General features: G+C 43.6%; 1 protein-coding gene and 1 long non-coding RNA gene across 6 annotated transcripts; one reads left to right on the forward strand and one right to left on the reverse strand.

The window, feature by feature from the left end:
• Nucleotides 1-103,009: 103,009 nt before the first annotated feature.
• On the forward strand, nucleotides 103,010-461,891 carry LOC119655302 (oxysterol-binding protein 1-like). Of its 5 annotated transcripts, none has more exons than XM_038061129.1 (4): nucleotides 103,010-103,778; nucleotides 151,936-152,249; nucleotides 152,304-152,441; nucleotides 461,690-461,891. In XM_038061129.1, the coding sequence occupies exons 1-4, from the start codon at nucleotides 103,164-103,166 to the stop codon at nucleotides 461,859-461,861; spliced, it is 1,239 nt and encodes a 412-aa protein (XP_037917057.1). In that variant the 5' UTR covers nucleotides 103,010-103,163; the 3' UTR covers nucleotides 461,862-461,891. The 5 variants fall into 5 exon arrangements, with proteins under 5 accessions (XP_037917057.1, XP_037917058.1, XP_037917059.1 ...); XM_038061130.1 differs by lacking the exon at nucleotides 461,690-461,891 and adding an exon at nucleotides 323,205-323,270; XM_038061131.1 differs by lacking the exon at nucleotides 461,690-461,891 and adding an exon at nucleotides 295,958-296,148.
• On the reverse strand, nucleotides 434,979-438,392 carry LOC119655303. Its single transcript, XR_005249900.1, has 2 exons — nucleotides 437,100-438,392; nucleotides 434,979-436,993 (listed from the first exon to the last, which is right to left on the reverse strand). It is a non-coding gene; the product is annotated as an uncharacterized LOC119655303 (long non-coding RNA).
• Nucleotides 461,892-576,716: the final 114,825 nt, after the last annotated feature.

Raw genomic sequence — 576,716 nt, forward strand, 5'->3', positions numbered from 1 at the left:
AAGTCAGTTTCGTTGACGTCTCTGGCTTCCCTTCCTTCCGCCTGTTCCTTGGAAGGTGTAGGAGAAGTTACTAGCAGGTAGGATTCACTCTGTAGTCCAATGCCCAGTGCGAGCCCCCATACGGGGGTTCCGCCCCTGTATGCACTATCCTCCGCGCACGTCTCCATTGTGGGAGAGCGCACCGAAAATGCTACAATTTGCTCTATGTTGTGTAAGTCGAAGACCATCATTGTTCTTCGCTCTCAAAATGGAGATGATGCCCTACAGTCTCCTGATATGACTGAATTTCAGTCTATATAGGAAAAAGTGGAGCACCATATGGTGACTTCTCCTGAGCACATTCAGACTCTGTTGGTCCAGTTCGAATACAAAGTTGAAGCCCTCCACGTTTGTAGATTGGTCCTTCGTGGCATTCATGAACTTTAACCTCCAGTGCCCAAAGTCCATGCTCGGGTTCTATTCACCCAGCAAGCGGATGATGTCCTCTGCCTTCCTTCGAGGGCCCGGTAGCCAACATCCGACATGTTCTGTCCTGCGTAGCTCAGTGTTCACAATAGTGAACTTGGGCCGACCGCCGGAACTCAAAGTTGGGATTACCTGCTGGAGCCACTTTAAGGCAGCCTCGTCAGCGCACTCCAAATGTAGAAGCCCATCACGAAAACCTTGATCGTTAAATCGTGGCTTCGTTCCAGGCTCCATCATTTTCTTCCACAGGCATTCCTGGAGGATGGTAAATTGTCCCTCTGACATTTTGCCATCCTTGGAGGAAACTCCCACGGCAGCAGTCAGAACAGAGGCCGCAGCTTGCGCATACGTCCTCTTCCTTCCCGCCTTCGTGTTTGTATTCCTGTGGGAGGGACCAGCTTCATTGAGATCTCTCTCGCTGATTTGATCACCTCCTGGCACACCGGTCCTAATCCCCGCGAGACGCGTGGATGTAAGCCCTGGTGCGGAGCGTCGGCCACAGCAGATGTGTTGGTCTTACGCTTCTTGCGCGCATTACCGCTGACTGAAGAGTCTGGTGCGTCCAGTGTGGATCTTACCGGGGTTTCCAGTTTATCCCCACCTTCCGCCGGAGATTCCGCTACCTTGCGTCCGATTTCTCTGGGCGTTACCGCGCCTAATGGTACAGCCACGTCCATGTCCTCATTCCCAAGGTGCTTCATCTTCCTTCGCAGTGCTCTCTTCTGCCGTCGGCTTAGGGCCTTTCCAGGTTCACGGTGTTCCGACCGCTTGGATCCATTTCCACATACTGGCGTTGAACCAGTAGCGTCCACGTCACCAGCTCCCGTTCTTCCGCTCTTCCCAGTAAGGATGGCGGAGAAGGTTTTGACAGGCAGGATTCAGCCTGTAGTCCCCCCTCCTTAGTGGCCGAAGTTCCCTTCTGCCGGGCCTTTCTCTTCCAGGTGCTTTGAAATGTTCAAAGGACAGTATCGCAGCTCTCACCTTTTCAAGGGTAACAACCGCTTTCGCAGTGTTCCAGTTCCTCTTGCAACACTTGCGTGTTGAAGGGGTTGCAAGAACCGTCAACTCTCCCCCTACCACTTCTCTCACCCGTTCCCCCGGGGGTTGTACTTCCAGGAGGGTCTGTATTGAGTCCAGTTTGGAGTTCGTAAAAGTACCGTCGGGTTTTCTAAGAGAATCCAACTTGGCCGACTCATCCCTTATGAGGACTCTGCACAGCCTTGAAGTCTCCCTTTCGCCTTCCAGTTCCTCACAGTACGCTCTAAAGGAGTCTCGTTTCGAGCACCTCACGAGCTTCTTATATTCACGTTGTGAGTTCCTGAAATTAACCCAGTCTTCGTTCTTGTTACTTTTGCAAGCACGATTTAGAAGTCGCCTGGTTGATTTCCTGAGTTTTTGCAGTTCTCGGTTCCACCAAGGAACTGTTTTACCGCTTTGGCCTCGGGAAATAGGACAAGCCTCTTCATAACACTCTAAAAGTGTGTAGTTCAGAGTTTTCAATTCATCTTCCAGCACCAAAGGAGTCCTTAGTCGCCTAGGGAACTGTACTTTATTGCCAAGAAGTTCATTGAACTTTGCTCAATCCGTTTTCCTAGGGTTCCGTCTTTGTACTGCAGACTGTTCGCCCGCAATAGTCAGATTGAATTCTAGATATCGGTGATCTGACAGTGAGACCTCGTCTAGCACTCGCCAGTGTGTTATCAACTCTAACAATTTTGGGGTACAGATTGTTAGGTCAATTACTTCGCTTATTCTCGGTCCCACGAACGTAGGGGCGCACCCCACGTTTGCAGTCATAAGAACAGCTGAAGTGATGAAATCAAATAGCTTCTCTCCTCTTGGATTGCATTTGCTACTGCCCCAACAAATATGTTGAGCATTCGCATCGCAACCTATTAAGAGTTCGAGACCACTTGATTCTGCATACGCCACCAGATCCCTAAGTTCTTGCGTCGGTGGAGGATATATCATAGGGTAAATAAGCGGAGGCAACTATGATGTTTTTCCTCTCGCCATTTATCTGGTATTGTATGATGACCGTAGCTAAGTCCTGGGAACAATATTGTCTCAGCATAGTTGCCTCTAACCGTCTTGACATCAGGACGCAAGCTCTCGGTCTTATGGATCTTTCGTCGTAGAAGATCCTAGCCCCCTTTACTGATCCAATACCACAGATTCTGTTAAATCGAACCCACGGTTCTTGCACCAGAAAGATATAGGGGAAATCCTGTAGCTTTGTCATTCTCGCTGCCAACAGGTAGGAGGGAGCTTTGGCATGCTGCAGGTTGATTTGACCAATCTTTATGTTTTTCGACATAAACTTAGTCTATTGTCTTATGGAAAACAGTTAGAAGCGTATGCGGCAGTCCGCGTATGACGGGGTTTCTCCCACACCGTACCGCCAGAGACTCGATCCCCTCGTGATTGATTTCTCTGAGAAAAGCCGTATTTGGGAGTACCGCAATTCTCATCCACGAAAGATCTCACCTCATCCCGCAGAGCATTCGTCTGTTTTCTACTTAGCACCTTACTTGGTTTGCGGTGTCCGGGTTGCATAGATTCGATCACTCGAACTGGCATCAAGTCAGTTTCGTTGACGTCTCTGGCTTCCCTTCCTTCCGCCTGTTCCTTGGAAGGTGTAGGAGAAGTTACTAGCAGGTAGGATTCACTCTGTAGTCCAATGCCCAGTGCGAGCCCCCATACGGGGGTTCCGCCCCTGTATGCACTATCCTCCGCGCACGTCTCCATTGTGGGAGAGCGCACCGAAAATGCTACAATTTGCTCTATGTTGTGTAAGTCGAAGACCATCATTGTTCTTCGCTCTCAAAATGGAGATGATGCCCTACAGTCTCCTGATATGACTGAATTTCAGTCTATATAGGAAAAAGTGGAGCACCATATGGTGACTTCTCCTGAGCACATTCAGACTCTGTTGGTCCAGTTCGAATACAAAGTTGAAGCCCTCCACGTTTGTAGATTGGTCCTTCGTGGCATTCATGAACTTTAACCTCCAGTGCCCAAAGTCCATGCTCGGGTTCTATTCACCCAGCAAGCGGATGATGTCCTCTGCCTTCCTTCGAGGGCCCGGTAGCCAACATCCGACATGTTCTGTCCTGCGTAGCTCAGTGTTCACAATAGTGAACTTGGGCCGACCGCCGGAACTCAAAGTTGGGATTACCTGCTGGAGCCACTTTAAGGCAGCCTCGTCAGCGCACTCCAAATGTAGAAGCCCATCACGAAAACCTTGATCGTTAAATCGTGGCTTCGTTCCAGGCTCCATCATTTTCTTCCACAGGCATTCCTGGAGGATGGTAAATTGTCCCTCTGACATTTTGCCATCCTTGGAGGAAACTCCCACGGCAGCAGTCAGAACAGAGGCCGCAGCTTGCGCATACGTCCTCTTCCTTCCCGCCTTCGTGTTTGTATTCCTGTGGGAGGGACCAGCTTCATTGAGATCTCTCTCGCTGATTTGATCACCTCCTGGCACACCGGTCCTAATCCCCGCGAGACGCGTGGATGTAAGCCCTGGTGCGGAGCGTCGGCCACAGCAGATGTGTTGGTCTTACGCTTCTTGCGCGCATTACCGCTGACTGAAGAGTCTGGTGCGTCCAGTGTGGATCTTACCGGGGTTTCCAGTTTATCCCCACCTTCCGCCGGAGATTCCGCTACCTTGCGTCCGATTTCTCTGGGCGTTACCGCGCCTAATGGTACAGCCACGTCCATGTCCTCATTCCCAAGGTGCTTCATCTTCCTTCGCAGTGCTCTCTTCTGCCGTCGGCTTAGGGCCTTTCCAGGTTCACGGTGTTCCGACCGCTTGGATCCATTTCCACATACTGGCGTTGAACCAGTAGCGTCCACGTCACCAGCTTCCCGTTCTTCCGCTCTTCCCAGTAAGGATGGCGGAGAAGGTTTTGACAGGCAGGATTCAGCCTGTAGTCCCCCCTCCTTAGTGGCCGAAGTTCCCTTCTGCCGGGCCTTTCTCTTCCGCTTGCGGGTAGATTTGGGCTGTAGTACCGCGGACGGGCTGGCCGTAGTCGGATTTCCAGTTTCTCCCAATTTGAGAGTTTCCGTACTTTCCTTTCTGGCTAACTTCGCCGTAGGCACTAAATGCAAACTTTCCACTGAGTAGGAAAGCATGCCTTCTACAGATTGCTCTATAGGCAAATATGAACGTGGTGAGGCCTCCAAAATCCGCGCCTCGGCCGCGACATGATTGCTCATGGTCGCGGGTGGATTCGAAGTCTGTGACTTCTTTAAGTTTAAGTTTAAGTTTTTTATTCATGATAGTGACTTACGCTAATACATAATTGATTAATTCTAGCTTAAATATTAAGCTTAACTAACTTAGCTTTATTTCAATGGGTGGCTATTACAATTGTTTGGCCTACCCGACCTTCTGTGTAATTTATTACTTTAATTGCATTAATTTTAATACATAAATCTTCACATTTATTTTGTACTAAACTGAACTATTTAAAGACTGCGCTTGCACTAAAAGCGCCAGAAGGCATCGCTTACTTACTTAAATACTTAAAACTAACTAAGTCTAAACTTAATCTAACTTAATCTAACAATAAATACTTAACCTACTATATACAATAGCACATTACATATCTTGTGCTTAGCCTCGATGTACCCCTACCAGGCAGGGAGAATCATATAGGGAAAGGATGGCGGGTTTAAGAGCTTCGCTCACTATTTGGCAGGGCCTTAGGAAGTTGGCCAATGGGAAGGTGCTACCCTGTTGGTAGAGTTGCCGGATTAGTGGATTTGGATGGTTCTCCGTTCTTTCGAAGAACCGTTCCACCAAGTTGAGAACGAATTCTCGAAGAGGTTGTACCTTGGCGCGCCGATATACCTCGGCGTTTTTTCCAACCTTCTTGGTTTTCCAATTATAGGAAAGACCAGTGCAGTACCTTAATATCCGGCGTTCGAATGCCTCACATTTGGACATGGTTCGGGTGGAGCAAGTGATCCACGTGGGCGCTCCATAGCAGATAATGGGTCTGATCAGGGTCTTGTAGAGAGTCAGTTTGGCCTTGGTGCTGAGTCCTACCTTCTTTCGAAGAAGAAAGTAGATCCTACTGAATGCACCGCGTGCCTTACCGATAGCGAGCTCAAGATGTGGCTTGAACTGAAGGAGTTCGTGAAGTTTAACTCCTAAGTACTTGATGGTCTGGGAATTGCTCACTATAGTGTTTCCGATCTTCATTTTCAAGCGTTTAGCTTTTCTATGGATTCCTCTAGAACCTAGGTATCTAGCTTTCCTCCGGAAGGTGCAGAATTGCGTTTTGGCCTCATTAATCTTAATGCCCCATGCCAAGTAATATTTGCCAAGGTCTTTCAAGTATCTCTCGACCGCTTTGGCTGCCCTGTTGGGGTGGAGGCTTGAAGCGAAGATGAGAGTATCATCGGCATATTGAACAAGTTCGGTGCCGGGCTCGGGAGTTGGGACGTCAGCCGTGAAGATATTGTAAAATGTGGGTCCAGAAATGGATCCTTGCGGTACTCCCGATGTTACCGACAAGAGATCGGAGAATTCATTCCCCACGCTGACGTAGAAATACCTATCTTCGAAGAAGCTTAGTGCAATTCTAATGATCGGAATTGGGAACTCAAGATCAATCAGTTTGTATATTAGTCCGTTTACCCATACGGAGTCAAAGGCCTTTTCTAGGTCTAATGCACATGCTACGGTCGGTTTATTACTGACGTTAAGTCTTGCTACGACGGTGTCGTGAAGGTAGCTAAGTGCATGTTGAGTTCCGTGCTTGCTGCGGAACCCGAACTGATGGTTCGGTATAATCTCTTTGAGATTGCAATATTGGACTAGCCCGATGGTCCATGCTCTCTCAAAAAGTTTGCCTAAATTGGATAGTAATGACACGGGTCTAAAGTTTTTAGGCTCAGTAGAGCCGCCTTTTTTCCGGATCGCAATTATTTTAGCTACTTTCCAGGTGGTGGGAAAGTAGCCATTATTTATGCAGTTATTAAATACTGCCAGCAAAAATTTGATGGAGACTCGGGGAAGTTGTCTAATTACGTAATTAGGAATTTCGTCAGGTCCGGCTGATTTTTTACCGTTTGGGTTTGAGGTCAAGGCGGTGAGTTGTGATAAACTCAGGAATTGTTGCGAATCCGTTGGTTTTACCGAGGAGTTCGTTTGGGAGAATGTGACTAATCTATTTGAATGCCTAGAGACAAAGTCGGCGATAGTTGTTTCAACCATCGACACTATGGCTGGGTTACTTTGAGGCGGAGGGGTATTGAGCTGAGACTCAAATGATTCCGCAAGGACTTGCGCCTTTCTGGCGTCTCCGCAGATTGGTTCCTTGTTCCTGGTAAGAACGAAATTACGGGACTTATTTTTCCCCGCTAGCCTATTTATATGTTGAAACATATCTGGCCCGGGTTTAATATCTGCGAGATTACGGGTTAATTCTTTATTGCGGAATTGCGCCACCATTTCCCGGATAATTGTACTCAGGCAATTAATCCGGGAGAGCAATGCTTTGTATTCAGCATTAACTTTATTTCCATTTTTATGGAAGTTGCGCTTGAGGTTCCTGCGCCAAATCTGTCTGACCTTCATATGTAGCATGATATCATGCGGGAGTTTGTTGTATACAAACTCATCGACTTTGATAAGCCTGGTATTTCTGCGTGTAGCAGTATTGATGGCGTCCGTGGCCAAAATGGTTGCTTCGTCGATTTCTTTGTCCGACAGATTGCAATCTGTAGCGAGTTTCTTCAAGTTCAGCCTTGGTGCTAAATCTGACTTGAATTTGTCCCAATCAGTGTGGGCGAATGACCTGATGGTTATCTTAACTCGCTTCTGCAGTTGTGAAGTTGAGGCCATTTTGAGTTCAACTGCAAAATGGTCGGACATGCCTGGCAAGGTTTTACAGGAAGTTACCTGAAAACTTTGCTTGGTTTCATCAGACAGCAGGAAAAAGTCAATGATGGATTGACTAGCGGGTCTTGTCGGCGAATCCGGCGAGACCACCTCAAGGTTGGCTGGCGTGAAGGGGTCGTGGATCCAGTTATACAGGGTTTTCCCATTTAAATTTTCTGCCTTATCGCCCCAGGATTTGTGCCGTGAGTTAAAGTCGCCACCGAAGATAAGATATTTTGATTTTAACTGGAGATCGCTCAAGACTTTTAAGTCATGGCCCAGTTTCTCACTTGGGGAATTGTATTTGAAATAAACGGAAACTACCAAAATCCGTTTATTATCGGTAGTTTTAACTATTGCCGCTGCAGCGGAACAGACTAGTAAGCCCTCGATGACGACTTCTTCAAAATGGTAGTCTTTTTTGACTAGAAGGGCAGCGCCCGTGTTGCTGTTATGCCGAATAGTGGTATATCCGGTGAAATTGACATTATGTCTGTGGTTTAGGTGGGTCTCCGAAACGCAAAATATGTCTGCTTTCAGAGTATCAACCAACGCTTGGGCAGTGGCACGTTGGGCGTGTGAGACCAGGGACGCGGAGTTACATGTAACTATATTTAACTCCATAAGTTCATGAGTAGTTGGATTGCGGCAATCTGCCGCTGCTCATTCGTTTGGGCGGAAGCAAGGCTATCGACCAAGTTCTTGAAGGCCAGTTTGTTGCCTTGTGGAGCTTGAGGTGCAGCTCTAGGAAGAGTATTCCTAGCTGCTTGGGCGTATGATACACCTGGCCGGGACAAGCTTTGTGACATCTGTGTCACCGTTTGCTTGGTCCTCGCCGTTTCTGCATTTTTTCGCGCCCTGCCAGCTTCCCTTCTGGCAACCATATCTTTGTATGCCGGGCATCCGCGGTAGTTGGCAGGATGTCCGGTCTGGCCGCAATTGCAGCAATGCGGCGTCTCAGCCGATGGTGTGGGGCATTCCCCGCGAGCGTGTTTTTTTGCGCACTTCACGCACCTGTGCACAATGGAGCAGTTAGGGGCAATGTGGCCGAAGTTCTGGCAGTTGTAGCACTGCACTTCTTCAATTGGCTTGACTTTCTCAAGCAAAATCTTCTGGTGAAGTATATACTTAATTTTCAATACTTCACTGAGCCCTTTCTCTCTTATGAGAGCGAAAATCGCAGCATGGTCTTCTACCGTCTCGGCGAAGATGAGGGTCTTGTCAGCCCTCGTGTTCTTCAGGGTTGCTTTCAACCCTTTCTCTTTAATTAAACGTAAAAACTGCGGTACATTTAGCCTGTACCCAGTTATCGGGGGAATTTTGGGTTTCTTTGGGGTGGCTGCTTGGGGAGAGGATTTTGGGGTGGTTGGTGGGGCACTTACAGTGGTTGCACTAACCTTAGTCCTATTCGCTGCCTTTTTTTTCCGGACGACGAAATTGAAGGGGTCTCCTTCCTCCTCCTCGATGATGACCTCCGGGCACATGCCGTCATCTTCTTCTGGCTGCTGTCGTTGCTGCTGCTGCTGCTCCTGCCTTTGGTGTTTTCGTTGCTGCTGCTGTTGATGCCGTTGATGGTTAAGTAGCTGCTGCTGTTGTTCTTGCTGCACCGGCTGCTTCCCGGCCATGTTGACTGCTTGCAGATCAGCCATCTGCTGCTGCAGTTGTTTTATGAGTGCCAGCTGGCACTCCAATTGTTGGGCCATGGCGGCCTTTTCTTGTTCGAGCTCTGCAATCTTGCTTCTGTGACTTCTTACCACTTGGAGAGTTTATATCCATCGTTTCCATATTCATATTTTTGGACACCCTTAGTGTAGTAGTAAACTACTACAGGCTCCCCCACCACGACAAGGTGGTGTCCGAGGGGGAGGTTTCGATACGTACTGTCTTCCATTTAGGATCTAACATATGTCTCTGCAGCTTCGAACCACCGCATCATTGCTCGTAGCGTTTGCGACAATGGGGAGGCAGTACATTTTTGCATGGTCCCACATACTTTGCGTTGTGTAAAATACTGTAAACCCAAATTATCATTGCTTACTACGTACTTATTGTCGTTTCCAATTGTATAATATTTTCTCCCATGCACTGTACATTCATATGTACCTAAAAGTACAGGCTGCTCGTAAGATTGGTTTGCCTGGAGTTCGGCATCTTAGCTGCTCCGACGACTGCCGCGACTCCGCTCCGCGACTGCCGACCGCATTCACGCCATCTGGAACTGTGACATTTTGCCAAACTTGGAGTGAAACAAGTCGAGAAACCGGAAGCTTGACACTTCAGGTATAAAAGGTTTTGTGTTTCCCTATGTGAGGAGTATAACGTAGTTCTCCATTGGCTTATAGCATTGACCCGAGATGTTAAAGTCGCTCAGTTCTGGGCAGGTTACTGCCAATGCCAGCCGACCCGGCTTGTGAACTGAAGGTTGAAGAAAAAGAAAATGATGTGAGCCGCGACGAGTGCACGGCAGCTCCGTGTAATGTAGCTAAAAATTCCATTGCCCTCTATCTGTTAGAAAGCGATTTAAATAAATCATTTGATGGAAAGCCCTGTGCTGATAGTGGTCAACCTCATACGCTTCACACCCTGAGTGTAATATTATTAGCAAATGCCAACAATTCAACCAACATCAAATATAAACAAGTCGGGAAACCGGAAGCTAGACGCTTCCGGTATGAAAGGTTTTGTGTATTTCTTTTATAAAGAGATTTGGGTGTGCATTTGTCCCATTAACATGTAGCACGTAAAATATGCATATATTATGTGAAAATATCCACTTTCAAGTGATATTGACATTCATAGTCTCGAATTTGCAGAGAAGCGACAGCTTTGACCTAGTATTACTTTGTTAGTAATAATGCGATTTTCACCAAATTTGGCAGGATTATGCTCTATGCTGTAGCCTATGTTGTTGCAAAATTTTGTGATTCTAGGATGAACTTAAGGGGGGTTTCCTGTCAATTACTAAAAATTATAGTAATGTACTATTATTAACTTTATTTGAACAGGTATCGGTATGGAGGGTATTTCGGAGCCTAGGCACCATATAGTGACAGCCCCCTGATTTTTTTTCAGATTTTTCGGTTGGGTAGTTTCTGAGAATGGGTTCGTTAAAGAAATGACCACTTTCAACCCCCCACACCCCCCATCTTTTCAACAAATGTCAAAACTAAGACTGGCTTCGAAAAGTACTAATCGAGACCTTTAATTTGATACCCCACATGACTATATTTGATGAAAAAAAAATTTACACCCTCTCTTTGCATGTATGGGGACCCCCACCTTAAATTCGTCGTAAAAGGATGTAACTCACTATATGCGTGAGCGTTCACAGTTCCCACCTTTCTACCAAATTTGGTGCCAATCGCTACAACCGTCTTCGAGAAAAATGCGTGTGACGGACAGACAGACAGACAGACAGACAGACAGACAGACAGACAGACAGACGGACAGACAGACAGACAGTAAACCGATTTTAATAAGGTTTTGTTTTACAAACAAAACCTTAAAAAGGGCTAGGGAGAATTAGATTCTTCTTGAATGGAATTTTAATATTTCACTGGAATTTCAATTATTCTCCTTAATTATAACGTCAGCATCTTATTTGTATGGCTTAAGATGCTGTTAATTAGCACGAAATTGATAAGTTTGAACTTCTATAACTTTAACATTAATAGTTGGATTTTCATGGAACTTGGCATGTGTATGCACGAGACTGTCCTCTATGCCGGTGCATAGACACTTAGGATGAACTTAAGGGCAGTGTTTTAGTCAATTTCTAAAAGTTGATAATATACTATTAGTAAATTTATTTGAGCAGATACCGGAATGGGACATGTCTCGAAGATTAGATTTCACATAAGTGTTTTACACAAAACCTTAAAAAGGGCTGCAGATAAATAGATTCTTCATAAATGCGACTTCATTTCAATATTTCACGGGAATGTCAATTATTCCGGGTAATTATGACGTCAGCATCTGATTTGCATGGCTTTGGAAGTAGTAAATTCACGCGAAATTGCTAAGTTTGAACTGGCATAACTTTGAAGCTAATTGTCAGATTTACACGAAATTTAGCACATATATAAGAAATTTTTTTCTCTATACTGGTACAAAATTCGGAAGTGCTAGGATGAATTTAAGGGGGTTTTTTTCAGTAAATTTCTAAAAAGTAGTAATATGCTATTAGTAAGTTTATTTGAGCAGATTCGGAATGGGACATATTTTGAGGCCTACATTTCATCTAGGCGCACCACCTTGATTTTTTTCAGATTTTAGGGTTGGGTAGTTTCCGAAAATGAGTCCTGTCTCACTTCAAGTGCGTACATTTTGACTCCTTACTCACGCACTTTGCAATTCATGCCAAAACTAATGTACAAATCGAGACCTTTCACTTGATTCCCTACACAACTATATCCGGTGAAAAAAATTTTTGAATCCCCCCTTTGCATGTCTGGGGAGCCCCCATTTAAACTCCACCTAAATTCATCCCACTCGCTGTACGCGTGGGATTTCATAGCTCCTATCTGTCTACCAAATTTCATTCGGATCGGTTTAGCCGTTTTGGAGAAAAATGTGTGTGACAGACAGACAGACATTGAATCGATTTTAATAAGGTTTTGTTTTACACAAAACCTTAAAAAGAGGGGAAAGGTGAATTTCTCTATACTGGTACAAAATTCGGAAGTGCTAGGATGAATTTAAGGGGGTTTTTTTCAGTAAATTTCTAAAAAGTAGTAATATGCTATTAGTAAGTTTATTTGAGCAGATTCGGAATGGGACATATTTTGAGGCCTACATTTCATCTAGGCGCACCACCTTGATTTTTTTCAGATTTTAGGGTTGGGTAGTTTCCGAAAATGAGTCCTGTCTCACTTCAAGTGCGTACATTTTGACTCCTTACTCACGCACTTTGCAATTCATGCCAAAACTAATGTACAAATCGAGACCTTTCACTTGATTCCCTACACAACTATATCCGGTGAAAAAAATTTTTGAATCCCCCCTTTGCATGTCTGGGGAGCCCCCATTTAAACTCCACCTAAATTCATCCCACTCGCTGTACGCGTGGGATTTCATAGCTCCTATCTGTCTACCAAATTTCATTCGGATCGGTTTAGCCGTTTTGGAGAAAAATGTGTGTGACAGACAGACAGACATTGAATCGATTTTAATAAGGTTTTGTTTTACACAAAACCTTAAAAAGAGGGGAAAGGTGAATTGCCATCCGCGAAGAAACCAACGACGGGCACAGCTACAGCAACGCCGAGCACAATTACAACAACAGTACCAGCAAGTAATGTTCCCACGGTACAAACAGTTCAAACGTTACACACTCTGCAAACTGTCCATGTGAAAAAAGAACCGGATGCCATGGGATCGGTATTAACAGCTGCAACAACACCATTGACTGTAATTGTTCAGGCGCCAGAGACTCAGCAAATTCAAGTACAATAGCAACAGCAACAAACACAACAGCAAGCGCAACAGCATCAAACCAAACAGCAACAACGAGCGGCGATAATTGACACAAACAGAAAATACCGATGGTACAACATCGCTCTCTATAGCGCACGTCCAAACTTTACACGGCCATCAGTTAACGCTATAAAATCTTAATCAGTTTCATCCGTAAAAATCTTTTTTTTAAGTTCTTGAAATTATGGTTTTAAGATTTTGGTTGACATTTTTGGTAAAAAGTACTTAGATTATCTGAGTGAAATTATGCGGCGTTTCCAACTTGTTAGCACTGATGAGGGGAACAAGTGGTTCCCGAAATATCGGTATTTGCAAGAATAAATATTCATACCAACAAAAAAGAAGCAACAAGTTTTTATTATTTCAAATTCTTAGATTATGTAATTTCGTTCCAGGATTATGTATTCTGTGACTTCACTTGTTAGTAGAGTAGAATAATGGCTTGAAATAACTGTTGAAGTATAAATACTCCTACATTTAATCAAGGAGTCATTTCAGTTTTGAGCATAGTTGGGATAACAGGGAATAGAAAGGAAACAAGTCGGGATACCGGAAGCTAGACGCTTCAGGTATGAAAGGTTTTGTGTATTTCTTTTATATAGAGATTTGAGTGTGCATTTCTCCTATTAGTATGTGGCACGTAATATATGCACCCACTTTCAAGTGATATTGACATTCACAGTCTTGAATTTGCACTGAAGCGACAAATTTGACCTATTATAACTTTGTTAGTAACAGTTAGATTTTCACAAAATTTGCTAGGGTCATTATCTATGATGTAGCCTACATTATTGCAATTTTGTGATTCTAAGGTGAACTAAGGGGAGCTTTCCTGCCAATTACTAAAAATTATAGTAATGTACTATTATTAACTTTATTTGAACAGGTATCGGTATGAAGGGTATTTCGGAGCCATGTATGGGGACCCCACCTTAAATTCGACGTAAATGAATGTAACTCCCTATATGCGTGAGCATTTATAGTTCCCATCTTTCTACCAAATTTTGTGTCAATCCCTACAACCGTCTCCGAGAAAAATGCGTGTGACGGACAGACAGACAGACAGACCTGTGAGGAGTTGCCAGATCTCCCATCAGGCGCGACCCCAGGTGGCGGATAGGGGCATACAAATTGATGTGTAAATATGTGTTCATGCACTTTTCTTTTCTGACTGTGTATGGGCTAGTGTTTGCTCATCTCTGGTGCGTGAACCAAAATGGCTATGGGAAGGATACCCAGAACATAAAACCACCATGGAAGACGAGAGAAGGAGTAAACTTACGGTGCAGGGGCTCGGAACCCCAGTACCGGCGGCTTTGGGAGTGAGCAAGCGGGCTCCCGGTTGTCAATATCCCTCGACCGCAGTGCCTCGGTGGTGGACAACTTGGCCACCTTGGCATATAATGTTACAAGTGATTTGGATTTGGAGAAGGATGTATTCAAGCGAAGTACGACCTTACGGGGAACACCAGTAGCAAGAACAACCAAGGATGAACTGAAGATGGATCCGTTGGACGACAAAAACTGTAACAACACCCACAGCATATGTTCAAAATGCGCGACAGCAAGAGGTGCTCCAGGAACAAGATAAGGATCCATTCAAAAGAAGCTCATCAACTTTGAGGTTCCAATGCTAAAGGCGATGAAGGAAAAAGTACAGGCAAGATCAATAACTGGCAAAAGTGAAACAGCGTATAAAAGAAGTAACCCTGTCGGGGCTTATAAGGAGCGGAGTCCCGATCCGGAGGAATTACCCTTCACCCAGCTTGGGGCAAAGATAGTTGAGCTGTCCGAGTTTATCAAGGACAAGCACAACGTGTACCAAGCCATAAAGAATATGGTGAGGGCCATTAGAGTCCTCTATAATAGATCACAGATGGAGGAGAAGAATAATAACAACACGCCGAACCCCGCTGCACCAACAGTATCACAAGCGACCCAAGTGACGCCTAACCGTACTACCAACGAATCCCAGCGAAATAAGCGAGTACGTGAAAAAGAGGGGGATCCTTTAAATAATCAGCAGGCGCCTAAGAGAAAAAAAGGCGGACATGACATCCTGAAAACCAGCGCCAACAGTTCAGAAGGAGGAAAGCATACAGCGAATCTAGGAAACTCGGCCAGCGTTGCGAAGCCCAAGACGAACGAAAACGATGGATGGACTAAAGTAACCAACAAAAAAGCGAAACGGAAAGCAAAAGTGCGAACTCGTCCAGATGCGATTGTTATCTCCAGTAAGGGCAATCTGTCCTACACGGAGATACTCAAAAAGGTCAAAGCTGATCCCGACCTAAAAGATCTGAGCGGAAATGTGAACAGAATCCGAAGAACCCAGAAAGGGGATCTCATGTTCGAGCTGAAAAGATCCAGCGGTGGCAAAACTGATGACTTTCGCACTCAAGTGAAAAACTCACTTGGGGAGAATGCCGCAGTGCGTGCCCAAAAACATGAGATCTATATACAATGTAAGGATCTCGATGAAGTTACATCGAAAGGAGAAATTTGTACTGCTCTGAAGGAGCAATTTAAGTTGAAAGAACTTACAGAGGAGTCTGTTGTCGGTCTATGGAAAGCCTATGGTGGCACTCAAACGGCCACCATACGAGTGCCAGCGGAGGCAGCGCAGATGTTGTTAGCTGCCGGAAGGGTTCGGATTGGATGGGTTGTTTGCCGTTTAAGGGAGCAAACTTCACAAAAGAGGTGCTTTAAATGCCTCATGTTTGGGCACTTCGCGAAGGCATGCACCAGCAACATTGATCGGTCCGATCGATGCAGAAGGTGTGGGGAGAAAGGCCATATTGCCAGAGAGTGCAATAGGGACCCCAAATGCCTATTGTGCGTAGCCAAAGAGGGACAGGATAACCGGCACATTGCCGGAAGTGCCAAATGTCCGGAATTTAGGAAGGCGCTCACTGCAATGAGAAAATGAGGTTTATTCAAATAAACCTGAATCATTGCAGGGTCGCTCAGGATTTACTTGAGCAGACCACGTTCAAATCTAAGATGGAGGTTGCCATCATAAGTGAACCGTACAGAAACCGCCACGGTGGCGTATGGGTCACAGATTCGACTGGTGGAGCGGCGATATGGGCTTGTGGTCGACAAGCCATACAATGTACTGCAAGTCAGGCAGCCAGTGGCTTTGTGCGGGCGAAAATAAGTGGTGTATATGTATACAGCTGCTACGCCCCACAAAGTTTGACACTGCCTGAATTCGAGCAAATGCTTGATAATCTTGTTCTCGACGCAAGGGGACGAAGTCCAAAGGTGATTGCTGGTGATTTCAATGCTTGGGCCCTAGAGTCGGGTAGCAGAGAATCAAATGCTAAGGGGCGCAGTCTATTAGAGGCTTTTGCGCAGCTGGACAGCTAACGAAGGTGCCGCAGCTGGTTTTGGCTAACGAAGGTGCCGTAAACACCTTTCAGAAAGGGGGGTCAAGGTCGGTTGTAGACCTGACCTTTATTAGCCCTGCGCTGGCGCGTGGTATGTCCTGGTGCGTCAGCGAACGCTACACCCACAGCGATCACCAGGCAATCTTCTTTGAGACATGTGTCGAGCCACAGGGCAAAGAGCTATCATGCCCAAACCCGAAAAAGGTTTCAGGCTGGTCTGCAAAATCTTTGGATGAGCAGAGCTTCTTAGAGGTGTGGTTAGATCAACCTGATATAGCAGGCGCCTCTACGGAAAGAGCCGTCCATCTGGCTCAATGCATCGCCAAAGCATGTGACGCGTCTATGCCTAGGAGGTGCTCATTCCCCAGTAGAAGACCAAACTACTGGTGGAATGATGAACTGACCGGTCTTCGATCAGCCTGCCACCGAGGCAGAAGAGCGGCTCAGAGGGCGGTAGGTAGAGTCGATCAAGGGCAGAAAGAGTGCGCCTATAAGGCAGCCCGCAAAACCCTCAAGCTCGCCATCCAGCTCTGCTCAGAAGCGGACATCAACCCGTGGGGGAGTGCTTATAGAATAGTGATGGGACGATTCAGAGGCCGCTCCTCTCCGCAGATCACGTGTCCCACCCTCTTGCTGAAAATCATCCAGGGGTTATTCCCCCAGCAAGAGGAGAGCACCGACATATTCTAACCACCTCTGAATGTGACGGCAATTCCTCCAGTCACCAGAGACGAGCTGCTGGAAATCTGCGGCAGAATAGGAGACAATAAAGCGCCGGGCCTGGACGGAGTGCCGAATAAGGCCCTTAAGCTTGCCGTGAAATCCAGGCCGGACATGTTCGCTGAGCTGTTCGAAGCGTGCATGTCCGAAGGAATATTTCCGGCGGCTTGGAAGCGACAGAAGTTGGTACTTCTGCCTAAGCCTGGTAAACCTCCGGGTGAACCATCGTCATACCGACCCATATGTCTTTTGGACACGGTGGGGAAAATTTTAGAGCGGGTAATCTATAATAGATTACTCCCGGTTGTTGAGGGCCAAGGCAGCCTTTCAGATCGGCAGTATGGGTTCCGAAAAGCCAGATCAACCATTGATGCCATCAAATTGGTTACTGGCTTGGCCGAAGATGCAATTCACGGAAAGGGTAGTACCAGCAAATATTGCGTGGTAGTAACCCTGGACGTGAAAAATGCATTCAATTCGGCCGATTGGAATCGAATACGCAAATCCCTAGCGAAGATTGGTATTCCCGCCTATCTCGCTGCTATCGTCGATACTTACTTAACTGAAAGGAGGCTATGGTATGATACTGATGACGGACCGCAGGAGTACGTTGTTTCCGCCGGTGTCCCACAGGGCTCCGTATTGGGCCCACTACTGTGGAACATCATGTACAACGATGTACTTAATCTTTCCTTCCGGAGGAAGCCACAGTGGTGGGTTACGCTGACGACATAGCATTGGTTGTTGTCGCAAAGCATCTTGAAGATGCTGAGTTATACTCAAGCGAGGCAATCAGTGCTGTCAAATGCTGGTTGGAGAGCTCTGGTTTGACGCTTGCGGAGGAGAAAACAGAAGCGGTCCTCATCACGAAACGCCGGAAGAGAAATTACGCCTGTGTTAGAATCGGGAATCATATCATCACTTCCAAGCCGACCATCAAATACTTGAGGGTGGTGATAGACAGGAAGCTCAGCTATATGCAACACTTACAGTATGTTTGTGATAAATCATCCACTGCCAGTATGGCCTTGGCGAGGATGATGCCGAACGTGGGAGGGCCACGGCATACCTCTAGGTTGCTTATAGCCAGAGTGGTGACGTCAATCATGCTCTATGCGACCCCAGTTTGGAGGCTGGCGTTGTGGATGTCAGGGAATGCTACCAAACTGAGTTCAGTCTACAGGAGGACAGCCCTGAGGGTATGCTCTGCCTTCAGGACTGTCTCAGATGATGCAGCATTCGTCATCTCTGGAATGATGCCCATTGACATCTTGGCAGATGAGATGGCGAATATATACAATGCAAAGCCAACCTCTTCCTCATCGCGGACGAAGTAGGCTGAGAGGGAGAGATCCGTAAATAGATGGCAAGAGCGGTGGGAACGCTCGGGAAAGGGCCGGTGGACGCACAGACTTATTCCTGCCATCAAGGAGTGGTTGGAGAGACGACACGGTGAGATTAATTATAATCTCACCCAGTTTCTCACGGGACACGGAGGATATCTCCAATACCTTCACAGGTTTAAATTGGAGACCTCACCCAATTGTCCAAATTGCAATGGAGTCCCAGAGGACCCAGAGCATGTATTCTTCCACTGTCCGAGATTTGTGGAAGAAAGGGGAAATCTAGAAGAGACTCTAGGAGAGGTGCTGGTACCAGAAAATCTGGTGCCGAAAATGCTAGCACATCAAGAGAATTGGGATGCGGTCAACTCCATGATCGCATCTATTCAAGATAAATTGCGAAAGGCAGAGGAAAGGAGAAAAGCTCGGTCACGTGCGCCGCGTATAGAAGAAAGGTGACAAAGCTAGAGTGAGCTGACTCCGCCCCGTGATGTAATACCTTATGGTGGTTCCGCGGGGCAGGGAGGGAGTCGGGGGTGGTTTTAGTGGGTAATAATCCCACGCGCTGGTGTGTCCAGACCAGTGTCTTTTTGAAGATTTCCACCTCCTCAACAAAAAAAAGACAGACAGACAGACAGACGGACAGACGGACAGACAGACAGACAGTAAACCGATTTTAAAAAAGGATGGAAAAGAGCCAAGAACGTATACTTTTTCTGTATGAGTTCAAATTCGGTCATAAAGCTGCAGAGGCGACCAAGAACCTTAACAGCGCATTTGGAGCTGATACGATAACCGAACGAAACACACGGCGGTGGTTCGAAAAATTCCGGTCCGGCGACGTAAACCTTCAAAGTGAGCCACGTGGACATCTAGGAGCATCGATTAACAACGACGAGGTGCGTTTGCTAGTCGAATCCGACACACGTCAGTCTGTGAGTGACATTGCAGAGAAACTGGGCGTACACTATTCGACAGTTTCCCGGCACCTGCAACAACTTGGAAAGGTGAAAAAGCTTGACAAATGCGTTCCGCATGCCCTTACGGAGCAAAACATGGCGCTTTGAATGGAAATTTGCAGTTCTTTACTCACCCGCAACAGAACCGATCACTTTTTGGACAGAATAGTGACATGTGATAAAAGGTGGATATCATACGATAATCGTCGTCAATCAGCACAATGGCTAGATGTTGGATCCGCAGGAAGCAGAAACAACCGCGCTTCCCGAGGAGAACACCACGAGTACCAAACGGATCGCTGACAGCCCATTGCAGAGTGAACTTGGTAAAAAACGAAAGGAGGAAGAGACATCTGAAGGAGACTTCACTCAGGTACTCTCCAGGGCTGGAAAGAAGAAGGCGAAGAGGATCAAAAGACAACAACACGTCGCGCCATCAGAAAAACCTCTGCCTAAAACTAAAGCGGACACGAAGGATGGAGTGTCAAAAGAAAAGGTGGGGAGACGAAGGAGGACTAGACCGCCAGCTTTGCTTATTAAGCCGACGGAAGGCAAGACTTTTGCGGAAGTCCTCAGCGAAATCCGTTACAAAATCAAACCCGAAGACAACGGAGCGGAGGTGTCTTCCATACGTAAAACGAAGGGTGGTGGAGTCTTAGTCGAACTAGGCCCGAAGACTATAAATAAAGTCACGTTCTGTGAAGCAGTCAAGGGGCTTCTAGGAGAAAAAGCTTTGGTTTCTAGCCTGGAACCCACGTGTGCTTTAGAAATACGAGACCTTGACTGTCTCACGGAAAAGAACGAGGTAGAAGAGGCCATCAAACGCGAATGCCCGGAGGTAACCAATGTCCGGATTGGTATCACCTCCGCAAACTCACGAGGCCAAAAACTCGCTGTGGTGGAAGTTGCCGAGCACTACGCGAGGAAGCTTCTAAACAGCGGGAAAATAAGAATTGGTTGGGTAGTGTGTAGGATACGAATTCGGGCCGCCCCAACCAAATGTTACAGATGTTTGGATTATGGGCACACATCTGCAAACTGTCGGGGACCTGACAGAAGGGCAACATGCCGTAAATGCGGTCAGGCAGGCCATAAAGCGAACAGCTGCAATGAAAAGGAAAGCTGCGTTCTATGCAAGGACCGTGGCGCGACTGATGAGAGCATTGCGCACACTGCGGGATCGGGGCGGTGTCCAGTTTTCAGAGCAGAACTGGAAAGAGTTAGGATACGGTCAACATGATTCGCATCCTACAAATCAATATGCACCGGAGTGCAACCGTTCACGAGTTTCTAGCGCAGTTCGCTGCGTAGACCAAAGCTGATTTAGTACTCATCAGTGAGCAGTACCGAAACAAGGGCCCAGTTTCATGGCACCCAGACATATCAGGTACCGCTGCCATCTGGGTTCGGGACGGCACCCTCCTTAGGGTTCTTGCCCAAGGCCGAGGGGACGGATTTGTCTGGATTCGGTGTTCAGGGATAACGTTTTTTAGTGTCTATCTTACGCCGAATGAGACGATGCCGGACTTTCGTCGGAGGCTTGAGGCATTGGAGGACGCTATCTTAAGCACGGATGGGCGGATCCTGGTCGGAGGTGACTTCAATGCTAGGGCACTTGAATGGGGCATGCCTCACACAGATTCCAGAGGGAAACGAATTTTGGAAATGGCGGCGAGAACAGGACTGGTAGTTCTAAACACCGGATCCACCCCAACGTTCCGGCGCCCGGGCTGCGAAGGAAGCATTCCAGACGTAACCTTCGCATCGGAATCACTGGTGTCGCTGGTGGACGGGTGGCGAGTTCTGGAAGAGTTTTCGGCAAGTGACCACCAATACATTGCTTTCGAAGTGGTGGACACAAACTCTCGGTGTGCGCCACCCCAGCGATCTTTCTGTGTATGGAACGTCGCGAAGGTGAACACCGGGAAGTTTGTCGAAACTCTGGGAACGGGTGGGGCCACGCTGAAGGGTACTCCTGGGGGCGGTGGCGCCGCTGCTGACACTGTCGTAAATTCAGTTATGAACCTGATAACGACGGTCTGCGGAGCCTCCATGCCCAGGAAGACATCGAGGCGCGGCAAACCTTCCATGTATTGGTGGACAGTGGAAATCGCAGAGCTCCGGAAGGAATGTCACAGGCTCCGCCGCTTAACACAACATCTAGGCGACCGGGAGGAGGCATGTACCATAATGATGGAGTACAAATCAGCCAAAAGGAGACTCCGCAGCGCAATAAACAAGAGCAAAGCTCGCTGCTGGCAAGATCTGATCGACGAGGTGAACGGGGATCCGTGGGGACTCGGTTACAAACTTGTAACCCGAAAAATCGGGGCTCTGCGGAAACCCTGTTCACTTAAGGCCGAGCAGATGGACCGCATTGTGAGGGCACTCTTCCCTGCACACCCCGTATGGGATGGTGACGTCGGCGCGGAGAGCGCAGAGGACTGTCCACTTTTCTCTGTAAAAGAGTTGGAACAGGCAGTCCTCTCTATGAAAAACAAGAAGGCGCCAGGACCCGATGGTATTCCAGCAGAGGTGTACAAACTGGTATTCCAACACCGGCCAGGCCTACTGCTCGGTGCATTCAACGCTTGCCTGAAAGAGGGCATTTTCCCTGCTCGTTGGAAAGTTGCGAGGCTTGCGCTGATCCCTAAAGGGAAAGGCGATCCCGAACTGCCGTCTTCATACCGCCCGCTATGTATGCTTGATACTGCTGGGAAAGTGCTCGAAAAGCTCATCAGAAGTAGACTCGCTGAAGCGATACGCGCTGCCGGAGATTTATCTCCCCGGCAGTTTGGTTTTAGGGCAGGGAGATCGACAATTGATGCTGTCATGCAGGTCGTGGACGCCGTTCAACGAGCAGAGGCACATAGCCGCCGAACTCGACGGGTGGTGCTCCTCGTAACGCTTGACGTCAGAAACGCCTTCAATTCCGTAAGATGGAAAGACATTCTAGGCACACTAGACAATACCTTCAACGTGCCGAACTATCTCTTACGGATTTTGAGGGACTATCTGAGGAATCGCTCCCTGCTCTATGAAACACTAGAGGGTCAAAGGTGGATGGAGGTCACGTCGGGGGTAGCACAGGGATCCATCCTAGGGCCGGACCTCTGGAACGCTACCTATGACAGTCTGCTTAAACTCGACATGCCAGAAGAATCGCGCCTGGTCGGCTACGCAGATGATGTCGCAGCGCTTGTTGCTGGACGCACTGTCGAACAGGCACAAAGCAGACTCGGCATATTGATGCGACGGGTAAGCGGATGGATGACTACTCATGGTTTCAACCTTGCACTGGAAAAAACCGAAGTAGTCATCCTGACTAAGAAGAGAATTCCGACCCTGTGTCCCATATCGTTCGGCGAGTCGATAATCGAGTCAAAATCAGCGGTAAAGTACCTCGGGTTGACTCTTGACTCAAAGATGAGCTTTTCTGAGCAAATCCAAGCAGCAGCGAACAAGGCTGCGGTTGGAGTTTCGGCGTTAAGTAGGCTAATGGCAAACATTGGGGGTCCTACGTCTAGTAGGCGACGTCTCCTGATGAGCTCAACCCAGTCTGCCCTGCTCTACGGCGCAGAGGTATGGGCTGGCGCTCTTAACAAGGAGGTATATCGTAGACGCCTCGCGCAAGTACAGAGACGGGGAGCTTTACGAGTGGCGTCTGCGTACCGCACAGTCTCTGAACCGGCCGTGATGGTGATCGCGGGAGTTATCTCCGTTGCCCTTCTTGCTAGGGAGCGTCAGGCCATATACAAGCGCAAGGGAGATGAGCCAAGGGAGGTGGTTGCTCGCGAAGAACGGCAACACACTCTAGACGAGTGGCAGCTCTCTTGGCAAAATGAAACTAGAGGCAGATGGACTGCGCGGCTCATCGGCAACCTAGGTGCGTGGCTGAACCGGAAGCATGGTGAGACTGACTATTTCCTTACCCAATTTTTAAGTGGGCATGGAAGTTTTCAGTCTTACCTGCACAAGATTGGAAAGGCGCATTCTCCGGACTGTGTGTTTTGCAATGGAGTTGTGGACGATGCCCACCACACTTTTTTTTCTTGTGGAAGGTGGGATGGGGTTCGTCAGCAGCTCTATTTAAACACAGGGGATCTCTCTCCAGACAACATTGTGGAAGAGATGCTGAGGACTGCTGACAGCTGGAACCGTGTTGCCCATTACGTTCGGGCCCTTCTCGTTGCTAAGAAGATAGAACTCGACCGGTGGAGGAGCCGGATGGCAGGGAGTTCCTTGAACTGACAGTTGCCTTCCTCCTCTCCCCTCCCGTTGGTGAAAGGAATTCCCTGATTTGAAGGCTCCGCAAGGCGGGAGAGATCGGGGGCTGGCCCGAAGTAATGTGACAAACGGTTCCAGGCTAGCTCTCTGACGATGGGGAGGTGTTTAGTTGGTAGTCCGACAATGTACCGAATCGGGAGTCCAACACTGTGTGCGTAAATGCATTCACTTACCCTACCCAAAAAAAAAAAAAAAAAAAAAAAAAAAAGATGTTGATGAGCCATCGAAGCATATGCCGAAACCGAGCCTCCATCCGAAGAAGGTATTGGCGACTGTTTGGTGGTCTATAGCTGGGGTCATCCACTATTCTTGTTTGGTATCTGCAGAAACGATAAATGCACAGAAACACTGTGCCCAACTCGAGGAAATGCACCAAAAATTGGGTATTCAACGGCCGAGATTGGTCGTTCACGACAATGCACGACCTTATGTTTCCAGAACAACGGTTCAATAGTTGAACGAATTGCAGTATGAGACTCTGCCTCATCCATCATATTCACCGGACCTTTCGCCAACCGACTACCACTTTTTTAAGCATTTGGATCATTTGTTGGCGGAAAAACAATTTAGGAACGGAGAGGCTGTCAAAATTGCCTTCGACGAATTTATCAACACCCGACAGTTGGACTTCTACGAAACTGGCATAAATGCTCTTGAATCTCGCTGGGAGAAGTGTTTTGAATCGACTGGCACCTATTTTGATAAAATAAATAAATTTTAGTAAGCTTTACAGTCGTTTGATATTTTAGTACAAAAACGGCCTTTTCATTTGCAACAACCTAATAAAAGTAAACCGCTGTAAAAGACGGCGTCGACGTGCTTATGGAATTTTTCAACGCGGTATTTTCACTCTTTTGCCGAGCTATTCTTTTCGGTCTGCGCATCAAGCGTCCGCTTCGGGGGTGCGTCGTTGGTTTCTCTTTTTCGCTCGTGCAGACATTTGTGGGTGCGGCCTGCCGTGGTCAAATTAGGGCTTCACAGAATTCGGTATCGCCGCGTCTTCGACAGAAACTCGCGTCGTAACATTAGCTTTTGGAGATATCAATGAACAATAAAGACGCGGCAAGCCCATCGGACCCTCAGTTGACCGCCTTCGCCGCCCGGAGCTGCGATTTGTCCATCTGGAAGCACAGTTCCAAATGTCCGGAATAACGGCGGACGCGACCCGGTTCAACTACGCGATAGTCGGTCTGGATGAGGAGTCCATTCTACTGGTGGCCAACGTAGTAAAATCAGCCTCTTACACGCTTCTGAAGACCGAGTCGATCAAGCGCCTGTCGGTGAGTGAGTCAGCTAAACTGTACCACTTGCTGGCAGGTTTAACATTGGGCGATTGAACTCCCAGCCAATTGCTTCGCGAAATGAGGCAATTGGGTGGGAGTAAGATCGGCGATCACTTGATGAAGTCGCTCTGGGTGCGTCGACTTCCAGAGGGCACCCAGGCGGTCCTCGCGTGCATTTCCGGTTCGTTGGAGGCATTGGCAGCTGCGGCCGACAAGGTGCACGAGGTACACGCACGCCCGACCATAGCGGCCGTTCAACAGTCATCGAGCGAAGTTGGTGAGCTGAAGCGGGAGATTGTTGCGTTAGTAGCCAGTATGGCTGAAATGCGGGCGACGCTAGACGCTCAGCGTTCGCTCGCGGTCTGCTGCTCTAAAAGGGCGATAGGGTAGAAAGTCGTCAGGACAGAAGCATTTGTTGGTACCATCGTAGATTCGGCGATAAGGCTAGCAGATTTACGCTCCTGTGTAAATTCGCGCCTACCACAAAAACTAGGTCCGCGGAGGTTCCTGGCGACGGCCATCCAGAACGCAGCGCCACGTCGCCTAACGATTTTTGATCCCCTCAGCAGGCCCGTACCTCGGCACCATCGACTATTTCCGCAACCATTAAAACTGGCGTCAACAAATTCCTCCCGAATCAACACCTACGGGTATAGGCAAGTGACGTGAGTCTTGGCTTGCGTAGGAGGTTTTCATGGCGATTCATCCTGGCGGATGTCAGCTTCCCCAAAATAGGCGCAGACTTCTTGTGTGACTATGGGTTGCTGGTGGATTTGCAAAACAAGTCTCTTATAGATTCCACGTCCAACCTTAATTCGTCCGGCCAAATGGCATCTCACCCAGGTAACAATCTTCCGTGCTTTTAGAAGACATTTCCGACTCTCATGTTCGGGGACTTCTCCAAAAGTTCAGCCAGATTACTACCGATAACACCACTGGTTCCCCGATCTTGTCGAAGGTGCGTCCTCTACCACCCCAGAAACTGGCTATTGCGCGGAAAGAATTTGAGCAACTGGTTCAATAGGGTATCTGTAGACCTTCAAACAGCTGTTTGTCTTCCCCACTGGATATAGTCCCTAAGCCAAACGGTGAATGACGCCCCTGTGGGGATTACAGAAGGCTGAATGCACTGACTGTTTCAGACCGATACCCAACTCCGCTCAACCACGACTTTGCGCGTCATCTCGCAAATTGCCGCATCTTTTCGACCTTGGACTTAGCCAAGACATATCATCAAATCCCTGTAGCTCTAGAGCACATTCCAAAAACGGCAATATGCACACCCTTTGGACTCTTCGATTTCACTCGGATGACTTTCGGATTCTGCAATGCGGCGCAAACCTTTCAAAGGTTCATTCACTCGGTCCTGCGAAACTTGGATTTCTGTTCCGTGTACTTGGATGATGTTTTGGTCACTTCTTCCATCTCGAGTGCATTTTTCAACATCTCCTTGAGGCTGGGTTAGTCCCAAATGTTGAGAAATGTAAGTTCCTTCAAACACAGGTGAGATTCCCCGGCCACTCCATTTCCCCTGAAGGAATTCAGCCCGACCCAGACAAGGTAGGTGCAAGCAATTACAAGCTTCTCGCGTCCGCAGAAAGTGGAAAAGTTGAGGAGGTTCTTGGGCATACTAAACTTCTCTTGTCGTTTGCTGCCCAAGGCCGCCCGACACCAGTCCGTTTTGAACGCGTACTTGTCTGGCCCCAAAACTAAGGACACACGAGAGATTGTGTGGTCTGAAGAGGCTGTCCGGGCATTTGACAAATCCGGTCAACAACTGGCCGATGCTATACTCTGCAAGATGCACCCATAGTCGTTTTTGTTGATGCCTCTGATATCGCAGTAGGTGCTGCTCTTCACCAAAAAGTGAATCAGGTCTGGCAGCCGATGAGCTTTTTTTGTACGCAGTTGAACCCCTCTCAACGGAACTACCGTACCTACGATCGAGAACTGCTCGCCGCATACTTGAGCATCAAATAATTCCGCTTCCCCTTCAAGGCAGGCTTTTCACAGTGTTCACGGACCACAAGCCTCTCACGTATGCTTTGAAACAAAGGCCCGACAAAGCACCACTTCGTCAGCTTCGACAGCTGAGCTTTATAAGCCAGTTTACGTCAGACGTCCGGCGTGTCCGGCAAGGATAACATAGTTTCTGACGCTTTGTCACGTGTCTCCGAGGTTAACATCCTCACCGCACTCGACTTCTTGGCTAGCGCACCTAGGCATCAGGACAATAAATCGGCTAGTCACCGCGAAATACTTTTGGCATCTTCCAGGGGGATTCGTTGAGTCCCCTTTGGTTTTGTATGGCACTGAACTCCCTTTCATGGCTACTGAATGATGCTAGAGGGCATGGTTTTGCAATAAAGTATGGCCTACGTGCTAAGTGCGAATTGACACACTTGATGTACTTAGATGACATCAAGCTGTATGCTGGTACTGCAAACCATCTTAGAAGTCTGTTGTGAATAATAGACATGTTCAGCCGTGATATTCGGAGGGAGTTTGGATTAGACAAACGTCGAATCCAAGCCATCCGCAAAGGACATCACGAGCCGCATGCCGGACATAGCATTGGTGACCTCCACATCGAAGCTATGATTGAGGCAGACTTCTACAAGTACCTAGGAATTCTGCAAGGAACACATGCTCGAGTTAGTGATATATTCGCTATCCCTTAACTGGCTTATGCATTCGAAATATTGCCGAAGACCGATCTGGAAAACGTCGAGCGGCGGATACGGACAACTACGTCCAAATTCCGAATGCATCATCCAAATTCTGCTGTGGAGCGGATGAACCTGCCTTGTGACATCGGAGGTACGGGCGCGGTTGACGTGGCGGTACACCATCATCGCCAAGTCGACTAGCTGCGCGCTTATTTTTACAGGAAAGAGCAGGCGAGTCCCTTGCATGAGGCTGTCTGTAAGACAGACTATGGGCTGACTCCACTTAACTTGAAGGATCGATCTTTCAATCCTCTGAGTGAGGTGAAGTCGGACCAAAAGCGGATCGATGAATGGAAGTCGAAGGCAATGCACGGTAAACACGTGAATTGTCTGACTTGGTGCCTGAGACGGGCTCCTATAATGGAAAGGATGGTGTCGAAACCGCTAGTCGTGGGGCGGTTCGACGTCTAGGCGCCACGACGATTAGGAGCATTGCTCTGCCTGCTGCAGCTGTTTCGCCACAATCTGTGGCGACCACTTCAGCAGGTTCGCGTAGGCAGCGGAAGAAATGAACCTCTTCATCATCCGCTCCTATTACGAAATAACGGCGAGAGCGGGTACAACATCTTACCGCCCCTTGTTGCACCAGAGATTTGTCGAGCGTTTCCCGCAATTCGAGCACGTGACTGTGCAGCGAGTCGCAGACCTGTACCGCTTTATTACTCGCAGCGACACAATCCCGGCCACCATCAGGGAACGTGTTCAACTTGAGGTGATCGGGGAAACGGGTGACCGAGAGTCTAGGGGGGTAGACGCAGCGACATCAACAACACCACGCCACACTCCAGATAACAGTTTCAGTACTCGCTGAAGTACTCTTCTCCACCGTCCAGCTGAGCTTTTCGCTGAGGTTCGGGACGTATCCCAAAGAGCGTGTATAGAATTCTCGGATATGGACCCTTTGCATAGACCAGGTATTCCCAGGTTCTATAGTTATATTTCAAATCAATGATGAGATACATCTCGGCTGTTTGCTGATATGTCGCGGCTGCAATTACAATCACGTGTGTATTGTAGTGCAGTTGCGGCTACCAGATTACACGGTCAAAAGATTCGCTTTCGTGTTATTGGTTTAAGTGACCAAAGAAGTCCGCCATGGAAAATTCGTTTGGAACGTCGGCGGGGCTCACTAAGGTACGACATTGCTAGACTGATTCAGATCGGCATTGGCAGTGCCAACAGACGGGTGAAAAATAAAGTGCAGAGGGTTTCCCGGAACTATGCCATCCCCAGTGAGACACCCGTAGTTGAAATTCTGGACACACTAAAACAGAAACTTTCTGTTATATGCTGTACATTACGACGGTATGGCGAAAGTCATTCAAAACGTGCCCAGAATGAAACATACGCGAGGAACTAGCGGAGGTTTTTCAGATCTCTCAACGAATCCCAACAGAGCGTCCAGACAGTACAGTTTTCGGTGACGGAAGTGAAAGAGTATTGGGGTGGATTTTCGGGGTTACCAAACTCATCACGTCCATTATTAGTGGAAGGATCAATGCGCACCTCGAGACCAACAACATTCTGTCCGAGGAGCAGAAGGGCTGCCGAGTTGGGTCAAGGGGTTGCAAAGAGCAAGTCATTATCGACTTGGTAGTTGTAGGACAAGCAACTAGAGGCCAAAGAAACCTCTTTAGCTGCTATATCGATTGTGCCAAGGCTTTCGATAGCGTTCCGAATACCTGGCTAATCGATATCCTACATCTGTATCGCATTGATCCGAAACTAATAAAGCTTTCGGCGACAGTCATTGAAGGGTGGGATACCACCTCATCAGTGCGTATATCTGAGGGTGTTAATACCTCAGAGCCCAACCGTATACGGAGGGGCATCTTTCAGGGGGATTCGCTGAGTCCCCTTTGGTTTTGCATGGCACTGAACTCCCTTTCATGGCTACTGAATGATACTAGAGGGCATGGTTTTGCAATAGAGTATGGCCTACGTGCTAAGTGCGAACTGACACACTTGATGTACTTAGATGACATCAAGCTGTACGCTGGTACTGACAACCATCTTAGAAGTCTGTTGCGAATTAGGGACACATTCAGCCATGATATTCGGATGGAGTTTGGATTAGATAAGTGTCGAATCCAAGCCATCAGACTTCTACAAGTACCTAGGAATTCTGCAAGGAACACATGCTCGAGTTGGTGATCTGAACGATGCTCTGCTGTCCGAATTCCTGCGACGCATAAAGCTGGTAACCAAACCGCATCTCTCGCCTTGAATGTATTCGCTATCCCTTCATTGGCTTCAGGATTCAGGATATTCCAAATATTGCCGTAGACGAAAACTGATCTGGAAAACGTCTTGCGGCGGATATGGGCAGCTACGTCCAAATTCCGAACGCATCATCCAAATTCTGCTGTGGAGCGGATGAACCTGCCTTGTGACATCGAAGGTAGGGACGTGGTTGACGTGGCGGCACAACATCATCGCCAAATTCGACTCGCTGCGCGCTTACTTTTTACAGGAAAGAGCAGTCGAGTCCCTTGCATGAGGCTGCCTCTAAGGCAGACTATGGACTGACTCCACTTAGCTTAAAGGACCGTTCTTTCAATCCTCTGAGTGAGGTGAAGTCGGACCAAAAGCGGATCGATGAATGGAAGTCGAAGGCAATGCACGGTAAACACGTGAATTGTCTTTGGCAGCCATTTGTCAATTTGCATTTCCCGGACAGATAGCTGTGTGCTGGGGAGCTCTTTGTTGAGACGGAGGGGTTCATGTGTGCCATTCAGGATGGCGTGGTCACCACCCGAGCTTATAAAAAGCTCATCATGAATGAGCGGATGGAGACCGACTAGCGCAGAATGTGTAGTTCTGCGTTAGAGACGTTGGACCATTTCATTTCTGGCTGTATTGTTATGGCACCGGTGCAATACTTCACCAGGCATAATGCTGTATGTATGGTTATCCATCAAAACCTTGCATACAAGCATGGGCTGATCACGGCAACATGTCTGGTTTACCAATATGAGCCGCAAGCAGTACTTGATAGTTCTGTTTACGGCGTGTATTGATACCGGCAAGTTCTCGCTGTTCGCCATACTCTACACAACAAGCCTGACGTTCTGTTAGTTGACAAGACGGGTCGCTCCGCGTATATTATTGATGTTGTTATCCCCCATAATAGCAACATTGAACGGAAATACGTGGAGAAGAAGGTAAACTATGAGTCATTGGCTCGAGAAATCAAAGAAATTTGGCGTCTCGAGCGGGTGGTTGTAGTTCCCACATCCTTTGAATGTTACAATTAATCTTGGTAAGGGTAGCCTAAAAATAAATAACAAAAAACTATTGTTTAACTATGCTGCACCAGAAGAAATTAATCTTCAAAATCAGGACATCCACAAACCCTCAACAAGAATTGTTTGAGGACCTCAACATTGAGCAATCCGACCCGTTACGACGGATCTTTAACGGAAATCCGGAAAGAAGGTACCAACGTAACGTGTACCACTCAAACAAAACACCAGATTATAACCAAATCAAACAAACCATTATATCCAAAAGCATACAGGATCCCACAAATACATGACAATGAAGTTAAATTACAAATGGAAGAAATGTTAAAACAAGGAATAATTTGTTATTCCACTTCCCTCTATAATGCTCCAATCTGGATTGTACCCAAAAAAATGGACAATTCCGGAAAAACAAAATGGAGAATCGTTATCGATTACCGTAAATTGAATGAAGAAACAATTGAAGATAAGTTTCCCATTCTAAACATCGAATCAATATTCTATAAACTAGGGAAATTTCAATACTTCACTACCCTAGACCTTGCTAAAGGTTTCCATCAAATTGGAGTCGCAGAATTCGACCATCAAAAAACTGCTTTTTCAACGTTCCAACAAATGATGAACGAAGTCCTAAAGGACCACATTAATAAAATATGTGTCGTATGCCTCGATGATATTTTAATTTTTGTCAAATCTCTTCAGGAAATGGAGGATAATACCAAAAAAATTCTAGCAACTCTTCTAGCAACTTCTCAAAATACAAATCGACAAATGTAAATTCTTCTGAAAAAAAACAGATTACCTAGGACACATATCGACTACAGACGGAATCAAACCAAATCCTGACAAAATAAATGTCATAAAAAACTCCCTAATACTACAAAGCAAATAAAATCATTTCTGGGAATAACGGGATATTACCTTGCACTCAAAAAATCTAATAAAATAAACATTGATGACCCAAAATACTATGCAGATTTCGCAAAATTAAAGGACCTTACCACCAATTATCCTATTTTGAGATACCTGGATTTCAAAAAGAAAGTCACGCTAACCACTGACGCTAGCGATAAAGCTATCGAAGCAGTATTATCTCAACAAGGACATCCTATTTCATTGGCGAGTAGAACCCTCAATGAACATGAGAGAAATTACTCGACAATAGAAAAGGAATTACTATCAACTATCTGGTCAACACAATATTTCAGACCATATCTTTATGGTGTACAATTTGACATTCGCACAGATCATAGACCTTTAGTTTGGTTAAGCAATCTAAAGGAACCAAATAGTAAACTCCAGCAATGGAATATAAAACTAAATGAGTATAATTACAAAATTGAGTATATAAAAGTCAAGCAAAACAAAGTAGCAGATTTTTTCAGCAGAATAAACAGAGATATCCACCAAATAAATGTAAACCAGGAAGAAACTGAAACAAGTCGGGAAACCGGAAGCTGGACGCTTCAGTTACGAAAGGTTTTGTGCATTTCTTAGTACGTAGCATGTAATATATGCATATACAATATTATGTGAGAATATCCACTTTCGGATGATATTGACATTTATAGCCTTGAATTTGCAAAGAAGCGACAACTTTGACGTATTATAACTTTGTTAGCAATAGTGCGATTTCCACCAAACTTGGTAACATCATGCTCTATGTTACACCCTATATTGTTCGTCGTCCTAGCATGAACTTAAGGGGGGTTTTGCAGCGAAATACTAAAAATTATAGTAATATACTATTATTAACTTTATTTGTGCAGATATCAGTGTGGAAGGTATTTCGGAGCCCAGGTACCATATAGTGGCAGCCTCTTGATTTTTTTCAGATTTTTCGGTTGGGTAGTTTCTGAGAATGGCTCCCGTAAAGGAATGGTCACTTTCAACCCCCCGCACTCCCCATCTTTCCAACAAATGTCAAAACCAAGCCTGTTTTCGAAAAGTACTAACCGAGACCTTTAATTTGATACCCCACATGACTATATTTGATGAAAAAAAAAATTAAACCCCCCTATTGCATGTATGGGGACCCCCGTTAAATTCAACGTAAAAGGATGTAACTCACTGTATACGTGAGCGTTCACAGTTCCCACCTTTCTACCAAATTTCGTGTCAATCGCTGTAACCGTTTCCGAGAAAAATGCGTGTGACGGACAGACAGACAGACAGACAGACAGACAGACAGACAGACGGACAGACAGACAGACAGACAGACAGACAGACAGACAGACGGTAAACCGATTTTAATAAGGTTTTGTGTTTACACAAAACCTTAAAAAACAGTACTTTCTGAAAGTATGGAAAGTAATCATGTTAGCACTCAGTCAGGATTGAAGATCAAAACGACTTCATACCCATTAAAGAAGGAATCGCTAACACATACAAAACACAAATAATAATAGCAAAACACTAACACAGAGAAAGTAAGTTTGTAAACAAAAACTGAAAATATATATTGACGAAAACGATATAAAATGTAAAAATTCAGTAATGGATATACTGAGATGTTATATTCCAGAAAAAGGTAAAATCGGAATATACTGTGAACTCGAAGTTTTCATTTATTCCGCCATGATTCCCTTTTTCGTGTATTTGTTTGATTTTTTGGTAGCATTGATCTTTATTTAGTATATAAATTACATGTTTTGTACACTTTAAGAAATTTAATTTTTTGTTGTTTGAGTATAAACTGATAATTATTAATTGTATTTTATTCCACATGTGATCATTTGATCCGTGGTGTCCGAAACACCTTCGGACACCTTCATTTGAACACATGTGGAATAAAATACAATTAATAATTATCAGTTTATACTCAAACAACAAAAAATTAAATTTCTTAAAGTGTACAAGTGTACATGTAATTTATATACTAAAGATCAATGCTACCAAAAAATCAAACAAATACACTGTAACATACTGTAACTTTGTTACTAATAGTATGATTTTGATCAAACTTGGAGGTTTATAACTCTGAGATAAACTTAAGGGGGCTTTAACTCAATTTTCCCAAAAATATGGTTACATACTATTATTAACTTAATTTGAACAGATATCGATATGGAGAGTATTTTGAAGCCTGGGCATCATATAGAGGCAGCTTCATGAATTTTTTCAGATTTTTCGTTTGGGTAGTTTCTTCATCTTCATCACTCTCCACCTCACCCACTCCCCGCCCTTTTAACAAATCTCAAAACTTCGAAAAGTACTAATTAAGACCTTTCATTTGATACCCCACATGACTATATTTGATGAAAAAAAATTTTACACCTCCTCTTTTGCATGTATGGGGACGCCCCCTTAAATTCGACGTAAAAGGATGTAATTCACTGTATGCGTGAGCGTTCATAGTTCCCACCTTTCTACCAAATTTGGTGTCAATCGCTACAGCCGTCTCCGAGAAAAATGCGTGTGACGGACAGACAGACGGACAGACAGACACACAGACAGAAGCGTATTCGAGAACAACGTCGACGTTGCGATTGTATCTGAACAATACGAAAATCTGCATAGCGGAGTATGGATAGCAGACAAAACCAGTAAGGCGGCGATATGGAGCTGCGGAAGCCAAGCTATAGTAGATGCGAAAAGACATCCAGAAGACGGGTTCACCCGTGCCAAGATTGGAGGGATATATATCTATAGCTGCTACGCAGCACCGAGCCTCACAATAGAGGAATTCACGTCATTGCTGGAGAAACTATCCTTGAATGCAAGTCGCTACAACCCCAAAGTAATAGCCGGCGACTTCAACGCATGGGCAGAAGAATGGGGTAGCAGAGAAACCAACGCAAGAGGACGAATATTGCTGGAGACATTCTCGCGCTTGAACGTGGTACTTGCCAACTCTGGGGGAGCCAACACATTCCGAAGGGGAGAATTGCAATCGGTGGTAGACCTCACCTTCGTCAGTGATACCTTAATCAGAGACTTGGAGTGGCGTGTCAGCGAGGAGTACACACACAGCGATCATCAGGCTATCATCTTTCAAACCTCGCAAAGGAAGAATTTGAAGCCATTAACACGAATAACGATGAGCTGGGTAACTAAGAAATTCGACGTAGAAATGTTCAAGGAGGTACTTCTGGAAGATACATCGCTATCGGGAAGCGCACAAAACAAAGTTTCACAGGTCGTGGAAAAATTGCAGCGGGCATGCGATGCCGCTATGCCTCGACGTAGCACTTTCCGTAGACGAAATCCTAATTTTTGGTGGAATTCCGAAATTGAGGAATGCCGGAAAAAGTGTCTCAAAGCTAGGAGACGCTCCCAGCGCAGAAGAAACCGACCTGAGTTCGAGGAGCTACACGTGCAATATAAAGATGCGAGGAAAAAATTGCAAGTAGCTATCGCAAGGAGCAAATCCGAACATTTCAAGCGGATGTGTACTGAAGCTGATTCTGACCCATGGGGTGGCGCATATAGGTCAGTGATGTCATCACTAAAAGGCGAGCGCTCCCCACCGATTACTTGCCCAGAGTTGTTGCAGAATATAGTGAACACTCTATTCCCAGTGGATCTGAATGGTACAAGTTTGCCTGCAGTACAGTTAAATCCCGACGAAGTTCCGATAGTGGAAAATGAGGAGGTTCTAGACGCAGCAAAAAGATTGATTGAAAAAAAGACTCCAGGACCGGATGGAATCCCTAGCATTGCCCTGAAGGTAGCCGCCAGGACAGCACCAGGTATGTTTGCCCAAGTTTTCACGGCATGCCTTAGGGAAGGAGAATTCCCCGAGCAATGGAAGGTACAGAAGCTAATACTCATTCCGAAGGCAGGTAAACCATTGGGTGACCCCTCCTCATATAGGCCGATATGTCTGGTCAATACCATTGGCAAACTTTTTGAACGAGTAATATATAACAGACTGCTCGCTGTTGCGGAAAAGGAAGGAGGCCTTTCCGACAAACAACTCGGATTTCGTAAGGCAAAATCAACTGTCGACGCAATCAGCATGCTGACTGGCTTGGCTCAGGCTGCAATAGAAGAAGGAAAATGCTGTGCAGTAATAACCCTCGACGTAAAAAATGCGTTCAATAGTGCAAAATGGAATAAAATCATCGAGGCACTCGAAAAGATACAAGCCCCGAAGTACATTGTACGCATTGTGGTCGAGTTTCTCCTTGGGAGAAGACTTTACTGCGACTCGGACGATGGGCTAAAAATATTCCCGACAACTTGCGGAGTGCCACAGGGTTCTGTCCTGGGTCCCTTGATGTGGCTAGTTATGTACGATGGAGTGTTGACGCTACGCCTACCGGACAACGTGACAACTATTGGCTTCGCCGATGATATCGGAATAACGGTGGTCGCAAAGCACCAAGACGAGATCGAGATCTATGCAAATGAAGCGATATGGGAGATCAATTCCTGGTTGAGAAATTCTGGCCTTTCACTTGCCGAGCATAAAACAGAAGTAGTTCTCATTAGCAAGAGAAGAAAGAACACAACTGTGAAAATCAAAGTTGGCGGAAAAACAATTTACTCCCAACCATCGCTCAAATACTTGGGAGTAATTATTGACAGAAGACTCAACTTCAAAAGACACATTGAGTACGCCGCAACTAAAGCGTCTTCCATCGCTACAACGATCTCGAGGATACTACCGAACATTGGTGGGCCAAGACAAAGTCGACGTCTTCTGCTCTCCAGGGTAGTCAGCTCCGTGCTACTCTACGCAGCTCCAGTTTGGGCAACTGCTCTGAATAACAAAGTGAACTGCCGAAAATTGGGAATGGCATATCGATTAAGTGCACTCCGGGTATGCAGTGCATATCGGACAACATCAGGAGAAGCGGCATATGTACTAGCAGGGATGCTCCCCATAGACATCTTGGCGAAGGAAAGTCGGCGACTCTACGACAAAACGTATGCAGCTGGAGAGTCTAGCGCATTTCGACGGCAGCTGGCACGGTGGGAATCTATCGAACGGTGGCAACAGCGATGGGACGAGTCCCAAACTGGTCGTTGGACATACCGCATCATTCCGGATATTCGGAGATGGTTTGAACGAAACCATGGGGAACTAAGCCACGAGTTAACACAATTCTTGAGTGGACATGGAGGTTATCGTGCCTATTTACATCGATTTGGTCACGACGAATCACCATGCTGCCCAAGATGTGGTAACGTGGCTGAGAATGCGGAGCATGTCATATTTGATTGCCCCAGGTTCACCGCGCACCGAGCAAGAATGGAAGCGGTCGCAGACAGGCGTTTAACACCCGAAAACATTGTGGAGTTTATGCTGGAGTCAACGGATGCCTGGAACCAGGTTGTAAGGGAACTGCAAGCTATTCACCAACAGCTTAGGCAGGAAGAACTACGACGAAAACAAGGAAGGGAGAGAACCATAATGAGCCGCAGTTAAAAACTGATCCAGCCCCGCGATGCAATACTTGATAGGAGTTCCGTGGGGAGAGTGGTATGAGAAGGAGGTGGTTTTAGTGAGTAGAAGTCTCACATAACTGCGTGGCAGGAGCCAGCAGTAGGTTTTGAACCTTTCCACCTTCCAACGCCGAAAAAAAAACAAAAAAAAGACACACAGACAGACACACAGACGGACAGACAGACAGTAAACCGATTTTTATAAGGTTTTGTGTTTACACAAAACCTTAATAATAAAAATTTGTTTTTCCTTATTCGCTAGTGTTTATATTTTTATTTTTGCAAATACCGATATTTCGAGAACCACTTGCTCCCTTCATCAGTGCTAACAAGTCCGCTACTCAGTAGGTTTATTAGTTGTATTTATACTAATCTACATCTATACTACGTCCGAATAGCTCATGGGTTAGAGCACTGGGTTGTCATACGGAAGGCCACGGTTCAAATCTCGCTGGTGGTAGTGGGATTTGTATCGTAATTTGACATCGGATACCAGTCGTCTCAGCTGTGAATGAGTACCCTAGTCAAATCAGGATAATAATCTCGGTCGAGCGCAATACTGACCGCATTGCATCCTACAGTGTACTGTAGTGCACCGTTACGCTCTTGAATGAAGTGCTCTAACACACTTAAAGGCCCTGATCCAACATGGATTTTAATTATGGCTAAATTAGTTTTTAAAGGCTTATATGTATCATAGATCCTAGAAATGAAGAAATATTTAATTATATTTTAAAGACTTATTTGTCAATCCTGAAGGAAGGAGGGATGTTTTTAATTAGTTTTTTGAACAATGGTCAATAGCAATTGCCTAGATCTGAATTTAACCTTCGCCGTTCAGTGTCTTTTATAGTCGGCCAGCACTCAGAACCATAGAGAGCGACAGGACAGACGACATTGCGGTAAATTTTAGATTTGAGACGCTTATTGATACGTCGATCACAAAGAACACTAGTTGTGGAAGGTCACTTCATCCAGGTTGTGTTAATGCGTGAAGCAATTTCATAATGCAGTTCTCCACTGGCTGATAGCGTTGACCCGAGTATTTAAATCGCTCAGTTCTGGGCAGATTACTGCCGCTGACAGTGATGTGTGCCTGTGCCTGTCTCATGGGATCGGTCGTCAAAAATTCAGTTTTGTTTAGATTCAATATTTGAGACAAGTTGTTCGAGATCATTTTTGCTATTAGATGCTAGGAAAACATCATCTGCATAAAGCAGTGCATAGAGCGCTGGACGTTGGATGTCCCGTGTGACAGTGTTCATAACAAGAACAAAGAGGAATGGTGAAAGGGCGCTTCCTTGCCTTTACACATGCCACACAACTGAACTCAGTGCACGAGTTCTGGCACACAGTCAAACTCTTCCTCTAGGTCACAGTAGATCTACTATAGGGAGTATCCTTACAAAAATGACCCCACTTGCAAATGTGCTTGCAGAAGCTTATCTGTACACATCAGAGACGTTAAACAAGGAAAAGGCATAATCTTCGTCAAATCGTATTGGTAAGAGAGAGATCGGTGAGCTTTTGCTATTCTGGTACTACGGCGTGCTCACCCATATGGCAAAAAGTTGTTTCACGTATTCACTTATACATAAGCAAAAACTTGCCAATCTCACCAATACATTGGCAAGTCCGGGCGGTATGTCAAACACAGCTGATCGGGTGTTCGGTACATCTCGCTCATGCTCAAGGGCAAAACAATTTGAAATCGTGTGTACTCGCACTGATTTCCCCCCTTGAGGGGCAAGGGGGAGTGAGGTAGCTGTCTAGTATCTAACTGTGCTCTAGGTCCAGAAATGCAACATAAAGAGGGCGATGCTTCTCACGGTGTTTCTCCACAAACAAATCCGGCTTGATTCACGGTTACTTCAACAATTTCGCGAATACGGTTATCAAGAATGCGTTCAAAATTAACCGGTTCGGTCAGTAATTTGAACATTTTGCTGACTTACCTTTGTTTTTCCATATTGGAATAGTGGTACTTTCTTGCCGGTCAGATGGTGTTTTATAGAATTCACTGAGCCACAGTGTTGGGTCCCAGCTTTTCGCTTTCTAGAGCTCAGATGCGATGTCGTCAGGTCTTATGACTTTCCCCCATTTCACTCGTTTTATTGCCTTATCAACTTCAGTTGCGCTGATAGGTGGAACTGGTTCTAATGTCGGCAATGATTGTGGAAGTGGAGGATGAATAGATTCTTCAGTTGAAATCTGTTCGAAGTATTCTCACCATCTATCCTTTGCGTTGGATTTTTATAAATTTGCCAATTGGCGGGTGTTTTATCGTCGAGAAATTTGTGGTTAAAGCGTTTCTTTTCACGGACCTTCATTTCAATATCATCATTTCAAAGACAAGTATCTCGGTTGATGTATCGCTTACCTGACTTAGTAACCCCGAGAGTTGCAGAGGCCACTTTATGGTGTCTTTCACCTTTCACATTCGTAATGGTTGGTAATCGCATAATTGAGATAATTTCTTCCTTGTTCTAACGAAATCGCCACCATATAATGCGCCGCGGGCCAAAGCGTTCCTCACGCTGTTTAATCGGTGGCTTATTCGCTGGACGGCAATCAACGGCCGATGTTGTGGTGCGATAGTCTCATAGGGAACGGCTTTGTAATCAGTAACAGTGGTAAAATGTCGGCGTCTTATGAGAATATAGTCAATTTGTGTTTTACTGTTCCCACTATCAAATATAGGAAGATCATCATCAACGGCGCAACAACCGGTATCCGGTTTAGGCCTGCCTTAATAAGGAACTCCAGACATCCCGGTTTTGCGCCGAGGTCCACCAATTCGATATCCCTAACAGCTGTCTGGCGTTCTGGCCCACGCCATCGCTCCATCTTAGGCAGGGTCTGCCTCGTCTTCTTTTTCTACCATAGATATTGCCCTTATAGACTTTCCGGGTGGGATCATCTTTATCCATACGGATTAAATGACCCGCCCACCGTAACCTATTGAGCCGGATTTTATCCACAACCGGACGGTCATGGTATCGCTCATAGATTTCGTCATTGTGTAGGCTACGGAATCGTCCATCCTCATGTAGGGGGCCAAAAATTCTTCGGAGGATTCTTCTCTCGAACGCGGCCAAGAGTTCACAATTTTTCTTGCTAAGAACCCAAGTTTCCGAGGAATACATGAAGACTAGCAAGATCATAGTCTAGTACAGTAAGAGCTTTGACCCTAAGCTGAAATAGACTCTGTTGGCTGGCAACAACTGTGCGCGGATTTCATCATCGTAGTTGTTATCGGTTGTGATTTTCGACCCTAGATAGGAGAAATTATCAACGGTCTCAAAGTTGTATTCTCCTATCCTTATTCTTCTTCGTGTTTGTGTTTGACCAGTGCGGTTTGATGTTGTTGGTTGATTCGTCTTCGGTGCTGACGTTGCCACCATATATTTTGTCTTGCCTTCATTGATGTGCAGCCCAAGATCTCGCGCCGCCTGCTCGATCTGGATGAAGTCAATTTGTACGTCTCGGGTGGTTCTTCCCATGTCAATATCGTCAGCATAGGCCAGTAGTTGGGTGGACTTGAAGAGGATCGTACCTCTTGCATTCACCTCAGCATCACGGATCACTCTCTCGAGGGCCAGGTTAAAGAGGACGCATGATAGCGCATCCCCTTGTCGTAGACCGTTGTTGATGTCGAATGGTCTTGAGAGTGATCCTACTGCTTTTATCTGGCCTCGCACATTGGTCAGGGTCAGCCTAGTCAGTCTTATTAATTTCGTCGGGATACCGAATTCTCTCATGGCCGTGTACAGTTTTACCCTGGCTATGCTATCATAGGCGGCTTTAAAGTCGATGAACAGGTGGTGCAATTGTTGTCCATATTCCAACAGTTTTTCCATCGCTTGCCGCAGAGAGAAAATCTGATCTGTTGCTGATTTGCCTGGAGTGAAGCCTCTTTGGTATGGGCCAATGATGTTCTGGGCGTATGGGGCTATCCGGCCTAGCAAGATAGTGGAGAATATCTTATAGATGGTACTCAGCAACGTGATACCTCTATACTTGCTGCACTGACAGACAGACAGATTATGCCTCGTTGCCAATCGTCAGGCATTGATTCGCTGTCCCATACCTTGAGCACAAGTTGGTGAACCACTTGGTGTAACTGGTCGCCTCCATATTTAACCAGTTCGGCTGTAATTCCATCGGCTCCTGACGACTTATGATTTTTTAGCCCATAAATTGCACGACTGTTTCTACTAAACTTGGTGGTGGCAGTATTTGTTCGTCGTCTTCAGTTGGCGGCACCTCCAACTCGCCGATGTTCTGGTTGTTCAGTAGCTCATCAAAGTACTCAACCCATCGCTCTAATATGCCCATTTTGTCGGAAATCAGATTTCCCTCTTTGTCTCGGGAGGATGAGCATCGAGGTGTATAAGGCTTCATCCTGCTGATTTGTTGGTAAAAGTTCCGCGCCTGGTGCAGTTGCTCCCTGTACTTTTCTAGTTCACAGACTTGTTGGTTCTCCCAAGCTTCCTTTTTCCGTCTGTGAAGTCGCTTCTCCGCTCGACGGAGTTCGTGATAAGTCTCCGCGCGTGCCCGCGTTGTTTGAGAATGCAACATTACTCGGTATGCGGCATTCTTCCGTTCCGTTACTGGCTTACATTCATCGTCAAACCAGCCGTTCCGACTCCTTTTGCGGCTGGGGCCAAGTATATTTGTGGCCGTATCCATGATAACGTTCTTCAGGTGGTTGTGAAGATCATTTGTTGATGCTTCATCTTCAGGTCCTCTATTGACTGCGGTTATTGCGGCATCTATTTCCCTCTGATAGGTGTTGCGGAGGGTTGTGTTGTGGATGGCTTCAGTGTTCGCTCTCACCTGATTGTCAGAGGGGATTCTAGGTGGTATTGTTATTCGAGCTCGGAGCACCATGCCAACGAGATAGTGATACGAGTCTATATTAGCCCCCCTATATGTTCTGACATTCAACAAGGCTGAGAGGTGGCGGCGTTCGATCAACACGTGGTCAATTTGGTTGAAAGTGATCCCATCTGGAGAGGCCCACGTATGTTTGTGGACCGCTTTCCGCGCAAACCAGGTACTTCCAACAACCATTTCGTGTGACCCTGCTAATTGAATAGTCCGCAATCCGTTATCATTTGTTTTGTCATGTAAGCTATGGGAGCCAACGTATCGCCTGAATACGGGCTCCTTCCCTACTTGGCTGTTAAAATCCCCAAGTATGATTTTTATATCATATCTGGGACAGGCTTCGAGGGTTCGTTCTACTGCCTCGTAGAAGGTATCCTTCTCCGACTCTGCAGTCTCCTCTGCAGGGGCGTGACCGTTTATGAGGCTTTGTAATGATATGAGTGGAAGTAGGAGATCAGGTCGATCACCCTGAGTGGCCGATAACGACCTAGAGGGCAGAGCTATCCCAAAAATCTAAACAAATTGGCTAAATGGACCGTGAAGGTCCGCCCACAAAGATTGCAGCTCTATCAAAGTGCTCGGTCGACACGTTCTTGCACGCCTCTGTGCTAGCCAGGCTCGGGAATGTGGGGGGGGGGGGGGTCCTTTGAGCGCTTTGACCCCTCACGCTTCATTACTAAAAACCAACGTGTCTTTTCCGATGCGTGGGTCCGCACCGGATTTTAAATTTGACTTTACAATGAATTTCGCGACGGCCTATCGATGGACAAACAGAACGCGAGCTAAATTGGAAAATAGAAAAGAGAAAAACAAACGGCTCGACCGCGCGAGTTATAAAATGTGAAACAAATTTCTTGTTTCGTTTTATTTTTTTATTGATAAAAGAAAATTAACTGTTCTTAAATTTTATTTTAGGTCTGTTCTATTTTCAAGTTGAAATACGAATGAATCAATTCTTAACTTAAATTTCTATCTCAATTTCTCCTAAACAAAGGAATTAAAAGCTTAATTGATTTTGAGTGTTTGTTTAATTCTTATTCTGATTTTTCTAATGGATTTTTAATGTGTTTATAAGATCGTTTCATCATATTTCTTTATTCGATCTTATAAAAGGAATTTGGTTTAAACTCATTACATAAAGATATGGTTGGGTAGATTTTATTTACGTTTGAGTCAGGAGGCGACTCTAATGAATTTGTTTCATTAATTACATTATTAGGTTGGGACTCTAATGTGTTTATGTCGTTATTGGGTTGGGTTGGATATGTAACTCCTCCCTCCTTAAGAGAAATGTTGTCCTCAACATATGTATGCATTTCAGATTCTTTAATGATTTCAGGATCTTCACAAGATGTAATTATTTTAATTTGTTTATGATTTTTACAATACACGTAAGTATACAATATTATTATTATGCAGATTCCAATAACTATGATTCCAATAATAGATCCTGTAACAAATTGGTGCTTTTTCGAAAAATATTTAATTTCCTCGATTTGTTTCAAGTTTTCAATATTTTCAAATCTCAGATCTTCCAACTTAATTTCTTTTCCAATAACACTATTGTTTACTATGGGTTCTAATAACAATGTATGACTGAACTCTGTAATAGTATTTTTGTATGTAATGCGATTTATTTGAACTTTACATTTAGTAAATTTAACTATATAATGACCTTTCAACTCGTATTTCTTTTCGTTACAATCGTGTATTAATCTACCGTTAATATTAATTACAAGGAGTAACCCTTTTTCAATTTCTTCTACTTTAGTAATATTATTTATAGGTTTTCTGACACAAAATTGCATATTACTTCCTGTGCAATTCAATGGTTGTTTTAAATCTTTTAAAAGTTTATTATATTCAAAATATTCATTATTATAGCTTACAGCAATAGTTTCTTTTACATTTAACGTTTCATAATGCGTGTTTGGTATTAGTCTGACGTAGTAAGATAAAAGTGGTGCTGTGAATATTGGGACATTAATTATGAAAATGATACTATTTTGTTTTACGAGAACTGAAAGTGTAATTTCTTTTATTTCTTCAAAGGATATATTATTTTCTTCTATTTCATCCATTGTTAGCAAAGACCTTGTCATCAAATTATTTTTAGCAGAGTTTAGATTATCAATTATAATTTCTATTTCATCTTTTATGCGGTCTAAGTTGTGGTTTATTTGTATATTTAAAATAATTTTATTCATTTGTTTGAGGTTATTGTTGGTCTCATTAGCTAAAATGTTAAATAAGTTATTAGTTTCTTTAATATTATTTGTTATTTTATTTAGGTTATCTTGAAATACTGTATTTATTTTAACTTGCTTATTTAATGATTCGATTAGGTTATGGTTATTAGCGTCGATAATAGTTAAATGTTCATTTATTTCTTCTAGATCATCATTGTCTAATACTCCGAACAAAAGTTTATAACCTGTCCCAATGAAATTAAAAAGACCTCTCTTCTGTCTATTACTAAACAAATTTTTAAAGAATTCTTCCGGAGTTTTAAAATCATTTTGCTGATTATTATTAATAATATTAGTATATCTAGAAATAGTATTATTTTGGTATGCTAAAGCTCTTAATTCTCTTTTTATAGTTTGTATTGTATGTTTAGCGTAAGTATTACCTGCTATATTTTTCTCAAGTTCCAATAAGGCTAATTTGTACTGTCGTAAATCGATCTTGTGATAAATTCTTTTGTAATCCCTTATTAATTTTTCGTTGCCCTTTTTTATAAGAATTAATCCTGTGGCAGAGTGAACTTCTTCAACTTGAAGACTTGGTTGAGCTAAAGTTGAGTTAATTTGAAGTAGAACGGTGATTATTCCTAGTAGGAAGAGTATTAGATTTCCTTTGTGGAAGATCTTCGTCTTTTGGCCCTAGAAAATATTTTTTTTACTCTTTTTATTCTAGTCGGATGAATTTTATTAGAAAATCTGTTATTTTTAACGTGAACTATATTTCCCCCTTCATTTCTTACTCTAGCTTTTCTATATTTTGGCTCCTCTTTATATCTTTCGTTAACATAATTCTTGATATAAACTTTGTCGTGAGTTATATTCTGTTGTTGTTCTCGATTTTTGTTACAGTATGAAACCCATTTCTCTTTCTTTTCCTGCATTAATTGAGCTATTTTGCTTTTATCTACCTGACCTAGTTGAACATCTAGTGGTTTACAATTAATTGTAGAGTGAATTGTCGTATTGTAAAATTCGGTTGCTTTAAGGACTTTTTCTGAAATTGACATATCTCGTGCGGTAAGGGTTAACGTTCGTATGTGTTCTAATAAACTACTATGTGCTCTACTGATGTCAGAATTACCTGTATGTGACTTTGGCGATGTGAAATGAATTTCTATGCTTTCCTGACGTAAAAATTCTTTAACATTTACCATATTAAATTCATTATCTGCAACTAACTTTCTTGGTTTACCTAAACAGGAATTTCTTTCTCTTATATACTGAATGAATGTAATTGCGTTTTTATCCGTTAATTCCTTTGTATACATGTGTTTTGAAAATTTATCTACTCCGGTAAAAAACATTATTTTTCCAATTAGAAAGACGTCCAGATGTACTATTTGATTAATATCGTTTGGGGTTTCTGTCAGTTTAAACTCTACTTTAACAGGGTTTCTATCATATTTCGCTAAATTACATACCTCACAGTTATTTATATACTTTGTTATAAGTTGAATTATTTTCTTGTAATAGTACAAATGTTTAATTTCCTCAAAATTTTCCTGAATTCCTCGGTGATTCCCCTTTTCATGGATTTCCTTAATTTTACCATAACACTGTTCTTCATTTATTAAGTCGATTGCTTTCGACGTACACTTTATAAATTTCAGATTACGATTATTACTATACAATTCAACTATTTGCAGTTGCACAATATTATACTCGTGATCACTTAGCTCAGAGTGTATACCTACAGTTCCCTTTTCAGGTAAATGTCTCCGAAGAATATCCGTAACGAAATAATCGTTTTCGATATCGTTTTTGTCAATGTATATTTTACGTTTCCCATTTAATAACTCAAACTCTTTTACTTTCTGTTCAACAATTAAAATCTGTGTCCTATATAGGTTAACAATTCCTTCTTTAATGGATATGTAATCTAATCGTTCCTCTATCCCCGAATGAATCGTTGCGACATTACTTGTATTTTCTTCTTCTTCGGTAATATAAATTTCGTTTTCCGTGTTGTCAATTCTACTAAGGAAATCGGCAACGTGATTTGCTTTCCCTTTTACGTACTGTATGTCGTAGTTATAATCGTTTAATTTAATTTTCCACCTCTGAAGTTTTGAATTTGGTTCTTTAAGATTGTTTAACCAAACAAGTGGACGATGGTCGGTTTTAATGAGAAATTTCACACCATACAAATATGGTCGAAAATATTGAGTTGACCATACAATGGATAAGAGTTCTTTTTCTATAGTAGAGTAGTGGCGTTCATGCTCATTAAGTGTCCTACTAGCGAAAGAAATTGGGTGACCCTCTTGGGATAAAACTGCGCCAATAGCTTTATCACTGGCATCAGTTGTAAGAGTAAACATCTTATGGAAGTCAGGGTATCTTAATGTGGGATAATTTGTGATTAATTGCTTTAATTTTTCGAAGGCAGATATATATTTTGGGTCGTCTACGTTGATTTTATTTCCTTTTTTCAAAGCATCGGTAAGTGGGGTTGCTATTTTCGCGTAATTCTGTATAAATTTTCGATAGAACCCAGTAAGTCCCAAAAATGACTTAATTTTCTTTGCGGTATCCGGTATCTTAAGTTTTCTGATACATTCAACTTTGTCTGGGTTTGGTTTAATGCCTTCTTTGCTTAGTATGTGACCTAAATATTCAGTGGACTTTGCAAAAAATTTACACTTATGTATTTGCAGTTTGAGATTATATTCTCTCAGTCTCTGAAGTACACGAAGCATGTTAACGATTATTTCTTGTAAGGATGACCCAAACACTAAAATATCGTCGTAAAACACAATACAAATTGCTCCTACTAACCCGCTCAGCACTTCATTCATTAATCGCTGAAACGTTGCTGGAGCATTTTTAAGACCAAATGGCATTCTTATGTATTCATAATGACCTGACGGTGTTGAAAAGGCAGTTTTATGACGATCTTTAGGGTCAACTAAAACTTGGTAAAATCCCTTGGCGAGATCAAAAGTCGTGAAATGTGTTGCCCTACCTAATTTGTCAAAAATACCTTGTACGTTTGGTATTGGATGTTTATCATCTACTGTTTGTTCGTTTAAAGGACGATAGTCGTTTACAAGCCTCCACTTCTGTTCACCTGAAGAGTCAACTTTTTTTGGTACAACCCAAATTGGTGAATTGTAAGGAGAAGTAGAATGTTGAATTATTCCCTGTTTCAACATTTCTTTTATTTGTTTTTCAACTTCTCGTTCATGTACTTGAGGTATGCGATAAGTTCGAGAATAAATTGGTTTATTACTTTTGGTGATAATCTGATGATACGTTTTTGTCGTACATGAGAGATTTGTACCTTCCTTATAAAAGAGATCCTTATTTTCCTTTAGAATTTTCTTCAAGGCGGCACTTTCTTCTTGATTCAGACCCTCAAAAAGTTTTTCCCAATTATTATCTTCAACTAGTTCCTCTGAGTGATTAATTTCCTCAGGACAAGCGTAATTAAAGTACAGTTTGTTATTGTTAATTAAAAGATATCCTTCACCTAGCGCAAGAGTGATATTTAATTGCTGTAAAACGTTTTGACCGATTATTCCTCGAAACTGTCTATTTCCGAGATCTAAAACATTCCAGATTATTTTATGAGGACCCGGTAACTTAAATTCACGTGGCATACTCGATTTCAACTTGTATTTAACTGAACATTTTCCTCCTAAACTATTTAATAAAAGCGGTTCTCGAAGTTTAATTTTTGGGTTATTCTTTAAACAATTACGATCTATAGCGGACGTTGCAGCTCCCGTATCAATTAAAACAGGTATTATTTCACCGTCTATTGTTAAATTTATTATAGGTAATGGATTTCCGAGGCTTCCATTAGAAAATTTTGCTCAACTTTCATTGGTTCAGCACGATTTTGATTTTCTTGTTCAAAACGGAAATTATTATTTTGATTTTGATTTAACCGGTTTTGTGTTGAACTACTTACTCCAAAACCTTGATGAAAATGTCGAAATTGAGGAAAATTTAATCGTCGTTGATTATAATTTTGATTTTGAGTGGAACTATTATTATGATTATAGTTGTTACGGTTATAACTCGGTCTTTGATAACTTGGATTATAATTGTTACTTTGATTTCGGTTATTATTTCGCTTTCTCTCATAAGATTGCGGATTACACATTTCAATACTCTTTAATAAATTGTAAGCTTCATTTAAACTTGCACAATTTCGCGATTCGATTAAATATGCTTTATATTCACTTATGCACCCCTTAAATCTATGCAAAACTAACTTTTCATTTCGAGCAGGGTTAAATTCTGAATTTTGATTAGGATTATCTTCCAAAGTATATTTTGTGTTCAATTTATTTAAAAGTTTGCTTAATTTGTCATAAACTATGTCAATATTTGGATTAAAACTCAACCGATGAATTTCGTTTACCAAAGCAGTGTAGGGTTCCGTGACTCCAAAATTCGCTATCAATGCAGCCCGCATTGACTCCCAATTCGGATTTATGATTCGCTGAATCACCTGTCTCGCTGGTCCTTGAATTTTCGACATAATAATATTGAATATGTACGCCCTCTGTGGTCCAGGATTTGTTAACAGGATGATGTCGTTGACTTCTACTAACCAGGGTTGTAATGCTGTCTTCTCGTTATATTCCGAGATGGACCTCGCTTCCTTAATAAGGCTCTCGAATGGTAACTCGAATGGCCGTTCTACCATGATGATAATGATTCGATTTCGTTTTCACGATCTTATTGAGCAATGAGAACACTGTACTTCGCTTTTGTTTTGTTAACACTTAAGTTTCTTTCAAACTCAGTTGTACTTTTATCGGTTAATGTTATAAAAAACGCGACAGCAAAATATCGTTAAATCGATATTGAACAAAATTGAAACGTAGGTTTCGTCGTTGGAAAGATTCTCCTTCCCAAGACAGCGACTGCGCCAGTTATAAAATGTGAAACAAATTTCTTGTTTCGTTTTATTTTTTTATTGATAAAAGAAAATTAACTGTTCTTAAATTTTATTTTAGGTCTGTTCTATTTTCAAGTTGAAATACGAATGAATCAATTCTTAACTTAAATTTCTATCTCAATTTCTCCTAAACAAAGGAATTAAAAGCTTAATTGATTTTGAGTGTTTGTTTAATTCTTATTCTGATTTTTCTAATGGATTTTTAATGTGTTTATAAGATCGTTTCATCATATTTCTTTATTCGATCTTATAAAAGGAATTTGGTTTAAACTCATTACATAAAGATATTGTTGGGTAGATTTTATTTACGTTTGAGTCAAGAGGCGACTCTAATGAATTTGTTTCATTAATTACATTATTAGGTTGGGACTCTAATGTGTTTATGTCGTTATTGGGTTGGGTTGGATATGTAACTCGCGCGTGGAACCGTAAGTCTCCGGACCCGAGTGCCGCGATCAAGGAGGGGAAGATCCACGACGGATCACCGTCTCAAATGCTGTCTCTTCCGCCTCAGATCTTGTGTGAGGCGCAGCCTCTGAGGTTCCCACCCTTCCTCGACATCCTCCGGCCAGTTATTCTCTTTAGAGGATGTCCCTTTATAGAAATTCTGCGGGAGTAAGGAGGAACGAAAGGGAGGAAGTCCTCAAACTACGATAGGATTATTCAGTCAACATGGTACTTGTTCAAGCATTCAATACTTATTACAAAAAAAAAAATGAAAATAAAGATAAACAAAAGGTAAATTTACAGAAAAAAAATGAAAATAAAATAAAAAAAAAATAACCCAAAATGTAAAATTTACAGAAAAAAAATGGAAATAAAAATAAACAAAAGTTTAAAGAAAAAAAATGAAAATAAAATCATAAAAAAAAGAAAAGAAAAGAAAATAAACAAACAACTTACCCAGATGTCACTCCGAGCTCGGATTGATGCTTCTGATACTTATCATATTTCCTTTTTACAATTCAATATATTAATAATAAAAAAGAAATATATATAGTCCTTAGAAAAAAACTAACGTTAATTCACTTTCTCTCTATAATTTCGTACTTCAAGTTTTATGTGTTTGTTTTGGTTTATACACAGCGCGGGAAATCCGACCTTTACTACTGCAGCTAAATATGAACTTCTTTCATCCGACACTTCAACTATCTGTCTTTTCAATTGTTTTTCTCCTTTTTGCCTTAAATCACTGTGCATTTATCACTTGCCAACGATTGAACGATTTGTCAACGATTTGAACTTATTCTCGGAATCCTCGTTCAAAACACACTTGCGTTAGGGTTTAGCACGACGTGGTGTTAGTTCCCTTGGTTGAACTCCCTTCTTTTGCTCGCGAAAATCTTCACACCTTCGGACCAATGATCCCCTTCTGTTCTCCAAGACTTTCTCTCCTCTTTCTTTATTTCTCCTTCTATAAAAATTGAATTCTGTTCCTCTTCCTCGATTCCAAAAACAACTGCTCCTTCTTTCCTCCTCCTTCAACAAAGAACAAAAAACCCCTCTCCGCGTTCTTTGTTCGTGCACCGCTTTTATGCCCGCTACATAGCCTTTCTCACTCGCTAGGCAATGTTGCGGCAACATGCGCATGCGCCTGCGGATGCGGCAAATCATTCGCCTCTTGTCAAGATCAATTCGCTCGAATGCATTCAATAATGTGCAATCTGCGGCGAACATTAAGGCAATTGCACACTATTAAAGGCATTGTTTCAGCAAATTAATTAAGAAAGAGCCGAATGAGATTCCGCTCCCGTCACGCAGCCGCGGTCACTACAGGGCAGCTGGGTTTTCGAGACCCGCTCGAGGAAAGAAAGCTGAAGACCAGTGAGGGCATCACTGCTGATAGCGGCTGAGAGTTGGCGTGCTTACGATGAAAGGCAGTCCGAGATCCAAACCCACCTTAGGCCTTGAGGTCTTTCGCGTGAGCGATGCCCAGGTTACGACCCTCCATGTCTTCCAGCTCGTATTGAACCGTTCCGACTCGACCGATGACCTTCGCCTTGACGAACTTCTGATCCAATTTGGCATTATATCGTTTTGCTGCACTGCTTAAGTTGAAGAGTCGCTTATACACGATATCTCCGACCTGAAATTCACGAGCTCGGGATCGCAAGTTGTAACCCCTTTCCTGTGTCTCTCTTGCCTGGAGGATTCGCCCCTGAACCTTTGCTCTCAGAATAGCAAGTTTATCCTGAGAACAGACCTCCAAGGTCGCATCGGGCAAGGCGTTCAGGCGTCGTAAAAGGGCGTAGGTACTCCCATGAGTGACCATGTTTTGCCCAAAAACGACGTGATAGGGTGAAGTCCCTATCGAGACGTGTTTCGCTGAACGCAAGGCACAGTTGATGGATGAAAGCTTGTTATCCCAATCTCTTTGATCAGGACCGATATAAGCGCGTATAGCAGCCAACAGTGAGCGATTTACTCGCTACGAGGCGTTTGCCTGCGGGGAGTATAAAGCAGTGTAAATGTGTTGAGTGCCATAATGGTTCAGAAGATCGTTGAAAACCACGAATTTGAACTGTACCCCGTTATCAGACGTGATCGACTCAGGGATTCCAAACACATGAAAGATTCTTTTCTCCAAGTATTCAGTCAGCACGTTTGCGGTAAACCGTTTAATCGGCTCCACAAACGAAAACTTTGAGAAAGAATCGAGAACGACTATTGCTCCGATATTTCCGGCGCGAGATCTGGGGTATGGGCCGATCAAATCGATATACAAACGTTGAAATACCCGATCGGAGATGGGCGCTTTTTCCATTAGAGGTTGGAGCGTTTCGTTGGGAGCTTTTGATGTCTTGCACGTTTCACAATTGCGGATATAGTCCTTGACCTGAGAAACCATTTTAGGCCAATAAAACCACAACCGCAGTCTACCCAAGGTTTTACCAACCCCCCCATGTGCACTCAAAGGATGATCATGGGCACGGGTGATCACCTCCATCGTCAGCTCCTCCGGAATCCAAAGCTTCCAAGCCTGTTGTTCCTGCATCTCATCTCCTGAAGCATGATTGGTTCGTTTGTATACCAATCCATCGCACACCTGCAGATCAGGGAGTTTGTTGGAATTCTCCCTAATACGCTCTATTAATTGCAAATAGTTCGCAGACCGAAAATGTGGTGAATTAAAATCCACGTCTGCGTTGTTCCCACTTCTCTCCAAAGCATCCACCTCCGCTGGTGAATACATTCGAGATAGAGAATCCGGGACCAGATGTTGTGATCTCTTTCTGTGTTTAATGATGAACGAGAATCCTTGAAGCTTCAATGCCCATCTGGCCAGTCTGCCGTGAAGGTCGGACTGGTTCATCAGCCATTTGAGCGAAGCGTGGTGCCTTCAACATACGCTCGGAATTTGCGCACTGCCTCCACCGCTGCCAGACATTCCTGCTCAGTGACAGTGTAGTTTCGCTGAGGCTGTGTAAGCTTCTTCGACATATACGCTATAGGAACTTCATGTCCCTCCTCTGTCTTCTGCATCAGCACCGCTCCTATACCATGTTGACTTGCGTCACAATGTATGGCGAAAGGCTTGGAGAAGTCGGGGCTGTGCAGAACTGGAGCCGAGGAGAGACTCGTTTTCAGAGCGTCGAAGGCCGAGATAGCTTCCTCAGACCAGCAAAACTGCCACTTCTTCTGAAGCATGTCTGTCAACGGTGCAGTCAGCGAAGCGTAATTTGGCACAAATCGCTGATACCACCCACACATCCCAAGAAACCGCCGCAGTTGCCTGACGGTTTTCGGCCGCGGAAAATCTTTGATGGCGTGTAACTTGTCGGGATCGGTACAAATTGTCCCGTTACCGATGATGTGCCCCAAGTAACGAACTTCCTTCATGACAAACTTGCTCTCCCGGATGTTCAACGTCAAGCCAGCGCGTCTCATACAGAGAGCCACTTCGCTTAAGAGCAGCAGGTGCTGGTCGAAGGTCTCTGTAATAAGCAGCAAGTCATCTAAATATACAAAGACTTGATGACGAAAGTGGGCAGGGATAATCTTATCCATCAGTCGCTGCATGGTTTAAGGTGCATTGCAGAGCCCAAATGGCATGGTCACAAACTGATAGAGTGGCCGACCTGGGACGGTGAAGGCAGTCTTATCCTTGGACGCCTCATCCAGAGGAATTTGCCAGAACGCATCCTTCAGATCCAAACTCGTAATGAATCTAGCCTTCGGGAGGCGACTGAAAATCCCCTCGATGAGAGGTAAAGGATAAGCGTGCTTCACCGTTACACTATTCACTTTACGTGCATCAAGGCAAAGTCGCACTTTACCAGGTTTCACCACAAGGGTAACTGGCGAAGACCAGGCGCTTTGCGATTCTTCGATAACTCCCAAAGCCAGCATCCTATCAATCTCTTCGTAGAAGAGCTTTTCGATGGCGGGAGAGACTGAGAAGTGTCTCTGTTTAATCGGTTTGTTACCGCCGATATCGATGACGTGTGTCGTGAAACTTGTACGTCCTAAGCCCTCCGACTCGAAAGATGGAAAACTGCCAACGACAGCCTCGAGCCTTGCTCGCTGGTGTGTCGTCAACTGGTGTTGATTGACGTTCTCAACATTTTCGATCGAACAAATGGAAAGTACAAATAAGTCCTGTGCGAGATCGAACTTGCGCACAAAATCAGCTCCAAGGTAAAGATTTTGCGTTAACGACGGGATAAGGAGGAACGACATCGATTCCGTCCGATCACGAAACGTGATGTCAGCTGACACTCTGCCTACTGTCGAGTGGCTAGTCCCGTCAGCTGTCCTGAGATCGATACGTAATCTCTCCCACTTGTACCGACCGTCGTTAATAATTTTCCGGGCGAAATCCGAAGCTAAGCAACTTACAGTGGCTCCGGTATCAATCAGTCCCGAAACACGCTCACCCAAGACTGTGACATCCGCATACGGGCGAATATCATTATTGGGCCGACTCGTGAGAATGGCAGAGTAGTAAAGACGACGGTTGCGCATTATTCGCATCCAATATTGGCGTAAGCGAAGAGTTGAACGCCTCGGTTTTTTCGTCGCCATTTCTGCTACTCCGAAAATCCGTTCTCTGGCCGCTTAATATTGTTGCAGTCTTACGTGCAACGGCCTCAGAACCGAAAGCATCGGTTTCCTTGAAACAATTGGTGGTGGGGTCAAATCCGGGTAGGTCAAATCTGGTTTATCGGACCGCTTCAACACGGTAACTTTCGGAGTTACTGTGGAAGACGTTGTCGCAACGCCTGCGCAGTCACGTGCGTCCAATGCAGGAACGCCCTGATGACTGGGGCTGGGCTCTGGAACTCGACCGTCTGGACATACGGGCTTACGAGTGTTCGGGCGCCCGCAACCGAAACAAAAGACTTTGGGATCCTCCCAACAGTCTTCAAACAAATGTCCAATCTGCCGACGATTCCAGCAGACCAAGTCCAAATCTTCTTTTTGAATCTCTAAATGAGGATTTCCTGAGATGTTCTTTATGTCAACACCCCCTTCAAATTCAGCAGAATAGCTGTGTAATTGGTGAGAGAGCCTGCTTGAGAGATGCTCTTCTAAAATTTCGCTTTGCTGTACTAACTTACGCAGCTCGCGAACCGTACTAGCCGGAAAATAGAGAAGTTGCCTCTGAACGTCAGGTCTCAGCCCACGACGTAGCAACTCTACCAATTTCTCTTCCGTTAAGGAGTTTTCTAGCCTATTGGCTAGCGAACGCACAGCTTTATAATAACTGTCGAAATCTTCGGATGGACCTTGCATGCGCTCCCTCATAAGCTCAAGGATATCCCAATTATCAAGAGAATCCTTAAACTCCTGGCGAAGAGCTTCACGAAAATAGGTCCACTCGATTCGTCCGACAGACTGGTGGAAGTCCCAGTACCAATCTGCTGCTCTGTCTCTGAAAAGGGTGTGTACATAAGTACACAGCAGGCAAAAATCCCCCTGTAAGGTTGTGTTGGTCAAAGCCTCCACGCGGAACAGGAATTGGTTGATGGGCAAATTTTTCGATGTGCCACCAAAAACCAAGTCCCAGGATGCCAAAATTGAATAAACACGATCCGCTGATTTTGTATTAAGCGGTCGTGCCTGGCATCCATACGGCGAATCGTCATCGTCAGAAACAGTAAAATCGTACATATAGTCGAGTCCAGATCTGTCCTCATGTCGTTGAAAGTTCTCGGATCCGGACCTGTCGTCAAGTCCGTAAAAACCAATGTCACGTCTATGGTCATGTACGTAAAAATTGTCTTTATTCTGTCCATAGTCACGTCTGTCTTCAAAATGCACTGCACGAGTTGAAGCAGGCTGATGTTGAGCTGCCTGATGCACTGAGTGCGTGTTCGGGTTCGAGTCTCGAAGCGCAACAAATTGCTTTCGAACCAATCCTTCAACTCGTGAAGCGTCCGCCGCCCTAGCATCCCGCGCGGAAGGATCAACCCAACCCACAGGATCTCTCCTCGCCGCCTCATGCCACCGTCAGTCGTCACGGTGTATTGGCAGGTCAAGCTCCGCTGAGCTTCATTGACCTGGAGGTAGCGTGGAAGGGAGACGATAAAGGTCACGAGATCCGTGTTCTCGTCGATGTGACATGTCGCTAAAGAAATTTAAAAAAAAATAAAATTAGAAACGACCAAAAGGAAATCCAACAAAAAAGAAAAAGAAGCGAAAAAAAACGAAGTATAATATATAAAAGAAGTTAAAAAAAAGGAAAAGTTAAAATAATTTAATCAATCGAAAAGAAAAAGAAAAGCGAAAAAAAACATATTGCAAAAGAAAGGAAATAATGAAAAAGAAGAAAGAAAAAAAATGTATTACGAGGACTCCTCTCTCTCCAAATGTTCACTCCATATTCAAAAAACTAAAACTAGAAATCTGAAGACAAGTGTACGTGGAGCCTAGCCGGGAACAATATTGAGAATCTATTGATTCTCTATCCGACACCACAAAACGAAGTTGTGAGCCGGAATAGGCTATCTTCCACTTGATTCAGGAAACCTCTAAATAATAAATTAGGCTTGAATCCAGGATATGTTGGGCCCCACGTTGGGCGCCATTTGTAATGATATGAGTGGAAGTAGGAGATCAGGTCGATCATCCTGAGTGGCCGATAACGACCTAGAGGGCAGAGCTATCCCAAAAATCTAAACAAATTGGCTAAATGGACCGTGAAGGTCCGCCCACAAAGAGCTTCACTCTATCAAAGTGCTCGGTCGACACGTTCTTGCACGCCTCTGTGCTAGCCAGGCTCGGGAATTTGGGGGGGGGGGGTCCTTTGAGCGCTTTGATCCCTTACGCTTCATTACTAAAAACCGACGTGTCTTTTCCGATGCGTGGGTCCGCACCGGATTTTAAATTCGACTTTACAATGAATTTCGCGACGACCTATCGATGGACAAACAGAACGCGAGCTAAATTGGAAAATAGAAAAGAGAAAAACAAACGGCTCGACCGCGCGCGTGGAGCCGTAAGTCTCTGGACCCGAGTGCCGCGATCAAGGAGGGGAAGATCCACGACGGATCACCGTCTCAAATGCTGTCTCTTCCGCCTCAGATCTTGTATGAGGCGCGGCCTCTTCCTCGACATTCTCCGGCCAGTTATTCTCTTTAGAGGATGTCCCTTTATAGAAATTCTGCGGGAGTAAGGAGGAACGAAAGGGAGGAAGTCCTCAAACTACGATAGGATTATTCAGTCAACATTGTACTTGTTCAAGCATTCAATACTTATTACAAAAAAAAAATGAAAATAAAGATAAACAAAAGGTAAATTTACAGAAAAAAAATGAAAATAAAATAAAAAAAAAATAACCCAAAATGTAAAATTTACAGAAAAAAATGGAAATAAAAATAAACAAAAGTTTAAAGAAAAAAAATGAAAATTAAATCATGAAAAAAAGAAAAGAAAAGAAAATAAACAAACAACTTACCCAGATGTCACTCCGAGCTCGGATTGATGCTTCTGATACTTATCATATTTCCTTTTTACAATTCAATATATTAATAATAAAAAAGAAATATATATAGTCCTTAGAAAAAAACTAACGTTAATTCACTTTCTCTCTATAATTTCGTACCTCAAGTTTTATGTGTTTGTTTTGGTTTATACACAGCGCGGGAATTCAGACACTTTACTTCTGCAGCTAAATATTAACTTCTTTCATCCGACACTTCAACTATCTGTCTTTTCAATTGTTTTTCTCCTTTTTGCCTTAAATCACTGTGCATTTATCACTTGCCAACGATTGAACGATTTGTCAACGATTTGAACTTATTCTCGGAATCCTCGTTCAAAACACACTTGCGTTAGGGTTTAGCACGACGTGGTGTTAGTTCCCTTGGTTGAACTCCCTTCTTTTGCTCGCGAAAATCTTCACACCTTCGGACCAATGATCCCCTTCTGTTCTCCAAGACTTTCTCTCCTCTTTCTTTATTTCTCCTTCTATAAAAATTGAATTCTGTTCCTCTTCCTCGATTCCAAAAACAACTGCTCCTTCTTTCCTCCTCCTTCAACAAAGAACAAAAAACCCCTCTCCGCGTTCTTTGTTCGTGCACCGCTTTTATGCCCGCTACATAGCCTTTCTCACTCGCTAGGCAATGTTGCGGCAACATGCGCATGCGCCTGCGGATGCGGCAAACCATTCGCCTCTTGTCAAGATCAATTCGCTCGAATGCATTCAATAATGTGCAATCTGCGGCGAACATTAAGGCAATTGCACACTATTAAAGGCATTGTTTCAGCAAATTAATTAAGAAAGAGCCGAATGAGATTCCGCTCCCGTCACGCAGCCGCGGTCACTACAGCTTATATTTCTAAACTTGCCTCGCAAGCGCAGAGTGCATAGCCGTTCGCTTATGTTTTCAAAGCCGATAACAGCAGGTTTCATTTTTTGGCTGACTAAGAAACCTACTCCGAGCACATGGTTTACTGGATGACCGCTATAATATGTGGTGTAGTGGCTCTTCTCCAGGAAACCGGTCCCTGTCCATCGCATCTCTTGCAACGCTGTTATATCAGCCCTATGTTGGGACAGGGTATCGGCTAGCTGCTTATCAGCTTCATCTCTGTACAGGGAGCGCACGTTCCATGAGAAAATGCGCAAATCGTTGTTCCTTTGTCGTTGCCGGGTCCGTCGTTTTAAAATCCGTCCTATCCGAGCCTCCTGTTGTGGCTTCGTAAAAAGTTGTTTTCCGTGTAGGGTTGTCAGCCCTACCCAACCCCTTACCTGGAGGACCAGTTGGTACAATATGTCCCGTTTTTAGGCGCGGGAGACTCGCCTTCATCCTTCTCCGTCTGCAGCTTTTCGTCAAGAAAGAGCTCCCAGCGGTCACCACGTGGAGGTGGAGATAGGGTTTGGTAGTAGAGCTGTTGGTGTTGGTTCAGCAGGCATTTCCCAGGTTTTATGCTCTATCGTGGGTACCAATCCACGTTTCGCCCCGGGACCTATACTACCCTTTGACCACCAAATATATAGGAAGATGAGAGAAATAATCGTTTGATGAACCATGTATTCATAAGTACAAGGTCATGGATGTCTGCCACCCTCATTGCGCGCTCCGAACCCCTTTCCTCCATGGTACCTATTACCATCTGCTTTTCACCCACATGACCATTAAGGTCGTCGACAATGATGATATAGTCGTCAGCAGGCATGTGACAAGTCTTTTCATCGAGAAGATGCCAGAAGGCATCTTTCTCGGCATCAGGTCGACCTGTTTGTGGTGCGTACGTGATGAAGAAGTGAATAGTGCGATCAACTGATATAATGGTGCACTTCATCAGCCGATCATCAAGTCGTTCGACTTCTTTAGCAAGGAAACCCTCTGCCGCGTCGGCTGAGGTGGAGGCGCTAGAATTTTTCCGAGGCCTGTGACACAATCCGGTCATCATGTTTGTAACGAAATTGAATGCATTTTCTTGGTCGGCCTGTCGGGGGACGTGCCATCAAGAGAGATCAGGTAGGATTTAGCATAGTGGAATAACTCCAACTATACTCTATTTATCTCTTTCCCTGATCTCAGCATTTTATTTTTGTTTTACTGAGGATAGTACAAAGTAGGTAGCGTAAAAGCTCTCTCTTGTTAGGGAATGCCTCTAGATGACTGAATGGCCAGCTTGTGGGTTTTGCGGGCTTCTTTATAGTCGGGCTCTTCTCGCCTCTGATCAATTCTGCCTATTGTCCCCTAAGCCATCGCCGGTGACAGGCTTGATAATACAGCATTCCTCCAGTAGGTCTTCTACTGGAGAATGGGCATCCCCAAGTTATGGTTGCGTTACGTGCTTTGGCGATGTATTGCGTCACATGGAGAGCTCATTCTGTTGAGACCCCTGCTTTATTATTATTGGTCTAACCACACTTCTATTAAGGTCTGCTCACCCAAAGGTTTTGCAGAGCAGCCTGACATCTTTCTCGGTTTCGGCAATGCAGTGCTCACAAAGTTCACGTCCGAAAGGTTTTTGCATCACTCTCGTTGACGAGGACTATATTCGCCATCATCATCATCAATGGCGCAACAACCGGTATCCGGTCTAGGACTGCCTTAATAAGGAACTCCAGATATCCTGGTTTTGCGTCGAGGTTCACCATTTCAATATCGCTAAAAGCTGTCTGGCGTCCTGACCTATGCCATCGCTCCATCTTAGGCAGGGTCTGACTCGATTTCTTTTTCTATCATAGATATTGCCCTTATAGACTTTCCGGGCGAGATCATCCTCATCCATACGGATCAAGTGACCCGCCCACCGTAACCTATTGATCTGGATTTTATCCACAACCATGGTCATGGTACCGCTCATAGATTTGGTCATTGTGTAGGCTGTGGAATCGTGCATCCTCATGTAGGGGGCCAACAATTCTTCGGAGGATTCTTCGCTTGAACGCGGCCAAGAGTTCGCAATTTTTCTTGCTAAGAACCCAAGTTTCCGAGGAATACATGAGGACTGGCGAGATCATAGTCTTGTACAGTAAGAGCTTTGACCCTATGGTGAGACGTTTCGAGCGGAACAGTCTTTGTAAGCTGAAATAGGCTCTGTTGGCTGACAACAACCGTGCGCGGATTTCATCATCGTAGTTTTTATCGGTTGTGATTTTCGACCCTAGATAGGAGAGATTATCAACGGTCTCAAAGTTGTATTCTCCTATACTTATTCTTCCTATTTGACCAGTGCGGTTTGATGTTGTTGGTTGATTCGCCTTCGGTGCTGACGTTGTCACCATATATTTTGTCTTGCCTTCATTGATATGCAGCCCAAGATCTCGCGCCGCCTGCTCGATCTGGATGAAGGCAGTTTGTACGTCTCGGATGGTTCTTCCCCTGATGTGAACATCGTCAGCATAGGCCAGTGGGTGGACTTAAAGAGGATCGTACCTTTTGCATTTACCTCGGCATCACGGATCACTTTCTCAACGGCCAGGTTAAAGAGGACGCATGATAGGGCATCCCCTTGTCGTAGACCGCTGTTGATGTCCAATGGTCTTGAGATTGATCCTGCTGCTTTTATCTGGCCTCGCACATTGGTCAGGGTCAACCTAGTCAGTCTTACTAATTTCGTCGGGATACCGAATTCTCTCATGGCCGTGTAAAGTTTTACCCTGGCTATGCTATCATAGGCGGCTTTAAAGTCGATGAACAGGTGGTGCAACTGTTGTCCATATTCCAACAGCTTTTCCACCGCTTCCCGCAGAGAAAAAATCTGATCTGTTGCTGATTTGCCTGAAGTGAAGTTCTTTGGTATGGGCCAATGATGTTCTGGGCGTATGGGGCTATCCGGCCTAGCAAGATAGCGGAGAAAATCTTATAGATGGTACTCAGCAACCTGATACCTCTATAATTGCTGCACTGTGTGATATCTCCCTTTTTATGTATGAGACAGATAATGCCTCGTTGCCAATCGTCAGTCATTGATTCGCTGTGAGCATAAGTTGAAGAACCGCTTGGTGTAACTGGTCGCCTCCATATTTAACCGATTCGGCTGTAACTCCATCGGTTCCTGGCGACTTATGATTTTGAAACCGATGAATTGCACGGACAGTTTTTCAGTGCATGGTGGTGGGGTATTTGTCCGTCGTCTTCAGTTGGCGGAACCTCCAACTCGCCGATATTCTGATTGTTCAGTAGCTCATCAAAGTACTCAACCCATCGCTCCAAGATGCCCATTTTGTCGGAAATCAGGTTTCCCTCTTTGTCTCGGCAGGATGAGCATCGAGGTCCTGCTGACTTGTTGGTAAAACTTGCGCGCCTGGTGCAGTTGCTCCCTGCACTTTTCTAGTTCAAAGACTTGTTAGTATTCCAGACCTCTTTTTCTATCTGTAGAGTCGCTTCTCCGCTCGACGGAGTTCATAATGCGGCATTCTTCCGTTCCCTAGCTAGCTTGCATTCATCGTCAAAACTGCCGTTCCGACTCCTTTTGCGGCTGGGGCGAAGTATGTTTGTGGCCGTATCAATGACAACGTTCTTCAGGTGGTTGTCAAGATCATTTGTTGGTGCTTCATCTCCAGGATCTCTGTTGACTGTGGTTATTGCGGTGTCCATTCTCTCTTGCAGGTGTCGCGGAGGCCTGTGTTGTGGATGGCTTCAGTGTTAACTCTCACCTGATTGTCAGAGGGGATTCTGGGTCGTGTTGTTACTCGAACTCGGAGCACCATGCCAACGAGATAGTGATGTGAGTGTATATTGCCCCCCCTATATGTTCTGACATTCATCGAGGCTTAGAGGTGGCGGCGTCTCGATCAACACGCGTTTGGTTGAAAGTGGTTCCGTCTAGAGAGGCCCATGCATGTCTGTGGACCGCCTTCCACGCAAACCAGGTACTTCCAACAACCATTTCGTGTGACATTACTAATTGAATAATCCGCAGTCCGTTATCATTTGTACTTTGGTGTAAGCTATGGGAGCCAACTTATCGCCTGAATACGGGCTCCGACCCTACTTGGCTGTTAAAATCCCCAAGTATGATTTGGATATCATATCTGGGACAGGCTTCGATGGTTCATTCTACTGCCTCGTAGAAGGTATCCTTCTCCGACTCCGTAGTCTCCTCTGTAGGGGCGTGAACGTTAACCAGGCTTATGTTTCTAAACTTGCCTCGCAAGCGCAGAGTGCATAGCCGTTCGCTTATGTTTTCAAAGCCGATAACAGCGGGTTCCACTTTTTTTGCTGACTAAGAAACCTACTCCGAGCACACGGTTTACTGGATGGCCACTATAATATATGGCGTAGTGAATCTTCTCCAGGAAACCTGTCCCTGTTCAGCGCATCTCTTGCAACGCTGTTACATCAGACTCATATTGGGACAGTGTGTTGGCTAGCTGCGCAGCAGCATTCGATCTGTACAGGGAGCGCACGTTCCATGAGAAAATGCGCAAATAGTTATTCCTTTGTCGTTGCCGGGTTCTTCGTTGTGTAATCCGTCCAGTCCGCGGCTCCTGTTGTCGCTTCGTAAGAAGTTGTTTTCCGTGTAGAGTTGTCAGCCCTACCCAGCCCCAACCTGGAGGACCAGTTGATACAATTTGTCCCGTTTTTATGCGGCAGAGACTCGCCTTCATCCTTCTCAGTCTGTAGCTTTTCGTTAAGAAAAGCTCGCAGCAGTCACCACGTGGAGGTGGAGATAGGGATTGGTAGTAGAGCTGTTGGTATTGGTTCAGCAGGCGTTTCACTGGTTTTTTGCTCCATCGTCGGTACCAATAGACGTTTCGCCCTGGAACTTATACTATCCTTTGATCACCAGGACACTCACCTGCGGAAAAATCTCTAATAGGCAGTCTAGTCAAGTGCCCAAGCATTGAAGTTACCGGCAATCAGTCTTGGACTTCTCCCTTTTGCGTGGATAACAAGATTGTGAAGTATTTCCTTGAATTCAGATAGTGTGAGGATTGGTGGGGCGTAGCAGCTGTGAACATATACATCACCCATTTTTGTTCACACATTCATAGTACATTGTATGACTAGTCGACCGCACGAGCTACGTCACCAACATCTTCCACCAGCTAAGCATAATATCCAAGAATCAGACATGCGATATACAATATAATACATGGCGAATATGAATTCCACCACGCCGATTCCCACAACGCATCTGATACCTTTATATATATTTGAAATTCCATGCTAATATGAAACTTTGTTTAGGCTAAGCTAAATTTCACAATTCATATTTTTGTAGTTTTCTGTATGTAACATTTTAGAAAAGTAGTTCAGTTGTGTTTTAGAAGTGGAATAAAACAGTTGAAAATTGTGTTACAATTTTTTTTTATTATTAAAGGAACAAAACCTATAAGTGGCGCAGTGTTCCCGGGATAGGATTTTTTTTAAGTGCTGTAAATTATAGTGCTGTACCCGAAGTTCACGGCTAGTAGCAACAACCAAGGGTAATCGTTAGAAAAATAAAATCGGTAATCGGCATTTTGCTGGTATTCGTGTTTTCCAGCTGCATGTAAGTCTAGATAAATGCCCCGTAAATATTCCTTCCTACCTTATCCTAAGAAACTTATCATCCATAGAATTAGTACTAGCAGTTCGTTAACAAATATAAGTGAAAATTTAAGAGAAAATAGTGATTGTGTTGACCAAATTAATTGCTGAAATAGCGAAATAATTGACATCATTCGTAGAGAAAATTATTTTGAAAGTGGAAGCGGTAGTATTTCGGATAATGAAATAATTATCAACAACACCAGTGAAATCATTAATTTTTAGAGAAACAATATTCCAATTATGTCTATTGAGCCTAATACAGTCCTTACGACATCGACAATTGACCTGTTTAATTCAGTGGTTAGTTGATAATCCTTGGGTCCTATATGACTTCCTGGACAATGTCGACGAGACTTATCAATAGTGTCTTGTGCAAGTGACACTCTCTAAGGCCAGATGTTACTTACGGGCATGAAGAATAAATTTGTAGGTCCTACCAATCAGGCAATGAACATGTATAGGACTTTATATAATAATTTCATTTCATAATTTCATAGCGAAATAAACGAAATTTTATGAAGCTTAAATAATTGTATCAATATTCATGAAAAAGAATCTGAAGTTGTTCAGGCTAAAAAGTCCGCATATTCAGAAATTTATTTAAATTTACTTTTATCTGGACTTACTGAACCTCTTGGCTTACAGTCATAACACCCACGAATTGAGCGACCACATTATCGTATTGCGTAGAGGAACAAAATATTTTTATACCAGAACCGATCAAATAAAAGCCCCAACTAAATTACCAGCCACCAAAGCTACAAGCGATACCATAACCGACAGGTTGTGGATAAAATCCAGTTCAGTAGGTTACGGTGGGCGGGTCACTTAATCCGTATGAACGAGAATGATCCAGCTCGGAAAGTCTGTAAGGGCAATATCTATGGTAGGTAAAGAAGACGAGGCAGACCCTGCCTGAGATGAAGCGATGGCGTAGGTCAGGACGCCAGACAGCTTTGAGGGATATTGAAATGGTGGACCTCGGCGTAAAACTGAGATGTCTGGAGTTCCTTATTAAGGCAATCATAGACCGGATACCGCTTGTTGCGCCGTTGATGAAACCTATGACACTATTTGGCAACAATTTCAACCAAAGACGTCAAATGCCGATATGCAATCCCTCCTTCTTTAATCCAGTTACCACACGTAGATACTAGACAGCTACTACACTCCCCCTTGCTCCCCAAAAAATGAAAGCAGAACGGGTACGCACGATTTCAAATTGTTTTGCCCTTGAGCATGAGCAAGATATAACGAAAATCCGATCAGTTGCGTTTGACATACCGCCCGGACTTGCCAATGGATTGGTGAGATCGGCAAGTTTTTGCCCATGTATAAGTGAATACGTGGAGCTTTTTTTTTGCTACATGGATGAGTACGGCAGTAGTACCAGAATAGCAAAAGCTCACCGATCTCTCCTTGTCCTTGTTTAGCGTCTCTGATGTTTACAGATAAGCTTGTGCAACACATTCGCAAGTCAGGTCATTTTAGTGTGGGTACTGTCTATTAGGTATACTGTGCCAATTACCACATGAAAATATATTTAAACAAACGAGGCGGCTAAATATTGCCCCTCAACCTAAACCATATTGATCTACCCCTGCTCCTCCTTTGTATAACACATTTCCAGTTAACATACAGACCACCATATAGCTAACACGTCCAATTAGAAACAATCTCAATTACGACCACATTTTTTTTTTCCTTCAAATAACTAGGCAATGCAAAAACCCGAACCCATGGACAATCGCAGCGCAAACCATAGACAAGCAGGACACACAATTAGGATGTAGGCGGAATGCCGACAAGAGAAGTTGTGGACCGCACGCAGCTTCAACGAACAATGAAGATTTCAGGTCGACAGAGTTCGCTTCACGTGAGCAAGGTTCGTTCTGACGAGACATTATGCCATTTGCAATTTGGCAACCCCTTTCGTTTTTGGGTGCTACTACAGTTATTGTTGAATGTAATTAATTTGAATAAATTCGTTTTGAGAACTACGGAAGGCATTATTTGCGTTGTAAGTCATCATCATCATCAACGGCGCAACAACCAGTATCCGGTCTAGGACTGCCTCAATAAGGAACCTCATACATCCCGGTTTTGCGCCGAGGTCCACCAATTCCATATCCCTAAAAGCTGTCTGGCGTCCTGACCTACGCCATCGTTCCATCTCAGCAGGGTCTGCCTCGTCTTCTTTTTCTACTATTGATATTGCCCTTATAGACTTTCCGGGTTGGATAATCCTCATCCATACGGATTAAATAACGCGCCCAACGAAACCTGTTGAGCCGGATTTTATCCACAACCTGACGGTCATTATATCACTCCTATTATTCGTCGTTATGTAGGCTAAGGAATCGTCCATCCTCATGTAGGGGGCAAACAACTCTTCGCAGGATTCTTCTCTGGATCGGGGCCAAAAATTCGCAATTTTTCTTGCTAAGAACTCAAGTCTTCGAGGAATTCATGAGTACTGACAAGATCATTGTCTTGTACAGAAAGAGTTTTGACCCTATGGTGAGATGTTTCGAGCGGAAGAGTTTTTGTAAGCTGAAATAGGCTGTGTTGACTATCAACAACCGTGAACGGATTTCATTGTCGAAACTGTTATCGGTTGTGATTTTCGACCCTAGATAAGAGAAATTATCAACGGTTTCAAAGTTGTATTCTTCCCATTTGCACAGTGTGGTTTGATGTTGTTGGGTGGATGGTGTTTGGTGCTCACGTTGACAGCATATATTTTGTGTTACCTTGATTGATTTCCAGCCCAGATCTCGCGCCGCCTGCTCGATCTCAATGAAGACAGTTTGTACGTCTCGGGTTTTTCCTCCCATGATGTCGATATCGTCAGCATAGGCCAGTAGTTGGGTGGACTCAGAGAGGATCGTATCCCTCGCATTGACCTCAGCACCACGGATCACTTTCTCGAGGGCCATGTTAAAGAGGACACGTGATAGGGCATCCCCTTGTCGTAGGCCGTTGTTGATGTTGAATGGTCTTGAGAGTGATCCTGCTACTTTTATCTGGCCTCGCACATTTGTCAGGGTCAGCCTAGTCAGTCTTATCAATTTCGGGGGGGGGGGGGATACCGAATTCTCTCATGGCCGTGTACAGTTTTATCCTGACTGGCTGATTTTCCTGGAGGGAAGCCTCTTTGGTATGGGCCAATGATGTTCTGAGCGGATGGGGCTATCCGGCCTAGCAAGATAGCGGAGAATATCTTGTGGATGGTACTCAGCAACCTGATACCTCTATAATTGCGCACTATGTGATATCTCCATTATTATGTATGAGACAGATAATGCCTCCTTGCCAATCGACAGGCATTGATTCGCTGTCCCATACCTTGAGCACAAGTTGATGAACCACTTGGTGTAACTGGTCGCCTCCATATTTAACCAATTCGGCTGTAGTTCCGTCGGCTCTTGGCGACTTATGGGTTTTTAGCCGATGGATTGCACGGACTGTTTCTCCTAAACTTGGTGGTGGCAGTATTTGTTCGTCGTCTTCAGTTGGCGGCACCTCCAACTCGCCGATGTTCTGGTTGTTCAGTAGCTCATCAAAGTACTCAACCCATCGCTCTAATATGCCCATTTTGTCGGAAATCAGATTTCCCACTTTGTCTCGGGAGGATGAGCATCATGGTGTATAAGGCTTCATCCTGCTGATTTGTTGGTAAAACTTCCGCGCCTGGTGCAGTTGCTCCCTGTACTTTTCTAGTTCACAGACATATTGGTTCTCCCAGGCTTCCTTTTTCCGTCTGTGAAGTCACTTCTCCGCTCGACGGAGTTCGTGATAAGTCTCTGCGCGTGCCCGCGTTCTTTGAGAATGCAACATTACTCGGTATGCGGCATTCTTCCGTTCCGTTGCTAGCTTACATTCATCGTCAAACCAGCCATTCGGACTCCTTTTGCGGCTGGGGCCAAGTATGTTTGTGGCCGTATCAATGATAACGATCTTCAGGTGATTGTGAAGATCATTTGTTGATGCTTCATCTCCAAGTCCTCTGTTGACTGCGGTTAATGCGGCATCAATTTCCCTCTTATAGGTGTCACGGAGGACTGTGTTGTGGATGGGTTCAGTGTTCACTCTCACCTGAGTATTCGAGCTCGGAGCACCATGCCAACGAGATAGTGATCCGAGTCTATATTGGCCCCCCTATATGTTCTGACATTCAACAAGGCTGAGAGGTGGCGGCGTTCGATCAGCACGTGGTCAATTTGGTTGAAAGTGGTCCCGTCTGGAGAGGCCCATGAATGTCTGTGGACCGCTTTCCGCGCAAACCAAGTACTTCCAACAACCATTCCGTGTGACCCTGCTAATTGAATAATCCGCAGTCCGTTATCATTTGTTTTTTCGTGTGAACAATGAGAGCCAACTTAACGGCTGAATACGGGCTGCTTCCCTACTTGGCTGTTAAAATCCCCAAGTAGCTTCGAGGGTTCGTTCTACTGCCTCGTAGAAGGTATCCTTCTCCGACTCAGTAGTCTTCTCTGTAGGGGCGTGAACGTTAATGAGGCTTATATTTCTAAACTTGCCTCGCAAGTGCATGGTGCATAGCCGTTGGCTTCTGTTTTCAAAGCCCATAACAGCAGGTTTCATTTTTTTGGCTGACTAAGAAACCTACTCCGAGCACATAGTTTACTGGATGACCGCTGTAAGATATGGTGTAGCGGCTCCAGCAAACCGGTCCCTGTCCATCTCATCTCTTGTAACGCTGTTATATCAGCCCTATATTGGGACAGAGTATCGGCTAGCTGCTCATGAGCTTTATCTCTGTACAGGGAGCGCATGTTCCATAAGAAAATGCCCAAATCGTTAATCCGTTGTCGTTGCCGGGTTCGTCGTTGTAAAATCCATCCTGTCCGAGGCTTCTTTCGTGGCTTCGTAACATCGGCTTTCCGTGCAGGGTTGTCAGCCCTACCCAGCCCCCAACCTGGGGGACTAGTTGGTACAGTTTGTCCCGTTTTTAGGCACGGGAGACTCGCCTTCACCCTTCTCCGTCTGCAGCTTTTCGTTAGGGAAGAGCTCCCTGCGGTCACCATGTGGAGGTGGAGATATGGTTTGGTAGTAGAGCTGTTGGTATTGGTTCAGCAGGCATTTCCCAGGTTTTATGCTCCGTCGTGGGTACAAATCCACGTTTCGCCCTGGGACCTATACTACCCTTTGACCACGCTGTACAATAACTGAACTTAGTACTAGACGGCCTTCTTAAATCTAAAATGCATCTTATTTATATTATACATTCATTTCATATATTTTCTTCATTCATTTCATCAATTCTGTCTTCTAAAAGACCGAAACAAAACGAGTAATCTTATATTTTCGTAACAACAAATTCGTATCCTAAACGGAGAGATAATAAACTTATATTTATTTTCTTAACGACTAAATGGACATGTGCACATTTATTTGTCTCCACAATTTGATGACGTAACACTTCCCTCCTTATGTTGGAAGATTGCACAGATGTAGTTTTCATGATTTAGTGGAATTTCCTTGTTGACTTCTGTTATTTGCAAGATAGGAATAGGGTTATTCGACGTGTAATATTAACGAGAGTACCAGAATCTTTTAATGCATATAATTTGTTTTCTGTTTGTTGTTTCTTAAGGTTTTGTTTGCAAAACACGCTTGACACGAAATTTGGTGAGAAGGTGGGAATTGTGAACGCCCAAACATGCAGTGAGTGATATCCTTCTACGTTGAGATTAAGTGGGAGGCCTTCATACATGCGAAAGGGTGTACATTTTTTTTTCACCGAATGTACTCATGTTGGGTATCAAAAGAAAGGTCTTGATTAGTACTTTCCGCCGGTATTAGTTTTGGCATTTGCTGGAAAGGAGGGGAGAGCGAGGGGTGGAAAATGATGATTTCTTTAACGGACCCATTCTCAGAAACTGTCCAACCAAAAAATCTGAAAAAATCGCCATTTTTGCGAAGTCAAGCACAAAACGCCTATAGTAGCCCGACATGTCTAGGAAAAATCTAAGCTCCTCTAGCGTGGTGGAGAGTGGAAAATCTGCTATGACCTTGACTTTTTGTGGATTTGATTTGTTGCCCGTTTCCCAAACAATGAACCCAAGAAATTTTACTTCGTTCTTAAGAAATTCGCACTTATCCACTTATTTTAAGGTTTTGTGTAAAACAAAATCGGTTTACTGTTTGTCCGTCAACCCGTCTGTCCTTCTATCTGTCTGACTGTCTGTCGGTCACACGCATTTTGGAGACGGTTGTAACGATTGACACCAAATTTGGTTGAAAGATGGAAACTGTGAACGCTCACTTATACAGTGAGCTACATGCTTTTACGTCGACTTTAAAGGAAGATCCCCATACATGCAAAAGAGGGGTGTACATTTTTTTTTCACCAAATATAGTTATGTGTGGTATCAAATGAAAAGTCTTGATTAGTACTTTTCAATGCCGTCCTAAATTTCACTTTTGTTGGAAAGGCGGGGAGTGGGAGGGGTCAAAAGTGATGATTTCTTTAACGGACCCATTCCCAGAAACTACTCAACCGAAAAATTTGAGGCTGCCTAGGTGCATAGGCTCCGAAATACCTTCCATCCTGATATTTGTTCATATAAACTTAATAATAGTATACCAGTATATAATTTTTAATAATTGGCTGCAAACCCCCTTTAAGTTCATTTTAGCACCACGAAATGTTGCAGTAATGCAGGCTACAACATTGAGAATGATCCCACAACGTTTGGTGGAAATCACACCATTAACAACAAAATGTGGTGCTACGATTAACTTAAAGGGGATTCTGCAGAGTGAACTTGGTAAAAAACGAAAGAAGGAAGGGACGTCTGAAGGAGACTTCGCTCAGGTACTCTCCAGGGTTCAAAAGAAGGAGGCGAAGAGGAACAAAAGACAACAACACGTCGCGCTATTAGAAAACCTCTGCCTAAAACTAAGGCGGACATGAAGGACGAAGCACCAAAAGAAAAGGTGGGAAGACGAAGGAGGACTAGACCGCCAAGGCAAGACTTTTGCGGAAGTCCTCAAACCCGAATATAATGAAGCAGAAGTGTCTTCCATTCGTAAAACGAAGGGTGGTGGCGTCGAACTAGGCCCGAAGACTATAAATAAAGTCACGTTCTGTGAAGCAGTCAAGGGGCTTCTGGGAGGAAAAGCTTTGGTTTCCAGCCTGGAACCCACGTGTTCTTTGGAAATCTGAGACTTTGACTGTCTCACGGAAAAGAACAAGGTAGAAGAGGCCATCAAACGCGAATGTCCGGAGATAACCAATGTCCAGATTGGTATCACCTCTGCGAACTCCGAGGCCCGCTGTGGTGGAAGTTGCCGAGCAATCCGCGAGGAAGCTTCTAAATAGTGGCAAAATAAGAATTGGGTAGTGTGTAGGATACGAATCCGGGCCACCCCAACCTAATGTTACAAATGTTTGGATTATGGGTACACATCTGCAAACTATCGGGGACCTGACAGAAGGGCAACATGTCGAAATGCGATCAGGCAGGCCATAAAGAGAACACCTACCTGGCCCGCAGCGGTGTCCAGTTTTCAGAGCAGAACTGGAAAGAGCTAGGACACGGTCAACATGATTTGCATCCTACAAATCAATATGCACCGGAGTGCAACCGCTCACGAGTTTCTAGCGCAGTTTGCTGCTGAGACTAAAGCTGATTTAGTACTCATCAGTGAGCAGTACCAAAGCAAGGGCCCAGTTTCATGGCACCCAGACATATCAGGTACCGCTGCCATCTGGGTTCGGGACGGCCCCCTCCTGGGGGTTCTTGCCCAAGGCCGAGGGGACGGCTTTGTCTGGATTCGGTGTTGAGGGATCCCGTTTTTTAGTGTCTATCTTACGCCGAATGAGACGATGCCGGAATTTCGTCGGAGGCTTGATGCTTTGGAGGACGCTATCTTAAGTACGGATGGACGGATCCTAGTCGGGGGTGACTTCAATGCTAGGGCACTTGAATGGGGCATGCCTCATACAGATTCCAATTCTGGAAATGGCGTCGAGAACAGGACTGGTAGTTCTAAACACCGGATCCACCTCAACGTTCCAGCGCGTCGGTCGCGTCGGAATCACTGGTGTCGCTGGTGAACGGGTGGAAAATTCTGGAAGACTTCTCGGCAAGCGACACAATATATTGCTTCTGAAGTGGTGGACACAAACTCTCAGTTATGAACCTAGCAACGGCGGTATGCGGAGCCTCCATGCCCAGGAAGACATCGAGGCGCGGCAAACCTTCCATGTATTGGTGGACAGTGAAAATCGCAGAGCTCCGGAAGGAGTGTCACAGGCTCCGCTGCTTAACACAGAGTCTAGGCGACCGGGAGGAGGCATGTACCATAATGACGGAGTACAAATCAGCTAAAAGGAGACTCTGCAGCACAATAAACAAGAGCAAAGCACGCTGCTGGCAAGATCTGGTTGACGAAGTGAATGGGGATGCGTGGGGACTCGGTTACAAACTGGTAACCCTAAAAATCGGGGCTCTGCGGAAACCCTGTTCACTTAAGGCCGAGCAGATTGACCGCATTGTAAGGGCACTCTTCGTCGGTGTGGAGAGCGCAGGGGACTGTCCAATTTTCTCTATAGAAGAGTTGGAACAGGCAGTCCTCTCTATGAAAAACAAGAAGGCGTCAGGACCGGATGGTATTCCAGTAGAGGTATACAAATTGGTATTCCAACACCGGCCAGTCCTACCGCTCGGCGCATTCAATAATTATAATAATTGGCACAACAATCCATATTGGATCAGGGCCTTGAAGTGTGTTAGAGCACTTCATTCAAGACCATAACGGTACACTACAGATCACTGTAGGAGGCAATGTGGTCAGCATTATGCTCGCCCGAGATTATTACCCTGATTTCACTCAGGTACTCATTCACAGCTGAGTCGACTGGTATCCGACATCAAATCACGATACAAATTCCATTGCCGCCAGCGGGATTTGAACCGCGACCTTCCGTACGACAGCCTTGTGCTCTAACCACTCAGCTATCCGGACAAATTCAACGCTTGCCTGAAAGAGGGCATTTTCCCTGCACGTTGAAAGGTTGCGAAGCTTGCGCTGATCCATAAAGGGAAAAGCGACCCCGAATTGCCGTCTTCATACCGCCCACTATGTATGCTTGATACTGCTGGAAAGTGCTCGAAAAGCTCATCAGAAATAGACTCGCCGAAGCGATACGCGCTGCCGGAGATTTGTCTTCCCGGCAGTTTAGTTTTAGAGCAGGGAGATCGAGAATTGATGCTGTCATGCAAGTCGAGCACGCCGTTCGACGAGCAGGGGCACATAACCGCCGAACTCGATGGGTGGTGCTCCTCGTAACACTTGACGTCAGAAATGCCTTCAATTCCGTAAGATGGAAAGACATTCTAGGCACACTAGATAATACTTTCAACGTGCCGAACTATCTCTTACGGATATTGAGGGACTATCTGAGGAACCGCTCCCTGCTTTATGAAACACTAGAGGGTCAAAGGTGAATGGAGGTCAAGTCGAGGGTAGCACAGGGATCCATCCTAGGGCTGGACCTCTGGAACGCTACCTGTGACAGTCTACTTAAGCTCGACATGCTAGTAAAGTCGCGCCTGGTCGGCTATGCAGATGATGTCGCAGCGCTTGTAGCTGGACGCACCGTTCAACAGGCACAAAGCAGACTCGGCATATTGATGGGACGTGTAAGCGGATGGATGACTACTCATGGTTTCAGCCTTGCACTGGACAAAAACGGAAGTAGTCATGTTGACTAAAAAGAGAATTCCGACCCTGCATCCCATATCGTTCGGCGAGTCGATAATCGAGTCAAAATCAGCGGTAAAGTACCTCGGGTTCACTTTTGACTCAAAGATGAGCTTTGAGTCGCAAATCAAAGCTCAAGTGAACAAGGCTGCAGCTGGAGTCTCGGTGTTAAGTAGACTAATGGCAAACATTGGGGGTACTATGTCTAGCAGGCGACGTCTCTTGATGAATTCAACGGTGTCTGTCCTGCTCTACGGCGCAGAGGATATCGTAAACGCCCGCGGTGGCGTCTGCGTACCGCATTGTCTCTGAACCGGCCGTGATGGTGATCGCGGGAGTGATCCCCGTTGCCCTTCTTGCTAAGGAGCGTCAAGCCATATACAAACGCAAGGCAGATAAGCCAAGGGAGGTAGCTGCTCGCGAAGAACGACAACGCACTCTAGACGAGTGGCAGCTCTCGTGGCAAAATGAAACTATTGGCAGATGGAGGTGCGTGGCTGAATTGGAAGCATGGGGAGACTGACTATTTCCTGACCCAATTTTTAAGTGGGCATGTAATTTTCAGTCTTACCCGCACAACATTGGAAAGGCGCGATCTCCGGATTGTGTGTTTTGTAATGGCGTTGTGGACGGCGCCCACCACTTCTTTTTCTTGTGGAAGGTGGGATGGGATTCGTCAGCAGCTCTATTTAAACCCAGGAGATCTCTCTCCAGATAACATTGTCGAAGAGATGCTGAGGACTGCTGACAGGTGGAACCGTGTTGCCCATTATGTTCGGGCCCTTCACGTTGCTAAGAAGATAGAATTCGACCGGTGACCGGATGGTAGGAGGTTCCTTCAACTGACAGTTGCCTTCCTCCTCTCCCCTCCCGTTGGTGAAAGGAATTCCCTGATTTGAAGGCTCCGCAAAGCGGGAGAGTTCGGGCACTAGCCCGAAGTAATGTGACAAACGGTTCCAGGTTAGCTCTCTGACGATGGGGAGGTGTTTAGTTGGTAGTCCGACGACGTACCGAATCGGGAGTCTAACACTGTGTGCGTAAATGTATTCACCTACCCTACATCAAAAAGGGGGGGGGGGGGGGTTCTGCCAATTACAACTTAGTAATATACTATCAAATAAAGTTAATCTGTATTTAAACGGATTTTTTTCATATTTTTCGGTTGAGTCGTTTCTGAGAATGGAATTCAGCGAAGAATCTATTGTGAGTCTAAGAAAAGCTTACAGGGGTACTCAAACGGCCATAGTGCGACTGCCAGTGGGGTCAGTGCAGAAGTTGTTGGCGGTGGGGGAGGTTCGGATTGGATGGGTGTTTGTCGACTAAGGAAACAGATCTCTTTGAAGAGGTGCTTCAAATGCCTAATGTTTGGACACTTCGGGAGGCATGCACTAGCGGCATCGATCGGTCCGATCGATGTCAAAGGTGTGGCGAGAAAGGACATATTGCCAAGAATTCCAATAAAGATCCCAAATGCATTTTCTGCGAAGGAAAAGAGGAAAGGGATAACCGGCATATTGCCGGAGGTGGTAAATGTCCGGAATTAGGAAGGCGTTAACTGCAGTGAAAAAATAAGGTTAATACAAATAAACAACAATCATTGCAGAATCGCACAAGATTTACTTGAGCAGACCACCTACGAATCAGCGATGGATATTGCTATCATTAGTGAAACGTACAGAAATCTTGACGGTGGTGTATAGGTCACAGATTCGACTGGTGGAGCGGCGATATGGTGGTGTGGTCATCAAGCCATACAATATAGCATGGGTCGGGCGGCTAGTCGCTTTGTGTGGGCAAAAATAAGCGGTGTATTTGTATACAGCCGCTACGGCCCACCGAGCATCACAGTGCCTGATTTTGAAGACCTGTTAGACGATTTGGTTCACGACGCAAGGGGACGAAGTCTAAAGGTGATAGCCGGTAACTAACGCGAGGGGGTGGTGCTTATTAGAAGCATTCGCCCAGTTGAATGTAGTTCTGGCCAACGAAGGTGATTTAAACATTTATCGGATTAGGGGATCTGGTTCAATTGAAGATTCGACTTTTGTCAGACCTGCGCTAGCAGGTGACATGTCCTGACAAGTTAGCGAGGACTTCACGTACAGACCACTAGGCAATCACCTTTGAACTAAGCACGGAGCCACAAGGCAAGACACCCGCACCCTAGAAGCCGAAATCCAAAAGAACACGCGACGGATCAGCAGACATTCATGGAGGTGTGGCTAGACCTGCTTAGAAAAGCAGGCGCTTTCCCGGATAGAGCTCTCCATGTTACACAACTTGTCAGTCTTCGATCAATTTGTCACAGAGCCAGACGAATGGCTCAGAGGGCAATAGGTAGGATCGATCAAGGGCAAAAGGAGCATGCCTATAGGGAAGTTCACAAGCACCACAGGCTCGTCATCCAGCGGAGTAAGAGGGAATATTTTAAAGAGCTCTATTTGGAAGCGGACGTAAATCCGTGAGATAGCGGCTATAAAATCGTGACAGAACGATTCAGTTTGCAAAACAAAACCTTATTAAAATCAGTTCAATGTCTGTCTGTCACATGCACTATTTTCAGAAACGGCTATGCCAATTGACACGAAATTCGGTGAGAAGGTAGAAACTGTGAATGCCCAAACAAAAATAGTAATATCGATTATAGTATGGAGCTTATTATCCTCAATTTTTATCAAAATCGTACTATAACTAACAAAGTTACAGTAGCTCAAAGTTGTCTTTACCGTGTACCCCAAAGTACTAAATATCAATATCAAACTAAAATGAGTAGTCTGATATGCTAAATGCATACACATAACGGGCCACGTATAAATGGGATAGTCCTGCACTCAAATATAATCACAGAAGGAAGAAATAAAATCTGTCTTACCTGAAACGCCTAGCTTCCGGTTTCCCGACTTATTAGACTTGCTTTGCCCAAAGTGAAGAATATTTTTTGAAGTTCTATTATACTTCATGTTCTTCAAGAATAGTACTATACACGAGAATGTCGTCCATGTATACAATACAAAATTTATTGCTGTATTTTGCGAGCACTGAATTCATCGACCTTTGAAAGGTTGTTGGGGCATTTTTTAATCCGAATGGCATGCGAGGGAACTCGAAATGTCCTTCGTCGGTAGAGAACTCTGTCTTATGACAATCTTCTGGTTTCACCTCGATTTGGTGGAACCCGTTAGCTTGATCAATGCTTGTAAAATAGTTGGCATGACCTAGTTCCCCGAGAACATCAGCAATTTGTGGGATGGGGTATTTGTCCCCAATTGTTATATTATTTATTTTTCGATAGTCAATTGCTAATCTGAGCTTGTCACCCTTTCTTAGTACTATCCAAATACGAGAATTGTAAGAAGATTTAGATGGCTGAATAACGCCCTGTGCCAAATCTTCTTGAATTGGTTTTTAACAAATGGTTTGAGAACATCTGGGTACCAATAGTTTTGTTGATATAATGGGTTTTCAGAAGTTAGTTGCAACTCTTTTTGTGCGTAAACGTTAATTTTCCATGTTTATTATATTAATAATAATAATCGTTGGCGCAACAATCCATATTGGATCAGGGCCTTGAAGTGTGTTAGAGCACTTCATTCAAGACCGAAACGGTACACCACAGTACACTGTGGGAGGCAATGTGGTCAGCATTGCGCTCGCCCGAGATTATTACCCTGATTTGACTCAGGTACTCATTCACAGCTGAGTCGACTGGTGTCCGACATCCAGTCACGATAACAAATTCCTCTGCCCCCAGCGAGATTTGAACCGCGACCTTCCGCTACGACAGCCCAGCGCTCTAACCACTTGAGCCATCCGGACACATTATTATATTGGATATCGGACACATTATTATATTGGATATCGGAAAATTCGTTTCTAAGATGGTCTGTAAGGTCTTGTTCCCCTTGGGAGTAACTTTCTCCTTGTAATTGTTTTTCAAGTGGTATTTGTGGAGAAATTTCTTCTTTCTACGTACATTGCGATAGCTCTAAAATATTTTCGCGTTGAGGTTATAATTCACCGTGTTTAGTGGTGCTTTCGTTCCTACGAGGGCATTTACGCCAATGATACAGTCAAACGAGTTGGATGCGAGATCCATTAATTTCCATCCGATTCGATGACTTGTACGAAATTCTGAAGGAAAAGCAGTGTCGAAACCAAAGTTAATTTCCTCAGTTCCCATAACTGAGTTGATAATTAATGAATGCGACAATTTGTAATGTCTTTTCGAGCTTACGTATTTAGCATTCATAAAGCAATGCGTGCTTCCCGTGTTTATGAGACAGCGGAGTACTTTGTCTTCGATCGTTAATCGAAGAATAGGAAATACGGGTCGGTAACTGAAACTTTTCGTACCCAGCAAACACGGACAATCCACCCACAATCCATCTGAAGGAAGAAAAAAATCGTGTACTAAGTTATTTTGAACTGGCAAAGGAGTCACTCGATTTTGATTCACTTAATTATGGTCTTTCCGTCGGACAGAATTATGTTGATACCATTCATTTTGTTTATAGCATTTAGCACCGAAATGTAGATAACCTGAATTCACTAGAACCGAATAGGCATCTTCGATTGTAGCGGGTTGCCTAGCATATAGAACACCTCGAATAAGTCCAGGACATTTGTCCATATAACAATTTTTCACAATTTTTCTTCTAAGATTTATTTCACTTATTTTTTGTTCGTTGTTATACCCGTTATTATATCTTATTGCATATAAGATTCAAGTACTTACTCATATAGGAATAAACTTGTGCGGGAGTTGCGAATCTCGCCCCTAAGATTCGTTTTATGAGTCGAGTCTCCGCCTCAGGTTCATCGAAGTGTGTTCCGAGTGTTGATTTCACAATTTCCCAATTTCAATTACGAAGAGCGTTGATGACTCCTTTCATCTTTCTTGATAATTTTCCGATGATCTAATATGTGGTTAGATGTTTTGACTTTGTATTATTGGTTGAATAACATCGATTGCATTGATAAACGGATGAAGATCGGCTTGCTCTCCAGTAAATTATGGGATGGAGTCCAAATAGGTTCAAACAAAGGGTAATTTATTTTTTTAACGACAAAGAGTAATTTATTTTTTTAACACGAATCCTAAACAGAGAGATAATAATCTTATATTTATTTTCTTATCGACTGAATGGAAATGTGCATATTTATTTATCTACAAAATTTAATGACAAGACTCGTCGCTCGCCCACGAAGAAAATGTAATGACGTAACTAAAGGAACTTTTTAATTTGTCGGAACAAGACCCTGAATACTATTGTGAGTTCCAATACAATTCGATTTTACCATTTATAAATACATATATTATCCTCTTTCGGTCGTCCTCTAAAATTCCTCATACAGGTACTTCGCCTTCATTTTTTAACCTGATTTTTTCCATCCAAGTTTAGTGAAAATCACACAACAGGACACAATCGCCACCGTTTTAAGCAAATACGGTCTCTTCAAATCAATAACACTCCCGAATTTTATTGAATTCAGTCACCCTGGTGAAACAAGATTCTTAATCTTTTGCTTCCACGGGTATTTCGACGGTTTGCTTTGATTGGACGCATTACACTACCTGGTGGCAAACATCGATTTAACTACCAATACTCTTGTAACCAACCATTCCAAAATTAAATCACACTTAAAACCAAATCTCTCCTCGAATCAATATTCTATACCATCCAAACTCAAAGTTGTGGTTCTATTTCCTGTAGATGGTGGTTGCAGACCTATATGTGCAATCTACCGAAATCAACAAAAAATTCCTAACATCTATACAGAAGTTAACAATTCCACCATCAGCCAGCAAGACACGGATAATCTTCTAAAAAAACATTGATATTGAAAACTGATCAGAAGTTCACACTTAAACTTCTTTTCAGAAACTCTCATTTACCAATAAAATGAAGTATCAAATCCATAACATTTACACTAAAACCAATCGGTACATACATAAAAATGAAGTTCGCCGACAGATTAACGACATGTTGTCAGACGGAATGGTTCGACCCACCTTCTCGGCCCAGAGCTCTCCAATTTGGATTGTTCCAAAAAAGATAGACAGCAAAAATGACGACTCGCTGTGGATTACCGCAAATTAAATGAAAAAACTATCAACGATGGGTACCCAATTCCAAACATAGCCGATGTCATCTACAAGCTAGGAAGAGGAATATATTTTAGAAAACTCGACCTAGCTTCCGGATTCCATCAGATAGAAATGGTTCCGAGGGACGTCGCTAAAACAGCTTTCACTGTAGAAGGAGGATATTTTAAATAGATCCGAATGCCATTCGGCTTAAAGAATGCCCTTCAACCTGCCAGAGAGTAATGCACTATATGATAGTGCTTAGTGTACCTCAATGATATAATCATATTTTCGATATCACTGCAGGAGCATGACGCCAATCTTCGCAAAGTATTCACGCGATCACGAGGTGCAAATCTCAAAGTACAGTTGGATAAGTGCAAATTTATGTCAAAAGAAATTGCTTTCTTAGGCAATATTGTCGCTCCTAATAGCGTCAAATCCAATCCATCAAAAATTGCAGCCATTCAGAAATTCCCTATTCCAAAGAACGCAAAGGAAATAAAATCATTTTCAAGCCTTTCAGCGTATTATAGAAAATTCAATAAAGATTTTCCTAAAATTACTAAACCTTTGATCCAATGCCTTAAAAGGGACGAAAAGTCGAACTAAATGATCATTATATTAAAGCCTTTAATACTTGCAAAGATCTCTTCTTAAATGGCCCCATCTTACAATACCACGGATTTGAAAAGCCTTTCGTTCTTACGTTCGTTAGGAGCCGTACTGTCCCGAGGCCCAATAGAAAGGGTATATACTCCACGATAGAGAAGGAGCTGCTAGCCATTGGTTGGGCCACAATATACTTTCGGTCATATCTATTCAAAATCCGTACCAACCACAAAACCCTCAACCTGGTAAATAAGCTTAAAAATGCGAACTCCAAACTTATATGGTGGAGGTTAAAACTCTACGAATACGACTATGAAATTTGTTACAATGTAGATGCGTTGAGTTGAATCAAGCTTCCCGTAGATGAGAACTTAATAGTAACGAAATTAATATTCATGTAAGGAATTTGTCAATTAAGACTGAAGATGGAAGTATAGTTCATTTTGCTACCGAGGATAGCAAGGACGGAATTCCCATTTCCAAACTACCGATCAATGAGCGCAATAGTAAATTAATATTATAAAAGTCTGACAGACAACCGCCAATTTCTTGGAAAATAATTTTCAGAAACAAACAAAGGCAGCAAACTATTCACATCACGGAGTTTACAGAACAAAATCTCATCGATATATTTAAAAAATATCTGGTCTCAAATAAAGTCAACGCTATATTGACAGACAATGAACAAGACACAATTATAAACGACCGCTACAAGAATAATAATCTCAGGGGAATAAACGAGACCTTATTACATTTGGAACGAGAATACTATTTTCCGTGACGAGAATAACAAAAGTTATTAACAATTGTGAACGTGGTCAACGTCTCAAATATAACTGGCATTCACCGAAAATTATATGCTAAAGATTATCCCCTCAAGCCACTAGAAAGCTTCTACATATATGTATATTCGATCAATAAAAAGCAAGTTTTGACCATAATAGACCGATTTTTCAAACTTTTTCGCCGCTTACACGCTTACCTCGAGAACTAATTTAAACACTATAAAGCCCCTTCGAAATTTCATAAGCCTATACGGCATCCGCAATCAGATAACAGCAGATCATGGAACTAAAATGACATCAAATATATTCAAAGATTGTAGACAATACAACATTGAGACTCACTTAACGTCATTCCAACAAACAAGCAGTAATTTCCACATCGAAATATAAAGGATTATATATGAAAAAAGCAAGGACGAAAATTTTAACCTAGACCACGACGATATTCCGAATGAAGTCTCTCATCTCAACGATGAAACTGACGCCATACGAACTTTTTTCAGGAAAGACCCATATACTTTTAAAATAACATAACTTATGACGATAACCACGGGTACTTACAAAAACATAATGAATTCAGATCAAAACTCTATCCAGCAATCAAAGAAAAGGTAGATCAAGTGAATAATAAAAATCATGAGAAATTACATCAAAATCGCTAAAAATCCCCGGGAACTACAGGAAAATGAGGTCATATTTCGTAAGAAAGTAGACGCAATAAAATGGCAACCCGATTCAGTAAACATAAGGTTACTCACGACACAAGGACAGATCATGATGGTGCAGGACCTGTCGAACAATAGCAAGCAAGGGCCATATGGACTTATAACAACCTTTTTCACATGGTACAACTAAAACCATACGAGGAGACTTTAGAATGAATTATTATACACAAACCCTTAAAACCTTTGAACAAGTGGTAGTTGTATCAGATTCTTTAGATATCACCAAAGCTACTTGTCCTTGAGAAATTCGGACAGGTTTGACCTGTATAGACTTTGTCTGTATTCTTCGTTTCACCGGCTTTGGCCTTGGTTGATCTTACAGTTGACGAGCTCCTTCTGAATGGGCTTTGGGTACCTTCTGCTGTACGCCTTTTTGAATAAACACGGTGGGTGTTGCTACTGTTTTTTTGTCCAGCGATCTGCTTTTGACTCACCTTTCTTTAATTTTGTTACCGCTGTTCTCGAAAAGAATACTTCTTTCTCCGAATCTAAAACACTTGAAGCACTAGTCGCCACGGGGTCCAAGTTGTGCACTACCGAGACACTGTCCTTGTACCGTAAGTTTGGTCCTACTCTCGCCTTTATCATCATCAACGGCGCAACAACCGGTATCCGGTCTAGGCCTGCCTTAATAAGGAACTCCAGACATCCCGGTTTTGCGATATCCCTGAAAGCTGTCTGGCGTCCTGACGTCCGCCGTCGCTCCATTTTAGGCAGGGTCTGCCTCGTCTTTTTTTTTCTACCATCATCCATACGGATTAAGTGATCCACCCAACGTAACCTATTGAGCCGAATTTTATCAACAACCAGACGACTTTCGTCGTTATGTAGGTTGCGGAATCGTCCATCCTCATGTAGGGGGTCAAAAATTCTCGGAGGATTCTTCTCTCGAACGCGGAAAAGAGTTCGCAGCTTTTTTTTTGCTAAGAACCCAAGTCTCCGAGGAACACATAAGGACTGGCAAGATCATAGTCCTGTCGTTTCGAGCGGAACAGTTTTTGTAAGCTGAAGTAGGCTCCGTTGGCTGTCAACAACCGTATGCGGATTTCATCGTCGTAGCTATTTTCGGCTGTGATTTTCGACCCTAGATAGGACAACATTTTTTTCGTAGTCTCGAATCTTCACTGTTTTCGTTTGACCAGTGCGATTCGATGTTGTTCGTTCTTTCGGTTTTTCGTTTTGTGCGCTCACGTTGCCACCATATATTCATTAATGTGCCGGCCAAGATCTCGCGCCGCCTGCTCGATCTGATGGAAATAAACTGTAAATCTCGGGTTGTTCTTCCCATGATGTCAATATCGTCGGCGTAGGCCAGTATTCGGGTGTACTTGAAGAGGATGATGCCTCTCGCATTTACATCGACATCGCGAATCACTTTCTGCAGGGCCAGATTAAAGAGGACGCATAATAGGGTATTCCCTTCTCTTAGACCGTTGTTGATGTTAATGGTCTGGAGAGTGATCCTGCTGCCTTTAGCTGGCGTCGCACATTGGTCAGGGTCAACCTAGTCAGCCTTATCAATTTCGTCGGAATACCGAATTCTCTCATGGCCGTGTACAGTTTTACCCTGGCTATGCTACCATAGGTTAAAGTTGATGAAAGGATGACGCAACTGATGGCCATATTCAAACAGTTTTTATATCGCTTGCCGCAGAGAAAAAATCTGATCTATTGCTGATTTGCCTTGGTATGGGCCAGTGTGGTTCTGGGCCATATGCCTCATATAGGCTATCCGGCCTAGTAAGATAGAGGAGAATATCTTATTGATGGTACCATATTTAACCAATTTGGCTGTAATTCCATCGGGTCCTGGCGACTTATGATTTTTAAGTCGATGAATTTCACGGACTGTTTTTTCTGTACATGGTGGTGGGAGTATTTGTCCGTCGTCTTCAGTTGGCGGGACCTCCAACTCGCCGATTTTCAGGTTGTTCAGCAGTTCATCAAAGTACTCAACCCATTGCTCCAATATGCCGATTTTGTCGGAAATCAAATTTCCCTCTTTGTCTCGGCAGGATGAACGTCGAGGTGTATAAGGCTTCATCCTGCTAATTTGTTGATAAAACTTGCGCGCCTGGTACGATTGCTCCCTGTACTTTTCTAGTTCACAGACTTGTTGGTTCTCCCAGGCTTGGTTTTTCCATCTGTAAAGTCGCTTCTCCGCTCGACGAAGTTCGTGATAAGTCTCTGCGCGTGCCCGCGTTCTTTGAAAGTGCGACATTACTCGGTCTGCGGCATTCTCCCGTTCCGTTGCTAGCTTACATTCATCGTCAAACCAGCCGACTTTTCTTGCGGCTGGCACCAAGTATGTTTGTGGCGGTGTCAATGATAACGTTCTTTAGGTGATTGTGAAGATAATTTGTTGATGCTTCATTTCCAGGATCTCTGTTGACTGCGGTTATTGCGGTATCCAATTCGCCCTTATAAGTGAATGGCTTCACTATTTACTCGCAACTGATTGTCAGGGGCGATTCTAGGTGGTGTTGTTATTCGAGCTCGGAGCACCATGCCGTCAAGATAGTGATCTGAGTCTAGATTGGCCCCCTATATGTTCTGACATTCATCAAGGCTGAGAGGTGGCGGCGTTCGATCAACACGTGGTCAATTTGGTTGAAAGTGGCCCCGTCTCGAGAGGCCTATGAATGTTTGTGGACCGCTTTCCGCGCAAACCAAGTACTTCCAACAACCATTCCGTGTGACCCTGCTAATTGAATAATCCGCAGTCTGTTATCATTTGTTTTCTTCGTGTAAGCTATGGGAGCCAACGTATCGCTTGAATACGGGCTGCTTCCCTACTTGGCTGTTAAAATCCCCAATAATAATAATAATAATCGTTGTCGCAACAATCCATATTGGATGAAGGCCTTGAAGTGTGTTAGAGCACTTCATTCAAGACCGTAACGGTACACCACAGTACACTGTGGGAGGCAATGTGGTCAGCATTGCGCTCGCCCGAGATTATTACCCTGATTTGACTCAGGTACTCATTCACAGCTGAGTCGACTGGTGTCCGACATCCAATCACGATAACAAATTCCTCTGCCCCCAGCGAGATTTGAACCGCGACCTTCCGCTACGACAGCCCAGCGCTCTAACCACTTGAGCCATCCGGACACATCCCCAAATCCCCAAGTATGATTTTAATATCATATTTGGGACAGGCTTCGAGGGTTCGTTCTACTGCCTCGTAGAAAGTATCCTTCTCCGACTCCGTAGTCTCCTCTGTATGGGCGTGAACGTTTATGAGTATTATGTTTCTAAACTTGCCTCGCAAACGCGGAGTGCATAGTCGTTCGCTTATGTTTTCAAAGCCGATAACAGCAGGTTTCATTTTTTGGCTGACTAAGAAACCTACTCCGAGCACATGGTTTACTTGACGACCGCTATTAATATGGTGTAGTGAATCTGCTCCAGGAAACCGGTCCCTGTCCAGCGTATCTCTGCAACGCTGTTACATCAGCCTTATATTGAGACAGGGTATCGGCTAGCTGCTCAGAAACGTTCCATGAGAAATGCGCAAATCGTTAATCCGTTGTCTTTGCCGGTTTCGTCGTTGTGTTATCAGTCCGGTCCGGGGCTCCTGTTGTGATTTCGTAACTTCGGTTTTCCGTGTAGAGTTGTCAGCCCTACCCAACCCCCAACCTGGAGGACCAGTTGGCACATTTTGCTCCGTTTTTAGGCACGGGAGGCTCGCCTTCATCCTTCTCTGTTTACAGTTTTCCATGAAGAAAGAGCTTGTAACGATCGAGGCGTGGATGTGGAGATAGGGTTTGGTAGTTGAGTTGTTGGTTCAGCGGGCGTTTCCCAGGTTTTATGCTCCATCGTGGGTACCAAGCCACGTTTCGCCTTGGGACCTATACTACCCTTTGACGGCTACTCTCACCTTCCATGCTGGTATTATGTTCTGGGTATCGTTTCCATAGCCATTTTGGTCCATGCACCAAAGATGAGCAAACACCAGCCCATGCACAGTCAGAAAAGAAAATGCATGACATCATACATATAGTATGCCCCTATCTGCTACCTGGGGTCGCACCTGATGGGGGATCTAGCAACTCCACACAGATCCGTCTGTCTCTCGGTCCGGCACACCCGATTTACTCGAGACTGGTTCAGTTGTCACAAAATTTGGTGAGAGGGTGTGGCCTGTAAATCCCGTTACACATAGCAAATAGCGCCATTTTTATGTTGGATTTGCAGGGGCTCCCGATACATACGAAAGGGTGGTGTACATTTGTTTTTCACAGAATATCGTCATGTAGGGTGTCAAGCGAAAGAACTTTTCGAAAATGACCTTATTTCTCATATTGGGTTAAATATACCGGACTGGGGTCCAAAATGTGTGCCCCAAAATGTAAAACAGGTTTCCTTCTCAGAGCTTCTTCCACCAAGAAATCTAGCACAAACCACAATGGGGAATCGTTCCGATATCTGCACAAAAAAAGATAATAGTCGTATAATACCATATTGTAGAAATTTACCCACAACCCTCCTTAAAATTTGATACCATCACGTGGAATATATTATAGAACTAGAATATTTTGCATTTTTATGCCGCTTCCCAGAAACGTTCAGAGGATCAAACATCGCTATCCACACGTTTGCAAAGGCGTGATTGTTTTCTGAGCAGGTAAGCTAATCGTGGCAAGCATTTGTAAACCCACACCAGGAAAGTCAAACGCACCATCGTCACGTCTGCTTCGTGAGGGTTTGTTGAGGTTTAGCAAACATGCGGATGCTACATTAGCTACGTACAACTGGAAAAACGTGCATAGGGAGCTTTCGGTAGTCCGACTTATTGTTTCGTGATTTCCATTGCAAGAATAAAATATCGATTATTGATATAATAGAATCGACTTAAGTGCTAGTTTTTCCGCAATAACGCATTGAATTGATATCGAGGACTTAGTAAAAATCGATAGGTCATGTAATTGCTATAACTTGTCGTCAACAGTTTTGGCTCTCGCCACTACGTAGTGCCACTTGCTGAGTTGCACATACTGTGGGTCAAACGCTTAATCAGACAAAGAATGCTCCATGTTTTGAACATGTTTATTTGTATTAATTTATAAGTCTTTTTCTCAAAATTTATGTAGAGCTTTTAGATAATAAACTCACCCTTCAAGAGGTGTATATAACATAGTATATTTTCATTCAACATTATTATAAAAAATTCAAAAATCATGGAATAGGCAAAAAATCAAATTAAATAAATAATCGAACACCCAGACAAATCGGCAGACTGTCGCTATAAAACGTTACTTCCTTCCTGGAATTATTTGTCACTGGTAGGTAAAAGTTTACGTGAGTTGATATTAATAGCATTATCCAAGCTTTCTTCGAAAGAAACAAAATGGCTATCAGTGTCAAAACAAATAACTCATGCATCGCATAATAATAAAGCTACATGGAGGGGATAAAACGATTCGAACCATCGAAAAATTGTTTGTGGAAGCCACTTTACTGTTTAGATCTTATTAAACTTTTTATACAGAAATTTTCAAATGCAAAATAAGAGCAGAATTGCTAGGAGGAAAAACCACCATCATAATGAGTGGTGTATTCTAACAAGACGTTAATAAAAATATTTCTTAATTGTAAATGAATTGAAAAATATAAGCCAAAACAATTTCGAAAAGGATGTTTGAAATCTGTACGTTTGGGAAGAATTGGCGCTAAAATTACAAAATTAAAAATTTCAGGGAAGTTTAAGGCGGCTATTAAGCAGGAGTGGAAAAATATTTGTCGAAAATTTGGTGCAAATCACGTGCCTTCGATACCCCGACACTTAGAAGCAGTGATAAAAGCAAATGATAATACTTTAAAATATCGAAAACCCATTTTTGGAATTTGTTTGACTTAAATTTTTGTTTATGTTCTGTTGTTACGTTATTTATAGGCATTTTTAATAAAAATATGTTATGTTATATACTTCTCTTGAAAGGTCTGTTCATTATCTAAGAGATGCATATAAATCTTGAAAAAAAAAATTGATAAAATAGTACAAACAAGTTGGGATACTGGAAGCCGCGCGATTCGGGTATAAAGGTTTTGTGGTCATCCTGTGTGAGAACCTCGCTGTGCACGATTTTTCATTCGTACATAGGTAAGAATACAAAATATTCCGTCAAATTTTGCCAAACCCCAGATACACATATGTATGTACATACAACCCAAGGACATAAATACTATGTTCACCCTAAATAAATGAACCGCATGATGATGCATGCGCATGTGCATATCTAAACCGATGGAACGTATCTTCACGCATTTCCACTTTACTGCATGCACAAAAGCACGCACCTAAATTGAGAACTGCTTGTAACAAGAACACAAATGCCCATTATATTGGTTAATACTGGCAAGCTTTATTAGCATATACATATGCATACATAAGTCTAGCTCGAGTATGCCACTGAAATGCAAATAACTAGAACAGTCGATAAAAGGAAAACTAAAACGTTTTCACGACCCCGCCGTTCATATAAGTTCACTTCATATGATGATGACGTCGTACATGTCTTGGTTTCCATAAATTTACATGAATTTGATACTTTGACCTTCTATAACTTTATAACTTTGTGAATAATAGTCGGATTGCCTTCCAATTTCTCAGGATTGTGTCCTATATTCCTATTCCCATTGCCCATGCTGACGTCAGGGAATGATCTTAAATATGGCAATATACTATTATTAACTTTATTTGTGCAGTGTATATGGGCGCCTAGATGTTTTTAGATACATCACTGTGATTTTTTTCAGATTTTCGGCTGGAAAGATTCTGAGAAAGAGACTTTTAGCACCTTTCAGCACCGGTTCAGTCGCTTCTGAGTAAATCCGGTGGGACAGACAGACGGACAGTTAAGCCCATGGTGCTTAACGTAGGTACCTGTCGTGGTGACTTAATCCTACGGTCCTCTTCAGACACGGATTGATTTTGTGACCACAATCAGAGCCCCGCTGAGACAAGCAACAACGGTATTAGTCTATACCAAGTGCATGGCTTAGCATTCATACTGGTGGATGCAAGAATTACCTAAATCTCTACCGAACTATGGAGTACGGCACCCGTGTGGATACGCAACACCACGCCGAGGACCTAAGGTCTCTTCTCGCTTGAGCACAACCACAACCACCATGAAACTCCGACTAGGGGGGGCCACCGCAAATAACCGAGCTATACTCACATACAACGGGAGTTCACCCGAAGTATGAGAGTCCCGGGGCTTTCCCGGTTCCCATGGTAAGGTTTCGTGACCAATTTGCCACTTCAGATGAGTTTCCGTGCAGACTCGGGTCTGATCGCCCTAATTAGGCCTTTGGAGCATTCGCCTACTGCATCACGGCCGGCAAACCAAAGTGAATACAGTGTCTCCCGGTGCCACCACTATGGAGGTTCTCCTCGGCCACTTGGTTTTGGTTTGGCCAACAGGGTTGTCGCCCCGTCTTCCTCACCGCCACCTCTGAGCACCAGAGAGACGGACAGACCAAACTACTGGTGGAATGCTGAACTCGCCAGCCTTCGATCAGCCTGTCACCGAGCCAGAAGCCCGCAAAACCCACAAGCTCGCCATCCAACGGAGCAAGATCGAATGCTGTGGTTGGACCAACCTAATAAAGGAGCCGCCTCTACGGAAAGAGCTGCCCATGTGGCCCAATACATCGCCAAAGCGTGTGACGCGTCCATGCCGCGGGGGTTCTCATTCCCCAGTAGAAGACCAAACTACTGGTGGAATGCTGTAAAGCCAGATCAACCATTGATGCCATCAAAATGGCTACTGGCGTGGGTGAAGATACAATCGACGGAAAGGGCAGTACTAGCGAATATTGCATAGTAGTGATCCTGGATGTGAGAAATACATTCAATTCGGTCAATTGGAACCAAATACGGGAATCTCTGGCGAAGATTGGTATTCCCACTTATCTTGCAGCTATTGTCAACAGCTATTTACAAGAACGGAGGCTTTGGTATAACACCGATGACGGACCCCAAAAGTACGTTGTCTTCGCGGGGGTCCCACAGGCCTCCGTACTAGGCCCGCTGCTGTAGAACATCATGTGCAACAGCATCTCGAAGATGCTGAGTTATACTCATGCGAAGCGATTAGTGCTGTTAAGGGTTGGTTAGAGAGTTCTGGTCTGACACTTGCAGAGGAAAAACGGAAGCGGTCCTCATCACCAAGCGCCATAAAAGAAATTATGCCCCTATTCAAATTAGGAATTATATCATCATTTCTAAGCCTGCGATCAAATACTTGGGAGTGATGAAAGATGGGAAGCTTAGCTATAAGCCACACGTGCAGTATGTCTATGACAAAGCATCCACTTCGAGTGTGGCTCTGCAAGAATGATGCGGAACGTGGGAGGACCACGGCATGCTTCTAGGGTGCTTATAGCTAGGGTAGTGAGTTCGATCCTGCTCTATTCAGCTCCAGTTTGGGGAAAGGCATTGCAAGTTACATTTAACGCTAACAAACTGAGTTCAGTCTACAGAAGAACAGCCCTAAGGGTGTGCTCGGTATTCAGGACTGTCTCAGATGATGCAGCATTCGTCATTTCTGGAATGATGCCCATGGATATCTTGGCAGATGAGATGACGAATATATATAATGCAAATTTATCCCTCCTTTATCGCAGACGAAGAACGTCGAAGGGGGAGATCACTGAATAGATGACAAGGGTATTGGGAACATTTGGGAAAGGGTCGATGGACACACAGGCTCATCCCTACCATCAAGGAGTGGTTGGAGAGACGGCACGGTGAAATTAATTATAATCTTACTCAGTTTCTCACGGGGCATGGAGAATATCGCCAGTACTTGTTCAGGTTTAAACTAGATACCTCACCTGATTATCCAAACTGCGATGGAGTCCCAGAGGGTCCAGAGCATGTATTCTTCCACTGTTCAAGGTTTGTGGAGGAAAGAAAGCACCTAGAGGGGACTCTAAGAGAGGTGCTCGTACCAGAGAATCTGGTGCGAAGAATGCTAGCATGTCAGGAAGACTGAGATGCGATCGACTTGATGGTCGTGTCTATCTAGAGCAAACTGCGAAAGGCAGAAGAGACCAGAAAAGCGCGGTTACGTACGCCGTGTAGAGAGGAAAGTGGACCAAGCTAAAATGAGCTGACTCCGCCCCCTTATGTAATACCGTACGGAGGTTCCACGAGGCTTGGGGGGAGTGGGGGGTGGTTTCAGTGGGTAAGAATCCCACACGCTGGCGTGTCCAGGCCAGCGTCTTTTGAAGATTTCCAGCTCCTCAAAAAAAAAAAGACGGACAGACATGCAGACGGACCCGTGAGGAGTGGCCAGATCTTCCATCAGGCGCGACCACAGCTGGCGGATAGGGGCATACCTATTGATGTGTAAATATGTGTTCATGCACTTTTCTTTTCTGACTGTGCATGGGTTAGTGTTTGCTCATCTTTGGTGCGCGGACCAAGGGGAAGGGGGACGATACCCAGAACATAAAACCACCATGGATGACGTGAGAAGGAGAAAACTTACGGTGCAGGGGCTCGGAATCCCAGTATCGGCGGCTCTTGGGAGTGAGCAAGCGGGCCCCCGGTCGTCGATATCCCTCGACCGCAGTGCTTTGGTGGTGGACAACTTGACCACCGTGGCATCTAATGGTACAAGTGTTTTAGATTTGGAAAAGTAAGTCTTCAAGCGAAGTACCACTCTACCAAGGACACTAGTAACGAAACCGAAGACGGATGAATTGAAGGAAAATCGCTGGACAGCAAAAACAGCAACAACATCGACCGCGCATATAAAAAGAGGAGCGGCAGCAGGAGGTACTCCAGGACCAGGAAAAGGACCCATTCAGAAGAAGTTCGTCAACTTTGAGATCTCCGCCAATGCCAAACATCAAAAAAGATAAAACTAAAACTATTTAAAAGTAGTAGTCTGGTTAGGAATCATGGAGAGCACACAGTTTGGTGCAAAAATAGTGGAGCTGTTTGAGTTCATCAAGGCAAGCACAACGTCCACCAAGCCATACAAAAATATGGTGAGAGCAATTAGAGTGCTCTACAACAAATCGCGGCAGGAGGAACAAAATTCCAAGGGCAAGTCGAAATCTGTTGCCCCAACGGTTCCACAGCGGACCCAAGTGACACCCATTGCACCTATTGACATCTGTTGCAATCAACCTGCCACCAAACAAGAAAGTGCGGGAAGGAGATGTGGATCCTCTGGGAAGTCAGCAGGTGCCTAAGAGGAAAAAAGCCATACAAATAGTTCCGAAAAACGGAACTAAAGGCACCGAAGAGACAAAGCAGGTCCCCTTAGTGCGAGCTGCGGTAATCGACTCGACTAAATCCAAGGAGAATGAAAAAGGTGGATGGACCAAGGTAGTTAGGAAAAAGGCGAAGAAAAAGGCAAAAGTGCAAATTCGCCCAGTAGCGATTGTGGAAGTTTGTCTTACGCGGAGATACTGAAAAAGGTCAAAGCCTAAAAGATCTAGGCAGAAATGTCAGCAAGATTCGAAGGACCCAAAAGGGTGACCTCATATTTGAGCTGAAAAAAACCAGCTTGGGTAAAACTGATGGCTTCCGAACTCAGGTTGGGGAGAATGTCACAGTACGGACCCAAAACCATGAGGTCTATATACAGTGCAAAGATCTCGATGAAGTGACATCCAGGGGAGAGATTTGCACTGCCTTGATGGAACAATGCAAGTAGGAGGAACTCGCCGAAGAGCCCATTGTGAGTTTGCGGAAAGCCTATGGCAATACTCAAATGGCCACATTGCGATTACCAGTGGATTCAGCGCAGAAGTTATTGACGGCCGGGAAGGTTCGAATCGGATGGGTTGTTTGCCGTCTGAGACAGCAGATTTCTCTAAAGAGCCTTCAAGTGCCTCGCGTTTGGCCACTTCGCGAAGGTATGCAACAGCGGCATTGATCGGTCCTATCGATGCAGAAGGTGTGGGGATTCCTCCCCACACCTTCTGCATATTGCCAAAGCGTGCAATAGGGACCCCAAATGCTTCTTGTGCGAAGGAAGTGAGGGACGGGATTACCGGCATATTGCCGGAAGTGGTAAATGCCCGGAATTTAGGAAGGCGCTGACTTCAATGAAAAAATGAGGTTTATTCAAATAAACCATCTACGAATCCGGGGTGGAAATTGCCATTATTAACGTACCCTATAGAAACCGTCACGGTGGCGTATGGGTTACAGATTCGACTGGTGGAGCGGTGATATGGGCCTGTCGTCGACAAGCCATACAATGTACTGGGGGTTAGACATACAGCGCCTTCGTGTTGGCGAAAGTAAACAGGGTATATGTGTACAGCTGATACGCCCCACAAAGCCTGAGACTGCCCGAATTCGAGGAAATGCTTGACAGTTTTGTTCTCGACGCAAGGGGTCGTAGTCCAAGGGTGATTGCTGGTGACTTCAATGCTTGGGCCTGTGAGTGGGGTAGCAGAGAGACAAATGCAAGGGGTCGCAGTCTGTTAGACACTTTCGCACAGTTGGATGTCGTCCTGGCCATCCAAAGATACGTAAACACCTTTCAGAAAAGGGGATCTATCTCAATCGTAGACCTAACTTTTCTCAGCCCTGCACTGGTACGTGGAATGTCTTGGTGCATCAGCAAGCACTACACCCACATCGATCACCAGGCAATCTTCTTTGGGCTATGGGTGTCACCGAGCATAAGAGCCTTATGCCCGAAACCGAGAAAGATGTCAGGCTGGTCCGCTAAAGCTCTGGATGAGCAGACCTTCATGGAGGTGTGGTTAGAACAACCTAATAAAGCAGCCGCCTCTACGAAAAGAGCTGCCCATGTGGCTCGATACATTGCCAAAGCGTGCGACGCATCCATGCCGCGGAGGTTCTCATTCCCCAGTAGAAGACCAAACTACTGGTGGAATGCTGAACTGGCCAGCCTTCGATCAGCCTGTCACCGAGACAGAAGAGCGGCTCAAAGAGCGGTAGCTCCCATGTGGTCCAACGCATCGCTAAAGCTTGTGACGCGTTTATGTCTAGGAGGTGCTCATTTCCCAGTATAAAACCCATCTATTGGTGGAATACTTAATTGGTCAGCCTTCGATCAGCCTGTCACCGAGCTATAAGAGCGGCTCAGAGGACAATAGGCAGAATCGAACAAGGGCAAAAAGAGGGCGCCTATAAGAAAGCTCGCAAAACCCTCAAGCTCGCCATCGAACGGAGCAAGAGAGAATGCTTCAAGAAGCTCTGTTTAGAAGCGGACGTAAACCCGTCTGGAAGCGCCTATAGAATCGTGATGGGGCGATTCAGAGTCCGATCATCTCCGCAGCACAAGTGTCCTTCACTTTTGTTAAAAATTATCCAGGGGTTATTCCCTCAGCAAGAGGAGGGAATAGATAGATTCCAGCGACCTCTGAACGGCACGGCAATACCGCCAGTCACCAGTGACGAGCTGCTGGAGATCTGCGTTAGGATCGGAGATAACAACGCTCCGGGTCTGGATGGGGTGCCGAATAAAGGTGTTTTTCGAAGCGTGTATGTCCGAGGGGAAATACCTGCATCATGGAAACGACACTCCGTACTGGGTTCACTCCTGTAGAACATCATGCATAACGATGTTCTTAATCTTCCTCTACCGGAAGAAGCGACAGTGGTAGGCTACGCCGATGATATAGGGCTGGTTGCGGTTGCAAAGCATCTCGAAGATGCTGAGTTATACTCATGTGAAGCGATCAGTGCTTTTAAGGGTTGGCTAGAGAGTACTGGTCTGACACACGGTGGAAAAGACGGAAGCGTTCCTCACCACCAAACGCCGTAAAAGAAATTTGACCCGTATTCAAATTGGGAATCACATAATCACTTCTAAGCCTGCGATCAAATACTTGGGAGTGATGATAGATGGGAAGCTTAGCTATAAGCCACACGTACAGTATGTCTATGACAAAGCATCCACTTCGAGTGTGGCTCTGCAAGAATGATGCGGAACGTGGGAGGACTACGGCATGCTTCCAGGGTACTTATAGCTAGGGCAGTGAGTTCGATCCTGCTCTATTCAGCTCCAGTTTGGGGAAAGGAATTGCAAGTTACATTTAACGCTAACAAACTGAGTTCAGTCTACAGAAGAACAGCCCTAAGGGTGTGCTCGGCATTCAGGACTGTCTCAGATGATACAGACGGACAGACGGACAGACAGCCAGACGGCCATTGATCGGTCCGATCGATGCAGAAGGTGTGGGGAGAAAGGCCATATTGCCAGAGAGTGCAATAGGGACCCCAAATGACTATTTTGCGAAGCAAAAGAGGGACAGGATAACCGGCACATTGCCGGAAGTGGCAAATATCCGGAATTTAGGAAGACGCTCACTGCAATGAGAAAATGAGGTTTATTCAAATAAACCTGAATCATTGCAGGGTCGCTCAGGATTTACTTGAGCAGAATACGTTCGAATCTAAGATGGAAGTTGCCATCATAAGTGAACCGTATAGAAACCGTCACGGAGGCGTATGGGTCACAGATTCGACTGGTGGAGCCAGAAGAGCAGCTCAGAGGGCGGTAGGTAGAGTCGAGCAGGGGCAGAAAGTGTGCGCCTATAAGGCGGCCCGCAAAACCCTCAACCTCGCCATCCAGCGAAGCAAGAGGAAATGCTTTAAGGAGCTCTGCTCAGAAGCGGACATAAACCCGTGGGGGCGTACTTATCGAATAGTGATGGGACGATTCAGGGGCCGCTCCTCTCCGCAGATTACGTGTCCCACCCTCTTGCTGAAAATCATCCAGGGGTTATTCCTCCAGCAAGAGGAGAGCACCGACACATTCCAACCATCTCTGAATGTGACGGCAATCCCGCCAGTCACCAGAGACGAACTGCTGGAGATCTGCGGTAGATTAGGATACAATAAAGTGCCGGGCCAGGACGGAGTACCGAATAAGCTTGCCGTGAAATCCAGGCCGGACATGTTCGCTGAGTTGTTCGAAGCGTGCATGTCCGAAGGAATATTTCCGGCGGTTGGAAGCGACAGAAGTTGGTACTTCTTTCTAAGCCTGGTAGACCTCCAGGTGAACCATCGTCATATCGACCCATATGCCTTTTGGACACGGTGGGGAAAATGTTAGAGCGGGTAATCTATAATAGATTACTCCCGGTTGTTGAGAGCCAAGGCGGGCTTTCAGATCGGCAGTGTGGGTTCCGAAAAGCCAGATCAACCATTGATGCCATCAAATTGGTTACTGGCTTAGCTGAAGATGCGATTCACGGAAAGGGTAGTACCAGCAAATATTGCGTGGTAGTAACCCTGGACGTGAAAAATGCATTCAATTCGGTCAATTGGAATCTAATGCGCAAATCCCTAGCGAAGCTTGGGATTTGCGCCTATCTCGCTGCTATCGTCGATAGTTATTTAACTGAAAGGAGGCTCTGCTATGACACTGACGACGGAGCCCAGGAGTACGTAGTTTCCGCGAGTGTCCCGCAGGGCTCCGTATTGGGCCCACTACTGTGGAACATAATGTGCAACGATGTACTTAGTCTTCCCCTTCCGGAAGAAACCACAGTGGTGGGTTACGCTGACGACATAACCCTGGTTGTTGTCGCAAAGCATCTTGAGGATGCTGAGTTATGTTCAAGCGAGGCAATCAGTGCGTTCAAACGCTGGTTGGAGACCTCTGGCCTGACGCTTGCGGAGAAAAAACAAAAGCGGTCCTCATCACGAAACGCCGGAAGAGAAATTACGTCTGTGTTAGAATCGGGAATCATATCATCACTTCCAAGCCGACCATCAAATACTTCAGGGTGGTGATAGACAGGAAGCGAGGTATTGCGGACGCCAGTTAACACCAGCAAACTGAATGCAGTCTACAGGAGGACAGCTCTGAGGGTATGCTCTGGCACCAGGACTGGCACAGATGATGCAGGATTTGTCAGCTCTGGAATAGATACCATGCGAAGCCAATCTCTCCCTTATCGCAGACGAAGAACGCTGAGAGGGAGAGATCCATAAATAGATTTCAAGAGCGGTGGGAACGCTTCCTGGCATCAAGGAGTGGTTGGAGAGACGACACGGTGAGATTAATTATAATCTCACCCAGTTTCTCACTGTACATGGAGGATATCTCCAATACCGTCACAGGTTTAAATTGGAGACCTCACCCGACTGTCAAAATTGTGAGGGAGTCCCAGAGGACCCAGAGCATGTATTCTTCCACTGTCCGAGATTTGTGGAAGAAAGGAGGAATCTAGAGGAGACTCTAGGGGAGGTGCTGGTACCAGAAAATCTGGTGCCGAAAATGCTAGCACATCAAGAGAATTGGGATGCGGTCAACTCCATGTTCGCATCTATTCAAGATAAATTGCGAAAGGCAGAGGAAAGGAGAAAAACGCGGTCACGTGCGCCGCGTATAGAAGAAATGGGATTAAGTTTGAGTGAGCTGACTCCGCCCCGTGATGTAATACCTCTTGGTGGTTCCGCGGGGCAGGGAGGGAGTCGGGGGTGGTTTTAGTGGGTAAAAATCCCACACGCTGGTGTGTCCAGACCAGTGTCCTTTGAAAATTTCCACCTCCTCACAAAAAAAAAAAAAAGACGGACAGACGGACAGACGGACACACGGACAGACGGACAGACGGACAGACGGACAGACGGACAGACGGACAGACGGACAGACGGACAGACGGACAGACGGACAGACGGACAGACGGACAGACGGACAGACGGACAGACGGACAGACGGACAGACGGACAGACGGACAGACGAACAGACGGACAGACGGACAGACGGACAGACGGACAGACGGACAGACGGACAGACGGACAGACGGACAGACGGACAGACGGACAGACGGACAGACGGACAGACGGACAGACGGACAGACGGACAGACGGACAGACGGACAGACGGACAGACGGACAGACGGACAGACGGACAGACGGACAGACGGACAGACGGACAGACGGACAGACAGACAGACGGACAGACGGACAGACAGACAGACGGACAGACTGACAGCCGGACTGTGAGGAGTGGCCAGACCTCCCATCAGGCGCGACCCTAGCTGGCGGATAGGGGCATACCTATTGATGTGTAAATATGTGTTCATGCACTTTTCTTTTTTGATTGTGCATGGGCTAGTGTTTGCTCATCTCTGGTGCGCGGACCAAAATGGCTATGGGAAGGATACCCAGAACATAAAACCACCATGGAAGACGAGAGAAGGAGGAAACTTACGGTGCAGGGGCTCGGAACCCCAGTACCGGCGGCTTTTGGGAGTGAGCAAGCGGGCTCCCGGTCGTCGATATCCCTCGACCGCAGTGCCTCGGTGGTGGACAACTTCGCCACCTTGGCATATGATGCTACAAGTGATTTGGATCTGGAGAGGGAAGTATTCAAGCGAAGTACGACTTTACCGAGAACACCAATAACAAGACCAAACAAAGATGAACTAAAAGCAGCTTTTTGGACAACAAAAACCGTGACAACACCCACCGCACATGTTCAAGATGCTCGACAGCAGGAGGTGCTCCAGGAACAAGGAAGAGATCCATTCAAAATAAGCTCATCAACTTTGAGATCTCCACCAATGCCAAAGATGATGAAGGATAAAGTACAGGCCAAAAGTGAAGGACCATGTAAAAGGAGTAACCCTGCCGGGACTTATAGGGAGCAGAGTCCCGATCCGGAGGAATACCCTTCACCCAGCTTGGGGCAAAAATAGTTGAGCTGTCCGAGTTTATCAAGGACAAGCACAACGTACACCAAGCCATAAAGAATATGGTGAGGGCTATTAGAGTTCTCTATAATAGATCACAGATGGAGGAAAAGAATAATAAGAACACGCCGAACCCCGCTGTGCCAACAGTATCACAAGTGACCCAAGTGACGCCTAACCGTACTACCATCGAATCCCAGCGAAATAAGCGAGTACGTGAAAAAGAGGGGGATCCTTTAAGTAATCAGCAGGCGCCTAAGAGAAAAAAGGCGGACAGGACATCCGGAAAACCAACACCAACAGGTCAGAAGGAGGAAACCGTACAGCGAATCTAGGAAACTCGACCAGCGTTGCGAAGCCTAAGACCAGCGAAAACGATGGATGGACTAAAGTTACCAACAAAAAAGCGGAACGAAAGGCAAAAGTGCGAACTCGTCCAGTTGTAATTGTTATCTCCAGTAAGGGCAATCTGTCCTACACGGAGATACTCAAAAAGGTCAAAGCGGATCCCGAACTAAAAGATCTGAGCGGAAATGTAAACCGAATCCGAAGAACCCAGAAAGGGGATCTCATGTTCAAGCTGAAAAGATCCAGCGGTGGCAAAACTGATGACTTTCGCACTCAAGTGAAAAACTCACTTGGGGAAAATGCCGCAGTGCGTGCCCAAAAACATGAGATCTACCTTCAATGTAAGGATCTCGATGAAGTAACATCGAAAGAAGAAATTTGTATTGCTCTGAAGGAGCAATTCAAGTTGAAAGAACTCACCGAGGAGTCTATTGTGGGCTTACGAATAGCCTATGGTGGTACTCAAACAGCCACAATACGAGTACCAGCGGAGGCAGCACAGATGTTATTGGCTGCCGGAAGGGTTCGGATTGGATGGGTTGTCTGCCGTTTAAGGGAACAAATTTCACTGAAGAGGTGCTTTAAATGCCTCATGTTTGGACACTTCGCGAAGGCATGCACCAGCAGCATTGATCGATCCGATCGATGCAGAAGGTGTTGGGAGAAAGGGCATATTGCCAGAGAGTGCAATAGAGACCCCAAGTGCCTATTGTGCGAAGTAAAAGAGGGACAGGATAACCGGCATATTGCCGGGAGTGGTAAATGTCCAGAATTTAGGAAGGCGCTCACTGCAATGAGAAAATGAGGTTTATTCAAATAAACCTGAATCATTGCAGGGTCGCTCAGGATTTACTTGAGCAGACCACGTTCGAATCTGAGATGGAAATCGCCATCATAAGCGAACCGTATAGACACCGTTACGGTGGCATATGGGTCACAGATTCGACTGGTGGAGCGGCGATATGGGCTTGCGGTCGACAGGCCATACAATGTACTGCAAGTCAGGCAGGCAGTGGCTTCGTGTGGGCGAAAATAAGTGGTGTATATGTATACAGCTGCTACGCCCCGCCAAGTTTGGCACTGCCTGAATTCGAGCAAATGCTTGATAATCTTGTTCTCGACGCGAAGGGACGAAGTCCAAAGGTGATTGCTGGTTATTTCAATGCTTGGGCCCTAGAGTGGGGTAGTAGGGAATCAAATGCCAGGGGGCGCAGTTTATTAGAAGCTTTCGCGCAGATGGACATAGTTTTGGCTAACGAAGGTGCTGTAAACACCTTCCAGAAAGGGGGATCAGGCTCGATTGTAGACCTGACCTTTATCAGCCCTTCGCTGGCGCGTGGTATGTCCTGGTGCGTCAGCGAACGCTACACCCACAGCGATCACCAGGCAGTTTTCTTTGAGACATGTGTCGAACCTCAGGGCAAAGAGCTATCATGCCCGAAACCGAAAAAGATTTCAGGCTGGTCTGCAAAATCTTTGGATGAGCAAAGCTCCTTAGAGGTGTGGTTGGATCAACCTGATATAGCAGGCGCCTCTACGGAAAGAGCTGTCCATCTGGCTCAATGCATCGCCAAAGCATGTGACGCGTCCATGCCTAGGAGGTGCGCATTCCCCCGTAGAAGACCAAACTACTGGTGGAATGATGAACTGACCGGCCTTCGATCAGCCTGCCACCGAGCGAGAAGAGCGGCTGAGAGGGCGGTAGGTAGAGTCGATCAAGGGCAGAAAGAGTGCGCCTACAAGGCAGCCGGCAAAACCCTCAAGCTCGCCATCCAGCGAAGCAAGAGGAAATGCTTTAGGGAACTCTGCTCAGAAGCGGACGTAAATCCGTGGGGCAGAGCTTATGGAATCGTGATGGGACGATTTAGAGGCCGTTCGTCTCCGCAGATCACGTGCCCCGCCCTCTTGTTGAAAATCATCCAGGGGTTATTCCCCCAGCAAGAGGAGAACACCGACACATTCCAACCACCTCTGAATGTGACGGCAATCCCGCCAGTCACCAGAGACGAGCTCCTGGAGATCTACGGCAGAATAGGAGACAATAAAGCACCGGGGCTGGACGGAGTACCGAATAAGGCCCTTAAGCTTCCCGTGAAATCTAAGCCGGACATGTTTGCTGAGTTGTTCGAAGCGTGCATGTCCGAGGGAATATTTCCAGCTGTATGGAAGCTGCAGAAGTTGGTGCTTCTGCCTAAGCCTGGTAAACCACCAGGTGAACCATCCTCATATCGACCCATATGTCTTTTGGACACAGTGGGGAAAATGCTAGAGCGGGTAATCTATAATAGATTACTCCCAGTAGTTGAGAGCCAAGGCAGCCTTTCAGATCCGCAGTATGGATTCCGTAAAGCCAGATCAACCATTGATGCCATCAAATTGGTTACTGGCTTGGCCGAAGATGCAATCCACGGAAAGGGTAGTACCAGCAAATATTGCGTGGTAGTAACCCTGGACGTGAAAAATGCATTCAATTCGGCCAATTGGAATCTAATCCGGAAATCCCTAGCGAAGGTTGGAATTCCCGCCTACCTCGCCGCAATTGTCGATAGTTATTTAACTGAAAGGAGGCTCTGGTACGACACTGATGACGGACCGCAGGAGTACGTCGTTTCCGCGAGTGTCCCGCAGGGCTCCGTATTGGGACCACTACTGTGGAACATCATGTACAACGATGTACTTAATCTTCCCCTTCCGGAGGAAGCCACAGTAGTGGGTTACGCTGGCGACATTGCCCTGGTTGTTGTCGCAAAGCATCTCGAAGATGCTGAGTTATTCTCAAGCGAGGCAATCAGTGCTGTCAAATGCTGGTTGGAGAGCTCTGGTCTGACGCTTGCGGAGGAAAAAACGGAAGCGGTCCTCATCACGAAACGCCGGAAGAGAAATTACGCCTGTGTTAGAGTCGGGAATCATATCATCACTTCCAAGCCGGCCATCAAATACTTGAGGGTGGTGATAGACAGGAAGCTCAGCTATAAGCAACACGTACAGTATGTTTGTGATAAATCATCCACTGCCAGTATGGCCCTGGCGAGGATGATACCGAACGTGGGAGGGCCACGGCATACCTCTAGGTTGCTTATAGCCAAGGTGGTGACGCCAATCATGCTCTATGCGACCCCAGTTTGGAGCGAGGCGTTGCGGATGTCAGTTAACACTAGCAAACTGAATGCAGTCTACAGGAGGACAGCTCTGAGGGTATGCTCTGCCTTCAGGACTGTCTCAAATGATGCAGCATTCGTCATCTCTGGAATGATGCCCATTGACATCTTGGCAGATGAGATGGCGAATATATACCATGCGAAGCCAATCTCTCCCTTATTGCAGACGAAGAAGGCTGAGAGGGAGAGATCCATAAATAGATGGCAAGAGCGGTGGGAACGCTCGGGAAAGGGTCGGTGGACTCACAGGCTCATTCCTGCCATCAAGGAGTGGTTGGAGAGACGACACGGTGAGATTAATTATAATCTCACCCAGTTTCTCACTGTACATGGAGGATATCTCCAATACCGTCACAGGTTTAAATTGGAGACCTCACCCGACTGTCCAATTTGCGATGAAGTCCCAGAGGACCCAGAGCATGTATTCTTCCACTGTCCGAGATTTGTGGAAGAAAGGAGGAACCTAGAGGAGACTCTAGAAGAGGTGCTGGTACCAGAAAATCTGGTGCCGAAAATGCTAGCACATCAAGAGAATTGGGATGCGGTCAACTCCATGATCGCATCAATTCAAGATAAATTGCGAAAGGCAGAGGAAAGGAGAAAAACGCGGTCACGAGCGCCGCATATAGAAGAAATGGGATTAAGCTAGAGTGAGCTGACTCCGCCCCGTGATGTAATACCTTATGGTGGTTCCGCGGGGCAGGGAGGGAGTCGGGGGTGGTTTTAGTGGGTAAAAATCCCTCACGCTGGTGTGTCCAGACCAGTGTCTTTTGAAGATTTCCACCTCCTCAAAAAAAAAAAAAAACACACGGACAGACGGACAGACGGGCAGACGGACAGACGGACAGACGGACAGACAGGCAGACGGACAGACGGACAGACGGACAGACGGACAGACGGACAGACGGACAGACGGACAGACGGACAGACGGACAGACGGACAGACGGACAGACGGACAGACGGACAGACGGACAGACGGACAGACGGACAGACGGACAGACGGACAGACGGACAGACAGACAGACGGACAGACGGACAGACGGACAGACAGACAGCCGAATAGGCGGACAGACGGGGAGAGGGATAGATGGACAAATCGAACAGAGAGACAGAACCTTAAAAAACATGCTGAAAACGTGAGTCAGCCTTTGTCCGGTTATGCGTTTCAACCATAGTAGTCAATAGTCTTTTTGATACATATGTGTGTATTTAGAAAATCGTAGCAGACGGTTGAAATGTTGTCATCTAATTCTGTTAAAGCATTTTGAGTCACATCTATCTAATCAAAATTTAAAAGTAATATCGAAGTTTTTTTAATTGCGAGATGGTCAATTGAGAATGCTTTTCATTTGTTAATAAAACTGTGTTAGCATGGGATACCTCACAGAAATATTTTGCTGTAGTCGTAAAAGGCAACGTGAGTCGGTTTTTAAAATTCATCCAACATCACACGGAAAGTGCATACAAAAACAACGGCGCAGGAATATTCCGAAACGCCCTAAGGAACAATGTATTCCGTTAATCAAGTATTTGCAATATTCATCAGAAGGAAAACGATCTTTTGTCCCAGTCACCACCTATGAACCATTGTCCTTGTTGCAAAAACTCGCTGAACCGTTTGAATATTCATTTCTCCTGGATAAAGCTGCCGGCACCGGAAATTATGCTGAACAAATGAAATATATAGCAGCATTCAGTCATGTTTATGCTATGAAAGTATGTGAACGTATTTCCCGCCCTTTCGATCCGTTATTGGGTGAAACATTTGAAATGAATCGATCTGATGACATGGGTTTCAAGTTTATTGCTGAGCAAATTTCTGTGGCACCAAAAGTTGCCGCATTGCACTGTGCAGGAATAGGATGGATCTTCCAATCGAATTTCGAATATACTTTCAATATACAAACAAAGTTTATTAGTATAAATCCAGTAATTCGGACAACTATTTTTTTAAAGGATTATGGCAGTGAGTTTGCATGGCCAATGGTAAGATTCATTTAATTATTTTGCACTGGAATAATTCAAATAGAGATGTTTATTTGAGACAGAACTTCTTACACTGATGGAAAAACATTTATCAAAAGTAGACTTAAATCCATAAATCGATAGAACATTACTATTAGCCCTTTAATTACTATCCACAGCCAGAAATAGAATTGTGTTGAGCTGTTGTGAAATTCATCTACAACCACTTTCATCTTCTTTAATACATAACTATTCTTAACATTAAACTTCATCAAAACAACATCACAATCTTAACATTAAAATTAAATGTGAAAATTGCTTTTCATTAACCACCTTATAGGTTGTATCTTTGGATGAGATAGCTAACTTTTATCTTGTTTTCTTTGATCGTTTGCCTACTTGATGAGATACTCACTGATGGGCCACTTAAGCAGGTATAATTTTTTTTGGGCTAGATGGTGTATAAACACTTTCTTTATCTTTGCCAAGACCCAACTTCTAGCTTTATTGGAAATTGACATTTTTCTAGGCACTTATTTATATATTACTTCTATCATTTTGTGCAAAATTGAGGAGTACATAATTATGTTGAGATTGTTTTCCGCCAATTTTTTTCTGTACTGTTATATATACATAGAAAGTGACCACTAGTGTTATACGATCGCCTCAAGGAACGTTAGGTGATCTGATCGGCTCATTTTCGAAAGAAGAACTGCGCTCCATCGTAGGTAGCGTAGGGGGCAAGAGAGCGGACGATGCTAGGGATCACTTTGAATTTGAGACGTTCCTTAATATGTCGATAATAAAGAGATCCAGTTGTGAAATGTTACTTCATCTACCTTGCGCTGATTCGTGAAATAATTTACAACCCTGTTGTCTGAGACGAACATTTTATTTTCAAACAAGTGGTTAAAGATCAACTTTGTTTTGGGATGCAAGGAAAACATTTCCTTATTAGATTATTGCGTAGGACTTTTGGTGTTGGTTGTCCCGTGTGACAGTGCCAATAACCAGAAGAAAAAGGAGTGACAAGAGGGCGCTTCCTTGATGAACACCGATAGAGACACAGAGTGGGTTTGATATGCCTGCCACGCTTTCAACTTTACTGATCGGTTTATTGTAAGGGAATTTCAATGAGTGCACAAGTTCCTCTGGCACGATGTATTGTCGCAGAGTATAGCAGATGGGTTTGGGAGGCACACGGTCATTTTGATTAGTACTTTTCGAAAATCTTATTTCTGATATTGGGTGAAACATAGGGGAGCGAGGGCTCAAAATAGCTCCCCAAAAGGTTCAAAAGATCTCGCTCTCAAAACCTGTCTAACCGAAAAATATGAAAAAAATCACAGTGATGCATCTATGCAAATAAATAAAAATAATTATAGTACATTGTGTCCGTATGGTTCAGTGCTTAGAGCGCTAGGCTGTCACAGTAGAGGGTCCGGTTCAAATCTCACTGGCGGAAGAGACTGGCTGCCAGAAACCAGCCGACTCAACTTTGAATGAGTACCAGAGTCAAATCAGGGTAATCAGACCTCGTACAGTATACTGTAGTGTACCGTTACGGTCTTAAATGAATTGCTCTAACACACTTCAAGGCCCCGATCCAATTGGATTGTCGCAGCAACCATTATTATTATTTCTGAGTTCTCACAATTTCGGCAGATGCCAGATTTTACCTAATACTAGCACTAGTGCCAAACATTTAAGAAGATATTACCTACTTAAAAGATAAAATGGGGGTCGTGGTGGCGGCTGGTGGTAGGTTGGTGCCAGAATTCGTCCCTCAATATCGAAAACGTATGCAGAATGGTGTGCTTCTGCATGGTTTGATCCAGACTGTGTGAGAGTCGCAGGAGATCACGGGAAGCCATAAGGGATTTAAGTACAATACCTGTAACTGACAATATTATGGGAACTCCAACCGCTTTTACGAGACGGCAAATTTATTTGATTTCCCTAGCCAGTAGCTCATAGTTCACCTTCTTCGTCACGTATTTCCGTTCAATGTTGTTATTATGAGCGATAGCAACATCAATAATATACGGGGAGCGAACCGTCTTGTAAACTAATAGCATGTTAGGCTTGTTGTATGGTGCATGGCGATCAGTTAAAACGTACTGGTCCCAACGGATGGCTTGAATTCGACGTTTGTCTAATCCAAACTCCATCCGAATATTAGGGCTGAACATGTCTATTATTCGCAACAGACTTCTAAGATGGTTGTCAGTACCAGCATACAGCTTGATTTCATCTAAGTACATCAAGTGTGTCAGTTCGTACTTAGCACGTAGGCCATACTTTATTGCAAAACCATGCCTTCTAGTATCATTCAGCAGCCATGAAAGGGGGAGTGGGACTCAACGAATCCCCTTGGAAGATACGTCTCGGTATACAGATAGGCTCTGAGGTATTGGCACCCTCAAATGATCGCACTGTTAGAGTGATGTGCCACTCTTCAATGATTGTTGCCAAAAACTTTATTAGCTTCGGATCAATTTCTGTTCTTTTTGGGAGTAGATTACGCAAATGCGTTTGTGCAAAGAGTGTTAGACTCCCGCAACAGTACGTTGTCGCACTACCAACTAAACCCCTTCCTTGTCATCAAGGAACTAGCCTGGAACCGTTTGACACATTGCTTGGGGCTAGCCCTCTCGCTATCCTGGCTTCGAGAGCCTTCAAGTCAGGGAGTTCTTAGTTCAGGAAATCCCTTACCGTCGGGTCCCTCCGCCGATCGAGTTCAATCTTCTTCACAATAAGAAGAACCTGAACATAATGCGCAACACGATTCCAACTGCCAGCGCTCTCTGGCAAGGTTGTCTCGAGAGAGCTTTCCTGTGTCTGCATAAAGCTGCCGACTAAAGCCGTCCCACCTCTCTCAAGAGAAAAATGTGTGTTTAGGGTCGTCCGCCACTCCATTGCAGAACACACAATCAGGAGATCGCGCCTTCCCAATCCTGTAGTAGTAGTAGGCTTAGAAGTTGGTTAAGGAAGTAATCAATCTCACCGTGCGTTCGGTTCAGCCACATTTCTAAATTGTTGATGAGCCGCGCAGTCCATCTGCCCCTTTGGTCCTTGCCACTTGGTTAAAGGTCGTTGAAGTTCTTCACAAGTAACCACCTCTCACAAGTTTTCGCACTTACGGCGGTAGATAGCTTTCCGCTCATTGGCAAGGAGGGCAACGGGGATCACTCACTCGACCACCATCACAGCCAGTTCGGAGACAGTGCGATAAGCAGACGCCACTCGCAAAGCTTCCCGAATCTGTAATTGAGAAATGTGCTTACGATGCACCTCTTTGTCAAGGGCACCAGCCCATACCTCCGCGCCATAGAACAGAACCGACTGCATTGCTCACACAACGAGACATCTCCTAGTAGATATAGGGCGCCCAACATTGGCCACTGGCCGACTCAAAGCCGAGACTCCACCTGCAGCTCTGTCTGCTACTTTTTTGATTTGCTCGAAGAAGTTCATCTTCGAGTCGAGCATTAGATCAAGGTATTTAACGGCTGGTTTTGACTCTATAGTCAAATCGCCGATCGATATAGGACGCAGGGTTAGGATTCTCCTTCTCGTCAAGATGACTACTTCAGTTTTTTTTCAGCGCAAGGCTGAAACCGTGAGCAGTGGTCCATCCGCTTACCCGTCGTATCAATACGCCAAGTCTGTTTGGGTCTGTTCAACAGTGCGTCCGACAACAAGTGCCGCAACGTCGTCTGCATAACGGGCCAGGCGCGACTCTTCGGGCATATTGAGTCTCAGCAGACTATCATACAAAGAGGTCCTTGGGATGGATCCCTTTGCTACTCCCGACGTGATTTTCATCTTCCTCTGGCCCTCTAATGTCTCATAGAGCAGGGAGTGGTCTTACAGATAATTCCTCAATATCCGCTAGAAATAGTTATAACATCAAGCGTTATGAGGAGCACTATTCGTCGAGATCGGCGGCTGTTTGCCTCGGCTCGATGAACCGCATCTACGACGTCACAATAGCATCCACTGTAAATCTCCCTCTTCTGAACCCGAACTGCCTTGGGGATAAGTCGCTGGCAGCGCAGATAGCTTCAGCGAGTTTACTCCTGATCAGCTTCTCGAGCACTTTCTTGGCCGTGTCAGCGCGAGTCTGGCTACTTTCCAAGGACAGTTAAGTCCTTGGGTTTTAACGTAGGTACCTGTCGTGGAGACTTAATCCTACGGTCTTCTTAAGACACGGATTGATTTTGAGACCACAATCAGAGCCCCGCTGTGACAAGCAACAACGGTACCAGTCTACGCAAGTACTTGGCTTAAAATTCATACTGGTGGATGCAAGACCTACCTAAATCTCTACCGAACCACGGAGTACGGCACCTATGTTGAAACGAAACACCACGCCGAGGCCCGAAGGTCTCTTCTTGCTTGAGCATCACCAACAGCCCCCATGAAGCTCCCACTAGGAGGCCAACCGCAAACAACCGAGATGTATCATATACGACAGGAATTCTCCCAAAGTATAAGAGTCCAGGGGCTACCCCGGTTCCCATGGTACCAGTATACCCCTGGTAAGGTTTCGTGACCGAAGCCACTTCAGATGAGTCCCCGTGCAGACTCGGGTCTGATCGCGCTAATTACGCCTTGGAGCATTCGTCTACTGCATCACGGCCGGCAAGCCAATGCGATACAGTGGTTCCCGGTGCCACCTCGGCCACTTGGTGTTGCTTCAGCCGACCTCAGAGCACCACTTTGCAGGGACAAGTGAAGTCCATAGTGTTTTACGTAGGCACCTGTCGTGAGACTTAATTCTACGGTCCTCTTCAGACACGGATTGATTTTGTGACCACAATCAGAGCCCCGCTGAGAATAGCAACAACGGTACCAGTCTATACCAAGTGCATGGCTTAGCATTCATACTGGTGGATGCAAGAATTACCTAAATCTCTACCGAACTATGGAGTACGGCACCCGTGTTGATACGCAACACCACGTCGAGGCCCGAAGGTCTCTTCTCGCTTGAGCACAACCGCAACCACCATGAAACTCCCACTAAGGGGGCCAACCGCAAATAACCGAGCTGTCCTCACATAAGACAGGAGTTCACCCGAAGTATGTAAGTCCAGGGATTTTCCCGGTTCCCATGGTACCAGTATATCCCTGGTAAGGTTTCGTGACCAATTTGCCACTTCGGATGAGTCCCCGTGCAGATTCGGGTCTGATCGCCCTAATTAGGTCTTTGGAGCATTCGCCTACTGAATCACGGCCGGCAAACCAATGTGAATACAGTGTCTCCCGGTGCCACCACTATGGAGGTTCTCCTCGACCACTTGGTTTTGGTTTGGCCGATAGGGTTGCCGCCCCATCTTCCTCGCCGCCACCTCTGAGCACCACTTTCCAGGGACAAGGAGAAATGCCCTCCTTCAAGCACGCGCTGAATGTCTCAAGCAGCAATTGTGGCTGCTGGCGGAACACCAGTTTGTAAACTTCCGCCGGGATGCCATCAGCACCTGGAGAGCCGTTTCTTCGAGCTCTCTCATTGTGAAAAGGAGGCAATCCTCGACACTTTCCGTGCTATTGACATCGACCTGTACAGGATGTCTGGGGAACAATGTCCGTACAACGCGGTTCATCTGGTCGGTACTTAGCATGCAGGGCCTCCGCAGAGCCTCGATTTTTCGGGTAACAAGCTTATAGCCAAGCCCCCACGGATTGTCATTCACTTCGTTGACAAGCTTCTGCCCGCCGCGAGCTTTGTTTCATTTATAACGCTGCGGAGTTTTCCTTTTGCTGATCCATACTGTGCCTTTATGGTGCATGCCTCCTCTTTGGCGTGCAAATGTTGTGCAAACGGCGGAGCTTATGACATTCCCTCTAATGATCTGCAATTTGTGCCATCCACTAGTACATAGAAGGCTTGTCACGGCTGGGCCCCTCCGGGGCATGGAAGCCTCACACGCTGTCGTTATCAGGTTCATTACTGAAATCACGACGGTGTCAGCTGCGATGTTACCAGCGCCCGGAGCGCCCTCCAGCGTAGCTCTGCCTGCTCCAAGAGCTTCGACGAACTTCTCGATGTTCACCCTCGCGAAGTTACACAGGCAGGGGGAGCGTCGTGCTGATGCTCGTCGGCAAATAGCGTCAACCACTTCGAATGCGATGTACTGGTGATCATTTACCGAGAAATCTTTTAGGACTCGCCACCCGTCCACCGATGATGCCAGATATTCCGACGCAAAAGTGATATCAGGAACGCTTCCTTCACAGCCTGCGCACCGAAACGTTGGCTTGGATCCGGTGTTTAAAACTACGAGCCCGGTTCTCGCCGCCATTTCCAGAATCCGTTTTTCTCTGGAGTCTGACTGAGGCATGCCCCATTCAAGAGTCCTGGCATTAAAATCACCACCTGCCAGAGTATCCCGCCGGCGCCGAAAGTCCGGCATAGTCTCGTTCGACTTTAAGTAAACACTAAGAAACGGCAGCGGTGACCGATAAGTAGGAATACCATGAGGCCGGGTCTCTGTTTCGGTATTGCTCGCTAATTAGCACTAGATCAGCATTTACTTCCGCAGCGAACTGTGGTAGCAACTGGTGAGCGGTTGCACTTCGGTGCATGCTAATTTGTAAAATGCTGTTCATGCCATTCGCACCCTAGCCCTTTCCAATTGCGCCCTAAAGATTGAACACCATCCCTAGTCCTCAGTGTCTGCGACGCTTTCACCAGACCGCCACGATCCCTGCAGAGAACGCAACTCTCACTTTCATTGCAGGCCTTCGTTTGACGACCTACTTGGCCGCATCTTCAGCATGCTGTCCTCCTGTCCGGTCCCTTGCAAGCTGCTGTCGTATGTCTATAGTCCAAACACCTGTAGCACTTAGTGGAAACTATCCGCATTCGTACCCTTCATACTATCCAGCCAATTTTGATTCTCCCGCAGCTAAGGGGTTTCCTCACATATTGCTCGGGGCTTCACCGCGGCAAGTTTTTGGCCTGAAGCATTTACAGAGGTGATACCTATCCGGGCATTAATTACCTCTGGACATTCACGCTTCATCGCCTCCTCTACTTCGACCTTTTCTATGAGGCAGCCAAGATCCCGCATTTCTAGAAAGCACATGGGCTCTAGGTTGGAAACAAGAGCCTTCTCCCCCAATAACCTCTTGACCGCTTCGCAGAACGTATTCTTGCTAGTCGTCTACGTCTTTTCTGCTCCTGGCTTTTTGGTTAGCAGTCTCCTTGTTGACAGACGTGTCTCTGGCGGCGTAGTCAGTTGTTTCCATTTTTCCTTCTTCGCCTTCTTTTTTTTTTGGGCCCTGCGGCTGTTTCTACTCTCCAATCGTCTTCCGTTGCTCACTGCATTCGCCTATAGAAGGAGAGGCGGTCCAATAGTTACTCCAGTTTTGTCAGTCCGTTTTTGACACCTTTGGAATGGCGCATTTTTGTGTTGCACCCAAACCCACTCAGCTCTTCCTCATTCCCTGTTGTTTCGTCGATTTTAAAGGTTTTGTATGAAACAAAACTTTATTAAAATCGATTCGATGACTGTCTATCTGTTACTGCACTGATTGTCACAAAAGTTAGCGAAAGTGTGTGGTCTGTTGTTTCCTTTATATAGAGCCAGTGGCGCCATTTTGTGTTAAGTTTAAGTGGGGGCTCCACATACATGTAAATGAAGATTTTTTCATAAAATGTATACATGCCAATTAGTGCTATCAATTAGTACTTTCCGAAACTGGACCCAAATTTGATATCGGGTGAATCATTAGAGAGTGCGGGCTCAAAATATGATCATCAAATAGTGTAACAGGTCTCATTCTCAGGACCTATCCAAACGAAAAATCTGAAAAAAACACAATGGTGCATATCGACGAAATCTAGGCCGCAAAATACATCCGGTTCCGATATCTGCACAAATAAACTTAATAATAGTATCTTTCCATATTTTAGAAACCTACCCGGCAACCCCCATCCCATAAGTACAAAATTTAGCAAGGATAAAAGTTATAGGGGGTGAAACTTTGCCATTTTTCGTGCATTCTACAACGTGTATGACGTCGTCATTACATATCAATTCGTCAATACGACAACGAAGTGAGTTCATTTGAATGTGATCGCAAAGAATTATTTTGTTTTAGTGTTTTAGTCATTTGTATATGGATATCAATTACTCCAATTAGACATATGTGTATGTAGGTATATAGTATATGCGTACTAATGAGATTTACGGGTAGTGTCTAATTCAGATAGATTAAATAAGCGCCATTATTTTTATATCCCATGTACCATAAAAAGCTAAGTTTTCTCTATAAATTTGAATAAAAGCCCATACCTCGTTAGATAGCTGATAAAACATACATATTTTTAGGCGCTTCCGCAAAGCAATTTTTTTTTTTTTTTAACATTTAGAAAATTAGATTTGTGTCCGAATCGATCTGCTCATTACTAGCGATTCCGACGGGGCTCTCTTCGGAACAGGAGCACTACAAGGGATTGGAGTTGCCATTTCCGCACGTGCAGTCGCACCACTTGATAAGGCTTCCTCTTTATTTGGGCGCCCCGGTTTCACGCCTAAACGCACTCAGCTCTTCTTCCTTCCCTGTTGTTTCGTCGATATTAAGGTTTTGTGTGAAACGTAACCATATTAGAATCGATTAGACGTCTGTCTGTCTGTCTATCCGTCACACCAGATTCATTCAGAAACGAGCACACCGACGGTCACGAAATTTGGTGAGAATATGTGATCTGTATGCTCCTTCACATGTAGCGAGTGACGCCATTTTGTGTTAAGTTTGAAGGGGGGCTCCCTATATGTCCAAAAGGGGAGTATACATTTTTTCTCCACGGAATGTGGTTATGTGGGGTATCAGATGTGTGCATGTGCTCGAATAGTACTTTCCAAAACTGATCTTATTTCTGACATTGGGTAACATATAGGGGAGATAGGGCTCAAATTGTGTCCACCAAAAAGTGAAACAGATTCCGTTCTCAGAGCCTACCCAACCGAAAAGTCTGAAAAAAATCACAGTGATGCATCTACATATATGAAATCTAGGCCTCAAAATACATTCCGTTCCGATATCTGTACAAATATTTTTTATTGTAATCTTGGCTATGTACGAATGGAATTTCTCACATTAGATTAACACAAAACCTTTATACCCGAAGCGCCCCACTAATTGCATATCAGTATGAATTCCTGGAGACAGACATGAGTATGTGTGTATATGTGTGTGCTAACGAAATTTGCGGATAGTGTTGAATATGATGGGCATGTGTCTACGTTAGTACCAACGGTATTTAATTTACGTACTTTTACTATATATTTTGCGGATAGTGTTCAATATGATGGGCATGTGTCTACGTTGGTACCAACGGTATTTAATTTACGTACTTTTACTATATATATGGTTTTGTGAACAGAGTAAATTAGAAATGCGCGAAGATGCGTTTGATCAATTTATCATTGGTTCCATTATTTAATTAAAGAAAATACAGTGACAGAAGAATAACAGAGGAAACTACTGTATGAATCATAACAAGATGCAAAATGTTGCTTCTTAACAGCAGTTTGACAGCACAACAGCAGAACAACAACATTCTTTGGGGACCTCAGAGAAATTTCAAGCTGCAGGGTCGGAGAGCTGCTTTCCTTCGTGAATGCTACGGGCTGGCTCTGAAGATCCGAGCCGGCTGGACTCTGCTTCCTTGCTCCCATAACAACAGTCACGGTCTTAGGAGTTTGTGGCATCAAAACGGCGCACCAAAGCGCTAATTGGGCTCCTCGGCGCAGCCACTGATACCTACCTACCTACCTACCCAACCGAAAAATCTAGAAAAGATGCTGCCATTAAACTGTGCCTAGGCTCCGAAATACTTTCCATACCGATATCTATTCAAATAAAATTAGTAATCGTAAATGACTATAATTTGTAATAATTGACTGCAGTTGATTTTAGAATCATGAAATATAGGCAATAACATAGAGCTGCTATCGATTATTACGCAAAAGTGGATATTTTCACATAATTTATGCATATATTATGCATATATATGCATATATTATGCATGTATATGCATATATGTATTATGTGCTAGGTTTTGTTGGGACAAATGTCCGCCCAAAAGTTTTTATAAAAGAAATCTGTAAAACCTTTCATATCCGAAGCGTCCAGCTTAAGGTTGCCCGACTTGTAAAAAATTATACCTTGTTTTTCTTCAGTCTTCATTCCGTTCACCAGCGGGGTCGGCTCATTTTGATCGGTTTTGCCATTTTATTTTATCAAATGCCTGATCTGGATGCAAGCGCGAGGCTTTTAAATCCCCATACAGCGTATCAAGCCACCATTGTTTCGGTCGGCCTTTTGGTCGTTTACCTTCGACTTCGATGTTCAGACCAATCATGGCGAGTGAATTCTCTTTAGCGCGAATTACGTGACCATACCATCGAAGACGCCCCGGGATATCCTCATTTCGGATGTGATAAAAACGTGTCATGCCTCTAGTCCAAACCAACATCTTCGTCTCCATTACCGCAAGACTCCGTTCATTATCTTTTATAGTCGGCCAACACTCAGAACCATGGTGTTGCTCTCTTTAGATGGACGAAATTACCGTAAATTTTTGATGTCCTTCGATACTTCGATCACAAAGAACACCAGTTGTGGAACCCCACTTCATCCAAGTTGCGTTAATGCGTGAAGAAATTTCATAACGCAGTTCTCCATTGGCTGATAGGATTGACCCGAGATATTTAAATCGCTGGGGGCGATTTCGCTGCCATTGACAGTGATTGTGCCTGTTTCATGGTGATCGGTTGTCAAAAATTCAGTTTTATTCAGAATCATTCTGAGACCGTATTGACTGAAGCAATCATTCCATTTTTGGACAAGTTGCTCAAGCTCATTTTTGCTATTAGATGTTAAGAAAACATCATCTGCATAAAGCGCTGGACGTTGGATGTCCCGTGTCCATAGCAAGAACAAAGAGCTGTGATGAGAGAGCGCTACCTTGATGAACACCAATAGAGACGCGAAGCGGTTTTTATACACTAGCCACACTTCGTTGTCGTAGAACATACCAAATGAGTTCGTGTGACATACGGTGAAACGCTTTCTCTAGATCCAGAAAGCAGCGTGTCTTACGTCAATAGTTCAGGCTTAATTTTCGGTTACTTCGGTAAGTAGACACAAATCTCTCTCACCATCCCGAGTGTTCAGTTTATAGTATAGATGTTTGTAGTGGGCCGGCCGGGTGACAGGGACCGCTTTCTTTCCTTCTCAGTTGGCATTCTTATAAATTTGTCAGTTGGCCAGCGTTTTATGTTTGAGAAGTTTGTAGTTGAGGCATTTCCTTCATTTTAACATAATCATTCTAAAGTCAAGTATCTCGGTAAGCGCTAAGCTAGGTAAGCGGTACATGCTAACCTAGCTTGGTGACCCCGAGGGTTGTAGAGGTTGCATTGTGTATCGTGTCTTTCATTTGGTTCTACGACTCTTCCACATTTGTAATGATTGGTAATCTCCTAAGTGAGATCATTTCCTTTTTCTTTTCACGAAATCGCCACAATTTAATGTGCGGCGGGCCAATGCGTTCCTCCCGCTGTTTTATCGGAGACTTAACTCGCAGGACGGCAATCAACGGCTGATGTAGAGGTGCGATGGTCTCATAGGGATCGGCTTGGCAATCTGTGACAGTGGTGAAATGTCGGCGTCTAATGAGAAGATAATCGATTTGCGTTTTACTGTTCCCACTATAAAATATAGGAAGACGAGATATTCGTTTAATGAACCATGTATTCATAAGTAAAAGGTCATGGGTACCAGCAAAATCGTGGAGAAGTTTCTTCTTATGGACCTTCATTTGGACGTCGTCATTTTAAAATCAAATATCACGGTTGATGATCTGCTGACCTGGCTTGGTGACCCCAAATGTTGCATGTGCCGCTTTGTGGATCGTATTTCTCACTCGATTTCATGATTTTCCGACATTTGTAATGGTTGGCAGGCCCTTAAGTGGGATCATTTCTTCCCTTTCCTTACAAAATCGCAATGATTCAATTGGAGGCTGTCCAGTATAAGTGAGTGCTTGCAAAATCGGCTATACGCTCACCACTCTGATTGCGTACTCTTTCTCTCATGGCACCTGTTACCGGATATCCGCGATCGTTATGGGGTTGCACCGATCGTGGAAAAGTTGCGAGAGAGGCGTCTTCGATTGTATGGTCACGTAATTCGTGCTAACGAGAATTCGCTTTGCAAGATTGGTCTGAACATCGAAGTGGATGGTAAACGACCAAAAGGCAGACCTAAACAACGGTGGCTTGATACGCTGGATGGGGATTTGAAAGCCTCAAGATTGCACCCAGATCAGGCATTCGACAGAGCCAAATGGGGAAACCGATCACGACGAGCCGACCCCGCTTGTGAACGGGACAAAGGCTGAAGAAAAAGAAGAAGAGGAGACTCTTAGATGATTCCTAGGCCTCTCTGGATTATTGCCGGGAAAATGCCATCTACTCCGGGTGATTTCAGTGGTTTAAAAGTTCCCACTGCCCACCTTAGCCTAGCTTCAGAGCATACCTCTTTTGTTAGTTTCCAGTTCCCCTTTCTTCTTCTTTTATTCGTTGCTGGAGAGTCAGGGAGAATGTTGTCGCCTGCCACCATGGGGTAGGACCCCTGGATATGCGTTATGAGAAGCAGGTGTACTCTGTCCTCCTCATTCTCGGTAGATGTCGCATCTTCCTTCTTCAAATAGACAGAAAATATTGCCCCGTCTTTGGCTACAGCCTTGTAAAGCCTAGTTGCTTCTATGATCTGTTCGATCCTTTCACAGTTTTCCCTAAAGCTATTCCGTTTTGCTTCTCTGATCGCGTTGCCCTACGCAGTCAGTGCATTTTTGTATCTCTGCCAGTCGCTAGTTTATTTTGTCCGGTTGAAGAGTTTTGGTGCTTCTATTCTCATTTTGGCCAGGTTCTTTTCCACCATGGTACATCCTTTGATGACTTAACTGTCTTAGCGGGACAGCTGACCATATAAGCGTCAATGACGACTGTGTTGAGGTTTTCCACCACTGTTTCTAGTTCCAGTTCGCTCCTGATGTCACCGCACCCTTGGAGGTGGCCAATGTTGTTGCTCAAGTGCATTGTATTGGATTCCCAATCCGTTCTCCTAAGATTCCTTATTATCCTTTTTATTTCGGAGTGACCCTCAATGTCGAATTTGATTATTCTGTAATCAGACATAAAGGGTTCATCCGACACCCTCCAATTCCTGACCATCCCGTTCATTAGAGTGTTTCCTAGAGTTGTGTCTAGTACCTCCTGTCTAGTGCTGGTCACAAATGTTGGAGTGTTCTCTAAGTTATATATTTCTAACTTATTGTTAAGAATAAATTCAAGAAGGTACTCAACTCTTCGATTGATGCCGCTGCATTCCCAGACTTTGTGGTGGGCGTTAACATTGCAGCGGAAGAAAAGTGGTATTGCTCACAATACCTCCCCAGTTTTGCGACTTGTTCCGGTGGAGCTCGGATTTCGTCTCCTGGGAAATATCCTGATGCCACCACTGCCTCCTGAGTGCTCCTCCCGGCTTCCAATAAGACTTGGTCCCCGGTTAGGAACTATGAAATACATATGTAATATTTCAATTTACGCTTGAGAAGCAAGCTATTGGTTTTTCAAAAGAGGAGTCCCAAATTACCTTCATGCTTCCTCTCCGCAGACCGCGAATCTGCCTCTGGTACACCCAGGGCTCCTGATTCCAATGCTCTCCTTGGAAATTACCCTTGCAATTACCGCAGATGCAGCTTTCGCATGATTTAGGTTTATCTTGGCTATCTTAGTGCTGGCCATTGGCTCCGTTATTGTTTTGAGCTCTGTTCCACTGCCGAAGTATCGTCCTCCTTTTCCAACATGGCGTTTTCCTGCGCGTCGCTGTCCACCCTGAGCCCTAGAAGTCCTAGGGGGGTATAGGTCTAGGTCGTCCAGCTTCTGCTCTTCACTGGGCAGCAAGTTTACTTCCCAGGTTGATCCACTCTTTTCCGTCTCTAGGGCTTTCGAGGCTTCTTCGGGGACTTCGGTATGCTTTTCACTCGGAGTGTCCTCCGAGGTGTCTTTCCTCGGCTTCTCCCTGTGCACATGCACGGGTATGTTCCTAAATCTATAGTTGATATGGCAACTCCGACGTTTGATTGTCTCCAGGGATTGGCCATCTACCCCGATCGTGAGGAGTTTACCCTTTCTCTCCAACTTGCTTCTGATGACTCTCCATAGTCGCGAATGGAGATCCTCATTCTATGCGATTAGGAGGCCCATAAGATCTTCCGTTTCTATTGTCTATTGGGAGAAAAACTGTCATCATGTGTGCTCCTGGTATATCATCCCCAGCCCATGTTGACAGTTCTGCTCCTTCCCAGCCTGGCAATTTAGGAACTATGGTTCTAATCCAATCTGCAGTATCTTCTGTCTTGCAGCCCACCAGTATAAGACCTGGTCGAAAGCGTATCCCGGTGAACACAAGCTTCGAAGTCCATCCCTTGCACATCTGTCTGACGGCACGACGACGAGTGAGTATTTGCTCGGGAAACGGCTAGTCGAATGTCCTTGACCATACTAACATAGCTAATGGCGGGCTTCCTGAGTCCTTCCATCACCCCTGGCTTGCCCGGGTTTTCTCCCCTCTTGGGTTCAGGTTTGGATTTTTTGGGAGCATTCCCTTCATGCGGGCTTACCTCTGCTGCTCCCCGCTTTCTCGGCTCCGGTAGAGCTGGCTTGGGTCTATTCTGAGCCTTCTTAAGGGCTTCTTCTGGTTTCAGGCCTTCCTCCAAATAGCGCAGGTACCATCTAGCATCTACGTGTCCTTCCTGACGTCCGATATATTCATCTCAGACTTTGAGCAGTGGCGTTTGTTGGTTGTTATCCACGCAGTATACCAATGTTAACCTTGGATCCACTTCTTGACGTCCTAACTTCTCCCTTCTTGGGTATAATCACCTAACTCTTAGTATTTCGGAGATGTGCCTCCGCCTGATTAACCAGTTTGTGTGCGGTACGAGGACCCGCTTTATTGGTTTTCTTTTTTTTTATCTTTATTGCTGGTACTCATTTGATTCCCACGAGTACGGGGGTAGGATGTCCGCAGCGGCATAGCACCCCGTAGCACGGTAAGATCTAACTTACTCACTGAGGCGACCAGGTATCAGTGCAGCTCCGTTCGAATGCAGTCAGTTACCCCCGATTTGGATGACGCGGGCTAAAGTTTTAGCGGAACAAATGTATTAGAAGAAACGAAGAAATCTATGCCAATAAAAGAAACTATAGTGGGTTAGCGTCCGTGGAGAATTGTTAAATAACTTAAAAGTAGTTAATAAATTAGCCAATAAATTTATTTGATTTGTTAAAATCGAGGAGGATAGTATTTTCATTGAAACGGAATTTTCAGCCATCCCAATATTCGCAGGACATCGACATAAAAATCGTTAGTGCAACTCTTCTTCTTCTTCAGCCTTTGTCCCGTTCACAAGCGGGGTCGGCTCCTCGTGATCGGTTTCCCCATTTGGCTTTATCGAATGCCTGATCTGGGTGCAATCTTGAGGCTTTTAAATCCCCATCCAGCGCATCAACCCACCGTTGTTTCGATCTGCCTTTTGGTAGTTTATCATCGACTTCGATGTTCAGATTAATCTTGGCAAGTGAATTCTCGTTAGCACGAATTGCGTCACCATACAATCGATGACGCCTCTCTCGCAACTTTCCACGACGGGTGCAACCCCATAACGATCGCGGATATCCTCATTTCAGATGTGATCAAAACGTGTCACGCCACTAGTCCAACGCAACATCTTCGTCTCCATTACCACAAGACGCCGTTCATTGTCTTTTATAGTCGGCCAACAGTCAGAACCATAGACGGCGACAGGACGGACAACATTGTGCAACTGAAAAGTGAATATTGTTGAAGTGGAAGTATCCATAGTTTAAGTTAACTCCGTGATTATTGTGCGTACGCTCCCAAATTGTGTGGGAGTTAGGACAATTTTTGGTTTCGAATCGTGCAATCAGTGAGTCAATTGGCCCAGAGAGAATATTGTTGAAGTTTTTGGTGTTCCGCTACTACTGATTTATAGACGGAGTTTGATTTAACTCATGTTCTGCAATGTCCAAAGTTGATGATACTCCGCCACTACCGACTGTATCTTTGTATCTTGTATTTTCTGTGGGTTTCACAAATATCGAAGGGAGGAAGTTTGCCCCAGACTAAAATATCTCAAATGTGAATTTTGTCATGGGATTTTCATACTGCAGTGTGCTCTTGGGAAGCTATCGTCAACATTCATCATTGTACCCTCTGACGGACAATCAATTTGTCCTGCAAGTGTTGACACCGGTGCATATGGTGAGAGGAATGAGGGAGGATCTTCCCATCACGAAGCGATGGCATCATGTGAAATAATTATAAAACGAATTCTAGAAAAAGTTGGAGAAAGACTACTTGTCACATGCAGAAACGTTATAAATGGAAGGATTTGGGACGTCAGGTCGGGGAGAGAGATTTAGTACTAATCAAATAAAAGGAAAATTGGAAGTCCACACGCGTAATAGAAGCATTCCCGGATCCAAAAGGGGTGGTAAGACAGGTTGGATTCAAAACAGCCGGGAGGGAAAGTATGGAGTTCCCCAACTCGTCCCGTTACTTCCGGCGGATCTACCCGCACAGGAAACAACTTTAGCTGTGGAAAGTTTCCAGTAAGAAGTCCTCACCAGACCAGGACCAGAAAGTTTTGGCACAAATGGTGTTAGCCCTGTGCACAATTCTGCTACCCTCTAAATCCCCCACTTGGTCGATAGATAGTCCCCTTGAGTAATATTTAAGTTAAAGAATTTGACTTGAAATTTACTATGGATATTTGACGTTGATCTCGAATCAGATGGAGGAGTTCGACAAAATTTGTAAAAGGCGAACCAAGGAGGACGCGCAGGAGCATTGCTCCAGTCTTAAAATTGGCACCGACCTATACATCACAGATGCTCGTCAGAGTTTAATAGCAACGTGTAAGGTTAGCAGGATCAAACGATCTAGTGCTAGTTATATTCCTTTGGCCATAGGACAAGCCTTGAAAGTAGGGGCGGAAAATGTATTGAGTGCGAAAGTATCACCAGTCGTTCTCTCAACCGGAACAGTAGATTACATGGGGTAATCGGGTGTAGTGGTAGACCGTGAAATACAAGCTATGAAGCATCAGCAGGCGAAAATTGGGGCGCTAATGGTTAATATAATGGCCTTCGAATATAATCAAGTGGAAGGCGAAATAAACGCCATAATAGGTCAGCATTAGGTAGCGATAATTAAGCAGGGAGTATCTGCATACTCTATGAAGGTCCAAGCTACGGCTGGAAGGATAATGGCTGAATAGTTAACATCCGATGTATGGTATTGAGTGCATTTACACCAGAACTGAATTTCGTCAGTACCATTCGGTTAAATTTTAATTCAAATTTAATTTCAAACTTTAATTTCAGAAAAATCAGTAAAAGTGCCAATAGTCGCTAGTGGTAAGAAACGGACCCGAGAGGAATCCCCGGCTAAAATTTTGATACGGGACAAGTTAAAAATTCCTGAAATGGACAAAAGTGCCGGGTTGTCGTCGCAAATAAGCTTTTCAATTTTGGTTGAGCAGGCCATTGGTTGCGGTCAAAAGGAAGTATAGGTCATGGGGTGAAACGTGGATTGGTACCCACCATGGAACATAAAACCTGGGAGACGCCTGCGGAACCACCACCAACCGTTCTACTACCAAAATCTATCTCCACCTCCACGTGGTGGTCGCTTTCTTAATGAAAAACTGCAGACGGAGAAGGATGAAGGCGAGTCCCCCTCGCCAAAAACGGGACAAATTGCAGCAGCTGGTTAAGGGTTGGATAGGGCTGACAACCGTGCACAGAAAACAACTTGTTACGAAACCACAACAGGAGCCTCGGACAGGATGGATTTTAAAGCGATGGACCTGGCATCGACAACGGAACAACGATTTGCGCATTTTCTTATGAAACGTGCGTTCTCTGCACAAACAGAATGCTACCCAGCAGCTAGCCGACATCCAGTCCCAATATAGGGCTGATGTAACAGCGTTGCAAGAGATGCGCTGGAAAGGGATCGGTTTCCTGGAGAAAATGAAACCTGCTGTTATCGGCTTTGAAAATATAAGCGAAAAGCTATTCACTATGCTTTTGTGAGGAAAAATTTAGAAATATAATCCAGATAAAGGTTCATGCCCTACAGAGGAGACTACGAAGTCAGAGAAGGATACCTTCTACAAGGCAGTTAAGCGGACCCTCCAAGCCTGTCCCAAGTATGATATCTAAATCATACCTGGAGATTTCAACAATCAAGTGGGGACGGAGCCCGTATTTAGGCAATACGTCGGCTCCCATAGCTTATATAGAAATACTAATGATAACGGGCTGCGGATTATTCAGTTAACTGTATCGCAAGAAATGATTGTTGGAAGTACCTGATTTGCGCGGAAAGTGGTCCACAAACATACGTGGACCTTTTTAGACGAGACCACTTTCAACCAAATTGACTATGTGCTGATCGAACGACGCCACCTCTCCGCCTTGATGAATGTCAGAATATATAGGGGGGCCAATATCGACTCGGATCACTATCTCGTTGGCATGGTGCTTCGAGCTTGAATTACATCACCACCTACAATCCCCACTGGCAATCACGTGAGTCTCAATACTGAAGCCATTTATAAGACAGCCCTCCGTAACACCTATAAGAGGAAAATGAATGGCGCAATATCCGCAGCTAACAGATGTCCTAGATATGAAGCATCAATAAATGAGCTGACCTGAAGAACGCTATCATTGATAGGGCCACAAAGACACTTGGCTGCAGCCGCAAAAGGAGTCGAAAAGTCTGGTTCGACGATGAATATAAGCTAGCAACGGAACGGAAGAATGCCGCATACCGAGTAATGCTGCATCCGCAAAGCAGGATGAAGCCTTATACAAATCGATGCTCATCCTGCTGAGACAGCTAATGTGGTTTAATATGGAGGTGACCAATTACACCAACTGATGTTCCAAGTGTGAGACAACGAATCAACGCCTGACGACTGACAACGAGGCATTATCTGCCCGATAGATAAAAATGAAGATATATTACTTTAGATGTATTACGTTGCTCCTGTAAGATTCGCTAGGATATTTGCTAGGATGCATAGCCCAACACGCCCGAAACTTCATTGGCCGATAACAAAGAGGCTTCACCCCAGGCAAATCAACCACAGATCAAATTTTCTTTCTACTGCAAGTGATCGAAACCCGAACATAATGCGCAACACGATTCCAGCTACCAGCGCTCTTCAGCATCTCTCTGACAATGTTGTCTCGAGAGAGCTCCTCTATGTCTGCATAAAGCTGCCGACTAAAGCCGTCGCATCTCTCTCACGAGAAAAAGGTGTGTTCAAGGTCGTCCGCCACTTAATTGCAGAACACACAATCAGGAGATCGCGTCTTCCCAATCCTGTAGTAGTAGTAGTAGAAAGTAAGACTGAAAACATCCATGCTCACTTAGAAGTTGGGTAACGAAGTAATCAATCTCACCGTGCGTTCGGTTCAGCCACGGGTCTAAATTGCCGATGACCTGCGTAGTCCGTCTGCCCCTCAGCCCATTTTGCTAAGAGAGTTGCCACTCGGTAAGGGTGCGTTGACGTTCTTTACGGGCAACCACTTCTCTTAAGTCCTCGCACTTACGGCGGTATACGCTTCACCACTGCTGTGCATTTCCTGATGAGACTTTCCTTTTCGGCTCTAGCTAGGACGGTCAACTGGACTTGCACTTGGCGATTCTGACTGGGCTTTCTTACGGAACAGGCGCACTGCAAGGTATTGAATTTTCCATCTCCGCACGGTCAGTTTTTTCACTGATCGCTGCGGTGAACGACACATTGTTGTGCTGCGCCCAAGCGAACTCAGCTCTTCCTCCTTCCCTGTTGTTTCATCGATTTTTTTTATTAATTAATTCATAGTCAAAAGTCAAGGTAAAACTGTTCACAGCCATGAGAGAATTCGGTATCCCGATGAAATTGATATGGCTGACTAGGCTGAGACCATTCGACATCAACAACGGGCGTTATCATGCGACCTGGCCCTCGAGAAAGTGACTCGCGATGCCGATGTAAATGCGAGAGGCACCATCCTCTTCAAATCCACCCAACTACTGGCCTACACTGAAGACATTGACATTATGGGAAAAACAACCCAAGATGTACAGTATACCTTCATCCAAATCGAGCAGACTACGCGATATCTCGATGAAAACAAGATGAAGTACGTGGTGGCACCATTAGCGCTGAAAGGAAAGAACGAACAACATCGAATGGCACTGATCAAACGAAAATAATAAAAGCAGGAGCCCACAACTTTGAGACCTTCGAAAATTTCTCCTATCTAGGGTCGAAAATCACAACCGATAACAGCTATGACGATGAAATCCGCGCAAGGTTGTTGGCTGCCACCAGAGCCTATTTCAGCTTACAAAAACTGTTTCGCTCGGAACGTCTCACCATAGGATCAAAGTTCTTACTGTAAAAGAGTGTCATCTTGCCAGTTTTTGTGTATTCCTGGGAGACCTTCGAATTCTTGGCGGCGTTCAAGAGAAGAATCCTCCGAAGATTTTTTCGATTCCCGGATACACTCACCGAAATGTTACCTCGGCTCGCTTGTTTCGGGTCACTTGTGACGTTCCGACGGAACTTTTTTTAAAGCGTGACTGAAAGATTCCTAACGGCTTGGGGGAGAATAATAACTACGGCTTTTGATTAATTTAAATATAATGATTTTATATTTATATATTTTACATATTACTAAGTTCCTTAGCTTAATTAGTTACCTAATTCAGTGGCCAAATAATTATTTTCGGGTCTCACATTTTACAGACCCAAAGCAAGTGTTTTTCCTGTTGTGCGCTTTGCGGGCCTCATATAATTCAGGGGCCAAATAATTATTTTCGGGCCTCACATCTTACCCGGTTAAAAAACCAAGTGTTTTTTCGTGTTATAAGCCTCATATAATTTAGCGGCCAAATAGTTACATTCGGACCTTACATTTTACTGGCCAAAAAATATTCTTGGTGTCGCACACTTAAGGGCTAAATATTTATTTTCGGGCCCTAAAGAATCCCGGGGCTACCTAATTATTTTCGGGTCTCCCACGGTTTCGCGCAAACACCAATGGTCATGCAGGGAATTACTGACGCCCATCAGGCCAAAGAATTTATCGGTAAAGTTCATAAAATGCTTGTCCCCGAGGAAATTTAAGACGACCTGGGAACGTTAGAAGTGGCAGCGGGCGGAGCATCCGTAACTTCGCTAGTGCAATATGGAATGAATCATCAAACTTTTAGTATGAATCCAAATGAGAGGGTTCCGAGTAGGGGAGCAGCCCCGCGACTTCGTAAAGAAGCAAGCGAAGACAGCATCCAGGGCTTATTATGAAGTAGGCAACGCCTGGTGATCCTCTTTGCCAAATCAATTGAGGTAAAGTAAGTAACATTGCTATGTTTTCTGAGTGTAATTCCACGGTATTTCTATAGATTCAATTATTTAAAATAATAAAAACTTGTTTTTCTTATTCGCCAGTGTTGATTTATTTTTTGCAAATACGTATATTTCGGGAACCACTTGTTCCCTTCATCAGTGCTAACAAGTCTACGTTTTTTTATCCTCCGAAAATCAATAACAAGTCGGTATTTCTGTTGACCCTTTATCCAAATTGGAGAATTGTATGGGAATTTCGAGGGTGAATGATGTCTTACTCAAGATCTTAGTTAACTTCTTTGCATAGGGATATCCAACATTTCTTTGGTATATCGTGTTTGGAGTGGTCAATTTGAAGAGGTTATCCCAGGTGTCGGGTCTGGGAAATTGATTTGATATAGTATTGAATATTCAGGCAAAGTGTTTTTTCAATACTCCGAGTCATTCGCCGTGATGGAGCGCGAAATTACCGGTCCGAACGTTCGAATGACTTCGATAAAAGATCGAAAAGCCAAGGTTTTATATGTTTTTTTAAAGAAACGTAAGGTTTATGGAGTTATAGAATATTAATGGTCAGTTAAAATTTTAATATTTAAATGCGTTTTTCTCGAAACCGTACCATTGCTCAAAAATATCCAACCAAATTCTTAGATAATTGCGATTCACCATGCAGTTCACACAAAAAACACCAAAATTTTCAAAAAGAAAAATTAACAAGCTACCAAAAATTCGTCTCTTGATGTTTTTGTGATATACTCCACACGGTAAAATGCTGTTTGTTTTGTTTCATTAAGGGGATCATCAGCAATTAATACACCCATTTCCAAAAAAGGTGTTTTTCTGCCCCCACGCTAGAGGGCGCTGCGATCATCTTAAAAAAGTAAACGGCATTTTAACGTACAGACTGAACTACAGTCCGCAAACTAGGATTATTAAAAAATATTAAAAGCTAAATTTGTGGTGCCCCGTTAAACTTTTTTTATGTATTTTGGCGTTTTTTTACGGCTTCTTCAATGAATAAAAGAAAACTACTGCATGAATCGCAATTATCCTAGTTTGCGGACCGTAGAAATATGTTCTAAGTAAATCGTGAAAATTCCAAAGAATTTCGTTGGATAGATTTTAGGCTATGGTGGCAGCCGATTTTCAACATGCAGTTTGGAGAAAAACGCATTTAAAAAGTAGAATGTGATTTTTAGAAATAAAACCTTAACTGGCCATTAATCTGCTATAGCTAATCCATACACCTTAGGTTTCTTCAAGGAACACATGTACAGCCTTGGCTTCAATTCTTGTCGTTTTAGCGAAGTTATTCGGACCGATAAATACGCGCTTTACTACAGCGATCGACATAAATCTGGCATTTGATTTATCACGTGTTTAACACTATAATTTCCGAATGACTCCGAATATCGCAAAATAATTTTGCCCATATATTCTACACTATATCTAGATGCAATTGATCCAAAAAAAAACGGATTCCGCAGATCCGACACACGGGATGACCCCCTTAAGATGAACAGGGCACCCTCCCTGAAAAACACCTCTTTTGGAGATAAGTGACTGAGTTGCTTCAATAAATAGTGGGCGGTCAAGAGGTAGTATAGGTCCCAGGCCAAAACGTGGTACCCACGATGGAGCACAAAACCTGGGAAATGCCAGCTGAACACCAGCAGCTCTACTACCAATCCCTGTCTCCACCTCCACGTGGTGATCGCTCAAAGTTCTTTCTTAATGAAAAACTGCAGACGGAAAAGGATGAAGGCAGTCTCCCGCACCTAAAAATAGGGCAAATTGTCCCAACCGGTCCTCCAGATTTTGGGTTGGGTAGAGCTGACAACCTTACAAGAAAAATCGACGAAAGAAAGAATGGAGTATGCTGGTCCCAAGCCCATGTAAAGGAGGAGGGTTTGACGCAACGTACTCTGTACTATCCTCAGTAAAACAAAAATAAAAGCTGAGCTTGGGGAAAAAGATAAATAGAGTATAGTTGGAGTTATTCCACTACGCTAAATCCTTCCTGATCTCTCTTGGTGACAAGTCCCTCGGCAGGCCGACCAAAAAATGTATACGATGTCGGAGAAATGCTAGGGCGTCCACCTCAGTCAACGCGGCAGGACAGGCCCCGGTCCTGTCGGGAAATGGGTAAGGATTCTTGACGCATGGACGGCTTCAGGGCGTAAGCAGCAAAACGAAGAAAGCAAATACGTGTCTGCACGCTAAATGTTGGTACCCTAACTGGAAAGACGGAGGAACTCGTAAGAGCTCTTCGGAAAAGGCGCATTGATATCTGCGCTCTGCAAGAAACCTGATGGTCTGGTGCCAAAAGTTGCAATATTGAACGTGATCGCGATAAAAATGGCTATAAACTTCTCTATTTTGGTAGCCCACACACTCAATATGGTGTTGGCATTGCCATCTCGGAGGGTCCCCGTGATGCCATTAAAGAAATCGAACGATTTGATTATCGGCTGATGAAGCTCACCATTATATCAACTGACCGCACTATAACACTTCTTCACCGCGTACGCACGACAGACAGATCGACCTGATACCGAGAAAGATGCCTTCTGGCAACTTCTCGATGAAAAGACTTGTTTCGTGCCGACGACTATATTATCATTGCCGGCGACTTTAATGGTCATGTGCGTGAAAACGCAGACGGAAACAGGTGTTATCGGGGAAAGGGGTTTAGAACGCGCAATGAGGGCAGCGAGCGTATAATCGATTTTGCGGACACCCATGACCTTGTACTTATGAATACATGGTTCATCAAACGATTGTCTCATCTTTCTACATTTTACCATGGGAACAGTAAAACGCAAATCGACTATATTCTCACAAGACGCCAACATTTTACCACTCTCACTGATTGCAAAGTCGTTCCCCATGGGACCACCGCACCTCAACATCGGCCGTTGATTGCCGTCCTGCGAATTAAGCCACCGATAAAACAGCGTGAGGAACGCACTGGCCCGCTGCACTTTAAATGGTGGCGATTTGGTGAAAAGAAAGAAGAAACGATCTCACTCACCCGATTACCGACAATTACGAATGTGGAAGAATCGTCGAATCAAATGAAAGACACGATCCACAAAGGGGCTTCTGCAACCCTCGGAGTCACCAAGCCTGCTAAGCGGTGCATCAACCGAGATGCTTTACGAATGACGATCTTGAAATGAAGGTCCTTGAAAAGAAACGCCTCTACCACTAATTTCTCGACGATAAAACGCCTGCTAATTGGCAAATTTATAAGAATGCCAACCGGGAAGCAAAAAAAGCGGTCGCTGTCACCCCAGCGAACCATTACAAAAATCTTTACGATAAACTGGACACTCGGGATGGCGAGAGAGATCTATATCGACTTGTTGAAAGCCGTAACGAACGTACACAGGATATAGAACACTTCTGTTGCGTTAATGACAGGAACGATACTCTACTTACCAACCGTCGAGCCACAACGGATAGATGGCGAGAATACTTCGAATAGATTTTAACTGAAAAAGTTCCTCATCCTGCACTTCCACGATCATTGCAAACATGTCGACCAGTTCCACTTGTCAACGCAACTGAAGTCGAGGAGGCAATAAAACGAATGAAATCGGAGAAAGCAACAGGACCTGACGACATCGCATCTGAGCACTGGAAAGCGAAGAGCTAGGACCCAACACTGCGGCTTAGTGGATTCTTTAATCGGGTTATTCAGGAAGGAAGAACACCATCTGACTGGGAAGAAAGTACCACTGTTCCAATATGGAAAAGAAAGGTAATCCAGCAGAATGTTAAAATTACCGTCCGATCTGGTTACTTTCCCATACCATGAAGATTTTTGAACGCATTCTTGACAACCGTATTCGCGAAATCATTGAAATAACCGTGAATCAAGCCGGATTTGTCAAGAACTGCGGAACTACTGATACACGCTGCGCGGTTACTCATGGAGAAACACCGTGGGAAGCATCGACCTGTTTACATCGCATTTCTCGGTCTAGAGAAAGTGTTTGACCGTGTGCCCACACGAACTCATCTGGTATGCTTTATGACAACACTTAGTGCCAGAAAAACTCGTGCGCTGGGTTGAATGGCAGGTGTATCAAAACCGCTTCGTGTCTCTGTTGGTGTTCATCCAGAAAGCGCCTTCTCACCACTCCTCTTTGTTCTTGTTATGGACACCGTCACATGGGATATCCAACGTCCAGCGCCAGACGATGTTTTGCTAGCATCTACTAGCAAAACTTATCTCGAGCAACTCATCCACAAATGGAATGATCACCTCATGCAACACGGTCTCAGATTGAATCTAAACAAAACTGAATTTTTGACAACGGATCCCCATGAAACAGGCACAATCGTTGTTAGCGGTAGTGATCTGCCCAGAACTGAGCGCTGAGGTCAACGCTATCAGCCAATGGAGTATTGCGACGTAAATGACCAAAAGGCACGCCGAAACAACGGAGGCTTGATACGCTGTATGGGGATTTAAAAGCTTCGATCAGGCATTCGATAGAGCCAAATGGCAAAACCGAACACGACGGGCCGACCCCGCTTGTGAACGGGACAAAGGCTTAAGAAAAAGAAGAAGAACAACAACGAATCCCCTCACGAAAACATTTTCTCATGGAACGTGCGTTCACTATACAGACAGATTTTAGTGTTGTAGTAGTAAGTTTCATAGTTTGCCAAGAAATCAAACCCGCTGTTACACGTTTTGAAAACGTAAGCGAAAGAGATATTTAAGCCTCATAAACGATCACGCTCCTACAGAGGAGACTGCAGAGTGGGAGAAAAATACCTTCTACCAGGCAGTTGAACGGACCCACGAAGCCTGTCCTCATATCAAAATGATAGTTGGAGGTTTTAACAGTCAAGTAGGGACGGAGCTTGTATTCAGGCGATAAGTCGGCTCCCATGGCTTATATAGGGATTCCAATGATAACGGAATGCGGAAAATTTAGTTAATAATATCATATGAAATGGTTGTTGGAGGTACCTGGTTTGCACGAAAAGCATCCGCAGACATAGTGGGCCTCTCCAGATGGAAGCGCTTTCAACGAAATTGACCACGTGTTGATTGAACCTTTTAGCCTTAGTGAACGTCAGCCTTTGTGCAGTTCACAAGTGGGGTTGGCCCGTCGTGATCGGTTTCGCCATTTTATTTTATTAAATGCCGGATCTGAATGCAATGCGAATCAAGCCACCGTTGTTTCGGCCGGCCTTTTGTTCGTTTACTATCGACTTTGATGTCCAGACCAATCTATGCAAGTGAAATCTCGTTGGCGCGAATTACGTGACTTTACCACTAAAGATGCCTTTCTCGCAGTTTTCCCATGAGCGGTGTACCCTTATATCGATCGCAGATATCCTGATTTCCGATGTGATCAAAACGTGTCACGCCACTTGTCCAACGCAACAAAAACAAAAAGGAATGGTGAGAGGGCGCTTCCTTAATGAACACCAACAGAAACACGAAGTCGATTTGACACACTCGCACTTTACTTTTCGGATCTTGGCAGAGCAATTGAACCCAGTGCACGAGTTCTTCTGGTATTAATTGTTGGCGTAGAGCATACCAGATGAGTTCATGTGGCACACGGTCAAACACTTTCTCTAGATCCAGAAGTGCAATGTAAACAGGCCAATGCTTCTCACGAGTATTTTGCATCAGTCGTTCTGCAGTTTTTGACAAATCCGATTCACGGTCAATTCAACGATTTCGCGAATACGGGTGTGAAAAATGCGTTCAAAAATCTTCATGATCTGGGAAAGTAACCGGATCGGACGGTAATTTGAACTAATTCTGCTGGACCCCCTTTTTTAAGGTTTTGTGTAAACACAAAACCTTATTAAAATCGGTTTACTGTCTGTCTGTCTGTCCGTCACACGCATTTTTCTCGGAGACGGTTATAGCGATTGACACCAAATTTGGTAGAAAGGTGGGAACTATGAACGCTCACGCATACAGTGAATTACATCATTTTATGTCGAATTTAAGGGGGGGTCCCCATACATGCAAAAGGGAGGTGTAAAATTTTTTTTCATCAAATATAGTCATGTGGGGTATCAAATTAAAGGTCTCGATTAGTGCTTTTCAAAGCCGATCTTAGTTTTGACATTCGTTGGAAGGCTGGGGAGCCCAGTGGGTTGAATGTGATCACTTCTTTAAAGGGGCCATTCTCAGAAACTACCAAACCGAAAAATCTGAAAAAAATCTGGAGGCTGCCACTGTATGGTGCCTGGGCTCCGAAATACCTTCCATGCCGATGTCTGTTTAAATAAAGTTAATAATAGTATATTACTACATTTTTTTGTAATTGGTTAGAAACCCCTCTTAAGTTTATCCTAGTACCACCAGTACCAGTGATATAGAGCATGATCTTACCAAGTTTGGTGGAAATCGCACTATTACTAACAAAGTTATAATACCTCAAATTTGTTGCTTCATTGAAAATTGAAGACCATGAATGTCAATATCACCCGAAAGTGGATACTCTCACATAATACATATATGGATATATTACGTGCTACGTACTAAGAAATACACAAAACCTTTCGTACCTGAAGCGTCCCGCTTCCGGTTTCCCGACTTGTTTCCATATTGGAACTGTGATACTTTCTTGCCAGTCACCTTCCTGAATAACCTGATTAAAGGATTCGCTGAGCCACAGTTTTGGGTCCTAGCTGCTCGCTTTCCAGAGCTCAGATGCAATGTCGTCAGGTCCAGGAATTCATTCGTTTTATCGCCTCCTCGACTTCAGTTGCGCTGACAGGTCGAACTGCTCCAAATGTCGGGAATGATTGTGGAAGTGGAGGATGAACAAATTCTTCAGTTGAAATATGCTCAAAGTATTCTCGCCATCTATCCGTTTGGCTCGATGGCTGGTAAGCAAAGTACCCTTGTTGTCATTAACGCAACAGAAGTGTTCGATTTCTTCTGTGCGCTCATTTCGGCTTTTGCCAAGTCGATACAAATCTCTCTCGCCATCCGAAGTATCCAGTTGATTGTGAAGATTTTTGTAACGGTCCGCTCGGGTGACAGCGACCGCTTTCTTTGCTTCTCGGTTGGCATTCTCATAAATTTGTCAATTGGTGACCCTTTTATCGTCGTGAGACTTGTGGTAGAGGCGTTTTTTTCACGGACCTTCATTTAAACATCATCATTCCAAAGCCAAGTATCTGGGTTGATATACCGCTTACCTGGATTGGTAACCCCGAAAGTTGCAGAGGCCGCTTTGTGGATCGTGTCTTTCATTTGACTCCACGATTCTTCCACATTCGCAGTGGTTGGTAATCGCGTGAGTGAGATCATTTCTTTTTCTTCTCACGAATGGGCCATCATTTAATGTGCGGTGGGCAGTACGTTTCTCACGCAATATAGACTCAGATCACTATCTCGTTGGTATAGTACTCCGGCCTCCAGTTGCAACGCCACCTGCAATCCCCTCTGATAATCAGGTAAGAGTTAACACAGAACCCATCCACAGCACAGCTCTCCGTAACACTTATAAGGGGAAATAGACGACCCAGTAGCCACAGTCAAAAGAAGACCTGGAGGTGAAGTATCAACTGAAGATGTTCACAATCACCTGAAGAATGTTATCAACTATACGGGCACAAACATACTTGGTACCAGTCGCAAAAAAGTGGGAACCGCTGGTTTGACGATGAAGCTAGTAACGGAACGCAAGGACAATGTTGCATTCTCGAAGAACGCGGGCACGTGTAGAGGCCTATCACAAACTCCATCGAGTGGAAAAGCGACTTCACAGACAGGAAAGGAAGCCTGGCAAAGCCAACAACCCTGTGAACTCGAAAAAGTTCAGGAAGTAACCACACCAGGCCCGGAAGATTCAGCAACAGTTAGCAGGATGAAGCCTTGTACACCTCGATGCTCTTCCTGCCGTGACATAGAGGGAAAAATAATTTCGGACAGAATGGGAGTATTGAAGCGACGGGTTGAGTATTTTGATGAACTGGTCAACAGCCAAAATATTGGCAAGTTGCAGGTCCCGCCAACTGAAGGCGACGGATAAATACTGCCACCGGTGCAATTCTTCGGTTTAAAAACCATAAACCGGCAGAAGCCGAGAGAATTACACCCGATTTAATTAAATATGGAGGTGACCAACCGGTTCATCAGCTTATGCTCAAGGTGATGAATATCGGAAACTCGATGCTTCGGGTAAAAAGTTTATCACTATATATAGTTCAGTCATTGAAGCTTTCAACCTCCCAAGTCTTTCAGTCAATACTGATTGGTATGAAATTTGGGGTGGGAGTTGAAGGTGGCTTAAGAAACAAAAGTTATATAGCGTCGATGGCGCTTCCTACCCGCCGCCTCGGGGTAAGGTGGCATCCTTCTCGGTGGGGACATTGTTTTTATGAAGAACCGAAATCGGAATTTTTCAAACAAGTGGTAGCTTTTGAGCCTTATGTTCAAACATGTTCTTTCATAGACAAAATGCACGTTTTTAAACCGTTTTTAAGTAAGTTTTAAATCACTCGAAAACCATGCATGTTTAGTAGCAAAAAGTGTGAGCCTGTTGTTTTTTGATGCAAAGTAGACTGGGCTATAACTCGTCAAATTTAAACTAGTAATGGCTAACCAAAAATTATACTTTCAAGGTCAAATAACTTAAAACCGGTGCCTGTTTAGTGAAAGTTGAACTTGAGCTTTGAGTGCTTGACAAGGCCTTTCAAATGAGGTATGACACAAGCCACTGCGGTAAAAAATAAGTGAGGTGTGGTCAAAATAATGTAACTACCAGAATTTTTTATGTAAAAATCTATAAAAATAAAACCCGAGAGGTAGACTCCGGCTCCAGAATCCTCTTCTGTTTTTGAGCCATCGGTGTAGAAGACTTCTGTATAACCCGCCACGCATTCCTCTGGGTCTTCGCAGTCCTCTCTACGCTTCAGGGTAACTTCATATCTTCTACGAAACAGATGTATGGGGACACGAGAATCGGAAGGCATTGTAAGAACTGGATTCAGTCCTCCCAGTAACTCTTCCAATGCTCTGTGCCCCCCATATCCGTTGTTTTTCCATAGATCTAATCGAATTAGCCTATGAGCTGCTCTCATTGCAGTGCTTTGAATAAATAAATCCAGGAGCTGCAAATTGAGTAGTGCATTCAGAGCTGCGCCGGATGTCGTGCTCATGGCACCAGTGATACCCAGACAAACAGTTCTTTGCAGTGCGGCTGGTTTACGGTGAAAACCTTTTTGTCTCACCTTAACCCACCACACTACGGATGCATATACGAACATAGGCCTAATGATGGCAACGTATATCCACATTATCACATGAAGCCTGAGTCCCCATGTCGAGGCAAAGGTCCGTCTGCACAGCCCATAAGCTGTGAGAGCTCGTTTCATCTTTACCTCTACATGTTTGTTCCAAAGAAGTTTTTTATCTATTATAGGTCGTGTGAATTTATTCTATGTCGAGTCCAAGTATGTACCTTGGAATGGTATCTTGTATAGTTTTGTTTACTCGATTATGTAATTTATTGTTTTAATGATGACGCGGGTTGGAATGAATGTTTCTATGATATTTATGATAGCTTACAGTGCACGGGAATATAACTGTGATAGGTTGTAGTACAGTATACTACACCTCTACCCTTTTTTGATTTGGTTTATATGGGTTGCATTTAAAACGAATCATGAAATACATGTATATGAATATCTTATGTTAAATTGGTGTTTGTTTATGTGTGTTATGTTTCAAATTTATACTTTATATTTTATTATATAATTTTAGTCTATCCTTATGTATGGATTTCAAATTTCCTGATATATCAATCAAAGTGTTGCAAATGTCAACTTCTACTACAGTGTATGGACCTCTGTAAGGGGGTTGATGTTTTTTCCTACTTTCATTTTTGACTAATACTTGGTCTCCAATTTTTATGTTCAAGGGATTTATATAATTTTGTTTGTTTGCCCTTTTTACTTTGACATTTTCAATAATTTTACGCGCTTTAGTTATTGACATTTTCAGTCTAACTTTTAGTTCGTTGGCATAATTGTCTAAATCATATACTGGGCTGATATCTTCCAATATGTCATTTGGAAGGTATGGTAGTTTTCCGAAAATCAATTCATATGGAGTGTAGTTGGTATCTATATTCGGGGTGGTGTTATACGCAAATGTATAGTATGGTAACCATCTATCCCATTGGTGATCATCTGCGAAAGAACACATGTATTCATTTAGTACTCGGTGGTTTCTTTCAACTGTTCCCAAAGTTTGGTGATACGGGGTAGAAAATATTTGTTTTATTTTGAGCAATGCACATATGTCGCTCATTACCTTATTGGTAAATTCGGTTCCTAGATCCTATTTAAGTGTCTTAAAATGTCCATACTTTAATATAAATTCATTAATTATGCCTAAAGCTATAGTATTTGCTTCTTTATTCTCTATTGGGAATGCTAAAACAAATTTTGTTAATTCACATTGCAGGGTTAATATGTATCTATATCCATTCGAGATTTTTAATGGACCTACTGTATCTATTTGTGCAGTTTCGAAACTTGTTGATGGAGTGTCAGTCTTAATCATTTTTTCTTTAGTATGCCTAACTTGATTGTTTATCTGGCATGCTGTGCAATTTCTTATGTGGGATTTAATCATATTGGACATATTTTTCCAACAATATCGTTGTTTTAACTTCCATAAAGTTTTACGAATCCCTAAATGTCCTCCGCGGGGTGAGTTATGATATTCCTCTATTAGCTTTGTTCATTTACATTAGTTATTACTGTGGGTGGCTTGTATATTATTATCTTCAATTTTGTACGCGTACTTCCTCTTTGTTGCAACTTATTAAATATTCTTTTAAATATTTGTTTGTCTATAGACTTAAATATGACGTCTTTATCAGATAATGAGAGTTCGGATATGTTATTGTGTTTCGCCAATTTTAATAGTTTCTCCATAATCAAAACGTATTTTGAATGTGGATTATCACTATTCTTCTCATTATTTGTGCCATATCTGGTATTATCTTCCATTGGTCGCTTATCATTGATGGAGACGGACTTCTCATCAGATTTATCGCTGTAATGTACTACTACCATTTTATTTGTACGTACGATATAAATTCTATCATTTTCATGATTTTCATTGTTTTCACTGCGCAGGATAAATTTTAATTTTGTTACACCGGTGATGTCGAATAAGCTGGTGCAATCCCAACAATAGAGTTGATCAGATTCTATTTTTGTGTGGGTGCCCTTATTACAGACTTCTCGTATTCATGCTGCCCTTTTTGTATACGATCGTGAAATCATAATCAGATAGCTCGACTCTAATGCGAGTAAATTTGGATGAAGGATATTTATGGGTGAATAAAGAAACTAATGGTCTGTGATTTGTCACGACTATGAATTTCCGTCCATATAGAAACGGTCTAAAAAAATTTATTCCCCAGTGTATAGCTAAAAGTTCTTTTTCGATAACAGGTTTGTTGATATCGTGTTTAGCTAGTGATTTGCTTGCGTATGAAATGGGTAAATCGTTACCAATTTCGCCTTGAGATAATACTGCGCCTAAAGCGTAGTTTGATGCATCTGTAGTTAAGATAAATGGTTTATCAAAATCTGGGTATTGGAGAATTGGTGGTTGTATCAATTTGCAATAATGAATTTAAGCTTTTAGCGATTGCGGCAAAATTCGGGATAAAACGCCTATAGTAGTTGAAGAATGCTACAAATCTACGTATTTCATCGGCATTTTTTGGAAGTGGATAGTTTTTAATTGTTTTGTACTTTGACGGGTCGGTCTTGATATTCTCTAATTATCTCTAGCAAGCTAATCATTGTCTGTATTTATCAGTTCCAAAAAGTTTTTGTATCTAGTTTCATTGTATATTTGTTTCTCTCCTCTGAAGATGTATAATTTTCTAATGGTTCGGTTTTAACATTAAAGTGTTTGATAACAACATCTTCGTCAGTGGTGTTGAGAATTTTTATGTGTTGGACACCTTTTACAGGTGCAATAAAACACCTTTCTGTATTTCTGTATTCAACACTATACTGTCTTCATCTATATTTATATTGACCGGAACTATCATTTCATGTCCATAGGTGACACAATTTCTTCATCGTTTACATTGAAGGTAATTGTAAACGTTTCATAATCAATTTTGCACATAAAACTGACCATCAAATCTCTACCGATAATACCATCCGTCTTTATCGGGAAGTTACTGTCCACAATGTGGAATGATTCCCTGATTCGCTGATTCCCAATTAATAGATTTAAACAAGAAGTTCCTAAAGATGTAGTGACTTCTTTTGTTATACCAGTGAGTTTAATTCTATTCTCACTATCTATTCTATATTCTAGGTTCCTACTAACATTATTTTTACAGATAGACACGTCTGCACCTGTGTATATTAGGAACGATAGATGCCTCTTCGCATCGTAACTGTAAATTTTAACAAAATTAGTACAGTTACCACTAATATTGAAAATATTATTTACATATTTATTTCCGGGAGGTTCTGTGTATCCTCTCCGGAACCTATTACGTTTCCTTGATTCGTGATAATGTGTATGTTCCGTCTATCATTATAGTTATTTCTGTTCCTATGGTTTCTATTATTGTTACTGTTTCTATGGTTACTATTCCCATTGTTATTATTATTGCGGTTGTTGTTATTGTAGCTATAGTTATTGTTTCTACCATTGCTACAGTTATTTTTTTCTTTATTATTTTTATTATAATCATTTCTATAATTATCGTTCTATTTTTGATTTTTTTTTTTCCTCTCCAGTTGTCTTTAATGTGCAACATGTTGCATGGGGCCTGTAGCTCTACCTTCTCCAATTCTTGCGCTAAAGATACAGCATGAGAAAAGGTTGTGGGTCTTGCTGAAAATACAGTGCTTTTGAGCTGGTCATTCAATCCTTTTTTAAAGATACTTAATGCGTATGTCTCGTTCATGGGCGTGATGACCTTTTTTTCGTTCAAAGTTGCTTGGTTACTCAATTCTTGAATCTGAAGTTGATTTAACTCGTCAACTAGAGACAAAATCTTGTCTTTGTACTCTGTGACGCCTGCTTTTTTTTTTGGTAAGTGCTGTTTAGCACTGAATCTATTTACGGAATCGTTCGATTGTTTTTGTATTTCCCTAACAATTCGGACTTTAAAGAATTAAAATCTCTTAAGGAGACGTTACATAACGATAGTCTAGCAGTGGCACTGAGTTTCACATTAGTGACGAAGTTTATCAGTGTAGTTTTCCCTGTTGTTGCTAGTGTCGCATATAGTTATTCGATAATTGTAAGGATTCTAGTTCCTTATACTTTCCATCAAAGATTGGGATTATCTTTATTGCTGTTTCTAAGTTGAAATCAGCCATGATGAAATTTTCTTGTAAATTTGTCAAACTAGTTTCTAACTCTTTGGTTATACCGTCTTGTTGGATATCTTCCACTGAATATCCTGATTTGCCTAGCTGTAGCCAAATGTGTCCTTCGAGAATTGCAGTTTCAGCTTTAAATTTGAGTTTTAAGTCTAGTAACTTGGAATCCTCTACAGATATGCCTCTCAAAATGCCTCAAAACTTCAACCAAATTTTTGTTTTCTTAGTTTTAGTTCATTTAATTTTGTGAGCAATGTCTCAAAAATATATAGAGCTCTTGAACTTTTTTTCAAATTATTTAAGACTTTGCTATTTTCACTTATTAATTCCTCCAAAAGATCCATACAGTGAAAGTGTTATCCTTGTTACCCTTTTTGACGAGAAGATGGGAAAATAAATGGAACCAAAAAATTTGAATGCTAAAGTAATGAGTTAGATTTGAATAGACCTGCTTAATTTCTTTACTACAGAATGCTTATTGTATTTATTATACATATACAAAGTTATAATTATTACTAAAAATACAGCTGTTGTAGCTGTTGTCTGCTTATACTCTTGCAGAATTGTTTGCACTTGAATTCAGCATTGGTTTCCGATTTTATCGAAGTTCGTGCAATTTCTGCTTCAGCAGTTTTTTCTGGTCACCGACTGAGATTCTCAGGAGTCGATGGAGTTCTGCTCACTCTCTTTTGAGACGAGTCCTTCTACCGCCTCTGGGCTTTCTCTTTTTGTTAATGGCAGTGAATACGTCTTCTCTTCTCGGATCGTATTTGACCGTATAGTTTTCAATGTTTCTTGGTTTTGATCCTCTGAAGTCCAATTTTTGTGGGCACATATTTCGGTGGCTTCTCCGCGGTTGCTGCTTGGGGTATATATTCCTCCAGTCTATTGAACAGTTTATCGGTCTTCGCGATGTGCTCTGTACTGAAAATTCTTAGTTCGTCCGTTGTGGCATCACAGCTCACAGGAACGCAGGTCGCAGGAGCAGGAACGCAGCTGACAGTTGCAGGAACATAGTGCCGAGGTTCAACAGTTGCAAGAACGCAGTTCCGAGGTTCGACAGTTGCAGGATCGCAGTTCCGAGATTCGACAGTTGCAGGGTCACAGTTCCGAGGTTCGACAGTGCATGTCGCCATGTAATATATGATGAGGGCTGGCAGGATTGCCAGCTAATATATGTTGACTGATAGAGTTGTCGTGTGATAGACGCTGAAAGACGATGTTTAGATCCCTAGGTATGATGTCCCGAATGTCAGGATCGTAGTTTGCTATGTTAGGGTAGATAGGTCTGTCCGAACTATCTCTAGGTGCTTGTGGGGAACTAAAGACAGAGTTTAAGTTTAGAGAAAGCGAACTCAAGGAATCAAAATTCCTTACCTAACGAAGCGGTGGAACTGCAGATAAGATGGCAATATGTCCATATTAAAGAACACTTGCCGTGGTTGCTAAGTGGATCTAATGATTAAGCCTTGGCGTGAGAATACGGCATGCAGAAACAAACTACAGTAATTTAGAATCAATAAGAACATTTATTTCATCGTTGCTTTTCTTTTCATACAAAATTCTTAAACCTAAAATTGCTCTAAATCTATCAACAACAATATTTGACCTAATTATTGGTTCGAAAGTAATTCAACACCAAATTACTTCGAATACTGCACTTACTATCAATTCTCATGAGGTGCGTGCTCTCAAATATCAAATTTCATTTCGTGTGCATATGCATTATTCATATCCATATGCATACATTTCGATCGAGCCAGAAATGCATGCAAGAAATGCAATGCATGTGATTTCTTCACACTGGCGTTTTTTAAGGTTTTGTGTGAAACAAAACCTTATTAGAATCGAGACGGTGTCTGTCCTCTTTTTTATTTATTTTTTTTTTAAGGAGGTGGAAATCTTCAAAAGGCTCTGTCCTGGGCACGCCAGAGTGTGGGATTTTCACCCACTAAAACCACCCCCGACTCCCCCCTACCCCGTGGAACCACCTTTAGGTATTACATCACAGGGCGGAGTTAGCTTACTTTAGCTAGGTCTCCTTCCGTCTACCCGCGGGGTTCGTAATCGCGCCTTCCTCACTTCTTCTGTTTTTCGCAGTTTCTCATGGATTACTGCGATCATGGAATTGATCGCATCCCAGTCTTCCTGGCAAGCTACCATTCTCCGAACAAAATTTTCGGGTGATAGCACTTCACCTAGAGTTTCCTCCAGGTTCCTTCTTTCTTCCACGAACCTAGGACATTGAAAGAATACTTGCGCTGGGTCCTCTGGGACCCCGTCGCAGTTTGGACAATTAGGCGAGGTGTCCAATTTAAACCTGTGCAGGTATTGACGGTATCCTCCGTGGCTGGTGAGAAACTGGGTTAGATTATAATCGATCTTCCCATGCTTTCTCTCCAGCCAGTCCCTGATGGAAGGGATCAATCTGTAAGTCCAACGACCCTTTTCTGACTGGTCCCATCTCCGTTGGCATCTGCTCATGAATCTCTCTCTTTCGGCTTTTTTCACCTGCGATAAGGGAAAGCTGGACCTGGTGTTATAAATGTTCAACATTTCGGTTGCCAGGATGTCAATTGGCATCATTCCCGAGATGATGAACGCAGCACCGTCTGAGACGGTCCTGAAGGCAGAACACACTCTTAAGGCTGTTCTTCTGTAAACCGTACTCAGTTTATATGCATTGCCTAAAACTTGCAGCGGGTTTCCCCAAACTGGGACTGCATACAGCATGATAGAACTCACCACCCTGGCTATGAGCAGGCTGCAAGTATGCCGCGGTCCTCCTACGTTGGGCATCATCCTTGCCAGAGCCATACTCGTGGTGGATGCTTTTTTACAAGTATGCTCTATATGCTGCTTAAAATTGAGTTTTCCGTCTATCATCACCCCCAAGTATTTGGTGGCCGGCTTGGAAGTGATGATACGATTCCCGATTCTTATGCAGGCTTAATTTCTTTTGGGGCGCTTAGTGATGAGGAGCGCTTCCGTCTTTTCCTCAGCGAGTGGCAGTCCAGCGCTCTCTAGACAAGCCTTAATAACACTGATTACTTCGCTTGAGTACAACTCAGCATGTTCGAGATGCTTTGCGACCACAACCAGTGCTATGTCATCGGCGTAACCAATCAACGTGGCCTCCTCCGGACCCGGAAGGTTAAGAACATCATTGGACATGATGTTCCACAGTAGTGGACCCAGTACAGAGCCCTATGGGACACCCGCGGAGACAACGCACTCCTTGGGTCCATCATCGGTATTGTACCACAATATTCGCTCATGCAAATAGCTATCTATAATAGCGGCGAGGTAGGTGGGAACACCAATCGTCACCAGAGACTTTCGAATAAGGTTCCAGTTGGCCGAGTTGAATTCATTCCTCACATCCATGGTGACCACCACACAATATTTGCTGGTACAACCCCTTCCGTGAATTGGATTTTCGGCCAAGCCAGTAACCATTTTGATGGCATCTATGGTTGATCTGACTTTGCGGAACCCATACTAACTATCTGAAAGGCCGCCTTGGCTCTCGACAACTGGGAGTAGTCTATTATAAATAACCCGCTCCAACATTTTCCCCATAGTGTCTAGAAGACATATGGGTCTATAGGAGGACGGTTCCCCTGGCGGTTTGCAGCAGCACCAGCTTCTGCCGCTTCCACGTCGCTGGAAAGATACCCTCGGACATGCACGTTTCGAACAGCTCCGCGAACATATCCGGTCTACATTTGACGGCAAGATTGAGGGCCTTATTGGCTATGCTGTCCGAACCCTTGGCTTTGCTTGTTCCTATTCAACTGCAGATCTCCAGCAGCTCGTCCCTGGTGACTGGTGGAATCGGCGTCACATTCAAGGGACGCCGGAAAGTATTAGTACCCCGCTCTTGCTGGGGAAATAACCCCTCGATTATTTTCAACAAAAGCATAGGGCACGTGGTCTGCGTAGGCGATCGGCCTTTGAATCGCGCTGCCACGCTTTTATAGGCGCTACTAACGGATTTACGTCCGCTTCTAAACAGAGCTCCTTGAAACATTCCCTCTTACTCCGCTGGATGGCGAGCTTGAGGTTCTCGCGGGCTTCTCTATAGGCATGCTCCCTTTGCCCTTGATCCATCCTACCTATTGCCCTCTGAGCCGTTCGTCTGGCTCTGTAGCATATCGATCGAAGACAGCAAGTTCACTATTCCACCAATAATTGGGTCTTCTAGTGGAGAATGAGCATCTCCTAGGCATCGACGCGTCACATGCCTTGGAGATGTTTTGTGTAACATGGAGAGCTCTATCCGTGGAGGTGCCTGCTTTGCTAGGCAAGTCTCGCCACACTTCCATGAATGTTTGCTCATCCATCGCTTTTGCAGACAATCCTGGTGTTCTTTTGGATTTCGTCTTCCGGGTTGCGCATCTCCTGCCTTGTGGCTCCGTCCTTAGTTCAAAGGTAATCGCCTGGTGGTCGCTATACGTGAAGTCTTCGCTAACTTGTCAGGACATGCCACGTGCCAGGGCAGGGCTGACAAAAGTCAGATCTGCAATTGAACCAGTTCCCCCTTTCCGATAAGTGTTTACATCGCCTTCGTTGGCCAGAACTACATCTACCTGGGCAAATGCTTCTAATAAGCCCATGCAATAAAGTCACCAGCTATCACCTTTGGACCTCGTCCCCTTGCGTCGTGAACAGGATCATCTAACAGTTCTTCAAACTCAGGAAGTGTGAGGCTCGGTGGAGCGTAGCAGCTGTATACGAATATACCGCTTATTTTCGCCCACACAAAGCCACTAGCCGCGTGACGCATACTATATTGTATGGCTTGACGACCGCACGCCCATGTCGCCGCTCCACCAGTCGAATCTGTGACCCATGCACCACCGTCAAGATTTCTGTACGGTTCACTAACGGTAGCAATCTCCATCGCGGATTCGTAAGTGGTCTGGGCAAGCAAATCTTGTTCGACCCTGCAATGATTAAGGTTTATTTGCATTAATCTCATTTTTTCACTGCAGTTAACGCCTTCCTAAATTCTGGCATTTACCACTTCCGTAAATATGCCGGATATCCCTTCCCTCCTTTTCTTCGCACAAAATGCATTAGGGGTCTCTATTGCACTCCTTGGCAATATGTCCTTTTTCCCCACACAATCGATATCGATCGGACCGATCGATGCCGCTAGTGCATGCTTGCGCGAAGTGTCCAAACATTAGGCATTTGAAGCACCTTTTTAAAGAGATCTGTTCCCTTAGTCGGCAAATAACCCATCCAATCCGAACCTTCCCCACGGCCAATAACTTCTACGCTGACTTCACTGGCAGTCGCATTGTGGCCGTTTGAGTACCGCCATAAGCTTTTGCTGACATTTCCGCCTAGGTCTTTTAGGTCGGGGTCAGATTTCACCTTTTTCAGTATCTCCGGATACGTTAGATGACCTTTGCTGGACATTACAATTGCCTCCGAGCGAATTCGCATCCTTGTTTTCTTGTCCGTTTTCTTTTTCACGACCTCAGTCCAACCACCGCTCTTATTTTCTCTCGGTTTCGCTTCGCTAGCCGACGTTCCTGCTTTGGGCACTTTGGGCCCTTCTGAACTATTAGTTCCGTTTGTTGGACTGGCCGAGACTCCTTTCTTCCTTTTTGGTGCCTGTTGATTCACCAAAGCTCCACCTGTTTGTCTCGCGCACGCTTACTTGATCGAAGATCGGTGACCTTCTGCTTTGGTGTCACTTGGATCGCATGCGACACTGTTGGGGCTGGAATGTCCGGCTTTTCCTTAGGCTATCTTACCTCTTCCTAAGACCTACTGTAAAGCACCCTGATGGCTCTCACCATGTTCTCAATGGCTTGGTGCACGTTGTGCTTGTCCTTGATGAATTCAGACAGCTCAACTATTTTAGTCCCAAACTGCATAACAGGTAGTTCTTCTGGGTTAGGGCTCTTTTCTCGGTGAGTCTTGGCAAGATTACTCCTTTTACTGACTCCTTCGCCTTTTTCAATTAATGAGTTCCCAGGGACTCTCTTTTGCCGGCTTTAGTATTGGAGGCGATCGTAAAATTGGTGAGCTTCTCCTGAATGGATCTATTTGCTGCTGGATCTGCTGCTCTTGATCAAATCCGATGGGTGTCGGAACCTCCTTTTTTGACCAGCTATCTCCTTTTACCCCATCATTCTTTACCTTTGCAATTGGTGTCCTTGGCAGAGTTTTGCTTCGTTCCAACACCTCCTTGTCCAAATCTAAAACATTTGCAGTATTAGATGCAACGGTGGCCAAGCAATCCACCACCGAGGCACTGCGGTCGAGGGATATCGACGGCCGGAGCCCGCTTGCTCACTCCCAAGAGCCGCCGGTACTGGGGTTGCGAACCCCCGCACCGTAAGTTCACTCCTTCTTTCGTCTTCCATGGCGGTTTTATGTTCTGGGTATCCTTCCCATAGCCATTTTGGTCCACGCACCAGAGATGAGCAAGCACTAGCCCATGCACAGTCAGAAAAGAAAATTGCATGAACACGTATTTACACATCAATAGGTATGCCCCTATGCGGCAGCTGGGGTCGCGCCTGATGGGAGATCTGGCAACTCCTCACAGGGGCAACTCCTGTCTGTCCGTCTGTCTGTCTGTCTGTCACACCCGATTTATTCGGAAACGGCTAGACCGATTGTCATGAAAATTGGTGAGAGTATGTAATCTGGTGTTCCCTTTACATGCAGTAGGTGGTGCCATTTTGTGTTAAGTTTAAGGGGGGCTCCCCATACATGTGAATGGAGGGTGCAAATTTTTTTGTCACAAAATCTAGCCATGTGGGATATCAAATAAAAGCTTTCAATTAGTACTTTTCGAAACTGGTTCAATATTTGATATTGGGCGAAACATAGAGGAGTGAGGGCTAAAAATATGACCCCAAAAAGTGTAACAGGTCTCGTTCTCAGAACCTATCCAACCGACAAATCTGAAAAAAATCACAGTGTTGCATCTCTACGAAATCTAGTCCTCAAAATATATCCGGTTTCGATATCTGCACAAATAAAGTTAATAACAGTATATTTCCACATTTTAGAAATTTACCTGGCACCCCGCTCATGTTCAACTTAGAAGTACAAAATTTGGCGTGGGTGTAATGAAGAACATAATGCACAATTTGGTTTGAAGACAATCCAACTGTTATTAACAAAGTTATGGGGGGTATGTGAATTTCGTGCACTCTACAATCTGCATGACGTCATCATCACATATCAATTCGTCAATACCACAACGAAATGATTTGTTATGAATGAATTATTTTGTTTTAGTTTTTTAGTCATTTGCATATGAATATCAATTACTCCAAACAGACATGTGTGTATGTAGGTATATAGTATATGCCTGCTAATGAAGTTTGCGGGTTGTGCCTAATTTAGATAGATATGAGAAGTAAATCAGAAATATGGGTACGATCAATTTAGATACGTGCATATATGTGTACAGTATTCGGAAATAGGCAGTTTGTTTGTTTAGGGTGAGCGTAATATGTATTGCTGCAATATGTAGGTATGTCTCGTAATTTGGAAAAATATGAAGGAATATGTTGGATTTGTAGCTATATACGGATAGAAAAATGTGCTTTGAAATTTCTTACATAAGATGAACACAAAACCTTTATATCCGAAGCGAGAGCTTCCGGTATTCCGACTTGTTTGAATATATTTCGAGGTCGTGTGAATTTATTCTATATCGAGTCCAAGTACCTTGGAATGGTATCTTATATAGTTTTGTTTACTCGATTATATAATTTATTGTTTTAATGATGACGCGGGTTGGAATGAATGTTTTGATTTATGATAGCTAACAGTGCAAGGGAATATTATTGTGATAGGTTGTAGTACAGTACACTACATAAGGGAGTGAGGGCGCAAAATATGACCCCCAAAAAATGTAACGAGTCTGGTTCTCAGAATCTATCCAACCCAAAAATCAGAAAAAAATCACAGTAGTGCATTTCCACTAAATCTAGGCCTCAAAATACATCCGGTTACGATATCTGTACAAATAAAGTTAATAATAGTATATTTCCACATTTAAGAAATTCATCCGGCAACCTCCCTTATGTCCACCCCAGAAGTATAAAATTTGACGGGGGTGTAATATTTAACATAATGCATAATTTGGTTAAGTGTGAAGAAAATCCGATTATCATTCTTCAACCTGTATGACGTCATCCTCAAATATCTATTCGTCAATACCGCAACGCAGTAAGTTCTTATGAATGGGGTCGCCAAGAATTATTTTGTTTTAGGTTTTTAGACATTTGTATATAAATGTCAATTACTCCAAACAGACATGTGTGTATGTAGGTATATAATATATGCGTGCTAATGAAATTTGCGGGTAATGCCTAATTAAGATAGATATATTTGTACATGAAACCAGCCGCATAATATACGAACTATATATGTACATATATGTATGTTTTTGTGCACGAAGTAAATCGAAAATATAGGTACGATCAATTTATATAGGTGCATGTGTACGTACAGTATTCGGAAATAGGCAGTTTGTTTGTTTAGGGTGAGTATAATATCTATCGCTGTAATATGTACATACGTCTTTCAGTTTGGAAAAATATGAAGGAATATGTGGGATTTGAAGCTATATACCGATGGAAAAATGTGCCTTGAAGTTTCTTAAATAAGATGAACACAAAACCTTTATGCGACTTGTCTTTAATTTAAAAAAAAAAATGTATTTTGTAAATATCTCACAAAATAAAAGGCACACCTACGCAAATTAAATTCCGTTGGTAACGTACACACATGTCCATCTTCTTTTGCATACATATGTCTGTCTCCTGTAATTGATAAAATATGTAATATAACATACAAATAAGTGGAAAAAACTAAGCCAGAAAAACCAAACCACCACCACCAAAACCCATTGAACTCACCCTTCATATGAGTTCACCTCATATGATGATGACGTCATACATGTCTCACAGAGCCATAAATTTGCGTGAAATGTAAAATTTTCCCCTTCTATAACTTTGGTAATAACAGCTAGATTGCATCCAAACTTGCCAGTATTATGTTCTATATTATGACCATTGCCATTGTGTAGTTCTGGGATGAATTTAAGGGGGGTTTTGCAGGTAAATTTCTAAAATATGGTATTATAATATTATTGACTTTATGTATGCACATATCGGAACGGAATGTGTGTTGGGGCCTATATTTCTTATGCACGATTGCGATTTTTTTCAGATTTTAGGGAACACAGTCTGTTTCATTGTTTGAGGCTTATATTCTAAGTCCTCATTCGTAAAGGGTCATACCGACCATATGCTCTCACCAAATTTCGTGACAACCGTGGTGGGAAGGTGAGAATTGTGAACGCCGATGCATGGAGTGAGTTACATCGTTCTACGAGGAACTTAAACGGGTCATCATATATGCAAAAGGTGTTCATTCTTTTTCACTAAATAAAGTTGTGGGGATATCAAATGGAAGGTCCCGATTTGTACATTTCAGTGTTATAGTTCGGTCTGACATTTAATGCAGAAGAGAGAAGAGCGGGGACTGGAAAGTGATCGTTTTTTCCAAGGACCCACTCTCAGACCTACCCAATCGAAGAATCTCAAAGTTACGAAGCTTACATTGCGTAGATGTAGGTGTGCAGGTTCCGAAATGCTCTCCATCTCCATCTGTTCAAATAAAGTTAATATTAATATGTTAATAGAATTTTTAGTAATTGACGATAAAATCCCCCATAAGTGCATCCAAGAATCATGGAATTTTGTTGTAACATAGTAGCAATGTTACTAACAAAGTATAGTGGGTCAAAATTGTCGCTTCTGTGCAAATTCTAATACCTTGAATGTCAGTATTACGCTGAAGTCAATATTCTGACACAATAATTTCCATATATGTACATTACATGCAAGGTATAAAGGGAACAAAAATTCACCCAAACATTTTGAAGCGTTAAACTTTCCCGACTTGTTTAATTCTGTCAATGACTTTTACTTCTTATTTTATTAGATGGCTTTCTTGCTTTAATATGATTTTGCTTTCTGGCTTAAAGTTTTTAGCTTGGACCATATATTCCACCTCTTGTTGGACACTTATTGGTAACACGATATTATTAATTGATATAGAATTATCTGCAAAAATATGTTGTTGTTTGGTTTTTTGTCCCCTGGGACCCGGTAGGCTAACAGTCCAAAAAAGGACGTGAGACTACCCACGAAGTAGACTAACAGGACTGATGGTAGGAACTTAGCATATGTTTCCTGAAACACACTATCGTTTATGGCTAGAAAAATCAAACTCAAATTTATTAAGTTAGATTCTTTTTAATTAGCTGGACTCGTGTTGCAAGCTTCTCAACATTAGTCGTTAATGTTTTGGGATTATGAGCGTTTAGTCGTTAATGAGTTGCATTTATTAAGTTGATAAAATAATTCAAGCGATGGTGCGAGTTAAAACTACTAACTCGTTGTTATCCAGTTGAATAAATGACCAAGATTAATTTTAGGTTTTAGTGTATAGTCGGTGAGATCAGCAACACAGGGTATATTTCAATTTTAGTCAATAATGCTTTAAGATTATGAGCGATTTTATTCGTTATTGCGCTGATGAGATTAAAATGATGATATTAAATCTCCATCCGAAAAAGCCCAGACCAGATCGGATGGTTAGTAAAACTTGACGCACGAACGCAAGGAGGCTGCTTTATAATGTAACTGTATCCAACAAAGTGTGCAACAGGAAGTTAACTTCAACTCTGCTCGCCATAGCGAACTAGTGGGCACGAATATATCAATGCCAAGGATCAATGACGCCTTTTACGTGCCGAGCTATCTCTTGCGGTTATTGAGGGATTATCTGAAAGACCGCTCCCTGTTCTATGAAATGCTACAGGGCCAAGGGAGGATGGAAATCGAGTCGGGAGTAGCACAGGAATCCATCCTAGGGCCGGACCTCTGGAACGCTTCCTACGATAGTCTGCTGAGACTCGATATGCCCGAAGAGTCACGCCTGGTCAGTTATGCAGACGACGTTGTGGCACTTGTTGCCGAACGCACTGTTGAACAGACGCAAAGCAGACTTGGCATATTAATGCGACGGGTAAGCGGATGGACCACTGCTCACGGTTTCAGCCTTGCGTTGAAAAAAGTGGTCATCTTGGCTAGAAGGAGAATCCTAACCCTGCGTTCCATATCGATCGGCGAGTTGACTATAGAGTCAAAACCAGCCATGGTTTAATGCTCGACTCGAAGCTGAGCTTCTTCGGCCAAATCAAAGCAGTAGCGGACAGAGCTGCACCTGGACCTGCACCGTGAGATTGATTACTTTCTTACCCAACTTCTAAGTGAGCATGGAGGTTTTCAGTTTTATCTGCACAGGATTGGGAAGGCGGGATCTCCTTATTGTGTGTTCTGCAATGGAGTGGTGGACGACGCTGAACACACTTTTTCTCTTGCGAGAGGTAGGACGGCTTTTGCCAGCAGCTTCTTGCAGACACAGAGGAGCTCTCTCCAGACAACATTGTCAGAAAGATGCTGAAGAGCGCTGGGAGCTGGAATCGTATTGCGCATTATGTTCGGGCTCTTCTTATTGCGAAGAAGATTGAACTCGACCTGCGGAGTGGTTGGACTGTAAGGGGCTCCCTGAACTAACAAATCCTTTCAATCCCTTCAGTCCTTTCAAGGATCAATGACGGTGGTAGTAGGAAATGCCGCGCCGCGACACAAAAGAAAAAATATCATAACCTGACTTTAGCCTCCTTAAAAAAATATAAAAGGTTATAAATTATGCAAGGATCCCTACCCGACACGATTTGTTGAAGGTTAAAAAATATGTTGTACCATCTACACATTACCCGAATCCTGGTATACTCCTTATACCAGAAGATTATGCATTCGTTAGTTTCCTTAACTACTTTCTAAACCTCTTGAGAAAGGCTTTATTATATATGTGATCGGTTGGAAGACGATTCAGTAATCTTTCCTCTGGAGTTGTAAGTATACGCGTAGGCTCCGATTTAATTATAGGTAAAGCCGGATGAATGTTGGCGAAAAAAACTCCTTTCACCCGTGACGTTGCCAAAAAGTGCTTCTCCCACTCCTTGTAAGAGTGTTCCTGAAAGGCTTTCGGGAAATCAGCAGGGGAGGGCTCGACGAATCTCATGGGATGCAGGCCAGAGACTCACAGGCCTCTACATGGACAAGGTTATTTAATGGGGCCCCCGCATGAGCCGGTAACCAGAGAATTTTCATTGACTTGAAACAGGGGTCAAAAGCCAGCGCATGTACTTGGCCCACTAGGTAGTGCAATCGCAAAGTTTGATTGGAGAATTTACAAGATTGGAGAGGGTCTGTAATGATAGCAACTTCCTCCTTTCCCATCCGGAAAGTCACGTTGATAGTCTGAAGGGCAGCAAAAAGTTCAGCTGCCAAAACCGAACTTCCAGGAAAAGTATGGGCTCTGGCTCCCGTCCGGACCAACCACCGCACAGAGCACACCATCGCGCCTGAAGACAGCATCCGACGCCAGGACCAAAAAACCTCTTCCCATTGTCCAAGTGGATCCCATTGAAATTCCAGAGGCAAGTGAGGAAGAGATTATGGAAACTGCAAAGAAAATAGCGCTGATAAGGCTCCTGTCAGTGGCTAATTTTCATTCCCTAGCCAGAAAAACCTTTGGATGCAGGAAAAGGCGGATGGAACCACAAAATAAATGCGATATTTACAGATGGATCGGGCGACCTCATTGCGAAATAAGTTTCGACCTAACATACGAGTTTTAAGCGGATGCTACATTATTGAACATAGGTCTGTCGATTTGAGTATGACAATTTGTCGTACGGCCCAAAGTGCCCGGACATTGCAAAGGACGCGGAACACGCTTTACTTCAATACCCGAGGTTCGCGATTCAAAGGACTGTATTAGAACGTAATACCGAACATATACTGAAATCGAAGGGGATATGGACTGCAGTCGAAAAGATGATGGTAGCTGTTCATAGGCAGCTTAGGTAGGAAGAAGTAAACTGGGAGAAGCCTATCTATTATCTTTTTCGAGGATAATTCAATTTACGTTGTTAAGTATCATCATTTATGTGTTGTTTTTCATATATATGTATAACAAGATCGCTTATTAAAGAAAATGAAAATTATTCAAATATATTTATTTTAGGTAGCTGTTGAAGGCGCCTTTTGATGTCAAATGTGAAATTAATTAATATATTTAATTTTATTTGTTAATGTTTTTTTAATTGCTAGGAATTTCTTGTTTGTAAACTCAAAATTTTCTCATTACCACTTGCAGGCACTTACTTACAGACTTCACAACATTTTATTTGGAGAAGTGTTCTTTGATGTTTTTGGTGCAGTAGAAATAACAGAGAAAAAACATAGTGGTAGATATTCTTGCCGGATGGAATATTTTTCAAAATTTTCCAAGAAACATGATAATTCACCTGACGTAGTCGGGTCTATAACGAGGAATAAGAAGCCAGTCATAAATCTCCGTGGTTTTTGGGAAAAGGGTCTTGAAAGTTTTCAACAGTATATAGCACCAAACCTTAAGGCAGAGTGGACGATTCTTTGGGAGTATCGACCTATGTCTAAAGATAGAGAAGAGTACGTTTCGCATTTAATCATTATTTTTTATGCTCAAAAATTCTCGTATTCCAGTTATTATTACTTTACTGAATATGTTGCTCAATTGAATGAGTTGGAGTCATGCATTGCTCCTACGGACTCTAGGTTGAGACCAGATATTCGTAATTTGGAGAATGGCAAAATAAAAATTGGTAACGCACATAAAAGAAGGTAGGTACAGAATATAACTATTTTTCAATGTCAACTCGCAGTCAAAGCTATTTTCCAACAAATGTTATAAGATTTCTAACCACAGACGCAAAATTTTAATAAGTTTACCATTCCTCTTCCGAAGACGTCTGTTCTCGAGGTTTCGTAACTCTGCCGTAAGCGGACTGACTTGAATTAGCTAATTTATTTTTGTAAATTTGCCCCACTATTGGACAAATTTACGTTAAATTAACCAACACTCATATTCATAAGTTTACATTTTGCCTGATTTTTAATGGAAATTAGCGAATCTTCTAGAAGGAAACTAGCCAATATATAGAAAATTTACATTCGATTCTTTCCCTTCAACTGGATGACATATCTTCACAACTTTGTGGCGCGGCGGCATTTGCGGCATTCGAAATTTATTTCGAATGTTGCGAATGCGAGCGGATAGATGACGCCACCGGTGCTCTCCACTCAGTTTAGACCTCGCCACAGGAGTGGAGAGCAGAGTGCCATCACTTGACGGCAGGACGTAAAAAAAAGTGTAGAGAGTCTTCTGTCTTCGAGATTGGCTATTGCGGCAATTAATATTAATTGAATTGGATGTTGTATATAATTAAGTGCTAAACATAGGCGACGTGGTGCTGTGTTCTGAGTGGCCGTCGCCAGGACCCCCCGCGAGCCTAGTTTTTTGCGGCAGGCGTGAATTTACAAGGGATTGTACATTTAGTGGCTTTATTGCCGAATCTGCGGTGGTACCAGCAAATCCCTCGGTCCGTGGACTGTCCTGACGCCCTACTACCTGAACACCCTTTTCGAGTGGCAGACCGCGAGTGAGCTCGTGATCTGGCGCCCGAACGGTGAGCGTCCAACGTCGCCCGCCAATTTACGACCCTCTCAGCAGGCGCAGCTACCTCGTGGATACTGGTGCGGAAGTTTCGGTTCTTCCCGTACCCCAACACCATTAACTATTTCCACAATCCCTGAAACTAGCAGCGGCAAATTCCTCCAGTATCAACACCTACGGGTATAGGCAAGTGGACCTGAGTCTTGGCTTGTGTAGGACATTTTCGTGGCGTTTCATCCTGGCGGATGTCAGCTTCCCCATACTAGGCGCAGACTTCTTGTGTCACTATGGATTGCTGGTGGACTTGCAATGCAAGTCTCTTATAGATTCCACGACCAACCTTAATTCGTCGGGACAAATGGTATCTCATCCTCGCAATCATCTTTCCATTCTTTTATGATAGAAGACATTAACGACTCTCGTGTTCGGTCACTTCTCCAAAAGTTTAGCCAGACTACTACCGAGTGTAGTCTCTCAAAACCAGGGAAGCACAATGTGCAGCACCACATTAACACTACTGGTTCCCCGATCTTCTCGAAGGTGCGTCCTCTACCATCCCAGAAACTGGCTATTGCGCGGAAAGAGTTTGAAGAACTCGTTCAACAGGGTATCTGCAGGCCATCAAACAGATGTTGGTCTTCCCCACTGCATATGGTCCCTAAGCCAATCGGCGAATGGTGCCCCTGTGGGGATTACAGAAGGCTAAATGCACAGACTGTTCCTGACCGATATCCAATTCCACTCATCCACGACTTTGCCCATCACTTTGCGAATTGCCGCATCTTTTTGACCTTGGACGTAACCGGAGCTTATCATCAAATCCCTGTAGCTCCAGAAGACATTCCAAAGACGACAATATGCTCACCCTTTGGACTCACTCGGAGTTCACTCGGATGACTTTCGGATTGTGCAATGCGGCGCAAACCTTTCAAAGGTTCATCCACTCGGTCCTGCGAAACCTCGACTTCTGTTTCGTATATTTGGATGATGTTTTGGTCGCTTCTTCCTCAGAGTCTGAGCACTTCACCCATCTCGAGTGCATTTTTCAGCATCTCCTTGAGACTGGCTTAGTGCTAAACGTTGAGAAATGGCAGTTCCTTCAAACACAGGTGAGATTCCTCGGCCACTCCATTTCCCCTGAAAGAATACAGCCCGGCTCAGACAAGGTGCAAGCGATAACAAGCTTCCCGCGTCCGAAAATTGTAAAGGATTTGCGGAGATCTATTGTCGTTTCCTGCCCAAGGCCGCCCAGCACCAGTCCGTTTTGAACGCGTGCTTGTCTGACCCCAAAACTAAGGACACACGAGAGATCGTGTGGTCTAAGAGACTGTCCGCGCGTTCAATAAATCCCTACAGCAACTGACTGAAGCTACACTCTTGACATTTCCTCTGCAAGATGCACCTCTAGCAGTTTTTGTTGAAGCCTCTGACACCGCAATAGGTACTGCTCTTCACGAAAATGTGAACCATGTCTAGCAACCGTTGAGATTCTTCTCTAAGCAGTTGAACCCCGCTCAACGGAACTACAGTACCTACGATCGTGAACTGCTCGCCGCGTACTTGAGCTTCAAATACTTCTGTTTCTCCCTAAAAGGCAGGCCCTTCGCAGGGTTCACGTACCATAAGCCTCCCACGTATGCTTTGAAACAAAAGCCCGACAAAGCGTCCCCTCGAAATCTAAGCTTTATAAGCCAGTTTACGTCAGACATCCAGCACGTCTCCGGCAAGGACAACATAGTTGCTGACGCTTTGTGTCGTGTTTCCGAGGTTAACATCCCCGCCTCACTCGATTTCTCGGCTATTGCCAAGGCGCAGGAGGATGACGGAGTACTTCAGAGCCAAATCCAACCCCAAATACAAATTTCGGGAGTTGCCCATCTTCGGCTAAAACCTCTCTCTCTGCTGCGAGGACTCGGAAAACGGACCTCGGCCATGTATTCCGGCCACCTTTCGCAAGGAAGTATTGCACGCGGTTCACGACTTAGCGCATCCAGACATCAGGACAACAAATTGGCTAGTCACCGAGAAATACTTCTGGCCCTCCAGGAACAAGAATGTCAATTCCTGGGCCGGAGAGTGCATCGCATGCCAGAAGTGTAAGGAAAGAAGTGGGCTCATTCCCCCGCACTACCAAGCGATTCCACACCATACACCTCGACATGGTAGGATCTTTACGAGACTCGCACGGTTACTAGTATTGCCTCACAATCATCGACAGGTTTACGCGGTGACCTGAGGCAATACCTCTGAAAAACATTATGTCGCAATCTTGTGCCGAAGCCCTCTGTCGAGAGTGGATACCTCGCTTTGGCGTCTCTGCAGTGGTCATCACTGACCACGGAATGCAAATAGAGTCCACCCTTTCTCGGAGTTAGGCAAACTCCTGCGGTTTAAACGTCAGCAGACTACTGCGTACCACCCGCAATCCAATGGGATGCTAGAACGTTGACACCGGCATCATTATGGCACGCGATGATCCGTTCTAGACTCAAGTCTTGCCTCTCGTTCTACTCGACCTACGTACAACCCGCCGAGAGGAATTTGTTGCCAGCCCCGCGGAGCTGGTACACAGGGAGAACCCAAGGCTTTCAAGCGATCCGGTCTTTGACAAGAGATCGGGTCTTACCGAGTCGGGGTTGACGCGTCTGCTGAGAGACAATCTCCGACGCATCAAAGCCACTCCTCCCATCCAACACTCGTCCGCACCTGTCTGCGCGGTCAAGGAGCTGGACATGTGTACGCACGTCCTGGTCAGGACGAATGCCGTCCGGAAGCCGCTGCAGCCTCCTTATGAAGGCCCGTACCGCGTTCCCGAGCGGGGAGAACATTTCTTCCAGCCCGTGTGCACCCCAAAACAACGGCGCGTTCGCTTCAAGAACTGATGGGGAACACATTCCGGATTCAGTCGCTGAAACCTCTCGGTTTCATCTGGGGGTGGAGTGATGTGACGCGGCAGGATTCGCGGCATTCGAAATTTATTTCGAATGATGCGACTTCGAGCGGGCAGATGACGCTACCGGCGCTCTCCACTCAGTTTAGACCCCGCCACAGGAGTGGAGAGCAGAGTGCCATGACTTGACGGCACGACGTAAAAGAAAAGTATAGAGAGTCTTCTGTCTTCGAGATTGGCTATTGCGGCAATTAATATTAACTTAATTTCATGTTGTATAATAATTTAAGAGCTTTGATACTAATTTAATTTCATGTTGTATATAATTAAGTGCTAAATATAATTTAATATCATAAAAAGATAAAGTATTTAGCTCTGCAAACTTCTCTATAAGAAATAATTAATTTCAAACAAGTTGAGAAACTATAAGCTGCTCATATAATTTTTGTGTATTTAACAGATATGCTGCAATTTACAATTAACGTAGTTACAAACAAACCGGGAAACAGGAAGCTGGACGCCTCGAGTGTGTAACGAGTTTTTGTTTTTCTTATGTGATGACGTACATATGTAGTTTAAAATTGAAAATATTCATGAGTAAATATACTTGATTATGTCCACTCAAAACAAATCAATATTGCACAATAGCCCTTATTGCCCATATACCTACATAGGTATCTAAATTAAAAACCGCGGCTCTATATGCATGCATATACACATACAAAGATTGCTGATATAAAAAAGGTGCCTTCATATCACCATCCTTAGCCATTAATTGGTATCGATACTCTTAATGATGCATTAGGAGTCCAAATCGACCACAATTTGGAAAAAGTCTGAAAACCGGAAGCTTGGCGCTTCAGATATGAAAGGTTTTGTTTGCTTCTTCTGTGAGTATATTTGAGTGCAGAACTACTCCATTTGTATGTAGTCCATTATGTATATGCATTTAGCATGTCAGACTACTTCTTTTAGGGTAATATTGATATTTAGTTGCAGTGCACTTACACGGTAAAGTCAACTTTGAGCTGCTGTAACTTTGTTAGTAATGGTATGATTTTCATCAAACTTGGGGATAACGAAAACTTTTATAACTCTGGAATAAACTTAAAAGGGGTTTTTACTTAATTTCTACAAAAATATGGTAATATACTATTATTGACTTAATTTGAGTAGATATCGATATGGAGAGTATTTTGAGGCCTGGACACCATATAGAGGCAGCTTCATAATTTTTTTTCAGATTTTTCGGTTGGATAGTTTCTGAGAATAGGTCCGTTAAAGAAATCATCACTTGCCACCCCTCCCACTCCCCGCCTTTCTAACAAATCTCAAAACTAAGACCGGCTTTGAAAAGCACTAATTACCTTTTCTTTTGATACCCAACATGACTATATTCAGTGAAAAAAAGTTTGTGGGCGCGTCAGGTATAAAGATTTTGTGTTCAACTACTTTCTACGCATGTTTTCCTTTTCACAGATAGCTATATATTCAGAAAATTGCTTTATATATGCTTATGTTGTCCGTCTTCTCAAATAGGAAAAAAAAGCAACAGAGTTAGAGAAACAACTTTTATTACAAGAAGAATGGTTACAAATTTTCCTTTCGCTCCTTATACTCTGGAAGTTTTTCTAGAACTAACTTATCTCTGCTTGGAACTGTGATGAATCTGGAGCTGGTGTTCGACACCTTTGCTCCTCTTTTCGCTGTGGACATTGTTGTCCATCTTTACTCTGGTTGGTTATCGTTCCTCTTTTTCTTTTTTTTTTCCAAAACGTTATAAAACTTATATCTTATACTAGTTATAAATTACTTACAATACTAATAATAATAATAATTTTATCTTATCTTAACTAACAATATTAACAATATTACTTTATAATACTAATTACCTTAAAATACTATATATTCTTACAATACTAATGGTCTTAAGCTAGGATAAGTTTCTTTTTTCCGATTATCTGTTTTTAAAATATTTAGAGTTTTATTCTTGTGGGAATCAATTTTTTGGTACAATTTCAGGGCTTTATCTTTAATATACTTATCTATGGTTTCTAATCTTAGATAGCTATGTATGTCTAGGTTCCTTATATAATGCGGGACATTGAAAAGTTTTCTTACAGCTATATTCTGACATATTTGCAGTTGTTTTTTATATGTCTTACATGTTTGGTAAAAAATACTGTTCCCGTATAGCAGAGATGGGCGAATTAATTGTTTATAAATTAAAAGTCTATTCTTAATGTTTAGATTCTTAGATCTAATTAAGGGGTAAAGGGATTTCAGCGTACCTGTACATCCATCTCTTTTCAACTTTATGTGTTTTCTCCAATTTAGTCTGCTGTCGAAAGTCAGTCCTAAATATTTCGCTGTTGGTTTCCAATCGATGGGCTGATTTTCGATTTGGATTTTCCCCGGTTTCTGTTCTCTCTTTCTTGTGATGAAGACTGCCTGGGTCTTCTCCGGGTTTATTTTTATCTTCCACTTTTTGAAGTATTCCAACATTGTGTTGGTTGCCTTCTGAAGATTGCTTGTGATGAGGCGTGCCTGTTTCGATGTGTGGAAGAGGCATGTGTCGTCCGCGAATAAGGAGATCCCTGTGAAGCGGTTAAATTGACTTGGAATGTCCGCCGTGAATACTGTGTATAACAGCGGGGAAAGCGGCGATCCTTGGGGTACTCCTGCCTCTATTCTTTTTTCCGTTGATTGGTGCCCCTCCAGTGCCACCCTAAAACTTCGATCTGCAATAAAGGATTGGATCAGTCTTATTATAGAGTCAGATATTTTAAATTTCTTTAGTTCGGCTACGAGCCCTGCGTGCCAGACTTTATCGAAAGCTTTCGATATATCGAACATTATTAGTCCGGTCGATTTCCGCTTGTTCAAACCACTGCGAATGTGCTGGACTACTCTGGCCAGTTGAAGCTCGCATGAATGATCTCGTTGGAATCCGTATTGTTCCTCTGGGATGATGTTGAGCTCGTTGAGTTGATCCTGCTGTTTGCTCCGTATTACCCTTTCAGCAATTTTTCCAATTGTTGGAAGTAGGCTGATGGGTCTCCAGTTCTGTGGGAAGGTTGGGTTCTTTCCCGGCTTCGGCAGAAGGATGATGATGGATTTTTTCCATGCTTTTGGATATGTTGTGTCCGGATGGCTCAAGTGGTTAGAGCGCTGGGCTGTCGTAGCGGAAGGTCGCGGTTCAAATCTCGCTGGGGGCAGAGGAATTTGTTATCGTGATTGGATGTCGGACACCAGTCGACTCAGCTGTGAATGAGTACCTGAGTCAAATCAGGGTAATAATCTCGGGCGAGCGCAATGCTGACCACATTGCCTCCCACAGTGTACTGTGGTGTACCGTTACGGTCTTGAATGAAGTGCTCTAACACACTTCAAGGCCCTGATCCAATATGGATTGTTGCGCCAACGATTATTATTATTATTTTGGATATGTTCTGAGACGGAGTACTGCATTTATTACTGCGGTGATTGATTCGGCGATGTTATTCGGTGCATTCGTTTGTAAGCATATCCCATCCTGGGGCTTTTTTGCTGCTTAGTCCATGGATGATGGTTTGGACTTCCACCTGATCTGTTTGCAGTCCCCAGTCTTCTCTTTGTGTTGAGTCATCTTGTGTCTCTGTTTCTGACTCGTACTCTTCTTCAGATTCGTCGTCCGATGCGGTGTTCTCCCTGAACTGGAGTTCGAGTGAGTCCGCGAACGCTTTGGCCTTTCCCTCTTTATAAAATTCAAGGCCATTGGGACCATGAATTGTAGGCATTTGCCTTCTCGAGCTACTTTTAAAATATTTGCTGAGCCGCCAGAAGTTGTTGCTTCCCGGCTCTAAATTTTGGAGAAAGTATTCCCACTGTTCGTTTCTGAATCGGTCAATGTCATCTCTGATAACGTTAGTGAGCCGATTCGCTTCTCTTTTCAGATTGGGATCTCCTGTCATTCTTCTTCTTTTTCTGATGCGATTTCTCTCCCTTATTCTTTCTTTAATATTTCTTGGGAGCCGGAAGTATTGTTGGTCGTTTACTTCTGTCTCCGTTGAGCTCTCCTGCTTGGCTGAAGTTAGTTGGGCGGTTAGGTTTTGAATCTCTATCTCTACCTGCTCCGAAGTTTCTAGTTTTGAGGTTGTGGTGTATTGTCTTAGAATATGGCGGTAGGTGTCCCAGTTGGTGGTTTTTATCATTTTCGGCGGATTTTCAATATATATGTTGTATATTGAAAATAACACCGGTTTGTGGTCCGACGAGAGGTCGTCCAACACGTTGATTGTGATGTGGTTGCTGTAATTCTTTGTAATAGCCACATCGATTATGGTGCCGGTTGTGCTGCGTCCATAATGTGTTGGTTCCTCTGGTGCGTGAATAGTTGCTTCGTTTCCGTTTAGGAAAGCGAGCAGTTCTCTCCCCGCTTTGGTGTTTCGGGTTGCTCCCCAGTCTCGATGATCATTTTAGTCATCATTGACTCCATCATGTTTTGTATCTGTGCTTGCATGCTGCTCAGCACTTGATCCATTTGCACAGGCTTCGGGTTCGCTGAGGAAGAGGGAGTTTTCGGTGCTGTTGGAGTTTTTCCTGTCGGTTTGTTGATTGGTTGTGTTACCTGTGGTACCTGTGGAGAAGAATTAGATTTCGCCATCTGGGCGAAGGTTTTTTTAATATTTTTAGGGTTTTTTGGACATCCACCGTAGCTGGCTGGATGATCCCCTTTGCAGTTGGTGCAGGTTGCCTTCTGCTCCTGCTTCCTCTCGCATTTGGAAAAGTGATGCGATCCCTCGCATTTAACGCAACGTGCGTCAGCGAAACAGTTGTTCGCAGAGTGTCCAAACTGCTGACAGTTATGGCACTGCGATTGGGAAGTCCTCGGTTTTTGGGACAAGATTTTCACGATCAGGTGGCAGATCGATTTGACATTGTATATGCCGGTTTCGTTTTTAGGCATTAACACCTTTAGTAGTCTGGAGGGCCCGTTCTTCATTTTTATGAAGAAGCACTCTATAGGATGGAAGCCCTGATCCTCAAGGTCTTCCTTTACATCTTCGGGCGCTATTCCCTCGAGCCCCCGGATTATAATGTTTATGTTCTTCTCTTCTGGGAGAAGATATGTGTGGAATTGAATTCCACTTTCTCTAAAGAATTTAGTGATCTTCCGGTGGTCGCTCGGCTGCTCTGGAGTTATTCTCACTCCCAGGTGAATCCTCCTCGCGTGAAGGATATTAATTTTCCTTTTTCGCAACTCTTTCTCAATGGCTGGCCATTTTGATGGCTGCCTTAAAATCACGGGTACCGTGCCCTTTTCGGCTTCTTTACCCTTAGGACTTTCTTGTCCTGAAGGCTTTGGCTTTTCCGGTGACTTCACTACGGTTTTTTTAAAAAAAGTCGGCGGAAGAGTTGGCACTAGTTTCGGTGGCGGCAGAGGTGGAAAGTCTACTTCTTCCTCCTCCTCGGTGGCGGTGTTGTCCGTGTTGTCGGTGGACATCTCCTCTTCCGATGACGAGTTACTTTCCGAGTCCGACACTTGTGGACTCTCGATACGCAAACGCTTGCCGTTTTCTTTTTTCTCCCTGTTTTGCAGGTCTATTGACTCCTCCAAGCTTTTAATGAGAGCTGTCAGACCCTCGTTCTGCTTCCGCTGCTCTTCTATCTCAATTTTCGCAGCGGCTAGCTGTTTATTAATTTCATCCAGACTGCGTTGCAGACTGGCGATTAGTTTTTCTTGGGATTGGTCCGATAGTAATCGGACCTCTGGGGCTTTCTGGGCCCTCGTTTCCATAACGATTTCTTCTGAAAATTCTTCAAAAAACAAAAACTATTTTCTACCCACAAAAACTTAACACTATCCACGCTTATCACTAAAGGGTACCTAAAAGATAACCACTCCTGAAAAAAGAAAATAACCTTGTAATTTAGAAATTCTCAAAAACTTTTACCACTCTGCTGCTGTCCAAGGACGTCTGCTGCGTTCGGCTGAACTCTCAAGAATAACTTATCTCTAGAACAATTGTTACTTAAATACTATTATATTTCTAACAAAGGGCACAAACTGCTGATCTTGCGATCTTGCCTTATCTAATTTTTTCCAGTAACTCATTCTTTTAATGACTAATTGCTGAATATGCATTTTATATTCCTGAAGGTGTTTATGTTATTGGATATTGCCAAAGATTTCTTGTTTATGCTACAAGTATTGGATATTCAGTCTTATCTTATTATGAGTCATTGATATTTATTGTTTAGGGTAAGCCTTACATGTAACCCCTCCCTCCTTTGATTGGACTTCGTCCTCGAAGGATGCAGATTCTACATCTTTATTGGATTTTATTGGCTGATTTTTACTTTTAGGTATTATGTTTCTTTCCTGTATATTGGATTTCTGTTGTGTTATGTTTTATCATATGTTCAATAATTGTTGGTATGATGATTCTAGATTTGTATTCAGGTATATGGTTATAAAAAGTTATTTTATTTATATTTATTGAACAATTATCAAAATTAATTAGGAAATTACCCGAATTTTTTTGTTTTCTCTCGTGGCAATTACTATCCCAACCAATTTCTTCTTGTACTGTGATTATAAGTCCTCTATTTCTGTAATATATCCTTCTGTTCTTCCAATTTTGGAATATGTTTTACTTAAATGGAAGCATAATCTGCTTTGTTTTAAATCCTTTATATAATCTTCGTTTTTGTAATGGTAGGATTTGTTTTTATATTTTACAATATTACTGGGTTCAAATTTTATTTCATATCTTGTATTATCAGGTATCGGTATTTCAATGTATTTATAAAGAGTTACAATATTATTGGGAATTTTAATTATAAATAGTAATTCTGTTGGCTTGATTTTATTTGAAGCTAGTGCTAATTTTACATATTTAAGTTTGTTTATATCAATACTAAAATCAAGGATTTCTTGTTTCGTTAACATGTTTCTGCTCATTAATCCTATTCTAGCTGACACAAAATTATCCTGCAGTATTTCTATTTCATTTTGCAGTATTGGTATATTTGTTAGTGTTGATAAGTAAGTTTCCTAAATTTTCTTGTAATTTTTGTTTAATGAGTGCTCGATCTTTCTTCTTTTATCGTATTTATTAGTTTTTGAATTTGTGTTTCGATTCTATTATTGATTGAAATTGGTTGATTTACTCTATTAATTATTTGATGGTTATTTTTGTCAATTATGTCCATGTGTCTTTCTATATTTTGTCTGTCGTCCGCATCCATTAGGCCAAAGATCCATTTATAAATTGTTCCAACAGGATTTAACATGCCACGTTTAGTTCGATTGTACTGTTTGCATTTTCCTTTTGCTTCATAATAGGATTCAAGGGTAAAGAAATTGTGTGAATGTGTGAATGTTGTTACAAAATACTTTATGCTGTTTTTCTAGTCTTTCCTTTTCCTTTTTCTCACATAAAGTTGCTTGAATGATGAATCGCAAAGGAAATCTCTTTTGTCAATAGTTAGTGTAGGAGTAGTGGAAGTTTGAATATTGGGTATAAAATTATTTTTAGGGGTTGTTTCTCCTTTTTGTTGTATTGATATGGGGTTGGTGGGTATTGGTTTGATGTCTGTGGCATCATTGGGCTGGGATATAGATATAAAGTTGCTGTTCTAAATCCGTTATTTCTTGGTTAATTATATTTTGTCTATGCTGGTTTTTTGTTAGCTGATGTGACTGGTGTAATTCTGAGATGGCAATTTGTATATATTTTAGATCAATTTTGTGTATAAGGATTTTATAGTCTTCTACTAGTTGGATGTTTTCTCCTCTGATTTCCGCGTATCCTGTTTCGCTTTAAATTCTTTTGACAGTTAATAGGGATAGGGTTTGTTGAATCGTCCATAGATGAAGTAGTATCAGGAGCTTCGTTGTCTGTAATGATAGAAGTCCTCGGTGAATGGAGTTTTTTAGGGTATTTTTTGGTTGAGGATGTTTTGTTTTATTTGTTTTTTGAACAGGGGTATGCTATTCTGTGTGAATGCTAATCGTTTATTCTGGGCTATTAGTTATGCAAATTTAAGGGTGTAGATTCCGTAATGGTAATTGTTATTTTGTTGTGGAATGTTTATCTCGTTGATGGTAATATAGTTTTCTGTTAGTTCTTGTTTTAATTTGTGAAGAGATTCTGATTTGAGGTAATCTTGTAATTTTAATAGGGTGTAGTTATTGTTGTTTCCTAATGAGTCGTAGTTAGAAATTGTTTTGGTTTTGATATTTATTACTATCAAAGTCCAGTGGTTGTTTCCTACATGAGGAGTATTAGGACGAGGTTGTATTCAAAAATGTTTTCGTTTTTTGTCCATCTTCTGATTGAATTGTATCCGTCTTTTATGAGTTTGTTGATGAAAAATGTATTGAAAATTAGAATTTTGGGGAGTTTATGAGATTTATTATGTTGTCGTTCAATCAGTTTTCTTTATCAAGGGTCTGTAAATCGTTTTCGTATAGGGATAGTCCGAATTTTTCTATGGGGTATTTAGGATTAGTCTCTTCTATTTATTGTTGGGAGAATAATTCTTCTTTATCTCTAAATTATTTAGTTTTTCTTTTTATACGATCGAACTTTATTTTTTTGTTGTCTTTTTGTCGGATTATTTGATCATTTTCGTTTTCGTCTATTTCCTGAAGTTTGTATAATGGGTCGTTTTTTCGTCTAATTGTTTGTTTGATGAATAACTGTTTGTTGTTTATGTCTGGTATGTCTTCGCGTTTCTTGTAGAGTTTATCAATCCATTTGTCTTTTTTGTTTTTCAGTTTTTCAAGTAATTTGTCTTTATTTATGTGTCCAAATTGGATTTCTACTGGTTTATGTTCTGTGGAATGGGTTGTGTTGTTATAAGCTTCTGCTGCTTCTAATACTATTAATTCTAAGTCTTTTTGTTTGTTTAGTTCCTGAAGTGTTCTAATTTTTTCTGTAAGGGTGTTATGTAATCTGTTAATATCCACTATTTCAGTGTGTGATTCAGGTGCTGTAATATTTACATCGACGTCCTTGTATCTAAGCCATTGTTGTAAGGTTATTATGTCGAATTCATTATCCATTATAATTTTCTTTGGTTTTCCCATTATTGTTATGTATTCTTGCATTAATTTCTGTAAGGTTACTGCGTTTTTGCCGATGGTAAATTTTACATATAAAAATTTGGAAAATTTATCCATTGCTGTAAAAAAAGTTTTATTTTTATTCATATACAGGTTGATGTATATTATTTCGTTTACATTTTCAGGGGTCTCGGATATCTCAAACTTGGTTTTGTATGGTTTCTTGTCATACTTTGTTTTTCCACATGTTTCGCAATGGTCTACATATTCATTTATCAATTTTTCTAGTTTCTGGAAGTAGTATTTATTTTTTAATTCTAGGTATGTCTTGTTGGTGCCTAGATGGTTTTTATCGTGCTTAATGATTCTGAGTGTTTGCTCTTGATCTAGGAGATCAATTGCTCGCTTACTGTATTTTATGAATTTCAGCTTTTTATTATTACTGAATAGTTTTATTATTTCTTCTTGAACTTTATTATATTCTGAGTAGTTTATTTAGTTCACTGTATATAGCAATTTTTGAATTTTCTGGTATGCCTCGTTTTAAAATTTATTTTACTAGGTCTACGTTTTCGAGATCTGTTTCATCAATGAATATATGTCTATTCTTGTTAATTATTTTTAGTTTTTTTTTGCTTTTTTCTTACTATTATAATTCGATTTTTACAGGTGTTTACAATTCTTTCACTAATGGGGATATGATCATCTTTGCCTGAATGGATGGTTGCTAAGTCTGAAGGGACGTTGCTTTGGTAATAGATTTCGTTTCTACTCGTGTTTATGCGGCTTAAGAAATCAGCGACTTGATTTTCTTTACCTTTGACGTAATTTATATTGAAATTATACTTATCAAACTTGATTTTCCTTCTTAGAATTTTTGAATCGGGACCTTTAAGGTTATGAAGCAAAACTAGGGGCCTGTGATCTATTGGGATATTGAATTTTGTGCCGTACAGGTATGGTCGGAAATATTTTATTGCCCATACAATGGCCAGAAGTTCTTTTCCTATGGTGCTGTAATTACGTTCGTGAAGCATATGAAATGGGGTGTCCTTTTTGAGAGAGTACTGCTCCAATAGCTTTATTGCTAGCGTCAATAGTTAAATCGAATTTTTCTGTGAATTTTGGATATTTTAATACTGGATAATTTGTTATCATAGATTTGAGTTTCTCAAAGGCATTTATGAATTTGGGTTCGTCAGAATTGATTATATTTTTGTTTTTTAGTGCATCCGGGGATTGCGATTCTAGCATAATGTTGAATGAACTTACGATAGTATCTTGTTATTCTTAGAAATTATCGAATTTGTTTCGGGGTTTTTGGCATTTTCAGGTTTTGGATTGTTTCAATGTTTTTTGTGCTTGGTTTGATTCCGTCCGGAGTCAATATATGTCCTAGAAATTCAGTGGTTTTCGTAAGAATTTACACTTGTCTATCTGTATTTTCAGGTTGTGTTCTTGGAGTTTTGAAAATATTTTCTGGGTGTTTTGTTCCATTTCCTCCAGGGAAGTAGCAAAGATTAGTATATCATCTAGGTATACTACTCATATTTTGTTTTGTTTTTATATTTAGTTTGGCAGGTAGCTGTTAATGATTCTCCATCCTTGTATAGGAGTTTGCTGAATTTTTTTAGGATTTTGGTGAGGGACTGTTGTTCCTCAAAAGATAAGTTTTCCTAATTGAACTTTAATTTGTTCCAGTTTATGGCTATTGTGCCATTAGCTATATCGATGATTGCTCCTAATGGGGGAAGTCGATTTTGACCGATTATTCCCCTAAATTATTTTTCTGAGAAGTTATTATATTCCATATAATTTTATGGTTGGATGGTATGTTGAATTCTTTGGGCATCTCCATCTTTATTTTAAATTGTACATTGAAATTTCCTCCTAATCCGTTTATTATTATTGGGGTATCTAGTTTCATTCTTTTGAATTGTTGCAAGCAATATAGGGCTAGGCTGGATGTGTAGCGCCTGTATCTATCAGTATTGGTATCACTTCGTTGTTGATGGAAAGGATTATGATTGGTAAAGGTATTGTTCCGAAGCTAAGTCCTGAAAATTTTGTTCTGATTGGATGGTTTGGGTATTCATTTTTGAAAAGTGACTTCCATTTCTGGGGTCTGAATTTGGTCTAGGGGTATATTCTGATATGTATTTGGGATTAGTTATTTGAGTTCGCATACTTGCGTCGGGAGTTTCTGTTATATGGGTTTTGTCTGCTTTTCTTTAATTGGTATGGTATGGTATGGTATGGTAATAGTAGTTGGTATTTGTTCTCGTATTTTGGAATGTATGTTGCTTAGGTATGAAATTATTATTTTGGGTAAATAATTTCTAGTTTGATGTCTACAGTCTTATATGGGTTTTGATAGAGGGAGTTATGGAGTTATTATAGTTGTTCTTTGGTTTATATTTGTATGGTCTAAAGTCTTGTTTTATTGCTGTCGAGTCAATTCTGTCTGCTGTTTCCTTTAAATAATTATAAGCTTCTGTAATCTTGTCTACGTTTTTATGATTATGGGCAAGCGCTTCTAATGTGTTGGGAGCTTTTTCATATTTTAAATGAAATGTGTTTTTTATATTTAATAGCCTGTTATAAGTTTCGTATATAGAGTAATTTCTTTTTTGTTTTTCGTTATAACTGGTAGTTTTTGCTAATTTGAGTAGTAAAAATTCGTATGAATCTGATACTCCAAATTCTTGTCTAAATCTATTTTTTACAGAATACCAATCTTTATCAGGTAAACTTAAATATAGTTTTTGTGTTGTTCCTTTTATTCGCTGGATGAGGATTCCATATACAAAGTTTCTTTCGTCTCCTATTTCTGCCATTTGTAGAATTTTTTCCACATATGTAAGGCTTGTTTGTCTCCTTCGAATACTGTGTGATTGAATTGTTGTCCCTGAACTTAATGTAATGCCATTTTTAATTTTGTTTGGTGATTTGATTGTATAATCATCTGGTGTTATTGTGTTTTATTAATTCTTCCTCATTTCGGTGTTTTGGGTTGGTGAAGGGTTTCGGTAAAGGTACTTTTGTGTAGATTTACATTACCTGGATCTACAAGGTCGAGATCCGCTGGTAACGGTAATGCTCTCGATAAACTGAATTTATAATTGGACTTCACTGCTCCCGTAGGCGTACTCGCCCCACCAGATGCTTTCTGAAGTTAGTAGCACTAATAATCACTATTGGTGTTATTGTGTTTATTTTATTTTATTCCTACTCAGTTTTCTTCTAACCTGGTTGGCAGGGAATATCCGGAATATTCTCCTGTGGCAATGCTAACCCTATTTTTGTTAACTGATTTTTTAGTTATTATTTTTGGATAGGTTGCCCTATTATTAGGGTTGTTTGTTTGTTAGTTTTGCGCTCCTGTAGGCGTACTCGCCCAACCAGGTGCTGTACCAAAACTAATTGTCACTACCGAATTTTCACGTTTCGTTTCACGTTCGCGTTTGTTACCTTGCTTTTCGCTTAGTGGTAACCGAAACTGAAAATCGCACGACTGCCCCACTTATGTTGTCTATTCCCTCGAGTAAAAAAAAAACAACAGAGTTATAGAAATAACCTTTATTCGCTCTTTACACTTTCGAAGTTTTTCTAGAACTAACTTATGTTTAGAACAATTGTTACTTAAATACTATTTCTAACAAAGCGCACAAACTGCTGATCTTGCGATCTTTCCTTATCTGATTTTTCCCAGTAACTCTATTCTTTCAATGACTCATTGTTGAATATGCATTTTATATTCCTTAGTCTCTGAAGGTGTTTATGTTATTTGATATTGCCACGATTTCTTGTTTATGCTTCAAGTATTGGATATTCAGTCTTATCTTATTATGAGTCATTGATGTTTATTGTATAGAGTAAGCATTACATGTAACTAGAAAAGCCCACGGGCCCTCTTCCCGCCCAACCAGACCGAGGGGCGACCAACCTAAAGATGGGCTGAAGGCAACATCCAAAGGCCCGCATCACAGCGATGATGCGTTTTAACGCAAAGTGTGTGCGACCATGCGAAAATGTATTGCTACATCCCGATTGTCGCAAACACTTCAGCCAATAACGCGGAGGTTCTACACTACAGAAACATGGATCTTTTATCGAAGACAGTGCGGATCAAGACTGAAACCCACTAGGTCAGATTGTTACCGGACAGGACTCTTCGGACTATAGCACAGGTTGCAAGGATAACCGCTTTTTGCATCTCCATGTATATTCCAGCCCTAAGATCGAGCGTTTTCAGCGCTTTATGTAAGTTCTGCGGGACTAATCCCGTCGCTGAAATTACCACCGGGACTACTTCGATCTTTTGTAGTCTCCAAGTCTGCTTCATATCGTCTGCCAAGGGGCCGTAGTTCCGGATTTTTTCGTGCTGTTTTTCAACAGTGTTCCGGTTCAACGGTACGACTACATCGATTATAAAGCACGCTCGTTCTTCCCTCAGAAGCAGAACGAGATCGGGTCTGTTATGATTAACACTGTGGTCAGTGGCAATAGTAGGATCCCACAGTAGTTTGACCCGATCATTTTCCAAGATTCTCTGCGAAGTATACTTATAGTAAGGATGGTAGGTTGCCACTAAGTTATACTTCAACGCAAGGTTTTGATGGAGAATCTTGCAGACGGAGTTATGACGATTGGTGTACTCGGTACTGCTCAACATCCTGCAAGCAGATGTTATGTGCTGGACGGTCTCCTCTTCACAGTTGTTGGTGGAGTTGGTGATTGAGGAGTCGTGAAGAATGTACCGTTTATAATTTTTTGTTGAGAGCGAAGCATCCTGAATTGAAGTTAGGAATGCTTCGGTCTCATAAAAAAGTACACCATTTGTCAACCGTTTGTTGGATGCTTCGATGTCAATGCCTGACAGCAACAAATTTTTGATATGACCTCCGTGAATGGGTTTCTCTTTCCACATGTCGATCTTCTGTTGGACTGAAGTAACATTCGACATGGGATCCCATTCTCTGCTTCTCAAGTTCAAAGGAGATAATTTATTATCTGCCATGACGGTAGCCTGATGCATTTGGCTAGAGGATTGTTTCTCGTAGAAAAACTCACAAAGAGAAAGCACTTGATTGTAGTGCAACATTTTTAAATCAAGTACCCCCCTTCCTCCCTCATGACGTAGGATAGAGATCCTCAATTTTACGGCAGCTCTATTGTGCATGTTGTTGTTTGCAAGAACTACCCTTACCCGTCTATTGACAAATTCTAAATCAGTATTACTCCACTGTATCACACCGAAAGTGTATAGAACGACGGGAATGGCGAAGGTTTTGATTACCATGATTTTATTTTTCCCGTACAGCTCAGTTTTAAGGACAAGATCCAGACGCCGTTCAAATTCCCCCAGCAACTTAGATTTGATTATTGCCACAGCAGGTGCTGTTTCCTGCAATATGCCGAGGTATTTGTAGACGTCGTCCGAATCCATACCCTCAATTCGGATGTTATTTTGGCTGTATCCTTGGTTGTCGGTGTGTTTCCCCCGAACAATTGTTTTTATGCGACATTTTTCCAAACCCAACTGCATGCCGATATCCCTGCTGAACTGGATGGTGATGTCCAGTAAGGAGCGAAGTTGGTTCTCGTCTTTGGCATACAATTTGATGTCTTCATTGTACATTAAGTGGCTTAATGTACATTTCGACAATATGCCATACTTGACTTGGAACCCGTATTTGCTTTCATGCAAAAAATGGGATAGTGGATTCAAAGCCAAACAAAACCACAGTGGGCTTAGAGAGTCGCTTTGGAAAATGCCATGCCTGATTGGTATCTCTCCTGATGTTTGTGAGGATACCGATAGCTTCGTGCTCCAATTCTTCATTACTGTTCTCAGAAGAAGAACGAAATTCGGGTTGATTTTATACAAGCGTAACACTTGTAGTAACCACGAATGTGATACGGAGTCAAAGGCTGATTTATAATCGATGTAGGCTGTCGAGATATTTCGGTTTTGTTGGACAGCCTGCTTTACAGCTCCAGTATCAATTATAAGCTGTTCTCTGCAGCCTCGGGAGCCTTTTGCGCATCCTTTTTGCTCCTCAGCTATCAATTTATGAACATCAAGATATTTTGAGATGTTCGCACACAACTGAAGTGAAGACCTTGTAGATGGTAAGAAGACAAGTAATTGGTCGACATTTTGAAGCGCAGGAGGCACCCTGTTCCTTGGGGATGACGAAAGTTATCCCCTTGGTGAAAAATGGTGGAACTAAATCAGGATCGGCAATCATCTGATTAAATTGATTTGCCAATATCCTGTGAGTGCTCTTGAATCGCTTCAGCCAGAAGTTGTTAATCTTGTCAACTCCTGATGCCTTCCAGTTACCTGCCTTGTCAAGGGCTGCTTCTACGTCGACTTCAGTTACGTCAGGCATGATCATTTCGGGGAGGGCCTTGCATGAACGCATAAGGTGTGGGAGCCACGCTGCTTCTAAATTTCAACCGCTGGATTCGCTCCAAACACTTCTCCAGAAGTCTTCTGCCTGATCCAGATCGAGGTTACTTTCCCTATCTGAGTTGGTGAGATTTTTGTAGAATCCCCGTTGGTTCTGGAAGAACAAGGTGTTGTCTGTCCTTCGCTGAAAGCTTTTTTGATGCCTACGGATGCGATTGGAGCATACCGCAAGTTTCTGCTTCAGCACCTCGAGGATTTCTTCGATTGGCATATCATTGGACAGATGGTTGTTTCCAATGATGTTCGCAACGCATCTGTGCACTCTTGGTGATGGATTTCCAAGGAGTGCTTGCGTCACACGGCCAATATCCTTTCTCAACTTTTCGACTCTTTTGTTGAGTCGAAACACCCAGAACGGTAAAGTCCTTCTGCGCATACCTCTGTTATTCGCTCTAAGATGTTGATTTTGGAGACGAATAACCGGAGCAGCTGCAACGTAGATCAGGCTGTGAACCTCTGTAGCACTAATCTCGCTAGCCAAACGATCAGCCAAAATTCTGTTAACGGCAGCAATGATGTTAGTAGTTGCCGAAGTAAACGTGCCTGACGTAACTGAAGTCGACGTTGAAGCAGCCCTTGACAAGGCAGGTAACTGGAAGGCATCAGGAGTTGACAAGATTAACAACTTCTGGCTGAAGCGATTCAAGAGCACTCACAGGATATTGGCAAATCAATTTAATCAGATGATTGCCGATCCTGATTTAGTTCCACCATTTTTCACCAAGGGGATAACTTTCGTCATCCCCAAGGAACAGGGTGCCTCCTGCGCTTCAAAATGTCGACCAATTACTTGTCTTCTTACCATCTACAAGGCCTTCACTTCAGTTCTGTGCGCGAACATCTCAAAATATCTTGATGTTCATAAATTGATAGCTGAGGAACAAAAAGGATGCGCAAAAGGCTCCCAAGGCTGCAAAGAACAGCTTATAAATGACACTCTAGCTGTAAAGCAGGCTGTCCAACAAAACCGAAATATCTCGACAGCCTACATCGATTATAAATCAGCCTTTGACTCCGTATCACATTCGTGGTTACTACAAGTGTTACGCTTGTATAAAATCAACCCGAATTTCGTTCTTCTTCTGAGAACAGTAATGAAGAATTGGAGCACGAACCTATCGATATCCTCACAAACATCAGGAGAGATACCAATCAGGCGTGGCATTTTCCAAAGCGACTCTCCAAGCCCACTGTGGTTTTGTTTGGCTTTGAATCCACTCTCCCATCTTTTGCATGAAAGCAAATACGGGTTCCGAGTCAAGCATGGCATCATCATCAACAACGGCGCAACAACCGGTATCCGGTCTAGGCCTGCCTTAATAGGGAACTCCAGACATCCTGGTTTTGCGCCGAGGTCCACCAATTCGATATCCCTAAAAGCAGTCTGGCGTCCTGACCTACGCCATCGCTCGATCTTAGGCAGGGTCTGCCTCGTCTTCTTTTTCTACCATAGATATTGCCCTTATAGACTTTGCGGGTGGGGTCATCCTAATCCATACGGATTAACAGACCCGCCCACCGTAACCTATTGAGTCGAATTTTATCCACAACCGGACGGTCATGGTATCGCTCATAGATTTCGTCATTGTGTAGGCTACGAAATCGTCCATCCTCATGTAGGGGGCCAAAAATTCTTCGGAGGATTCTTCTCTCGAACGCGGCCAAGAGTTCGCAATTTTTCTTGCTAAAAACCCAAGTTTCCGAGGAATACATGAGGACTGGCAAGATCATAGTCTTGTACAGTAAGAGCTTTGACCCCATGGTGAGACGTTTCGAGCGAAACAGTCTTTGTAAGCTGAAATAGGCTCTGTTAGCTGACAACAACCGTGCGCGGATTTCATCATCGTAGTTGTTATCGGTTGTGATTTTCGACCCTAGATAAGAGAAATTATCAACGGTCTTAAAGCTGTATTCTCCTATTCTTATTCTTCTTCGTGTTTTTGTTTGACTAGAGCGGTTTGATGTTGGTGGTTGATTCGTCTTCGGTGCTGACGTTGCCACCATATATTTTGTCTTGCCTTCATTGATGTGCAGCCCAACATCACACGTCGCCCGTTCGATATGGATGAAGGCAGTTTGTACGTTTCGGGTGGTTCATCCCATGATGTCGATATCGTCAGCATAGGCCAGTAGTTGGGTGGACTTGAAGAGGATCGTACCTCTTGCATTTATTTCGGCATCACGGATCACTTTCTCGAGGGCCAAGTTAAAGAGGACGCATGATAGCGCATCCCCTTGTCGTAGACCGTTGTTGATGTCGAATGGTCTTGAGAGTGATCCTGCTGCTTTTATCTGGCCTCGCACATTGGTAAGGGTCACCTTGGTCAGTCTTATTAATTTCGTCGGGATACCGAATTCTCTCATGGCCGTGTGCAGTTTTACCCTGGCTGTGCTGTCATAGGCGGCTTTAAAGTCGGTGAGCAGATGGTGCAACTGTTGTTCATATTCCAACAGTTTTTCCATCGCTTGCCACAGAGAGAAAATCTGATCTGTTGCTGATTTGCCTGGAGTGAAGCCTCTTTGGTATGGGACAATGATGTGCTGGGCGTATGGGGCGATCCGGCCTAGCAAGATAGTGGAGAATATCTTATAGATGGTACTCAGCAACTTGATACCTCTATAATTGCTGCACTGTGTGATATCTCCATTTTTATGTACGGGACAGATAATGCCTCGTTGCCAATCGTCAGGCATTGATTCGCTCTCTCATACCTTGAGCACAAGTTGATGAACCACTTGGTGTAACTAGTCGCGTCCATATTTAACCAATTCGGCTGTAATTCCATCGGTTCCTGGCGACTTATGATTTTTTAGCCAATGAATTGCACGGACTGTTTCTCCTAAACTTGGTGGAGGCAGTATTTGTCCGTCGTCTTCAGTTGGCGGGACCTCCAACTCGCCGATGTTCTGGTTGTTCAGTAGCTCATCAAAGTACCCAACCCATCGCTCTAATATGCCCATTCTGTCGGAAATCAGATTTCTAGCTTTGTCTCGGCAGGATGAGCATCGAGGTGTATAAGGCTTCATCCTGCTGACTTGTTGGTAAAACTTCCGCGCCTGGTGCGGTTGCTCCCTGTACATTTCTAGTTCACAGACTTGTTGGTTCTCCCAAGCTTCCTTTTTCCGTCTGTGAAGTCCCTTCTCCGCTCGACGGAGTTCGTGATAAGTCTCTGCGCGTGCCCGCGTTCTTTGAGAATGCAACATTACTCGGTATGCGGCATTCTTCCGTTTCGTTGCTAGCTTACATTCATCGTCAAACCAGCCATTCGGACTCCTTTTGCGGCTGGGGCCAAGTATGTTTGTGGCCGTATCAATGATAACGATCTTCAGGTGATTGTGAAGATCATTTGTTGATTCTTCATCTACAGGTCCTCTGTTGACTGCAGTTATTGCGGCATCCATTTCCGTCTTATAGGTGTCGCGGAGGGTTCTGTTGTGGATGGCTTCAGTGTTCACTCTCACCTGATTGTCAGAGGGGATTCTAGGTGGTATGGTTATTCGGGCTCGGAGCACCATGCCGTCGAGATAGTGACCCGAGTCTATATTGGCCCCCTTATATGTTCTGACATTCATCAAGGCTGAGAGGTGGCGGCGTTCGATCAACACGTGGTCAATTTGGTTGAAAGTGGTCCCGTCTGGAGAGGCCCACGTATGTTTGTGGACCGCTTTCCCCGCAAACCAGGTACCTCCAACAACCATTTCGTGTGACCCTGCTAATTGAATAGTCCGCAGTCCGTTATCATGTGTTTTTTCGTGTAAGCATATTGTCGAAATGTACATTAAGCCACTTAATATACAATGAAGACATCAAATTGAATGCCAAAGACGAGAACCAACTTCGCTCCTTACTGGACATCACCATTCAGTTCAGCAGGGATATCAGCATGCAGTTGGGTTTGGAAAAATGTCGCATAAAAACAATTGTTCGGGGGAAATACACCGACAACGAAGGATACAGCCAAAATAACATCCGAATTGAGGGTATGGATTCGGACGACGTCTACAAATACCTCGGCATATTGCAGGAAACAGCACCTGCTGTGGCAATAATCAAATCTAAGTTGTTGGGGGAATTTGAATGGCGTCTGGTTCTTGTCCTTAAAACTGAGCTGTACGGGAAAAATAAAATCATGACAATGAAAACCTTCGCCATTCCTGTCCTTGTATACACTTTCGGTGTGATACAGTGGAGTAATATTGATTTAGAATCTGTCAATAGACGGGTAAGGGTAGTTCTTGCAAACAACAACATGCACAATAGAGCTGCCGTAAAATTGAGGATCTCTATCTTACGTCATCAGGGAGGAAGGGGGGTACTTGATTTGAAAACGTTGCATTTCAATCAAGTGCTTTCTCTTTCTGAGTTTTTCTATGAGAAACAATCCTCTAGCCAAATACATCAGGCTACCGTCATGGCAGATAACAAATTATCTCCTTTGAACTTGAGAAGCAGAGAATGGGATCCCTTGTCGTTATAATCGATGTAGCCGTACCGTTGGACCGGAACACTATTGAAAAACAGCACGAAAAAATCCGGAACTACGGCCCCTTGGCAGACGATATGAAGCAGACTTGGAGACTACAAAAGATCGAAGTAGTACCAGTAGTAATTTCAGCGACGGGATTAGTCCCGCAGAACTTACATAAAGCGCTGGAAACGCTCTATCTTAGGGCTGGACTATACATGGAGATGCAAAAAGTGGTTATCCTTGCAACCTGTGCTATAGTCTGAAGAGTCCTGTCCGGTAACAATCTGACCTAATGGGTTTCAGTCTTGATCCGCACTGTCTTCGATATAAGATCCATGTTTCTGTAGTGTAGAACCTCCGCGTCATTGGCTAAAGTGTTTGCGACAATCGGGACGACATTTTCGCATGGTCGCACACACTTTGCGTTAAAACGCATCATCGCTGTGATGCAGGCCTTTGGATGTTGCCTTCAGCCCATCTTTAGGTTGGTTGCCCCTCGGTCCGGTTGGGCGGGAAGAGGGTCCGTGGGCTTTTTTAACTATATCCATGTCTCTGTATTGTAGAACTACCATATATAACCTTGGCGGGCATGAAGACGGCAGCGGGCTTAATAACGAACCGCAGGAAAAATAACGCCGTGAAAGTGGAGGGCGGTGGTCATACGGTCGTATCAAAGCCGGCTATCAAATACCTGGGAGTAATAATTGACACGAAATTGAGTTTGAGGGAACACCTACTAAAGTATGCATGCCGAAAGGCACTCAGTGCCACCACGGTACTTGCAAAAATGATGCCATATATTGGTGGGCCGAAACATTGCCGGAGGTTGGTGCTAGCCGGGGTGATGCGTTCCATCCTGCTCTACTTGTCATCTATGTGGGCAGAGGCGCTTGCAAGCTCTCAGAGACGGAAGCAGGTGGACTCGGTTTACCGGCTGATAGCTTTGAGGGTTTGCAGTGCTTTTAGAACCACATCAGATGAGGCAATATTGGTGGTGGCAGGCATGATCCCGGTTGACATTCTGGCCAAAGAAATGAGTGTCGTTTACCATGTAAGACGTGTGGACGGGCATCCACAGCGTAGAAATGCGGCAAGGTCAGAGTCACATGATCTCTGCCAACGCAGATGGGACGAGTCTATGAAAGGTCGGTTGACGTACAGGCTCATTCGCAACATTAGGGTGTCGCTTGAGCGAAAACATGGGGAGATCAACTACTACATTACTCAGTTTCTCACAAGACACGGTGGTTCCTACAGGCAGTATCTGCACCGTTTTGCGTTGAATGATTCTCCGAATTGTCCCAGATGCGGCGGCATACCGGAGGATCCACAGCATGTGCTGTTTCACTGCCCACGATTTGCAATGGAGAGAAGGAGCTTAAACCAGGTGCTGGGTAGGCGCGTGACCCCGGAAAGCTTGGTTGCGGAGATGCTGGAGTCCGAGGAAAAGTGGCTTACTGTTGACTCCGCAATCATCCAAATGCAGGAGGAGCTGCTGAAGGAACAAAGAAGGAGGAAAGACGCAAATAGGAGAAGGACGAGTGCCTAAGAGCAAACCTACCCCGCGAAGTAGTGCCTTAATGGTGGTCCGGCGGGGCTGAGGCTGGAGAGACCGGGGGTGGTTTTCAGTGGGTGCGAATCCCACACGGCCGCTGTAGCTCCGGCGTTCAGGCGACGTGTGTCCGCATAGCTGAGTGGTTAGAGCGCAAGGCTGTCGTACAGAAGGTCGCGGTTCAAATCTCACTGGTGGCAGTGGAATTTGTATCGTGATTTGATGTCGGATACCAGTCGACTCAGCTGTGAATGAGTACCTGAGTCAAATCAGGGTAATAATCTCGGGCGAGCGCAATGCTGACCACATTGCCTCCTAGTGTACCGTTACGGTCTTGAATGACGGGCTCTAACACACTTCAAGGCCCTGATCCAACATGGATTGTTGTGCCAACGATTATTATTATTTCCGAGTTATGACAATCTCGGCAGATGCCGGATTTTACCTAATACTAGCACTAAGTGCCAAGCATTTAGGCTCGGACGATCCTACCTACTTAAAAACTAAAGGGGCACTGGTGGTGGTGGCCAGTGGTAGGTCAGTGGGAGAATCCGTCGAGTACCCCCCGCAACATCGAGCACGTATGCAGAATGGTGTACTTCTGCATGGTTTGAACCAGACTGTGCGAAAGTCCCAGGACATCAAGAGAAGCCGTCAGGGATTTAGGTACAATACCTGTAGCTGACAATATTATGGGAACTACGACCACCCGCTCGAGACGCCAAATTTCTTTGATTTCACGAGCCAATGGCTCATAGTTCACCTTCTTCTCCACGTATTTCCGTTCAATGTTGCTATTATGGGGGATAGCAACATCAATAATATACGCGGAGCGACCCGTCTTGTCAACTAGCAGTACGTCAGGCTTGTTGTGTGTTATATTATTCTTTTCTTGAAAGCGGTAAAAAATTACCGGCATTATTATCGCTCTCAAAATTGAACTTACCTTCAAGAAATACACGTATTGCGTATGCATTTAGATTTCTAGTCATTTTTGTTTCAAAGTAAAGAAAACAAGTGGTGAAACCGGAAGCTGGACGCTTCAGGTATGAAAGGTTTTGTGTATTTCTTTTGAAAAAACATTTAAGTGTGCATTTGTCGTATTAGTACGTAGCAGGTAATATACATATGCATATATTATGTGAAAATATCCACTTTCAAGTGATGTTGACATGTTGCGTTGAATTTGCAAAGAATCGAAAACTTTGACCTATTATAACTTTGTTATTGATAGTGCGATTTCCACCGAACTTGGTAGGGTCGTGCCCAATATTATGGCCTACATTGCTGCAGGATGAACTTAAGGGGGTTTTCCAGTTAATTACTAAAAATTATAGTATTGTAATACACTATTATTAACTTTATTTGGACAGATATCGGTATGGAGGGTATTTCGGAGGCTAGGCACCATATAGTCCGAGCCTGCTGATTTTTTTAGACATTTCGGTTGGGTAGTTTCTAAGAATAAATGTCAGCAGTAAATTCGCGCGAAATTGCTAAGTATGAGCTGCTATAATGGCCAGATTTTTGGGTTGGGTGGTTTTCTAAAATGAAAAGTTTTTAAAATCCCCCTTTGCACATATGGGGAGCCCCCTTCAAATTCCACCTAGACTTACATATGTCACTCGCTGTATGCATAGAATTTCATAGTTCCCATCTGTCTACCAAATCTCGTTCGGACCGGTTTAGCTGTTGCGGAGAAAAGTGCGTGTGACAGACAGACAGTGGATTTACTTCAATAAGATTTTGTTTTACACAAAACCTTAAAAACACAGAAATAATATTTATGAATTCAAATTAAAAGAAAATACATAACTGGTATCGAAGGTCCGTTTAGTTCCCAAATCATTTGCATCTCTGCTTTTAGCAGAAAATAATCGGCCTGCCTTCAGCAACCACCGCAGCACGTGACCTAATGACTTGAGCAGCGCGTAGGTTAAAAAATATAAATATTGGTGCAAAAGATGTACAGTTTGGGGTCCAGTTGGGTTAATAATACCGAAGCAACTTTTTTCACTTTTCTTGGTCTAAGGTCACGTCCTAGATATACTTTTATTTGAATCCGACATTGTTATATTTCTGGTAAACATATATACACGTCTGCCTTTTTTTCGTTTCGTATGTGGAAATCTACCAAAGATACATGTTCCAGCGTGTGGGATTTTTACCCACTAAAGCCACCCCCTCAATCCTGCCCTCTTCCCCGCGGAACCACCACAAATTATTTCATCGCGGAGTGGACATGGCTCTAGCCTCTCCCTTCGCCCAACGATTGCAGCCGCAACCACACCTTTTTCGCCTCCTCTGCCTCTCTCAACCTGCACTGAATGCACCCTACCATGTCGTTCCCTGCATTCCAGTTCTCTTGACACGCAAGCATTTTCCCAATTATATTTTCCGGTCTTCGTATTCCTCCCAATGTCTCCTCTAGATTCTTCCTTTCCTCAATGAATCTAGGACAATGAAAGAAAACATGCTCCGGGTCCCCCGGAATACCGTCGCAGCTGAGAATGTTGGGTGCGCTATTCACTATTCGCTATAGAGGTATTTACGGTAACCGCCATGTGGCGTGAGAAACTGCGTGAGATAATAATTTATCTCACCATGCGTTCTCTGCGTCCACCTTTTTTTCGCCTGTTTCCATCGTTGCTGCCATCTTTTTAACGATTGTATGCATAGGCCCCTTCATTCGAGATAGTTCTGTAACCGCAGCACACCCTTAAGGCGGTATTTCTATAAACTGCGCCCATCTTTTGAGCATTGCATGCGGTATGCAACAAAGTTTACCAAACTGGCACTGCGTACAGTAGTATAGAGGTCATCACTCTAGCAATATTTATATATATAAGTAGTCTACGTGTGCATCGCGGGCCCCCAACATTTAGCATCAACCTTTCCAAGACCATGCTAATATTGGACGCTTTGATGCAATCGTTTTATAAGTGCTGCTTGAAATTTAGCCTCGCATATATCACCACTTTTCCTGGAATTTTCCTGGTGTTGAAGTGATGATAAGCTTTCCCATTCTGATACGGGCAGTGGTTTCCTTACGCCGCTTCGTGATAAGCACCGCCTCTGTTTTATCCTTCGCGAGTGCAACACCTACACTTTCAGGCAATTTTTTATAGCAGCGATTGATTCGGATGAATATAATTCCACATCCGCCAGATCTTTTTCAACAACAATCACTGGTATGTCATCGGTATAATCCGCTACTGGGGCCTCGCTAGCAACTGATACATAATACATGATGTTCCACAACCGAGGTCCCTGAATAGAGTCCTGTGGAACTTCCGCTGAGACAATGTATTTTTTGCTTCCATTGTCTGTGTCGTACCAGAGCCCTTTACCAGTTAAGTAACTGTCAATTAGTGCGGTTAAGTAACTGGGTGCACCAATCGCCACCAACTCCTTATAAGGTTTCAACTGGCATTTTTCACGTCAAGGATAATCACAGCACAATACTTGCTAGTGCCACGCCTTGCGGGAATTGCTTTTTATCTAAACCAGTGACCAGTTTGATGGCGCCAACCGTTGATCTGACCGTACGGAAGCCGAATTGTCAGTCTGATCAGCCTGCCAGACTCACTACAGCTGCGAGCAATATGTGGTAGATAATTCACTTCAACATTTTCCACATAGTATTGAATAGACATATAGGTCTGTAGGAAGGAGATTTGCCAGGTTTAGGTAACAACACTAACCTTCGCTTTTTTCATATCTCAAACAACTCTAGGAATATGTCTAGCCTCGACTTGACGGCCAGCTTAAGGACTTTGTTTGGTATGCCGTCGACCGGACGCTTTGTTGTCTCCCAGCCTACTTCTCCATTACTTCTTCCTTCGTTGCTGGGGGTACTACAGCCACACCTAAAGATGTGTTCTCCTGAGGGAACAAACCCTGAACGATTTTCAGTAAGAGATCGCCACATGTAATTTGTGGAGCTCCCTGATCTCCAAATCTCCCCATTACAACCTTGTGGGCGCTTCCCTATGGATCTATATCAGCCTCTGCGCAGAGTTGCTTGAAGCCAGCTTCAGGTTTCTTCGAGCTCCCTTGCAAGCTCGCTGCTTCACCTCCTAGTCTATGCTACCCATTGCTCTCTGAGCGGCCCGTCTGGGCCGATGTCAGTGACTTTCCAGGAAATATCGTGAGCTAGTGAAGGACTAACATAGGTCAGATCCACAACCGAACCGGACGCCCTTTCGGTAAGTATTAACCTGACCATCGTCAGCCAATATGATATCTAACAGCGCGAAACTCTCCAAGGTACAACGCTCTCTTGCATTCCTCAGTGAGCTTGCCCATTCTGTGGCCCATGCATTAAAATCACCAGCGATGACTATTGTTTTACCTCCTCTTGCATCCAGAACTAATCTGTCCAGCATGTCTTCGAATTTGGCCAACGTTAAGCTTGAAGGAGCATAGCAGCTGTAGAGGTATATGTCATCTATGTTTGCCCGTACGAACCCATTGGTGAACTGCCTCATACATTCCTATATGGTTTAGTCCACGCACGCCGACAAGGTCGCCTCTCCTGTTGGATCGGCTACCCATACATTATTGTTAGGGTTTCTATAGAGTGGGCTTATTATAGCCACTTGTACCTATGATTGATGCGTGGTTTGCGAGAGCAGATCGCGATCCTAAAGTGATGGAGGTTGATTTGCACCAACGTCATTTTTTCGTTGCACTTAGCGTCTTTTTGCACTCAGAACACTTGCCACTTCTCACAATATGCCCATATCCAGGCCCTCCTTTCCATCACACAGCATGCATTTGGGATCCTTGTTACAATCCCGAGCAATGTGAACTATTTCACCACAACGTCTACATCGGCTAGACCGATCAACGTTACTTGTGCACACTCTCGCCAGATTTCCGTACGAAAGACACTTAAAGCATCTCTTCAATGAGATTTGCTCTCTAAGGCGACAAACTACACATCCAATGCGGACCTTCCTAACATCCAGCAACTTTCACGTTGCTTCTGCTGGCAGTCGTATGTCTGCCGTCGGTGTACCTCCATACATCTTTCTAAGGCTTACAATGGACGCCACCTGTAACTCGTGCAGCTTGAACTTCTTCCCAGGCAGTGCAAATTTCCACCTTAGAAGTGACCTCCTCTAGGACCTTGCACTATATAGCGATCTCATGCTTTTGAGCACGCACAGCAGCATTTGCCTTCTTCAGACCTTGTCAGTTCCAACATGAGATCTCCCTTATGGTTCTTACGAATTCTGCTAAAATCGTCCCCTCCCAAGTCTTTGAGATTAGGGTCAGCTTCCACCGTTCTTAGTATGGCTGCATAGGACATACTGCCCGTGCTTCATTCTTTCCTTCTTCTTTTTTTGGCTTCTTTGGTCCAACCTTAGTGTGACCGTTGTGCACCTTTTGAGACATTGGTTCCCTCGCCTACCGAGGTATTAGGCCACTTCTTCAAAGCGGGTGACACGCGTTTTTGTTTTTTGGTAGCTTACTAATTTCCTCGATGGTCGTCTTCCTTTTCTCGAACTCTCTTTTTCCTCTGCCGGTTTGCGAGTATACAGTTGGGTGTCATCTGCGTTGGCAACGTCACCATCGAAGGAGTAATTTTAAGACTCCCCTTCTAATCTTTCGCATCTTCGCGCGATTTGCCATATAGAGCCCTGATGACTCTCATCATATTCTTGATTGCTTGGTATACGTGCGTGTGTTTATCTTCGATGAATTGCAACAATTCAACAATTTTCGTTCCAAGCAAACTGAAGGATGACACTTCCAGGTCGAATTTCTGTTCCAAAGCCTCCATTCTTCTTTCCGCACATTTTCTGGCATTAACAGGGTTTCTTTGGCCCAGGTCCTTTTCCCCTTGAATATTGGAGGAGATCTGATAATCGTAGTGAGGTTCCGAAGCCCTGCGCTGTAAGTTTATACATATTCTTTGCGTCTATATTGGTTTATTATTCATGGCGACCTTCCCATAGCCCGTAGGTAAAGGGTGGTGTTTTTTTTCCACCCACCGCACTTACGTATAAACTTGCCTATGCACGCACACCCTCGAATTAATACAAGTTCATATTCATACTCATCCGTGGACCATTCCCCTATCCGCATGATGGGATCCGCCTGATGGATGATCTCGCAACTCCCATAGGTCTGTCTGTCCGTCTGTCGGTCTATTCGTTTGTCCGTCCGTCTGTCCGTCTGTCTTTTTTTTTCGATGGGAGGTGGAAAGCTTCAAAAGCCACCGCAGCCTGCTGCCACACGGTTATGTGGGACTCTTACCTACTAACACCACCTCCTTCTCCTTCCACTCTCCCCACGGGACTCCCATTTGGTATTACGTCGCAGGGCTGGATCAGAATTTATTCTGCGTTCATGTTAATATTCGTGTTCCTCTCACGTTCATTCGTTCGGATGACTTCTTCCTGCCTAAGCTTCTTTCCGATGGCTGCAATCACTTTTTCGACTTCGGTCCATATCTCCTTTTTTTTTTTGGGAGTAGGGTAGGTGAATGCGTTTACGCACAGAGTGTTGGACTCCCGCAACAGCACGCTGGCGGACTACCAACTAAACACCTCCCTGTCATCAGAGAACTAGCCTGGAACCGTTTGACACATTACTTCGGGCTAGCCCTCCCGCTCTCCCGGCTTTGGGAGCCTTCAAGTCAGGGAATTCCTTTCACCAACGGGAGGGGAGGGGAGGAAGGGAGTTGTTAGTTCAGGGAACCCCTTACCGTCCGATCCCTCCGCCGGTCGAGTTCAATCTTCTTCGTAGTAAGAAGAGCCCGAACATAATGCGCAATACGATTCCAGCTGCCAGCGCTCTTCAGCATCTCTCTGACAATGTTGTCTGGAGAGAGCTCCCCTGTGTCTGCATAAAGCTGCTGGCGGAGGCCGTCCCACCTCTCGCAAGAGAAAAAGGTGTGTTCAGCGTCATCCGCCACTCTATTGCAGAACACACAGTCAGGAGATCGCGCCTTCCCAACCCTGTGCAGGTAAGACTGAAAACCTCCATGCCCACTTAGAAGTTGGGTAAGGAAGTAATCAATCTCACCGTGCTTTCTGTTCAGCCACGGGTCTAATTTGTCGATGAGCCGCGCAGTCCACTTGCCCCTTGGCTCATTTTGCCAAGAAAGTTGCCACTCGTTAAGGGTGCGTTGACGTTCTTCACGGGCAACCACTTCTCTTAAGTTTTCGCCCTTACGGCGATAGATAGCTTTGCGCTCCTTGGCAAGGAGGGCAACGGGGATCACTCCCGCAATCACCATCACAGCCGGTTCGGAGACAGTGCGATAAGCAGACGCCACTCGCAAAGCGCCCCGCCTCTGCACTTGAGCGAGGCGTTTACGATGCACCTCCTTGTCAAGGGCATCAGCCCATACCTCCGCACCATAGAGAAGGACGGACTGCGTTGCTCCCATGAGGAGACGTCTCCTAGTTGATATAGGGCCGCCGACATTCGCCATTAGCCGACTCAAGGCCGCGACTCCTGCTGCAGCCCTGTCCGCTGCTGCTTTGATTTGCTCGAAGAAGCTCATCTTCGAGTCGAGCATTAAACCAAGGTATTTAACCGTTGGTTTTGACTCTATAGTCAACTCGCCGATCGATATGGGACGCAAGGTCGGGATTCTTCTTCTGGTCAGGATGACTACTTCGGTTTTTTCCAGCGCAAGGTTGAAACCGTGAGCAGTCATCCATCCGCTTACCCGTCGCATCAATATGCCAAGTCTGCTTTGCGCCTGTTCAACAGTGCGTCCGGCAACAAGTGCCGCAACGTCGTCTGCATAACCGACCAGGCGCGACTCTTCAGGCATATCGAGTCTCAGCAGACTATCGTAGGAAGCGTTCCAGAGGTCCGGCCCTAGGATGGATCCCTGCGCTACTCCCGACGTGATTTCCATCCTCCTCTGGCCCTCTAGCGTCTCATAGAACAGGGAGCGGTCTTTCAGATAATCCCTCAATATCCGCAAGAGATAGCTTGGCACGTGAAAGGAGTTCTCTAGTGTGCCCAGCATATCTGTCCATCTTACGGAATTGAAGGCATTTCTGACATCAAGCGTTATGAGGAGCACTATCCGTCGAGATCGGCGGCTGTGTGCCCCGGCTCGATTAAACGCATCTACGACCTCCATAACAGCATCCACTGTAGATTTCCCTGTTCTAAACCCGAACTGCCTTGCGGATAAGTCCCCGGCAGCACGGATCGCTTCAGCGAGTCTACCCCTGATGAGCTTCTCGAGCACTTTTCCGGCCGTGTCAAGCATACACAGCGGTCGGTATGCAGACGGGAGCTCCGGATCTCCTTTACCCTTACGGATCAACGCGAGTCTGGCCACTTTCCAGCGAGAAGGAAAAATGCCCTCCTTCAAGCACGCGTTGAACGCTTCGAGCAGCAATTCTGGCCGTTGGCGGAACACCAGTTTGTAAACTTCCGCCGGGATGCCATCAGGACCTGGCGCCTTCCTGTTTTTCATAGTGAGAACCGCTTCTTCAAGTTCTCCCATTGTGAAAAGGGGGCAATCCACGACGCTTTCCGCGCTGTTTACATCAAGCCGTACAGGGTGTCTGGGGAACAATGCTCGCACAATGCGGTCCATCTGGTCGGTGCTCAGTATGCAGGGCTTCCGCAGAGCCCCGATTTTCCGAGTGACAAGCTTATAGCCAAGTCCCCACGGGTCATCATTTACCTCATTAATAAGATTTTGCCAGCCGCGAGCTTTGCTTTTATTTATAGCGCTGCGGAGTCTCCTTTTTACTGATCTATATTGTGCCTTTATGGCACATGCCTCCTCGTTGGCGTACAAACGTTGTGCCAAACGGCGGAGCTTATGACACTCCTTCCGTAGGTCGGCAATTTCCGCCGTCCACCAGTACATAGAAGGCTTGTCGCGCCTGGGGCCTCTCCGGGGCATGGAAGCCTCACACGCCGTCGTTATCAGATTCATCACTGAATTTACGACGGTGTCAGCTGCGACACCACCACCCCCCGGAGTGCCCCCCAGTGCGGCCCTACCTGCTCCAAGAGCTTCGACGAACCTTCCGATGTTCACCTTCGCGACATTCCACACGCAGGGGGAACGTCGTGTTGGTGCTCGCCGGCAAGTAGCGTCAAACACTTCGAACGCAATGTACAGATGATCACTTGCCGAGAAGTCTTCTAGGACTCGCCACCCGTCCACCGATGATGCCAGAGATTCCGACGCAAAAGTTATGTCGGGAATGCTTCCTTCACAACCTGAGCGCCGAAACGTTGGCGTGGATCCGGTGTTTAAAATTACGAGCCCGGTTCTCGCCGCCATTTCCAGAATCCGTTTCCCTCTGGAGTCTGATTGAGGCATGCCCCATTCAAGAGCCCTGGCATTAAAATCACCGCCAACCAGGATTCGTCCCTCCGTGCTCGAAACGGCGTCCTCCAGAGCATCAAGCCGGCGTTGAAAGTCCGGAATCGACTCATTCGGCGTCAGGTAAACGCTAAAAAACGTTATCCCTAAACACCGGATCCAGGCAAATCCGTCCCCCCGGCCTTCGGCAAGAACACGAAGTCGAACGTCGTCCCGAACCCAGATGGCAGCGGTGCCCAATAAGTCGAGATACCATGAGGACGGGTCCTTGTTTCGGTATTGCTCGCTAATCAGCACTAGATCAGCATTTACTTCCGCAGCGAACTGCGCTAGCAACTGGTGAGCGGTTGCACTCCGGTGCATGTTAATTTGCAAAATGCGGATCATGGCGTTCGCACCCTAGCCCTCTCCAATTCCGCCCTGAAGATCGGACACCGTCCCGAGCCCGCAGTGTGTGCGACGCTTTCGCCAGATGCGCCACGATCCCTGCAGAGAACACAACTCTCGCTTTCCTTGCAAGTCTTCGCTTGATGACCCGCTTGGCCGCATCTCCGGCATGCTGTCCTCCTGTCCGGACCCTTGCAAGCTGCTGCTGTGTGTCCATAGTCGAGACACCTGTAGCACTTGGTGGGGACTATCCGCATTCGTACCCTGCATACTACCCATCCGATTTTGATTCTCCCGCCGTTAAGGAGTTTCCTCGCATATTGCTCGGGGACATCCACCACGGCAAGCTTCTGGCCTCGAGCATTTACAGAGGTAATACCTACCCGGGCATTGGTTACCTCTGGACATTCACGCTTTAGCGCCTCTTCTACTTCGACCTTTTCTGTGAGGCAGTCAAGATCCCGTAATTCCAGAGAGCACATGGGTTCTAGGCTGGAAACAAGGGCCTTCTCCCCCAATAGCCCCTTGACCGCTTCGCAGAACGTGCTCTTGTTGGTCGTCTTTGGGCCCAGTTCGACGAGAACTCCACCACTCCTCGTTTCCGTATCGAAGACACCTCTGCTCCGTTCCCCTCGAGTTTCATCCTGTAGCGGATTTCACTAAGGACTTCCGCAAATGTCTTGCCTTCCGTCGGCTTAATGAGCAGAGCCGACGGTCTAGTCCTTCTTCGTTTCCTCGTTTTTTCCGCTACTGGCTTTGGGTTGGCAGCCTCCTTGTTTTTGGGCAGACGTGTCTCTGGCGCCGGAGTCCGTTGTTTCTTTTTATCCTTTTTCGCCTTCTTTTTTTGGGCCTTGGAGACTACTTCGATAAAGTCTCCATCAGGCACGTCGTCCTCTTTCCGCTTTTTCCCCTGTTCACTTTGCAGAGGGCTATCTGTGGTCCGTTTGACGCAAGCAGCATTTTCAGCGGGGAGTGCGACTGTTTCTGCTCTACAATCGTCTTCCGCTGCTCTCCACGCGCGTCTATAAAAGGAAATGCGGTCCAGTAGTTCCTCCAGTTCCATCAGCCCGTTTTTGACGCCTTTGCTGACGTTTCTCTGAAGGAACGTTGCCGACCGCATACGTTTCACCACTGCTGCGCACTTTCGGATGAGCCTTTCCTCTTCGGCTCTAGCGAGGACGGTCGAATGCATTTCCACTCGATTTGTGTCCAAATCCATCTGCTCCGGACTAGCGTTTCTCACTGAGCTTACTTCCAGGACAGGGTCACTGCAAGGTAATGGAGTTGCCATCCCCACACGGTCAGTCGCACCACTTGATGAGGCTTCCTCTTTATTTGGGCGCCCCGGTGTCTCATCGGGTATATCAGCCCTCGTTGCCTCTTTCACTGGTCGCTGCGGTGAACGACGCATCTTTGTGCTCCGCCCAAACGCACCCAGCTCTTCCTCCTTGTCTGTTGTTTCGTCGTTTTTTTTTATAGTTTTCAGAATGTTCTCCATGAAAAAGGTCCATATCCCCTTGGCTTTCACCATAAGTTCCATTATATTTTCGGGTGTAAAGTGCTCCCCGGTTGTAGCTTCTAATGTAGCCCTTTGGGCTTCGAATCTGGGGCAATGAAAAAAGACGTGCTCTGCGTCCTCTGCAATATTTGGGCACTTTGGGCAATATGGGGAATCATCTAGCCCAAATCGATACAGATATGCTCGATAGCCTCCGTGTCCGCTCAAGAATTGAATTAGGTCGAAACCTTCGTCGCCGTGGGGTGTCTCGATCCATTTCCGGATCTCCCATATGATTTTGTGAGTCCAGCGGCCTTTCTCTGACTCGTTCCACTTTTCTTGCCATTCCGCGACAGTTTCAGTTCGCGCGAACTGTCGCCGACGGGCAGGTGATTCTCCGGTGAGGTACGTTCGGTCGTAAAGTCGTTGTATTTCTTTCGCCAGAATCTCAATCGGGACCATTCCTGCTATCACGCAAGCTGCTTCATTAGATATTGTTCTGTAAGCGGAACATGTTCAGAGTACTCTTATGCGATACGCAGCTCCAATCTTTCTCATATTTGCTATATTTTCCAGTGCATCTGCCCATTCCGGGGCTGCATGCAGTAGGATCGAACTGACCACCCTCGAAATAAGGAGTCGACGACTCGACCTTGAGCCACCTATATTTGGTAGCATTCTCGCAACCAGCGCTCCGATGTTATATGCTTTGGTTGCTGCACCCTCCACATGCTATCTGAAATTTAACCTCTGGTCAATCATTACACCTAAGTACTTAAGTGCAGGCTTGGAATGGATTGTTTGCGTTCCAACTTTGATCTTCATGGAAGTGCACTTTCTCCGCTTGGTAATAAGTACTACTTCCGTCTTATGCTCTGCGAGCTGTAAACCAGCATTCTCTAACCAGGATTTAATCTCATAGACTGCTTCATTTGTATAAAGCTCGACTTCTTCGAGAAGGCGTGCAACAACCGTCACACCAATATCGTTTGCGAAACCAATGGAGGCCACACCAGTAGGAAGGTCTAACGTCAGTATTCTGTATGATTTCCTTCCTTCATCTGATTCGCAGGACAGAATCCGACGATCAGGAAGTCGGCAGCGATTTGCACCGGGTTCTTCGCCAGGCCTAAGTTGATTAGGGACTCAAGTATCTTGCTCCATCTAGCGGAATTGAAGGCATTCTTCACATCAAGTGCAATCGTTGCACAAAATTTGCCCTCGTCAAGTGCGGTCTTAGCTGTGTTAGCTACTAGGACAAATGCATTCGTTGTAGACCTCCTCTTTCGAAAACCGAACTGATTTTCGGAGAGACCGCCATCTTTTCGGCAATTGGAAGTAATCTATTATAGATTACTCGTTCGAATAGTTTGCCAGTTTTATTTAGAAGGCATATCGGCCTGTAGGACGAAGCTTCACCCAAAGATTTGTTTGGTTTGGGGACTAGAATTAATTTCTCCTTCTTCCATTGTGTAGGAAATGCTCCTTCTTTAAGGCATGTGGTGAACGCCTCGGCAAAACATATTTGGACCTATTTTGACTGCTGCCTTGAGAGCTTTAATGGGGATGCTATCCAAGCCAGGTGCTTTATTTCCAACAATTTTATCCGCAGCTTCGAGCACCTCCTTTTCGCTTACCATGGGAGCTTCGGCCATATCTATCTCGACAGTGGGAAGCTTTCTGTGAGAAAAAATCCGTTACTATTTCATCAAGCAGAGTAGAAGAAGAAATCGGCGGGGAGCGTTTGCCTCTAATTTTTGATATTATGGTTTTATAGGCGCCACCTCAGGGGTTCGTATCAGCTTCATTACACAGTCGCTTAATGTGTTCGCTTTTAATTTTCACGATAGCCACGTGTAGTTTCTTGCGAGCGTTTTTATATTCCTCATGCAATTGCTCGTATCCAGATCGGTTTCTATTTCGCTGACTGCGCCTTCTGGCCTTGATGCAGGCCTTGCGGCATTCTCCGATTTCAGAATTCCACCAAAAGTCCGGAACTCGCTTCCGTGATACAGCATACCTTGGCAAGGATGCGTCACATGCTCGTCACAGCTTTTCGCCAATCTGTAAAGCCTTATTTTCTGCGCTTCCTTCAAGCGCTGTATTTTGATGCAGAACTTCTTCCAAAAACTCCTCATCAAACTTATTAGCTGACCCCCTTTCAGCTCTCGTCCGAGACCGTTTCATTCGTTTACCATGCCTGATTTCAAAAGTGATGGCCTGGTGGTCGCCATGCGTATATTCGTCACTGATATACCACTGCAGATCCTTAGCTAAAACATCACTAACAAAAGTTCTCTTACGGAAAGTGTTCACGCATCCAATGTTAGCAACTACAAGATTGAGACGAGAAAGAGCTTCGAGTAATATACGTCCTCTTGCGTTCGTTTCTCGGCTGCCCCATGCTTCAGCCCATGCGTTGAAATCTCCAGCCACTATCTTAGGACTAAGGTTGTGTGCATCTGTTGCTAGCCTCTCCACCAAAGAATGGAACTCCTCTGCCGTAAGGCTTGGAGCCGCGTAACAGTTGCAAATAGATATTTTGCCTATTTTTCCTCTAGTGAAGCCGTTCTTGAGGATCTTCGTGGTTCCTTCTATGGCCCGATTTCCGCATGCCCATATCGCTGCCTTTCCGCTCTTATCCGCGAACCATACTCCACTGTCTAGATTTTTGTACTGCCCGCAGATAATAGCAACGTCGATTTTGTTTTCCAATATCGTCTGGGAGAGCAGGTCCTGAGCCGCTTGGCAATGGTTTAGGTTTAGCTGAAGGAACCTCATTTGCGCATGTCTGTCTGTCTGTCTGTCGGACACAGCCGATTTAGTCGGAAACGGTTGGACCGATTGTGACGAAAATTGGCAGGATGGATGATCTATTGTTCCTTTTACATGCAGCAAATGGCGCCATTTTGTGTTGAGTTTAAGGGGGGCTCCCCGTACATGTGAAAGAAGACTGCAAGATTCTTTTTCACAGAATGTAGCCATGTGGGGCATCAAACGAAAGGGCTCAATTAGTACTTTTCGAAACTGGTTCCATATTTGATATTGGGTGAAACATAGGGGAGTGAATGCTCAAAATATGGCCCCCAAAAGTGTAACAGGTCTCGTTGTCAGAACCTACCGAACCGAAAAATCTGAAAAAAAAATCACAGTAGTGCATCTCAAATTAAATCTAGGCCCCAAAATACATCGGTTCCGAAATCTGCACGAATAAAGTTAATAATAGTATATTTTTGCATTTTAGAAATTTACCCATTAACGGGGGGTTAATGGTAAAGTTTTACCCCCTATAATTTTGCTAATAATAATTGGATTTGCTTCAAACTTGACCAGATTATGCATTACATTCTTGGTTACACCTATTTTATACTTCTGGAATGAACAAGGGGGTTATGTTCATTCCAGAAGTATAAAATAGGTGTAACCAAGAATGTAATGCATAATCTGGTCAAGTTTGCAGCAAAAGGTCAGCAAATCCAACTATTATTAGCAAAATTATAGGGGGTAAAACTTTACCATTTTTTGTGAATTTCGTACATTCTAAAACCTTATGGCGTCATCATCACATTTCAATTCATCAATAGCATAACGAAATGAGTTCTTATGAATGGGGTCGCCAAGAATTATTAAGGTTTTGTTTGTAAAACTGTAAATCTTCAAAAGACACTGGCCTGGACACGCCAGCGTGTGGGATTCTTACCCACTAAAACCACCCCCGACTCCCCCCAAGCCTCGTGGAACCACCGTACGGTATTACATCACGGGCGGAGTCAGCTTATTCTAGCTTGATCCCCTTTCGTCTCTACGCGGCGTACGTAACCGCGCTTTTCTGGTCTCCGCTGCCTTTCGCAGTTCGCTATGGATAGATACGACCATGGAGTGGATCGCATCCCAGTCTTCCTGACATGCTAGCATTCTTTGCACCAGATTCTCTGGTAGGAGCACCTCTCCTAGAGTCTCCTCTAGGTTCTTCCTTTCCTCCACAAACCTTGAACAGTGGAAGAATACATGCTCTGGACCCTCTGGGACTTCATCGCAGTTTGAGAGAGATAGAGAGAGATAGACTTCGTACTATATATATTCGTCATCTCATCTGCCAGGAAGTCAATGAGCATCATTCCTGAGACGGCGAATGCTGCATCATCTGAGACAGTCCTGAATGCCGAGCACACCCTTAGGGCTGTTCTTCTGTAGACTGAACTCAGTTTGTTAGCATTAGATGTAACCTGCAACGCCTTTCCCCAAACTGGAGCTGCATAAAGCAGGATCGAACTCACTGCTCTAGCTATAAGCAACCCGGAAGCATGCCGTGGTCCTCCCACGTTCGGCATCATTCTTGCAGAGCCACACTCGAAGTGGATGCTTTGTCATAAACATACTGTACGTGTGGCTTATAGCTAAGCTTCCCATCTATCATCACTCCCAAGTATTTGATCGCAGGCTTAGAAGTGATGATATGATTCCCAATTTGAATACGGGCAAAATTTCTTTTACGGCGCTTAGTGATGAGGACCGCTTCCGTTTTTTCCTTCGGAAGTGTCAGACCAGAACTCTCTAGCCAACCCATTACAGCACTGATCGCTTCGCATGAGTATAACTCAGCATCTTCGAGATGCTTTGCGACAACCACCGTGGCTTCCTCCGGAAGGGGAAGATTAAGAACATCGTTGTACATGATGTTCCACAGCACCTGCATGATAAGCGGGAATACCAATCTTCGCCAGAGATTCCCATTTAGGTTCCAATTGGCCGAGTTGAATGCATTTCTCACATCCAGGGTCATTACTATGAAATATTTGCTAGTACTGCCCTTTCCATGGATTGCATCTTCAGCCAAGCCAGTAACCATTTTGATGGCTTTACGGAACCCATACTGCCGATCTGAGAGACCTCCCTGGCTCTCGACAACCGGGAGTAATCTATTATAGATAACTCGCTCTAACATTTTGCCCATAGTGTCCAAAAGATAAATAGGTCTGTAGGAGGTTGGCTCACCTGGAGGTTTGCCAGCCTTAGGCAGCAGCACCAACTTCTGTCGTTTCCATGATACAGGAAATATCCCCTCGGACATACACGCTTCGAACAACTCAGCGAACATGTCTGGTCTGGATTTCACGGCAAGCTTAAGGGCCTTATTCGGCACGCCATCTAGACCCGGAGCTTTGTTATCTCCTATCCTAGCGCAGATCTCTAGCAGTTCGTCACTGGTGACTGGCGGTATTGCCGTGTCGTTCAGAGGTCGCTGGAAGCTGTCTATGCCCTCCTCTTGCTGAAGGAATAACCCCTGGATAATTTTTAACAAGAGCGAAGGGCACGTGATCTGCGGAGATGATCGGACTCTGAATCGCCCCATCACGATTCTATAGGCGCTCCCCCACGAGTTTACGTCCGCTTCTAAACAGAGCTCTTTAAAGCATTCCCTCTTGCTCCGTTGGATGGCGAGCTTGAGGGTTTTGCAGGCTGCCTTATAGGCGCGCTCTTTTTGCCCTTGGTCGATTCTGCCTTCCGCTCTTTGAGCCGCTCTTCTGGCTCGACGGCAGGCTGATCGAAGGCTGGCCAGTTCAGCATTCCACCAGTAGTTTGGTCTTCTACTGGGTCTCCTCGGCATGGATGCGTCACACGCTTTGGCGATGCATTGAGCCACATGGGCAGCTCTTTCCGTAGAGGCGCCTGCTTTATTAGGTTGGTCTAATCACACCTCCATGAAGGTCTGCTCATCCAGAGCTTTAACGGACCAGCCTGACATCTTTCTTGGTTTCGGGCATGATGGTCTTATGCCCGGTGACTCCACCCATAGCCCAAAGAAGATTGCCTGGTGATTGCTGTGGGTGTAGTGCTTGCTGACACACCAAGACATACCACGTGCCAGTGCAGGGCTGACAAAAGTTAGGTCTATGATTGAGGTAGACCCCCCTTTCTGAAAGGTCTTTACATATCCTTCGTTGGCCAGAGCGACATCCAACTGTGCGAAAGCGTCTAATAGACTGCGGCCCCTTGCATTTGTCTCTCTGCTACCCCACTCACGGGCCCAAGCATTGAAGTCACCAGCAATCACCCTTGGACTACGACCCCCTGCCTCGAGAACAAAACTGTCAAGTATTTCCTCGAATCCGGGCACTGTCTGTCTTTTTTTTTTTGTTTTTCGGCGTGGGAAGGTGGAAAGGTTCAAAACCTACTGCTGGCTCTTGCCACGCAGTTATGTGAGACTCCTACTCACTAAAACCACTTTCTTCTCATTCCACTCTCCCCACGGAACTCCTATCAAGTATTGCGTCGCGGGGCTGGATCAGCTTTTAACTGCGGCTCATTATGGTTCTCTCCCTTCCTTATTTTCGTTGTAGTTCTTCCTGCCTAAGCTGTTGGTGAATAGATTGCAGTCCCCTTACAACCTGGTTCCAGGCATCCGTTGACTCCAGCATAAACTCCACAATGTTTTCGGGTGTGAAACGCCTGTCTGCAGCCGCTTCCATTCTCGTTCGGTGCCCGGTGAACCTGGGGCAATCAAATATGACATGCTCCGCATTCTCAGCCATGTTACCACATCGTGGGCAGCATGGTGATTCGTCGTGACGAAATCGATGTAAATAAGCACGATAACCTCCATGTCCACTTAAGAATTGTGTTAACTCGTAGCTTAATTCCCCATGGTTTCGTTCAAACTATCCCCGAATATCCGGAATGATGCGGTATATCCAACGACCAGTTTGGGACTCGTCCCATCGCTGTTACCACCGTTCGATAGATTCCCACCGTGCCAGCTGCCGTCGAAATCCGCTAGACTCTCCAGCTGCATACGTTTTGTCGTAGAGTCGCCGACTTTCCTTCGCCAAGATGTCTATGAGGAGCATCCCTGCTAGCACATATGCTGCTTCTCTTGATGTTGTCCGATATGCACTTGTAATGTTAGGAGTGGAAATAGGAGATCAGGTCGATCATCCTGAGTGGCCGATAACGACCTAGAGAGGGCAGAGCTATCCCTAAAATCTAAAAAAATTGGCTAAATTGACCGTGAAGGTCCGCCCACAAAGATTGAAGCTCTATCCAAGTGCTCTGTCGACACGTTCTTGCACGCCTCTGTGCTAGCCAGGCTCGGGAATGTGGGGGGGTCCTCTGAGCGCTTTGATCCCTCACGCTTCACTACTATAAAACAACGTGTCTATTCCGATGCGTGGGTCCGCACCGGATTCTAAAATAGATGTTAATTAGGATTTCACGACGGCCTATCGAATGATAAACAGAACGCGAACTAAAATTGGAAAATAGAAGAGAAAAAAAAAAACGGCTCGTCCGCGCGCGTGGAGCGGTAAGTCTTCGGAGCCGAGTGCCGCGATCAAGGAGGGGAAGATCCACGACGGATCACCGTCTCAATTATTATCTCTTCCGCCTCAGATCTTGTATGAGGCGCCGCCTCTGAGGTTCCCACCCTACCTCGACATCCCCAGGCCAGTTATTCATTTTGAGGATGTCCCTTTATAGAAATTCCGCGGGAGAAAGGAGGATAAGAAAGTCCTCAAATTACGATTAGATTATTCAAGCATCATTGTTCATTGTTCAAGCAAACTTCAAAACATTAATTATAACAAAAAAAAAAAATGAAAATAAAAATAAACAGTATGTAAAATTTAAAGAAATAAAATAATAAAAAAAAAGAAAATAGAAAAGAAAATAAAAACAATGACTTACCCAGGTCGTCACTCCGAGCTCGGATTGATGCTGGTTTACTTTGTTCAAAGTTGCTTTCTCTCTATTTTTAAGTAATTGCTTAAATACAAGAATTTCTGCTTCATCTTCATTTGCTTCTGTATTAAAAACCAAGTCTCTTCTCTCTTGGATGTAAAACGATTATAATATATATATGCATACATTAATAACACCAAGTGCAAGTTATGCAGGTAGCAGCTTTCGCCGATGCGCATGCTCTGTGTTCTTTGATGTTACCAGTGATAATATACACGAAATATTGAATGCATAAAAATCTGATCGCTATTTATGTCACAGGACATCATCAATATCTATATTAATTGTTACCTTCTCTAAATATAGTTATGAACATTTTTAATTCAATATAAGAACTACCTAAAGCCGTAATTTTTACTCTTGTGTAATGTGCTTGTTTAATTTTAGATTTATTCTAATTTATATTTGAAATATTTCCTGTTAGAGCATTAATGAAAGAGTAAAATTTACATAAATATTATTTCTATTAGTTTTCCTCTTCTATTTTAATGTAATTTCAAATTAAGTATAAACCTATGTTTTTTTCACTTATTTTCTCCTTTTTTAAGGTTTTGTGTGAAACAAAACCTTATTAGAATCGATTCGATGTCTGTCTGTCTGTCTGTCTGTCTATCCGTCTGCCTGTCTGTCTGTCTGTCTGTCACAGCCGATTTGTTCGGAAACGGCTGGACCGATTGTCACAAAAATTGGTAGGAGTATGTGATCTACCGTTCCCTTTACATGCAGCAACTGACGCCATTTTGTGTTAAGTCTAAGGGGGCTCCCCATACATGTGAAAAGAGGGTGCAAAATTTTTTTTCAAAAAATGCGGCCATGTGGGATATCAAATGAAAGGTCTCAATTAGTACTTTTTGAAACTGGTTCAATATTTGATATTGGGTGAAACATAGGGGAGTGAGGGCTCAAAATATGACCATCAAAAAGTGTAACAGGTCTCGTTCTCAGAACCTATCCAACCGAAAACTCTGAAAAAAATCGCAGTAGTGCATCTCTACGAAATCTAGGCCTCAAAATATATCCGGTTCCGATATCTGCATAAATAAAGTTAAGAATAGTATATTTCTACATTTTAGAAATTTATCCGGCACCCCCCTTGTGTTCATCGCAGAAGTACAAAATTTAGCATAGGTATAATGAAGAATATGGTGCACAATTTGGTCAAGCTTGAAGAAAATCAAACTATTATTAACAAAGTTATAGGGGGTAAAACTTTACAATTTTTCGTGAATTTCGTGCCCTCTACAACCTGCATGACCTCATCATCACATATCAATTCGTCAATACCACAACGAAGTAAGTTCGTATGAATTGGGTGGAAAAGGATTATTTTGTTTTAGTTTTTTAGTCATTTGTATATGAATATCAATTATTCCAACGAGACATAGTATATGCGTGCTAATGGACTTATATATAAGAAGTAAATCGGAAATATGGGTACGATCAATTTATATACGTGCCTATATGTGTACATTATTCGAAAATAGGCAGTTTGTTTGTTTAGGGTGAGTGTAACATCTACGGCTGTAATATGTACGTATGTCTCGTAGTTTTGTAGCTGTATACGGATAGAAAAATGTGCGTTGAAATTTATTAGATAAGATGAACACAAAACCTTTATACCCGAAGCGCGAGCTTCCAGTATTCCGACTTGTTTTAAGTTTTTTGTTCTCCTCAGTATTTTGTATCCGCACGTTTCTTAGCTGTCCCAAATCGGTCTTTTTCTATTAGCGAAAATTTTTCCGGAATTTGTCCACAATGTTTGACACTCATAAACACTCAAGTACCCGAAACAAAGCACTCTCCTTTTCTTCTGCAAAATTTCACTTCCTTTGTCTTCCGCTTCGCCTCCTACACTCCAAAAGAAAGACTGCCTTCCTTCCTCTTTTCTTTCGCACGGCTCATCCACTCCCTAAGAAAAGACTCTCTTCCTTCCTCCTTTCCTTCGCACGGTTCCTCCACTCCCAAAAGCCAAACCAAAACTCCGCGTTCTTTTTTCGCGCACCGCTTCACTTCCCGCTACATAGCCTTCCTCACTTGCTAGGCAATGTTGCGGCAACAAGCGCATGCGCCTGCGGATGCGGCAAATCATTCGCCTCTTGTCAAGATCAATTCGCCCGAATGCATTCAATAATGTGCAATCTGCGGCGAACATTAAGGCAATTGCACACTATTAAATGCATTGTTAAAGCAAATTAATTAAGAATGAGCCGAATGAGATTCCGCTTCCGTCGCGCAGCCGCGGTCACTACACACTGCATACCCAGAGTGCACTTAGCCGATACGCCATTCCCAATTTTCGGCAGTTCACTTTGTTATTCAGAGCAGTTGCCCAAACTGGAGCTGCGAAGAATAGCACGAGCAGACTACCCTGGCCCACCAATGTTCGGTAGTATCCTCGAGATCGTTGTAGCGATGGAAGACGCTTTCGTTGCGGCGTACTCAATGTGTCTTTTGAAGTTGAGTCTTCTGTCAATAATTACTCCCAAGTATTGTTTTTCCGCCAACTTCGATTTTCACAGTTGTGTTCTTTCTTCTCTTGCTAATGAGAACTACTTCTGTTTTATGTTCGGCAAGTGAAAGGCCAGAATTTCTCAACTAGGAATTGATCTCCCATATCGCTTCATTTGCATAGATCTCAATCTCGTCTTGGTGCTTTGCAACCACCGTTATTCCGATATCATCGGCGAAGCCAATAGTTGTCACGTTGTCCGGTAGGCGTAGCGTCAACACTCCATCGTACATAACTAACCATAGCAAGGGACCCAGGACAGAACCCTGTGGCACTTCGCGAGTTATCGGGAATATTTTAAGCCCATCGTCCGAGTCGCAGTAAAGTCTTCTCCCAAGGAGAAACTCGACCACAATGCGTACAATGTACTTCGGAGCTTGTATCTTGTCGAGTGCCCCGATGATTTTTTTCCATTTTGCACTATTGAACGCATTTTTTACGTCGAGGGTTATTACTGCACAGCACTTTCCTTCTTCTATTGCAGCCTGAGCCAAGCCAGTCAGCATGCTGATTGCGTCGATAGTTGATTTTGCCTTACGAAATCCAAATTGTTTGTTGGAAAGGCCTCCTTCCTTTTGCGCAACAGCGAGCAGTCTGTTATATATTACTCGTTCAAATAGTTTGCCAATGGTATTGACCAGTCATATCGGCCTATATAAGGAGGGGTCACCCAATGGTTTACCTGCCTTCGGAATGAGTATTAGCTTTTGTACCTTCCATTGCTCGGGAAATTCTCCTTCCCTAAGGCATGCCGTGAAAACTTGGGCAAACATACCTGGTGCTGCCTTGGCGGCTACTTTCAGGGCAATGTTAGGGATTCCATCCGGTCCGGGAGTCTTTTTTTCAATCAATCTTTTTGCTGCGTCTAGAACCTCCTCATTTACCACTATCGGAATTTCGTCGGGATTTAAATGTACTGCAGGCAGACTTGTACCATTCAGATCCACTGGGAATAGAGTGTTCACTATATTCTGCAACAACCCTTTGTTCTCTTCTCCGTTGAACCGGTCAGTTGATTTGCCGTTTATGAAATATATCGGCGGATGTTAGCTGGTAATGTTCAGTAACTAATATTGAAAAAGGACATACGGCGTCGAGGACAGACTCGTGGGAGCGCGCGTACCGGCGGACCGGACGGTCTTGGTTCAATCACGTATGGGGAGTTTTTTTCTCTATTTTTTATTTTATATTCAAAAAATAATAAAAAATTGTTTGAATTTAACCGAACCAACACGGCGGAACACTTAAGCTCCAAATAGGATTTTTTGTAGCTGGTTAATGATTGCTGATCGAAATAGGAACACATTGGAGTTTTGCTCTTCCCCTTTATTCATTTCTCTCGCTGAATGCTGAATTGGACATTCAAGACGCTCATACTGAATGCGAGTAGAAAGTGCAATTATTGTCTGGGCTAATCCACATAAAGTGAAGTTTTCAAGCCAGGGTGCGTAGCTTGCTGACAGCATGCTTGCTTCACATTACGCGTGATCTGAGGTCGATTCTCGTTTCGAGCGCGGAAGGTTTTGCTTTGACATATTAAACAAATAAATTTTTAAATTTCCAATTAAACGGTTGCTGAGTGAAGCGGACAGGTTTTTATAAACTACATTATGATAATTTCACTTTTTTGAGTTAAATTACTGTAAGCAGTGGAGGAAGCGGAGGACTCCGGTGGGCTTCCCACTAGCAAAATGGCTAGTGGGGAATCTCCATTGTTACCATCTAGCGCGAGTGATCCTTTCAAGCGGAGCGTAAAATTAGTGCGATCACCAGCAGCGAATTCGACGGAAAAACGCATGTTGGGCCATAAGAGTAGCAGCAGTGTAGTTACTACTGAAGCCGAGGGTGACGCAGTTACGAAGCTGGGATCGATGATTAATAATCTAATGGAGTACGTTAACCAACGCAATAATGTACACCACGCGATTAAAGATCAGGTGCGGTCTATCAGGGCAACATACCTCAAGGCCAAAAAGGACGTGAAAGCACGGGCAGAAGGAACATTGCCGATAAGCCAACAAAAAGCGATGGTTGCCGTAGCAACCCAAAAAAAAGCCAGGCCGGACGCGCTGATAATAACAAAAACCAGCGAGTTGACGTACGCGGAAATCTTACGCAAGGTTAAAGCAGATACCTCCTTGACGGATCGGAGTGCAAATGTCACGCGGATAAGACGAACACAGAAAGGCGACCTGTTGTTCGAACTTAAAACTGGTGACGACGGAGGCAAAAACCTACGGAAGAAAATTGAAGCATCACTAGGTGAGGCTGCGGCGGTCAAAATGAGTAAGGATTCGGTGGTGAACGAATGCAAGGATTTGGATGAAGTCACCACAAAATCTGAGATCTGCGAGGCCTTGCAAACCCAACTGGGATTACAATCAGTGAACGAGTCTAATGTGCCACGACTTAGAAAAGCGTACGGTGACACGCAGAAAGCGTCGATAAGTGTTCCTATTGAAACAGCGAAAAAGGCGATTGCAGTGGGCAAAGTACGTATTGGATGGGTAGTCTGTTTGTTACGGGAACAGAGTCCAGTACATAAATGCTATGAGTGCTGGCAGGTTGGTCATATAGCGAAAGCTTGCACTAGCTCCCAAGGCAGATCAAATCTGTGCCGCAAATGTGGAGAACAAGGCCATTTGGCAAAGGACTGCAACGGAATGCCCAAGTGCGTATTCTGCGTGGAAGCAAAAAGTAGTGACAGCGCCCCTACTGCAGGAAGCAGTAAATGCCCAGTGTTCAGAAAGGCGTTCATAAATAAAGTCAAATGAAGTTTATGCAACTCAATGTGAATCACTGTCGAGCAGCCCAAGATCTACTTTCCCAAAGCGTATTCGAGAACAACGTCGACGTTGCGACTGTATCTGAACAATACGAAAATCTGCATAGCGGAGTATGGATAGCAGACAAAACCAGTAAGGTGGCGATATGGAACTGCGGAAGGCAAGCTATAGTAGATGCGAAAAAACATCCAGAAGACGGGTTCACCCGTGCCAAGATTGGAGAGATATATATCTACAGCTGTTACGCAGCACCGAGCCTCACATTAGAGGAATTCACGTCATTGCTGGAGAGACTATCCTTCAATGCAAGTCGCTACAACCCCAAAGTAATAGCCGGCGACTTCAACGCATGGGCAGAAGAATGGGGTAGCAGAGAAACCAACGCAAGAGGGTAGTGTCTGTCTGTCTGTTTATCACAGGCACTTTTCTCAGAAACGGCTATACCGATTGGCACGAAATTTGGTGAGAAGGTGTGAACTGTGGACCCCCAGACATGCAGTGAGGGGGGAGGGGGTTTAAAAATGTTTTTCACCAAATATAGTCACTTGATATAAGATATCAAATGAAAGGTCTCGATTAGTACTTTTCGAAGCCGATCTTAGTTTTGAGATTTGTTAAAAAGGCGGGGAGTGGGAGGGGTGCAAAGTGATGATTTCTTTAACGGACCCATTATCAGAAACTACCCAACCGAAAAAATCTGAAAAAAATCACGAAGCTGTCTCTATACGGTACCCAGGCCTCAAAATACTCTCCATATCGATATCTGTTCAAATTAAGTTAATAATAGTATATTACCTTAGTTTATGTCAGAGTTATAAAAGTTGGTAGTAGTATAAAATATAATATGAAGCATATTATCTCCAAGTTTGATCAAAACCATACTATTAGTAACAAAGTTACAGTAGCTCAAAGTTGTCTTACCGTGTAAATTTACAACCCGAAGTACTAAATCTGATATGCTAAACGCATATTCTTAACGGGCTACGTACAAATGGGATAGTTCTACACTCAAATATACTCACACAAGAAACAAACAAAACCTTTCATACCTGAAACGCCCAGCTTCCGGTTTCCCGACTTGTTTTGTTTTAATTTTTTAGTCATTTGTATATGAATATCAATTACTGCAAACAGACGTGTGTGTATGTAGGTATATAGCATATGCGTGCTAATGAAGTTTACGGGTAGTGTCTAATTCAGAGAGATATATTTGTACATTAAACCAGCCGTATCTAATATACGTATTATATGTGTACATATGTATGCTTTTGTACACAAAGTAAATCGGAAATATGGATACGATCAATTTATATACGGGCAGTTTGCTGTTTAGGGTGGGGATAATATCTATTGGTGTAATATGTACGTATATCTTGTAGTTTGGAAGAGAATGAATGAATGAATGATGGAGGAATATATTGGGTTTGTAGCTTTATAGGAATAGAAAAATGTGCGTTGAAGTTTCTTACATAAGATGAACACAAAACCTTTATACCTAAAGTGCGAGCTTCCGGTATTCCGACTTGTTGCGTAATTAACCGCATAAAACATGGAACAAGTCGGGAAACCGGAAGCTGGGTGCTTCAGGTATGAAAGGTTTTGTTTGCCTCTTGTGCGAGTATATTCCAATGTAGAACTATCCCATTTGTACGTAGCCCGTTAAGAATATGCATTTAGCATGTCAGATTCAGTACTTCGGATTGTAAACTTACACGGTAAAGAGAAGTCTGAGCTACTGTAATTTTGTTACTAATAGTATGATTTTGATCAAACTTGGGGATAATATGCCATATATTATATTTTATACCAACACCAACTTTTATAACTCTCAGATGAACCTAAGGGGGGTTTTACACAATCTTCCCCAAAAATATGGTAATATACTATTATTAACTGAATTTGAATAGATATCGATATGGAGGGTATTTTGAGGCATGGGCACCATAAAGAGGCAGCTTCATGATTTTTTTCAGATTTTTCGGTTGGGTAGTTTCTGAGAATGGGTCCGTTAAAGAAATCATCACTTTCCACACCTCCCACTCCCCGCCTTTTAACAAATCTCAAAACTAAGACCGGCTTCGGAAAGTACTAATTAAGACTTTTCATTTGATACCCCACATGACTATATTTGGTGAAAAAAGATTGTACACCGCAATTTTACGTGTATGCCCCCCCCCCCCTAAATCTCATCATAGAAGGATATCAATCACTGCATGTCTGGGGGTCCACAAGTCCCACCTTTTCACCAAATTTCCTGTCAATCGGTATAGCCGTTGCAGAGGAAAGTGCCTGTAACAGACAGACATACAGACCTGTGAGAAGTGGCCAGATCTCCCATCAGGCGCGACCCCAGCTGGTGGATTGGGGCATACCTATTGATGTGTAAATATATGTTTATGCACTTTTCTTTTCTGACTGTGCATGGACTAGTGTTTGCTCATCTCTGGTCCGTGGACCAAAATGGCTCTGGGAAGGATACCCAGAACATAAAACCACCATGGAAGACGAGAGAAGGAGGAAACTTACGGTGCAGGCGCTCGGGACCTCAGTACCGGCGGCTTTTGGGAGTGAGCAAGCTGGCTCCCGGTCGTCGATATCCCTCGACCGCAGTGCCTCGATGGTGGACAACTTGGCCAGCTTGGCATTTAATGCTACTAGTGATTTGGATCTGGAGAAGGAGGGTTCAAGAAGAGAGCGGTTCAAGCGAAGTACGACCTTACCAAGAACACCAATAACAAGATCAAACAAAGATGAACTGAAGGCAGATCGTTGGCTGACAAAAACCGTAATAACACCCACCGCATATGCTCAAGATGCGCAAGGGCAGAAGGTGCTCCTGGAGCAAGGAAGAGATCCATTCAGAAGAAGCTCGTCAACTTTGAGATCTCCACCAATACCAAACAATTCGGGAAGCCGGAAGTTAGACGCTTCAGGTACGAAAGGTTTTGTGTATTTCTTTTATAAAGAGATTTGAGTGTGCATTTGTCCCATTAGTATGTAGCACATACTATATGCATATATTATATGAAAATATCTACTTTCAAGTGATATTGACATCAAAGTTTTGAATTTTCACAGAATCGACAACTTTGACCTATTATAACTTTGTTAATAATAGTGTGATTTTCGCCAAATTTGGTGGGATCATGCTGTATAGCCTAAATTGCTCCAACATTTCGTGATTCTAAAAATTATGGAAATGTACTATTATTAACTTTATTTAAATAGATATCCGTATGGAGGGTATTTCGGGGCCTAGGCACCATACAGTGGCAGCCTCTTGACTTTTTTTCAGATTTTTCGGTTTGGTAGTTTCTGAGAATAGGTTCGTTAAAAAAATGACCACTTTCAACTCCTCTCACTCCCCACCTTTCCAACAACTGTCAAAATCAATACTGGCTTCGAAAAGTACTAACCGAGACCTTTACTTTGATACCCTACATGACTATATTTGATGAAAAAAAATTTACACCCCTTTGCATATATGGGGACCCCCCTTAAATTCAACGTAAAAATATGTAACTCACTATATGCGTGAGCGTTCAGAGTTCCCACCTTTCTATCAAATTTGGTGTCAATAGCTATAACCGCCTCCGAGAAAAATGCATGTGACGGACAGACAGTAAACCGATTTTAATAAGGTTTTGTGTTTACACAAAACCTTAAAAAGAGGTGGATTCTTTCAATAATCAGCAGCCACCTAAAAGGAAAAAGGTGGACAGAACATTCTGCAAACCAGCACCAACAGCTCAGAAGGAGGAAAGCGTACAGCCAATCTAGGAAACTCGACCACGCGATGGACTAAAGTTACCAACAAAAAAGCGAAACGAAAAGCAAAAGTGCGAACTCGTCCAGATGCGATTGTTATCTCCAGTAAGGGCAATCTGTCCTACGCGGAGATACTCAAAAAGGTCAAAGCTGATCCCGACCTAAAAGATCTGAGCGGAAATGTGAACAGAATCCGAAGAACCCAGAAAGGGGATCTCATGTTCGAGCTGAAAAGATCCAGCGGTGGCAAAACTGATGACTTTCGCACTCAAGTGAAAAACTCACTTGGGGAGAATGCCGCAGTGCGTGCCCAAAAACATGAGATCTATATACAATGTAAGATGAAGTTACATCGAAAGGAGAAATTTGTACTGCTCTGAAGGAGCAATTTAAGTTGAAAGAACTTACAGAGGAGTCTGTTGTCGGTCTACGGAAAGCCTATGGTGGCACTCAAACGGCCACCATGCGAGTGCCAGCGGAGGCAGCGCAGATGTTGTTAGCTGCCGGAAGGGTTCGGATTGGATGGGTTGTTTGCCGATTAAGGGAGCAAACTTCACTAAAGAGGTGCTTTAAATGCCTCATGTTTGGGCACTTCGCGAAGGCATGCACCAGCAACATTGATCGGTCCGATCGATGCAGAAGGTGTGGGGAGAAAGGCCATGTTGCCAGAGAGTGCAATAGGGACCCCAAATGCCTATTGTGCGTAGCCAAAGAGGGACAGGATAACCGGCACATTGCCGGAAGTGCCAAATGTCCGGAATTTAGGAAGGCGCTCACTGCAATGAGAAAATGAGGTTTATTCAAATAAACCTCAATCATTGCAGGGTCACTCAGGATTTACTTGAGCAGACCACTTTCGCAGCTGCTACGCCCCACCAAGTTTCACACTGTCTGAATTCGAGGAAATGCTTGATAATCTTGTTCTCAACGCAAGGGGACGAAGTCCCAAGGTGATTGCTGTTGATTTCAATGCTTGGGCCCTAGAGTGGGGTAGCAGAGAATCAAATGATAAGGGGCGCAGTTCATTAGAAGCTTTTGCGCAGATGGTTTTGGCTAACGAAGGTGCTGTAAACACCTTTCAGAAAGGGGGGTCAGGCTCGGTTGTAGACCTGACCTTTGTCAGCCTTTCGCTGGCGCGTGGTATTTTCTGGTACGTCAGCGAACGCTACACCCACAGCGATCACCCGGCAATCTTCTTTGGGGCACGTGTCGAGCCTCAGGGCAAGGAGCTATCATGCCCGAAACCGAAAAAGATTTCAGGCTGGTCTGCAAAATCTTTGGATGAGCAGAGAGAGAGAGGATGAGGATGAGGATGAGGATGAGGATGAGCAGAGAGGTGTGATTAGATCAACCTGATAAAGCAGGCACCTCTACGGAAAGAAACGTCCATCTGGCTCAATGCATCGCCAAAGCATGTGACGCGTCGATGCCTAGGAGGTGCTCATTCGCCAGTAGAAAACCAAACTGCTGGTGGAATGATGAACTGACCGGTCTTCGATCAGCCTGTCACCGAGCCAGAAGAGCGGCTCAGAGGGCGGCAGGTAGAGTTGATAAGTGGCAAAAAGACTACGCCTATAAGGCAGCCCGCAAAGCCCTCAAGTTCGCCATCCAGTGAAGCAAGAGGAAATACTTTAAGGAGCTCTGCTCAGAAGCGGACATAAACCCGTGGGGGCGTGCTTATCGAATCGTGATGGGACGATTCAGAGGCCGTTCCTCTCCGCAGATCACGTGCCCCAATATCTTGCTGAAAATCATCCAGGGGTTATTCCCCCAGCAAGAGAGCGCACCGACATATTCCAACCACCTCTGAACGTGACGGAAATTCCTCCAGTCACCAGAGACGAATTGCTGGCTATCTGCAGCAGAATTGGAGACAATAAAGCACCGGGTCTGGACGGAGTACTGAATAAAGCCCTTAAGCTTGCCGTGAAATCCAGGCCGGACATGTTTGTGAATATAATATGTGTTAAAATAAAAAAAATATAATGTCGGCCTATACGCGTCGAAAATTCCAAATACAAGAATCGAATACGGTTGGAAAGAGCCTCACAACACCAATCGAATGGTACCAATAAAACACCATATGATCGAGTCAAGCAGTGCGGGCAACGGAAAATAATGAATGCGGCCGACAGAATCAACGACGGTGCCGGTTCATCTGCAGCCAGGACGGCTGAAATTATGCAGATAGGTAATGAAAATGCTTCTACAACGACATCGGACTGTGTAGGCGTCGATTGCTTACGATCGTCGTTTATGAAGACGCATTGGGCAGCAGCTAGTGCACGTTTCACTACGATGTTTATCAACAATCCATTCGGACACAAGTGTGATGTGTGTGATCGTCTATGGTTTCTGTGCTCATTGAAGCCAACAAATGAAAAACATTTACCACTGCTTAATAATGCTTTCTCTGAAGAACTAGTGGCTGACTTTAAACTGTGCGGTACGTGTAAAAAATCACTGGATTCGGGCAAATTGCCAGCATACCTGCTTTAGATTCGATCAGTGCTCGTCTAGTATCACCGCGACTGCCATTCATGCAGATACGTCGGTTGCGTTACGATGGCAGCTATGGTATCATCGCACAAGTCATTAATGTACCCGTTGATGTACAGTATGCAAAATTCGTATTGGAACACCTATGATTTTACAGAAAAATGGTTTATTCTACGAGAAAATTAAATGATTTTAGCACAATTATATTTCTAATTATTTGCATTTGAGTTAAGACACTTTTAACACATAAAAGTTTTTAAAATAACAAAACCGGTTTTTCATAATGGGCTGTAGATCATTATTGTCGAAGCAAAATTCGTATTAGAACACTAATGGTGCGACACTGTACGCTTCCAGGAAATGCACAATTTGCACAGATTGTGATGTTTTAGTTAATGATCGGCTGTGTATCGAGTTAGAGAATAGTTTTAAGTATAAAAATTACATTTATTTTCCATAATTAGTTATACTATTCAAAATATATCAAAATGGGTCGGAAGTCAACAGAGTTATCAAACGATGTTCGAAAATTAATTGTTAATTTGCATGAAAATGGGAAATCGCTCCGGGAAATAGCAACAATCGTTCAAAGAAGTCATACGACGGTTTACAACATAATCAAAATATACAAATCAAGCGGCAGGATCAATAAGAAATCGCATAATCCGAATCGAATGCTTCTGACTCGCAGACATCAGTGCTTTCTTCTCCGTCAAATTCGAAAGGATAATGCCGTAAGTGCTGTAAAGCTAGCTGCCCTCCTAGAGAAATATTGTGGAGTAAGTGTAACAGCTCAAACGATTCGAAATTACATTCGCCGGCTTCAATTTCGGAGCAACGTAAGTGCAAGAAAACCTTTTATAAATACAGTAAATCGGAAAAAGCGAATTACATTCGCGAAAAGGTATTTAAATAAAAACTTCCGATTTTGGAAAAATGTAATTTTTACCGACGAATGTAAATTTAATGTTAAGTCGTCGGATGGTCGCATACGAATTTGGCGTAAACAAAATACTCGCCTCCATCCGAGAAATCTGAGACCAACCTTTAAACATGAGTACCGCTCATTAATGGTTTGAGGTTGTTTCACTGCATCCGGCGTTGGAGAGCTCCACTTTATCGAAGGAAATATGAATGCCGCGCAGTATATCGACATTTTAAAAAAAAATCTGCATAAAAGTGCGAGAAACTTGGGCATTGAGGACCGCTACATATTTCAGCAAGACAATGACCCCAAGCATACCGCTTTAAATACTCGGTTGTGGTTATTGTACAATTGTAGAAAATATTTAAAAACCCCTCCTCAGAGCCCAGACATTAACCCTATTGAAAATTTGTGGTCAATTTTTAAACAGAGGTTAAGATATCATTGCATAAGAAACATCAGTGACCTTAAAACTGCATTACAGGAAGAATGGAAAAAAATTCCGAGAAACTTGACTGAAAAATTGGTGCAGTCGATGCCAAAACGACTAAGGGCTGTTATAAAGCAAAAAGGCTACCCAACTAAATATTAGATGTGTTTAAGAAAATGAATTTTTGTAATCCATTTTAGTGTTCCAATACGAATTTTTGTTAAAGTATGAAATTATTATTATTTTTTTTTGTTACCAAAATTTTTAGTTATTTTTATACAATTGAATAAATATTCGTGCGAATTTCGAAGATTTAAGCAAAAAACTGTTAAAAACCCATATGTTCCAATACGAATTTTGCATACTGTAGATACAATGGTGCAGCAGCTACCTCGTGAATTGGACGATGATCAGGCGTTCAATGTTAACATAAAGAAGAATATGATACATAAATCTACGTATCTGAGTGGCGTGGTCAAAAAGTCAGTGCTAAAATTTGGCTACAATTCTTACTAGGTCAACCATTGTATAAACATTACAAAATTACAGTAAACTGGGATACATTCCAAGCCTACGCAATAACCCGTTGTGTAACAGCCAACGCCGCCGGTGAGGATCCGATCGAGCATCTACAGTGTGACAGAAGTGCACTGGAGTCGGATGTTCTGCTTGCAAGGCAGCACACTATGCTTTGGAATGAAGAACATTGTCTTCACGTTGTTCCGGGCCAGCATTCAATGGCACTGAACATTATTTACGACGTGTATGCCGAAAAATTATCGTTTCCTTTGATATACTACGGTACAGGCAGGCAGTTCAACTCAGATGTGCCCGTTACCCCATTAATGATCGCAACAAGCGAGATAGGAAGAAGCAATCGCCGCGGTGTCACACCCGAGCAAGTTTAGTATATGGCGCCTTTCCAATCTTGTGCAGGTAAGACTGAAAACCTCCATGCCCACTTAAAAATTGGGTAAGGAAATAGTCAGTCTCACCATGCTTCCGATTCAGCCACGCACCTAAGTTGCCGATGAGCCGCGCAGTCTATCTGCCTCTAGTTTCATTTTGCCAAGAGAGCTGCCACTCGTCTAGAGTGTGTTGCCGTTCTTCGCGAGCAACCACCTCCCTTGGCTTATCTCCCTTCCGCTTGTATATGGCCTGACGCTCCCTAGCAAGAAGGGCATCAGGAATAACTCCCGCGATCACCATCACGGCCGGCCACCCGTAAAGCTCCCCGTCTCTGTACTTGCGCGAGGCGTCTACGATATACCTCCTTGTTAAGAGCGCCAGCCCATACCTCTGCGCCGTAGAGCAGGGCAGACTGCGTTGAGCTCATCAGGAGATGTCGCCTACTAGACGTAGGACCCCCAATGTTTGCCATTAGTCTACTTAACGCCGAAACTCCATCCGAACGATATGGGACGCAGGGTCGGAATTCCCTTTTTATTTAGGATGACTTCTTCGATTTTTTCCAGTCCAAGGTTGAAACCATGAGTGGTCATCCATCCGCTTACCCGTCGCATCAAAATGCCGAGTTTACTTTGCGTCTGTTCGACAGTGCGTCCAGCAACAAGCGCTGCGACATTATCTGCATAGCCGACCAGGCGCGACTCTTCTGGCATGTCGAGTTTAAGTAGACTGTCATAGAGGTCCGGCCCTAGGATGGATCCCTGTGCTACCCTCGACTTGACCTCCATCCACCTTTGACCAGTGACCCGTGACCCGTGACTAGTGTTTCATAGAGCAGGGAGCGGTTCCTCAGATAGTCCCTCAAAATCCGTAAGAGATAGTTCGGCACTTTGAAGGTATTGTCTAGTGTGCCTAGAATGTCTTTCCATCTTACGGAATTGAAGGCGTTTCTGACGTCAAGCGTTACGGGGAGCACCACCCGTCGAGTTCGGCGGCTATGTGCCTCTGCTCATCGAACGGCGTCCACGACTTGCATGACAGCATCAATTGTCGATCTCCCTGCTCTGAAACCAAACAGCCGGGGAGACAAATCTCCGGCAGCGCGTATCGCTTCAGCGAGTCTACTTCTGATGAGCTTTTCGAGCACTTTCCCAGCAGTGTCAAGCATACATAGTGGGCGTTATGAGGACGGCAATTCGGGGTCGCCTTTCGCTTTAGGGACCAGCGCAAGCCTCGCAACTTTCCAACGAGCAGGGGAAATGTCCTCTTTCAGGCAAGCGATGAATGCGCCGAGCAGTAGGTCTGGCCTGTGTTGGAATACCAGTTCGTATAGCTCTGCCGGAATACCATCGGGTCGTGGCGCCTTGTTATTTTTCATAGAGAGGACTGCCTGTTCCAACTCCTTTATAGAGAAAAGTGGACAGTCCTCTGCGCTCTCCGCGCCGACGTCACCATCCCATACGGGCTGCGCAGGGAAGAGTGCCCTTACAATGCGGTCCATCTGCTCGTCCTTAAGTGAACAGGGTTTCCGCAGAGCCCCGATTTTTCGGGTTACCAGTTTGTAACCGAGTCCCCACGGATCCCCATTCACCTCGTCGACCAGATCTTGCCAGCAGCGAGCTTTGCTCTTGTTTATTGCGCTGCGGAGTCTCCTTTTGGCTGATTTGTACTCCATCATTATGGTACATGCCTCCTCCCGGTCGCCTAGACTCTGTGTTAAGCAGCGGAGCCTGTGACACTCCTTCCGGAGCTCTGCGATTTCTACTGTCCACCAATACATGGTAGGCTCCGCAGACCGTCGTTATCAGGTTCATGACTGAATTTACGACAGTGTCAGCAGCGGCGCCACCGCCCCTAGGAGTACCCTTCAGCGTGGCCCCACCTGTTCCTAGAGTTTCGACAAACTTCCCGGTGTTCACTTTCGCGACGTTCCATACACAGAAAGATCGCTGGGGTGGCGCACACCGAGAGTTTGTGTCCACCACTTCGAAAGCAATGTATTGGTGGTCACTTGCCGAAAAGTCTTCCAGAACTCGCCACCCGTCCACCAGCGACACCAGTGATTCCGATGCGAAGGTTACGACGGGAATCCTTCCTTCGCAGCCCGGGCGCCGGAACGTTGGGGTGGATCCGGTGTTTAGAACTACCAGTCCTTTTCTCGCCGCCATTTCCAGAATTCGTTTCCCTCTGGAATCTGTGTGAGGCATGCCCCATTCAAGTGCTCTAGCATTGAAGTTACCCCCGACCAGGATCCGCCCATCCGTGCTTAAGATAGCGTCCTCCAAAGCATCACGCCTCCGACGAAAGTCCGGCATCGTCCTATTCGGCGTAAGATAGACACTAAAAAACCTTATCCCTAAACACCGAATCCAGACAAATCCGTCCCCTCGGCCTTGGGCAAGAACCCTAAGGAGGGTGCCGTCCCGAACCCAGATGGCAGCGGTACCTGATATGTCTGGGTGCCATGAAACTGGGCCCTTGTTTCGGTACTGCTCACTGATGAGTACTAAATCAGCTTTGGTCTACGCAGCGAACTGCGCTAGAAACTCGTGAACGGTTGCACTCCGGTGCATATTGATTTGTAGGATGCGAATCATGTTGACCGTATCCTAACTCTTTCCAGTTCTGCTCTGAAAACTGGACACCGCCCCGATCCCGCAGTGTGCGCAATGCTCTCATCAGTCGCGCCACGGTCCCTGCATAGGACGCAGCTTTCCTTTTCATTGCAGGTGTTCGCTTTATGCCCTGTGTTCGAGAAGTCTCCTAATAGGGCACAGATCGCACCCAAGTCCAGCCAAGTATTCAACTTGGCGCGCTTACTTCTTGGGAGCGATGGAGTCCTGGCCTTTGTAGATGTTTATTGCTTCGGCGAATATTGCTGTAGAAATAATAAAATGAAGAAAAAGAGTTACGTTCTTACCAAAAGAATAAAACACTTCTTTCTCCTCTCACTAACACGTTTATTAACTATATCTACACTTAATACTTAAAGGGAATTCCGAAAGAAAGAAACACTCCGCAACAGTACTCCGAACAAAAATTACTCTACTTAAAAACTTCTCCGATAATAATATTTCAATTCGATAAAAAAGACTTCAAACGATAAAGAAGACTCCAAACGATAAAAAAGACTCCAAACTGCATATCCGATAAAAATAGACTCCAAACGATTAAAAAAGACTCCAATACGTTTCCGCGTTGCTGCAGTTTAAATATGGAAAGTCCATTAGCAGCAACCCGGAACTTAAGTTTGTTGTTGTCCAATCAAACAAAAACTGCACACACAACAGTCAACCGTTGGCCGAGGTCGTCAGAATATTCCCATATGTTAGGGTGCTGGTGACGACATCACCCAGTAGCAAGCCGGAACTCGGAATCGCTTGCATTTTGCACGTTAGCACATGGGCAAGGTTGCTGTTGTTTATTATAATATGGGATCAGTCAGCAACGTACGCTGACCTTGCAGCAATCACTACCGATGATTGCTGACGCTGTTGATGTGAACTTACGCGATCGATTGATTGTGGGAAATCGCTTAAACAGCCTGCCTGACCGCATTTACGGCCTTCTGTCAGGTCCCCGACAGTTTGCAGATGTGTGCCCATAATCCAAACATCTGTAACATTTGGTTGGGGCGGCCCGAATTCGTATTTCCAAAGCACCCTTGGATTCCAGGCTGGAAACCAAAGCTTTTTGTCCTAGAAGCCCCTTGACTGCTTCACAGAACGTGACTTTATTTATAGTCTTCGGGCCTAGTTCGACTAATACTCCACCACCCTTCGTTTTACGTATGGAGGACACTTCCGCTGCGATGACTTCGGGTTTGATTTTGTAACGGATTTCGCTGAGGACTTCCGCAAAAGTCTTGCCTTCCGCCGGCTTAATAAGCAAAGCTGGCGGTCTAGTCCTCCTTCGTCTCCCCACGTTTTCTTTTGGTACTCCATCCTTCGTGTCCGCCTTTTGATCCTCTTCGTCTTCTTCTTTTCAGCCCTGCAGAGTACCTGAGTGAAGTCTCCTTCAGATGTCCCTTCCTTCCTTCATTTTTTACCAAGTTCGCTCTGCAATGGGCTGTCAGCTATCCGTTTTGTACTAGTGGTGTTCTCCTCGGGAAGCGCGGTTGTTTCCTGCGGATTTTGTCTTACTTTCCATGTCTATAGTATAAAATCCTGTTCCATTAGCCCGTTTTTCACCCCATTGCCGACGTTCCCTGAGGCCTGACCTACGCTTAGCTGATCCCGGAATTCACGGACGGATCAGCGCTCGCTCTGGGCAACGCGGTCTACTAACACCGGTTCAATGCACACTACCCGACCAGGGTCCCGAAGGGGCTGGCTCCTGATACACGTCATAACTACCACCTTGGCAGAGCTAGGCTCATATCACCCCATCGACGTCGACAGGGAGTTGTCGACGGCTCCGGGGACTCCCAGTGTGTATCGGCGTGTATCGGTCATTAACAGTTCGCTCTTCACCGAGAAACTTTCTCGAGGCTACTACCTAGGACGCAAGTATTATGCCAGCTAGGGGGTCAGAACTACTTGCTCGAGCACCTCGGGCACGCCACTCCCCGTATCGTTAACGACCCGTGAAGGGTCGTTGAGGATCCCTGAGGGAATGATGAAGATCCATTGGGTGCTCGTAATCAGCGCGAGGAGTTTGTGACGAGTGTAATATAAGGCGGCGTAAAGAACGTACCGGCCCTGCCGGTAGCGGTAAGACCTATGTGCTGAAACTCGCAGTGGAGATATACAATCGCTTCACAGTGCAACACAACTCTTTGAACAACGCGTTCGTAGCCTGTGTGATAAACACAAAATTAACTTACGTCTACATGAGATCACTGGCACGCATTAGCAACTATTTGCCAACATGAATATTGTCTTCTGTGGTGACTTTCACCAACCACCGCCAGTTAATGCTACACCCGGTTATTGGGCCCCACGCAACATAATAGGTGGTGTCGTGCTCTGGCAATCATTAAACTACTATACACTGCGGCAAGTAATGCGGCAAAGTGACGTTACGTTCTCTGCTATACTTACTAAAGTCGGCAACGGAGAGCGACTCGACGTTGATAAAATGAAGTGCATTCAGTCGCGATTCAGAACCCAAGAGTGGTGCGATACAAACTTGATCGGCGTTGTGCGTTTGCATCATAAAAATCACAGTCTGGACTCATACAACAGCAGTGCTATAAATACAGAGATATACAATGTCGCGGAAGACATTTTGATCGGTTACAAGAATCAGACGGAAGCTGCTACAGCCTGGCAAAAGCTTCAATGAGTGCCGTCGAGTTGGGTGGACTGCCTTATAAGATCCCACTTGCGGTGGGCTATCCTTACATGATTACAACTAACATTGACTTTGCAGATGGCATAGTGAACGGAGCGATTGGTGTTTTAAAGAATATAGAACTGCTCACTGAAGACGAGCATTATGCGGAGTTAGAGGCACAAAACGAGCCTGTGGATGAATTCCCGGTCGAGATGGTAGGTCAGCGATGTCGACTCAAGGCTAAACCACACGTAATCTGCAAGCGTGATGTTCTCGGCTTCAAATGGACACCAGTAACAACGCGCAGTGCCAATATACCACTCGGTCCGAAGATCAAATGCCGCCGAATACAGTTTCTCATCATGACAGCTTATGCAATCACAATCCAAAAATCACAAGGAGGTACGTTCGATAAAATTTTGTATCGATATGATAAATCGTAACAAAACCAATTAGTTTATGTGGCTTTAAGTCGCGTCACATCGTTATTTAAATATTCGTCGTATCCGCAGCTAGTTCCAGCGACCTGGCTCGGTCACCTCGAAGATTATTATGCAAAAGGGATATCACCGATTAGTATTCGTTCGACATTTTTTTTTACACTGAGTAAAGAGTCTTTACGGAACGACGGTCGATGCAGAAGAGACCGTTTCGTCTCCATGCGGTGCCTTCTGCTCCCCGCCAACGGCACATTCTCACCGCTAACTCTCCACTCCCATGGAGAATTCTAAACCCGTGGAGAGTTCGGAGCGCCATCTATCCGCTCGTATTCGCAACATTCGAAATCAATTCCGAATGCCGCGAATCCTGCTGCGCCACATCACTCCGCCCCCAGATGAAACCTAGGGGGTTGCAGTGACTGAACCCGGGACTGCGTTCTCCATCAATCCGCGAAGCGAACGCGACTTTGCTTCGGGGTGCACATGGATTTCAGCCTGGACAGAGAGACCGCCTTTTTGCGTCCCTCGATCCCGAGTTGGAAGAAATGTTCTCCCCGCTCGAGAACGCAGTACGGGCCCTCATATGGAGGCTCCAGCGGCTTCCAGACGGCATCCGTCCGCAGCTCCGCGGGGCTGGAAGCAAATTCCTCTCTGCGGGTTGTACGTAGGTCGAGTAGGACGAGAGGCAAGACTTGAGTTCAAGACGGATCGTCGCGTGCCATAATGGCGGCTTTCAGCGTCCGATGCCAACGTTCTAGGATCCCATTGGATTGCGGATGATATGCAGTAGTCCGCTGGAGTTTAAAACCCAGGAGTTTTCCTAACTCCGAGAAAGGGTGGACTCAAATTGTATTCCCTGGTCAGTGATGACCACTGCAGGGACGCCACTCTCGGCAGAGGGCTTCGGCCCAAGATTGCGCCATAATGTCTTTCAGAGGTATTGCCGCAGGCCACCGCGTAAACCTGTCGATGAGTGTGAGGCAATGCTTGTAACCGTGCGAGTCTCGCAAAGGCCCTACTGTGTGGAACCGCTTAGTAGTGCGGGGGAATGAGCCCACTTGTTTCCTTACATGCCTGCAGACTTTACACTTCTGGCATGCGATGCACTCTCTGGCCCAGGAATTGACATTCTTGTTCATGGAGGGCCAGAAGTATTTCTCGGTGACTAGCCGATTTGTTATTCTGATGCCTGGATGCGCTAAGTCGTGAACCGCGTGGAACACTTCCTTGCGAAAGGTGGCCGGGATGTATGGCGGAGGTCCCTTTTCCGAGTCCTAGCAGCAGAGAGAGAGGTTTGAGCCGAAGATGGGCAACTCCCGAAATTTGTATTTGGGGTTGGATTTGAGGCTCTGAAGCGCTCCGTCATCCTCCTGCGCCTTGGCAATAGCCGAGAAATCGAGTGAGGTGGGGATGTTAACCTCGGAGACACGAGGCAAAGCGTCAGCAACTATGTTGTCCTTGCCGGACACGTGCTGGATGTCTGGCGTAAACTGGCTTATAAGGCTCAGGTGTCGAAGCTGAAGAGGGCACGCTTTGTCGGGCTTTTGTTTCAAAGCATATGTGAGAGGCTTATGGTCCGTGAACATTGTGAACGGCCTGCCTTCTGGCGAGAAACGGAAGAATTTGATGCTCAAGTACGCGGCGAGCAGTTCGTGAGCGTAGGTACTGTAGTTCCGTTGAGCGTGAGTCACCTGCTTAGAGAAGAAGCTCAACGGCTGCCAGACTTGATCCACCTTTTGGTGAAGAGCAGCACCTACTGCGATGTCAGAGACATCAACAAAAACGGCTAGGGGTGCATCTTGTAGAGGAAATGCCAAGAGTGTAGCGTCGGGCAGTTGTTGACGGGATTTATCAAACGCGCGGATAGCCTCCTTAGAGCACACAATCTCTCGTGTGTCCTTAGTTTTGGGGCCAGACAAGTACGCGTTCAAAACGGACTGGTGTTGGGCGGCCTTGGGCAGAAAACGATGGTAGAAGTTTAGCATGCCCAAGAACATCCTCAACTCCTTCACTGTCTTCGGACGCGGGAAGCTTGTTATGGCTTGCACCTCGTCTGGGTCGGTATGTATTCCTTCAGGGGAAATATTCCTTCAGCGCCATCTATCCGCTCGTATTCGCATCATTCGAAATAAATTTCGAATGTCGCGAATCCTGTTGCGTTACAGTTAGATCGCCTGGCTGGTGTAAAATGCTGGCGGAATCGTCGAATTTATACTACATACAGTTCTATCGGTTTGTAGAAATAAATTACTTAAAACTAAAGTCGAGTTTCTTTACTTGAAGAACATGGTAGTTCCATCCCTAAGAAGGGTGCCGTCCTGAACTCGGATGACAGCGGTACCTCATATGTCAGGGTACCATGATACTGGGTCCTTGTTTTGGTAGTGCTCACTGAGTGCTAAATCAGCTTTGGTCTCAGCAGCGAACTGCGCTAGCCACTCGTGAACCGTTGCACTCCGGTGCATATTGATTTGTAGGATGCGAATCATGTTGACGGCTTCCTAGCTCTTTCCAATCCTGCTCTGAAGAATGGACTGGAGCCCGTATTGTATGCAACATTCTCATCAGTTGCGCCACAGTCGCTAGACGCAGTTTTCCTTTTCATTGCAGGTGGTCACTTTATGGCCTGGCTGATCGCATTTGCGGTATTTTGCCCTTCTGTCAGGTCCCCGAGAGTTTGCAGATGTGTGCCCATAATCGAAAAATGTGTAACATTTGGTTGGGGCGGTCCGGATTCGTATCCTACATACTACCCAATTAATTCTTATTTTCGCGTTGTTTAGAAGCTTCCGCGCATATTGCTTAGGAACCTCCACCACATGGAGATTTTGGCCTCGGCAGTTGGCAGAGGTGGTACCAATCCGGACATTCGGGTATGTCTTCTACCTCGTTTTCTGTGAGGCGGTCAGGGTCGCGGATTTCCACAGAACACCTGGGTTCCAGGTTGGAAACCAAAGCTTTTTTTTCTCCCAGAAGCCCCTTGACTGCTTCATACAACGTAGCTTTATTTGTCATCTTCGGGTCTAGTTCGACTAGGACTCCACCACCCTTCGTTTTACTAATGGAAGACACTTCTGCTCCGTTATCTTCGGGTTTAACCTTGTAAGAGATTTCACTGAGAACTTCCGCAAGAGTCTTGCCTTCCGTCTTGTCTTAAAAAGCAGAGTCTGGTCGTCCTTTGTCTCCCACCCTTTGTTTTGGTGCTTCGTCGTTCGTGTCCAGCAGAGGCTTTTCTGATGGCGCGACGTGTTGTTGTCTCTTGTTTCTTTTCGCCTTCTTCTTTTGAGCTCTGGAAAGTACCTGAGTGAAGTCTACTTCAGATGTTCCTTCCCTCTTTCGTCTTTCCCCAGTTCACTCTGCAATCGTCTGTCTGCGATCCGTTTGGTAATCGTAGTGTTCTAATCGGGAGGCGCCGTTCTTTCTGCTTCCCGCGAACTTTCCCTTACAATCTCGGGCTGCGTATAACATGAAATCCTGTCCAGGAGCTCCTTCAATTCCATTAGCCTGTTTTCACCCCATTGCTAATGGTTTTCTGGAGGAACGTTGCAGATCGCATGCGCTTCACAACTACCGCGCACTTCTTAATAAGCCTTTCCTCTCAAGCTTGCGCCAGAGTAGTCGACAGCCCTCCCACTCGGCTTATATTCGAAATCATTTGATTAATTTCGGCAATTTCCACTGTGCCTTTTTCCGCAATTATAGCACTGCGTGGTATGGCCTGGGTTCCTGTCTCCGGTGCCGGTGCCGCATCACTTTTCGAGTCCTTCTCTCTGTCTGCGCGTCGCGATGTCTCGTAGGGTATTCTAGCCCTTGTTGTGTCTTGCGCTGGGCGTTGGGGCCAGCGGCGCATTTTCGTGCTGCGGATAAACGCAGCCAGTTCACCCTCCATTTCCACTTTCTCCCCGTTTCCTAGGTATGATTATGACATCATACACATTCTAAGATGAAATAGCTTTCCCTGAAATAAAAATCGGATTGCCTCCGAACTCAGTATTATGTCCTATATTAGTGCCTATACTGATGTCAAATTTTGTACTTCTGAGATGAACTCAAAAGGGGTTTTCCAGTAAACTTCTAAAATACGGTAATATACTATTATTAAATTTATTTGCACAGATATAAGAACGGGATGTATTTTAAGGCCTAGATTTCATGCAGTTGCACCACTGTGATTTTTTTTCAGATTTTGCGCTTGAGAAGGTTCTGAGAACGGAACCTGTTTGTTGTTCTTTGGTGCACACAATTTTAGCCCTACCTCATTTATTTCATCCAATCCACTGGTGGCAGTGGAATTTGTATCGTGATTTGACGTCGGATACCAGTCGACTCAGCTGCGAATGAGTACCTGAGTCAAATAGGAGTAATAATCTCGGGCGAGCGCAATGCTGACCACATTGCGTCCTAGTGTACCGTTGCGGTCTTGAATGAAGTGTTCTAACACACTTCAAGGCCCTGATCCAACATGGATTGTTGCGCCAAAGATTATTATTATTATCAGAAATAGTATCAGCTTCAGATCAGTACGTATCGAGTTCTTGAATTTGATATCCCACATTACCATATTGGGTGAACAAAAATTTACACCCACACACAACACAAAATGGCGCGACTCACTGGGCATGTAAAGGGACACACAGACCACATTTTCTCACCACTTCGTGCCAATCGGTTCAGCCGTTTCCGATCAAGTCGGGTGTGACAGACGGACAGACGGACAGAAGGACAGATGGACGGATAGACGGATTGACATTGAAACGATTTTAATAAGGTTATGTTTCACGCAAAACCTTGAAATCGGTTTAAAAACCGCAGATCCATAAAAATCATATTTGGCCAGAGTGACAAGCCCCGAAAAAGTTTTAATAATTACTAGTCTTAAACTCCTTTGTGCACAATAAACTGTGATCGTGAAGGAATTGTGAATTGTGAAAATTATGTGCAAATTGGACTGTGAACTTTGATCTTGTAGAGACTGTGCAAACTGCACTGTGAGCTTTGATCTTGTAGAGAGTGTGATGGTGAAACTGAACTGTGAAAAGAAATAGTGAGTAAAAGATAGACGGAATATCGCAAAAAGACACGAAAATCAAGTATTATCCATCTAAGCTATTTTAGTTGCTTTAAAAGGTAAAGAGCGGAAGAGAGAAAGCTTGTTCAACTCAGTGAGGAAGCTGGAAACGGAAAAAATGGAAGTGCAATTGCAAGAAAAAAGACCAGCAAAATCGATAGTTAGCGGCAGCGCTACAGCAACTAACAGATATCCAATCAAGTTCAGAACAAAGAAAGAAAATATTGAAAGAACTACGATACAGACCAGAAATAGGACCATCAGAAATTTATAGAAAATAATGTAAGTGAGCTAGTCAAAGAAGTAAAATGATTGAAATATAAAACAGGTGAACTGATAATTTATTATAGAGATGAATCAGATATTGATTTGGGGAGTGTAAATTCTGTTCTGTCTAAAACAGTGAAAAATGTGAGCCAAGGAGTGCTACTAGGCAAATTTTTTTAGAAAGAAATATAGATCGAATAATTAATGTAATGAGGTCCAGAAAATTTAATGATGGATGTATTTGAACTCAGCTTCGAAAATTTAAAAATGAAACAGACATTATCATTCAAAATTGACTAGACAAGGATAATAATTACCAACAAGATTGTATCGACGGAGGGCTGTATAAAAACTATTCTAACAATTCAGGTTATAAAGGACAAAGTACTAACCAATCAGGTCAAAGTAGGTCAGGTACTAAACCTGCACAACGATAAGGTGGTAGATGAGAAAGACAAAGAATAACAAGCAGAACCAATGGATGTAGAAAGCACAGAAAATAAATAAAATGTCGGACATGAAAATCATGGAACAAATTCAAAACAAAATAATAAAACAAACGAATCAAGAAACTGAGGAAATTCTATTGAAGAAGGAAATAACGTGGATAACCAGGTTTTTTCTTCTCAGCTAACCTGGGAGTTACCTATCATAAAAATAACAATAAATCACAAACAAAATGCGACCCTAATCCATACAGGTGCATAATTTAGTAAAGCGGATAATAGAATCGATAATTTTGATAAAATGAAAATCAAAGCTTTTTACTACTCTAATATCGCTAGCAAAAATATTATTGAGTATGAAATTCATACTCCCGCCCCTATAGAAATTAGTTCACCACCATTAACAGCATTAATAAGATGGAAAGTCAGAACACTATAGGACAGGAATTAGGAATTTATACATGATTGCAATGGTTTTCCTGTCATTTTCTCAAAATTATAGTCCTATTATTAACTTTATTTGAACGGGTATCGGTATGGAGGGTATTTCGGAGCCTAGGCACCATATAGTGGCAGCCTCTTGATTTTTTTCAGATTTTTCGGTTCGGTAGTTTCTGAGAATGGGTTCGTCAAAGAAACGATGACTTTCAACCCCCCGCCCTCCCCACCTTTCCAACAAATGTCAAAACTAAGATCGGCTTCGAAAAGTACTAACCGACCTTTAATTTGATACCCCACATGACTACATTTGATGAAAAAAAATGTACACCCTCCTTTTGCATGGACCCCCAAACAAATTCGACGCAAAAGGATGTAACTCACTATATGCGTGAGCGTTCATAGTTTCCACCTTTCTACCAAATTTGGTCTCAATCGCTACAATCGTCTCCCGGGAAAATGCGTGTGGCGGACAGACAGTAAACCGATTTTAATAAGGTTTTGTGTTTATATAAAACCTGAAAAAAGAAAAGAAAAAAAATATACTTGATTCGAATTATATTGAAGCATTCGGAAAGTTGGAAAAGCTCATTATTTCCTACCCTGTTCTAGAATTTCCCAATTTTCGTAAACTTTGTCAATTCAATTCTATTTTCGATATCAATCGCAAAGCGAGCATCCTGTTAGCTTCATATCTAGAACTGCCACGAACAAAGTTATTTGGCGACAAATAAGGCATTTTTAGTAATCATGTCGTCTTGACAATTTTTACTTTATGTTTAATATCATCAGCCAATTAAACATCGTCAGGCAAAATAAAATGATAAAGGTTTATCCACCTGCCATTAAGGATGGTTACTGAAGTAAGGAAAATACACTTTTAAGATCGAGTACCTAAAAAGGAAAAATAATAAGGCCGCAGATTTTTTAAGTAGAATAGAACCATTTGAGGACAATAATAAAAAATGGAAAGAAATCAAAAGCAAAACAAACTCATTTTCAGATTTGGGAATATGTACTATTGAATGTCGAAGATAGAGGCAATATTATTATGGCAAAAAAAGAACTTGTCTAATAATCTATCATTTAGTATTATCCCTAATAATCTATCAATTATTATTAGCTCTAATAATCTATCATTTATAAATTTTTTATCCACAAACAAATTCTCATAATGATCATGTAACATTCAATTCAAACATTCCATTCTCATCATGATCATATTACATTCACGTGCCATCTTATTCATGTTACCTGATAGCTAGACTAAATATTTAGACTAGACTAAAAATTCTCAGACAAATTTGAAACCATGATAACAATTTGAAATAATTCTCAAAGGTGTCAGCAAATAATTGTAAGTTTGCTTTGTATAAATTAAGTTGTTCAAAAATAAAATGACCAGTATTCTTCTACACATCTAATTTACTGCCAGACGAAACACCGTCTGACAAGGAAGCAAGCGACTTCCTAAACAGATCTTTGGGACCATATTCCGATCAAGGAAGAGATCATAAATAAGTATTATATAAAACTCAATTCATCGTTACCAACAATAAAGTAAAAGAAGTCTGGTCATACATAGCGAGCGGTGCAGTCGAATTTATAATTTATAACTTAAAACTAAAGCCGTTGTTTACCAACCGGGTACCCCCGGATGGGAAGCTCAAAATATATTAGACAGATATGGACTTATGGTTGTGTTATGGTTCATGAAGATAATTTAAGCTGTATAAAATAATATTCAAGAATGGTGACTTTTGTATTATATTATTGAACTACAAATAGTGGTTTGTAATCCTAAATCAGGTATATAATAAACAGTACCTTTTTAATTCAGGTAAGACTAGATTCCTTGAATGGAAAAATTAAGTTAAAAGAAGTGTCTCTTCATTATTTGATATCTGCGAAATATTCTAGAACAGTTTTTGAGCAAATTTATACATTCGTGAGACAGTTTAATTTAGCATGTCACGGTTATTTAAAGAGCAGCTATTGCTAGCACAGCTTGGCTATATCCGTATGTTCATCGCATTTTTTATGTGTTCATGTATTGTAAATATTATTGAACATTGTTTTTTAAAAATAAATAAGGCTTTTCCCGCATTTCATATATACAAAACCATAGCAGGATGACAAAAGCTAAATTTGTGTGTATCATACTAATATGGGTATAAAGCTTTTATAAGACACTATTTACGCATTGTTAAGGTTTTGTGTAAAACAAAACCTTATTAAAAGGTCCCAATTGGTACTTTTCGAAACTGGTATTAGTTTTGGCATAAATTGCAAAGTGCGTGAGTAAGGTGTCAAAATGTACGCACTTGAAGTGAGACAGGACCCATTTTCGGAAACTACCCAACCTTAAAATCCGAAGAAAATCAAGGTGGTGTACCTAGATGAAATCTAGGCCTCAAAATATGTCCCATCCCGGTATCTGCTCAAATAAACTGACTAATAGTATATTACTACTTTTTAGAAATTTACTGAAAAACCCCCCTTAAATTTATCCTAGGCCTTCCGAATTTTGTACCAGCATAGAGTACAATATTTCGTATATACGCGCTAAATTTCGTGGAAATCTGGCAATTAGCGCCAAAGTTATAGCAGTTCAAACTTAGCAATTTCGCGCGAATTTGCTGCTTCCAAGGCCATGCAAATCACATGCTGACGTCATAATTACCCGGAATAATTGACATTCGCCTGGAATATTAAAGTCGCATTTATGAAGAATCTATTTATCTGCAGCCCTTGACAGTGCATACACATGCCAGGTTTCATGAAAATCCAACTATTAGTGGGAAAGTTATAGCAGTTCAAACTTATCAATTTCGTGCTAATTAACAGCATCCTAAGCCATACAAATAAAATGCTGACGTCATAATTAACGAGAATAGTTGAAATTCCAGTGAAATATTAAAATTCCATTCAAGAAGAATCTAATTCTCCCTAGCCCTTTTTAAGGTTTTGTGTGAAACAAAACCTTATTAGAATCGATTCGATGTCTGTCTGTCCGTCTGTCTTTTTTTTTTTTGTTGAGGAGGTGGAAATCTTCAAAAAGACACTGGTCTGGACACACCAGCGTGTGGGATTTTTACCCACTAAAACCACCCCCGACTCCCTCCCTGCCCCGCGGAACCACCATAAGGTATTACATCACGGGACGGAGTCAGCTCACTCTAGCTTAATCCCATTTCTTCTATACGCGGCGCACGTGACCGCGCTTTTCTCCTTTCCTCTGCCTTTCGCAATTTATCTTGAATAGATGCGATCATGAAGTTGACCGCATCCCAATTCTTTTGATGTGCTAGCATTTTCGGTACCAGATTTTCTGGTACCAGCACCTCTCCTAGAGTCTCTTCTAGATTCCTCCTTTCTTCCACAAATCTCGGACAGTGGAAGAATACATGCTCTGGGTCCTCTGGGACTCCATTGCAATTTGGACAATCGGGTGAGGTCTCCAATTTAAACCTGTGAAGGTATTGGAGATATCCTCCGTGCCCCGGGAGAAACTGGGTGAGATTATAATTAATCTCACCGTGTCGTCTCTCGAACCACTCCTTGATGGCAGGAATGAGCTTGTGCGTCCACCGGCCCTTTCCCGAGAGTTCCCACCGCTCTTGCCATCTATTTATGGATCTCTCCCTCTCAGCGTTCTTCGTCCGCTTTGCATTGTATATAGTCGCCATCTCATCTGCCAAGATGTCAATCGGCATCATTCCAGAGATGACGAATGCTGCATCATCTGAGACAGTCCTGAAGGCAGAGCATACCCTCAGGGCTGTCCTCCTGTAGACTGAACTCAGTTTGGTAGCATTCCCTGACATCCACAACGCCTCCCTCCAAACTGTCCGTCTGTCTGTCTGTCTGTCTGTGTTTTTTTTTTTTTTTTTTTCATCGTTGGAAGGTGGAAAGGTTCAAAACCTACTGCTGGCTCCTGCCAAACAGTTATGTGAGACTTCTACTCACTAAAACCACCTCCTTCCTCTTCCACTCTCCCCACGGGACTGTTATAAGCATTGCATCGTGGGGCTGGATCAGTTCTTAACTGCGGCGCATTATTGTTCGCTCCCTTTCTTGCTTTCTTCGCAGTTCTTCATGCCTTAGCTGTTGATGAATCATTTCTAGTTCAATTACCACTTGATTCTAAACCTCTGTTGATTCCAACATAAACTCCACTATATTTCTAGGTGTTGAGCGCCTGCCTGCGATCGCCTCCAGCCCAGTTCGGTGTGCTGTGAACCTTGGGCACTCAAACACAACATGCTCCGCATTCTCAGCGACGTTACCACATCTTGGGCACCATGGTGACTCGTCGTGCCCAAATCGATAAAGATAAGTCCGATAACCTCCGTGTCCACTTAAAAAAGGTGTTAGCTCGTAGCTTAGTTCCCCGTGATTCCTTTCCATCCATCTTCGAATGTGTGGAATGATACGGTAGGTCCGACGGCCAGTTTGTGCCTCGTTCCACCTCTTTTGCCACTTTGCGATGGATTCTCGCCGTGCTAGTTGCCGTCGAAGTATAATACAATAGACTCACCGATTGCATACATATTGTCGTAGAGACGCTGACCTTCATCCGCCAAGATGTCTATGGGGATTGTCCCTGCCAGTACATATGCTGCTTCTCCTGATGTCGTTCGATAAGCACTGTCTGTCTGTCTGTCTGTCACACCCGATTTATTCGGAAACGGCTGGACCGATTGTCACGAAAATTAGTAAGAGTATGTGATCTGCCGTTCCCTTTACATGCAGCAACTGGCGCCATTTTGTGTTAAGTTTAAGGGGGGCTCCCCATACAGGTGAAAGGAGGCTGCAAATTTTTTTTTTCACAGAATGTAGCCATGTGGGGTATCAAATGAAAGGTCTCAATTAGTACTTTTTGAAACTGGTTCAATATTTGATTTTGGGTGAAACATAGGGGAGTGAGGGCTCAAAATGTGACCCCCAAAAAGTGTAACAGGTCTCGTTCTCAGAACCTATCCAACCGAAAAATCCGAAAAAAATCACAGTGGTGCATCTCTATGAAATCTAGGTCTCAAAATATATCCGGTTCCGATATCTGCACAAATAAAGTTAATAATAGTATATTTCCATATGTTCCTTATGTTCATCGCAGAAGTATAAAATTTAGCATAGGTGTAATGCAGAACATGGTGCACAATTTGGTCAAGTTTGAAGAAAATCCGACTATTATTAACAAAGTTATAGGGGGTGAAACTTTACATTTTTTTTTGAATTTCGTGCACTCTACAACCTGCATGACGTCATCATCACATGTCAATTCGTCAATACCACAACGAAATGAGTTCTTATGGATGGGGGCGGAAAGAATTATTTTGTTTTAGTTTTTAGTCATTTGTATTATATATGAATATCAATTACTCCAACCAGACATGTGTGTATGTAGGTATATAGTATATGCGTGTTAATGAACTTTGCGGGAGGTGCCTAATTCAGATAGATATAAGAAGTAAATCGGAAAGATGGGTACGATTAATTGGTATACGTGCATATATGTGTACAGTATTCGGAAATAGGCAGTTTGTTTGTTTAGGGTGAGCGTAATATCTACGGCTGTAATATGGACGTATGTCTCGTAGTTTGGAAAAATATGAAGGAGTATGTTGGATTTGTAACTATATACGGATAGAAAAATGTGCGTTGAAATCTCTTAGATAAGATGAACACTAAACCTTTATACCCGAAGCGCGAGCTTCCGGTATTCCGACTTGTTTATATTTGATGCTGGTTAAATTGTTTTCATTCGCTAATAATATTAAACTCAGAGCGTGAAGCGTATGAGGGTGACCATTATCAACACAGGGCTTTCCATCAGTCGGCCAACACTCAGAACTATAGAGAGTGGCAGACGGACGACATTGCAGTAAATTTTAGATTTGGGACGTGCGCTGACACGTTGATCACAAAGAACACCAGTTGGGGAATGCCACTTCATCTAGGTTGGATTAATGCGTGAAACAATTTCATTATGCAGTTCTCCATTGGCTGATAGCGTTGACGCGAGATATTTAAATCGGTGAGTTCTGGGAATGGCAGTAACTTCCCTTCGAGATACTTAAATCGCTGAGTTCTGGCAATGGCAGTAACCTGCCCAGAACTGAACGATTTCAATATCTCGGGTCAATGCTATAAGCCAATGGAGAACTACGTTATGCTCCTCCCATAGGGAAACACACAACCTTTTATACCTGAAGCGTCAAGCTTCCGGTTTCCCGACTTGTTTAGATGATGGCATAGCCACAAGTTATTATGTTTTACAGTAAAACTAAAACCGGTGTCGATACCATGGGCCAAAATATTCGTGAGGTATGCTCAATGGTGAAAGTAAAGATGGTCGCTAGTATTTTCCCTCAACACCCTTGATATTGCCTTCTTTGGTGCTTACATCGTTTATTATGAAAATAAAATAAATTGAAGTTATTCCTAAAAAGAACAACCAACGGAGACTTAATGCGACAGCTCGGAAAGAGTTAGCAAGGCTGACTATTGAAGATCAACCTTCAAATGGAGCGATTGTGTGAACTCAACCGATGAAATTGGTGATCGAAAGTCAAGAGGACAAATCAATCATAGTAGAGGTTACTGCTACCAATCAACTGCGAGACAACACTGACAGAAGGGTTTCAGTAGGACCATGCCTCGTTTGCAGTAAGTAGCCTACTCGCAAACGAAAAAAGCAAGGAAGTGTTGCAATAAGGAAAAGAAGAGGAAGAAGAAGAAGAAAAAGCTCGTTTGTGATGAACATCCGTTTAGAATGCAACCAATAAATTCAAATTATGAAATATAGTTATTATTATAATCATCGTACTCACATACATACTTCATAAACAATTCAAAATGAATATAATAATAAAAATAATCGTTGGTGCAACAATCCATATTGGATCTTGAAGTGTGTTAGAACACTTCATTCAAGACCGTAATCGAACACTACAGTACAGTAGAAGGCAATGTGGTCAGGTCAGCGTTGCGCTCGCCCGAGATTATTACCCTGACTTGACTCAGGTACCCATTCACAGATGAGTGGACTGGTATCCGACGTCAAATCACGATACAAATCCCACCACCAGCGAGATTTGAACCGCCGCCTTCCGTATGACAAACCAGTGCTCTAACCACTGGGCTATTCGGACACACACAAAACGTGAATATAGTCGTGAATATAGTCTGTTATAATTTATTTATGTAATATCTATTTACATGTTTTTTGTCTAGAAACACATTTTCTTTATATAATACATGAATAACATGAATTTTGGATAAGTGTAGGTTACAACATCAAAATTTTCTTAATTAAGAAAAAGAAAGAAAATTCCTTAATACATAATTCAATAGGAAATTGGCTTAATCGCGAAGATCCGGAACGGTTTTAGCCAATTTTTCCAAGAACGAAACGAAATTTAACAAATTGTACATCGATAGGTACCCGGGTGGTAACACGAAAGATAATGAACATTATACGTTTAGTCTTGACAAGTGTGTGCATGCGCAAGATAGCCTAGAAGCGCTAGCAACCAAGGCAAACACCCTATTCACACGTTGCGCTCAATTATGCTATCACATCCATCTCAAGACTTAAACCCTACTGAAATAATAATTGAAAAAAATTGCTTTTCTGCATGGAAAATTAAATTTCAATTAAATTTACCAATTTGGCCTTTATAATTTACATACTAGTACCTTTAATATTAATCTTCATAAAAACAAAATTAATCCCTAGCTAAGGCCGAAAAAGGGAAAAATTATCAAAATAATAAGTCATTCTTTTGATAATTTTCCCCTTTTTTAAGAGCCATTAAATTTCAATGGATGCTATAATATAATATTTTTTGTTGTGCGCAACATTGCATCACATTCATTCTTGCATACTTTTCATGCTACCATATTACCATCATACCATTATTTACACATCATTCATGACTTAACTTAATGCACATTCATTCATATTTTGATTATTATTTTCATTTACGTTCCTAGCCAAGTTAAACTTTCTCATTGTAACCATTTTTCAAATTTTTTCTGAGGGCTTCCCCAACCTTAAACCTGAACTCAATTACGAATACCTTAAACCAGGCACACATGGAGAACGAAGTTGAAAATGAAGTAGGTTACAGTGCGGTTGCACGTCTGTGGACAAATTCCGCTTACTAGCCCAGGTCGCAACAATGGTAGCAGGAATATCAATTTTTTTGTTACTTTGGGGAGGAATCTCGAATATCTCGGAGAACTAATTATTGGAAATGCTTTAATTTGAATTTCACTCAGGTAGACTATTTTCATCTCTACCAGTGTATCTATTGAACAAGCAAACAAATTTGGATGGCAGCAGAATTATGCATAAGACTGATGCCATTTGTGTCAAAACCCCAGATTTAATCCTCGCGGTCTTTCTGGTCCTGGTCTGATGAGGACTACTGACTGGAAGACTTTCGACAGCTAAACTAGTTTCCTGTCCGGGCAGGTGGCCCAAGTAGTCGTTCTGGAGCTTCCTCCAGAATTAATTTGGTAGTTCCTGCACCTGAAGCCATCGCTTCGTGGTGGGAAGATGCTCCCTCCTTGTCTACCCATAGGAGGAGAGAAGAATCAAAAATCTGTGCCCTGTCAACACTTGGAGGTCAAATTGATAGTCCGTTAGAGAGTATAATGCCCGAATGTTGAAGATGGCTTCCCAAGATGCCATCATTTTTACGTACTGCTTGAAGCTAACCACTGTAGTCTCAAAAAACCCCTCTAGGGAGTTTATGTTGTCACACGATTTGCAGATGTGGAAGCACTCTTCGAGGTTGATCACCGCTTGTTGACATGCCCCATTTAAGATTGAGGCTAACCCAACCAGATTCGTGCCATTATCTGTCCGCATCAACCTTGGTTTGCCCCGCCGGCTAGTAAATCTTTGGAAAGCGACCATATATACGTTAGCACTTGGGGCAGAGCAAATCTTTAGATGCAGGGCGTTTAGTGGCCATGCATGCAAATACGACGACTTAGACTTTTACCACTTTTGAATTTTTATCAGCCATTCTAAAAGCAATCACAATTCCTCTGAATTTGGTACATTCAATTTATACCCTAATACATTTTTTTGACTCGCTACAGAGCCGGAATATAATACTTTTCTATTTGAAGTCATAGTTAAACCGACCCCCAAAATTTTTCGTGTGAATTTGACGAATCAGCAGGTCTGCTAGATGGCACTTCGCTAAGTTGTTTTTATGTTTTAGGGATCAAGTCCTGATTCAGCCTTCTTCTACTCGAAGAAGGCCAGAGAGATCATCCATAAAAGGTCTGAGAGTGCTCAACCAGTGAAATGTTTTTACTGGCCGACCCTCCTGAATCCTTCCTAACTGCTTTTCAAACAATGCTTCCTGCTAGTACCAAGTTGCCGCATTTTGGGCCTGCTGGAACACTAGAGGAAGGACTGGAAACTTTGGATTTCTACCTTATGCATCTAGCAATGGTATTTACTAGTCGTTTCAATGCTGTAAATAACTACAGCGTATCCATCCCCAGATGCATCACTGAACCCATTGTTTCCAATGTTTGTTTGTAGAACTTAAACGCATAGCTTCTCTTCACATCCTTTAGTACACCCAGATAATTAGCAGCCCATTTAGTCAAGAGCAATCTAACTTTTTCCAGCATATTCGAATCTTTCCGGATAATTTTCTTGGCGTCCTCATTAGTTGACGCACCATACAACAAATGTCCATATGGAACGCGTCTCTGATAACCCATTTCGTTTCATCATCAAAGTCGTTATCCTTCATTACCTGATGAAGCGTCTTAATTGCTTGCCAAGAAGCACAAGAAGCACAATCTACCCCATAAGTGATATTATTCAAAATATATTCTCCTATGGGCTCCTTAAGACTGCCTCTCCACAAAATACGCAGCTTCAGTTGATTTTTTTTCCGTGAGGAACTCTTGTTCTGATCTTATGTGGTTCACTAAGAATATCTTTGTATTCGCCTGCAACCGGTGTCTCGTTAAATACGATGTCAACAGATTATGGTGGACTTGTTCTATTATACTGTTCTGTTTTCTAAATTCGAATTGGTGATCGGGTATAACGTTGTTGTTAGTTAGAATTACCAATTCTTTTAGGATTAGCAGATTTTTGAATATTTTCGATTTTGTGGGAAAAAGGTTTATCGGTCTGTACGATTTGCAATTCCAGGATTCCATTTGGGTGATCTAGTTTAAGTACCTTATGGACTTTTTTGCTGATATTTTTGTTGACATGTTTTATTGATGGTAACGTAATTGTGTTATTGATGGCCACGCGGTGATTTACAATATTTACATATCAAATATGCTACATCTTATGTGAACACACTACTGTTGTGCCTCCCCTTCAAACTCGATCAAAACTACTAGGGTTTAGTTATGGTCCCTGAAACTGTTGTTGTTTATTGTCATCATGGCGAAATTTGAGTTTTCAAGCCTATCCTGTGAGGGAGACAGGATGGGGAGGATGTGTACAAAATAGCGAAAGGTCCGCTCTTTCCACAATCGTAATTGTAAAGGAGAGTATGATGGGAAATGCAAGCGGTGCTCTCTCTCAAATCCGATAAACGTGGCTTTTAAAGTTATGGCGACTGTAAGATATTTCGATTTTATCATGGTAAAGTTAGGTTTGCCCATCCCAACTTCGGAGAGGGAGAGGATGAAGAAAAAAAAGTTCCGCCTTACTCCTGCTACTAAAAGCCCATAGCATTTACTACTCGTTAAAAAGAATGTTCGTATCATAAATGATTTTATTGGCAGGGTAACTATCATCACGATGTGCGAATCGATTCACTCCCACTCCCGCATCCGCGCGGGTGCCTTCGCCAGTATTTCGACGTGTACATACATACCTATTGTATGACGCATTTAAATTAAATTAATACTTTTCTCGAATTGAGGTTAGATATGAAAAAAAAACCTCTTAAAATCTCAGACGGTTCATGTCATTCTTCGTTTTCAAGGTTTTGTGTGAAACAAAACCTTATTAGAACCGATACGGTGTCTGTCTGTCCGTCTGTCTGTCTGTCCGTCTATCTGTCTGCCGGTCTGTCCTTTTTTTATGGATGGAGGTGGAAATCTTACAAAGACACTGCCGCGCCAGGTTGCAGCAGCGTGTGGGGTTCTCACCCACTAAAACCACCCCCACTTTCTCCTTTTTCCATCCCCGCGGGACCCGCGCAAAGCATTAATTCGCGGGATGGACTGCGCGTTAAGAGACCAAGCCTTCCGTTCATCGCGTCCTCCTTGCGCGCTCCGGTCTTCCTCCTGTATTCTTTTGATTGCGGAATTCACCGCACATCAGTTTCCCTCCCACTTCAACATTTCCCCGACGATGTTCTGCGGGCTTAGGTAGGTTTTCAGGGAGTCTTCCAGACTCCTCCTTTCTGAGAAAAATCGTCGACAGTGGAACATAATTTGCTCTGGGTCCTCAGGTATGCAACCACATTCAGCGCACAAGGGGGAATCACGACTTATCACGAACTCCGTCGAGCGGAGAAGGGACTTCACAGACGGAAAAAGGAAGCCTGGGAGAACCAACAAGTCTGTGAACTAGAAAAGTACAGGGAGCAACCGCACGAGGCGCGGAAGTTTTACCAACAAGTCAGCAGGATGAAGGCTTATACACCTCGATACTCATCCTGCCGAGACAAAGAGGGAAATCTGATTTCCGACAGAATGGGCATATTAGAGCGATGGGTTGAGTACTTTGATGAGCTACTGCACAACCAGAACAGCGGCGAGTTGGAGGTCCCGCCAACTGAAGACGACGGACAAATACTGCCACCACCAAGTTTAGTAGAAATAGTCCGTGCAATTCATCGGCTAAAAAATCATAAGTCGCCAGGAGCCGATGGAATTACAGCCGAATTGGTAAAATATGGAGGCGACCAGTTACACCAAGTGGTTCATCAACTTGTGCTCAAGGTATGGGACAGCGAATCAATGCCTGACAATTGACAACGAGGCATTATCTGTCTCATACATAAAAAGGGAGATATCACACAGTGCAGCAATTATAGAGGTATCACGTTGCTGAGTACCATCTATAAGATACTCTCCACTATCTTGCTAGGCCGGATAGCCCCACACGCCCAGAACATCATTGGCCCATACCAAAGAGACTTCACTCCAGGCAAATCAGCAACAGATCAGATTTTCTCTCTGCGGCAAGCGATGGAAAAACTGTTGGACTATGGACAACAGTTCCACCATCTGTTCATCGACTTTAAAGCCGCCTATGATAGCATAGCCAGGGCAAAACTGCACAAGTGGTTCATCAACTTGTGCTCAAGGTATGGGACAGCGAATCAATGCCTGACAATTGACAACGAGGCATTATCCGTCTCATACATAAAAAGGGAGATATCACACAGTGCAGCAATTATAGAGGTATCACGTTGCTGAGTTCCATCTATAAGATATTCTCCACTATCTTGCTAGGCCGGATAGCCCCACACGCCCAGAAAGAGGCTTCACTTCAGGCAAATCAGCAACAGATCAGATTTTCTCTCTGCGACAAGCGATGGAAAAACTGCTGGAATATGGACACCAGTTGCACCATTTATTCATCGACTTTAAAGTCGCCTATGATAGCATAACCAGGGTAAAACGGCCATGAGAGAATCCGGTATCCCGACGAAATTAATAAGACTGATTAGGCTGACCCTGACCAATGTGCGAGGCCAGATAAAAGCAGTAGGATCACTCTCAAGACTATTCGACATCAACAACGGTCTACGACAAGAGGATGCGTTATCATGCGTCCTCTCTAACCTGGCCCTCGAGAAAGTGATCCGTGATGCTGAGGTGAATGCAAGAGGTACGATCCTCTTTAAGTCCACCCAACTACTGGCCTATGCAAACGATATCGACATCATGGGAAGAACCACCCGAGACATACAAACTGCCTTCATCCAGATCGAGCAGGCGGCGCGAGATCTTGGGCTGCACATCAATGAAGGCAAGACAAAATATATGGTGGCAACGTCAGCACCGAAGACAAACCAACCAACAACATCAAACCGCACTGGTCAAACACGAAGAAGAATAAGATTAGGAGAATACAACTTTGAGACCGTTGACAATTTCTCCTATCTAAGTTCGAAAATCACAACCGATAACAACTACGATGATGAAATCCGCGCACGGTTGTTGTCATCCAACAGAGCCTATTTCAGCTTACAAAGACTGTTCCGCTCGAAACGTCTCACCACAGGGTCAAAGCTCTTACTGTACAAGACTATGATCTTGCCAGTCTTCATGTATTCCTTGGAAACTTGGGTTCTTAGCAAGAAGAATTGCGAACTCTTGGCCGCGTTCGAGAGAAGAATACTCCGAAGAATTTTTGGCCCCTACATGAGGATGGACGATTCCGTAGCCTACACAATGACGAAATCTATGAGCGATACCATGACCGTCCGGTTGTGGATAAAATCCGGCTCAATAGGTTACGGTGGGCGGGTCACTTAATCCGTATGGATAAAGATGACCCCACCCGGAAAGTCTATAAGGGCAATATCTATGGTAGAAAAAGAAGACGAGGCAGACCCTGCCTAAGATGGAGGGATGGCGTGGGCCAGGACGCCAGACAGCTTTTAGGGATATCGAATTGGTGGACCTCGGCGCAAAACCGGGATGTCTGGAGTTCCTTATTAAGGCAGGCCTAGACCGGATACCGGTTGTTGCGCCGTTGATGATGGTGAAGGGGGAATCATCCAGCCTGAATTGGTGCAGGTACTTCCTGTAACCACCATGTCCTGACAGGAATTGCGTCAGATGGTAGTTAATCTCGCCGTGGCGTCGTTGGATCCACTCCTCAATACGGGGAATCAAAGTGTGGGTCCAGCGACCCCTTTGCGAGTTGTCCCACCGTTTCTGCCACTTTTCTAGCGACTCCCGCCTTGCCGCCTTTCGGTATTCTGCATTCTTTTCAGGAGGATCCATTTTCCTTTTCTCGTGCAGGCGGCGTGTTTTACTTGCCAGAATGTCTATCGGCATCATTCCCATAATAACATACGCTGCCTCGCGTGATATTGTTCTGAAGGCGCTGCACACCTTTAGCGGTAAGTCATATTTACCCTCCTACGACTACTTTCACATGCTAGTGCTTCCTCCCAAACTGTTGCCGCGTATAATAGTGTGGAGCCAACCACTCCGGCCACAAATAATCTGCGACTGTTTCTCGGGCCTGAAATGTTAGGTATCATCCGCGCTAATGATACGCTGGTATTTGCCGCTTTCTCACAGGCATAGTCCAGATGTCCCTTGAAATTGATTTTAGCGTCAATCATCACCCCTAGGTATTTGGTAACCGGTTTCGAAGTGATGACGTCACCACCAACACGAATATTAACCGTATTCCTCTTCCTACGATTGGTAATCAAGACCGCCTCCATCTTTTGTTCCGCAAGGTCAAGCTGAACCATCTCCAGCCACGCTTTTATGGCGCTAACGGTTTCGTTAGCGTACTTTCAACGTCTTCAGGTTGTTGCTCTCCGAAAGGTAACTGTCGAGGAGCTTAGTCAAATAACTAGGGACACCCGTTTTAGCCAGTGAGCTTTTTATCTACTCCCCGCTTGCGGAATTGAACGCATTTTTGATGTCCAACGTCACTACGGCACAGCATTTTTTAGATGACATTGCGTCTCGAGCCAGCTTCACAACAACGTCTACGGCGTTGATCGTTGGGTGGGCTTGACCAAATCCAAATTGTCGCACGATAGTCCATTCTTATATTCGATGATAGTGGTGTTTGTCCTCTCATCTTCTTCATAACCATCCTGTGCGCTGTTCCCCAGGGGTTTGGTCTGCCTCTGCGCAAAGTTCCTTGAAGCATTCTCGCTTACTGGTCCGTATAGCCTGCTTAAGCCTACCTCGAAGGTTCACATATACTTGCCGTTTCTCGTCGAAGTCCGGTCTTCCACTAGATCGTTGGCAGATCTCTAGCTCAAAAACATGCATCCCGTAACACCGCTATCTCTTCATTCCACTAATAGTTTGAGCGCCTTTTTGCGAGAGCTCGTCGCCTCAGCATAGCAGCGTCGCATGCTCTCGTTATGCGTCCCATCATTTGCTCTACCGTTCCTGTACCCGTACCACCGGGATTTTGGCCTCCCAATAGCAGCTATATGAATGCAACTTTTTCACGGACCAGCCCTGGCTTCCAGCTTCACGGGAACGCACATCGTCGCATGGCCCATATTTTATCTGGAGGAAAATTGCCTGGTGGTCGCTGTGATTATGATGCTCCCTCACAAACCATGTCATTCTCCTCGCCAATGTGGTACTCAAATATGTCAGATCGATTATTGAGCCCGACCCTGTCCCACGAAAAGTGGAACTTCGAGTCCCTTCTCATAGATGGTCTGCGAGAGGAGGTCTTGTGCTGCCTCGCAGTGGTTGAGGTTGATTTGTATCAACCTCATTTTTTAGATGACATTGCGTCTCGAGCCAGCTTCAAAACAACGCCTACGGCGTCGATCGTTGAGTGGGCTTGACGAAATCCCAATTGTCGCTCCGATAGTCCATCCCTGTTTTCGATGATAGGGAGCAGTCTGTTGTAGATGACCCTTTCGAAAATCTTTCCTGCCGTGTCGATAAGGCAAATCGGTCGATATAATGATGGGTATCCTGGGTGCTTATTTGGCTTCGGGAGCAAAAATAGTTTTTGCCTCTTCCACCGGTCGGGGAAAATTCCTTCTATCATGCATGTTTCAAACACGCTGATAAACCAGTCGGGTCTGGTCTTAACAGCGAGTTTAAGGGCTCTGTTGGGAACAGCATCCAGACCGGGTGTTTTGTTATCACCAATTCTCCCGCAAATTTGCGTAAGTTCCTCCTCAGTTACCGCAGGTATGGTGTAGACGTCCAGTGCTCGCTTGTGTTGTTTGCGCTCCCCTTTATCCGGGGGGTATAGCGCCGTCACGATATCGAGCAGAAGATGCGGGCAGGTCAATTGTGGTGTTCGCCCTCTCATCTTCTTCATAACTATCCTGTACGCAGTTCCCTAGTAGCTTTGGTCTGCCTCTGTGCAAAGTTCCTTGAAGCATTCTCGCTTACTGGGCCTGCTTGAGGCTACCTCACATATGCTAGCCGTTTCTCGTCGAAGTCTGGTCTTGCTCTAGATCGTTGGCAGATCCTTATAGCATGAAAACATGCATCCCGTAACATCGCTATCTCTTCATTCCACCAATAGTTTGAGCGCCTTTTTGCGAGAACTCGTCGCCTCAGCATAGCAGCGTCGCATGCTCTCATTATGCGTCCCATAATTTGCTCTACCTTTTCCGTAGCCGCACCACCGGGACCTTGGCCTCCCAGTAGCATCTCTATGAATGCATCCTCCTCAAGCCCTTTCACGGTCCAGCCCCGGTTTCCAGCCTCACGGGTACACACATCGCACGCATGGGCCATATTCGATCTGGAGGAAAATCGCCTGGTGGTCGCTGTGAGTATAATGCTCACTGACAATCCATGTCATTCTCCTCGCCAATGTGGTACTCACATATGTCAGATCGACTATTGAGCCCGACCCTGTCCCACGAAAAGTGGAAACGTTTCCTGTGTTGGCAAGCATATCTAGCTCCGCGAAAGCCTCGAGCAGGATACGGCCCTTGGTGTTCGTAGTGCGACTGCCTCAATCCAAGGCCCACGCGTTGAAATCACCAGCTATAATCTTGGGGTTTCTGCTTGTTGCATCCGAGACTAGCATACTTAGCATTCCTTCGAATTTTGTTATCATCGCGCTTGGTGGAGCATAGTCTCTATATATATATATAGATACCAGCTATTTTTGCCCTGACGAATCCAACTTCGGGAAACTCCATCACTTCTTGAATGGCTTGATTTCCACACGCCCATATTGTCGCCTTGCCAGTTTCATCTGCAATCGAGGCACCGCTCTTATTGTTGCGATAAGGCTCGCTGATTATATCAGCTTCGATTCCCTTCTCATAGATGGTCTGTGAGAGAAGGTCTTGCGCTGCTTCGCAATGGTTGAGGTTGATTTGTATCAACATCATTTTTTTACTGCATTCAAGGCTCGCCCAAACACTGGGCTGCTGCGTGCAACGTGCCGACAGTCGACGCCCTTTTTTTCCTTGCAGAGCATGCATTCAGGCTCAGCCTTACACTCCCTGAACATATGGCCTTCTCCCCCACATTTTCTGCAACATTTTGACCTGTCACAGACATCGCTGCATTTCGCCGCTATGTGGCCGAATTCCAGGCATCTAAAGCAGCGCTTAAGGGACACCTGCTCCCTGAGTCGGCAAACGACCCAACCTACTTTTACTTTCCCACCCGCCAGCAGTTTGAACGCTGCTTCAGCTGGTAAGCTTATGGTTGCCGTTTGCGTGCCTCCGTATGCCTTCCTCAGTCCCCTGATTGCGGAATCTTGCAAGCCAAGTGGTCCGAACTGCTTTTCTAAGGCGTCGCGGATATCCTCCGTGGTCGTGATTTCGTCAATGTCCTTACATTCTATGACAATCTCCTGCTTTTTGGCCCTTACTTGAGCTTCTTCTCCTAAGGACTTCTCCACCTTGTCGAGGAAATTTTCCACCGTTTTGCCCGGAGACTTCTTCAGCTCCAGCATCATATCCCCTTTTTGGGAGCGTCTGATTCGGTTGACGTTTTCTCCAAGGTCCATCAGCTCAGGATCGGATTTGTCCTTCCTAAGGATATCGGCGTAAGTCATATCCTCTTTTTTGGAGATGATGATTAATTCGGGCCGTAATCTTCTTTTCTGCGACGTATTTTTCCTTCCGCCAGCCTTGGTCCATGCTTCCTTGGTCCCTTTTTAAGGCTTTGCCTCCCTTGGGTCAATTGGAGCGGCGCCGCAGTTTCCACGATCTTGTTAACTTTGTTTGACTTGCCTTTTGCCGGTGAGAGGCCTTTTTGCCTTTTCGTGTCCTGTGAGGATCCGAAAGAATCGTTCGCGCCTTCTCTACTCCTCTTTTCAAGCTTACCACCCTTTGGATTTTAAGGGGGTGTCACTTGTGTTGCCTGGGTGAGGCTTGATTTCTTCAAGACATTTTTTTCGTCCTTGGCACCATTGTATGGCACACGAATGGTACGGACCATGTTTTTGATGGCCTGGTGCACGTTGTGTTTGTCCTTTATAAATTCAGACAACTCTACTATTTTACCTCCAAGTAGTTCAAACGATGATTCGTCCGGACTCTGACACAGTTCCTCCGCTTGGTTTTCCCATTGGGCGCTTAAGAATTTATTAGCCTTCCGAGAGCTTCCCTGATTTCCTTCCTTCATCAAGGTTGATTTGGGAGGAGACCGCACGATCGTCGAGCTTCTTTTAAATGGATCAAACACTAAGTCCTGCGGCATATTTCGACCAGGTGTAGTTACCCCGCTGCGGGCTAATAAATGACCAGTTTGTGCCCCATCTTTTCTTGCGTTTAGAACAGGCGTTCTCGGGAGTGATGTACTCCTTTTAAATGCCTCTTTCTCTAAGCTACTTGTAGTATTTGATGCAACTGTGGCCAAGCAATCCACCACCGAGGCACTGCAGTCGAGGGATATCGACGGCCGGGAGCCTGCTTGCCCACTCCCAAAAGCCGCCGGTACTGGGTTTCCGAAGCCCTGCACCGTAACTTTATTCTCCTTCTGTTCCTCCATGTTTGGTTTATTTCTGGGTATCTTTCCCATAACCAATTTTTATCCACGGGCGGGCGTTTACTTTCCACTTACCCGGGCTGCGCATAAGCATGTCCATACACGCACACCTCCAAATGCGTACATTGTCAGGAAAATTGGTGAGATTATGTAATCTAGTGCTCCCTTTACATGCAGTAAGTGGTGCCATCTTATGTTAAGCTTAAGGGGGGCTCCCCATAATGGAGGGTGCAATTTTTTTTTCACAGAATGTAGCCATGTGGGGTATCAAATGAAAGGTCTCAATTAGTACTTTTCGAAACTGGTTCAATATTTCATGTTGGGTGAAACATAGGGGAGTGAGGGCTCAAAATATGACCCCCGAAAAGTGTTACAGGGGTCGTTCTCAGAACCTATCCAACCGAAAAAGCTGAAAAAAATCATAGTAGTGCATCTCTTCAAAATCTAGGCCTCAAAATATATCCGGTTCCGATATCTGCACAAATAAACTTAATAATAGTATATTTCCACATTTTGGAAATTTACCCGGCATCCCCCTTGTCTTCATTCCAGAAGTACAAAATTTGGCATGCGTGTAGTGAAGAACATAGTGCATAGTTTGGTCCAGTTTGAAGAAAATGCAACTATCATTAACAAAGTTATAGGGGGGTGAAACTTTACCATTTTTTGTGAATTTCGTGCACTCTACAACCTGCATGACGTCATCATCACATATCTATTCGTCAATACCACAACGAAATGAGTTCTTATGAATTGGGTCGCAGAGAATTATTTTGTTTTAGTTTTTTAGTTCAACCAGACATGTGTGTATGAAGGTATATAATATATGCCTGCTAATGAACTTTGCGGGTAGTGCCTAATTCAGATAGATATAAGAAGTAAATCGGAAATATGGGTACGACCAATTTATATACGTGAATATATGTGTACAGTATTCGGAAATAGGCAGTTTGTTTGTTTAGGGTGAGCGTAATATCTTTGCCTGTAATATATGTCGTAGTTTGGAAAAATATGAAGGATTATGTTGGGTTTGTAGCTATATACGGATAAAAAAATGTGCGTTCAAATTTCTTACATAAGATGAACACAAAACCTTTATACCCGAAGCGGGACCTTCCGGTATTCCGACTTGTTTCCTTTAGCCCTCGTCCCGATGACAAGCGTAGGTCCGTCGTGATAGGATGGGCCAAATTGCCCTATCAAAGGCCTGATTTTGGTGTTGTCGCCAGGCCTTCAAATTACAATCAAGCATATCAAGCCACCGTTGCTTTGAATGGCCTTATGGTGGCTTACCATCGGCTTCGATGTCCAGACCAGTCTCGGTCAGTGAATTCTCGTTAACGCCAACGCATCTCTCGCGATTTTGTTACTATCGAAGAAACCCTATATCAGTCGCAGATATCATCATTTCGGATGTGAGCCTGCCAGGCGACTAGTCCGACGCGACATCTTCGTCTCCATTACTGCCCGACGTTCTGTAAAATACTGTAAACTTATCCACTTTATCATTGCCTACTATGTAATATTTTCTCTAAAAATACTGTAAACTTATCATTGCCTACTATGTAATATTTTCTCAAAAATACTGTAAACTTATCATTGCCTACTATGTAATATTTTCTCTAAAAATACTGTAAACTTACCATTGCCTACTATCTAATATTTTCTCTAAAATACTGTAAACTCATATGTACCGGCCTACTAAGTATAGGTAAAAATGTATAAAATAGGAAATATAGATTAAAAATACGTAGTTCGTTGGAACTATCAAACTCAAGCTTAACGTGTTTTATTATGTGGAGTCCAGGCAATTTGCTGCTCCCAAAATTTACACTGCTTGACTAGATCATTGTGGAGTTCAGGCAATTGCTGCTCCCATAGCTGGTTAGTCTGGAGTTTTGGCATTTAGCTGCTCCGACTAACCATAATCTAATCTAGAAAGAAAGAAGAGTAAGGTATTGCCAAGTGGACTGGCAACAATCACATAAGGTGGCACATCACAGGGATTGCCAAGTGGACTGGCAACAACCACATAAGGTGGCACATCACATGGCGACCGTGACAGTCTAAAGACTTCGTACATAAGTAACAGTCTAAAGACTTCTGCTTACTAGCGTTTCTACTTACTATCGTTTCTACTATTGTGAAAATTTGAAAATCAAGGTCGTGTAAATGAACGACATTGGGGAAAAGTTCGACCAGCTTTACCAGAAAATCTGGCGATTGCTCAAAAAACCAGAGCGAAACAATGGAGGCATAACACTATATAAAGTTGGAGAGCAACCACCACGCTGGAAGCCGTCAGAATCAACACCGACAACTACGGTTGATGATAAACTTGCGGGACCTCGACGCCTTACCATTGAAGAATATAAGAAACGAACGAAACGACTATCCAATAATGTATCTGTCAGCGCTAAAGGAGGACGAAGAAGAGAACTCCAGCGGCAGTTCATAAAATATAAACGGTTAGAGCAAATCGCAGCTACACCAGAAGAGAACAACAAGTATAAATATTTAATAACCAAAGTTAAAAAAGAAATAAATTATTTAAAAAAAATGCAAAAAAAAAATAATAAAGTTAATCAGTAAAATAATATAAAAAAATGTTTGTTCCAAATTAGAATTAGTTTAATAAATGTAATAGTAATAAATAATAAATGATTTTTGTTTGTTTGTTCCAAATAATGTTAGTATTTGTATAACATGATTGAAAGCACGACAATATAACAATATAAAAGTAGATGTCTGAAAATGTTATTCTTTGCTTTTTCTAAATGGACAAATTAGAATCTCTAAAAGGGAAACTTCAAATTACACTAATAAATCTACGGAAAAGTGTAAATCGTCCTTACAGTGAAAAAACTATACGCGAAAAACGCGAATTAATTGAACAAACACTAATAGACGCAAAGTCGACTGAACAAAATATACGAACAGACGTTAAAACAGCAACTCTAATTAAGGGAGTTTGCAAGGAAATACAGCAACTATCTGCTGAAATACTTTCAATATTAGACAAACAACAATTAGGGAACATGGCTTTCGACATTAAAACAGCCACAGCTCTAGTCAAATACTTTGACGGAAACCCAGAGGAAACAGAATCCTTCATTGAGTCAGTTTCACTATTGAACGAACTCACACCAGTAGAACACAAAGGTATTCTACTTAAATTTGTGAAAACCCGGATAACCGGCAAAGCCAAATACGCGGTATCCGAGGAATTAAACACAAATCAATCAAAACTCATTCACAATACTTCAGAAAACCATATTACTAACAAAAACATGCAGCCTGATCAACTGTACGTTTTCGAGGTTCTATCACCTAATGAAGTAGTGCGTTTACGGGATTTGAAATTGCGCAATATAAAAATAAAAATACTGATATAGAGATAAACGTAATACATAAAAATAAAGTCCAAATAAAGCGGTATATAAATCTAAATAATAACCAATCAATTGAACCCGCATTAGTGCAGGAACTCACAGAGTTGGAAAAATATCTAAATAATAGGTTTCAGACCAAGACTCTGAAATTATCGGCCGAAAGTGAATTATTCACTATATTAAATACAACCGCATTTAAAACGCTAGCGAATCATACTTTGAAAAATATGGATATTCAAATATACAAACCACTAATTACAATAACGGACAAATCGAAAATAATAGAAGTATTGCATAGCAATCACTCTACTCCAACAGCAGGACACATTGGACAGAGTAGAATGTATAAAAAACTTCTAGAAAAAACAAAGAAAAAGACAAAAAACCAAAATGACCCAAAATGTAACCCATTATCATTGAAAATAGGAGATCAAGTTTTGTTATCCGTCGAAAACAGACGAAAACTAGACCCATTGTATGAAGGTCCTTATAGCATAATATCAATCGACAATGTAAATTGCCTGATAAAAGACCAGGGCAATAAAATATCTAAAATTCACAAAAATAGGTTAAGACGAATAAATAAATAAATAAAATAAACAAAATTGCTTTGAAATTGCCTATACTGTTGAAAAAACTATTATAAATATAAATATACCACCTAATTAATCAATACCAATACAATATATTACAATAAGTAGACTTTAAAAATATTACTCATTATTGTTAAAAAAAGAAAAAAAAAAAACTTCTAACTATACATAATATAAACAATAAAGAAAAAACGAATTGTCTACCGTTCCTAAAGACAATTCATTTTTTTCAAAAGGGGTAAGGTGTAAAATACTGTAAACTTATCCACTTTATCATTGCCTACTATGTAATATTTTCTCTAAAAATACTGTAAACTTATCATTGCCTACTATGTAATATTTTCTCAAAAATACTGTAAACTTATCATTGCCTACTATGTAATATTTTCTCTAAAAATACTGTAAACTTATCATTGCCTACTATCTAATATTTTCTCTAAAATACTGTAAACTCATATGTACCGGCCTACTAAGTATAGGTAAAAATGTATAAAATAGGAAATATAGATTAAAAATACGTAGTTCGTTGGAACTATCAAACTCAAGCTTAACGTGTTTTATTATGTGGAGTCCAGGCAATTTGCTGCTCCCAAAATTTACACTGCTTGACTAGATCATTGTGGAGTTCAGGCAATTGCTGCTCCCATAGCTGGTTAGTCTGGAGTTTTGGCATTTAGCTGCTCCGACTAACCATAATCTAATCTAGAAAGAAAGAAGAGTAAGGTATTGCCAAGTGGACTGGCAACAATCACATAAGGTGGCACATCACAGGGATTGCCAAGTGGACTGGCAACAACCACATAAGGTGGCACATCACAGTTCATTGTTTTTTGTAGTCGGCCAAAACTCAGAACCGTAGAAGGTGACAGGGCGGATTATATTGCGGTGAATTTTAGATTTGACATATTCGTTGGTACATCAATCACAAAGAACAACAGCTGTGCATTACCGCAAGACGCCGTTCATTGTTTTTTATAGTCGGTCAACACTCAGAACTATAGAGAGCGGCAGACGGACGACATTGCGGTAAATTTTAGATTTAAGATGTTCTCCTGATCCAGAAATGCAATGTCAAGAGGGCAATAGTTCCGCAGTCTTCGACAAATCCGGCTTGATTTACAGTTAATTAAGCGATTTCGTGAATACGGTTCTAATGCATGCAAAAATCTGCATAGTATGGAAAAGCAATCGGATCGGATGGTCATTTGATCATTCTTCTGGGCTACCTTTTTTAAGGTTTTGTGTAGACACAAAACCTTATTAAAATCGGTTCACTGTCTGTCCGTCACACGCATTTTTCTCGGAGACGGTTATAGCGATTGACACCAAATTTGGTAGAAAGATGGGAACTATGAACGCTCACGCATATAGTGAGTTACATCCTTTTACGTTTAATTTAAGGGGCAGTCCCCATACATGCAAAAGGGGGGTGTAAATTTTTTTTTTCATTAAATATAGCCATGTGGGGTATCAAATTAAAGGTCTCGGTTAGTACTTTTCGAAGCCGGTCTTAGTTTCGATATTTGTTAGAAAGCTGGGGAGTGCGGGGGGTTCAAAGTGATCATTTTTTTAACGAACCAATTCTCAGAAACTACCCAACCAAAAAGTCTAAAAAGAATCAGGGGACTGCCACTATATGGTGCCTAGGTTCCGAAATACCCTTCATACCGATACCTGTTCAAATAAAGTTAATACTATAATTTTTAGTAATTTGCAGGAAAACCCCCCTTAAGTTCACCGTAGAATCGCAAAATTTTGCAATGATGTAGGTTGCACCATAGACCATGATCCTACCAAATTTTGTGAAAATCGAACTATTACTAACAAAGTTATAATAGGTCAAATTTGTCGCTTCAGTGCAAATTCAAGACTTTGAATGTCAATGTCACTTGAAAGTAGGTATATGCATATATTACGTGCTACATACTAATTGGACAATTGCACACTCAAATCTCTATAGAAAAGAAATATACAAAACCTTTTACACCTGAAGCGTCTAGCTTCCGGTTTCCCGACTTTTTTAATTTTGTGTAAAAAAAAACATTTCTCTCGTGTTGTTGAGAATAAGTATTTGCTGCTGGATATGCATTTTCCAAGGCACATGCATATTAAACCCGTGCATTTGTTCATATTCACTGATCCAATTATCGGGGTGGTCGAGTGAGTTCAAGAATCGGGTTACACGTAACTCATCGATGGATATGCAATAAAGTGGAGTAAGTTATTAATGACTATGCAATAAAATTGTATGATTAATTGTTTTAGTGTTTAAGTCAAATATATAAAAGAAATGTAACTTTGAATAAATGTTCATTATCTTACAAACAACTGTTTGGTTTAGATCGCTGTATCTTCCCAGCACGAACTTAACTTTTGTGCCATTAGCGAGACCTACCGTGCGGGCAAGATAACTAAGAACCAGGACTGGCTGCGAAGCATTATTCGCATAAGTTCCTTCGTACAACCAACGGCAAATCTGAGTAGTCTTTGACAGCGAAGATGTTGCCATCCCATCTGCGGCCCAGCCGCTTTATTAGGTAGGCATTCTCTGCAAATTCAGAGATACCTAGATTGATATTTATCATCATTCTGTTCTTAGCAACCATTCTTCTGTAACCAAGAAACAGAACTTATTATGACCTTCCAACCCAACATAGCTTGAAACCCAGAGTATCTAGACCTTTTTGTGCGATTCGAGCCTATTTAGTTTCTCAAGGCATTCTCATACCAGTTTAGAGTTCACCTGGTTGGACTTAATTGCCTTGATCGTCGCTTGGCTGTCGGGCAGAATGGGAATTTTATAGTTCCTTTCGAAGCTGAAGGAGGCGTCTGTCTATAGCGCTTATTTCCGCTTGGAATATGCTAATGTGCTTACCCACTGGTTCCAAGTAAATTATCCTTGGGCCAATGGCCTCAGCGCCCGCTGCCTCTGCTGTGAGGGATCCGTCAGTGTACCAGGTGCTGGTTGAAGCCATAAGTTACAGTCGCTGTTTCTCAGCTTGCCCTGGTACCCCAACGTCGTTTAAACTTCTTATTGAAATGAAAACTCGTTGTAATGTTTTCCCTTGGTATCAATAATACGGGATACCGCCTAAAAAGAATATCAATCTTGCTTCGATTTAGGCAGCTCCTCCTCATTTGTATGTGTAGATGAAGAGTAGTTAATCTCAGAAAGAATTCCGGAGACGCCGTTGGGTATGTCTTCATTGCCCCGCTGGTGCAAGCCAGTCCTTGGAGTTTTTGCAACTCCCTGGTTTTTGTGCATACTGATGTATACATATATATGTACGCATCTAAATGTGGATTTTCCACATACAAATATATATATGTATGTAAATTATCATTATTGAATACTGCTCGTATGTATGTATGCACGAGAAATACCTGAAACTTGATTAACATATACATATACTCATATGTAACATATGCCTGCTTCGAGTAATTAATACTGATATACAACTAACTATGGGAAACTGAATGCGCTCCCCCCGTCTATAATTTTATTAGTAATAGTAAGATTTCCTGCAGACTTTCCAGAATTATGGCTGATATTATGGCTTACACTGAATCCAAATTTTGGATTGGGCTGTGATTGAGAACTAGATTTCGTGTAGATACCCAATTGCGACTTTTTTCATATTTTTCGGGAGAATTCGTTCTGAAAACGAGACCCATTTCACTTTTTGGGACACCCATTTTGAGGGATTACTCCTCTGCGTCTCCCCCAGTATTAGAAATAAGACCAGTTTCGGAAAATACTAATTGAGTCCTTTCATTTGATACTTCATAAAACCATAGTCTATTGACAATTTTGTACCCTTTTGCGCATGTTTGGGGAGGCATCATCGGCACACGCGTGAGTTAGCTAGCTCCTAACTAATCCGCATATGTATCATATACGCCATTACATTCCTTTAAAATCTTTATAAACGAATATTCACTGAAACGGTTATTATAGGAATGTATCAGTAGGCTGGAGATGATAGTCTTCTGATATTCGTATTTGCAAGTCAGTTCGAATAGTTTTTGCAAATATAAATTGATTTGTGCAAAATGTTTGGTGCATTGCTACTGAATAGCATAGTTGCCCGGTTATTGCTGAAACTGGAACAATTTCATCAAGCCATTCAGGATCCATTCGTTTACCTTCTTCGATTTATAGTGGAGACACAGACGATGCAGCATATCCTGCGAACGCTGGGAGCTCCAGAATCAAAAATATATTCCGACCTCTCACACCAATCTGATTTATCGCTTGATTTTTCAATGAAGCAATATTACAATTATGCAAAAATCTCATCGTTTCCATTAGTAGCAAAAATCCTCATCGATCACGAATATCCTATCAACATTCCAATAGAACTGCATGAACCTCTAACGATGCTGCAGAGATTGACGGAAATTTTCGAGTTCTCTTCCTTGCTTGACTCAGCAGCAACTTCTAAGAATATTGCTCAGCAGTTAACATATTTGGCAACCTTTTCGAATCTTTCATTCTCAACGGTTTATGAAAGAATTTCCATGCCTTTTACGCCTTTACTGGGTGAAACATTTGAGTGTGATAAAGTACAGGAATTTGGTTGGCGGTGTATTTCGGAACAAGTTCAACATTTACCTTCTGTTTGTGTTATGTTCTGTGAAGCTAGTGGATGGGTTTGCAGACAAGAGTTTACTTATGATTTGTCAGCCGAGAAAGAATTCATTTCCATCTTTTCTAAAGGATATTTAAAAGTCTACTTCACGGAGAGCGGTTGCGAATACGTATGGAAGCGAGTAAGATTTTAATTATAATTTAATTTTCAATTTAATTTAATATTCTTAATATTTAAGAAAAAGATATTTATTTTATTTGCCTTAGTTTTATTATTTGCTACCGAACTTCATTGCGTCTCGGGGTTAAGAATGCACTCTTCTTTGCTTGTCGTAAGAGGCAACTAAAAGGGCTGGAAATTTGTGGGCTAGCAAACTACAAATTTTGAAATTTTATTGCTATCGAACCGTTCATAACGCCTCGAGTAGGGACTAATCTGACGTCGGGGGCGCTGGACGCGCACTTTTTGGCAACAGTTGCGCGGATTCAAAGAATCCTCTCTTTCTGTAACTCGAGCAGGAATCCCGACAATATACAAGTAAGTTCTGGGCAATTTGGATCTAAGCACAGTAAGATAAAGAAACTTCGGACAGATCTCCTCTCCCTCTTGTAGCATGTACTTTTGTACTCTGGAAAGCCAAGTTTTACCTGATTCAAATCTGGTGTAGGGTTGTTATTGACGGTTACCGTAAGGCGCCGGTTTATGAAAGACTTCTGATTGGAAGATTTCTTACAGCTGTATAGTGTACCAACCGAGGTTTCCGATATAGTGGAGAAGGATGCTTTCCACGAGCAATTACACGCAATTCGGGGGAAGCTTTCTAAAGGTGGCATTGCGATGGTGATGGATGATCTGAATGGCAAGGTAGGCTCTGGCAATACCTTTGCTCGGACATGTAATAGAAAACCACGGTCTTGGCGGCTACGATATATACGATAATGGTAGGAGGTTCGTGGATTTGTGCAATTTCTATCGTCCCGTCATTGGTTGTACATTGTTCGAGCACAGAATCTGCCATAAGATCAGTTGCGTTTTAACTGACCGACACCGTGCGAGCAATTAAATTGACCATTTGCCGATCAGCAGTAGATTTATTAGTTGTTTTCTGGATGCAGCTAAGAAAAGAGGCGCTCACATCTTCCTCGAAAGGGATCACTATCCCTTACGTTCACTTGCATGTTGTGTCCGCCACTTCTCGCATATTAGGAGGGCTGTTACCCTCAAGTCCAACATCGTCAGCTCATATAATCCAGCTGATGACAAGCAACTGAAGAGGCGCAAAGAACCCTTCACCATGGTTCTTAACTGTATCACTTCCGATGAGGTTCCTCCTCTTATGAATGAAATGACTAGTCACCATAGCATGCGGATAGAGACTGTTCCTCTAAGCGGAAGAGAAATCATTTCGAACATCTACTTAAACGGTGTAAAGCCGATGAGCTGGACGGTCTTCCCACAAAATTATTCATCGTTGCATCTGCAGCTGCTGGAGATTTGCTACTTTCACTCGCATGGAAAACTGGGGAAACCAGAGAGTGGAAGAAGGGAATAGTCGTTAAGATTTTTGAGTGTGACCATTGGACGGGAAGTTTCTACGCGTTCCCTTCCGTCGCAAAGAAAATAGCTAAAATTATTCTGCAACGCATCAAAGAACATTTCGAAGCTTGATCGACAGAGAGCCGGCTGATTTCCTCTCCGGATCTTCCCGTATTGCCAAATTCAATACCCGACAGACCTACGCTTCTCCAACACCAACAAAACCAAGGTTTTCAGTTTAAGGGGTTATCATTCTTTCTCTATCTGCATTAATGGGCAGAGCATCCCTTACAGCAGGTTATTTTGCACTGTACTTTGGTTGTCTCGTCTGACAGTATTGATACCAGAGAGGTGTGGTGAGAGCAAATGGCACTGACAGGGACAACAGGCAGTTTTGTTATGTCCGTCACTCTTCGAACTTCACTTTTCAGTGCTTTCATGTCACTCAGGTTGTATTTTACCTTTGTCAATAACTCAATTGAAGAAACCACTGAGGCACAGTGTTGGGTCCCAGTGCTTCGCTTTCCCACTGGAAATGTGGTCAGCATTGCGCTCGTCCGAGATTATTACCCTGATTTGACTCAGACACTCATTCACAGCTGAGTTAGCTGCTATCCGACGTCAAATTACGATACAAATCCCACTGCTACCAGTAAGATTTGAACCGCGACCATCCGTACGACAGCAATGTAGGTTATACCATAGAGGATAATATTACCAAGTTTGCAGCGAACCGCAATATCAGTAATGACTGGGCAAATTTATGGCATTCTGAAACTTTAAATGTCAGTGTCAAAGTTGGATAAACTAAATGCATAAACATTGAACTAACTAGAAATATTCATATGCTTATATAAACAACCCAAAAAACCTTTCATACTTGAAGCATTCAGTTTCCGGTGTCCAGACTTGTTGATTTTAATGACATTGAATGCATTTTATTGGTCGACCTTACGCCAGAGAAGTCAAGTACATACATTATTACGTACATTATTTCTTTTCTTCCCTGGGTTCAACATTTTATTTTTGTTTTATGAATTTGATTAGCTGCAACTTAGCTGCTGCTCAAATTTGCATTAAGAGTGGAAATATACAAAATGATAGGAGCCTATCCTCCAGCGAGAAAGCGGAATCCACTGTGACTTTTTATGTGAATGCCTCACATAAATTTTTCAAGCCGATTTATTCAGATGCGATGAGTAGTATCACATTTACTAGCAGAAACCCTGGGGTTGATGGGATATTCTTTAAGACTGGGAGACTCAGAAGATAACTCGAAATATAACACAATATGGAATCCTAGACGTTTAGTAGGGCTTGTCCTCCAAAGCAAACTCGAACCTTGCGCATGTCTCGTCATTAAAAGCGAATTGAAGAAGGAAGTATTTTTTCTCTCTCGTAGCTGTCCGAAAGTACGAGTGTGAGTGTTATAAAAACGTATCTAATGATAATATTAGTGTTTTTTTTCTTTTTCAATATCTTGACGTAACAAACTGGCCTTTGGCTTCAAGTCGTATTTTAGAAAAAAATTCTGGAGAATACAGAGCATAACGGGGAATAACCTCAAATGCTTTGGGTTTTCCTGTCCGTTATAATTAAATTTCTTTCATACACATGGCTCTGTTTTGATAATATAGTCGACAAATTACAACCGTTTCCTGCAATACCCCACATATGCCCGGCCGAATTACAGCGAAAAACTTCTCTCAGGTTTTTGAAATAATAATAATAATAATCGTTGGCCCAACAATCCAAATTGGATCAGGGCCTTGAAGTGTGTTAGAGCACTTCATTCAAGACCGAAACGGTACACTACAGTATACTGCAGGAGGCAATGTGGTCAGCATTGCGCTCGCCCGAGATTATTACCCTGATTTGACCCAGGTACTCATTCACAGCTGAGTCGACTGGTATCCGACGTCAAATCACGATACAAATCCCACTGCCACCAGTGAGATTTGAACCGCGACCTTCCGTACGATAGTCTTGTGCTCTAACCACTCAGCTATCTGGACACCGGTTTTTGAAATGTTTGTCCTTAAATTTGTTCTCACCTCCTCTGAAGTCCTCACATCGCATTTGCTCGTTTCAAAAATTCTTTCAAAAATAGGTGTCCTGGAAGACGTGCGAACCTGAACTTCGATTCTTTTATAGGTATTCATAAGTAATCTTTTTCTCAAATTAGCAAAAACCTCGTTAAATTTGAAAAATCTCCCGTATAGTATGTTACTATACTACTAATCGAGGTCCAGGTAGTTAACTTTTGGGACTTCAATAGACCCTTTTGTTTTTGCCAGAAAAATTAGGTTCTTTCGGTCGATAGGTTGGTTTGGGTGGAATCGAGAAATTTTTGCCGTTTGGACATTTTCTGTCGATTTGGATTTTTAAGGCAGTTGAGAGTTACCATCACCATGGATAACATGACCTTACCATCCAAGACACTCCCCACAATGGGTGCAACACTATATCAATCATGAATGTCCTCATTCTCAGCATCTGTAATCCTAACGAATTTCTCCGCTGTTCAACATAATACCTCATCTCATAATGCTGTGGTAGATTTTGAGTTTTCGGATGTTCGTTAATGCAACAATTATGGAGAGGACGCCTTTCTCAAAATCTCAGTACGCCTACCTTAAAAGAAAACCCACAGAAACCGCTCTTCACGGTCGCTACAGTATAAGCAGTATATTCTAGCTGCCTATGCGCTGTAAGATGCGGACTCGGCTTAATCCAACCAAAATACGGAGCTGATGCTATCCACCATAAGGGTAAGGGGAATTCCACCTCCCGTACCCCTTTCCACCAATTGAATTTATCTGGTTGTGATCCTGGATCCTAAGTTAAATTGGAGATTGAACATAGAACATTGACCTTTGTAAGGAAATTAGGTCGCCGGCTTAGGATAGTTGTCTGGATATACACAGCCAAGTTCGTCCTATCCTAACCAATGGCTCTATTGTGGCGAGCACTGAGTGAAAAGAGAAATAGAACGAGCTTAATAGGTGTTGCCAGGGTTCTCTTACGTGCAGTGCTGTTAGACTACGTGAGTCCGGATGTTGGACAGCGCTGCCCAACGGTCATTGTAGCATCTTAGACGTAGTGCCTCATTTCCAAAGAGCTTCACGTGAAACTTTGTTGTGGACTTTCAAACCAGGACAGAGTGAAGGCCCGGCGCAATTAGTCTTCATCAGTAGTTTTCACGAAATCACAAAGCGTAGGCGAGTCACAGTCTGCGTCCTGCTGGCGGCTGTCAGAACGGAATCTACTCGCACTACTTAGCAGTCGTTGACTTCAGATGGCGAAGGCTCACCACCTGCATCAAGTCAAGAAGGATTTGGCTCAACTATTACAAGACCGGATTACAAGACCTTTGGTGCCACACGCGTGCATATGCATACAAAATCGGTCTGTACTGGCCACTCGCCTATAGGAGAATATGCCACCAGACTCGGCATATGTTATAATTCGCATTGCCGAAGCTACGGAGAAAAGGGAGAAATGATCAGACACTTCCTTTTTAATTGTGCCTGCTTTAGCTAGAGCCAGTCTACAGACACTAGGTAAAAGAATATTTGAGAACCTCAATGAGATTTCTAGTTACATCTTGGGAGAGCCCCGGTTCTTTGTTAATCGTACGGAGTGGGTCTGAAGTTTTGAGCCGGCTGAAGGGGGTTATGCTCTTAGAACAGCAGTCATGATTCTCGAAGTTTGTGAATCAAAACTGGGTAGCACTGGGTCAGTTGGGCTTCTCGGGGCGACCAAGCGGCCACTGATTCCTACCTACCTATCCTATTTCCAGTTCTGATAGGTCGCTATTGCTGATAGTTACCGTGCCTTGTCCCATTGGGATCGGTCATCAAGTATCCTTTCTTTTCCAAATTTATCGGAAATCGTGCGTGTTCATTTCAACTTTCGATGAATTTCATATGTCAGGCGATTAAGCAAGCCAATCATAGTTCGGGACAGCGGATATCAGAAAACTACTAAGAAGATGCCAACAAATATGAGGTATAAAAACTGGTTCAACATCATTCAGAATGATAATGGAGGTCTTGCACCTTACCAGAAGGAGGAGACGTTACCGAACTATCTTCAGTTTATTAACAAGAGAGTAACGGCTACAAATTATTTTTATACAGATCCGATGAGGAATCATTCACGAGATGAAAACCAAGATTTATAAAGAGGAACAAGTAGTGGTTTAACGGCCTTCATCACGGGCATAAAACCAGAAGTGAAGATTTCAAGGTAAACTCAGAGAATTAGTGTATTTCTAGGTCTAGATTTTACATAGGGTCATCCAAATCTAATTCCTTTTTTGCAAAGTACTCAGTATTCAGGGAAAAGCTTTGCAGGCCCTCTTTGACTGTATAGGGTCCCCTCTTATACTGTAAACAAAATCACACCCTTAATTGTATGCATGCAATTTCACAGCCAACTTATGTTCACCAAATTTTGTCTCAATACGTGCAAAGCGCTGAGGCAAGGCCGCGTCGTATGAGTTGCCTACGCTCTGGGAACAGTATGATTGAAATAATTTCTACATGCTGTTCGTTTCACTAGCGGAGCTGATAACAGTGTCCAACAACCGATCCCCATTTATTATTCCCAGCAAATTCAATGCTTAATCCACCTGGTAGACCAGTAAAGTAATAAATCGCAGAATACAAGAGCTGTGGATGCATTAGAACCATTCAATATTTAATTTGCAATGACATGAGATTCTTGACGACATCATCGCAGCTGAGTTGCGAGAAACGTAAAACTAAGAACACATGGAGAACTAAGTTCGTAACCAAGTTCCTGGTTACAATGCGGTAGCACGTGTATTGGCAAATTCCGCTTACTAGCTCATGTTCCGGCAACGGATGATGATATTTGGTGGGCGGGGCTTCTAAATGTGAACCGGATCGATGTGTGCGCCGTGATTTGTATCGACTTTAGTATGCTGCAAATGCACGAGCCGTCGAGATGTTTGGGTAAATGCGAGCATCAGCTGCTTATAGTTACGTCATCCTCATCCATCCGCCTACACATGTCGGCATCGTCAAAGAACGATGCCTAAATAAATACTCGCTAGCAAATAAGTTAGTTTTATTGCACTAGACCTAAGTAAATACATAATTGTTAGGAAGTAAGAATAAGGAAAAGATGTGTATTTTATTGCTTGCATTGCGACCCTTTAAAAGGATATGTGACTGCAAGCAAAGTGTGCCTCTTATTCAAGATGTTAAAGTGAAGAGTTGCATTTGAAATTATTTTTTTTGCAAAGGCGGATCACGGTCGGAAACTCATAATTGGCGCAGTCGGTCTGCGAGTGTTTAAAAACTATATATCACTCACAGATAAAAAAACCTGGAGAATCTCATCAAAGATTTTTCTTTACTCACCCTCAACATGACAATGGATTTCAAAAGTTTGTCGGGCTATATTCGAGCCCTTTCGAATTTCGATGGAACGCAGGTGGATCTATTTCCCTTTATAGATGCAGTGGATGCAGTGATACATCAAGTGAACAACAGGCCCTTCAAAGCCATCCTTCATCAAATGTTGTTAGGACGCATCGTTGGAAGAGCAAAACCTCTCTTTGCATACTCACATCACGGACTCCTGGTCAGAGGTCAAGGCGCTCCTCATCAATCACTTGATACACCGGAAAATGAAATTGAGCTCACCAAAAAATTGCTAACGGCACGATTCACAACAGCAGGACAATTATTATATACGAATATATATGTAAGTGTCCATTTAAAATTAACCACAAGATTAAGTACAATGTAACATTTTCTGCTGCACAAAGGTCGGAAATGGATAAGCTAAAAAATCAGATCGCTAAAAATACTTATTAACAAATGTATTTTACATGCCTACAAACTAGATTCACTTGAAAGTGCTTATAAAGTGTTAGTAGAAACAGGGTACGTTAGTTACAGTCGTGCAAGAAATGTGAATAACAGTGCTGATCAATATGGTGAAAATAGAAGTGATAGGAAAGTGCGAAATTTAGCTCCAACGGGAAACACTAGGTTTTAAAGCAGAGCAAATTTATCTCCACCTTCAAATGTCTTCGCTCCATTAGGAAACACTAAATTCCAAAAGGGAGCGGATCTACCTCTACCTTCGGATGTCTCCATGAAGACGGCAACATCCCGTTCATGTTCGCTCCATGTCAACACGGATTTTCGGCTATATGCCAACTACCCATTATTCGACTAACTATCGAAAGCAAATAACTTCGATGCTTAATCGATACCGGCTGTTCTACCTCAATATTAAACATAGGTTATCTAAACCATTGCAAATATGTTCGGTAAATGTAGTTTCATCCACCTTTCACGAATTTTATTCAGAATTCCCACAAGAATTTCAGTTTAAAGGTAGAATTGAATGGAAATTACTGCCTTTCCAAAGTGAAACTTTTGACTGTGTTATCGGACAAAACATTTTAAAACCAACTAAAGCGATAATTAACTTTGAAGATAATGCGTTATCAATTAACGGTATCGCGTTGCCTATAAGTGTCCAACAAGAAGTGGTATACATGGCCCAAGCCGCAAACTTTGAGCCAGAAAATGAAAAAACGTTAGGGGTAGAAAACCATCTCACAAAAGAGGAACAAGAAGTCATTGACAGAATCAAAAAATAATTTTGCGGTTTAGAATACGATGACACCCAGAGGTTGTCATTTACCTATGATATAAAACACGAACTTAAACTGTCAACTTCAAACCCAATCTTCTTCTTTCTTCTTCTTTTTCTTCAGCCTTTGTCCCGTTCACAAGCGGGGTCGGCTCGTCGTGATCGGCTTCGCCATTTGGCTCTATCGAATGCCTGATCTGGGTGCAATCTCGAGGCTTTCAAATCCCCATCCAGCGTATCAAGCCACCGTTGCTTAGGTCTGCCTTTTGGTCGTTTACCATCGACATCGATGTTCAGACCAATCTTTGCAAGTGAATTCTCGTTTGCACGAATTGCGTGACCATACCATCGAAGACGCCTCTCTCGCAACTTTTCCACGATCGGTGCAACCCCATAACGATCGCGGATATCCTCATTTCGGATGTGATCTAAACGTGTGACGCCACTAGTCCAATGTAGCATCTTCGTCTCCATTACCGCGAGACGCCGTTCATTGTCTTTTATGGTCGGCCAACACTCAGAACCATAGAGAGCGACTGGACGGACAACATTGCGGTAAATTTTAGATTTGAGACGTTCGTTGATACGTCGATCACAAAGGACACCAGTTGTGGAACGCCACTTCATCCAGGTTGCGTTAATGCGTGAAGCAATTTCATAACGCAGCTCTCCATTGGCTGATAGCGTTGACCCGAGGTATTTAAATCGCTCAGATCTGGGCAGATCACTGCCGCTGACAGTGATTGTGCCTGTTTCATGGGGATCGGTCGTCCAAAATTCAGTTTTGTTTAAATTCAATCTGAGACCGTGTTGCATGAGGCGATCATTCCATTTTTGAACAAGTTGCTCGAGATCATTTTTGCTATCAGATGCTAGGAAAACATCATCTGCATAAAGCAGTGTGTAGGGCGCTGGACGTTGGATATCACGTCTGACGGTGTCCATAACAAGGACAAAGAAGAGTGGTGAGAGGGCACTTCCTTGATGAACTCCAACAGAGACACGAAGCGGTTTTGATACACCCGCCATACTTCGAACTTTACTTTTCGGATCGTGGTAGAGCAATTGAACCCAGCGCACGAGTTCTTCTGGCACGAAGTGTTGTCGTAAAGCATACCAGATGAGTTCGTGTGGTACACGGTCAAACGCTTTCTCTAGATCCAGAAAGGCAATGTAAAGAGGGCGATGCTTCTCACGGTGTTTCTCCATGAGTAACCGCGCAGCGTGTATTGCGTCAGTAGTTCCGCAGTTCTTGACAAATCCGGCTTGATTCACGGTTATTTCAACGATTTCGCGAATACGGTTGCCAAGAATGGGTTCAAAAATCTTCATGGTATGGGAAAGTAACCGGATCGGACGGTAATTTGAACTTTCTGCTGGGCTACCTTTCTTTTTCCATATTGGAACAGTGGTACTTTCTTGCCAGTCAGATGGTGTTCTTCCTTCCTGAATAACCCGGTTAAAGAATTCACTCAGCCACAGTGTTGGGTCCCAGCTCTTTGCTTTCCAGAGCTAAACCCAATATATCAAAGAAATTATCGATACCCGTATGCACTTAAAGAATTCGTAAAAAAACAAGTAGAAGAAGATCTTAAGCAAGGCATTATTAAACCCTCAAAATCTCCATACAATTGGATAGTTCCTAAAAAGGGCGAAAAGAAATACCGAGTTGTTATTGATTTTAGAAAAATTAATAATTTCACCGTAGAGGACAAATATCTGATACCACAAATCGATGATATACTCGGAAAGCTCGGTAACGCTAACTACTTTACCTCTATTGAAAAAAGATTCCACTATTAACCCCGATGAACAAGAATATAAAGAAGCCTTCCAGACACTTTAATTATATCTAATGAACGATTCAATACTAAGGCATCCAGACTTTAGCAAACATTTTACACTGACTACAGATGCCTCCAATTTCGCAACAGGAGCAGTTTTGTCCCAAGAAGGAAGACCCATCTCCTTTGCTAGTAGAACGTTGAACGCTCACGAAACTAGATACTCGACCATTGAAAAAGAGTTGCTAGCAATAGTATGGGCAACATCTTATTTTAGACCATATTTGTTTGGGAGAAAGTTCACCCTACAAACGGATCATAAGCCACTTACGTTTTTGGAAAATATTCAAGAGGATAATGCAAAACTCCAAAGGTGGAAGTTGAAACTTTTAGAATATGATTTCAATATCAAACATATCAAAGGCAGAGATAATTTCGTTGCAGACGCATTGTCGCGAGTTGAAATACACGCACTCAATAATAACGAAAACGAGTCGTTACCCACACAACATACAGCCTTTCAAGATAATAATAATTATATCTTCATATCAGAAAAGCCCATTAACGCTTACAAGAGGCAAATCATAATAAAGAGGGGAACGAGTAATCAAATCAAAAGAGAAAAACACCACAATAAAATTAGACTTACGTTCCGATTCGAAAATTTCGACGACAAGAATGCAAAATACATTTTACAAAACCATGTACCAACACAAGATACAACAGGCGTAAAATTTCACACTAAAGAATTTATGCTTATTTTCCAAAAACATTATAAAAATTGGAAGGAAACAAATCCAAAGGGAACAGTTGTACAAGCGAATAAAATCTTGTGTGATTGCACACCAATAGAAATAAAGGAACTATATTGCAAAAATACATCGAACTAGCAACCATGTAGGTATCAATAAAACTTATATGCAGCTCAAAGACAAATATTACTTTCCGAACCTTAAAACTATGATAACGAGACAAATAAATAATTGCACCATTTGCAACCAAGCAAAGTACGAAAGAAACCCAAATAAACTGCCTTTTAAAGAAACTAAAGCGCCCAAAAAATTAGGAAAATATATCACATCGATATTTGGTTTAGGGATAGAAACTCACCATACATTACCTGCATAGACAAATTCTCTAAATACCTTACAATAAAGAAACTCCAAAACAGACAATGGGATTCAGTTAACAACGCGCTAAGAGCAATTTTTAATAAAATAGGAAAAGCCGAAAACCTTATTTCGGATAATAAAAGCGCACTAAACACACAAAAAACTAAAGAATGGTTTGAGAAGGAAAACATAACATATCACTTTTGTAGCCCATACCATAAAACCGGCAATTCTGACATAGAAATCGCACACAGTTCCTTAAATGAACATTTGAGAGTGTACCTACTCAGCTAAAAGTCTGAAGACCGAGATCTTCTCGATTATAACTCTGTAGAGGAATGTGTTAACTACATATAACAATAACACATTCCACTCTACACATTGCCTTAAGCCAATAGACATTTTCTTTAAAGAAACAAACGTACCTGATAATCAAATTTATGAACAACTACAAAAGGTAAAGAGTAAGGCTATAAAACAACGATATAAGGACAGAAAGCAAACAGCATATGACAGTAGATTTGTTAAGAACCATAAAGCAAAAAAACTAGATCCTAGATATAGAAAATTGCTCCAAAAATAAACTTATCTCTCTCGAGAGTAACGCAATAGCAGCTTTCAACAAACTCAAAAACTCTCTTATGTCAGAAGAAGTTGTGCTTTCTCATCCAAACTTTGAAAAAGAGTTTGAATTGACGGCAGATGCATCTAATTATGCTATTGGCGCAGTCCTTTCCCAGGACAATAAACCAATCTCATTCTTATCAAGAACTCTTGATAAGACTGAAGAAAACTATGCTACAAATGAAAAAGAGATGCTTGCCAAAATATGATCGAAAAAATTCCTCCGTAATTTTCTATATGGTTCACGAAAGGTAAAAATTTACACAGATTAACTTATGCCTTAAGTAACAAAAATACCAACAGCAAACTGAAGCGTTCGAAATCAATATTAGAAGAATATAATTATGAATTACAATAGAAACCCGGTAAGGCCAACATTGTTGCTGATTCCCTATCAAGGCCTCCAAGAACACCAGAAATCAATTCTTTAACACCCACCGAGCATAGCGATGAGAGCTCCTCACATAATCTAATTCCCTGTGTAGAGACCCCCGTTAATGCATTCAGAAACCAGCTTATTCTAAAGATTGATGATGAAAATAGCTACCAAATCAGTAACCCATTCGACAAATACAACATACACATAGACATACAATTATACAACAAAATTTTACAGAACAGGACCTGATTAGCATTTTCAAAAGATACCTCAATCCGAACACCATAAATGGACTTCTTTGCGATGAGCGGACCTTAGGACTTATACAAGAATTCTACGCAAGACACTTCAACGGTTTCAGCATTAGATCCACACACAACATTATAGAAGATATCCCTAATGAAATTGAGCAGGACTAAAAGATAATTAAAACACATCATAGGGCTCATCGTAACGCGAAGGAAAACCGTCTCCAACTATTACAAAACTTCTACTTCCCTAGGATGTCAGCGAAGATTAAATGGTTGGTCAATCAATGCACAACCTGTAAAGAAAATAAATACGACCGCCACCCAAACAACCCCTTTATCAACGAAACTCCAATACCTAATTACCCAAGACACACACAGTCCAGATCGATATCTTTTCCACTGGAAAACATCTTGTCTAGACCGCAATAGATAAATTCACCAAATTTCTCAAAGTTCAGACTTTACAGTCAAAATCAGCTCAAGATATTAGGCAGCCTCTTAGAGACATCCTCTTCTCTTTTTGTATCCCCGAAAATGTTGTTATTGACAATGAAGGCGCTTTGAGGTCAATTTTACTAACCTCCATGATGGAGGATGAGCTGCAAATAAAAGTTTACAAAACACCTCCATATAAAAGTCAAGTGAATGGACAAATCGAACGTCCACATTCCACCTTAACCGAAATCATGCGGTGCTTAAAAAAGGAGTTTTAAGTTTTTAAGTTTTTTATTTACGATAGTGACTTACTTCTAATACATTATTAATTACTTTCTAGCTTAGATATTAAGCTTAACTAACTTAACTTTATTTCAATGGGTGGCTATTACAATTGTTTGGCCTACCCGACCTTCTGTGTAATTCTTACGTTAATTGTATTGATTTAATACATGGATCTTCACATTTATTTTCAACTGCTCTGGATTATTTCAAGACTGCGCTTGCACTAAAAGCGCCAGAAGGCATTACTTACTTACTTAAAATACTTAAAACTAACTAAGTCTAAACTTAATCTAATCTAACTTAATCTAACAATAAATACTTAACCTACTATATACAATAGCACATTACATGTCTTGTGCTTAGCCTCGATGTACCCCTACCAGGCAGGGAGAATCATATAGGGAAAGGATGGCGGGTTTAAGAGCTTCGCTCACTATTTGGCAGGGCCTTAGGTAGTTGGCCAATGGGAAGGTGCTACCCTGTTGGTAGAGTTGCCGGATTAGTGGATTTGGATGGTTCTCCGTTCTTTCGAAGAACCGTTCTACCAAGTTGAGAACGAATTCTCGAAGAGGTTGTACCTTGGCGCGCCGATATACCTCGGCGTTTTTTCCAACCTTCTTGGTTTTCCAATTATAGGAAAGACCAGTGCAGTATCTTAATATCCGGCGTTCGAATGCCTCACATTTGGACATGGTTCGGGTGGAGCAAGTGATCCACGTGGGCGCTCCATAGCAGATAATGGGTCTGATCAGGGTCTTGCAGAGAGTCAGTTTGGCCTTGGTGCTGAGTCCTACCTTCTTTCGAAGAAGAAAGTAGATCCTACTGAATGCACCGCGTGCCTTACCGATCGCGAGCTCAAGATGTGACTTGAACTTAAGCAGTTCGTGAAGTTTAACTCCTAAGTACTTGATGGTCTGGGAATTGCTCACTATAGTGTTACCGATCTTCATTTTCAAGCGTATAGCTTTTCTATGGATTCCTCTAGAACCTAGGTATCTAGCTTTCCTCCGGAAGGTGCAGAATTGCGTTTTGGCCTCATTAATCTTAATGCCCCATGCCAAGTAATATTTGCCAAGGTCTTTCAAATACCTCTCGACCGCTTTGGCTGCCCTGTTGGGGTGGAGGCTTGAAGCGAAGATGAGTGTATCATCGGCATATTGAATGAGTTCGGTGCCGGTCTCAGGAGTTGGGACGTCAGCCGTGAAGATATAATATTATAAAAGGTGGGTCCAGAAATGGATCCTTGCGGTACTCTCGATGTTACCGACAAGAGATCGGAGAATTCATTCCCCACACTGACGTAGAAATACCTATCTTCGAAGAAGCTTAGTGCAATTCTAATGATCGGAATTGGGAACTCAAGATCTATCAGTTTGTAGATTAGTCCGTTTACCCATACGGAGTCAAAGGCCTTTTCTAGGTCTAATGCACATGCTACGGTCGGTTTATTACTGACGTTAAGTCTTGCTACGACGGTGTCGTGAAGGTAGCTAAGTGCATGTTGAGTTCCGTGCTTGCTGCGGAACCCGAACTGATGGTTCGGTATAATCTCTTTGAGATTGCAATATTGGACTAGCCCGATGGTCCATGCTCTCTCAAAAAGTTTGCCTAAATTGGATAGTAATGACACGGGTCTAAAGTTTTTAGGCTCAGTAGAGCCGCCTTTTTTCCGGATCGCAATTATTTTAGCTACTTTCCAGGTGGTGGGAAAGTAGCCATTATTTATGCAGTTATTAAATACTGCCAGCAAAAATTTGATGGAGACTCGGGGAAGTTGCCTAATTACGTAATTAGGAATTTCGTCAGATCCGGCTGATTTTTTACCGTTTAGGTTTGAGGTCAAGTCGGTGAGCTGTGATAAACTCAGAAATTGTTGCGAATCCGTTGGTTTTACGGAGGAGTTCGTTTGGGAGAATGTTACTAATCTATTTGAATGCCTAGAGACAAAGTCGGCGATAGTTGTTTCAACCATCGACACTATTGCCGGGTTACTTTGAGGCGGAGGGGTATTGAGCTGAGACTCAAATGATTCCGCAAGGACTTGCGCCTTTCTGGCGTCTCCGCAGATTGGTTCCTTGTTCCTGGTAAGAACGAAATTACGGGACTTATTTTTCCCCGCTAGCCTATTTATATGTTGAAACATATCTGGCCCGGGTTTAATATCTGCGAGATTACGGGTTAATTCTTTATTGCGGAATTGCGCCACCATTTCCCGGATAATTGTACTCAGGCAATTAATCCGGGAGAGCAATGCTTTGTATTCAGCATTAACTTTATTTCCATTTTTATGGAAGTTGCGCTTGAGGTTCCTGCGCCAAATCTGTCTGACCTTCATATGTAGCATGATATCATGCGGGAGTTTGTTGTATACAAACTCATCGACTTTGATAAGCCTGGTATTTCTGCGTGTAGCAGTATTGATGGCGTCCGTGGCCAAAATGATTGCTTCGTCGATTTCTTTGTCCGACAGATTGCGATCTGTAGCGAGTTTCTTCAAGTTCAGCCTTGGTGCTAAATCTGACTTGAATTTGTCCCAATCAGTGTGGGCGAATGACCTGATGGTTATCTTAACTCGCTTCTGCAGTTGTGAAGTTGAGGCCATTTTGAGTTCAACTGCAAAATGGTCGGACATGCCTGGCAAGGTTTTACAGGAAGTTACCTGAAAACTTTGCTTGGTTTCATCAGACAGCAGGAAAAAGTCAATGATGGATTGACTAGCGGGTCTTGTCGGCGAATCCGGCGAGACCACCTCAAGGTTGGCTGGCGTGAAAGGGTCGTGGATCCAGTTATATAGGGTTTTCCCATTTAAATTTTCTGCCTTATCGCCCCAGGATTTGTGCCGTGAGTTAAAGTCGCCACCGAAGATAAGATATTTCGATTTTAACTGGAGATCGCCCAAGACTTTTAAGTCATGGCCCAGTTGCTCACTTGGGGAATTGTATTTGAAATAAACGGAAACTACCAAAATCCGTTTATTATCGGTAGTTTTAACTATTGCCGCTGCAGCGGAACAGACTAGTAAGCCCTCGATGACGACTTCCTCAAAATGGTAGTCTTTTTCGACTAGAAGGGCAGCGCCCGTGTTGCTGTTATGCCGAATAGTGGTATATCCGGTGAAATTGACATTATGTCTGTGGTTTAGGTGGGTCTCCGAAACGCAAAATATGTCTGCTTTCAGAGTATCAACCAACGCTTGGGCAGTGGCACGTTGGGCGTGTGAGACCAGGGACGCGGAGTTAAATGTGACTATATTTAACTCCATAAGTTCATTAATAATTGGATTGCGGCAATCTGCCGCTGCTCATTCGTTTGGGCGGAAGCGAGGCTTTCGACCAAATTCTTGAAGGCCAGTTTGTTGCCTTGTGGAGCTTGAGGTGCAGCTCTAGGAAGAGTATTCCTAGCTGCTTGGGCGTACGATACACCTGGCCGGGACAAGCTTTGCGACATCTGTGTCACCGTTTGCTTGGTCCTCGCCGTTTCAGCATTTTTTCGCGCCCTGCCAGCTTCCCTTCTGGCAACCATATCTTTGTATGCCGGGCATCCGCGGTAGTTGGCAGGATGTCCGGTCTGGCCGCAATTGCAGCAATGCGGCGCCTCCGCCGATGGTGTGGGGCATTCCCCGCGAACGTGTTTCTTTGCGCACTTCACGCACCTGTGCACAATGGAGCAGTTAGGGGCAATGTGGCCGAAGTTCTGGCAGTTGTAGCACTGCACTTCTTCAATTGGCTTGACTTTCTCAAGCGAAATCTTCTGGTGAAGTATATATTTAATTTTTTGTACTTCACTGAGCTCTTGGGAGGGCTCGAAGGTGGCTATGAAAAGTCCCGATTGAGACCTCATCGGAAGTGCCGGGTTCTGGCTGTGCAGAAGCTTATCTGCACGCGTACTTAAATTGGCCACAGTTTTCAGTTTTATTTGCGGGTAATCTTCATTGAGTTCCCGCAATATGTCTGCTGGATCTGTCTCCCTGTGGAGACCGCGAATAACCAGCGACTTTGTTCTAAGAGTCGGTGGGGTGCTGGTGGTGGCGTGAAGCCCTTTCTCTCTTATGAGAGCGAAAATTGCAGCATGGTCTTCTACCGTCTCGGCGAAGATGAGGGTCTTGTCAGCCCTCGTGTTCTTCAGGGTTGCTTTCAACCCTTTCTCTTTAATGAGTCGTAGGAACTGCGGTACATTTAGTCTGTAATCTGTTATCGGTGGAATTTCCTTCCACCGATGTAGGGCCCATGGCTCCCTCCTCCTCTGATGACATTTCGTCAGGCACGATCAGCTTCGTCCTCTTGGCGGACATTCTGTCCCCAAGCCCGTCCTGCGTGGCTTCCTCCTGGACTTCACTGAAAAGATAAAAACGTCACTAGTAAATTTATCACTTGGTTATGCAGTGTCTCAATAATCTTGAGCTGCACTGTATAACGAAACAGAACGATACTTCCTTGAGTATCTGCTTCTCCCTTCAATTGTATGATTCTCTGTTCTGCTTCACACACTATCACCACTCACTATTAATCTTTCGCAACTAATTTTCTTTCCGCAACACGTCTGTTCGCTTCGATGGCTCGGAGCGAACTCTCCTTAAAAAAAAAGGAACATCCTTCACTGTCTGTCCAAGAACTATTCGAGAGAGCGGTACACGAATACAATCTTACAATCCACTCCACCACAGTCAGAAAGCCAGCATGGGTCGAATACCTGGAGCTAATCCAGAAGATCTTGAGAACATCGGCACAGAAACCATTAAGAAGCTTAAAGTAAAGCAAAAGAAAGACCTTGAGAATCACAATAAAAAACGACAACCCCTGAAAACTTATGAAGTTGGCGACGTTATTTACATAAAAATCAATAAAAGGTTAGGTTCTAAACTCACTCCTAGATATAAGCAAGAGATCGTAAAAGAAAATAATAATACTACCGTTTCTACAGAATCAGGAAAAGTTATTCACAAAAGTCATATAAAAAATTAACCTATTTTCCAGAACCATGATACACATGACGTCTTGCAAGGTACAGGTACTGGACTACACGACTTCGCAAATAATTACGATAAGGGAAGGACTCACAAAAATCTCGACTGGCAACTTTAAAATCATACATGACATTGACCTAGAACAATACCAAAATGTTACTACAGACATATACAGATCCTTGGAAAACGGCATACCAAGAAATAATTCTTTATACCCATATCTCTCCCACGAACTAAAGCAAACACAGGAACTCCTAGAAAACCTAAAACCAAAAATAGCAAAACGATCCCTCGACTTTATTGGGTCAGCATGGAAATGGATTGCTGGGAATCCTGACCACGAAGACTTTCGAACCATTAACGACAAAATGAATAGTGTATTAAAAAATAACAACAACCAAGTAGTAATAAACAAGTCCTTAACTGACAGGCTGAATAATTTGACGAAAATATCAAACAAAATTGAAAGATTTGTGCAAACTAGTGAAAAATATAAATATGAGCATATAACTGGCTTGCAGTATAAATTAAAGTTGATCAAAGAAGAATTAGTTAATATTAAATATGCTATCAGCTTTACTAAAATTGGAGCAGTAAATACGTTGATGCTTTCACAAAAGCAGATAAAATTAGCCACTCAAATCCTGGATAAAGAAAACCAACGCCAGAAGAGGCATTAGAATTCTCAAATGTTAAAATTATAACAAATCACACTTCATTATTGGATATTGTTACTATCCCAATGACACAAGAAGAAACTTTTGAAAAATGTCTGATAAAACCTGTAAAAAATGGAAATGCAATTGTAGAAATTCCACAAACAATATTAAAAAACAAACAAAATCTATAGTGTATCGGAAAATTGTAAATTTTCTAACAACCTTTCAATTTGTAAACAGAGTATTTTATTGGACATAACTAATTCATCCTGTGTACCTAATATTTTACGAAGCTTAGATTCCAACCGTCGAACAAATCGCTCCAGATATGATCCTTGTGAACGATTTCAATGGGACAATCAACATCGAAGGCGCAGCTCAGAAGCTAAGGGGAACATTCGTAATCAAATTCAATAACGCAACAATCGAAGTCAATAGCCAAACATTCATCTCACGAGAAGTCACGAACTTCGAAGCTCTTCCTGCCCTCCTACAACCAATACCAAGGGAAAAGCAGTATCGAGAGCTATTATCCCTCGAAATGATGAAAGAGCTAAATATTAACAACACGAAACAGATCGAATTATTGCGGGCTGAAAAGGAAAATGAGAAATGGATCAGCTATGGACTCATAACCACATTATTTGTCATCCTGGTCATCATAGTCCTCTTACAAATATGTTTTCAACCAAACATCATATACGAAATTAATGCACCTGCAAAGGACAAGCAAACTACCACACATCGTTTGGTTGAGATAAATCCGCCCTCGTCATATTAACTGACTTCACCAAACATCATCATATTAACTGACTTCACCAAACATATTTCAACATCTACAAAAACAGCCCTTAAGAATCCAAATACCCCCCAATATTCCACCGTTGTAAACAGATGAGGACATCTGCATCTAAGAGGGGAAGAGTTACCATTTCAATAAGCGAATGTCAGCGAATTGCAACAACACGCGCCAACAACCCCATCAATAGGTCAGCAATATTAACACGCGCTACCTGGTAAGCAGAATTCTACCGGATGCGCCGGAACGTATTGCTGAAGCTGCAGTAATTAAACAGGTGTAATTTATTATTAAGTAAATCATGTGAGTTAGTCGATAAGTAGATTTGATCAAATAAAGTTATAATTTTTAAATAAACCCTATGTTCAAAAAATCAACTTATACAAGCTAATTCTGGAAAGATACATTCTCAGAGATATAAAAGGCAAAAAACACATTGTCAAGAAAAAGACTGCAATTAAAACAAAAACAAGTCGGAATACGGGAAGCTCCCGCTTCGGGTATAAAGATTTTGTGTTCATCTTATGTAAGAAATTTCAAAGCACATTTTTCTATCCGCATATAGCTACAAATCCAACATATCTCTTCATATTTTTCCAAACTACGAGACATGCATGCATATTACAGCCATAAATATTGTACTCACCCTAAACAAACAAACTGCCTATTTCCGAATACTGTACACATATATGCACGTATATAAATTGATCGTACCCATATTTCCGATTTACTTCTTACATCTATCTGAATTAGGCACTACCCGCCAAGTTCATTAACACGCATATACTATATACCTACATACACACATTTCTGGTTGGAGTAATTGATATTCATATACAAATGACTAAAAAACTAAAACAAAATAATTCTTTGCGACCCCATTCATACGAACTCATTTCGTTGTGGTATTGACGAATTGATATCTGATGATGACGTCATGCAGGTTGTAGAGTGCACGAAATTCACAAAAAATGGTAAAGTTTTACCCCCTATAACTTTGTTAATAATAGTTGGATTTTCTTCAAACTTGACCAAATTGTGTATTATGTTCTTCGTGATATGCATGCCAATAAGTACTTCTGGGATGAACACAAGGGGGGTGCCGGGTAGATTTCTAAAATATGGAAATGTACTATTATTAACCTTATTTGTGCAGATATCACCGGATATATTTTGAGGCCTAGATTTCGTAGAGATGCAACACTGTGATTTTTTTCAGATTTTTCGGTTGGATAGGTTCTGAGAACGTGACCTGTTACACTTTTCGGGGGTCATATTTTGAGCCCTCACTCCCCTAGTTTCGAAAAGTACTAATTGAGACCTATCATTCGATACCACACATGGCCACATTCTGTGAAAAAAAAATTTACACCCTCCATTCACATGTATGGGGAGCCCCCTTAAACTTAACACAAAATGGCGCCACTTACTGCGGGGAAAGGGAACACCAGATTACATACTCTCACCAATTTGCATGACAATCGGTCCTGTCGTTTCCGAATAAATCAGGTGTGACAGATAGACAGACAGACAGAAACCAAGAAGTTGGAAAATAAGAAGTTACGTGTTAGAAATTATTATTATAGAGAAAACACACGCGACTATCTATTGATAAGTTTGATAAGTCATAGAAATAAGGGCAATAAAAAAAAATCTCGATGACGAGCTTTACATTTAGTGGGGAGGAGTTACGGCATCCTCATCCATCCGCCTACACATGTCGGCATCGTCAAAGAACGATGCCTAAATAAATACTCGCTGGCAAGTAAGTTCGTTTTATTGCACTAGACCTAAGTAAATACATAATTGTTAGGAAGTAAGAATAAGGAAAAGATGTGTATTTTATTGCTTGCATTGTGACCCTTTAAAAGGATATGTAACTGCAAGCTAAGTGTGCAAGTGTGCAAGTGTGTCAAGATATTAAAGTGAAGAGTTACATTTGAAATTATTTGTTTTGCAAAGGCGGATCACGGTCGAAAACTCGTGAACATAATTTGATAAGTTTTGAGCTACATTTGCATAATTGATCTGGTAGTGGAGTATCAAATGAAGTGAGACCATCTGATACTTACAATGTCTTTCCAGGTTTTGCATAAAGCGACTAAACCGATCGATATGAAATTCGGTGGACAGTAAGAACGCAGAGCACAAGGTTCAAATCTCACTGGTGGCAGTGGAATTTGTATAGTGATTTGACGTCGGATATCAGTCAACTTAGCTTTGAATGAGTACCTGAGTCAAATTAAGGTAATAACCTCGGGCGAGAGCAATGCTGACCACATTGCCCCCTACAGGGTACTGTAATCCTGTAGTGTACCGTTACGGTTACGGTTACGGATCCAATATGGATTGTTATGGGAAAGCCGCACCACGTCCTTAAAGAACGCGCCAACAACTATTATTATTATGAACGCCCATACATGCAGTGAGTTATATCTCCTAAATGCAAAAGGGGCTGTAATTTTTTTTTTCATCGAATGTAGTCTCGAATAGTACTTTGTAAAGCCGGCCTTAGTTTTGAAATTCGTAGAAAAGGTGGGGAATACTGGAACCGGAAACTGACATTTCTCGGCATTTCTCGCCTACATCTGTGATCGGTTGGCTCTATCAAATGCCTGATCAGAATGCAGCCGCGAGGTTTTTAAATTCCCATCTAGCGTATCAAGAAACTGTTGCTCCACATTAATGGTGGAAATCGCCCACTTTGTGGGCGATTGAGTAGTGAGTAGTGTTTATAACAAAGAATTTGTACCTGTCGGCACTTCCGTTTGCCTACTCCGTATGATTCTGTCCATCAAGAAGGCCAGGGTCTTTCCCACTCTCTTGCGAATCAGGGCATCTCGTATCTCTCTGTTGAGGTTTTATAGAACGCTTCTTCGATGTTCAAAAACACATATAGTGCTATTTCTTTTGTTTCAATGCCATCCCGTACTACATCCTCCAACTGATGCAGAGCAGTTTCTGTTGACGGTCCTGCGCGGGAAGCATGTTAGGATGGACGAAGTAGGGGATTGTGTATTAGAACGATAGCCCTAATATAGCTGTCTTTGGCCTTCTTTACTGTCTTAAGTACAAACGATGTCAGGTATTGGGGATTGGGCTGAAAGATTTAGGGTGAATGTGATGAGCCACGTTGTCGCCGAGGTGTCTTGTGTAGGAGACGTAGCCTGTTGTCCTGGGATTCTTTACAACTTACTTCTTTATACTTACTCCTCCTCCTTACTTGCTTACTTCCGAGTTGCCCTCAATGTCGAATAGGATCATTCTGTGATCCGACATTGAAGGCTTTTCCGACACCCTCCAATGCTTGACTAGGATGTTCTTTAGAGTGTTTCCTACAGTTATATCTAGTAACTCTTGTCCCCTGTTGGTCACGAATGTTGCTGGGTGGTGATGGGCCTTGGCATTGTAGCCGAGGAGAAGCGATAGGCCTTCCTCTCGCAGAACTTCGTCACGGTAAGGACTAATTCTGGTGGTATCCGTGTGTTGTCTCCTCGGAAGTATCCTCATGCCATGACTGCCTCTCGAGTTCTTTCCCTGCCTTCCAATAAGACTTGTATAGCGACGAGGCCTCCGTTTAGAAACTCTGAAAGATCTATATATCTTGAGTTTCTTTTAAGAATGATGTAGACTTTTGGTTTTATACAGGAGGAATCGCAAAATATCTGCACACTTCCTTTTTGCAGACGGCATTTTGCCCCCGGTACACCAAGGGCTCGTGAGCCGGCGCTATTTCAATATTATCTTTGGAACTTGCTCTTGCAATTTCTGCAAATGCAGCTTTTGCAAGGTAGAGCTTTAACTGAACTATTTTAGTGCTAGCCGTCGGCTCCATTAGTGCTTGGAGCTCTTCTCCAATGTCGGAGCATTATTCTCCTCCATCCACATGACACTTATTTGCGTTTCATTGCCCGACTTGACATTTAGAAAGCCTAGATAAAGGTCGTTCAGCTTATCCCCTTCTGTGGGTAGCAGGTCCACCTCCATCCTTGGTTCTGCCCTTTCAGTTTCTATGATTTTCGCGATTCCTTCGGCGACCTCGGTAGGCTTACCGCCCTTCAAAGTATTTTTCCCGGGTTTCTGCCTATGCGCGTGCACTTGTATGTTAATAAAACTATAATTGATGAGGCAGTCACTACGTTGCCTCTGGGAATCTGCCGTCCACCCCGATCGTGAGGAGTTTACCTTCGGCCTCCACCTTACTTCTAAACACTCTCCATAACGGCTTGTGGAGATCCACGTTTTGAGTTATGAGGGGGCCTAGAAGCTTCCCCGTGTCAATTGCTGTCTACTGCGCAGTCCACCAGTAAAAGACCTGGTCGAAAACGTATGCCGGTGAACAGGAGGCTCTTATTCCATCCCTCCTACCTCTTCATGACGATTAGGTCTTTAATTATCTCTTTCTCCTCCCGAATGAGCATTTACTCCAGAAATGATCGAATGCTCTTTACAGCATTAGCCTAGCCAATGACGCGACTCCGGTATTCTCGTTCCTGCCTTTTCCCCTAACCGCCTCGAGAATTTCTCCTCTCTTGGGCTCGGGTTTGGGTCTGTTGAGAGCATTTCCCTTTAGAGAGCTGATATCAGCCGCTCCCTCCTTTCTTGGCTCTGATGTTGAAGGCTAAGATTTGCCTTAAGGCTTCTGAGGGGTCTCCTCTGGTTTCAGGCCGTCCTTCCAATAGCGTAGTTACCGTTTAATACCTGCGCCACTTAGACCTGTCTCCTTCCTGACGTCTGATATGGTGACTTCAGGCCTTCACTGTAGGCTCCACTGCTTGACAACTTCTTCCTTCTTGAGTGGCTCTCTGTATTATGGTGATGTGCTTCGGCCTGATGGGCGAATTTCTGTACTGTACGGAGTCTCCCTTGTTTGTTCTTTTGTTGGTTTGCTTTATTGTGTAGTCCGGATAGCTCAGTGGTTAGAGCACTAGGCTATCATACAGAAGGTCGCGGTTCGAATCTCACTGGTGGCAGTGGAATTTGCATCGTGATTTAACGTCGGATACAAGTCGACTCAGCTGTGAATGAGTACCTGAGTCAAATCAGGGTAATAATCTCGGGCGAGCGCAATGCTGACCACATTGCCTCCTAGTGTACCGTTACGGTCTTGAATTGAAGTGCTCTAACACACTTCAAGGCCCTGATCCAATATGGATTGTTGCGCCAACGATTATTATTATTTATTGTATTACTCAAATAATTACCACGAGTGTGGGGGTTAGGAGGTTTGCCGTTCCACAGCCACTCGCCGTAAGAGCCGGCATGTTTTTGGTAAGTGCAATTTAAACTCCGGTCTCCGCTTAGCTCGCTTTCAATGCTGGTGTTGCTCCGTTAAAACATTTTTTTATAGATAACGTCGCGTGAGAGGATGAATGTCGCGGGCCCTTCGCCGTCCTGTCATACGCATTTTTGTCAGAAACTGTTATACTGTTATACCGATTCAGAAACTGTTATACCGATTGACATCAAATTTGGTGGGAAGGTAGAAACTGTAAACGTAAATGGTTGCATCGTTTTATCTTGAATTTAAGGGCGGAGAGATTTCCATACATGCAAAAGAAGAGTTAAAATTGATTTTCATCAAAGCTGGTCTCAGTTCTGACATATATTGTACACAGCAGGAGGGCCGAGATGAAAATTGATCATTTCTTCCACGGACCAACTCTCAGAACCTACCCACCCAAAAAATCCGAAAAAGATCACGAAGTTGCCAATATACGGTGCCTAGGCTCCAAAATGCCCTCCATACCAATACCTATTCAAATAAAGTTAATAATATTACTTTAATTTGTAAGACTTTTTTTGAAAAACAAAACCTTATTAAAATCGATTCAACGTTTGTCTGTCTGTCTGTCTCTTCCTTTTTTCTTTGTGAGGAGGTCAAAAGACCCTGGCCTGGGCACACCAGAGTCTGGGATTTTTACCCACTAAACCCCCCCCCCCTTCTCCATGGAACCACCTTCAGGTATTACATCACGGGGCGGGGTTAGCTTAGCTAGGTCTCCTTCCGTCCACCCGCGGGGTTGGTAACCGCGCTTTCCTCACTTCTTCTGCTTTTCGCAATTTATCCTGGATTACTGAGATCATGGAATTGATCACATCCCAGCCTTCTTGGCAAGCTACCATTCTGCGGACAAGATTTTCCGGTGATAGCACTTCCTTTCTTCCACGAACCCAGGACATTAGAACAACACGTGCTCTGGGTCCTCTGGGACCCCATCGCAGTTTGGACAATTAGGCGAGGTGTCCAATTTAAACCTGTGCAGGTATTGACGGTATGTTCCATGGCCGGTGAGAAACTGGGTGAGATTATAATTGATCTCCCCATGCTTTCTCTCCAGCCACTCCCCGGTGGAAGGGATCAACCTGTAAGTCCAACGACCCTTTTGTGACTGGTCCTATCGCTATTGCCATCTGCTTATGGCTCTCCCTTTTGATTTTTTCATCTGCGTTAAGGGAAAGATGGACCCGATGTTACAAACGTTCATCATTCCGGATGCCAAGATGTCAATCGGCATCATTCCCGAGATGACGAACGCCGCTTCGTCTGAGACGGTCCTAAAGGCATAACGCACCCTTAAGGATATTCTTCTGTAAACCGTATTCAGTTTATGTGTATTGCCTAAAACCTGTAGCGCTTTTCTTCAAACTGGGACTGCATACAGCATGATAGAACTCACCACCCTGGCTATGAGCGGCCTGCAATTATGCCGCGGTCCTCCTACATTTGGCATCATCCTTGCGAAAGCCATACTCGTGGTGGATGCTTTTTTACAAGTATGCTCTATGTACTGCTTAAAATTGAGTCGCCCGTCTATCATCACCCCCAAGTATTTGAGGCCAGCTTGGAAGTGATAATACGATTCCCGATTCTAATGCAGGCGTAATTTCCTTTCCGGCGCTTAGTGATGAGGACCGCTTCCGTCTTTTCCTCCGTGTGTGCCAACAACAACACTGAGAACTTCGCTTGAGTACAACTCATCATCCGAGATGCTTTGCAACCACAACTAGTGCTACATCATCGGCTTAAACCACCACCGTGCCTTCCTCCAGAACCGGAAAGTTAAGTACATCATTATACATGATGTTCACCAGTAGTGGGCCCAGTACAGAGCTCTGTGGGACACCCGCGGGTCCATCATCGGTAGTATACTAGAGTTTCCGCTCTTGCAAATAGCTATCGATAATAGCGGCGAGTTAGGTGGGAACATCAATCGTCGCCAGGGACTTTCGTATAAGGTCCCAATTGGCCGAGTTGAATGTATTCCTCACATCCAGGGTCACCACCACACAATATTTGCTGGTACAACCCCTTCCATGAATTGCATTTTCGGCCAGGCCAGTAACCATTTTGATGACATCAATGGTTGATTTGGCTTTACGGAACCCATACTGCCTATCTGAAAGGCCCCCTCGGCTCTCGACGGCTAGGAGTAATCTATTACAAATAGCTCGCTCATTTTCCCCATAGTATCTAGAAGACATGTGGATCTATAGGAGGTCGGTCCCCTGGCGGTTTGCCAGCCTTAGGCAACAGCACCAGCTTCTGCCGCTTCCATGGTATGGTGCAGGAAAGATACTCACGGACATGCACGTTTCGAACAGCTCCGCGAACATATCCGGTCTACATTTGACGGCAAGATTGAGGGCCTTATTGGCTATGCTGTCCGAACCCTTGGCTTTGCTTGTTCCTATTCAACTGCAGATCTCCAGCAGCTCGTCCCTGGTGACTGGTGGAATCGGCGTCACATTTAGGGGGCGCTGGAAGGTGTCAGCACCCTCCTCTTGCTGAGCAAATAACCCCTGGATTATTTTTAACGAGAGCATAGGGCACGTAATCTGCGGAGACGATCGGGCTCTGAATCATCCCGTCTTGATTTTATGGGCGCTACCCCACGGATTTATGTCCTCTTCGAAACAGAGCCCCCTAAAATATTCCCTTTTACACCGCTGGAGCTTGGGGTTCTTGCGAGCATCCCAATAGGCATGCTCTTTTTGCCCTTGATCGATCCTACCTATTACCCTCTGAGCCGTTCTTCTGGCTATGTGGCAAATCAATGGAAGGCTGGCAAGTTCACTACTCCACCAATAATTGGGTCTCCTAGAGGAAAATGAGCATCTTCTAGGCATCGACGCATCACATGCTTTCCAGATGCTCTATATGACGTGGAGAGCTCTATCCGTGGGGGTGCCTGCTTTGCTAGGCAAGCCTAGCCACACCTCCATGAATGTTTGCTCATCCATCGCTTTGGCAGACCATCCTGGTGTTTTTTGGATTTCGACTTCCGGGGTGCGGGTCTCCTGCCCTGTAGCTCCGCCCTTAGTTCAAAGGTGATTGCCTGGTGGTCGCTGTACATCTGTCTATCTGTCTGTCCGTCTTTTTTTTGTTTTTGTGAGGAGGTGAAAATATTCAAAAGATACTGGTCTGGACACACCAGCGTGTGGGATTTTTACCCACTAAAACCACCCACGACTATCTCTCTGCCCCGCGGAACTACCATAAGGTGTTATATCACGGAGCGGAGTCAGCTCACTCTAGCTTAGTCACCTTTCTTCTATATGCGGCGCACGAGACCGCGCTTTTCTCCTCTCCTCTACTTTTCGCAGTTTGATTTGGATAGATGTGATCGTGGAGTTGACCGCATCCCAATTCTCTTGATGTGCTACCATTTTCGCCACCAGATTTTCTGGTACCAGCACCTCTCCTAGAGTCTCCTCTAGTTTTCTCCTTTCTTCCACGAATCTTGGACAGTGGACAGCGAAGTGGCCAAACATGAGGCATTTAAAGCACCTCTTTAGTGAAGTTTATTCCCTTAAACGGCAGAAAACCCATCCAATCTGAACTTTTCCGGCTGGCAACAACTTCTGCGCTGGCTCCGCTGGTACTCATATTGTGGCTGTTTGAGTACCGCCATAGGATTTTCGTAAACCCACAGCAGACTCCTCGGCAAGTTCTTCCAAATTGAATTGCTCCTTCAGAGCAGTATAAACTTCTCCTTTCGATGTCACTTCATCGAGATCCTTACATTGTATACTGTGACATTCACCCCAAGTGAATTTTTCACTTGAGTAGGAAAGTCATCAGTTTTGCCACCGCTGGATCTTTTCAGCTCGAACATGAGATCCCCTTTCTGGGTTCTTCGGATTCTGTTCACATTTCCCCTCAGATGTTTTAGGTCGGGATTTGCTTTGACCTTTCTGAGTATCTCTGTGTAGGGCAGATTGCCCTTACTGGAGATAACAATCGCATCTGCATGGGTTCGTACTTTTGCTTTTCCTTTCGTTTTTTTTTTGTGGTAACTTTAGTCCATCCATCTTTTTCGTTCGTCTTGGGCGTCGCGAAGCTTGTCGACTTTTCTACATTCGGTGTACGCTTTCCTCCTTCAGAGCTATTGGTGCTGGTTTTCAGAGTTTCCTGCCGCCTTTTTTTCTCTTAGGCGCCTGCTGATTATTTAGAAGATCCCCCTTTTTTTCACGTACTCGTTTATTTCGCCGTGTTCCGATTGAAGTACGGTTAGGCGTCATTTGGGTCGTTTGTGACACTGTTGGTGCAACGGGGTTCGGCGTATTCTTTTCCTCCATCTGCGATCTATTATAGAGGACTCTAATAGCCCTCACCATATTGTTTATGGTTTGGTGCACGTTGTGTTTGTCCTTGATGAACTGGTGTTCAGAAGTGGCAGTGAGCAAGACGGGGCGGCAGCCCTGTCGGCCAAACCAAAAGCAAGTGGCCGAGGGGAACCTCCATAGTGGTGGCACCGGGAGACACTGTACTCACTTAGGCTTGCCGGCCGTGATGCAATAGGCGAATGCTTCAAAGGCCTAATCAGGGTGATCAGACCCGAATCTGCATGGGGACTCCTCTGAAGTGGCAAATTGGTCACGAGACCTTACCAGGGGTATACTGGTACTCTGGGAACCGGGATAGCCTCTGGACTCTCATACTTCGGGTGAACTCTCGTTGTATGTGAGTATAGCTCGGTTATTTGCGGTAGGCCCCTTAGTGGGGGTTTCAGGGGGGTTGTGGTTATGCTCAAGCGAGAAGAAACCTTCGGGCCTCGGCGTGGTGTTGCATTTCAACACGGGTGCCGTACTCCTTAGTTCGGTAGAGATTTAGGTAGGTCTTGCATCCACCAGTATGAATGATAAGCCATGCACTTGGTATAGACTGGTACCGTTGTTACTTGTCTCAGCGGGGTTTTCATTGTGGTCATAAAATCAATGCATGTCCTAAGAGAAGAAGACGAGGCAGACCCTGCCTAAGATGGAGCGATGGCGTGGGCCAAGACGCCAGACAGCTTTTAGGGATATCGAATTGGTGGACCTCGGCGCAAAACCGGGATGTCTGGAGTTCCTTATTAAGGCAGGCCTAGACCGGATACCGGTTGTTGCGCCGTTGATGATGATGATGATGTCCTAAGAAAACCGTGGGATTAAGCCTTCCAGAAAGGTGCTCACGTAAAACCCTCAAGGACTTAACTGTACTTGATGAACTCGGACGGTTCAACTATTTTTGCCCCAAGCTGGGTGAAGAATAATTCCGCCGCATCGGAACTCTGCTCACTATAAGCCCCGACAGGGTTACTTCTTTTACACGCTGCTTCACTTTTGGCGTTTATTGATCATGTCTGTGCTTTATACTTCACCGTCTTTAGCATTGAAGGAGATTTCAAAGTTGGTGAGCTTCTTTTGAATGGATCCCTTTCTTGTTTCTGGAGCATCTCCTGCTATTGCGCATTTTGAGCATGTGGGGTCGGTGTTATCAGGGTTTTTGTTGTCCAACGATCTGTCTTCAGTTCATCTTTGTTTAGTCTTGTTATTGGTGTTCTCGGTAAGGTCGTACTTCGCTTGAACACCCCCTTCTCCAGATCCAAATCGCTTGTAACATTATATGCCGAGGTGGCCAAGTTGTCCACCACCGAGACTCTGCGATTGGGAGATATCGACGATCGGAAGCCCGCTTGCACACTCCCAAAGCCGCCGGTACTGGGGTTCCGAGCCCCTGCACCACAAGTTTCCTTCTTCTCTCGTCTTCCATGGTGGTTTTATGTTCGGGGTATCCTTCCCTTAGTCATTATGGGCCACTCACCAGAGATGATCTCGGTGTGTCTGTCGGCCTGTATGTCTTTTGTAAGGTTTTGTATAAAAAAAACCTTATTAAAATCGGGTGGCTGTTTGTCTGTCCGTTTCTTTTTTTTCATCGTTGGATGGTGGAAAGGATCAAAACCTACTGCTGGCTCCTGCCATGCAGTTATGTGAGACTACTACTCTCTAAAACCACCTTCTTCTTCCACTCTCCTCACGGGACTGCTATAAGCATTGCATCGCGGGGCTGGATCAGTTCTAACTGCGGCGCATTATTGTTCGCTCCCTTTCTTGCTTTCTTCGCAGTTCTTCATGCCTTAGCTGTTGATGAATCATTTCTAGCTCAATTACCACTTGATTCCAAACCTCTGTTGATTCTAACATAAACTCCACTATATTTCTAGGTGTTGAGCGCCCGTCTGCGATCACCTCCAGCCTAGTTCGGCGTAATGTAAACCTTGGGCACTCAAATACAACATGTTCGGCATTCTCAGCCACGTTACCACATCTTGGGCAGCATGGTGACTCGTTGTGTCCAAATCGATATAGATAAGCCCGATAACCTCCATGTCCACTTAAAAACTGTGTTAGCTCGTAGCTTAGTTCCTCGTGGCTTCTTTGAATCCATCTTCGAATGTGTGGAATGATACGGTAGCTCCAACGGCCAGTTTTGCCTCGTTCTATCTCTTTTGCGATGGATTCCCGTCGTGCTAATTGCCTTCGAAGTACAATAGACTCGCCGATTGCATACATTTTGTCGTAGAGACGCCGACCTTCATCCGCCAAGATGTCTATGGTGATTGTCCCTACCAGTACATATCCTGCTTCTTCTGATGTCGTTTGATAAGCACTGTATACCCGGAGTGCACTTAGTCGATACGCCATTCCTAGTTTTCCGCAGTTTAATTTGTTTTCCTGAACGGTTGCGTAAACTGGAGCTGCGTAGAGTTGCACGGGACTAACTACCCTTGAAATAGACGACGTCGACTTTTTCTTGGTCGAAAGTATCCTCGAGATCGTTACAGCGCTGGAAGATGCTTTAGTTGCAGCGCACTCAATGTGTTTTTTAAAGTTGAGTCTTTTGTCAATCATTACTCGCAAATATTTAAACGACTCTTGGGAGTAAATTGTTTTTTCACTAACTTTAATTTTCACGGTCGTCTCTTTGCTTCTTTTGCTGATTAGCACTAGTTCCGTTTTACGTTCAGCTAGTGATAGACCGGACTTTTTCAACCAGGAATTGATCTCCCATATCGCTTCTTTGCATAGATTTCGATCTCGTCTAAGCGTCTATTGTTACCCCGATATCGTCCATAAAGCCAACAGTTATCACGCCGTTAGGAAGGCGTAGCGTCAGCACTCCATTGTACATAATTAACCACTGTAAGAGACCTAAGACAGACACCTGTAGTACGCCGCACGTCATTGGGAATAATTTCTGTCCATCGTCCGAGTTGCAATATAATCTTCTTCCAAGAAGAAGAATGCAACAAGCATGCGTACAATGTCCTTGCCGCATCAAAAAATTCCTCTTCTACCACTACAGGAATTTCGTTGGGGTTTACATGGACTTTAGGCAGATTTGTGTAGTTCACATCCTCTGGGAAGAGAGTGTCCACTATGTTTTGTAGTAATTTCGGACAGGTAATCAGTGGGGAGCGCTTGCCTTTCAGTGATGACATTACAGACCTGTAGGCGCCAACCCATGGATCAGAATTATCATAGCTTCAGTACACATCCGCTTGAAATGTTCGGATTTGCGGCAAAGTACGTGGGAATATAAAACATAATATGTAGCATATTATCCCAAAGTTTTATCAAAATCATACTATTAGTAACAAAGTTACAGTAGCTCAAAATTGTCTTTACCGTGTAAATTTACAACCCGAAATACTAAATCTGATATGCTAAATGCATGTACATAACATACATACAAATGGGACAGTTCTACACTCAAATATACTCACAGAAAAAGCAAACAAAACCTTTCATACCTGAAGCGCTCAGCTTCCGGTTTCCCGACTTGTTTCTATTAATTCGCAGTAATGTAGACTATAATGTAGGGCATAGTCTTACCAAGTTTGATGAAAATCGCACTATTACTAACAAAGTAATAATACCCCAAAGTTGTTGCTTCCTTGAAAATTCAAGATTATGAATGTCAATATCACCCAAAAGTGGATACTCTCACATAATATATGGATATATTACGTGCTACCTACTAAGAAATACACCAAACCTTTCGTACTTTAAGCTTCCAGCTTCCGTTTTCCCGACCTGTTTTTTTTTGTTTTATGGATAGAGGTGGATATCGTACAAAGACACTGCCGCGCCGGGTTGCAGCAGCGTGTGGTATTCTCACCCACTAAAACCACCCCAATTTTCTCCTTTTTCCTTCCCCGCGGAACCACCGCAAAGCATTAATTCGCGAGGTGGACTGCGCTTTAAGAGACCAAGCCTTTCGTTCTTCGCGTCCTCCTTGCGCGGTCCGGTCTTCCAAGTTCCGCCTGTATTCTTTTGATTGCGGAGTTCACCGCACAGCAGTTTCCCTCCGACGTCCACATTTCCCCGACGATGTTCTGCTGGCTTAGGTTGGTTTTCAGGGAGTCTTCCAGACTCCTCCTTTCTGAGAAAAATCGTGGACAGTGGAACATAACTTGCTCTGGGTCCTCAGGTGTGCAACCATATTCAAGACAAAAGGGGGAGTCATCCAGCCTGAATTGGTGCAGGTATTTCCTGTACCCACCATGTCCTGACAGGAATTGCGTCAGATGGTAGTTAATCTCGCCGTCTCGTCGCTGAATCCACCCCTCAATACGGGGAGGATTCATTTTCTTTTTCTCGGCGCAACAACCGGTATCCGGTCTAGGCCTGCCTTAATAAGGAATTCCAGACATCCCGGTTTTGCGCCCAGGTCCACCAATTCGATATCTCTACAAGCTGTCTGGCGTCCTAACCTACACCATCGTTCCATCTTAGGCAGGGTCTGCCTCGTCTTCTTTTTCTACCATAGATATTGCCCTTATAGACTCTCCGAGCTGGATCATCCTCATCCATACGGATTAAGTGACCCGCCCACCGTAACCTATTGAGTCGGCTTTTATCCACCACCGGACGGTCATGGTATCACTCATAGATTTCGTCGTTATGTAGGCTACGCACTCGTCCATCCTAATGTAGGGGACCAACAATTCTTCGGAGTATTCTTCTCTCGAACGCGGCCAAGAGTTCGCAATTCTTCTTGCTAAGAACCCAAGTTTCCAAGGAATACATGAAGACTGGCAAGATCATAGTCTTGTACAGTAAGAGCTTTGACCCTACGCTGAGACGTTTCGAGCGAAACAGTCTTTGTAAGCTGAAATAGGCTCTGTTGGCTGACAACAACCGTGCGCGGATTTCATCATCGTAGCTGTTATCGGTTGTGATTTTCGACCCTTAATAGGAGAAATTGTCAACAGTCTCAAAGTTGTATTCTCCTATCTTTATTCTTCCTGTTTGACCAGTGTGGTTTGATGTTGTTGGTTCACTTGTCTTCGGTACTGACGTTGCCACCATATATTTTGTCTTGCCTTCATTGATGTGCAGCCCAAGATCTCGCGCCGCCTGCTCGATCTGGATAAAGGTAGTTTGTACGTCTCGGGTGGTTCTTCCCATGATGTCGATATCGTTAGCATAGGCCAGTAGTTGGGTGGACTTGAAGAGGATCGTACTTCTTGCATTTACCTCAGCATCACGGATCACTTTCTCGAGGGCCAGGTTAAAAAGCACGCATGATAGGGCATCCCCTTGTTGTAGACCGTTGTTGATATCGAATGGTCTTGAGAGTGATTCTGCTGCTTTTATCTGGCCTCGCATATTGGCCAGGGTCAGCCTAGTCAGTTTTATTAATTTCGTCGGGACACCGAATTCTCACTTGCCAGAATGTCTATCGGGATCATTCCCATAATAACATACGCTGCCTCGCGTGATATTGTTCTGAAGGCGCTGCACACTCTTCGCACCACTAAGCGGTAAGTTATATTTACCCTCTTACGATTAATCTCATACGCTAGTGCTTCCTCCCAAACTGGTGCCGCGTATAATAGTGTGGAGCCAAACACTCCGGCCACAAATAATCTGCGACTGTATCTTGGGCCTGAAATGTTAGGCATCATCCGCGCTAATGATACGCTGGTATTTGCCGCTTTCTCACAGGCATAGTCCAGATGTCCCTTGAAATTGATTTTAGCGTCAATCATCACCCCTAGGTATTTGGTAACCGGTTTCGAAGTGCTGACGTGACCACCTACACGAATATTAACCGTATTCCTCTTGCTACGATTGGTAATCAAAACCGCCTCCATCTTTTGTTCCGCAAGGTCAAGCTAAACCATATCCAGCCACGCTTTTATGGCGCTAATGGTTTCGTTAGCGTACATTTCAACGTCTTCAGGTTGTTTCGCGACGACAACCACAGCTAGATCATCTGCGAAACCGACTATCGTGGCCTTCTTTTGCACGGGAAGAACAAGGACCCCATTGTACATGACGTTCATGGGTACATGGGATTTTGGCCTCCCAATAGCAGCTATATGAATGCAACTTTTTCACGGACCAGCCCCAGCTTCCAGCTTCACCGGAACGCACATCGTCGCATGGCCCATATTTTATCTGGAGGAAAATTGCCTGGTGGTCGCTGTGATTATAATGCTCCCTGACAAACCATGTCATTCTCCTCGCCAATGTGGTACTCAAATATGTCAGATCGATTATTGAGCCCGACCCTGTCCCACGAAAAGTGGAACTTCGAGTCCCTTCTCATAGATGGTCTGCGAGAGGAGGTCTTGTGCTGCCTCGCAGTGGTTGATGTTGAATTGCATCAACCTCATTTCTTTACTGCATTCAAGGCTCTTTTAAACACTGGGCATCTGCTGCTGCGTGCAACGTGCCGACAGCTGACGCCCTTTTTCTCCTTGCGAAGTATACATTCAGGCTCAGCCTTGCACTCCCTGGACATATGATCTTCTCTTCCACATTTTCTGCAATTTTTTGACCTGTTACGGTCACCGATGCATTTCGCCGCTATCTGGTCAAATGCCAGGCATCTAAAGCAGCGCTTGAGGGACATCTGCTCCCTGCGTCGGCAATCGACACAACCTATTTTTACCGCCAGCAGTTTGAACGCTGCTTCAGTTGGTAAGCTTATGCCATTTGCGTGCCTCCGTATGCCTTCCTCAGTCCCCTGATTGCGGAATCTTGCAAGCCAAATAGTCCGAACTACTTTTCTAAGGCGTCGCGGATATCCTCCGTGGTCGTGATTTCATTTTTCTTTTTCTTCAGCCTTTGTCCCGTGCACAAGCGGGGTCGGCTCGTCGTGATCGGCTTCGCCATTTGGCTCTATCGAATGCCTGATCTGGGTGCAATCTCGAGGCTTTCAAATCCCCATCCAGCGTATCAAGCCACCGTTGCTTAGGTCTGCCTTTTGGTCGTTTACCATCGACTTCGATGTTCAGACCAATCTTGGCAAGTGAATTCTCGTTTGCACGAATTGCGTGACCATACCATCGAAGACGCCTCTCTCGCAACTTTTCCACAATCGGTGCAACCCCATAACGATCGCGGATATCCTAATTTCGAATGTGATCTAAACCTGTGACGCCACTAGTCCAACGTAGTATCTTCGTCTCCAGTACCGCAAGACGCCGTTCATTGTCTTTTATGGTCGGCCAACACTCAGAACCATAGAGAGCGACTGGACGGACGACATTGCGGTAAATTTTAGATTTGAGACGTTCGTTGATACGTCGATCACAAAGAACACCAGCTGTGGAACGCCACTTCATTCAGGTTGCGTTAATGCGTGAAGCAATTTCATAACGCAGTTCTCCATTGGCTGATAGCGTTGACCCGAGGTATTTAAATCGCTCAGTTCTGGGCAGATCACTGCCGCTGACAGTGATTGTGACTGTTTCATGGGGATCGGTCGTCAAAAATTCAGTTTTGCTTAAATTCAATCTGAGACCGTGTTGCATGAGGCGATCATTCCATTCCATGGTCGTGATTTCATTAATATCCTTACATTGTATAACAAGCCTGGCCCGTACTTGCGCTTCTTCTCCTAAGGACTTCTCCACCTTGCCGAAGAAATTTTCAACCGTTTTGGACAGAGACTTCTTCAGCTCCAGCATCAAATCTCCTTTTTGGGAGCGTCTGATTCGGCTGACGTTTTCTCCATAGTCCATCAGCTCAGAATCGGGTTTGACCTTCCTGAGGATATCCGCCAACCTTGGTCCATGCTACTTTTCCCTTTTGGGGCTTTGCCTCCCTTGGGTCGATTGGAGCCGACGCCAGAGTTTCCACGATTTTGGTAACTTTGTTTGCCTTCCCTTTTGCCTGTGAGAGTCCTTTTTGCATTTTCGCGTCCTGTGAGGATCCGAAAGAATCGTTCGCGCCCACTCTACTCCTCTTTTCAAGCTTACCGCCCTTTGGATTTTGAGCGGATATCACTTGTGTTGCCTGGGTGTCGCTTGATTTCTTCGAGCATTTTGTTCTTCCTTGCCACCATTGTATAGTACATGAATGGTACGAATCATGTTTTTGATGGCTTGGTGCCCATTGTGTTTGTCCTTTATAAATTCTCTGTCTGTCTGTTTCCCGACTATTTATTAATTGACTGTTTAACCATCCAAGTTTATCCATGCAATAATATAAGATGTAATAGAAGGCATTATCGTCATCGTTATGTCAAGTGAATATTCTAACATAATATATGCAATACATTATGTGCTGGGTAATAATGGACCGAATATCCACTCTAATCGTTTTATATATGGAATGCACAAAAGTACCTGAACTACTTACCTTATTTTTATTTGAAAGTGAACTTCTTCACATTTGCTATAATAATATTATTGAATTCCTACATAGTGTGAAGCATATGAGGTTGTAGTCCTTTCATACCTGAAGCATCTAGTTTCCGGTTTCTCGAATTGTTTGCTATATTTTCTTTGAAAATTTTATTTTTTCCAAAGATACGGTGAATTACCAACTGTTTGAAATTGACTGGGTACCCCGCTTAAGTTCATCCTAGGAATACCAAATTGCGCGCATAATACTGGAAAGTTTCGTACAAATTCTGCTGTTAGTGTCAACATTATAGTATTTCAAAGTTACCAGTTTCGCACAAATTTTCTGCACCTTAAGCCATAGAAATGAGATGCTGACGCCATAATTAAGAAGAATAATTCTCATATATGAAGAAGCTACTTCTTCTCTACTTCTTCTTTCTCTGTTTGTCTTTCCGTGCATCTACTTTTCTTGAGGATGTGGGAATCTCCAAAAGGCCCTGGTCGGGACAACGAGCGCTCTATCGTCGAGGCAGCCCTGAAGGCGGGACTGACCCTTACGGCTGTCATTCAATAGGCTACTCTCAGTTAACGAGCGTTAGCTGATTTTGCCGTTCCCAAACTGGTACTACTATACATTGAGAAAGATCGAGCTGATCACCCCAGCTATGAGCAACGTGCCGTTCGGAATCATCCTTGTCTGCAGTGGATGATTTGTGGTACATTTAGCGTACGTGTTGCTTAATACTGAGCTTGGCGTCTATATCCCCCTTAAGTTTTTGATGGCCGGTTTGGAATTGATGATATAATCCTCAATGGGAATGCGGACATAATTTCTTTTACGGTGCTTGGTGATGAGAACATCTTCGGCTTTTCCCGCAAGTGTCAGACCAGAACTCTCCAGTCAATCCTTAACATCAGTGATCGCTTTGCATGATGAGCATCGTCGCAACCAATTATCACGAAATTTTGAAATGACTTTTGTTCATCTATATTCTGTCATTGTTTCCCCGTGTGTAGTGCAAATAATAATAGTAACTAATATATTAAGCACCTTGCCTAAGCTGATGATATCTGCTTACTCCCTCACCGAATAATCGACGTTGGACAAAGGAAACAAAGGTGAACTCAAGATAAATACCAATAAAAGCAAGTTTGTAAACCTGACGGAGCATCGCACTCTTCCCTTTTATGGGCCTATATGGGTCTTCTACTGGCCACACAAGAACTACTGAAAGAGGAAAGTCGTTGAACAGGGGGTAACAACGATGGAGAAAGGGGGAAAAAACATGGATGAACCCACAAATTGATTCCCAATACCAATATCTGAATACTAAAAAGGGATGCTGTCCTTCCAGGAGCCCTTCAAAAACACTCGCGGTTGACTCTGTAGGAAACTTTCTTCAAATCTGTGGAGACCAGGTGGAATGGTAGTCTGAACTTCATACATTGCTCTTAAATGCTTGTTGTGATTGTATTGAGATCCAAAGCGGAAATCAATAAACCTGTCGATCAAGGTCAGGGTTTTGTTTAATGTTTTCCTGTTCATTTGAGGTATCATTTGTGCGGAAACAGGAAGCACGAAAGTACTCTCCAATTCCACTTCTTTCACTGCCTGGAGAAAATATCCTAGGATATCATTAACAATGGAAGCAGCAGTTCTGTAGAAACTCGCTTAGGTGGTGGTGGTGGTCGAAATGATTTTGCAATTCGTATTAGCATGTTATGGTGATTAGATGCTTCATCCAGGGGAGGAGGAGCTTTATGAATTGTCATGCGATTAAATATTACGTTACTTATAACTGGTACTCAGCGGCTTCCTATACGGAAAACAACTTGTTATGAAGCCACAACAGCAGCCTCGGACTGTACGGATAATATAGCGACGAACCCGGCAACGACAAAGGAATAACGATTTGTGCATTTTCTCATGGAAAGTGCGCTCCCTGTACAGAGATTAAGCTGCTGAGCAGCTAGCCTATACCCTGTCCCAGTATAGGGCTGATGTAACAGTGTTACAGGAGATGCGTTGGACAGGGACCGGTTTCCTGGAGAAGACTCGCTACACCATATATTATAGTGGCCATCCAGTAAACCATGTGCTCGGAGTAGGTTTCTTAGTCAGCCAAAAAATGAAACCTGCTGCTCCCGGCTTTGAAAACGTAAGCGAACGGCTATGCACTCTGCGCTTGCGAGGCAAGTTTGGAAATATAAGCCTCATTAACGATCACGCCCCTACAGAGGAGGCTGCAGAATCGGAGAAGGATACCTTCTACGAGGCAGAAGAACGAACCCTCGAAGCCTGTCTCAGATATGATATTAAAATCATACTTGGGGATTTTAAAAGCCAAGTAGGGAAGGAGCCCGTATTCAGACGATACGTTGGTACCCATAGCGTATATCAAAATATAAATGATAACGGACTGCGGATTATTCAATTAGCAGTGTCACACGAAATGGTTGTTGGAAGTACCTGGTTTGCGCGGAAAGCGGTCCACAAACATACGTAGGCCTCTCCAGACGGGGCCACTTTCAACCAAACTGACCACGTGTTGATCGAACGCCGCCACCTCTCAGCCTTGATGAATGTCAGAACATATAGGGGGGCCAATATAGACTCGGATCACTATCTCGTTGGCATGGTGCTCCGAGCTCGAATAACAATACCACCTAGAAACCCCTCTGACAATCAGGTGAGAGTGAATACTGAAGCCATCCACAACACAACCCTCCGCCACACCTATAAGAGGGAAATGGATGCCGCAATAACCGCAGGTTGCTTATAGCTAGGATAGTTATTTCGACCCAGTTCTATGCAACTCCAGTTTGGGGAGAGGCATTGCAGGTCACATTTAATGCTGACAAGCTAAGTGCAGTCCACAGAAAAACAGCCTTAAGGGTGTGCTCGGCATTTGGGACTGTTTCAAATGATGCAGCATTCGTCATCTCTGGAATGGTGGCCATTGACATCTTGACAGATGGAATGAGAAAATGTGAAGTCTATATCTCCTTTATCGCAGACGAAGAACGCCGAAAGGGAGAGGTCTCTAAATAAATGGCAAGAGCATTGAGAATGCTCGGGAAAGGGTCGGTGGACCCACAGGCTAATCCCCAGCATCAGGGAGTGGTTGGAGAGGAAACACCGTGAGATTAATTATAATCTTACCCAGTTTCTCAAGGGGCATAGAGGATATCGCCAGTACCTGTTCAAGTTTAAACTAAGTACCTCAGCTGATTGTCCAAACTGCAATGGAATCCCAGAGGGCCCAGACCACGTATTCTTCCACTGTTCGCGATTTGTTGATGAAAGAAAGAACTTGGGGGAGACGGTGCTCATACCAGAAAAACTGGTGCGAAGAATGCTAACATGTCAGGAAGACTGGGATGCGGGCAACTCCATGGTCGCATCTATCCAGGCAAATTGCGAATGACAAAGGAGACTAGGAAAGCCCGGTTACGGACCCCGCGTAGAGACGATAGGTGACCAAGTTAGAGTGAGCTGACTCCGCCTCGTGATGTTGTGGCGCGGCAGGATTCGCAGCATTCGAAATTTATTCGAATGTTGCGAGTGCGAACAAAATCATTCATCGCACACTTTTTTGAGATCTTCCACTCCCTTGGCGTGCCACGCAAAGTGGATAGATCCGCGCCATCTATTTGCTCGCACTCGCAACATTCGAAATAAATTTCGAATGCTGCGAATCCTGCCGCGCCACATCCGGCAGGATTCGCAGCATTTCAGAGCCTCAAGTCCAACCCCAAATACAAATTTCGGGAGTTGCCCATCTTCGGCTCAAACCTCTCGCTCTGCTGCGAAGACTCGGAAAAGGGACCTCGGCCATACATTCCGGCCACATTTCGCAAGGAAGTGTTCCACGCAGTTCACGACTTGGCGCACCCCGGCATCAGGACAACAAACCGGTTAGTCACCGGAAAATACTTCTGGCCCTCCATGAACAAGGATATCAATTCCTGGGCCAGAGAGTGCATCGCATGCCAAAAGTGTAAAGTCTCCAGGCATGTAAGGAAAGAAGTGGGCTCATTCCCCCGCACTACCAAGCGTTTCCACACCATACACCTCGACATAATAGGGCCTTTGCGAGACTCGCACGGTTATAAGTATTGCCTCACAATCATCGACAGGTTCACGCGGTGGCCTGAGGCAATACCTCTGAAAGACATCACGGCGCAATCATGTGCTGAAGCCCTCTGTCGAGAGTGGATACCTCGCTTTGGCGTCCCTGCAGTGGTCATCACTGACCAGGGAATGCAATTTGAGTCCACCCTTTTCTCCGAGTTAGGCAAACTCCTTGGTTTTAAACGCCAGCGGACTACGGCATACCACCCACAATCCAATGGGATGTTGGAACGTTGGCACCGGACGCTGAAAGCCGCCATTATGGCACGCGACGACCCGTCCTGGACGCAAGTCTTGCCTCTCGTCCTACCTTATAAATATTTAAGATATTTTAAATTAACAATTCATATGTTATTTTCATTAATGTACACTTAACATTACTTTTTAATTCAACGAACTCAAAAAGACTTCTCTGTTCAATTCCCAACTTGATGTCTATAATTTGTGACAGGTCTCCTAAAACAAAATCATTCATCGCACACTTTTTTGAGATCTTCCACTCCCTTGGCGTGCCACGCAAAGTGGATAGATCCGCGCCATCTATTTGCTCGCACTCGCAACATTCGAAATAAATTTCGAATGCTGCGAATCCTGCCGCGCCACAATGTAATACCTTATGGTGGTTTCACGGGGCTTGGGGGTCCCACACGCTGGCGTGTCCAGGCCAGTCTCTTTTGTAGATTTCCACCACCTCAAAAAACAAGTCGGAATACCGGAAGCTCGCGTTTCGGGTATAAAGGTTTTGTGTTCATCTTATGTGAGAAACTTCAACGCACATTTTTCTGTCCGTATATAGCTACAAATCCAACATAATCCTTCATATTTTTCCAAACTACGAGACATACGTACATATTACAGCCATAGATATCACGCTCACCCTAAACAAACAAACTGGCTTTTACCGAATACTGTACACATATATGCACGTATATAAATTGATCGTACCCATATTTCCGATTCACTTCTTATATCTATTTGAATTAGGCACGCATCTATTATATACCTACATACACACATGTCTGGCTGACAAATAACTAAAAAACTAAAACAAAATAATTCTCTGGGACCCAATTCATAAGAACTCATTTCGTTGTGGTATTGACGAATTGATATGTGATCATGACGTCATGAAGGTTGTAGAGTGCACGAAATTCACAAAAAATTGTAAAGTTTCGCCCCTTATAACTTTGTTAATAATAGTTGGATTTTCTTCAAACTTGACCAAGCTGTGCATTATGTTCTTCATTACACGCTTGCCAAATTTTGTACTTCTGGGATGAACATAAGGGGGGGTGCCGGGTAAATTTCTAAAATGTGGAAATATACTATTATTAACTTTATTTGAGCAGATATCGGAACCGGATATATTTTGAAGCCTAGATTTCGTAGAGATGCACCACTATGATTTTTTTAAGATTTTTCGGTTGGATAGGTTCTGAGAGCGAGACCTGTTACATTTTTTGTGGGTCTTATTTTGAACCCTCACTCCCCTATGTTTCATCTAATATCAAATATTGAACCAGATTCGAAAAGTACTACTTGAGATCTTTCATTTGATATCCTACACGGCTACATTCTGTGAAAAAAAAATTGCACCCTCCATTCACATGTATGGCGAGCCCCCCCTTAAACTTAACACAAGATGGCACCACTTACTGCATGTAAAGGGATCATCAGATTACATACCCTCACCAATTTTCGTGACAATCGGTCTAGTCGTTTCTGAATAAATCGGGTGTGACAGACAGGCAGACAGACAGACAGACAGACAGACGGACAGACAGACATCGTCTCGATTCTAATAAGGTTTTGTTTCACACAAAACCTTAAAAAAGGAGATATCACACAATGCAGCAATTATAGAGGTATCACGCTGGTGAGTACCATCTATAAGATATTCTCCGCTATCTTGCTAGGTCGGATAGCCCCATACGCCCGAACATCATTGGCCCATACCAAAGAGACTTCACTCCAGGCAATCAGCAACACATCAGATTTTCTCTCTGGCGCAAGCGATGCAAGAACTGTTGGAATATGGACATCAATTGGACCATTTTTTCATCGACTTTAAAGTCGCCTATGATAGCATAGCCAGGGTAAAACTGTACACGGTCTACGACAAGGGGATGCCCTATCATGCGTCCTCTCTAACCCGACCCTCGAGAAAGTGATCCATGATGCTGGGGTAAATGCACGAGGTACGATCCTCTTTAAGTCCACCCAACTACTGGTCTATGCTGACGATGTCGACATCATGGGAAGGAGCGACCCGGGACGTACAAACTGCCTTCATCCAGATCGAGCAGGCGGCGCGAGATCTTGGGCTGCTCATCAATGAAGGTAAAACAAAGTATATGGCGGCAACGGCAGTACCAAAAACAAACCAACCAACAACATCAAACCGCACTGGTCAAACGGGATAGAAATTGAAGACGAGGCAGATCCTGCCTAAGATGGAACGATGGCGTTGCTCAGGACACGAGACAACTTTTAGGGATATCGAATTGGTGGACTTCGGCGCAAAACCGGGATGTCTGGAATTGCTTATTAAGGCAGGCCTAGACCGGATACCGGTTGTTGCGCCGTTGATGGTGATGCTGATGATCTGCTTCTTGACGCATTCACAAGATCCCTTTCGAGGTTAATAACGACGTTTTTACTTTTACGCACATAATGAAGACAACCATGAACACAACCCGAAGATGAATCGCTGATCGCGATGTGATCCTTCTAATTATATGTTCGATGTCGGTGAGTTTAGATCAAATTAACCTTGTAGCAAGTATTGGCGAGGCTGTGGAAGCTGCGAAAATCTCCAAATGCCTCACGGCTCTGGTTACCGCTACCAAGAACATGTTTCCCCATGACATATCCGAGCAACGTGATGTCGGAGCCACCTGTTCATTTATATCAGTCGTAATGTTACCTATAGGAAGTCCCTCCGTGACTGTGTTGATTGCTCGTGGAATACGTTCTTTTCCTAGGCCCACATCAAATTCAAAATGGTAGTAATATACTATTATTCACATTATTTAAAATGTGATCAGTATGAGCTACATTTTGGTGCCTAGATTTTACATAGGGGCATTCTCATTAGTTTGGTTCTGACTTTTAAGTTGAGTTGTTCTGAGAATGAGTCCTGCCTCATTTTGAATATGTCCTTTTCACTTGCATGGGCACCACCTTAACTACAAAATTATGCCTTTCATTGTTCAGGCGGCATTTCATAGTCTGTGTAATTCGATCAAATTTCATCCCAATAAGATTCTGAGGAAAGAGCATGTAATAAACAGACAGGTAGAAAACAGAATATTTACATTCCAGCTGCTGCAGGTGTGGGGAGCTCCCTTCAAACTGTACCTAAAATCATACTAATAACTTTATGTGAGATTTGATAGTTGCTATCAAATTTCGTTTAAATCAATGCTACTGTTTTCGAGAAAAATGTGAGGAATAGGCAGATAGTGAACCGGAAAAAGTAGCTACTTCATATATAATTCTTAAGTACTGATTTCAAGCAAGTCCAAAAGTGAAGCGATCGTGCCATCGAATACGCTCACAGAAAATTTGCGTTTTGATGTCCGACTCCAATGACACAGGTACTGTTGCTTTCAGCGGTAGTGACCTGCTCTGAACTGAGCGATTTAAATATTTCAGGTCAATGCTGTCAGCCAATGAAAAACTGCAATATGAAATTGCTTCACGCATTAGCGCAACTTGAATGAAGTAGCGTTTCACAAAATGCATTCTTCGTGGTCAACGCATCAACGAACGTCTTTTGCTCTCTTGGGTTGGAGTGGAGTGTTGGACGAATATAAAGGAGTTGCGTAGGACCAGTGCCGCAACATACCGCGATATCATCCGAAATAAGGATATCTGCAGTCAATATGGGGTTGCACCGATCGTGGAAAAATTACGAGAAAGGCGTCATGAAATTCGGATCAATGAAAATTCACTTACCAAGGTTGGTGTCAACATCGAAGTCGATGTGGAAAGACAACAACAACCACAATGATAGCTTGATACGTTGGATGGTGACGGGAAAGAATCTCGGCAACAGAATGGCGAAATCGATCAAGACGACGCACCCCGTCTCTGAACCCGGCAAAGGCTGAAGAAGAAGATGACGAAATACTGTACCGGTACAATTCGTTTCAATTATGATGTGAATATGTCATTTCTGTGGCTTAGGATGTTGTTAACTCACATGAAATTGATGACTTCGTTGAATTTCCGTTAAACTTCCCAATATTATATATTAGAGGTCTTCCTAGTCGGTTTAAAAGATTAAGTGATATACTATTGCTGCTCATATGTTGTTATACAGATCACTGGAGTATATATGTATTCCGGAATGGGATGTTTTTTGAAATTTTACACGGTCGAATCACCCCTAACTCCCCTATTTCCTAATGGATACGAGGACTTGCTTGAGCCCTTTCATTCGATGGCCACGTGGGTGCATTTAGAAAAAACATACACCCGCCCCCCCCTCTTTGCATAGATTTGCATAGATGGCATTCGCATATGACCATAAATCTCGACTGAATCGATATAGCCTTTTTCGAAAGAGGTACGTATGGACAGATAGACAGTGATAAAGTTTTGCTTACACAAAGCCTTCGAAAGAAGAGTTAGACAAAGGTCTTTGTACTCAGATTTGACATACTCAATTCCCAGCAACCATTTGTTGTGAGGAAAACAATCAGGCTATGTCCCCAAGTAAATTTTTTCACACCAGCCAAAATCCTTTAAAAATTTAAACTATTTTTCTTTAGGATGAAATTATTAAAATATATAAACACATCACCGGCAAATTAATACCAGAGATTCAGGGAACAACTAATATTACTGGTTTGAATAACGCAAAAGGATATGAATGCATCCTTCGGTACAATCGACGTGAACAACAGTTGGAGGAACAGGTACCGGATATGGAAGGAAGTGTAATGTATGGAAGACGACCACTAGTTTTACTACGTGGAACTTGGCGAGATGGAGTGGTCGCATCGCCCGTCAATCTTGTTGAACAGACATCGACGAATGTCACACACATAGCGGCAGATTTTCGTCTTATATACAAGAAGCCTCCAATACCAAATGGACGGGAACTGTACTGTTTGTCAAGTAGTTATAAGTATTGTAGTAAAACGTTTTCCTTTGAAGTTCTTACAACATGTCCAAATTCACTCATAATCTAAATAAAATGGAACAGAACTTAGCACCTACTGATTCAAGATTTAGAGAAGATGTTCGATCATTGATTAGTGGTTTCCTTTCAGAAAGCAATGAATTTAAACGAAGGTCTGCCTCTAGACTTCAGTCTTATGGAAAACTTTTAATTTCAAACATTATGTTTTGTAGTTTGGAACAAAAGCAATTGATAAGAATATCCAATGACACGAGTTTAATGCCTTCAAAGCAGTTTAAACCTACATGGTTTTTACAGAACGAAAACAATGAATGGATCTATAATGGCGAATATTGGCTATGCAAAGCAACTCAAGACTGGTCTAGATGTCCACAAATCTTCTGATTGAAAATATTAAATTTTGCGATTCGTAGTTTCAAAAAAAAATGTAAATAAACCATTTTTAGCATGTTCCGTAACTGTTTTCTATTTCGATTTTTGGTTGGAGGTGCTTCTTTTGAAGATTCCCAAGTATCTTTTTACAAAAAATATTAGGTGCATTGCGGCATCTGCCGAGATTGTCACAACTCGGAAAATACTCGTTGCTGCAAGAATCCAATTGGATCAGGGTCTTGAAGCGTGCTAGAGCACTTCATTCAAGACTATAATGGTAAACTACAGTACACTGTAAGATCCAGCGTGGTCTGCATTGCACCCGCCCAAGATTATGACGGACAGACTGACAGACGGACAGATACTCCTGTGAGGAGTGGCCAGATCTCCCCTCAGACGCGACCCTAGCTGGCTGATTGGAGCATACCTATTGATGTGTAAATATGTGTTCATGCACTTTTCTTTTCTGGCTGTGCATGGGCTAGTGTTTGCTTATCTCTGGTGCGCGGACCAAAACGGCTATCGGAAGGACACCCAGAAAATAAAACCAATATAGGACACGTAAAAAGGAGGAAACTTACGGTGCAGCGGCTCGGAATCCCAGTACCGGCGGCTTTTAGAATTGAGCAAGCGGGCTCCCGGGCGTCGATATCCCTCGACCGCAGTGCCTCAGTGGTGGACAACTTGGCATCTACTGCTACAACAATTTGGTGATTTAATACAAATTCTGGACGCTCCAAGTCAATATACAACATTCCTGGAATTGCTTCTTGAGCTATGGATGCTGAAGTGACACGCGGCAATATCATTTCCGGCTTCAAATTTACAAGGATATGGCCCATGATTGAATATATTTTGGACGACACTAACTTCATGCTTCCTGAAGTAATTGACAAGCCAGCTCCGGCTTATCCTGCTATGCATCCTGTTGAAGAAACCTCATCTATGGCTTCATTGAACCAGCAAGGACCGTCTGGAGAAGAGGGATTGAACAACAAGATGAAGGAGACACCAGGTCTAACAAGGATTTCGACATGTTCGACCGATTTTAACATTGGAAAAAAACTGACTTTAAAAGGGCTCTTGAACCAATTCGTCCTTATCCAAAGGCGGTACCGATTGCATCATCTAATAGTGGGAAAAAACGACGAATGACAGCCATTTTGACTGATCAGGCGACAATGGAACAGTTGACTGTTGAGTAAGCTGCAGCGCAGTGTAATCACTTCCTTTGTGCAGTATGTATATTGAAATAAATATGGATGTTTTTTTGTAATGACTTTCATCCATGAGGCACTCTTTAACTTATCTATACTTATTTGAGCTCAAAAAGTTGTTTTAAGGAGTTGCCGTCCTGGTTTACCATTTTGCCCCACACAAGATTGACGCTACGCTGCTTTCTAGATCAAATTATTTGTGTGAATGATTTTTTAAAAATTAAAGTGCAATTAAATTTTTGACAATGTAGACACGGAACTGTCATGCAATCATCATTTCTCACTGAGAGAATTACGAAACCTTTTATGCCTGAACTGTCTAGTTTCCCGGTTTCCGACTTGTTTATATTTTCTTCAATGAGTTTACTAGCCTGTTAGAAATAACAAATGTTGTTTTTGCAATGTTATCTTTCTCCTAACGAAGTAAATTACTGATCTCTTTCGAGCTTGTCCAGAATACTGTGAATGTTTGTCAAAGGATACTTGTCATCAAGAGTAATTTCGTTTAGTTTTCTATAGTCTACACATAACCGGAATTGACGTTCTGAATATCAGGCTTGTTTGTTGCAACAACTACAGGAGATGCGTATTACCTTTTCGATTTCCTTTCTATTTTCTGTGCTTCTATTTCGTGTACTTGTTTCCTAACTTCCTCTTCATGTTTAGGGGTTAACCTATACAATTTCACATGTATCGGTTGATCTTCTCTGCACCGCTATTACACATCACAACATCGCAAATGGCAGCATCACAATAAATTGGGCCAGGTTGGCATATTTACGCCGTTATATTTTTCATACTTGTAATGTAATGGAGATCTTTTTAAGGTTTTGTGTAAAACAAAACCTTATTAAAAACGATTCACTGTCTGTCTGTCTGTCTGTCTGTCACACGTACTTTTCTCCAAAACGGCTAAACCGATCCTGATATAGTCGTGTAAGGTATCAAATGAAAGGTCTCGATTAATTCTTTCCGAAACTGGCATTAGTTTTGGCGTGAATTGCAAAGTTCACGAGGAAATTAGGATGGTGCACTTAGATGAAATCTAGGCCTCAAAATATGTCCCATTCCGATATCTGCTCAAATAAACTTACTAACAGTATATTACCAACTTTTAAACCCCCCTTAAATTCATCCTAGGACTACCAAATCAAATGCCAAATCTTTCCATTAACGCCACAGTTATAGCAGTTCAAACTTAACAATTTCGTACGAATTTACTGCTTCTAAAGCCATGCAAATAAAATGCTGACGTCATAATTAATGAGAATAATTCACGTTCGAATGAAATATTAAAATTCCATTCATGAAGAATCTACTTCTCCCTAGCCTCTTTTGTATCCGTTTTAGGTTAAATTCTTCGCATTTGCTAATAATATTAAACTCAGAGTGTGAATCGTATGAGGTTGACTATTATCAATACAGGGTTTTCCATCAAATGATTTATTTAAATCGCTTTCTAAAAACTAGAGGGCAATGTAATTTTTAACTATGTGACACGGACCTGTCATGCGCTCATCTTGTATGTCATTTTCTTGTTTTTCTTCAACCTTTGTCCCGTTCACAAGCGGGGTCGGCTCGTCGTGATCGGTTTCGCCATTTTATTTTATCAAATGCCTGATATGAATGCAATTTAAATACCCATCCAACGTATCAAGCCACCGTTTTTCGGCCGGCCTTTTGGTCGCTTACCATTGACTTCGATATTCAGACCAATCTAAGTGAATTCTCGTTAACGCGAATTACGTGACTATACCATCAAAGATGCCTTCCTCAGAGTTTCTTCACGATTGGTGCAACCCCGGATTGATCACCGATATCCTCATTTCGAATGTAATCAAAACGTGTCACGCCACTAGTCCAATGCAACCTCTTCGTCTCCATTACCGCAAGACTCCATTCATTGTCTTTTATACAACACTGAGAAATATGGAGAGCGGCAGACGGACCACATTGCGGTAAATTTTCGATTTAAGACGTTCGATGATACATGTGATCACAAAGAACACCAGTTGTGGAATGCCACTTCATCCAGGTCCATGCATGAAGCAATTTTATTACACAATTCTCCATTGGCTGATATTATTGACCTGAGATATTTAATTTGCTCAGTTCTGGGCAGGTTACTGCAGCTGACGGCGCTGAGAAGCCAGTGGAGATCTGCAGTACGCTCCTCACAAAAGGAAACGCAAAACCTCTTATACCTGAAGCGTCAAGCTTCCGGTTTCCCGACTTGTTTAGGTTTTATTTAATTGCTGTCGATGTCGTCAGCATAGTAGTTGAGTGGACTCAAAGAGGATCGTACTCCTCGCATTGACCTCAGCATCACGGATCACTTTCTCGAGGGCCAGGTTAAAGAGGACGCATGATAGGGCATCCCCTTGTCGTAGACCGTAGTTGATGTCGAATGGTCTTGACAGTGATCCTGCTGCTTTTATCTGGCCTCGCACATTGGTCAGCGTCAGCCTAGTCAGTCTCATCAATTTCGTCGGGATACCGGATTCTCTCATGGTCGTGTACAGTTTTACCTGGGCTATGCTATCATAGGTGGCTTTAAAGTCGATGAACAGATGGTGCAACTGTTGTCCATATTCCAACAGTTTTTTCATCGCTTGCCGCAGAGAGAAAATCTGATCTGTTGCTGATATGCCTAGAGTGAAGCCTCTTTGGTATGGGCCAATGATGTTCTGAGCGTATGGGGCTGTCCTACACCTTGAGCACAAGTTGATGAACCACTTGGTGTAATTCGTCGCCTCCGTATTTAATTCTTTGTCTCGGCAGAATGGACATCGAGGTGTGTAAGGCTTCATCCTGCTGACTTATTGGTAAAACTTGCGCGTCTGGTGCCGTTTAGGAGAATGCTGAAACAGCTAGTCCGTCGAGCCGGATACGATCCAAAGTAAGTTTTTAAAGAAAATTACTATTATAAAAATAATTTCTCTTGTGAAAAAAATATATATAAAGTGCGGGAAATTATAGTGATTGTGTTTCGTCTACACAACATAAAACACTACTTGAACGTCAACGTTGGTGTGCATTGTTTTTTGTGTTGTTGATCCGTGGGCGCGTTCAAACCCAAGGCAAAGTCCTTTTAGTGTTGCGCCTCCCACGTTTCTCTAACGACACTCTAACATCGTTGGTGTGAATTTTTGTGGTGTTGTTGATCCGTGGGCGCGTTCAAACCCAAGGCAAAGTCCTTATAGTGTTGCGCCTCCCACGTTTCTCTAACGACACTCTAACATCGTTGGTGTGAATTTTTGTGGTGTTGTTGATCCGTGGGCGCGTTCAGACCCAAGGCAAAGTCCTTATCGTGTTGCGCCTCCCACGTTTCTCAAACGACACTCTAACATCGTTGGTCTGTATTTTTATTATTGTTGTTGTTACGTGGGCGCGTTCAGACCAAAGGAAAGGTCCTTATAGTGTTGCGCCTCCTACGTATTCTGTGTGTCGTTCATATACACTGTCCGTGCCAAACGGAAATATTTAATTCAATTAAGAGACCACCAGTTGAAATAGAACCAAAAATGGAGATCCAGGAGATCATTGAAGCTCAGCAAAAGCGGGTTTTGAAAATTGAAGAGGTGCGCGAGACGCTATGCAAACTGCGGCAGGAGAAGCGAACTAAGGAACGCTTTGAAACCGCGTGGAGTGAGGTCCGGCAGATCTATTTAGAGTTCATTGCAGAACATAAACGGCTTCTATTATTGAATCCCTCGGCAGATTTAATATATTTCCGAGAGAATAAGCTGGGACTCATGCAATCAGTTTATTTGAAAACAAATTAGTTCGTTGAGAGAGTTCATCCCTCTCTTATTCCTGAGGAGAGACAAACAGAGGTCGACCCGTTAACTGTGGGGTCAGTTAGGGAACAAGTCCCTAAACTCCCGCCAGTGCCTCAAAATTATATAGATGCCGGTGAAGGAAGTTCGAATAGGGGAGCCGTCCCAAGACAAGTTGAAACAGAGTTATTAGAACGAGACTTGGGCATAGACGTCAACGACAGACTCCAAGGTGAAGCAACAGCTAGGGAGCTGCCCAGGAGTTCAAGCAGGTGTGAAGTTGCGTTCGGAGGGGCATGGGGAGCCTGTGATAGGGATAGACGAAATTATCCAACGTGGAGAGACGAACCGCGTACATCTAATCTTGGGCCCTTCCCCACCCATCTACGACCGGACTATTTATTAGACCCTAGTCAGCCCCGCCCAGAATATTTGCGGACTCCTGGACCAAACCGCTCAGAATCCTTCTTGGATCCCAGCCAGACCCGGCCAAACCATTTTGGTCCTTCGAGCCATTTTTCCCCTTGGAACTCAGGATATCGTTTTAGACCCGCCCCACCAATCCCAGATATTCCAATATTCAGTGGGGACATCAGTCAATACGAACCATTCAAAAGCCTCTTTAACTCTGTATACGATGGTTCTGAAATCGGTTTTGCGGAGCGCTTAATGATGCTTCAGAGCAAGTTAAGAGGCGATGCAAAACGTGTAATCGACCATTTAGGGATATACGGAGAGAATTACCAACAAGCATGGGTTCTTCTTGACCGAAGATACAGTAATCGTCGGGCCTTAATAGAAAAGGAAATTCAGGCGTTAGTTGACTTACCTCAGATAAACCAAAGGGAGGCTAGATCGCTGGGAAGAGCATTGGATACCATGCGTTCCGCAGTTCAGAACCTACGGAAAGCAGGATTCAATGCAGATGAAGGTATTCCATTCATTCCGTTCGTCCTGACGAGGAAAATGGATATGACAACTCGGAGGGAGTTCGACTTAACGTTACGAGATCCAAAAATGCCCGTTACGATAAACGACATCGACCAATTTCTAGAAAATAGATATGTGGTCATGTCCCCCGGTTGGGATGGTCTAAGTGGGATATCCAAGGCGGAGGATCTTGGGAATAAGAGAAAAACCCAGAAGGAGATAGCGTTGCTCTCCAAGTCGGATGGTGAAAAGAGAAACTGGATTAAATGCTTCTTATGTATGGGGAAGCACTTCACAGCCCAGTGTCCTCAATTCATTGAAAGTACTGACAAGGAGAAACTGCTCCGCCGTTATCATGTTTGCATTTACTGTCTCTCCCACAAATATATCAGGGGGGAAGCGTGCAATAAACGCAAGAATCTCCAATGCGAAATATGCAAAGGGCAACATCTTACTGCCATGCATCCGTGCAAAGGGGATAATCCGTCTTCTGCTGTTCATCATGCCAAAAATTCGACAGCATTGTCATGGTCCGGAACCGTTCTTCCAACAGCTGTCGTTAAGCTAGAGGCAAGAGAAGGACATGCCGTTCCAGTTCGGTGTTTGATCGATCAAGGCAGTCAGAGCAGCTATATAACCGAAGATCCAGTACAGAAACTTCGGTTAAAAAAGAAAAAGACCAACATCGAAATTTCAGGGGTAGGTGGTGTGTCAGCAGGGAAAGTGTCAGCGGTTGTGTGTCTCACCCTTAAATTGGACGATGGTTCCGAGGTCAGCACTAAAGCGTTAGTAGTCAGACGGGTAACTAAAGGTTCCCTTCCACAGGTACCGCCGCAAGTAAAGGCATTGTTTCAAGGGAAGAAGTTGGCGGACCCCGTAACGGAACATGCATCTCATGTTCCAGTTTTATTAGGGTCTAGTATCCTTCCACAACTTTTCGTGAATGGAGTAGAAACCGTAGATAGTTTCCTGCTCCAGAACACGAAATTGGGATGGATTGTGTCTGGTCCGGCGGAATCCTCAGTATCGAAGTTCACCTCAACACATGTCACTATCAAGGAATGGGAACAGGACTTAAGGGCTTTTTGGGATATGCCTGTAAGTAGAGATGAATCTAGTCGCATAGATGACGAAATTTGTGAGGACCTTTTCGTAAAGGGTCATTACCGAAAGAATGATGGCCGATACGTGGTGCCGACCCCGTGGAGACAAGATAATATTAAACTAGGAAACTCTTACAACAAGGCTGTGCAGCACTATCTCGGTCAGGAGAAAAGGTGGTTGAAAAACAAAGACCACAAGCTCAAATCGGATGAGTTTATGGAAGAATATTTTAATTTGGACCACATGGCTGAAGTTCCAAAGGGTCATCAATCTGACACTAGCGGCGAGGTATATTATATCCCGTATTTAAGCGTGGTTCGCCAAGAGGCCATGTCGACGAAATTGCGGAGATAAGAGAGTTTTACTTGAAAACGGTGAACTACGGGTTAGCCTGTGCACCCTGGCAAGCAATTCCAACGCTTCACCAGGTGACGGACGACAATGCTCCTGATGAGGAGGTCAACTGGATCATCAAGAACGCGTTCTATATGGATGATCTGTTATACGGGGCGTCCAGTGTAAAAGAAGCTCAAGACGTCATCCGAAAAATCACAGAAACTCTAGGGAAAGGCAAACTTCCGCTAACGAAGTGGGCGACGAATTGCCCAGAAGTTCTAAAATATATTGACGAAAGTCACCGAATTAGGTCATATGTTGAGGTTGACAAGGCAGATAAGGATCTTAAGATCCTTGGCCTACACTATAGTCCTAGGGATGACTGTTTCCTGTACAGTATCAAGCCAATTTTAAATGTTAGGTATACCAAACGAAGAGTGCTTAGTATAGCTGCTTCTATTTTCGATCCTATTGGTTGGCTGCTTCCAGTTGTAATGAAACTGAGAATAGAAATTCAACGTCTATGGCAGGAAGGTTACGACTGGGATGACATTATTCAGGAACCGTCCCGAAGGCAACTTGAAAATGTGTTCTCGTCCTTAGAATACCTGAATGAAATTCGGGTTCCACGTTGGAGTGGGCACACCTCCAAGGATGAAAAGATGGAGCTAGTAGGCTTCAGCGATGCATCCGGTGATGGTTACGCCGCGGTCATCTACAGCCGACGCAAAATTGAGACGGGTTACATCGTGCGGTTGATCGCAGCCCGAGGGCGCGTCACGCCTTTAAAGACACGATCGAGTATAAGCTCCAAAGCATGCACGATCCCTAAACTCGAGTTGGAAAGTGTAGTTCTATTAACGGAATTGTTCAACGACGTCCGTAAAAACCTAGGGACTAGCCCAGTAAAGTTCACGGCGTATACCGATTCCGAGGTGGCTCTCTGCTGGATTCGGAGTCGGAAGGATATCGAAAACAAATTCATTCGATCCATAAGTATTTGTCACCCACAGATATCCACCACGTGAGGTCAAGTCATAACCCTGCAGATTGTGCATCTAGGGGGATGTGTCCCCGGAAATTTGTAGCTCACAAGTTGTGGTTCCATGGACCGCAATTCTTGCAAGGGGAACTCCCTCGCACGGAGGTCGTCGGTTCTGGTGCTGAAACAGTGACTCATCTAGCAGAAGTTGCTTCCGAGCCTACGCCTGATCCAGATTTCATTCAGCGATTCTCAAGTTTACCTCGATTGATAAACACAATCGCGAGATGCCGGCGATGGAGATCGGGAACTTCCGGTACGTTCTCAGCTCAGGAGTTGAAGCAAGCGGAGTGGGCAGTCGTCAGGTATCAACAAAAATTACTCTTCGGGAGGCAAATTTTCAGAATTCAGAAGGGATTGAATATCGAGAAAAACCATTGGCTGTCCACGCTAAACCCTTTTGTCGATCAGGTATCTGGGATTCTCCGAGTGGGAGGAAGATTAGAGCAGGCGCTCATCCCGTTTGAGCAGAAACACCCTATAATTCTCGGGAAGTGTCACCTAGCTGACCTCATAATTCAGCATGTTCATAAGTTTCACCAACATTGTGGAACAGGACTCACAATGGCTATCATCCGAGATATTACATTCCAGCGTTGCAGCAGAGGGTGAAGAAGTGGATTAGGGGATGCGTTAGGTGCGTTCGAATGCGAGGAGCCACTATAATCCCGAAAATGGCAGACCTTCCTCCCGAGCGAATCAGGTCATCCACTGTTTTTGAAAATGTGGGAACCGATCTGTGCGGACCATTTCAAATAAAAGCATCAAATTTACGGACCACAAAATCTATGAAGGTCTACATAGTGGTCTTCGTATGTATGTCTACTAAAGCGATACATTTAGAGCTCTGTACGGATCTTACCACAAATGCATTTTTGGCTGCGTTTCAAAGGTTCGTAAGCCGACGAGGCCAGCCGAAAATGGTTCGCTCCGACAACGGCACAAACTTAGTAGGGGCTTCCAAAGTGCTCAGGGAAGCCTGGGGAAAGTTGACCAGTGAATGCGAGGAGAGGTTGGCTCAGCGTCAGATCATATGGCATCATAATCCCCCAAGAGCCAGCCACTACGGAGGGCTGTTTGAGGCAGCAGTGGGGAGTCTAAAACGCTACATAAAGCGGATGCCTTCAATTTCCAACCTGACATATGAAAATTTTCAAACTGCCGTCTGCACATGGGAAGCAATATTAAACAGCCGACCATTGTATCCGCTGACTGATAATAGTCATGACCTACAGGTACTAACTCCTGCACATTTCATCATTCAAAGAAGCCTATTGTCACCTCCGGCTGGGGAAGGTCTAAATGAAAGTCTCCCAGCAACCAGAAAATGGCTTCAGATCCAGGAACTGCAAAAGCATTTCTGGGTCAAATTCGAGACTGACTATTTGGGGTATCTACAGAAGCGGTATAAATGGAAGGCCCCCGGTAGGCAACTGAGGCCAGGTGAACTTGTTCTAATCAAAGAAAGTGGTCACAGGCCATTAGATTGGAAGACCGGGCGAGTGTTAGAAGTTTTTCCAGATCTACAGGGCACCATCCATCAAGTAAAACTAAAAACTGCTGGTAGGGACAATATACATCGTGCCGTGCATCAGCTCGTTCCCCTTCTTCCAGAAGAGGAAGCTGAGCCCTCTCAAGCGCAGGAAGCAGATGATAATGCGTTAGAACCGGACAAGGTTCCACCTAACTTTCCCTCCCGAACGCGAAGCGGAAAAGGATGGAAGCCGTGGTCTCTAGCGCAAGTGGCTACTCTGCTGTGTATATGCCTAATGCCCGCCACAGTGGTGTCCTGGGCAGTGGACCCGGTCTTGGAAACCAGAATTTTGGAATTGGGATTAGTGCAGGTAAAGGCATTTGACCTAAAATATACTATTGCAACCTCAGTAAACCTCACGCGTGATCTCGACACAATGTCGCAACCGTTGGAAAAGTTCCATAGGATATGTGAGCGGCAGATGGTGGAGGAAGTCCAAGAAAATTGCAACGAGCTGAAACTTCCAAGCGAACTCCAAGTCGCTGATGTTAATCGACGGTTGACCGCTTCCTATAAGGTCAACCGAGTTAGGCGGGCCTTTGGTATAGTCCCCATTATATCAAGTAGTTTATTGAAAACAGGTGCTAAGTATATCCCAGGTCTCTTAGCGGCGGAGACAGTAGCTTACCTTAGTTACCGAGACATAGCTATTCGCGAGGAAGTGAAAGCTCTTAGACATCAACAGACAAAAATCGCAGCGTTAACGTTAAACATCACCCACCTAGAGTACCATCAGGTGGAGAACCAGATAAATCAGCTAATGGAGCAGCAGGGGAAAGAAATCTTAAGGCAGGAGCTGTCGGAGTTCTCCCTAGGAATTAAAACATTAATTAGCGAAATCGTTGCCAAACATGAGCAATTACGAAACATTCGACCTACCAAGGAACTGGCGGCTTTTATAAGCCAGGTTAATAGGGAGGTCCCTGGGGTAGTCCTGCCGAAACAAGATGAGCCAGAAAGAGTGTTCGAGGTTAATCCAGTGTCTGCATGGCTTCAGAATGATCTCGTTACGATCGAATATACAATTCCTCTTGCGTATAAAGAGGAATTTAGACAGGTAGCAGTTATCACCCCTCCAGATTCTAAAAATAACACTTGGGACTTGGGGACAACGATACCATTCCGCATCCTATTCGTTGGGCCCAATGCGGACAAGTTTTTCTTCGAGGAAGAATCTACAGAGATTCTCCCTCGTCTATATGAGACAAAATTGTTACGCTCTGGACCATCATGTATTAAGAAAATTATACGGGGAGGCCAACATTTAAAGGATTGGTGTTCGACCACGCGGTGGAGCAATGAGACCTACATCGGTCGCATTAGCCCCCATGTTGGAGTGATATTCAAAGGGCAAGTTGATAAAATACCAATCACGTGTAATGACACTCAGTTAGAAATTCGGTTTCCTGTTTCTCTAGTAGAGCTCGACTATTGTACCATGGGCGAGGTCCCCTTCCAGATAAAAGAGATTCCACGAGCCTTTACAGTAAACTGGACAAAGGTGTATGAAACAGTCACTCCTCGGTTTAATCTTCCATCAACCGAGATCAGTCCTGTCCGGGACAACAAGCACCTTATAGCCACATTAAAGAGAGAACTCGATGGAGTAATTAATGACGATAATGTGTTCAAACAATACATTCCCCACGGTTGTACTTTGGCAGGGTTATTAGTAGGGGCCGTTATCGTAGGAATTTGGGTACGGTTAGCCAGAAAGAAGCGAAAGGGGGATGACGATCACCCTACCTTTATAAGCCATCTAGCAACAGCGGATCGGCAGCACGGGAGATGGGGTCAAGAATCGACAAACCCTATAGGTATCATGTCACCCGCAAATTCCTCAGTCTAGGATTCCTGTATATACATTTCCATGTAAAAAAAAACAAACCCGTAGTTGGATCCGAAATTGTAATGTAAATAAATGAAATTAAATAATAATCACTAACCTACGTAAAATTCTTGTGTATAAATGGATTGTAAATAAGTGACTAATACAAATTAACAACAGACCGGTGGCAAAAAAGTCACGGTCAAGAACAGTAGCATGGTGTCAAGGTATCAGATTTGTTTTGATTATTTTTGTTTTTTGTTATGTTGGGTGACGGTCGCTTGTTATGTGTTGTTGTTGGTAGCATGAGTGCAAGCAAAAATGAATGCAGACGCGTGCAAAAGTGATTCAATGTCTGGGGCAGCCGGCGCTCTGTTTTCAAATGTGCAAAGTCAATGCCTGATGGATCACATTTCTTTACCGTGGTACGTCATCGTGAAACTGAGCTGATGAGGTATTCCCTAGGCATTGAATCGCTTTCGAGTAATTTTGATTACTACGCGTGTAGTTTAATTACTACCAATAGGTACCACACTTAAGTGCACAAGACAAAAAAAAAAAAAAAAAACGAAATATAAGTAATCTGAGAACAATTAACTGAGAGTAAAAATATTGCAGAAATAGTAAGGAAACAAGTCGGAATACCGGAAGCTCGCGCTTCGGGTATAAAGGTTTTGTGTTCATCTTATGTAAGAGACGCACATTTCTCTGTCCGTATATAGCTACAAATCCAACATAATCCTTCATATTTTTCCAAACTACGAGACATACGTACATATTAGAGCCATAGATATCACACTCACCCTAAACAAACAAACTGCCTATTACCTGCTGTACACATATATGCACGTATCTAAATTTATCGTACCCATATTTCCGATTTACGTCTTATATCTATCTGAATTAGGCACTAGCCGCAAAGTTCATTAGCACGCATATATTATATACCTACATATACACATGTCTGGTTGACAAATAACTAAAAAACTAAAACAAAATAATTGTCTGCGACCCAATTCATAAGAATTCATTTCGTTGTGGTATTGACGAATTGATATGTGATGATGACGTCATGCGGGTTGCAGAGTCCACGAAATTCACAAAAAATTGTAAAGTTTCACCCCCAATAACTTTGTTAATAATAGTTGGATTTTCTTCAAACTTGACCAAGCTGTGCATTATATTCTTCGTTACACTGATGCCAAATTTTGTATTTCTGGGATGAACATAAGGGGGGGTGCCGGGTAAATTTCTAAAATGTGGAAATATACTATTATTAACTTTATTTGTGCAGATATCGGAACCGGATATATTTTGAGGCCTAGATTTCGTAGAGATGCACCACTGTGATTTTTTCCAGATTTTTCGGTTGGATAGGTTCTGAGAACGAGACCTGTTACACTTTTTGTGGGTCATATTTTCAACCCTTACTCCCCTATGTTTCATCTAATATCAAATATTGAACCAGATTCGAAAAGTACTAATTGAGGCCTTTCATTTGATACCCTACTTGGCTATATTCTGTCAAAAAAAAATTTGCACCCTCCATTCACATGTACGGAGAGCCCCCCTTAAACTTAACGGAAGATGGCGCCACTTACTGCATGTAAAGGGATCACCAGATTACATACTCTCACCAATTTTCGTGACAATCGGTCTAGCCGTTTCCGAATAAATCGGGTGTGACAGACAGACAGACAGACAGACACACAGACAGACAGACAGACAGACAGACAGACAGACAGACGGACAGACGGACAGACAGACACCGTCACCATTCTAATAAGGTTTTGTTTCACACAAAACCTTAAAAACGAAATGTGGTGATCTTGTGAAGTATGAATATTTTCTAAATCAACACTAAAATTAACTATAAACACAAAATGCATATGAACATAATGATAACTACATCATATACAAGCAAAATAGCATCCAATTAAACGATTCAAGTTTTCCAGGCGTTTATAAAAAACGACCCCAAGTATTTATATTTATGTAATTATTACATTCTTCATTTTCATCCTCTTGTAACAAAGTCCTAGGGTTAAATAGCCTTTTTTATTATAATTTTTAAAGAGCAGATTCGATTATAAAAGAATAATGAACACAATGAAGAAAATAAGAACGATACATTTAAGAACAAACAAAATTGTGGACCCTTCCGCAAAAAGAAAGTTAGGCATAAGCTTTGATATGTATAATACTAACAAGACAATCGACTTCATCGAAAAAACAAGCCGGAATACTGGAAGCTCGTGCTTCGGGTATAAAGGTTTTGTGTTCATCTTATCTAAGCAATTTCAACGCACATTTTTCTACCCGTATACAGCTACAAAACTACGAGACATACGTACATATTACAGCCGTAGATTTTACGCTCACCCTAAACAAACAAACTGCCTATTTTCGAATACTGTACACATATATGCATAAATTGATCGTACCCATATTTCCGATTTACTTCTTATATCTATCTGAATTAGGCTCTACCCACCAAGTTCATTAGCATGCATATACTATATACCTACATACACACATGTCTCGTTGGAATAATTGATATTCATATACAAATGATTAAAGAACTAAAACAAAATAATTCTTTGCGACCCCATTCATAAGAACTAATTTCGTTGTGGTATTGACGAATTGATATGTGATGATGACGTCATCAGGTTTTAGAGTGCACGAAATTCACAAAAAATTGTAAAGTTTCACCCCCTATAACTTTGTTAATAATAATTGGATTTTCTTCAAACTTGACCAAATTGTGCATTATATCCTTTATTATACCCATGCCAAATTTTGTACTTCTGGGATGAACATAAGGGGGGTGCCGGGTAAATTTCTAAAATGTGGAAATATACTATTATTAACTTTATTTGTGCAGATATCGGAACCGGATATATTTTGAGGCCTAGATTTTGTAGAGCTGCACTATTGAGATTTTTTTCTGATTTTTCGGTTGGATAGGTTCTGAGAACGAGACCTGTTACACTTTTTGTGGGTCATATTTTGAGCCCTCACTCTCCTATGTTTCACCCAATATCAAATATTGAACCAGTTTCGAAAAGTACTAATGGAGACCTTTCATTTGATACCCCACATGGCCACATTTTATGAAAAAAAATTTTGCACCATCCTTTTACATGTATGGGGAGCCCCCCTTAAACTTAACACAAGATGGCGCCAGTCGCTACTTGTAAAGGGAACGGCAGATCACATACTCCTACCAATTTTCGTGACAATCGGTTCAGCCGTTTCCGAATAAATCGGCTGTGACAGACAGACAGACAGACAGACGGACAGACAGACAGACAGACAGACAGACAGACAGACAGACGGACAGACAGACATCGAATCGATTCTAATAAGGTTTTGTTTCACACAAAACCTTAAAAACAACACATCAACACCCGGAAGACAATTCTGCATCAATCGGAGATCTACCAGGGGAGGCTATTGATGGAAGGGGTTATTAAGGCGCTACGCACTACTTAGGGGTTTCCGATTTGGGCGCCATCATTTCGATCGTTAGAGGTAGAAGGATGGCCTTACACCCTTAGAATGCAAGCTGACAACGAGTGACACCAATACAAGAGTTTCCATATCCAGAAACTTGGGACCGTTTGCCAATAGATAACAGTCCAGGTCCAGGCAATTGGACTTTCTTTGCGCGGGAGGATGTTCAAGTGATTTCACCGGATTTTCTCCAGCAGCCGCATCTTTGGAGCTAGCCCCATGAAACCCAGTCTGCCTGCGCATTTAACCTCTTCCGTCCTTACATCACATGCTATGCAAATGGCTTGTTTGGACATCACGAGATTCTTTTCCGCCTTTGCATCAGCATGTTACTTACCAAATGGTATATTTGGCCTCGACATGACTTTCTTCCGTGTCAGCAATTCGCAGCGCAACAGCAGGTGTCGATTTGCCGCCGACAACCAAATTTATAATAATAAACAAGTGTTATTGTGTTGTGTACAAGAACACTTTCAAAGCAATGTGTAAACACGGAAGGGTCAAACATAGGTGATTTTAAGAATAACGTTACTTTTAATTTTGAGTAGTTAAAAAGCCTCTAAAGGGTTCTATCCGAGAACACTTTATTACGCGCGGGAAGTACTTTAACTCGCTTTTGAGATTAATTAGTAAAAATTATTAATAAGAAAGAAATAGAATATTGTGCTTAGAAAATAAAGGTTAGTTGAAGTGGAGTCGCGAGTGTTTTCTTTAACTTAAGCCAAGCCAATCAAGTAAGTATTATTCCTAACCCTTTTAGCGTTTTCTGTTTCAGTAGTGTTTGATTACCCCATCGTTCCGAAGTTAAGTTTCGGCAACCCGGAACGAGAGCAACCACGGTCCTCTAGTTAAACATCCAGGAGCTAGTGCGCGAGCTTGGCCAACGCCCAAGCAGGGTAGTTCACTGGAAGAGGCCGTTTAGGAGAATGCTGAAACATTGGGCATCATCCTTGCCAGAGCCATACTCGTGGTGGATGCTTTTTGACAAGTATGCTCTATGTGCTGCTTATTATTAAATTAAGTCCTCCGTCTATCATCACCCTGAAGTATTTGAGGCCGGCCTGGAAGTGATGATACGATTCCCGATTCTAATGCAAGCATAATTTCTTTTCCGATGTTTCTTCTTTCCTCCGCGAGTACCAATCCAGCACTCTCTAACGAAGCCTTAACAACACTGATTGCTTCGCTTGAGTACAACTCAATATCCTCCAGATGCTTTGCGACCATAACCAGTGCTATATCATCGGCGCAACCCACCCCCGTGGCCTCCTCCGGAACTGGAAGGTTAAGTACATGATGTTCCACAGTAGTGGGCCCAGTATAAAGCCCTGTGGGACACCCGCGGAGACAACGTACTCTTTGGGCCCATCATCGGTATTATACCAGACGCTCTTTAAAGTAGCTATCGATAATAGCGGCGAGGTAGGTGGGAACACCATTCGTCGCCAGGGACTTTCGCATAAGGTTCCAATTGGCCGAGTTGAATGTATTACTCACATCCAGGGTCACCACCACACAATATTTGCTGGTACAACCCCTTCCATGAGTTGCATTTTCCCTTTAGTGTCTAGAAGACATATGGGTCTATAAGAAGACGGTCCCCTGGCGGCTTGTCAGCCTCAGGCAGCAGCACCAGCTTCTGCCGCATTTACAGTGCAGGAAAGATACCTTCGGACATGCACGTTTCGAACAGCTCTGCGAACATATCCGGTCTACATTTGACGGCAAGTTTGAGGGCCTTATTGGGTATGCCGTAAAGACCCGGGGCTTTACTGTCGCCTGCAGATCTCCAGCAGCTCGCCCCTGGTGACTGGTGGAATCGGTGTCACATTCAGGGGGCGCTGGAAGGTGTCAGTACCCCCCCCCCCCCCTTGCTGGGAAAATAACCCCTGGATTATTTTCAACAAGAGTAATGGGGCACATGATCTGCGGAGATAATCGGACTCTGAATCGTCCTGTCATGATTTTATGGGCGCTACCCCACGGATTTATGTCCGCTTCCAAATATAGGTCCTTAAAACATTCCCTCTTACTCCGCTGGATGGCAATCTTGAAGTTCTTGCGAGCTTCCCTATAGGCATGCTCCTTTTGCGCTTATCGATCCTACCTATTGCTCTCTGAGCCGTTCGTTTGGCTTTGTGGCAAATCGATGGAAGGCTGGCAAGTTCACTATTCCACCAATAATTGAGTCTTCCAGTAGGGAACGAGCATCTCCTAAGCATTGACGCTTCACATGCTTTTGAGATGCTCTGTGTAACATGCAGAGCTCTATTCCTGGAGGTGCCTGCTTTGCTAGGCAAGACGCGCCACACCTCCATGAATCGCTCCATCCATCGCTTTGGCAGACCATCCTGGTGTTTTTCTGGATTTCGGCATACGGGGTGCGGGTCTCCTGCCTTTTGGCTCCGTCCTTAGTTCAAAGGTGATTGCCTGGTGGTCGCTTTACTTGAAGTCCTAGCAAACTTTCCAGGATATGTCATGTACTAATGCAGGGCTGACAAAAGTCAGATCTACAATTGAACCAGTTCCCCCTTTCCGATAACTGCTTATATCGCTTCCGTTGGCCAGAACCACATCCAACCGGGCGAATGCTTCTAATAAGCACCGCCCCCTTGAGTTAGTTTCTTTGTTGCCCCACTCGATAACCCACGCATTCAAGTCACCGGCTATCACCTTTGGACCTCGTCTCCTTGCGTCGTGAACAAGATCGTCCAGCAGGTCTTCAAACTCAGGCAGTGTGAGGCTAGGTGGGGCGTAACTGCTATATACGAATATATCGCTTGTTTTTGCCCACACAAAGCCACTAGCCGCCTGACCCATGCTCTATTATATGGCTTAACGACCGCACGCCCATGCCGCCGCTCCACCAGTCGAATCTATGACACATACACCACCGTGAAGATTTCTGTACGGTTCACTAATGACAGCAATCTCCATCGCGGATTCGTAAGTGGTCTGCGCAAGCAAATCTTGTGCGACCCTGCAATTTGTATTAACCTCATTTTTTCACTGCAGTTAACACCTTCCTAAATTCCGGGCATTTACCACTTCCGGCAATATGCCGGTTATCCCATACCCCCTTTTCTTTGCGACAGGTTGACCAAGAAAATGCATAGAATGTCGTTACAAACATGATGATGTCGATGGTAAACGACCAAAAGGCAGACCTAAGCAACGGTGGCTTGATACGCTAGATGGGGATTTGAAAGCCTCTAGATTGCACCCAGAGCAGGCATTCGATAGAGCCAAATGGCGAAGCCGATCACGACGAGCCGACCCCGCTTGTGAACGGGACAAAGGCTGAAGAAAAAAGATTGCACTCCTTGGCAATATGTCCTTTTTCCCCACGTCTTCGACATCGATCGAACCGATCGATGCTGCTAGTGCATGCCTGCGCGAAGTGTCCAAACATTAGGCATTTGAAGCACCTTTTTAAAGAGATCTGTTCCCTTAGTCGGCAAACAACCCATCCAATCCGAACCTTTCCCATGGCCAACCACTTCTGCGCTGACTCCACTGGCAGTCGCATTGTGGCCGTTTGAGTACCGGCATAAGCTTTTCTTAGGCTCGTGATAGATTCGTCCCTGAATTCCTCCAACTTGAATTGTTCCTTCAAGGCAGTGCAGATCTCTTCTCTTTATGTAACCTCATCGAGATTCTTGCAATGTTTTTCGGAACGAACCGCGACATTCCCTCCAAGTGAGTTTATAACTTGGTTACGAAAGCCGTCAGTTTTTCCGACGCTGGATTATCTCAGCTCAAACATGAGATCCCCCTTCTGGGTCCTCCGGATTTTGCTGACATTTCCGCCTAGGTCTTTTAGGTCGGGGTCAGATTTCACCTTCTTCAGTATCTCCGCATATGTTTGATATCCTCTGCTACTTACAATTGCCTCCGGGCGAATTCGCACCTTTGGTTTCTTATTTCTTTTTTTTTCATGGCCTTAGTCCAACCATCGTTCTTATTTTCTTTCAGTTTCGCTTCGTTAGCCGACTTACCCACTTTGGGTACCTTGTGCCCTTTTGAAGTTTTAGTTCCGTTTGTTGGACTTTTTTCCTTTTTTCCTTTTTGGTGCCTGTTGATTCCCCAAAGCTTCCCCCTCTTTGTCTTGCACTCTTTTATTTGAGCGAAGGTCGATGACTTTGTGCTTTGGTATCACTTGGGTCGTCACACGCATTTTTTTCGCAGATGGTTATAGCGATTAACACCAAATTTGGTAGAAAGTTGGGAACTGTGATCGTTCACGCATACAGTGAGTTACTTCCTTTTACGTCGAGTTTAAGGGGGTGGAATTTTTTTTTATCATGTATGGTCAGGTGGAGTATCAAATTAAAGGTCTCGGGTAGCACTTTTCGAAGCCGGTCTAAGTTTTGACATTTGTTAGAAAGATGGGGAGTGCGGGGGTTGAAAGTGATCATTTCTTTATCATCATCATTCTTAAAAACTACCCAACCAAAAAATCTGAAAAAAATCAGCAGGCTGCCACTATATGGCGCCTGGACTCCGAAATAGCTTCCATACCGATATCTGTTCAAATAAAGTTAATAATAGTACATTGCTGTAATTTTTAGTAATTCGCTGCAAAAGCCCCCTTAAGTTCATCCTGCAATTATGTAGGCTATACTATAGAGCATGATCTTACCAGGTTTGGTGGAAATCGCACTATTACTAACAAAGTTATAATACGTCAGAGTTGTAATTTCTTTGCAAATTCAAGACTATGAATGCCAATGTCACCCGAAAGTGGATACTCTCATATAATATATGCATATATTACGTGCTATGTACTAATGAGGCAAATGCACACTCAAATGTCTTTATATAAGAAATAAATAAAACCTTTCATACCAGAAGCTTCCAGTTTCCTGACTTGTTTTCATCTGGCATTAATGTTAGTTTAAGTCCGAAAATGACTGTTCGAAAAAATAAGAACGAAATCATTATTTGTTTGTGACTAGCAGGGAATTCCCAATTCATGCCAGCGTATTGCCATAGTGTTTTCTTTGCGGGTTTCGAAGTATTGTACGGTTGAGTTAGTGCACGATGCCGTGTAAGAGCGTAAGCACTTCGGAGAGGAGGGGACGTAACTAGGAAGAACACCACATAAAACGGTATAGAAGGCGCTGAGTGCTTGGTCACACGTAAATGGAGGGAGGAGGGGAGCCCCATTGATTGCCGCCAGGGCTGAGTTCAGAACTTCGCAGTTCGCCTTACGAAAGTTGAACTTGGTAGGCTTGCGATGTGACAGGAGAGTGCAGTCGGGATATCTGAGCATCGAACTCGAGAACAGGATAATGGGCGTCAGGGGCAACGTAAGACAATAAAGGGTTTAGAAGAGACAACGCACAGGAAAGTTAGAGTGGACAAGGTCAAGAGTGCGGTCTAAGTGGTTTTTAGAAAAGTCTAACTGGAGGGCGCCACAGGTGTACATGAAAGTGCATAGAGGGAGGGAAGGTGGGTGAAGTTATAGTTAGTTTCCGAGAAAAATGTGTCCGACGGACAGACAGGTAGACGAACAGATAGCTCTGAATAAGCAGACTTTCATAAAGGTGTAGCCAGACCAACCAAATAAATCATTCGTCTCTACCGGCAGCTCCCATGTGGTCCAACGCATCACTAAAGCTTGTGACGCGTTTATGCCTAGGAGGTGCTCATTTCCCAGTATAAAACCAAACTATTGGTGGAATACTTAATTGGTCAGCCTTCGATCAGCCTGTCACCGAGCTATAAGAGTGGCTCAGAGGACAATAGGCAGAATCGAACAAGGGCAAAAAGAGCGCGCCACTAAGGAAACCCGCAAAAACCCTCAACCTCGCCATCCAAACGAGCAAGAGCGAATGCTTTAAGGAGCTCTGTTCGTAGTGGACGTAAACCCGTGGGGGAGCGCTTATAGGATCTTGATGGGGTGATTTAGAGGCCGATCATCTCAGCAGATCAGATGCCCTTCACTCTTGTTAAAAATTATCCAGGGGTTATTCCCTCAGTAAGAGGAGGGCACAGACAGCTTCCTGCAACCTCTAAATGTGACGGTAATACCGCCAGTAACCCGTGACGAGCTGTTATAAATCTGCGCTAGGATAGGAGATAATAAACCTCTGGTCTGGATGGCGTGCCGAATAGTAACTTTAAGCTTGCCGTGAATTCCAGACCGGAGATGTTCGCTGAGTTGTTCGAAGCGTGCATGTCCGAGGGGATATTTCTTGCATCATGGTAGCGGCAGAAGTTCCAGGTGAGCTTACCTCCTACAGGCCTGTTTGCCTTTTGAACACTGTGGGGAAAATGCTAGAGCGAGTAATCTATAATAGATTACTCCCAGTTGTTGAGAGCCAGGGAGACCTCTCAGATCGATATGGGTTCCGTAAAGTCAGATCAACCATTGATACCATCAAAATAGTTACTGACTTGGCCGTAGATGCAATCTACGGAAAGGGTAATACTAGCAAATATTGCGTCGTGGTGACCCTGGATGTGAGAAATGCATTCAACTCGGCCAATTGGAACCTAAACGGGAATCTCTGGCGAAGATTGGTATTCCCGCTTATCATGCAGCTATTGTTAACAGCTATTTACAAGAACGGAGGCTTTAGTATGACACCGATGACGGACCCCAGGAGTACGTTGTCTCCGCGGGTGTCCCGCAGGGCTCCGTACTGGAGCCACTGCTGTGGAACATAATGTACAACGATGTACCTAATCTTCCCCTTCCGGAGGGAGCTACGGTGGTGGGTCACGCTGACGATATACCACTGGTTGTAGTCGCAAATGATGTCAAGGATGCTGAGTTATACTCATGTGAAGCGATCAGTGTTGTTAAGGGTTGGTTAGAGGGTTCTGGTCTGACACTTACGGAAGAAGAAACGGAAGCGGTCCTAATCACCAAGCGGCGGTATGCTTCCAGGTTGCTTATAGCTAGGATAGTTAGTTCGACCCAGTTCTATGCAACTCCAGTTTGGGGAGAGGCATTGCAGGTCACATTTAATGCTGACAAGCTAAGTGCAGTCCACAGAAAAACAGCCTTAAGGGTGTGCTCGGCATTTGGGACTGTTTCAAATGATGCAGCATTCGTCATCTCTGGAATGGTGGCCATGGACATCTTGACAGATGGAATGAGAAAATGTGAAGTCTATATCTCCTTTATCGCAGACGAAGAACGCCGAAAGGGAGAGGTCTCTAAATAAATGGCAAGAGCATTGAGAATGCTCGGGAAAGGGTCGGTGGACCCACAGGCTAATCCCCAGCATCAGGGAGTGGTTGGAGAGGAAACACCGTGAGATTAATTATAATCTTACCCAGTTTCTCAAGGGGCATAGAGGATATCGCCAGCACCTGTTCAAGTTTAAACTAAGTACCTCAGCTGATTGTCCAAACTGCAATGGAATCCCAGAGGGCCCAGACCACGTATTCTTCCACTGTTCGCGATTTGTTGATGAAAGAAAGAACTTGGGGGAGACGGTGCTCATACCAGAAAAACTGGTGCGAAGAATGCTAACATGTCAGGAAGACTGGGATGCGGGCAACTCCATGGTCGCATCTATCCAGGCAAATTGCGAATGACAAAGGAGACTAGGAAAGCCCGGTTACGGACCCCGCGTAGAGACGATAGGTGACCAAGTTAGAGTGAGCTGACTCCGCCTCGTGATGTAATACCTTATGGTGGTTTCACGGGGCTTGGGGGTCCCACACGCTGGCGTGTCCAGGCCAGTGTCTTTTGTAGATTTCCACCACCTCAAAAAACAAGTCGGAATACCGGAAGCGCGCGCTTCGGGTATAAAGGTTTTGTGTTCATCTTATGTGAGAAACTTCAACGCACATTTTTCTGTCCGTATATAGCTACAAATCCAACATAATCCTTCATATTTTTCCAAACTACGAGACATACGTACATATTACAGCCATAGATATCACGCTCACCCTAAACAAACAAACTGGCTTTTACCGAATACTGTACACATATATGCACGTATATAAATTGATCGTACCCATATTTCCGATTCACTTCTTATATCTATTTGAATTAGGCACGCATCTATTATATACCTACATACACACATGTCTGGCTGACAAATAACTAAAAAACTAAAATAAAATAATTCTCTGCGACCCAATTCATAGAACTCATTTCGTTGTGGTATTGACGAATTGATATGTGATGATGACGTCATCCAGGTTGTAGAGTGCACGAAATTCACAAAAAATTGTAAAGTTTCACCCTTTATAACTTTGTTAATAATAGTTGGATTTTCTTCAAACTTGACCAAGCTGTGCATTATGTCCTTCATTACGCGCATGCCAAATTTTGTACTTCTGGGATGAACATAAGAGGGGGTGCCGGGTAAATTTCTAAAATGTGGAAATATACTATTATTAACTTTATTTGAGCAGATATCGGAACCGGATCTATTTTGGGGCCTAGATTTCGTAGAGATGCACCACTATGATTTTTTTAAGATTTTTCGGTTGGATAGGTTCTGAGAACGAGATCTGTTACACTTTTTGTGGGTCTTATTTTGAACCCTCACTCCCCTAAGTTTCATCTAATATCAAATATTGAACCAGATTCGAAAAGTACTAATTGAGACCTTTCATTTGATACCCTACATGGTTACATTCTGTGAAAAAAAATTGCACCCTCCATTCACATGTATGGGGAGCCCCCCCTTAAACTTAACACAAGATGGCGCCACTTACTGCATGTAAAGGGATCACCAGATTACACAAAACCTTAATAATAATTAGTGTTCTGAAATATATCTAAATATATTTTTTGAAACATATTCACTTATTACTTTGGTTGCTCGTATGATTTCGATTACGACTGTACATATATATATAAGCATCAGAACGCGGTAATAGATAAACTTTGTTTATTTAGGGTGAATACAATATTTATGTCTTCAATATGTGCATACATATCTAAAAATTTGGCAATTTATGAATTTTGATTTTTTTTTGCGAAAAGAAAGAAGTTCATAGAAATTTCCTCACATGAAAGGGACACAAAACTTTAGTAGCCAAAGCGTCCAGCTTTCAGTATTCCGACTTGCTTAGACTTTTTGTTCATCACGTGGCATACGTGAAAACGCTCTCTCGGAAACTCGAGCCAATGCATGATGTTCATGTAGAAGTTGCTATCTGCCTTCGATTAAGTTCGTCCTCTTTATTGCCCGTGAAATAAATCTTTACGAGTTTATTTTGCTGGTGAAGACATACATTTTCGCATCAATTTTTTAAAAAATTCTTCCCGTAAATTTTGCTACAAAATTAATAACATCAATATTGATCATATGGTAAATGATAAATTCTTTAGCACTTCTCTTCAAAAAACATCCAATATCTAACAAAAAATTATGAAAAATGAATAATCAAATACAACAACATAACAACATTTTCCGATCAATTTATAAAAACACTACCTTAGGTAATAAGAGCTAGGTTAAGAATTTAACTTTGAAAACCATTCCCAACGATGTGTTGGAAATTGTTTCTCTGGGCATTAAACACAGTTATTGTTCTCAGTTTTCTAATGGTGACATTGTGAATACTGTCAAAAATTTGAAAGTAGGTTTACCTAACACAGACTTAAACGATAACACAAACAAGTCGGGAAACCGGAAGCTGGACGCTTCAGATATAACAGGTTTTGTGTTTCCCTATGTGAAGAACTCTGAGTGCGTGGCAGTTGCACTTGCATAACATTATAATTTAAAATTCAACCGCGCCAGCAGGGATTTACGTTAAATATATTTCGCACCTTTGTTGTGTTTTGCGAATTATAAAGGGAGCGTATAACATCTGGGAGCCGCCGAAGATTCATCCCCTTTGGCCTACTCCAGCCCAGTGCTCCCAACAACGGTAAATAAGGTTAGGGCAAAGGATGGCCGTGTTGCGACCATCCGGTGTTTGGTAGATCAAGGAAGCCAAAGCTCTTATATAGCGGAAGACCTGGTTCAAAAGTTACCGCTCCGTAGGGGCACTAGTATGGAAGCCTCTGTGCTGGGAGGAATTTCTACTGGAAAATTGTCCTCAATTGTTCGCCTCACGTTGCAATTAGAGGACGGTCAAGAAATAAATAAAGGGGGGACTTCCTCGCTTGACACAAAGGATCGGCAAAATTTTTTGCTGGCAAAAGATTAGCCAACCCAGTTCCGGAGAATGATCCACACCTCCCAGTGTTGCTAGGACTAAATATCTTGTCGTAATTGTTCCTGGAAGGAGTTGCAGTGAAGGAGTGATTCCTCGCTCAAAATATCCAACTTGGATGGGTAGTGTCCGGGCTTTGTGAGGTATCGACTTCAAGGGCCACTGGCGCTCATGTGGCTTCATAGGAGTTTGAACAGAAGCTCTTAAACTTCTGGGACATGCCGATCAACAAGGAAGATGGAACTGAGCTGAATGAGGAAAGATGCAAGAAGTTATTTTATGCCAAGCATTATCAGGAAAAGGATGGGCGCTATGTCGTGCCTACTCCTTGGTATCCGGAAAAAATCAAGTTAGGGAGCTCTTTCCGTACAGTGGGCAGGGAAGGCGGTGGCTTAAAACCCTCGAACTCAAGGAAAAATCTGATGAATTTATAATGGAATATTGCGACTTGGGACATATGGAAGAAGTTCCAAGGATGCTGAGAGAGGACACTAATGTGGACGTGTATTAGAACTGAAGAGTGTATTGAATGCTTTGAGTCCAACCAGAAAATTTTTCCGGGTCAGAAATTTCAAACTGACATCTTCGAGATTGTCACCCGCATCTGAAAGTTTAGGTATGTCTTTTCTGGTGACATAACCAAGATATGTCGGCAAATTCTACTGCTTCCAGTTGATGTTACATAATTTGTGGAGAAGCGGTCCCATGAAGCCAATAGCACAATACTTTCTAAAGAACGTCACCTATGGGGTGAGCTCTGCCCCTTGGCAGGCGATAAGGACGGTACACCTGGTGGCCGCGGATAACGGGTTCGATGAATAGACTAACTGGATTATTAAAAATACGTTTTAGGCTTAGTTAAATAACAACTCACTACTTATATCAGTTTTTACATGTTAAATTACAACCATTATATGAGTAAATAATTTACATTTAATTGAGGCTACTAAAAATTGAAAAATCTTTTATATTTTTATATTAATCGATAAAATTTCAAAAAATCAATATTTTCAATTTTAAATTCAAAAATTATTCAGATTCTAATTCATCTTTTCTTTACTTGTCATAGCAGACCCCCACGGCTACTCTGGGGGCCTCTTGGCCCACTACCAACAGGTAGGTGACTCAGGCAGGTGAGTTTCGCTTCACGCAGGTCAGTTTCGCTTCACGTTGAATTACGCTACTCTGGTGCGGAGCTCAGACGAATCCTCATTCACCAACTCTACATTGCAACGCCTTCACAGTACCCCGTTGATGACGTTTGAAGCTTAGGAATTTGTCTAACTCTGACAACAGGGTAGACTCGAACTGCATACCCAGTTCAGTAATAACATCGGCCGGCCAACTTCAAAACGTGGGATGCAAAGGGCCTCGGCGCACGCTTGTACGGAAATATCGGCCAGAGGTATTGCTTCAGGCTACCACGTGAACCTACCGATGGTTATGAGGCAATACTTGAAGCTATTCGAATCTCACAAAAGCCCAATAATGTCGATGTGGATCGTGTGAAAGCGCTTTGTAGACCGAGGGAATGAGCCTACTTCTTTCTGTACGTGCTGGGTCTGGCCCAGGAGTTAACATCCTCATTGAGGGCCAGGAATATTTCTTAGTAACAAGCCGATTGATTGTCCGAATGCCTGGGTGCGCAAGATGGTGTACTGCCTGGAATACTTTCTTGCGAAAAGTGGGCGGAATATATGGACTAGGTGCAGAGTATTTCGGAGGTTGATCCGAAAAGGGGAAACACTCGAAATTTGTATTTAGAGTAGTCCCTGAGGCTCTGAAGCATTGTATTATCTTTCTGTGCATCGGCGATTGCCGAAAAATCGACCGTGGTAGGGATTTTATCCTCTGAAACACGTGACATAGCATCTGTAACTACATCATCCTTGCCGGACAAGTGTTGGATATCCAAAGTAAACTGACGTATGAAGCTCAGGTGCCGGGGTTGGCGAGGGGATGCTTTGTCGGGCTTCTGCGTAAAAGCAAAGATAAAAGACTTGTGGTGCGTGAACACTGTGAATGGCCTGCCTTCTAGGGAATATGGGAAGTACTTTATTGCCATGTACGCCGCTAATAGGTCACGAACGTAGGTGCTGTCGTTTGGTTAGCTTAAAAGCCTGTAAACCACGCAATCACGGGTTAGTCTTTCATACTGGATCCAAACAAGTAGGCATTGAGGATCGCTTGTTGTTGTGCGGCTTTGGGCAAGAAACGACGATAAAAGTTTAACATGCCCAAAAACATTCACAAATCCTTGACCGTTTTAGGTTGTGGGAAGTTTGTGACGACATGAGTCTTGTCTGGATCCAGGTGGATTCCCTCGGTGGAAATCGTGTGGCCTAAAAACTTCACCTGCTGTTGAAGGAGACTGCAATTTTCAATGTTAACCACGATGGTCTCAAGGTTTGCACCGCGTTGCACAGTCTGAACTCGAAGAATCCAAAGGGTGTGCACATTGTCGTTTTCGGAATATCTTCTGGAGCTACATGGATTTGATGGTACGCCTTGGCTAAGTCCAAGGTCGAGAAAGCGACCTCTGGAACGCTTCCTATGATAGTCTGCTGAGACTCGACATACCCGAAGAGTCGCGCCTAGTCGGTTATGCAAACGACGTTGCGGCACTTGTTGCCCGACAGACTTGGCATATTGATGCGACGGATAAGCGGATGGATGACTGCTCACCGTTTTAGCCTTCCGCTGGAAAAAAACCGAAGTAGTCATCTTGACCAAAAGGAGAATTATGATCCTGCGTCTCATATTGATCGGCGATTTGACTATGGAATCAAAACCAGTGGTTAAGTACCTTAGTTTAATGCTCGACTCGAAGATGAGCTTCTTCGAGCAAATCAAAGCAGTAGCGGACAGAGCTGCAGCTGGAGTCGTGGCCTTGCCTCGGCTAATGGTGAATGTTGAAGGCCCTATATCTACTAGGAGACGTCTCCTTATTGGATTGATGTCCTTGACAAGGAGCACCTTGCCCAAGTGTAGAGCCGGATAGTTTGGCAAATGGCGTCTGGTTATCGTACTGTCTCCGAACCGGTCGTAATGGTGATGGCGGGAGTGATCTCAGTTGCCCTCCTTGCCAAGAAACGCAAAGCTATCTACCGCCGTAAGAGCAAGAACTTAAGAGAGGTGGTTGGCCGTGAAGAACGCCAACGCACACTTACCGAGTGGCAACTTTCTTGGCAAAATGAGCCAAGGGGCAGATAGGTTGTGTGGCTCATCGACAATTTAGACACGCGGTTGACCGGAACGCACGGTAAGATTGATTACTTTCATACCCAACTTCTAAGCGGGCATGGTGATTTTCAGTCTTACCTCCCTAGGATTGGGAAGGCGCGATCTCCTGATTGTGGGTTTTTCAATGGAGTGGTGGACGACGCTGAGCACACCTTTTCCTCTTGCGAAAGCTGGGACGGCTTTCGCCAGCAGCTTCATGCAGATATACGGGAGTCCTCTCCAGACAACATTGTCAGAAAGATGCTGGCAGCTGGAATCGTATTGCGCATTATGTTCGGGCTCATCTTACTGCAAAGAATGTTGAACTCGACGACGGAAGGATCGGATGGTAAGGGGTTCCCTGACCTAACAAGTCCTCTCCTCCCCTCCTCCGCCGTTGGTGAAAGGAATTCCCTGACTTGAAGACTCGCAAACCCGGGAGACCGAGAAGGCTAGCCCGAAGTTATGTGTCAAAGGGTTCGAGGCTAGTTCTCTGATGACAGGGGGTGTTTAGTGTCGTGACCTCCACTTTCACTGTTCACTTCTTTTTAACACTAAAACTTAAACACTTAACACTATTTTATTATTTATTACACTTAATTTTCACTTTACACTTACATTTACGTTACTTTACATTACTTGAACTTTTCCTACCTTGCGGGTTCGCTTTTAAAAATCGACTAACTTTAACATTTCCTTATGCTTATTCTAGACCTACCTTAACCTACTTTCCTGTTCTCATTTGCCGACCCACGATTACCTCAGAACATGTTTAAGAGGTCAGTGCTGTTATGCAAACACTCAGCATTCTACAACACAATACTGACCGACAAGTATGTTCCGCATATTGTAATACAAAGCTTGCACTTTCATCACAATATTGGTTACACACTTCCAGGTCGTGCCCAATGAGTCACCTCATTTAGTGGGTAGTCTTACAGCGTATTGTTGCGGGAGTCCAACATTTTGTGCGTAAATGCATTCGCCTACCCTTTTCCCAAAAAAAATGTCCAGAAAACACGGCAATAAGCGAGGTTATGTAGAAAGTCGTGGATGAGGGGTATAGAATAGTGGTTTGGAATGGTCTGAGTATTTATCATTCATCTGTAATCGCTACATGATCTCCAGTGGCTGTTGGACTTTGGGACCATGTGTAGTGGCGAGGACCAGCAGCTATTTGTTGGTATTTACCCTTCTTAAAATTATGTTCAGTTCTTTCTTAGCAACTGCAAGCTTCGGGGGTGGAAATGGACACACCTTCGAGAAGATATGAGCACAGATATGGTGCTGTACATCATGCGTACATGGCTGCGAGAGACTCCTTTCAGTAGTTATGTTGCTGTACTTTTGAAGAAGCATGCGAATGCGAGGGTCGGCTACTTCTTCAAAAATGATGACTGACAGTAGAGTCACGGGATCTATAAGCGACCTATTCTACAAGTTCCACTAGCAATCCATGGTGGCCTAGAAAGTCAGCACCTAAAGTGAAACTATTGATATCCGCTATAACTAAACCGCATGGGAACGTTCGTCGAAGCCTCAGACTTACGTCCACTTGCCTGTAACCGTTAGTGTGTGCTGCTAATTTGAGTTGATGCGGAATCAGTTTGTGATCCCGGGATACCGGGAGAACTGAAACGTCTGCGTCTGTCCCGATCAAATAATGGCGCTTACTCAAAGGTTAATATATTGTTATGCGGCGTGGAGCTGCGTTCTGGATAGCCGCCGCCGGAGCTCCCAACGAAATCAAATTTTTGAATCCGTGAACCTGCGCGAGCTGATACGCAAAGATGCGATGGTACCAACAAATTGTAGAACTCGTTGATGACCCCGACGCATGACTACCCGATCGCCCATTTCGGTTGGCAGACCGCGAACCAGTTCGGGGCCTACCAACTTTCTCCAACTGATCGTTGCAGTGCTGTTTAGCCCATTGCGGGACAAGCTTACCACGGAAAGGCGGACCGCGGCCAATTTGGGGAGGCCCTAAATGTCCTGCAGTTTCAGGAGCACTTGGCTTCGATTCGGGGCAAGTGGCAACTTCACGTTGTCGTTTAGTGCTGAGGGACACCTGCTGTGAAGTTGAGTTGATGTTATTGAGAGGCCGACGCAAGCAGTGGCGTGAATCCTCGACGGTTTTCCTTCAATTCCAACAAAAAACAGATGCTACGTCGCCCCTTTTGCTCTAATCACTTTGATTGCCTATTGATTCTCACGTAATTCAGGTACTAAGCTTACATTGGCACCAACTGCTGGGTTGCGTCCTATCCTTATGTCGTAGACGGCTTGTCTTAGCACCATTCCGTTACCGAGTAATGCGTATCTTGTGTCTCGTCAATTCTAACTTTATTTTTAATTTTTTTTTTTTTGGGGTCACTGATATAGATGTTTTGGATTTAGTTAAATAACAACTCATTAATTATATATCAGTTCTTACACGTTAATTACAACCATTATATGAATAAATTCTTTACATTTAATTAAGACTATTAAAAATTGAAAAATCTTTTACATTCAAAAAATCAATATTTTGAAATGTAAATTAAAAAATTATTCAGATTGTATTTCATCTTTTCTTTACTTGTCATCGCAAACTAATTCGCCCCACGGTTGGTCTTCCGGTTGTTAACTCACTACCAACAGGTAGGCGGGTGAGTTTCGCTTCGCGTTGAATTACGCTACCCTGGTGAGGTGCTCACATGAATATTCGTTAATCAACTCACACAGTGCTTCGAGTGTGGGAGACGCCAAAGAAATGAATAGGAAGGCATCAGAAACTTTTGAAACGGCAAGCTGCCCTTGACGAACCGACATTCATCATGTGCTTTCGAAGTAGAATTCGGCCGACTGCGCTACCAGAGAAATGAATCCGCGGAAATTTTCGGAACATGACCTGTGGTTCTCTGGTATTCATCGACTACCCAGAACCGTCCACCGCTGCAGATTACATTACGCATTTGTCATCGTTAAAAAGGCTGGTGAATGTACTGCCAGGTGCTAACGGTTGAAGTTTGGGACAACTGGACCGTTTTCTGTACTAGAACTGGAACAAGCGGAATACGCAGTAATGAGGTGTCTGCAGAAAGTACTACTTAATCGGCAGGTCAAGAGAGCTAAATTGCATTGGCTGAGCACTCTCGACCCTTTTGAAGATGAGCTCTGCGTGCTCCTTCGAGTCCACGGCAGAGGTAGTCGAGGTCGGTTCGTTCAGACAGTAGTACAAATTTAGTTGGGTCAGCCAAAATAGAAGAGCGCTTGGCGCAACAACGAATTGTCTGGCACCGTAATCCGCCAAGGAGGCGAGATTTACTACTGATCAAGGAGAAGGATCATTGTCCACTAAGTTGGAAGTCAGTACGAATGATAGAAACCGGATTTGGAATGGCCGGAGACCATTTTTGAGGAGCATTCAACAGCCGCATGGGTAAAAGACGATCTAATAAGCATTGGATTCCTGATTTCACTGGTTTATAATGAGCGATTCTCCCATGACGTGGTGATTGCAATACTCCATTCGAGGAATCTTATTTGGGAACAGCCACGCATTTCCGAAGTTTATTCTTCGGCCCCGGGAAAGATAAATTCTTTTTTGAAAAAGATGCTATCGAAATCCTACCTTCGATCTACGAAACCAAGCTAACCCATTTACGACCAGCTTGCGTTTAGCATTGGAAGAAGGGGGTGAAACATCCACAGGGGTGATGCCATCTGAAGAAGTGGAAGGACGAGGTTCATGTCGCTAGGATCAAAACTGATCTGGGGGTATTTTTAAGGGTCGGTCTGAGAGTGTCCCTCTAGTTTACGACAATACCCAGCTAGATTTACAGCTTTCAGTTACCTTGGTGAACTTGTCTTCCTTTCCCCTGGACGTTGTTACATTTAATATATCAGAGATGCCAAGGAATGCTGTAATAAATTGGACGCAGAGTTTTGGGAAAATTAGTGTCCGATTCCAGCAAGCGAAGCACTTGGAGATGCACTTGATGCACCCTCAATGGAACTCAAGAGAGTTAGATGCTTCGAAGCAGGAGTTAAGGCAGACAATCATCATCATCAACGGCGCAACAACCGGTATCCGGTCTAGGTTTGCCTTAATAAGGAACTCCAGAGATCCCGGTTTTGTGCCGAGGTCCACCAATTCGATATCCCTAAAAGCTGTCTGGCGTCCTGACCTACACCATTGTTCCATCTTAGCCAGGGTCTGCTTCGTCTTCTTTTTCTACCATAGATATTGCCCTTATAGACTTTCCAGGCTGGATTATCCATACGGATTAAGTGACCCACCCACCGTAACCAATTGAGTCGGATTTTATCCACAACCGGACGGTCATGGTATCGCTCATAGATTTCGTCGTTATCTAGGCTACGGAATCGTGCATCCCCATGTAGGGGGTCAAAAATCCTTTGGAGGATTCTTCTCTCGTACGCGGCCAAGAGTTCGCAATTCTTCTTGCCAAGAACCCAAGTCCCCGAGGAATACGTGAGGACTGGCAAGATCATTATCTTGTCTTGTGCTTTGACCCTATAATGAGACGTTTCGAGCGGAATAGTTTTTGTAAGCTGAAATAGGCTCTGTTGGCTGACAACAACCGTGTGTCGATTTCCTCATCGTAACTGATATCGGTTGTGATTTTCGACCCTATATAGGAGAAATTATCAACGGTCTCAAAGTTGTATTCTCCTATCCTTATTCTTCCTGTTTGACCAGTGCGGTTTGATGTTGTTGGTTGATTCGTCCTCGGTGCTGGCGTTGCCACCATATATTTTGTCTTGCCTTGATTGATGTGCAGCCCAAGATCTCCCGCCGCCTGCTCGATCTGGATGAAGGCAGTTTGTACGTCTCGGGTGGTTCTTCCCATGATGTCGATACGGTCAGCATAGGCCATTAGTTGGGTGGACTTAAAGAGGATCGTATCTCTTGCATTTACCTCAGCATCACGGATCACTTTCTCGAGGGCCAGGTTAAAGAGAACGCATGATAGCGCATCCCCTTGTCGTAGATCGTTGTTGATGTCGAATGGTCTTGAGAGTGATCCTGCTGCTTTTATCTGGCCTCGCACATTGGTAAGGGTCAGCCTAGTCAGTCTTATTAATTTCGTCGGGATACCGAATTCTCTCATGGCCGTGTACAGTTTTACCCTGGCTATGCTATCATAGGCGGCTTTAAAGTCGATGAACAAATGGTGGAACTGTTGTCCATAGTCCAACAGTTTCTCCATCGCTTGCCGCAGAGAGAAAATCTGATCTGTTGCTGATTTGCCTGGAGTGAAGTCTCCTTGGTATGGGCCAATGATGTTCTGGGCGTGTGGGGCTATCCGGCCTAGCAAGATAGTGGAGAATATCTTATAGATGGTACTCAGCAACGTGATACCTCTATAATTGCTGCACTGTGTAATATCTCCCTTTTTATGTATGAGACAGATTATGCCTCGTTGCCAATCGTCAGGCATTGATTCGCTGTCCCATACATTGAGCACAAGTTGATGAACCACTTGGTGTAACTGGTCGCCTCCATATTTAACCAATTCGGCTGTAATTCCATTGGCTCCTGGCGACTTATGATTTTTTAGCCGATGAATTGCACGGACTGTTTCTCCTAAACTTGGTGGTGGCAGTATTTGTCCGTCGTCTTCAGTTGGCGGGACCTCCAACTCGCCGATGTTCTGGTTGTTCAGTAGCTCATCAAAGTACTCAACCCATCGTTCTAATATGCCCATTTTGTCGGAAATCAGATTTCTATCTTTGTCTCGGCAGATGAGCATCGGGGTGCATAAGATTTCATCCTGCTGACTTGTTGGTAAAACTTCCGCGCCTGGTGCGGTTGCTCCCTGTACTTTTCTAGTTTACACACTTGTTGGTTCTCTCGGACTTCCTTTTTCCGTGTGTGAAGTCGCTTCTCCGCTGGACGGAGTTCGTGATAAGTCTCTGCGCGTGCCCGCGTTCTTTGAGAATGCAACATTACTCGGTATGCAGTATTCTTCCGTTTCGTTGCTAGCTTACATTCATCGTCAAACCAGCCGTTCGGACTCCTTTTGCGGCTGGGGCCAAGTATGTTTGTGGCCGTATCCATGATAACGTTCTTCAGGTGATTGTGAAGATCATTAGTTGATGCTTCATCTTCAGGTCCCCTGTTAACTGCAGTTATTGCGGAATCCATTTCCCTCTTATAGGTGTGGCGGAGGGTTGTGTTGTGGATGGCTTCAGTATTCACTCTCACCTGATTGTCAGAGGGGTTTCTAGGTGGTATTGTTATTCGAGCTCGGAGCATCATGCCAACGAGATAGTGATCCGAGTCTATATTGGCCCCCCTATATGTTCTGACATTCATCAAGGCTGAGAGGTGGCGGCCTTCGATCAACACGTGGTCAGTTTGGTTGAAAGTGGCCCCGTCTGGAGAGGCCTACGTATGTTTGTGGACCGCTTTCCGCGCAAACCAGGTACTTCCAACAACCATTTCGTCTGACCCTGCTAATTGAATAACCCGCAGTCCGTTAGTATTTGTTTTTTCGTGTAAGCTTTGGGAGCCAACGTATCGCCTGAATACGGGTTCCTTCCCTACTTGGCTGTTAAAATCCCCAGGTATGATTTTGATATCATATCTGGGACAGGCTTCGAGGGTTCGTTCTACTGCCTCGTAGAAGGTATCCTTCTCCGACTCTGCAGTCTCCTCTGTAGGGGCGTGAACGTTAATGAGGCTTATATTTCTAAACTTGCCTCGCAAGTGCAGAGTGCATAGCCGTTCGCTTACGTTTTCAAAGCCGATAACAGCAGGTTTAATTTTTTGGCTGGAGCCCTCGAAGCCTGTCCCAGATATGATATCAAAATCATACTTGGGGATTTCAACAGCCAAGTAGGGAAGGAGCCCGTATTCAGGCGATACGTTGGCTCCCATAGCTTACACGAAAAAACAAATGATAACGGACTGCGGACTATTCAATTAGCAGGGTCACACGAAATGGTTGTTGGAAGTACCTGGTTTGCGCGGAAAGCGGTCCACAAACATACGTGGGCCTTTCCAGACGGGACCACTTTCAACCAAATTGACCACGTGTTGATCGAACGCCGCCACCTCTCAGCCTTGATGAATGTCAGAACATATAGGGGGGCCAATATAGACTCGGATCACTATCTCGTTGGCATGGTGCTCCGAGCTCGAATAACAATACCACCTAGAATCCCCTCTGACAATCAGGTGAGAGTGAACACTGAAGCCATCCACAACACAACCCTCCGCGACACCTATAAGAGGGAAATGGATGCCGCAATAACCGCAGTCAATAGAGGACCTGGAGATGAAGCATCAACTAATGATCTTCACAACCACCTGAAGAACGTTATCATGGATACGGCCACAAATATACTTGGCCCCAGCCGCAAAAGGAGTCGGAACGGCTGGTTTGACGATGAATGTAAGCTAGCAACGGAACGGAAGAATGCCGCATACCGAGTAATGTTGCATTCTCAAAGAACGCGGGCACGCGCAGAGACTTATCACGAACTCCGTCGAGCGGAGAAGCGACTTCACAGACGGAAAAAGGAAGCCTAGGAGAACCAACAAGTCTGTGAACTAGAAAAGTACAGGGAGCAACCGCACCAGGCGCGGGAGTTTTACCAACAAGTCAGCAGGATGAAGCCTTATACACCTCGGATGCTCATCCTGCCGAGACAAAGAGGGAAATCTGATTTCCGACAGAATGGGCATATTAGAGCGATGGGTTGAGTACTTTGATGAGCTACTGAACAACCAGAACATCGGCGAGTTGGAGGTCCCGCCAACTGAAGACGACGGACAAATACTGCCACCACCAAGTTTAGGAGAAACAGTCCGTGCAATTCATCGGCTAAAAAATCATAAGTCGCCAGGAGCCGATTGAATTACAGCCGAATTGGTTAAATATGGAGGCGACCAGTTACACCAAGTGGTTCATCAACTTGTGCTCAAGGTATGGGACAGCGAATCAATGCCTGACGATTGGCAGCGAGGCATAATCTGTCTCATACATAAAAAGGGAGATATCACACAGTGCAGCAATTATAGAGGTATCACGTTGCTGAGTACCATCTATAAGATATTCTCCACTATCTTGCTAGGCCGGATAGCCCCATACGCCCAGAACATCATTGGCCCATACCAAAGAGGCTTCACTCCAGGCCAATCAGCAACAGATCAGATTTTCTCTCTGCGGCAGGCGATGGAAAAACTGTTGGAATATGGACAACAGTTGCACCATCTGTTCATCGACTTTAAAGCCGCCTATGATAGCATAGCCAGGGTAAAACTGTACACGGCCATGAGAGAATTCGGTATCCCGACGAAATTAATAAGACTGACTAGGCTGACCCTGACCAATGTGCGAGGCCAGATAAAAGCAGCAGGATCACTCTCAAGACCATTCGACATCAACAACGGTCTACGACAAGGGGATGCGCTATCATGCGTCCTCTTTAACCTGGCCCTCGAGAAGGTGATCCGTGATGCTGAGGTGAATGCAAGAGGTACGATCCTCTTCAAGTCCACCCAACTACTGGCCTATGCTGACGATATCGACATCATGGGAAGAACCACCCGAGACGTTCAAACTGCCTTCATCCAGATCGAGCAGGCGGCGCGAGATCTTGGGCTGCACATCAATGAAGGCAAGACAAAATACGTGGTGGCAACGTCAGCACCGAAGACGAATCGACCAACAACATCAAACCGCACTGGTCAAACACAAGCACGAACAAGAATAAGGATAGGGGAATACAACTTTGAGACCGTTGACAATTTCTCCTATCTAGGGTCGAAAATCACAACCGATAACAACTACGATGAGGAAATCCGCGCACGGTTGTTGTCAGCCAACAGAGCCTACTTCAGCTTACAAAGACTGTTCCGCTCGAAACGTCTCACCATAGGGTCAAAGCTCTTACTGTACAAGACTATGATCTTGCCAGTCCTCATGTATTCCTCGGAAACTTGGGTTCTTAGCAAGAAAAATTGCGAACTCTTGGCCGCGTTCGAGAGAAGAATCCTCCGAAGAATTTTTGGCCCCCTACATGAGCATGGACGATTCCGTAGCCTACACAATGACGAAATCTATGAGCGATACCATGACCGTACGGTTGTGGATAAAATCCGGCTCAATAGGTTACGGTGGGCGGGTCACTTAATCCGTATGGATGAAGATGATCCCACCCGGAAAGTCTATAAGGGCAATATCTATGGTAGGAAAAGAAGACGAGGCAGACCCTGCCTAAGATGGAGCGATGGCGTGGGCCAGGACGCCAGACAGCTTTTAGGGATATCGAATTGGTGGACCTCGGCGCAAAACCGGGATGTCTGGAGTTCCTTATTAAGAGAGGCCTAGACCGGATACCGGTTGTTGCGCCGTTGATGATGATGATGATAATTTTTTGGCTGACTAAGAAACCTACTCCCAGCACATGGTTTACTGGATGACCGCTATAATATATGGTGTAGTGGCTCTTCTACAGGAAACCGGTCCCTGTCCATCGCATCTCTTGTAACGCTGTCATATCAGCCGCATATTGGGACAGAGTGTCGGCTAGCTGGCCTTTTGTATGTATGGGGACCCCCTTAAATTGGACATAAAGGAAGTAACTCACTGTATGTGTGAGCGTTCACAGTTCCCACCTTTCTACCAAATTTGGTGTCAATCGCTATAACCGTCTCCGAGAAAAATGCGTGTGACGGACAGACAGACAGACGGGCCGACAGACAGACAGACAGCAAAACGATTTTAATAAGGTTTTGTATAGTGTATAAAGTTTGGATAGTTTCTAAATTTGAGCTAATTTTATATAAATTATGCATGTATATAGGTATTTGTTTAATTTTCAACTACTTCTCTGTTAAGAAATTGACAATCAACTTCTTCGGTCCAGGCTTGTTATAAATTTTGCTGGCGTTCATACAATTAAATTTTTCGCTACGAATTATGCAATGTCAATGTTAAAAAATTATTTTTAAGGTTTTGTTTGTCTGTCTGTCTGTCACACCCACTTTTCTCAGAAACGGCTATACCGATTGACACGAAATTTTGTGAAAAGGCGGGGATTGTGAGCGCCCAGACATGTAGTGAGTGATATCCTTCTACGTTGAGATTTACGGGGCTCCTCATACATGGTTTCAATTGGTACTTTTCAAAGCGGGTTAGTTTGGAGATTTGTTAAGAGATTTGAGATTTGTCTATATAACACAATTGACAATCAAAGCGAAATTCAGGGATCATATATAGTTGTTTTCACCAAATCCAAAACACGCATGCCTGCATTAACATGCATTGCACTGTATGTATACTCCATGTGTATACCACCCTGGTTCCGTGGCTACACCTGCGTCCTCTCACGATAAATAGCAGAGCAAATATTATCATTCAAGGCGCCTTTTAGTATGGTGGTTAGAAATAAGAAAGATTATTTCAGAGTCGAATTATATGCATTTTACCAGAAGATGCAATGCAGCAATTGCAGTCTGGAAGAAAGTTAAAAGTTGATAATATTGTATTATATAGAAATTTAGCAGTGAAACTTTAAATTGCTTTGAAAATAAAGAGAAGTAGTGAAAATGGAAACGGGGGTGTTTTAGTTACTGGATACTCTGAAGTTCACTGTGGAGTCACAACGTAAGTGGTAGAATTAAGCTTAACAACTTAACGTTTGCAAGAGTAGAACATCCAGTCGTTTCCGAGCTAAGTTTCGGCAGCCCGGAACGAGTGTAACCATGGCCATCGAAGCAAATCCAGGGCCAGTCCCAAGCAGAGTACCCCCTGGCCGAGGCCGTCTAGGACATTGCTGAAACAGCTGATCCTTCGAGCTATAGGATAGGAAACTACGATCCTTCGCGATAATTTTTCATTATTGATTCAGTCGAATTTAGTGTGAACATTAATAATACAAATAAATAATTTTGAATACAAATTGAATTTTATTGAAATGGTGATTCAGTGGAAATAGAGTGCGGTGTGGTAAATAAATAGTGATTTAATTACAAGTTTTGATTGAGTCCCGCTTTCTCGATCTTGAACAATATAGAAAAAAATATATCGATGTCATTTTTTGAGGTGTTGTTGTCACATGGGCGCGTGGTTCCTTGCAGTGTTGCGCCTCCCACGTTTCTCGAGCGACGCTAAAGCATCGTTGTTTTTTGTGAAGTGTTGTTGTTACGTGGGCACGTTCAAACCAAAGGAAAGGTCATTCCGGTGTTGCGCTTGGCACGTTTCTCAAGCGGCATTCGAAAGTACTAACCGAGACCTTTCATTTGATACCCCACATGACTATATTTGCTAAAAAAAATTGCATGCATGGGGATTTTTTTTACACAAAACCTTAAAAAGGGCAAATAGACAAACAGGCAGACAGATAGATATACCTGTGAGTAATTGCAGATCTCCTATTAGGTGCGTGGTGGCATACTAAGTGATGTGTAAATATGTGTTTACGTACTTTCCTTTCCTGACTGTGCATGGGCTGTTGTTTGCTCATCTCTGGTGCATGGACCAAAATGGTTATGGGAAGGATAGGATAGGAAAGGGAGAAAGAGAAAACTTGCTGTGCAGTGGCTTGTAACCCCAGTTCCGGTGTTTTTTGGGAGCGAGCAAGGGGACTCCCGGTCGTCGATATAATTCGACTGCAGTGCCTTGATGGTGGGCAACTTACTCACCGATTCATCTAATGGTACAAGTGATTTAGAGTTGGAGAAGGAGGTGTTCAAGCGAAGCAAGACCTTGCCAAGAACACCAATAACGGAGGCAAAAAACTACAGGCTGAAAGGAGATCGCTGCCCAACATTTGTCCAAGAGGGACGACCACTGGAGCCACTCAAAGACCAAGAAATTGATTCATTCAGGAAAAGTTTCTCAATTCTTCGACCTCTACCAATGTCAAAGACGGCAAAAAATAAAACCCAGGAGTGCACGTTGGAGCAAAAATACTTGAGCAGTCCGAATTCACCGAGGACACGAACAACGTGCACCAAACTATTAAAAACGTGGTGAGAGCCATTAGAGTCCTCTATAATAGGTCCACGAGGATAAGTTGCAGATATAGGAAAGAGTTCAAAAGAAAGACGATGATCTTCTAGGGAAACAGCAGGCGCCTAAGAGGCAAAAATTAGACTAGCAGTTCCAAAAAACATACCTAAAAGCACGCAAGGTAAAAAACCTGTGCCCAAGTGCGAGCGTCAGCAATCAAAGAGCAACCTCAAGGAAACGAACAAGGTCGTTAAAAAAAGGCGAAGATGAAAGTAAAAGCGCTAATTCGCCTAGAGGTAACTGTTATCTCCACTAAGGGCGATTTGTCGTACGGGGAGATTCTAAAAAAGGTGAAATCTGATCCCGACCTAACAGATCTGGGTGGAAATGTCAGCAAGATCTGAAGGACCCTGAAAGGCGATCATATGTTTTAGCTGAAAAAATCCAGCTTGGGAAAAACCGACGGTTTTCGCACCCAAGTGAAGAACAGCTAAGCATGAGATCTACATACAGCGCAAGGATCCTGACGCAATGGCACCCAAAGAAGAAATATGCACTGCGTTGAAAGAACAATTTAAGTTGAAGGAAGTACAGGAAGAATCCATCGTGAGCTTGACAAGGTGTGGGGAGAAGGGGCATATTGCCAAGTAGTGCGATAGACACCTTGTGGCGCGGCAGGATTCGCAGCATTCGAAATTTATTTCGAATGTTGCGAGCGAATAGATGGCGCGGATCTATCCACTTTGCGTGGCACACCAAGGGAGTGGAAGATCGCAGTAATTATGTTTTTCAGACCTGTCACTGAATTTAATTATTAAGTTGAAAATTGCTAAAGAAGATGGAAGTCCTTTTTGAAAATAGAATTTGAGTTGAGTTTACTGTATAGAATTCGCGTTGAGTTTGCTGTATAAAATTCGCATTGAGTTCGCTTAAATATTTCAATAAAAATAATAAGTAATCATAATTACTTAATTGGATTACTTAATTGGTGACCCCGGAACTCGCACCAACAGCATCAACAACTGGGATCCCGAATTCCCAGAACCTGCAAAATTGAAAAACTCAAGCACATCATCATCCCCATCAACAAATCGCAAGCACAATCGCCCAGCAGGCAGCCGCAACAACCGATTGGAGATAAATAAGAGTTCCGCAGCCGCAGCCGCCATCGCTGCCGCAGCCACTTTCGCCGCCGCACTCAACTCCACCATCGCCGACATTGGTGAAGTTCTATTAACGACAAAAATTCGTCCGAACAACACGGCAGAAATAGAACTTCCAAGGACTGAGAAATCCTTCCAAAACATCAGTAGACCGTACGGCAAGCGATTTTCACGCGTTCGCATCTACAGTTGAGTGTGGAGTGCCGTGGTAAACATCACGAAAACGTGTCACATCTCCACATCCCGAGTCGGAGCAGAGGCAAGAAGGAAAAACGCGAGAAAACCTTCTCTACACAGTGTACTGCGCGACACACGTCGGACCCTCACCAGAAGTGGATTTTCACGCGACTTCCCGTACGCACGCCCTCCTGCACAACACCTTTCACGCACCGAACTAGTCATCATTGCCACAACGATCAACAACGGCAACAAACGGACGTCCCCAGCACCGCCAACGCCGCAGCTACAGCCGACAAACAACGAGGAGTTATTCTTAAGAGAAGTTATTATTCATTTATATGTAATATATTATTTATTCAGTTAAAAAAAAAAATAGTAATAAAAAAATTGAAATCGCTGCAAGAGACGGCGTGCAGGTGTTTAGCATCGCGAGTCCTCCATTCTCATTGGTGGTGTTTTTGGTCTGCGCTGGATAGCGTCCGCTTCGTTTTTTCTCGTTTCGTGCGTGCATTTATGGGTGCGGCCTGCCGTGTCGGTGTAAAGTTCACCGCGTTTCAGAATAAACTCACCGCGTTTGCATTTCAATCTCGTACTTTTCGTGAAACAAGATGTCTTTTGACAATAAAGACGCAGCAGGCCCATCGAACCCGCAAGTGACCGCCCTCGCCGTACGCGTTCCTCCGTTTTGGCGGCGGAACCCCGAACTGTGGTTCGTGCATCTGGAAGCACAGTTCCAAATGTCCGGCATCACATCGGACGCGACCCGTTTCAACTACGCGGTGATCGGCCTGGACGAAGAGTCCATACTTCTGGTGTCCGACGTGGTGAAGTCGACATCGTATGTGCAGCTCAAGAGCGAGTTGATCAGGCGCCTGTCGGCAAGCGAGTCGGCAAAATTAGACCACTTGCTGGCAGGTTTAACCTTAGGTGATCGAACTCCCAGCCAATTGCTTCGTGAAATGAGGCAATTGGGTGGGAGTAAGATCGGCGAAGACCTGATCAAGTCGCTCTGGCTGCGTCGGCTCCCGGAGGGCACCCAGGCGATCCTCGCTTGCGTCTCCGGTTCCTTGGAGGAACTGGCAGCGACGGCCGACCAGGTTCAGGAGGTGTACGTACGCCCAACCTTGGCGGCCGTTCAACCACCGTCGGATGAGGTGGGTGAATTGAGGCGCGAGATTGCTGCATTAACAGCCAGTATGGCCGAGATGCGGGCGACGTTGGACGCTCAGCGTTCGGGCGCCAGATCGCGAGCACGCTCGCGGTCTGCCATCCGAAAAGGGCGATCAGGTAGCAGGTCGTCAAGACAGTCCACGGACCCAGGGATTTGCTGGTACCACCGCAGATTCGGGGATAAAGCGACAAGATGTACGCTACCGTGTAGATTCTCTTCTACCGCAAAAAAACTAGGTCCGCGGGGGGTTTTGGCGGCGGCCACCCAGAACGCAGCACCACGTCGCCTAACTATTTTTGACCCCCTCAGCGGGCGCAACTACCTCGTCGACACGGGTGCGGAGGTTTCGGTTCTTCCCGTACCCCAGCATCATCAACTTTTCCCTCAACCGCTCAAACTTGCGGCAGCAAATTCCTCCCGCATAAACACGTACGGGTATAGGCAAGTGGACGTGAGTCTTGGCTTGCGTAGGACGTTTTCGTGGCGTTTCATCCTGGCGGATGTCAGCTTCCCCATACTAGGCGCAGACTTCCTGTGTCACTATGGATTGCTGGTGGACTTGCAAAACAAGTCTCTTATAGATTCCACGACCAACCTTAATTCGTCGGGACATATGGTATCTCACCCAGGCAATAATCTTTCCGTTCTTTTAGAAGACATTACCGACTCTCGTGTTCGGGCACTTCTCCAAAAGTTCAGCCAGATTACTACCAACTGTAGTCTCTCCAAACCAGTGAAGCACAATGTGCAGCACCACATTATCACTACTGGTTCCCCGATCTTCTCGAAGGTGCGTCCTCTACCATCTCAGAAACTGGCAATTGCACGGAAAGAGTTTGAACAACTCGTTCAACAGGGTATCTGCAGGCCCTCAAACAGCTGTTGGTCTTCCCCACTGCATATGGTCCCTAAGCCAAACGGCGAATGGCGCCCATGTGGGGATTACAGAAGGCTAAATGCACAGACTGTTCCTGACCGATATCCAATTCCACTCATCCACGACTTTGCGCATCACCTCGCGAATTGCCGCATCTTTTCGACCTTGGACTTAACCAAGGCTTATCACCAAATTCCAGTAGCTCCTGAAGACATTCCAAAGACGGCAATATGCACACCCTTTGGACTCTTCGAGTTCACCCGGATGACTTTCGGATTGTGCAATGCGGCGCAAACCTTTCAAAGGTTCATTCACTCAGTCCTGCGAAACCTCGAATTCTGTTTCGTATATTTGGATGATGTTTTGGTCGCTTCTTCCACTGAGTCTGAGCACTTAGCCCATCTCGAGTGCATTTTTCAACGTCTCCTTGAGGCCGGTTTAGTCCTAAACGTTGAGAAATGCAAATTCCTTCAACAACAGGTGAGATTCCTCGGCCATTTCATTTCCCCTGAAGGAATACAGCCCGACCCAGACAAGGTGCAAGCAATCACAAGCTTCCCGCGTCCAAAGACAGTGAGGGAGTTGAGGAGGTTCTTGGGCATGCTAAACTTCTACCGTCGTTTCCTGCCCAAGGCCGCCCATCTCCAGTCCATTTTGAACGCGTACTTGTCTGGCCCCAAAACTAAGGACACACGAGAGATCGTGTGGTCTGAAGAGGCTATCTGCGCGTTTGACAAATCTCGTCAACAACTGGCTGACGCTACACTCTTGGCATTCCCTCTGCAAGATGCACCCCTAGCCGTTTTTGTTGATGCCTCTGACATCGCAGTAGGTGCTGCCCTTCACCAAAAGGTGGACCAAGTTTGGCAGCCGTTGAGCTTCTTCTCGAAGCAGTTGAATCCCGCTCAACGGAACTACAGCACCTACGATCGCGAACTGCTCGCCGCATACCTGTCCATCAAATACTTCCGTTTCTCCCTAGAAGGCAGGCCGTTCACAGTGTTCACGGACCATAAGCCTCTCACGTTCGCTTTGAAACAGAAGCCCGACAAAGCGTCCCCTCGTCAGCTTCGACACCTGAGCTTCATAAGCCAGTTTACGTCGGACATCCAGCACGTGTCCGGGAAGGACAACATTGTTGCTGACGCTTTGTCTCGTGTCTCCGAAGTTAACATCCCCGCCTCACTCGATTTCTCGGCTATTGCCAAGGCGCAAGTGGATGACGCAGCACTTCAGAGCCTCAAGTCCAACCCCAAATACAAATTTCGGGAGTTGCCCATCTTCGGCTCAAACCTCTCGCTCTGCTGCGAAGACTCGGAAAAGGGACCTCGGCCATACATTCCGGCCACATTTCGCAAGGAAGTGTTCCACGCAGTTCACGACTTGGCGCACCCCGGCATCAGGACAACAAACCGGTTAGTCACCGGAAAATACTTCTGGCCCTCCATGAACAAGGATATTAATTCCTGGGCCAGAGAGTGCATCGCATGCCAAAAATGTAAGGTCTCCAGGCATGTTAGGAAAGAAGTGGGCTCATTCCCCCGCACTACCAAGCGTTTCCACACCATACACCTCGACATTATAGGGCCTTTGCGAGACTCGCATGGTTATAAGTATTGCCTCACAATCATCGACAGGTTCACGCGGTGGCCTGAGGCAATACCTCTGAAAGACATCACGGCGCAATCATGTGCTGAAGCCCTCTGTCGAGAGTGGATACCTCGCTTTGGCGTCCCTGCAGTGGTCATCACTGACCAGGGAATGCAATTTGAGTCCACCCTTTTCTCCGAGTTAGGCAAACTCCTTGGTTTTAAACGCCAGCGGACTACGGCATACCACCCACAATCCAATGGGATGTTGGAACGTTGGCACCGGACGCTGAAAGCCGCCATTATGGCACGCGACGACCCGTCCTGGACGCAAGTCTTGCCTCTCGTCCTACTCGGCCTTCGTACAACCCGCCGAGAGGAATTTGCTGCCAGCCCCGCGGAGCTGGTTTACGGGGAGAACCCAAGACTCCCAAGCGATCCGGTCTTCGACAAGAGATCGGGTCTCACGGAGTCGGGGTTGGTGCGTCTGCTGAGGGACAATCTCCGGCGCATCAAGGCGACACCACCCACTCGACACTCGCCCATACCTGCTTGTTCGCCCAAGGAACTGGACACATGCACGCATGTGCTGATCAGAACGGATGCCGTCCGGAAGCCGCTGCAGCCTCCATATGAGGGCCCGTACCGCGTTCTCGAGCGGGGAGAACATTTCTTCCAGCTCGAGATCGGTGGTCACAAAAAGGCGGTCTCTTTGTCCAGGCTGAAACCCGCGTGCGCCCCGAAGCAACGTCGTGTCCGCTTTGTGGATTAACGGCGAACGAAGTTCGGGGATCAGTCGCTGAAACCCCCTAGGTTTCATCTGGGGGCGGAGTGATGTGGCGCGGCAGGATTCGCAGCATTCGAAATTTATTTTGAATGTTGCGAGCGAATAGATGGCGCGGATCTATCCACTTTGCGTGGCACACCAAGGGAGTGGAAGATCGCAGTAATTATGTTTTTCAGACCTGTCACTGAATTTAATTATTAAGTTGAAAATTGCTAAAGAAGATGGAAGTCCTTTTTGAAAATAGAATTTGAGTTGAGTTTACTGTATAGAATTCGCGTTGAGTTTGCTGTATAAAATTCGCATTGAGTTCGCTTAAATATTTCAATAAAAATAATAAGTAATCATAATTACTTAATTGGATTACTTAAACCTCAAATGTGAGATTAATTCAAAAAAACCTCAATTATTGTAGGGTCGCTCAGGACTCACTTGAGCAGACCACTCATGAATCTCAGATGGAAATTGCTATCATAAGTGAACCCTACAGAAACCGTGAAGGTGGTGTATCGGTCACACACTCGACTGGCGGAGCGGCAACCAATACAATGCTTTATGCGGAAAACGCCGAAAGGGAGAGATTGGTAAATAGATAGCAAGAGCATTGGAACCACGCGGGATAGGGCCGGTGGACACACAAGCTGATCCACTCATCATCAAGGAGTGGCTGGGGAGACAACATGAGGAGATTAGTTATAATCGGGCCAAGCTTCTAACGGGGAATAGGAATTCCGCCAGCGCCTCTGCAGGTTGAAATTCAATTCGCCCATTTGTCTAATATGCTAACTCTGATGTAATAACTTATGGTGGTTCCATGCGGCGGAAGGAGATGGGGGTGGTTTTAGTGGGTAAGAGTCCAAATTCACCGGGGACACGAACAAGGTGCACCAAACTATTAAAAATATGGTGAGAGCCAGTAGGGTCCTCTATAATAGGTCCACGAGGAGGAAAGAGGTCCCAAGGAATAGTCGAAACAACAACAAAGTAATAGTGCGATTTTCGCCAAGCTTGGTAGAATCATGCTTCAATATGATAGCCTATATTGATTCATGGTGCTAGGATGGTCGATTATTCTCCTTAATGATGATGTCAGCATTTTGTTTGTATGGCATAGGATGCTGCAAATTCGCAAGAAATCGATAAGTTTAAACTGCTGTAACTTTGACACTAATAGTCGGATTTTCGTGAAACTTGGCACGCCTACGTGCGATGTCCTCTATGCCGGTGCAAAATTTGGTACTCCTAGGATGATTGTAAGAGGGGTTTTTCAGTCAACTTCTAAAAGTTGGTAATATATTATTAGTAAGTTTATTTGAGCAGATATCGGAATTTCATCTAAGCGCACCTTCATGATTTTTTCAGATTTTTGGGTTGGGTTGTTTCCAAAAATGAGTCCTATCTCACGCACTTTGCAATTTACGCCAAAACTATCATATCAGCTTCGCAAAATACTGTCAGCGAAGTTTCATTTGATACCTTACACAACTAAATCCGGTGAAATTTTTTTTTAAATCCCCCCGTTGCCTGTATGGGGAGCACCCTTTTAAACTCTACCTAAATTTATGTCACTCGCTGTATGCACGGGATTTTATAATTCCCATCTGTCCAACAAATTTCTTTTGGATTAGTTTAGCCGTTTTGGAGAAAATTGTGTGTGGCAGACAGACAGACAGCGAATCTATTTGAATAAGGTTTTATTTTACAGGAAAACTTAAAAACGCCAAAAAAGGCAAAGTAAAACGTCCCCATGGACACCACTGTTCGTATAAGTGCACTTTATATTATAATGACGTCATACACGTCTTACGGTGCCATAAATTACCTTTGCTGATGTCAAATTTCGTACTTCTGGGATGAACTTACGAGGGTTTTCCAGTAAATTTAAAAAACACGGTAATTTATTATACTATTATTAACTTTCTTTGCGCAGATATCAGAATGGGGTATATTTTGAGACCCAAATTTCATAAAGCCTCATCGTGACTTTTCTCCGATTTTTCGGTTGGGTTGAGAACGAAACCTGTTTCCCTTTCGAGGCACATATTTTTAGACCTATCTCCCCGTCGTTTCACCTAATATTGAGCCTTTTCATTTAACGCCCCACATGACCATATTCGGTGATAACCAAATGTTCACCCTCCTTTTCGTATGTATGAGGAGCCCCTTAGCGCATGTAAAGGGACACACAGGCCACATCTTCTCCCCAAATTTCATGGCTCTCCGTTTAGCCGTTTCCGAGTAAATCGAATGTGACAGACAAACAGAGACACAGACAGACAGAGGCCGATTTTGTAATCAACGTTGAAGAGTGTGAATTCTTACCGGGCGTTGTAAAAATGTAACCGATTTCGAGCTTCCCGCTTTCAAAAATAGTTAACGATTTGAGAACGTTCTTTGGAATATTAAATTTCTTCCGTCGTTTGTTCGTTTAGGCCACCCATCTTCACTCGATGCCTAACGCCTACTTCTCCAGGCCGAAGAACAAAGACTCCCACCTGATTGTGTGGTGTCAGAGGCCGTCCACACGCTTAAGGCCAGCAAGCAACAACTGGGGGAAGCTACCCGTCTTTCATTCCTGCATGAAGATGCAGCCCTACTGGTATTCGTTAATGCCCTACTGGCAGCCATTGATTTTCCAAGAATCCACCTCCTCCCTCTGAACTACAACATTTATGATCGTGGGTTATTAGCCCCGCAGTTCCTAATTAAATACTTCCGAAATTTCATTGTAGGCAAGCGATCATTCGGACAATAAGCCACTAACCTTTGCTTTTCAATACAATCCCAACAGAGCATTCAGTCACCAACTTTCGCATATCAGAAGTGCAAAACCATAAAACATGTGAGGAAACAGGCAGGCGTGTTCCCTCGCTCCATCAAGTGCTTCCACGCAATCCACCTCGATTTAATTGGGCCTTTCCAAGGCTCGCATGGTTTAAGATATTGCCTCTCAATCTTCTATCAGTTCATGGGTGACCTGAGGTGATATATCTGAAAGATATTTCTGCACAACTTTGTGCTTAGCCCCCCGTCGAGAGTGTGCCGACAATTGTAATCACCAACCAGGGAGCCTAGTTTGAGTCCTCTCTTTCCTCAGAGCTGGGCAAACTCATCGGCTTCAAATGGCACTAGACAACCGCACACCACCCGCAGTCTAATGGACTGCTCGAAAGATGGCACGGGATGCTGGAGGTAGCTATAATAGTCCAAGAGGACCTTTCTTGATCGCCTGTGCTGCTGGGCTCCGGACAGCCAATCACGAGCATTTTAGCTTCAACGTTAGAGACGCTTCGGAAGAAACCGTAGGTAGGAAGAGAGGCACACGACGCGTTCATTTTGACTTGCCGTAAATGAGCAGAGGGAGCTATGCGTCTGGTTCCTCGCGGAAACCCCCTTCCGCTTCAGCTAGGGCTGGTGTGGCGGGCGGGTAGCTTGTGTGCCGCACGTAATTGGCATTAAATTGTCCATGACTTCGTATAGCAATTTTTGACTGCAGGTCAGGAAGTCAGTGAGTAGAAAGCAAGTGAACAAAACGTTAATTATAACAATTAAAAATAAAGTTTATTCATCTCATTAACAGAGGTATGTACCACAATGACAATGACAATGAGATCAAATAGACGGCATTGTACGGGCAATGCATCCCCTACGGGTTGACAACAGTATAGAAGGCGCCGAGGATTTTCCACTATTCAAAGTAAAAGAGTTGAGAGGCAGTCCTCTCTATGCAAGGAAGAAGGGGTCAGAACTCGATGATATCCCCGTATGTTGGCGCTAATTAATAAAGGGAAAGGAGACCCTGAGCTGGCGTCTACATGCCAACCATCCATATGTCTGATAAGGTGGGAAAGTACTCGAAAAATTTACAGGAGTAGACTCACTGATACCTGATACCTGCGGCCAGTAACTTCTGAAAGATTCTCAAAAAATTGTTTTGCACTGAACGGGATTCAAACTTTGGGCAAGTTGAACATTCTGCGGTATCTCTTCTTTTGTGACTTGATTTGAATTTGAATAATAGTGACACAATATTTTAAGGCAATCATACATTAACAATTAAGTTTGGAGTTAAAGTTTAACTCACATTGAAATGATCCTCGCAATTTAAACCTGACTCCAAAGAAACTGGGTTCCGCTGGAAGATGGCGATCCACTTTTACCGAAAATCTCCTTTCGAAAGTTATTTGTGCAATAAAGCACGAAACAATATTTCATTGTACTCTTTACATTTCAAACTAATATTGAAAGTTTGATATTTTTATGAGTACCTGCCAGTCGCCGAGCTACTGAAGTTTCTTGGCTCGAGTTGCGACGTCACAAACATCGCGCGGGCTTCTCAGTCTGTTTGAATTTGGTTGAAATTTCAAATGCTGATATTATAAATGAATATAGACGCGCTCTATATTCACCAAATTACTTACTTACTTTCAGTTTATATGAGAAAACCCGGTTTTGTTTTTATTGATTTTTATATAAAAAATTCAGGTAAACACATTATTTCGATTATAACTCCGTTATTATTTATTGCTCTGCCATCTATCATACCTTATTTTAAAGGCCTTTTGTCCACTTTAAAAGAGCTTTAGATCAATTTCCACCGAAAATTGTTGATTCTGCTTATTGGACCTTGAAAGTATTAATTTTTGTTTAAACGTTTACGTTTGACGAGCAATAACTCTGCCCATATTTTACCTCAAAGGGTAGTATAGGTCCCAGGGCGAAACGTGGATTGGTACCCACGATGGAGCATAAAACCTGGGAAATGCCTGCTGAACCAACACCAACAGCTCTACTACCACCTCCACGTGGTGACCGCAGGGAGCTCTATCGTAACGAAAAGCTGCAGATGGAGAAGGATGAAGGCGAGTCCCCCGCGCCAAAAAAACGGGGCAAACTGTACCAACTGATTCTCTAGGTTGGGGGCTGGGTATGGCTGACAACCCTACACGGAAAACTGAAGTTACGGAGCCATGAAAGGAGCCTCGGACAGGAGCGACTTTAAAACGACGGACTCGGCAATGACAACGGATTAACGATTTGCGCATTTTCTCATGGAACGTGCGCTTCCTGCACAGAGATGAAGCTGAGCAGAGTCGGAGAAGGATACCTTCTACGAGGCAGTAGAAAGAACCCTCGAAGCCTGTCCCAGATATGATATCAAAATCATACTTCGGGATTTTAACAGTCAAGTTGGGAAGGAGCCCGTATTCAGGCGATACGCTGGCTCCCATAGCTTACACGAAAAAACAAATACTAACGGACTACGGGTTATTCAATTAGTAGGGTCAGACGAAATGGTTGTTGGAAGTACCTGGTTTGCGCGGAAAGCTATCCACAAACATACGTGGGCCTCTCCAGACGGGGCCACTTTCAACCAAATTGACCACGTGTTGATCGAAGGCCGCCACCTCTCAACCTTGATGAATGTCAGAACATATTTTTTTTTTTTTTGTGCGTACACGGAGGTGGAAAATCTTAGAAAGACACGTCGCCGCAGCTCCGCCGCCCGAACGGCGGAACTACAGCGGGCGCGTGTGGGATTCACACCCACTAAAAACCACCCCCGGTCTCTCCAGCCCCAGCCCCGCGGGACCACCATTGAGGTATTACTTCGCGGGGTAGGTTTGCTCTTAGGCACTCATCCTTCTCCTATTTCCAGCTTTCCTTTCTTTCCTTTCCTTCTGTGTTCTTTCAACAACTCTTCCTGCATTTGGATGATTGCGGAGCCAACCGCAAGCCATTTCTCCTCGGACTCCAGCATCTCAGTAACCAAGCTCTCCGGGGTCCCGCTCCTGCCCAGTACCTGGTTTAAGCTCCTTCTCTCCATCGCAAATCGTGGGCAGTGAAACATCACAAGCGACTCTGACCTTGCCGCATTTCTACGCTGTACATGCCCCTCCACACGTCTTGCATCGTACAGGACACTCACTTCTTTGGCCAGAATGTCAACCGGGATCATGCCTGCCACCACCAATACTGCCTCATCTGATGTGGTTCTAAAAGCACTGCAAACCCTCAAAGCCATCCGCCGGTAAACCGAGTTCACCTGCTTCCGCCTCTGAGAGCTTGCAAGCGCCTCTGCCCACACAGGCGACGAGTAGAGCAGGATGGAGCGCACCACTCCGGCTAGCACCAACCTCCGGCAATGTTTCGGCCCACCAATATTTGGCAACATTTTTGCAAGTGCCGTGGTGGCACTGGCTGCCTTTTGGTATGCATACTCTAGGTGTTCCCTAAAACTCAATTTCGTGTCAATTATTACCCCCAGGTATTTGACAGCCGGCTTTGATACGACCGTATGTCCACCGACCTCCACTTTTACAGTGTTATTTTTCCTGCGGTTCGTTATTGAGATCGCTTCCGTTTTCGCGTCCGCCAAGGTCAGCCTGGCCTTTTCTAGCCAGGACTTTACCGCTCTCACTGTTTCCGTTACGTAAACCTTCACATCTTCTGGGTGTTTTGCTGCAACAACCACAACTAAGTCACCAGCAAATTCGCTAAGTATCCGGGGACACCTATGCCAGCCAACGCCCGTTTAATTCTATTCCAGTTGGCCGAGTTGAATGCGTTTTTGACATCCAACGCCACCACGGCACAGCAGCCGCCAGAAATCAGTGCACCTTTTGCCAGGTTTACCACCTTGCCAATTGCGTCCACCGTAGAGTGGGCGCGTCGGAAACCAAACTGGCGTTCCGACAAACCATTGCTGGCTTCGACGATGGGCAGGAGTCTGTTGTAGATGACTCTCTTCATCATCTTCCCCATTGTATCCAACAGGCAGATAGGACGATACGACGCTGGGGCTAGGCTTCACTGCCAGTTTCAAAGCTCGGTTGGGGATGCCATCCAAACCTGGGGCCTTGTTGTCACCGACCCTACCACATATTTCCCGCAGCTCCTCCACAGTTACAGGCGGTATTATGCCGTCATTTAGCTGGACAAAAATTTGCCTTCCCCTATTTTCGTGGTGAGGGAACAGAGTGGTAACAATCCGTTTCAGGAGGCGCGGACAGGTCACCTGGGGTGATTTCCGCAGCCTTTTCATCACCACTCTGTAAGCCTCGCCCCAAGGGTTTATGTCGGCATGGTCGCACAGCTGTTTGAAGCAGTTCCTTTTGCTCCTCTGAATGGCTTCCTTTAGGCGGCCACGCAATTGCTTGTGCGCCTCCTCTCGACCGTCGCCACCGGGTTTTCCCTTGAGCTTCTGGCAAAGCCTCCTTGCCCGAAAACATGCGGCTCGCAAACTTGCGATTTCGTTGTTCCACCAGTAGTTGGGTTGCCTACTGGGGAGCAATCGCCTTCTGGGCATAGTAGCATCGCATGCTTCCGTCACCCATCGAGTGATCTGGGTGGCTTTCTCTCCAGCCGTACCATTCAGGGATATGTCGGATTTGAGCACCGCGGAAAACGTGTCCCCCTCGAAAGCTTTCACTGTCCAGCCAAGCATACCACCCGGCATTTTGCGAAAACTCTTTTTCGAGCTCGATCCGCCCTTGATCTCTATGCAGATTGCCTGGTGGTCGCTGTGAGTATAGTCCTCACTGACATGCCAAGCGATTCTACTGGCTAAAGTGGCACTCACGTATGTCAGGTCCACTATAGACCCCAGGCCCCTTCCCCGGAAAGTGTACGAAGACCCAACATTCGCCAGTACCACGTCCAGCTCCGCGAATGCTTCGAGGAGAACACGTCCCCTCACATTAGTTATCCAGCTGCTCCATTCAAGAGCCCACGCATTGAAATCGCCCCCAATTATGATCGGCCAACGTCCTCTTGCATCCAAAACAAGAGCAGCAAGCATCCGCTCATACTCGACGAGTGTAGCGCTGGGTGGAGCATAGCAGCTGTAGATGTGGATGCCCTTCACCTTCGCTCTGATGAAGCCCTCCTCCGGGGGCTCCATTATTTCCTGGAAGGCTTGTTCCCCACAAGTCCACAGCGCTGCTTGGCCCGCTTGGTCTTTGACCCAAACGCTACCACCGCGGTTTCGGTATGGTTCACTTAGTATGGCCACATCGATGTTTTTCTCGCAGATGGTTTGCGCGAGTAGATCCTGCGCCGCCTCGCAGTGGTTGACGTTGATTTGTATCAACCTCATCTGCGATTTGTGGTAAGGGCTCTCCTGTATTCCGGGTACCTGCTGCTGCCCGCAATATGCCGATGGTCCACACCCTCCTTTCCTTTGCACCGTAGACAATTTGGGTCTGCTCCACAGTCCTTGCTGATATGGCCTTCCACTCCGCATCTCCTGCATTGCTTTGACCTGTCATTTGGGTTAGTGCATGACTTCGCAATGTGACCAAAGCCAAGGCATCTAAAGCACCGTTTTAACGCCACCTGTTCCCTAAGGCGACACATAACCCAGCCTATTCTCACTCTTCCTGCTGCTAACAGTTTGAGTTCGTTCTCCACTGGTAGGCTGATGATGGCGGTTTGTGTTCCCCCATAGGCTTTCCTTAGCGTTTTCACCACTGACTCTTGTAGTCCGGCAAGTTCGAACTGTTTCTCCAACGATTCGCGAACCTCCTCCTTCGTCGTGATTTCATCTATATCTTTGCAGATTATAGTGATCTCCGGCCTGCTAGCTCTTATGTCAGCTTCCTGCCCTAAAGTCTTCCCGATTTGGCTTAAGAATTTGTCCGCGGTTACATCCTTGGATTACCTAAGTTCCAACATAAGATCTTCCTTCTGCGACCGTCTAATGCGGCTGACGTTGTCTCCCAAATTGGTGAGTTCGGGGTCCGCCTTCACTTTCCTGAGAATGTCGGCGTATGACCCTTCGCCCCGTTTGGAAATGAAAATCACCTCCGGTCTAATCTTCCTCCGATAATTTGTTTTCCGCGGTTCTACCTTCCTCCAAGCTTCCGCATCCGCCTTTGAAGGTTCGATCCCTTTTCTCGAGGTAGCCACTGCACTGGCAGCCTCAGACGTACTTTTCATGAACTCCGCCTTTTTGGGAGTTGAGTCCTTTTTTCTTTTCGGGGTTTGCTGGCCTGTTGAGTTACTCAGCTTCTCGCGCAGCCTCTTCCTCGGTTTCTCCCCTTTTGTGTTTTGAACCGGCGTTACTTGAGTTGCCTGGTTCACTTTTCCAATCGGCGACTTCTCTACTCGTTCATCCTGGGCCTTGCCGTCCGTTTTTACCGAGGGTAGTAAAGGCAGCTCCAGACTGATCATTGCCCAAAACATCGCTCGGGTAAATCGGCGTCAGTGATTCTTCCTCATCGAAGACTCCCGCTATACGCTTCCAACTGGGAGTAGCGATCGTGGGGGCTTGTGCCCGTGTGGGAGGGGATCAACGAAAAATCGAGCTCCTTCTGAACGGATCACTACTGAGGCACTGCGGTCGTTGGATATCGACGGCCGGGAGCCCGCTTGCTCACTCCTAAAAACCGCCGGCACTGGGTTTCCGAAGCCCTGCATCGTAACTTCATTCTTCTTCTGCTCCTCCATGTTTGGTTTTATTTCTGGGTATCCTTCCCATAGCCAATTTTTATCCACGGGTGGGCGTTTACTTCCCACCTACCCGGCCTGCGCATAAACATGCCCATACACGCACATCTCCGGATGCGTGCATGTGGCATGGCATGTGGCCATGACACATTCGCCGAGCATTCCCTTATCCGCACGAAGGGACGCGCCTGATGGGAGATTTGGCAACTCCACACACGGTCCACAAACATACGTGGGCCTCTCCAGACGGGGCCACTTTCAACCAAATTGACCACGTGTTGATCGAAGGCCGCCACCTCTCAGCCTTGATGAATGTCAGAACATATAGGGGGGCCAATATAGACTCGGATCACTATCTCGTTGGCATGGTGCTCCGAGCTCGAATAACAATACCACCTACAATCCCCTCTGACAATCAGGTGAGAGTGAACACTGAAGCCATGCACAACACAGCCCTCCGCCGCACCTATAAGAGGGAAATGGATGCCGCAATAACTGCAGTCAACAGAGGACCTGGAGATGAAGCATCAACTAATGATCTTCACAATCACCTGAAGAAGGTTATCATGGATGCGGCCACAAACATACTTGGCCCCAGCCGCAAAAGGAGTCCGAACGGCTGGTTTGAGGATGATTGTAAGCTAGTAATGGAACGGAAGAATGCCGCATACCGAGTAATGTTGCATTCTCAAAGAACGCGGGCACGCACAGGGGCTTATCACGAACTCCGTCGAGCGGAGAAGCGACTTCACAGACGGAAAAAGGAAGCCTGGGAGAACCAACAAGTCTGTGAACTAGAAAAGTACAGGGAGCAACCGCACCAGGCGCGGAAGTTTTACCAACAAGTCAGCAGGATGAAGCCTTATACACCTCGATGCTCATCCTCCCGAGACAAAGAGGGAAATCTGATTTCCGACAGAATGGGTACATTGGGGCGATGGGTTGAGTACTTTGATGAGCTACTGAACAACTAGAACATCGGCGATTTGGAGGTCCCGACAACTGAAGACGGACAAATACTGCCACCACCAAGTTTAGAAGAAACAGTTCGTGCAATTCATCGGCTCAAAAATAATAAGTCACCAGGAGCCGATGGAATTACAGCCGAATTGGTTAAATGTGGAGGGACTAGTTACACCAAGTGGTTCTGTTCGAATCATACAAAATAACATAATAGCAGTTCAGCTAAAATTAATAACTATATTGACACATTACGAGTAGTCTACTTGCGCACAAATCAATATTAATTACGTCAACATAATAGCAGTTCAGCTAAAATTAATAAGTGCATCGACACATTGGTCTACTTTCGCACAAGTCAATAGTAATTAAGTCAACATAATAGCAGTTCAAAGAAAAAATGCTGAACATGCGCTTGTGCCAGAAACGAATCAATAGGTCATGTAAACAAAAATGTGTAAACTGTAAATTGCTTAGTTAGAAGATTTTTTTTATAAAAACGAAGTGATAGTAATAAACGGGGGGACAAGCCAAAGAAAAGTGAAACCAGTAGTTTCTTCTTGCTTCCTCCAGCGTACAATAATTTGAGGATTATTGCACCTATCCCGGCAGCCATCAACAATTTTAGGATTGTTGACTAGATATCAATTTAAGGATTGATATCTGCCCACTTTTACATGGTCCTTCGAGCCGGATCTCTGGTCGAGCCAATATTTTCAGACATCCTACACACTCAGTCATTTGCATACTACAATGGCTCCGGGACAAGCAGAACAAGGAGATTCAGCGTCCACAGCAAACGTGGTCAGCGAGCAGCGACACAATCTGGAAGAAGTTCTTCGGCTGATTCGGAACTTCAAGAGGGATTCGAGGACGCGATACAACTTACAATATTTTCAGCACCGAGAGGAGACGCTAAAGCGAGAATGGGCGAACTGCGAAGCCTTGCACGGAAGGGTGAAGACCGTGAGGGCTCAGGATGCAGTACTACTTGCGCAGTACATGAAAGAGTACGAGGAGGTCGAGCATGCCTGGGGCGAATGTTCAGTGGTATTCCGTCAAAACATTGCCGGTTACCTAGCTGCGGAGAGCAGTCAACGTCCAGCAGTTCAAGAGGCCTCAGATGCAGGCGAAAACGTAGTCAGGCTGGAAAGGATTAAAATACCCAGCTACAGCGGCGACTACACTCAGTAGGCAGCATTCCATGACTTATTCAAGGTCGTGGTGCACGACAACAAAAATTTAAGTGGTGCAAAAAGCTTCAGTATCTTCGTGCGTCGGTCAACGGTGAGGCAGAACAATTGATACGCCTCCTCACTTTAACAGAGACTAATTATGCGCCAGCATGGAATTTACTGAAGGAGGGATACAACAATAAGAGGGCCATCGGGAATGCCCACATGAAAGGCATATGGAGTTTACCGACTAGCACTCCGGCTAGTGCGATAAGTATCAAGCGAATATTGGACACGACCGAACAATTTCGTGCCAATACTAAATAATTGGGAGCAGATTTAGTCGACCTAATCATGGTGTACATCCTGCAACAATAATTGGACAATGAAAGTAATTCGGAATGGCAGAAATTTATTGGTGCTTCGAACGAGATACCAACTTTGAATCAATTCACGAACTTCTTGCATCAACGGTTCACAATACTGGAAGCAGAACAGCTTACCGAACGCAAGACGTTGAAAGTAGGGGCACACTCAGCACAAGCAACAGGAGCCGTCTGCCGAGTATGCCAAATAAATAAATAAATAAATAAATAAGAAACTGCCCATCACGTAAAGGGTGCAAACTGTGTGGAAAAAGGCATAACTCAATGTTACACCAGGCATCGTCGAATAGAGCTGCATCTTCAGCTTTGCCGAATCCAAAACAACAAGTCTCATCGCTGAATGCTATCAACAGTGGCGTCGACATTACGGCTGTTCTATTGGCTACAGCAAGGATTCGGGTAAAAGACAATCAAGGAACGTTCATTCTTTTGCGGGCATTGGTCGATCAAGGGTCCCAGTGTTCATTCATCAGTGAAGCTGCTGCGCAACTCTTACGGCTACCACGTCAAGCGACAAATCTGACAATCAGCGGCATCGGGAGTCATTCAACGAGCAGCAAGGGAGCGATATCTGCTCAATGCAAAGAGAAATGGTCGACAAGGTGTTTCAACTTATCTCTTATCGTAGTAAACCATATAACAGACAAGATTCCCCAGTCCAAGACACCATGTAAGATAACTGAATTGACACAGGAGGACTTAGCTGATTCATCGTATAACATTCCGGGGAAGATGGACGTCCTCCTGGGTGCTGACGTTTATGGCGATCTATTGGAAAAGGGCGTAATCCGGATAAAGAATAACAAAGTTTTGGCTCAAAAAACCAAAATCGGTTGGATCCTGTCCGGGCCTGCCAACCAAGTAATACGAGCAACAGAACCTTCCATCAATATGGTTAGCATCGAACAGCTAGATGCTGACATACGAAAATTATGGGAACAGGAAGAGTTACCACAAGAACGAATCCTCACCCTAGAGGAAGCAGACTGCGAGAGGCAGTTCATCCGAACTACTAAGAGGGATCCAACGTCAGGCCGATACATAGTCAGGCTGCCGATTAAGCCTGATATGAACCCCTCCATTCTGCTGCATCCGTCATTAGAAAACGCTGTCATACGCCTCCGCCAGACAGAGGCAAAACTCGAACGGAATCCAGAGCTCAAAGCGCAGTACAATGCATTCCTAAAGGAATATCTGGAATTGGGACATATGAGCGAGGTCCCATCCGCAGAAATTTTTTGCAAACATTCATACTACTTGCCACATCATGCTGTAGTTAGAGAGGACAGCACAACTACGAAAGTTCGCGACGTATTCAATGCGTCCCATAAAACTTCCTCCGGCACCTTGTTGAACGATATCCTAATGGTGGGACCAAATACGCAATACACCATTTTTGAAATATTGCTGCGATGGAGGAGGCATAAATACGCATTTGACATTGAGAAGATGTACCGACAGATATTCGTGGACAGTCGAGACTGCGACTTACTGCGAATTGTTTGGAGACCAGAACCCCAGGGTCCAATAAAGCACTACCGGCTAAACACAGTAACTTATAGCACCGCCAGTGCTCCTTTCCAAGCAACACGTACCCTACAACAGGTCGCTGAAGACGAGCAATTCACGTCACCATCAGCAAGTGAAAGCATCAAAAAGGACTTCTATGTAGATGATTTGCTGACCGGATCCTCGACCATAGAAGGTGCAGCGAAATTGCAAAACGACATTGTGAACGTTCTCAAAAAAGCTGGATTTAACATTCGAAAATGGTCCACGAATTATGAGGAGGTTCTGAAACATGTAAGCACCGCTGACCGGGAAACGTTTGACGTAGTCAACATCAATCTAAAGAATACCGTCAAGACATTGGGTTTGCAATGGATTCCTAGAGACGACACAGACGAAAGTGAAACTGCCTCATATCTCAGCGAACGAGCCAGTTACGAAACGAATAATTACATCCAATGCTGCAAGATTATTCGATCCGCTTGGTTGGATCCAGCCCATCATAATAGTTAGCAAGATATTTATCCAAAGGTTGTGGCTACAGAAACTGGATTGGGATAAGCCCGTACCTGACCAGTTGAAAATCGAGTGGCTGACCTACATGAAGGAGTGGCCAGCGTTATCACAACTTCAAATATCACGATACATACAGACGTCTGATCGCTGCAAGGTAGAACTCCATGGTTTCTGCGACGCGTGATTTACGTTCGAGTAATACATCCGGATGGCACTGTATCTGCGAACATATTAACATCGAAGTCGAAAGTGTCACCTTTAAAGGTACAGTCAGTACCCCGGCTAGAATTGAACGGTGCCGTCTTAGTAAGATTGATGAAACACGTGAAGCAAGCCAGCGAATTCCCTGCCGACACAGCTGAATTTTGCTGGACGGATTCGACCATTGTTCTCGCCTGGTTGAGTGATCACCCAGCCAGGTGGAAAACGTTCGTCGCAAATAGGGTAAGCGAAATCCAGGCTACGAGCAACTCTAGTCAATGGAGACACGTCGATACAGAGTGGAACCCGGCAGACATAGCGTCACGGGGAGTGACTGCTTCTCAACTCCTCAAAAGCGATTTATGGTGGAACGGACCCGAGTGGCTGCAACACAAACCAATCAACTACTCGTCAAGGGCAATCGACATTACCACGACACTCGAGAGGAAGCCTGAGACCTCCTGCAAAGTTGCGAAAGTTGCGAAGTTCACGTTCGACGATAGTATACTGGGGAGGTACTTCGACTTCGCAAAACTAATTAGAATTGTGGCATATTGCCTTCGCTTTAAGTCACCAACTATTGCAAAACCTGCAACCCTGACAACTTTAGAACTCAACAACGCTGAAATGGCATGTGTACGGCTATCCCAAGCATTATCTTTCAAAGATGAGATTGAAAGGTTGGACAAGGGACAACCAATTCCAGCCACTTCAAAATTATTCCAGCTGACACCGTTCACTGATGCTGAGGCGATCCTCAGGGTGGGCGGAATACTGCGACACTCACTATTATCGGACGATCGTAAGCATCCAGTGATTCTAAGTCCTGACTGCAAGTTGTCCGAATTGATCGTAAGAGCATGCCATTTGCGCACTTGCACAGTATTGCATATTGCAGTCTTCGAAATTGGTAAAAACATGCATCCACAAATGCATAACCGGTTTTAAATCAAACGCAAAGCCAGGAGAACAGTTAATGGGAGCGTTACCTGAAACACGAGTCACCCCTGGAAGAGCCTTCAAAACCTGCGGATTGGATTTTGCCGGACCAATACAACTAAAATGGTCATCGGGCAGAGGCGCTAAAACGATGAAATCCTACATAGCCCTCTTTACCTGCTTGAAGACCAAAGCCATTCACTTGGAGGTTGTGAGTGATCTCTTTGGAAAAGCGTGTCTTGCTGCTGCAAGATTGCTATCAAAGATTGATTGCTATCAAACGATTTGTGTCCCGGCGCGGTTTGTATTCTGATTGTGGTACAAATTTCGTAGCAGCCAGTAAAGAAATAAAACACCAGTTCATGCAGATGATGAAAACAGTTCAGTCCACGGTAGCTAACGACAAAATCACCTGGCACTTCATACCCCCGAGCAGTCCTCATTTCGGATGATTATGGGAAGCTGAGGTGAAGTCAGTCAAACTACATCTGCAGAAAGTAATCGGTGACAGCTTGTTAACAATGGAGGAAATGTACACGGTTCTCACCCAGATCAAATAGTCGGCCACTCATGCCCATCAGCGGCGATGTTAATGATCTGGAAGCACTCACTCCCGCGTATTTTTTGATTGGCGAACCACTCATATCAATCCCGCAAGAAACCCCGAACGAAGAATTAAACCTGCTGAAAAAAATGGAAACTGATACAGCAAATTGTAAAACAATTTTGGAATCGGTGGTCAGATGAGTTCATCTCAAGGTTGCAACAAAGGCCAATATGGATGAAGACAAAGCCAAACCTGGAACCCGGACAACTGGTATTAGTCAAGAGCGAGAATTATCCTCCATCAAAGTGGCCATTAGCTCGTATCACTGAGGTTCATCCTGGTGCAGACGGTCTAGTTCGCGTAGCAACAATTAGATTACATGGCCGTATTACCAAGAGACCAATCGTCAAGTTGGCGGCTCTACCTATTGAAGACCACCATCCAGTGAACATTCCAGAGGGTTCTATCGAGAATGAACATGCCTCCGCGAACAAACAGAACAGTCAACCCACTAAAGTCAACCGGAAACGAAGATCTCAGCCAACAACTACGAGAGTTAAATCAAACGATGCAACTTCCGCTTCCCACCACAAAATGATACGACATACCGTGAACAAATTAAATGTCAACTAAATTATGCTAATGCTAATAAATATTAATTAAATATAACAAATTTCTCAATTTTGTAATATGTACTTTAGACATATGTAGGTGGGCGGAATATTCGAATCATACAAAATAACATAATAGCAGTTCAGCTAAAATTAATAAGTGCATCGACACATTGGTCTACTTTCGCACAAGTCAATAGTAATTACGTCAACATAATAGCAGTTCAAAGAAAAAATGCTGAACATGCGCTTGTGCCAGAAACGAATCAATAGGTCATGTAAACAAAAATGTGTAAACTGTAAATTGCTTAGTTAGAAAATTTTTTTTATAAAAACGAAGTGATAGTAATAAACGGGGGACAAGCCAAAGAAAAGTGAAACCAGTAGTTTCTTCTTGCTTCCTCCAGCGTACAATAATTTGAGGATTATTGCACCTATCCCGGCAGCCATCAACAATTTTAGGATTGTTGACTAGATATCAATTTAAGGATTGATATCTGCCCATTTTTAGAGGTTCATCAACTTGTGCTCAAGGTATGGGACAGCGAATCAATGCCTGACGATTGGCAACGAGGCATTATCTGTCTCATACATAAAAAGGGAGATATCACACAGTGCAGCATTTATAGAGGTATCACGTTGCTGAGTACCATCTATAAGATATCCTCCATTATCTTGCTAGGCCGGATAGCCCCATACGCCCAGAACATCATTGGCCCATACCAAAGAGACTTCACTCCAGGCAAATCAGACACAGATCAGATTTTCTCTCTGCGGCAAGCGATGGAAAAACTGTTGGAATATCGACAACAGTTGCACCATCTGTTCATCGACTTTGAAGCCGCCTATGATAGCATAGCCAGGATAAAACTGTACACGCCCATGAGAGAATTCGGTATCCCGACGAAATTAATAAGACTGTCTAGGTTGACCCTTACCAATGTGCGAGGTCAGATAAAAGCAGCAGGATCACTCTCAAGAACATTCGACATCAACAACGGTCTACAACAAGGGATGCCCTATCATGCGTCTTCTTTAACCTGGCCCTCGAGAAAGTGATCTGTGATGCTGAGGTAAATGCAAGAGGTACGATCCTCTTCAAGTCCACCCAACTACTGGCCTATGCAGACGATATCGACATCATGGGAAGAACCACCCGAGACGTACAAACTGCCTTCATCCAGATCGAGCAGGCGGCGGGAGATCTTGGGCTGCACATCAATCAAGGCAACACAAAATATATGGTGGCAACGTCAGCACCGAAGACGAATCAACCAACAACATCAAACCGCACTGGTCAAACACAAACACGAAGAAGAATAAGGATAGGAGAATACAACTTTGAGACCGTTGACAATTTCTCCTATCTAGGGTCGAAAATCACAACCGATAACAGCTACGATGATGAAATCCGCGCACGGTTGTTGCGGTTGAGCCTATTTCAGCTTACAAAGACTGTTCCGCTCGAAACGTCTCACCATAGGGTCAAAGCTTTTACTGTACAAGACTATGATCTTGCCAGTCCTCATGTATTCCTCGGAGACTTCGGTTCTTGGCAAGAAGAATTGCGAACTCTTGGCCGCGTTCGAGAGAAGAATCCTCTGAAGAATTTTTGGCTACTTAATGACGAAATCTATGAGCGATACCATGACCGTCCGGTGGTGGATAAAATCCGACTCAATCGGTTACGGTGGGCGGGTCACTTAATCCGTATGGCTGAGGATTATCCCACCCGGAAAGTCTATAAGGGCAATGTCTATGGTAGAAAAAGAAGACGAGGTAGACCCTGCCTAAGATGGAGCGATGGCGTAGGTCAGGACGCCAGACAGCTTTCAGGGATATCGAATTGGTGGACCTCGGCGCAAAACCGAGATGTCTGGAGTTCCTTATTAAGGCAGGCCTAGACCGGATACCGGTTGTTGCGCCGTTAATGATGATGATGATATTTTGCCTATAATAAAATAAGAAGATTCATTCATTTTCCTGCCTTTCGAGTTCCCGCGGCGTTTCTAATCTCCCGCCAACTCCCTGGTCTTTTATTCATATGGGATAGATAGTGCTGGTCAAAGGGTAGTATGGGTCTCTGGGTGAAACGTGGATTAATACCCACGATGGAGCATAAAACCTGGGAAACGCCTGCTGAACCAACACCAAAAGCTCTACTGCTAAACCCTATTTCCACCTTTTTGAACGAAAAGCTGCGGACAGAGAAGGATGTTGACGAATCTCCCGCGCCTAAAAATGCGACAAATTGTACCAACTGGTCCTCCAGGTTAGGGGTTGGGTAGGGCTGACAACCTTATAGGGAAAATCAACACCTATAAGGGGGAAATGAATGCCGCAATAACCGCGACTAACAGATATCCTGGAGATGAAGCAGATCCTACCTACTCAAAAACTAAAGGGGCGCTGAGGGTAGTGGCCGGTGGTAAGTTAATGGAAGAATACGCCGAGTACTCCCCGCAAGATCGAGCACGTATGCAGAATGGTATACTTCTGCATGGTTTGTATCAGACTGTGCGAAAGTCTCAGGACATCAAGGGAAGCCGTGAGGGATTTAGGTACAATATCTGTAGCTGACAATATTATGGGGACTAGAACCACCCGCTCGCGACGCCAAATTTCTTTGATTTCATGAGCTAGTGGCTCATAGTTTACCTTCTTCTCCACGTGTTTCCGTTCAATGTTGCTATTATGGTGGATAGCAACATCAATAATATACACGGAACGACCCGTCTTCTCAACTAACAGTACGTCAGGTTTGTTCACTTGTGCACCTTATTTCTCACCCGTCTGCTGGCATTGCCAATGCTGATCTGAATCAATCTAACAATATCCTGCCTTAGTGAGTCCCGCCGACGTTCCAGACAAATTTTCCATGGGGGATCTCTTTGGTCACTCAAACCAATAACACAAAAGCGAATCTTCTGACTGCGTCTATAAACGCTCTTTGGAATTCGTCCCGAACCTCAGCGTGGTGTTGTTGATGCCGCCGCCTCTGCCCCCATCGACTCTCCGTCACTAGTTTCTCCGATGAACTCAAGTCGAACACGTTCCCTGATGATGGCCGGGATTGTGCCGCTGCGAGTAATATGGATTTAACCAAAGCCTATCACCAAATCCCAACGGCAATATGCGCACCCTTTGGACTCTTCAAGTTCACACGGATGACTTTCGGGTAGTGCAATGCGGTTTATTCACTCGGCCCTGCGAAACCTCGACTTCTGATTCGTATATTTGGATGATGTTTTGGTCGCTTCTTCCTCAGAGTCTGAGCACTTAGCCCATGTCGAGTGCATTTTTCAACGTCTCCTTCAGGCCCGGTTAGTCCTAAACGTTGAGAAATGTAAGTTCCTTCAAACACAGGTGAGATTCCTCGGCCTCTCCATTTCGCCTAAAGGAATACAGCCCGACCCAAACAAGTTGCAAGCGATTACAAGTTTCCCGGGTCCGAAAACTGTAAAGGATTTGCGGAGGTTCTTGGGCATGCTTCTATCGTCGTTTCCTGCCCGAGGCCGCCCAACACCAGTTCGTTTTGAACGCGTACTCGTCTGGCCCCAAAACTAAGGACACACAAGAGATTGTGTGTTCTGAAGAGGCTGTCCGCGCATTTGACAAATCCCGTCAACAACTGGCCGATGTTACACTCCCTGCATTTCCTCTGCAAGATTTGCCTCTTGCCGTTTTTGTTGATGCCTCTGACATCGCAATAGGTGCTGCTCTTCACCAAAAGGTGAATCAAGTCTGGCAGCCGTTGAGTTTCTTCTCCAGACAGTTAAACCCTCCTCAACGGAACTACTGCACTTACGATCGCGAACTGCTCGCCGCGTACTTGAGCATTAAGTACTTCCACTTCTCCCTTGAAGGCAGGCCGTTCAAAGTGTTCACGCACCATAACCCTCTCACATATGCTTTGAAACAAAATCCCGACAAAGTGTCCCTTCGTCAGCTTCGACACCTGAGTCTTATAAGCCAGTTCACGTCCGACATACAGCAGGTGTCCGGCAAGAACAATATAGTTGTTGACGCTTTGTCATGTGTCCCCGAGGTTAACATCTCCGCCTCATTCCACTTATCGGCTATCGCCAAGGCGCAGGTAGATGACGCAGTACTTCAGAGCCTCAAATCCAACCCTAAATATAAATTTCGGGAATTGCCCATCTTCGACTCGAACCTCTCTCTCTGCTGCGAATACTCGGAAGTGAGACCTCGGCCATACATTCCGGCTTCTTCCTTTCGCAAGGAAGTGTTCCTCGCGGTTCACGAAGTAGCACATCTAGGTATCAGGACGTCAAATCGGTTAGTCACCGAGAAATACTTCTGGCCCTTCATGAACAAGGACATCAACTCCTGGACCAGAGAGTGCATCGTATGCCAGAAGTGTAAGGTCACAAAGCAGGGGATGCAATTTGAGTCCACCCTTTTCTCGGAGTTAGGCAAACTCCAGGGATTCAAACGCGGCGAACTACAGCTTACCACCGGAGGCTGAAAGCCGCATTATGGCTCGCGACAACCCGTCCTTGTTCTACTCGACCTACGAACAAACCGCCGAAAGGAGTTTGCTGCCAGGCCCGTGGAGCTGGTACACGGGGAAAACCCAAGATTGCCAAGTAATCCGGTCTTCGACAAGAGATCGGGTCTCACAGATTCGAGATTGCTGCGAATGATGAAAGACGACCTTCGCCGCTTGAAAGCCACACCTCCCACACGACACTCATCCGCACCTGCTTGCGGAGCTGGACACGTGCACGCACGTCCTGGTCAGGACGGATGCTGTCCGGAAGCCGCTGCAGCCTCCATACGGAGGCCCGTACCGTATTCTCGCGCGTGGAAGGCATTTCTTCCAGCTCGAAATTGGGGGACAGAAAAAGGCTGCCTCCTTATCCAGGCTGAAGCCCGTTTGCGCTCCAAATCCAAATCCGCGTTCGCTTCGCCGTATGATGGGGAACGCAGTTCCGAGTTCAGTCGTTGAAACCCCTGGCTTTCATCTGGGAGCGGAGTGATGTGGCGCAGCGGGGTTAACAACATTCAAAATTTATTTCGAAGTGAATTTTTGTTTAATATTAATTTCTTATCAGAATTATATAAATATGTATATATAAATATCGGAATTAAACAAATACATACCTACATAATTTATATGAAATTAACTCAAATTTATAAACACATGCCATACCTTGAATTAACCAAGTGCAACCACTCTCTCAGTCGTAAATTAAATTGTTGTGAAAAGCAACACCACTCATGTACTGGCATCGTCAGCTAAATTATTAAATGAATATATAGCAATCATCATGCACCATAAATAATGATTTATCATAATTATTAACTACTATGAGAGCAGGTATGACAACACTGCTTATTCAACTTTTCTCGAAGATAAAAGATCATGACGTTACCTGCGATTTAAGGAGCTTTCTAATTATTTACACCCATTATTTTATGCAATCAATGACAAATAAGTTTGTGATATAATCCAGAAATCCAAGATGGTGGAGAATATGGAAAGTGAACCTCCCTTTAAAAATACATGTGATTTTATCCCAGAACCCAAATAGCTATCCAACTCACAGGTGAGCCAAGGCAAACGCGCTGTCGGCAAGCTACGAGCTCCCGTCCGAAACCGTACTCTCTAGTCGTCTAGACAATAATTGCACTTTCTACTCGCATTAGGTGCGACCACCTTGAATGTCCAATTCAATATTCAGCGAGAAAAATGAGTAGAGGGGAAAACCAAACTCCAACCAGCTCCTATTTCACTCAGCAATCAACAACCAGCCAAAAAGGCCTATTCGGAGTTTGTGTTCCGCCGTGTTAGTCCAGTTAAAATTCAAGGAACTTTTTATTATTTTTTGAATAGAAAAGAAAATTTGGCCTGCTAGCACGCGCGCTACCACCAGGTCGTCCGCAATGCCGCAGGTCCTTCTTCAATGTGGATTTATTCGATAAACGGCAATCCAAACGACTGGCTCAGCGGGAAAGAGAACAAAGGGAAGACAAAGCTGGTTATTTAAATAAGTTTCGCGTGAGAAACGCCACTGATCTCCCTTCATTTTTAAATGCTCCCGCACCTTGAACCTTCAGACAGTTTAATTCGCGATTTTCATCGCGATCTTAATCTTTTCGCTTCTTGACTTGCGAGCGTTCGCAATGCCCTTCTGTTCCAACCAACGATTAATCGCTATCTATCTGTCATTTCTTTTTTAAAGTTTTGTTTGCAAAACAAAAGCTGTCCGTCTGTCTGTCTGTCGGTCTGTCCTTTTTTTATGGATGGAGGTGGAAATTTTACAAAGACACTGCCGCGCCAGGTTGCAGCAGCGTGTGGGATTCTCACCCACTAAAACCACCCCCACTTTCTCCTTTTTCCTTCCCCGCGGGACCGCCGCAAAGCATTAATTCGCGGGGTGGACTGCGCTTTAAGAGACTAAGCCTTCCGTTCTTCGCGTCCTCCTTGCGCGTTCCAGTCTTCCAAGTTCCTCCTGTATTCTTTTGATTGCGGAATTCACCGCACACCAGTTTCCCTCCCACTTCAACATTTCCGCGACGATGTTCTGCGGGCTTAGGTTGGTTTTCAGGGAGTCTTCCAGACTCCTCCTTTCTGAGAAAAATCATGGACAGGGGAACATAACTTGCTCTGGGTCCTCAGGTGTGCAACAACATTCAGCGCACTAAGGGGAGTAGTCCAGCCTGAATTGGTGCAGGTACTTCCTGTAACCACCATGTCCTGGCAGGAATTGCGTCAGATGGTAGTTAATCTCACCGTATCGTCGTTGGATCCACTCCTCAATACGGGGAATCAAAGTGTGGGTCCAGCGACCCCTTTACGAGTTGTCCCACCGTTTCTGCCACTTTTCCAGCGACTCTCGCCTTGCCGCCTTTCGGTATTCAGCATCCTTTTCAGGAGGATCCATTTTCCTTTTCTCGTGCAGGCAGCGTGTTTTACTTGTCAGAATGTCTATCGGGTCATTCCCACAATAACATACGCTGCCTCGCGTGATATTGTTCTGAAGGCGCTGCACACCCTTAGCACCACTAAGCGGTAAGTCACATTTACCCTCCTACGACTACTCTCACATGCTAGTGCTTCCTCTCAAACTGTTGCCGCGTATAATAGTGTGGAGCCAAACACTCCGGCCACAAATAATCTGCGACTGTATCTTGGGCCTCTAATGTTAGGAATCATCCGCGCTAACGATACGCTGGTATTTGCCGCTTTCTCACAGGCATAGTCCAGATGTCCCTCGAAATTGATTTTAGCGTTAATCATCACCCCAAAGTATTTGATAACCGGTTTCGAAGTGATGACGTCACCACCAATACGAATATTAACCGTATTCCTCTTCCTACGATTGGTAATCAAGACCGCCTCTGTCTTTTGTTCCGCAAGGTCAAGCTGAACCATCTCCAAACACACTTTTATGGCGCTAATGGTTTCGTTAGCGTACATTTCAACGTCTTCAGGTTCTTTCGCGACGACAACCACTGCTAGATCATTATCGTGGTCTCCTTTGGCACGGGAAGAACAAGGACCCCATTGTACATGAAGTTCCACAGGAGAGGACCCGACACTGAACCCTGTAGTACTGCGGTGACTGTGTACCGCTTGGATCCCTCATCCGTGTCGTACCACAGTGTCCTCTCCGAAAGGTAATTGTCGAGAAGCTTAGTCGAATAACTAGGGACACCCGTTTTAGCCAGTGAGCTTTTTATCCACTCCCAGCTTGCGGAATTGAACGCATATTTGATGTCCAACGTCACCACGGCACAGCATTTTTTAGACGATATCGCTCTTGAGCCAGCTTCAAAACAACGTCTACGGCGTCGGCTTGACGAAATCCGTCTGCCTGTCTGTCTGTCACAGGCACTTTTCTCAAAAACGGCTATACCGATTAGCACGAAATTTGGTGAGAAATTGTGAACAGATATGCAGGGAGTGATATCCTTCTACGTTGAGATTTAAGGGGTGTAAAATTTTTTTTCACCGAATATAGTCATGTGGTGTATCAAATGAAAAGTCGCGATTAGTACTTTTCGAAGCCAGTCGTAGTTTTGAGATTTATTAGAATAGAAAGGCGAGGGGTGGAAGGGGTCGAAAGTGATGATTTCTTTAACGGACCCATTCTCAGAAACTACCCAACCGAAAAATCTGAAAAGAACCATGAAGCTGCCTCTATATGGTGCCCAGGCCTCAAAATACTCTCCATATCGATAACTGTTCAAATTGAGTTAATAATAGTACAGGTTGCGGCAGCATAACTTCCTTTTTTCAAAACTCAATAAAAACTATTGTATGCATCGGAAAATATTTATTTATTTTTTATAATGTAGGTACATGTCTAAAATTTTTATTTACATTGTTTTGAAGATCAAATCTGTTAGGTGAGGTCCCCCATTCTCCATAAATTGTGTAAACCGATTTCAGGCGTTTGTCATGACTCTTGTTAGCATAGCAGGTGTTATGTTGGCAATTTCTTCTTGGATGTTGGTCTTCAAATCTTGTAGGGTTCTTGGACGGTTCACATAAACACGGGATTTCAAAAAACCCCATGGAAAAAAATCACAAGGGGACAGATCGGGAGAGCGTGCCGGACATTCCAAATCGCCTCTAATTGAGATAAGGCGCTCTGGAAAGTGTTCCCTCAAAACAGCCATCGATGCTCTTGAAGTGTGTGCTGTTGCACCCTCTTGTTGGAACCAAGTGTCCCCCAAATCCAAATTTTCTAGCCGTGGGAAAAAAAAATTCTGTAGCATGTTTACATACCGATCCGAATTCACTGTGACTGTAACCTCATTTTCCTCAAAAAACCAGGGACCAATAATTCCAGCTGAGGAAATTGCACACCACACTGTGACTTTGGGTGATTGCAAAGGCTTTTGATGCAATTCTCGAGGGTTGGTGTCAGCCCAGTAACGCATGTTTTGTTTGTTAACTGACCCACACAAATGAAAATGGGCTTCATCGCTAAAAAAAACAATAGCACCCTCGGGAACGACATCAAGAAGAAGCTCACACGCGTTCATCTGAGAATTGAAGTCACGTTCTGAAAGTTCCTGCACTATCGCCATCTTATAGAGATGAAAATGAAGATCATCACGAAGAATTCTTCTCACAGAACGATCGGATAGTCCAAGGGCAGATGCGTGTTTGCGCAGAACGCCGTGGCGATCGCAACATTGACGCTCTCACTGCTTCAATGTTCTCAGGTGATCTAACGGGCCGAGGGACTCCAGTTCTTCCTTTTGTCGCACTTGCAGTTTGTCTGAATGTAGTGACCCATGTAACAATTGATTTGCGGTCTGGGAGGTGGGCCAACGGGGCTAAATTAAAGCGATTCCGAAATGCACGCTGTGTTGCAATAACCGAACATCCGCTTGAAAAGTAAACCTCAACGGCAAAGGCGCGCTCCTCACCATTCCAACGCATGATAACGACTGAACCGTGTCGGGACAAAACTTTACAGTATCCCCTCTTGAACGAGACCACTAGTGCTCCGCTATGACATCAACTAACTGAGTGGCGCGCATTTTAAAAAAGGAAGTTATGCTGCCGCACCCTGTGCATTACCATATTTTTGGGGAAATTGAGTAAAACCCCCTTAAGTATATCTCAGAGTTGTAGAAGTTGGTAGTAGTATAAAATATAATATGAAGTATATTATCTTCGAGTTTGGTCAAAATCACACTATTAGTAACAACGTTACAGTAGCTCAAAATTGACTTTACCCTGTAAATGTACTGCAAGCAATATGACACTAAAGTGGGTAGTCAGACACGCTAAATGCATATACATAACGTGCTACGTACGAATGGGATAGTTCTACACTTAAATATACTCACAGAAGAAGCAAACAAAACCTTTGATACCTGGAGCGCGAGCTTCCGGTTTCCCGACTTGTTTATCTTTCATATTCACTTCTTTTATTTTTACACACTAGCTAGCGGTTGATATAATGAGAGGATTTTATCAATAGGAGGACCACCGCTTTTATAGAATGAATAAATGGGACCAATTAGTAAGTGCATATTTCACTGTTTACATTTCTCAGAATGATGAAACGCAGAATCACCTTTATCTAACTGAGACTGAACATGAAGTAATTACAAGAAGGGGAGTTGAACGCACTGTATGGATTTGCAAATTTGCTTTTAAATGAAATAAGTATAATTTGATTGTTAAGACATTTTTTTATTTCAAATACACATAATAGACAGAGTATATTATAACATAATAATACTAATATACTGGTAGAGTATATTGGGTTGGGGAAAAAGTAATGTCGTATTTGTGATCAAATTTTAACGCCTTATTTAACATCTTTAGAATTATCCGATTTAAATCAAATATGCGCCGTTTTGTTCGCAAACTTGTACCCATTTAGAAGGCAACTCCATTATCCCCCTCTTATAAACCGCCCCCCCCCCTCCTTATTTGCAAAAAACATAGACAGCCAGTTTTCGCAAGCCTCTTTTGAGGCGAACTTAGTAGCACCAAGAGCGTTTTGCATGGACCGGAAGAGATGGTAATCATTTGGTGCCAGGTCCGAACTATACGGCGGGTGCGATAGAACATCCCATCCGAACTCCCGTAGCTTCTGGCGGGTCATCAAAGATGTGTGAGGCCGAGCGTTGTCCTGATGGAACAAAACACCATTCCTATTGACTAATCTTGGCTGCTTCTGGTCAATCGCCTGCTTCAAACGGTGGAGTTACTCACAGTAGAAGACCGAATTGAGGGTCTGGCCATAGTTGAGTAGCTGATAGTAGATGACTCCCTTCGATTCCCACCACACACAGAAAAACCTTCCTGGCCGTCAATCCGGGCTTGGCATTGGTTTGGGCTCGCCGCGCTTCGGCCATGATCTTTTTCGCTTGAGATTTTCATACGTGATCCACTTTTCATCACCAGTCACCTTCCGCTTCAAAAATAGGTCGAATTCGTTCCGTTTCAGCAGTGCATCGCAGGCGTTGATTTGGTGCAAAATATTTTTTTCCGTCAACTCGTGTGGCACCCAAACATCCAATCCAATCTTCTGCGAATGGTTCCAAACGATTTTATGGTCCTTACCAAATTCCTGGCCAATCGAGCGAATGCTCACATGCCGATCTACTTGGATGATTTCAACGATTTTATCGGTTTCTACGACGGTTGGCCTACCAGTACGGGGTATATTTTCGACACTCACTACACCAGAACGAAATCGATCGAACCAACGCTGTGCTTTGTGAATCGTTAGAGGATCGGACCCATAAATTTCATATACTTTTTTGGCCGCCTTCGTTGCATTTTTACCAAGCGCTGTAACTTGAGACTGAAACGTACGATCATAAAACTGTCAAAGAGACACCTGTGGCCCAGATTCTCGCCTTCAAATCGCCGTATAGTATGACCCGATGCGATAAGTACAACACAAGATATGTTTAAGTGTCGCCATCTATTGACAAGATACGACATTACTTTTTCCCCAACCTAATATAATAACATAATAATACCTTATCATTTATATCTTCGTCCATAATGCTATAATAACCCCATGGAAGAACATCGAAAGTATCTTTTATTATATTTCTTTTATCATTAGCCCTAAGAGCAATTTTCACTTGTCTTATTGTTATTATTATTATAATGTTAAGGGAAAGTCGCACCGTGTCCTTGAAGAACCATTGTGCCCCTTTTACTGGTTATAATGTACCTATTGATCATAGTATCTCAAGCAGGCCTATAATCGTTAGGAACTTTAGTATGTTCTCTACTTCCAGATCTTTCAGCTTTGCATCTGGTATCCAGTTAGTGTAGTGTTCCAGGACGTGTATAGAGGTTGTCTTATTGAACTCACCGGCGGGGATTCTTCCTTTGTAAGGTTTTGTGTAAAACAACACCTTATTAAAACCAATTCACTGTCTGTATGTCTGTCTGTCTGTCACACGCACTTTTCTCCAAAACGGCCTAACCGATCTGAACGAAATTTGGTCGATAGATATGAAATCCCATGTATACAGCGGCTGATATTTATTTAGGCGAAGTTTAAAGGGGGCCTCCCCATACATGCAAAAGGGGGGGTTTAAAAAAAACTTCACCCGATATAGTCGTGTAGGGTATCAAATGAATGGCATTGACTTTCCGAAAATAACATTAGTTTTGTTGTGAATTGCAAACCGCGCGAGTAAGGAGTCAAAATGTACGCACTTAAAGTGAAACAGAACTCATTTTCGGAAATTACACAACCCAAAAATTCGAAAGAAATGAGGATGGTACGCTTAGATGAAATTTAGGCCTCAAAATATGTCCCATTCCGATGTCTGCTCAAATAAACTTACTAATAGTAAATTAGCAACTTTTAGAAATTGATTGGAAAACTCCCCTTAAGTTCATCCTAGGAGCACTAAATGCAGCCGCATCGTGCATACGCATGCCAAGTTTCATGAAAATCCAACTATTAGTGTCAATGTTATAGCAGTTCAAACTTATCAATTTCGTGCGAATTAACAGCATCTTAAGCCATACAAATAAGATCCTGACGTTATAATCAACGAGAATAATTGACATTCGAGTGAAACATTAAAACTCCATTCCCGACGAATCTAATTCTCCCCAGCCTTTTTAAGGCTTTGTGTAAACACAAGTGATGATTCCTTTAAGGGGCCCATTCTCAGAAACTACCCAATCGAAAAATCTGATAAAAATCAGGAAGCTGTCACTATATAACCTGGCCCTGGTGAAAGTGATGCTGAGGTAAATGCAAGAGGTACGATCCTCTTCAAGTCCACCCAACTACTGGCCTATGCAGACGATATCGACATCATGGGAAGAACCACCCGAGACGTACAAACTGCCTTCATCCAGATCGAGCAGGCGGTGCGAGATCTTGGGCTGCAAATCAATGAAGGCAAGACAAAGTATATGGTGGCAACGTTAGCTCCGAAAACCAACCAACCAACAGCATCAAACCACACTGGTCAAACACGAAGAAGAATAAGGATAGGAGAATACAACTTTGAGACCGTTGACAATTTCTCCTATCTAGGGTCGAAAATCACAACCGATAACAGCTGATGAAATCCGCGTACGGTTGTTGTCAGCCAACAGAGCCTATTTCAGCTAACAAAGACTGTTCCGCTCGAAACGTCTCACCATAGGGTCAAAGCTCTTACTGTACAAGACTATGATCTTGCCAGTCCTCATGTATTCCTCGGAGACTTCGGTTCTTGGCAAGAAGAATTACGTACTCTTGGCCGCGTTCGAGAGAAGAATCCTCTGAAGAATTTTTGGCCCCCTACATGAGGATGGACAATTCCGTAGCCTACACAATGACGAAATCTATGAGCGATACCATGACCGTCCGGTTGTGGATAAAATCCGACTCAATCGGTTACGGTGGGCGGGTCACTTAATCCGTATGGCTGAGGATGATCCCACCCGGAAAGTCTATAAGGGCAATGTCTATGGTAGAAAAAGAAGACGAGGTAGACCCTGCCTGAGATGGAACGATGGCGTAGGTCAGGACGCCAGACAGCTTTCAGGGATATCGAATTGGTGGACCTCGGCGCAAAACCGAGATGTCTGGAGTTCCTTATTAAGGCAGGCCTAGACCGGATACCGGTTGTTGCGCCGTTGATGATGATGATGTCACTATATGGTGCCTGAGCTCCGAAATACCTTCCATACTGATATCTGTACAAATGAAGTTAATAATAGTATATTACCACAATTTTTAGTAATTGGCTACAAAACCTCCCTTAAGTTCACGCTTGCACAACGAAATTTCACAACAATATAGGGTATAACATAGAGCATGATCTCACCAAGTTTGGTGACAATCGCACTATTACTAACAAAGTAATAATACGTCAAAGTAGTGACTTCTTTGCAAATTCAAGACTATTAAGGTCAATATCATCCGAAAGTGGATATTCTCACATAATAGGTGCATATATTACGTGCTACCTATTAAGAAATACACAAAACCTTTCTTGCCTGAAGCGCCCAGCTTCTGGTTTCTCGACTTGTTTATATTTGATGTTGGTGACATTCTTGGCATTTGCTATTAATATTAAACTCCGAGTGTGAAACCTATGAGGTTGACTATTATCAGTACAGGGGTTTCATTAAAAAATGATTTATTTAAATCGCTTTCTAAAAACTAAAGGGCAATGGAATTTTTAACTATGTGACACGGAGCTGTCATGCACTCGCCGCTCCTCATATCTTCTTTTTCTTCAGCCTTTGTCCCGTTCACAAGCGGGGTCGGCTCATTGTGATCGGTTTCGCCCTTTTATTTTATCATATGCCCGATCTGGATGTAATCACCAGGGTTTTAAACGCCCATCCAACGTATCAAGCCATCGTTGTTTCGTCCGGCCTTTTGGTCATTTACCATTGACTTCGATGTTCTGGTCAATATTGCTAGGTGAATTCTAGTTAGCGCGAATAACATGACCACACCACCCACAACGCCCCACTCGAGATATTGAAATCGCTCAGTTCTCGGCAGGTTACTGTCATTGACAGAACTGAGTGATTTAAATATCTCAAGTCAATGCTATCAGCCAATGGAAAGCTGCGTTATGCTCTTGACATAGGGAAACACAAAACCTTTTATACTTGAAGCGCGAAGCTTCCGGTTTCCTGACTTGTTTTAAGAATGGAGGTGGAAATCTTACAAAGCCACTGCTGCGCCAGGTTGCAGAAATATGTGGGATACTCACCCAGTAAAACCACCCCGACTTTCTCCTTCTCGCTCCCACGGGGAAACGACGCAAAGCATTACTTCGCGGGGGGGACTGCGTTTTAAGTGACTGTTTAGAATGCCTTTCTTCTAAATATATTTATTTGACATGACCAACTTAATCCATATCCAAAACGAGCGTAATTTATTTCAATCTTAAAATGTTTCAAGTTGCTAAATTGCTTACATAGTTGCAAGCTCATCATCATAATCAACGGCGCAACAACCGACATCCGGTCTAGGCCTGCCTCAATAAGGAACTCCAGCTATCCCGGCTTTGCGCCGAGGTTCACCAACTCGATATCTCTAAAAGCTGTCTGGTGTTCTGACCTACGCCATCGCTCCATCTTAGGCAGGGTATGTCTCGTCTTCTTTTTCTACCTTACATACTACCCTTATAGACTTTCCGGGCTGACTCTTCCTCATCCATACGAATTAATTGACTCGCCAACCGTAACCTATTGAGCCGGATTTTATCCACAACTTGAAGCTCATGGTATCGCTCATAGATTTCGTCGTTATGTATTCTACGGAATGGTCCATCCTCCTGTAGGGGGCCAAACATTTTTCAGAGGATTCTTCTATCGAACCCGGCCAAGAGTTCGCAATTTTTCTTGCTAAGAATCCAGGTCTCCAAAGAGTACATGAGGACTGGCAAAATCATTGTCTTGTACAGTAAGAACTTTGAGACTTTTCGAGCGGAACAGCTTTTGTAAGCTGAAAGTAAACTGAAATGGGCTCTTTCCACTGCGAACAACCGTGCGCGGACTCCATCGTCATAGCTGTTGTCGGTTGTGATGAGTACGGTTTGATGTCGTTGTTTGGTTAGTTTTTGGTGATGACGTTGCCACCATATATTTTGTCTTGCCTTCATTGATGTACAGCACAAGATCTCACGCCACCTGCTCGATCTGGATGAAAGCAATTTGTACGCCTCGGGCCGTTCTTCCCATGATGTCGATTAGTTGGGTGGACTTAAAGAGGATCGTACCTCTTACATTTACCTCAGCACCACGGATCACTTTCTCGAGGGCCAGGTTAAAGAGAACGCATGATAGCGCATCCCCTTGTCGTAGACCGTTGTTGATGTCGAATGGTCTTGAGAGTGTTCCTGCTGCTTTTATCTGGCCTCGCACATTGGGAAGGGTCAGCCTAGTCTCTCATGGCCGTGTACAGTTTTACCATCGCTATGCTGTCATAGGCGGCTAGATGGTGCAACTGTTGTCCATATTCCAACAGTTTTTCCATCGCTTGCCGCAGAGAGAAAATCTGATCTGTTGCTGATTTGCCTGGAGTGAAGCCTCTTTGGTATCGGCCAATGATGTTCTGGGCGTATGGGGCTATCCGGCCTAGCAAGATAGTGGAGAATATCTTATAGATGGTACTCAGCAACGTGATACCTCTATAATTGCTGCACTGTGTGATATCTCCCTTTTATGTATGAGACAGATAATGCCTTTGTTTCAGCGATATCCTAAACGGCCTCTTCCAGTAAACTACCCTGCTTGGGCGTTGGCCAAGCTCGCGCACTAGCTCCTGGATGTTTAATTAGAGGACCGTGGTTGCTCTCGTTCCGGGTTGCCGAAACTTAACTTCGGAACGATGGGGTAATCAAACACTACTGAAACAGAAAAGGCTAAAAGGTTAGGAATAATACTTACTTGATTGGCTTGGATTAAGTTAAAGAAAACACTCGCGACTCCACTTCAACAAACCTTTTATTCCTAAGCACAATATTCTATTTTTTTCTTTTTAACAATTTTTACTAATTAATTTCATAAGCGAGTTAAAGAAATTACCGCGCGAAATAAAGTGTTCTCGGTTAGAATACTTTAGCTCTGTTCAGAGGCTTTTTGACTACTCAAAATTAAAAGTAATGCTATTCTTTAAGTCACCTATGTTTGACCCTTCCGTGTTTACACATTGCTTTGAAAGTGTTCTTGTACACAACACAATAACACTTGTTTATTATTATAAATTTGGTTGTTGGCGGCAAATCGACACCTGCTGTTGCGCTGCGAATTGCTGACACGGAAGAAAGTCATGTCGAGGCCAAATATACCATTTGGTAAGTAACATGCTGATGCAATGGCGGAAAAGAATCTCGTGATGTCCAAACAGGCCATTTGCATAGCATGTGACGTAACGACGGAAGAGGTTAAATGCGCAGGCAGACTGGGTTTCATGGGGCTAGCTCCAAAGATGCGGCTGCTGGAGAAAATCCGGTGAAATCGCTTAAACAGCCTTGTTGTCAATCGTCAGGCATTGATTCCCATACCTTGAGCATTAGTTGATGAACCACTTGGTGTAACTGGTCGCCTCCATATTTAACCAATCCGGCTGTAATTCCATCGGCTCCTGGCGACTTATTATTTTTGAGCCGATGAATTGCACGGGCTGTTTTTTCTATACTTGTTTGTGGCAGTATTTGTCCGTCGTCTCCAGTTGGCGGGACCTCCAACTCGCCGATGTTCTAATTGTTCAGTAGTTCATCAAAGTACTCAACCCATCGCCCCAATGTACCCATTCTGTCGGAAATCAGATTTCCCTCTTTGTCTCGGCAGGATAAGCATCAAGGTATGTAAGATTTCATCCTACTGACTGATTGGTAAAGCCTCCGCGCCTGGTGCGGTTGCTCCCTGTACTTTTCTAGTTCACAGACCTGTTGGTTCTGCCAGGCTTCCTTTTTCCGTCTGTGAAGTCGCTTCACCGCTCGTCAATAAAAGGTGCAAATCGTTGAATCCGACGCCTGACTTGCTCGGAAATTTAATTCACATTTTTAAGTCATAATAATAGCAAAACAAAGTTGGGTGTCTCATATTTATCAAAAATTAGCTGACAGGCTGCTTTGAGCTGAATTCTTAATAATCATTGGCGCAACAATCCATATTGGATCAGGGCCTTGTGTCAGAGCACTTCATTCAAGACCGAAACAGTACACTACAGTATACTGTAGGAGGCAATGTGGTCAGCATTGCGCTCGCCCGAGATTATTACTCTGATTTGACTCATTCACAGCTGAGTCGACTGGTATCCGCCGATACAAATCCCACTGCCACCAGTGGGTATCTTGGACTCGATTAGTCCACTTCACGTTTTGACATTTCGGACTTGATTAGTCCAGTTATTCTTAAGTTCTCTCAGTTCTGTATTCAATTAAAAGTCGAGTCGGGTCAGTTAGTTCAGTTCTTCATTCCGGTTAGTTCAGCCCGGTTAGTGTGTTCCTTCCGGTTATTCAATTCAATTAATCAAGTACAGTTGAAATACTTAGCTCTGGGATATAAGTTAAGTGAAACTACTATTGTTCAAATCGATATATTTAGCTTTGAGAATAAAGTGCATTCGAAAGAACAAAGTGGTGTTTTAGTAACAAGTCTCACGGAAGAGACTTTAAACTCATATTGTTTTAAATAGTGCAAACTCACTATTTGTAACTCGCATGCCGAACTATTACCGACTAAAAAATCCCCGCGGCTATAGTACTCGATGAGAAAGAGCATCCAATCTTTTTTTACCTGTTAGTTTTTTACCTGAGCCTTATAAATTCGAACACAGGTATAAATATAAAAAGATGGAAAACCAATCAATCATCTAAACTTATTTGCTGTTTGGAATAAAAAAGATCGTCGACACGCAAATTCGATAGAAGGAATGAAGCAAGAAATTTGGGCAGCTTTCTTCCATAAATTTTCTACAGACGAAAATCCTCAGCATCAAAATTGTCCAGCAGGCGAGGATAATTGGTGCAAATGGCGCAAAGCTAAATGAGAACTAGATAGTTTCCACCACGAAAAGGAACCTTTGACTGAAGAAGTTCAAACAGTTATCAAACCAATCTACGAAGATTTGTCACGAGATGATCTCTTGAACAGATGTTTAGGAGCAGAAACCCAGAATAACAATAAGTCGTTAAATGCATTGATCTGGACTTTCGCTCCTAAACACCTTCATTCTGGGGCCAAGGTCGTAGAAATAGTCACTTTTCTGGCTGTAATTATTTTCAATGAAGGATTCAATGGCATTCTCAAAATCCTAGTGACAATGGGATGTCAACTTGGTCACATATGTCAGGCTTATGCCGACCGCCGTAATGAAGCGCGAATTTGGCGGTCTGAACGACGATCGACTGACCTCGCTTAAAGAGCCAGAATTGAAACCAGAGAGCAACAATCGGCCTTACAAGACTTTTTTGAAGAAACGGAGGGTGCTCTCTATGGACCAGGCATTGCATATTAATGGCGAGTTAAAATTTTACTGTTGATAATCACATTTAAATTTTCAAATGCGTTTTTCTCGAAACTGCATCTTGAAAATCGGCTGCCACCATAGCTCAAAATCTATTCAACCAAATTCTTTGAAATTTTCACGACTTCTTTAAAACATATTTCTACGGTCCGCAAACTAGGATAATTGCAATCGGACTGGTCGTTTTTTTTATTCATAAAAAAAGGCGTAAAAAAACACCAAAATCCAAAAAATTAAGTTTAAAAGCCCACCAAAAATTGGCCTTTTAATATTTTCTAATTATCCTAGTTTGCGGACCGTGGAATATTGTCCACATTAAAATGCCAAACTAAGTCAGATCGTAACTCGTCTCACCTGATAGTCGCCTCTTTCGGTCCACTAAGCGTCAAGTAGTGTTTCAGGTTAGAACCGAATGTTACTCCCATGTCCGTCTTGTGTTCGGCAAGCTCCAACCGGTGGTCTTTAAGCCAAGACTTGGGAGACCAAGACCTATCGGTTTACCTGTCTTCGGAATCAATACAAGCTTTCGTATTTTCTACTCGACGGGAAAGAACCCTTCTTTTAGGCAGTCTGTAAATACCCGTGCGAACATCTTTGGTACCCTTCTCAGTCCCTTGTTCGGGATTCGATCAATGCCAGGTCCTGCGGTATCCCGGATCCTTTCCACTGCGTTCAATACTTCGTCTGTGGTTACTGGAGGGATGTCTTCGGCGCTCATTGGTGTTATTGGGAAGATTGGTTCCGGATGTTGGGGGAAAAATGTCGAACCTATCCCCCACTATAATTTAAGGCATATAATAGGAGGGGACCTTTTGCCTTTTATTGCCGACATTATCGACTCGTACGGAAGAAGACCCATGGATCTGAGTCCGCCTCATTACAGGGGTCAATGTCTGTACGTCAGTCTGACTGCCTGTCCGTCTGTCTATCTTCTTTTTTCAAGGAGGTGGAAAATCTTCAAAAGACTCTGGCCTGGGCACGCCAGAGTGTTGGATTTTTACCCACTAAAACATCACGGAGCGGAGTTAGCTTACTTTAGCTAGGTCTCCTTCCGTCTTCCCGCGGGGTTCGCCTTCCTCACTTCTTCTGCTTTTCGCAGTTTATCCTGATTACTGCGATCATAGAATTGATCGCATCCCAGTCTTTCTGGCAGGCTACCATTCTCCGGACAGAATTTTCCGGTGATAGCACTTCACCTGGAGTTTCCTCTAGGTTATTTCTTTCTTCCACGAACCCAGGACATTGAAAGAATGCGTGCACTGGGTGCTCTGGGACCCCGTCGCAGTTTGGACAATTACGCGAGGTGTCCAATTTAAATCTGTGCAGGTGTTGACGGTATCCTCCATGGCCGGTGAGAAACTGGGTGAGATTATAATTGATCTCCCCATGCTTTCTCTCCAGCCAATTCCTGATAGAAGGGATCAACTTGTAAGTCCAAAGATCCTTTTCTGACTGGTCCCATCGCTGTTGCCATCTGCTCATGAATCTCTCTCTTTCGGCTTTTTCACCTGCGATAAGGGAGAGATGGACCTGGTGTTATAAATGTTCATCATTTCGGTTGCCAGGATGTCAATCGCCATTATTCCCAAGATGACGAACGCTGCATCGTCTGAGACGGTCCTGAAGGCAGAACACACCCTTAAGGCTTCTTCTTTAAACCATACTCACTTTATATGCATCGCCTAAAACCTGCAGCGCTTTTCCCCAAACTGGGACTGCATACAGCATGATAGAACTAACCACCCTGGCTATGAGCAGCCTGCAAGTATGCCGCGGTCCTCCTACATTCGGCATCATTCTTGCCAGAGCCATACTCGTGGTGGATGCTTTTTTTGCAAATATGCTCTATGTGCTACTTAAAATCAAGTTTTCTGTCTATCATCACCCCCAAGTATTTGGTGGCCGGATTGGAAGTGATGATACGATTCCCGATTCTAATGCAGGCGTAATTTCTTTTCCGGCGCTTAGTGATGAGGACCGCTTCCGTCTTTTCCTCAGCGAGTGGCAGTCCAGCACTCGTCAGCCAAGCCTTAACAATACTGATTGCTTCGCTGGAGTACAACTCAGCATCTTCGAGATACTTTGCGACCACAACCAGTACTATTATATATCATCAGCGTAACCAATCAACGTGGCCTCCTCCGGAACCGGAAAGTTAATCACATCATTATACATGATGTTCCACAGTAGTGGGCCTAGTACAGAGCCCTGTGGGACATTATACCAGAGTTTTCGCTCATGCAAATAGCTATCGATAATAGCGGCGAGGTAAGTGGGAACATCAATCGTTGCCAGATACTTATATAAGATTCAAATTGGCCGAGTGGAATGCATTCCTCACATCCAGGGTGACCACCACACAATATTTGCTGGTACAACCTCTTCCGTGAATTGCACTTTCGGCCAAGCCAGTAACCATTTTGATGGCATCAATAGTTGATCTGGCTTTACGGAACCCACACTGCCTATCTGAAAGGCCCCCTCGGCTCTCGACGGCTAGGAGTAATCTATTACAAATAGCCCGCTCCAAGATTTTCTCCATATCCCCCCATATCTAGAAAACATATGGGTTTATAGGAGGACGGTTCCCCTGGCGGTTTGCCCGCCTTAGTTAGCGCCACCAACTTCTGCCGCTTCCACGGGGCAGGAAAGATACCCTCGGACATGCACATTTCGAACAACTCCGCGAACCTTATTGGGTATGCCGTCAAGACCCGGGGCTTTTCTGTCACCTGTTTGACTGCAGATCTCCAGCAGCTCGTCCCTGGGGGCTGATGAAATCAGTGTCACATTCAGGGGACGCTGTCACGATTTTATAGGCGCTACCCCATGGATTTATGTCCGCTTTCAAACAGAGCTCCCTAGAACATTCCCTCTTACTCCGCTGGATGGCGAGCTTGTGGTTCTTGCAAGCTTCCCTATAGGCATGCTCCTTTTGCCCTCGATCGATCCTACCTATTGTCATCTGAGCCATTCGGCTGGCTCTGTGGCAAATCGATCGAAGGCTGGCAAGTTCACTATTCCACCAATAATTGGCTCTTCTAGTGGGGAATGAGCATCTCCTAGGCATCGACGCGCCACATGCCTTAGAGATGCTTTGTGTAACATGGAGAGCTCTATCCGTAGAGGTGCCTGCTTTGCTAGGCAGATCTAACCACAGTTGCATGGATGTTTGCTCATCCATCGCTTTAACTGACCATCCTGGTGTTCTGTTGGACTTCGGCTTTCGGGACACGGGTCTCCTGCCTTGTCCTCCGGCTGACAAAAGTCAGATCTACAATTGAACCAGTTCCCCCTTGCCGATAAGTGTCTACATCGCCTTCGTTGGCCAGAACTACATCCAACTGGGCAAATGCTTCTAATAAGCGCCGCCCCCTTGCATTAGTCTCTTTGTTGCCCCACTCGATAACCCACGCATTAAAGTCACCAGCTATCACCTTTGGACCTCGTCCCCTTGCGTCGTGAATAAGCTCGTCTAACAGGTCTTCAAACGTAACGTGTGCGTAACAGCTATATACGAATATATCGCTTATTTTTGCCCACACAAAGCATCTAGCCGCCTGACCCACGCTATATTGTATGGCTTGACGACCGCACGCCCAGATCGCCGCTCCACCAGTCGAATCTGTGACCCATACACCACCGTCAAGATTTCTGTACGGTTCACTAAGCAAATCTTGTGCGACCCTGCAATGATTAAGGTGTATCTGTATTAACCTTATTTTTTCACAGCAGCTAGCGCCTTCCTAATTTCCGGGCATTTACCACTTCCGACAATATGCCGGTTATCCTATCCCCCTTTCCTTCGCACAAAATGCATTTGGAGTCTCTACGGGACTCCTTGGCAATATGTCCTTTTCCCCACAGCTTCGACATCGATCGGACCGATGCCGCTAGTGAATGTCTTCGCGTAGTGTCCAAACATTAAGCATTTGATGCACCTCTTTCAAGAGATCTGCTCCCTTAGTCGGCAAACAACCCATCTAATCCGAACCTTCCCCACGGCCAACCACTTCTGCGCTGACTCCACTGGCAGTCGCATTGTGGCCGTTTGAGTACCACCATACGCTTTTCTTAGGCTCACGAAAGAGTCTTCCCTGAATTCCTCCAACTTGAATTGTTCCTTCAAGGCAGTGCAGATCTCTTTTCTGGATATTACCTCATCGAAATCCTCGCACTGGATACAGATCTCATGTTTTTGGGAGCGAACCGCGACATTCTCCCCAAGTGAGTTTAAAACTTGATTACGAAAGCCGTCAGTTTTCCCTATGCTGGATTTTTTCAGCTCAAACATGAGATCCCCTTTCTGGGTCCTCCGGATTTTACTGACATTTCCGCCTAGGTCTTTTAGGTCGGGGTCAGATTTCATCTTCTTCAGTATCTCCGTGTACGTTAGATGTCCTCTGCTGGAGATTACAATTGCCTCCGGGCGAATTCGCACCTTTGGCTTTTTGTTTCTTTTCTTGTTCACGACCTTAGTCCAACTACTTCTCTTATTTTCTTTCGGTTTCGCTTCGCTAGCCGACGTTCCTACTTTGGACACTTTAGGATCTTCTGAACTTTTAGTTCCGTTTGTTGGACTGGTCAAGACTCCTTTCTTCCTTTTTGGTGCCTGTTGATTCCCCAAAGCTTTCCCCTCTTTGTCTCGCATTCGCTTACTTGATCGAAGATCGATGACCTTGTGCTTTACTGTCATTTGGGTCGCGTGTGACAGTGTTGGGTTGCTCGACTTTTTCTTAGGCTTTCTTACTTCTTCCTGTGACCTAGTGTAAAGCACCCTTAACCTTTTTCAATTGCTCAGCTCCCATGGACTTTCTCTTTTGCCGGCTTTAGTATTGAAAGCGATCGTAAAATTGATAAGCTTCTGCTGAGGGGATCTATTTGCTGCTGCTGGAGTACCTCTTGATCAAATCTGATGGGTGTCGAAATCGCCTTCTTTGGCCAGCTATCTCCTTTTAACCCATCATTCTTTGCCTTCGCAATTGGTATTCTTGCAGAGTTGTGCTTCGTTTGAATGCCCCCTTCTCCAAATCTAAAACACTTGTAGTATTAGGCGCAACGGTGGCCAAGGTGTCCATCACCGAGGCACTGTGGTCGAGGGATATCGACGGCCGGGAGCCCGCTTACTCACTCCCAAAAGCGCCAGTATTGGGTTCCGAGCCCCTGCACCGTAACTTTACTCCGTCTGTCTGTGTGTTTGCTCGTCTGTCGGTCTGTCACACGCACTTTTTTCAGAAACCGCTATACCGATTGGCAGACATTTTTTTGAGAATGCAGTGAGTAATATCCTTATGCGTTGAGATTAAGAGGGGTCTCCATACATGCAAAAGGAGGGTGTGAAATTTTTTTATTTCGTAAAATATGGTCATGTTGGGTATCAAATGAAAGGTCTCGATTAGTGCTTTTCGAAGCTCTAAGTTTTGACATTTGTTAGAAAGGTGGGGAGTGGGAGGGGTGGAAATTAATGATTTTTTTAACGGACCCATTCTCAGAAACTACCCAACCAAAAAATCTGAAAACATCATGAAGCTGCGTCTGTTCTAATTGAGTTAATAATACCATATTACCATATTTTTGGGGAAATTGAGTGAAAACCCCCTTAAGTTTATCCTAGAGTTATAAAAGCTTGTAATAGCATAGAATATAATATGAAGCATCTTATCTCCTCAAAATCGTACTGTTACTAACAAAATTACAGTAATTAAACATTCACTTTACCATGTAAATTTACTGCAACTAAATATATATCGGCTGATGGTCGCTATGCGTGGATTCTTCGTTAACATGCTAGTGTAGACGCTTCACCGCTTGGCTTACGAAAGTAAGATCTACAACGAAGCCTAGCTATCCACACTTCCTCCACACTTAAATGCTTCCGATGTTAGCCAGGGTGACGTTTCTCCTTTCATTCGTGTTCCGGCTTCCCAACACAATTACCCACGCATTGAAGTCATAAGCAATAATTTTGAGGTTGCAATCTTTGGCGTCTCTCGCCAGATTATCTAGTATGTTGCAATACTGTGGTATTGTCATACTTGGGGCGGCATAACAGCTGTAAATGTACAGGGTGCGGCAGCATAACTTTCTTTTTTAAAATGCGCGCCACTCAGTTAGTTGATGTCATAGCGGAGCGCTAGTGGTCTCCTTCAAGAGGGGATACTGTAAAATTTTGTCCCGACACAGTTCAGTCGCCATCATGCGTTGGAATAGTGAGGAGCGTGCCTTTGCCGTTGAGGTTTACTTTTCAAGCGGATGTTCGGTTATTGCAACACAGCGTGCATTTCGGAATCGCTTTAATTTAGCCCCGTTGGCCCACCTCCCAGACCGCAAATCAATTGTTACATGGGTCACTACATTCAGACAAACTGCAAGTGCGACAAAAGGAAGAACTGGAGTCCCTCGGCCCGTTAGATCACCTGAGAACATTGAAGCAGTGAGAGCGTCAATGTTGCGATCGCCACGGCGTTCTGCGCAAACACGCATCTGCCCTTGGACTATCCGATCGTTCTGTGAGAAGAATTCTTCGTGATGATCTTCATTTTCATCTCTATAAGATGGCGATAGTGCAGGAACTTTCAGAACGTGACTTCAATTCTCGGATGAACGCGTGTGAGCTTCTTCTTGATGTCGTTCCCGAGGGTGCTATTGTTTTTTTTAGCGATGAAGCCCATTTTCATTTGTGTGGGTCAGTTAACAAACAAAACATGCGTTACTGGGCTGACACCAACCCTCGAGAATTGCATCAAAAGCCTTTGCAATCACCCAAAGTCACAGTGTGGTGTGCAATTTCCTCAGCTGGAATTATTGGTCCCTGGTTTTTTGAGGAAAATGAGGTTACAGTCACAGTGAATTCGGATCGGTATGTAAACATGCTACAGAATTTTTTTTTCCCAAGGCTAGAAAATTTGGATTTGGGGGACACTTGGTTCCAACAAGATGGTGCAACAGCACACACTTCAAGAGCATCGATGGCTGTTTTGAGGGAACACTTTCCAGAGCGCCTTATCTCAATTAGAGGCGATTTGGAATGTCCGGCACGCTCTCCCGATCTGTCCCCTTGTGATTTTTTTCCATGGGGTTTTTTGAAATCCCGTGTTTATGTGAACCGTCCAAGAACCCTACAAGATTTGAAGACCAACATCCAAGAAGAAATTGCCAACATAACACCTGCTATGCTAACAAGAGTCATGACAAACGCCTGAAATCGGTTTACACAATTTATGGAGAATGGGGGGGGGACCTCACCTAACAGATTTGATCTTCAAAACAATGTAAATAAAAATTTTAGACATGTACCTACATTATAAAAAATAAATAAATATTTTCCGATGCATACAATAGTTTTTATTGAGTTTTGAAAAAGGAAGTTATGCTGCCGCAACCTGTAGAAGTCATCGATTTTAACCCTCACAAAATCGTGTTCGCGATGTTTCATTGATTGCTGGAAGTTCCGATTACCGCAAGCCCACACAGCCGCTTTTCCACTTATATTTGTTTTCCAAACGCCGTAATGGAGGCTCTTGTATTGTTCGCGGCAACATTGATTTCCTCTTCATACACTTTTTGTGCCAACAGATCCTGGGCGGCTTGGCAGTGATTTACAGATTCAACTGGATGACTCTCATTTAGCGATCCTGAAGGCTAGACACTTGGTACTACCCGTTATGTCGTTGCAATCGCAATCTTTGATTTGCCTGCATAGAAGGCACTGGGGGTTTTTACTGCAGTCCTTCACCAAATGATTTTCCTCTCCACATCTTCGACTCAGTTTGGATTTATCAGTGGTTCAAGTGCAATTCTTCAACAAATGTCCGAATCCGAGGCATTTGAAACACTTCTTTAGTGGAATTTGCTGACATAGCCTGCATACGACACAACTGATGCGGATTCTACCAGCAGACAGTGCTTTTGTAGCTGAAATCACAGCCATAGTTAGGGTCGCTGTCTGCGTTCCACCGTACGCTCCCCTTAGGCTTTTAAGGTCCATTTTCTACACGTCCTCCAGTTTCACTTGGTGTTTGAGCGCTGCACAGATTTGCTCCTTGCTAGTGGACATACTTTCTTTTGCTGTTATTACCACCGCTTCTTGGCGATTTCAGTTTGTAGTCATTTTCCTTGCTTTACCCTGCTCTTTCCTTGATTTAACCGAAGTCCAACTTGGGGTCGGATCCCTATGGCTGCTAGCTCCTTTTACTCCTGCATTGAACCATATTTTGGCGGGGATTCTTCCTTTGTAAGGTTTTGTGTAAAAGAAAACCTTATTAAAATCGATTCACCGTCAGTCTGTCTGTCCGTCACACGCACTTTTCTCCAAAACGGCTTATCCGATCCAAACGAAATTTTCTGGATAGATGGCAACTATGAAATCCCATACATACAGCGGGTGATATTAATTTAAGTGGAGTTTAAAGGGGGATCCCCACACATGACAACGGAGGATTTAAAAAAAATTTCACCGGATATAGTCGTATAGAGTATCAAATGAAACACATTAATTAGTACTTTCCGAAAATAACACTAGTTTTGTTGTGAATTGCAAACCGCGCGAGTAAGGAGCCAAAAGTTACGCACTTAAAGTGAGACAGAACTCATTTTCGCAAACTACCCAACGCAAAAATCCGAAAAAAAATCAGGATAGTGCGCTTGATGAAACCTAGGCCTGAAAATATGTCCCATTCCGATATATGCTCAAATAAACTTACTAATAATATATTACCAACTTTTAGAAATTTCCTGAAAAGCCCCCTTAAATTCATCCTAGGACTACCAAATTTCGCGCCAGCATAGCCGACAATATTTGGTACACACCTGGCAAATTTCATGGAAATCTGGCTATTAACGCCAAACTGGTAGCAGTTCAAACTTAACAATTTCGCGCGAATTTACTCCTTCCAAAGCCATGCAAATAAGATGCTGACATCATAATTACCGAGAATAATTGACATTCGTGTGAAATATTAAAGTCGCATTTATGAAGATTCTACTTCTCTCCAGCCTTTTTTAAGGTTTTGTATAAAACACTTATGAATTGATCGCATCCCAGTCTTCTTGGCAAGCTACCATTCTCCGGACAAAATTTTAGATTTTCCTCTAGGTTCCTTCTTTCTTTCACTAACCTAGGACTTTGGAAGAATACGTGCACTAGGTCCTCTGGAACCCCGTCGCAGTTTGGACAATTACGCGATATGTCCAATTTAAACCTGTACAGGTATTGACGGTATCCTCCATGGCCGGTGAGAAACTGGGTGAGATTATAATTGATCTCCCCATGCTTTCTCTTCAGCCACTCCCTGTTGGAAGGGACCCTTTTCTGACTGAACCCATCGCTGTTGCCATCTGCTTATGGATCTCTCTCTTTCGGCTTTTTTTACCTGCGATAAGGCAGAGATGGACCTGGTATTATAAATGTTCATCATTTCGGTTGCCATGATGTCAATCACCATTATTCCCGAGATGACGAACGCTGCATCGTCTGAGACGGTCCTGAAGGCAGAACACACCCTTAAGGCTGTTCTTCTGTAAACCGTACTCAGTTTATACGCATTGCCTAAAACCTGCAGCGGTTTTCCCCAAACTGGGACTGCATACAGCATGATAGAAATCAACACCCTGGTAATGAGCAGCCTGCAAGTATGCCGCGGTCCTCCTACATTCGGCATCATTCTTGCGAGATCCTTACTCGTCGTGAATGCATTTTTGCAAATATGCTCTATGTGCTGCTTGAAATTGAGTTTTCCGTCTCTCATCACCCCCAAGTATTTGATGCCTGGCTTGGAAGTGATGATACGATTCCCGATTCTAATGCAGGCGTAATTTCTTTTCCGGCGCTTAGTGATGAGGACCGCTTCCGTCTTTTCCGCAGCGAGTGGCAGTCCAGCACTCTTCAGCCAAACCTTAACAACACTGATTGCTTCGCTTGAGTAGAACTCAGCATCTTCGAGATGTTTTGCGACCACAACCAGTGCTATATCATCAGCGTAACCAATCAACGTGGCCTCCTCCGGAACCGGAAGATTAATCACATCTTTATACATGATGTTCCACAGTAGTGGGCCCAGCACAGAGCCCTGTGGGACACCGGCGAAGATAACGTACCCCTTGGGTCCATCATCATCGATATTATACCAGAGTGTTTGCTCATGCAAATAGCTATCTATAATAGCGGTGAAGTTGGTGGGAACACCAATCGTCGCCAGAGATTTTCGTATAAGCTTCAAATTGGAGGAGTTGAATGCATTCCTCACATCCAGGGTCACTACCACACAATATTTGCTGGTACAACCCCCTCCGTCAATTGCATTTTCGGCCAAGCCAGTAACCATTTTGATGGCATCAATGGTTGATCTGGCTTTACGGAACACATACTGCCTATCTAAGAGGCCCCCTTGGCTCTCGACGATAAGGAGTAGTCTATTATAAATAACCCGCTCCAAAATTTTCCCCATAGTGTCTAGAAGACATATGGGTCTATAGGAGGACGGTTCCCCTGGCGGTTTGCGAGCCTTATTCAGCATCACCAACTTCTGCTGCTTCCACGGTGCTGGAAAAATACCCTCGGACATGCACGTTTCGAACAGTTCCGCCAACATATCCGGTCTACATTTGACGGCAAGTTTGAGGACCTTATTGGGTATGCCGTCCAGACCCGGGGCTTTGCTGTCGCCTAGTCGACTGCAGATTTACAGCTGCTCGTCCCTGGTGACTGGTGGAATCGGCGTCACATTCAGGGGACGCTGGAAAGTATTAGTACCCCGCTCTTGCTGGGGAAATAACCCCTCGATTATTTTCAACAAGGGCATAGGGCACGTGATCTGCGGAGACGATCGGCCTCTGTCTGTCTGTCTTTTTTTTCAGGAAGTGGAAATCTTCAAAAGACTCTGGTCTGGGCACACCAGCGTGTGGGATTTTTACCCACTAAAACCACCCCCGACTCTCTCCCTGCCCCGCGGAAAGCTTAGTCACCTTTCTTCTATACGCGGCGCACGCGACCGCGCTTTTCTCCTCTCCTCTACCTTTCGCAGTTTGGTTTCGATAGATGCAATCATGGAGTTGACCGCAACCCAATTTTCTTGATGTGCTAGCATTTTCGGCTCCAGATTTTCTGGTACCAGCACCTCTCCTAGAGTCTCCTCCTTACTTCCACAAATCTCTTGGACTCCATCGCAATTTGGACAGTCGGGTGAGATCTCTAATTTAAACCTGTGCAGGTATTCGCGATGTCCTCCATGCCCCGTGAGAAACTCGGTGAGATTATAATTAACCTCACCGTGTCGTCTCTCCAACCACTCCTTGATGGCAGGAATGAGTCTGTGAGTCCACCGACCCTTTCCTGAGCGTTCCCACCGCTCTTGCCATCTATTTATGGATCTCTCCCTGTCAGCGTTCTTCGTCTGTAATAAGGAAGAGATTGGCTTCGCATTGTATATATATCCGTACCCTCAAGGCTGTCCTCTTGTATACTGCACTCAGTTTGTTAGTGCTAACTCACATCTGCAATGCCTCCCTCCAAACTGGGGTTGCATAGAGCATGATTGAGGTCACCACCCTGGCTATAAGCAACTTAGAGGTATGCAATGGCCCTCCCACGTTCGGCAACATCCTTGCCAGGGCCACACTTGCAGCGGACGATCTATCGCAAACATACTACACGTGTTGCTTATAATTGAGCTTCCTGTCTATCACCACCCCCAAGTATTTGATGGTCTGATTGGAAGTGATGATATAATTCCCGATTCTTATACAGGCGTAGTTTCTCTTCCGGCGGTTAGTGATGAAGACCGCTTCCGTTTTTCCCTCCACCAGTGATTGCCTCGATTGAGTATAACTCAGCATCTTCAAGATGCTTTGCGGCAACAACCAGTGCTATGTCGTCAGCGTAACCCACCACTGTGGCTTCCTCCGGAAGTGGAAGATTTAGTACATCGTTGGACATGGTGTTCCACAGTAGTGGCCCTAATACGGAGCCCTGCGGGACATCCTCTGAAACAACGTACTCCTGCGGTCCGTCATCAGTGTCGTACCAGAGCCTCCTTTCAGTTAAGTAACTGTCGACAATTACCGCGAGATAGGGGGGAATACCAAACTTCGCTCGGGATTTGCGTATTAGATTCCAATTGGCCGAATTGAATGCATTTTTCACATCCCGGGTTACTAGCACGCAATATTTGCTGATACTACCCTTTCCGTGGATTTCATCTTCGGCCAAGCCAGCAACCAATTTGATGGTATCAATGGTTGATCTGGCTTTACGCGGAACCCATACTGCCGATCTGAAAGGCCGCCTTGGCTTTCAACAACCGGGAGTAATCTATTATAGATTACCTGCTCTAACATTTTCCCCACCGTGTCCAAAAGACATATGGGTCGGTATGAGGATGGTTCACCTGGAGGTTTACCAGGCTTAGGCAGAAGCACCAACTTCTGTCGCTTCCATACCGCTGGAAATATTCCCTCGTATATGCACGCTTCGAACAACTCAGCGAACATGTCCGGCCTGGTTTTCACGGCAAGCTTAAGGGCCTTATTTGGTACTGCGTCCAGACCCGGCGCTTTATTGTCTCCCTTTCTACCGCAAATCTCCAGCAGTTCGTCTCTGGTGACTAGAGGAATTGCCGTCACATTCAGAGGTGGTTGGAATATGTCGATGTTCTCCTCTTGCTGGGGGAATCACCCCTGGACGATTTTCAGCAAGATATTGGGACCCGTGATCTGTGGAGGGGAACGGCCTCTGGATCGTCTCATCACGATTCTATAAGCTCTCCCCCATGAGTTTATGTCGGCTTCTGAGCAGAGCTCCTTAAAGCATTTTCTCTTACTTCGCTGAAAGGCGAGCTTGGGGGTTTTGCGGGCTGCCTTATAGGCACACTTTTTTTGCCCCTGATCGACTCTACCTACCGCGCTCTGAACCGTTCTTCTGGCTCGGTGGCAGGCTGATCGAAGACCGGTCAGTTCATCATTCCACCAGTAGTTTGGTCTTCTACTGACGAATGAGCACCTCCTAGGCATGGACGCGTCACATGCTTTGGCGATGCATTGAGCCAGATAGACGGCTCTTTCCGTCGAGACGCCTGCTTTATCATGTTCATGTTCATCAATGATCCAACCATAGAGGTGTAGCTGGTCTGCTCATCCACAAATTTTGCAGACCAGCCTGAAATCTTTTTCGGTTTCGGGCATGATAGCTCTTTGCCCTGTGGCTCGACACATGTCTCAAAGAAGATTACCTGGTGATCGCTGTGGGTGTAGCGTTCGCTGACGCACCAGGACATATGACGTGCCATCGCAGGGCTGACAAAGGGCAGGTCTACAACCGAGCCTGCCCCCCTTTCTGAAAGGTGTTTACGGCACCTTCGTTAGCCAAAACCATGTCCATCTGCGAAAAGCTTCTAATAAACTGCGCCCCCTGGCATTTGATTCTCTGTTACCCCACTCTAGGGCCCAAGCATTGAAATCACCAGCAATCACCTTTGGACTTCGTCCCCTTCCGTCGAGAACAAGATTATCAAGCATTTGCTCGAATTCAGACAGTGTTAAACTTGGTGGGGCGTAGCAGCTGTATACACTTGCACCACTTAATTTCGCCCACACAAAGCCACTCGCTGCCTAACTTGCAGTGCATTGTATGACCTGTCGACCGCAAGCCCATATCGCCGCTCCACCAGTCGAATCTGTGACCCATATGCCACCATGACGGTTTCTATACGGTTCGCTTATGATGGCAACTTCCATCTCAGATTCGAACGTGGTCTGTTCAAGTAAATCCTGAGCAACCCTGCAATGGTTCAGGTTTATTTGAATAAACCTCATTTTGTTATTGCAAATTCCGGACATTTACCACTTCCGGTAATGTGCCGGTTATCCTGTCCCTCCTTCACCTCGCACAATAGGCATTTGGGGTCACTATTGCACTCTCTGGTAATATGGCCTTTCTCTCCACACCTCCTGCATCGATCGGATCGATCAATGTTGCTGGTGCCCAAACATGTGGCATTTAAAGCACCTCTTTAGTGAAGTTTGTTCTATTAATCGGCAGAAAAACCATCCAATCCGAGCCCTTCTGGCAGCTAACAACATCTGCGCTGCCTCCGCTGGTGCTCGTATTGTGGCCGTTTGAGTGCCACCATAGGCTTTTCGTAAGCCCACAACAGACTCCTCGGTAAGTTCTTTCACCTTGAATTTGCTCTTTCAGAGCAGTACAAATTTCGCCTTTCGATGTGACGTTATCGACATCCTTACATTGTATATATCATATAATAGATCTGATACTTTTGGGCACGCATTGCGGCATTCTCCCCAAGTGAGTTTTTCACTTGAGTGCGAAAGTGATCAGCTTTCCCCACGGTGGGTCTTTTCAGCTCGAACACGAGATCTCCTTTCTGGGTTCTTCGGATTCTGTTCACATTTCCGCTCAGATCTTTTAGGTCGGGATCAGCTTTGACCTTTTTGAGTATCTCCGCGTAAGACAGATTGCGCTTACTGGATGTAACAATCGCATCTGGACGAGTTCACACTTTTGCTTTTCGTTTCGCTTTTTTTTTGGTAACTTTAGTCCATCCTTCGTTTTCGTTCGTCTTGGGCTTCGCAACGCTGGTCGAGTTTCCTACATTCGCTGTACGCTTTCCTCCTTCTGAGCTGTTGGTGCTGGTTTTCAGAATGTCCTGTCCACTTTTTTTTCTCTTAAGCGCCTGCTGATTATTTATAGGATCCCCCTCTTTTTCACGTACCCGTTTCTTTCGCTGTGATTCGATAATAGTATGGTTAGGCGTAACTTGGGTCGCTTGTGATACTGTTAGCACAGCTGGGTTCGGCGTATCCTTATTATTCTTTTCCTCCATCTGTGATCTATTATAGAGGACTCTAATAGCCCTAACGATATTCTTTATGGCTTGGTGCACGTTCTGCTTGTCCTTTATAAACTCGGACAGCTCAACTATTTTTGCCCCAAGCTGAGTGAAGAGTAATCCCTCCGGATCGGGACTCTGCTCCCTTTAAGCCCCGACAGGGTTACTCCTTTTATAAGCTCCTTCACTTTTGGCGGTTATTGACCTTGCCTGTACTTTATCCTTTATCGTCTTTGGCATTGGTGGGGATCTCAAAGTTGACGAGTTTCTTCTGAATGGATCTCCCCCTTGTTCCTAAAGCACCTCCTGCTGTCGCTCATCTTGAACATATGCGGTGGGTGTTGTCACAGTTTTCGTCGTCCAACGGTCCGTCTTCAGTTCATCCATGGTTGTTGTTACTACTGGTGTTCTCGGTAAGGTCGTACTTCGCTTGAACACTTCCTTCTCCAGATCCAAATCACTTGTAACATTATATGCCAAGGTGGCCAAGATGTTCACCACCGAGGCACTGCGGTCGAGGGATATCGACGATCGTGAGCCCGCTTGCTCACTCCCAAAAGCCGCCGGTACTGGGGTTCCGAACCCCTGCATCGTAAGTTTACTCCTTCTTTCGTCTTCGATGGTGGTTTTATGTTCTGGAGTTTAGTAATACATTTTAAAATAAACATAGAAAACGCAGCTTAAATAATTTTATTGATATAAAGGAATAATTGGCTTAGTCGAATAATTTCACAACTTCAATAATCAGTTTAGTTTGTTTGAAAGATTAAAATTATTCGCGTGCCATAATGGCGGCTTTCAGCGTCCGGTGCCAACGTTCAAGCATCCCATTGGATTGCGGGTGGTATGCAGTAGTCCGCTGGCGTTTAAACCCTAGAAGTTTGCCTAACTCCGAGAAAAGGGTGGACTCAAATTGCATCCCCTGGTCAGTGATGACCACTGCAGGGACGCCAAAGCGGGGTATCCACTCTCGACAGAGGGCTTCGGCACAAGATTGCGTCATAATGTCTTTCAGGGTATTGCCTCAAGCCACCGCGTAAACCTGTCGATGATTGTGAGGCAATGCTTGCAACCGTGCGAGTCTCGCAAAGGCCCTATTATGTCGAGGTGTATGGTGTGGAAACGCTTGGTAGTGCGGGGGAATGAGCCTACTTCTTTCCTTACATGCCTGGAGACTTTACACTTCTGGCATGCGATGCACTCTCTGGCCCAGGAATTGACATCCTTGTTCATGGAGGGCCAGAAGTATTTCTCGGTGACTAGCCGATTTTTTGTCCTGAGGCCTGGATGCGCTAAGTCGTGAACTGCGTGGAACACTTCCTTGCGAAATGTGGCCGGAATGTATGGCCGAGGTCCCTTTTCCGAGTCTTCGCAGCAGAGAGAGAGGTTTGAGCCGAAGATGGGCAACTCCCGAAATTTGTATTTGGGGTTGGATTTGAGGCTCAGAAGTGCTGCGTTTATCCTCCTGCGCCTTGGCAATAGCCGAGAAATCGAGTGAGGCGGGGATGTTAACCTCGGAGACACGAGGCAAAGCGTCAGCAACTATGTTGTCCTTGCCGGACACGTGCTGGATGTCTGACATAAACTGGCTTATAAAGCTCAGGTGTCGAAGCTGACGAGGGGACGCTTTGTCGGGCTTCTGTTTCAAAGCATACGTGAGAGGCTTATGGTCCGTGATCATTGTGAACGGCCTGCCTTCTAGGGAGAAGCGTATTTGATGCTCAAGTACGCGGCGAGCAGTTCGCGATCGTAGGTACTGTAGTTCCGTTGAGCGGAATTCAACTGTTTCGAGAAGAAGCTCAATGGCTGCCAAACTTGATCCACCTTTTGGTGAAGGGCAGCACCTACTGCGATGTCAGAGGCATCAACAAAAACGGCTAGGGGTGCATCTTGCAGAGGGAATGCCAAGAGTGTAGCATCGGCCAGTTGTTGACGGGATTTGTCAAACGCGCGAATAGTCTCTTCAGACCACACGATTTCTCGTGTGTCCTTAGTTTTGGGGCCAGACAAGTACGCGTTCAAAATGGACTGGTGATGGGCGGCCTCGGGCAGGAAACGACGGTAGAAGTTTAGCATGCCCAAGAACCTCCTCAACTCCTTCACTGTCTTTGGACGCGGGAAGCTTGTTATCGCTTGCACCTTGTCTGGGTCGGGCTGTATTCCTTCAGGGGAAATGAAATGGCCGAGGAATCTCACCTCTTTTTGAAGAAATTTGCATTTCTCAACATTTATGACTAAACCGGCCTCAAGGAGACGTTGAAAAATGCACTCGAGATGGGCTAAGTGCTCAGACTCAGTGGAAGAAGCGACCAAAGCATCATCCAAATATACGAAACAGAAATGGAGGTTTCGCAGGACTAAGTGAATGAACCTTTGAAAGGTTTGCGCCACATTGCACAATCCGAAAGTCATCCGTGTGAACTTGAAGAGTCCGAAGGGTGTACATATTGCCGTCTTTGGAATGTCTTCAGGAGCTACTGGGATTTGGTGATAAGCCTTGGTTAAGTCCAAGGTCGACAAGATGCGGCAATTCGCGAGGTGATGCGCAAAGTCGTGGATGAGTGGAATTGAATATCGGTCAGGAACAGTATGTGCATTTAGCCTTCTGTAGTCCCCACATGGGCGCCATTCGCCGATTGGCTTAGGGACCATATGCAGTGGGGAAGACCAACATCTGTTTGAGTTCCTGCAGATACCCTGTTGAACGAGTTCTTCAAACTCTTTCCGTGCAATAGCCAGTTTCTGGGATGGTAGAGGACGCACCTTCGAGAAGATCGGGAAACCAGTAGTGATAATGTGGTGCACATTGTGATTCACTGGTTTGGAGAGACTACACTCAGTAGTAATCTGACTGAACTTTTGGAGAAGTGCCCGAACACGAGAGTCGGTAATGTATCTAAAAGAACGGAAAGATTATTGCCTGAGTGAGATATCATTTGGCCCGACGAAGGTTGGTCGTGGAATCTATAAGAGACTTGTTTTGCAAGTCTACCTGCAATCCATAGTGACACAGGAAATCTGCGCCTAGTATGGTAGTATGGGGAAGCTGACATCCGCCTGGATGAAACGCCACGAGAACATCCTACGCAAGCCAAGACTCACGTCCACTTGCCTATACCCGTATGTGTTGATAATAGTTGATGTTGCCGAGGTACGGGAAAAACCGAAACCTCCGCACCAGTATCGATGAGGTAGTTGCGCCTACTGAGAGGGTCGTAAATTGTTAGGCGACGTGGCGCTGCGTTCTGGGTGGCCGTCGCCAGGACCTCCCACGGGCCTAGTTTTTTTGCGGCAGGCGTGAATTTACAAGGGGTTGTACACTTACTGTCTTTATCGCCGAATCTGCGGTTGTACCAGCAAATCCCTCGGTCCGTGGACTGTCCCGACGACCTGCTACCTGATCGCCCTTTTCGGGTGGCAGACCGCGAGTGAGCTCGTAATCTGGCACCCGAACGCTGAGCGTCCAGCGTCGCTCGCATCTCAGCCACACTGGCTGTTAAGGCAGCTATTTCGCGCCTTAAGTCGCCCACCTTGTCCGATGGCTGTTGAACGACCGCTATGGTCGGGCATATGTGCACCTCATGCACTTTGTCGGCCGCAGCTGCCAGTGCCTCCAAGGAACCTGAGACACACGCGAGGATCGCCTGGGTGCCTTCAGGGAGCCGACGCAACCAAAAGGACTTCATCAACTCGTCGTCGATCTTACTCCCACCCAATTGCTTCATTTCGCGCAGCAATTGGCTGGGAGTCCGATCTGCCAACGTTAGGCCTGCCAGCAAGTGATCCAGTTTTGCTGACTCACTTACTGACAGGCGCCTGATTAATTCGGTCTTGAGCAGTGAATATGAAGCCGATTTCACTACGTCAGACACGAGCACGATGGACTCCTCATCCCGGACATCTGGAACTGTGCTTCCAAATGCACGAACCACAGTTCGGGGTTCCGCCGCTAAAACGGAGGGATGCGCACGGCGAGGGCGGTCACTTGCGGGTCCGATGGGCCTGCCGCATCTTTGTTGTCGATCGACATCTTGACTAATAAAAAGACACTAGTGGTAAAGCGAAGACGCCGTGAAACTGATCTAGTCGACACGGCAGGCCGAACCCATAAATGCACGCACGAGCGAAAAAAGAAAGCGACACCAGCGACGTACCCTAAAGCAAAAAACTCGCTAAAAGAATGGAGAGCAAGCGAAAAGATGCCAATACAAACGCCTCGACGCCGTCTCTTGCGGCGATTTTGTTTTCATTCTTACTACCTTTTTTAAAAAACAAGAAAATTTTAATGAAATTGTAAATAATAATAACGCGGCGGTGTATGTTTTGTTGATGGTTGTAGCGGCGGCTACGGCGTTGACGCTGGTCTTGACGGCGGGGGCTGCAGTGACGGCGGTGGTTTCGAACTCTGCGGCGATGGTGGAGACGATTCCAGCGGCGAACGTGGCTGCGGCAATGATGGTGTCTGGTGCTTCGGTGATGGTGTCTGGGGCTACGGTGTCTGTGACGACAGCGGTGGCAGTTGCTGCGTCCGTAACAACAGACGTGGCAGCGACGGCGACAGCGGGGCTGCCGTGACGACGGCGAAGAGTCTATTTTAAAACGGCAGCGATAAAATGCACATCACACACTCAGGATTTGCATCAATGAATCTTGCTGGCACCGCGAAAGACTTCTCAAGATCTCCTCAATTTTCCCGATTATTCTGTGGTACGGTGGCTGAGCTGGTGCTTTGACTCCTGCAGCGATGTTCGCTCCGGGGTCACCAATTTAGTCTTGGTACGACTTAATTAAACATACATATTTTACAGAACGAGTATGTTGAAAGTTTAGTAATACATTTCAAAATAAACATAGAAAACGCAGCTTAAATAATTTTATTGATATAAAGGAATAATTGGCTCAGTCGAATAATTTCACAACTTCAATAATTAGTTTACTTTGTTTGAAAAATTTCATGCCAAACCTCTTTTTTCTTAACTTAAATTATTATCTTTCTTATCTGACGTTTCTCGTCACCCACTCTGTTCTTCAATCTTGTAACGAGGTCTGAACTGAGTGGAGCGCCGGTGACGTCATCTGTCCGCTGGTATTCGCCACATTCGAAATAATTTTCGAATGTCGCGAATCCTGCCGCCCCACAATAGCATAGCCAGGGTGAAACTGTACACGGCCATGAGAGAAGTCGGTATCCCGACGAAATTAATAAGACTGACTAGGCTGACCCTGACCAATGTGCGAGGCCAGATAAAAGCAGCAGGATCACTCTCAAGACCATTCGACATCAACAACGGTCTACGACCCGATCTCTTTAACCCGACCTTCGAGAAAGTGATCCGTGATGCTGAGGTAAATGCAAGAGGTACGATCCTCTTTAAGTCCACCCAACTACTGGCCTATGCTGACGATATCGACATCATGGGAAGAACCACCCGAGACGTACAAACTGCCTTCCTCCAGATCGAGCAGGCGGCGCGCGATCTTGGGCTGCAAATCAATGAAGGCAAGACAAAATATATGGTGGCACCGAAGACGAATCAACCAACAACATCAAACCGCACTGATCAAACACGAAGAAGAATAAGGGTAGGAGAATTTATATTCTTGTTTTTTCAGACCGTCGATAATTTCTCCTATCTAGGGTCGAAAATCACAATCGATAACAGCTACGATGATGAAATCCGCGCATGGTTGCTGTCAACCAACAGAGCCTATTTCAGCTTACAAAGACTGTTCCGCTCGAAACGTCTCACCATAGGGTCAAAGCTCTTACTGTACAAGACTATGATCTTGCCAGTCCTCATGTATTCCTCGGAAACTTGGGTTCTTAGCAAGAAAAATTGCGAACTCTTGGTCGCGTTCAAGAGAAGAATCCTCCGAAAAATTTTTGGCCCCCTACATGAGGATGGACAATTCCGTAGCCTACACAATGACGAAATCTATGAGCGATACCATGTCCGTCCGGTTGTGGATAAAATCCGGCTCAATAGGTTACGGTGAGTACTTAATCCGTATGTATGAGGATGATCCCACCCGGAAAGTCTATAAGGGCAATATCTATAGTAGAAAAAGAAGAAGAGGCAGACCCTGCCTAAGATGGAGCGATGGCGTAGGCCAGAACGCCAGACAGCTTTTAGGGATATCGAATTGGTCGACGTCGGTGCAAAACCGGGATGTCTGAAGTTCCTTATTAAGGCAAGCCTAGACCGGATACCGGTTGTTGCGCCGTTGATGATGAAATATAGTCATTTGGGGTATAAAATGAAAGGTCTTAATTAGTACTTTTCGAAGCCGGTCTTAGTTTTGTGATTTGATAGAAAGGCGGGGAGTGGGAGGGGTGGAAAGTGATGATTTCTTTAACGGACCTATTCTCAGAAACCACCCAACCAAAAAATCTGAAAAAAATCGCGAAGCTGCCTCTATATGGTGCCCAGGCCTCAAAATACTCTCCATATCGATATCTGTTCAAATTAAGTTAATAATAGTATATTACCATATTTTTGGGAAAATTGAGTAAAACTCCCCTTAGGTCTATCTCAGAGTTATAAAAGTTGGTAGTAGTATAAAGTATAATATGAAGCATATTATCTCCAAGTTTGATCAAAATCATACTATTAATAAAAAAGTTACAGTAGCTCAAAGTTGTGTTTACCGTGTAAATTTACAACCCGAAGTACTAAATCTGACATGCTAAATGCATATTCTTAATGGGCTACGTGCAAATGGGATAGTTCTACACTCAAATATACTCACAAAAAAAGCAAACAAAACCTTTCATACCTGAGGCGCCCAGCTTTCGGTTTCCCGACTTGTTTATATCTGATGTTGGTTAAATTCTTCGCATTTGCTAATATTATCATATTAAACTCAGAGTGTGAACAGTATGAGGTTGACTATTATCAATACAGGGCTTTGCATCAAACGATTGATTTATTTGATAAAATAAAATATCCGATCTAGATGTAATCACCTGGGTTTTAAATGCCCATCCATCGTATCAAGCCATCGTTGTTTCGGCCGGCCATTTGGTCACTTACCGTCGAGTTCGATGTTCAGACCAATATTGGTAGGTGAATTCTCGTTAGCGCGATTAACGTGACCACACCACCTATAACGCGTCACTCGAGATATTGAAATCGCTCAGTTCTGGACAGGTCACTGTCATCGACTGAACTGAGCGATTTAAATATCTCGAGTCAATGCTATCAACCAATGGAGAATTGCACAAAACCTTTTATACCTGAAGCATCAAACTTCCGGTTTCCTGACTTGTTTATATTAATCCAGGAGTTCTGTACTGCTGGGAAGCACAATCATTTAATGAGAACTTTATTCCCTCGTCTTTTTAAAAAAAATTCAACAAAGTACACATCTTGGTACTTCGGTGACGACAGCTCTAATTGGTAAAACTCACCTCAAATTAAGTTTCCTTGGTAAACCTCGAGAATGTAAGTTCGAGGTTCTGTGTCTCTTACTTCATGCGCTTTAAATACCTCTGTAGATCAGTTTGGAGTATAAGCCTTCTCAAAGAGTTGTTTATGCTTGCTTATTCGAACAAAAGTTCCTACTTTGTATCTTCGTTTACATGAGACTCTCCCACACTGGATATCAGATCTATCTCATTGAAAGTGCTAACGTCTACAGGTATCATCTTGATAGTTCAATGTTGGGTTGTATTATATTTTCGTACTATTTTTTTAATAAATTGATCCAAACGTAGTTTCCCGTCATACTAAATTCTTTCCACATGAGACTTTCGAGAGTTGCATTGAATCGTTTAACAATTCAGGCCTTTAAAGAGCTATGCGTTGAGTAGTGATTTATTTCATATTTTTTCATTAACTTCATAAATTTCTTGTTGAAGAATTCTTTCCTGTCGTCTGTCTGTAAATTTCTAGGAACACGCTTCTGGTTTAAAATTGCTTGCGTAACTTCAGTAACTTCACAACCGCTTTTATTCTTGACGGGTAAAGCCCAAACATATTTGGAAAAACTGTCAAAAAACCGTAAGTAGAAAACTGAATCCTTGGTGCTGAGATGTGTAGGCACATATGTCAACTAAATCAGCCTGCCATAGATCATGCAAGCGACGTTGTTTAAAGTTTCTGCGAGCGGGTTTATTAATATGTCTTCTGCTCATCTTTCTGAACGTATATATATTGAATATGTTTTACTATTATATATTAATATCTAGTGATAAAGACATAATAAGTAGTATCTCCAAGTTAAAATTTAATCATCCATTTGCAATAATGGTTACAGGACTATCTGGAAAATCTTTTGAATAATATGTGGCTTCAGGTTGAGAAGACAGTTTGGTGTAATGCAGAACAAGGAGCACTGCCGTCGCGTGTATCATTTAAAACATTAAATATTTGGAATATATCCGAGATGAGTTCACAAACAAAACTAGGGATCCCACTTTAATGGTATTGGATGATATGATCTTAAACGCATTTTCAAAGCAGGTATATGAACTTTTCACTAAGGGCTCACTTCTCTGTGATCTTAGTAACACAGAATGTATTACATCGAGGGATGTTTTGTCGCGACATATCGCTTAATTGTATCTAGTTGTAAGTAGCAAGCAGTATGGCTAAAAACCTTTAACCAATGAAAGTACAAAACACTACCCTAAATAAACCTAACAGGAGGGATTATAGACTAAATACTGCCGATGACGGATTAACTCAGTATACCATTCCTGCGGAAATGATTCCGGATGAAGTAGTCAGTGCTATGGAGACGCTGAAGGAAGGCGGCCGGGGAGAATATAAAAGCGATCCGAAGGGAGCTATCAAAAAGAGTACCTTAAAACTTCCAGGGTTAAATTCTGGTCAATATGAGCTAGCTTTTCCAGCAAAAAAATTTGCTAGTGAAAGTGAAAAAATCTGAAGTCAAAGTAAAAAGTAGAAAAGAACGAGGTTTTAGCGTTCCGGATTTTGAGTGGGAAAAAATATAAAATACAGGAGATACCAGTCAATGTACATAACAATAATGAGTTTTACATCTCACTCCTAAGCAATATTTCTATATCTTTTTATCCTGATAATGGGCAAGGTCGTTTTCGCAATATATTGTATTATCTATACTCTATAATCTTACCGATACCTGCTGTGTTGGGATTTCGAAATTAGCATTGCCTGCACAAAACATACGGGTAAGGCTTTACTTACCCGTGAAACAAATAAGGTGAGTGATAAGTCTTTAATCGTTTCGGGAGGTTCTTTACCTGCACCCCCTGAATTTCCCGATGAAACGAAATTTGTTGATACTTTGAAACTTCAGTGGCCAGGAAAAGGTATTCAGGTGAAAATTAAAAAAACCATTGCCTTTACGGAGTAAATTTAGGAATTTTATGAAACTCTGGCTAGGGCTCATACATTTTAACGATGAGAAACTTAGCGATGAGGAAAGAAAAAAGAAAATCCATCTTTTTAAGATGTTATTATTAGCACGCATTAAAAAATGAAGCAAAAGTCACTTCATGCAACCTTAGAGATTTCTTCACAGAATTCTTTTTACAGATACCTAAAGATAAACGTAATGCCGATGCTATAATATCGGAGATAAAAGAGAGTTTCGATAGTTTCAGAGTGGCGGTAATTCATATTTACATCGAGCATCTAATGTTAGACAGGATGGTAGTATCTTTAGAGGTCTAGCGAGATATGCAATCGCCGTAGTTCCCGCGGGTACAAAAACCTTGAAAAGGTATGCCGTAAAAGCTGGTAAGGCAACACTATCCCAGATAGGTAAGAAACATATAAGATCAATCCTAAGCGAACAGGGTCAAACTGCTGTACGAGATCTAGCCCAGAAAGGTATAAACAGACTCTGTAGGGATTTAGACACTATTGTTATTAAAAAAAAAAGTATGAAAAAGCGTGCGAAAGCGTGTGACAAACATTTTCGATACATACAAAAAATGTCTTACGAAGAATGCATGAAATCTAAATTAGATCTTTTTCTAATTCTCTGATACAAAGCAATGTTTTAAAAACCGAGGAAGTAGCATACAAACCCATAGCATGGCTAGATAATTCAACAATTTTGGAATTTGTCTCACTTGGTTGTGGCAATACATATCTACATCTGTCTAGTATATATATTTAACTAAAAGTGCAACTAATTAAGCTAAAAGATGGAAAGGAAGAATTGTACGAGAAAGGGGCCACTCAAGTTGGTGTTGTCAATAATGTCATGCATTCGCTGTTCAGACAATGTAGAACACAGTCAAACACAAACCGATCATAATTATCACTACCGAGCCTACATTGAAAATTTATTAAACGATGGTAATAACACAGCTAAAAGTCTGTTGAGTGGTACCTTGGCGAGAATGAAGTGGATATTATTGAAAATGGAAAACCAGAGGATTCAACCAAACCAACCTTTAGAATTCGACTTTTCAGGTGAGAAACCTATTAGTTCACAAGGGTATCTGACATCATTCAAGGGCACTGGAATACATTATTCCGGTAGAAGACGCCAGATTTCAAAATAGTTTTTCGATAATGGAGCGCCCTGACAACTCATACAATTCAATATCTCTCTTTTGAATCAAGGCACAGTAAGGATCGAGGGACGATTTAGAGACTCTCTGATGGTAGCTTCGAGGTGGACAAAGCTCGCAATGTTTACATGAGTTACTAAAATCTATATATGGTATGGCCGGCTGTTTTTACTATACATTCAGATAAAGTGAAAATGGGCTGTTTAGTTAATGCTGAATATTTCCCTGGGGGGACTTGACCTTCATAAAAGAAGTATCGTTCGTTGGTATAATGACAAAAAATAAATTATTCTCAGAAGTCATCTTCAGGTACCCGAATATAACCAGCAATGCTGCAGGTGTAGAGCTGATAGAAAGATATGGAAACTTGGAATTGAGACGATTGGATAAAGATGTTATAAAAGCCCTTGTAAAGTTTTCCACGATTTTTATTCGAAATGCAAACACAAAGGATTTCTTAAACAAGCCGGAATACCGGAAGCTCGCACTTCGGGTATAAAGGTTTTGTGTTCATCTTATGTAAGAAACTTCAACGCACATTTTTCCATCCGTATATAGCTACAAATCTAACCTATTCCTTCATATTTTTCCAAACTACAAAACATAGGTACATATTACAGCCATATTATACTCACCCTAAACAAACAAACTGCCTATTTCCGAATACTATACATTTATATGCACGTATATAAACTCGTAGCCATATTTCCGATTGACTTCGTGCACAAAAGCATACATATGTACATATATAGTATGCATATTAAATACGGCTGGTTCACTGAACAAATATATTTATCTGAATTTGACACTACCCGCAAACTTCATTAGTACGCATATATTATATACCTATATACACACATGTCTGTCTGGAGTAATTGATATTTATATACAAATGACTAAAAAACTAAAACAAAATAATACTTTCCGACCCCATTCATAAGAACTCACTTCGTTCTAGTATTGGCGAATTGATATTTGATGATGACGTCATACAGGCTGTAGAATATATGAAATTAACAAAAAAATGGCAAAGTTTCATCCGCTATAACTTTGTTGATAATAGTTGGATTTTTTTAAAACTTAACCAAATTGCATTATATTCATCGTTACACCCATGCCAAATCTTATACTTCTGAGATGAACATAAGGGGGTTGCCAGGTAAATTTCTTAAATGTGTAAATATACCGTCATTAACTTAATTTTTGCAGATATCGGAACCGGATATATTTTGGGGCCTAGATTTCGTCGAGATGCATCACTGTAATTTTTTCCAGATTTTTCGGTTGGATAGGTTCTGAGAACGACACCTGTTACACATTTTGTGGGTCATATTTTGAGCCCTCACTTCCCTATGTTTCACCCAATATCGAATATGGAACTAGTTTTGAAAAGCACTAATTGAGACATTTTATGAAAAAAAATGTCCACCCTCCATTCACATGTATAGGGAGAACCTGTGCAGTGATTACACTACTGTGAAGGATGATTTCAGTTCCGCTAGATGGAGCGAGATACTGGAGTCCCTAATCAACCTAGGCGTGGCGAAGTCCTTGGCGCGTTGCCGACTTCCTAATCGATAGAATTCTGTGCTGCGAATCAGATGAAGGAATGAAATTATACCAAGCGACATGCGGAGAGAGCATAGAGAGCATAAGAGGGAAGTAGTACTTATTACTAAGCGGAAAAAGTGCACTTCCATAAGATCAAAGTTGGAACGCCAATAATTCATTCCAAGCCTGCACTTAAGTACTTAGGTGTAATGATTGACCAGAGGTTAAACTTCAGAAGGAGGATGCAACAGCCAAGGCATATAACATCGGAGCGATGGTTACGCGAATACTACTAAATATAGGTGGCCCAAGGCCGACCCGTCGACTCCTTATTCCGAAGGTGGTCAATTCGATCCTACAGAATGCAGATGAACTGAAAAATATTGCAAATAAGAGAAAGATCGGAGCTGCGTATCGCATAAGTGTACTCCGAACATGTTGCGCTTACAGAACAGTATCCAATGAAGCAGCTTGCGTGAGGAATGGCCCCGATTGAAATTCTGGCGAAAGAAATACAACGACTTTACGATCGAACGTATCTCACCGGAGGATCCCCTGCCCATCGGCGACAGTTTGCACGAACTGAAACTGTCGCGGAATGGTAAGAGAAATAGGATGAATCGGAAAAGGCCGCTGGACTCGCAAAATCATATGGGATATCCGGAAATGGATCGAGCGACCCCACGGCGAAGTAGGTTTCGACCTAACACAATTCTTGAGCGGAAATGGAGGCTATCGAGCATATCTGTATTGATTTGGGCGTGATAATTCGTCATATTGCTCGAAGTGCTCAAGGGCTACATTAGAAGCTACAACCTGGCAGCACTTTACACCCGAAAATATAATTGAACTTATGGTGAAAGCAAAGGGAGTATGGACCGAAGTTGAAAAGGTTATTGCAACCATCGGAAAGAAGCTGCCTAAGAAGAAATCATCCGAAAGAATGAACGCGAGAGGAACACGAATATTAACATGAGCGCAGAATAAATTCTGATTCAGCCCCCGACGTAATACCAAATGGGAGTCCTGTGGGGAAAGTGGAAGGAGAAGGAGGTGGTTTTATTGGGTAAGAATCCCACATAACCGTGTGGCAGGAGCCTGCGTTAGCTTTTCACCTTCCATCGGCAAAGAAAAGACAGACAGACAGACACCGACTCGATTCTAATAAGGTTTTGTTTCACATAAAACCTTGAAAACTATGTAAAGGCAATTAACACTGAATCTTGCACTCAATCTGAACAGGAATGAAAACGATCGAGCTTACATCAGCCTTACAAAGAGCAACGTGAAAAAAAATACTTTAGAGGCGTATTTCCATCCAATCATCTTTCAATTCGAGTGAAGAAACCAGCCTGTATTATAGCCAATACTGATCCACCATACAAATCTGGCAGCCATTGGGTAGCTTACTTTTTTTCTCCAGAGGTACCCGCAAAATGCTTTAACTAATTGGGAAATTACCCCATACACGAATTCCTCCGCGATTTCCTATTGGTAAATTCGAAACCATTTATCAACAATAGGAAACGTTTACAAGGACCGTTCTCATTAACATGTGGACCTTACTATTGTATGTATATACACACACATAAAGGAAAAAGTCTCAGACACTTTCTAAGAATGTTTTCATCACGTGATCTACATTCAAACAACGATAGAGTTGTAGACACATTTCGTAAAGTATACTTTAAAGACAGCCCTCAAAGTTGTTTTCCACTTGCACGGCCGATTTTCACTGGCAACTAATTACATTGGCTGGATTCCTGTTTACGGCTACCTAAAAAAGCTGAAAGAGGAAACTGGAGAAAACATACCGGAAAACCAACTTAGTCTACAGAAGAAGTTTAAAATTACCGTAGGCAACAGTAGTATTCAACTAAGATTATTGGAGCTACTTGCCATGTACGAGATGATGGATTTCTTTAATATTGTCATGTTTCACAACAATAACGCGTCTGAAAGTGTGAAGGAATACAGTACAAATTTATGTACAAAATACCTATTTATATATTTCCTACGAATCATTATAACACATCGTAATTCACAATATTGAATAATTTTTCCAAAACATTGTATCAATTTCACAAATGATGAAATCTTTGTTATTAACAATATCAACTAATGTATTTATGTGTTTATAAATCTCTCCATTTAGCTATAAATGAATCCAATAATTGACTGTGCTTTTCATTAATCTTCTACTCTAGCCTTTTTGAAACCGTACGGGTAAGACAAATTTTCTTCCAACAACTCTTTTCTGAAACATGAATTGTAGACGTTTCTTTTCCATTGTCGAGATTACAATACCAGGTCGCTTGCGTCTAATTTTACAATCAATTTCTACACAGGTTGCTTCCCTTCTACACTCACCATGAAATTCAAGCTACCAGGATCACAATACACAATACAATCCCACTTTTTGGAGAGCCTCGTAAAGTTTAATACGAGCAAAGGCGGTTGAGTAAGCCGCTATAGGAATATTTACATGAGGCAGAACATTCAAACTTTCCTCTAGATATCTCCATGTAACCCATATTGCCTCTTCATTAATGGGTATTACAGAACATATCTCCATATTTTTCAGCTCTGGCCAAGCTCTGGTCAATAAGGCGAATTTGCGCTCAATATAATTCGTAGTCATGTCGTGTTCTACGAATTATATAAAGGAGCACTCAACACCTGCGAGCCGCTACGGTTACGCTGCTCCCAGGGCAGAGGTGAGGCAGCGTCTGACGATTTGTCTCTGCCCTGGTAAGAAACCTTAAAGCCGTCATCGCTTGACATTTTTGACATATCTCTATGTTGGGAGATTGTAGTAAGTGACTAAAGTCCTCCCCTAGAAAGAATTTAAACAAATTTCAGCAGTATTGCGCCTACCCCGATTGGATTTAATTTTTATCGAGAAGAATGTTTTCCTTTGATTGATAGGATAGTATAAAATTTTCTTTTTCTACTTCTGAGTCATATTTGCCCCCCCAACCACTCACCATCATCACCAACGGCGCAACAACCGGTATCCGGTCTAGGCTTGCCTTAATAAGGAACTTCAGACATCCCGGCTTTGCGCCGACGTCGACCAATTCGATATCCCTAAAAGCTGTCTGGCGTCCTGGCCCACGCCACCGCTCCATCTTAGGCAGGGTCTGCCTCTTCTTCTTTTTCTACCATAGATATTGCCCTTATAGACTTTCCGGGTGGGATCATCCTCATCCATATGGATTAAGTGACCCACCCGCCGTAACCTATTGAGCCGGATTTTATCCACAACCGGACGGTCATGGTATCGCTCATAGATTTCGCCGTTATGTAGGCTACGCAATCGTCCATCCTAATGTAGGGGACCAAAAATTCTTCGGAGGATTCTTCTCTCGAACGTGGCCATGAGTTCGCAATTGTTCTTGCTGAGAACCCAAGTCTCCGAGGGATACTTGAGGACTGGCAAGATCATTGTCTTGTACAGTAGGATCTTTAACCCTATAGTGAGAAGTTTCGAGCGGAACAGTTTTTGTAAGGTGAAATAGGCTCTGTTGGCTGACAACAACCGTGCGCAGATTTCAACATCGTAGCAGTTATCGGTTGTGATTTTCGACCCTAGATAGGAGAAATTATCAACGGTCTCAAAGTTGTATTCAATTATCTTTATTCTTTCCGTTTGGCCAATGCGGTTTGATGTTGTTGGTTGGTTAGTTTTTGGTGCTGACGTTGCCACCATATATTTTATTTTGCCTTCATTGAGGTGCAGCCCAAGATCTCGCGCCGCCTGCTCGATCTGGATGAAGGCAGTTTGTACGTCTTGGAGAGAGGATCGTACCTCTTGCATTTACCTCAACATCACGGATCACTCTCTCGAGGGCCAGGTTAAAGAGGACGCATGATAGCGCATCTCCTTGTCGTAGACCGTTGTTGATGTCGAATGGTCTTGAGAGTGATCCTGCTGCTTTTATCTGGCCTCGCACATTGGTCGGGGTCAGCCTAGTCAGTCTTATTAATTTCGTCGGGATACCGAATTCTCTCATGGCGTGTACAGTTTCACCCTGGCTGTGCTATCATAGGCGGGGTTAAAGTCGATAAATAGATGGTGCAACTGTTGTCCATATTCCAACAGTTTTTCCATCGCCGCAGAGAGAAAATCTGATCTGTTGTTGATTTGCCTGGAGTGGAGCCTCTTTAGTATGGGCCAATGATGTTCTGGGCGTATCCGGCCTAGCAAGGTAGCGGAAAATATCTTATAGATGGTACTCAGCAACGTGATACCTCTATAATTGCTGCACTGTGTAATATCTCCCTTTTTATGTATGAGACAGATAATGCTGTGGCGCGGCAGGATTTATTTCGAATGTTGCGAATGCGAGCAAATAGATGGCGCACCGAACTCTCCACTTTTTAGAACTCGCCACTGGTGTGGAGGACTAGCGGTGAGAAGGTGCCGTTGGTTGGGACAGGAAAAGACCGCATGGAGATAAGCCAGTCTCTTCTGTCGCAACCACCAAGAGGTACACGCGGCTTCTCATGTGGCCAAGTAGAAAACCGTTCACCAGTCACGGTATATTTAAACTCTCAAAAAAAGTAAGACGTGGAATTCTTCGACTGAAGTTTCTAAATTGAGTGATAATAATAATAATGTTGTAATGTAGCGTTAATTGATATCAGGAACATGAAATATGTGAATCTTCGGTATATATTGAAAACCCATATATACCAAAGTTAGAAAACTGTGTTACTCCTTCTTTCGATGAAATTACTGAGTTTGATCCCAAATGTGTAGAAAATCGTAATAACTGTGAAGGGTCAGAAGAATTTTTCTTAAAGTTTGGCGATTGAAATTCTTCACCAAAAAGACCGTAAGTTACACAAAAATGCCTCGTTGCCAATCGTCAGGCATTGATTCGCCATCCCATACGCTAAGCACAGGTTGATAAACCACTTGGTGTAACTGGTCGCCTCCATATTTAACCAATTCGGCTGTAATTCAACATAACTCGGTATGCGGCATTCTTCAGTTTCGTTGCGAGCTTACATTCATCATCAAATCAGCCGTTCCGACTCTTTTTGCGGCTGTGGCCAAGTACGTTTGTCGCCGTATCAATGATAACGTTCTTCAGGTGGTTGTAAAGATCATTTGTTGATGCTTCATCTTCAGGTCCTCTGTTGATTGCGGTTATTGCGGCATCCATTTCCCTTTTATAGGTGTCGTGGAGGGCTGTGTTGCGGATGGCTTCAGTGTTAACTCGCACCTGATTGTTAGAGGGGACTCTGGGTGGTGTTGCTATTTGCGCTCGGAACACCATGCCAACGAGATAGTGATCCGAGTCTATATTGCCCCCCTATATGTTCTGACATTCATCAAATTTACACGGTAAAGTCAATTTTGAGCTAGTGTAATTTTGTTACTAACAGTATGATTTCGATCAAATTTGGGGATAATATGCTTCATATTATATTTTATACTACAGCCAGCTTTTATAACTCTGGGATAAATTTAAGGGGGGTTTTACTCAATTTCTCCAAAAATATGGTAATATATTATTATTAACTTAATTTGAACGGATATCGATGTGGAGAGTATATTGAGGCCTGGGCATCATACAGAGGCTACTTCATGATTTTTTTCAGATTTTTTGGTTGGGTAGTTTCTGAGAATGGGTTCGTTAAAGAAATCATCACTTTCCACCCCTCCGACTCCCCGCCTATCTATAATAATAAATCTCAAAACTAAGACTGGCTTCGAAAAGTACTAATTGAGACCTTTTATTTGATACCCCACCTGACTATATTCGGTGAAAAAAATGTTTACACCCCCTTTTACATGTATGGGAACCCCCCTAAGTCTCAATGTAGAAGGATATCAATCACTGCATGTCTGGGGGTCTATAGGTCCCACCTTCTCACCAAATTTCGTGTCAGCCGGTATAGCCGTTTCTAAGAAAAGTGCCTGTGACAGACAGACATTGAACCGATTTTGATAAGGTTCTTTCCTTCGCCAGCACCTCATATAAACTTTGCAGGCCACTACATGACTAACACACAATATTCTTAAGGGAGTCACTCCCACGATCTGAAATTCGAGTAGAACACTCTCCACCACCCCCCGCCCGTATTAACACAACAAAGCGTCAATCTAAGAAGAAATATCATACTTCATCCAAAAATTTATCAAAGTTCTCTGGAGAAGGTATTGTTCCTCCCGAGAAAACAATATCTTCTCCGATTTCATCTGTCTAACCAAAATAACTAGGGTCGACGGGAATAATTCCGAACCTAGAGGTGGGGCACTATTTAGGTGTTTAATTACAGCACCTGGATTCATTTTTTATAATTTCCTGTCAAAAAAAAATCAACTTTATATTCTATCCTAACGACTTATTTTAAAATAGGAAAATGTTCTACGGACCGCGTTCTTCGATGAAAATCCTTGCGCTGAAAACACATTGCTGCAAGAATGTACGCGCGCATGTAAAACAAAATCACCGTTACGCTTTTGTTTTGTGGCAATGTTCCGTTTTTTGTCCTTCACACTCTGTGGAGAGAAAAAACAACACTATATAGACTATTTTTCAAAAAAACACTGTGAATGCCTACCTGCAAAAATATATACGCACGTGTAAAACGAAATCACCGTTACGCTTTTGTTTTATCGCTCTGTTCCGTTTTTTGTCCTTCACATATAACATAACACAGTACAAAATGCCCACCCTAAGTTAATTCTTTTTAACGCTTTTTTGTATAGATATACAAATAATACTTGTAATTAAATACTCAAATATGTAAAAACACTCACTTATCACTTTTCACTATTTAAGTTCATAACAAAACAACACTATGTATAAAACAACACTTGTCAATAAGTTTAACCTCATTTTTTTAACCGATAAAACACTTCAATTCCATCTACCGTTTTACTGGCTAAATTCTATTTATCGCGGTATCGGAAAACAAAAATAACACTTTGTATAAAGCAACACTTGTCAATCGATAACACTTCAAATCCTATTTTCCTTTTTACTAACTTCTATTTACCGCGGTATGGGCGAACAAAGCTTCAGCGTTCAATTAAGGTTACAGCCACAGTATATCTGCTAAGCAGTATCCACACTAAAATGCCCCGACTTGCAAATGTATTACGGAAACATCCGTACACATGATCGGCGCTAAAGAAGAACAAACCATAACCTTCGTCAAATCATATTGATAAGAGAGAGATGAAAAAAATATGTCAGCCATGGCACTAATGCAAGCTCACCCATCTACCTAAAAGATCACGTATATGTTAAACCTGTAGTTAGAAAAAGGAATTTATAGTATCAATTTACAATCATTACTAGGTGACGCCTAGAGCTAGACATCCTGTATATTTGCAATTATAAATGCTCCTAAAGAAAGTTGCGAAATATATATCTTAAATCTATAGTTAGAAAAAGCAATTTATATTAACATTTTACGATCGTTCCTTGTTACCGTCTACACTTAAAGGAAGTTGTGAACCTAATCTTTTGATCAGAAAATACTATTTTTAGCACCAATTCATGATCCTTGCTATGTACTGTCTAGTGCTGGACAACTTGTATATATTCACACTAATAAATCGCCTTCTAGAAAATTGTGAAATTCGTATCTTAAAGCTGTAATTAGAAATCTTATTTATAATATCATTCTACGATCGTTGTTAATATTTATTTTAACGGACGACATTGCTAAGATATAGCAAATACGATTAGCTTTAGTTTAATTAAGATGTGTAATTAAATTCGTGTAATTAAAAAACTATCAATAAATTTAACCAGGAATTTCATTAGTCACATAGAGTACGAGTATTTTAATTCATGCATCATTGCATGCATAGGTTTTATATGAAAATTTACTTCAAGCACTTGTGCGAGTTTTCTCTAGCATAAGCACACAAGTGGAACCCGATATGCATAGGGTTCTATGAGAGAGTTCATTCATGAAACACCCCAACTGATATGAAAAAATATGTATCGACTCGGGTAAAAATTGCAATATTGGAAATATGAATTTTAATTCCCATGCACTTATTTATAAAATATGCACATTTTGATTCCCATGTACCAATTTGTAAAATATGCACATTTTGATTCCCATGCACTAATTTTAAAAGTAAAATTGAATATATAAATACATTGTAAAGTAGTAATAAGTTTCAGAGAGAAAATAAAGATCGATATGATCAAATCGTAATCTATTTTTTCCTCAAACCTTCTCGAACAGATAATAATCCCTACTATCATTGAGGTTATTATCTTATCACTTTGATCAAGTAAAAGAGTCTGAAGGGGATCGACCTACTGATCAAATCTCCATTTGGTCGGTTGAGCCGGATAATTGGTTCGTCGAGCCTTTACAATCCCCGACCATTTAGTTCCTCGAGCCTTTACATTCCCCCGCACATTTGGTCCGTCGAGCCTTTATTGACAAACAATTCCCCGACATTTGGTCCATCAAGCCTTCACTGGCGAATAACCCCGGACATTAGGTCCGTAGAATCCTCAAAATCAACTCTGCTTTTCCACTTCCCATCTACCCAAATCTCCAACTTTCTTAGTCGCCTCACAGTAAAAAACCAACCATGGCCGAGACACTGCTAGAGAAGCAGGCAGACATCATTAAGGAAGTGGAGACGTTGGAGAAAAATTAATATTAATAATTATAAGAATAGCAGTTCCGAAATTCGATAACGAAACACTTCGAATCTTTGAGGAGAATATGGGGGATCTCAAAGATTTTTCCTCAGTGGACAAGTTCTGCACTTTTTTGTTAAAGAGACATCAGCTTCTCGTAGCCATCAGCGAAGAAAAAATCATTTGTGAGGCTGTCGAAAAAGGGCTATTCTTGCTGTAAAGGGGAACATTTTATATATTTGCATGTGACACCTTCAAGAAACTTTCGGTCGATGAAAGATGTCAATTGATAAAACAGCAGAAACTATGTCGAAATTGTCTGTCATACACCAATTAAAAAAAAATGCACCAACAAAACCCGTTGCTTGGAGTGCAATAAATTCTACCATACCCTTGCTTCACTAGACGAAGTAAGTACAGGCCAATACAGCGGACAAACAACATACCGGAGGCGTTATATTGACAGCAGCACTAGTGAGGACCACCGACCCAGATGGAGGAAGCGTTACACTTCGGGCTTAGATCGATCCAAGATCACAAGCCTCATTCATATCATCAAAAGCAGCAAACAAGTTGACTGACTGGTTAAGTGTAAGACGTTCGCGTCGATAACGGAAATCGGTGGTGTACATGCGGGAACCATCCCCAAGGCAATCAGATTAAGGATTGCCCCAAACTTCGAATCCAAATGAAGATTCTATGATCAACAAGCCTGAATGAACGGATAAACTGCGATTCGCTGATTTGAAGAGATCATCGGAAGACACATGAAGAAAGGGAATCCGCTAATGGCGCAATAAACAAAGTTAGGTTGGACACTACCAGACAAAGTGCCTGCGAAAGAGAATCAAGTAAAGACTGTGTTTTCAAACATATCGACCATCGAATTCAACCGCGCTCTGCAACAATTCTTTGGCTCAGACAGTCCCCCGGAGGACATATCAGCAAACAACGAGTGCGAAATAATGTAAATAATTTATATAATAATATAATATAATTTATTTGGTACATACCAAAGTTACCGCGTCAGAGAAAGTTGCGACAATATTAGCAAAGGACGGGTTTACCTGGCTATTTATCCCAGTCGCTACTCCACATTTTGGCGGATTGTGGGAGGAAGCTGTGAAATTGGCAAAACGACGGCTAACATGCGTTTTCGATGAAGCACGTTTGGTACCAACCTTCGAAGAATTTACAACAGTGTTGTGTCAATTGGAAGCATGTTTAAATTCAAGGCTGCGCCCTCTCAAATAATCCCGACGACTTGGAAGCTTTGACACCTGGTCATTTCAATTTTGCCATTCCATATAAGAGCAATGACAGGACCTCAACTGGGAAACAAGTAGCAGCTAAAAGAAGATACCCACTGCCGCCGCCGACCCCGAACCAAGTGAAGCCAAAAAACTGCGACAACAGCGTACGTCCAGTGGTAAAGCGTACCAAGAAACGACGAGTGGCACCATGGCCTACCTGGGCACGGTCATTACTCAACATAACGATATTATCCTATCATTCATCATCATCATTTACTGTTCGCAGATATGGAAGCCAGAAGCTGGATACCACGTCGACAAGCTAGGACGCTCTCGGCTCATTCGCGCGAGAGCTAAGATCGAGGTGCACTTTCCAATTCCAGAAATGATAAGGGATCGTTAGAATATGAACTACATCCTGAGCCAATCGAACGCAATGTGCAGGAAAGCCATGAAGGTAGAAACCACGTCTCATTATCACGTGCTAATAAGGCATCTAAATTTTAAATGCAAGGATACTACCCGGAAGATCGATGAGTTGCTCGAGCTTCCAGCTCCCAAAAGAAGAAGGAGAGGTCTACTAGGCAAGGTACTACCCGCAGTCTTCAGAGTTAATGAGGGGGTTTACAATGACATCGAGTACCTCCGCCAAGGACAACTTACTATGTTACAGTCGATGATCCAGCAGAACGTTTTAATAAACACACGGGTTGAAGCTTACAGCACCGCAGTATTTCATCGATTAAGAGAGTTCACCCATAAATTGAACATGGGCATCGAATCAGTGAGCAAAACGAACAGCTGGTTGTATGTCACCAGCGGCTCTGTTCCATAAGTTGCAATGGACAGACGCACGAGGTGCCTCTGAATGATGTGGGAATATTGCATACTGACGACGGCTGTACTATCCACGTGATCACCATGGTCCTCCGATCAACAATGTCGGAAACAAGAAGGGTAGTGAAAGCCAGAATAATTCGCCCTGTGAACTTGACGATAAGCCAGACGACTGTTACCCGGCTACGTTCTACTCCGATCTCCAAGATAGATGGCCAGTTATTTAATTCACTTACCCCTGAGGTCAGACCTCCGACACCTATAGCAGAACATCATCATCATCACCATTGGGTTAGTATGGCAACAAATTTGCTGCTCAGTACAACGTTCATCCTACTGGGCCTGCTGGCAACTACTTGTTGAAATCGTATCCTCACCTGATGTCGAATCCATTCAGGTCAACCGCCAAGGTCGACGCCTGGGAATTCAAATCAATCAAATTTGGCCAGGACTTCAGACAAATGAACAACAGCAAACGCTCCCCCCGCAGCCTGTTAAGATTTATTTTAACAGCCGACATTGCTAAGATATAGCAAATAGATTAGCTTTAATTTAATTAGGATGTGTAATTAAATTCGTGTGATTAAAAAACTATCAATAAATAAAACTTTTGGATAGAAAGTGTCTGGATAGCTTAGTGGTTAGAGCACAAGGCTGTCGTACGGAAGGTCGCGGTTCAAATCTCGCTGGCGGCAGTAGGATTTGTATCGTGATTTGACGTCGGACACCAGTCGACTCAGCTGTGAATGAGTACCTGAGTCAAATCAGAGTAATAATCTCGGGCGAGCGCAATGCTGACCACATTGTCTCTTAGTGTACCGTTACGGTCTTGAATGAAGTGCTCTAACACACTTCAAGGCCCTGATCCAATATGGATTGTTGTGCCAACGATTATTATTTCCGAGTTATCACAATCTCGGCAGATGCCGGATTTTCCCTAATACTAGCACTAAGTGCCAAGCATTTAGGCTCGGACGATCCTACCTACTTAAAAACTAAAGGGGCACTGGTGGTGGTGGCCGGTGGTAGGTCAGTGGGAGAATCCGTCGAGTACCCCCCGCAACATCGAGTACGTATGCAGAATGGTGTACTTCTGCATGGTTTGAACCAGACTGTGCGAAAGTCCCAAGACATCAAGGGAAGCCGTTAGGGATTTAGGTACAATACCTGTAGCTGACAATATTATGGGAACTACAACCACCCGCTCGAGACGCCAAATTTCTTTGATTTCACGAGCCAATGGCTCATAGTTCACCTTCTTCTCCACGTATTTCCGTTCAATGTTGCTATTATGGGGGATAGCAACATCAATAATATACGCGGAGCGACTCTTCTTGTCAACTAGCAGTACGTCAGGCTTGTTGTGTGCGGTATGGCGATCAGTCAGAACTTGCCGGTCCCAATACATGCTGTAAGCAGAACTATCAAGTACTGCTTGCGGCTCATATCGGTAAACCGGACATGTTATTATTATTATTATTATTATTTGGATAGAAAATTGCGAAGTTCATATCAAATAAGTTGTTTCAATTAGCATTAACACTGAGAAAAAACCTCCCCCGTTGTAGGACTAAGATTAAAGTGCTGCATACCAGAACATAGCAATCAAACCATGTGTTTTTACTATTTTTAAGGTTTTGTGTGAAACAAAACCTTATTAGAATCGAGACGGTGTCTGTCTGTCCGTCTGTCCGTCTGTCTGTCTGTCTGTCTGTCTGTCACACCCGATTTATTCGGAAACGACTGGATCGATTGTCACGAAAATTGGTGAGAGTATGTAATCTGGTGATCCCTTTACATGCAGTAAGTGGCGCCATCTTGTGTTAAGTTTAAGGGGGGGCTCCCCATACATGTGAATGGAGGGTGCAAATTTTTTTTTTACAGAATGTAGCCATGTAGGGTATCAAATGAAAGGTCCCAATTAGTACTTTTCGAATCTGGTTCAATATTTGATATTAGATTAAATATAGGGGAATGAGGGTTCAAAATATGACCCACAAAAAGTGTAACAGGTCTCGTTCTCAGAACCTATCCAACCGAAAAATCTGAAAAAAATCACAGTGGTGCATCTCTACGAAATCTAGGCCTCAAAATATATCTGGTTCCGATATCTGCTCAAATAAAGTTAATAATAGTATATTTCCACATTTTAGAAATTTACCCGGCACCCCCCCTTATGTTTATCCCAGAAGTACAAAATTTGGCATGCCTGTAACGAAGAATATAATGCATAGTTTGGTCAAGTTTGAAGAAAATCCAATAATTATTAACAAAGTTATAGGGCGTGAAACTTTACAATTTTTTGTGAATTTCGTGCACTCTACAACCTGCATGACGTCATCATCACATATCAATTTACCAATACCACAACGAAATGAGTTCTTATGAATTGGGTTGCAGAGAATTATTTTGTTTTAGTTTTTTAGTTATTTGTCAGCCAGACATGTGTGCATGTAGGTATATAATATATGCGTGCTAATGAACTTTGCGGGTAGTGCCTAATTCAAATAGATATAAGAAGTAAATCGGAAATATGGGTACGATCAATTTATATATGTGCATATGTGTGTACAGTATTCGGTAATAGGCAGTTTGTTTGTTTAGGGTGAGCGTGATATCTATGGCTGTAATATGTACGTATGTCTCGTAGTTTGGAAAAATATGAAGGATTATGTTGGATATGTAGCTATATACGGACAGAAAAATGTGCGATGAAGTTTCTCACATAAGATGAACACAAAACCTTTATACCCGAAGCGCGAGCTTCCGGTATTCCGACTTGTTTTCTGAAGCAAATGCTATATAAATCAGTTGCAATCTTTAGAGTTGTGTAGACATTTTCTGAACCTGATACAAACAACGTATTTAAAAGAAGAGTTGGTAAGTAACCTCGCCTTTAAAAAGCAAAAACGTAACTCAATTCAATGAAATCACCCAAGGCAACTTTGATAACCTTCTCACAACTACCATGGTGGTGAAAGGTAAAGAATATATGGCTATTTTTTCGAGGAAGGAGGCTACTACTTTCAACCACAGCGTTTTTCTGAAAACATGAAAAGCCGGAGCCAAGTAAAAGAGCTTGACCAAATTGATCATTATTACTTTTTTAAGGTTTTGTGTGAAACAAAACCTTATTAGAATCGAGACGGTGTCTGTCTGTCCGTCTGTCCGTCTGTCTGTCTGTCTGTCTGTCTGTCTGTCTGTCTGTCTGTCTGTCACACCCGATTTATTCGGAAACGGCTGGACCGATTGTCACGAAAATTGGTGAGAGTATGTAATCTGGTGATCCCTTTACATGCAGTAAGTGGCGCCATCTTGTATTAAGTTTAAGGGGGGCTCCCCGTACATGTAAATGGAGGGCGCAAATTTTTTTTTCACAGAATGTAGCCATGTAGGGTACCAAATGAAAGGTCTCAATTAGTACTTTTCGAATCTGGTTCAATATTTGATATTAGATGAAACATAGGGGAGTGAGGGTTGAAAATATGACCGACAAAAAGTGTAACAGGTCTCGTTCTCAGAACCTATCCAACCGAAAAATCTGAAAAAAATCACAGTGGTGCATCTCTACGAAATCTAGGCTTCAAAATATATCCGGTTCCCATATCTACACAAATAAAGTTAATAATAGTATATTTCCACATTTTAGAAATTTACCCGGCACCCCCCCTTATGTTTATCCCAGAAGTACAAAATTTGGCATGCCTGTAACGAAGAATATAATGCACAGTTTGGTCAAGTTTGAAGAAAATCCAACTGTTATTAACAAAGTTATAGGGGGTGAAACTTTACAATTTTTCGTGAATTTCGTGCACTCTACAACCTGCATGACGTCATCATGACACATCAATTCGTCAGTACCACAACGAAATGAGTTCTTATGAATTGGGTCGCAGAGAATTATTTTGTTTTAGTTTTTTAGTTATTTGTCAGCCAGACATGTGTGTATGTAGGTATATAATATATGCGTGCTAATGAACTTTGCGGGTAGTGCCTAATTCAAATAGATATAAGAAGTAAATCGGAAATATAGGTACGATCAATTTATATACGTGCATATATGTGTATAGTATTCGGAAATAGGCAGTTTGTTTGTTTAGGCTGAGCATCCATAGATATTAGGCTGTAATATGTACGTATGTCTCGTAGTTTGGAAAAATATGAAGGATTATGTTGGATTTGTAGCTATATACGGACAGAAAAATGTGCGTTGAAGTTTCTTCCATAAGATGAACACAAAACCTTTATACCCGAAGCGCGAGCTTCCGGTATTCCGACTTGTTTTGAAGAGAGGACGAGACTAGAGGTGGATTCTTGAAACTGAAATTTGTACAAAAAATGAATAAATTCACTAATATATTAAGCAAACGAACTGCTTTTATTTGTCGACTTCCTAGAAAGAAAGCTGAATGATTTCAGATATACAGGTACTATGTAATTCAGATTCTTCCTACAAGCAAGCGAGTCTTAAAAGCCAACCTTAAACCGACTTTATTCAGGAAAAAAACTCGAACTTTACGGAAAAGCCCCATTGACAACACTACCGCCACAAGATCTTACCCGCTCTACCATCCACGTGCTCTGCGGAAGTAAAAGCGGCAACAACATACTGTCTAATCCTTCTTCTCAACCTCCATGCAAATTTTCACCTAGATCCTTAGGGAGGCGGGCGAGGGCACTACCATACAAATTTCTTTTCAAAAAATATTTCGCCAAATCTATCTTGATGCTCTATAAAACACTAAATAAAAACGTTTACCATCAAAATTTAAATTTTACAAGACACGGTTCTCACCACCCTTACATATTATAAAATCATCAATTGCAAATTTTAGAAAAAGCCGCACCACAACAGACAAGTCTTCTCCACACCTCAAAAACACTTTTCCAAACATATCCCATAAAACTCACATCAAAATCAAAAAATTGAATAGCCTGGCGACCGCACACCCATATCCCCCCACCAGTTGTATCTGTGACCAATATACCACCGTTACGGTTCCTGTAGGATTCACTTATGATAGTGATTTCCATCTGAGATTCATGAATGGTCTGCTCAAATGAGTTCTGAGCGATCCTACGATAATTGAGGTTGATTTAAATGAACCTCGTTTTTTCATTTCAGTCAACGTCTTCCTGAACCCCGGGCATTTACGAATTCCTTCCTTTCCTTCGTCCGGATAGCTGAGTGGTTAGAGCACAAGGCTGTCGTACGGAAGGTTATGATGGCAATGGGATTTGTATCGTGATTTGACGTCGGATACCAGTTGACTCAGCTGTGAATGAGTAATTGAGTCAAATCGGGGTAATAATCTCGGGCGAGCGCAATGCTGACCACATTACCTTCTACAGGGTTCTGTAATCCTTTAGTGGACCGTTACGATCTTGAACGAAGTGCTCTAACACACTTCAAGGCCCTGATCCAATATGCATTATTGCGCCAACGATTATTATTATCATTCCTTTCCTTCGCACAATAAGCGTTTGGGGTCCCTTTTGCACTCCTTGGCAATAAGTCCTTTCTCCCCACACCTTCTGCATCGTTCGGACCGATCGTATGCGTTGGCGCATGTCCTCGCGAAGTGCTCAGACATGAGGCACTTGAAGCACCTCTTTATTGAAACCTGCTCTTGCAGGCGGCAGACAACCCATCCAATCCGAACCTTTCCGGCCCACAATAATTTCTGCGTTGGTGCCACAGGTAGTGGCATTGTGGCCGTTTGAGTATTACCATAGGCCTATCCCAAGTTCACGATGGATTCTTCTTCCAGTTCCTCCAACTGAAATTGTTCTTTCAGCGCAATGCATATTTCTTCTCTTGATGTTACTTCATCAAGAATCTTTCACTGTATATAGATTTCTCACCTGAACTGTGAGATTCTTCCCAAGCAAGTTCTTCACTTGGGTGCGAAAGCCTTCGGTTTTGCCCAAGCTAGATTTTTTTCAGCTCAAACATTAGATCGCCTTTTTGGGTCCTTCGGATCATACTGATATTTCCAGCTAGATCCTATAGGCCGGGTTAGATTTCATAATTTTTAAAATCTCCGCTGGCGACAAATTGCGCTTAGTGGAGATAACAATTGCCTCTGGGCGAATCTGTACTTTTGCTTTTATCCTCACCTTTTTATAAACAACCTTCATCCATCCACCATTTTCGTTACCTTAGCTCGCACTTGGTGCACAGGCTTTTACCTTTGGTGCTTTTTGTTCCTTTCTTCGAAACTGTTAGTGTACTTTTTTCCCTCTTAGGTGCTTGCCAGATTTCCTAGAAGATCACCGTCTTTATTCCGGACTCTTTCCTCTACTGGCAGGTCGACAACACTATGGTTCAGTGTCACTGCGGCCGCCTGTGCCATTATTGGAATGGCAGGTTTCGACTTTTCCTTGGGACGTCTTTCCTCCTTCTGCGACCTATTATAAAGAACCCTTATAGCTCTCACCATGTTTTTAATAGCTTGGTGCACGTTGTGTCTGTCGCTGATGAATTCGAATAACTTAGCTGTTTTTGCTCTAAGCTGGTTGAAAGGTAGTCTGGGCTCTGTTCTCTCTGAGACTTTGCGAGTTTGCTCTTTCTAATGGCACCTTCATGCGTACCGTGTAGCGTGCTCTCCTCCTGCGTTTTATTTTTCGCCGTCTTTGGCCTTATTGGAGATGGAAGAATTGAAGAGCTTCTCATGAATGGGTCAATTTATTGGTTTCAGAATACCTCCTGTGATCATCCCTCCTGCACAAAAGCGGTGGGTGTCGAAACCGCCTTAATCGGGAGGTCGAGGGAATTCGAATACCGGGAGTTCGCTTGCCCACTCCCTGAAGCCGCCGGTAATGGGATTCCGAACCGCTCCACCGTATGTTTCCTCCTTCGCTGTTCTTCCATGTTGGTTTTATTTTCTTTGTATCTTTCCCGTAGCCATTTGGATCCACGCAGCAGAGATGATTAAAGACTAGCTCATATACAGTGTTTTCACGATTTTGCAACAATGTTTGCGAGTACATGCCAATATGTTAAGCGGAAGTTCGCGCAAGTTATACAGGACCTTACACCCATTAACATAAGTACACCAAGTACACTTGTACCTAACCCCAAGGTCACCTTCACCAATAATCCAGATGATGACATCAGCCCATATCATCAGTAATATAAGTACATATATAAACATCCTCAACCAATGTAAACACTAACCTAAGTTCATATGTAAACATCCCTTAACTAATGTAAACACCGATCTATTCAATATCATATGACTCATCATATGCGTGGAGTTGCCAAATCTCCCATCAGGCGCGTCCCTTCGTGCGGATAAGGGAATGCTCGGCGAATGTGTCATGGCCATGCACATGCACGCATCCGGAGATGTGCGTGTATGGGCATGTTTATGCGCAGGCCGGGTAGGTGGGAAGTAAACGCCCACCCGTGGATAAAAATTGGCTATGGGAAGGACACCCAGAAATAAAACCAAACATGGAGGAGCAGAAGAAGAATGAAGTTACGGTGCAGGGCTTCGGAAACCCAGTGCCGGCGGTTTTTGGGAGTGAGCAAGCGGGCTCCCGGCCGTCGATATCCAACGACCGCAGTGCCTCAGTAGTGGGAACCTTGGCTACTGTGGCATCTAATGTTACAAGCGTACGGGAGGAACTTGAACTGGCTCCAGTGATGGATCCGTTCAGAAGGAGCTCGATTTTTCGCAGATCCCCTCCCACACGGGCACAAGCCCCCACGATCGCTACCCCCAGTGGGAAGCGTATAGCGGGAGCCTTCGATGAGGAAGAATCGCTGACGCCGATTCACCCGAGCGATGTTTTGGGCAATGATCAGTCTGGAGCTGCCTTTACTGCCCTCGGTAAAAAGATCATGGAGCTGTGTGAGTTTATAAAGGAGTGCAGGAACATTCACCAAAATATAAGGGCCATGATAAGAGGCTTCCGTTTGACGTACGGCAAGGCCCAGGATGAACGAGTAGGGAAGTCGCCGATCGGAAAAGTGAACCAGGCAACTCAAGTAACGCCGGTTCAAAACACAAAAGGGGAGAAACCGGGGAAGAGGCTGCGCGAGAAGCTGAATGACTCAATAGGCCAGCAAACCCCGAAAAGAAAAAAGGACTCAACTCCCAAAACGGCGGAGTTCATGAAAAGTACGTCTGAAGCTACCAGGGAAAATACTGCAGTGGCTACCTCGAGAAAAGGGATCGAACCTTCAAAGGCGGATGCGGAAGCTTGGAGGAAGGTAGAACCGCGGAAAAGAAATTATCGGAGGAAGATTAGACCGGAGGTGATTTTCATTTCCAAACGAGGCGAAGGGTCATACGCCGACATTCTCAGGAAAGTGAAGGCAGACCCCGAACTCACCAATTTGGGAGACAACGTCAGCCGTATTAGACGGTCGCAGAAGGGAGATCTTATGTTGGAACTTAAGAAATCCAAGGATGTAACCGCGGACAAATTCTTAAGCCAAATCGGGAAGACTTTAGGGCAGGAAGCCGACATAAGAGCTAGCAGGCCGGAGATCACTATAATCTGCAAAGATATAGATGAAATCACGACGAAGGAGGAGGTTCGCGAAGCGTTGGAGAAACAGTTCGATCTTGCCGGACTACAAGAGTCAGTGGTGAAAACGCTAAGGAAAGCCTATGGGGGAACACAAACCGCCATCATCAGCCTACCAGTGGAGAATGCACTCAAACTGTTAGCAGCAGGGAGAGTGACAATAGGCTGGGTTATGTGTCGCCTTAGGGAACAGGTGGCGTTAAAACGGTGCTTTAGATGCCTTGGCTTTGGTCACATTGCGAAGTCATGCTAGTGCATGACTTTAGTTATTTGTTTTAGTACCCAAATGACAGGCCAAAGCAATGCAGGAGATGCGGAGTGGAAGGCCACATCAGCAAGGACTGCGGAGCTGACCCAAATTGTCTACTGTGCAAAGGAAAGGAGGGTGTGGACCATCGGCACATTGCAGGCAGCAGCAGGTGCCCGGAATACAGGAGAGCCCTTAGCACAAATCGCAGATGAGGTTGATACAAATCAACCTCAACCACTGCGAGGCGGCGCAGGATCTACTCGCGCAAACCATCTGCGAGAAAAACATCGATGTCGCCATACTAAGTGAACCATACCGAAACCGCGGTGGTAGCGTTTGGGTCAGGGACCAAACGGGCCAAGCAGCGCTGTGGACTTGTGGAGAACAAGCCTTCCAGGAAATAATGGAGCACCCGGAGGAGGGCTTCATCAGAGCGAAGGTGAAGGGCATCCACATCTACAGCTGCTATGCTCCACCCAGCGCTACACTCGTCGAGTATGAGCGGATGCTTGCTGCTCTTGTTTTGGATGCAAGAGGACGTTGGCCGATCATAATAGGAGGCGTGGGCTCTTGAATGGAGCAGCTGGATAACTAATGTGAGGGGACGTGTTTCCTCGAAGCATTCGCGGAGCTGGACGTGGTACTGGCGAATGTTGGGTCTTCGTACACTTTCCGGGGAAGGGGCCTGGGGTCTATAGTGGACCTGACATACGTGAGTGCCACTTTAGCTAGTAGAATCGCTTGGCATGTCAGTGAGGACTATACTCACAGCGACCACCAGGCAATCTGCATAGAGATCAAGGGCGGATCGAGCTCGAAAAAGAGTTTTCGCAGAATGCCGGGTGGTATGCTTGGCTGGACAGTGAAAGCTTTCGAGGGGGACACGTTTTCCGCGGTGCTCAAATCCGACATATCCCTGAATGGTACGGCTGGAGAGAAAGCCACCCAGATCACTCGATGGGTGACAGAAACATGCGATACTACTATGCCCAGAAGGCGATTGCTCCCCAGTAGGCAACCCAACTACTGGTGGAACAATGAAATCGCAAGTTTGCGAGCCGCATGTTTTCGGGCAAGGAGGCTTTGCCAGAGGCTCAGGGAAAACCCGGTGGCGACGGTCGAGAGGAGGCACACAAGCAATTGCGTGGCCGCCTAAAGGAAGCCATTCGGAGGAGCAAAAAGAACTGCTTCAAACAGCTGTGCGACCATGCCGACATAAACCCTTGGGGCGAGGCTTACAGAGTGGTGATGAAAAGGCTGCGGAAATCACCCCAGGTGACCTGTCCGCGCCTCCTGAAACAGATTGTTACCACTCTGTTCCCTCACCACGAAAATAGGGGAAGGCAAGTTTTTGTCCAGCCAAATGACGGCATAATACCGTCTGTAACTGTGGAGGAGCTGCGGGAAATATGTGGTAGGTTCGGTGACAACAAGGCCCCAGGTTTGGATGGCATCCCCAACCGAGCTTTGAAACTGGCAGGGAAGACTAGGCCCGACCTTTTCGGCAACACCTTCGAGGCGTGCCTAAAAGAAGGAATATTCCCTGCCCAGTGGAAAAAGCAAAAGTTGGTGTTGCTTCCGAAGCCTCGCAAGCAACCTGGAAACCCAGCGTCGTATCGTCCTATCTGCCTGTTGGATACAATGGGGAAGATGATGGAGAGAGTCATCTACAACAGACTCCTGCCCATCGTCGAAGCCAGCAATGGTTTGTCGGAACGCCAGTTTGGTTTCCGACGCGCCCACTCTACGGTGCACGCAATTGGCATGGTGGTAAACCTGGCAAAAGGTGCACTGATTTCTGGCGGCTGCTGTACCGTGGTGGCGTTGGATGTCAAAAACGCATTCAACTCGGCCAACTGGAATAGAATTAAACGGGCGTTGGCTGACATAGGTGTCCTCGGATACTTAGCGAATTTGGTGGAAAACTACCTCTCAGAGAGGACTCTCTGGTACGGGACGGATGAGGGCCCCAAAGAGTACATTGTCACAGCCGGGGTACCACAGGGATCGGTACTTGGTCCCCTGTTGTGGAATATCATGTATAATGGGGTGCTTGCTCTTCCCGTCCCAGAGGAGACTACGATTGTCGGCTTTGCTGATGACCTAGCTGTGGTTGTTGCAGCAAAACACCCAGAAGATGTGGAGGTTTACGCAACGGAAACAGTGAGAGCGGTAAAGTCCTGGCTAGAAAAGGCCGGGCTGACCTTGGCGGACGCGAAAACGGAAGCGGTCTTGATAACGAACCGCAGGAAAAATAATACTGTAAAAGTGGAGGTCGGTGGACATAGGGTCGTATCAAAGCCGGCTATCAAATACCTGGGGGTAATAATTGACACCAAATTGAGTTTTAGGGAGCACCTAGAGTATGCATGCCAAAAGGCAGCCAGTGCCACCACGGCACTTGCAAAAATGTTGCCAAATATTGGTGGGCCGAAACATTGCCGGAGGTTGGTGCTAGCCGGAGTGGTGCGCTCCATCCTGCTCTACTCGTCGCCTGTGTGGGCATAGGCGCTTGCAAGCTCTCAGAGGCGGAAGCAGGTGAACTCGGTTTACCGGCGGATGGCTTTGCAGTGCTTTTGGAACCACATCAGATGAAGCAGTATTGGTGGTGGCAGGCATGATCCCGGTTGACATTCTGGCCAAAGAAATGAGTGTCCTGTACAATGCAAGACATATGGAGGGGCATGCACAGCGTCGAAATGCGGCAAGGTCACAGTCGCTTGATCTCTGGCAACGCAGATGGGACGAGTCTGCGAAAGGTCGGTGGACGCACAGGCTCATTCCCAACATTGGGGTGTGGCTTGAGCGAAAACATGGGGATACCAACTACCACATTACCCAGTTCCTCACAGGACACGGTGGTTGCTACAGGCAGTATCTGCACCGCTTTGGGTTGAATTATTTTCCGAACTGTCCCAGATGCGATGGCATACCGGAGGATCCAGAGCATGTGATGTTTCACTGCCGACGATTTGCGATGGAGAGAAGGAGCTTAAACCAGGTGCTGGGCAGGAGCGGGACCCCGGAGAGCTTGGTTACTGAGATGCTGGAGTCCGAGGAGAAGTGGCTTGCGGTTAGCTCCGCAATCATCCAAATGCAGGAGGAGTTGCTGAAAGAACAAAGAAGGAGGAAAGCTGCAAATAGGAGAAGGATGAGTGCCTAAGAGCAAACCTACCCCGCGAAGTAATACCTCAATGGTGGTCCCGCGGGGCTGGGGCTGGAGAGACCGGGGGTGGTTTTTAGTGGGTGTGAATCCCACACGCGCCCGCTGTTGTTCCGCCATTCGGGCGGCGGAGCTGCGGCGGACGTGTCTTTCTAAGATTTTCCACCTCCGTGTACGCACAAAAAAAAAAAAAAAATATGACTCATCATCTTATCTTGTCCAATATCCAATTCGTATCTTCAATACGATGAGTCATCACTATTTCATCATTTCAAACAATGGATGAATTCATTCGATCTATAAACAAACTAGATCAAATGAAGATCATCGCGTAATTAAAATAACGTATGACAGCATTTTGCATCCTTTGTCCGGAACCCTATAAATATAGAACTCATCCCAACATTGGACAGACTTAGTTCTCAGTTCTCATTATATCGAAGTCGAGTCGGGTTATTGTAATTCAGTTCTTATAGTAATACTTAGTTCCGGGATATAGTATTAAGTAGAATACCAGTGTTATTCGAAGTTAATAAAGTGCTTTTAAGTTAATAAAAGTGGCGTTCCGAATAATAAGTCTCGCGGAAGAGACTTTTAAAATTTATCGTTTTGAATAGCGCAAGCCCGCTATTCGTAACTGGCACAGCCGTCCGTCAAAAGGTGGGAGGAAACCCCTTTTCGACTCGTAACCTACAGTTATTCGAAGAAAATTCGAATAACCTAATAACAATAGTTCAAGAAAATTGAACTATCACTAAAACTCACATTATTCGGAGAAAATTCGAATAATATGATAAAAACTAGTTCAAGAAAATTGAACTACTATCAACCACTCGAAGAAAATTCGACTGGCTAACACAAAAATATATAGTCCCTATTGTGCTAAACTCCATAAGTAGTCTGGAGAAAATTCAGGCGAAGGGAGCATACAATATACTATATATATAATAAACAGTGAACACAGTGAATAATAATACAAACGAAAATAATACAAATCAAATAATACAAATCAAAATAACAAATATAACACAACAAAATGGTTGAACAAATCCCTCTACCACTCGACTTTGGAGAACTCATCAAGGAAGCGAGAAAACTTCCCACATACACCGGAAACAGCAGAGAATACTCTCTAACAACATGGCTTGAGGAAGCCACATCCTTACTACAACTTGTCCAGCCTGGTGATCAACAGTCGTACATCTTGAGACTAATACTCTACAAACTGCAAGGCGAAGCGAGACACGTAGTCCAAAAATTACCTAACCCAACATGGAACACCGTCAAAAATATTCTTCTATCAACATTTGGAGTCCACGAAACATATTCTACAATTGTAAACCGAATACATAAAGTAAGTTCTAGAAATATAGAGGACACATATTATAAATTAAATAAACTATTAAACAGAATAAATACTAAATATGTACAAGATCCTCAAAGGGAATCCCATTCCGAATTTAACCCAATCAGAAACGAAAATTTAGTCCTGAATAAATTCAAATCCCTTTTACCAGAATTCAAATCATACTTAATTGAGACGAGAAATTGCGAAACGCTTAATCAAGCTTATAACTTATTGTGCGAAATAGAGCAAAATATTGACAACAGTAATTATAATAATAAATACAAAAATAACAGTAATAATCATAATAATAACTTCCGTAATAACTTCAATTCAAATTCAAATGCTAACAAGTATCAAACAAACAGATATAACAATCACAGACCCAATAATAATAACAGTAACAGACAATATAATAACAGTAACCACTACCGTAATCGAAATAATAATAATAATTACAATCAAAACTATAATCGCAATTACAACCGAAATTACAACTCCAACAACAGAATGTAAATAGACAATTCTAATATATACAGACAAAATAACCCAAACCCAGATCCAATTGAACCAATGGATACAAATTTTCAGGTAATCGCCTCGGAAATTACCTACCAATAATCAATCTCCATATTGATAATCAAATTGTACCTACACTAATTGATACAGGTGCATCCATTTCCAGTATTGACATATTTTTGCCACAAAACCCAAAAATTTCACTAGACACCCCAATCTCTGTAAACGGATTAGGTGGATCCTATAATGTACAACACAAAGTTAAATCTAACATGCCCACGGAATTCAATTTACCACAATCCCATAAAATATTATGGCACGTAATGGATTTCCAGAATAAGGAATTCAAAGCCGTTATTGGTCAAAACATTTGACATCCCTTAAACGCCCAAATTAATGTAGGCGAAGGTGTAATGTTAATTAATAGTGAAAAACTAAAATTCAATTATTCGATCCCTGATGAGATAAATTATCAAATCGACATTGAAACCAACCAGTCCCGTGATCAATTGTTTGAAGGATTGAACAGCAATAATCCTCAAGAAAATACTCAGCGAATATGAGTCACTATTCTATAGAGAAGGACAAAACCTTAGTTGCACAACCCAAACAAAACACGAAATCATTACTAAAACCAATAAACACAACAAACATAAACATAAACATAAACATTATAAAACCATCACATTCCCCCTATAACGCACCAATATGGGTCGTTCCAAAAAAACTAGATAACTCCGGTAAACAAAAATGGAGAATTGTAATTGACTATAGAAAACTAAACGAAGAAACTATAGATGACAAATTTCCAATTCCAAATATAGAATCCATATTTGACAAACTCGGAAAAGCCCAGTATTTCACAACCCTTGATCTAGCAAAAGGATTTCATCAAATTGAGATCAGCGAACATGATCGTCATAAAACTGCCTTTTCTACTCCCCAAGGACACTACGAATTCAATCGTATGCCCTTTGGTTTGAAAAACGCCCCTGCAACCTTTCAGCGAATGATCAACGAAGTTCTTAGAGAACATGTGAATAAAATATGTGTAGTATACTTGGATGATATACTAATTTTCGGCACTTCCCTTCAGGAAATGGAACTCAACATTAAGAAAATATTTAATACCCTTGAAAAATACAAACTCAAAATACAAATCAATAAATGTAAATTCTTCGCAAAGTCCATAGAATACCTAGGACACGTTTTAACAACAGATGGAATAGAACCAAACCCTGCAAAAATAAAAATAATCAAAAATCTTAAAATCCCTAAAACCACAAAACAAATAAAATCATTCTTGGGAATAACTGGCTATTATAGAAAATTCATAAATAATTATGCAAAAATTGCATCACCACTTACTGACGCCCTGAAAAAAGACAACCAAATTAATATTGAAAACCCAAAATACATTGCAGCCTTCGAAAAATTAAAGGAACTTTTAATAAATCACCCCATCCTAAAATATCCCGATTTCAAACAAAAATTCGTTCTCACAACAGACGCTTCAAATAAGGCAATAGGTGCCGTCCTTTCACAAAATGGACATCCGATATCGTACGCAAGTAGGACACTCAATGAACATGAGCGTAACTATAGTACAATAGAAAAAGAACTATTAGCAATCGTTTGGTCCACAAAATACTTCAGACCTTACCTATACGGAGTAAAATTTCATATTAAAACAGACCATAGGCCCCTTGTTTGGCTCCCAAAAAGAACCCAATTCTAAACTACAACGATGGAAAATAAAGCTAAATGGATACAACTTTAACATTGAATACGTTAAAGGTAAAGAAAACAAAGTAGCTTTTTGAGTAGAATAAACGCCGACAAATTTGAAATAAACATATTAACAGAAAATAGTCCAATTGAGAAAATGGATATAGATCAGTTATCCGATATTGCAACCATACACTCTGGAACAGAAGACCAACATGACCATATCCCTATAAAAGACGGAATAGTAAATATATATAAAACTCAAATAATAATTGTAGAGAGAAAACAAAAAGAAATTCAAATCGTCAATAAAAGAAGACGAATATTCCTTGATCAGAACGATATAAATTCAGAAAATGCTATAATAGGTATACTTCGACGTTACATACCTGAAAAAGGACACATAGGTATATATTGCAAATTAAACGACCATCAATGGAACGTAGTTCAACAAAATATAATAAATCTTTATTCCAATAATAACGACCTAAAATTTGTCAAATGTACCCAACTTGTAATTGACTTAATCAACGAAGAACAATGTTACGACAAAATTAGAGAAATACACGAGAATACAAATCACCGTGGAATAACAGAAAACTACGCCGAAATCAAAAACAAATTCTACTATAATGGGATACTCAAACTAATAACCAAATATATAAATAATTGTGACATATGTAACCAAATCAAATACGACCGAAACCCTGTAAAAACAAAATTTCTAATTTCCGAAACCCCAACAGATATCAACGAAATAATACACATAGATGTATTTACCATCAAAAAACGACTATTCTTTACCACTATAGACAAATTTTCCAAGCACCTATACGTAAAAGAAACTTCCGATAAAAACGCCATAACCTTTATTCAGTTACTACGCGAAAGAAACGCAAATTTAGGTAAACCCCTCAAAATAATTGCAGACAACGAATTCAATATGGTAAACATTAAAGAATACCTGAAATCTGAAAACATCGAAATACACTTCACTTCCCCTAAATCACATACAGGAAATTCCGACATGAATAGATGTCATAGTACCCTTCTGGAACATGTCAGAACCTTAATTAAAACAAAACCATCCTTGAACATTAGTGAACAAGTATTAAAATCAGTAGAATATTACAACAATACAATACACTCCACAATTGAAACGAAACCCTTGAATGTACAGTACGGAAATATTGAAAAATCTAAATTACTCAAAATAATAACCGATAAAAAACGAAAATGGATAAAATATCATAACAAAACTAGAGAACCTAAACCAGAAATCGAAAACGGAAAAATATATATAAAAAACTACGAAAGTGAAAGACATAAAGACAAACCCAAGTTCAGAAAAGTAAAAGTAACTCTTGACAAAAATGGTAATATCTTCGCAAACAAAACCAAACACAATAAACATCAAACTAAAATTCATCCGAGCAGAATAAAAAGAACGAAAAAATTTAATAAAACACAAATACCAGTAATAGAAAAATATAATACACATTTAACAACAGAACAAGAACAAGTAATCAAAAATACCCTAAACACAAACACAGATAATTCAATCGTAACAACCAAATTTAACTTAAATATAACCAAAAAGGACATCGATACCCTAACAAACAACAATTGGCTAAATGACCAAATAATAAATTTCTATCTAAACCTAATAGCGGAAGATAACACAAACAAACCTAATTTACCCAAAATCCATGTAATGAATACCTTCTTCTTACCAACATTAAAAACTTCAGGATACAACACAGTTAGGAGATGGACAAGAAAAATTGATATATTCATTTACAACCTCATTTTAATCCCTATACACAAAAACAATACCCATTGGACTTTAGCTATCATAGATCTAAATAATCGAATAATAAAAATATATGACTCATTGGGAGAAACAGATAATAATACCCCAAAATTACTCTGCGAATACCTAGAAAAAGAATCATTGGATAAACTAAATAAATCCTTAGACACTTCTGATTTTATTATAATAAAGAGAAAAATATTCCAAACCAAACTAACAGCAATGATTGCGGAATTTTCGCATGCACATTCGCAAAAACCATAGCTAAAAATAAATCAATAAATTTCACACAAGAGGATATCCCCATTCTCAGAAAAGGAATAATATTCGAAATAATCCAAGGAAAACTTCTTCCATAATTACAGATCCTTTCATTAAAATCAATCTTCATAATGCTGTTACTCACCATCCCATTAACTAAAGCCGAGATAACCATAGAAAAAGTAGAATCACAATCTGGAATATTATTAATAAAGAAAGACCCTGTCCAATTAATCAAAAATTATAAACGTATCTATCACAAAATTAACCTAATAGCATTAGATCAAATAATTTCAGAATTCCAACCAAATCCCCATATAACAAATACAATAGAAACAATAAAAAGTGAAACTGTTAAAATTTACTAATCTCAGACAAAAGCGAGGAATAATTAACCCCATAGGTAACATATACAAATTACTCTTTGGCCTAATTAATAACGATGACTATGAAGAAATAAGAGAACACCTTAAAATAATCGATTCTAATAACCACGCTATAATAGAAAACATGAATAAATAAATTAAAATAAATAACGTATTTCAAAATAATATAAATAAAATAACACTCAATATTAACCAATCAAATCAAATGTTAAAACAATTCTCGGAAAACGTCAATAATTCAAATAAACAAATAAACAAATTACTAATAAATATACAACTTAATCAAAACCTCGACTCAATAAAGGATGAAATTGAAAAAATAATAGACAACATTAACTCAGCGCGAACAGGACTAATGTCGCGTTCTATTTTAACAAAAGACGAAATTTCAGATCTAAAAATTTCCTTTGACGAACTTAAAGACATAACCATTAATGTATTTGCTAAACAAAACATAATTATATTTGTAATCAATATCCCTGTACTTACTCAACCAATATTATCCTACTATGTAAAACAAATACCTAATAAAAATAATGAAACCTTAAACATAAGAATAAACGGTGTAATACTATACAATGGAGAATACTATCAAACTGAAAAACTTGTAAAACAATTAAAAAATAAATTAAAATGTAATAAACTAAACTGCATAATTCCAGCTACCGTTAAACCAAATGTAATAGAAATAGAAAAAGGATTATTATATGTAACAAATATTAACGGAAAAATTATACAAAATTGTAACGAGAAAACTTACTTACTTACTTACTTATTATATTATCAGATACAAACAATGTAAAATACAAATCCTTAACAAAATATACAGTAATGAAATAAAAGAATTCCAACAAATATTAACATTAAATCCAATAACAAATCTAACGGGATACACAAAAGTAATAAGTTTTGAAAAATTAAAAATCAACGATATAGAAAACTTAAAAGAAATAAATGAAATAAAATATAACAATAAAAGAAATACAATAACATTTGGATCAATTATAATAATCATTGTCATAGTAATCATATCATACATTGCAATTCGTTTTTACAAAAGAAATAATATAAAAATAAAATTCATAAATAATAAACAAATAGAACCAGAAATAGAACTAAATAAAATAAAAATTGTTGAGGACAACAATATACTTAAGGTGGGAGGAGTTATACAGGACCTTACACCCATTAACATAAGTACACCAAGTACACTTGTACCTAACCCCAAGGTCACCTTCACCAATAATCCAGATGATGACATCAGTCCATATCATCAGTAATATAAGTACATATATAAACATCCTTAACCAATGTAAACACTAACCTAAGTTCATATGTAAACATCCCTTAAATAATGTAAACATCGATCTATTCAATATCATATGACTCATCATCTTATCTTGTCCAATATCCAATTCGTATCTTCAATACGATGAGTCATCACTATTTCATCATTTCAAACAATGGATGAATTCATTCGATCTATAAACAAACTAGATCAAATGAAGATTATCGCGTAATTAAAATATCGTATTACAAAATATGCAAAATGCACTATCAGCATTTTGCATCCTTTGTCCGGAACCCTATAAATATAGAACTCATCCCAACATTGGACAGACTTAGTTCTCAGTTCTCATTATATTGAAGTCGAGTCGGGTTATTGTAATTCAGTTCTTATAGTAATACTTAGTTCCGGGATATAGTATTAAGTAGAATACCAGTGTTATTCGAAGTTTATAATAAAGTGCTTTTAAATTCATAAAAGTGGCGTTTCGAATAATAAGTCTCGCGGAAGAGACTTTTAAAATTTATCGTTTTGAATAGCGCAAGCCCGCTATTCGTAACTCGCACGAGTTTTATGTTGAAGTTATTTAACATATAAAACAATAAAATGAAAGAAAACAACGCTTCACTATTGATGACTAACTTTAATTACACAACTATAGATTTTTATAAAAACGATGTAAACCCTTTGAAGATGATGATCTTAGGACTAAATTATCTAAAAAAATTTCCAAATATAGTCTCTGCTTAATGGAAGTTCCTTAAGTGACTTTCCCTGTTAGTACGAATATACTTTATTCTGAATTTCAACAATATATTCCAATTATTGATCTGTTTGTTTGCTCTGTGAATTTGCAATAGTGAATATGAGCTTCTTATTTGCTTATTTTATATTACCAAGTTTGTCATATCATAAGTTTTAATCTCTCCATCGATAAATATACTGAGATCAAATATATACAATATTATCCTGAATGTTTTCAACTCGTCTTTTTATCACATCTAACCGGATCGTTAGGTCAAGGAATAAGTTTTGAAATGAATGACTTTCTTCTAATCTGTGTATTTGATTATATTTTACTAAGATCCTTTCACGATCTGATTCCATTGCGTTTTTAAGAAGGTTAACGGTTATATTGAATTCGTCGCTAATTTATAGTGTGTGTGGAAACAGTAATATGTGAATCCCTGTCGCAATTAGTACCTGAAAGTTGGGATTCATTATTGGGTGAAATTATTTTCCCTTGTACTATAACTAAAATGATTCTTTGTCGGAAATAGGGTATATTCTTTTGAGAGAAAACTGTTTTATGATTTTGGATTATGTGTTCTGCATATATACAACAAAAGAGATTACACTTGTTTGTGGTGGGATCCCTTGGACGTTTTCTTTGATGAACTCTGATGTGTCGAAAGAGGTTTTTCGTTTAGCTAACGATTCGAAATTTTAATAATCAGCTAACCCTGGGAGTAGGCTTGTATTTTGGTACCCCACAGAGTTGTAGTTGTTTTTTCTTTAAAGTTGATAGTAGCCAGACACTAATAAGATTGATCAACATGGTGCGGGATCAGTATAACATCGAAGGAAAAGATACTAACTTTTCGGATCCATCTCTTAACAGCTTCATAACCGGACTGTAAAAGTCCTTCTACGAAAAATATTGCCATTATATACACTTTCTTGAAGTGTTCAGCTCTTTCATTTTCACTACGATCTGAAATTAAATTTAGGTAGAAATTAATGACATTGGCATTTAACTATCTATCGGTAATAAGTTTATTGAGATCACGTCTAGTTATGTTTAGATTGAACTTGCTTACTAAAATCTCATCTTGTGAGCTTTCGTAAATCGTCTTTTGTATAAGATTTACTTTGGATTTATATGTGGAAATTCGTCCTCTTCTGAGCTTATTTCCCTGTTGGCGTTATGTTCCTTCGAATGGTTGTTAAACCTTAAAGGTCTCTTAATATTACATTCTGAAGTTTATTTCTTATAAACTTTGGTTCTTCCTTATGTCTAAGAAATTTGTAATTTTTTATGAAACCTTCTCTCTAGTTTCTGTATAGTCTTCTCTTTCTTTGTTTATTTCATTTATTACTCCTTGCTTTAGTTTTCTAATCTTTTGGTATATAATTTAATGCTCTTGGACTCCTAGAGGGGTAGATTTTAGTGTCAAATGCTATGTACAATTATCGTATTTTACAGCGTCTGGATACGTATGGGTAATCTTTCTTCCAGGTTTAGGACCCTTATACGTTCACCAATTGTCCCATGGAAACACTCAATATCGGTGTTTCCAGCATGGCTATTAGGTTTTGTGAAATTTTAATATATTCTTCTTTCAGAAAGTTCTTTATATTGATTGCAATAAATTCATTACCAAAAACAATTTGTTTGATTTTGCCTTTAATAGGTAAATATTGTTTTATTCTTTCTGGAAGTGTTATGCTATTTCTATCTTCTAAGTAGAAGGTAATTACATGCTTAGAAAATCGGTCAATGAAATTGACAAATGTATGAAGTAGAGGGCGATGTGCACAATTTCGTTAACTGTTGAGGGTGTTTCTTAATCATGGGATTTCTGTCGTGCTTGGCTCCTGCACAGATATCACAATTATTAATAATTTGATGTACGGCTCCTTTCAGCTTTGGGTGGTAAAATTTGACCTGTCTCATTCTTGTGGAATATGGAAATTTGTATATTCAGTTCCTCTGAAAATGTACATTTGACAAATTTTGTTATCTTGTTATCTTGATATCTCTAAATAGATTAATTACATATGATTTGCTGTAGTTTGTTGTATTCATGATCGTTGAGATACGAGTCAATGGCTATTTTCCCTTTACTATTGTATCGCCTTAATATAGCGTTGACGTTACCATTCTTTAGATCCGATTTATCCGCCAATATCCTTCTATTCCTAAATGGATATTCCATTTCAGTCTCTTTAGACCCCTTTAGGATAATTTGAGTTTTGAATCGATTAACAACTATCTCTAAATAAAAATAAAACTAGGTAGCTTGCTCCTACTACAATATATTTTAATAGTTAGTAAATACGTATTTCGAAAGCTACTTACTTTCTTCCTCAGTACTTAAGCTACTAAATCATTGGGAAGTTTTTCCTGAATTTTTAAATAAAATAAATTAAAAGTCTGTAGGGACAGATTATAAAAAGTTGCTTAAAAGCTAAAGATGCGTATGTGGGTACAGATTCTAAGAGGTAAAGAAAAAAACTTAAAAAGGTCCACATGCAGGTAGGGATAATATAATAACTTTTAGAATTCATGGCCATCAATTATCAATAGTTAGTGGGTGGTGCGGTCCCTGTGTTTGTCAGCGAGTTTTTTGATTAGCCTTGATGCACAATTCCCTCCATCTGTGTTCATCAATTTTGCCGCATCCTTTCGCAATATTTCCAAGCTTTCCCATGCGTCCAAGGTGTGTGGCTTATTCACTTGTCGTACCAGCTCCCTCGTCACAGAATGCCCCTCCTCTATGACGTGCATCGCAACCGAAGAACGCACCGTGTTGGCTCCTCGTCTTTCTCCCCTCTCTACTTCCTTTAGGTGTTCTTGGAACCTAGTAGTGATGAGGCGTTTTGTCTGGCCAATGTAGACCATCTCGCAGTCATTGCAGCTGATCTTGTAGATCCCACTTTTTTCCTCTTCCGTTAATGGGTCCTTTTCGCTCCCTAATTGTTTTTTAAGGGTTGCGTCTCTGCTTGATCCGACCACTTTTATATTATATTTCCCTAGGAGAGATAGAGATAGGAGAACTATTTTAACTATCTCTAAAATTTCTATATGATCATTAAGATTCTCCACTCGAGAGTGAATCGTTTGCATTTCCAATGATTTATTATCCAAGGCATTTATTTCATTTTTAGCTTCATTGGTTTTCTCTATTTGATATGTTTCTTGTCGACAAGGGCTCAAATTCTCAGTCTCTATTAAGTTAATCTCATTTGTTTGAACATTTATTCTGCTTAGAAAGTCTGCTATTTTATTGTGTTTCCTTTTAATATATTCTATTTTCATGTCGTGTTCTCCAAGAGATATTAACCCCGGTCCTATCGAGAAATGGGCCTGGGGTTGTTAACGCATGGGCGGTGTCAGGACGTAAGCAAGTCAGTCCGAGCGAAACAAATACGTGTGTGCACGCTAAATGTTGGCACCGTAACAGGAAAGATCGAGGAACTCGCAAGAGACCTTCGGAAAAGGCACATTATTATCTGTGCTCTGCAAGAAACTGAATTGTCTGGTGCCAAAAGCTGCGACATAGAACGCGAACGCGGTAAAAATGGCTATAAACTTTTCTATTTTGGTAGCCCACACAATCAATACGGTGTTGGCATTGCCATCTCAGAGGGTTTCCGTGATGCCATTAAAGAAGTCAAACGATTTGATGACCAGCTGCTGAAACTCACCATTCTCAGCTGATCACACTATCCACTTTTTCACCGCATACGCACCACAGACAGGTCGACCTGGTGCCATGAAAGATGCCTTCTGGCAACTTCTCGATGAAAAGGCCGATAACGTGCCTGTTGATGTCTATATCATTATTGCCCGTGACCTTAATGTGGGTGAAAAGGCAGACGGAAACAGGTGCCATAGGGGAAAGGGGTTTGGAGCCGGCAAAGAAGGATGGCGAGCGTGTAATCGATTCTGCAAACACCCATGACCTCGTACCTATGAATACATGGTTCATCAAACGATTGTCTCATCTTCCTACATTTTATAATAAGAACAGTAAAACGCAAATCCACTGTACTCTAATAAGACGCCGACATTTCACCTTCATTCCCTATGAGACCATCGCAACTCAACATCGGCCGTTGATTGCCGTACTACGAATTAAGCCGCCGATAAAACGGGGTGAGGAACGCACTGGCCCGCGGTGCATTATATGGTGGCGATTTCGTGAGAAGAAAGAAGAAATGATCTCACTTTCGCGATTACCAACTATTACGAATAATGAAAAATCGTGGAATAAAATGAAAACGATCCACAAAGTGGCATCTGCAACTCTCGCGGTCACCAAGCCAAGTAAGCGGTACATCAACCGAGATACTTGACTTTGGAATGATTATGTTGGAATGAAGGTCCATGGAAAGAAACCGTCCGCCCGCAAGTTTCTCGACGATAAAACGGTCGTCAATTGGCAAATTTATAAGAATACCAACTGGGAAGCTAAGAAAGCGATCGCTGTCATCCAAGCGGACCATTACAAAATTCTTTACGATAAACTGGACGCCCGAGATAGCGAGAGAGATCTGCATCGACTTACCAAAAGCCGAAACGAACGCACACAGGGTATCGAACACTTGCGTTAATAACAAGAATGTTATTGTGCTTACCAACCCCCAGCAACGAATAAATGACGAGAATATGTGGAGCAGATTTCAACTGAAGAATTTGTTCATCCTCCACTTCCACAATCATTGCCGACATTTGTCAGCGTAACTAAAGTCGAGGAAGCAATAAAATGAATGAAAGGGGAAGGGGCAACAGGACTTGACGACATCGCATCTGAGCTCTGGAAAGTGAAAAGCTGGAAGCCAACACTGTGGCCCAGTGAATTCTTTAATCGGGTTATTCAAGAAGGTAGAACATTATTTGACCGGCAAAAAAGTACCCCAGTTCCAATATGGAAAAACAAAGGTAGTCCAACACAGTGTTCAAATTATCGTCCAATCCGGTTTCCGGTTTCCATTCCATGAAGATTTTTTAACGCTTTCTTGACAACCGTATCAAGCCAGATTTGTCAAGAATTGTGGTAATTCTGACGCAATACATGCTGCGCGGTTAGTCATGGAGAAACACCGTCAGAAACGTCGCCATCTTTACATTGCATCCGAACGAAAAGCAAAGTTCGAAGTGTGGCGGGTGTATCAAAAGCGCTTCGTGTCTCTGTTGATGTTCATCAGGGAAGCGCCCTATTCCTGAAGCGTGTAATCGGTGTCCCGGCTGGTGAAGGTTTTTATCTGGCTGAACCAATTCAAAATTTGGTCGGGCTTAAGCTCGAAATTCCTTAAAGGGTTTTGTTGATAGATAATCTCCTGTTGTTAATGCATTAGCTATCCCTGTTGCTTAAGCTGACTCCTCAGTGACTCTATATCCTGCTGGTACTAGGGTTGAAGATCCATCAAGGCTTGTCTCAAAATATCACTTTCGACATTCACCATATCTCCGTCAGTTAATTTTCTATTTAGATAAAACAAGTCGGGAAACCGGAAGCTCAGCGCTTCAGGTATGAAAGGTTTTGTGTATTTCCTTTATAAAGAGATTTGAGTGTGCATTTGTGTCATTAGCATGTAGTACGTAAAATATGCATATATTATGTGAAAATTTCCACTTTCAAGTAATATTTACATTCATAGTCTTGAATTTGCAGAGAAGCGACAGTTTTGATCTAGTATAACTTTGTTAGTAATAGTGTGATTTTCACCAAATTTGGCAGGATTATGCCCTATGCTGTAGCCTATATTTCGTGATTCTAGAGTGAACTTAAAGGGGTTTTCCTGTCAATTACTACAAAATCTAGTAATATACTATTATTAACTTTATTTTAACAGGTATCGGTATGGAAGGTATTTCGGAGCCTAGGCACCATATAGTGGCAGCCTCTTAATTTTTTGTCAGATTTTTCGGTTGGGTAGTTTCTGAAAATAGGTTCGTTAAAAAAATGACCACTTTCAACCCCCTGCACTCCCCACCTTTTTCAACAAATGTCAAAATAAAGACCGGTTTCGAAAAGTACTAGCCGAGTCCTTTAATTTGATACCCCACATGATTATATTTGATGAAAAAAAAATGTACACCCCCCTTTTGCGTGTATGGGAACCCCCCCCCCCCCTTAAATTCGACGTAAACGGATGTAACTCACTATATGCGTGAGCGTTTACATTTTCCACCTTTCTAACAAATTTGGTGCCAATCGCTATAACCGTCTCCGAGAAAAATGCGTGTGACGGACCGACAGACAGACAGACAGTAAACCGATTTTAATTTCAATATAGTGATCCATTTGATGGAATTTAATGGTGCACAAAGTTGCCCAATTAAATTTGTCACTTGGTTTGTTCACTTCCTCACTTGAATGGAGCAATAATGGATAAACTTATGTTTTTTAATTCACAATTTGTTTTAGTATAGTATACATAGCACTTTCCTTCAGAGAAGGGTCCCACTGCCTGTGCCAATTTTATGCGAAATTTATTTACTCTATAAAACAAGTCGGGAAACCGGAAGCTTGACGCTCAGGTATAAAAAGTTTCTTGTTATATATCCGCGATCGATATGTATTCGCACCGATCGTGGAAAAACCGCGAGTGATGCGTTTTCGATGGTCTGTTCACGTAATTTGCGCTAACAAGGATTCACTTACCAATATTGTTCTAAACATCAAAGTCAATGGTAAGCAACCAAAAGGCCGCCCGGAACAACGGTAGCATGATACGCTGGATGGGGATTTGAAAGCCTGGCTATTACCTCCAGATCAGGCATTTGATAAAATTAAATGCCGAAACCAATCATGATGAATCAACCCCGCTTGTGAACGGGACAAAGGCTGAAGAAAAACAAGAAGATGTTAAGAGCGACGAGTGCATGACAGCTCCATGCCACATAGCTAAAAATACCGTTCCGTTTAAATAAATCAATTGATAGAAAGCCCTGTATTGATAATAGTCAACCTCATACGCTTCACACTCTGAGTTTAATATCATTAGCAAATACAAAGAATTGAATCTATATCAGATATGAACAAGTCGGAATACCGGAAGCTCGCGCTTCGGGTATAAAGGTTTTGTGTTCGTCTTATGTAAGAATCTTCAACGCACATTTTTCTATCCGTTTATAACCACAAATCTAACTTATTCCTTCATATTTTTCCAAACTACAAAACATACGTACATATTACAGCCATAGATATTATACTCACCCTAAACAAACAAATTGCCTATTTCCGAATACTGTACATTCATATGCACGTATATAAACTCGTACCCATATTTCTGATTGACTTCGTGCACAAAAGCATACATATGTACATATATAGTATGCATATTAAATAGAGTAATGTACAAATATATCTATCTGAATTAGACACTACCCGCAAACTTCATTATATATATATATTATATACCTACATACACACACGTCTGTTTGGAGTAATTGGTATTTATATACAAATGACTAAAAAACTAAAACAAAATAATTCTTTCCGATCCAATTCATAAGAACTCACTCCGTTATGGTATTGACGAATTGATATTTGATGATGTCGTCATACAGGTTGTGGTATGCACGAAATTCACAAAAAAATAACAGTTTCACCCACTATAACTTTGTTAATAATAGTGGGATTTTTTTGAAACTTAACAAAATTGTGCATTATGTTCTTCGTTACACCCATGCCAGATCTTGTACTTCTGGGATGAATATAAGGGGGGTTGCCAAGTAAATTTCCTAAATGTGTAAGTATATCGTTATTAACTTAATTTTTGCAAATATCGGAACCGAATGTATTTTGGGGCGTAGATTTCGTAGAGATGCATCACTGTAATTTTTTCCAGATTTTTCGGTTCGGTCAGTTCTGAGAACGAGACCTGTTACAGACTTGATGGGTCATATTTTGAGCCCTATAAGAGGGAAATGGATATCGCAATAACCGCAGTCAACAGAGAACCTGGAGATGAAGCATCAACAAATGATCTCCACAATCACCTCAAGAACGTTATCATGGATACGGCCACAAACATACTTGGCCCCAGCCACAAAAGGAATCGGAACGGCTGGTTTTACGATAAATGTAAGCTAGTAACGGAAAGGAAGAATGCCGCATACCGAGTAATGTTGCATTCTCAAAGAGGGGGGCATGCCCAGGGACTTATCACGAACTCCGTCGAGTGGAGGAACGACTTCACAGATGGAAAAAGGAAGCCTGGGAGAACCAACAAGTCGGTGAACTAGAAAAGTACAGCGAGCAACCGCACCAGGTGCGGAAGTTTTACCAATAAGTCAGCAGGATGAAGCCTTATACACCTCAATGCTTATTGTGCCGAGACGAAGAATGGACATATTAGAGCGATGGGTTGAGTACTTTGATGAGCTACTGAACAACCAGAACATCGGCGAGTTGGAGGTCCCGCCAACTGAACACGATGGATAAGTACTGCCACGACCAAGTTTAGGAGAAACAGTCCGTAGAATTTATTGGCTAAAAAATCATAATTCGCCAGGAGCCGATGGAATTACAGTCGAATTGGTTAAATATGGAGGCGACCAGTTACACCAAATGGTTCATCAACCTGTGCTCAAGGTATGGGATAGCGAACCAATGCACGACGATTGGCAACGAGGCATTATTTACCTCATACATAAAAAGGGAGATTTCACACAGTGTAGCAATTATAGAGGTATTACGTTGCTGAGTATCATCTATAAGATATTCTCCGCTATCTTGCTAGGCCGGATAGCCCCATACGATCAGAACATCATTGGCCCATACCAAAGAAGCTTCACTCCAGGCAAATCAGCAACTGATCAGATTTTCTCTTTACGGCAATCGATGGAAAAATTGTTGGAATATGGACAACAGTTGCACCATCTTTAAAGTCGCCTATTATAGCATAGTCAGCGTAAAACTGTACACGGCCATGAGAGAATTCGGTATCGACGAAATTAATAAGACTATTTAGGCTAACCCTGACCAATGTGCGAGGCCTGATAAAAGCAGCAGGATCACTCTCAAGACCATTCGACATCAACAACGGTCTACGACAAGGGGATGCCCTATCATGCATCCTCTTTAACCTGGCCCTCGAGAAAGTGATCCATGATGCTGAGGTAAATGCAAGAGGTACGATCCTCTTCAAGTCCACCCAACTACTGGCCTATGCTGACGATATCGACATCATGGGAAGAACCACCCGAGACGTACAAACTGCCTTCATCCAGATCGAGCAGGCGGCGCGAGATCTTGGGCTCCACATCAATGAAGGCAAAACAAAATATATGGTGGTAACATCAGCACCGAAGACGAATCAACCAACAACATCAAACCGCACTGGTCAAACACGAAGATGAATAAGGATAGGAGAATACAACTTTGAGACCGTTGATAATTTCTCCTACCTACTTGGGTCGCAGATCACAACCGATAACAGCTACGATGATGAAATCCGCGCACGGTTATTGTCAGCCAACAGAGCCTACTTTAGCTTACAAAAACTATTGCGCTCGAAACGTCTCACCATAGGGTTAAAAGCTCTTACTGTACAAGACAATGATTTTGCCAGTCCTCACGTATTCCTCGTAGACTTGCGTTTTTAGCAAGAAGAATTGCGAACTCTTGGCCGCGCTCGAGAGAGGTATCCTCCGAAGAATTTTTGGTCCCCTACATGAGGATGGACGATTGCGTAGCCTACATAACGACGAAATCTATGAGCGATATCATGACCGTCCGGTTGTGGATAAAATCCGACTCAATCGGTTACGATGGGCGGGGCACTTAATCCGTATGGATGAGGATGATCCCACCCGGAAAGTCTATAAGGGAATATCTATGGTAGAAAAAGAAGACGAGGCAGACCCTGCCTAAGATGGAGCGGCGTTGGCCAAGACACCAGACAGCTTTAAGGGATATCGAATTGGTGGACGTCGTCGGAAAACTGGGACAGCAAAAAAAAAAATCTAAAAAGCAAGAAAACGGTCCTCCTGTTTTCTCCAGCACCGCTCCATTTTCCGCTACATTGCCTTCCACTCTCTCTAGTCAATGTTGCGGGAACATGCGCATGCGCCCGCGGATGCGGCAAATCATTCGCCCCTGGTCAAGATCAATTCGCCCGAATGCATTGAATACTGTGCAATCTGCGGGAACATTAGGGCAATTGCACACTATTAAATGCATTGTTTAAGCAAATTAATTAAGAAAGAGCCGAATGAGATTCCGCTCCCGTCGCGCAGCCGTGGTCACTACAGGGAAGCTGGGTTTTCGAGACCCGCTCGAGGAAAGACAGCTGAGGACCAGTGAGGCCATCACTGCTGATAGCGGCTAAGTGTTGGCGTACTTACGAGGAAAGGCAGCCCGAGATCCAAACCTGAGTTAGGCCTAAAGGTCCTTCGCGTGAGCGACGCCCAGTTTTCGACCCTCCATGCCTCCAGCTCGTATTGAACTGTTCCGACTCGACCGATGACCTTCGCCTTCACGAACTTCTGCTCCAATTTGGCATTGTACCGCTTTGCTGCACTGCTTAAGTTGAAGAGCCGCTTATACACGACATCTACGACCTGTAATTCAGGAGCTCGGGATCGCAAGTTGTAACCCCTTTCCTGTGTCTCTCTTGCTTGGAGGATGCTCTCAGAATAGCAAGTTTATCCTGAGAACAGACCTCCAAGGTCGCATCAGGCAAGGCGTTCAGGCATCGTAACAGGGCGTAAGTACCCCCATGGGTGACCATGCTTTGCCCAAAAACGACGTAATAGGCTGAAGTCCCTATTGAGACGAGTTTCGCTGAACGCAAGGCACAGTTGATGGATGACACCTTGTTATCTCAATCTCTTTGATCAGGACCGATATAAGCGCGTATAGCAGGCAACAGTGAGCGATTTACTCGCTCCGAGGCGTTTGCCTGCGGGGAGTATAAAGCGGTGTAAATGTCTTGAATGCCATACTAGTTCAGAAGATCGTTGAAAGCCACGGATTCGAACTGTACCCCATTATCAGACGTGATCGACTCAGGGATTCCAAACACATGAAAGATTCTCTTCTCCAAGTATTCAGTCAGCGCGTTGGCGGTAAACCGTTTAATCGGCTCCACAAATGAAAACTTCGAGAGAGAATCGAGAACGACTATTGCTCCGATATTTCCGGCGCGAGATCTGGGGTATGGGCCGATCAAATCGATATACAAACGTTGAAATACCCGATCGGAGATGAGCGCTTTTCCCATTAGAGGTCGGAGCGTTTGGTTGGGAGCTTTTGACGTCTTGCACGTTTCACAATTGCGGATATAGTCCTTGACCTGAGAAACCATTTTAGGCCAATAAAACCACAACCGCAGTCTACCCAAGGTTTTACCAACCCCCGATGCGCACTCAAAGGATTATCATGGGCACGGGTGATCACCTCCATCGTCAGCTCCTCCGGAACCCAAAGCTTCCAAGCCTGTTGTTCCTGTAGCTCATCTCCTGAAGCATGATTGGTTCGCCTGTATACCAATCCATCGTACACCTGCAGATCAAGGAGTTTGTTGGAATTATCCCTAACACGCTCTCTCAGTTGCAAATAGTCCGCAGACCGAAAATGTGGTGAATCAAAATCCACGTCTGCGTTGTTCCCACTTCTCTCCAAAGCATCCACCTCCGCTGGTGAATACATTCGAGATAGAGAATCCGGAACCAGATATTGTGATCCCTTTCTGTGTTTAATGATGAACGAGAATGCTTGAAACTTGAATGCCCATCTGGTTCATCAGCCATTTGAGCGAAGCGTGGTCAGTTACCACTTCGAATGTGGTGCCTTCAACATACGCTCGGAATTTGCGCACTGCCTCCACCGCTGCCAGACATTCCTGCTCAGTGACAGTGTAGTTTCGCTGAGGCTGTGTAAGCTTCTTCGACATATACGCTATAGGAACTTCACGTCCCTCCTCTGTCTTCTACATCAGCACCGCTCCTATACCATGTTGACTTGTGTCACAGTGTATGGCGAAAGGCTTGGAGAAGTCGGGGCTGTGCAGAACTGGAGCCGAGGAGAGACTCGTTTTCAGAGCGTCGAAGGCCGAGATAGCTTCGTCAGACCAGCAAAACTGACACTTCTTCTGAAGCATGTCTGTCAACGGTGCAGTCAGCGAAGCGTAACTTGGCACAAATCGCTGATACCACCCACACATCCCAAGAGACCGCCGCAGTTGCTTGACGGTTTCCGGCCGCGGAAAATCTTTGATGGCGTATACCTTGTCGGGATCGGTACAAATTGTCCCGTTACCGATGATGCGCCCCAAGTATCGAACTTTTTTCATGATAAACTTGCTCTTCCGGATGTTCAACGTCAAGCCAGCGCGTCTCATACAGAGAGCCACTTCGCTTAAGAGCAGCAGGTGCTGGTCGAAGGTCTCTGTAATAAGCAGCAAGTCATCTAAATATACAAAGACTTGATGACGTAAGTGAGCAGGGATGACCTTATCCATCAGTCACTGCATGGTTTGAGGTGCAAACGGCATGGTCACCAACTGATAAAGTGGCGGACCTGGGACAGTGAAGGCAGTCTTATCCTTAAACGCCTCATCCAGAGTAATTTGCCAGAACGCATCCTTCAGATCAAGAATCGTAATGAATCTAGCCTTCGCAAGACAACTGAAGATCCCTCGATGAGAGGTAAAGGATAAGCGTCCTTCACTGTTACACTATTCACTTTACGTGCATCAAGACAAAATCGCACTTTAACAGGTTTCACCACAAGGGTAGCTGGCGAAGACCAGGCGCTTTGCGATTCTTCGATGACTCCCAAAGCCAGCATCCTATCAATCTCTTCGTAGAGGAGCTTTTTGATGGCGGGAGAGACTGAGAAGTGTCTCTGTTTAATCGGTTTATTACTGCCGACATCAATGACGTGTGTCGTTAGACTTGTACGTCCTAAGCCCTCCGACTCGAAAGATGGAAAACTGCAAATGACAGCCTCGAACCTTGCTCGCTGGTGTGTCGTCAACTGGTGTTGATTGACGTTCTCAACATTTTCGATTGAACAAATGGAAGGTACAAATAAGTCCTGTGCGAGACCAAACTTGCGCACAAAATCAGCTCCAAGGTAAATATTTTGCGTTAACGACGGAATAGGGAGGAACGGCATCGATTCCGTCCGATCACGAAACATGGTGTCAGCCGACACTCTGCCTACTGTCGAGTGGCTAGTCCCGTCAGCTGTCCTGAGATCGATGCGTAATCTCTCCCACTTGTACCGACCGTCGTTAATAATTTTCCGGGCGAAATCCGAAGCTAAGCAACTTACGGTGGCTCCGGTATCAATCAGTCCTGAAACACGCTCACCCAAGACTCTGACATCCGCATACGGGCGAATATCATTATTGAGCCGACTCGTGAGAATGGCAGAGTAGTAAAGACGTCGGTTGCGCATTATTCGCATCCAATCTTGTCGTAAGCGCACAGTTGAGCGCTTCGGTTTTTTCGTCGCCATTTCCGCTACTCCTAAGATCCATTTTCTGGCCGCTTGATATTCTTGCAGTCTTACGTGCAACGGCCTCAGAACCGAAAGCATCGGTTTTCTTGAAACAATTGCTGGTGGGGTCAAATCCGGGTAGGTCATAGCTAAGTTTATCGGACCGCTTCAACACGGTAACTTTCAGAGTTACTGTGGAAGACGTTGTCGCAACGCCTGCGCAGTCACGTGCGTCCAATGCAGGAACGCCCTGATGACTGGGGCTGGGCTCTGGAACTCGACAGTTCGGTCATACGGGCTTACGAGTGTTCGGGCGCCAGCAACCGAAACAAAAGACTTTGGGATCCTCCCAACAGTCTTCAAACAAATGTTCAATCTGCCGACAATTCCAGCAGACCAAGTCCAAATCACGATCCTGAATCTCAGTCTGAGGATTACCTGAGGTGTTCTTTATGTCAACACCCTCTTCAGATTCAGCAGAATAGCTGTGTAATTGGTGTGAGAGCCTGCTTGAGAGACGCTCCTCTAAACTCTATCAACTTGTCTTCCGTTAGGAATTTTCTAGCCTATAGGCTAGCGAACGCACAGTTTTATAGTAACTGTCGAAATCTTTGGATGGACCTTGCATGCGCTCCCTCATCAGTTCAAGGATATCCCAGTCATCTAGAGAGTCCTTAAACTTCTGGCGAAGAGCCTCACGAAAAGAGGTCCACTCGATTCGTCCGACAGTAGTAGTAGTCCCAATAACAATCTGCTGCTCTGTCTCTGAAAAGGGTGTGTACATAAGTACAAAGCAGGCCGAAATCTCCCTGTAGGGTTGTGTTGGTCAAAGCCTCCACGCAGAACAATCAATTGGTTGATGGGCAAAGTTTGCGATGTGCCATCAAAACCCAAGTCCCAGGACGCCAAAATTGAATAAACACGATCCGCTGACATGGTACTAAGCGGTTGTGCCTGGCATCCATCGTCCTCGTCAGAGTCGGTAAAATCGTACATATAGTCGAGTCCGAATCTGTCCTCATGTCGGTGAAAGTTCTCGGATCCGGACCTATTGTGAAGTCCGTAAAAATCAAGGTTACGTCTATGGTCAGGGGTGTAAAAATGGTCTTTATTGTGCCCATAGTCACGTCTGTCCTCAAAATGCACTGCACGAGTTGAAGCGGGCTGATGTTGAGCTGCCTGATGCGCTGAATGCGTGTTCGGGTTCGAGTCTCGAAGCGTAACAAATTGCTCTCGAACCAATCCTTCTACTCGTGAAGTGTACGTCGCCCTAGCACCCCGCGTGGAAGGATCAACCCAACCCACAGGATCTCTCCTCGCCGCCTCATGTCACCGTCAGTCGTCACGGCGTGCTGGCAGGTCAAGCTCACTGAGATCCACTGACCTGGAGGTAGCGTGGAAAGAAAACGATAAAGGTTGCGAGACCCTTGATCTCGTCGAAGTGACATATCGTTAATAAAATTAAAAAAAAAAATAAAATAAAATAAAATTGGAAACCACCAAAAGGAAGTCCAAGAAAAACAAGTCTGAATACCGGAAGCTCGCGCTTCGGCTATAAAGGTTTTGTGTTCATCTTATGTAAGAAATTTCAACGCACATTTTTCTATCCGTATATAGCTACAAATCGAAGATAATCTTTCATATTTTTCCAAACTACGCCATACATACATACGTACATATTAAAGCCATAGATATTACGCTCACCCTAAACAAACAAACTGCCTATTTTCGAATACTGTACACATATAGGCACGTATATAAATAGATATATTTTCCGATTTACCTCTTATATCTATTTGAATTAGGCACTACCCGCAAAGTTCATTAGCACGCATATATTATATACCTACATACACACATGTCTGGTTGACAAATAACTAAAAAACTATAACAAAATAATTCTCTGCGACCCAATTCATAGAACTCATTTCGTTGTGGTATTGACGAATTGATATGTGATGATGACATCATGCAGGTTGTAGAGTGCACGAAATTCACATAAAATGGTAAAGTTTCACCCCCTATAACTTTGTTAATAATTGGATTTTTTTCAAACTTGACCAAACTGTGCATTATGTTCTTCATTATACGCATGCCAAATTTTGTACTTCTGAGATCAACATAAGGGGGGTGCCGGGTAATTTCTAAAATGTGGAAATATACTATTATTAACTTTATTTGAGCAGATATTGGAACCGGATATATTTTGGGGCCTAGATTTCGTAGAGATGCAACACTGTGATTTTTTTCAGATTTTTCGGTTGGATAGGTTCTGAGAACGAGACCTGTTACACTTTTTGGGGGTCATATGTTGAGCCCTCACTCCCCTATGTTTCACCCAACATCAAATATTGAACCGGTTTCGAAAAGTACTAATTGAGACCTTTCATTTGATACCCCACATGGCTACGTTCTGTCAAAAAAAATGTGCACCCTCCATTCACATGTATTGGGAGCCCCCCCTTAAACTTAACACAATATGGTGCCACTTACTGCATGTAAAGGGAACACCAGATTCCATACTCTCACCAATTTTCGTGGTAATCGGTCTAGCCGTTTTCGAATAAATCGGGTGTGACAGACGGACAGACAGACAGACAAACAGACAGACAGACAGACAGACAGACAGACACCGTCTCGATTCTAATAAGGTTTTGTTTCACACAAAACCTTAAAAAGAAGCGAAATTATAATGTACAAAAGCGAAAAGGAAAAAAAAGCGAAGTATATAAAAGGAAGCAAAAAACAAGTCGGGAAACCGGAAGCTTGACGCTTCAGGTATAAAAGGTTTTGTGTTTCCCTATGTGAGGAGTATAACTTAGTTCTCCATTGGCTTATAGCATTGACCCGAGATATTGAAATCGTTCAGTTCTGGGCAGGTTACTGCCATTGCCAGAACTGAGCGATTTAAATATCTCGTAGGGCATGTTACTGCCATTGCCAGAACTCAGCGATATAAATATGTCGAGTCAATGCTATCTTCCAATGGAGAACTGCGTAATGAAATTGTTTGACGCATTAATGCAACCTGGATGAAGTGACATTCCCCAACTGGTGTTTTTTGTAATCGACGTATCAGCGCACGTCCGAAATATAAAATTTACTGCAATGTCGTCCGTCTGCCGCTCTCTATAGTTCTGAGTGTTGGCCGACTATAAAGGAGAATGAACGGCGTCTTGCGGTAATGGGGACGAAGATGTTGCATTGCACTGGTGGCGTGACACGTTTTGATTACGTCTGAAATGAGAATATTCGCGATCGATATGGGTTTGCATCGATCGTGTAAAAACTGCAAGAGAGGCGTTTTCGATGATGTGGTCACGTAATTCACGCTAACGAAAATTTAACAATCAGTATTGATCAGAACATCGAAAGCAATGGTAAGCAACCAAAAAGCCGGCCAAAAAAAATGGTGGCTTGATACGCTGGATGGGGATTTAAAGGTCTCGCGATTAGATCCTGATCAGGCATTTGATAAAATAAAATGACGAAAGCGATCACCACGAGCGAGGAGGAGGAGGAGGAGCGACGAGTGCATGACAGCTCCGTGTAATATAGTTAAAAATTCCATTGCCCTCTATTTTCTAGAAAGCGATTTAAATAAATCTTTTGATGGAAAGCCCTGTGTTGATAATGGTCAACTTCATAGGCTTCACGCTCTCCGTTTAATATTATTAGCAAATGCCAACAATTTAACCAACATCAAATATAAAAAAAGGGCTGGGGAGAATTAGATTCTTCTTGAATGGAATTTTAATATTTCCCTCGAATTTCAATTATTCTCGTTAATTATGACGTCAGCATCTTATTTGTATGGCTTAGGATGCTGTAAATTAACACGAAATTGATAAGTTTGAACTTCTATAGCTTTGACACTAATAGTTGGATTTTCATTTTCGCATGTATATGCACGAGACTGTCCTCTATGTCGGTGCAAAATTTGGTACACCTAGGATGAACTTAAGGGGAGCTTTTTAGTCAATTTCTAAAAATTGATAATATACTATTAGTAAATTTTTTGAGCAGATACCGGAATGGGACATCTCTCGAAGATTAGATTTCACATAAGTGCTTTACACAAAACTTTAAAAAGGGCTGCAGATAAATAGATTCTTCATATATGCGACTTTAATATTCCATGCGAATGTCAATTATTCCGGGTAATTATGACGTCAGCATCTGATTTGCATGGCTTTGGAAGCGGTAAATTCGCGCGAAATTTGAACTGCTATAACTTTGACGTTAATTGCCAGATTTCCACGAAATTTAGCACGTATATACAAAATATTGTCCTCTATGCTGGTATGAAATTCGGAAGTCCTGGGATGAATTTAAGGGGGGTTTTCCAGTAAATTTCTAAAAAGTAGTAATATACTATTAGTAAGTTTATTTGAGCAGATACCGGGATGGGACATATTTTGAGGCCTAGATTTCATCTAGGCGCACCACCCTGATTTTTTTTCGGATTTTAGGGTTAGGTTGTCTCCGAAAATGAGTCCTGTCTCACTTCAAGTGCGTACATTTTGACCCCTTACTCACGCAATTTGCAATTTATGCCAAAACTAATGTCAGTTTCGGAAAGTACAAATCGAGACCTTTCATTTGACATCCTGCACAACTATATTCGGTGAAACAAATTTTGAATCCCCCCTTTGCATGTATGGGGAGCCCCCTTTTAAACTCCACCTAAATTTATGCCACTCACTATATGCATGGGATTTCATAGCTCCCATCTGTCCACCAAATTTCGTTCGGATCGGCTTAGCCGTTTTGGAGAAAAATGCGTGTGACAGACAGACATTGAATCGATTTTAATAAGGTTTCGTTTTACACAAAACCTTAAAAAGCTAAAATTGTCGAATCAATCGAAAAGAAAAAGATGCAAAAAAAAACAAGGCAAAAGAAAGAAAATAGTGAAAAAGAAGAAAGAAAAACGAATCGCGAGGATTCATCTCTCCCTAAATTGTTCAACTCCTGTAATAATTAACTCCCGCAAAACTCTCGGATGACCAAAAAGCCATCCCAACCTCATAAATTTTTTTATCCGTGTGCAGAAAACTTCCACACACAGTGGTTTTTTTCATGAAGAGACAACAATCAAGTTGCTCCCCGTCGCAGAATATTAAATAAAAAAAAAAAACAAGCAAAAAGGTATCGCGAGAATTCAGTCTTCCTCGGCTGAAGTCAGAGAGCAAAGTGAAGATGAATCATTGAGGACGGAACGGCACAGCATATAGCCGACTACCTCCGTATTCCATCAAGGATCCATCTCACCCGTCACTTCATCCCTACGAAGAAGAAAGAATATTTAATTTTTTTAAAATGCTGAAACGAAGAGATAGCCGTTTCACATAAAGGTAGGGAAAGACACTCCTCAGAAGCTTGGACGGCAATACCTTTCAACTTATAGCCGCAAAGGCCCGTAGATCCAGAGGCTTCTGGAAGGCAATCACCTACGAGACGTATCTCAAGACAAACACAACAAACGACTAGCTCTTATGGTATTCTACCAAGGATAGGACAGGAAACTCTACGTTACAAGGTGGGAAAGGAAATTGAGGCTTAGGAACACTTGCTTCCGGGGAAAAAGGCGTGAAACCTAAAACTAGAAATCTGAAGGCAAGTGTACGTGGAGCCTAGCCGGGAACAATATTGAGAATCTATTGATTCTCTATCCAACGAAGTTGTGAGCTGGGATAGGCTATCTTCCACTTGATTCAGAATACCTGCAAATAAGAAATTAGGCCTGAATCCAGGAAATGTTTTTTTTTTTTTTGGGAGTAGGGTACGTGAATGCGTTTACGCACAGATGGTTGGACTCCCGCAACAGTACGCTGGCGGACTACCAACTAAACACCTCCCTGTCATCAGAGAACTAGCCTGGAACCGTTTGACACATTACTTCGGGCTAGCCCTCCCGCTCTCCCGGCTTTGGGAGCCTTCAAGTTAGGGAATTCCTTTCACCAACAGGAGGGGAGGGGAGAAAGGGAGTTGTTGTTAGTTCAGGGAACCCCTTACCGTCCGATCCCTCTGCCGGTCGAGTCCAATCTTCTTCGTAATAAGAAGAGCCCGAACATAATGCGCAATACGATTCCAGCTGCCAGCGCTCTTGAGCATCTCTCGCACAATGTTGTCTGGAAAGAGCTCCGCTCTGTCTGCATAAAGCTGCTGGCGGAGGCCGTCCCGCCTCTTGCAAGAGAAAAAGGTGTGTTCAGCGTCATCCGCCACTCCATTGCAGAACACACAATCAGGAGATCGCGCCTTCCCAATCCTGTGCAGATAAGACTGAAAACCTCCATGCCCACTTAGAAGTTGGGTAAGGAAGTAATCAATCTCACCGTGCGTTCTGTTCAACCATGGGTCTAATTTGTCGATGAGCCGCGCAGTCCACTTGCCCCTTGATTCATTTTGCCAAGAAAGTTGCCACTCGCTTAGGGTGCGTTTACGTTCTTCACGGGCAACCACTTCTCGTAAGTTTTCGCCCTTACGGCGATAGATAGCTTTGCGCTCCATGGCAAGGAGGGCAAAACTCCCCGCCTCTGCACTCGAGCGAGGCGTTTACGATGCACCTCCTTGTCAAGGGCATCAGCCCATACCTCCGCACCATAGAGAAGAACGGACTGCGTTGTTCCCATGAGGAGACGTCTTCTAGTTGATATAGGGCCCCCAACATTCGCCATTAGCCGACTTAAGGCCGCGACTCCAGCTGCAGCCCTGTCCGCTGCTGCTTTGATTTGCTCGAAGAAGCTCATCTTCGAGTCTAGCATTAAACCAAGGTATTTAATCGCTGGTTTTGACTCTATAGTCAACTCGCCGATCGATATGGGACGCAGGGATCCAGGAAATGTTGGGCCCCACGTTGGGTGCCATTTGTAATGGTAAAAGTGGATAGGAAGATCAAGTCGATCATCCTAAGTGGCCGACAACGACCTAGAGAGCAGAGCTATCCCAGAAGTCTAAACAAATTGGCTAAGTTGACCGTGAAGGTCTGCCCGCACAGATTGAAGCTCCATCAAAGTGCTCGCTCGACACGTTCTTGCACGCCACTGTGCTAGTCAGGCTCGGGAATGTGGAGGGGTCCTTTGAGCGCTTTGATCCCTCACGAAAATCTTTACACCTTCTTTCCAAGCAAAACGACATTTTTCTTTGCCACCCAACTGTCACCTCCTCCACACCTCAGCAAAAAAAACCGGTAGTTTCCGAAAATGAGTTCTGTCTCGCCTTAAGTGTGTACATTTTGACTCCTTACTCGCACACTTTGCAATGCACATTCGGAAAATACTAATTGAGACCTTTCATTCGATACCCTGCATGGCTATATTGGATGAAGAAAATGTTTGTCCCCTTTAAACTGAACGAAAATTTATGTTACTCACTGTATGCGTGGGATTTGATAGTTCCCAAATTCGTTCGGATCGGTTTAGCCGTTTTGGAGAAAAGTGCGTGTGACAGACAAACAGACAGACAGACAGTGAATCGTTTTTAATAAGGTTTTATTTTACACAAAACCTTAAAAAAACAAAATGAAATGAAAAAAAACACCGCTTCACTATTAATTACTTCATACTAACCGACATTTTTCCGACGCACCCTCAGAAACTGCAGTGCGCCTACACATCCACAACCTTACTACTACGCCATTCTTTTATACCCAATCTCCGATCCCACCACCCCAACCTACAACACCGAGCTGGTTACCAATACAAACTGTCCGATATAGTCCTTCTGCAGGCATCCTCCAAGACTCAGTTCTGTCAGCAACTCTATTTGCCCTATACACCGCCGATATCCCACTCCAGTACCCTACCAACCCCCCCAAGCTGTCAAAACCATACAATACGCTAACGACTTGATCCTCTATACCTGTTCCCGAAGCATACAATCCGCCCAAAATGGCATCAATACCACCCACAAGATGCTAGCCAACACCCGCAACCTCACTATTAAAATCGGATCATCCCCCATCCGCCATCATCCCCAAGGTCAAATTCTTCTGCTATAAGCAGCTTATCCGTCCCCTAATCACATATGGATTCGTCGCATAGGGTGACGTTTCCTCAGCCCAAATGGAGCGTCCACGGGTGCGTAAAAGAAGGTTTTTCCGCCTGTCCCTGTCCAACCAAGCCGTTTATGACGAGATAAATTGCTCCCACATAGACCAGATCCTCCTTACCTCACTGACCAAATTCCTCAATGCCACGAAAATGACCTCACCCAGTTTTACTCCCACATACGCAGCTACAACACGAGCCCCTCATACCGCCACAATTCCCTCCCTTTAGATCCCCTAACTCTTTCCACCCAGAATAGCAGCTATCGCGACGGTAAGATGATTATATTCAACTGGCGATACGATCGACACCGCCCTAGCCTCGTTTACTCCATCGCCCAATAACACCACCGTCCTCTATATGTATCCTTCCTCCATCCGTTCAGATATCCTAATAATTCCTCCGTGCAAACAACAATATAAAAGGGGTTTTTCCTAACTTTCCCCTCTATAGTACAAGTCCTAAAATAAGCTAGCATTACTTTAAATTAATTCTATTATTAAGCCAAATGTTAGCCTCTAGGTAAAGTTAAGCTGTGAGAGATAAGTCTAGTATTAGTTTAGTCATAAGCTATGTATAACCAAATTAAAGAAAAAATAAATCGAATGTGTTATGAGAAACTGTTGATTACTAACTTTAATTACTCAACAATACATTTTTATAACAAGTCGGGAAACCGGAAGCTGGGCGCTTCAGGTATGAAAGGTTTTGTTTGCTTCTTCTGTAAGTATATTTGAGTGTAGAACTATCCCATTTGTACGTAGCCCATTAAGAATATGCATCTAGCATGTCAGATTTGGTACTTCAGGTTGTAAATTTACTTTGTGCTAGTGTAACTTTGCTGCTAATAGCATGATTTTGATCAAATTTAGGGATAATATACTTCATATTATATTTTATACAACTGCCAACTTTTATCACTTTGGGATAAACCTTTGCTCAATTTTCCCAAAAATATGGTAACATACTATTATTAACTTAATTTGAACAGATATCGATACGGAGAATATTTTGAGGCCTGGGCACCATATAGAGGCAGCCTCATGGTCTTTTTCAGATTTTTCGGTTGGGTGGTTTCTGAGAATGGGTCCGTTAAAGAAATCATCACTTTCGACCCCTCCCACTCTCCGCCTATCTAATAAATCTCAAAACCAAGACTGGCCTCGAAAAGTACTAATTGAGACCTTTCATTTGATACCCCACATGACTACATTCGGTAAAAACAAAATTTTAAACACCCCTTTTACATGTATGGGGACATCTTCAGAAACATCTTCAATCGTGAGTACAGTGCAATTAAAATTGACAATTTGGATTTAATCTTGAGTGTTATTTTGTGTCAAGTTCCACGTTTATAATCAGTTTCTTTGGATGGATTGTACGCCGATTGTGATCGCTCTGTTGTGGGGATTGTACGCTCCTAATTGTATGTGGAGGTGAAGCCCGACTTTTGGTGTTCGGTTGCTTGTGTGGATTGTACACTCCTAATTGATTGTGGAGGTCCAGTCCACCTTTGGTGATCGTTTTGTTTTTCGGGTAGTACGCTCCTCTATTGACTACGGAGGTCAAGTACGCCTTTGGTGTTCGGTTGTTTGTGTGCATTGTACGCTCCTAATTGGTTGGGGGGTCCGAAGTTCTGTCATAAACTCATCCATGATATAAATATATTGCAATTTTTCTCCGTATATAAACGGTCCAATTAAGTTCTGTGCGGCTCTTGGCAATTTCTTCTGAAGAGAGGTGTCAGATGTAAATGCATCATTACGATGGATTATTAGGTGACCTTCTAATTCCAAAGAAATTCAAAATCAATTACAAAAATCGTAATTAATTGGTAGCTCAGAAGCTACCAAATCATCCAATTCTACTTTCAAGAAAGCGAGAAAGCAAACCAAAAAGTTTACAAAATCCCCCAAGAAATTTTAGAAGCAAATGAGCTAGAGTATGTTCAAAATCACATAAGGACCTATAATCTTAATGATGAAGAAACAGCACGATTGATTCACGTCTTAAAACCACTGAGTGATATTAAGTAAAGTTTCTATTAATAAAATAAAATCAAACTTTTTATTAGACTAAGCTTTCGGAAATCGAGTGTATAAAGACATGACTTTATTTGATTTAATGCGCCATTAAACATCATCATCATCATCAACGGCGCAACAACCGGTATGCGGTCTAGGCCTGCCTTAATAAAGAACTCCAGACAACCCGGTTTTGCGCCGGCGTCCACCAATTCGATATCCCAAAAAGCTGTCTGGCGTCCTGGCCAACGCCATCCCTCCATCTTAGGCAGAGTTTGCCTCGTCTTCTTCCTCTACCATAGATATTGCCCTTATAGACATTCCGGGCTGGGTCATCCTCATCCATACGGACTAAGCGACCCACCCACCGTAACCTATTGAGATTTTATCCACAACCCGACGGTCATGGTATCGCTCATAGATTTCGTCGTTATGTGGGCTCCTCATGTAGGGGACCAAAAATTCTTCGGAGGATTCTTCTCTCGAAAGCGGCCAAGAGTTCGCAATTCTTCTTGCTAAAAACCCAAGTCTCCGAGGAATACATGAGGACTGGCAAGATCATTGTCTTGTACAGTAAGAGCTTTGACCCTATGGTGAGACGTTTCGAGCGCAACAGTTTTGTAAGCTGAAATAGGCTCTGTTGGCTGACAGCAACCGTGCGCGGATTTCATCATCGCAGCTGTTATCGGTTGTGATTTTCGACCCTAGATAGGAGAAATAATCAACGGTCTCAAAGTTGTATTCTATTATCTTTATTCTTTCCGTTTGACCAGTGCGGTTTGATGTTGTTGGTTGGTTGGTTTTTGGTGCTGACGTTGCCACCATATATTTTGTTTTGCCTTGATTGATGTGCAGTCCAAGATCTCGCGCCGCCTGCTAGATCTGAATGAAGGCAGTTTGCACGTCTCGGGTGGTTCTTCCCATGATGTCGATATTGTCAGCATATCGTCAGCATAGACCAGTAGTTGGGTGGACTTAAAGAGGATCGTACCTCTTGCATTTACCTCAGCATCACGGATCACCTTCTCGAGGGCCAGGTTAAAGAGGACGCATGATAGGGCATCCTCTTGTCGTAGACCGTTGTTGATGTCGAATGGTCTTGAGAGTGATCCTACTGCTTTTATCTGGCCTCGCACATTGGTAAGGGTCAGCCTAGTCAGTCTTATTAATTTCGTCGGGATACCGAATTCTCTCATGGCCGTTTTACCCTGGTTATGCTATCATAGGCGACTTTAAAGTCGATGAATAAATGGTGCAACTGGTGTCCATATTCCAGCAGTTTTTCCATCGCTTGCCGCAGAGAGAAAATCTGATCTGTTGCTGATTTGCCTGGAGTGAAGCCTCTTTGGTATGGGCCAATGATGTTGATGATGCCATTAAACACGTCAATAAAATCTATACAACGCAAATCAGTTCTGTTAGTTGTTATCTAACCTAAAATAAAAATATGCTTACTATTAAGAGATCAGAGGCAACCATAATACTTTTGCATAAGTAATGTGATTGGTTTGCTTGATTAATTTTCGATATTTCCTAAGGTCGCCATTGAAACTTGCTTTCCGGCATTTTTTGTAACAATTTAGAATTGAGTTCAAAAGTAGGTGCACTGGATTTTATCCTCTTGAGTTTTCTTTCCAAATTACATATGCATATTGCGCCAATTTTTTTCGATTGTTAAGATTTTGTGTAAAAGTGGTCATTTCTTCTACCCAAACGAAAAATCTGAAAAAGATGAAAACAGTACATTACTATAATTTTGAGTAATTGATGCCAAAACCCACTTAAGTATACCCTAGAATCATAAAATTGCAATAATATGGGCTATAATATAATGCATGATTTTACCAAATTTCGTGGGAATCGCACTATTACTAACATATATGAAGTTAAAATTGTCGCTTCAGTGAAAATTCTAAGAATTATCTGGAATGTCAGTAGCAGTTTCTCACATAAAATGAATACAAAACCTGTATACCTGAAGCGTCGAGTTTCCGGTATTCCGACTTGTTTATTTAGTTATGAATCTAATAAGTTGATAATGGAAAAGGTGAGCAAACGAATACTTTTTTGACACACTGTATATTTAGAATAATGAAGCAAACGTTTCCTGCTTTCTTTAAAGTCTTATTTCAAATCTTCTATTTCACAGCTTAGAAGAGAAGCAATTCAGAAGAATCTCTAATAACTGGAATTTGGCGCCCGAAAAGCAATATAAACCAATTTGGTTCGCACAAAACGAAAATGGTGAATGGATCTATAACGGGGAATATTGGCAATGCAAAACTGTTCAAGACTGGTCAAAATGCCCCCAAATCTTTTAGGTGTTGCCTCCAAGTTTCTACAGCTTTGAAAAAATTTTAACGAAAGAAAGATCGTGTTAAATAAGGGATTTAGTTTTAATTTCATTTTATTGACATTTGGCGAATTATTTCAATTAATATCTATACAACATATGCAGAAGCAAAAACGCACTATGGTTTTGAAAAAATCCTGTACCGATACGCAAACTTCCACAATTCGAAAATCACTGAATGCAGTACAGCATAAACCTCAACCATTCCAAGGTAAACCTCAATTATTACAGAGTATAAACCTTAATTATTGCAGGGTTGCTCAGAATTTGCTTACCCATACAACTCACAAATCCGACGTGAACTCGCCACTATAATAGGACATAGACTCAACTGGTGAAGTAACAATATGGGCGTGCGATCAAAAAGCCCTAGAATACACATGAATGCCCACAACCACGCCTCACCAAGTTCTAAATTGTCTAACCGAAGAGCACGCTTTACAGAGTTTCTCTAGCGCTCCCGAGGGAGAAATAAGAGTAATAATGTACAGTTATAAGCCAGTAAAGGGGAACTTTCGAAAATGAGGATCTGGTTCAGTCGTAAGTCCCTTATTCGTCAGTACTGAACTGGCGCATAACATATTTCGGTACGACAGTGAAGACTTGCCCTACAGCGACTACCAGGTAACTTTCTTTTATCTATGAAGCGAATCGTAGAGCATGAACCTGCATTTCTATCGCTACAACCGAGGAGGACGTAAGGTTGGCCTTCGAAAGCAATGAGGAAACCTTATAGAGGTGTGGCTAGACCAGGCCAACAACGCTCTACCCTAATAAATAATAATAAATTTCCATATAAAGCAATGTGTTTCCAAAGAGTGCGATGTATCTGTCAAAGAGGGCACATCTTCCAGCAAAAGGCTCAATGACTAATGGAATAGTGGATAGCTTTGATTCGACTTGCGGGCGAGACGAGAGGCTCAGAGAGACCTCGCCTATAAAGAAGGCTAATGGTACTTTATGCTGTTATTGCATTTATGTTACGAGCGGAAAGCATCATGAAGATGCTAAGTTATACTGATGCAGAGCGGCCAGTTAGTTGGTGAGTGTTGGACTGATACTTGCAGAGGGAAAAATGGAAGCGCTCCTCATCATTAACTGGCGTAAGGGAAATTATGCTCGCATAACAGTGTTATGGCAATGGAACTGCAGCTGTTACATCGATGCAAATTTCTGACCTGTATTCGGAGTTTGAAAATTTGATATGAAAAGGGCATGTAGTTTAGATCCTGTCGAACCGTGAGAGAACGCACCATTGCTTCTAACTGAAATCATCCATGGTCTGGTTGAGTGGCTTGCAGATATACAACCGATTTATTGATGAATCCTAATTTCTGTGCTCTTGATCGTCAGCAATAGCGAGGAATGCGTTGACCAGAGGAAGGATGCTCCTCAAGGCTAGTGGCGCACCCGTCACGTCGTGTATTGCGAGAGAGGTTGAAATGAAATTGGGGGAATCCAAACCATAGCTTGAGTGAGAAACAGAAAGAAGCAAAAAAATTATAGAATGGTAGCAATACCTCAAAATATTCGCAACATTTCTTTCTGTACATACATGCAAGGTATAATAACATATATTATACCTTATATTTATGTATAGTAAATATGCCTGGAACATTTCCGCATTCCGTCGCACGCTCGATGACCTTGCATATGTTTACTTCCTACATAGTGTTTATACACCAGCGAAAATAGTACACAATGGAAGGTTGAAGTCGCAGCAGAACCCATGAGTAACGAAGCAGTTCTAAAGCCACGCGAGTCAGAGCAGAAATAATATCAGATTTATAAAGTGGTTTTGTACTGTGCCTTTACTATTTTTGGTAGTGCAATAAAATAATTTTGAAATTCAACCAAAGAGGTGATTTATTCATCATCATCATCATCAACGGCGCAATAACCGGTATCCGGTCTAGGCCTCTCTTAATAAGGAACTCCAGACATCCCGGTTTTGCGCCGAGGTCCACCAATTCGATATCCCTAAAAGCTGTCTGGCGTCCTGGCCCACGCCACCGCTCCATCTTAGGCAGGGTCTGCCTCGTCTTCTTTTCCTACCATAGATATTGCCTTATAGACTTTCCGGGTGGGATCATCTTCATCCATACGGATTAAGTGACCCGCCCACCGTAACCTATTGAGCCGGATTTTATCCACAACCGCACGGTCATGGTATCGCTCATAGATTTCGTCATTGTGTAGGCTACGGAATCGTCCATCCTCATGTAGGGGGCCAAAAATTCTTCGGAGGATTCTTCTCTCGAAAGCGGCCAAGAGTTCGCAATTTTTCTTGCTAAGAACCCAAGTTTCCAAGGAATACATGAGGACTGGCAAGATCATAGTCTTGTACAGTAAGAGCTTTTAACCCTATGGTGAGACGTTTTGAGCGGAACAGTCTTTGTAAGCTGAAATAGGCTCTGTTGGCTGACAACAACCGTGCGCGGATTTCATCATCGTAGTTGTTATCGGTTGTGATTTTCGACCCTAGATAGGAAAAATTGTCAACGGTCTCAAAGTTGTATTCTCCTATCCTTATTCTTCTTCGTGTTTGTGTTTGACCAGTGCGGTTTGATGTTGTTGGTTGATTCGTCTTCGGTGCTGACGTTGCCACCATATATTTTGTCTTGCCTTCATTGATGTGCAGCCCAAGATCTCGCGCCGCCTGCTCGATCTGGATGAAGGCAGTTTGTACGTCTCGGGTGGTTCTTCCCATGATGTCGATATCGTCAGCATAGGCCAGTAGTTGGGTGGACTTGAAGAGGATCGTACCTCTTGCATTTACCTCAGCATCACGGATCACTTTCTCGAGGGCCAGGTTAAAGAGGACGCATGATAGCGCATCCCCTTGTCGTAGACCGTTGTTGATGTCGAATGGTCTTGAGAGTGATCCTGCTGCTTTTATCTGGCCTCGCACATTGGTCAGGGTCAGCCTAGTCAGTCTTATTAATTTCGTCGGGTTACCGAATTCTCTCATGGCCGTGTACAATTTTACCCTGGCTATGCTATCATAGGTGGCTTTAAAGTCGATGAACAGATGGTGCAACTGTTGTCGATATTCCAACAGTTTTTCCATCGCTTGCCGCAGCGAGAAAATCTGATCTGTTGCTGATTTGCCTGGAGTGAAGCCTCTTTGGTATGGGCCAATGATGTTCTGGGCGTATGGGGCTATCCGGCCTAGCAAGATAGTGGAGAATATCTTATAGATGGTACTCAGCAACGAGATACCTCTATAATTGCTGCACTGTGTGATATCTCCTTTTTTATGTATGAGACAGATTATGCCTCGTTGCCAATCGTCAGGCATTGATTCGCTGTCCCATACCTTGAGCACAAGTTGATGAACCACTTGGTGTAACTGGTCGCCTCCATATTTAACCAATTCGGCTGTAATTCCATTGGCTCCTGGCGACTTATGATTTTTTAGCCGATGAATTGCACGGACTGTTTCTCCTAAACTTGGTGGTGGCAGTATTTGTCCGTCGTCTTCAGTTGGCGGGACCTCCAACTCGCCGATGTTCTGGTTGTTCAGTAGCTCATCAAAGTACTCAACCCATCGCTCTAATATGCCCATTCTGTCGGAAATCAGATTTCCCTCTTTGTCTCGGCAGGATGAGCATGGAGGTGTATACGGCTTCATCCTGCTGACTTGTTGGTTGTTGGTTGTTGTTGTTGGTTGCTCCCTGTACTTTTCTAGTTCACAGACTTGTTGGTTCTCCCAGGCTTCCTTTTTCCGTCTGTGAAGTCGCTTCTCCGCTCGACGGAGTTCGTGATAAGTCTCTGCGCGTGCCCGCGTTTTTTGAGAATGCAACATTACTCGGTATGCGGCATTCTTCCGTTCCGTTGCTAGCTTACATTCATCGTCAAACCAGCCGTTCCGACTCCTTCTGCGGCTGGGGTCAAGTATATTTGTGGCCGTATCCATGATAACGTTCTTCAGGTGGTTGTGAAGATCATTAGTTGATGCTTCATCTCCAGGTTCTCTGTTGACTTCGGTTATTGCGGCATCCATTTCCCTCTTATAGGTGTCGCGGAGGGTTGTGTTGTGGATGGCTTCAGTATTCACTCTCACCTGATTGTCAGAGGGGATTCTAGGTGGTATTGTTATTCGAGCTCGGAGCACCATGGCAACGAGATAGTGATCCGAGTCTATATTCGCCCCCCTATATGTTCTGACATTCATCAAGGCTGAGAGGTGGCGGCGTTCGATCAACACGTGGTCAATTTGGTTGAAAGTGGTCCCGTCTGGAGAGGCCCACGTATGTTTGTGGACCGCTTTCCGCGCAAACCAGGTACTTCCAACAACCATTTCGTGTGACCCTGCTAATTGAATAGTTCGCAGTCGGTTATCATTTGTTTTTTCGTGTAAGCTATGGGAGCCAACGTATCGCCTGAATACGGGCTCCTTCCCTACTTGGCTGTTAAAATCCCCAAGTATGATTTTTATATCATATCTGGGACAGGCTTCGAGGGTTCGTTCTACTGCCTCGTAGAAGGTATCCTTCTCCGACTCTGTAGTCTCCTCTGTAGGGGCGTGAACGTTAATGAGGCTTATATTTCTAAACTTTCCTCGCAAGCGCAGAGTGCATAGCCGTTCGCTTACGTTTTCAAAGCCGAGAACAGCAGGTTTAATTTTTTGGCTGACTAAGAAACCTACTCCCAGCACATGGTTTACTGGATGACCGCTATAATATATGGTGTAGTGGCTCTTCTCCAGGAAACCGGTCCCTGTCCATCGCATCTCTTGCAACGCTGTTACATCAGCCCTATATTGGGACAGGGTATCGGCTAGCTGCTACCAGCTTCATCTCTGTACAGGGAGCGTACGTTCCATGAGAAAATGCGCAAATCGTTTTTCCTTTTTCGTTGCTGGGTCCGTCGTTTTAAAATCCGTGCTATCCGAGGCTCCTGTTGTGGCTTCGTAACAAGTTGTTTTCCATGTAGGGTTGTCAGCCCTACCCAACCCCCAACCTGGAGGACCACTTGGTACAATTTGTCCCGTTTTTAGGCGCGGGAGACTCGCCTTCATCCTTCCCCGTCTGCAGCTTTTCGTCAAGAAAGAGCTCCCAGCGGTCACCACGTCGAGGTGGAGATAGGGTTTGGTAGTAGAGCTGTTGGTGTTGGTTCAGCAGGCATTTCCCAGGTTTTATGCTCCATCGTGGGTACCAATCCACGTTTCGCCCCGGGACCTATACTACCCTTTGATTTTGATTTATTGCAACAGGCTTTAACCCGGACTTCCTTATAAGTACAGGTCCCAACGGTTCTTGGGCAGCGTTCTCCAGGAAGGTTCTGGGACATCATAAGATAAGCCTATGAACACAGCGATTGCTGTCCAAACCAACAGGTCGTGAAGTCAGGCGAAACCTGCTACTGCAGATGACGAGATTCCGTTTGAATAATTCCCTAACCCGGTTATTGTTTCTCACACTTTTCTCCTAAACTGCGCACTCTACATCCACCAAATTTTCAGAATTTATTACAAGGAGTTAAATACAGTAGATTCTCAAAGGGTTCGGCTTACTTTCAATTTATATGCGAAAACCAGGTTTTGTTTTTATTAATTTTCATGTCGTAAATTCAGGTAATTACACTATTTTGATCGTAGCTCCATTCCGGTCCACTGACTTCTATCATACTTCAATTAAAAAGGCTTTTCAAGCACTTTAAACGAGCTTTAGATCAATTTCCACCTAAAGTTACTGATTTTGCGTTATTTGACCATAAACCTAATGGTCAAACGTAAATTCGTAATGTCTAAAAAAAATTAATATTTTTTTTAGACATTACGAATTTACGTTTGACGAGCCATAACTTTGTTCATACTGTACTTACAAAAAAATAATTATTATTCTTTTCGTTATTTAATTTGCTTTGTCTCTGCTTAATCTGGTTTTTACAGGGTGCGGCAGCATAAGTTCCTTTTTTCAAAACTCAATAAAAACTATTGTATGCATCGGAAAATATCTAAAGTTTCTACCTACATTGTTTTGAAGATCAAATCCCCCATTCTCCATACATTACGTAAACCGATTTCTGGCGTTTGTCATGACTCTTGTTAGCATAGCAGGTGTTATGTTGGCAATTTCTTCTTGGATGTTGGTCTTCAAACCTTGTAGGGTTCTTGGACGGTTCACATAAACACGGGATTTCAAAAAACCCCATAGAAAAACATCACAAGGGGACAGATCGGAAGAGCGTGCCGGCCATTCCAAATCGCCTCTAATTGAGATAAGGCGCTTTGGAAAGTGTTCCCTCAAAACAGCCATCGATGCTCTTGAAATGTGTGCTGTTGCACCGTCTTGTTGGAACCAAGTGTTCCCCAAATCCAAATTTTCTAGCTGTGGGGAAAAAAAATTCTGTAGCATGTTTACATACCGGTCCGAATTCACTGTGACTGTAACCTCATTTTCCTCAGAAAACCAGGGACCAATAATTCCAGCTGAGGAAATTGCACACCACACTGTGACTTTGGGTGAATGCAAAGGCTTTTGATGCAATTCTCGAGGGTTGGTGTCAGCCCAGTAGCGTATGTTTTGTTTGAAAATGGGCTTCATCCCTAAAAAAACAATAGCACCCTCGGGAACGACATCAAGAAGAAGCTCACACGCGTTCATCCGAGAATTGAAGTCACGTTCTGAAAGTTCCTGCACTATCGCCATCTTTAGGGATGAAAATGAAGATCATCACGAAGAATTCTTCTCACAGAACGATCGGATAGTCTAAGGGCAGATGCGTGTTTGCGCGCAGAACGCCGTGGCGATCGCAACATTGACGCTCTCACTGCTTCAATGTTCTCAAGCGATCTAACGGGCCGAGGGACTCCAGTTCTTCCTTTTGTCGCACTTGCAGTTTGTCTGAATGTAGTGACCCATGTAACAATTGATTTGCGGTCTGGGACGTGGGCCAACGGGGCTAAATTAAAGCGATTCCGAAATGCACGCTGTGTTGCAATAACCGAACATCCGCTTGAAAAGTAATCCTCAACGGCAAAGGCACGCTCCTCATTATTCCAACGCATGATGGCGACTGAACTGTGTCGGGACAAAACTTTACAGTATCCCCTCTTGAACGAGACCACTAGCGCTCCGCTATGACATCAACTAACTGAGTGGCGCGCATTTTAAAAAAGAAAGTTATGCTGCCGCACCCTGTACATGAAATGGATGGTTTTCAAGCTATTTGCGAAAAACCGTTGAGAGGCATGGATTTTTTCGATGAAAGAACGACATGTTTGAATATAAATGACTCGAAAACTAGCACTTGTAAATTCACAAAATATTTTTTGCTTAGAATCGACAATCTAATCGATTTTTGCGGTTATTTCGCACCCGTTCCGAGGAGGCGATTATCTCACAGCACAAACCTTTTTGAGTTTTAATTTTTCGGTCAAAATGTAATTGAAGTAAATCTTTTCATATGCTCAATTTTAATGCCATGTATCGCAATGCATTAAAATTGGTTCAATGTCTGTCCGTCTTTTTTTTAAGTAAGTGAAAATCTTGAAAAGACTTCGGCTTAGGCACGCCAAAGTATGGGATTTTTACCCACCAAAAACACCCCCGATTCCCCCGGCAGAGTTAGAGAAGTTCGTAACCGCGGCTTCCTCACTTTTTCCGCTTTTCGCAGTTTATCCTGGATTAGTGTCATCATGGAATTGATCGCATTCCAACCATCCTGGCAAGCTACCATTTTCCAGACAAAATTTTCTGGTGGTAGCACTTCCCCTAGAGTTTCCTCTAGGCTCGTCCTTTCTTCCAAGAACCGAGGACATTGGAGGAACACGTGCGCTGGCTCCTTGGGAGCCCGTCGCAGTTTGGACAATTAAGTAAGGTGTCCAATTTAAACCTGACGGTATCCTCCATGGGCGGCGAGAAATTATAAATGATCTCCCCCCCCCCCTAGGGTAGATGAATGCGTTTATGCACCGTTTACGAACCGAAGACGACTTTCGCAAGAGGAAAAGGTGTGTTCAGCGTCGTCCGCCACTCCATTGTAACATTACAAAACACAATCAGCAGATCGCCCCTTCCCAATCTTGTGCAGGTAAGACTGAAAACCTCCATGTCCGCTTAGAAGTTGGGAAATGAAGTAATTAAAGTCACCGTACGTTCGGTTCAGCCATGGGTCTAAGCTGCCCATGAACCGCGCAGTCTACATGCCCTTGGCTCATTTAGTCAGGAGAGTTGCCACTCGGTGGGGGTGAGGGTTCTTCACGGCCAACCACATCTCTTAACCTTGCAAGGAGAGCAACGGGGATTACTCCCGATCACACAACGCAATAAGCAGACACCACTCGCAAAGCTCCCCGTCCCTGCACTTGAGCGTGGCGCTTAGGATGCACCTCCTTGTCAAGGGCATCATCCCATATCTCCATGCAATAGGGCAGAACGACTGCGTTACTCCCAGAAGGGGACGTCTCCTAGTAGATATAGGGCGCCCATTATTCGCCATTAACCGACTCAAGGCCACGACTCCAGCTGCAGCCCTGTCCGCTACTGCTTTGATTTGCTCGAAGAAGCCCATCTTCGAGTCGAGCATTAAACCAAGGCATTTAACGGCTGGTTTTGACTCTAAAGCCAACTCGCCGATCGATATGGGATTCTAGGTCGGGATTCTTTTTCTTGTCTAGATGACTACTTCGATTTTTTCCAGCGCAAGGCTGAAACAGTACGTCCGGCAAGAAGTGATCCAACGTCGTCTACATAATCGACCAAGCGCTCTCTTCAGAGATATCGAGTCTCAGCAGACTATCATAGGAAGCGTTCCAGAGGTCCGGCCTTAGGATGGATCCCTGTGCTACTCCCGACGTCATTTCCATCCTCCTTTGACCCTCTAGCGTCTCATAGAGTAGGGAGCGGTCTTTCAGATTATCCCTCAATATCTGCAAGAGATAGCTTGGCACGTGGGTGAGTTTTCTAATGTGCCTAGCATATCTGTCAATTTTACCGAATTGAAGTCATTTCTGACATCAAGCGTTACGAGGAGCATTATTCATCGAGATCGGCAGCTGTGTGCCTCGGCTTGATGAACCGCATCCACGACCTCCATAATAGCATCCACTGTAGATCTCCCTGCTCTGAACCCGAACTGCCTTGGGGATAAGTCCCCGGCAGCGTGGATCACTTCAACAAGTCTACTCTTGTCGACCTTCTCGAGCACTTTCCCGCCGTGTCAAGCATACACAGTGGTCGGTATGCAGGCGGGAGCTCCGGGTCTCCTTTTCTCTATCTGTGCGAGTCTGGCTCCCTTCCAGCGACAAAGAAAAATATCCTCCTTCAAGCAGGCGTTGAACGCCCCAAGCAGCAAGTCTAGTCGTTGGCGGAACATCAGTTAGTAAACTTCCGCCGGGATGCCATCAGGACCTGGCGTCTGCTTATTTTTCATGGTGATAATTGCTTCTTCGAACTCTCGACGCTTTCAGCGCTATTGGCGTCAACTCGTACAGGACGCCCGGTCCATCTGGTCCGTACTTAGTATGCAGGGCTTCCTCAGAGCCCGGCATTTCCGGGTGACAAGCTTATAGCCAAGTTCCCACCGGTCCTAATTCACCTCTTTGACCGGATTCTGCTACACGCTAGCTTTGATTTTATTTATCGCGCGTCGGAGTCTCTCTTTTGCTGATTTAATCTGTGTCTTCATGGCGTATGCCCCCTCCTCCAGTGATGCTGCCTCTGCTCCAAGAGCTTCAATGAACTTCTCGATGTTCACCCTCGCGACATTCCACAGGCTATGGGAGCGTCGGGTTGGTACTCGCCGGCAAGTAGTATCAACCACTTTGAACGCGATCTAGTGGTGATTACTTGCAGTGAATGTTTCCAGGACTCGCCACCCGTTCACCGATGATGCCAGAGATTCCGACGCAAAAGTGATGTCAGGGATGGTTCCTTCACAGCCTGGCTCCAAAACGTTGATGTTGATACGAGGTTTAAAACTACGAGGCCGGTTTTCGCCGCCATTTCCAGAATACATTTCCTTCTGGAGTCTGGCTGAAGCATTCTCTATTTAAAGGCCCTAGCATTAAAATCAAGGCCTATCAGGATTTGCTCCTCCATGCCCGAAACGGCGTCCTCCAGAGCACCAAGCCGCGCCGAAATTCCCGCATCGTCTCGTTGGGCGTCAAGTAAACGCTAGAAAACTGATGCTGTCGTCCTGTCCGGTCCCTTGAAAGTTGCTGAGGTGTTTCCATAGTCCAGCCCCTACAGCACTTGATGGGGACTATCCATTTTCGTACCTTTCATACTACCCATTCAATTTTAATTTTCTCCTTGATAAGGGATTTTTTCGCATTTTGCTCGGGGATTTTCACCACGTCGAGCTTTTGGCCTTTAGCATTTATAGAGGTGATACCTATCCGAGCATTGGTTACCTCTGAACATTCACACTTTATCGCCTCCTCCACTCTGTGAGGCAGTCAAGGTCTCGAATTTCTAGAGAGCACATAGACTCTAGGCTAGAAACAAAAGCCTCTCCCCCAATAACCCTTTGACCGCTTCGCAGGTCGTACTCTTGTTAGTTAGCTTCGGGCCCAGTTCGACGAAGACTCCTGCACCCTTCGTTTTCCGTATTGAAGGCTCCTCTGCTTCGTTTTCTTCGGATTTCACTAAGGACATCCGCAAATGCCTTGCCTTCCGTCAATTTAATGAGCAGAGCCGACGGTCTAGCGCTTCTTCGTTGCCTCACCTTTTCTGCTATTGACTTTTGGTTTGCAGCCTCCTTGTCTTTGGACAGACGGGTCTCTGACGGTGTAATCAATTGTTTCCTTTTATCCTTGTTCGCCTTCTTTTATTGGGCCCTGGAAACTACTTTGATAAATTCTCCTTCAGGCACGTCGTCTCTTTCCGCTTTTTCCACAATTCAGTTTACAGTGGGCTATTTGCGGTCTCATTCCCAGAACCTTTCCAGCCGAAAAATCTAAAAACAAGTCGAATACCGGAAGCTCGCGCTTCGGGTATAAAGGTTTTGTGTTCGTCCTATTCAACGCACATTTTTCTGTCCGTATATAGCTACAAATCTAACATATTCCTTCATATTTTTCACAGCCATATATATTACGCTCACCCTAAACAAACAAGCTGCATGTTTCCGAATACTGTACACATATATGCACGTATATAAATTGATCGTACCCATATTTCCGATTTACTTCTTATATCTATTTAAATTAGGCACTAAATGCAAAGTTCATTAGCACGCATATATTATATACCTACATACACACATGTCTGGTTGACAAATAACTAAAAAACTAAAACAAAATAATTCTCTGCGACCCAATTCATAAGAACTCATTTCGTTATGGTATTGACGAATTGATATGTGATGATGCAGTCATGCAAGTTGTAGAGTGCAGGAAATTCACAAAAAATTGTAGTTTTACCCCTTATATTTTTGTTAATAATAGTTGGATTCTCTGCGACCCGATTCATAAAAACTCATTTCGTTCTGGTATTGACGAATTGATATGTGATGATGACGTCATGCAGGTAGTAGAGTGCACATTCACAAAAAATTGTAAAGTTTCACCCCTTATATCTTTGTTAATAATAGTGCAGCCCCCCTTAAACTTAACACAAGATGGCGCCACTTACTGCATGTAAAGGGAACACCAAATTACATACTCTCACCAATTTTCGTGACAATCGGTCCAGCCATTTCTGAATAAGACAGACAGACAGACAGCTCCTTATTTCGAGGGTGGTCAGTTCAATCCTACTGTATGCAGCCCCAGTATGGGCAGATACACTAGAAAATATAGCAAATAAGAGAAAGATTGAAGCTGCATATCGCATAAGTGTACTCCGAACATGTTGCGCTTACAGAACAATATCTAATGAAGCAGCTTGCGTGATAGCAAGAATGGTCCCGATTTAGATTCTGGCGAAAGAAATACAACGACTTTACGACCGAACGTACCTCACCGGAGAATCTCTTGCCCGTCGGCGGCAGTTCGCACGAACTGAAACTGTCGCGGAATGTGTCGAGAAGTGAGACGAGTCAGAAAAAGGTCGCTGGACTCACAAAATTATATGGGATATCCGGAAACGGATCGAGCCACCCCACGGCGAAGTAGGTTTCAACCTAACTCAATTCTTGAGCGGACACGGAGGCTGTCGAGCATATCTGTATAGATTTGGCCTAGATAATTCGTCATATTGCCCAAAGTGCCCAAATATTGCAGAGGACGCAGAACACGTCTTTTTTTATGGCCCCAGATTCGAAGCCCAAAGGGCTACATTAGAAGCTACAACCGGGGAGCACTTTACACCCGAAAATGTCATGGAACTTATGGTGAAAGCCAAGGGGATATTACCAAAGTCGAAAAAGTGATTGCAGCCATCGGAAAGAAGCTTACGCAGGAAGGAGTCATCCGAAAGAATGAACGCGAGAGGAACACGAATATTAACCTGAGCGCAGAATAAATTTTGATCCAGCCCCGCGACGTAACACCAAATGGGAGTCCCGCGGGGAGAGTGGAAGGAGAGGGAGGTGGTTTTAGTGGGTAAGAGTTCCACATAACCGTGTGGCAGGAGCCTCCGGTAGCTTTTGAAGCTGTGGAAAGCTTCCATCGAAAAAAAAGAAAAAAAAAAACGACACACAGACAGACAGACAGAAAGACGGACAGACAACGTCTCGATTCTAGTAAGGTTTTGTTTCACACAAAACCTTAAAAATCACAGTGGTGTATCTAATCGAAATCTAGGCCTCAAAATATATTCCGTTCCGACATCTGCACAAATAGAGTTAATAATAGTATATTAGCATATTTTACAAATCTAGCCGGAAACCCCCTTTAGTTCATGCTAGAACTATAAAATTTGGTACTTGCATAAGCAATAACATAAGGCATAACTTTGGGAAGTTTGAAGGGAATCCAACTATTATTAACAAATTTATAGAAGGTGAAACTTTCACATTTTGTGTGAATTTCGTGCATTCAAGTTTTGGGGTAGTGCCTAATTCAGATAGATAGATTTGTACATTAAACCAGCGTACTTCATATGTACATATGTATGCTTTTGTACACGAACTAAATCGAAAGATGTGTACGATCAATTTATATACAATATAAGAATAATATTCGGTAATAGGCAATGTTTGTTTGTTTAGGGTGAGCATAATATCTACGTCTGCAATCTGTATGTATTTCTTGTAGTTTGAAAAAAATATGAACCAATATTTTGGTTATCAGCGTTCGCTCGGGGCAACACCGTCCACTAACACCAGTTCAATGCACACTACTCGACCAGGGTCCCGAAGGGGTTGGCTCCTGATACACGTCACAACTACCACCTTGACAGAGTTAGGCTCACATCACCCCATTGACTAGGTTACTACCTAGACGCAGATATACTGCCAGCTAGGGGGTCAAAACTACTTACCCGAGCACTTCGGAGACTTCACACCCCGTATCGTAACCCACCAATTAAAGGTCGCTGACGACCCCTCTTTTTAGTTATTTGCATATCAGTGTCAATAACTCGAGGGAGACTTGCTTACAAATATAATAGACATGAGTGTATCTGGTTACTAGCGGTTTTAAATTTACGTACGTGCTTTGGTGCATGGCGTAAAGTGGAAATATGTGAAGATGCGTTAGATTAATTTATAAATGCGGTAATGGTTGTTTGTTTATTTAAGATGGACATAGTATTTTTGACGTTGATATGTATATACAAGTTAATAAATTCAAACACCGTTTGTGTTTTTAAAAAAAAAATAATTTCAGGGCTGAGCCTGATGTTTATTATTTTGAGTCTATACAAGAACTAAACTTATTCCTAATGACAATATTCCTTAACACCTATGTTGATAGTTGATCATCATCAACAACGGCGCAATAACTGGTATCCGGTCTAGGCCTGTCTTAATAAAGAATTCCAGACATCCCGGTTTTGCGCCGAGGTCCACCAATTCGATATCCCTAAAAACTGTCTGGTGTCCTGGCCTACGCCGTTGATAGTTTCAGCTGTTATAGGGATAGGCGTCGGAGGTGGTGGTGGTCTTTCATCATCTCTAGCGAGAGTGTTTCCTGATACGCCTTGACTTTCGGAGATGGCTGTAGTATGGCGGGTAGTACATTTATCGTTGTAGATTCGCGGTTGATAAAGGTCCTCCCATTAACCGTCAGGCTGGTGTTACGAATCTTTATTAGGTAGGTACCGTTCAGTTTGTGGACTACTCCATCTGCTTCGATAGTTCCGGCGAATTGGTTCAGTAGTATGGTACCTGATGCGATTTCTTCGATGGTTGGTATGTGTGCGTTTCTGGTTATACTGCATATGGCTGTGAAGCTCCTCATCAAGTTGAGATATCCGTAATTTCGTCGGATTTACAAATGGTTAAATAATTTATGTTTTTACAATTACCAATTACGCCAAGTATTTTTTCATTATTTCTCAAAATTCTACTAAATTTAATATCATTGATTACATGGTTTTTCTTAACTACTTTAATTAACAAGGATTCATAAGTGAGGCTGGTAGTCAATGGAATATTAACAATGTACAGTATGGATGACATGTTTGTTATTATTTTTATTTCTGAAAAGTCTAAAGCCTCTTCAATTGTGGGATATGGGAGCAGATCTTTATCCATTATGTCGGTGCCAATTTGATTCCTGTTTTTGACAGGATTATTGAGTTTATGAAACCTATTTTTGCCCAATGTATTGCGAGGTTGATATTTTTTAGTTCTTCCTTTACCAGTGATAGTCTAAATTGTACATCTAATATCATATCGTAATTTATTTTGTTATTTTCTTTGATCATTTTTTAAATTTTGTTAGTGATCCTTGTGATATTATTAATTCTATCGTTGTATATTTTATTTATTATTACTTGTTTATTGGTATTTTCCAAAACATTGTTAATTTTAGCTTTAAGGGAGGGGTAGGGTCAGAAAATCGATTTTTGTTTTTTTACATTTTCTTGTAGATAAACATTTCAAAAATATTGTGTCAAAATTTCAAGTCAAACGGAGCAAAACTCTTAAAGTTATAGCCGTTTTAGTCCCCTCTACTCTAACAGCGTACCTGCCGTAGCTGAGCGCGCGGAGCAGCTGTCGAACAGGTATACTCTGTATAGCTGTTTCGCTCCATTTTACTATTAGGATACGGTTCCTTTGGTATTCGAGAGAAGCAGCCGAAGCTGTGAATCTATTGTAGTAGGTATTAGTATAGGTATAATATAGTATATGTACACATTTCGGAGCAAAAAGAGCAAACCGGAGCATCAGTTTGTCGTTAGGCATATGCTCGTGCGGTTGTAGCGTAGCTGTTTGTAATAGTATTCAGCATTTATTTAGACATTAAAATGCCGAGATATTATAAAGTTTCTAGAAAGGAAAGAAATTATTTGTGTGGAGTAAAGAAAAGACCAAACCCGAAGAAAACACCAAGGGAAACTTTAAACACGAGTAATTGGAAGGGCAGAATTCAATGCAACTACGCAGACAAAAGAGGCGAGAATTCAAGAAAGACTTGACAAAAAAATGAAAGAATATCAGTATATTGCAGAGGGAACTGTCCTTTATGGTGCTGGAATCGATGACTCGGTGTAAGGTAAAGAAAAAAAAAATTTTCCATCATTATTGTTTAGTTTTTTGTAGTTCAAAACTTTAAACGCGTTTTTCTCGAAATCATTTTTTTTTCCCCGTGTTCAATTGCCTGAAAAAACTACTCGACCGAATCTTTTCAAATTTGGCACACGCTTTCTACATATAAAATTATTATACTTCCCCCAACGATGCTTTTTTATTTTTTTTCCCCCTTTAAGGGTGTTTTCCACCCCCAAAATGGCGGAATTTACCGAGTAAAATCGCAATTTTGACTTAAAACAATCAGAAAAAATTAAAAAATCAAAAAATGATAAAAAAAGCATCGTTGGGGGAAGAAAAATATCATATTTTAACGAAATTCATTTGCTTTTTTTATTTCAGATGATCCTGAATTTCAATTACGTTGAACACCGCAAATCAAGTTTTCAAAAAGACGTCATCGAAAATTCACTGCCATTCACTCATTTATCGATATTTTTGAATAAAAAAATTACCGAATATAGTTCAAATGTTACTTTATAACATACAAAAGAGTAAAATAAATTTGCGTTAACTATATCTTCTAAAAAAATTTATAAAAAAAGTGTTTTTTTTTTGCGCGCTTGACCGTACCCCTCCCTTAATAGTGATCTAGATTACCTGCAATCCATTTCCATGCAGAGCCAATAAAGTCGAGTGATCGTTTAAATTTCCGGGGTCTTTGATTTCGAACGAGATCGCGAGTTTGCTGGAGTTCATAAGACAGGTGGGAGGAGAAAGAGAATTGCCTAGCTTCCGAAAGATCGAGAATAGGTTCCATATGCGTTAGGAAACGTTCGTACTGGTCGATGTCAATAGTGTGGATCATTTTAAAGTTTCCATCTTATATTTTCGCTCTCCCCGTATGGAAAGACACAATTTGGGAGCTCGTAAAGTCCAATATTTTAACGTTTGCGTTGATTATGTGGGGTAGAAGTCCGAAAACAAAAACTTCAGTTACGTATGTGGCTCTTGTGAATAACCTTTCCGGATTCGGTAAAAATTGTGGAATTATTACTTTCTTTAACAATTTCTTGCTTATATCGTGATGTCAATTTTGATCCTACTCTTTTGTTCTGTCTTACGTAAACTGTTAAAACAGAAGAGGGTTCTGGAACCGGAGTCTACCTCTCGAATAAAAACGAGAAGTGGGCTTTTCCTTTGGGACAATATGCCACGGTTTTTCAAGCCGAAGTTTATGCGATCCTAAGGGTGGCAAACTGGGTGATTGACGAGCGGTTGAAGGGCAGACGCATCGCAATCTGCAGTGACAGTCAAGCTGCACTGAGGGCATTGAACAGTCCTTTGATCACCTTCAAAATCGTTCAGGAATGCAGAAACCGTTTGAACTCTATCTCTATCTATCTCACTGTGGCATAGAGGGAAATGAAATCTCGGACGCTTTAACGAAAGAAGGGTCAATCTCCCCTATGCCGGGACCGGAGCCAGCAATTGGGGTATCAGTAGTATTGGCTAAATCTGTTTTCAAAAACTGGGAACAAGTTTCCCATAATGACAGGTGGCAGAGCTTAAATGCGACGAGATCTCGGACGAGGGAGGCGAGTACAATGGGCCAACACCACCATACACACACACATACACACACACGTAAACTGTTTCACCTATTTCGTATTGTTTAGTCGGTTTTGTTTTAAAATCATTTTTATTTTTAAGAAATAGGTAACAATAGTATATAGATTGGAAAAATGAACAACAATCCTTTAAAATAACAAAAATAACTTAAATCTAACGGCCACTGTGGGTCTCAAAGTTTTCGAATAACAATTTACAGGCAGAAGAGAAACAGTAAGACATAAAAATCTAATTTTACAATAAGTTGTCGGGAAATGGTCAAAAACCCGACAGAATTCACTTGGCCTTAGTGGCAAATAAAGAAATATAAAAGTAATAATAAATATTTGATCGCTTCAAAAAATACTTTTAACTTAAATTATTGTTCTTAAAACTATCATAATTATATATTTTATATAACACATTTTTTCTTTTTTTTTACAATAACATCCATACAAAAAAAAAACAAAGAATAATAACGTATGTATTTATAAGTTACAGCTGGTGACAAAATCAGCACCCGTTCAATATGTACATATTTACAAAGACCCACCAAGAAACAAATGGCAGAATTGAGCACGGCCACCGCTAACCGGCATCCCGCAACCACCAGTACCAAGATTTATCTTTTTCATCCCGCTTAATATCAATTGCTCTCGCTCTGGAGTATCTCCAGTCGAATCCCGGAGCCCCCACTGTCAAATTCGGGGGGTATTCTATCCTTTTGTCCGTGGCCCGTCTATGTATATGATACATAACCGGATCACCGGCAAAATCAAGAATTAGGCCATTCCTGTCAAGATACACGAACGCTTCGGGAGGAATGAAGCCTGTCGTGAGAGTTTTCTCGAAATACTCATCATTTGGGTAGAACGGCTGCGAAACCGAAGGGTTCTCACCATGCGAAGCAGATCGCACTATATGATTCCGAATCAATCTGACGATAACTGTGTCGATTTTTGGCACAGCAGCAGCTGCATACATCACTTCATTAGTTACATAGTACTTATAGTTTGACGAAGCAGTCCTGTTAAGCCCCGTGCAAGCACGCATAGATTTCCTTTCAAAGATCCTTATTTTCTCCATTTGGCTAGCACTCAAATTAAACCAGATTGCACACCCGTAGGTAGGCACCGGTCTAACCAAAGTAAGATAGCCAGCAAATATCAGACGTTACCTTCGTTATTGCATGTATTGTCGAATGTCCAGATCGAAATCCGAATTGGGCGTTCGGCAATAATTCCTTCTTCTTGATATGCCCGTTCAAGGCTTTCAATACCAAAACCTCAAACACCTTGCTGATGTTAGGCAGCAAACTGATTGGGCGGTAGCTTTGAGGGCTGGATGAATCCTTCCCTCTCTTTAAAATCGGGAATACTCGGGCTTTCTTCCATTGTCCTGGAAAGAAGGAATTGTTCAATAAATTATTGAACAAAATGCAATAATTACGAATGGCAATGTCTGGTAAATGTCTGAGGACCACGTTGGGAATGCCATCCATACCGGATGATCTCTTATTGTTTACTCTTCTGAATATGGAAGTTAACTCTACACATGAGACAAAGTAATCAAGCAGATTATCACTCGGTATGAGATCAGCCTGCAACGCAGAGCTAAATTGGAGAACAGTGGTGCCGTTCAGGCTATATTTGAAATTGTGGACATCTCGTTCTACAATTTCCGAAAGTCGCGTTGGCTCTAAGTCCGTTCTGGGCTGATGCACCGATTCAAAGTGTTCCCCTATAAGTTCGAGTTTCAGAGCATCATCCATCACGATGTAATTGCCTTGCGCATCAGCAGTTACACTATTCGTGTCTATACCTGAGTCAATCAGGTGTTGTATCTCGCTGCCACCGACTTTAATTCTCGGTACAGTTATTCGTGACTTCTTCCGGAATAACGTATTTATCTTAGTAAACATGGAATATGGATCGCTTGGTGAAATACCCTCTAACTTCTCCCGCCATTGGAAGTTCACTTCATTTACGTAATGTTGACGGATAAGATCCCGTGCGATCTTTAGAAGTGATTTGAACTCAACCAATATGGGATGATGATAGTCCCCATATCTTCGATAGATTTTGTTGACGCGAGTGAGCAGAAGGCTTTTCACTTTTTTCAACCGTTTTATGGCTGCAGTTTCATATCCTTCCATATTATTGCGACGATTAATCTTAAGGACGACTTGTTCAATTGTTTCCAGCGTCAAGTTCTCCAGCTTGAGAAGATACTGAAGTATTTCCTCGTTGCTCAAGTTCCTGTCACCTGGTGCAATTGTACTATCGTTTTCCCCATCAAGAGGTGGGCATTCCTCTCGATATCCCTGAATAAACCTCTCTTGGAATATCTTCCAATTTGTTTGATTAAAGTTCAGCCTGTGGATGCCACTGTCCATCGACAGAAGGCGAACTCTTCGTCCATCAAACAGAACTTCAATAAGAATAGCGTTATAGTCGCTATCGTAAGGAAGAGTCTGCAGTTTCCGTTGAGGATTCCTAAAATTAAAGTTCAAGCGCGCGTCAGCAATGCACAAATGCAGATAGGAATTTGCCCAGGGCCAGGTTGGACTCTCTGACCCATATAATTCGCACTTATACTCTATCTGGTATTGCTCTATCCAAGATTTGAGGAATACCCCTCTCTGATTGTTTGTGGCGTTTAGCCACAAGGTATGCTTAGCATTCAAGTCGCCAGCTATAATATAGTAATTATGCAGCCTATTCAGTTCGAGTATCGTAAACAGAGAATGGAATTCCTCCCTGAACTTGGCTCGGTTGTTTCCCACTGCATAGACTGACAGAATGTATAAATTCCCTCCTCTAGGCAGTGAAAAAAGAATACATGAGACTTCGATACACTCAAAGGTTTCAAATTCAGGCCTATTAATATACCTGAAACGATATTGGCGACCCACAAGTATTCCGGTACCACCTCCCCCATCACAATTTCGTCTATCGTTCCTCACGAAATCAAAATCCTTGAATGTTATCGAATGCCTCGGATTGAGGTGGGTTTCTGAAATCAAGACTATGTCAGGCTGTTGTCTGGCAGCGAAATCAAGGAGCTCCGCTCTTCGATGAATTCCTACGATGGAATTCACATTAATCGCGATGATCCGGAGACCATCCAGTGGTACCGCTGTGACTGCAGACCTAGCAGCGGGCATGCTGTTTGTGTAAATATTCTGTTATGCTATTTATTTTTGTATTGTGTACGTGTAGCGTATGCTGCATGTGTGAAAATGGTTAGTATTTTATTGAGGATAGTGTTCATCCCGCCACTTGCATCTTGTTGGGGCTTCTTAGCTCCCCCTTGTCGAACTACTTCTGCAAATGGGATCCCCGAGACGATTGGTGCCGAAGGGACGGTACTGTCCAACGCCGCTGACACCTTCGTTCTTTGGGCCGATCTCGGTGCCTGCTGCCTTGCAACCTTAACATTCCGGTATGCAGGACATCCACGGTACGAAGCCGGATGCCCTCCGCTTCCGCAGTTAACACAGAAAGTTTTTTCCTTGCCATCTGCTTCAGTCAGCGAACATTCAGCTGCGGTATGGTCTTTCCCGCACTTTACACATCGTAAGGTCATTTGACAGTTCACTGCCGAGTGACCATAGCGCTGGCATCGTCGATACTGGACTATTTCGCCCCTTAGCAGGCGGTCAAAACGAATGGCCTGGTAATTAAGCGACCTGATGCCGATCAGATCGCTTCCCCGGCTCTCCGGGCTTATCTGCACGAGGAAGTGCGGCAGGATTCGCTTTTCCAAAAGGGATCTCCTCGTACTAAACCGTGATACTGAGAGGAACTTAACCTCAGTTCCCGTCTCCCGGAGCATTTTGAGCACCTCATCGGGCTCTTCCTCCGCATCCAAGCCTTTCAGAAGGAAGGTTTGCACCTTCTCTTCCTTTGGAGTGTAGGTAAAGTGAGGAGCCTTCACTCGCTCGAGGACCTCCCGTGCTTTTTTGTAGCCTGCAATTTTATTACATTTGACTTGGGCTCTCTCGGCCCCCGTCTTTTTAATAACAAAATTTGAGAGCCCTGCGCTCCTATTAAGTAGAGTGGCTAAATCTCCACCACCTAATTTATAAACATTAATGGGGGGCACCCTTTCCCCCTTTTCTTTATTTCGGGTGCTAATTGTATCCCCAGTCGGACCATTTTTTAAATTTTCACTCGTACTTGCATTATTTTTTAAATTTTCACTCGTACTTGCATTTTTTTTTACATTATTTAACATTTTTTCTTGAGTTTTGTTTTTTTTCTTTAATTTTTTGGAAACATAGAGCAAAAACTCACCCAATTTTCCATCATCACTACTGCAACTTGCCTGGTTAGTATCTTCTTCTGGGACATTTCCATCGCCACCGTTGTCGCCGACTCTCGTATCGTCTGCTTTACTGCTCTCTATGTCCTCCATACGGAAAGATTCGCTGTCGAGAACTTGTTCGCCCGCAAGGCAGCCCGGTTCCTCCATGACTGCAAAAGTAGTCGGGGAAAGCTTAACCTTTTTTCTGGCTACCTTTGGAGACGGCGGGCCCGCCTCCCCAGCCATTAGCTGCTCTGTAAGTTTTCCATTTTTTTTTATCAACATTGTCATTTGCTTTTTCAAATCGTCGAGTGTCTTCGCCAGCTCGCCATTTCTTCTTTCAAGATTGGCTATTCTCACTTTGGCTATTTTCAAGTCTGAATCCTCCTCGTTGCGGACTCCACGACCGATCCGAGTACCCCTAGGCCTTATGGTGGGGGGCCGGTCTGGTCCGCCACCCGCCGGCGGCTCGCCGCTCATTCCCGCCAAGCCAAAAAAAACGAATTTTTTCTCAAAACTTTTTAAGGAAAAGTAACTTAGATAACAACTCAAAAGTAAATTAGTTTCAATTAAGTTTTAAATTATATATTACTAATCAGGTAATATAAGTATCTTTTTATATTCTTGATAAAAGTTAATTTAATTTCAATTTTAAATTATTTTTATTAATAATATCAATTTGTAGACACGTCCGTTCTCTACAAATGTCAGCCTGCTCCCTTGTTTAGCCGGTTGTCTCGTCTTATTGTGATTTTTTATGTCCGTTTATTGTTTCCGCTTTAGTCTTTCGATATTTGACGATATCCTCCACGATTCTCCGTGTGAATCGTATCCGGTAACTGCTGAAATGATTGGGGTAAATTTCTTGAACTTTGCCCATGATCACTTCGCTAGTTAGAAGGCCATTTACTGTGTTGGGATTAAGATACCTTTTGAAAATGTTTATGATATCCTGCTCTGCATACTGCCGCTTGATAATCGTGTGCCTTGCATAATTTGGAAAAGGGTTTCCGAGTTGATAACTACCTTCCTCTCCGGTTTTCAAAAGGATCTGGTTTCTGAAAACGTTAATAGGCGATTCGACAGTGGGAATGAGGTTGTGTGATGAGCTTTCATCGCTATGCTCTGTATGTGATTTTGGAGGTCGCGAAAGGGAATCAGCCACCACGTTAGCTTTACCTAGCTTGTATTCTAACTCATGGTTGTACTCCTCTAAGATGGACTTCCATCTTTTCATTTTGCTATTCGAATTTTTGTTACTGAGAGCATATGTAAGCGGTTGATGGTCAGTGTATATTTTGACCTTCCGGGAACCGTATAGGTAACTGCGTAAGGAATTGAGAGCCCAAATGATAGCGAGCATCTCTTTCTCGTTGGTGGCATAATCTTCTGCGGTTTTCGTTAAGGTTCTGGAGAGGAAGACAATAGGTTTGTTTTCCTGAGAAAGAACTGCGCCAATGGCGTTGTCAGAGGCGTCAGTTGTTAGTTGGAATTCTTTCTCGAAATTAGAAGTAGTATTACTTCCTCAGAAATGAGACAATTTTTTAAAGTATTAAAGGCATGTATGGATTTTGGATCTAAGTGAAATATTTTTTTTGATAGATTTTTAGACACTCCCCTCCATCCTCCCCTCTTAAAAGAGAAATCAAGGGCTTCACAATTTTGGCGTAATCCTGAATGAAACGTCTATAATACCCTGACATTCCTAAAAATTACCGCAGGTCTCTGAGTGTTCTAGGCGTGGGCATGTTTGCGATTGCCTGCACTTTTTAAGGTTTTGTGTAAACACAAAACCTTATTAAAATCGGTTTACTGTCTGTCTGTCTGTCTGTCAGTCTGTCTGTCTGTCTGTCTGTCTGTCTGTCTGTCCGTCACACGCATTTTTCTCGGAGATGGTTGCAGCGATTGACACCAAATTTGGTGGAAACCTGGGAACTGTGAACGCTCACGCATACAGTGAGTTACATCCTTTAATGATGAATTTAAGGGGGGGTCCCCATACATGCAAAAGGGGGGTGTAAATTTTTTTTTCATCAAATATAGTCATGTGGGGTATCAAATTAAAGGTCTCGGTTAGTACTTTTCGAAGACGGTTTTCGTTTTGACATTTGTTGAAAAGGTGGGGAGGGCGGGGGATTGAAAGTGACCATTCCTTTACAGGGGCCATTCTCAGAAACCACCAAACCGAAAAATCTGGAAAAAAATCAAGAAGCTGCCACTATATGGTGCCTGGGCTCCGAAATACCTTCCATACTGATATCTGCACAAATAAAATTAATAATAGTATATTACTATAATTTTTAGTAATTCGCTGCAAGACCCCCCTTAAGTTCATGCTCGGACTACGAAATTTCGCAACAATATAGGATATAACATAGAGCATGATCTTACCAAGTTTGGTGGAAATCACACTATTACTAACAAAGTTATAATACGTCAAAGTTGTCGCTTCTTTGCAAATTGAAGACTATGAATGTCAATATCATCCGAAAGTGGATATTCTCACAAAATATATGCATATATTACGTGCTACGTACTGAGAAATACACAAAACCTTTCGTACCTGAAGCGTCCAGCTTCCGGTTTCCCGACTTGTTTTGGGTTCGTTTTGAACCCGTCGGCACTTAGTATGAAACCTAAAAATTCTACTTCGTTTTTAAGAAACTCACATTTGCCTAAATGGATTTTCATATTAGACGTTTCCAATGTTTTCAGCACCAACTCCGAGTTCTTGAAATGTTTTATTTCATCTTTCCCGAAGATGATAATATCGTTGATATAGACATAACAGCGAACGCCTATGTGTTCACGAAGTATGTCGTCGAGAGTCCTCTGAAGTATTGAAGGAGCATTTTTCAGACCAAATGGAAGGCGGGGGAATTCAAATTTGCCATTGCTAACGGAAAAAGCAGTTTTGGGTATATCCCGTTCTCTAAGTGCAATTTGATGAAATCCGCTTTTGAGATCGTCTATTGAGAAAAAATTATTCTTGCCCAAATTGGCCATTATTTCCCCTATTTCGGGTATTCGATATTTATCCGCAATAGTGATTGAATTTAGTTTGCGGTAATCGATCACCATTCGGTACTTCTTTTGCCAGATGCTTCCAGTTTCTTGGGAACGATCCAAACTGGTGAGTTATACGGGGATTTGGACGGTCTGATTATCCCGTCTTCTGGCAGTTTGTTTATTTCCTTTTTGACTTTTCCTTTCAAAGCCATAGGATAGGGGTACGACCTGGAGTATACGGGGTCGTCCCTTCTAGTACGTATTTCTCCTTTGACTGTACTAGTGTAAGTCAATTTTGCGTCGGGGTTTGCGAGTAGCTTGGAACGGCGTTTCAGAAGACTTTTCAATTTATTTGATTGTTCTTCGTTCAAATGTGAGGCTCTGATATTGATGTTGTTGAACGTTTCTGAGATATGCTGTTTTAGGGGAATATGAAAATTTTGGGTGGATTTCTATATAGTTTTCACTCGTATAGATGATGGCTTTGAGCTGTTTTAGGGTATCATTTCCAATGAAATGAAATCAGGCTTGGGAGAATAAAAAATTGAATTTGGTTTGGGCCGAATAGATTGACATAGGTATGGTGGGTGATTTTGGTACTGCCTGCTACGAAGTTAACAGTAAAAACTTGGTTAAGGGTTTCTGATATGTCTGGGTTGTATGTAACTCTTATTGGACCCGGTGTCCACTAAGAATTTCAGCAGCTCTCCACTTCTAGTGACATATTCAAAATATGGAAGTGAAGAGCGCATCAATCTGAAAAATAGATGTCATCAACTTGCTCCGTCTGGTCGATGTTGGGTTCATCATTTGAGTCTATGTAGTCGATTAATGTTTGGTCATAATCTTCGTCTCCTTCGTTCATGTTCTTCTCGTATTGTTCTTGTGTGTCAGTACTTTCGTCGGGTTCTGTGTAGTAAACCCTTTGTACTTTAGATGGTTGGTGGTGTCGTTGAGAGTGTTGTTGAGGCCGTTTTTGAAGCCATCTTTGATTTTGTGGTCTATTGGTATAATTCACAGGGTGGGACTCCTAGGTTGTTTGGTTATTTAGGATGGACATAGTATTTTTCACGTTGATATGTATATACAAGTTAATAAATTCAAAAACCGTTTGTGTTTTTTAAAAAAAAATAATTTCAGGGCTGAGCCTGATGTTTATTATTTTGAGTCTATACAAGAACTAAACTTATTCCTAATGACAATATTCCTTAACACCTATGTTGATAGTTGATGCCGCAGCAATTTTGTTGAAGTCAGGAAAAACTGCAATTCTGAATTAATGACAGAAAATTGGCGCAGCCATGGCGTCAGCAAATATTGCGTGCGCGTGCAGGTATTGAATGCACGTGCAGGTGCAAACTTACATACAAATGTGTATCTTGGAGTTTGGTAAGATGTGAAGGAATATCTTGTATCCTTAGCTATGTACGAATGGAAAACCGTGCATAGAGAGTTTGCTACATAAGATGACCACAAAACCTTCACATCCAAAGTGCCGACTAGTTTATAAATTCACGAACAATTTCATTGTTACTTGGTGTAATCACGAAACTCTTGTAACCAAAATGTTCGTCGTCCTCGATGTCGTTACGATCTTTTTTGAATTATTTAAATCATTCGTGTACGCTGGCACGGGATATGCAATTCTTATCATGCACTTGTTTCGTTAATTTACACATCTCAATAAAAATTTTACCAAGTTTAAAACAAAACTTAATATTCGGTCTTTGTTCGAAGTCCATTTTTAAGGTTTTGTGTAAAACGAAACCTTATTAACAGGTTCACTGTCCAATGAAGCATATATGATTCATGGTCCTCTGTCGCGGCACGCTCATGAATCAAATATGATTCACAATATACCTTAAGTTTGAAACTTTATAGAATTCGAATTTGAGAAAGTAGAATAGAAGTTTTACCTTGGCTACATTAATGAAGCCGTAGTGTCTTAAAAAATGTAAAAACATTTGGTAATTTGTATGTAACTTTTATTCAATGACTTTTTAAAAAAATGTTATACATCATAAACAAGAAATAAAACGAATACGAAATAAAAGTAGAGCATAGTCAACTTCTTAAGGATTATTTTTAAAGTAAATAACAAACTCCTTTGGAAAAAGAAAGAAAAAAAAAATGTAAAAATAACTTCTATTAGGAAAGTATAAAGGAAATATTCAACAATGAACGTTATTGAAGCAGTCTAAACAAAAAGCTTTCTGGCACTGAATACATTCCGTATGCACTTGCTTGGCTTTCGAGGCAGCCGGCATTCCTTCCTTGCGTAATTTTGTGTAGCAATTTGTGCACAAGCATGTTGTTTCGTCGAGGAATTTCTGTTAGCTTATGTGTCGACAGCCCTTGGGAGGGAGGCCTAGCTGGTGTGGTTACGTTTGCAGAAGGTCCAAGAAGATGTCGAATAATTTGCTTCTGGACTTCTAGCATGGTAAGTGGAGCCCCGGTGGAATACTCGTTGTATATGCATCTCGCATTAACCACCGCTACTCTAAAAAGCAAGTCAACAGCAACTTTTTTGAACCAAGTCAGACTTTTGTGCAACGGAGAATGATATGAGGAAAGCTGGTCTGCTACATCTATGCCCTTCTTTGCATCGTTGTAATCGATGACGGCATTTGGCTTCAATGTTTCACCCAATCTCGTACGCACCCTGGTCATCTCGTCCCCATGACAAGTGGATATCATGAGAACATCACATTTATCATGCCACTTCAACACGGTAATATAGTTATCTTTTTGTCTAGCGACACATTGTCCTTTTTAAGGTTTTGTGTGAAACAAAACCTTATTAGAATCGAGACGGTGTCTGTCTGTCCGTCTGTCCGTCTGTCTGTCTGTCTGTCTGTCACACCCGATTTATTCAGAAACGGCTGGACCGATTGTCACGAAAATTGATGAGAGTATGTAATCTGGTGTTCCCTTTACATGCAGTAAGTGGCGCCATTTTGTGTTAAGCTTAAGGGGGGGCTCCCCATACATGTGAATGGAGGGTGCAAATTTTTTTTTCACAAAATGTAGCCATGTGGGGTATCAAATGAAAGGTCTCAATTAGTACTTTTCGTAACTGGTTCAATATTTGATTTTGCGTGAAACATAGGGGAGTGAGGGCTCAAAATATGACCCCCAAAAAGTGTAACAGGTCTCGTTCTCAGAACCTATCCAACCGAAAAATCTGAAAAAAATCACAGTGGTGCATCTCTACGAAATCTAGGCCTCAAAATATATCCTGTTCCGATATCTGTACAAATAAAGTTAATAATAGTATATATCCACATTTTATAAATTTACCCGGCACCCCCCCCCCTTATGTTCATCCCAGGAGTACAAAATTTGGCATGCGTGTAATGAAGAACATAATGCACAGTTTGGTCAAGTTTGAAGAAAATCCAATTATTATTAACAAAGTTATAGGGGGTGAAACTTCACATTTTTTTGCGAATTTCGTGCACTCTACAACCTGCATGACGTCATCATCACATATCAATTCGTCAATACCACAACGAAATGAGTTCGTATGAATTGGGTGGCAGAGAATTATTTTGTTTTAGTTTTTTAGTTATTTGTCAACCAGACATGTGCGTATTTAGGTATATAATATATGCGTGCTAATGAACTTTGCGGGTAGTACCTAATTCAAATAGATATAAGAAGTAAATTGGAAATATGGGTACGATCAATTTATATACGTGCATATATGTGTACAGTATTCGGAAATAGTTTGTTTGTTTAGGGGGTGCGGAATATCTATGGCTGTAATATGTACGTATGTCTCGTAGTTTGGAAAAATATGAAAGATTATGTTGAATTTGTAGTTATATACGGATAGAAAAATGTGCGTTGAAATTTCCTACATAAGATGAACACAAAACCTTTATACCCGAAGCACGAGCTTCCGGTATTCCGACTTGTTTCAGTTTCGATTTGGTAACGTTCAATGGCAATCCCACTCGATTTTTTCGTAAGGTTCCGCATAAGTCAGTTTTACGATCTTTTAGGTATTTTGCCAAAGGAACACTGGTATAGTAGTTGTCAGCATTAAGTACTCGTCCTTGATCTAGAAGTGGCTCGCATAATTTTGCAACGACAGTTCCAGGTTTATCTAGCCCCTCATACTGAATAGAGGCACCCGCATAAATTTCGTAAGACCATGTATAGCTGTTTACTGTACAGAGCTTATATACTTTTATACCATAAGAGCTGGCTTTAGAAGGATTGTACGTTTTTATTCGTAATCTTCCGTAAAATTTAATCATCGACTCGTCTACAACGATAACTTCCGGTGGAACATATAAACTTCGGAATTTTCCCACAAGTTTTTGTACGAGAGAATCAATTTTATGAGTTATGTTGCTGTTGTCTACCTGCATATCCGCAAAATGCCAACATCGAAGAATCGTCACGAACCTGTTGTATGACATCTGAATGGAATGCATAAGTGGACAATAGTACAAAATATCTAACTTCCAATAATGTTCTATTGACGGTAATATTTTTACACCCATGAACATAATTATACCAAACAATTTTTTCAAATCGCCTTTGTCCACAGGTTTCCATCGTTTCATTCTGCTGTGTAGTCCGCTTCGAACATTTTGGTAAGTCTGGGCGTAATTATTTGTGTGCGTAACCATTTCTTCAATCAGACTATCATCCAAAAAGTATTCAAATATTTTTATAATATTGACTTTTCGATCTTCGTCTAATATTTCTTCAATATTTCGAACCCCCGGATTGCCAGAAAAGTTTTCTCTTCCTAAGGCTAATACATCACTTAACCATATCAAATTTTCTTGTTGTTCAAACGGAAGCTGGTGTGGGCTTCCTCTTACAGGATCGCTTTCCTCGTCGGTTGATTCGGAAGGACTAGACGATGCTCGATTCCTATCGTTCTCATTTGGTTGGCTTTCGCAAACATAGTTTCTATCATATTCGATGTCTTCGATGACATCTTCCATTTCCCAGTCTTCCAGCTCTTCTCCACTCGGTACGAATTCTTCATCACTTCCGTCACTGAAGTCCTCATCATCACTATCTTCTATCATTTCTCGAACTTCTTCATCTGTCAATTTCTTTTTTCCTGAACTCATTTTGAAGCTCTCACAACCAACTTTTTCTTCAAAATACCCGTACTTTCGCCTTTTTATCTCTGTACTGACGTTCCTTTGCGATCAACTGCTAAAATACTGATCGATGCAACACAAATTCCCAAATGCACAAATGTTATGTGTAATCGTGTTCAAACAAAAGAATAACGGTATAAACGCTATCTACATTTAACAACACTGCATTTCACCATAAAATGCAATGCCAGTGCGTCCAATAAGATAAAAATTCATATGAATCATATACGATTCATTGAGCGTGTGAATATAATGCACTTTCATGTCACGCTCATGAATCATATACGATCAAAACTTCAAATTTTAAATTTTCAAATTTAGAATACAATTTTCTAAATTGTGTATATTACATTTGTTATAGCATCGTATTCTAAATTTATTTTCATGGAAAAAATTTTGAGCGCGGAGGGACACCCTACAGATTAGTACGGGGACAGGGAACCTGTTAAAATCGATTCGCTGTCTTTTTTTTTCTTTTCTTTTTTCCACTCTCCCCACGAGACTGCTATAAGCATTGCATCGCGGGGCTGGATCACTTCTTAACTGCGGCACATTATTGTTCGCTGCCTTTCTTGCTTTCTTCGCAGTTCTTCATGCCTTAGCTGTTGATGAATCATTTTTAGCTCAATTACCACTTGATTCCAAGCCTCTGTTGATTCCAACATAAACTCCACTATTTTTCCAGGTGTTAAGCGTCTGTCTGCGATCGCCTCCAGCCTAGTTCGGTGTGCTGTAGACCTTGGGCACCCAAATACAACATGCTCCGCATTCTCAGCCACGTTACCACATCTTGGGTAGCGTCGTGTCCAAATCAATGTAAATAAGCCCGATAACCTCCATGTCCACTTAAAAACTGTGTTAGTTCGTAGCTTAGTTCCCCGTGGCTCCTTTCGTTCCATCTTTTCTGCCATTCTGCGATGAACTCCCGCCGTGAGAGTTGCCGTCGAAGTACAATAGACTCGCTGATTGCATACATTTTGTCGTAGAGACGCCGACCTTCCTCCGCCAAAATGTCTATGGGGATTGTCCCTACCAATACATAAGCTGCTTCTCCTGGTGTTGTTCGATAAGCACTGCTTACCCGGAGCGCACTTAATCGATACGCCATTCCTAGTTTTCCGCAGTTTAATTTGTCTTCTAGAACGGTTGCCCAAACTGGAGCTGCATAGAATAACACGGAACTAACTACCCTTGAAATAAGACGACGTCGACTTCGTCTTGGTCCACCAATGTTCGATAGTATCCTTGAGACCGTTACAGCGATGGAAGACGCTTTAGTTTCACGGACTCAATGTGTTTTTTAAAGTTGAGCCTTTTGCCAATCATTATTCCCAAATATTTAAGCGACTCTTGGGAGTAAATTGTTTGTTCACCAACTTTAATTTTCACGGTCGTGTCTTTCCTTCTTTTGCTGATTAGCATCAGTTCCATTTTATGATCAGCAAGTGGTAGACCGGAGCCAATGGCTGTCACGCTGTTAGGAAGGCGTAGCGTCAGCACTCCATTGTATATAACTAATCACAGTGACGGACCTAAGACGTGGTACGTCGCAGGCCATTGGGAATAATTTCTGTCCATCGTCCGAGTCCAACTGGTCCTCCAGATTGGGGGTTGGGTAGGGCTGATTCCTGGAGAAGAGCCGCTACATCATATATTATAGGGGCCATCCAGTAAACCATGTGCTCGGAGTAGATTTCTTAGTAAGTCACAAAATGAAACCTGCTGTTATCGGCTTTGGAATCATAAGCGAACGGCTATGCACTCTGCGCTTGCGAGGCAAGTTTAGAAATATAAGCCTCATTAACGTTCACCCCCTACAGAGGAGACTGCAAAGTCGGAGAAGGATACCTTCTACGAGGCAATAGAACGAACCCTCGAAGATTGTCCCAGATATGATATCAAAATCATACTCAGGGATTTTAACAGCCAACTAGGGAAGGAGTCCGTATTCAGGCGAGACACTGGCTCCCATAGCTTACACCAAAATACAAATGATAACGGACTGCGGATTATTCAATTAGCAGTGTCACACGAAACGGTTGTTAGAAGTACCTGGTTTACGCGGAAAGCGGTCCACAAATATTCATGGGCCTCTCCAGATGGGACCACTTTCAACCAAATTGACCACGTGTTCATCGAACGCCGCCACCTCTCAGCCTTGATGAATGTCAGAACATATAGGGGGGCAATATAGACTTGGATCACTATCTCGTTGGCATGGTGTTCCGAGCGCAAATAACAACACCACCCAGAGTCGCCTCTAACAATCAGGTGAGAGTGAACACTGAAGCCATCCACAACACAACCCTCCGCGACACCTATAAGAGGGAAATGGATCCCCCAATAACCGCAGTCAAGAGAGAGATGAAGCATCAACAAATGATCTTAATAATCACCTGAAGGACGTTATCATTGATACGGTAACAAACGTACTTGACCGTAGCCGCAAAAGGAGTCGGAACGGCTGGTTTGAAGATGAATGTAAGCTAGTAACGGAACGGAAGAATGCCGCATACCGAGTAATGTTGCACTCTCAAAGAACGCGGGCGCGCACAGGGGCTTATCACGAACTCCGTCGAGCGGAGAAGCGACTTCACAGACGTAAAAAGGAAGCCTGGGAGAACCAACAAATCCGTGAACTAGAAAAGTACAGGGAGCAACCGCAGCAGGCGCGGAAGTTTTACCAATAAGTCAGCAGGATGAAGCCTTATACACCTCGATGCTTATCCTGCCGAGACGAAGCGGAAAATCTGATTTCCGACAGAATGGGCATATTAGAGCGATGGGTTGAGTACTTTGACGAGCTACTGAACAGCCAGAACATAGGCGAGTTGGAGGTCCCGCCAACTGAACAAGATGGTTTATGCCACCATTATAGGAGAAACAGTCCGTGCAATGCATAGGCTAAAAAATCATAAGTCGCCAGGAGCCGATGAAATTACAGTCGAATTGGTTGAATATGGAGGTGACCAATTACACCAAGTGGTTCGTCAACTAGTGCTCAAGGTATGGGACAGCGAATCAATGCCTGACGATTGACAACGAGGCATTATCTGTCCCATACATGAAAAGAGAGATATCGCACAGTGTAGCAATTATAGAGGTATCACTCCACTATCTTGCTAGGCCGGATAGCCCCATACGCCCAGAACATCATTGGCCCATTCCAAAGAGACTTCACTCCAGGCAAATCAGCAACAGATCAGATTTTCTCTCTGCGGCAAGCGATGGAAAAACGGTTGGAATATGGACAACACTTCAACACCATTTCTACATTGGCTTTAAAGTCGCCTATGATAGCATAGCCATGGTAAAACTCCACACGGCAATGAGAGAATTCGGTATCCCGACGAAATTAATAAGACTGACTAGGCTGACCCTTACCAATTTGCGAGGCCAGATAAAAGCAGCAGGATCACTCTCAAGACCATTCGACATCAACAACGATCTACGATAAGGGGATGTCCTATCATGCATCCTCTTTAACCTGCCCTTCGAGAAAGTGAAGCACCGAAAACCAACCAACCAACAACATCAAACCGCACTGGTCAAATGGGAAGAATAAAGATGATAGAAGACAACTTGGAGACCGTTGATAATTTCTCCTATCTAGGGTCGAAAATCACAACCGATAACAGCTACGACGACGAAATCCGCGTAGGGTTGCTGTCAGCCAACAGAGCTTATTTCAGCTTACAAAAACTATTCTACTCGAAACGTCTCACCACAGGGTCAAAGCTCTTACTGTACAAGACTATGATCTCAAGTATTCCTCAGAGACTTGGGTTCTTAGGAAGAAGAATTGCGAAATCTTGGCCGCGTTCGAGAGAGGATTCCACCGAAAAATTTTTGGATCCCCACATGAGGATGGACGATTGCGTAGCATACATAACGACAAAATCTATGAGCGATACCATGACCGTCCGGTTGTGGTTAAAATCCGGCTCAATAGGTTACGGTGTGCGGGTCACTTAATCCGTATGGATGAGGATGATCCATCCCGGAAAGTCTATAAGGGCAATACCTATGGTAGAGAAAGAAAACGAGGCAGACCCTGCCTAAGATCGAGCAATGGCGTAGGTCAGAACGCCAGACAGCTTTTAGGGATATCGAATTGGTGAACGTGGACGCAAAACCGGGATGTCTGGATTTCCTAATTAAGGCAAGCCTGGACCGGATAACGGTTGTTGCGCTGATGATGATGATGATAATCGTCCGAGTCGCAACTCCTGTTGCGCAACAGCGAGCAGCCTGTTGTGTAGTGCTCATTCAAATAGTTTACCAATGATATTGACCAAACATATCGATCGATGTGAGGAGGCGTCATCCAATGGTTTACCTGGCTTCGGAATAAGTATCAACTTTTGCAGCTTCCATTGCTCAGGGAATTTTTTTTCTCTAAGGCATGCCGTAAAAACTTTGGCAGACATATCTGGTGTTGTCCTGGCTGCCACTTTCAGGGCGATATTCCGGATTCCATCTGGCCTTGGCGTCTTATTTTCAGCGAATTTCCTTGCCGCATCAAAAATTTCGTCTTCTATCACTACAGGAATTTCGTCGGGGTTTACATGGACTTTAGGCAGATTTGTGTAGGTCACATCCTCTCGGTAGAGAGTGTCCATTATGTTTTGTAGTAATTTAGGACAGGTAATCGGTGGGGAGTGCTTGCCTTTCAGTGACGACATAACAGACCTGTAGGCACCACCCCATGGATCAGAATCAGCTTCAGTACACATCCGCTTGAAATGTTCGGATTTGCTCTTCGTGATAGCTACTTGCATTTTTTTCTTTTCGCTGTTTGTCTGTCACACACGCTTTTCTCCCAAACGGCAAAACCGAACGAAATTTGGTGGATAGATGGGAACTATGAAATCCGACTATTAATGTCAAAGTTATAGCAATACAATTTCGTGCGAATTTACTGCATCCTAAGCCATACAAACAAGATGCTGATGTCATAATTACCGAGCACTTAAATAATATATAAATATTATAATTGCATCGTGACGAATCTACCTCTCCCCAGCCCTTTGTAGGTTAAATTCTTTGCATTTGTTAATAATATTAAACTCAGAGTGCGAATCGTATGAGGTTGACTATTATCAATAGGCGGGTTTCTATCAAATGATTTATTTAAATCGCTTTCTAAAAACCAAAGGGCAATGTAATTTTTAACTATGTGACACGGAGCTGTCGTGCACTCGTCGCTCCTCACATCTTCTTGTTTTTCTTCAGCCTTTGTCCCGTTCACAAGCGGGGTTGGCTCGTCGCGATGGGTTTCGCCTTTTTATTTTATCAAACGGCCTTTAGATGTCGATCCAGTATATCAAGCCACCGTTGTTTCGGGCGCCCTTTCGGTCGCTTATCATTAACTTCAATGTTCAGATCAATCTTGGTAACTTAATTCTAGTTAACGCGAATTACGTGGTCATACCATCGAAGACGCCTTCCTCGGAGTTTCTTCACGATCGTCATTTCGGATATAAGCAGACCGTATCTCTCCACCACTTCAATGCAACATGAACAACATGTATCTTTCAAACTTCTCCCGTCAAAAGATAGTGTAATTAAGATTACTTATTGTTAATTTTTTTGATTTAACTCAATTGAAATTATTCTAATTGCCTTCTGAGGAGTGGCCTCTCTACTCCTGCTTCCTTTAAGTTTAAACTCCGACTGACATCGAAAAATAATTTTTGACAGCGCAAATTGGAAATTGATAGGCCACTAGCTTCCTCCAAACTAACACTTTTATTTTACAGTTATACTGATGAAGAGGCTAAGTTGCTCCCGAAAAATATACCTACACTGAAAAATAAAAATTTTAGTTTGGAAAAAGCAATAATTTTTGACAGCGCAAATTGGAAATTGATAGACCACTAGCTTCCTCCAAACTAACACTTTTATTTTACAGTTATACTGATGAAGAGGCTAAGTTGCTCCCGAAAAATATACCTACACTGAAAAATAAAAATTTTAGTTTGGAAAAAGCAACTGGTATACTGATGAAGAGGCTAAGTTGCTCCCGAAAAATATACCTACACTGAAAAATAAAAATTTTAGTTTGGAAAAAGCAACTGGCTAGACTACAATCAGCAGACAATATCTAAACTCTCAGCGAAAATTGGGCTCGATTCGCACTTGTGCGCGTGCGATACGCAAGCTATTCGCTCCGCCATAACACTGCCTCTTTAACCTGGCCGTCGAGAAAGTGATCCGTGATGCTGAGGTAAATGCAACAGGTACGATCCTCTTTAAGTCCACCCAACTACTGGCCTATGCTGACGATACCGACATCATGGGAAGAACCACCCGAGACGTACAAACTGCCTTCATCCAGATCGAGCACGCGGTGCGAAATCTTGGGCTGCATATCAATGAAGGCAAGACAAAATATATGGTGGCAACGTCAGCACCGAAGACGAACCAACCAGCAACATCAAACCGCACTGGTTAAACAGGAAGAATAAGGATAGGAGAACACAACTTTGAGACCGTTGACAATTTCTCCTATCTAGGGTCGAAAATCACAACCGATAATTGCTACGACGATGAAATCTGCGCACGGTTGTTGTCAGCCAACAGAGCCTATTTCAGCTAGCAAAGACTGTTCCGCTCGAAACGTCTCACCACCGGGTCAAAGCTCTTACTGCACAAGACTATGATCTTGCCAGCCGTCATGTATTCCTCGAAGACTTGGGTTCTTAGCAAGAAGAATTGCGAACTCTTGGCCGCGTTCGAGAGAAGAATCCTCCGAAGAATTTTTGGTCCCTCACATGAGGATGGACGATTCTGTAGCCTACACAATGACAAAATCTATGAGCGATATCATGACCGTCCGGTTGTGGATAAAATCCAACTCAATAGGTTACGGTGGGCGGGTCACTTAATCCGTATGGATGAGGATGACCCAGCCCGGAATGTCTATAAGGCAATATCTATGGTAGAGAAAGAAGACTAGGCAGACCCTGCCTAAGATGGAGCGATGGCGTTGGCCAAGACGCCAGACAGCTTTTAGGGATATCGAATTGGTGGACCTCGGTGCAAAACCGGGATGTCTGGAGTTCCTTATTAAGGCTGACCTAGACCGGATACCGGTTGTTGCGCCGTTGATGATGATGATAACACTGCACCCCCAGTTGAAACCAAAGGGGAGTTTCAGCGATGAACCAGACAGGCAGCTCCCTCAACTCTACTGATAGCAAGTAAAAGCGGATGTGTTGCGCACCTCTCGCCCTTGTCGAGTTTTTTTTGCTGCACGAAAGGTTTTGGTCGAGCCAAGGAGACCCGTTTGGTCGTGCCCCCGACGATGACGCTATAATAATGTCGGTCTCGCTGAGGGACTTCGAAGGGGCCCTAATAAGTTTGCATAGTAATTAGGACGCGCAAACAGGATTCGAGAACCCTGGGCACGTCAGTCACGGGTTTCACATCGTCGGCACGTGGTGGCGCCTTCACTTTTGACATTACGTCCTTCAGCATACGCAACAGACAGGTAGGATTGAGTCGTGATCTAATGTCGAGAACAGGGACGTTGGGAGCCTCAGATTCTCCCCGTATACCAGCTTAGCGGAAGTTGCAGAAAATTCTACGCGATTAGCTGTTCGGCGGCCAAGAAGAACGAGTGGCAGGACCTGCGACCAAGAAGGCTCGTCTTGGAACATTGTAGCGGCCTTCACCGCCCTGTGCGTGAAATTTAAAGTCGAGGAGTTTGCCCAACTCTAAGAAAAGGGAAGACTCAAACTGCATTCCCTGGTCGGTGATTATAATTGCCCGCACACCAAAACTTGGGATCCATTGACTACAGAGCGCTTCTGCACAAGATTGTGCAGTAATGTCTCTCAGAGGTATTGCTTCAGGGAACCGTGTGAACCTTTCGATAATTGTGAGGTAATATCTGAAACCGTGCGAGTCTTGCAAAGGGCCAATGATGTCGAGGTGGATTGTATGGAAATGCTTAGCGGACCGAGGACACTCTTCTACTTCTTTGTTCACATGCTTTGTTATTTTATTTTGCACTTCTAGCATGCGATGCACTCTCTGGCCCAATAATTAATGTCCTCGATCATGGACGGCCAGAAATACTTTGCGGTGATTAACTAGCCTAATTAGCCATAATATATGGCTTTGGCCACTTTTCTAGTACTCGTTGACGGGGTCTTTGCCCAAACCACACGTCTCTGCTGGTCGCTTCCGGTTTAGAAGAGGATCCTAGTCCCAAGGTTACTAGCACCCAGGACTCATGTATCTATGGATTAGTTTGTGCAGAACTTAAGGAACTTTTGGCACATGCCTCCACAGAAGGGTGAAGAAGGCAACCTGGCGAAGGAAAGATGCTAGGATCTTTTCCAAACTGAGCACTATCGGGAGGACGATAGGTAGTACGCTTCCCTTGGTGACAGAAAGACATTAAACCAGGAGATTCCATTTGCAAAGCAGTCCAGCTTTTCCTCGGGCAGCTGAAGAAGTGGATGAAAAACACCAAACTCAAGGAAAAATCGGATAAATTCATGCCTGAATATGGAGTCTTGGGACAGGAAGTTCCTCATAAGCTCCGAGGTGACACAAATGAGGAAGTCTGTTGTATACCGTATTTTAACGTCCTAAACTAAATTTTGAAACGTGTTTAATACTTCAGGTCTCTCATCAAGCCTGTTGAATCATTTCAACAAAGAATTAAGTACCGTACAAACTTGAATAACATATGAAAAATCCCATTCTTTATTATTTTTAATTCTTCAAATATTATGACTCAGTGGATTCTAGATGTAATGGGTAAAATATAGTCATAAATATTTGCACTGTTTTGTAGTATTCATTTCAATTCATTACGTTGCATTTTACTTCTTTGCAAATTATCTTTCATATAATTCAATAAACTAGGTCAATTAATGACGTTTTGCTTTCTTGCAATTTGCTTCTTTGCACAAATTGGTTCTCACAATTTAGAGCTAAGTCAAGATTGTATCTAAACCAATATTGTTTAGGCTAATAGTCAGCGCACAATAAACGGTTTAAAAAATAACAAGTTATTTTACCCTTTCTACACGCATACGGGATTCTATATTCTACCACTATTGAAGGTAGTATTCTTATTAACACAACGAATCTCTTTGACAGAAGCTGACAAGTTTATCATACACAGCCTCAATCAAAAGATTCTCCCAAAGTTCCAGAATCAGATTTTTGACATAATCAGATTCATACGTGCACAAAATTTGAGTATGTTTTCTCTAGTTATATATAACTAGAGTTAGTTATAACTAAAATATATCGCCAAATCAAATTAAACATTCTGTGGAGAATTGACCCGGGCAAACTAATACAGAGTACTTTCTTAAAACCGTCACTTACCGAATGGATTGTGTACACAAGCAGGCAATAAGAACACACATCAAGTACCCGTAAATAATAGTCTAAACGGGTGCTTAAGAATGCTTTTTATATGGACGGTTTGCTGTACGGAGCGACAACACCAGATGCTGATAAACTGATGATTAGGCAAATATCGTCAAAGTCATAGAAGTGTAAATGGCATCGATCAATCACGCCTTCTAGATCATCATCATCAACGGCGCAACAACCGGTATCCGGTCTAGGCCTCTCTTAATAAGGAACTCCAGACATCCCGGTTTTGCGCCGAGGTCCACCAATTCGATATCCCTAAAAGCTGTCTGGCGTCCTGACCTACGCCATCGCTCCATCTTAGGCAGGGTCTGCCTCGTCTTCTTTTTCTACCATAGATGTTGCCCTTATAGACTTTCCGAGATCATTCTCATCCATACGGATTAAGTGACCCGCCCACCATAACCTATTGAGTCGGATTTTATCCACAACCGGACGGTCATGGTATCGCTCATTGATTTTGTCATTGTGTAGGCTACGGAATCGTGCATCCCCATGTAGGGGATCAAAAATTCTTCGGAGGATTCTTCTCTCGAACGCGGCCAAGAGTTCGCAGTTTCCGAGGAATACTTGAGGACTGGCAACATCATAGTCTTGTAAAGTAAGTGCTTTGACCTTATGATGAGACGTTTCGAGCGGAACAGTTTTTTTAAGCTGAAATAGGCTCTGTTGGCTGACAACAACCGTGCGCGGATGTCATCATCGTAGCTGTTATCGGTTGTGATTTTCGACCCTAGATAGGAGTAATTGTCAACGGTCTTATAGTTGTATTCCCCTAGCTTTATTCTTCCTGTTTAACCAGTGCGGTTTGATGTTGTTGGTTGATTCGTCTTCGGTGCTGACGTTGCCACCATATATTTTGTCTTGCCTTCATTGATGTGCAGCCGAAGATCGCGCGCCGCCTGCTCGATCTGGATGGAGGCAGTTTGTACGTCTCGAGTGGTTCTTCCGATGATGTCGATATTGTCTGCATAGGCCAGTAGTTTGGTGAACTTAAAGGGGATCGTACCTCTTGCATTTACCTCAGCATCACGGATCACTTTCTCTAGGGCCAGATTAAAGAGAACGCATGATAGGGCATCCCCTTATCGTCGATCGTTGTTGATGTCGAATGGTCTTGAGAGTGATCCTGCTGCTTTTATCTGGCCTCGCACATTGGTCAGGGTCAGCCTAGTCAGTTTTATTAATTTCCTCGGGATACCGAATTCTCTCATGGCCGTGTACAATTTTATCCTGGCTATGCTATCATAGACGGCTTTAAAGTCGATGAACAGATGGTGCAACTGTTGTCCATATTCCAACAGTTTTTCCATCGCTTGCCGCAGAGAGAAAATCTGATCTGTTGCCGATTTGCCTGGAGTGAAGTCTCTTTGGTATGGGCCAATGATGTTCTGGCCGTATGGGGTTATCCGGCATTGCAAGATAGCGGAGAATATCTTATAGATGGTACTCAGCAACGTGATACCTCTATAATTGCTGCACTGTGTAATATCTCCCTTTTCATGTATGAGACAGATAATGCCTCGTTGTCAATCGTCAGGCATTGATTCGCTGTCCCATACCTTGAGCACTAGTTGATGAACCACTTGGTGTAACTGGCCGCCTCCATATTTAACCAATTCGGCTGTAATTCCATCGGTTCCTGGCGACTTAAGATTTTTTAGCCGATGGTGGTGGCAGTATTTGTCCGTCGTCTTCATTTGGCGGGACCTCCAACTCGCCGATGTTCTGGTTGTTCAGTAGCTCATCAAAGTATTCTACCCATCGCTCCAATATGCCCATTCTGTCAGAAATCAGATTTCCCTCTTTGTCTCGGCAGGATGAGCATCGAGGTGTATAAGGCTTCATCCTGCTGACTTGTTGGTAAAACTTCCGCGCCTGATGCGGTTGCTGGCTGTACTTTTCTAGTTCACGGACTTGTTGGTTCTCCCAGGCTTCCATTTTCCGTCTGTGTAGTCGCTTCTCCGCTCGACGGATGCTTACCTAAATTTGCAAAAGACGAAGAGTGATTTTAAAATTCTCGGATTATACTATAATCCTCGCGTGGACCATTGCCAGTCTAAAATAAAGACAAATCCAGTTATAAAACTTACTATAAGGAAAGGGTTAAGTGTTGCCGCCTCTCTGTATGAATCCATTGGATGGCTACTACCCGTTATCATGACGTTTCGGACGGCAATTTGGAAGCTGTGGCAAGAGGAACTTGATTGTGATAATTGGATGCCAGAACCGGCGTATGGTCAGTTTCTCAACCAAGTTCACATTTCTAGGTGTTGGTGGGTACAAACATTCCTGAACTAGTCGGGTTCAGCGATGTCGTGTGCTTACTCGCGGCCAATGGTCGGGTTACTCCATTAAAGTCGAGGTTGAGCCACGAGTTCCGGGTTGTACTACTCCGAAATGGGAATTATCATTATCCTCCTTACAGAATTATATCACCACTTAAGGTGAAGCTGCAAGATATTCCGCTGAAGTTTGTAGCCTACACAGATTCGGATGTGGCATTCCCCTGGACTCGCAGCAGGAAAGCGCCCAGAGAAATGGACTGAAATTCATCATATTTGAACCGCGGAGTGTGCTTCACGGGCATGTTGCCATTAAAATTTATGTCCCATAAATTAAGGTATAATGGGCATCCATTTTTAATGGGTGAGCTACGAACCGCCTTTCTCCTTGGATGATGATAATGTGCCTATGTTTCTGTAGCTAGCGATGAACTTATCTTAGGTTTCTCATCATTTAGTCGGTTAATAAATGCCGTTTATCGATACTTGAGGTGGAGAACCAGAAAATCTGGTGTTTCCTTTGTAGGTGGCCGCTGAAAATCGTCTTCAGTTTGGCTGAGACTTTGTAGGGCCGGGTTGGGAGAAGGCTTTTTCAACTGATGAAAATCTGTATGCCTGCTGGTCATGCGCTAAAGACAAGCAGATCTGATGGGGCAATGAGCTGAAGCAACAACAAGAGGATCGACCTCTTTGCATTGGAGAAGGTACTAACAGAAGGCCAATAGGAAGGTTGGTCTGTGCGTGTGTGCGTACTTTGAATACCTTGGGCACCTTCAATTTTAACTAAGACCCTTAACCTGGTAGTTGGACTAGGCAAGGTGAACATTCTTCCCTCCCTCCGCGTGAGACCAAAGTATGGATTCAAATCAAAAATAAACAAGTCCGGAAACCGGAAGCTTGACGCTTCAGGTATAAAAGGTTTTGTGTTTCCCTATGTGAGGAGCATAACGCAGTTCTGCATTAGCTGATAGCATTGACTCGAAATATTTAAATCGCGCAGTTCTGTCAATGACAGTAACCTGCCCAGAACTGAGCGATTTCAATATCTCGAGTGAGGCGAGAATTCACCTACCAATATTGGTCTGAACATCGAAGTCAATTGTAAGTGACCAAAAGGCCGGCCGAAACAACGGTGGCTTGATACGCTAGATGGGCATTTAAAAACCTGGTGAATACATCCAGATCGGGCACTGATAAAATAAAATGGCGAAACCGATCACGATGACCCGACCCCGCTTGTGAACGGGACAAAGGCTGAAGAAAGAAAAGATCGTGAGGAGCGACGAATGCATGACAGCTCCCTGTCACATAGTTAAAAATTCCATTGTCCTTTGGTTTTTAGAAAGCGATTTAAATCATTTGATAGAAAGCCGCGTATTGATAATAGTCAACCTCATACGCTTCGCAATCTGAGTTTAATATTATTAGCAAATGCCAAGAATGTAACCTACATCAAATATAAAACAAGTCGGGAAACCGGAAGCTTGACGCTTCAAGTATAAAAGGTTTTGTGTTTCGTTATGTGAGGTGCATAACGTAGTTCCCCATTGGCTGATAGCATTGACCAGAGATATTTAAATCGCTCAGTTCTGGGCAAGTTACTACCATTGACAGAGCTAAGCGATTTAAATATCTTGGGGGCAGGTTACTGCCATTGCCAGAACACTGCGATTTAAATTTCTCGAGTCAATGCTATCAGCCAATGGAAAACGCATTAACGCAACCTGGATGAAATGGCATTCCACAACAGGTGCTCTTTGTGATCCATATATCAGCGCACATCCCGATTCTAAAATTTACTACAATGTCATCCGTCTGCCGCTCTCTATAGTTCTGAGTGTTGGCCGACTATAAAAGACAATGAACGGTGTCTTGCGGTAATGGGGACGAAGACGATGCATTGCACTTGTAGCGTGACACGTTTTGATCACGTTTCAGGTATGAAAGGTTTTGTTTGCTTCTGTGAGTATATTTGAGTGTAGAACTATCCCATTTGCACGTAGCCCGTTAAGAATATGCATTTAGCATGTCAGATTTAGTACCTCGGGTTGTAAATCTACACGGTAAAGACAATTTTGAGCTACTGTACTTTTATAGCTCTGAAATAAACTTACTCAATTTTCCCAACAATATGGTAGTATACTGTTATTAACTTAATTTGAACAGATATCGCTATGGATATTATTTTGAGGCCTGGGCACCATATAGAAGCAGCTTCGCGTTTCTTTTTGAGATTTTTTGGTTGGGTGGTTTCTGAGAATGGGTCCGATAAAAAAATCATCACTTTCCACCCCTCCCACTCCCCGCCTTTTTAACAAATTTCAAAACTAAGACCGGCTTGGAAAAGTACTAATTAATTTCATTTGATACCCCACATGACTATATTCCGTGAAAAAAGTTTGTACACCCCCCTTTTACATGTATAGGGACCTCCTCTAAACTTCAACGTAGAAGGATATCACTCACTGTTTGGGGGTCCACAGGCCCCACCTCCTCACCAAATTTCATGTCAATCAGCATAGCCATTTCAGAGAAAAGTGCCTGTGACAGACAGACAGAGAGATTTTTTGGGCAATAAGAACCGTGACAACATCCATCGCACATGTTGAAGATGCTCGACAGCAGGAGGTGCTCCAGGAACAACGAAGGGTTCCATTCAAAAGAAGCTTATCAACTTTGAGATCCCCACCAACGCCAAAGACGATGAAGGATAAAGTATAGGCAAGGTCAATAAACATCAAAAGTGAAGGACGATGTAAAAGGAGTAACCCAGCCGGGATTTATAGGGAGCAGAGTCCCGATCCGGAGGGATTACCCTTCACCCAGCTTGGGGCAAAAATAGTTGAGCTGTCCGAGATTATCAAGGACAAGCACAACGTGCACCAAGCCATAAAGAATATGGTTAGGGCTATTAGAGTCTGTAATGGATCTATTCTCTTAACACAAAACAACTCGTAAGTTTTGCGTTTCAGAAAATTAATTTAAATAATTTTTATAAACAGCTTTGCTATGTTACATTAAAATTTAGTTAAAGAAATTGAATATCATAAAACTATTGTCTAGAAAAGTCACGTTTTGAATGGAATATTTTTAAACAATCTATACCGAGCCAATCAATTGAATTTAATAACGAGTATTAAAACCTTATTCATAGAAAAGGTAAATGAAAAAATCACTTTTTCTTTTAGGTGGTTACGTGTGTATGCCGCCGCGGTTTGGAACAGAAGAGATCGACTTATTTCCATGCGGTCCTTACTGTCCCAAACAACGGCATTTTTCCACCGCTAATTCTCCACTCCCCCGGTGCGTTCAGAAAATGAGTGAGTGGAGAGTTCCGCGCCATCTATCCGTCCGCATCCGCAACATTCGAAATAAATTTCGAATGCTGCAGATCCTGCCGCGCCACATCACTCCGCCCCCAGACGAAACCTAGGGGGTTTCGGCGACGGATCCCGGAACTTCGTTCGCCGTTAATCCACAAAGCGGACACGACGCTGCTTCGGGGCGCACACGGGTTTCAGCCTGGACAAAGAGACCGCCTTTTTGTGACCACCGATCTCGAGCTGGAAGAAATGTTGTCCCCTCTCGAGAATGCGGTACGGGCCCTCATATGGAGGCTGCAGCGGCTTCCGGACGGCATCCGTCCTGATCAGCACGTGCGTGCAAGTGTCCAGCTCCTTGGGCGAACTGGCAGGTATGGACGAGTGTCGAGTGGGTGGTGGCGCGTTGATGCGTCGGAGATTGTCCCTCAGCAGACGCACCAACCTCGACTCCGTGAGACCCGATCTCTTGTCGAAGACCGGATCGCTTGGGAGTCTTGGGTTCTCCCCGTATACCAGCTCCGCGGGGCTGGCAGCAAATTCCTCTCGGCGGGTTGTACGAAGGCCGAGTAGGACGAGAGGCAAGACTTGAGTCCAGGACGGGTCGTCGCGTGCCATAATGGCGACTTTCAGCGTCCGGTGCCAACGTTCCAGCATCCCATTGGATTGCGGGTGGTATGCCGTAGTCCGCTGGCGTTTAAAACCCAGGAGTTTGCCTAACTCCGAGAAAAGAGTGGACTCAAATTGCATCCCCTGGTCAGTGATGACCACTGCAGGGACGCCAAAGCGAGGTATCCACTCTCGGCAGAGGGCTCCGGCACAAGATTGCGCCGTAATGTCTTTCAGAGGTATTGCCTCAGGCCACCGCGTGAATCTGTCGATGATTGTGAGGCAATACTTGTAACCGTGCGAGTCTCGTAAAGGCCCTATTATGTCGAGGTGTATGGTGTGGAAACGCTTGGTAGTGCGGGGGAATGAGCCTACTTCTTTCCTTACATGCCTGGAGACTTTACACTTCTGGCATGCGATGCACTCTCTGGCCCAGGAATTGATATCCTTGTTCATGGAGGGCCAGAAGTATTTTCCGGTGACTAACCGGTTTGTTGTCCTGATGCCGGGATGCGCCAAGCCGTGAACTGCGTGGAACACTTCCTTGCGAAATGTGGCCGGAATGTATAACTGAGGTCCCTTTTCTGAGTCTTCGCAGCAGAGCGAGAGGTTTGAGCCGAAAATGGGTAACTCCCGAAATTTGTATTTGGGGTTGGACTTGAGGCTCTGAAGTGCTGCGTCTTCCTCCTGCGCCTTGGCAATAGCCGAGAAATCGAGTGAGGCGGGGATGTTAACCTCGGAGACACGAGACAAAGCGTCAGCAACTATGTTGTCCTTGCCGGACACGTGCTGGATGTCTGACGTAAACTGGCTGATGAAGCTCAGGTGTCGAAGCTGACGAGGGGACGCTTTGTCGGGCTTTTGTTTCAAAGCATAAGTGAGAGGCTTATGGTCCGTGAACACTGTGAACAGCCTGCCTTCTAGGGAGAAACGGAAGTATTTGATGGACAAGTACGCGGCGAGCAGTTCGCGATCGTAGGTACTGTAGTTCCGTTGAGCGGGATTCAACTGTTTCGAGAAGAAGCTCAACGGCCGCCAAACTTGATTCACCTTTTGGTGAAGGGCAGCACCTACTGCGATGTCAGAGGCATCAACAAAAACGGCTAGGGGTGCATCTTGCTGAGGAAATGCCAAAAGTGTAGCATCGGCCAGTTGCTGTCGGGATTTGTTGAACGCGCGGACAGCCTCTTCAGACCACACAATCTCTCGTGTGTCTTTTGTTTTGGGGCCAGACAAGTACGCGTTCAAAACGGACTGGTGATGGGCGGCCTTGGGCAGGAAACGACGGTAAAAGTTTAGCATGCCCAAGAACCTCCTCAACTCCCTCACTGTTTTTGGACGCGGGAAGCTTGTGATTGCTTGCACCTTGTCTGAGTCGGGCTGTATTCCTTCAGAGGAAATGGAGTGGCCGAGGAATCTCACCTGTTGTTGAAGGAATTTGCATTTCTCAACGTTTAGTACTAAACCGGCCTCAAGGAGACGTTGAAAAATGCACTCGAGATGGGCTAAGTGCTCAGACTCAGTGGAAGAAGCGACCAAAACATCATCCAAATAGACGAAACAGAAATCAAGGTTTCGCAGGACTGAGTGGATGAACCTTTGAAAGGTTTGCGCCACATTGCACAAGCCGAAAGTCATTCGGGTGAACTCGAAGAGTCCAAAGGGTGTACATATTGCCGTCTTTGGAATGTCTTCAGGAGCTACTGGGATTTGGTGGTATGCCCGGGCTAAGTCCAAGGTCGAAAAGATGCGGCAATTCGCGAGGTGATGCGTAAAGTCGTGGATGAGTGGAATCGGATATCGGTCAGGAACAGTCTGTGCGTTTAGCCTTCTGTAATCCCCACAGGGACGCCATTCGCCATTTGGCTTAGGGACCATATGTAAAGGGGAAGACCAACAGCTGTTTGAGGGCCTGCAGATACCCTGTTGAACAAGTTGTTCAAATTCTTTCCGCGCGAGAGCCAGTTTCTGGGGTGGTAGGGGACGCACCTTTGAGAAAATCGGGGAACCAGTAGTATTTATGTGGTGCTGCACATTGTGCTTCACTGGTTTCGAGAGACTACACTCGGTAGTAATCTGGCTGAACTTTTGGAGGAGTGTCCGAACACGAGAGTCGGTGATGTCTTCCAAAAGAACGGAAAGGTTATTGTCAGCGAGAGATACCATTTGACCCGACGAATTTAGGTTGGTTGTGGGGTCTATAAGGGACTTATTTTGCAAGTCCACCAGCAACCCATAGTGACACAAGAAGTCTGCGCCTAATATGGGGAAGCTGACATCCGCCAGGATGAAACGCCACGGAAACGTCCTACGCAAGCCAAGACTTACGTCCACTTGCCTGTACCCGTATGTATTGATGCGGGAGGAATTTGCTGCCGCCAGTTTGAGGGGTTGTGGATAAAGTCGATGATGCCGGGGTACGGGAAGAACCGAAACCTCCGCACCCGTGTCGACGAGGTAGTTGCGCCTGCTGAAGGGGTCGAAAATAGTTAGGCGACGTGGCGCTGCGCTCTGGGTGGCCGTCGCCAAGACCCTCCCGCGGAACTAGTTTTTTGCGGTAGGCGCGAATTTACAAGGTAGCGTACATCTTGTCGCTTTATCTCCGAAGTTACGATGGTACCAGCAAATACCTGTGTCCGCAGGCTGTCTTGACGACCTGCTACCCGAACGCCCTTTTCGTGTGGCAGACCGTGAGCGAGCTCGCGACCTGGCACTCGAACGCTGAGCGTCCAACGTCGCCCGCATCTCGGCCACGCTGGCCGTTAAAGCCGCTATCTCGCGCCGTAAGTCGCTCACCTCATCCGACTGTGGTTGAACGGCCGCTATGGTTGGGCGAACGTACACCTCCTGTACCTGGTCGGCCGTCGCTGCTAGTTCCTCCAAGGAACCGGAGACGCAAGCGAGGATCGCCTGGGTGCCCTCCGGGAGCCGACGCAGCCAGAGCGACTTGATCAGATCGTCGCCGATCTTGCTCCCACCCAATTGCCTCATTTCACGAAGCAATTGGCTGGGAGTTCGATCACCCAACGTTAAACCCGCCAGCAAGTGGTCTAATTTTGCCGACTCGCTTGCCGACAGGCGCCTGATCAACTCGCTCTTGAGCTGCGAGTACGATGCCGACTTCACTACGTCGGACACCAGAAGTATGGACTCCTCGTGATGCCGGACATTTGGAACTGCGCTTCCAAATGCACGAACCACAGCTCGGGGTTCCGCCGCCAAAACGGAGGAACGCGTACGGCGAGGGCGGTCACTTACGGGTCCGATGGGCCTGCCGCGTCTTTGCCATCAAACGACATCTTGTTTCACGAAAAGTACGAGTTGTAATGCAGACGCGGTGAATTTAAAACGAAACGCGGTGAATTTTACTCCGACACGGCAGGCCGCACCCACAAATGCACGCACGGACAGAGAAAATTACAACCGAAGCGGACGCTCTCCAGCGCAGACCAAAACAACACCAAAGAAATGGAGAACCCACGATGCGAAACACCTAACGCCGTCTCTTGCAGCGATTTTCTATTATTATTCTTTTAACAAAATTGAATATATGAATATAATTTAATATTACTATTAACTATTTCTCTTTTTTTTTTTTTTTTTTTAAAAAAACTCTAAATAGTTCTCTGCACAGTTGAAATAAAACTTGTTTTGGACGTTGCAATGAACTTTACAATTAAAGTTACAAAAAACAATACTGAAAGTAATTAAATTTTACTAATTCACTAATTCCCAAAGGCTGGTTCGGTGCTGCACTCGTTGTTGTTGCTGACGTGCGGAGCTGCGGTGATGACGTCGGGGCTGTAGCAGCGGCTTTTCCAATGGAAACGGCTGTGGCGTTGACTACGGCGGCGGCGCCTTATGGCTGTGGTCGACTGCGCGTTCTCGGGGTCACCACTATTCTGTCACTGCATTATTTCGAACCATCTAATTTACAGTTAACATTGAAATTGAGTAAGAATTTGCAAATATTTATTCAGCAACTTGAATTGAACACTTTCTAATTTTTCAGAGGATATCGTCGCACATAGAGATATTTTGCCGATCTAGCTGGGCAAAATTATTTATTCAGTTTATATTATTTATTATAACTCCTTGATTGATTTTATGTTGAAACTGTTTTTCAATGAACAGGAAAGATGCGGACAAGACGGGGTACTCGGCCTTTTAAGTACTTCTAATCGGATAATCACGTCGGGGTCACCACTATTCTCTTAACACAAAACAACTCGTAAGTTTTGCGTTTCAGAAAATTAATTTAAATAATTTTTATAAACAGCTTTGCTATGTTACATTAAAATTTAGTTAAAGAAATTGAATATCATAAAACTATTGTCTAGAAAAGTCACGTTTTAAATGGAATATTTTTAAACAATCTATACCGAGCCAATCAATTGAATTTAATAACGAGTATTAAAACCTTATTCATAGAAAAGGTAAATGAAAAAATCACTTTTTCTTTTAGGTGGTTACGTGTGTATGCCGCCGCGGTTTGGAACAGAAGAGACCGACTTATTTCCATGCGGTCCTTACTGTCCCAAACAACGGCATTTTTCCACCGCTAATTCTCCACTCCCCCGGTGCGTTCAGAAAATGAGTGAGTGGAGAGTTCCGCGCCATCTACCCGTCCGCATCCGCAACATTCGAAATAAATTTCGAATGCTGCAGATCCTGCCGCGCCACAGATCACAGATGGAAGAAGAGAATAAGGATACGCCGAACCCAGCTGTGCTAACAGTAGCGACCCAAGTGACGCCTAAGCGTACTATTATCGAATCACAGCGAAACAAACGGGTACAAGAAAAAGAGGAGGACCCTATAAATAATCAGCAGGCACCTAAGAGAAAAAAAGGTGGACAGGACATTCTGAAAACCAGCACCAACAGCTTAGAAGGAGGAATGCGTACAGCGAATGTAGGAAACTCGACCAGCGTTGCGAAGCCCAAGACGAACGACAACGATGGATGGACTAAAGTTACCAAATAAAAAGCGAAACGAAAAGCAAAAGTGCGAACTCGTCCAGATGCGATTGTTATATCCAGTAAGGGCAATCTGTCCTACGCGGAGATACTCAAAAAGGTCAAAGCTGATCCCGACCTAAAAGATCTGAGCGGAAATGTGAACAGAATCCGAAGAACCCAGAAAGGGGATCTCATGTTCGAGCTGAAAAGATCCAGCCGTGGCAAAACTGATGAGTTTCGCACTCAAGTGAAAAACTCACTTAGAGAGAATGCCGCAATGCGTGCCCAAAAGCATGAGATCTATATACAAAGTAATGATCTCGATGAAGTGACGCCGAAAGGAAAAAGTTGTTCTGCACTGAAGAAGCAATTCAAGTTGAAAGAACTTACCGAGGAGTCTGTTGCGGGCTTACGAAAAGCCTATGGTGGCACTCAAACGGCCACAATACGAGTACCAGCGGGGGCAGGGCAGATGTTGCCTATTGTGCGAGATGAAGGAGGGAAAGCATAACCGGCATATTGCTGGAAGTGGTAAATGTCCGGAATTTAGGAAGGCGCTCACTGCAATGACAAAATGAGGTTCATTCAAATAAACCTGAATCATTGCAGAGTCGCTCAGGATTTTGAGCAGACCACGTTCGAATCTGAGATGGAAATTGCCATCATAAGTGAACCGTATAGAAACCGTCACGCTGGAATATGGGTCACAGATTCGACTGGTGGAGCGGCGATATGGGCTTGTGGTCGACAGGTCATACAATGTACTGCAAGTCAGGCACCGAGTGGCTTCGTGTGGGCGAAAATAAGTGGTGTATGTGTATACAGCTGCTACGCCCTACAGCAAATGCTTGATAATCTTGTTCTCGACGGAAGGGGACGAAGTCCAAATGTGATTGCTTGTGATTTCAATGCTTGAGCCCTAGAGTGGGGTAACAGAGAATCAAATGCTAGGGGGCGCGGTTTAATAGAACCTTTCGCGCAGATGGACATGGTTTTGGCTAACGAAGGTGCTGTAAACACCTTTCAGAAAGGGGGGTCGGGTTCGGTTGTAGACCTGACCTTTGTCAGCCGTTCACTGGCGCGTGGTAGGTCCTGGTGCTTCAGCGAACGCTACACCCACAGCGATCAACAGGCAATCTTCTTTGAGACATGTGTCGAGCCACATGGCAAGGAGCTATCATGTTCGAAACCGAAAAAGATTTCAGGCTGGTCTGCAAAATCTTTGGATGAGCAGACCTTCATACAGGTGTGGTTAGATCAACTTGACAAAACAGGCGCCTCTAAGGAAAGAGTTGCTAGCACAGTTCGCTGCGGAAGTAAATGCTGATCTAGTGCTGATTAGCGAGCAATACCGAAACAAGGACCCGTCCTCATGGTATCTCGACTTATCGGGCACCGCTGCCATCTGGGTTCGGGACGACGTTCGACTTCGTGTTCTTGCCGAAGGCCGGGGGGACGGATTTGTCTGGATCCGGTGTTTAGGGATAACGTTTTTTAGCGTTTACCTGACGCCGAATGAGGCGATTCCGGACTTTCGGCGCCGGCTTGATGCTCTGGAGGACGCCGTTTCGAGCACGGAGGGACGAATCCTGGTTGGCGGTGATTTTAACGCCAGGGCTCTTGAATGGGGCATGCCTCAGTCAAACTCCAGGGGGAAACGGATTCTGGAAATGGCGGCGAGAACCGGGCTCGTAATTTTAAACACCGGATCCACGCCAACGTTTCGGCGCCCAGGTTGTGAAGGAAGCATTCCCGACATCACTTTTGCGTCGGAATCTCTGGCATCATCGGTGGACGGGTGGCGAGTCCTAGAAGACTTCTCGGCAAGTGATCATCAGTACATTGCGTTCGAAGTGTTTGACGCTACTTGCCGGCGAGCACCAACACGACGTTCCCCCTGCGTGTGGAATGTCGCGAAGGTGAACATCGGAAGGTTCGTCGAAGCTCTTGGAGCAGGTAGGGCCGCGCTGGGGGGCACTCCGGGGGGTGGTGGTGTCGCAGCTGACACCGTCGTAAATTCAATGATGAACCTGATGACGCCGGCGTGTGAGGCTTCCATGCCCCGGAGAGGCCCCAGGCGCGACAAGCCTTCTATGTACTGGTGGACGGCAGAAATTGCCGACCTACGGAAGGAGTGTCATAAGCGCCGCCGTTTGGCACAACGTTTGTACGCCAGCGAGGAGGCATGTGCCATAAAGGAACAATATAGATCAGCAAAAAGGAGACTCCGCAGCGCTATAAATAAAAGCAAAGCTCGCGGCTGGCAAAATCTTGTAAATGAGGTGAATGATGACCCGTGGGGACTTGGCTATAAGCTTGTCACTCGGAAAATCGGGGCTCTGCGGAAGCCCTGCATATTGAGCACCGACCAGATGGACCGCATTGTGCGGGCATTGTTCCCCAGACACCCTGTACGGGTTGATGTGAACAGCGCGGAAAGCGTCGTGGATTGCCCCCTTTTCACAATGGGAGAACTCGAAGAAGCGGTTCTCACTATGAAAAACAGGAAGGCGCCAGGTCCTGATGGCATCCCGGCGGAAGTTTACAAACTGGTGTTCCGCCAACGGCCAGAATTGCTGCTCGAAGCGTTCAACGCGTGCTTGAAGGAGGGCATTTTTCCTTGTCGCTGGAAAGTGGCCAGACTCGCGTTGATCAGTAAGGGTAAAGGAGACCCGGAGCTCCCGTCTGCATACCGACCGCTGTGTATGCTTGACACGGCCGGAAAAGTGCTCGAGAAGCTCATCAGGAGTAGACTCGCTGAAGCGATCCGTGCTGCCGGGGACTTATCCGCAAGGCAGTTCGGGTTTAGAACAGGGAAATCTATAGTGGATGCTGTTATGGAGGTCGTAGATGCGTTTAATCGAGCCGGGGCACACAGCCGCCGATCTCGACGGATAGTGCTCCTCATAACGCTTGATGTCAGAAATGCCTTCAATTCCGTAAGATGGACAGATATGCTAGGCACACTAGAGAACTTCTTTCACGTGCCAAGCTATCTCTTGCGGATATTGAGGGATTATCTGAAAGACCGCTCCCTGTTCTATGAGACGCTAGAGGGCCAGAGGAGGATGGAAATCACGTCGGGAGTAGCGCAGGGATCCATCCTAGGGCCGGACCTCTGGAACGCTTCCTACGATAGTCTGCTGAGACTCGATATGCCTGAAGAGTCGCGCCTGGTCGGTTATGCAGACGACGTTGCGGCACTTGTTGCCGGACGCACTGTTGAACAGGCGCAAAGCAGACTTGGCATATTGATGCGACGGGTAAGCGGATGGATGACTGCTCGCGGTTTCAACCTTGCGCTGGAAAAAACCGAAGTAGTCATCCTGACCAGAAGGAGAATCCCGACCTTGCGTCCCATATCGATCGGCGAGTTGACTATAGAGTCAAAACCAGTGATTAAATACCTTGGTTTAATGCTCGACTCGAAGATGAGCTTCTTCGAGCAAATCAAAGCAGCAGCGGACAGGGCTGCAGCAGGAGTCGCGGCCTTGAGTCGGCTAATGGCGAATGTCAGGGGCCCTATATCAACTAGGAGACGTCTCCTCATGGGAGCAACGCAGTCCGTCCTTCTCTATGGTGCGGAGGTATGGGCTGATGCCCTTGACAAGGAGGTGCATCGTAAACGCCTCGCTCAAGTGCAGAGGCGGGGAGCTTTGCGAGTGGCGTCTGCTTATCGCACGGTCTCCGAACCGGCTGTGATGGTGATTGCGGGAGTGATCCCCGTTGCCCTCCTTGCCAAGGAGCGCAAAGCTATCTATCGCCGTAAGAGCGAAAGCTTAAGAGAAGTGGTTGCCCGTGAAGAACGTCAACGCACCCTTAACGAGTGGCAACTTTCTTGGCAAAATGAGCCAAGGGGCAAGTGGACTGCGCGGCTCATCGACAAATTAGATCCGTGGTTGAGCAGAAAGCACGGTGAGATTGATTACTTCCTTACCCAACTTCTAAGTGGGCATGGAGGTTTTCAGTTTTACCTGCCAGCAGCTTTATGCAGACACGGGGGAGCTCTCTCCAGATAACATTGTGCGAGAGATGCTGAAGAGCGCTGGCAGCTGGAATCGTATTGCGCATTATGTTCGGGCTCTTCTTACTACGAAGAAGATTGAACTCGACCGGCAGAGGGATCGGACGGTAAGGAGTTCCCTGAACTAACAACTCCCTTCCTCCCCTCCCCTCCCGTTGGTGAAGGGAATTCCCTGACTTGAAGGCTCCCAAAGCCGGGAGAGCGGGAGGGCTAGCCCGAAGTAATGTGTCAAACGGTTCCAGGCTAGTTCTCTGATGACAGGGAGGTGTTTAGTTGGTAGTCCGCCAGCGTGCTGTTGCGGGAGTCCAACACTCTGTGCGTAAACGCATTCACCTACCCTACTCCCAAAAAAAAAAAAAAAAAAAAAAAAAAGGAAAGAGGCGTTCATCTGGCTCAATGCATCGCCAAAGCATGTGACGCGTCCATGCCTAGGAGGTGCTCATTCGCCAGTAGAAGACCAAACTACTGGTGGAATGATGAACTGACCGGGCTTCGAGCAGCCTGCTACCGAGCCAGAAGAGCGGTTCAGAGGGCGGTAGGTAGAGTCGATCAGGGGCAGAAAGAGTGCGCCTATAAGGCAGCCAGCAAAACTCTCAAGCTCGCCATCTAGCGAAGCAAGAGGAGATGTTTTAAGGAGCTCTGCTCAGAAGCGGACATAAACCCGTGGGGGAGGATGGAATGGAAATGTGATGGGACAATTTAGAGGCCGTTCATCTCCGCAGATCACGTGTCCCACCCTCTTGCTGAAAATCATCCAGGGGTTATTCCCCCAGCAAGAGGAAAGCACAGACACATTCCAACCACCTGTGAGTGTGACGGCAATTCCGTCAGTCACGAGAGACGAGCTGCTGGGGATCTGCGATAGAATAGAAGACAATAAAGCGCCGTGTCTGGACGGAGTACCGAATAGTACCCTTAAGCTTGCAGTGAAATCCAGACCGGACATATTCGCTGAGTTGTTCGAAGCGTGCATGTCCGAGGGAATATTTCCAGCGGTACGGAAGCGACAGAAGTTGGTACTTCTGCCTAAGCCTGGTAAACCCTCCTCCTCATACCGACCCATACGTCTTTTGGACACTGTGGGGAAAATGTTAGAGCAGGTAATCTATAATAGATTACTCCCGGTTGTTGAGAGCCAAGGCGGCCTTTCAGATCGGCAGTATGGGTTCCGCGTAAAGCCAGATCAACCATTGATGCCATCACATTGGTTGCTGGCTTGACCGAAGATGCAATTCACGGAAAGGGTAGTACCAGCAAATATTGCGTGGTAGTAACCCTGGATGTAAAAAATGCATTCAATTCGGCCAATTGGAATCCAATACGCAAATCCCTAGCGAAGGTTGGCATTCCCGCCTATCTCGCTGCTATCGTCGATAGTTACTTAACTGAAAGGAGGCTCTGGTATGACACTGATGACGGACACCGCAGGACTACCTTGTTTCCGCGGGTGTCCCACAGGGCTCCGTATTGGGCCCACTACTGTGGAACATCATGTACAACGGTGTACTTAATCTTCCCCTTCCGGAGGAAGCCACAGTGGTGGGTTACGCTGACGACATAGCACTGGTTGTTGTCGCAAAGCATCTCGAAGATGCTGAGTTATACTCAAGCGAGGCAAGCAGTGCTATTAAAAGTTGGCTAAAGAGCTCTGGTCTGACGCTTGCGGAAGAAAAAACGGAAGCGGTCCTCATCACTAACCGCCGGAAGAGAAATTACGCCTGTATTAGGATCGGGAATCATATCATCACTTCAAAGCTGACCATCAAATACTTGGGGGAAGCTTAGCTATAAGCAACATGTGAGGTATGTTTGCGACAAATCATCAACTGCAAGTATGGCCCTGGCAATGATGATGCCGAACGTGGGAGGGCCACGGCATACCTCTAGATTGCTTATAGCCAGGTGACCTCGATCATGCTCTGTGCAACCCCAGTTTGGAGGGAGGCGTTGCGGATGTCAGGGAACACTACCAAACTGAGTTCAGTCTACTGGAGGACAGCCCTGAGGGTATGCTCTGCCTTCAGGATTGTCTCAGATGATACAGCATTCGTCATCTCTGGAATGATGCCGATTGACATCTTGGCAGATGAGATGGCGAATATATACCATGCGAAGCCAATCTCTCCCTTATTGCAGACGAAGAACGCTGAGAGGGAGAGATCCATAAATAGATGGCAAGAGCGGTGGGAACGCTCGGGAAAGGGTCGGTGGGCCCACAGGCTCATTCCTGTCATCAAGGAGTGGTTGGAGAGACGACACGATGAGATTAATTATAATCTCACCCAGTTTCTCACGGGACATGGAGGATGTCTCCAATACCTTCACAGGTTTAAATTGGAGACCTCACCCGACTGTCCAAATTGTGATGGAGTTCCAGAGAACCCAGAGCATGTATTTTTCTACTGTTCGAGATTTGTGGAAGAAAGGAGGAATCTAGAGGAGACTCTAGGAGAGGTGCTGGTACCAGAAAATCTGGTGCCGAAAATGCTAGCACATGAAGAGAATTGGGATGCGGTCAACTCCATGATCGCATCTATTCAAGATAAATTGTGAAAGGCAGAGGAAAGGAGAAAAGCGCGGTGACGTGCGCCGCGTATAGAAGAAATGGGATTAAGCTAGAATGAGCTGACTCCGCCCCGTGATGTAATATCTCATAGTGGTTCTGCGGTTGGTGTGTCCGGACCAGTGTCTTTTGAAGATTTCCACCTCAAAAACAAAAAGAAAACAGATAGACTGATAAACAGACATTGAACTGATTTTAATAAGGCTTTGTTTTGCAAACAAAACCTTAAAAAGGGCTGGGGAGAATTAGATTGTCCTTAATTGTATTTATGCCACTCGCTGTATGCGTGGGAGATTTCATAGTTCCCATCTGTCCACCAAATTTCGTTCGGAGCGGTTTAGCCGTTTTGGAGAAAAGTACGTGTGACAGACAGACAGACATTGAATCGATCTTAATAAGATTTTGTTTTACACAAAACCTTAAAAAAGGCTGGGGAGAATTAGATTCTTCTTGAATGGAATTTTAATATTTCACTCGAATGTCAATCAATCTCGTTGATTATGACGTCAGCATCTTATTTGTATGGCTTAGGATGCTGTTAATTCGCACGAAATTGATAAGTTTGAACTGCTATAACTTTGACACTAATAGTTGGGTTTTCGTGCCACGTGTATGTACGAGACTGTTCTCAATGTCGACTCAAAATTTAATACACATGGGATGATCCCAAGGGGAGTTTTTAGTCAATTTCTAAAAGTTGATAATATACTATTAGTAGATTTATTTGAGCAGATACCGGATGAGATATCTCTCGAAATCTAAATTTCACAGAAGTGTTTTACACAAAACCTTAAAAAGGGCAGCAAATAAGTAGATTCTTCATAAATGCGACTTTAATATTCCAGGTGAATCCCAATTATTCCTGTTCATTACGACGTCAGTATCTTATTTGGATGGCTTTGGCAGCAGTTAATTGCGCGAAATCGCTAAATTTGAACTGTTATAAATTTGGCGTTAATGGCCGCGTATATACGAAATATTGTCCTCTATGCTGGTACAAAATTCGGAAGTCCAGTCCAGTTTCCAGTTGGTAATATATTATTAGTTAATTTATTTTAGTAGATATCGGAATGGGATATACTTTTAGGACTAGATTTCATCTAAGCGCACCATCCTAATTTTTTTCGGATTTTTAGTGGATAGTTTCCGAAAATGAGTCCTGTTTCACTTTAAGTGCGTACATTTTGACTCCTCACTCGGACGCTTTGCAGTTCACAGCATACTAATATCAGTTGCGGAAATTACAAATGAATACCTTTCATATGGTGCCCTACACGACTATAGTCAGTGCAAAAATAGTTTGAATTGCCCCTTTGCGTCTATGGGGAGCCTCCCTTTAAACTCGACCTAAGTTTATGCCACGCGCTGTGTGCGTGGGATTTCATAGTTCCCATCTGTCCACCAAATTTCGTTCGGATCGGTTTAGCCGTTTTGGAGAAAAGTGCATGTGACAGACAGGCAGTGAATCGATTTTAATAAGGTTTTGTTTTATAGAAAACCTTCAAAAGGGCCAGGCACAAGTAGATTCGTCATGAATAGAATTTTAATATTTCACTCAAATGCCAATTATTCTCGTTAATTATGACGTTAGCATCATATTTGTATGGTTTAGGATGCCGTTAATTCGCACGAAATGATAAGTTTGAATTCTATAACTTACAGTAATAGTTGGATTTTCATGAAACTTGACATGCGTATGCACGATAGTGTCATCTATGCGGGTTCAAAATTTAGTATTCTTAGGATGAATTTAAGGGGAGTTTTCCAGGCAATTTCTCAAAGTTGGCAGTATACTATTAGTAAGTTTATTTGAGCATCTACCGAAATGGGACATCTCTCGAGGCTTACATTACATACCTTGTGGTATTGACAAATTGATCTTGTGATGACGTCATACATATCTTAGAATGCACGAAATTCACATAAAATGTAAAAATTTCACCTTCTATAAATTTGTTGATAATAGTTAGATTTTCTTCAAACTTTTCAAAGTTATGTCTCACGTCATCCCTTATACCGCTGCCAATTTTGTACTTTAAGTATGAACTTAAGGAGAGTTTCCGGCAAAATTTACAAAATATGCCGATATACTATTATTAACTTTATTTGTGCAGATATTGGAACGTGATTTATTTTGAGGCCTAGATTTCGTTTAGATACACCACAGTGTTTTTTCAGATTTGCCGGCTGGATAGGTTCTGAGAACGAAGCCTGTTACACTTTTTGGGGGTCATATGTTGAGCTCTCACTCCTCTGCGTTTCACCCGATATCAAATATTGGACCAGCTTCGCAAAGTACTAATTACGCCCTTTCATTTGTTCCACCACATGGACACATTCTGAGAAGAAAATTTTGTACCCTCCATTCACATGTATGAGACGTACAAACTGCCTTCATCCAGATCGAGCAGGTAGCGCGAGGTCTTGGGCTGCACATCAATGAAGGCAAGACAAAATATATGGTGGCAACGTCGGCACCAAAAACCAACCAAACAACAACATCAAATGGGAAGAATAAAGATTATTATTTATTATTTTGTTAAGGGAAAGTCGCACCGCGTCCTTGAAGAACTATTGTGCCCCTTTTACTGGTTATAGTGTACCTGTTGATCATAGTATCTCAAGCAGGCCTGTAACCGTTAGGAACTTTAGTATGTTCCCCACTTCCAGAAGTTTCAGCTTTGCATCTGGTATTAAGTGTTCTCCCAGATGTATCGACCTACTTTGCACAAGTGCTGGACACTGTCCCAGGACGTGCATAGAGGTTTCGGCCTCCTCCTCACAGAACCTGCAGGCAGTGTCCGTAGATATCCCTAGCTTCCCTAGGTGGTAGTTCAGCCGACAATGACCAGTGAGAATTCCCACTATGATTCGGAGGTTCTTTTTGGTGAGGTTTAAGCAATCCTTTGTGCGCATGGGTTCGTATCCCCCAATAAGCACCCTGGACTGCTCCATCCCTGGTAGGCCCGCCCAATATAGTTCCCTCAACCGTTCTTCTTCGTTTCTTAGATTCATAGCCATGAAACCGTTTCCGATTCCACAGAAGGGTTCTGGCCCGTGTAAAGGCATCCCTGCTCCCTTCTTGGCTAGTTCGTCCGCTGCCGCATTGCCTTCCAACCCAGCATGGCCTGGAACCCAAAGTATCCAGACCTTGTTGGACGAGCCGAGTGTATTCAGTCTCTCAAGGCATTCCCATACCAGTTTAGAGTTCACCTGGTTGGACCTAAGTGCCTTGATCGCTGCTTGGCTATCGGTGAGAATAGCTATGTTCTGCCCCCTGTAGTTCCTTTGCAGATTAAAGGAGGCACATTTGTCTATGGCGTAAATTTCCGCCTGGAATATGCTAGTGTACCTGCCCATTGGCTCAAAGTACATTTTCCTTGGACCAATGACACCGGCACCCGCTCCCTCTGCTGTGAGGGATCCGTCAGTGTACCAAGTAATCAGTTGCTGGTTTAAGCCGTATGTCGCAGCCACGCTTTTCCAGTTTGTCTTGTTACTCCAACGTGTTTCAAACTTCTTATCGAAGTGAAACCTCGTTGTCATGTTGTCCCTCGGTATCAGTAATTCGGGATACCGCCTAGAAAGGATATCAATCTTCCTTCGATTTAGGCAGCTCCCCGCCTCACTCATGCTACCGGCCATCCTGAATATTGATCTCCTAGCCTGCATCTGTATGTGCAGATGGAGAGGGGTTAATCCCAGAAGGACCTCCAGGGATGCCGTTGGGCATGTCCTCATTGCCCCACTGATACACACGCAAGCCAGCCTTTGGAGCTTATGTAATTCCCTGGCCTGTGTGCTGAGTTGGGTTCTTTCTGCTCAGATTACCGCTCCATAGGTAATCATTGGTCTTACTATTGCAGTATATATCCAAAGTAGTATCTTCGGGCTACAACCCCATTTTTTTCCTGCTATGGATCTGCAAGTCATCAGAGCCCTCGTGGCTTTCCGACAAGTGTTTCCGACATGTGTCTTCCAGAGTAATTTTTGGTCTAGCGTGATTCCCAAATATTTGACCTCTGTTTCTCGTTTCACCTCCATATCATGTAATGTTATGGCTTTCAGGTGATCCAGCTTACGCCTCCTAGTGAATGGTACTATGGTGGTTTTGGTTGGGTTGATCCGCAGTCCCACCTTCCTGCACCAGGCACTAGTAATCCTTAATCCAGTTTGGATTCTATCACATAGGGTATCTTCATATTTGCCCCTACAGATTAGAACAATGTCGTCCGCGTAGCCCTGGACTTGTATTCCAGTATTAGTTAACACATCCAGGAGTTCATCCACTACCATACTCCACATCAGCGGCGATAGTACTCCGCCCTGTGGACAGCCTTGAGTGGTGTTCATGATAATAGAATTTGTACCTGTTTGTACCTCTATTTGTCTGCTTTCTAGCATTTTGCCCATCCAGAGTGCCAGGGTGTTTCCCACTCCTTTGCGGCTCAGGGCATCCTGTATCTCTGTGTGCGATGTGTTGTCGAATGCTCCTTCGATATCCAAAAACGCGCACAGTGCAATTTCTTTTGTTTCAATGGCGTCCCGTAGTACCTCTGTCAGCTGGTACAGAGCAGTTTCAGTTGACCTTCCTGCCCGGTAAGCGTGTTGACAGTGATGTAAGGGATTACGCTTTAGAACGTTAGTTAAGTCTATGACCTTCTCCACCGTTTTGAGTACGAACGATGTTAGGCAGATTGGTCTGAAAGATTTAGGGTGAAAGGGATCCTTTTTACCCGCCTTCGGAATAAAGACCACTTTTGCCCGTCTCCATGCCCTTGGTATGTAACCCAGTGCTATGCTCCCCCTTACCACCCTCAGAAGAGACTCTAGGATAATTCCTAGGCCTCTCTGGATAAGTGCTGGGAAAATGCCATCTGCTCCGGGAGATTTCATTGGTTGAAAGGTTCCCACTGCCCATCTTAGCCTAGCTTCTGAGCATACCTCTTTTGCTAGTTTCCAGCTCTCTTTCCTTCCCCTTTTATTTGTTGTTGGGGTGTCAGGCAGATTATTGTCGCCTGCCGCCGAGGGGTAGGACCCCGGGAAATGAGTTCTGAGAAGCAGGTGTACCCTGTCCTCCTCATTCTCGGTGAATGTCCCATCTTCCTTTTTCAAGCAGACAGAGGATATTCTCCCGTCTTTGGCTACAGCCTTGTACAGCCTAGTTGCTTCTGTGATCTGTTCAATCCCTTCACAGAATTCCCTAAAGCTGTTCCGTTTCGCTTCCCTGATGGCGTTGCTATACGCAGTCAGTGCATTTTTATACCTCCGCCAGTCCCCGGTTCGTTTTGCCCGGTTAAAGAGTTTTCGTACCTCCGTTCTCATTCTGGCTAAGTTTCTGTTCCACCATGGTACATCCCTTGATGACTTGACTGTCTTGGCCGGACAGCTGGCCTCATATGCGTCAATGACGATTGTGTTGAGGTCTTCCACTACCGTTTCTAATTCTAATTCGCTCCTGATGTCACCGCTCCCTTGAAGGTGGGCAATGTTGTTGCTCAGGTGCATTGTGTAGGATTCCCAATCCGTTCTCTTGGGATTCCTTATTATTCTTTTTATTTCGGAGTTACCCTCAATGTCGAATCTGATTATCCTGTGATCAGACATTGAGGGTTCATCCGACACCCTCCAATTCCTGACCATCCCGTTCATTAGGGTATTTCCTAGAGTTATATCTAGTACCTCTTGTCTGGTGCTGGTCACAAATGTTGGAGTGTTCCCTACGTTGTATATTTCTAACTTATTACTAAGAATAAATTCGAGAAGGTACTCACCTCTACGATTAGTGTCACTGCTTCCCCACACTACGTGGTGGGCGTTGGCATCGCAGCCGAGAAGAAGTGGTAACGCCCTCTCCTCGCAATACTCCGTCAGCTTTGCGACTTGTTCCGGTAAGAATAAAGATAGGAGAATACAACTTTGAGACCGTTGATAATTTCTCCTATCAACAGAGCCTATTTCAGCTTACAAAAACTGTTCCGCTCAAAACGTCTCACCATAGGGTCAAAGCTCTTACTGTGCAAGACAATGATCTTGCGAGCCCTCATGTATTCGTCGGAAACTTGGATTCTTAGCAAGAAGAATTACGAACTCTTGTCCGCGCCCGAGAGAAGAATCCTCCGAAGAATTTTTGGTCCCCTACGTGAGGATGGACGATTTCGTAGCATACATAACAATGAAATCTATGAGCGTTATGTTGTTAACCGTTGGAATTTATTTCGAATTTTGTTAATTCGATTGACAGTCCCTACCACCGGTGTTCTCCGTGGCGGAGTAGGCTTTGATGAGTCGAAAAAAATAATGGAAAGTAAAAAGTGTTTTGACATTTAGATTTTCAATGAACGCGAACTTGAGATAGTCCATAAAGAACTTTTCAGTTTCAAATTTTCAATATCGTTTTTGAATAGTTTATTGCGTTCCAGAACATTGTATTTGATTCGGGGCAGCTTTCTTCCTCGAAGGAGTGAACACGAGACATACAACTTAAATGAGATTCGAGAGAGAGTGTTTGGGTGAGAATTTACATCGAAAAAAGATTTTTATCTTCAATCGCACCCATCGTGAGAATATTATTATAAGTGAACAGAAACATCTTATGCTTCAAATTGAAAGCAAGTGCTCATGATAGGCAAATGCTAGAGGCTAAATTGGTGACCCCGTGTTAAGGCACGGATGCAGTAAAGTGTTGATCAGAAGTTTCCGTGATTCCAGCTACGAGCTCAGGTTGAACAACACCAGGAATCAGGCGCTGCGCTAATTTCGGAGACGTGACCGAACCGTAATTGAATTCTACCAGGACGTTTCATATCAACGCCAACTGGGAGTACTGGAAGTCATCAGACCGTTGAGCCACCAGCCTCAAAGAAGTGGAAGCTGACTTCGACGACGTCGCCGCAGGGAGCCGGAGCCGCCGTCAAGAATCAATCGCAAGTGTCGACGGATTCAGCTGACAACAGTAACAATATCAACAATTCTCATCCGAGGCGATGAACACTAATTATAGAATTTATATGAATTATGAAATCCAATTAGTGTTAAAGTTAATAATCACTATAAAACCGCCGCAAGAGACGGCATCGCTACTCTTTAGATTTCTGCTCTTTTGGTAAGTTCTTTATTTTGGTCTGCGCATCTCTTTTTCGGCCGTCCGGGCATTTGTCTGTACACTCTGCCGTAGTCAGCGTAGGGCCTTTTAGAATTCGGTCTTCGACAAAACTCGCGCCGTAAACTTAGCTGTTGTGATGTCGATGGACGACAAAGACGCGGCCCTCGCTGTGCGCGTCCCTCCATTTTGGCGATGGAATCCAGTCCATCCTCCTGGTGGCCGACATCATAAAATCGGCCTCCTACACGGTATTGAAAACCGAGTTGATCAAGCGCCTATCGGTAAGTGCGTCAACTAAACTGGATCACTTGCTGGCAGGTTTGATGTTGGGCGATCGAACTCCCAGCCAATTGCTTCGCGAAATGAGACAATTGGGTGGGAGCAAGATCGACGGCGATCCTTTCAAGTCGCTTTGGCTGCAACGATTTCCGGAGAGCACCCAGGTGGTCGTCGCGTGAGTTATGTCCCCATAACGACCATCAACATCTTACATTTATTTACAATTCATATTTTTACCTTAAGTAAATATAAATTTATTCTAAATTGTACTTTTTACAAATTCGTAATAAAATACATTTTTCCGGCAAGTTCATTGTATCAGATATCTTTCTAGCACATGCCGGATGTGCATTTTCGTAGTAAGCATAAAATAAAATGTATAAAAGTCAGAAATAGGAATTAACAGCAGAAGTTGTAATCGGGATTTTTGCAGAAACGCTGCCCTAATAAATCGTTAAAAAACTTAAACTTTTGTTTTTTTAAGAAGGGTTAATGTATAACCCATAACTGGCGCAGTCGATTCTAACGGCGGGGCGGAAAGTGTAATTCGTTCGTTCGTTCGTGACAAGATTTAGATAGCGTAAGATTTTTAGATAGCGTAAGAAATAGATTTAGAAGTGAAAATAGAAATTTAAACCGGTCAAGTGATAGTATTAGAATGCAAAATATAAGTGAAAGTGCCGATAATATTAATATAATTTGTGATTTTTTCAACGAAAATAATTCAAATAACACTAATCTTGTAAATTTTATACTGCGTAATAATCCTAATTCTAATAATATGTCATACGAAGAAAATACGGTCACAACAGTTGACATCTTCAACTCCCTTAGAGTACCAGACGCCATACAGGATCTTCCAAAATTCGATGGAAATCCGCGTCTTCTTTTCGATTTCCTCGACAATGTCGAAGAAATCTTGTCGTTAATAGCACCCACTAGCGGAACGCCATACGGGCAATTGCTTTTAAGAGCGATTCGAAACAAAATCGTAGGGCCCGCTAATGAGGTCTTAAATATGTACGGTACTCCAATGATCTGGGACTCAATAAAAGTGAACCTTACTCTGCATTACGCAGATAAAAGGAATGAAACCTCCCTCATAAGAGACCTACATGAGACTCGACAAAATATTATAACAATTCAGTGGAAAAGTTTTATGGAGAAATCGTAGAGTTACTCTCCAGTATGAACAACCACATAAACATACACGAAATTGACAATAATGTACGCAGTGCGAAAAAATCATTATATGCAGAAATGTGCCTTAACACCTTCCTTTCCGGCTTGAGAGAACCACTTGGTTCTACGGTTCATGCCATGAAATCTGAATCTCTAGCAGCAGCATACGCCTGTTGCATAAAAGAACAAAACATCTTTTACTCTAAATCCAGTGTCGGAAGACTACAATTCAAAACTAGTGAGCCTCCGAAACAATTGTCGCAGTTTCAAAGTGTCCAAAAAACGTTCAAATTTCCTCAACATGTACCTCACCCTAGAAACCCAATATCCGTGTAAAATTCTCCTTATAGGCCAATGCAACCACTAAGGTTCCCTTAAACAAACCCTTTCCAATCAAGACCCCGATTTCAACCGTTCGCAAGGATAAATAATAATCCCAATTTTACAAGACCCGTTCAATTCCAAAATCATTTCACAAGACCTATCCAATCACAAAACTACTTTCCAAATCCTCAACAAAGACAAACGCATTTCAACAACCAGTTTAATAGACCGGCTCCAAGACCTGTGCCAATGGAAATTGGTTCTGGTAATGTATACAGAGGTCAACCACCGAACATACAACCGCAAAACAGTTATTTCCGATCAAGTGGACCACCGAAATTCACGAGTAAGGAACTGTTTAATGTTAACTTCCCAACAGATTCAACTGAGGATGGAAACATTACCAATAATGATCAGAGTAGCTACCCCTTTGAAGTCAATGAATATTATCCAAGTCAGGATAATGTTTACTGTTATGACCCTGTTCTTAATCATGAAAATAATAACCCTATAGAGGAAGTAATTGACGATGAAAATTTTCAGTACAGTGCCTCGAAAAACCTATTGGGTACTTAGACGTAAATAAACATGGCCATCTCCTACCATATATTCAAATTTCCTCACCATTTGGACGCTCAATAAAGTTCCTTATAGACACCGGCTCATCCTCATCTTTCATTAACCCAGAATACGTTCACCCTGAAGACGTTCGAAAAATACCACCAGTTTCTATAATAACTGTTCGCTCGGAACATAAGCTGAATAAAAAGATAACACTTCCAAATTTTGCAGAATTCAAACAAGAGGGTTCTACTCGCTTCCTCATTTTCCGATTCCACGGATACTTTGATGGATTATTGGGAATAGATGCTCTCAGTAATCTATGTGCCAAGGTTGACATTTCCAACAAAACCCTTATAACTCAAAACACTACCCTTCCAATCTATTTTAAACACTGTTTCATGTCAACAAAATATACAATACCTCCAGGATCAAAAAGAGTTGTTCAATTACCCGACGATATAGAAAACGGAGATATTAACATTAGGATTATTGAAGTCACCCCAGGCCTTATGATTTCAGAAGGGATGTATACCACTCATAATTGGTATGCTCTAGTCGAAGTAATGAATTCGGCAAGAGATGAAAAAACACTGAAAGCCGAAAATATTTCTAGCAACTATATCCAAATTAACAACTTCAATATCAGTTATGATGAATCCCATCCACATAGTGAACATTTACCATACGGTGAGAACCAAATTCTTCGAACCTCACATCTTAATGACGAGGAGAGAAAAGAATTGTTTAAAATCTATCACGAGTTCAGTGATATTTCCTTCAAAGAAGAAGATTTGAGCTTTACTAATCAAATAAAGCATCAGATTAAAACCACTGATAATCTACCTATATATACCAAGTCCTACAGATACCCTTTTGTGCACAAAGAGGAAGTCCGAAAACAAATCACTGATATGTTAAAGCAAGGAGTGATTCGTCCTAGCTATTCTCCTTGGAGTGCTCCTGTGTGGATTGTCCCGAAAAAGTTGGACGCCAGCGGGAGAAGGAACTGGAGGTTGGTGATTGATTATAGAAAGCTTAATGAGAAGACAATCACGGACAGATATCCAATACCGAACAGCAACGACATTCTAGACAAAGTTGGGAAATCAATGTATTTTTCAACCCTAGATTTGGCTAGTGGTTTCCATCAAATTGAAATGGATCCCCGGGATGTACAAAAAACGGCATTCACTGTAGAAGGCAGTCATTATGAGTACTTGCGAATGCCTTTCGGACTTAAGAACGCCCCTTCGACCTTCCAGAGGGTCATGGACAACGTACTTAAGGACCTGGAAGGAACGATCTGCCTAGTCTATTTGGATGATATTATCATCTACTCAACTTCCTTACAGGAACATATAGAGAATTTGAAGAAGATATTCCAGAGGTTGCGTGAGGCCAATCTAAAAGTGCAACCAGATAAGTCGGAATTTCTAAAAAAAGAAATTGCTTTCCTTGGACATATAATAACAACCGAAGGGATAAAACCTAATCCAGATAAAGTCCAAGCAATTAAAGAATTCCCTTTACCGAAAATTTCTAAAGAGATAAAATCTTTTCTGGGTCTCCTTGGTTATTATCGGAAGTTTATAAAAGGGTTCGCTAACCTTACCAAACCATTGACTGAATGCCTTAAGAACAGACGAACCATCGAATTCAACGACCGTTACATTAAATCTTTCAACACATGTAAAGACATACTCGTAAACGAGCCAATCCTCCAACACCCGGACTTTGAAAAACCGTTTGTTCTAACAACGGATGCGGGTAATTACGCAATTGGCGCGATTCTATCACAGGGTCCTATAGGTAACGATTTGCCTGTCTGCTACGCAAGCAGAACACTCTCCGATTCGGAAGTTAATTACTCCACTATTGAAACTAAGATCAGAGCCGATGTTAATGTCAGCGAAAATAGTCCAATAGACCCAAATCCCTCCACACACACTACAAGGGGTTCAACAGTACATTCAGCCGATGAGGATATGAATACAGGTATTCAGGTATACCCTTGAATGAATTTTCACTCGAAATTATCTTAGAGAAATCTGCAAATAGACCACAAACATCCCTCGAAATGCCTTTTAAGAACAAGCAAAGACGAATTATCAAAATGCAAGAATATTCAGAAGCGAACTTAATAGAAATCTTTAAAAAATTTGTTCCTCCTAACCGTCTTACAGCTGTCTTCACTACAGACGATATATTCAAAATTTTACAGGAAGTGTATACAAAACACTTCTCCCAATCGGGCACCTTCAAGTTGATTAAATGTACAGAAATCTTAAAGGAAATTAAAGAATCGGATGAATAAGATGCTTTGATCAATAAGTACCACATAAACAATAACCATCGGGGTATAAACGAGACTGTGGCACACCTCAAAAAAGATTACTATTTCCCATTTCTAAAAACTAAAATTACCCAAATTATTAATAATTGTGAAACATGCCAAACACTAAAGTACGACCGAAACCCCAGAAACCAAAGTTTCAGACTCCTATAATACCAGATAAACCTCTCGACGTCATACACATAGATATATACACAATAAATAAACAGTACGTACTTTCGATCATTGACAAATTCTCCAAATTTTCTGCAGCGTACCGTCTCATGGCTCGAAATAGTTTATCAATAATAAAGGCATTAAAACACTTCATTAGGCTTCACGGTATTCCTAAAAATATAGTAACAGTAGTTACCGATCAGGGCACTGAGTTTACATCTACCCTATTCAAGGATTTCTGCAAGCAATTCGACATTCACCACCATATAACTTCATACCAACAAACGAGCTGCAACGCTCCAGTTGAAAGACTCAATTCTACAATCACAGAAACCTACCGAATAATATATAATCAAAATAAAGAGAAAAATCCTGACATCCTGAACGAAATTATCATAACGTATAACAACTCAATACATTCGGCTACCAAACTCACACCGTTTAAACTCTTCTACGAAAGGACATATAAGTTTAATAACACCATCAAGCACACAAATAACCACGGATATTTAGAACAAGTGGGGAAACCGGAAGCTGGACGCTTCAGGTATGAAAGGTTTTGTGTATTTCTTAGTACGTAGCACGTAATATATCCATATATTATGTGAGAGTATCCACTTTCGGGTGATATTGACATTCATAGTCTTCAATTTTCAAAGAAGCAACAAATTTGAGGTATTATAACTTTGTTAGTAATAGTGCGATTTCCACCAAACTTGGTACGATCATGCTCTATATTATAGCCTATATCACTGCAAAATTTCATGGTACTAAGGTGAACTTAAGGGGGGTTTCCAGCCAATTACAAAAAATTGTAGTAATATACTATTATTAACTTTATTTAAACAGATATCGGCATGAAAGGTATTTCGGAGCCCAGGCATTGTATAGTGGCAGCCTCCTGATTTTTTTCAGATTTTTCGGTTTGGTAGTTTCTGAGAATGGCCCCCTTAAAGAAGTGATCACTTTCCACCCCCCGCGCTTCCCATCCTTCCAACGAATGTCAAAACTAAAATCGGCTTTGAAAAGTACTAATCGAGACCTTTAATTTGATACCCCACATGACTATATTTGATGAAAAACATTTTACACCCCCCTTTTGCATGTATGGGGACCCCCCCCCCCCCCCCTTAAATTCGACGTAACTGTATGCGTGAGCGTTCACAGTTCCCACCTTTCTACCAAATTTAGTGCCAAACACTACAACCGTCTCCGAGAAAAATGTGTGTGATGGACAGACAGACAGACAGGCAGACAGACGGACAAACAAATAGACAGTAAACCGATTTTAATAAGGTTTTGTGTTTACACAAAACCTTAATAACTACAATAACCAAAATAACTATAATAGTCAAAATCAAAATAGGCAACAACACTACTACCATCACAATAGCAGATCAGAGTCTATGGAAGTAGACAACTACCAAATTTGGTGTCAATCGCTATAACCGTCTCCGAGGAAAATGCGTGTGACGGACAGACAGACAGACAGACAGACCTGTGAGGAGTTGCCAGATCTCCCATCAGGCGCGACCCCAGGTGGCGGATAGGGGCGTACCTATTGATGTGTAAATATCTGTTCATGCACTTTTCTTTTCTGACTGTGTATGGGCTAGTGTTTGCTCATCTCTGGTGCGTGGACCAAAATGGCTATGGGAAGGATACCCAGAACATGAAACCATCATGGAAGACGAGAGAAGGAGTAAACTTACGGTGCAGGGGCTCGGAACCCCAATACCCGCGGCTTTTGGGAGTGAGCAAGCAGGCTCCCGGCCGTCGATATCCCTCGACCGCAGTGCCTCGGTGGTGGACAACTTGGCCACCGTGGCATCTAATGCTACAAGTGTTTTAGATTTGGAAAAGGATGTGTTCAAGCGAAGTACCACTGTACCAAGGACACCAGTAACAAAACCGAAGAAGAGTGAATTGAAAGCAGATCGTTGGACAACAAAAACAGCAACAACATCGACCGCACATATTCAAAAGGCGCAGCAACAGGAGGTACTCCAGGACCAGGAAAAGGACCCATTCAGAAGAAGTTCGTCAACTTTGAGATCTCCGCCAATGCCAAACTTCAAAAAAGATAAAACGGAGGGAAGGTCAATGAATACCAAATGTGAAGGAGTATTTAAAAGTAGTAATCTGGTTAGGAATCATCATGGAGAGCAGAGCCCTGAAGCAGAGGAATCACCCTTCACACAGCTTGAGTTCATCAAGGACAAGCACAACGTCCACCAAGCCATAAAAAATATGGTGAGAGCAATTAGAGTGCTCTACAACAAATCGCAGCAGGAGGAACAGAATTCCAAGGGCAAGTCGAAATCTGTTGCCCCAACAGTGTCACAAGCGACCCAAGTGACACCTAGTCGTGTTGCAATCGGCCTGCCACCAAACAAGAGAGTGCGGGAAGGAGATGTGGATCCTCTGGGAAGTCAACAGGCGCCTAAGAGGAAAAAAGCCATGCAAACAGTTCCGAAAAACGGAACTAAAGGCACCGAAGAGAGAAAGCAGGTCCCCCAAGTGCGAGCTCCGGCTATCGACTCGACGAAATCCAAGGGGAATGAAAAAGGTGGTTGGACAAAAGTAGGTAGGAAAAAGGCGAAGAAAAAGGCAAAAGTGCGGATTCGCCCAGAAGCGATTGTAATCTCCAGCAATGGAAGTTTGTCTTACGCGGAGATACTGAAAAAGGTCAAAGCTGACCCCGACCTAAAAGATTTAGGCGGAAATGTCAGCAAGATTCGAAGGACCTAAAAGGGTGACCTCATGTTTGAACTGAAAAAAAACCAGCTTGGGGAAAACTGATGGCTTCCGAGCTCAGGTTAAGAGCTCACTTGGGGAGAATGTCACAGTACGGACCCAAAAACATGAGGTCTATATACAGTGCAAGGATCTCGATGAAGTGACATCCAAAGGAGAAATTTGCACTGCCTTGATGGAACAATTAAGTTGGAGGAACTTGCCGAAGAGTCCATTTTGAGTTTGCGGAAAGCCTATGGCAATACTCAGACGGCCACATTGCGATTGCCAGTGGACGCCGCGCAGAAGTTATTGGCGGCCGGGAAGGTTCGAATCGGATGGGTTGTTTGCCGTCTGAGAGAGCAGATTTCTCTAAAGAGGTGCTTCAAGTGCCTCGCGTTTGGTCATTTTGCGAAGGCATGCATCAGCGGCATTGATCGGTCCGATCGATGCAGAAGGTGTGGGGAGAAAGGCCATATTGCGAAAGCGTTCAATAGGGGCCCCAAATGCTTATTATGCGAAAGAAGTGAGGGACGGGATTACCGGCATATTGCCGGAAGTGCTAAATGCCCGGAATTTAGGAAGGCGCTGACTTCAATGAAAAAATGAGGTTTATTCAAATAAACCTCAATCATTGTAGGGTCTACGAATCCGAGGTGGAAATTGCCATCATTAGCGAACCCTATAAAAACCGTCACGGTGGTGTGTGGGTTATAGATTCGTCTGGTGGAGCGGCGATATGGGCATGCGGTCGACAAGCCATTCAATGTACTGGGAATCAGACATACAACGGCTTTGTGTGGGCGAAAATAAACAGTGTATATGTGTTCAGCTGTTACGCTCCACCAAGCCTCACACTGCCCGAATTCGAGGAAATGCTTGACAGCCTTGTTCTCGACGCAAGGGGTCGTAGTCCAAGGGTGATAGCTGGTGACTTCAATGCTTGGGCCCGTGAGTGGGGTAGCAGAGAGACAAATGCAAGGGGCCGCAGTCTATTAGACACTTTCGCACAGTTGGATGTCGTTCTGGCCAACGAAGGATGTGTAAACACCTTTCAGAAAGGGGGGTCTACCTCAATCGTAGACCTAACTTTTGTCAGCTCTGCACTGGCACGTGGTATGTCTTGGTGTGTCAGCAACCACTACACCCACAGCGATCACCAGACAATCTTCTTTGGGCTATGGGTGGAGTCACCGGGCATAAGATCATCATGCCCGAAACCGAGAAAGATGTCAGACTGGTCCGCTAAAGCTCTGGATGAGCAGACCTTTACGGAGGTGTGGTTAGACCAACCTAATAAAGCAGGCGCCTCTACGGAACGAGCTGTCCATGTGGCCCAATGCATCGCCAAAGCGTGTGACACGTCCATGCCGAGGAGGTGCTCATTCCCCAGTAGAAGACCAAACTACTGGTGGAATGCTGAACTGGCCAGCCTTCGATCAGCCTGTCACCGAGCCAGAAGATCGGCTCAAAAGCGGTAGGCAGAATTGACCAAGGGCAAAAAGAGTGCGCCTATAAGGAAGCCCGCAAAACCTTCAAGCTCGCCATCCAACGGAGCAAGAGGGAATGCTTTAAGGAGCTCTGTTTAGAAGCAGACGTAAACCCGTGGGGGAGCGCCTATAGAATCGTGATGGGGCGATTCAGAGGCCGATCATCTCCGCAGATCACGTGTCCTACACTCTTGTTAGAAATCATCCAGGGGTTATTCCCTCAGCAAGAGGAGGGCGTAGATAGCTTCCAGCGACCTCTGAACGACACGGCAATACCGCCAGTCACCAGTGACGAGCTGCTGGAGATCTGCACTAGGATAGGAGATAATAAAGCTCCGGGTCTGGATGGCGTGCCGAATAAGGCTCTTAAGCTTGCCGTGAAATCCAGACCGGACATGTTCGCTGAGTTGTTCGAAGCGTGCATGTCCGAGGGGATATTTCCTACATCATGGAAACGACAGAAGTTGGTGCTAGGTGAGCCAACCTCTTACAGACCTATTTGTCTTTTGGACACTGTGGGCAAAATGCTAGAGCGAGTAATCTATAATAGATTACTCCCGGTTGTTGAGAGCCAGGGAGGTCTCTCAGATCGGCAGTATGGGTTCCGTAAAGCCAGATCAACCATTGATCCCATCAACATGGTTACTGGCTTGGCCGAAAATGCAATCCACGGAAGGGGCAGTACTAGCAAATACTGCATAGTAGTGACCCTGGATGTGAGAAATGCATTCAGTTCGGCCAATTGGAACCTAATACGGGAATCTCTGGCGAAGATTGGTGTTCCCGCTTATCTTGCAGCTATTATCAACAGCTATTTACAAGAACGGAGGCTTTGGTATGACACCGATGACGGACCCCAAGAGTACGTTGTCTCCGCGGGTGTCCCACAGGGCTCCGTATTGGGCCCACTGCTGTGGGACATCATGTACAACGATGTTCTTAATCTTCCCCTTCCGGAGGAAGCCACGGTGGTGGGCTACGCCGATGATATAGCGCTGGTTGTTGTCGCAAAGCATCTCGAAGATGCTGAGTTATACTCATGCGAAGCGATCAGTGCTGTTAAGGGTTGGCTTGAGAGTTCTGGTCTGACACTTGCGGAGGAAAAAACGGAAGCGGTCCTTATCACCAAGCGCCGTAAAAGAAATTTTGCCCGTATTCAAATTGGGAATCATATCATCACTTCTAAGCCTGCGATCAAATACTTGGGAGTGATGATAGATGGGAAGCTTAGCTATAAAGCACATGTGCAGTACGTCTATGACAAAGCATCCACTGCGAGTGTGGCCCTGCAAGAATGATGCCGAACGTGGGAGGGCCACAGCATGCTTCCAGGTTGCTTATAGCGAGGGTAGTGAGTTCGATCCTGCTCTATGCAGCTCCAATTTGGGGAAAGGCATTGCAGGTTACATTTAACGGTAACAAACTGAGTTCAGTCTACAGAAGAACAGCCCTAAGAGTGTGCTGCTTCAGGACTGTCTCAGATGATGCAGCATTCGTCATTTCTGGAATGATGCCCATTGACATCTTGGCAGACGAGATGACGAATATATATAATGCGAAATCTACCTCTCCTTTATCGCAGACGAAGAACGCCGAAAGGGAGAGATCGTTAAATAGATGGCAAGAGCGTTGGGAACGCTCGGGAAAGGGTCGGTGGACACACAGGCTCATTCCTGCCATCAAGGAGTGGTTGGAGAGACGGCACGGTGAGATTAATTATAATCTTACTCAGTTTCTCACGGGGCATGGAGGATATCGCCAGTACCTGTTCAGGTTTAAACTGGATACCTCACCCCATTGTCCAAACTGCGATGGAGTCCCAGAGGACCCAGAGCATGTATTCTTCCACTATCCAAGGTTTGTGGAGGAAAGGAAGAGCCTAGAGGAGACTCTAGGAGAGGTGCTTGTGCCAGAGAATCTGGTGCGAAGAATGCTAACATGTCAGGAAGACTGGGATGCGATCAACTCCATGGTCGTATCTATCCAGAGCAAACTGCAAAAGGCAGAGGAGATCAGAAAAGCGCGGTTACGTACGCCGCGTAGAGACGAAAGGGGACGAAGCTAAAATGAGCTGACCCCGCCCTGTGATGTAATACCGTACGATGGTTCCACGGTTCCACGGAGCAGGGAGGGAGTCGGGGGTGGTTTTAGTGGGTAAGAATCCCACACGCTGGCGTGTCCAGGCCAGTGTCTTTTGAAGATTTCCACCTCCTCAAAAAAAAAAAAAAAGAAAAAACAAAAAAAAAGACAGACAAACAGACAGTAAACCGATTTTAATAAGGTTTTGTGTTTACACAAAACCTTAAAAATTGAAAGATTTTCAATCCAAATTATACCCAGAGATAAAAGCATTACTTGAAAGAAATTCAAACAAAAGAATAGAAAAGCTAAACCAAAATAGAGAAAATCCAGAAACATATAATGAAAATTCGACAGTATATAGAAAAGAGTGTAGGAGAAATAAGTTAAATCGTAGGTTTAGTAAACATAAAGTAAAACAAAATAACCTAGTAACAATAATTACAGATAAAGACCAAAAAATACATAAAGCTAAACTAAAAAAGAAACGTAAATTCCAGACAAATAATACTAACATATGGGGGGGGGGTTATTACCTATACGACTTGGAGACGCTAGACTTATAACATCTTATAACGAATTGGTACATATCGTGCGACTTGACAAATACGCTGACAATATTCAGAAAATACAAAAGACACTTGACACACTCGGGACGAATGAAGAAATTAGTAGTACTTTGGAAATAACGAAAACCAAACTTAAAGAAACAAACAATAAACTACTATCGTTAATGCCTAGGACTGGAAATAGGAGAGGGCTTATAAACGGATTAGGCACCATAATAAAAACAATAACCGGAAACTTGGATGCAAATGATGCAATTAGAATTAATTCCAAAATTAATCAAACACTAAATAACGAAAACGTAATAAACAAACAAATAAATCAACAAACACAACTAAATCAACAAATGATCAAACGGTTTGAAAATATCACAAATCACATTAATCATCAACAGACAACCTTTACCAGCTACCTTAAATACATTCAAGAAACGGCGCAAAACAAAGTTAAACAAGACAATACCAATTGGAAATAATGCCAATTTCTAAACCAAATTAACTACAATATTGACCTTCTTAACGATCATTTGACCGGAATGTCGGAAGCAATTATTTTGGCCAAACTGAACATAATATCTAAAATGATATTAGATCCTAACGAGCTATCCGAAATACAACTAATGTTCGAAAACCAACCCCTAAATATAACATCTAATGAGCACATGTACGAATTTTTGAAGCTCCAGGCTTATGCAAATGGAACAAATATATATCCAAATCCCGGTCCTTCATAATGAGTCCTTCACAATCTTCCACATTATCCCTTTATCGCTTGAAAACAGTAAGATCATCTCCGCCAAACCCTACCTCCTATTGAACCCCAAACATATCCAAAACGTCGACAACGGATGCGAAAACATCGAGGTTACATACTATTGTCCCCAAACAGCTGATCTCCAGGACTCGACCGATTCGAGATGCATCGGAAACTTGTTGAGCAACAAGCCAGCCCATTGCGAATTCTATAATTGGGAGAACGAAATGGAAATTTTCGAGCCAGAACCAAACCACATAGTTCTGATTAACACCCCAGCAATAACGATTAACACCACTTGTGGACCTGATAGCATTGTGCTAAATGGAACTTTACTCATCCAATTCAAGGATTGTGAAATCACAATCAACAATGTGATCTACAGCTCCAAGAAGTTATTTCATTGGAACGAAATAAATATATATCCCACAACTCTAAATAAAATAAATGAAACTTCACTCAAAGGACCCGATATTAAATTCAAAGAGCTTCAAAAATACCAGTTCGTGAAGAGACAACCCAACGAAACCCTGCCAATACCGATAGAACAAAAGGACATCCACACACTACTTACCATCATCTCCATCCTTATCATCGTTAACATCGTATTTTATACATCAACACTTCGGAGATTCAGCGCAAAGCTTATCAATCGACGAGATGTTAAACCCATAGCTCCTACCAGCTCAACCACTAGGACGCGGTTCATCTGGCCATCGCTAGAATCCAAGGGGGGAGAAGTTATGTCCCCATAACGACCATCAACATCTTACATTTATTTACAATTCATATTTTTACCTTAAGTAAATATAAATTTATTCTAAATTGCACTTTTTACAAATTCGCAATAAAATACATTTTTCCGGCAAGTTCATTGTATCAGATATCTTTCTAGCACATGCCGGATGTGCATTTTCGAAGTAAGCATAAAATAAAATGTATAAAAGTCAGAAATAGGAATTAACAGCAGAAGTTGTAATCGGGATTTTGGTAGAAACGCTGCCCTAATAAATCGTTAGAAAACTCAAACTTTTGTTTTTAAGGTTTTGTGTGAAACAAAACCTCATTAAAATCGATTCGATGTCTGTCTGTCCGTCTGTCTGTCTGTCTGTCTGTCTGTCTGTCTGTCAGTCAGTCTGTCTGTCTGTCTGTCACAGCCGATTTATTCGGAAACGGCTGAACCGATTGTCACAAAAATTAGTAGGAGTATGTGATCTGCCGTTCCCTTTACATGCAGCAACTGACGCCATTTTGCGTTAAGTTTAAGGGGGGCTCCCCATACATGTAAAAGGAGGGTGCAACATTTTTTTTCATAAAATGTGGCCATGTGGGGTATCAAATGAAAGGTCTCAATTAGTACTTTTCGAAACTGGTTCAATATCTGATATTGAGTGAAACATAGGGGAGTGAGGGCTCAAAATGTGACCCCCAAAAAGTGTAACAGGTCTCGTTCTCAAAACCTATCCAACCGAAAAATCTGAAAAAAATCGTAGTAGTGCATCTCTACGAAATCTAGGCCTCAAAATATATCCGGTGATATCTGCACAAATAAGGTTAATAATAGAAAAAGAATATTTTAGAAATCTACCCGGCACCCCCCTTATGTTCATCCCAGAAGTACAAAATTTGGCATGCATATAATGAAGAACATAATGCACAATTTGGTCAAATTGGAAGAAAATCCTACTATTATTAACAAAGTTATAGAGGGTAAAACTTTACAATTTTTTGTGAATTTCATGCACTCTACAACCTGCACGACGTCTTCATCACATATCAATTCGTCCATACCACAACGAAGTAAGTTCGTATAAATTGGGTGGAAAAGAATTATTTTGTTTTAGTTCTTTAATCATTTGTATATAAATATCAATTATTCCAACGAGACATGTGTGTATGTAGGTATATAGCATATGCGTGCTAATGAACTTTGCGGGTAGAGCCTAATTCAGATAGATATAAGAAGTAAATCGGAAATATGGGTACGATCAATTTATATACGTGCCTATATAAGTACAGTATTCGAAAATAGGCAGTTTGTTTGTTTAGGGTGAGCGTAACATCTACGGCTGTAATATGTACGTATGTCTCGTAGTTTTGTAGCTGTATAGGGGTAGAAAAATGTGCGTTGAAATTTCTTAGATAAGATGAACACAAAACCTTTATACCCGAAGCACGAGTTTCCGGTATTCCGACTTGTTTTAAGAAGGGTTAATGTATAATCCATAACGCGTGCGTCTCTGGTTCTTTGGAGGCGCTGGCAGCTACGGCTGACAAGGTGCATGAGATGCACGTGAGGCACACCTGATTCACCTATTTCTCATAGCCTACCTACTCCTCACCCCGATAAAGGCACCCGCATTACTCCATTATTCCAAGAATGAATTATCTCCAAGAACTGCAGCAATGTATCATTTTCCATTAGTTGACATTTTGCATTTAATTAAATCTCACAATCCAAAATAATGTCTTTATAAACATCCGGCCTATCCAGATAAGAATATCTAAATATTGCAAGACAAGCGCATTCAGTATATTAATATCCACATTTGGTTATCCCAATTGCATCCGCTCAAATAACAAATCATTCTTTTCATTATGGGAATAAACCGATAAGAAATTCATTAAAGAACCAAATGCAGAGTATATAGAATTATAACTGGCGCAGTCGGTAGGATTTATGAAGGAAAAACTTCTAAATCTAAAAACAACCTACTTAAATAAAAGTACTCTAACAAAGTGAATATTCAGTCATAAGAAGGAAAACTTCTTTGACTGAAGTTTAAGTTTAACTCAAAGTGCACAGTGTTATTAATAGAAAATATTTAATAACCCTTGTGAAGAAAATTCACAAGGATAAAAACCGAACAGTATTCTTAGACCATTAACCTCTTAAGAACATCAGTGAATACAAAAAAATCAATCAACCATTGTAGACCCACATTTACAATTGGAACTACCATTCCAAGAGCTTATCAAAGAAGCTAGACGATCACCAGTCTATACCGGACACACCAGTGAATACTCACTGAATACATGACACATCTTCAGGCTGATACTTCACAGAATTCAAGGAGCAGCTAGAGAGGCAATTCAGAAAGTTAGCGAACAAAATTGGCAGAACATCAAAGCGGCTTTAATCTTCACCTTTGGCGTAAATGAAAGTTACAGTAGCATTATAAATAAAATTCATAAGGTGAGTAATAGTAATAGGTCTGTTGACGATATTTATACCACTATCAACTAAACACAAAATTTATCCAAGACCCACAACAAGCAACACATGATGAATTTAGCCCTATCAGAAACGAAAGTCTGGTAATTAATAGGTTTAAGTCGTTAATTCCTGAATACAAGGCATACTTGTTAGAAATTACACATATTATCTGAAGTTCGTCAAAATATCGACAATGATAATCAACGACGCAATAAAAATAATGATTACCATAATAACCCGTGGAATAATGACAGATAGTAATCACAGACAAAATTTTAACCAAAACCCTCGTTATAACAATTATAGGTTTGTTAGTAATAATTCGATTTTCACCAAATTTGGCAGGATCATGCTGTATGCTGTAGCCTCCATTGCTGCAAAATTTTGTGATTCTAGCCTGAACTTAAATGGGGTTTTCCTGTCAATTACTAAAAACTATAGTAATGTACTATTATTAACTTTATTTGAAAAGTTATCGTCGTGGAAAGTATTTCGGAGCCTAGGCATCATACAGTGAGTAGTTTCTGAAAATGGGTTCGTTAAAAAAATGATCACTTTCAATCCCCTGCACTCCCCATCTTTCCGACAAATGTCAAAACTAAGACCGGCTTCGAAAAGTACTAACCGAGGCCTTTAATTTGATACCCCATATGACTATATTTGATGAAAAAAAAATATACACCCCCTTTTACATGTATGGGGACCCCCCTTAAATTCGACGTAAAAGAATGTAGCTTGCTATATGCGTGAGCGTTCACAGTTCCCACCTTTCTACCAAATTTAGTGCCAAACACTACAACCGTCTCCGAGAAAAATGTGTGTGACGGACAGACAGACAGACAGGCAGACAGACGGAGAAACAAATAGACAGTAAACCGATTTTAATAAGGTTTTGTGTTTACACAAAACCTTAATAACTACAATAACCAAAATAACTTTAATAGTCAAAATCAAAATAGGCAACAACACTACTACCATCACAATGGCAGATCAGAGTCTATGGAAGTAGACAACTCCAATCAGTGTCGTAGAAATAGATTAATGGAACGTTATTGATTTCCAAAACAAGAAATTCAAACCCATAATAGGATAGAACACACTGTATCCTCTAAACGCAAAATGAAATATAGGAGAAGGGAATATTGAAATAAATAACGTTAAGTTGTCTTTCAACTATGCGGTACCTGATGAGATAAATCATCAAACTGAGTTGAAATCCAACACTACGACTAGAAACAAGTTGTTCGAAAGTTTGAACAGTGAAGAATCAAAAGCATCAAGGAAAACGAGGTTATTTTCTACAATGAAGGCGATAATTTGACTTGTACGACTCAAACAAAACACGAGATCGTAATAAAAACGAATAAACCCCTGTATTCCAAAATTTATCGATTTCCCCAAGTACATGAAGGAGAAGTAAGAACCCAAATAGAGGATATGTTAAAACAAAACATTATCCGCCCTTCAAATTCACCATATAATGCACCTATTTGGATAAATAGTTTTTTGCTACACAAAGCGATTATCTAGGTCACATACTATCAGTTGATGGAATAAAACCAAATCTAGACAAAGTAAACATAATCAGAAACCTCAAAATCCCAGATATAGAAAAAAAAATAAAATCTTTCTTAGGCATCACAGGATATTATCGAAAATTTATAAACAACTATGCAAAAATTGCATCACCATTCACAGACGCCCTAAAAACAACTAACAAAATAAACATAAATGATCCTAAATATATTGTATTTCAGCCTTTGAAAAACTCAAAGATTTAGTAATTAATTATCTTATACTACACTATCCCGACTTTAAACAAAAATTTGTCCTAACTACCGATGCTTCAGACAAAGCAATTGCTTTGTCTGCTCCAATGGGAGCCGTCCTATCGTAACAAGGACATCCTATTTCATTTGCGAGTAGAACGCTCAACGAACATGAACGGAACTATTCGACAATAGAAAAGGAGTTACTAGCCATAGTATGGGCCACCCAGTATTTTCGACCCTACCTGAATGGAGTAAAATTTGATACCCACACAGATCATAGACCTCTTGCTTGGCTTAACAACCTCAAAGAACCTAATAGTAAATTACAACGTTGGAAAATCAAACTGATCGAATATAACTTTGATATAGAATATGTAAAAGGAAAAGACAACAAAGTTGCTGATTTCCTCAGCCGTATTAACGCAGATAATCATGGTGTTCCGAGCTCGAATAACAACACCACTCAGAATCCCCTCTGACCATCAGGTGAGAGTTAAGCCATCCAGAACACAACCCTCTGCGACACCTATAAGAGGAAAATGGATGCCGCAATAACCGCAGTCAACAGAGAACCTGGAGATGAAGCATCAACAAATGATCTTCACAACCATCTGAGGAACGTTATCATGGATACGGCCACAAAGATACTTGGCCCCAGCCACAAAAGGAATCGGAACGGCTGGTTTGACGATGAATGTAAGCAGCACGGAACGGAAGAATGCCGCATACCGAGTAATGTTGCATTCTCAAAGAACGCGGGCACGCGCAGAGACTTATCACGAACTCTGTCGAGCGGAGAAGCAACTTCACAGACGGAAAAAGGAAGCCTGGGAGAACCAACAAGTCTGTGAACTCGAAAAGTACAGGGAGCAACCGCACCAGGCGCGGAAGTTTTACCAACAAGTCAGCAGGATGAAGCCTTATACACCTCGATGCCCATCCTGCCGAAACAAAGAGGGAAATCTAATTTCGGACAGAATGGGCATATTAGAACGATGGATTGAGTACTTTGATGAGCTACTGAACAACCAGAACATCGGCGAGTTGGAGGTGCCGCCAACTGAAGACGACGAACAAATACTGCCACCACCAAGTTTAGAAGAATTTCAGCCGAATTGGTTAAATATGGAGGCGACCAGTTACACCAAGTGTTTCATCAACTTTTGCCCAAGGTGTGGGACGGCGAATCAATGCCTGACGATTGGCAACGAAGCATTATCTGTCTCATACTAAAAAGGGAGATATTACATAGTGCAGCAATTATAGAGGTATCACGTTGCTGAGTACCATCTATAAAATATTCTCCGCAATCTTGCTAGGCCGTATAGCCCCATGCACCCAACATCATTAGTCCATACCAAAGAGGCTTCACTCCAGACAAATCAGCGACAAATCAGATTTTCTCACTGCGGCAAGCGATTTAAAAACTGTTGGAATATGGACAACAGTTGCACCATCTATTCACCGACTTTAAAACCGCCTATGATAGCATAGCGGTCTAAGACAAGGGGATGCCCTAACATGCGTCCTCTTTAACCTGGCCTTCGAGAAAGTGATCCGTGATGCTGAGGTAAATGCAAGAGGTACGATCCTTTTTAAATCCACTCAACTATTGGCCTATGCTGACAATATCGACATCATGGGAAGAACCACCTGAGACGTATAAACTGCCTTCATCCAGATCGAGCAGGTGGCGCGAGATCTTGGGCTGCACATCAATGAAGGCAAGACAAAGTATATGGGAGGAACGTCAGCACCAAAAACCAACCAATCAACAACATCAAACCGCATCAAACAAGAAGAATAAGGATAGTTGAATACGACTTTGAGACCGTTGATAATTTCTCCTATCTAGGGTCGAAAATCGCAACCGATAACTGCTACGATGAGGAAATGCGCGCACGGTTGTTGTCAGCTAACAAAGCCTATTTCAGCTTACAAAAACTGTTCCGCTCAAAACGTCTCACCATAGGGTCAAAGCTCTTACTGTAAAAGACAATGGTCTTGCCAGTCCTCATGTATTCCCCGGAGACTGAGTTCTTAGCAAGAAGAATTGCGAACTCTTGGCTACGTTCGAGAGAGGAACCGTCCGAAGAATTTTCGGTCCCCTACATGAGGATGGACGATTTCGTTGCCTACATAACAACGAAATCTCTGAGCGATACCATGACCGTCCGGTTGTGGATAAAATCCGGCTCAATAGGTTATGGTGGGCGGGTTACTTAATTCGTATGGATGAAGATGATCCCACCCGGAAAGTTTATAAGGGCAATATCTATGGTAGAGAAATAAGACGAGGCAGACCCCACCTAAGATGGAGCGATGGCCAGGACGCCAGACAGCTTTTAGGGATAACGAATTGGTAGGCCTCGGCGCTAAACCGGGATGTCTGGAGTTCCTTGTTAAAGTAGGCTTAGACCGGATACCGGTTGTTGCGCCGTTGATGATTATGATGAATCATGAAATAAATATGTTAGAAGATCATGGATACTACGAAGGAATAAGTGATAATGCAACAATACACTCCGGAGAAGAAGACCAAAACGATCTTATCCCAATTAAAGAAGGTATTGTTAATCTACTCAAATCGCAGATAGTAATAGTAAATAAAGAGAAGAAGGAATTTGAAACCATTAACAAAAGAAGAAAAATATACATAGATAAAACCGAGATAAATAATGAAAATCTAGTAAAAGATATATTACGGCGATACATACCAGAGAAAGGAACAGTAGGAATGCACTGTGAACTAAGTGACAGTTAATGGGACAAAATCCAACTAATAATTGTCAGTGTATATTCTAACAATAATAATCTAAAATTTATTAAGTATACGAACAATGCCGTAGACCTTGTAACAGAAGAACAACTTCTTGAAAAAATCAAAGAAACCCATGAAAAGAGTAACCACAGAGGAATCTTAGAAAACTAAGAAGAAATAAAAAACAAGTCGGGAAACCGGAAGCTGGACGCTTCAGGTACGAAAGGTTTTGTGTATTTCTTAGTACATAGCACGTAATATTTGCATATGTCCACTTTCGGGTGATATTGACATTGATAGTCTTCAATTTTCAAAGAAGCAGCAACTTCAACGTATTATAAATTTGTTAGTAATAGTGCGATTTCCATCAAACTTGGTACGATCATGCTCTACGTTATAGCCTACATCACTGCAGAATTTCGTGCCGCTACGATGAATTTAAGGGGGGTTTCCAGCCAATTACAAAAAATTATAGTAATATACTATTATTAACTTTATTTGAAAAGATATCGGTATGAAAGGTATTTCGGAGCCAAGGCACCATATAGTGGCAGCCTCCTGATTTTTTTCAGATTTTTCGGTTTGGTAGTTTCTGAGAATGGCCCCCTTAAAGAAATCATCACTTTCAACCCCCCGCACTCCCCACGTTTCCAAGAAATGTCAAAACTAAGACCGGCTTCGAAAAGTACTAATCGAGATCTTTAATTTGATACCCCACATGACTATATTTGATGAAAAAAAAATGTACACCCCCCTTTTGCATGTATGGGGACCCCCCCTTAAATTCAACATAAGAGGATGTAACTCACTGTATGTGTGAGTGTTCACAGTTCCCACCTTTCTACTAAATTTGGTGTGAATCGCTATAACCGTCTCCGAGAAAAATGCGTGTGACGGACAGACAGACAGACAGACAGACGGACAGACAGACAGACAGACAGACAGTAAACCGATTTTAATAAGGTTTTGTGTTTACACAAAACCTTAAAAAACAGTGTCCACCACAATAGACAAATTTTTCAAACACATCTATACGAAGGAAACCCTAGACAAAAACGCAATTACATTTATAAATCTTCTTAGAGAAAGAAATGCAATAATAGGTAAACCGAAAAAATTAATTGCTGACAACGAATTTAACATGGTAAATATAAAGGAATATTTAAGGAAAGAAAATATAGAAGTACATTTTACATTACCAAAATCACATACTGGAAACGCTAATATGAATAGATGTCATAATTCATTGACAGAACAAATTAGAATTCTAGCAATTACAGAACCCGAACTAAAATCGAAGAAAAAATCCTTAAAGCAACAAAATATTATAACAATACTATATACGGTACCACGCATTACAAACCTGTAGAAATCCAACAAGGCATAATCAATAAAGAAAAATTGTACGAGAAACTGAAAAGCAAAAAATGTAAATGGATAAACTATCAGAATGCTGACCACATTGCCTCCTAGTGTACCGTTACGGTCTTGAATGAAGTGCTCTAACACACTTCAAGGCCCTGATCCAATATGGATTGTTGCACCAACGATTATTATTATTATTATTATCAGAATAGGAAACGTGAAAAACAACCAGAGATCGAACAAAAAGAAATCTATATCTGAAATAATAAAAACTTGTTGTTTCTTTTTCGTTGGTGTGGGTATTTATTCTTGTTGAACTTGCTTGCACTGATGAAGGGAACAAGTGGTTCCCGAAATATCGGTATTTGCAAGAATAAATACCCACACCAACGAAAAAGAAACAACAAGTTTTTATTATTTCAATTAATTAATCGTTGGAAACACCGCATAATTTCACCCAAATCTATATTTATTTATTTATTTATTTATTTATTTCTTTATCTAAAACAGAGATAACTGATGAACAAAAACTAACCATTGAAAAAGCATTAAATCAAGGACCGCAGAATGAAACATTAATAACAAAATTTTGAATAAATATAACTAGAAAAGACATTAATACATTGAGAGATAATACCTGGATAAATGATCAAATTACAAATTTCTATCTGAAGCTTATTGCTGGAAGAAGTAAAGAACAAGCAAATCACCTACCAAAGGTATACGCAATGAATACATTCTTTGTGCCCCGTCGACATAATATCAATTCCAATACATACATGTAAATCAAAATCACTGGTGTATAGCGGAATCATTAGATAAACGCAACCAAATTTTTGACATCACACCCTTGACAAGTGTAAACATAGAGGGCACACCCAAGCAAGAAAATGGAAGCGATTGTGGAATCTTTAGTTGTAAAATAGCGGAATACATAACTAAAAACGCCGAATTAAACTTTACCCAACAAGACATTCCTCAACTTAGACAAAAATTGATATTAGAAATATTAAACGGAAAACTATTCTAATATTACAGCAACCAATCGTATGGACAACTATAATATTCATTCTACTAACATTCAATCAGATAACAAGTGCCGAAATAACAATCGAAAACGTCTGAAATCTGAATCCGGAATAATTTTAATCGAAAAGGACCCAATTAGACTAATAAAAGACTGTCGCGGACTATACCATAAAATAAATTTAGAACAATACGAAAAAGTTTTAGAAGAAGTCACTAAAGTTATAGAACCAAACCCATATACCCTTGAAAAAATAAAAACCATAAAAGGAGAACTAAAACTATTAAATCTTAACAAATCCAAAAATAGTACATCCAAACCTAAAAACTCAAATAGAAGGAAAAATTCCAAAAAAACAAAATCCCACAAACTATGTCAACATCAGACCCATTATTCGACATATGCAATTCAGCATTAGGACAAAAATCTGGATATAAAGATATCTGTAACAATAATATCAGAAATAGAAGAGGATTAATAAATCCGATAGGTAGTGTATACAAATGGATGTTGGGATTAATGGACAACGACGATTATGAAGAAATAACGCAACACCTAAAAATAATTGATACTAATAATCACGCTCAATGAATAAGCAAATCGAAATAAATAATTTAAATAAGATTGTATCTAGTATCAACAAAACTAACGAACAATATAAAAAATTAGTCATCGATATAAATAATGCCACAAAACAAATAAATGAAATACTAACAACAATTCAACTAAATCATTCACGCTAGACCAAAAATTACTCTGGAAGACACATGTCGGAAACACTTGTCGAAAAGCCACGAGGGCTCTGATGACTTGCAGATATATACTACTTTGAATATATACTGCAATAGTAAGGCCAATGACTACCTATGGAGCGGTAATCTGGGCAGAAAGAACCCAACTCAGCACACAAACCAGGGAATTACATAAGCTCCAAAGGCTCGCTTGCGTGTGTATCAGTGGGGCAATGAGGACATGCCCAACGGCGTCCCTGGAGGTCCTTCTGGGATTAACCCCACTCCATCTGCACATACAGCTGCAGGCAAGGAGATCAATATTCAGGATGGCCGGTAGTATGAGTGAGGCGGGGAGCTGCCTAAATCAAAGGAAGATTGATATCCTTTCTAGGCGGTATCCCGAATTACTGATACCGAGGGATAACATGACAACGAGGTTTCACTTCGATAAGAAGTTTGAAACACGTTGGAGTAACAAGGCAAACTTGGAGAGCGTGGCTGCGACATACGGCTTAAACCAACAACTGATTACTTGGTACACTGACGGATCCCTCACAGCAGAGGGAACGGGTGCCGGTGTCATTAGTCCAAGGAAAATGTACTTTCAGCCAATGGGCAGGTACACTAGCATATTCCAGGCGGAAATATACGCCATAGACAAATGTGCCTCCTTTAATCTGCAAAGGAACTATAGGGGGCAGAACATAGTTATTCTCACCGATAGCCAAGCAGCGATCAAGGCACTTAGGTCCAACCAGGTAAACTCTAAATTGGTATGGGAATGCCTTGAGAGACTGAATACACTCGGCTCGTCCAATAAGGTCTGGATACTTTGGGTTCCAGGCCATGCGGGGTTGGAAGGCAACAAGGCAGCGGACGAACTAGCCAAGAAGGGAGCAGGGATGCCTTTACACGGGCCAGAACCCTTCTGTGGAATCGGAAATGGTTTCATGGCAATGAATCTAAGAAATGAAGAGGAACGGTTTAAGGAACTATACTGGGCGGGCCTACCAGGGATGGAGCAGTCCAATCAGTCCAATATTGGGGGATACCATTCACCAAAAAGAACCTCCGAATCATAGTGGGAATTCTCACTGGTCATTGTCGGCTGAACTATCACCTAGGGAAGCTAGGGATATCTACGGACCTGCCTGCAGGTTTTGTGAGGAGGAGGACGAAACCTCTATACACGTCCTGGGACAGTGTCCGGTACTTGTGCAAACTAGGTCGAGACATCTGGGAGAACACTTAATACCAGATGCAAAGCTGAAACATCTGGAAGTGGAGAACATATTAAAATTCCTTACGGTTACAGGCCTGCTTGAGATACTACAGGGTGCGGCAGCATAACTTCCTTCTTTAAAATGCGCGCCACTCAGTTAGTTGATGTCATAGCGGAGCGCTAGTGGTCTCGTTCAAGAGGGGATACTATAAAGTTTTGTCCCGACATGGTTGAGTCGCCATCATGCGTTGGAATAGTGAGGAGCGCGCCTTTGCCGTTAAGGTTTACTTTTCAAGCGGATGTTCGGTTATTGCAACACAGCGTGCATTTCGGAATCGCTTTAATTTAGCCCCGTTGGCCCACCTCCCAGACCGCAAATCAATTGTTACATGGGTCATTACAAACTGCAAGTGCGACAAAAGGAAGAACTGGAGTCCCTCGGCCCGTTAGGTCACCTGAGAACATTGAAGCACTGAGAGCGTCAATGTTGCGATCGCCACAGCGTTCTACGCGCAAACACGCATCTGCCCTTGGACTATCCGATCGTTTTGTGAGAAGAATTCTTCGTGATGATCTTCATTTTCATCCCTATAAGATGGCGATAGTGCAAGAACTTTCAGAACGTGACTTCAATTCTCGGATGAACGCGTGTGAGCTTCTCCTTGATGTCGTTCCCGAGGATGCTATTGTTTTTTTAGCGATGAAGCCCATTTTCATTTGTGTGGGTCAGTTAACAAACAAAACATGCGCTACTGAGCTGACACCAACCCTCGAGAATTGCACCAAAAGCCTTTGCATTCACCCAAAGTCACAGTGTGGTGTGCAATTACCTCAGCTGGAATCATTGGTCCCTGATTTTTTGAAGAAAATGAGGTTACAGTGACAGTGAATTCGGACTATTCGGCTAGAAAATTTGGATTTGGGGGACACTTGGTTCCAACAAGACGGTGCAACAGCACACACTTCAAGAGCATCGATGGCTGTTTTGAGGGAATAATTTCCAGAGCGCCTTATCTCAATTAGAAGCGATTTGGAATGGCCGGCACGCTCTCCCGATCTGTCCGCTTGTGATTTTTTTCTATGGGGTTTTTTGAAATCCCGTGTTTATGTGAACCGTCCAAGAACCCTACAAGATTTGAAGACCAACATCCAAGAAGAAATTGCCAACATAACACCTGCTATGCTAACAAGAGTTATGACAAAGGCCAGAAATCGGTTTACGCAATATATGAAGAATGGGGGACGCCACCTAACAGATTTGATCTTCAAAACTATGTAAATAAATACTTTAGACATGTACCTACACAGAATAATAATAATAACTAAATCATAATCTAGGTCTGATAAAAGACGAACTTGAGAAAATAATAGACAATGTAACTTCAGCCAAAGCAGGAATAATGACTAGATCAATATTAACCTATGATGAAATCGATTCCCAAAGGATAACTTTTGAAGAACTAAAACAAATAACAATTAATGTTTTAAGTAATGAAGATAAAATAATATTATTATTAACATACTATGTAAGGAAAATTCCAAACTATAAATCAGAATACTTAAATATAAACATTAGCGAAGTAGTATTATATACGAGTAACAACCAGTATTATGAAACACGAAAACATGTAAACATATATCACAAAAATAGACAATAATGAAACAAGAATAGAAGAAATAGAAAATGGACTTCTCTTAATAACAAATATACACGATAATATTAAATAGAACTGTAATGAAAAAACATATCACCTTGATGGAAATTAGAAATCAAAAACAAGACATATACTGATACGGGTAAAGAATTTCAACAAATGAAAACTTTGAATCTAATTTAAAACATTACCAACTTTAACTGGAAAGTAAATTTAGAAAAAATATAATTGGAAAATATAGAAAATCAGAAAAAGATAAAAGAAGTGAAATCTGAAAATTAAAGGAAATATAATAACAAGTTCTACATTTGCAATTATAACTATAATAATGATCTTTATTAATATAATATACCTACAATGTAAAACACAAAAAACATCAATAAAAGTAGAAATAAATAAACACGTAGAACTATCTGAAATCAAAGACGTCAAGGATAACATTCGTTTTAGGAATGATGGGATCCTAAGTTCGCATCAACTTAACGCAGGACCGGACCAAATGGGAAGCAACTTACTCCCTCTTTCTTGGTCCACGGACCCCTCGCTTAGGACTTGCACCCAAACTTCTCAAAAAAAGTGAAGCGATGGCGGCTTTACGGTTTCTTACCAGGGCAGAGGCAAATCGTCAGACGCTGCCTCACCTCTGCCCTGGGAGCAGCGTGACCGTAGCGGCTCGCAGATGTTAAGTGCTCCTTTATATAATTCGTAGAACACGACATGACTACGAATTATATTGAGCGCAAATCCGCCTTATTGACCAGAGCTTGGCCAGAGCTGAAATATTCGTTTTAGGGATGATGGGGCCGCCATCGCTTCACTTTTTTTGAGAAGTTTGGGTGCAAGCCCTAAGCGAGGGGTCCGTGGACCAAGAAAGAGGGAGTAAGTTGCTTCCCATTTGGTCCGGTCCTGCGTTAAGTTGATGCGGACTTAGGATCCCATCATTCCTAAAACGAATATTTCAGCTCTGGCCAAGCTCTGGTCAATAAGGCGGATTTGCGCTCAATATAATTCGTAGTCATGTCGTGTTCGAACGAATTATATAAAGGAGCACTTAACATCTGCCAGCCGCTACGGTCACGCTGCTCCCAGGGCAGAGGTGAGGCAGCGACAGACATTTTTCATTTAATTAAATCTCACAATCCAAAATAATGTCTTTATAAACATCCGGCCTATCCAGATAAGAATATCTAAATATTGCAAGCCAAGCGCATTCAGCAGATTAATATCCACATTTGTTTATCCCAATTGCATCCGCTCAAATAACAAATCATTCTTTTCATTATGGGAATAAACCGATAAGAAATTCATTAAAAAACCAAATGCAGAGTATATAAAGAAGAACCACAGGTAGAAGATGGTTCTTGTTGTGCTCTTCCTTTTGAGTAGTTAAGTCGCAGTCAGTCTAAATCTTTAAGTGATCGAATTAAATAAAATATTATTTCAAATTGATTGAAGTGTTTTCTTTTCATTGGGCCGGTTGCCCAATTAATATATATTTTTTAATAATTCCGGAGAACGGAATTATAACTGGCGCGTCCAACGATAGCAGCCGTTCAGCAGCCTTCTAACGAAGTTGCGAGCTGAACCGCGAGATGGCCAGCCAGTATGGCTGAAATGAGGGCGGCGCTGGACACTCAGTGTTCGGGCGCCAGGTCACGAGTTCGCTCGCGGTCTTCTGCTCGAAAAGGGCGATTGGGTATTCAGGATAACCTACGGACCGAAGCATTTGTTGGTCCCATCGCAGATTCGGCGAAAAAGCTACTAGATATATGATCCCGTGTAAATTCGCACCTACCTCAAAAAACTAGGTCAGCGGAGGTCCTGGCGACGGCCACCCAGAACGCAGCGCCACGTCGCCTAACAATTTATGACCCTCACTGCAGGCGCAACTACCTTGTAGATACTGGTGCGGAGGTTTCGGTTCTTCCCGTACTCCGGCTATTTCCTTAACCTTTGAAACTTGCGGCGGCAAACTCCTCCCGCATTAACACCTACGGGAACAGGCAAGTGGACGTGAGTCTTGGCTTGCATAGGACGTTCCCGTGGCGATTCATCTTGGCGGATGTCAGCTTCCCTATTTTAAGCGCAGACTTCTTGTGTCACTATGGGTTGCTGGTGGACTTGCAGAACAAGCCCCTTATAGATCCAACGGCCAATCTTAATTCATCGGGCCAAATGGCATCTCACCCAAACAACAATCTCACCGTACTTTTGGAGGACATTACTCAGTTTCGGGTTTGGGCACTCCTCCAAAAATGTAGCCAGTTTACTACCGAATGTAGTCTCTCTAAACCAGTGAAGCACAATGTGTAGCATCACATTAACGCTGGTTCCCCTATCTTCTCGAAGGTGCGTCCCCTACCACCCCAGAGGCTGACTATTGCACGGAAAGAGTTTGAACAACTTATCCGACAGAGTATCTGCAGACCATCGGACAGCTGGTGGCCTTCCCCACTCCATATGGTCCCTAAGCCAAATGGCGAATGGCGCCCCTGTGGGGATTACAGAAGACTAAACAACGCACAGACTGTTCCAGACCGATATCCTATTACGCTCATCCATGACTTTGCGCATCATCTCGCAAACTGCTGTATCTTTTCAACCCTGGATTAAACCAAGTTGTATCACCAAATCCCTGTAGCTCCAGAAGACATTCCAAAAACGGCAATATGCACAACCTTTGGACTATTCGAGTGCACGCGACAGACTTTTGGGTCGTGAAATGCCGCGCAAACCTTTCAAAGGTCCATTCATTCCGTCCTGCGAAACCTCGACTCTTCCTCAGAGTTTGAGCACTTAGCCCATCTCGAGTACATTTTTCAACGTCTCCTTGAGGCGGGTCTAGTCCTAAACGTTGAGAAATGCGAATTCCTCTAGACACAGGTGATATTCCTCAGCCACTTCATTTCCCTTGAAGGGATACAGCCCGACCCAGACAAGCAATCACAAGCTTCCCGCGCTCGAAAACCGTGAAGAATTTGCGGAGGTTCTTGGGCATGCTAAACTTCTATCGTCGTTTCCTGCCCAAGGCCGCCCAACACCAGTCCGTTTTGAACGCGTACTTGTCTGGCCCCAAAACTAAGGACACACGAGAGATTGTGTGCTCTAAAGAGGCTGTCCGCGCGTTTGATAAATCCCAACAACAACTGGCTGATGCTACACTCTTGGCATTTCCTCGACAAAATGCACCCCTAACCGTTTTTGTTGATGCCTCTCACATCGCAGTAGATGCTGCTCTTCACCAAAAGGTGAATCAAGTCTGGCAGCCGTTGAGTTTATTTTCCAGACAGTTAAACCCCGCTCAACGGGACTACAGCACCTACGATCGAGAACTGCTCGCCGCGTACTTAAGCATTAAGTACTTCCGCTTCTCCCTAGAAGGCAGGCGTTCACAGTGTTCACGGACTATAAGCCTCTCATATATGCTTTGAAACAGAATCCCGATAAAGCGTCTCCTCGTGAGCTTGGACACCTGAGCTTTATAAGCCAGTTCACATGCGACATCCAGCACGTATCCGACAAGGACAGCATAGTTGCTGGCGCCTTGTCTCGTGTCTCCGAGGTAAACATCCCCGCCTCGCTCGACTTCTCGGCTATCGCTAAGGCGCAGGAGGATGACACAGTACTTCAGAGCCTCAAATCCAACCACAAATATAAATATGGAAGTTGCCCATCTTCGGCTCGAATCTCTCTCTCTCTGCTGCAAATACTCTGAAAATGGACCCCGGCCATACACTCCGGCCACCCTTTGCAAGGAAGTGTTCCACGCGGTTCACAACCTAGCGCATCCAGGCATCAGGACGACAAATCAGTTAGTCACGGTTTCAGGTATTGCCTCGCAATCATCGACAGGTTTACGCGGCGGCAGATGCAATACTTCTGAAGGACATTACGGCGCCCTCTGTCGAGATTGGATCCCTCGCTTTGGTGTCCTTTCAGTGATCATCACCAACAAGAAAATGCAACTTGAGCCCACCCTTTTCTCTGAGTTAGGCAAACTCCTGGGATTCAAACGCCAGCGGACTACGGTATACCACCCAGAATCCAATGCAATACTAGAAGGTTGGCACGAAAACCCGTCCTGGACTTAGGTCTTGCCTCTCGTTCTACTCGACCTACGAACAACCCGCCGAGAGGAATTTGCTGTCAGCCCCGCAGAGCTGGTATACAAGAAGAACCCAAGGCTCCCAAGTGATCCAGTCTTCGACAAGATATCGGGTCTCACAGACTCGGGATTGCTGCTCCTGCTGAAAGATAACCTTCGCCGCATTAAATGCACACCTCCCACTCGACACTCGTGCGTATCTGCCTGCGCACCCAAGGAGCTGGACACGTGCACGCACGTCCTGGTCAGGACGGATACTGTCCGGAAGCCGCTGCAGCCACCATACGAAGGCCCGTACCGTGTTCTCGAGCGGGGAGAACATTTCTACCAGCTCGAGATCGGGGAACATAAAAAGACTGTCACCTTATCCAAACTGAATCCCGTCTGCTGCCCAAATCAACGCCGCATTTGCTTCGCCGAATGATGGAGGATGCAGTTCCGGGCTCAGTCGCTGAAACTACTGGGTTTCAGCTGGGGGCGGAGTGATGTGGCGCAGCAAGGTTAACAGCATTCGAAAGTTATTTCGAATGTTGTTAATTCAATTGACGGTTGCCACCACCGGTGTTCTTAGTGTCGGAGTAGGTCTTGATGGGTCGAAAAAAATAATGGAAAGTAAAAAGTGATTTGACATTTAGATTTTCAATGAACGCGAACTTGAGATAGTCCATAAAGAACTTTTTAGTTTCATATTTTCAATTTCGTTTTTGAATAGTTTATTGCTTTCAATTTTAGATAATAAAGTTGGAAATTGATTACAACATTGTATTTGATTCGGAGCAACGTTCTTTCTCGAAGGAGTGAACATGAGACATTCAACTTAAATGAAATTCGAGAGAAAGTGTTTGGGTGAGAATTTACATCGAAAGAAGATTTTTATCTTCTATCGCATCCATCGTGAAAATATTATTATAAGTGAACAGAAACATGTTATGCTTCAAATGGAAAGTAAGTGCTAGTGGTAGTCAAATCCTAGAGACTAAAACGATGATCCATCCCGGAAAGTCTATAAGGGCAATATCTATGGTAGAAAAAGAAGATGAGGCAGACCCTGCCTAAGATGGCGTAGGTCAAGACGCCAGACAGCTTTTAGGGAAATCGAACTGGTGGACCTCGGCGCAAAACCGGGATGTCTGAAGTCACTTATTAAGGCAGGCCTAGACCGGATACCGGTTGTTGCGGCGTTGATGATGATGACTCACATGTGTGGGAAGCCCCATTAAACTTCATATAAAATGTGCCACTTACTGTATGTCGAGGGAAGGACAGACCACACGCTCTCACCAATTTTCGTGCCAATCGGTGTAGCCATTTTCGAATAAATCGGATGTGACAGACAGACAGACAGACACGCAGAGGGACAGCAGACGGACAGGCCGACACCGACTCGATTCTGCTAAGGTTTTGTTTACCCACAAATCTTTAGTAAAATGCTGAAATCAGGGAAAACAACTAAATGAAGTATAGTTTGCGTTATTCCACAATAATAAATTCTACCTGATTTACCTGATACCTGGTACAGGTACGCGACAGGCTGACAAAGCCAGCATCTAATATCCTTAGAAACAAAATGATCGTGTTTGGTCATAAACCTCAGAAAAATGCTAGCGCCTTCACCTCACTCAACGTGGCAGTATGGGCTCGGTCCTGTCAAGAAATGGGCAGATATGTATGCAATTAATCAAAAGCATGTCAATTGCTCTACCACGATCCGAAAAGTAAAGTTTGAAGTGTGGCGGGGATACCAAACACGCTTCCTGTCTCTGTTAGTGTTCATCAAGGAAGCAATAAGCACATTCCTCAACATAGTACTTACCTGTAATTTACACTATAAACTCAAGAAGCGCATTCCTGAATTTCCAGAATAATATTTTCTAATTATCCCCACATACAATCACCCAATCCACTTTTATGCTCCAAAAACTATAAAATTTAAGCGAATTTGCCCAAAGATTTTTTCCGGTGATCTAATATCCTCCAGAGTATCAAATTTAAATCAAATAAAACGCAAAATTTATTTGGGGAATGTACTAATTAAACGCACACCTGTGCATTTCCGCTGCGGGGTAACATTTTAATTGAGAAGCGAAACTGTAGTTGGTTTTATTCAAACCATGAATAAACCAAGTCAGAATACCGAAAGCTCCAGGTTTCTGATATAAAGATTTTGTATCCATCTTATGTGAGAAACTTTCTATGCATGTTTTTCTATTCGTACATAGCTGAAAATTCAAAATAGTCCTCACATATTTCCAAACTGCAAAATATACACATGTACATATTAAAGAGATAAATATAGCCCATCCGCTGGTGCTATACATACACATGTATATCTATTTGATTTGGGCACTATCCGGAACTCCGTTAGCATATACATACCTGTCTCGAATAATTGATCCTGATATACAAATAACTAAGAAAATTTAAAACAAGTCGGGAAAACGGAAACTTGTCGCTTCAGGTATAAAAGGTTTTGTGTTCCCCTATGTCAGGAGCATAACGCAGTTCTCCATTGGCTGATCGCATTGACTCGGGATATCTAAATCGCTTAGTTCTGTCATGATAGTTGTAATGAATTTAAGTGTGTAGGATGATCAGAGCGATCATCCTAAATGGCCGACAACGACCTTGACCGTGCAGGTCCGCCCGCAAAGATTTTGCTCCATCAAAGTGCTCGGTCGACACGTTCTTGCACGCCTCTGTGCTAGCCAGGCTCGGGATTGGGGGGTGTCCTTTGAGCGCTTTGATTTCTCACGCTTTATTACTACAAAATCAAACTGTCTATTCCGACGCGTGGGTCCGCACCGGATTCCAGAATAGACAACACTAGGGAATTCGCGATGGCCTATCGAATAACAACCAGACAGCGAACTAAAATTGAAAAATAAAAAAAAAGGGCTCGACCGCGCGCGTGGAATCGTAAGTCTCCGGACCCGAGTGCCGCGATCAAGGAGGGGAAGATCCACGACGGATCACAGTCCCGCCTCTTCCGCCTCAGATCTTGAATGAGGCGCGGCCCCTAAGGCTCCCACTCTTCCTTGACATCCTCACGCCAGTTTGTTTTTTTTTTTTTTGAGCATGTCTCTTACCAGGTTCTGCGGGATCAGGGAGTCAAAGAGAGGGAGGAAGTCCTCAAATTACGCAAAACTTAGTTAAAATTCATAATGTAATTATTCAAGAAAAATTCCAATATATAAAAAAATAATCAAAAATCAGAATAAAAATTAAAACAAAAATTAAATCAATTAAATCAAAAAAACTTCAGACTTACTTTTGCAAGTAAACACTCCGAGCTCGGCGTGGTAGCTGCTTCTGTGGTGGAAAGAAATTAAGCACATTAGGAATCCCTAAACAAAATTACAATGGTTTATATATTTCTCTTTTAAGGTTTTGTGTGAAACAAAACCTTATTAGAATCGAGACGGGGTCTGTCTTTTTTTTTTTGAGGAGGTGGAAATCTTCAAAAGACACTGGTCTGGACACCCCAGCGTGTGGGATTTTTACCCACTAAAACCACCCCCAACTCCCTCCCTGCCCCGCGGAATCACCATAAGTTATTGCATCACGGGGCGGAGTCAGCTCACTCTAGCTTAATCCCATTTCTTCTGTACGCGGCGCACGTGACCGCGCTTTTCTCCTTTCCTCTGCCTTTCGCAATTTATCTTGAATAGATGCGATCATGGAGTTGATCTCCTAGGCATCGACGCGTCACATGCTTTAGAGATGCTCTGTGTGATATGGAGAGCTCTATCCGTGGAAGTGCTTGCTTTGCTAGACAAGTCTAGCCACACCTCCACGAATGTCTGCTCATCCATCGCTTTGGCAGACCATCCTGGTGCTCTTTTGGATTTCGGCATGCGGGGTGCGGGTCTCCTGCCTTGTGGCTCCGTCCTTAGTTCAAAGGTGATTGCCTGGTGGTCGCTGTACGTGAAGTCCTCGCTAACCTGCCAGGACATGTCATGTACTAACGCAGGGCTGACAAAAGTCAGATCTACAATTGAACCAGTTCTCCTTTCCGATAAGTGTTTATATCGCCTTCGTTGGCCAGAACCACATCCAACCGGGCGAATGCTTCTAATAAGCACCGCGCCCTTGCGTTAGTCTCCTTGCTGCCCCACTCGATAGCCCACACATTAAAGTCACCGGCTATCACCTTTGGACTTCATCCCCTTGCGTTGTGAACAAGATCGTCTAACATGTCTTCAAACTCAGGCAGTGTGAGGCTCGGTGGGGCGTAACAGCTATATACGAATATACCGCTTATTTTTGCCCACACGAAGCCTGTAGCCGCCTGACCCATGGTATATTGTATGGCTTGACGACCGCACGCCCATATCGCCGCTCCACCAGTCGAATCTGTGACCCATACACCACCGTCAAGGTTTCCTGTATGGTTCACTAATGATAGCAATCTCCATCGCGGATTCTGCGCAAGCAAATCTTGCGCGACCCTGCAATGATTAAGGTTTATTTGCATTAACCTCATTTTTTCACTGCAGTTAGCGCCTTCCTAAATTCTGGGCATTTACCACTTCCGGCAATATGCCGGTTATCCCTTCCCTCCTTTTCTTCGCACAAAATGCATTTGGGGTCTCCATTGCACTCCTTGGCAATATGTCCTTTTTCCTCACACAATTGACATCGATCGGACCGATCGATGCCGCTAGTGCATGCATTAAGTAATTGAAGCACCTTTTTAAAGAGAGCTGTTCCCTTAGTCGGCAAACAACCCATCCAATCCGAACCTTTCCCATGGCCAACCACTTCTGCGCTGACTCCACTGGCAGTCGCATTGTGGCCGTTTGAGTACCGGCATAAGCTTTTCTTAGGCTCATGATAGATTCGTCCCTGAATTCCTCCAACTTGAATTGTTCCTTCAAGGCAGTGCAGATCTCTTCTCTTTATGTAACCTCATCGAGATCCTTGCAATGTTTTTCGGAACGAACCGCGACATTCCCTCCAAGTGAGTTTATAACTTGGTTACGAAAGCCGTCAGTTTTTCCGACGCTGGATTTTCTCAGCTCAAACATGAGATCCCCCTTCTGGGTCCTCCGGATTTTGCTGACATTTCCGCCTAGGTCTTTTAGGTCGGGGTCAGATTTCACCTTCTTCAGTATCTCCGCATATGTTAGATCTCCTCTGCTGGAGATTACAATTGCCTCCGGGCGAATTCGCACCTTTGGTTTCTAATTTCTTTTTTTATTCACGACCTTAGTCCAACTATCCTTCTTATTTTCTTTCGGTTTCGGTTCACGAACCGACTTTCCTACTTTTGGTACTTTGGGCCCTTCTAAACTTTTAGTTCCATTTGTTGGACTGGTCAAGACCCCTTTTTTCCTTTTTGGGGCCTGTTGATTCCCCAACGTTTCCCCCTCCTTGACTCGCACTCTTTTACTTGAGCGAAGGTCGATGACTTTGTGCTTGGGTGTCACTGTGGTCGCCTGTGACACTGTTGAGGCTGGGATGTCCGGCTTTTCCTTAGGCGTTGTTATTTCTTCCTGTGACCTATTGTAAAGCACCCTGATGGCTCTCACCATGTTCTTAATGGCTTGGTGCACGTTGTGCTTGTCCTTGATGAATTCGGACAGCTCAGTTCCAAGCTGCATGAAAGGTAGTTCTTCTCGGTTAGGGCTCTGTTCTCGGTGAGTCCTGCCCAGATTACTACCTTTACTGACTCCTTCACCTTTTTCAGCTGCAGAGCTCCCATGAGCTTTCTCTTTTGCCGGCTTTGATATTGGAGGAAATCGGAAAATTGATGAGCTTCTCCTGAAAGGATCAATTTGCTGCTGCTGGAGCACCTCTTGATGAAATCCGATGGGTGTCGAAATCGCCTTTTTTGGCCAGCTATCTCCTTTTAGCCCATAATTTTTTGCCTTTGCTATTGGTGTTCTTGGCAGAGTTGTGCTTCGTTTCAACACCTCCTTCTCCAAATCTAAAACAAACAAAACATGCGCTACTGGGCTGACACCAACCCTCGAGAATTGCATCAAAAGCCTTTGCATTCACCCAAAGTCACAGTGTGGTGTGCAATTTGCTCAGCTGGAATTATTGGTCCCTGATTTTTTGAAGAAAATGAGGTTACAGTGACAGTGAATTCGGACTATTCGGCTAGAAAATTTGGATTTGGGGGACACTTGGTTCCAACAAGATGGTGCAACTGCACACACTTCAAGAGCATCGATGGCTGTTTTGAGGGAATAATTTCCCAACGGTGGCTTGATACGCTGGATGGGATGGGAATTTAAAACCCTAGTGATGCAATCAATCCAGATCGGGCATTGATAAAATAAAAGGGCGAAACCGATCACGATGAGCCGACCCCGGGACAAAGGCTGAAGAAAAAGAAAATGTGAGGAGCGTGCATGACAGCTCACACTCTGAGTTTAATATTATTAGCAAATACGAAGAATTTAACCTACATCAGATATAAACAAGTCGGGAAACCGGGAGCTAGACGCTTTAGGTGTGAAAAGATTTTGTGTATTACTTTTTTAAAAAGATTTGAGTGTGTATTTGCCCTATTGGTACATAGCACTTAATATATGCATATATTATGTGAGAATATCCACTTTCAAGTGTTATTGACATCCAAAGTCTCGAATTTGCACAGAAACGACAGCTTTGACCTTTTCGGTTAAGTGGTTTCTCAGAATGGGTTCGTTAAAAAATGATCAATTTCAATTCCGCACTCCCCACCTTTCTGACAAATGTCAAAACTAAGACTGGTTTCGGAAAGTACTACCACATGACTATATTTGAAGAAAAAAAATGTAAACCCTCTTTTGCATGTATGCCCCCCCTTAAATTCGACGTAAAAGGGTGTAACTCACTATATGCGTGAGCATTCACAGTTTCCACCTATCTACCAAATGTGGTGTCAATCACTACAATCGTCTCCAACAAAAATGCGTGTGACGGACAGACAGATAGACAGTAAACCGATTCTAATAAGGTTTTGTGTTCATTTGACACCCTACACGACTATATCTGCTGAAATTTTTTTTTTAAATCACCGGCTGTATGCATGGGAATTCATTGCTCTCACCTATCCCCCAAATTTCGTTCGGGTCGGTTGAGCCGTTTTGGAGAACAGTACGTGTGACAAACAGACAGTGAATCGATTTTAATAAGGTTTTGTTTTACATAAAACCTTAAAAAAGTGAAAATAAGGTATTCACATGTTTCCTGCTGTTCAGATGAGCCTACTTTATATGAGGTTGATGTCATACACGTCTTAAGCCGGATCCACACTCGACGCGCTGCGCTGCTCTGCTCAACAACATTACGTTCCAAACTGCACAGAACAGCGTGACAGAGCGGGGTGTTCAGGATTGAGCAGTTTGTTCCACATGGAGCGCATACGCGTGTTGTGTCTAGTGTAGTGTAGTTCTAGCTTAAATCAGTAAAAATGGAATATGACCAAATAGTGAGTGCTGCTGCTTTTGTTGTAATTTATCATCATTTAAAAGAGGACCGGAAATCTCGACGTAAACGTCGTTGCTGGGTAACACCTATTATGAAAAATAGGGAATTATATGATGGAAATAATCTGCTAAATGAACTGCAGCTTGACGGAATAGGTCAGTTTGAAAATTTTTGTCGAATGACATCGATAGACTTCGAGTATCTTCTTAATTTGATTGGACCAGCAGTGATGAAGTATGACACCAATTAGAAACTCATCCGGGTCTTTTGAATTTGAAGCCATGCGTCGCTTTTTTAATTTTTATATGGTAATTGTTGTCTTTCGGATTCCACAATAATGTATTGTCCCGGTATGCATTAATGAGTTTTTCAATATTACTATGACTCCAATCGAAACTCATAGTGAAGATTTTCTAAAAACTTCAGGGCGCGCGAGCAATGACTGAAAGGAATTAACACCGTCCAAACCGAGCGCGCACAAATACACAGTTCGCTCCGAGCTCTCGAAGCGAACGGTCATTAAGAGCAGAGCTGATCAAGAATCCAGAAGGAAGTATACATTCTGGACAGTGGTGTCTTTCACATCCGAAAAAGGGTAACTATTATAAGAACATTAAATTAAAAAAACATTGTTACATTCCAGAGCTGCTGCGCACAACAGCAAGTACAGGCTTGGGGACAGGATGTCCGCCAAGAGGTGTAAAATGATACACCCCGAGGAGACGTCATCGGAAGAAGAAGGCAGCTCCCCAGGGCTGCAAGCAATGAACGCGACCCTCCTTGAAAAAATCTAGGGGTTAAAGCAAGAAAAGGCTACGATGATCCAGCAGCTGGACTGTCAGCAAAAAATGATAAAGCGGCTAGAGGATCGCTTGGCATCCCTCGAAGGGAGGATGCCAATCGCTACATCGGAGCAGCAGCAACGACAACATCTGCAAAATGGAGAACGCGAACAACGACAACATCATTGTGAACAACGGCAACATCAACATGAACAACAACAACACGAGCAACAACTGAAGGAGCAACAACAGAAGGATCAACAACATCATCAAGATAGAGAGATGTGCGTCGTCATCCAAGAAGAGGAAGGCGACGGGTTCAACTTCCTCCAGCAGAGGAAAAAGAGAAACAAAGAAAAGGTGAGTGTAAGTAGAGTTAATGCCCCTCCGGCAAACCCCCAGGCACCCCCCCCCCCGGCTACCCGCCCAAAAAAGACAAAAATTCCGCCCATCACTGGGTATAAAATCAATGTTCCTTAATTCTTGAGGATATTAAAAGAGAAAGGGTTAAAAGCAACCCTAAGAAATACGAGGGCCGATAGGACCCTCATTTTTGCTCAAAGTCTTGAGGATCATGCAGCGATCATGAGCAGTCCGGACACCCCGCCAACTACCGCGGATGCCCGGCATACAAGGACATGGTTGCCAGAAGGGAAGCTGGCAGGGCGAAAAAAAGCCGAGGCCATGGAAGCCAAACAGGCGGTGACTCAGATGGCACAAAGCTTGGCCAAACCGGGCGTTTCTTACGCTCAAGCAGCTAGGAATACTCTCCCTAGAGCTGCAGCCCCCAAACTCCTCTTACCCAAACAACTAGGAACACTATTCCTAGAACTAGAGCCCCTCAAGTCCCTCAAGGCAACAAGTTGGCCTTCCAAAACTTAGTCGAAACTCTCGCTTCGACCCAAACAAATGAACAGCGACAATTAGCCGCTATCCAACTTTTGATGAGTTTATGGAGTTAAAAGTCGTCACATTTAACTCCGCGTCCTTGGTCTCACACGCCCAACTTGCCACCGCACAAGAGTTGGTGGATTCCCTGAAAGCAGACTTCTTCTGTGTTTCAGAGACACATTTAAAAAGCAGGCACACCGTAATTTTACCGGATATAACATTATTCGGGACGACACCAACAGCGGCTCCGCCCTTTTAGTCAGAAAAGACTATGCATTTGAGGAAGTCTCCATCAAAAACCTGCAGACCTGTTCCGTGGCAGTGGTCTTAGTTAAAACTAATGACAATAGACGCATCTTAATAGCTGCAGTCTACATAAAATGTAACTCTCCCTCTGAACAACTGGGCCAAGACTTACAAATCTTGAGTGATCTCCAGTCTAAATCTAAATACCTAATTTTTGGTGGCAACTCACGGCACACTTCCTGGGGCGATTTGGCAAACAACTGAAATGGGGTTGCCCTCGAAAAATGGATCCATAATCAAAGTCCACTAAACCAGCTTGAGATGATGTTGCCAAACACACCCACAAGGCCTGCAAGTCAGTCAATACTTGACTATTTTCTAATGTCCGGAGACGCCACTCTCACACTGCAGGTGTTAACGTGCAAAACTTTACCAGGGATGTCCGATCAATTCGCAGTTGAACTTATACTTTCCCTAAACTCTCAACTGCAAAATCGAGTACCCAGCAGAATAAAATCATTCGGCCACACTAATAATAATAATAATAATCGTTGGCGCAACAATCCATATTGGATCAGGGCCTTGAAGTGTGTTAGAGCACTTCATTCAAGACCGTAACGGTACACCACAGTACACTGTGGGAGGCAATGTGGTCAGCATTGCGCTCGCCCGAGATTATTACCCTGATTTGACTCAGGTACTCATTCACAGCTGAGTCGACTGGTGTCCGACATCCAATCACGATAACAAATTCCTCTGCCCCCAGCGAGATTTGAACCGCGACCTTCCGCTACGACAGCCCAGCGCTCTAACCACTTGAGCCATCCGGACACACTAACTGGGATAAATTCAGGGTAGAATTAGCACCACAGCTAAACCTGAAAAAAATCACTGTCTCGCAAAACCTAACGGACAAAGAAATCGATGAGGCCACCATCTTGGCTACTGATGCCATCAACTCTGCTACACGCAGTAATACAAAGCTCCTCAAAATCGATGAGATTCAGTTCAATAAACTACCGCAGGAGATAATTAAACACCTAAAGTCAGACAAATCTGGCGCAGAAATCTCAAACGAAACTTCCACAAAAATGGCAACAGAACTAACACGGAATTTAAAGTGTTAATTTCGCTGATGAACTAAGGCACATTAATCCGTCAAATGGTGGAACAATTCCGTAGCAAGGAACTCACCTGCAAGCTAGCTGATGTGAAACCCGGATCTAATATGTTTATACATATAAATAGGCTGACAGGCCGCAACAGATCCAAAAACTTCGTTCTGACCAAGAACAATGAAAACATCGGCAGTGACGCTAGGAAAGCTCAAATACTCGCGGAGTCTTTCCTAAATCAACTAAAATCTCCTTCACCTAGTAACAACCGAGCCGTCAGTTCGATTGTAGACACGACAATCAAAAACTTTCTTCATGAGCATTCACTCAAACTAACTACCTTCTCCACCTTTAACCCATCCTGCAAACCAAATGACCCAAAAACCTTTCTGAGCTTATCACAGCTCGCAGCCATCACTAAAAGCCTTAACGGCAAAAAATCAACCGGACCAGATGACATAGCAAATATTGTCATCAAAAACCTCCCTAGGGCATCAATTAAGTTCCTTCTTGCAGTCTTCAACAACTGCATCAATAATGGTTACTTTCCCACTACTTGGAAAGTAGCAAAGATAATCGCCATTAAAAAAAAAGGCGGCTTCCACGAACCACAAAACTTCAGGCCCGTCTCTCTCCTCTCCAACTTGGGCAAGCTCTTCGAAAAAGTACGGGAAGGGGGATTAGTCCAACATTTCGATCGGAAAAACATTATTCCGAACCATCAATTCGGGTTCCGGACAAAGCACGGGACCCAACACGCACTAAGCCACCTTCACAATTCAGTGAGTAGTAGACTTAACGTCAATAACAAGCCCACAGTAGTGTGTGCATTAGACCTCGAAAAGGCATTTGATTCCGTGTGTGTCAACGGACTTATCTTCAAATTAATCAGCCTTGATTTTCCTATCAGATCAGACTTATAATAAGTTTCTTCGAAGATAGGCATTTTTACGTCAGCGTGAGAAATGATTATTCCGATCTCCTACCGGTCACTTCTGGAGTACCGCAGGGATCCATTTCAGGACCTACTCCTACAACATTTTCACGGCCGACGCTCCAATCCCAGAGAGCGGCACAGAACTATTACAGTTCGCTGACGACACGCTTATCTTTTCGTCGAGCCTCCGACCCGGTAAGGCAGCTAATGCTATAGAGAAATACTTTACAGATCTCTACAAGTGCTACCGGACCTGGGGGATAAAAATCAACGAGGCCAAAACACAGGCCATTACTCTTCGGAGAAAATCCAGAAACTTGGGATCGAGATCTATCCACTCTATCTCTAAACGCTAAACGCTTAAAGCTACGCATAGGGAATACCGTAGTAAACAGTTCACAACAAATGAAATACCTGGGAATGCTATTTCATGAACACCTACGATTCCACCCCCACCTTAATCTTGCTCTCAGCAGAGCACGCGGTGCACTAAGTAAAATCTACTCTATTCTTCGTAAAAGAGTAGGACTTTGCACTAAATCTAAACTGACCCTATGCAAAGTCCTCATAAGACCGATTCTTTGCTACGGAGCCCGTACATGGATCTCTTGCTCGACCAAGGCTATGAAGAAGGTCGAGTCCTTCGAGCGCAAAATTTTGAGATACTGCGTCGGCTTGTCGTACAATTGGAAAACCAAGAAGTGCGGCCGCAACGCCGGAGTGTACAGGCGTGCAAAAGTTAAACCTCTTCGAGAGTTCGCTCTCAACCTGTTAGAAAGATACTTCGAAAGAACGGAGAATCACCCCAATCCACTCATGAGGCAATTTTATCTGGAAGGTAACTCCACCCCATTGGCCACATTCTTAAGGCCTTGCCAAATTGCATTAAAACCCGCCATTGTCTCTCTCTTCGACACAGAGGTTAAGCGCGAAATGGTGAGCGCTATAAAAACATTAGTTATAAGAATTAGATTTAAGTATTATTTATTAGATTAGATTGAGTTAGAATAAGTAAGTAAATAAGCCTTCTCACGCTCTAGGTGCAGGCGCAGTTTTTTCAAATATATGTCCAGTTTTTTTAATCATGAATTGTCAAGATCTATGTGTAAAGTAAATACACAGTAAAAAGTAATGTCAGAGAAGGCCAAACATTGCAATAGCCACCCGTTTGTTTTAATATTTAATTATGATACATAAGCTATATTTAGGCTAGTAATAAGAAACAAACGCTATGTATTTAATGTGTCACTGGTTTTTAAATAAATGATTTTAAAATAAAAAAAAAGAAATACAGAAATACACAGTTTTCTTTGAGGTACCGACATCGACTGGATCGTGTTCGCTGGTGCACGTGATTGCACAATGTTACGAGGATTGTCGTCTTAACTGACTGCTCAGCGCTGCACAGCGCGTCCATTTTCTGTTCGGCGCAGCGCAGCGCGTCCGGTGTGGACCCGGCTTTAAAGTACAATCAACTCATATAAAATACAAAAACTTTACGCTCTATAGCTTTGTTAATAGTAGTTAAATATCCGTCAAAGTTGCCATTTCGTTTTGTTTCACACGAAAACTCTATAAAAAATAAAAAAAGTCGGAATACCGGAAGCTCGACGCTTCAGGTATAAAGGATTGGTGTTCATCTTATGTGAGCAACTCCCTATGCACGTTTTTCCATTCATACACAGAGTTCGCTTCGAAATCTCGAGGCGAGCAGACGTGTGCTGCGAAATAAATAGCAAAAGTGAAGGTGTTAAAATTCAAAAAAATAAATGACAAGCGACGGAGCAGGCAGAGTGCTCTGCTAAAGCATAACAACAGTGACAAAGGAAGTATAGTGTGGTGAAACATACAGTGTATCTCAATACTACTGAAACACCGTATATTAAAGTTCAATTTTCTTGCAATTGTTTTTTTTTTTCTGTTTTCTTTCAGTGAACCGGAGAATTTCTGACATCCACGCGGGACGGATCCCTCTGACGAAGAGGGGGGCCCGAGCCCCGGAGATGAGAGTCGAGCAAATCTGCTCGAAATAATCAAGATGCTGAAAGAGGAGATCGCAGAGCTCAGAGCAGAACGGGAAAAACGACAGGAAAAGGAAAACCTGCAAGCTGGACACCCGATTGAAGTGGACAACATCGTGGGATGTGCGTCCGCTTTCTCCGAAGCTGTTTTGATAGAGCCGAGCAACGTAGAAGCCAGCAACATTGTAGCCGGCAACATCGAAGCCAACAACGTTGGAGCCAACAAGACTATAATCAGCAACATCACTGCCCCAACATCGGAGGACGAAGACCCATTCAACTTCGTCACAAGACGTAAGCCAAAAAGGAGTAAGGTTAGTACCAAAAGTGTTAAAATTAGTGAAAGCACTCCCCAGGCAAATATTACCCCAACCCCCGCTCAGAAACCAAAGAAGTAAAAGATACCGGTAATTACCGGATATTCATTAAATGTCCCTGTTCTGCTAAGGTCCCTTAAGGCAAAAGGGATAAAGGCAACTCTCAAGAACACGAGGGCGGATAAGACCCTCATTTTCGCCAAATCCATCGAGGATCACCGCAAAATCTTCGCTCTTATCAAAGAGCAAGGCTCCAACGCCACAACGAGCAGCCCTCAATCCCTAATGACGCAGTCCCTCATTATTCGAGGACTACATCGGGAAACCGATACTGTAGACATTCTGGCGGAGCTCAAAGCTGAGCATCCGCAGCTTAAAATCCGGTCTGTAGCCAACTTCCTGACAAATCAGGACAAAGCTCTACATAAGGGGAATCCTTCTCTCCCAATGAAGTCTCAATCGGGACTTTTTATAGTGACCTTCGAGCCCTCTCAAGAGCTCAACGACGCCTTCAAGGTGAAATACATTCTACACCAGAAGGTTACCTTAGAAAAAATAAGACCGTTGGGACAGATTCAATGTTTCAATTGTCAAAATTTGGGCACGTTGCTCAAAATTGTACAATTGTACATCGGTGCGTTAAGTGCACTACAAAACACCCGCTTGGCGACTGCCCACGCCCCTCAACGGAAGTGCCGCAATGCTGCAACTGCGGCAAAGTCGGACATCCCACCAGCTTCCGCAGTTGCCCAGCATATAAAGATATGCTGGCCCGAAAAAAAGCTGCCAAAGCCCGCAAATCTAAAGAAGCACAGTAGACCAAACTGGTAGTAGCACAACTGTCGCAAAGTTTGGCCAAACCAGGCATATCTTACGCGCAAGCCATGAAACAATCACTACCCCGGGTGGCCCCTGCACCTCCACCTCCAACAAAGTCTCTCCCAAACCAGCCGGCTGCATTCCGTGAATTGGTTGGAGCCATCACCTCAGCCAGCACGAATGAACAACGGCAATTCGCTGCCATTAAACTTATTCTTAATTTATGGAGTTAAGAAGTATCGTTACTTTTAACTCCGCGTCCCTTGTATCTCACGCCAAACGTGCCACTGCCCAGGTGTTGATCGACTCTCTGAAAGCAGACATTTATTGCGTTTCGGAGACCCATCTTAAAAGCAGGCATAACGTGAACTTCACCGGATATAATACCATCCGGGACGATAACAACACCGGCTCTGCCCTATTAATCAAAAAAGATTATGAAATCGAGGAAGTCGCCATAGACAACCTGCGACCCTTTCTCGCCTACCAATCTCGTGATGGTATTGCCGAATTCTCCGTCAAGGCCCAGTAGTCAATCTATATTAGACTACTTCCTTCTGCCTATGGAAATGAAGCAAAGCTTTCAGGTAATATCATGTGATACCTTAGCTGGCATGTCCGATCATTTCGCGGTCAATCTCAAACTGTCCTCACCTCTTTTATTAACTGGGCATCTGACGCTATTGAGGAACTCTAAGCTGATTAAAGTCGATGAGTTTGAATTCAATTCTCTTCCACATGAGATAATGATCCACTTGAAAGTTAGGCAGATTTGGAGGCGTAATCTCAAGCGCGAATTTCACGAGCACGGGAATAAAATAAATGCGGAATATAAAGCATTACTCTCCCGGATTAACTGTCTCGGTACGCTAATCCGTGGTATAGTGGCGACCTGCCGTAGCAAGGAATTGACCCGTAAACTTGCAGACATTAATCCTGGAGCTAACATGTTCCAAAATATCAACAGGCTAACCGGGAAATACAAAGCCCGCAACTTTGTTCTAACCTATAACAAAGTGCAGTTCGAGCGGCAGCTCAACGCAACAGCTCCGAGCAACAGAAAGGCTCTCACTAAGACTGTTGATTCAACAGTCAGAGATTTCACTTCTAGGAACTGCTACAGAATCACGTCTTTTTCTGCCTAGAATCCTTCCAATAAGCCTACTGATTCGAGCAAATTTCTGAGTTTATCACAACTCACTGCTATTACCCATAACCTTGACAGTAAAAAGTCAGCAGGCCCAGATGGAATTACGAATTTCCTCTTAAAAAATCTTCCAGTAGCCTCCATTAAGTTCCTGCTTGCGGTTTTTAATAACTGCATTAATAATGGGGACTTCCCATCCACCTCTAAAATAGCCAAGATTATAGCCATTCGGAAAGGAGGTGTCTCCTGTGAACCTGGTAACTTCAGACCCGTTTCACTTCTATGGCGGCCCGGTCTGATTATGCTTCAAGTTAAAGTTGCATAATTCGGCAAGTCCTCACACGACCTCCGCGTGGTGGCCGCTGGAAACCGTCTTTGGGCGGGCCAAGAGTGTGTAGGGCCGGGCTGGGAGTAGGCTCATCCAACTGACGACGATCTGCTTGTCTGCTGGTCATGTATTAGGGGCAAGTATATCTGGCGGGGGGATGGACTGGAGCAACAGCCCGGGGATCGTCCTCCCTGCACCGGAGAAGATGCTAATAGGACCCAAGCCAAGGTGGAACAGCATACGCCGAGGGCTGCGTGGCCAATGGGGAGCTTGGTCTTTAGTATGCGAACTCTGAATACCTTGGGCACCATCAGTTTCAAATAAGACCCTTACCCTGGTGGCCGGGCCAGCCAGGGTGGACATTCTTCCCGGACTACTCGTGGGACCAAGATATGGACTCAATTAACAAAAAAACTAAAACGACGATAGAAGAGGAGGCGATGATGCCAGGCGCATCATCGGAGGACGAGCTGCTAGCCTCCAGCCAGGAGACAGTCGCCGTCGAGAGCAGTACACTCGGTGCCAACCGTAGCACCGTTGTGCTGAAACCAACCGCAGGGACCTCTCGGAGCGAGGCGTGAGACAGACTAGTGGCTTCCAGCCTGGAACCCACCGCCGTCAAGCTGGGTGTAGCGAGTACCAGACATAGTACTCCTGACCCGAAGCCCTCAGCGTCGGGGGATCCCTCGAAAGCGAAAACTGGCAAGAATATCGGTCGCCGGAAACCGGCTAAGAAGCGAAGGTCCCCGGGTGTCCTGCTCAAGAGCCAGTACCAGAAGGTCATGCATATTCTCGGCAAGATTGCCAAGAATAAGGAGGCCGGTACTGTCGACGAGCGGGATGAAAAAGACCTCGCTAAATACCAGGCGATTGTTGATGAATACAACAGCGAACGCCGGGCTGACGAGCAGAAGGCGAAGCCCATCGCTCTAAAACGCAACCGATCTCAAGACGAGGTCGAACAAGATAAGAAGCGGAGCAGAGTGGGCAAGGGCGCAGACGCCAAGCAACATACGAAGGAAATTGTACAGCAACCGTCAGCCGGCGGGGCACGTACTGCGAAGCCCTTCAGCGACGTGGCCAGGAGTCACTTACGTGTGGCGCTGGCGGATGGCAATTCTGCTAGCGGCAAACTTACGCTGGAGGTGTGGACCAGTGTTGAGGCTAGGCTGTCGGGCATGGTCTATGAACATCTCCTGGAGACCGGAGGCAAACACCCGGGACTCACTCCCCACTTTGATTCATCTCAGGTGGTCCGTGGGTTCCACGTAATAGCTTGCACGGACCAGTTCTCTAAGGACTTTCTCGGTTCGTGTGTCGCTAAGATCAGCGACGCCTGGGAGGGCGTTAAGCTCAAGATTATCCCTTACGACGAGATTCCCAGGAGACGGGTCGCTCGCATTTGGTTGCCGAAGATCCGCATGGAGAAGGACAAGCTCATCCATTTCCCACGCCTTCACAACCCCGGGATTCCCATGGAAAGAAGGAGGAACCTCAGATAAACAGCCAGCCCGTACTACTCCGCATAAACTAGGAGTGCCTGGAGACTCTGAAAAAGGCTGATTATAAAGTGTGGTTCGGAGTCAGGAATGCCAAAGTGAAAGTGTTCCGCTCTGCAAAACCGAACGACGACCTTGACCCAATCAGCGCCGCCAACGAGCTGTTGGAGGAGATTACGATCGACGGTCCGACGGGGGCTGACAAACCCCCCACGCAAGCAGATCATGTTGAGGGTAACGCAGATAAATCTACAGCGCTCGAAGTGCGCCTCGGCTAATCTACTCGTCTTCCTCTTAGAGGAAGACATCGACGTCGCATTAATACAGGAGACCTGGGTCGGAAGCGACCAAACCATCAAAGGGCTCCAAAGCAAATATTTTAATTTATCCCACAGCACAGGAGACGCTGATCAGGCTAAACCTAGAGGCTAAACCTAGAGACCTGAGTTCCAGTGACCTAGTTGTGGTCAAGCTGGAGCAGGTGGGGGCAGAGAACGTGTATACTTCCTCGGCGTACATGGCTCACGACCGATCAGCTCCGCCAGAAGAACTACAACATCTGACGAACACCATAACAGCAAAGAAAGCCAACCTGCTAATAGGCTGCGAAGCAAATGTAAGGCATATGCTTTGGGTCAGCTCCGAAATCAACGAAAGAGGTGAGTCATTCTTTGATTTTATTATTACTTCAAATCTATCGGTGTGTAATAGGGGCAGTACACCAACCTTTCATTTCCCCTGCTCGGAAAACTGTGACGGTTGGGAGGAGGTCCTTGATATCACCCTAATAACCGACAACGGGATTCTTAGGGTGGAGGACTGGAGAGTGTGTGACCAGAGATCCTTCTCTGACCACAGTTGGATACTCTTCAGTCTAGATCTCGCCGCAGAGGTCTCCAAGCCCTTTAGAGACCCCAGGAGGATCGACTGGAGAAAGTTTGGTCAGGTAATTAAGAACAAACTCTCCGGTGCGCAAATTGGTAGGATTGGCACGACAGACGAAATGGAGTCAAAGGTCGGGGCTCTGGAGAAGGCATTTGATACCGCCTTCAAAGTCTCGTGCCCTACTAAGTACAGCAAAAATACCCTGCCACCGTGGTGGAACGAAGATCTCTCTAGTCTCAGCAAGCTGACCAGAGAAATCTTCAACATCTGCTACAGGCAAAAATACTGGCAGCCATACAAGGACTGCCTAAAGAAGTACAAGTCGGCCATAAGGACCGCCAAGAGGCGGTCTTGGCTAGACTATTGTCAGAACATTGAAAGCACTAGTGAATCCGCGAGGCTCAGTAAGATTCTGTCCAAGGAACATAAGAGTCCATCCTTCCTTAAAAAGTCGGAAGGCTCCTGGACGAAATCTTCTAGCGAAACCTTGGAGCTGCTGGTGCAAACGCACTTTCCCTCCAGCGAGGAGGACTGTGAGTCAGAACCTCGCTTGGAGGGTTTGCGGCAATCCCAGCTGTGCAAGACTATCAAATCGGTAATTACTATAAACAGCTTTTCCGCATACAAATCTCCAGGCCCAGATGGCATAATGCCTGTCATGCCACAGAAGCAGCAGGAAAGGGTTGTGCCGTGGCTTGTTGAGATTTATCGGAGCTGCATCACTTTAGGATGCGTACCGCAGTCCTGGAGGCGCGCACGGGTGGTTTTCATACCGAAAGCGGGCAGGTGCGGTCATGAGTCCGCGAAGGACTTTCGGCCAATCAGCCTGACCTCTTTCGTGCTGAAGACCCTAGAACGCGTCCTGGACATTCACTTAAGGACGATTATGGAGAGAGCGCCTTTCTCTAAGTCCCAGCATGCCCACCTCAAAGGAAAATCCACAGAAACCGCCCTCCACGACGTAATTGGCACGGTTGAGCGGTTGCTGCAGTACAAGCAGTATACCCTTGCTGCCTTCCTGGATATGGAAGGAGCTTTCAACAACGTCAGTACCAACGCCATCAAGGAAGCCTTGACCGGTATTGGATTGGAGGGGTATCTCACGCATTGGATTATATCCATGCTGAGTACCAGGATAATCCAGTCCGATCTGGGAGGCAACCACTTGACCAGATCTGTGAACAGAGTCACGCCCCAGAGTGGTGCCATCTCACCGGTGCTCTGGTTAATAGTAATGGACAAAATTTTACGTACATTAGACAGCAGCGGGGTGAAGGTGGTGGTGATGCTATTCACCAACAAGACAAGGATACCTGAATTCCATCTACCACAGCTGAATGAACAAAGATTGGTTCTTTCCTCTGATGTAAAGTATCTGGGTGTAATCCTGGATCCTAAGCTAAATTGGAGGTTGAACGTAGAACTAAGGGTTAAGAAGGCCTGTATAGCCTTCTATGCCTGTAAGAGAACCTTTGCAAAGAAATGGGGTCTCCGGCCGAGGATGGTTCTCTGGATGTACACGGCTGTAGTGCGTCCGATCCTAACGTACGGATCTATTGTATGGTGGCATGCTTTGAAGAAGAAATACAATAGAACGAAGCTTAATAGGATCCAAAGAACCGCGTGTGGAGGTGCTACGGGGGCTCTGCAGTCCTGCCCGGCAGATGCTTTCAATGTACTCCTGCATCTCCTCCCCCTAGACCTCCACATCAAATATGTTGCAGCGTGCAGTGCCGTCAGACTACGTGAGTCCGGATGCTGGGCAGCGAAATCCTATGGCCACAGCAACATCCTAGATGAAATACCTCGAGAAATCTGGGCATCCCCCACGGACTATGTTACACGCAAGCTGAACTTCACGAGAAACTTTGCTGTGGACCTTCCAACCGGGGCAAAGTGGAAGACCGGCTGCGTGTTGCAAGACTATGACGCCGTATTCTTTACAGACGGATCAAAGATGGCCTATGGAGTCGGCGCGGGGGTTTTCTCGAATACACACGGTGTATCCAAGTCGTATGGTCTCCCAGATTTCACCAGTGTATTCCAGGCGGAAGTACTGGCGATATTGGAAGTCTGTCGATGGCTGGAGCGTGATTCGAGCCCCAAGCGTAACATAGCCATGCTGACCAACAGCCAAGCGGCCATCAAGGCCTTGTACTCAACGACGGCATCTTCCCGGCTAGTGGGGCAGTGCAGAGACGCGCTCAACC

This window comes from Hermetia illucens, chromosome 4, assembly GCF_905115235.1.
Source record: "Hermetia illucens chromosome 4, iHerIll2.2.curated.20191125, whole genome shotgun sequence".
Taxonomy (NCBI): Eukaryota; Metazoa; Arthropoda; class Insecta; order Diptera; family Stratiomyidae; genus Hermetia; species Hermetia illucens.

Coding starts and splice junctions, on each gene's coding strand:
- LOC119655302 (XM_038061127.1), top strand. CDS start 249,125: ATGTTTGGTGCATTGCTACTGAATAGCATAGTTGCCCGGTTATTGCTG. Junction 249,845..295,957: donor GCGAATACGTATGGAAGCGA/GTAAGATTTTAA, acceptor ATTTTTCTTTAG/GATGAAATTATTAAAATATA. Junction 296,484..296,543: donor AGCAATGAATTTAAACGAAG/GTCTGCCTCTAG, acceptor TATGTTTTGTAG/TTTGGAACAAAAGCAATTGA.